Here is a 488,583-nt window from a genome sequence, read left to right on the forward strand (position 1 = left end):
TATTTAAGTTAATCATATTTTCCTTTCTTTATTTTTTTTTTCATGCAAACACTCTTGATGGAATAAAACAAAATTTTCAACTTTCATGAATTAAATCCCCTCTGAATATTTTATTTTACTTTACCATACTTTACTATTTTACTTACTGCGTTTTACTATTTATCATTCATTACAGCTTTTCCAAAATATTACTTTACAACCAACCAATTTCATTAACAGAATTTTCATTACAATTTATAAATTTCACTTTTATTTAATTATTTTTACCTACGGTAAAATAAAACACATAACACAAAAATGTTAAACATCAATGAAGTACCCAAGAAATGTTAAAATTATAAGTCGAGTATCAAAACTTCATGTCAGCAAATTTTAAAAATAGACTTACCGAAAAATAACTTCTACTGAAATTCATTTTTAAACTTAGAAATTTTTCACAATTAGTAACAGGAATCGAACCCACAAATTTTTCGAAACATTATCAGGTCTACAATTTTCATCCAACTAATTTATTTTAAAAACTTGCAATCAATTTACTCTTAGTAGTAATTAACACTTATCATTAATAAACTTTCACGATTTTAAAAAAATCAACTTATTTAATTTTTTTCCAGTAAGCAAATTTCGCACTCAAGTTACATTTCATCACTTTATATGCTTTTCAAGAGTTTCACTTAATTTATCACATTTTATTTAATCAACTCTATTAATTATTTTTTTGATTAGTATTTAACTTAGTCATTTTATCGCATAGTGTTTTACTTTATTATTTTTTTTTTTTCATACAAGCACTCTTGTTAGAATAAAACAAAATTTTCAACCTTCATGAATTAGAATCACTTTGGCTATTTCATTTTCCCAATAATATTTTACTTTAACAACTAATTTCTTTAACAAAATCGATATCATTTATTTTAGTCTTTATCCTTTTCGAACGATACATTCAAATGGACAGCTATACGTTAAATTAAGAAACTTAATCTAAATTTTGACAAATTAAGTTATAGCTAAATACTGACTAAAATTAAGTACAAAAGACTAACCTTTTTGGGGTGAAATCCCTCAAGTACCAGCTATCGCGAAGTTATTTAAAAACAGTGAATGAAATTGTAATAAGTGGATTGTTAATTATAACTCAATCTCACAAAATTACAATTACATGCATGTTTTATTTGAAATCGCTGCATACGGCTGGCTGCCCATCGTCGATTTGCAGAACGCATGCCGTGATATCGCAAATCAACTCGGCTGTTGAAAGAAACTACCGTAATCCCACAGCACTTCGGATCGTCCACACACACACATCGAGGCGAATTGAGAAAATGACTTTATCAATATTGCTATCTACCCCTTTACCGATAACAGATAACAAACCCCACGTGCTAGTATTATTCACCACCTGGCCTACGTCTTTCAAGTGATGTCACTGTTTCTGACCAATTAAAATTAGTTCACGTTTCTCAAATATCAAGCACATAGATCGGCAATAGCCTGATGTCAGGTTTTCCAAACAAAATTTTAGATTTTAATTCGTAGTTTCGAATTAATTTCTTTTTCATTTCAAACTTATAAAAAAAATTTCCAGCTTGTAAGAATATTTCTTTCAAAAACAGATTTTTGATTCAAAACAGTATTTTTCAAACTTGTAATATTTTTCTACTTAGAAAATGAAATCAAAAATTTTTGTTTTCTTTAATCATATAAAATGTTTTTAAGAAATAATTTCTCAAACTTGTAATATTTTTCCACTAATTAAAAAAAAAATCAATTTTTTTTTTTTTCAATCATATAAAAATAAATTTTTAATCTTACAACAGTAAATTTTTCCGCAAAAATATTTTTTTCAAATCAAAATAATAATAATATTTTTGTAACATATTGTTTTTTTTCCTTTCAATCTTTTTTTTTTTTTCAAAAATTTTCAAACTTACAAAATAAAATTTTTTCAACTGAATCTTCAAACGAAATGCTTTAATTAAATTTAAAACTCAATATCACTTTACTCTTGGTATTAATAACCAATAGCACTTAACCATTTACTCTTTGCACTCTAAGTATTAATTAACACACACGCATTAGAAATAATAATAATAATGTTTAAGATACTTACAAATCATCTACTCAAGCTTTCAAATATCCATCTAGCATGTTATTGTTCATTCGTGTGAGGGAACTTGTAATAAAACTTTACTTATCAACCGAAATTATAAGCGAAAATATCGCATTTTTTAGCACTTAATATAATCCTACAATTAACAAATTGGTTTTAACTTTGAATTTAAGAAAAATAAAAACTATTACACACTTAGTAACATATCTATCGATGTATATTATTTCATGACAAATCACAAATAGGTGAGGATCTTTTATCGATCATGTGACCAACTAAGTTAAGAAAGAGCGTTCTTATCTCATATGAGAATTTATAAGTCTTTAATATTTCTCTTTAATGTAAGTGTATTGATACGTACGAGTTTGTGTATGTGAATATAACTGTGTATTGTTTTCAAACCATTGTCATGTTTAAGCTTTACGGTTCTAATTTTGACTTTCCACTTAGCATTATTTGAAGTCCTTCGCATGCATTAAACTATAGAAATATTACAAAAATTATATTTTCATTCAGTCTTAATTACAAAACCATACAATAAGATGAAGACAACACCGATAGTATAAAGATTACTTACAATAAAGTGCATATAAAAAATATATGTAAGAGTGATTTCAAAGTATAATCCATCAACCATATTCAACAACTCAATCAAAACACAAGTCTCTTTTAAAATGATAAACACAATTTATTCACACACACAGTAAAAGACAATTAAAAAAACTTTCATCTTTAAGTAAAACTCTTCAAAACTTTCAAGCGTATTTTTAACATCGATTGCATCAAATAAATCAGACACATGACATTTTAAACATGGACTATCAACATTCAAAGTAACGAAGTCACGAGTCAAGTTTTCCCAATTAACATTAAAAAGAGCCCGTTCGAAAAAAGTGTCGAACTTTCGACCCCTTGTTAATGATTCACATTCATGCACTCTCATGTAAAAAATGAATCCATTTTTACAATCCACACATTCTTTTTTAGAAAGGTAGTTTATGTTGCATATGAGCTCATCAAATAGTCACTTACGTAGAGAATCAGCCAGTTTACGAACTTCTTGTGATGTATATGTGCTGATTTTATCACATCGACAATCACAGGGATATTTTTTCTCAATTTCCGAAAGGATGTACTCTTTTAGAGTATAAGTCATAAGTTTGTCTTTGACACTACGTGAGATACAAGGGGACGCGTAGCACAATTTGTCAATCTGGCTTTCCAAAAGTAGAACTCTATCAGGCATCAACTGGAACACTTCTCGTTTCAGTTTGAACAATCTTTGCACACTAACACAGATGTTACCATTCGCACTCGACTCTCCTTTTTTATAACAAAAGCGAAATCACGGTCTTCGATTAATTTTTGATTTACATTTTTACGTAGGCTTGAAATAAGTGATCTCCACACATCTGGTTCTAAGGAAATACCATCCATAGTTGGTCGAAAAATACCATCTTTCCCACACGTATATCTTCTAATATGCACGCGTGTACGTTTCCGAAAAGTATTCACCTAAAGTGAAAATACAATCACCCAAGTGTATCATATCATCAGGCTGTGGAGAAGCCTCAATGTTCATTTTCATGTTCGTTGCATCCCATCTGTTCATCTTCAGGCTTCAATGTTTCAGAATGATTTTCACCAGCGTTAGTCATTCTTAACTCTCATAGGATTAGGAGTCACAATACTAAAACAACTTCCTGTGAACTTAAAAAATAAATCAAACTAGGTTTTAACACTAGCTGGTGAAGAAAAATCCTAAGTACATAGAATAAAATTTCACGATCTCTTTCAAAGCTCAGAATCACCCTGAAAATGATTCTCCAAACATCCACTATAAACCAATGAATATTCACTTTAACCAATGAGAAGTGTACATAAATCTCTCGCTACTGACGTCATAGAATATCACATGAACTTTTGAGCAGAATTGAGTTGTTTTACACAGTATTCAGATTTTTAGAAAATGCCAACACTTTGACTTCCAAATTCATCCTGACCTACTACGAGTAATTTTAAGATGGTAGCAGGTTTTCACATCACATCGAATGCCGATGACGGTTTCGCATCTCATGCAAATTGACATGATCAATTACACGTGATTGATCATGTCATGCGTGAGATGCGAAAACGTCATCGGCATTCGATGTGATGTGAAAACCTGCTACCATCTTAAAATTACTCGTAGTAGGTCAGGATGAATTTGGAAGTCAAAGTGTTGGCATTTTCTAAAAATCTGAATACTGTGTAAAACAACTCAATTCTGCTCAAAAGTTCATGTGATATTCTATGACGTCAGTAGCAAGAGATTTATGTACACTTCTCATTGGTTAAAGTGAATATTCATTGGTTTATAGTGGATGTTTGGAGAATCATTTTCAGGGTGATTCTGAGCTTTGAAAGAGATCGTGAAATTTTATTCTATGTACTTAGGATTTTTCTTCACCAGCTAGTGTTAAAACCTAGTTTGATTTATTTTTTAAGTTCACAGGAAGTTGTTTTAGTATTGTGACTCCTAATCCTATGAGAGTTAAGAATGACTAACGCTGGTGAAAATCATTCTGAAACTTTGAAGCCTGAAGATGAACAGATGGGATGCAACGAACATGAAAATGAACATTGAGGCTTCTCCACAGCCTGATGATATGATACACTTGGGTGATTGTATTTTCACTTTAGGTGAATACTTTTCGGAAACGTACACGCGTGCATATTAGAAGATATACGTGTGGGAAAGATGGTATTTTTCGACCAACTATGGATGGTATTTCCTTAGAACCAGATGTGTGGAGATCACTTATTTCAAGCCTACGTAAAAATGTAAATCAAAAATTAATCGAAGACCGTGATTTCGCTTTTGTTATAAAAAAGGAGAGTCGAGTGCGAATGGTAACATCTGTGTTAGTGTGCAAAGATTGTTCAAACTGAAACGAGAAGTGTTCCAGTTGATGCCTGATAGAGTTCTACTTTTGGAAAGCCAGATTGACAAATTGTGCTACGCGTCCCCTTGTATCTCACGTAGTGTCAAAGACAAACTTATGACTTATACTCTAAAAGAGTACATCCTTTCGGAAATTGAGAAAAAATATCCCTGTGATTGTCGATGTGATAAAATCAGCACATATACATCACAAGAAGTTCGTAAACTGGCTGATTCTCTACGTAAGTGACTATTTGATGAGCTCATATGCAACATAAACTACCTTTCTAAAAAAGAATGTGTGGATTGTAAAAATGGATTCATTTTTTACATGAGAGTGCATGAATGTGAATCATTAACAAGGGGTCGAAAGTTCGACACTTTTTTCGAACGGGCTCTTTTTAATGTTAATTGGGAAAACTTGACTCGTGACTTCGTTACTTTGAATGTTGATAGTCCATGTTTAAAATGTCATGTGTCTGATTTATTTGATGCAATCGATGTTAAAAATACGCTTGAAAGTTTTGAAGAGTTTTACTTAAAGATGAAAGTTTTTTTAATTGTCTTTTACTGTGTGTGTGAATAAATTGTGTTTATCATTTTAAAAGAGACTTGTGTTTTGATTGAGTTGTTGAATATGGTTGATGGATTATACTTTGAAATCACTCTTACATATATTTTTTATATGCACTTTATTGTAAGTAATCTTTATACTATCGGTGTTGTCTTCATCTTATTGTATGGTTTTGTAATTAAGACTGAATGAAAATATAATTTTTGTAATATTTCTATAGTTTAATGCATGCGAAGGACTTCAAATAATGCTAAGTGGAAAGTCAAAATTAGAACCGTAAAGCTTAAACATGACAATGGTTTGAAAACAATACACAGTTATATTCACATACACAAACTCGTACGTATCAATACACTTACATTAAAGAGAAATATTAAAGACTTATAAATTCTCATATGAGATAAGAACGCTCTTTCTTAACTTAGTTGGTCACATGATCGATAAAAGATCCTCACCTATTTGTGATTTGTCATGAAATAATATACATCGATAGATATGTTACTAAGTGTGTAATAGTTTTTATTTTTCTTAAATTCAAAGTTAAAACCAATTTGTTAATTGTAGGATTATATTAAGTGCTAAAAAATGCGATATTTTCGCTTATAATTTCGGTTGATAAGTAAAGTTTTATTACAAGTTCCCTCACACGAATGAACAATAACATGCTAGATGGATATTTGAAAGCTTGAGTAGATGATTTGTAAGTATCTTAAACATTATTATTATTATTTCTAATGCGTGTGTGTTAATTAATACTTAGAGTGCAAAGAGTAAATGGTTAAGTGCTATTGGTTATTAATACCAAGAGTAAAGTGATATTGAGTTTTAAATTTAATTAAAGCATTTCGTTTGAAGATTCAGTTGAAAAAATTTTATTTTGTAAGTTTGAAAATTTTTGAAAAAAAAAAAAAAGATTGAAAGGAAAAAAAACAATATGTTACAAAAATATTATTATTATTTTGATTTGAAAAAAATATTTTTGCGGAAAAATTTACTGTTGTAAGATTAAAAATTTATTTTTATATGATTGAAAAAAAAAAATTGATTTTTTTTTTAATTAGTGGAAAAATATTACAAGTTTGAGAAATTATTTCTTAAAAACATTTTATATGATTAAAGAAAACAAAAATTTTTGATTTCATTTTCTAAGTAGAAAAATATTACAAGTTTGAAAAATACTGTTTTGAATCAAAAATCTGTTTTTGAAAGAAATATTCTTACAAGCTGGAAATTTTTTTTATAAGTTTGAAATGAAAAAGAAATTAATTCGAAACTACGAATTAAAATCTAAAATTTTGTTTGGAAAACCTGACATCAGGCTATTGCCGATCTATGTGCTTGATATTTGAGAAACGTGAACTAATTTTAATTGGTCAGAAACAGTGACATCACTTGAAAGACGTAGGCCAGGTGGTGAATAATACTAGCACGTGGGGTTTGTTATCTGTTATCGGTAAAGGGGTAGATAGCAATATTGATAAAGTCATTTTCTCAATTCGCCTCGATGTGTGTGTGTGGACGATCCGAAGTGCTGTGGGATTACGGTAGTTTCTTTCAACAGCCGAGTTGATTTGCGATATCACGGCATGCGTTCTGCAAATCGACGATGGGCAGCCAGCCGTATGCAGCGATTTCAAATAAAACATGCATGTAATTGTAATTTTGTGAGATTGAGTTATAATTAACAATCCACTTATTACAATTTCATTCACTGTTTTTAAATAACTTCGCGATAGCTGGTACTTGAGGGATTTCACCCCAAAAAGGTTAGTCTTTTGTACTTAATTTTAGTCAGTATTTAGCTATAACTTAATTTGTCAAAATTTAGATTAAGTTTCTTAATTTAACGTATAGCTGTCCATTTGAATGTATCGTTCGAAAAGGATAAAGACTAAAATAAATGATATCGATTTTGTTAAAGAAATTAGTTGTTAAAGTAAAATATTATTGGGAAAATGAAATAGCCAAAGTGATTCTAATTCATGAAGGTTGAAAATTTTGTTTTATTCTAACAAGAGTGCTTGTATGAAAAAAAAAAATAATAAAGTAAAACACTATGCGATAAAATGACTAAGTTAAATACTAATCAAAAAAATAATTAATAGAGTTGATTAAATAAAATGTGATAAATTAAGTGAAACTCTTGAAAAGCATATAAAGTGATGAAATGTAACTTGAGTGCGAAATTTGCTTACTGGAAAAAAATTAAATAAGTTGATTTTTTTAAAATCGTGAAAGTTTATTAATGATAAGTGTTAATTACTACTAAGAGTAAATTGATTGCAAGTTTTTAAAATAAATTAGTTGGATGAAAATTGTAGACCTGATAATGTTTCGAAAAATTTGTGGGTTCGATTCCTGTTACTAATTGTGAAAAATTTCTAAGTTTAAAAATGAATTTCAGTAGAAGTTATTTTTCGGTAAGTCTATTTTTAAAATTTGCTGACATGAAGTTTTGATACTCGACTTATAATTTTAACATTTCTTGGGTACTTCATTGATGTTTAACATTTTTGTGTTATGTGTTTTATTTTACCGTAGGTAAAAATAATTAAATAAAAGTGAAATTTATAAATTGTAATGAAAATTCTGTTAATGAAATTGGTTGGTTGTAAAGTAATATTTTGGAAAAGCTGTAATGAATGATAAATAGTAAAACGCAGTAAGTAAAATAGTAAAGTATGGTAAAGTAAAATAAAATATTCAGAGGGGATTTAATTCATGAAAGTTGAAAATTTTGTTTTATTCCATCAAGAGTGTTTGCATGAAAAAAAAAATAAAGAAAGGAAAATATGATTAACTTAAATATCGATGATAAAAAATAATTATTAGAGTTAATTAAATGAAATGCGATAAATTAAGTGAAACTCATGAAAAGCATATGTAGTGATAAAATATAACTTGAGTGGGAAATTTGGTTACAGTAAAAAATTATTTAAGAAGATAATTTTTTAAAATTCATGAAAATATTTGATAGTGATAAGTGTTAATTAATACGAAAAGTAAATTGATTGTAGATTTTCGAAAATTAAATGGATAAATGTATAAAAATAATAACGTATGTGATAATTTAAAATATTAACAATGAAAAAAGAATCAAAGACGATTAAATGAATCTAAATCGTAAATGAGTTGCTATTTTAGTAAACTCAAACTAGAGTGAAAAGCATTTTAGTAGGAACATGTTAAAATCTCTTGTGCTAAGAAAAATAAATAACTTTTAAGCATAATTTTGTAACTGGAATAAATGTATGATAAAATGATTAAGTTAAGTATTAATGAAAAAGTAATTATTAGAGTTAATTAAATGGAATGTGATAAATTCAATGAAACTCTTGAAACATATATGCAGTGTTGGAATGTAACTTGAGTGCGCAATTTGCTTACTGGAAAAAATTAATTAAGTTGATTTTTTAAAATCTGAGAAAATTTGTTAATGATAAGTGTTAATTACTACTACGAGTAAATTGATTGCAAGTTTGACATGATTGCAAAAATTGAAGACATGATAACGTTTTGAAAAATTTGAAGGTTCGATTCCTGTCACTACTTGTGAAAAATTTCTAAGTTTAAAAATATCGGGGAAAAAAAAAAAAAAAAACGATAAAGTAAAAACAAGCGAGAAAATGATCAAACTCTAAAATATACTAAAAAAATCGAAATCACGAAAAAATAATCTAAGTCTGAAATGCTTGAAATTAGTTAAAGACTAAAAAGCTAAGAAAATAGTTAAAGACTGAAAATAATTGAAAAACGCTAAAATAGTGAAAAAAAAATCAAAGTGCTAAATGACAGGAAAAAACGTTAAAGTTCAAAATGTATGAAAGAATATTTAAGTTAATTATTTCTTAGAAAATTTAACAAATAAGAAAAAATATTTTGTTGTATGAAAGTCAAAAAAAAAAAAAAAAAATTAGTTAAGAAAATTATTTCTTCGAAATTTTTACAAGATAGAAAAATTATTTGTAAATTTGACAAAGAAAAAAGAAATTAGTTAAGAAAATTTAACAAGTTAGAAAAAATAAAAAGGATAAAGTTTGAAATGCATGAAAAAGAAAATCAAAGTTTAAAATATATTTCAAGTCCACAAAGCATTGAAATAAATCTAAAATCTCGAATGGGTTGTATTTAAATAAATCTTTACTTAAGTGAAAACTTTGTTATTATGAAAAATAATAATAATAATGATGATAGTTTCAATTATGAGCTGAAATTCAGTTAATGATATGCCATGATTAGTACTAAAGAGTAAATTAACTGATGGTTTTAAAATTAATTTAATTGTAATATTCGTTGTCATGGTACAGATTCACATTAAGACTGAAAGAGTAATGAAAAATATAGCATAGTGGTTAGCATACGTTTTTGCTAACTCAAAGTTTGGGTGTTCGATTCCCAACTTCAACACTCTGTAAAAATAAAAATAATTAAATTCGTAGAAATAAAAAAATAAAAATAAACCTCTCAATAGATGGCGCCATGAACGTTAAACACCGCATAAGTTAAAGCATAGCAACAGGTGTTGCCAACCGAAAACTAAAAACTCTGGTTGTCATGACAACAAGTTCAAAATATTCTAAGTCCGAAAACGCGGGAAAATATTCAAAAACGCGCGAAAACTATTCGTAACCTTTCGCGAGCGAAAACGAGGAAGGGCGAAAACGCGGTGGTCATCTTCTTCAAGATTCAGGCGCAACCCCAAGGTCAACCCCAAGGTCGGGAGGGGGATCGGCAGGCGCAACCAGGCGAGGTCACAGGCGCAGCCGGCTGCGCAGCTGCGCCTGCTGCAGCGAAACCGGCCTTTTTACACTACTAGTGAACATTTTCAATATTCACTTTAAGTGTCACTTATTGAAACAAAAAATACCATCAAACCTGCGTTTTTAATTTATATATCTGTGATTCTTCTTACATTCAGGAGGGGGGGGGTGGGGGGGGGGGTCATGTCTCCCCAAGTCTCCCTAGCTCTAGGGACACTTGACCCATTTGCAGACTTGATGAATCTAGTTTTTTTTTTTTTGTAACACTTCTACTTGGAATAATGCTATTATTTTTAGCCATAATAATGTGCAAAATGGCAAACTATTTAGGAATATTTTTTATTTCGTTCGAACTATTCTACAAAAGAAATGGGAAATGAAAAACCAAAAATTGGCTCAAGTCTCCCTAGTTTCCTCTAGGTAAACAACAAAATAAAGTCCGGAAAGTTTCTGAACTTTGCGAAATTTTGGTGAATGACTGACTTTCTTAATTGTTGTCAAATAAGAAATAGAAAAGAAAAAAATGCTGCATGAGAAAATTTCTTAATCGTTGCCAACAAAAATGTTAAAGATAAAAAGGAAAAATAAGTCATCCGAAAAAAATATTTTGTATCAAAAATAAAGTCATTTGAAGCTCTTCGTGTTAGATGAAAAAAAGTGACATAAATTACGTGTTTTCTCCATTGTCGAATACATAAGATTAATATTCAAACTTTAGAATGAAAATAAAAAAATTTCATCTAAATAATCATTTATATACCCAATAAATTCAACTAAGCTTTAATTCTTCGCACTTCATTTTGGTTCAATCATTGAATCGTTAACCATTGAAATCATGTCATCCTTTTCTCGTATGATATTGTATACAAAAGCTTACACACAAAGGAGTCCTTTGAAACCCTGAAATACGTGTCTGCAATCAGTTTGCTAATTTGTGTTACATTTGCGTTATTTACTTCTGTTACTTCTTTGTAAAAAGGTATTTATACATTTCGCACAAAAAATTTAGTAATGCGGTATTGAAAAATGTGGTCTGAATTTGTGTACAGCAAAATTTTTTAAAAAATTACGCTTTAATGAGGAGATACTTTAATAAACCTGTGGTGATAAATCAACTGGAGAAAAATTTAAATCTTCTTCACTCGACTATATTCACTCTTGACGAAAGCTGTTGCTTAAGTAAAACGAAACAAACAGTGAAAGTACACTTGGTAAAGAAGTTTTCTTTGCAAGAAACATATCAAATTTGCGGTTTATATCCGAAAAGTATATAAACAATACCTGTTCATATAATCGCAAAGTATTCTGAATGTTATGATACGTTATTGGCGTGGTGGTTGTATATTTCTGTATGAGCAATGTACACGTACAATATTCGATTTCCTTAAAGAAACTAGTACTGCATTTTTTTAAAAAAATTAAAATGACCAAGCTACAAAATAGTTTTAAAACCACAAATATACATTACGAACATTATTAATATCATCTTTATACCCTCGAGCGCTAGTAGGGAGCAGCAAGGGGGTGTCCTTTTAATCACTGGTTTTTAAAATTAAGGTAAAAATAATTTTTAAAAAAATAGTAATTTAACACATTATTTACGATGATAAAAAAACAAGTAATTTACTATTACTTGTTTTTTTCATTAACTATTTTAAATAAGAAAAACTAAATTTATTTCAAGCGAAGGGCAAATTACACAAACTTTGTGATCAGAGAAATATTTGAACTTATCTATACCATTAAAACCAGTGCGCGTCTATGTGTGTGTACCTTTAACCTTATCTCCTATTGACTGTCCGCTCTTTCTAACCTTTCTAAACCTTAAGGGACCAGAAATGTGATTTTTTTTTAATGCCGTTAAAATCATCAATTTTCAACTGCCGCAGGCTCGGTTTGGGGAGCGAAGCGAGCAGGGGGCGGAGACTCCTAGTAAATTAAATAACTCTTACAAAAATGAAAATACATCTCAGTATTCGCTTGAAAATAAATAAAGAAAGAAATAAAATACAAATAAATGATTTAAATTGAAAAAAAAACTAAAACTACATTTATAAATGAATTTTTTTTAAGTACAATTTTTTTTAGTTATTTACATGCGGGCGCACCCATTGCCTATGCTTCCTATGCCATATATGCCTGCGCATGCCATTATAGCGACATGTGTTTTGTCTCTTAGTCTAATAAATATGCTTCAATGTTTCAATATGCTATATGAGTCAATAGAATTCATACTAATAACGAAGTTACACGGGCTAAATAGAACACAACAGATTTTTCTGTCTTCATTTCAAGAATCCGCTCAAAGTGCACTTTTGAGAGCGAAAACAAAGAATTAATTGTACTGCGACCAAAAAAAAAAAAAAAAAAAAAACAACATAAAATAAATTTTTTTTTTCTTTTTTTTTCCCTTGTACAATGTAGCACCATGATTTTATTCATTATTTATTTTTGTCTAAATTGCTAAATAAAACATGATTGAGTACAATTATAAATACAAACATTTATATAAGTGTGCTTTTTGTCTTAGACATTGCATTTCTTACATGTATATATTATAAGAATTTATAAAATAAACTTTCAGATCAAGAGATGATTTATAAGATACCTGTACATTGAACATTTTAATTTTTTTTTAAACTTACATATTGTTTTATTACCAAAATATTACAAAAAAAAATGCTTTGTTCATCTTCAAATGTCACTTAAAAGAATATACGTCGGAAAAATCTTATAAGTTATTTTTCCGTCAGTTCTATGTTATTCAAGATTTTTTTTAAATGGGGGGGGGGGGAATATACTAAAGTGAGAAAAAAAACTTACACGTAGGTTTCTTTCAAGAACAGTCAATAGATGGCAGCACGAGAACAACTCTTTGCTAAATCTGAGTTCATCACCGGGTGGTGCGAAAAGAAAATGAAATTTAGGGGGTCTTCAAACATCCAGAACGAAGCAGTAGCAGATTTTAGGGGGACAGTGTTTCTTTCAGGCATCTCTCCGGGGTCTGCAGTGCCCTCCCGAAGGAGGCCAAGTGCCCCCTCCCCCCCCCCGGAGAAAAATTTGAATTGCACTTGTTTACACTACGTAAAGATTTTTTTTAAAAAGGAAATTACAGAAAATTCGGAACTCTCTCATCCGGGGGGAGGGGGGGCGAATATCGGCCTCTGTGGCCTCCATATTGTCACTGTCAATGGAAAGTCCCTCGCTGGCAACAATTTGCTAGAAGCACATTCTTTTCCCCTGAAAAAATACGTGCAGTTAATTAATGAAAAATATATGAAAATGTATGTTTCCCCCTTTTTATTACCTTATTCTTTCGTTTGTTGTTCGCTATTATTGCTGGTTTGATAGGGATGAGGTGGTTGGAACTATATTATCTATTATCTGTCTAGTTGTTAACTCACATAGTGAGGTTTGTATCGGAACCTTAAGACATGTACTCTGTGGGCACTTCATGTTACATCTCGTTGGAAATCAGAAGTTTCCTAAATGAGGATCATTGTATGGAGTTGAAGGTATAGTAGGTTGTGAGTTATCTTTGGAAGACACTAATAGAAATGCCTATAATCATGGGCGGATTTATGGGGGGTCAGAGGGGGGCAATGCCCCCCCAGTTTTGGGAGGACTTTATGTAGTAACAACACATCTTCCAAAAATGTAAAAAAAAAAAATCATTATTTTTTTGTTTTTGAATAGTTCAGAAGAGCATGGGTGGATTTATAGGGGGGGGGGGCAAAGGGGACAATGTTCCCCAGTTTTGGGAGGAGTTTATATAGTAACAACTTATCTTCCAAAATCTCATAACAAAAAAAAATCATGATTTTTTTTTTTTTTGAATAGAAAATTAAAGTTTATTTTTTCTTTTAAACTTAAAATAGCCGTTTCTTACAAACAGGGTTCATTCTCTATTTGGATGAAAAAATTCCATGACTTTTCCAGGACTTTTCCATGACTTCATGAAAATTTTCATGACCTTGTTACAAGAAGAGAATAGTACTATTTAATATCAAACTTGCGATTTTTTTTTTTTTTTTTGGAAATGAGCATTAGGGTCATTCCATAGTGACTAACGTAACATTTGCAGCTGATTTTCTTACTCTTTTTACCTACACCGGGAGTAAAAATAAATGTTTTTTGCTTTAATATGCAGATTTAAATGTACAAAGTGACTATTTTTCATTTCTACCAAGAATTTGAAGCAAAATAAGTGCTGGCAGGTATTTTTTTTGCCAAAAAAGGCATCGTGACTAACGTAATATTTTTGCAACCCTGAGAAACAATGCTTATGTTACGAGGCAAATTTTTCTGAAAGTTACGCAGGCATTTAACATTGGCCTATATATTTGTAAGAGGTAAACAGTCTATATTTAAAAATATACTACAGATTTATTACACATAAATCTTTTTTGGCCCTTAATGGTGCGTTTACGAAAAACTGTGTGTGACTAACGTAACGTGACTAACGTAACCATCGGATAACAAGCAATGAATGCATATAAAAAACTTTTTGTAATTAATCTTTTGCTCTTATATTACTTTTACACTTTTTAGGAACCTCCTTTGCGTTGCATTATGGTTCTTTCTTTACTTTTTTTCTACATTAGTGTAAAAATTAAATGTAAGGATTCAGTTCAACTAACTCAATTTGAATGTGCGAAAAACAAAAAAAAAAAAAATAAATAAAAACTGCTTTTACAAACTGAATAATATTATTTTGGGCTAATTAAATCTTATATATATCTCTCTTTTAAAAAATTAACTTTATTCAAGTTGATAGTTTCGCCGAATTCTAATATTCTGCAGATTTACTAATTATCGTCATAAGAAACTCCTAGTACTTTTCAATGGCATATTATTTTTCAAGGTTTACTAATTCATCGAACGAATAGTGTTGTGCATCCTTAATCAAAATGTAACATTGAAAAAAAATATTCAAACATTTTTGCAGAATGAATTTTATTTCCGGATATCACCGCAAATGTTTGAATTTCTAAATGATCATTCTTGCATTTTCTGTAATGTATGGCAGCAGTGCTTATTCTCAGTGTATCATGTAACATCTTCAAATGTTTTCCAACGAGCTGCCATTACTTCATTTTAATAATAGGTGGAGATGTGTTTTCTAAAAAATAGACGTTCTTCTTTGTTAAAACTGTCTTTCTATTTTCTTAATTATTTAGCTTGGATTCTTGCGTTGAATGCACGCACATTCAACAGAGTACTCATTTTGCTTCACTCACCCTTTTTTTTTAAATTATAATTCTTTAAATTGAAAGTATATTTTTAAAGACCTTTAAAAAAATATTTTTCTAAATAGACAGAAGGTCTACAATGTAATATTACTGACATTTTTCACCCTTTATAGTTTTTATCAATATAAAATGCCTACTTATTCAAAATTGTTCATGAAAATGTACATTAAATTAAATAAGTTTTAAATATTAGCAGTCATTTTTAAAATGTTATGTTAGTCACATTCAAACTGTTACGTTAGTCACACTAATTATTTTATATCTACTGATACAAAAATAAATATTTTGCACTTTTTAAGTAGATATGACATAGATGTAAGAAAATAAAAAGTGATGTTTGGTTCAATCATCTGGTTTAGTTTTTATGCAGAAAAAAGTTCATTTTCGTGACTAACGTAACGTAAATATTTTCAGTAAAATAGCCAAACTAATTAAAATACTTATCTTATAATGTATGCAAAAAGAACAGTCAATTTTATTGGGCCAACATCTAATCTTTTAGAATAAAAATAGTTCTTTTAAAAATTTGCAAAAACTTTTACGTTACACAAGAAAACTTAGACGCATGTTTTTAGCATATTTTAAGCCTTTTCTACAACCTCGCACGTTTAGAGCTAGAAGAAAATGACCGAATGAAATTTTTGCAAACTGTTCCTGGATTAATGTGCTAAAAAGTATGCTGAATGAAATGATAAGTCACAATTAGGGCTTTGCTGAAAAAAAATTCTGAGGTTGAGGTTGACATTTCTATGGAATGACCCATTAGCAAAACTTTTATGTGAATGCCACTGCCTGATTGAAAAAATATCAGTGTACACCTAAAAAACTGAATTCTTACCTGTTTTCATCAGATAAGTTTAAGTTAAAACTACAGTGAATGATGCTTAAACATGGCGACTATTTTTTTTAAACAGGCAGAATGATAATGATTGGGGAAAAGGTTGAATGAATCATTACTAAGTTTCAATAAATTTGCTTCAAAAGTTGTCTTTTAATGTCAACTTGACAATTTTTTGGTTCTTTAAAATAAAGTCACATTCTTTAGTAAATTCATGTTTCTAAACCAGATATTTATTTTTTAAAAAAAACGTTTCATAGTAAATAAATCTTTTGATTTAAATGTACTTGTTTACTTATTTGTACATTTTCAAATGCATATATAAATTAATAGGTTCAGAAATTCCAGAACATGTTTGAATAATGACACTGAACGTACCAGTGGGTCGCATGGATTAGTTTTGCGGGCCGTATATTGGGCACTACTGTTTTTGAGCATTAAAATTCCCTGATTTCTGTGTTCTATCGCCTGACCAAAGATTGTCCAAAACCTTCAACAAATTGAGATAAACTCTGATAAATCTTAAAATAAAGATTTAGGAGTGATGGAAACGAACTTGGATGCAATGTTTTTTGAGATCGTTCAATTTTCCTGTTTAACTAGCTTTCATGGTGCAATACTAAGTCACTCAAGATTTCTAATGAATTTTTTTTAGCTACTGTTACTTTTTCCCAGAACATTTTTCCATGACTGAAAATAAATTTAAATGACTTAGACTGAAAATTTAAATTTTCCATGACTTTTCCAGGTCTGAAATTTGCTTATTTTTTTTCCATGACTTTCCAGGATTTCCATGACCCGTACGAACCCTGTACAAAGTTCGAACAATACTGTACAAGTGTGTAATCTACTACTCAATTTCAGAGGCTGGAAAGTGCAAATTATTGATAGGTTCTAAAATCCCTGAAAAGATTGGCGCAGTATAGCCTACAAGGGCTCTTGAACCAAAAACCCAATCTAACCAACCAAACCTTGAAAATAATTAGACAAGTCTTTGAAACTCCTAAGCAAAGTGTGCTTCAATTTTATTTCTTATCAAGTGTATAAATTAAGAATTGTTCAAATGGGTAGTATGTTACTCTCTCGATACCTATTCTCTAAATCTGTGCACCATTTCTTTTAAAGTATTAACTTGCATCACAAAGCACTTTTAAAGCGCAAAACTTAAAAAAAAATTATTTGCCTATTATTTCCAATTAACCCTTATAAGACTTCAAAATGCAGAATTTTATATCCATTTTAGATAATTTCCTCCGGGGGAGTAACCCCCGGGCCCCCGAAAACTGGAGATGTTCTATATCCCACTTAAAAGGGAGCGCTGCGTTACTCTCTTAATACCAGCCCCCTCTCTTTTAAGGTCAATTTAAAAAGGACAGCATGATTACACACAGTAATGAAAACGACACATAAAAAGTAAAGAATGGCCTTACGCATCACAGAAAACAGACAAAAACATGGGAAGGGGGAGGGGAGGGCAATTAAAAATGTTGCTCCAAAAAAAAAAAAAAATCCTGCCCCCCCAGAAACTCAGTCCTAAATCCGCCTATGCCTATAATGCCTATGTTCGTCTCTCTTTTATATGACAAATAACTTGTTGTCGTCAACGTCTTCCTTTTCGAATGAAATTTCTAAAAATTCTGCATCTTTTACTACCCCCCACGGCCCACACCCCTTTTATGTCATTCCACAGTTTTCAGGCCGACAAGACTTTTAACCAGTTAGAAAAATTTTGAAAATCTACACGGATTTTCTTTGAGAGAGAGAGAGAGAACAGATTTATTTCAAAATAATTCTAGAACTTGAAGCCCTCAAACGTGTGAACTTGTTTAAATCTCCCTACAGAAGTTTTTACAGTTTTGGCGATCATCTTTGCAATCAGAGTCAAAAATAAATTATTTTGAGGGAAGTTTTTGTTTTTTAATATTTCTTTTTTTTTTAAATTTAAACATTTATTTACAATGGTCACTCGCGAGAATATTGTGTTGTTCGCTGTAAAAATTGTATAAAAGGATAAACTCAAATATTAAATTTACAAGGGTGTCCAGAAATCATTCTTCAAGTTTTCTTAGCTTGACAGCTTTATCAAAACTAATTTTAATGAAATCGTTTAAAAAAAATAAACTTCCATTCATAATATGTTTTATAAATAAAAATCTCTATCTACTTTGTAATAAATAGTCCTTACATACGCCTCTGTTTACGATGCAATTGAAATCCTATATACATTTGGGGTCCCATTACATTATCCTCATAACATTTTCTTAAATTTTAAGTGAAAGAAATAACTCTTTGAAAGTTTCTCATGCGTGGTTATTTGACAATTAATAACTTATGTTCAAATTTAGTATTACTCATTTTTTCAATTCGAAAAAATAAAAACATTTCAATTTTTAAAAACTCTAAGTGTATTTTTTTTTGTTTTTAACTTTAGTTTTATTTATTTATTTATTTAGTTATTTATTTTTGTACATATTACAAAACCGTCTTTTGCATATGTGCATATGTAATGGCTAATTTGACCCCTTTTGACGTTTAGTTCATATAAATGCATAAAAACATTAATTTTTTTTAAAAAGAGCACATAACTGTGTTTTTCGCAAGATTTTTCTTCGCTTCTTTCTTTATGTAAGTAAAAATATATATATATATATATATATATATATATATATATATATATATATATATATATATATATATATATATATATATATATATATATATATATAAATTAAGGACGAAGTCGAAAAATTAGCATATCAGCTAAACGAAGATGCAGAGCGGACAGAAAGACCAATCAGAAGATTAAGTAAGGTGATGTACGGTAGCACATGCGCAGATATGCAGGCAGACGTAATGGGGGAGTGTCTGAGTAGTATGAAGCATGTTGTCAGTGTAAGATCAGTATTTCTGGCAAAGAGATTGCACGCCGTATAGCAGTTAAAATCACACCGAGTTGCTGCCTTAGCGAGAATTGGTGAATAATCAATCTGTTAGACGACATCTGGATGCTTTTACCGAGATCGAATCATTGGGAAGTTGGAGGAAAGCCGCAGTGTGACAAGTGTGGCTGCAGAGTTCGGAATTGCTCACAGCATCGTTTAACGACTTTGGAGACAATTTCAAACTACAGGAACAGCTATCCGGGGGTTCAGTAGCGGTCGTCCACGAGGAACCACACCCGCAGATGACCGGTATATTGTCTTACAGGCCAGAAGAAACAGGCGGCAGACAGCGGGAGAAATCGCTAGACACACGACACAGGCGACCGGACGACCGATATCGCGTTTCACCGTGGCCAGAAGACTGCACGGTGGTGATCTGTTTGCACGACGCCCTATACTGTGTGTACCTCTAACGCCTGCCCATCGGAGAAGGCGTTCTCTGTGGTGCCGGAAACACCGGAATTGGAGAGACAATGAATGGGGACGAGTACTCTTTACAGATGAGAGCAGATTCAGTATGAGTAGCGATTCTCATCGCATACTCATCTGGAGAGAGCGGGGAAGCCGCAATCATCCCTCGAACATCATTGAAATGGACAGGTATGGAGGTCGCGGTGTTCTCGTTTGGGGAGGCATCATGCTTGGTAGTCGTACAGACCTTCACATCTTCGACGCAGGTTTAGTCAACGGGACCCGTTATTGTAACGAGATTCTTCTTCCATATGTGCGTCTTTTTAGAGGCGCTAAGGGTCCGCAGTTCCTTTTCATGGACGACAATGCACCATGTCATCGCACAGTAGCTGCCGAATAGCTCTTAGAGAGTGAGGATATTGAACGTACGGATTGGCCGGCACGATCTCCGGATCTCAATCCCATCGAGCATGTATGGGATTTTCTAGGCAGACGCTTGGCAGCTCGTACCTTACCACCAGTAACGATTCGGGAGCTTCGATTGGCGCTGCAAGACGAATGGGCAGCAATGCCTCAACAACTCATTGACACCCTCATTCTCAGCATGGGCAGACGCTGTGAAACCTGCCTAGCAGTCGGGGGAGATCATATCCCCTATTAAAGACCGGATATTTCTTGCTGGACACCCATCACAGGGATGTTTCGGCCTTCAGTCGCATTGCGCTCCATGCTACTTTTTCAATAAAGCTTCTTTTTATCCCTCTGATTTCTCTTTTAGTAAGTGTTGCTTACATTACACATGTCCTTAAGTATTGGGGATCTTGCGTTATTAAATGTGTTGATTTGGAAAGCTTTTGTACAAAGTTATATTGAAAAAACCGTCTCATCCTTAATTTTTGCACACCAGTGTACACTGTTAAAAAAAACCTGAAAGTTCAGGTAGTTTTCTGATTGATTTTAACAGAATATTTCCGTAATGCTTCAAAACGTATTTTTTCCTTCCAACAACAGAAATATCACGAAAGGAAGGGATGAAAACAGAATTTTTCCATTTCTAGGGTTGCCGCTGTGCTGTACTTTGTTAGTATTCTGATTAGCCTTCAAGTTATGATAAACATCGCTTTTTGATAGTGCTTATTAAATCGCACTGTTACATGTTGTTAATTAAAAGCTTATTTAGAATAACAACTCAGATGCCGTAGACAAAACAGATAGCTTGCTATTTCATGTCTGGAAAGTAATATACTAGTACTACTATGTCGAAACTGTTTTTACGCCTTTGGACTTTGTAAGTTTGGAAAAATGTTTGCGCCATTTTCAAACAGGCAGATGTGTTTTGATCGCCTTGGTGATTTGATGTGGGTTTTACTGAGTCAGTATTAGAATATTATTGCGGTGTATTATTTTGCTCAATACTTCGAAATTCTATTCGTTAGACGACGTTCGTCGTCGTCGACGACAATTCTATTCGTTAGTCATATTGTGTGTTCTAGCGGTGAGAATAGTTTTAGGATCTCGTGTTATCCATTTAAAATAAAGGCTATTGGATTACTTGTGTCCAGATGCAATGGAGACACTTAAATTTAGCACCGCTGGTCACATGTAAGTATGTATTGTTGAATATCTTTGTACATGTTAATATACAAATGTATTTTTCTTGTTAATGTGCATTTGATAGAACTCCGATGGTAGCTGATTTAGAATTTATAGAACTATTATAAAGTTACTGTTTTTGCTCTAACGCGTTGTATTCTTGAAAGTCATTAAAAAGTTAAATGGCCAACATTTCGTATCAACCGGAGATTATCGTGGTGTGCGAGCAAAACAGAAAAAAATCACTCAGTTTTTTTTTTGACAGATGAATAAGTTTTCTTGACTACTTAGAAATCTGGAAACATTCATTACTCCTTTCGGGATTTCATTTATAATAAAAAATATAAATTATTTAATTTATTTCCATAGGATCTCATCCAACAACTTATTTGAGATTATTGCAAGTTTCTTGTAAAAACATTTCGGGTAAAACGAACTGATTGATATGTTTAGCCTAAGTATAATGCTTATGCACTAAAAATCTATGTTGCTATTCCAATGAGTGAAAAATGCGGAAATCACCAGGGGGGGGATATACATCATCTGAGCAAAAAATTCTTCACGTGTATGTCAATGATTCTGTTTTTAAACACAGTAAATTGGTATGCGGTACTCTCCATCAGGTATATTATTCCATGATAAAGTCAACCGGTTTTTGATGGTATTTTATTTGACTCATTCTGCAAATAAAAATATTCTATTTTTCATGTATGCTTTTCCATGCCACGCCAGAATATGTACGAGGAGATGTGGAAGGAAATATCGAACAGCATCAGCATCAAAAATTGGTGTTATATTTAAATCCACTAATTTCCTTGCTGGTACTTTTCGATTATTTTTATTCATCTGAAGGTGCAAATTTCGAGATAGATGCCTTGAAAGGTAAGTTATAAAGCAAAAATTTCACTTAAAATATATGAGTAATAAATACAAATTAAAACAATAATAGTTTTTGAATAGTTAACTATTTTTCTATATATATCATTTTAAACATAGGATATAAAAACGAGAATGCAATTTCAGTAAAATATGTGAAAATGAGAAACGAAAAAATAGCGCAACGAAAAATCAAGAACCGAAAGTTCTGTAAAGACACAGAAAATATAAAAACGGAAAAATAGATGAACGGAAAATTTAAAAACGGAAAAATAGATCAACGGAAAGAAGAGAAATGGAATTCTCGTTAAATCACGGAAAATTTCTAAATGGAAGAACAGAACTAAACGGAGAAATGAGAAATGGAACTTCTGTTAAGTCACGGAAAATAATTTAACGGAAACGTAATATTTACGGCAACTTTGCTGCCGGTACTTTATCCGTTATTTTCAGGAAATTTTTTTAACAGTGTATACAGGGTGATTAAAATTAAAGATTCCCTGTTTAGACCCCTCTATTGACCGTTCTACACATCGGATTTCGATGAAACTTGGAATATAAATTATGTAGACCATGGGGAGCAGGAATATACAATAAAAAAATTACTTCAAAAGTCTACCACCAGGGTAGAAAAGGGCGCTTGTATCAAATAAAACGGAGATTGTGTCGCAAAATCGATTTTTATTTACAGGATTGGGCCAATTCGCATTCCATCTGCGCCAATCAAGTGATTAAAACGTGGTATAGCGTGAGCCATATAGTTGCACGAAAGTTTGCCCTATCAATTGCATGAACTTGCTATACTTTAATTCAAGCACCCTCCGTATGCTTCCACCATATACCCGATCTTTTTCAAGGATTGCCTTGACATGGGCCCTTTCCGTATGCCTTTCAACCTTCGATATTCACGCAGTGCGGCAGTAAGATTACTATCCTTCTGATCGAAGACCTTTATCAGTAAGGCTCGCTCTTTCTTTTCCAAAGTCATCGTGATGAAGGTGAGTGAATTTCTGCCTTTTTATAGCTCATTTAATTTGCATAATGCATCGTTGGTTGTTGCCGGATGTTTTACGCGTGTAGAGCGCCGCCTATCATCGATTTTTGAACTTTTTTTTAATTTAATAATCCTGCTCCTCATGGTCTATATAATCTATATTCCAAGTTTCATCGAAATCCGATGTGTAGAACGGTCACTAGAGGGGTCTAAACAGGGTAACTTTAATTATAACCATCCTATATATATACACTGGTGTGCAAAAATTAAGGACGAAGTCGAAAAATTAGCATATCAGCTGAACGAAGAGGCAGAGTGGACAGAAAGACCAATCAGGAGATTAAGTAAGGTGATGTACGGTAGCACATGCGCAGATATGCAGGCAGACGTAATGGTAGAGTGTCTGAGTAGTATAAAGCATGTTGTCGGTGTAAGATCAGTATTTCTGGCAAAAAGATTGCACGCCGTATAGCAGTTAAAATCACACCGAGTTGCTGCCTCAGCGAGAAATGGCGAATAATCAATCTGTTAGACGACATCTGGATGCTTTTACCCGAGGTTGAATCATTGTGAAGTTGGAGGACGGCCGATGTGTGACAAGTGTGGCTGCAGAGTTCGGAATTGCTCACAGCATCGTTTCACGACTTTGGAGAAAACTTCAAACTACAGGAACAGCTATCCAGGGGTTTAGTAGTGGTCGTCCACGAGGAACCACACCCGCAGATGACCGGTATATTGTCTTACAGGCCAGAAGAAACAGGCGGCAGACAGCGGGAGAAATCGCTAGACACACGACATAGGCGACTGGAACACCGATATCGCGTTTTACCGTGACCAGAAGACTGCACGGTGGTGGTCTGTTTGCACGACGCCCTATACGGTGTGTACCTCTAACGCTTGCCCATCGAAGAAGGCGTTCTCTGTGGTGCCGGGAACACCGGAATTGGAGAGACAATGAATGGGGACGAGTAGTCTTTACAGATGAGAGCAGATTCAGTATGAGTAGCGATTCTCATCGCATACTCATCTGGAGAGGGCGGGGAAGCCGCAATCATCCCTCGAACATCATTGAAAGGGACAGGTATGGAGGTCGCGGTGTTCTCGTTTGGGGAGGCATCATGCTTGGTAGTCGTACAGACCTTCACATCTTCGACGCACGTTCAGTCAACGGGACCCGTTATTGTAACGAGATTCTTCTTCCATATGTGCGTCTTTTTAGAGGCGCTATGGGTCCGCAGTTCCTTTTCCTGGACGACAATGCACCATGTCATCGCACAGTAGCTACCGAATAGCTCTTAGAGAGTGAGGATATTGAACGTATGGATTGGCCGGCACGATCTCCGGATCTCAATCCCATCGAGCATGTATGGGATTTTCTAGGCAGACGCTTGGCAGCTCTTACCTTACCACCAGTAACGATTCGGGAGCTTCGATTGGCGCTGCAAGACGAATGGGCAGCAGTGCCTCAACAACTCATTGACACCCTCATTCTCAGCATGGGCAGACGCTGTGAAACCTGCCTAGCAGTCGGGGGAGATCATATCCCCTACTAAAGACCGGATGTTTCTTGCTGGACACCCATCACAGGATGTTTCGGCCTTCAGTCGCATTGCGCTCTATGCTACTTTTTCTTTCAATAAAGCTTCTTCTTATCCCTCTGATTTCTCTTTTAGTAAGTGTTGCTTACATTACATATATATATATATATATATATATATATATATATATATATATATATATATATATATATATATATATATATATATATATATATATCGTTTTTAGAGCATATTTTTTTGTGTTTAGTGAATATTTTAAGTATTTTTAGTGCATATGCATTCATGCATTCTTTCATGATTTGTTGCTGCACATAATCCGGGCTCTAATAATTTTCCTTGTCTCTTTTTCCGTTGAAACTTAGCCAGAGTTATTGTTCATCATTATTTACAATTTTTATTTTTTTGTATGTTATTGTCAGTCAAATGTAAGACAATTTAATGAAACAAAATTCGACTTTAGAAGGAGCGATTCGACGAATATTAGTTTCTGTAAATGTGCTTAGTTTTAAATAATTTTTATTATTTTTAATATTTATGCTTCGTTGAGTGTTTTATAAATTTAAAAGTGTCTTATGCATTTGCAGTGTGACGGATGACCGTCAATATGAAACTTGTTAATTTTTTCTCGCTTAGAGTGACTTTGTTACATTTTCATAGTTAAGAAATGTTTTCATTATTATTATTGTTATTATTATTTTTTTTGTATTTTCCAATAAAATTTTCTATTTTTCATAATATTGCAGTACTGTCAGATTTTTGATCTGTTACATTTTTATGGGAACAATGTAATGAACCAAGAGTGTTTTTTAAAACTCATATTGTCCCTCCCGTGGATGAATACAGGGATTTATTTTAGGAGGGGCGGGGCGGACAAGCCAAACATGAAGGTAACTTTACGAATTGATATTATAAATCTATTCGGAGTTGGTAATTTTGAATTTATTTCTTGGGGGGGGGGGAGGGAGGGGGTGCGTGTCCCAACAACTTAAATACGCCCTTGACCCCTCCGAACTCTTAAAGTGCCCCGCCTCTTTAAATACGTCCTTGCCCCTCCTCCCAAACTTCCAAAGTGCCCCCCGGAGCAAAATGTCTGAAAGAAACACTGTAGGGGGCAGGGGGCCCGTGCCTTCCCCCAAAAGGATGAACTAATTTAACTATTTTATTTATTATTTTTTAATTTCTTCTCTACAGCATTTTTAGTTCATTAAAAACACACAGAGCATATATTTTGAATAAAAGCATTTTTGATTGCTAAAGAAGTAATACTGGAGTCAGAGGCCCAAAGTGGCAGAATACGTAGAACTCGCTAGTTTCGAATTCAAGGTAACGTAATATTTTTATAAAATGTGTAGGCGTGCCTAAAAGAGTCCTTTTGATCCAGGAAGCTATTTGTGAAATAATCATTTCTTTTTCAGCAAATGCAAAATGAAAGAAATCATATGGTAGTTTCTTTAGAAAACCATGATAAAGGGATACGGCATGTAATATCAATATATTATCTCAACATATAGCTTTAAGCACAAAAGAAATGCTTTGAAATTCTCACAGAAATAGTTCCTGAATTCTTCAACAAAACTTATGAAGCTATGATTTTCTTAATCAAATAACATTTAAAAGTTTAATTTATAAAAACAGCTATGGGTTTATTGAATAACCTTACCCTCGTGTTATAATCTTATTGACAATAATTATTTTTAAAACCGCCCACTGTATAGCATCTCGGTAACATTATATTGAGTTTAGTCAGGGGCAGCTCTAGCACCGGACAAACCGGACCCTTGTCCGGGGCGGCAAATTTTAGTGGTTCGAATGTCGAAAGACATTTTTCATTAGGGACAAACTTGTGCAAAACTATTTTGAAAACATAATTCCTTTTTTGTAGCTTGGGAGTCTGAAAAGTACGTGAAGGTTGGAGAAATTTTTGTTCTCCTACGTTTATTGTACCGTGATTGCTGTTGCCTAAAACGTCAGATGGTCATGTGTCTAGTTGCGAAGCGAGACAGAATGGGTGGGGTTCGATTACCATCAGAATCCTCCGACTGATTCTGGGCTCAAGGCCATGTGCTTCACAGCCCTATTGTCCATGCCCAGCAGGGTCTTAAGGGCCTTATCCGGCGTATAAGGGCGCCTCTACACTCGACGACTCTACGCGCGACAGATTAAGGAATCCCCTTCATTAGACACTGGGGGGTCGACGAGTCATCAGAGAAGACCCAGTGTGGATTGCTTATGCGACTTGAAGCGAAACATCAAATACTGACTTGAAACGGCGCATTTGACATATGTTTGAAATCTTGTAATGCAAATACTTGTAATAACACTTCAAAGTTTGCCCTATTTTTTAAAGGATAACTATGGTGATTTCCACAATAAAAATAGCTTTCGAAGGATGAAATGGATGAAGTAAAAAAGAGGGGCGCAATATTTTGGTTTTCAATGTCCAGAATGCTTGAAATTTTGTATGCTATAAAAGAACGAAATCATTCCAATGTAATATTTTTGAAACTTCGACTGCATTCACTATAATGCAAAAAAAAAAAAAAAAAAAAAAAAAAAAAAAACGTGAACATAAGCTTGAATAAATGTTTGAATCGTATTTATGTTTTTTAAAACGTGAAATAAGCTTGTAAAAGAGATAAAAATACGTTTGGTGAGTATTGTATCTAATTTTTTATAAGCAACGTCAATTTAGATCAGCCCTGAACACAGAATTTCAGTTTATGTGTACAATAATTAAACTGCACTAATATTCGTAGGGGTTTACCCAAGAGGGGATTCGAGCGAAGATTCGTGCGAATAATTCAAAGTTAAAAAAAAAACATCAAATTCTCAAATCTGTTGTTCATATGTCGTAAAGAAAAATTCTTCGTTCTCATAACTGCTAAATTCAATTTGTCTATAGTTCGGGAAAACGTAACCTGGCAGCATTGTGCTGCTTAGTGCGCTAGGTGCTAATCACAGTATTACGCCGCTGCTAGGTTAGGTTTGCCCCAACCATAGTAAATCATCTTGAATCAAATAATAATAATTATTGAAAAAGAAAACAAAAGTTATGACTAATGAAACTAAAATTGAATGTTAAATTAACTATTCATTTTTTAACTAATTAAAAAGTATTCTAAATAAATTCAAGACGAGAAATACTAAGCCTGGAATTTTGTTTTTAAATAATCTTCCCCATTAATAAATAAGTAATAATAAAAAAATATTGAATCCATCTATAGCGGGCAGTAAAAGCAATCAGAAATAACCATCTGGGTGGGGCTGTTGGTCATTATAGCTTTATAGGTGTATAAACTACCGTATAAAAGGATTGGCAACATGTGTTAAAATAAGGTGTTTTGGAAGTGGTTGGTTCTCAACCGCTAATCCCGCGTTTGTTTGTCTGAGTCAATTAAAGAGTATCTGTATTTAGAAAAATGAATAAATAAATCAGATAAAATCAAATAACTATTAATAGGAATAAAGTAATATTGTATAAATCTTACGATTATTTTTAGGCAAATTTTAGAATTAATTTTTAGTTTTCTGTGATCTGTCATATGTTTTTTTTAACTTATAATAATTACAAAAATTACTTGTCTTTTCATTTAAATTTAATTCTAAATAAATTATAATAACAGTCTTACAAACAACTTATGTTACAATTCCTTAGCATCTAAATCAGAGAACTGCGCAATTACTACTTGAGCTACAATGTGCTACAGGCTTTTATTTATTTATTTATTTTTTTTATTCTGATCACAGTAATCACTGACTGAGAGGTCCCACAGACAACTGTGCTCGCTAACAGCCAAAACGAATTTTTCTGTCTGTGCTAGCCATAACTGTCGCGTACTTGGTGCGGGTTGCTTAGCGTGTTCTTTCAGAACTCTTTCTGCTGCGATTTGCTTTTCTCAAGCGATTCTTGAGCGACTATGAACAAGAAAGAGACTACGAAAAGCTGAGCGGCCGGCTCCCACACATAGCCGTAAATAGCTTACCGGCTATAATCAATCAAAGGGTTAATGAGGTGGGGTGCTAATCGATTCCTTAATCTGTCGCGCGTAGAGTCGTCGAGTGTAGAGGCGGCTTAACTACGCGACGCGACCGATTAGAACCCACTTCATTAAGGGCCTTTGTACACCCAGCGTGACTACGCGACGCGACCGATTAGAACCCACTTCATTAAACCTCATTAGACGAGGGCCGGGGGGAGTGGGTACCCAAATCATCATACTAGTTCCTGCTCTGGATACTTAAGCGGCAATATCAAACGGCGACCGAGCTCTCCCTTGAAACGGCACATTTATATGTGTTTTGAATTTTCTAGGGCAAATTTGCAGTACTATTTTTTTAATGTAGCCGCATGTTTAAAGCATGTAATTATTTATTTATTTCAATAAAATGAAATATCTATATCGGATACCATACTTTTCTGGCGTTCAATCGATTTAAGCAGTAATTATTAATTTTGTACATATTTACATTTTAAAATATAAAACATATTTCAGAGCTTCAACTTAGTTCATTTTATCTTAATTGTTTGTCTTGAGAGAAAACAAAGAGGTAAAATACTAATTATACTAATTAAATGTTATTATGACATTTTTGAAGCTGATTTGGGGTCCCAATCTCTCTCTCTCTGATTCTGTAGGTTGAAAAAAAAAGTTTTTCACTAACGATACTATTCAACAAAAAAGACCTTTGTGATGCAACTCTAAAAAACTGCAACACGCAATACTTCCAATATACTGTTGGCCCTGCTTAATCGAATATTGTTGTTTCCAAGAAACATTATTCTATTAAGCGGGGAAATTTTATTTACCTTTCTGAATTGACATTATTTGTTTCAAAACGTAAAAATAATAAATAAATAGCTTTTTAAGAGAAATAATTAAGATTATTTCTTAAAAGTTTTTGAAATAAGCTTAATAAACAACAAAATAGTTTAAAAATTAGTATATGTATTACAAGTACATATGAAAGTCATAAAAAGTAACTTACAACTTGAGTAATGAAATCTTTGTTTTGGCATCTTTTTTCAGAACATTATTTTTTGAAAAATTCCATAATAGGGGATAGCTTGCTCAAAGTCTTTTGGGAACATTTTTCTGACTCCCTTCTTTCCCTCCTCGTCTACAGTATCTTACATTTGGGCCGTGGTAGCCTGATCGGTAAGGCATTGGACTCGGGGCCGGAGGGACTCGGGTTCGATCCTCGCTGGTCGAAGACCCACCGTCGTCATTAAAGGGGACTGGGCGACGTTAAATATGCTCGTGGTCTCAATGTCCTCCAAGTGAAACGATACCTCTGGGCATAGGCGGATTTACGGGGGTGCCAGGGGGTGCGCCGCACCCCTAACAATTTTGTTTGGATATTGAAAATAATTAAAATTAATAATTTTTCTTCCGGACACACCATTTAGAAAATAACTTTTCTCTAGTATACAGTCCAAGTTGATTTGCTTGAAAAAAAAAAAAAAAAAAAAAAAAAAAAAAAAAAAAAAAAAAAAAAAAAAAAACAATAATAAGCAGTTTATTCTGTAACCTGCGTGTGTCACCAAACTTCGCCAGTGCGAGAGAAATTTTGCAACGTATAAAGAAGCAGAATACTTTAATCCATTTGGAACAAGAAGTTCTGTCTAGAATTAGACGAGCTTACTTTCCTGTATACGCATCCATACTACTTTCTAGTATCTGATCAATATTCTCAAAAATAGCTAAATCGCAAATTTTTTCAAACATATTTTTAAAATACTTTAAGCTGATTTCTAGGAATAAAATATTCCTCACTCATCTAAAAAAATTAGACGCGTATAAAAAAAAAGAAAACAAATAAAATAGCAGCAACTTTTAAACAAAGCAGCTAATACACTTTTTTCCATTAAAAAAAACTTTAACAGCTTTCAAAACGAAAAAATAATAATTAAAATTAATAAGCTCATTAAAATAAATACATCATATCAAAAAAAAAAAATCGTCTTTTTCCCCTGTTGCCAAAAACATTTTTTAAAATGAATTAATGCACTTACCAAAAAAAAAAAAAACAATAAAATTTTCACTGTCAAAAAAAAAAAAAAAAATCGTCCGCGCATATTTTTATGTAGAAACATAAATGACTTCGAGTTTATTCGCCAAAAACTGAGTACCTAAATTGAAACTTTAGCGTAAAAATAAAATCAAGTCATATCAACAATAAGTATTTCACAGTTAAAACCATAGCTGCGGAGTCGGAGTCGAAGTCAATCTCATTTTGAGATAAAGGAGTTGGAGTCAAATATTTAAGAATCGGAGTCAGTCATTTGTCCTCCATGTATAAATTTTTGCCAAAGCTACGAAGTCAGAGTCGAAGTCGGGAAGTCGGAGTCCGATTAATTGTCATGCACAGGAGTCGGAGTCGGAGTCAAGTGCCCTAAATTTTCGGAGTCGAACTCTGGAGTTGGGCGTCAAGAGTTATTTCCAACAAAATTTGTTTGAAGTAAATCCGCCTTCAAGTACAGAATCTACATTGACTTTCAGTTTCCCCGTAGGCGCTATTGTTAAGGGAACTGTTCAAAATTGAACGGAAAATTGTTCAAATCAAAAAGATATTTTACATACAAGTTTTTCATCAAAAGCTTTTTCCTACAAAGTTTGTTTGAAGCAATTCGCCTCACAGTTCGGAATTGCCTTGAATTTCCCCGTAGACGCTAATGTTAAGTTTTTTTGAACTGTTCAAAATTGAACAAAAAATAGTTCAAATCAAAAAGTAAAATATGGGAATGAGGTGTCCTCGCCGAGCTCTTTCGAACAAAAAAAAGTTTTTTCGAATCGGACTATTCATTCAAAAGTTATTAGGGGGGGACAGACAGACCGACAGACATTTTCCCCCATCTCAATACCCTACTTTCTAATTTTTAATTTTTCGATATTTATTTAATTATTTTAATTATTTTTGACATTTTTTTGTTTTTCGCGATATTTTTAAGATGCATTGAGCCTTCTTTCATGCTTTTTTCTTCTTTTTTTTGACTTTTACTGGGAAAGTAGGTTAAAAAAAAGATAAATGAACATATTTTTCAAATTATTTAGTATTCAATGGTGTATTATTGAATAATTGTATACTCTGTAACTGAATATTTTTGAGTACAAAGTACAATCTTTACAATTACAACCATGGCTAATAAAGTCAAAAAAACATTGCTACTGTTATATACTTTATGAAAAACCTGTTTGAAGTTCTTGCACATCATTTCAGTAAATTGCTATAAAATGTACTCTGAAACCAATTAAAAACCAGCATTTTTGAGGTAAATTTTCAAAAGAAAGCATTCCCCCCCCCCGTCCCACTAGATCCCCGTAATTGTTGCACCCCCGGAATTCGTAGCCTAAATCCGCCTACGCCTCTGGGGGTGCTAGTACCAGGTAGCTATTAGCTCTTGGACTAGTTCTAAATTCTCATTAACTGTTCGATCCGGTGATGGTGCTGCCATCTATCGGTATATAAAAATAATGGAGGCAAGGCACTTAGTATGCAGTCCTCGACATAAATACAGTTGAAGTCAGTTGTGACTCTAGAATAGAATAGAATCTTACATTTAACATTAACCAATTTATCATCGTCTAAAATGTGTATATTTATTTGTGTTATTCAGTTTCATTATCGACTGCAATATTATTTATTTATTTATTGCAATGACAAAGGCAAAAGAAATTTGATAGAACTAGTCGACCCGTGGTCGCGAAGAAGTTAGAAGGAAGAAAGACTACACGGTTAAGCTGAAATCTGGAAAATGTCAAATTTTCAAGTGTTAAGCCAGGAAAAATATTTGGAATTTTGCCCCCCCCCCCCCCCGTCTTAAGTTTGCACCTCGTTAGCTGCTTATGTGCGAGCATTTAAAATGAACTCCTGTTTGTGAAAATTGCAACACCATGAAGGAAGCATCTTAGCTGAATGAAATTTAATACACAGTTGTGTGGCAGTGGTACAAATAAGTGATTACATTTTCAAACCAAACAAACAATAAAAAGAGATAAAAATTAGTATTTGTGTGGCCACCACGCGCCGCAATAAGAGCTGCTACACGACTCGGCATGGAGTGAAAAAAGGTTTGAATATCTGTCTGCAGAAGAGTATTCCATATTGTTTGTATGCGCAACCAAAGTTCGTCTGTCGAAGCAACCGGACGAGGATCATGAGAGAGACGCAGCCCAACGAAATCCCACTTATGTTCAATCAGAGACGTGACATATCCGGGGAATATGTAGGCCAAGGAAGAAGCTGTACCTGCTGCGAATCAAGGTAGGATTTGACAGTCCTGGCGATATGTGGACGGGCGTTATCCTGCTGCAATACAGCCCCTGGTAATCCTTGAAGTAAAGAAATAGCTTGGGGCTGTAAAACTTCGTTTAGGTATTGGGTACTGTTCAAATTGTCCACAATTTGTAGCAATTGTAATCGTCCATGATATGCTATGGCACCCCAGACCATAACTTCGGGTGTTCGTCCACTGTGGCGTTGGATAATGCACTCCAGAATGTGCCGTTCACCGGCATAGCACCTGACGCGAATTCGGCCATCATGGTGCCACAAATTGAAGCAGGATTTGTCAGAAATGATGACCTGCTGCCAATCAGCACGCCAGCTTCTATGCACATTGGCCCATTGTAGCCGCAGGCGGCGATGCTTTTGCGTGAGAGGAATCCTGTACAAAGGAATCCTTGCGCGCAGCCCACGCTGCAGCAGACGTCTCCGAATTTTCGATTTCGAGTCACAACTGACTACAACTGTATTTATGTCGAGGACTGCATACTAAGTGCCTTGCCTCCCTTATTTTTTATACCGAGAGATGGCAACACCATCACCGGATCGAATAGTTAATGAGAATTTAGAACTAGACCAGGAGCTAATAGCTACCTGGTGCTAGCACCCCCAGAGGTATCGTTTCACTTGGAGGACATTGAAACCACGAGCATATTTAACGTCGCCCAGTCTCCTTTAATGACGACGGCGGATCTTCGACTATCGAGTTTCGAACTCAGGACCCTCCGGCCCCGAATCCGACACTCTACCGATCGGGCTACCACGGCCCTGTCTCTGAATTGATGAAGCACACAATGAAACCACTGACCTGTATTCTAGCTGGACTGAGCATCGCAGTTTCCGAGCTGAAGTGATTTGAACGCCATCTTGCTCACCCCCAAGTCAGTGTTGATCGAGCGTTCTGCTACTGTTATCGCTTTGCATTTTTTCTCAAATTCACTTTTAAATCAAGATTTTCTTTTGCCATTGTTATTTTATGTTGATTTTATTAAGTTTTTTGTTGCTTGTTGTTTCATTTCTGCCACAGATTTATATTTGCTTGTTGCTTTTTCTTATTAAAGTATGCCTACCTGCAGTGCAATAAATTGCAGTTACAAACATTGCAGGCAAAAAACTCCAGGAAAATCTATTCATAGGTGAGTGATATAGAAGAAAATTATAATTTTACACTTTTAATTGCAGTAGCTAGGAGTTTTCAAGCTATTTCATTGATTCACTCTTATTTTTATTTAAATGTGCTCGGGCATTTAAACTTTTTGCAAAAACTTCGGGCAAATTGACTTTTTTGAATAAATTGTAACGATATTTCAAGCAATATCAATTTGTTCAGAATTGTTGATTAACATATTTTATTTTTTATTAATTATATTTAATATAGACAAATTTAGGAGTTCTATGGAAATACATTTTTAGTGTATAAAACATTCTTTATTTAAAATTGGACAGAGGCAAAAATTGTACTGTTATATTTTTCTTAAATCAAATATTCGGTAAGCGGGCGTATCTCTTGCTTATATTTTTAAAAAATAGGAACCTTTTCTTAAATTAAACAATTCTTTTCTAATCCGGCCTTTAGTTAAAAAATAAAAATACTTTAAAAACAAAATAAGACGATGTTTCGGTTTTAAAATGGTGGGGGCGGGGGGGGGGGGGGAGGTCTGAATCGGTATAATATTGCACTGACGAATCTCATCACGGTTTTAACACCCATTTTTCGACGGGTTTCTATTTCATTAAAATTAAAAACTGAATGTTTTTAACGTCTGTTCCAGACGAAACGATGCTAGACTTTATATGATGTTAGTTTTTCAACATGAAACGGTTTTTTCGCTTATATTTAGTGAAATAACTAAATTTAAAGCGCGCAGCTCAATACACCAATCATTAGTTTCACTTCGAGTTGGGGGTGAGCATGGGGGATCCCAAGAGCTTCTATTCGCTTCTACTTCTCCGCGCGTCAGAACCTGCGATGCGCGGTCCAGCTAGTATACAGGTCAGTGAATGAAACACCTGTAGCTGTTAAACACTGTGCTGCCAATTGTCTAGAAGAAGCTGTGCGGTCCGTCATCGCCATACGCACCAGGTGTCTGTCATCGCGAGCTGACGTCACATTTCGGGGTCCACTCCTGGATTTCCGACCCTAGTCCGTCCACTGCTTCCAAACACGCATGATTGTGCTGCTGTTACACTGCACACGAGCGGCTACTGCACGATAACACAATCCAGCTTCACGAAAGCCGACGACTCTGCCCCGTTCAAACTCCAAAATTTGCTCAAATTTCGCTTTCATTCGTCGAAGAGGCATAGTAAAGATTCAGTCAACGTTTACTCAAGCATTAAAACCACCGATAATCATACACGCCTCGCTACAGCCGTCTATTTATGTTCGGTTCGATCCGCCGTTCAGAGGGTGCTGTTCAGCATACGCACGCGCTCCCGGTCTGCAATTCTAATCATTTGCATATCATGCCCTACTTTACATTTCCTGCAATTTTCAGCTCACTCGCGTAAGTCCTTCGTGGTGTTGCAATTTTCACAAACAGGAGTGTAGTTATTTCACTGAAAGTGCATAACCTTCCTAAAACCCTCAATAGGGAAATCAATTTTATAAACTAAACGCTGTATTGAAATGTTTCAATGCTGAGTAGCGATCCAAAATTCAGCATACAGACGGAAATCTAGAATTGTTCTGGTCCTAGACTGTACTTACTTTTAATTATGAAGTTAAATGTCAAACGTTAGGATCTAAAGGCTAGTATTCTCCCCTCTTATGAAAAATACTGACTGCTGATGGCAATGTTTAATTTTTTGAACAATTGGTGCCAACGCATTGGTTGAGCCCTAGTGAAGAGCTATTTTGTTCAGAAAAAAAAAACATTTTTAGCCCCAGTTCTGCTGTTGAACACGCCATTTTTTTGGTCCATGTAAAAAATTTTTTTTGTGGCCACTGAGGAGTGTCCACTAGTCTCGACCTTAACCACAGCTAAATATGTATTGCGAACTGCTGCGAATGTGGAGGAATAAAAAAGAAAGCAAGATATGTTTAAAAATTCATTTTAATACAACAAATGCAATGTATACCACATTCAGTATAATTTCTCACTGAAATTCTCAAATTACTTTTGCACATGGCTTTAAAAAAATATTCTCTCTTCGTTTTATAGTCTAATCAAAAGACTGAATATTTTGATTTTATTTACTTTGGAATTTAGTAAATAAGGTATAAGACATTTACTCAAACTGGCAAAATGCTTTCAACAAAATACCATGTTTCGAGCAATAAAAAAAGAAAAGAATATATATAGCGTAAATTTTATAATCATTTTTTCTAAATAAAATATTTTTCTTGAAAAGTGCAAAAATAAGTCACATAAATCTGAAGACATAGTGTTTAACAAAATACCATGTTCAAAAATAAGACCTTATGATAAGGTGAAATGTAAGACCTTAAGTTTTTAACAGATGGACATTGACACAAACACAAGATCACAATAAATACAAAACAAAATTTAAAAAAAAAAGCAGTAAACTATACTGAACTTAGGAAACAAAGCAGAGATAATGCACAGGCTTGTCCCATAATCTAACACATATCAAAATATGACAGTAGATATGCAACCAATTCAAAATGCTCTAACAATGACCATTTTTTGGAATGCTCATTACTATGTATGATTATTTGTATAACTCAATTTATGCGTATTTTAACAGTGTTCACAGCTGTCACATCAAATACAGATTAAACTTTGATATCATTGATTAATCATATAACTTAATAGTTTTAATAAATCCATGAATATTTATTATTATTTTTTGTTTAAATATATGCTTCTTCATTCTAATATTGCCATCCAAACCTATCTTTACAAGTAAATTCACACTGATTCATATTCTGTTAAAAGGCACCATTCTAAAATTATCTAAGCAATTTAGCATAGTTTACTAAGTTGATAGGGCTTTATGCATTGCAGGTTAACAGTGCAAAAACTTAGTTGTCTTTTCACAAGCATTACAGCAATAGTAGGACTTCAAAAAATTATGAAATACTATCCAGAAATACTAAGCTGTCTACTGAGAATTTTTTTTAAAGTAAAATTTTATTAATATTATTTTTCTTTTATAAACACAAAAAAATGTGCGCTCAAAAAAATTGCTTGCATTTGACTAGATTTTCTTACTTCATTTTTTGTTCAAATATGAACCATAAATCTAATTTAACTCTGGAACTAGGAGCAATTTAGGGTATTCTAGACTTAACTATGCTTGAACACGTTTTTTTAAATCGAAACAATACAATATAAAATACTGTACAGTGGTGGTCAAAATTATAAGGACAGAGGTAAACCCCAGAGGTAACCACCATATCTTCACTGTATTTGGTCGGAAAGTTATGCAAATTTTATGGCTAGTAACTGTTAGTAAATGAAACTTTTTTTAATAACTTTTATTGGATATACAAAGGAAATTATTATTTGTAGAAGGAAGTTTGTTTTGACATCCTTCCTCGACAACCTATGTTAAGACATCTAAGTGATATGGACAATTAGATTTAAGTGTCCTAAAAAGCAATATTTGCATGTTTTGTTCTGCAAACTGCGCTACATAACGATATAAATGCTTAATGAGCGATTGTGGAAGTCATGTTCTATTTATAACTTCTTAAAACAATTAGAGAAAAGGAAAGTGGTTGCTTCAAAAATTACATGACGTACTGCAAGTCAAATTGCAAAAAATTTTGATAGAGATCGGGAATTAAAACTTTCTCAAAAATTCCGGCAAATAAGGACAACAAAGACCAACAGACAGGAAATCTTCTCTTTCAGTGTGTGTGAAACTAATAACGATAAGACAAGTGTGCTTCAAAAAATAAACATCAAGAGCTATTGGATGGGCATTCAAAACACGATACAGTGCTTGAACTGTTCAGCATCTTCTACAAAAGTAAAAAAAATTTTCAATGCGAAACAAATGTCACGAAAGGCTCTTAAAAAAGTCCAAAGAGGCCAGGAATTGAGCGTGCCAAAAAGGCGTTGTTATGGGTAAAAAGTGGGATAATGTAATGTTTTTCGATTAGAAGAAGTTTAATAAGGGTGGACTTATGGACAAGATGGTTTCTGCTATTTCTGGTATGATCTTTTTGGAGGCAGCTCATTAATGGTCTGATGACATTTTGCAACGGAAAGAAACTTAACACCAATCTTTTTGTGCAGGGCAGAATGAATTTGGATAGTAATGTTGATGTACTGAACAATATTTTATAAAATCAAAAACAGAAGTGGTCGGACCGTGTTGCACAGGGTAGGAGAAGATGAAGATGTGGAGAGGTTGAGGGAGCTGCTGAACGAAGGATTTGACACCCGTGCCATGGATCACAGGCGATTGACACCACTCCACCTCGCTCTGCTTCTGCGCAAGGAAACCACAGCAGAGATTCTGGCAGAAGCCGTCCCTACAAAGGACAACTAGGATGGACATAGATGCACTAAAGAATATACACAGGAGGAAATCGTATAATTGTCAGTAGAGGCGTAAAATTTATCGAAGGCGGCTCTGTAAATGATAGCGTTGAAATCTCATCTCCTCCACCAGTCGAAGATGAAGAATATGATGATAAATCTGTGGATGAATCCGGAATGACTCCTGAAGAAGAACGAACAAAAGAAGGGATGCCTAAACGATCAAAAAGAAAAAACAAAGTGAAACCACCAGATCGCTAAGGATTTCCGCTGATGAACTTCAGAATGTTATTGAAAACTTCAAAGATGTATTTAAGATGAATCCAGCAGAAAATGAAAACTGGCTTCAAGCAATAAATGAAGAAATCAAATCCTTGTCCCAGGATAAAACTTGGGAGTTAGTAGATTTTTCATCTGGAAAGAAAGTCATAGGAAATAGATGGGTATTTAAGCTGAAGAAGAAAACGGTAGAGTAACATGTTGCAAAGTGTGCCTTGTTGTGAAAGGTTAAACTGAAAAATTTGGAATTGATTTTGAACACTTTTACACCAACAGTGGAATATACGACAATCAAAACCTTTCTAGCAGTTGCAGCATATGAAAAATTAAATATGAGACATATGTGTTAACCGAGAAGCCCTTTTTTTCTGCCAGGAAACGTGAGCCAGAAGCTGGAACCTCTCGTCCGTTCGCACCAAAAACGGACAAAAGTGATTGGACCGCACTGCATAGGGTGGTAGAAGATGAAAACATAAAGAGGTTGAAGGAACTGTTGAACAGAGGATTCGACACCCGTGCCCTGGATCAAAGGCGATTGACACCCCTCCATCTTGCTCTGCTTCTGTACAAGGAAACTAAAGCAGATATTCTGGCACAAGCGGACCCTGCAAATAACAACTAGGATGGACATGGATGCACTTCTCTTTATTTAGCTGCAATGAGAGGGCTCCTCGGAATATTGAGGAAGTTCCTAGCAGTCGGTGCAGACACGCGTCTCCAGAATAGAAAAGGACAGACTGCCCTCCACAGCATTGTGTATCAAGGGAAAAAGGCGGCTTCAGAAATATTAGTTGACACTGACGATGCAAACAATGTCCAAGATGCATCTGGGCGATCTACTCTGCATTTTACTGCAGGCAGAGGGTATGTTGGCGTCGTGAGGAAGCTGGTTGCTGCCGTTGGAGACACGCATCTCCAGAATAGAAAAAGACAGACAGTCCTCCACAGCGTTGTGTGTCAAGGGAAAGAGGCGGCTTCAGAAATTAGTCGACTCGGACGATGCAAACAATGTCCAAGACGCATCTGGGCAATCTCTTCTGCATCTTGCTGCAGGTGGAGAGTATGTTGGAGTCGTGAGGAAGCTGGTCGCTGCTGGTGCAGACATGGGTCTCCAGAATAGAAATGGAAAAATGTGTTAACCGAGAAATCCTTTCTTTCTGCCAGGAAACGTGTGCCAGAAGCTGGAACCTGTTGTCCGTTTGCACGAAACACGAGAAAAGTGGTCGGACCGCACTGCATAGAAGATGAAGACATAAAGAGGTGGAGGGAGCTGTTGAACGAAGGATTTGACACCCGTGTCCTGGATCAAAGGAGATTGACACCCCTCCACCTCGCTCTGCTTCTGCGCAAGGAAACTACAGCAGAGACTCTGGCAGAAGCGGACCTTGCAAACGACAACTAGGATGGACATGGATGCACTGCTTCTTTCACCTGGAAAGACAGCCATTGGAAATAGATGGGTATTTAAGCTGAAGAAGAAAATGGTACAGTAACATGTCGCAAAGCGTGCCTTGTTGTGAAAGGTTAAACTGAAAAATTTGGAATTGATTTTGAACACACTTTTGCACTAACAATGAAATATACGACAATCAAAACCTTTCCCGCAGTTGCAGCATACGAAAAAAGTGCACGTGAGACGTAAGTATGTGGTAACCGAGAAGCCCTTTTTTTCTGCCAGGAAACGTGAGCCAGAAGCTGGAACCTCTCGTCCGTTCGCACCGGGAACGGACAAAAGTGGTCGGACCGCACTACATAGGGTGGTAGAAGATGAAGACATAAAGAGGTTGAGAGAACTGTTGAACAGAGGATTCGACTCCTGTGCCCTGGATCAAAGGCGATTGACACCCCTCCACCTCGCATTGCTTCTGCGCAAGGAAACTACAGTAGATATTCTGGCAGAAGCAGATCCTGCAAACAACAACGAGAATGGACATGGATGCACTTCTCTTTATTTAGCTGCAACGAGAGGGCTCCTCAGAATATTGAGGAAGTTCCTAGCTGCCGGTGCAGACATGAGTCTCCAGAATAGAAAAGGACAGACAGCCATCAACAGCGTTGTGTATTAAGGGAAAGAGACGGCTTCAGAAACATTAGTTGACGCGGACGATGCAAACAATGTCCAAGATGCATCTGGGGGATCTCCTCTGCATCTTGCTGCAGGCGGAGGATATGTTGGCATTGTGAGGAAGCTGGTTGCTGCCAGTGCAGACATGCGACTCCGGAATAGAAAAGGATGGACACCCTCCACAGCGTTCTGTATCAAGGGAAGGAGGCGGCTTCAGGAATATTAGTTGACACGGACGATGCAAACAATGTCCAAGGTGCATCTAAGCTATTTCCTCTGCATCTTGCTGCAGGTGGAGGGTATGTTGGGCTTATGAGGAAACTGGGGGCTGTCCGTGCAGACACGTATCTCCAGAAAAGAAAAGGACAGACAGCCATCAACAGCGTTGTGTGTCAAGGGAAATAGTCGGTTTCAGAAATATTAGTTGACGCGGACGATGCAAACAATATCCAACATGCATCTGGGCGATCTCTTCTGCATCTTGCTGCAGGTGGAGGGTATGTTGGGGTCGTGAGGAAGCTGGTGGCTGCCGGTGCAGACATGCGTCTCCAGAATAGAAAAGGAAAAATGTGTTAACCGAGAAGTCCTTTCTTTCTGCCAGGAAACGTGAGCCAGAAGCTGGAACATGTTGTCAGTTTGCACGAAAAACGACAAAAGTGGTCGGACCGCACTGCATAGGGTGGTAGAAGATGAAGACAGAAAGAAGTGGAGGGAGCTGTTGAACGAAGGATTTGACACCCGTGTCTTGGATCAAAGGAGATTGACACCCCTCCATTTCGCTCTGCTTCTGAGCGAGGAAACTACAGCAGAGATTCTGGCAGAAGCGGACCCTGCAAACAACAATTAGGATGGACATGGATGCACTGCTTCTTTCAAGATGAGTATTTTAGCTGAAGAAAACCGTAGAGTGACATGTTGCAAAGCGTGCCTTGTTGTGAAAGGTTAAACTGAAAAATTTGGAATCGATTTTGAACACACTTTTGCACCAACAATGAAATATACGACAATCAAAACCTTTCCAGCATTTGCAGCATATGAAAAAGTGCACGTGAGACGTAAGTATGTGGTAACCGAGAAGCCCTTTTTTTCTGCCAGGAAACGTGAGCCAGAAGCTGGAACCTCTCGTCCGTTCGCACCGGGAAAGGACAAAAGTGGTCGGACCGCACTACATAGGGTGGTAGAAGATGAAGACAAAGAGGTTGAGAGAACTGTTGAACAGAGGATTCGACACCCGTGCCCTGGATCAAAGGCGATTGACACCCCTCCACCTTGCTCTGCTTCTGCGCAAGAAAACTACAGCAGATATTCTGGCAGAAGCAGATCCTGCAAATAACAACAAGAATGGACATGGATGCACTTCTCTTTATTTAGCTGCAACGAGAGGGCGCCTTGGAATATTGAGAAAGTTTCTAGCTGCCGGTGCAGACATGCATCTCCAGAATAGAAAAGGACAGACAGCCATCAACAGTGCTGTGTATCAAGGGAAAGAGTTAAAAGTTTTACTTCATATAGATAAAGTGACCACACCGGATATTACATTCATTGTGAACATATTGAGCAGGAAGAATGAATCTCTCAGTGAAATAGATTGGAAAGAAGTTCTAAGAGTCATCGAATATTTGGACTCATGGGAGGACCTTTGTTTACAAATTGACTCTAGCAGCCCATCAACTCTGACTTGTTACACAGATGCTGATTTCGCATCTGACCTTGCTACTAGAAAATCAAGAGGGGTAATGCATTTTTCTTAAGAAACAACCGTATATTTTGGTCCACTAAGAGACAAAATTGTGTTTCATTATCTTTACCCGAGTCTGAGCTTTACGTGATCGTCGTCTACTTGGCTGTTGACTCTTTGCAAGTTCTTCATGCGTTCAGAAATAACCATTACATGGCTGCCAACCAAGAAGACGAAAGGTAAGCCAACCTTTTCTTCAAACAAGTTTAATGGAGATTTAGTGGGGCATTCTGGCACTCAAAGTATGAGAAAATATTATTCAATATTGAAACAAGCAAGAACTTATTTCTCCATCGAAAAAGTTGGGATAAAAGTTTCTAAGAACATTCTTCTACTTCCATGACATCAAGACTGATAAAGTGATTGAAAAAAAGGGGGGATAGTATTTATTACTAGAATTTATCTGGGCAAAATGCTGGTTGCCCTTATAATTTTGTCCAGTTTTAGCAATGACATTATTTTTTAAATTAATAACAGCAAACCATTTATAGTTCATATTTTCAAATGTTATGCATTCCACGATGATTTCTGGTATAAAAAGGCATTTTGTGTAAAATTTGACAGAATTATTTCAGAAATATATTTTTTTCTCTGCAACTTTTCTGCTGTCCTTATAATTCTGATACCACTGTACCAGAGTTTAATAACTTTGTTTTTTAATATGAAAAATAATTTTAAATGAAGGATGGTAACCAACACCAGAACGAAATTGTACAGGAGCTCAAATATCTCAAGCACTTTAACTTCTGATCTACTCAAACTTGTGTAAAATGCGTGTGTGTATGTATGTTTTTTAAAAAAATAATCAGGTAAGGATCAGAAACTTATTGAAATGAATTAACATTTTTTGTGATCTTAAACATGTCTGCATAATGACAAATACAATTTACATTGTATTGCTGAATAAAATAATATAAGTAGACTTAAACTTAAAAATACAAACACCTCTAAAAAAATTTGCTAAGTGAAAAAGTAAATTCATAAAGAAACAAATTCATTCAACAAAAATCATGATAAAACACTAAATAAATTAGCTCACTTTGATAATTGCATAAAATAAACATTTTTGCTTCATTTTAAATTCTGAAATGATAACTATGTGAATGCTTTTATTAATAACTTCATTAGTAAACTATTCACACAAGCATATTGGTGTTTTGTTCAACAAAAAATCCAGAGGGGTCAGTTCATAATTAATTTGTAATGTGCTGCACATTTAAAACGCTGCTATAACTTTTAAGAAAAAAATCTGTATGACAAAATGTTGAGTTTTAAGAAGATATTTCACACCTGTGTGTGTTTAGAACCTGTCATCCATAGACTACATAATTATGCTGTTCATATGCTTTACTTATACGATGAAATATCTCAAAAGCAACCATTGTCTGTTCCACAAAAAACTGTACGGGGTACTTAAAAGGCCATTCAAAAACAAGTAAAACTATACATAAAATATCAAAGAACAAGATTTGTACTATTGCATTTTTGTGAAAATATTTCATTTCTTATAAGGAGATTCAGGATACATATTTGGACTGATAAACCAGTTAATACTGCTACACAGAACTAGTTACAAAAAAAAAAAAAAAAAAAAAAAAAAAAGAGAGAGAATTTTTTAGAGCCTTTACAATAAGGATAATTAAGAATTGTTATGTAACCTGAAAAGAACAAAATATTATGCTTAGTCAAGAAAAATTGAATGTTCTATAAGAGCAGTTTGTGGAACATAATTTTGTTCCACCAATAATATTGGTTGTTTAATAGAGGTGGTTGCTTTGAGAAAGTTCATTGCATAATCCAGTTTTGATAAATCCAAATATACTAAAAGGATATTTGATAATGTTTAATATGTTTGCAAAAAAAAAAAAAAAAAAAAAAACCCAAATCCTTCATACGACAAGAGACATAGCAAATATTAACTACAGATGAGCTTCATATTTTAGCATTGAAATTAGAGAACAATTAAAGTTGCAACAGAGACGAAAAAGATTCTTGCACAAATTATTATAATTAGCTATTTAAAATTTATGAATTTCATTAACTGTATTTAGGTAAATTTGAAACTTTGCTAATTCTAAAGCAAATGTGCAAGAGAAATTAAATATTGAAATGCACAAGAAAAGGAAACCTCAGAGGTTTCAGAAGGATTAGAAAAACTTGTTTATATGCAAATATAACTGAGAGACCATATATCTAGCTACCATAATACTTTTTGAATTTGATTTTAGATTGATTCATATAAAAATTAAGTGATAGGAGAAAGGAGAGGAAGTAAAAGCACCAAAATATTGGAATGGTTCGATTTTAGAGAGTTAAAATATTTATGGGACAAAAAGCAAAAGGCTCTTCAGGTTAAAAATGGCAAAGTTGTCATGCATGTCATTATATTTCATGAAAAATAAAAAGAAACAAAGATTTGTTCAGCTTAAACTTCTTTAAAAAAATGCTTTAAAAAATGCTAATAACTTAATTTTTTATCATTTCAAATGTTATTGAAATGAAATTGCAGATTGGATGAGTTGTATAGAAGCAAGTGGATTGTGATATTAGTAGACTTGTCATGTTCATTTTACCCTAAAAATCAATGTAAGGGAAGATTACTCATATACAAGATTGCCTGAATATAAAGTTTGACAATTCATGAATCTAGATTTGAAAACAAATTTGAGAAATTAATTGTGAAAATGTTTGTTAAATCTGGAATTAGATAAAAATTTTGAGATTCTCAATCAACTCTGCTATTTATCTCTTGTCACATGAATCCCCCCCCCCTCCCAAGTTATATGAAGATTATAATATATTTATGTATACTTTTATTACAAGCATAATTTAACTCAAAAAGGAAAAAAAAAGTGTATATAACAATCAAAGAGATAAATAAGTACAGCAGTTAATTTAAATGTAGTTAAATGTTCATAACAAAAGTGTGTATTAATATTGCACTTGTTACAAGCACAGCTGAAAGAATAATCCACTCCTTCCCAAAATTGTACAGGACCCGACAGTCTGCCCCCCTAAATTTATTATGAGAACATGAATCTGATATAACTTAATTCTGTTTCCTTTTCGTAATAGGATGCAAGAAAAACTCCAAAGAGCCAGCAAAAGAATCAATTCATTGATGCAAGTAAAAGGAAAGCCACATAGGTGGTTTGTTTGAAATTCATAAGAAATTTATTTTGTAATAAAAGTAGACAGATCGACAAAATATCATGTAGCAACCACAAAAGAATATAAAACAGGAAAACGTAAAAAACAGGTACATAAAAAAAAGAAAAAATATCCAATATTTATACACCTGAAAGTACTGTCCCTTGGAGTGAACTACAGTCGGACCTCCATATATTGAACTTCTATATATCGAAATTTTCTATATATCGAAATCCCAGCAAACTTCCATGTCCATTGCATAGAAAAATTGTTTCTATTTATAGAAAAAATCTCTATATATCGAATTTTTTTTCCAGACATTCATAGATTTTTTCTCCACTTTAGACTGTTTGTCTCATGAGAAATGAAGGTTAGGGGAGAAAATTATGTTCACCAAAGGTTGCTATGAAACTCATAAGGAATCTTGGGTTGAGGGGTGAGTAGATAGGTCGTTTTTCTGTTCTGGAGTTCTTAAATTTGTTCAAGTTTATTTAAAATCTTAGTTGTAATCAGTAATTCAGTAAAATCAGTTTCAAGTTATTAGTTTTGTCTGTTGATTATCATTTCTAGTCTTTTTAGCTTCAGTGAAAATCATTCAAGTTAAGTAGATTGATTTTTTACTTTTCTCTCGACTACCATCGTCAAAATGAAAATCCCCTAATGTTGCGGATGAAGTTGAATTGCTGAAGAATGAAGATGTCTGAAGGCGCAAAAATGTCATTTCTGGTAAATTTAGTATTTCCTCAAGCAGAATGCCAGCTTTTATGAGAAATCGGAAAGTCATGATAAAAGTACTGAAGCTTAAAGAAAACTTTGACTTAAAAACATGAAACATTACAGTTGGTTTTTTAGAAACAATGCAGTGCTCAGTAAATATTTCACATTTAATTTTTTAATTATTAACTTTCATTTAATCAGATGCTCGTATGAATTCTAAATTGGATTTCATACACAAAAATTAGCTTTAATGTTTTAGGAGATTTTTACTAAGATCATTTCTATACATGGAAATTTCTATAAAGCGAATTTTTTTCCTGCAATTTGCTACTTCGATATATGGAGGTCCGACTGTATTTCGGTTTTTTAGAATGCTAAAAAAACTTGATATTTTAAATTAAAATTTAAACAATTTAAAAAGCAACAAAACATCATTCCACCAATGATAATAAAAAAAAAATTTTGGGCCCAAAAAACCCTTTTATTATTTCAAAAGAGTTAGTACTCTGCAAAATTTTAAAAACATTCTCCAGTAAGGGGGTGGGGAAGGAATTCACAAGAAACGAGGCGTATAAAGAAAAATGCTCAACTGTAAATACTATGAGATATAAGAGTAAAAAGCTCATATATATCTATTCGCTAGATACTGCTGGCAATAATATTCAGGAACGTTCTTTCACCACATGGTGCCAAACTGAATATTTGACTATGCAACATCTATAATTTAAACTACTTGCTGAGCATTTTTATATGGAATGTTTGATCTAACTATATATGTATCAAACACTTCATAATTTTTCAATTGTAGTGTAAAATTTGTTAGGTTGTACCTGTAATTAAGAGAGTGATTTGTTTTCCTTTTAAAGAATTGAGTTTATGATTAAGTTAAATATCTCACTATTACTAAATAATTACATAAAGATTGTTATTGCAAAATCAGTTAATAGTCAAATCTTAGGCATCATAGATCAATTCACTTTACAAAGTACCAAGTATCAGGAAAGTCAAAATGAATATAGTGAATGCAAACAGCTATAACTATTTAATGGAAAAGAACTTATCGATAAGATTAACACAGAATGTAGACTGAACTTCGAAATTTCTTTATGTAAGATGCAGCTGAAGTGAAAAGAAAGCTCACAAATGCGAGAGAGGAAATGTTTTCTGCTCATATCTACAGAGATTTCCAGACATGACAACTAGCGATTTTTTTCTATTGGGTTATGAGAGTCCCGAGGATCCCTTGTTCCTATCACAATGTGACCAACCATATGGGAGTCCCTTGGGAAAGATGTGAAAGACAGTGTGCATGTGCCACACGTGCCTAAAACAAATGAAGAACTCAAAGTAAGCATTTGTAATGCACTTTATCAGTGACGGATCAAATGCTTTAGAATGTATGGTGTAAAATGGACTATCGCCTAGATAGTGTCCGTGTGACCAAGGGAAGTCACATTAACATATATTACATCTACTTATGTATACAAAATTTTGAAGTTTCATCTAAATTCTGAGTTAATTCTGCTGATTAATTATTTTTTACTAAACAGTTTTAGCCATTTGTAATTGCGATATTTTATTTTGACTTATCTGGTATATTTTCACAAAACCCTAAATATTTCAGCAATAAAAATAAAATTCATTTTTTTTAAACAGCTATTTTTTATAGAATAGAATTGCCCTCAATGTCTAAAAATTATAATCTTCTAGTTCTAAAGTTAATCTAGTGAATTTTAGACTTGCATAACAGTTGTTCCTTAAGTTTTTTAAGATCGTTCATGATTACAATCAGCTGGAACTATAGTATTCAGAAACTTGCATGAGCAGAACGAATTGGGTGGAAAATATGAAGATAACATTCTATACTTTATTTAATGAAATTATTTAATTCTAAAAATGAATTTAAACTTTCAAACTGAAAGAACCTGATGCATACTTGTCAACTTTACAGAGAGAAAAAAAAAATTTGGTTAATAATACAAGACATTTATTTTTGCTCGAAAGATACTAATTATCTTTCATACAAATAAAAATTGAATTAACTATAACAAATGAAAATACTCTTAAGGTATAAGCAGTATTAGTACTGAAATATGGCAGTTAAGGGTTAAAATTTTATAGAAAAAAACTATTTCAGGGTTCATACTCAACTTTGAAAATTAAAACTAAGGAGTGTTTAAGGATTTTTGCAGGAGTTCATTTTACTTTTTAAGGACTAGTTTGTTTAAAGATGCATTTTTTAAAATGCACTTGAGAAAAATATGTATAACTCTAGCATTATTTATTTTTGCTTTTATCAATATTGAATGCACCAATATACTATAGTAAAATTGCATTTACTGCTTCTTAGACTTGAGCCGTCTGGGAATCAAATTCAAATACGAGAGGAGAGAGGGTGGAGAGGAGGGCTTAACCATTGAAATATGTTTTATTTTGAAAATGAATAAAAAAAAAGAGATATTGACCAAAAATTAATATTTTCTCAAAAACAAACCAGGTACTAACAATTTCCAAACCAAAAAAAAAAAAAAAAAAGAGACTTTAAAATAAAAATAAAATAATTTCTAAAATAAGAACTATAATAAGCCAACTGAAAGTAGTAGAGGCCAAAATAACTTCCAACTATCAAAATTATTGAAATATTTACAGGATACAAAATGACTAACTTCAAACACAACAATTTTTGGAGAAGCTTGTGCTTGATTTTGGCATAGAAATATAAGGTTACTCATACAAGATTGAAATACAGAAAATTCAATTTAAATATTAGGGATCCTTTTGAAAAAAAAATGTACAAATTATTTTAACCTCCAAAATAGATCAAAATTTTGTAGACCATTTCAAAACTTTTATGTGACTTTGCTGATAAACATAGAAAACTGACAATTTTTAAGAATTTTTCTTCTAAAAAGTATGAAAATTATAATTTTAGGAAATTGCACTATTATGTCACTTTTGATAGATTGTCTTTCAAAAACTAATTCTAATGCTCTTAAAAGCTTTGACAGTCACTGACAGTTTATTAATTTATCTCAGAGAGTAAAAAATTTCATGTAAAAAGGTAGAAAAACATTTGTAATGAGGACATCAGGAGACAATTCTCAAAAACCAGTCTCCTGCAGAAAACAGTAAAGTTGGCAAGTATGTGAAGATCACTTATATATGTAATCTTTAATTTAAAAAAATGATACTATTAACTGAAAATGATAGCACCAATTCCAAAATGCATGTTAGGTAAGACCTTAATAGAAACATGGAGGCTATTGTCAGTCAGACATAACTGAGATGCACCCTTCATATGCTTTCTCTAAAAACAAATTTCAAAAAGGATTGATACTAAATTTGTGTAGACAATAGATTTATTTTGACTTCCTCTTCGTGTTGAAACAAATAAGTTGCAATAGTATTTTAAACTGAAAAGAAAAAGTATTTAAAATGCAAATCTTTCAGAAGTTATAGAAAAAAAAAAACACTGCTTACTGCAATGAATATATATATTTTCAAATTAAGTTTCAAATGGAAAATCTGTAACAAATAATGAAAACAAACTTCTCTCTTGCATTTTACAATATTGAAGTAAAAAAGTTTTGAAATTCATTGATCATTTTGAAAATATCTAACGATATAGAAACAAGATTCTATTTATTAACATCAACTTTAATTTTCAGACTATCCAAAATTCTAAATGAACCCTATGTTTTGGATTAGCTTTACTTCAGCAATCTCAATTAACTCATATATGGGGAGACTGGGACAAAATAAAATCAAGAATTTTAATTCAAAGTGCGAAATGTTTATGCACTTACTTACAAACACACAGAAAGAGAAAATGGTTTGAGTAAAGCTGAAATTATGAGCATACATCAGTCATGAGAAAGATCTGCACCAAAAAACAAAAAAAAGAAGAACCCTACAAGGGCAGAATTAGGTAACATGAAATAAAAATTATCACAGAAACTTAACATTCATCATTATTTGTTAAAATCATGTTTTAAAAAGATAATATTATGCAGCATTAAAAAAGCATGGAATAAAAGTGCTTCATTTCTTAGCTAAATTCATAAAACAAACTCAGTTTGACTTCAAGAAAAACAACAGCATGAAACAAACAATCAAAACATGAACACAGTAAGAAAACATTTATATATAAGCTATAAGTAATAAAAACCGAGATTTTAAACTAAAAGAAAATTTTCAAGTAACAATGTTCTGTCATTTGGATTAATAAATTCATTTTAAAACGTATTTCCAAACATTGCAAAATATGAGCATTACAATTTGATTTTCTGAATCAAATAAATTGGTCTAAAAGCCAATACTTTTTTATCACTGGAAATGTCAACAGATAGGAAGCAAGAAATAAAATTAAAAACTTCAAAATTTATACTGTACAAATTACATACATATTGACAAAAATATGCCCCAGGACAGTTGTACAAAAGGGGTAATTTTTACTGTACATAGTATCACTGAATTCTTACTACTTTTATGCACATATACGAAGGGCAGTAATTTTACAAAGCTGCATATTCAGAGAAAAATCAATCACAGAAATACCACTGCCGCTCAGCACACAATATACATACCTTACTTATTTACAATACTAATCACTCATTTCACAGTTGCTCCCTTGCATTCTATAAACCATAGTTTGAAGATCTTGATAATTTCATAAAGCTAGGAAAATAAATTACTAATATCTACTCTGCACATTACATACATTGATGGCACTTAATTAGTTCTTGGATTCGTAGTCTTCATTTCTAAAATAAGATAAAGCATAAATTTATTGACATTCAAAAAACTTACTTTATATACAAATTAAATTAAAAAAAACTTTTTCTTTAAAATATTGCAGCAAGTGCTCAACTTAATTGAAATTCTTACACTGAATAAGCTAACTGCAAACTCTTGCTCATGATTGAGTTAATGAGAATGTCACCAATTGCTACCATGTTATTTACGGTTCTTAATATGCATATTACTATTTTAGATGTATTTCTGCGTAAAAATAAATTAAATTTACAAAAGGATTGATATCGTGGCTCCTTTTCAGTGCCAGCACTAATGAGGTATCTCCGATAAGGGTGGTTACCAGTACAAAGATAACCTTAATTATTTAAATGTTTATTTTTAAAAAAACTACTTCAATACGATGTAATCTTATCCAGAGCAATTATTGTAAGTGCTAGTAAAAATAACTATATGTCCAGCTATTCATAAACATGCCTACTTGCTCAGTTCAATTTCATTTGAATTTTTTAAATACTTAGCATCATGGAAAATTTTTCATGCTGTCATGCTCACATTCAAGCTGCCACAGTTGAGGATGATAAGAGCTATTCACAGAAACTTAAACTATAAGTGTGCTAAACACATACCTGGACTAAGGGTATAGGTGCCAGATGATGTAGTAGGTGATGCACTTGGAGGATCATAAGCATTACTACTGCGTATATGAGTTTGATGATGGAGGGCAGGTGACACATTATGACTGGACTGGTGTGTCGTATATGAAGGTTGCCCAAGATGTGAATATGTACTTGAGGGTGAAGTTTTTGTACCATGACCTAAAGTTGACATATGTGAAGGACTTGCACGTGGAGGTAATGGACTGTGACTACGACTGTATGCAGAAGGTACTTTTTCAATTTGAGTCATAGAATGAGCTGGCACAGGGGATAAATTTACATGAGAATTTGAGCTATGATGGTTTGGTGAGGTAGATTTACTCTGGTTTGAAACAGGTGGAGATGTGCTAGCCATGAAGTGGCTGAGGGAGGTAGCTGGAGATTGAGAGTTTGATTTCCAAGGGCCTTGTATCTAAGAATGAAAAATAATTCATGAGGATCACAGTATTAAATTATGGAAACATCGGAATATTTCGGAAATAGTTTGTTAAGTTATGAAAGCCATCAAGAATTTTAAATGTAAATAATTGTATTATAAATTTATACTGAAAATTATACATTTTCTTATGAATTGGATAAGAAGTTGTTTAGGGTTAACATTTATGTGGATCATTAAACAATCTTTGTAATATTATAGAACATATAGTATCAATGTCAAATAACTCTAGACTATACCTGCATTCACTATTATTGTTCTTACAAGGAGACTGTACGGTCTATGAAATTCAGATAGAGATGAAATTCCGCAGATTAGTAGTACCCCTTGAGAGTGTCCACACAGTGAAGTAATAAAGCGCACTAGCCACAACTACCGAGAAAAAACTCTAAAGTTTTACGCGCAGCTTATATACTAGTAGAGATTTTTGCCAGCAGTAGCTCGGTGGCTATGTGGTCAGCGTCAGGAGGAGTCCATCTCTTTGATCTGCCTGTTTTGCCGCGTCTTGGCTAAAATAGGGGAAAAACGGCCGTCTCTGACGTCATCCTGGAAGCACCGACTCTCATTTTTCCATAGCTCAATCAGGGCCGCATCAAGCCTTATCGGCGCCGTCGTGCAAATGTCTTGTGAGAGCCTCTATGCGCTGGCATTCAGGGAAAATGAATCGATTATTGCAGAAAGGGCATAAGTCACATTTTTTTAAAAATTGAGTTAGCTATGGTTTCCCCATGCTTATATGTAAAGACATTGACTAGTGTAGCAGGGAAGTCAATTCTTGTTCAACAAAGCACTTTATTTAGGGGTCACATTTTTTGTTTAGTGCAGAAAGGGCGTAAGTCCCGGACTTATGCTCTTTCTGCACTAAACATGAAGGAAGAAATAGTAAGACGCAATGGCAAGATCCTAGAAGAACTAGATTTTTTGGCATAATGAAGTAAAAAAAAATAACTCCTTTAATCTAACATAATTTCGGTAATGGTAGGTTTGTCAGTTCGGGAGGTTAGGGGGGGGGGGAATTTGAAGTCACGGAATCCGAATGAAATTCGCTAATTTCTCAGGGGTTTTATTAACATCACTCTAGGAACTGCGAAAAAATGTACGTGCTGGCCTAGAGCCATTATTTTTTTTCTTTGAGAAATTCCTAAAGTTTTTAGAAGGATTAGAAAAGTTTCCAGAACTTACTTCCTTCTTTTTTCGAACTTTGAAAGTCATCCCGTTATTTTACTGGCACTCGAATTGTTCCCCAGAGCCAACATTCCCTGCATGCGTAGCATGCGTTTGTTGACCCGCCATGATGATGTGACGTCATAGGAAAGATGTTGAGTAGATTCTTGCTGTATGCATGTGGGAAACAATTTTAAAGAATTTAGTTTTAAACTGTAAACTGTGTTGAGTTGTTTCCTCAATGTAATTTATGCATGCTTTTTGATATACGTCACGCCATCGCGTAGGGAGATAGGGAATGCTATTTAAGTGTGAACTCTCAATCAATCATTCTCTTATTGTATCACCTCTTGTTTTACTATGTTGTGACTGCAGTCCAATGTTTTTCGAGGTGCTGAGATTGTGCCTGGGAGCTGTGTGCTCCGGAGTTCCACGTAGTATAGTGGATTCTTTTTGAAAGATGTAGGAAGTTTTGTCGTTGAGCCCAGCTAGAAATGCGGGCATGTTCCAGTTGTTGCCTTGAGATGAGTTTTTAAGTGAGGGATTATCTCTCTAAAATTGAGAGTTTAAATCAAGTTGTTTTTTTTGCTGTGAAAAGGCCTAACAAACAGGACCATTGAAGGTCCACGCTCGAGAGCTGGATTGGATGTTCATTAGTTGAACGGATGGTTCCTGTTGTCCAGGAGGACAGGTTTCTTTTCTGAATTCAGCATGGTGGCATGGAATGGTCACGGACAATTTTGATATGGGATCCAAATTGGTGGATCGCGCCCTCACGTGTTGTGCCAACTTTTAAGGAAGGAATAGCTTGTTTGGTATGAACTTTTTAACTCGTTCGTATGAACTATTCCGTTTATGGCATTGGACTCAAGGTTGTACTTATATTAATCTAGTCATATAAATTTTACTGGAACTTTAAACGATACTATTTTTAAGAAATGTTTCCTACTGATATTTTGGAAGGATTTTTTATTCAATTGTTGGGGAATGTGAATTTTATTTACACTTGTTATTATTTCCATGTTTTGACATATTTATTGTTTAATAAAATTTTTATTTAATTGTTAAATATGTGTCTGTAAGTCCTTTCTTCCCGAGCAGATCATTCCACAAATTTTCATTTGGGTTTGTTAGCTTAAAACCTGCTTTTAGTTCATAGGCGTATTTACGGGGGTGCCAGGGGGTGCGCCGCACCCCCAAAATTTTTGGTTGGGTTTTGAAAAAAATTAGTTTAGTATATTTCACTCAGAGACGCAGTTGGGGGGAAAAAATTCATAGCTGCTATATTAGTAAATTTACTTGAATCCAGTGTAGTATCCCCACACGTTGCTAGTGCAAGAAAAACATAACTGTGCTCATATTAAGAATTAAAGTAATTTTATCCATTTGGAAAAAAAAAAAAAAAAGCCTAATAAATAGTTTTATGAAAATAAAGAAACTTCTCAAACAATTTATTGTTCAGTTCTGTGTTATTGTATAGAATAATTGCATGTTCTGTAATTGTGTATTTATTCGTATGTCAATACCAATTCTTCTATTTTGAAACAACAATGGTTAATAAAGCCCCCCCCCCCCCCCCAAAAAAAAAAAAAAAACATGGCTATTGCAAGTAACTTTATCAATAAAATCTATATCGAAATCAACCGAAAACCAGACTTGCCAACCTAGACAAATGAAAAATCCTGCAATTTGCATGATAAAGCCTGCAATTTTATTTATCAACGTACCGACATATCAAAATCGCAATAATATCTTACTTTCAGAACAGAAAAGTTTTAATCATAATATGCTAAGATTAAAATGATGGCATTGTGTTATAAACGAATTTTTTTACACAGAAAATATGGATTTTATACACAGAAATAAAACAATTTGAAGTTTAATTATTCTTTTATTAATAGAACTAGTAATTAACTGTTGAGGTATAATAGCAAAATGAATACTATTAATCTAAAGCATTTCTAAACAATTAATAAGCATATACTTGTCAAGATATTACATTTGATAAGAAAATTTTGCTTAAAAAAAAATATTTTATGATTTTAAAGAATTAAAAGTGCAAGATTTTGCCTTTTTTAAAAATAAATCATCAAACTTTTTTTCGAAGCAAGGAGCTTTCATTTTGGACTTGACTGTCAGCAAGCTTTCTAAATTTTCATTTGATAACTGAGAACGAAACTGAGTGTGGGTTTTGGTTACCATGCTAAAAATTCTCTCGCATTCTGCATTACTGTGTGGTAAAGTAAGCAGAGAGAGCATAAATTTACATAGCAGATCATATTTTTTTTCAGTATAATTACTCAGTTTCGCCCACTTCACATCCATTCTTTTTTCAGTTACAATATCCTCAGGCAAAGCTTCTACTTGGAGAGAGCAAAACTGAACTTGCAGTTCATCTAGTAATGCATCAGAACTTTGATATTTTAGAAGCTTTGTCAACACTGGAAATTTTTGGCAGAAGAACTGTACACTAGAAAATGAAGATGTCTCTAACTTATTCAAGTTCAATACTTGAGCATTAATTAATACTTCATCATTAAATGGGAACTTACGATACATATAATCACAGACAGTAGTGAAATAAATCCTAACTGACTTAAAAAACTCTTTTTTTTTACTTGGTTTTAAGGATTCCACCACTTTTGAACATGTTTGTCCAATCACAAGATCTGAATCTAACCTCTGATTTTCCACACTATGATATTTTACATCTAACAATGAAGTACTGGTTTTAATTGCTGAAGAAACAATAAATCTGGATAAAACATTCCTAAAAGTTGTAATTAAAATTTCATGAAGAATATGTATTTGTGGAGATCCTGACTGCAACTTGACATTGGGTTCTTCAAAAAGTGGTATAGTATGAGTTAAAAATAAGCAATAGGCTTTACTTAAATCAGAAGTTAGAAACATAAAGATTCTTTCTTCTCTCGAAAGAATATTTTTGGACAGTTTATGATCACCAACATCAGGATCTAATTTCTGTCTTTTAACAGCGCTAGATTGAAAATTAGCTCTAGATGATGTTGACTCTACTACTTGCATGTTAAAACGGCTGCTTGTTTCAGAGGCCTTTACTTTTGGAATTTTGTAATCTTTTAAAGTATTATTTGAATTAGGCTTGCTTTTCAGTTCTTCTTTGAAAAAAGATACCAACGGATCCCACTGCTCCAACAGGCGTTTTAGAGAACGCCCTAATGAAAGCCATCTAGTTGATACATGTTTTATTATTTTTCTTGTCTCTGTATCATGCAATGCCTGAAATTGCTTTAATTTTTGTTTTCTTTTGGAACTTTTATCTAAATAGTAATATATGTCAATAACATATTCCTCGACATTTACAGGGAGCATAGCTGCACCTTTTTCAGCTGCGAGATTTAAAAGATGGCAAGGGCAGCCAATAACACATAAATTGGAAATGCTTTTACTCATAATGCCAGCAGCACCAATTTTTTTTCCTATCATCACAGGGGCATTATCAGCCCCGAAAGCTAGGCAATTGTCCAGATCAATTTGGTTTTCATTCAATGCGCTTAATAAAAGATGAGATATGTTTACCCCAGTTCCATCTGATTCTAAAACAGGTGAACACAGCAAAGAAGACTCAATTTGCAATGAAGATTCATTATAATATGTGACACAAATTGGATATAATTTACAATCAGTTTTGTTACTACCATCAGTAGCAATTGAAAAAGGACTTTTCTTCAGTATTTCCACAATACTTTCTTTTTCAAACTTTGCCATCTCTTTAATGACTGCAGTAGTTTTGGTCCTTGCGCACCCATATTTTTTTGCGATATCGCTATCGGGGAACATCTTTCGGAACAACGCTCCAACGTGATCACTAGCATGAATTGCGACATTATGCTCCACAATAAACGTAGTAAAAAGAGCTTCCGCACGGATAACATTCAAGTCTTGATTAGACTTAAGGGCATCAAGTTTTTTATTATTTTTTAAGCTAGCCGAGTTCCGTGTATGTTTCTCTGTGCTTATATGTTTTTCTATGTCAGCTTTACCTCGATGCAAAATGGAGAAGTCACAGGCACAGGTGGAGCAAAACGCAAAGTGTTCGCCTTTTCTTGACGATTTGATTGACGGAAATTGTTCAGTGTAGCTTTTGCTGAATGCCGTCCGATATTTTTTTGACATCGTTTCGCACTTTACAATTTATATTACTCAACACGCAACACAACATACATGTACATTTACAATTTACATTACACAATTCGCACTCGCACCGGCCGACACAAACAACAAACAAGTTCTGACCACGTGAGCTAGCAGGAAAACCGTCAAAGTTAAAGTTATTTTAGTTCACCTGTTTCTTCCAATGAGACACGCTACGTGATCAACGACGTACTCCGTAGAAACAAGCGAGTCCCATGTCGTAGCCTACGAAAATTCTGTCCGTTAACCTCTGTGCTGCATTGCATTTTCGTAGGCTACACCTGCGTTTCGGCAGTTTGGCAAAACGCCAAAAAACTGTTTGAGAGCTTTGCGGGCGGTTTTTTTTTTCTCTTTTCAATCAAAATGAATATTTTTTTGAAGAAATGTATTAATTTTTGGTGCTGTTAAGTTTTTGAACACAAATCCGGAGATATCAGCGCTAAATCCGGATGTGTTGAAAATAACGTAAAGTACGGAGACTCAGGCCTAAATCCGGAGGGTTGGCAAGTCTGGAAAACCAATATTTTTAAGGTAAATTTTTGAAGGAGGACTCCCGGACACTTTGCTGCAGTGGTGCATCCAGGGAGGAGGGAGCACAAGACTGGTGACCCTCCCCACAAAATGCTGAGTAGATGTTTTTAAAAAAAATTCTTTATTATTGAAGAGAAGAAAAGATCTCATTTTAAGAAAACGCAGTTATTTTACGAAAAAAAAGAATGTTGGGGAAAAAAATCTTAAATTTCTTTCAAAAAGAAATATTGACATTTAAATTTTTCAACAGCTTCAGATTATTGGCGGCGAATTGTGTGCCTCCTCGCACAATCCTCTTTCTTTCATATCTCACCATCCCCCCCCTTTTTTTTTTCATTTTTCCTATTTCGTTTTCATTTTTTCTATTAGTCCTCAAAATTTTTCTTCTCCAAAGCTCTTTCTCCAGTCAAAGCAGTGGTTGGAAAAACTACTTTTTTTTGTAGCGAACTACAACTACAACTACTTTATTACAAATGTAGTTAACTACAACTACTTTTTTCAAAATGTAGCAACTACAAACTACTTTTGAAAAGTAGTCGCTATTTCGCTACTTTTAAAAAAATAAATAAAAATCATACACATACACATCGTTTGAGGATTGAAGGAAAAAATTAAAAAACTGGTTTAGATTAATAAATTGGCTCATTTGAAAATGGAATATTGCTAAGAATTACTTATAATTTCATTCCTTTACCGACACAATTTGTCATTCCAAACATTTTTCACGAATATTTGCTGCAAAAAAGGATTTAAAAAGCTGAAGGCATTCATCCTTCAAGTTATTAATTCTTGACAGTGAATATTTCATTCAAGAAGTGCAACTCGGCTACTTGAAAATGTAAATATGTTGATTCAGTCATAATTTGATTAAAATTTTATATAGAAATACATATATGTACATAAAATTGATTTAGTTGGTGAAAAACATCTTTTAAACAAAAGAGAACGAAACTGCAGTCCTCGGCTGGAAATGACTGAGCTGGCGGTGTATTTCACGTAAAAGAGAAAATCTTTAACTTTCATTTTAGGAGTTAATTTTACAGGTACTTATATTTTGTAGGAACTGGTTAATTAATTTTGAGTTTTAAGCTGGAGTCAGGACCTGGATACGATCTCCTTTCTTACGTTACTGATAAAATGAAATAAGAGCATTTTTCAATTTTACCGAATGACGTCAAAAACTTACAATATTTAATAATTGACATTTATTTTGTTGATATATCGACACTCATACAGTAAAAAAAAAAGAAAGAAGAAAGAAATTTTAAATATATCTCAAACGGTACGAGTGCTTATAATCAAATATCAATAAATATCCGAAAAAAAAAAAATAAAAATGCTTACTTTACTTCAATGTGCAAGAAACGACTCGCACGAAATGTATAAATAGCGAGTTTTTCTCGAGCAACGATTTTGGAGCTAACGCGAATCCCTCACCCCATAACACGAAAATTTTCGGAAGGGAATAGCAAGGATTAAGTATCAACTTCTTTAGTGGGTACTAGATAGGGTTTTCATGAATGGACTTTCCTTTTAGCATCACTGAAAGCAAAAGTACCCCTCCCTGTACTAGTCGAAATATCGCTTTGTTAATTTACAAATTACCACTCCGTATCTTTTTTATTCTAAATATGAAGTTGATGAAACATTATTTCACATAAGCGGGCTGTTTATCTAAAGTTTTAAAAGGAATGATAGAAAGTTTCTGACAACTAATGAAATTTAAAGATTTTCAATATTCTTGAACTACTAAAAAGTGCTTCGAATATAATTACTGTATCTACTGCACAGTACTATTGCAGTGCTGCGTTTTATTTTTGCTACATACTATACGTACCGTACTGTTTGATTTTATGCCATTCTTTCCCATTGATTCTGTGCACCCTAACCGTATTTTTATTCAATAACAAAGTTTATTTTCAAATACAGTAAAATTCCAGTTCACTACGCTTAAATTCGGAAAAAATGAAGTTAAGAAATGGGTTAAAATAGTTTGTGTGTGTGTGTGAGGGGTGTTTACAAATTTCTAAAATAATTGGTATGATCACAAAAAAAATGTAAAAAAATCGTATAGATACTCTTTTTCTCAACGCGAAATTTCAACCTAAGTGGGGAGTCTTGGAACGCATCCCTCGCGTAAGTTGAGATTCGACTGTAAATGCCGACGACATTCATACCTTCTTGCTTAACAGGCAAATTTTGCACGAAATGGAAACATTTCTGTTATCGTACATTTCTATGACACTAATATTTATTATTAGCCGACCAGGGCAGTTCAGTGCCATCCTCTACAGTGGCTTCCACATTAGGAGGATATTGGCACAATAATCTCATTGACATCTAAAATGTTCATCCACAAGACATTCTCTGCTGACAGAAAACACAAACGGGGTACTACTTGGCAGTTATAGCTTATTCTTTTCTTTCTAAGTCATACTCTACTGAAGGCAAATATTGGGGAAATGTGAACATTTCGATGCCAAAGGGGTCTAACAGATAGAACATATGGCGTCAAAATATGTCTGATGTCAGCTCGTATTTTTCAGATTCTTTTTTTTTTCGAAACTTTATTTAAAAGTAGTTTTTAGAAATCGCTACAAACTACTTTGTAGCGAACTACTCGCTACTCTACTTTTTTTCAGAAGTAGTGCGCTACACTACAAACAACTAAAAAATGTAGCTACTACAGTAGCGTCGCTACTTATAGCGCGCTACTTCCAACCACTGAGTCAAAGTTATTAGAGTACCTCAAATTTCGTTTCTTGGGCTTCACTTTCGCAAAATTTCCAAGGAAGATCTTCTAATCACCTAAGTACATCGAAAATCGTTTAAAATTGTGGTTTTGGGGGTTCAGTTTTGAAAAACTGCAGTGTCCCTAACGTTACCAAATATGGTCTTACACTCATGTGTTTAAGACTTTAATTTTGAAAAACATTCGAACAAGGGCCTCCGACCCCCTTTCTCTAATATTATCAAAGAGAGTTAATATTTTGGTTTTGAAAAATACTATTTCGAAATATTCAAGTGAGAGAATCCTTTTTTTTTTTAATACCATGGAGTATTGCAGATCTTCATTTTTAGGACTTCAATTTCGAAAAATTTCGAGGGGAGAGCTCCAGAACACCCCGTCTGGTAACAGCATCAAAAATTAACCTCCGTAATATTTTTGGAACTTCTATTGTGAAAAGTTAGAGGTAGAGGGGGGTACGTATTTCTATCTGCTTTTCAAAAAATCGATTGGATTCAAATTTTTTCTGGGGCGTGAATCCCATTCTAAACCAGTAGCTGGATTCACCCATTGCTTCTAATATCGACTTTCGTTTTAAGCTTTTTTCTGCAGTTTGAAATGTTAGGAATTGCCCGCATCCCCTAATCTTACTGAATATGGTTTACATAGCGTTTTTTAGACTTAAAAGTGTGTCCCGCCCTAAAATTATTTTCTGGTTTCGCCACTGCCTTATTATTCCGGGAATACTCCCCCCTCCCAGATCCCTGTTATTGTTGCACCCCCAAATATTTCGGCCTAAATCCGCCTATGTTTTAGTTCTTTGAACTTCGGGTTTTGATTGAGCTATCAGTTTGAATTGCCCAACAGTACGCTTTCAGTGAGATATACGCTGGTCAAAATAAGAACAACACTGCAGGAGACTTTTTTTTTAAATAACACTGAAGAAATTTAACAAGATTGCTGATGACTTTCCTTTGAGAGGAAATTCGTTTGTTCTTACCGGGATCTTGGGACAGTAAAGCGAATGTTCAACAGATATGACAGATTATAACCATGGGAAATCCAATCTCTTATAAGTGAAATCCTGAAATTATATCAAGATTCACTGTCAAATCTGTTGAAAACAATGAATTCTGTAACTGCTAAAACAGGTGCCCTTCATTTTTTTAAAGGACTTATCTCACAAATTGAGATTTTGGAAAAAGATTCTACTGGGTGACAAATGTTTTCAATTATCAAAATTCATGATTCTTAAATATTCGATAGAACATATATATATATATGTGCAGAGCTAGATAAAGTGGATGCACGCGCGCATGCCGTGCACGGATACATTCGCTGACCTGCGGATACATTCGCCGCGGAGTTGCACGTCGTCCAATAATCGTAAAAGTTCTTAAATCCATACTAATATTATGAAAAGAGAGGGCGGATTTTAGTGTGTTTATATGTGTCAAGTAATCTCCGGAACCACTGCACCTATTTGAAAACTTCCTTCACTATATGAAAGGTTCTTTCTTACTGAGTGACATAAGCTATAATTTGAAATCGATATAGTTCTTTTTTTATTCCAATTTGGCCCAAATTTCACATAAATTCCCAAACATGGGAGTGAAAAATTACTTGCACATATTATTATATACCGTTGAAAAGGGTTCTAAATAATTTGTTTCAATGCTCTAGTAATTTGCGTTTTTAGCTCGAACTTTATAAGGCTAAGCTGAAATTTAGGCACTACTTTCTTCATCAAATCTATTAATAAAAAGTGAAGGAATTGTCCCACAGTTTTCTTTTTGACACCATTTGAAAAAGCGATATTTTTTACTCTAGATCTCTGTCGACCTACGGTCGAAAAAAAATTAGCTTCTACCTTCAAAGGAAAAAAAGTTACAAGCGTTTTTAAATCAATTTCGAAAAATGTCATTTTGATTCAGGTTGTCAACCATTTTATTTTCGCGTTTCCACAGGTACGCTTTTTGAATCCATTGTTTATTTCTTTATTTTGCATTTAATTTCTTAAACTTATTTTATTTCATGTTTCCGTGGTTACGCTTTTAAAATCCATCTTTCGCATTTTCATTTCTTAAAAGCATTTTAATATTTGTCGTCATTGTTTGGAAGGGTAATTTTGCATGGTGTTTTGGTTTCTTTTATTTAAGCCTGATTGTTGAATATATGTCAATTGAAACAATTTTAATTCTCAAGGTTGACCGAGCAAAGCTGGGCAATGCAGCTCTTAATATATAAAGATTTGAAAGCTACCGTTAATGTGATTTTATGCTTTTTTGTTTGGCGAAACATTTATTATTGCCAAAGAAAAAACATCCGCTTCACTCGCAAAAGGGCTGGGTTCCGGGGTAGCGTGGTCGCTTGGCGCATTAGGCGCTGAGCAGTTCACTCTAGGATTATTTTTGTAAAGCAACCCTAAATGTAATTCATTGTTTTGGAAATTTGTTTTGAAAGAAAAGAAACTTTTGATTTGTTTTTATCCGAGTGAAATGCACGACATTTTCTTTTTTTCCGGTGATGATTTTTGATTGTTCCACGGGATTTTTCTTTTCTTTTTCGTTAGACGAATTGGAGTTATGATAGCTCGCCATAATTGTGAGTGATATTCTAGTTTTCCACCTATCCTTTTCTTCCTTCCGTTAAAAAAAATTACTAAAATGTTAATCCTCCTTTTTCTCTTATGCATCAAGTGGTGACAACTGAGCAGTTCTTTTCACGCGGCTTTGTATTTCCTATCTTCCTCTTTTTTTTCTTTTTTTTTTGTGCTCATATCAAACCATAAAATCAGCTCTGTGTCTTTAAAGCTTATCATATGGAGCCAGCAAGCAGTGAATTACTAGTTTTTTTTCTTCTGTCTCAGAAATTTGGGTATCCTATTGATTTCTTAATGTAAGATCCGCACAGTGGAGATATAATTCCCAAAAATATGTGAGCTTACGCATGCAAATATATCTGCTAAAAGCTAAAAAAACTTAGATTTAAGATTTTCAAATTTAGCTTAGGTCTTTGCATCCATAGGCTCATATAATTGGAATGAAAATTAGTTCCTCGTAGCCTCAAAGCATATACCTGCAAGTATTTATTTCTTATGATTAAAAATGTTTTCCTTTTTTTCTTTTTTTTTGGAACCAGGACAACCCCCCCCCCCCCCCTCTTTTTTTACGTTATCGACAATGACTAATTTGCAGATACTTTTGAGTTGCATGCCCCGATACTTTATATTTTTATCTGACTCTGTATATGTGTGTGTACGAGGGGGGACCCAAAAGAAACCGGACTAATGGTGCGATGCCAATCTTAGATGTAGTCGAGTGTTCTGCAGCTAGATGATTCAAGTAGAGACCTTTACAAAGCAGCTGTGCAAGTGGCATTATGGCAGATTTACAAGAACAAACTGCAAGCTTGAAATTTTGCTTTCTGCTTGAAAAGTCAGCAATGCAATTGCTTACCAAATGCTTCAATAAGCTTTCAAGAACGATGCTATGAGCCATACACAAGTTTTCGAGTGGTTTGGGAGCTTTAAACGTGGTAGCATGAGTGTTAAAGATCATGCTCATTCTGAGCGCCCTTCAACATCTTGAAATGATGAAAGCGTTGAAAAAATCTGCCAAAAATCAACAAGAGTGATCGTTTTATGAAACTTTAGGAGAAAAAAGAGCGAGTTGGAGCTCGTGCGGGACATCGGAAGAATGGTTCCTTCCCCATGATAATGCTCCCGTACACTCAGCCTTCACTATTAACCGCTATTTGGCCTCTCAGGGTTGGCCAGCCGTTCCTCGACCCCTGTATTCGCCAGACCTCGCCCCCTGTGATTTTTTTCTGTTCCCACGGATGAAAAAAACTCTGAAAGTGAAGCATTTTGATGAAGTAGAGGCTGTAAAAAACTGCTTCGCAACGGGCACTGGACACAGTGGCGTAGCTACACTTTCTGCCGCCCAGGGCGGATCCTCAATTTGCTGCCCTTTTGATGGGAAATAGTCAATACATTAAAGCTTAAAAGTATTTTAATAAGATTTTAATAAAGAAGAAAAAAACTCAATTTTTTCCTTCTACTTTTTCTTGAGGAAGGTAAAAAAAAGGATTTCAGAGCCTCTCCGAAAAATTCCAAAATTTAAGTCAAAATTTGGAAATTTAAGTCATTTTTAGTAACTCTAACAGAAAAGAGGCTTGTAGCTCCACATTTGATTATTTTTTGTTTTTTCAAAATTAAAATCAGTTTTCTGCTTTCTTTGGTGACGTTAGGGGGTCAGGACTTCTAGAAAATTTCCAAAATTGAAGGGTTAAAAAAACAATTTTAGGCTATCTTTGGATATGTAAAGATATTGGGGAAGGTTCGGGGCGCTGTCCGGAAAGCTTTTCAACTAAACAGGAAAACATGTAAATGTAGGCTGTATTTTATGGTGTAAGGGCCTCCCCTAACTCCAACAAAGACTGAATTTTCCTCCCAAAATATTTTCAAACTTGAAATTAATTTTAGTCTATCTTTGATGACATTAAAAAGAATGGGTAACGTTCAGGAACTCTCTGGAAATTTTTGGACGCCAAAGTTTGAAAAACGCAATTTGTAGGCTATCTTTGACGGCATTAGTTTCCAAATGTTTCCAAAAATGTTGGGAGCTCACATGGTTTTTCCATCTTTCCTTAAAACCTTTTGAAAATGATGTCCTAAAAACGCGACGTTAGCCATTTTTTGATGGACAACGTTATGAGAGAGAGCTCCGAAGGGGGTCTCCCACCCGAAATAATTTTTGAAACTGTGAAAGGCTTTGCCTAGAGATCATTTTACTAATTGAAAACCTTTCCTTAAAATGAGTAACTAAACTAAATGTGAAACTCATTGTTCAAAGGAATTTTTTGATATAAAACAGTAATACAAGTAATTATTATTCGAGTTGTGAACATTTTGTAATCAATGACCAATCAAAGCAATTGTTCTAACAGATAAGACTATCCTAAAAATGATAAAGCAAGCTTATACCATTTGATAATTCTCTCCTTTTACTCTTGCTGCAACTTTTCTTTAAAAAAAAAGTTTTTTTACATTTTAATAAGGTGGTTTCCGAGGAAGTTTCTTAAAATCAAGTGGTAGCTTCATCATGTAACGAAAGGTTATGAAATTTATCGTTTTCTCTGCAACAGTTAACCTTAACCACAGTAAAAAGAAATAAAAAACATGGTCCCTTGACTTTACACTACCACCTCCCTCAGTCTGTAGACTCAGATGTAGAAAAAGAAACGACCAACAATAGTGCTGAGATGTCCATAAGAAAAACCCATGTTTTTGTATTAGAGTAATTTTACTATCATACCAAAACTTTACAATTCGAAAACTTTTTTCTTTTTGCCTCCAATAGTAGATCAAAATCATAATTTCCTTATTAGGGAAAAAGCGTTACGTTTTTCGTATCAAAAGTGTGAAATTGACGCCCCTCAAAAAGTGCCGGGGTGGATCGCCCCCTTCGCCCCTCCCTAGCTATGCCACTGACTGGACATGGTCAAAGTTAAGGAGTTCCAGGGGAGCTTCTAACAGTGGAAAAAAAGAATTAACAAGTGTATTTCATCTAAGGGTGAACATTTTAAAGGAGACTAAAGAAAATTTGTGAATAAACTAATATATAAATACTTTAGAACCAAAATCCTGTCATTTTTGGGTCCCCCCCTCGTGTATATATATATAAAGAAACATTATCATAAACTGTATTTGTGACCTGGACAATTCAATCACATTGAACATCAACTCTCAGTTCAATAGGCGCCATAGGCAGCTCTTTGATACTGGTAGACAATAAATTAGCAACATAAAATTGAACAAAATAAGAACGAAAATTTGAAAAAATCCTAAACTACCCTGGGGCCTCATCAGGGGGTTACTCCCCAAGGGTAGGGAAAAGTCATGAAACATCTCATGATTTTTCCCTACCTTTAGGGAGTAACCCCCTGATGAGGCCCCAGGGTATTTTGGGATTTTTTCAAATTTCTGTTCTTTCTTGTTCAATTTTATCTTGCTAATAAAATTATATACATATATACCCTGTGCAGAAAGTTTTGTAGCTATCTATCTGCGACAAACTTTTAGAACTAAAAGTTTGTTATACATAATTTGTTTGCAAAATTCATGCATAGTTTTAACAATTCTCTTTGGGCCATTACCTTTCAGAGAAACTAACTCCCATAGTTATATCACAAAAATTGCCTCCACGTCCCCTTCCATAATTGTCAATGGGATCATTTCCCCCATGGGCGGGGGGGGGGGGGGGGGTCGTAGAGTGGTTCAAAAATACATGTAAAAAAAAGTTTCTCCTAGATAACGGGACACTCTCAATATTTTAAGACATGTGGATAGCAATATACAAGAAAAATTTTAGCTTCCTATTTCAACTGAAAGAGGGTGCTCAACCCCCTCCCCCAAATACAATAGTATGGGGAGGGGGGTTACAAAGTACATCAAATGGAAAAAACAACGCTACATATTATAATTTACACTAGAAATATACAAGTACAAAAGTGACGACCAGCAACAGGCTCTGGGCCCAGCTAGACTGGTCCTAGTCAATTTACAATCCCCAGTGAAGATCAATAGCCCTCTTAAACAATCTACTCCCGAGCTCATTACCACCTCTTCCGGTAAGCTGTTCCAAGGTTCCACTACCTTGCTATAATCAGGAGTCTGGCCAGAGGATATTTGGGTCCGTTAACGGACCCTTCACAAAAATCCGATCAACCAAAACGGACCTTTCACAAAATCCCGATCAAACAAAACGGACCCTTCACAAAATTCTGATAAACAAGATCGGATCTGTCACAAATTGTTTATTGAAAGAGCAAATCTGAAAGCAAAATAACGCATATTTCTGTGCATAAACCGATAATTTTTGGAACCTTTTTTTAAGTCAAATTAGAGGGATCAGCTTATACAAAATCGGCTAATTTTGAAAAGAAAAAATTGGCACTCTTGCGATGCTCCTGCAAGCGATAAATAATTACTACTGCCAAATAAATGTAATGGTTGTTTGTTTTATCACAGCTAATTAGCAGCGGTGTTGTTGTAAACTTTTTTGAAAAGGCATTGGTTAGCACTTTTCTACACTCATGATTTAATAAATAATAATATATATCTGCGAAATGAACTTAGAACTGCAAAGGGATAGTAAGGGTGAGGAAAAAATATGATCGCTTCAGATAGGATAGGGTTACCAACTTCAAAACTATCACCACTTAGCGTCTGGCGTTGAACCTTTATAATGACTTGATTAGAAAATATTCTCATCATTTTGTCGGCTTGTCAATATTTGCGTTTTTAGGGTGCGGTGCAATGTTTAATTGTTATTTTGGGAGAAAATTATATGGATTTTGATTTTTCGATGCTAACAAGGATGATTAACTTTAAATAAACTCTTTTAATTACCTTTTTTTTTTCTTTAGATATCTACATTTTGAAAAATGCAATCTTTTAACATCCGATATGAGAATCATATTTTGTTCTTTTTTCAAGCTAACTTCGCTTTATTAGGATTCAAATAAATGAAAAGTCTCTTTATTTCTGTTAGAACTCTCATTTCAAGTTTTTAAAGCAAAATTCCATTTTCTGTTATGAGTCAAAAATTAAAATGCTGAATAGATGGTTTATTTTATTTTATTATTTTTTTTGGGGGGGGGGGGGGGGGGTCAACTGTGTCCACAGATATTAATGATATGTTATCATAGGACTCTAAAATGCAATTTTAAAATAACTTTATCAAAAATATTTCTTTTACAAGCCGTTTTTATACTTTTGATGCCTTCACTTTGAGAATTGCGATCTCTTTGCATCCGCTATGGGAATCCGATTTTTCGAATTTTTGATGATTATTACGCTTTGTTAAGCGGTAAACAATTGAAATATCTTTTTATTTTTGTTAAAATCACGGAATTTATAAGTTTTAAACGAAATTCTGTGCTTTTTAAGAGTGTCTTGGGTCAAAAAGTTGAATGCTGAACCCTATTCTGAATTTTGTTTTATTTATTTATATTTTTGTTACAATTATTTTAAATATTGTACAGAAATATATTTAGTATAAAATTTAACATAATGCAGAATGGTAGATAAATATTGATACTTGAAAGAGCGATGCCCCCCCCCCCCCCGCCAAATATAAGAAAAAAAAATCCAGAATGATTTTCTCGCCATAAAAGAGGAAAACACTCAACTTTAAGTTTAATTGATGCAGTTTGTGCCATCTTTATATTCTAAAATTTCGTTTTAACAATTTTTTTTTTTTTTGCGAAATTTTTTGATTTTTCACAAAATTAATTCTTTTTTCACAAAATTACTTGATTTTTCACAAAAAACGGACCCTGTGAAAAATCCTGGACAGACCCCTGATAATAATAATTTTTCCTAATATCCCTGTTAGCCTGAGATTTAAATAGCTTAAAACAATGACCCTTTATCCGGTTTTCAGTGCTAAACTTCAGCCCTGTAACACCTTTCATTTTAATAAATTTAAACAACTGAATCATGTCTCCTCGGTCTCTTCTTTGCTCAAGACTGTACATTTTTAGCCTTGTAGCCCGCCTTTGAACCCTTTCCAATACATTAATATCTTAAGATAAGGAGACCAAAACTGAACAGCATACTCCAAATGAGGTCTTACTAAACTTCTATATAAGGGCAGAAGAACTTCTTTAGATTTGTTTGAAATATATCTATTGATAAAAATTTAGAGCGTCTTTAGTTTCCCTGGAGAACCACATACAGTTATCGTTAAAAACACTCAAAAAAAGTTAATTGCAATGTACATGCTAATATTGCAATGTATATGCGTATACATTGCAATAAAATAATTATTTATAAAAAAAACAGCTGGAGAAATTAAATATTTCTCAATTTGTGGTATTTTCTATGATACGGGTAATGTTAAATTAAGGGGTCATTGAGCACACTCTTAAAATTTGAGTAAGAAGCTAAAACTTTTACAGCATAATACTATTAGTAAGTGTAAAAAAAAAAAAAAAAAAAAAAAAAAAAAACTGTGACCTACTTCCCCCAATTAATTTTAATTTGAATTCCGAAACTTTGAATTCAAATTATGTTTTTCGCAATCACGAGTTGCGACAAGACCCTACTGATAAGAGTTATTGTTTCTGGAAACGGCTCCCCCCCCCCCCCCCAAGCATGTCCCTCCTCCTGGGTGGTTACGTGTGTATAGTTGTGTGTGTAGGCTTACGTGTGTGCACGTAGGCGTGTGTATGTGTGTAAAGGCGTGCGCACGTAGGGGAGTGTATATGACAATGCGTGTGTAGGACATGGACGCCACGGCCCAGCAAAAGTGGATTCCGGTGGACAGTGCTCAGGACCAGCCGCGCCGCCGCCGGTGGACGGTGGTGCTGCAGCCCTGGTCCAAGCTGAAAAAGGAACCGTAACGTCAAGGACAGTCAAGTGAGAACAATAAGCAATCGTGATTGCTCAAAAAAAAAAAAAAAGCACCTCCATAGCCCCCTGCATAATTGTATGACAAAATTACCCCCCCCCCCCCCCATCGCTGCCTACTTGTACCATTTTCGAGACTGGCAACATCCAAATTCTTTCTCCTTGACCAATACTTTTCAGAAAAACTAACTCCCATAATTGTATCACAAAAATCACCTCCATGACGCCCTCCCCTGCATAATTACCCCCCCCCCCCCGTGTCTCCTTGCACCATTTTCAAGACTGGCATGATCTAAATTCCATCTATAACCGACTCCCATAATGGTATCAAAAAAAAAAAAAAAACACCTTCATGCCCCTTCCACCCCCCGCTGCATAATTGTATTGCAGAAATTCCCTGTGTCCCCCATGCACCATTTTGGAGACTGGTAACATCAAAATAATTTCTCCTTTTTGCCAACACCTTTCAGAAAATATATCTCCCATAATTGTATCACAAAAATCGCCCCCTTGCTCCTTCTCTCATATTTGTATCCAAGAATCCTCCCCCCTCCCCACACCATTTGAGAGTGGCAACATCCAAATTCATTCTCTTTGGACCAAAACATTTCAGAAAAAATTAATTCCCATAATTGTATCACAAAAATCACATGGAAGCTAAAATAAGACCATTTGATCCTCTACTATTAGTTCCTACTTTTCTAAGCCTCCTTGCCAACACATGCATCATGTCCCCCGCGTCCCCAGTTCATGCATAATGCCGATGTTTGCGCAAGTCCGACAGTTAAGGACGTTTTTGTTTTGCTGTCAACTTTTTTTTTTGTTTTAGTGCGGAAAGAAGAGTCTGTGATAGAGTTCATTGTCAGTGACAATGTCGCGTGTCGTGGCGTTCCTGCCACTGGGCAATAAATGATTGTTTATTATTTTGCCTCGCATTGGAACTCAAAATTTTTTTTAACACTTTATAATACTATTCCAGGATCAAAAGCAGTGGCGGATACACCCGGCGGGCAACTGGGCATTTGCCCGGTGGGCTGGTCATGTTTTGGGCCGATCAGTTGCCCTGTCTACAAATAGTAAAATGTAAATACCGCTACGTAAATTCTCTAGCTTCAATCCCTCTTTACGCATGGGCCCACGGATGGAGTGTGCAAGGCCGTCGCTAAGGGGGCTGTGGATGTGCTACACCAGCCCGGTTTTTCAGAAATGGGGCTGCCAATTTCATTTTAGCAATGCAATAAAAAACAGAAAAACAAGGGCAGTATATTTAAAAGTTAAAATACTTTTGTCCATTTTCCAATTTCATCTATGAATTGCAATTCACATTTACCTTACTTATGAATGGCAATTCACTATTGTTATGAATTGTAGTTCATAACAATTGCGATAAAACTGACAAAATGTTTTTTTTCAATAAGGCTTTAACAGAAAATGCATTTTTAAAACACAATTTAGAGCATCCAAAATACAATTTAGAGCATCCAAAATTCTGTATTATAAAGATTATTTAAGTCAAGACCTCCTAAATGTGCGTTTCTAACTAGGGTGTTTCATATTTTTTATCAATAAAATAAATAAAAGATTGGGATGTAGCCAAAAGGGGGGAAGAGATTGATCCAAAAGAGCTTATATCTTCCTTTCTAGTCACCAAAGCTTTCCTAAAGTGCATTTTTGAAACTTAGCTTTTTAAGGAATTCCTGGGAAAAACTCCCAAACCCCATTCCTTAGTTTAATGTCATTAAAGATGGATTACAAAAGCGTATTTGGAATTTCGGTTTTGAAAAACTTCGAGGAGAGAATTTTCGCCATAATCGACCTAGAAATGTCCCCATCCTATCATTAAAGAGCGTCAGAAATCAGTGTCGAAAAAATTTCGGAGATCCCTTAAGCATCTCCTTTCCATAATATCATCAAAGATTGTCTAAAATTACCTTTTTTGGACTTCAATCTCAAAAAAAAAAAAAAAAGGAAACCCCCAAATCCCCATTTTTCCCATAACATCATGATAGAAGATTTTTTGACCTATTCCCAAAAATTAAATTAAAACCTCAAATTTAAATCTAAACACTACACACCAAGCAATTTTTGTAACTGGCCATAGTCCTTTCCCAATCGATCTACTTCGTTTCTCACTTTCAGATTCTGTATCACGTAGAAGTCCATGTCATGGTGTCATGGACTCACAGGTACACCAGACTGTTTTATATACTCCATTGTCCACTAACCTCATCTTTCCACATTAAATATTACCCCTCTAATTTCTCTTTCCGAAGTTTCGATTGTCTACCGGGTGAAAGCCCTCGATCCTCTCTTCTTAGTAACACTATGAAAGATCGTTTGTAACTCCATTTTCGAATAAACAGCATCGAAAAATTTCAAAGAAAGTCCCCCCTCCCCCTTCGTTATCATCTGTAAAGCACGTCAGAAATCTCGTTTTTAATGTTTTTTAATGCTTTTAATTCCAAGTAGAGCCTCGCCCTAACTCCTCCTCCTAAAATCATCGAAGGTCGGTAAAAGTTTTGTTTTTGGACCTTAACTTATGAATAAATGTCAATGTCCTAGTTTTTATCAAAAAAAAAAAAAAAAAGGCTTACAATTACCTTTTTAAGATTTCAATTTCAAAAAAATTCTTGGTGGATGATGCTCGAATCTCTCCTTTCCCTAGCATCACCCAAAATCTTTTAAAACTGCGTTTTCGGAGCTAATATTTTGAAAATTTCCCGGACCTCATCTTCCTGACTTAATTAAAGATAATATATAAATGCAAGTTCGGAGTTTCAGTTCCAAAAAATTACCAGAAGAGGACCCTCGAACCTTCGCCCTCCCTAACATCACCAGAAATCATCTAAAATTGCGTTTTAGGGACTACAATTTGAAAATTTTTCTGGGGGAGACACCCCAGGACACCATATTTCTGACTCAATGTTAAACTTACAATTATTTAATAACTCCCATACGCAAGAACTCCCTATCTCTCTCTGTATTGATACATGTGTTTCAAAAAATTAAGGGCTCGCACACACCCCTCTCCTCCCTATTCTAACTGAAGTAATGTTAGAAGATAACATTACGGAAATAATCAATACAGCACCATTCACTTAAAAATACTTAAAATAGATTATTACAATCACCTTTTTTTTTTTTTTTTTTTTTTACAAACAAAGATTTAGCTTATCTTGTATCAATTGTTCACCATTAAAACACAGAAAAGAATGCCATCTGTTAAATTTTGTTTAAAAGAAAGTATTTAATTTTTTTGAATAATTTCCTCATATTTAAGTGACATCGTTTCCCAATCATTTTTGTAAAAATTAGTATCTATAGAAGCTATAGGGCCGCGACATCCCTTTATGCCAGGGCCGATTTCTTTAACCAATCCACCACTGATCAAAAGAACAACTTGCAGTTACCTCATTTAATCATGAAACCTAAAAGTTTAAGACTATAAAGCCTAAACCATTCAAGATTCACCATAAATATTTAAAACTTTTTCTTAAATACATAAAAAGATAGTCATGCCAAGTCTTATCAGGGCCGGATTTAGGGGAGGGCAGGCGGGGCTACTGCCCCGGGGCCTCCGCTACAAAGGGCCTCTACCGGGGCCTCCTCACAATAAAATTTTTACAAACTATACTAACTTTCAAGGGTCCAAAATATCAGATATTTACATACCTATCAAAACATTCGGATATACAGTCGAACCCCTCTATAGCGAACCCGGGATATAGCGATCTCCCGGTTGTAGCGAACCTTTCAATTGGCCCGAACTGAAGCCCTATTTCATCAATACAATTCCATATGCTTATAACGATCCAGAAACACGAAAAAAATCGGCTATAACGATCCTAAAATGTCTGATTTTTCAAGTTGTTCTTTGCACATGCCCAAATGAAATTCATTAGAAATTGTTCTCTCAGCAAACTCCATCTTCTACAATTCTCAACCCTTTTTCTAGGAAATCTCTAGTTCAAACCACATTCTTCCTTTATTGTTCCTTGCAAGAGCAGCTGCTTCTTCATGGGGGGGGGGGGGGGGGAGGCGAGCCGATTTTCAAGCTCCCTCAATTTTCTCAACTAGTTTTAGTCAGAGGACGAGATTATTGGTCACTCGTGCGTTTGCTCTGATTTTTAGTTTAATTTCCACTGCCGATAATCGTGTGAACTAGGTAGAAATCATCATGGCCAGTGGAAATAAAGGCAAAGCATTTTCTGTTGAAGAAAATGTGCAATTAATTCGCAAATTAGAAAGTGGCGAAACCCAATCCTCACTTTGCAAAAAATTTTCACTCTCAAAATCTACTGTAGCCACTATTTGGCAGAACCGTGATGCAATTGTTTCTGCCTATGAAAGAAACATAAACAGCTGTGAAAAAATGCGAAAAGCAGAAAGGGAAAATGTAGACGAAGCGTTATTTAAGTGGTTCACTCTGCAGAGGAACAGAAATGTACCGATAACGGGTGCAGGCAAAGGCAAATGAATTTGCCAAACATTTTAATGAAAAAGGGTTTGTCTGTTCTAACGGGTGGTTGGATAGATTCAAGAAACGGCACAACATAACGAGTGGAAAAGTTGTGGGTGAAGCTGCAAGTGTGTGCTCTTCTGATGTGAAGGATTGGATGCAAAATGTGTGGCCGGACATCATTCGAGATTACGACGAAAAGGATATTTTTAACGCCGACGAAGTGGGCTTATTTTATAAGCTGACTCCAAATCAAACATTGAAGTTAAAAGGTGAAAAATGTGTTGGCGGAAAACACTCCAACACACGGATAACCACTTATTTGTGCTAACATGACTGGCTCTGAAAAACGAAAGTTGATGGTTATTGGAAAATTGAATAAACCCAGGTGCTTTAAGAACGTGAAGAAACTCTCTCAAGTTTATAAATCAAACAAAAAATCTTGGGTCCATTTCTGCTGCAAAAGCAGTTGTAAATATTTTGAACAATTTTTTTGCGACTGAAAACATTGACAAACATATTGTGGATTCTTTTGCAGTAGTTGAGAAAAAAAATTAATGATATGTATATAAAATCCAAAAATTTTCAACCGAAAATAACGTCTTTCTTCCATGCTACTGATAAATAAAAAAAAAAGGTAAAATTTTAATTTGCTTATTATTGAGTAAAATATAGTTACTAGTTATTTCTAAAACTTCATTTTATTACCCTAACTCAGGGATGAGAGTGGTCAGAGAGCAAAAAGGAGGAAATCCAAAAAATTACGTAAAAGGGATGATATCCAAAAAAATTTCGTGAAAGGGATGATATCCAGAAACGCATCAAAATAGAACCTGGAAGCCATGATATCCAAAAATTCAACAAAAAAATGGCTAATTTACCAGTTTTAAAGGTAATACGTATTTAATTAAATATGAGTAATAATTTTGTACAATTTGCTGCATTGTACCATTTCTTTGCAAGAGTGTTTATTCCTAAATAAATCTAAATTTTGAAAAGAGGCAACAATTTCTAACCCGAGTCCTTGAACAAAGGGTTGGGGGAGCCAGAGTTCAATCTTGACTGCATCACACAATAGTGTCAACTTTTCATATTTTTTAGAGAAAAATACATTTTTTTCATTAAAAACATTTGAGTTTATAGTGTTAAACGAGTGAGAACATAAATTTTAAAATTAGATATTTGTAAAGTAAAAATTTACAACAGAGAGAAAAATCTCAAATTTCTTTATGTGGTAGAACATACTTTTCATAGTAAGAATTCAAAATAAATAAATATATATGTATATAAACGATTGGTTATCTTTTTCCTTGCATTGGAACCTAAAATTTGTTTTTGAAAACTTCCTAATACAATTTTGGAATAAAAAGAACAACTTGCAGCTGCCTCATTTAATCATGAAATCTCAAAACTTTTAACAGGTTGTAAAACCTAAACCATTTGAGATTCACCATAAATATTTTTTACACTTTCTTAAATACACAAAAAAAAAAAGCAGCCATGCCAAGTTTTAAAAAAAAATCGAGACTGTGGGTGCTAAGCCACATTTTTTGATTGAGTTTTGCATTTTTTCTAAAATAAATTAAAGAAATAAAAATATTATTGAAATGATGAATAAAATAAGCGGATATAAGGTAGAAAAGAGTAAAAAACCACCCAACAATAAAAATAATTGAAATACTTTCAGGATGCAAAAAGATTGAAATCTCAAACGAGGCATGCAACTTTCGGCGCAGCACGTGTTTGACGTCGTTGGCATGATTCCAAAACGTACGTTTTTGGCAGATATCGCGGAGGACGAAGATTCAAGGCGAAAAAATAGAACAAGTAAGAAATTAAAAACCGAAAATTTTAAAAAATCGTATTTTTTTCCGATTTTTGAGAAAAATAAGGCTTGAAAGAGGCAAAAAAAGGAGGAAAGGTTTTAAAAGCCAACAGAAAAAGCCGGAATTCCGGCAAAAGCCAGAAAAATCTCATCCCTGCTAACTACTAATTAAGTCATTGTGCAATTATGATGATTATTATTGTTAAATATTACCGAATTTTGACTGTTTTTTTGGAAAATCGGATGTAGCGAACCCCCGGTTATAGCTATCTCTCAAGTCAGTCCGTTGAGGGTTCGTTATAGCGGGGTTTGACGGTATATCAAAATATCGGATATTTTCGAAAATGATGATCTTTTTAAACCCTGATTAGGAGCCTCCACTCCTTCATTGCCCCGGGGCCTCCATACTTCTAAATCCGGCCCTGAGTCTCATTTTTTTAAATTCTAGATGGTGGGAGTCGTAACATTTTTTAAATTACCTTTTGCATTTTTTCTAAAATAAATTTAAGAAATAAAAATATTTTTGAACCAGGGCCATTGCACCAAATATGATAAATTTGTGAATTGGGTGAAAGACATTCTGATCTGGGAAAAAGAAACTTCTGAGAAATTTATACAAAGATAAAAAAGGGCTGATGTGTGCCTCACAGGGCTCGAAAATTATATTGCCCGACATGCCCGGGGCATGTAAAAATTCCGATTGAGGAAGAATCTGTTATCCTTACATGCCCCGCTGGGCAAGCAATTATTATAATTTTTTAATTCAGTATTGGTAATTTTAATGATGACTTATTATTATGAACTGTTTTTTTAAATTTTTATTTCTGTTTTATATTGAAAAATAATTCCTAATTCAGATATAAAGCTATTAAATTTTTTGTCTGATTAATGCTATATGACAAATCCAAATATTTTTGTTATCAAAAAATAAAAAAACTGAGCATGTAAAACTTTTTATTCGGGCATGAAGGGGAGGTGCAAAACTAGATCCCACTAGGAGTCTACATACCAAATTTCAACTTTCTATGGCAAACCGTTTTTGAGTTATTGAGATACATACCATTAGGGTGTCTCAAAGTCTATGTTTTTAGTCGTACACCTTCTAATATTTTTCCTTTTAGGTGAAAATAATTGTAAAAAAAGATTCATAAAATTTAAACAACAACCTGTGCCGACTTGTACCTAAAAAGTGTAAATCAGCCTGTGTAATAGGCCCAATAAAATAAAAATTTTTTGGAAATTTGAAATATCATTTTAATAAAACATTGCCCCTATAATCCCACACGTACCACAAAAATCTTTATCCAAATTAAAAAATAATTAGGCGTCCATCAGGAGGCCAAAAATTTATGATTTTCTTCAAAAAATGGAATTTTTCGATTTATCTTCAAAAAACTACATATACATTTCAATAAAACATCAAGTTCAAAAATCATTAGCGAACACATTTTCAAATCAAATTTGCAAATGAATAGTAAAAAAAAAATAGTATATTTAAAATGAAAAATTTAACTTAAACTTGAAAAAATCCAGATTTTGATTCTATCTTAAAAATTGCAAGGGAGCAAAAATTTCTATTTAGCTCTAATTACTGAGTTTACTGTTGATATTTTTCTTCTTAAAATATAACTCATAATTTTATAAAAATGAAAGGCCTTCTGCTGGACACTTAAATATTTTAACGGTATAAGTGGGACTATAGGGGCAACGTTTTATCAATATGAAATTTCAAACTTCCTGAGGAAAAAAAATCCATTCGGCCTAGTATACACCTTCAGGCGCAAGTTGGCACGGGTTGCCGTTTACATTAAATGAAACTTTTTTTGCAATTGTTTTGACCTAAACGGAAAAATATAAGAGGGTGCGCGACTTGAGACATCGACTTTGCTTTTTTTGGGGGGAGGGGGGACACCCTAACGCAGAGGTTCCCAAAAGTTCAGACCTCCGCGAACCCCCTCCGAAAAAATTACTAAATTCGCTCCCTCCGGCGAGATTTTAAAAAAATGATTTCACAGTTAAATTTTTTTTTCCTGATATATTTTTACGCTTTTTTTTTCAGGGATAAAAATAGCCCGTACCCGTAGTCAAAAAAGAGGAAAAATTGCGAGACTTAAAATTTGAACATATATATATATATATATATATATTTTACATTACGCGAAATTATATTGATACTATACTGTCTTTTAAATATTAATAGATAAATGTTTTTTTACTAGTAGAAATGCTAACAAATAAAATAAGCTTGCAATTATTTAAGATTTTAACAGATATATCAATTCCATTTACTACTTTCAATATCCTATAGCCCACCAATCAGGTGAAATTAAAACTTTATAATATGACATCTAATGCTATAAAACTTCCATATAATTAAACACTTAATACAAGCTGAATCACCAGATGAACACCATAGTAACAAAATGACTATCAGTGTAGCTAACCTTGGAGAAACAATTTGAGGAGCATTTTGAAATTTTGTGGAGAAGCTGGGTATGTTCTATAAAAATCATTAAAACACTAAACCCAATATAAAACTTTTTGAGCTTTGATGGTCATTTTAAACACCAGCATAAAAATGAATATTTTTAAATTGATAAAGTTTTAACACTATGTCATGGTTTGAGAATATAAGCATCTTTAATTTCCTATATTTAGATGTCTGTCATAATAAAATAGCACAGTATAATTAAAATAAATTTGAATTTAATAAGATCTTCAAGAGCTATATCTTTGGTAAGTCTGATAAGCATTAATACTAGATTTGAAAAATGATGTTGGCTTAAATTAATACGGATGGAATAGGATAAACATTTTTGAATGGGTGTGGCATGCTTCATAAAAAAAATAATAAAAATAAAGTATAAGAAGGGTTGAAAATAGTCTACGAAAAGGTATTAATGTCTAAGCAGTAGAATGGCATAGCTTATAAAAATGAGAGCCCAGTAGCAGAAACTCTGTAGCCAGTCTGCGACACTATTTTCGGTAGTTGAAAATAATCTGCAGCATTATTATTAGTTTTATTTTAAGTTTTCATAAAATACACAAGTCCTATGTGAAGGCCAAGACTTGGACAATTTTCCAACTGGCCAGTGGCCACTAGACCCGAAAAACTTAGTGGCCACCACTGTCGCTGAGTTTTAAAGCAATAAGGGGGGGGGGGGGGGGGCAGCAGCTTTCACTACTTTCATAAAAATAAATAGAACTCTACACACTATGAAAACCAATTATTCAAGATATATTAATTTTAATATGGAAAATTTGTGTTGAAATAGGTTTTTAAATTTTTTAAATTAGTAAATGAGAAGTTTGCAGGAAACTGCATTTTAGATGAAATATTCAGCTTATAGCAAAGCCTTCAAATCAATGAGGATCAAACACAACTGTGCAAAGAAAAAAAAACATGATTTATTGAACACTTTATGTTATCTTCAATAGTTTGTGTTGAGGTAAACATCCAATTCTGTTTTTGGAAACTTAGGTAAGTAATAGTATCGTTTATTTCCAGCTTGCGAATGACCAAACTTGGCGTCTACGCGAAAAATTCATGGTTATAAATAGATATTTGAATTTGTTACATAAAAGTAGTAATAAATTCAAAATTCTTAAAAAACTACAATTTAGGTGAAATAGTTTTTAGCACATTAGCCTCTAAAGCAATGAAGAAAAGATAATATTCTGAAGATAAAATTTTGCAATTTTAAAAACAATAATTAAGGATTACCAAAAAAAAAAAAAAGGCATATTTTGCATAATTTTCAACAGTTTGCATTGCAATCAACATCCAATTCCGTTTTGAAAACGTAGGCACTTCATGAGTCTTGCGTACCAACATCTTGGGAATGACCAAACATGGCGACTACGCTAAAAATTAAGATATGAATTTCTGAATTTGTTGCAAAAAAATATTTTAAAAATAAAAATCCTCATGAGACTAAACTTAAGTTGAAGCTTCAGCACTTTTGCGACCAAAGCCAATGAGGATAAGGTGTAATTTTCACATAAAACTTTTCATTCCTCAAGAAAATTATTTTAAAAAATAAAAATAAAAAAACGATTGATTTGCTGTAAATTTTAAGTTATTTTCATTTCTTGGCAGAAAAATAAAACATCCAATTCATCTTTGTTTTTGAAAATTTTTGCACTTTTCTACTTCGATTTTGTGAATGACCAAATATGGCGACTATGTTTCTAGCTGAAATGCTGAACCATCCATCGCTCAAAAAGCGATCTCCAAACGATCTTTTCCCAAGCTGCATTTCTTTTTTTCCCCTTTTATTTATTTATTTATTTTTTCTTTCTTTTTGTTCTTCGGTAAAATTATCTGCAGGCCGCGGGAAAATCTGCGACGCACGTCTCGCGTCTCGCAGTTTCTGCTACCGGGAATGAGAGAGTGTTACAGAAGCGGATGCAATTGGATTTCAAAAGCTACATCTAACGATTTCACCAACCGTCGCTCTCCAGCATTTATCCCTCCACTCCTATTTCATCCTCTTCACCAACAGCAAAAAGTTCCTGACTTCTTTCTACTCAAGAAAAAACTTGTGCCTCAGCAAGAATCCTTTTAAATTTTATTTATTGTTTTGTATATTTTTCAGAGTTCATCTGGTTTTCATTTCTTACATTATTATTTTGAGCTATGGAAGTAAAATTCTATTTGAAATTTAATAAGGAATAAAAATGCTATCACCAAATTTTTTACAAGTTTAATACAAAAAATGAATTTTTGAAGTTAGCGAACAAAACACTGTTAGCCTAGTTAAAGTGTGTTAAGTCATGCACATAAAATTAATTAACGTGTAATATGTCATGTTCCGAGGGGGGAGGACTGCTGCATCCTGCATATACTACAGCAAGAACTTTTTTATTCTTCATAAATGTGTTTCCTTTTTGAATTAAAATATCGTTACTGGTCCTTCAATCTCAATTATATTTAACGTTTTAGCCCGATAGCGTTATGGAATTGGTCCGCGGACCACAGTTTGGGAAACTCTACCCTAGCGTACATACATACAGATGTCACGAGAAAACTTGTGGTAATTAACTCGGGAATTGTCAAAATGGATGTTTGGGATGTCCATACGTCCTACGTATGCATGCACGTGCTATCTGGCCACATTTTATGCAAAATACTGAGCTGTTCCGCAAAATTTTTTACTTCCTTTACTATGTAAAAGTAAAAAAGGGTGCTCATTTGTCTTATGCATATTCATTAAGTGTTTATTCAACTGTATACTGCATATTTAAAATATAAGCACTTGCATTGTATATTTTATAAAATTATTACCGTGTTTTTTGATTGAAATTATCTACTTAAAAAAATCACAAGTCAAACTAAAAATTTGGCTTATTTGTTGGCTAGAAATTTGAAATCCAAAGCGTGGGGTCCTGTGAAATAATGAATAAAATAAGCAGATATATAAGGTAGCATATGGTAAAAACTTTCCAACATTAAAAATGATTGAAATATTTGCAGGATGCAAAAAGATAAATCTCAAACAAGGCATGCAATTTTCGACAAGGCACATGTTTGCCGTCATTGGCATACTTCCTAAACATATGTTTTTAGGCAGAGAATGAAGATTGAGAGGGTGAAATAGGAAGAATAAGAAAATGGTGATTGAAAATTAAGAAACATTGGAATTTTCAGATTTTTAATAAAAATAGGAGCTTTATTAGGCCTGAAAGAGGCAAGAAAAGGAAGAAATGATTTAGAAACCAGCAAGTGAGCCAGGACTGCGGCAAAAGCCGGAAAAATCTCATCCCTGTGATAGGGTTTACTCCATTACGGTAAACTCAAAAAGGGAAAAACTTAATATTTTTATTTACACTTCGCGAAATTAAAATGGCACAAAATGCAAACCTAATTCAATACATAATGTTATAAAAATAAAAAAATAAATGTTCTAATTCTAAGGATGAATTTGATACTTTGACAATTTTTTTTTCAGTTGGCTTCAGATTTTTCTGGATTAAGTGATTGCACTACTTTCAAAACTAATTTTTTTTTAAATTTAAATTTGATTTTTTGTAATCTTTGTGCGCATTGTATATATACTGATTTAGCAAACAATAATTTACTTCCAAACATTAATAACAATGTCTAATTCTCTTTAAAATTCAAAAAGAAAAAATAAATTAAACTTTCATTTAAAAAAGAAATTTTTTTTCTTTGCATATACAGAGAAGCACCTTTTATACGTTTCTCTTTTATACGTTTTTATCAATTATACGTTTTTTAAATTGGGCCCTGCAGAGTTTAATACACATTAACCAATTATATGTTTTTTCATTTGTACGCTTTTTTCATACAGTCCCTTCAAAAACGTATAAACGGTGCTTCTCACTGTATTTTCAAAATGTTTTTGCTAAATGACCACAATAAGCAGTTCAGAAATCTCGAGAATCAGCAGCATTTATATTTTATAGTAAATATTCTGTGATCAATTACATTAACATTTCAGAAAAATGCTTCACTTATTTCTTTTCATCATTGTTGCCAACTGCTCCGCATATAGCGGATTTGCTCCGCAAAAATAGCGTAACTCCGCAGCTCCGTAAAAGTAAAAGAGTTATCTTGCTCGGCACTTCCCAGCCGAGCCTTTTTCAAGCATGACATAGTGTTTAAAGCTTTTTATCATTATGTTATTGCTCAAAATGAATACCAAAGCTCAAAAACAATTTTAGATAAGTGGTTTTAGTTTTTTCATAGAATTTTATGCAAAATACTGAGCTGCCTCGCAAAATTTCAAAATGCTCCTCAAAATCACCACAGATGCTCCTCAAATTGTTTCTCCAAGGTTGGCAACCCTGTAACATGTTCAGGTTTCGCATTAGAGGAGAAACGTGAGTGAGAAAATTTCAATCTGTTGAAAGTACAGGGTAGCGACAGGAACTGTGAAAAAAAGTTCCCTGACATTTCCCTGATTAGGTTCATCAAATTTCCCTGATTTAGGTTTCCAATGATAATGGTTTCCTTTCTTTGCTCTACTTGAAATCCATTGTATGTTTGTATAAAATGCAGTATTTTAAACTTTTTAAGTTGTGTAAAGTTGTTGAACTAAAGTTATTATTTAAAAAAAAAATTTCTATATGGCAAGTTACATAATTTTTTTAAAAAAATACTTTACTTCCAGTAACCACTTAGCATAAGAACTTTAAGAAACTATTAAAATCACTCTTAAAAACATATGCGTATTTATGGTAGAATTAAAAAGTAATTGGAATTATTTTGAACTAAATTTTCAAACAGTATAACAACTGTTGCAAGAATAACAAGTAATAGTGAAATAATAGAAGTAATGTAGTTATTCTTATATAACTAACTGACATATTTATGCAAAACAGATGAAACCTTTTGACATCCATTCATAGGAAGCTTTTCTCTAATCAAGAACATACGTTTTAATGAATGATTACAGCATTTTAACAATAAAAAATAAAGATATTTACTTAAGTGCACAAGACAACTCTATCAAATTATTTCAGTATGTATCGAAAAAAAAATTTAATTTGCTTTTGTAACAAACAGCTTTGAAATGCAAGGGGGAAAAAAAGCAATTGGTTAATTTCAAAATATATAAAAGAATACAACTTGGTTTTAAAATAAAAGAATAATTTAAGCCTGAAGAAAAGAAAACCTTTATAATCTGCGGTGACAGCAAATAGTACAATGGCAAAAAACAAAGTTTTTTTGATTCAAAGTTCAATTTTAGCAATTACATTAAAAATGCAAAGAAGTAATAACTTTTAAGCTTTTATCAGTATTAATGCAAAAAACAAAGATTTCTTCTTGATATCTTGATTACAATACCCTTGTTACTTCGAGACAATGGAATAAAGGCAAAGGAGCTAAAGCGTTAAGGAAGCATTAACTTACTGAATATACCTTGCCTCGCGTTCAATCTTCGAGTTGAACTGAACCATTGCTTTGGTCACTCGTCTGACATGCTATTTCTATATTAGCTACCATCTTGTTTCACACTCTTGGCTTCCTTTTGAGGTTTTCCATCTCCAGCTCGGTCACTTTCCTATGCCGGGCTGATGAGTGCTAATAAGTACGAAACTGCAGTCCTCGGCTGGAAATGACTGAGCTGGCGGTGTATTTCATGTATTTCTGCTTTAGCCCTGGCTAATTGGGCGGTAATTTACTGAATATACATTAAGGATGGTTTCCTCTTTGCCTGTAGGGTTGTTTATTTTACGTAGTATTGAAAGCGTGAAAGCAAACTTCAAGCTAGGTAAAATAAACAACTTTACAAACACAAAAGCAATCATAGGAAAATCATCCTGTGGTTAATAAGTAAGGTGCTTTGATGTTGAAGAAAAAAGATGCACAAATATGCAGCAGTGTATAATCGCACCTCATTAATTTTAATTTCTTTTTTTTTTGAACAGATAATTGGCGGAAAATGCATAGAGAATTAGGGTACTTAATTTTGCAAAGCAAAAAAAAAATTTTTCTTCATAAAATCAATTTTCCCTCATTTTTCGTTATTTTTTCAAAATTCCTTGATATTTCCCTGATTAATAAAGTTCCCTGACTTTACCCTGATCTCCCTGATCTGTCGCGACCCTGAAGTAGAATACAATTTTAAAAAATGGAGGGATATATTTTTTTCAATCTATGTTCCACAAAATATTACCCCCCCCCTCACCCCAATGTTGAAAGCCAATATAATACCACCCCCTATTTTTGCATTTGTGAAATTTATTACTGGGATCACATTCAAAGTATGACAGAAAACTGGTACTTCACTGCATTCACACTTTCAATAGATACAAAATATTGAAATTAATCCAATTAAATAAATACTTTTTGATGAAGATTTTATTGAAGTTAATGAGCTCTTGAACTAAGTTATGTATTCTAACTAAAACTAGGTTTGTATTAACTTATTCATAGCTAGTTAAAAGTCCAATGATACAAAATATTGAGATTAATCCAATTAAATACTTTTTGATGAAGATTTTATTGAAGTTAATGAGCTCTTGAACTAAGTTATGTATTAACTAGGTTCGTATTAACTTAGAAGTTTTAATCCTCTACTTTTTTGTTTTTGATTTCGTTTTTGATTAGTCATTTTTGTCAGAACTTGAAAAATCAAATTATTCTCACTCATAACATTCAGAAACACCCTTTTTATTTCAGCGCAAGCTCACGAGAAAACTTTTCTGTTTTAGTCTCATGATCACAAGAAAGATAGTTCTTTATTAGAAAGGGCTCAATGGAGGGCTTCCAGGCTAGTAAGGGCACTATCAGAACATAGATTATGATATACTTAAAAGGCTTAATATGTATAGTCTCGAGCAAAAGAGAATCTGCTGGAACATGATTCAATTGTTTAAATTTATCAAAATGTTAATAGGTTAAATTTTTGAACTGAAAGCATAACAAGAGTCAGTCATTGTTTTAGGCTATTCAAATTTTGAAATTATAAAATATTACAAATTGAGAAGATTGTAGTCACTTGGAACAGCTTACCAGAAGAGGATGTAACCAGCAAGGGAGTTGAAAGCTTTAAAAGTGTCTTTGATCTCCACTGGGGCCTAATAAATGAATACTGATAAATCGACTAGTGTAGCTGGGGCTAATAGGAAAGGTACTCTGATATCTTAATCAAAAGAGAACAGGAAGGCAGGTAGGATAGATTGCTCTTTTTTAAAACACTAGGAAAGAACTTGGACATTACTTAGTTCTGGAATGCAAAAAATAAACAACTGAAACTTATTTCAAACGGATTTACCCCCCCCCCCCCCCCCCTCCACACACGCACATCCACCCATTAAATTGCTTTTGAAGCTGATTTAATAACAAGAAAATGCCACCAAACTGGATAGAAATTCGTTGCTATTTCTAAAATAGGTGTTTTTTTCTCTAAAAAATATGACATATTCATGTTTTGCTGTGGACAACCCAAAAAATTATGGCTGGTACATTTATACTTCAGTAGGTAGCATATACAAAATGAGGCAAATTACTGGACAAGAAAAAAAATTGAAACACCCTTACCAACGACTGTCGTCTTTGAACATCAGCAATAGATAAAATATTTGAATTGGGCCTGGGAACTATGATTGGATGAATCAGTTTTAGGTTCATGGAGACTTCGTAAACCAGGAGATATATGGGAACTAGTTCTTGAAGAATTGTGTTGAGAATGAGCAACAGTTCGAAGTGGAGATGAAGAATGTGCAGGCGGTGGCGTAGGCAGTGAATTAACTGGAAATGGAAATCCTTTCATTCCTTCTAAGAGACCACTATCATATAAATGATTCCACTGTTCAGTTACTTTAACACTTTGGGCATATTTAGAACGTTTTTTGTATGGTGCAGAAACATTACCCTGAGATGTGACAGAAGAGTTATATTTTACAAAATCAAAAGCCATCTTCTGTGAATTGTCTAATGTTGATCGTGGGGAAGTGCTTGAAGGATAGTCATTAACATGCTCATTTGTATTATACAACCGAGAGGAAGCACTAGCAGAAAGAGCCAAGCTCTGTGAATGGTAATTAAGATTCTTCAAATGTTTTTTGCTTACTGGAGGTGTATCAGCAGTCCTTTCAAAAGCTTCAGCAAACTGTTTAGAGTGAGGAACAATTGAATCTTTTAATTTTAAATTTACAATGTTTGTTGCTTCAGGAAGACCTTTGTTTTTAATCAAATTATTTCCATCACTTTGCCGTGCTATGGTCTGACTCTTTGGACTTAATAAAGATTCAATGTTAATTCCAATGCTGGAAAATTTGTGAAGTCCAGTTTCCTGACTAGGTTTTCGTGCTTCTGTATTTAGTGGTTTAACACTGTCGAGCAGTTTTGGACTAGTTAGCACATCATTTGGGAACTTCGAATTAACAGTTCGTGATTCTTTAATAATACTAGGATTAGCAGAAATAACACTAGTAGTTTTAGCTGCAGAATTTTCTATATTGTTTGAACCAGCATAAGGAAAGTCAGCTAAACTAGCACAGATGATGCGAGCAAGCATATCAGATGCTAGAGATCCTTCTGTATACGTATTGAAATCAGATATTTTAGAAGCATAAGACTGCTTATTTTGTGACTTTGAATGCTTCTCACTTTTTTGTTGTGACAGGTTTAGATGCTACCAGCAGGTTCAGAAACTTTCTGGTCAGCATTTATAACAGGAGAAGGTGTTTTAGGAGGTGGTTGATCAACAATTACTTTTGTCGCATGGACGTTAACACTTTCTTGAGTTTTGGTAGGAGAAGCATCCTCTGGCACATTTGATTTGATTGGAAGGGTAAAAAGTTTAGCAAATTCAGCAGCACTTTCTTCAGCCGAAACAACATTGTTTGAATGAAGAACATCTGCATTCTCTCTCCTTTCCATTGCATTTTCCACAGAAGGTATTAAAGGCACACATTTCTCTTGAAACATTTGATCAAAGTCCGAGTCCTGAGATAGAAGAGTATTGTTCAACAGAGATACAGCAGGCTTCATTGTGAGCATCACAGGTGCTGCTGGAGTAGTGAGTTTCTTGGTTACAAGTATTTGCTTCTTAGGCCGGTTCCTGTAAAAAATTTCAACATCAGTAAACTTATCAGGCAGACCTGATACATAAAATTAATGAAATATAAATAATTTACCTAAGAGGCAGCATTGTTAAGCAAAAAAAAAAAAAAAAAAAACCCAGAGAAATAATAAAGCAACAGAACACAGATTCAGACAAAATGACATTATCACATAACTATGGACTGCAGACAAAATCTAGTACTTAAGGCACAAATTATGCTCATTTCAAAACATGCTTGAAAATAAAACATAACTTGAATAACTAGTGCAGCACTCATACTTACGTAATATAGAAATGAGCAGCTCTACTTTCACGAAACAATATTCTGCAATTAAAAAGAATTTATAAAGATAATGCTTTTTTTCTTTAATATAATATTTCACTACTCAAAGAAAAGTACCTTGATTGCATCCAGCCAGGTGGCCACAAATTTTTTACTTCAGCCTCTAAGAAATGCTTTAAATATTCTTCAGCAGACTGAATCCTTGTTTTTGATACTTCATAGCATTTTAATTTGATTCTAACAACATCACATAAGTATTTCCTACACACAAAAGGGTTTAATTAATTTCTGAAAAAGTTAATAATTCCTGATAGTCTCTTGTGATAAAACTCTAACAGGTATAATAAAAATTACCCAAAAAATATTGATGATTTAAACCAAACAATTAGACGAAAATATAGTATAGTGTAAATGTTAAGTGTCTTCTCGAAAAACTCAGTTTTTCGCAATACAATCAATGCTATTTCAACTTAACTCATGTATTTATGTACATACTTTGGAAAAAGTATGTATCCCAGTATCTTTCAACATTACAATTAAAACCACTTAGCACAGGTATAGTGCCTAGAAAGAGTAATGTGCTGATCAGAGAACCAAAAGAGAGGTCAGATCTATGGAAAACGCAGATGGGGGCTGCGCCCAGGGAACACGCTATGTTTCTCAATCAGACTAATTTTAAATGGGCGATTACATGCTAATTTCGCTGCTTAACATCCTTGCTTTTTGGATCGAACTTATTTCAGCGTAAAAGATAGATTCTCGAACAAGTTCTATATGTGCCAGGGGGCATTTATTTTTCAAAGCAGCACAAACATTACAACTCTTCTTTAATAAATATAGTACACTAAAAGCTTTTAAAGCAACTTTTTTTAAAATAATTTATTGAAACTTTAGCACTAGTTTGTTAGCAATAATTGTTTCGTATTTTACTTTATTTTGCCAGATATTTCATTAAAGCAATTGGCGTAGAAAGAAAAAAGGAAACTGAATAGTAAATTTGTCAAAAGATTTTTGAAGAACTGCTTGTCTCTTATTTCCTAATTCAAACAGCTTCTGAATTATTTCAGCAAATTAAAATATCACTTGCTAAAATATTCAGCCTGAATTTGAACAATGAAGAGAAGTTAGTAAATTTAGAATTTATTTTAAGATTTAAAAAAAAAATCTAGAAGTTGCTTTTTATAGGATTTTGTCTCAGGTCGCATTTTCGAGGTGTTTGCTAAAATTGCAGGGGCGGGGGAGGAGCGTGACTTTTGGGGGTGGGTACCTCTTGCTAAAGTTTTGCATTCTACTGGTGAATAAATATTGCAGTAATTTATTCAAATAACAGCTAAAGCAGGGGTGACGTCGGGAGAAGAGGAAGTGGAGGGGAGGGCTCATTATGGAGACTATACTAGCGAAAATTTCAAACGAAGCCATTTTAAAAGAATTTCAGTCTCAATTTTAGGGAAACCATTTTGGGGGGGGGGGGGGGGCGGGTCCGTAAAAATGTGAGGGGGATGCTATCGCCCTTGGGCCGAGCTTTCCTAGCAAAAGTTTTTGCATAGAATAGCCAGTGGTCATTTTGTTAAATAAATGTTTCAGTATTTTTTCCTAATAATTATAGCTAAAGCAAGGGTGCTGACCCCAGGCCGGGGGGGGGGGGGGGGTGATGGCTCATGGTGGAGACTACATTATTGAAAGTTTTATAGAAGATGTTTCAAAATGATTTTAGTCTCATTATCCGGGAAAAAGCACTACTGGGGGGACGTCGAGTGGGAAGGGAGGGCAGGGCCTGATTACTGAAAGCGCCAACTAGGTCGTGACATAGGGCCCCCACTTTTTAGGGGGCCCCCAAATGCCTTTTTTTTAATCAATTGCTAAAACTGTTTTTTCCAATGGCTAAAATTGAAAGACTTGACTTCACAGGGGCCCCTAAAAGGCATATGGCCTAGGGCCCCGACATCTTAATCGGGCCCTGGGGGAGGGGGGGGGGGGGTACTTTGTGCCATCACTCTTGGGAAATATCTATAGAATAACTATCAGCATATTTGTTTGTTATGTAGAAAATCAGTCGGCCATCTCGGTAAGTAAACAATTCATCAATTTAATTCTAATTATTTTACTAAAACAAAGGGGAAAAGTATGGCTCTGTTTATGCCATTCAAATTTTTACAAAGAGTGCTTTAAAAAGATTAAAGTCTCATTTTTCAGGGATAACATTTCTGAGGGGTGGGGTGCTTCGTAAAATTTGGGGAAGGGTTGCACGTTCACTCGGGGGGGGGGGGGGGACACCCATAGCGAAACCATCTGCAATTTTCAAAATCCATTGGCCATCTCGGAAAGTTAATGTTCCAGTAATTAATTTTAATAACTGCAGCTAAAGCTAAGACAAGGATGCAAAGCTGGGGGGGGGGGGGTGCAGATTTAACTCAAAACTTTTAGAGTTTTTTAAAAACTATTTAAGTGTCATTGGGGAATTTTTTTGGGTGCGGTGGGGCTTCGTAAAATTTTTGGGAGCTAAATCTGCATATTTAGATCTGCAATAAGAAAAGCTATCTAACATCTCGATATAAACCAACGATTCGAGCAATTTATCCTCAGCTGTGCAGGGGTGCCGAGAAAGGGGGGGGGGAGGGGTATGGCACAGACTACACCATTGAAACTTTTATAAGAAATAAAAAGAGTTCCATTTCTTAAGTTTCTTCTCATCCTCGTGAACTTTGAAAAGTGAAACGTTTTCTTTGCCTGATCCGTAACCACTTTTGCACGCTGGTATAAAACAAGGTGTAGCTGTTTTTCTCTTAATAATCGACTTTGATGTATTCATTAAAATATTTTGAAACTCTTTCATAATTTTTTTACAAAATGCGGGAAAACAACATAAATGCACAACAGAGAAATAACTACATCCCGCATCAACTAATGTAAAAAGTAGCGCGCTCCCTAACCTTACTGACCTCTAGCAGACTGCCGAAAGTTAATCTTCAAAAATCGAGGGGAAAACTGGCGGTCGGCACACTACTCTTTCTAGGCACTATAGTACAGGCCACAAGTCTAAATGTTCAGCTGCCATGGAATAAAATTTAATCCACAGAATAGTTATGGTTGTGGGTTTTTTCTTTCTTCATTTTTTTGTTTCCATACTTTGGAATACAGTTTGTGAACTTTTCTAGCTTCAACCATGAATTTCTCAGACATTTTTGTCTAAATAATGCTTTAACTAGGGCAATAAATGCTGAATTTATTGAAGAATTTTACAAATAGGCCAGACTGTCCAGTGAATGAACACCTAAGCACAATTTCATTTTCAAAAATTCAGAACATGGTTGAACACTTTAGCATTTGACACATGACAAACAAACACTTTGATATTAGTTTCTTTTTTTTTTTTAATTAGGAGACGTTTCCTAGATCTGTGTGATTTTTTGAGGAGAAGGAAGAGTTGAAATAAAAAATTTTGAACAATACAGCAACTAGGTAAATGAAGAGGCAGAGTCCGTGCTAAGCATTCACCACTGCTAATAGTAAATTGAGGGAAAGAAACTTGGATTTAGAAAATGGCAAATCTCTCTAAAATGTCTACAGGGGGTTCCTCTTTATCTTCAAAATTAATAGAAATTCTGCAAGAAAAATAAGAATGCAAATTGGGAACTCAATGTCTTATGCATTGTAATTAAATGTTTTGTATGCTGCATACTTAAAATTATAAGTACTTGAATTGCATATTTTATAAAAATGTTACTTTGTTTTCTGACTGAAGTTTTCTATAAAATTTTTTTAATTCACCATTGATATTTATTGAAATAAAGTATTTGGCTAATACTTTTGGTGTTTGGCTAAGACTTAAAATTTGGCTAGTAATTTGAAGTCCCTAGCGATGGCCCTGAACATGTATCACCTGAGGACAATCAACTTCTTTTTGGAATTGCACATAAGGATGTTGCTACAGCCAATTCATACTTCTCCGTCTTGAAGTCAAGTTTTGTTTATTGATTCTGTGTTCTGCAGCTCAATCATGAAGTTTATTAAATATAAAGAGTATTAGCTCAGCAGTGACAGTTGCTTTGCTACCTTAGACACACCACACATTTTTCAAATCATTCAAAAGAATCAGAAATGCTCATTTTTCTGCTCTTTCAAAAATCAAAACTTGAAATAGGGCAGTATAGGGCTCAAACTATTTCCCTGAGTGATTTTAGAAACAGCAAAAATGAATCAGGCTGTCAACAGCCTACTGCATTCTGTTTGACCAGGATCGCCCATCATTTAAAGAGGGTGGGGGGGGGGGGTGAATTGCTATTCTGGCCTTTTGGAACTTAATGTATTCACATGCAAATGGGTATGGTTTTTGGTACAATTGTTTGACTGAGATCATTGTTGCGCAACAAAATGCCATGCCACAGAGCTGGCAGTCATACAGCATAATCAGGGGTCTGTCCAGGTTTTTTCACAGGATCCGTTTTTTGTGAAAAATAAAATAATTTTGCGAAAAATGAATTAATTTTGTGAAAAATAAAATGATTTTGTGAAAAGTGAATTAATTTTGTGAAAAATAAAATAATTTCGCAAAAAAAAATTTTTTTTGTTAAATCGAAAGTTTAGAATTTAGAGCAGGCACAAACTACATCATTTAAACTTAAAGTAGAGTGTTTTCCTCTTCTATGTTGAGAATATTCTTCTGGGGTGTTTTTCTAGTATTTAGCGGGGAGGGGGGGGCGCATCGCTACCTCAAGTAGCAATATTTATCTACCATTCTACATTATGTTAAATTATACTAGAAATATTTCTGTACAGCATTTAAAATAATTGTAACAAACAAATAAATAAATAAATAAAATTTAGACGAGGGGGTTCAGCATTTAACTTTTTGACCCAAGACACTCTTAAAAAAGCACAGAATTTCGTTTAAAACTTATAAATTCCATGATTTTAACAAAAATAAAAAGATATTTTATTTGTTTACTTCTTAACAAAGCGTACTAAACATCAAAAATTTAAAAAATCGGAATACCATAGTGGATGCAAAGAGATCGCAATTCTCAAAGTGAAGGCATCAAAGGTATAAAAACGGCTTGTAAAAGAAATATTTTTGATAAAATTATTTTTAAATTGCATTTAAGAGTCCTATGATAAACATATCATTAATATCTGTGGACACAGCTAAAGCAAAAATAAAATTAAACCATTGATTCAGCATTTTAATTTTTGACTCATAAAAGAAAATGGAATTTTGCTTTAAAAACTTGAAGTGCGTGTTCTAACAAAAATACTTTTCATTTATTTGCATCCTAATAAAACGAAGTTAGCTTGAAAAAAGAACAAAATATGATTCTTATATCGGATGTTAAAAGATTGTATCTTTCAAAATGTAGACATCTAAAGAAAAAAAAAAAAGGGCAAGTAAAACAGTTTATTTAAAGTTAATCATCCTTGTTAGCATCGAAAAATTAAACCCATATAATTGTCTCCCAAAATAACAGTTGAACATCGCAACCGCACCATAAAAATGCAAATATTGACAAGCTGGTAAAATGATGAGAATATTTTCTAATCAAGTCATTATAAAAGTTTAACACCAGACCCTAAATGGCAATAATTTTAAAGTTGGTAATCCTATCTCAAGCGATCACATTTTTTCCCCACCCTTACTATCACTTTGCAGTTCTAAGTTCATTTCGCTGATATATATTATTATTGCTTATTAAATCATCAGCAGGGAGAAAAGTGCTTACCAAACGCCTTTTCAGAAAAGTTAACACCGCTGCTAATTAGCTGTGATAAAACAAACAAAAAAAATTTGGTTGATCGGATTTTTGTGAAGGGCCCGTTAACGGAACCAAATATCCTCTGGCCAGACCCCTGATAATATACGTAGCTATGAAATCGATCGAATCAGTTTGCAGAAATAATGCATAATAAGTTGCAAAACTACTGTAGTAGCTTAATGTTTTAGTAGTTTGCTGTGTAGCTCACTACTTTTAAAAGAAAGTAATGCAGTGAGTAGTGCAATAAAGAAATATAGTAGTTAGTAGCAATTCCTGGAAACTATTTGTAACATTATAAGGCAGACACAAAAATGAATAGTAAGATACCTGAAAATAAGATCCAGCCTTACCTATCAGACATTTTGACACAGTATGCTCAATCTGCTCGACACCACCTACTTATTTAGTGTCATTTATTGATAGTCAAGTTTTCACATTTCACATTGAATATGGTTTTAGAAAGAGAAAATAGGGACAAGCTACAACTGTGCCAGTAACATGGGCAGGCCCAGCTTCTAGTTTTGGAGATCATTTTAATTGGAAAAATAAAAGTGTAATTTTTGGCTATAAATGAGAGGTTCGGGAAGAGCTTTTAGAAATAAAAGGCTTCAAATCAGTGACGGATCCAAGGAGGGGGGGCATTGGGGCGATTGCCACCCCCCCAAAAGGTTTGTAGATTCAAAAAATTTCCGTGAGAAGGTCACCAAATGCTCTGCCCCTCCTCCCCCAACACATTACAAAAAATCGCCTACAACATTATTTTTACGACTTTAATTCCAAACATTTTTCTGGGGAGAGTCCCTGAACCCCCCTCTTGCCAATGTCATTGAAGATAGTCTAAAATTTTGAATTTTTTGAGCTTCAATTTCAAAAAAAAAAAAAAAAAAAATCGCACAGGAAGATTTCTTTGAATCCCATATGTTTTTAAGACTCTAGTTCCAAAAATACTTCCGCAGGAGGACAACAAAACCTCACCTCTTCCTAACATCAATAAAATATTTCGAACTATGTTTTTGGAAATTAAATATCAACATATTTCCGGGAAGTGGTGCATCCCAAAAAAATTTCTGGGAGGGCTTTTCGAAATCAAAAAATATTTTTTGCTTTCTTTCTCCTTCACTTAATAATGCAAAAATATTTTTCAATTTATTAAATCAAGTGGTTTTTGTGACTTAATCTTTATTCATTTATTTTATTTGCTCTAAAATAACTCGTATATTGATATTGACTATGAAATGAAGAAAAGGGGGGATGCGTAAACATGCACAATAGTTTGAATTACCTTTATTTTAATTTTATATTCAATTTTTGTGAGGTCATTCAAAAAATAATCTTTTTATAGATCAATGTCTTTATGAATGTCAAATGCTAGCTAATAACTGTTCAGATCTTTCAATGAGAATTTGGATGGGGGTGACCATACGAAAAATTATTCATATATTTAAGAATTGGAATATGTGATTTGTGACAATTTCCCGATCAATAAGCAGTAAAATATTTTGTTCATACCTACCTTGCTTAGAAAAGTTTAAATACTGTTTTCCCCTCCGTGTTTTTTTTTTGGCGGGGGAGGGGGGAGAAATGAATGTTTTGTAGTTCTGGGAGGGGTTTAACCCCAAACCCCTCCCGTAGCTGTGTCACTGTTTCCGAGAGAGTTTTGAACCTCATGCCTTAATGTCTTTAAAGAAGACCTTCAATTACGTTTTTAGGACTTCAATTTAGAAAAAATCAGAGGGAAAGCCTGGGCCCTTCCCCTAACATCAATGAAAATCAACATTATGTTTTTGAAGCTTCAGTATTGAAAAGTTTAGGGATAGCTCCTGACCCCATCCCTTCCCTTAACGCTACCAAAAATGGCCACCGAATGCATTTTCAAGACTCCTATTTCAAATATTTCTGATGGAAAGTTCCGAACTACACTGTGCAAAAATTAAGGACGAAGTCGAAAAATTAGCATATCAGCTGAACGAAGAGGCAGAGCGGACAGAAAGACCAATCAGGATATTAAGTAAGGTGATGTACGGTAGCACATGCGCAGATATGCAGGCAGACATAATGGGAGAGTGTCTGAGTAGTATAAAGCATGTTGTCGGTGTAAGATCAGTATTTCTGGCAAAGAGATTGCACGCCGTATAGCAGTTAAAATCACACCGAGTTGCTGCCTCAGCGAGAAATGGTGAATAATCAATCTGTTAGACGACATCTGGATGCTTTTACCCGAGGTCGAATCATTGGGAAGTTGGAGGAAGGCCGCAGTGTGACAAGTGTGACTGCAGAGTTCGGAATTACTCACAACATCGTTTCACGACTTTGGAGACAATTTCAATCTACAGGAACAGCTATCCGGGGGTTCAGTAGTGGTCGTCCACGAGGAACCACACCCACAGATGACCGGTATATTGTCTTACAGGCCAGAAGAAACAAGCAGCAGACAGCGGGAGAAATTGCTAGACACGACACAGGTGACTGGACGACCAATATCGTGTTTTACCGTGGCCAGAAGATTGCACGGTGGTGGTCTGTTTGCACGACACCCTATACGGTGCCTACCTCTTAACGCCTGCCCATCGGAGAAGGGGTTCTCTGTGGTGCCGGGAACACCGGAATTGGAGAGACAATGAATGGGGACGAGTACTCTTTACAGATGAGAGCAGATTCAGTCTGAGTAGCGATTCTCATCGCATACTCATCTGGAGAGAGCGGGGAAGCCGCAATCATCCCTCGAACATCATTGAAAGGGACAGGTATGGAGGTCGCGGTGTTCTCGTTTGGGGAGGCATCATGCTTGGTAGTCGTACAGACCTTCATATCTTCGACGCAGGTTCAGTCAACAGGACCCATTATTGTAACGAGATTCTTCTTCCATATATGCGTCTTTTTAGAGGCACTATGGTCCTCAGTTCCTTTTCATGGATGACAATGCACCATGTCATCGCACAGTAGCTGCCACAGCGCTGCAAGACGAATGGGCAGCAATGCCTCAACCACTCATTGACACCCTCATTCTCAGCATGGGCAGACGCTGTGAAACCTGCCTAGCAGTCGGGGGAGATCATATCCCCTACTAAAGACCGGATGTTTCTTGCTGGACACCCATCACAGGGATGTTTCAGTCTTCAAGTCACATTGCGCTCCATGCTACTTTTTCAATAATGCTTCTTTTTATCCCTCTGATTTCTCTTTTAGTAAGTGTTGCTTACATTACACATGTCCTTACATATTGGGGATCTTACGGTATTAAATGTGTTGATTTGGAAAGCTTTTGTACAAAGTTATATTGAAAAAACCGTCTCGTCCTTAATTTTTGCACACCAGTGTATGTATCTTCCCCCAACGTCATGAAAGATGGCTTATAACTGTGTTTTCAGGACTTCAATTTCGAAAGACTTCCAGAGAGGAGAACCGATATCCCTCTTTTTCAACATCATTCAAAGATCATATAAAATTGCCTTTTTGGAACTTCTGCATCGAAACATTTCTGGGGAACGTTATGAACCCCATGTCTTCTTTTACGTCATCAAAAGTGGTAGGTGGCCTATACAATTGCGTTTTTAAGACTTCAATTTCGAAGTTTTTCCGGGGGAAAACCCCTGAACTCCGTGGTTTTTAGCATGCCTAAAGATATCTAAAATAACATTTTCAAAACTCTTAATATCAAAACATGACTGGGGAAAATTCTTCAAACTCTTTGAATCATATACATTATTCCAAAAAAAAAAAAGCATCATGTTTCAGTTCTTAAACTTTTTTAAAACAATTTTTTCATTAGTAACCCCCCCCTCCCACCCCTATAATGCATTACTCATTCACCCCTCCCAACAGGGCTGCCTGGATCCGCCACTGCTTCAAATGTAGTTTTAGGTTATATTTGATCACTTGAATGCTTTGCCGGGATAGCATACTTTCTGGCATCAACATGGCTTCATTAAGACAGCAGATTATGTCCCATGGGTGAGTTTTAAATTTCAATGTGAAAGTTTTTATTTTCATTTAAAATGGGAGCAACTATGAATAAATATTCAAGAACGTTTAAAACTGCTCCGACCAGTGCATAATGCTTATTCCAGTCAGTGTGATAGAAAAGCATGAAAACTGGATTTTTTCTGCTTTAGTAACCGCAACTCATCAAACAAAAAGCTGTTAATTTCAAAGTTGACCACCTTTAATTAAATAAAAATTGGGCCCAGAGGTAAATTAAGCATTCTTAGGAATGTTTTAAATTTCTGGTAGTTAATTTACTCATTAAAATCAAACAGTGTGACAACCCAGTTCGTCACACCCGCCTCCAAACGCGGTCAGACCTCCACGTGAAACGCACCTCCAGTCACCAGCCTCGCACTTTCGCTCCTACGGTTGCACGCCGCTAATAACTTCAACCACTCAGTTAACTGAATCACATCATGCTGTTTTTTCCCATGTGGCGGCAGTTTGGATCAGATCGAATGAAAATGTAGTTGGAAGAAAAAGCTGTTGAAAAAGATGTCGTCATCTTCAATGTATTAGACAGGAAGTCTCGTCGGATTCAGTTGGATGCTGTTTGACGATCGTCTCACAAACAAAAATCTGGTGTTCAAGTAGGCATCAGCCTCAGCTCAAAAAAAATCACACATCCAGCGAAACCCCCGAACACCCATCGGTGTCCGGGAGTCGCCACACGAACAGCTTTTTCTTCCAACTACATTTTCATTTGATCTGATCAAAACTGCCGCCACATGGGAAAAAACAGCATGATGTGATTCAGTTAACTGAGTGGTTGAAGTTATTAAGCGGCGTGCAACCGTAGGAGCGAAAGTGCGAGGCTGGTGACTGGAGGTGCGTTTCACGTGGAGGTCTAACCGCGTTTGGAGGCGGGTGTGACGAACTGGGTTGTCACAAACAGAGTCTGGATTTTTTTAAATATATATTTTTGTTTTTGCTTTTTTATTTAGCAATTGATTGTTGATATATTAATGTAATTAAATTCAATAATTAAACATTTGGATGTTTTCTGTAATTAACTGGTTGGTAAAATACCTTTTTATTTCATCTTATCACTGTCAGAGGTCGCTTCTAAGTCCAGACCTTTCCCTTAAAACTTAAGATTACATTACAGTACATATTGAAAATTTAAGTTATTTTCTTCTGTTTAAGAACTGTTTTTATCATCTAATCAATTTCACGTGTGTCTGGCTATTTATATAAAATTAACTTATGGGAATTTATTGCTTCTTTTTAAATTTCTAATTAGCAGAATTAACTACTTTTCAAATCATTCACACCTTAAGAAATTGCTTGCTACACAACTGTATTTTATTCATTAATTACAAGCATTCAATAAATAATTGCATTATTTTTATTCTCATAATTGTTTTTAATTTAATTTATAGGTTTGATACAAAAGTGAATAACAAAAAAGACTTCATAATGCATTAGCATTTTTTGGAGCTATGACAAATTTGCTCCAAAACACATGTATAGATAGCTCAAAATAATTTTATACATTTGAAAGATCCAATTTACTATTCTAAGCCAAGTATTGTAATTTCTTCATTCAATTTTCAACCTCTTTTTTTTTTTTTTGAAAAAGAGTGAAGTTAAATGATCAGTCAACTTTCCCTCCAAAAAGTAGTCAGGTACCTTCATTCAACTAGATTTTAAAAGTCATTTGTAGTCGCTGCATTTATAATAATGCAGTTGTAACTTGCGACAAATGAAATACAGTTTTTCGGACCACTGGATTCAACGCATGACTACCCTGCTGAAAGTGAACCATACAGCTTGCAAAAAATCATTTAGATATGAAACATTGAAACACAAATAAAGAAATGAGAGGAAATACAGTGGACTGTTTCTACAAAGTGATTCAAGCTATCAGAAATGGGTATTACACAATTTCTTCATGAGTAACTTATCTCAAGGCTAATTAGGACTCGACCGATGCATCGGCGCCGATGGTTCAACAATTTAGCCATCAGCATTGGCATCGGCGGCCGATGCTAAATTGCAAGAAACATTGGCCCATCAGCCTTAAAAACATCGAAAAGCCGATGGAATTGGCCGATGTTTTTTTTTTTTTAAAAGGACCTTTGATGTTTTACCTTTTAATACAAAGTAAAGGTTGTTTTCATATAAAATTGTTTACTAAATTTCAGTATGAATTTCTGTTTTAGTCACCCCTGAAAGAGTTTTTGATACTGCATTCAGGTACCAAATAAGTTAATTATTGCGTTGTTTCTTGTTGCTGGATGTACGCATGTATCTCTCATAAGTCATAACTCCAAAATGGTAAACTGTAGAAGAATAAGTTTTCGCATGTTGAATATGCGTACGTTCCAGTTGTGCACTTCCCTTTTTACTTCCTTTTACAAAAAAGGAAGTATTGTATTCGCGAAAAAATTTTCACTCAAAAATCGCCCTTAATTTCCATTTTTCTCAACCCCAAATGAATGTTGAGTTTTTTTTTCGATTCGACCACATGCGGAAAAGTGCCTAAGAATGTATAGACACGCGAAATATCCATTTTGACCATCACCGAGGTAATTACAACGACTTTTCTCGTGACGTCTGTATGTATGTGCGTATGTGTGTATGTGCGTATGTGCGTATGTATCTCGCATAACTCAAAAATGGTATGTCCTAGAAAGTTGAAATTTGGTACATAGACTCGTAGTGGGGTCTAGTTGTGCACCTCCTATTTTGGTTGCATTCGGGTGTTTCTAAAGGGGTCTTTTGCACCTTTTTGGGGGGAAATCATTGTTAATTTCGATGCAAACTCAAGTGGTGTTATAATTTGGCGGTCACTTGGCGATATATCGCCAGTCTTTTGGTTGCCAAGTTTTGTCGCCAACTTGGCGAAAAATTTGGCGATTTTTTTTTTTTTTTTTTAAATCTGCTTTCAATGTGGCCATTGCTAGTGATATTTAAAGAGTTAGAGAGAGAATCCCATTAAAATTGCAATAATAGGGAAATAGCATTAAATTGGTGTAAAAGGAAGTCATGTGATGCACACATCAGCTCGTTTGTTTTCGATTGGGTGTTCTGAAAAGCCTGTTTACTTATTTTTTGTGGCTATTAATTACTTATTCAATGCAAAACTAATATAGCGTCTCAGACTGACGATCATTTGGTGATATATTGCCGAATTGGAGACGATGGAAACTAATATGAGATGGCGAAACCGGTTTTTGTGTCATATTGTTAGATTCCTGTTGAGCCGACGGAAATTTTTAATTTTTCGATATTTGTAATATAAATCACAGTAATGCAGTCTTTTCTGTATCGCTTCAACGGAGTTACAAGTTTGGGGCCCGTCGAAATATATTTTGGGGCCCTATTTCTCTATCACAGAAGTTGTAAAACATTTATCATAAGCATTTTTGTAACTCCTAAGGTGCCCCTATGGTTATGGGACCCCTCGCGCAATTGCAACATTTGCTATATTTTAAATCCGCCACTGCACGTGAAAACAAACTCGGGTGCAAGTTTTGAAAAGGTTTTTCTGCTCAATGTTTATGATTATTTTGAACTCTATTTTTTACGACTATTTTTTGAATTTCCGAGAACACTTGCGTGCCCCTCCTCCCACTCCCTTAATTTCTGAAATTAAACCCTAGTTGTACTTCTGAGTTGTTTAAAACTAACACCATTCATAATATTATGAGAATTTTTTTTTCAAACTTTATCTATTGTTAAAAATTGATTAAAGACGTTTTGAATGGTGACATAATTCGAAAATCGAAGGGACTTTTGAATTTTTTCTTCCTAAGTGCTGAAATAGATTCAGAAACTCTTCCGAAGCATTGGTTTTAGCGGTTCTGTACTAAAAAAAATAGGCCGAGGTTGGGACCGAAGTGTGAGTTACTGCAAAATCAGAGGGTGACCCCCCCCCATTTGGTAACGCGCCATCTTTTTTGTATCATTAATAGCGATCGATTTTTTTTAAAATTGTAACTAACTATTTTATGTATTTATATAAAATCAATGAATAAGTTATTTTCGTTTTTTATAGAAAAGTTTCAAGCATTTTCTATTATGCAATTTTTTAAATTTCAGAAAATCATTTTTAAATTGAACAATTTAATTTAAACTTGTTTGTAAAGCTTCATAAAAGATTAAACAATCAAATTGTTCAATATTATGTGTGCAAACATTAGATCAAGTAGTATATGCGTATTCATTTATTAACTTGGTGTAAATATTGAGTTTGTTTATTGTAGCTGCATTTTAAGAACGTCGCTCTTTTCACGGCTATTTTTTTTCTGCAAAATTTATGTCACTGTTTTAGTTTTTTGAAAAATGCAAAATTTTCTATTCATAAATTTTAAATAAGTATAAAAATATTCCTATTTTGATTTAGTATTGTAATTTATCTGTTTCCTTTTTTGTTTAATTTGATAACTAAAAAATGTCTACGTGCAATCTTTTCACTTTAATTGCATAATTTTTGTTGACGGTTTCATAGTTTTATTCTTTTTTTTTTGAATGATTTAACAGCACAATTTAATGTTTTTTAACTATGTTTAGTGTACCTAAATCCATACATCATTACAATATTACTGAAATCTTAGTTATATGTTCAATAATAATAAAAAAAATCAATTGGTTATTAAACAGTCTCTTTGTTTTTCTACCTTTTTCTTTCTTTCTTTCTGTATTTTGGCTGTTGTTCTTTCTCTTTCATCATACAGCAGTCAAAAAAGGAGAAGCATAACTACACCCTATACAGATTGTACGTAGTACGATCCAAAAGTTCGGGGACAAGCTGTATAAAACCTTACCCAGAACAGTTCACATTACAGAAGCACATCCACCTTCAAAAGGTTACCTTGAGGGACTATGTACTTCTGCCAGTGTTCATATAACTTTTGGAAACACTCCTGGAATCTATTTTTCGCTACCTTCTATGATGCAGCTTTATCTTCTCCTGACGGAAAAAAGCGGCGTCCGTGAAAAGTTTTTTTTTGGCTGGGAACAGGTAAAAGTCACACAGAGCTAAGTTCGACGAAACGTTACGTTATTTGTTTGTCATATCAGAGTATTGACCAATCGAACCGTGCATCCTTAACATGTATGTCGCCTTGTTCCCCACGATGAAGTTTAAGCAGCAGCGCAAGAGGCCTTACAGGAGGTTGCGAAAAATGTCTTCCAGGAGTGCTTCTAAAAGCTATACGAACGTTGGCAGAAGTGCATAGTCGTTCAAGGTGACTATTTTGTAGTAGATGTGCTTCGGTAATGTGAACTATTGAGGGTAAGGTTTTATACAACTTGTCCTCTAACTTTTAGATCATACTACGTACGTATAAGTTTTCAACTTACTATTTCATAACGTTTTTGAGTGACGTAAGTTCACGCGCATGAAGACATCAGAAGAGAATTTGCGATAATTAACTGAGGAGGCGTTCAAAATAGATATTTCGGTCATCTACATGTTCTTAGGTGCATATGCATGTACAGATGTGCCGAAAAAACTTGTGAAGTTTAAATTGGGTGATCGTAAAATAGATATTTAGGTCAAAATCAGATTTTTTTTTGTGATTACAATTCCTTATTTGTAGAAGGGAAGTAAAGTGAAATGAATCAATGATCCTTTAAGTCCCTGACAATTTTATCAATTTATTTCTGTTTGATTTTTTTTTTTTTTTTTGCCATCGGCCAACGGCATCGGCCATCGGCAATCGGCCGTTTGGAGGAAAACAATCGGCCATCTTTGAACAATCGGCCACTAATCGGCATCGGCCCATCGGCCAAAAAATGCCATCGGTCGAGCCCTAAGGCTAATGCAAACTATTAATAGCATAGCAAGATTATTCAGAAGTGAAGCATGAGGTGTAAGTATTAGTCACTAAATATAGCCTTCTTGAATGAACTTACATCCTTTACATATCTCTAAATGTGGATGTTCCCCCTTGTACCAGTCCCAACTCTCCTTTGTTAGTGTGCAAGAATAATCATGCGGAATTTTTTATTCATTCTAAATGGGAAAGCTAATTACAGTAAGTCCTCAATAATCCAAACCCTATTAAACCAGGCTTCTCTAAATCCAGGCAGGTGTACATACAGTATAAATAAAAGACAAGCTAGTGCAAAAATGTATTTTTGTAGGCCAAGTACATACTAAATTCTCTCTTATGCAGTTTTATATTTCATTCTCCTGAATTTAAAATACAACTTTATTATGTACAGTAGTTTGTTACTGTTTAGTGTTGTTGCACCTTACTCAATTTATGGTTAATTTCATTAATCTGTTCTTTCATTAATATGGACAACCTGGATCCTCTATTGGTCCAGATTAAAAATATTCTACTTAAAATATAACGGCATCTAAGCGCACTGCTTCATCAAAAGCTAGTTAAGATAGAAAACGAATGTTTCTAACAGTAAAAGAAAACTCCTTGATATGCAGGAGAACAGTTAATCTGATCCGCTGCACAGCACAAATCAGCATCATCTTTGTTATAATAATTATAGCTTAATAAAATGAAGGTGATCCTTATCTCTTTACCTGCTACATAGTACTAATTTAGTGCTGTAGTGTTATTGCTAGCAGCCAAGACTTCTATTAGCTGCCTGTGGCACCAGCCTTGGCCTTGCTTATTGCGATAGAGGCTTCAACCGATTAACCGTGATAAACGAGGTTTCAATCAAATCCAACTAGTTGCAGCAATGCAATGGAGTCCTGACTTAGGCTAGAGATGCTTTCCAAGGCCTTTCACATCAGTTAAAATTTAACATTATGAAAAAGGATATCTTCATGACTTTTTGATTTTTACAATTATTTAGGTACTTAAACAACCTTCAGTTTTAAATCCTCGTGTACATCAGGGGAATAGAGGGGTGCACCAACCCACCATATGGTACCTAAATAATTGTAAAAATCAAAAAGTCATGAAGATATCCTTTTTCATAATGTTAAATTTTAACTGATGTGAAAGGCCTTGGAAAGCATCTCTAGCCTAAGTCAGGACTCCATTGCATTGCTGCAACTAGTTGGATTTGATTAAAACCTTGTTTATCACGGTTAATCGGTTGAAGCCTCTATCGCAATAAGTGAGTTTCTGTGCAATAGGTTTCTTTGTTTATAAAGCAAATGTTTTCCTAGTTACAGCATAGAAAACTTATTATCCTTTAAATGCCTTTTAAAAAATAATTAGAGCCCTAAAGACAAGAAATAACATTCTTTAGCCACCCTATTGCACTCATATTATCCAATATATTTTAAGAAGTATGCGAAAATAAGACCCTATTAGACATTATTATAAATATCACATTTTCATTGTCAGTGTTGAGCATTGAACTATGTACACACAAAGTTCTTACACACTATCACTTATCTATTAAACAATGTAACACATTTGATGATGAAAAAAGTGCAAATCAGTGACAATATTTCTCCCACATGGCCTGAGCATTGTTTCCCCATTGAAGTAATGCTTACCATTTGAAAAGCAACAAATTAAATGCTATCCATAAATATATTTATTCTCATTCAATGATACAGTGATATACACTCTCCGGTCAGTGTTCAACGGTTCAAAGTAGATAGCATTACTTAACACTTTCTGCAGCATTTTTATAAATCTGTCTCAACCCTCCTACTAACTTTACTATAGCCCCTAATAAGAACTTCTCTTATTTAAAAAAAACCAAGATTTTGTTACTTTTAAAAGGAAAGAGTTTTGCAGAGTATTATAAAAGCTAATGAATAAATTTGAAGTGGAAAAAACACAATAGAGTGAAACCGCAGTAGTGGAAGCACAAAGAAGCGAGGGAGGGCTGTATCCTGGTTTACACCTCGCTGGATTTGCCTGTAAGCTAAACATGCTATAGTCTAGGAGTCATCCCCCAGAAAGTGCATGATTGGGTCCTTAAAAAAATGAAAAGTACTTGAAAAAACGTTTTCAAGAGCTTAAAAATTAAAATGTAGGGAAACTTAGTAATAAAATTTCATTTTAAAACTTTTAAATAAATGCAAAGGAGAAGGGGATACCAAAATGGGCCACATTCAGCTTCTCAATATATCTTGTGCATCAAAAATGCAAAAATTATGGTTCTCACGTTTTTGTAGCATATGGCTTAAGATAAATTTTTCTGATCACATGTTTCATGTCTTGCCATTTGTTTGATCCTCAATTCAGTATTTTGGAAGTTCTTTTGTTATTGCTTGCTTTATCTTACTCCTACTGCATACTGCTAATCTGTTTAAAAGGAGAAAAAATGTTACACTACTATTTTTTGTTCCTCGCACTGCATGCAATCGGAAAAAAAATAATAAAAAATGATGTTAAAGAAATCTCTAGTTATATCACCTTTTTGACTTAAAACAGGTGTTTCTTACTAAGTTAAAACAATTTTGTACAACTATACAATCAAGTATTAAAATCTCAGAGCTCAGAGCCAGGGGAGCCAAAAATGAGGGTTGGTAAAAAAAACAGGGATCATAAACAAAAACAAGGGCTTATAAAGACTAGTAAGGATCAAAAAATCCAAAAATTAAACACCTCTAAATAGAATTAATAATTTGGTGCACACATTTTTGAATAAAATGTTGCATTTTTTCAAATTCAATCTATTAGAGGATAATGTACAAAAATGAATATAAAAGATAATTAAAAATACCTAAAATGGTGACGTAATAAAATGATGGACTCCCCCTCCCCCTATACTCCATTTATTTGGGATCAAAAAATTCATTGAAAGACGAAAAATTTGGCATTAAATTTTGTTACAAGAGCACAGAATTTCACGAAGCATATGTTTCATGAAATCATACTTTTCTTGCTCTGACTGTATCATCTTGTGGGTGATAAAAAATGCAGTATTAGAGTCATTTTATGACTACTTTAAGTGCTCTTACAGTATTAGACTTCTTAAGTTATTTTTTTTCTTAAGTAGTTTTTTTTTTTTTAAATCTTCTACAGAGTTAAGATTTATACCCACTACAGATTCCTTCAATGACACATGTTTTATCTCTGTAAATCGTAAGTAATCAAGTAAATCATGTAGTAAAATGAAATTTTGCTCGAAATATGCTTTTCAGTAAAAGAGAAATGAAAGCAAAATAAGTAAACAAATAAAAACAACAAACTACTTGCATTTTTTCTCCCTGTAATTTTAGTAAAACTTAGTTGGTCTGCCTTATATATTTATACCTAATAGGAAAGGTTGCATTGATTAAAAGAAAGAAAGAAAAAGAAAAACTATTTAGCAAACCTGAATTACAGTAAAAAAAATAAAGTTCAAATTTATTAATAAGTAATTTATCTCCAAAACTTTGCTGGTTACTTTACCTTAATTAGATTTTACATTTTCCAATGCAGTAAAATCCCGAAAGCCCCCCCCCCCCCCCTTTCACCTGAAAAATTTTCGGATTATCTTCATTTGCAACTGCCTCAAAAAAAAAAGGGGGTGGATAACATTTTCTGTTTTACTTGGAAAGCATTTACAGATGTTTAGTTTCCCCCCTCCATGTGCAGGTTTTCTTTAAAAAAAATTAATAATTTAGAAAAGAAAATGATTTGAACAAAAAAGGAAAAAAAAGGGTCTCCACAGTTTATTCCTTCCATGTCTACGACTCCTTTTGATGCAAGGGCACCTTTTTTTTTGCTCATATGTATTACAAACGAAATTTATATGATTGTACTGCTTTTTATTTATTTTGGAAGGAGCATTTTTGTTCTGACGTGTGAAAATGAATAATCTTCAACACGACGCCATTTTGGAAATGCGTTGCTTAAAAAATAGTGCAAAACTTAAAAATAACCTTTTTTAAAGGAGAAATAAAGTAATTGAACAAGTTTATGATCATCAGAAATATATTTTTTACTAAACCAAATAAGAGATTTCTCTGTGTTTATGTTCGCGAACTTTGTAAAGATCAGTTATTGAAATTACGATCTTCGTAACAAATTTGCAGCCATGATTGCAATTTTTGCTTCTATTCTGAAACAAGAACATTAAGATTTTGCTTCTTTTACTGTAACCTTATTACATTCATACATGATGAATTTTCAAGCGATAAATTATAGGGGTTTTGCCTACTAAAGGTGCAATCCTTTCTTTCAAAAAAAAAAAAAAAAAAGGCGCCCACATGCAATTCATTGCTACTAGAAAATTATGACAGATTTCTATTAATTAATTTCTCACTTTTCATTAATATTAACTCTTATTTACTCATTTCTTTTCTGTACTCTAAAATTAATACTAAAAACAATTATTTTGGCTAATTTTTCAAAAAAAATCTCGATTATGACCAGTGTTGCCAGACGTCCCGGATTTCAAGGGACAGTCCGTATTTTGAAAAATTGTCCCGCGTCCCGGGGAACTTCCATACGGGACGGCTGAAGTCCCATATTCTAGCTAATAACAATATTTTACAAAACAAGGCATTATTTTAAGGGAAAAAATTAAGTAAAGCAAAAAATGTGAAAAAAATAGCAAAAAGAAAATCATGTGGCAGCAAACACAAAAATTATTTTTGTTTCAATTTGTTTTTTGTTTATGCCGTGGGCAGCACACCAATGATTACTTCCTCTTTGCTCATTGACTAATGTTAGAAATATACACCTGCGCATGCATCGGCAATCGCAATGAAAATGATTTTTATACTTCGATCAGCGAAATTTTGTAAAGTTTAATGCTTTGATACGATTGAATTTCTCAGACTTTTCATGAAGAAACGTCCTATATCGGAAAGCACCCCTTAAAAATACACCATATCCAGTAATTGCCTCAACTTTAAAAAATCCCCCCCCCCCTTTCACTCCTAGAAGCTTGTCCCATATTTACTGTTCTTAAATCTGGCAACGCTGATTATGACCCCCCCCTTCTGAAATTAACAAGTTTTGTTTTGAAAATGGGGGGGGGGGGGTTACTTTCGGGATTTTATGGTAATATGGAAAATTTATGAATGCACTAGATGCATCGTCGGGCTTTGCATGGTCAACCTCGAAATTTTAATTTATGTCCAGTAATACGTGTTCAACAATCAGGCTTGAACAAAAAAATCTAAAAAATCCCGACAGATCGCGGAAAAATAACCAAGAAGTAAAATTTTTATGTTCTCCCAATTACAGGAAAAGCCTCAAAACAAAAGCCAGAAATTTATTTGTTTAAATTCAAGAAAAACATAGCAACAGATCTTTCTTCTCTATGATTTTCTTCACGTTACAAATTACAATAAAATCATTGTTCAACAATGACTGTGATAAACAATGAATTTCTAATTGAAGACAACTACATTTTAGTATGAAATTAATTAAAAAGTTATAATTCACATTTTAATTACCTTGGAATATGGAACAAATTTAATCTGATGCAGAAAAATCAGAGGTTTCTATGGATATTTTACTGTAATTTTTGAAAGCACTTCTTCGCCCTCATATTACAGAAAAACGCCATTTTCAGGTCCTAAAATTAAAGTTCAAACCGTTGGGTACTTTTTTGGTGTTCGAAAACCTCCTACTTTCTTTCTGGGGTGCCTAAATAACTGACTGCCAAAATTGGTCGAGATCCATATCAAAATGGATTTGTATGGGGACCATACACACATCTGTACATAAATATTCTTTGTTTTATTTATATAGATTTGGGGGAGGGGACGATTAATTTTTCAAAAAAAAAACCCATTTTTACAAAAAACCACATGGTTTTTTTTAACACTTGGTTTAAACCAAACAACCCTGGCTTCAAATAATTTTAATTATTATACAGCCCTAGAAACTAAATTAAATGTTTCTTTGAAACTCTTGAGAAGTGCCTTGGGTAGAATCCGTGTCAATTCAACAAGGGCTGTATCATGGTCTGATTTTTTTTTAATTTAACATATGTTAAAATTCATAAAAAATTAAGAAATACGCTTTTTTTTTGTTTTGCCCCAAAACATTTCTGGGCCGAGATATAGGTCGCCAAAGATGGTGTCATGATTTCTCACTTGGGATTTTCGTCAAAATCTTTAAAGTACATTATCTCAGGAATGGTAGAATATATTTTGTTGCGGTTTGTTTTACTTAAAAGAATATTTTTTCTTGTATAACAACATATGCTACATTTTGAAATATGTGCTTTAGTTTTTTCTTTTTTTTTTCAGTCTTTTGAAAAAAAAAAAAAATTAAATAATGTTAGATTTTTCTCTAATATGTCAATTTCCAAATTTTTCATTTTTTTACAGTTTTTTAGTACCACTGAGCACTACGTTCCCTGAAAAGGAGAGCTTCCACTTCTTCATTTAACAGATTTGAGAGGCATTTGAAAAAATGAGGGTTTTTAAGGACCTCTTTACATAAATGCAGACCTGAAAATTCAAAAAACATTTCCGCAACAAGTGGCCAGAAAACACTTTTCAATTGAAAACACTTTTCAACTCAACAAATTTTTATTTTGAGTCTCTACTTTATCCAGTTTTTTTATGAAAACTAGAATGTGGTCTCCAATCGATTCGCTGTATTTCCTCACGCAACCTTTCAGTGTAGTGCCGAAAGAATCGTTAAGCTAAATGTTCTCACTAAATTTCATATCCTGAATAAAATGGCAACTCAAAATGAAAATTTCGCTATATAACTTTATTCAAAGTGTTTTCTGGCCACTTGTTGTGAAAAATTGTTGTGAATTTACAGGTCTGCAATTGCTTAAAGAGTTCCTAAAAATCCCTCATTTTTTCAAATGCCTCTAAAATTGTTTAAAACAAAAGAGTGGAAGCTCTCCTTTTCAGGGAACGTAGTGCCCAGTGGTACTAATGAACTGTAAAAAAATGAATGTTTTTGAAATTGATATATTTGAAAAAAATCAAAAACATTGCTTTAAACTTTTTTTTTTAGACGGTGAAAAAAAAAACCTAAAGCACATATTTCAAAATGTTGTACATTTTTTCTAACAAGAAAAAAATCCTTTTCAATAAAACAAACCACAACAAAATATGTTCTACCATTCCTGAGATAATGTACTTAAAAAATCCAAGACCATCATGTTACAGCCCTTGTTGAATTGACATGGATTCTACCCTTGATTTTATTCCTTAACAAGTGTATAAACCAATAATTGTCCAAATGGCTAGGATGTTACTCTCCTGTTACCTATTTTCTAAACCATTCTTTTACAAATTCTTTCACAGCACTTTTTAATACTGATAATTTGACATAAAATTCAGTCGTGTCGTTCGGTGAGTTCGAGGGGGGGGGGGGTGATCAAACATCAAAACTATCTATATCGAAAGCCAATGTGAGAAAGTGACAATGTGTTTTCTTTTCTCCTCCCTTGCTCTTCCTCTCTCTCAATTAATGTCATTGATTTGTCGAACCACAAGCAATATAAATTTTGATTGATCTTAATTTGCAAAATAATGTATCCCTTTAAAAAAAAACAGGTTTCCTTTTTTTCCTGATATTTTTGCAGTCTCATTAACTACTTACAAGGGCTTAAAATGAAGAATTTTATATCTATTTTTCAAAAACTTTCCCGGGGGAGAAACTCCTGGACCCTTGAAATTGGGGATATTCTATATCTCAGTTAAAAAGGCCATTGCATTATACACCCAAAACCCATCCCTCTTTGAGGTCAATTCCAAAAGAAGGAGGGGATTAAAAGAGAGAGGGCTTTAAAAACGAGAGAAAACACAGGTTTTTCTTCCAGTATTGGCAAAAAGACACATATTAAAAAAATGGCTTGTTTTGCCTCGAACAAAATGTCCAGTGTCCAGCAGCCCCATACTTTAAATAGCTTAGGGCTCTATTAGGTCTAAATCTGGCACGGCATGTACATCACAACTGTTTATGACTTCAACTCAAATGTTTCTGGGGAAGAGCCCCTAATCTCGCCCCTCTCCCCCTTCTACAAATATTGTTGGAGGTTACCTAAAAATTTATTTCTTGAGTTTTAATATCAAAAATTGTTGGGGAAGAGAGTTCTGAACCTTCTATCTGCCTGACATAATCAAAGATAGTCCGAAATTTTGTTTCACACTTCATTTTAAAAAAATATCCAGGAGAGTTTCGAAACACATTTCTTCCACAAAAACAAGACTTCCCAAACTAGATAGCTTGCGAACCCCTTTCATAGACTGATATTCAGAGCAAACTTGTCATTAGGCTGTATAGATACTTGTAGTTAGTAGACAGTTGAATTAAATTAACCATTACTAAATAGAGGGAAATTTAGAATAATCACTATTTAAAAAAAAAAGTAGGTAGCTTACAATGCTTTGCAAATTCTTTAGTACAAAACTCAAGTTGAACAGACAGAAATCAATGGGAAACAAAACGATTAAAATTCAAAATTAAACATTGAATTGAGGGGGAAACTGAGGTTGTTTCAACTAATACAATTTCAACATACAGTCTAATCTCGTCATCATGTCACCTTTGGGACTGTTGACAAAGTGTCGTCATCGATGGAGTGTAGATACAATATTTTAATAATATTATATGAATTAATTCAAAGTTTGGTGTTATTAACAAAATTCAACTAACTTAATTTGAATTATTTCAGACAAGGCTAAAGTCATAGGAAAAATACTTCTCATTTAATTTTTCATTTCACTCTAAAACTTTCCAATAAAAAGTTCACAAACTTTTTGAATAACAATCTAAACAATTGTGTGATTTTAAAGAGAAGAAACATTCTGACAGCTTATTCTCTACCTTTAAAGCAGGAAAGAACACTGTCTAATTTTCTGTATACTTTAAAGGTTTTCTATATTTCTTGTCAATCTAATTAAAAGGCTCAATTAATGTTCTCTTCCTCCTATGGGAAAAGCTTGCAACGACCAACTACAGCTGAATGTTCCTCCTATGGTTTTTTTTCTTACTACTTCTTTAGTCCAATTTTCAAATCCATTTGCTTTGAATTATTTTCTATTGTCCTTCAAGTCAAAGGCTAATATCTGTCGCTTTTAGAACTTATGTACATGCCCTTCTTCAAGCGGCATGTACGGGCTATAATAACAAAGGTCTCTTATCGCTTCGTAGAAATTTTTACTATAGCTTTTTCCTGCTGTTTTCATTATTTTAATAAAAATTTCAGTTGTAATGAAATCGTTTTTATCGATGTTTCCTGAAAAAAAAAAGTAAAAAGTTTTGAGGCAAAATGACGCTGGCAATAAAATAAAAAAGGCGAACAAAAAAAAAAAAAAACTTCCGCGGACGCCATTTTTGCCCTTCAATAGTTCCAAAGAAAAAATTTCCTAGGGTGAACAGGAATTATGCACAAATTTTAGCGGGAGAAGAACATTTTCCTTATTCTAAAGCACAAGCCTGCGGATGGTAGGGCCAAATGAGAAAATCTTTTTTTAATCGAAAAGTCTTTTCAGCTACGAATAAAACGTAGTCGCCATGTTTGGTCATTCATAAGATGGAAGTGGACACAATGCCTAAATGCCTAAGATTCCAAAAACAAAGCAGAATTGGATGTTTTCTTTAACTGTAAACTAATAAAAACAACGCAAAATGTGCTGCAGCTTTTTTTTTTTTTAATTTTATTTTAAATATGTAATTTTCTTGAGAAATGAAAATTTTTGTTCTTAAAACTTAATCTTATCCTCATTGCCTTGGACGCAAATGTGCTAAAAACTTTTCAACTGAAGTGTAGTTTCATGAAGATTTATTATTTTTAAATTGTTTTCATGCTACAAATTCAAAAAATTTTTTCTTAATTTTTGTTGTAACCGCCATATTTGGTCATTCCAAAGATGGCAGTACACAAAACTTTTTAAGTGCCTAAGTTTCCGAAAATGGCATTGGATATTTATTGCAATGCAAATTATTGATAACAACGCGAAATGGAAGTCAACAAAAATTCACAAAAACATAATTAGATGTTTATCTCAATGTCTATTGAAAGCAATGTTCTTTGAAAGTAAATGTGCAAAAAAGAAAATTTTTAATTTTAATGCAAGCTTCTTTTATATGCAAAAGGAAAAAAAAAAACTGATTATTGGCATTGGCTTATGATCGACGGATGTTGACTTTTGTTAGAATGCATTATATGGTATGCCCATCGATGCAACAAGTTAATCATATTTATACTGAAAAATAGCTTTGTACTTTGCTCAATATGTTTTGTGTTACATACTAATAGGAAAATAAAAAGAATAGTAAACCAAAAGTGGAGTAAGATTGCTGCTGATTACAGCAAAACGCTAATATGCATGACATGTGGCATCAAAGAAACGTTAAAATAAGTTGAAAGTATTGTGCATTCATGAGGAGAAGACACTTCGGAACGCCTTCCCGAAGGCAGAGCTAATTTTAGCGCGGGGATGAGCGCTACCGCTTTTAATTGAGACAACCCTAACTTTGGCGGGCATTTAAATTTGCGAAAATGTCTTTGTGTTCTTTCCTTTCGTTTCCTGCTTCGCGTAATTGTCGTCTACGGGGAATCTATATTTTTTAAACTGAAAATTTCAGAACTATAAATATTGTATTTACAAAAAAAAAAAATAAGGTATTTTGTTTTCCGAATGAAACATTTCTATTAAGGATAGGCTTTCTGAATTTTGAACGATATCCTTTTAAACACTAACGTCCTATATTCGAAATTGCAAGTGCGCTGATGAAAAAAAGGGGGGGGGGGGGAATTTTCATTGCCACACAGACTGTGGCATTAAAATGCTTAAGGGCTGCGTTCTTTTTGACTACTTAGTATCTCTCTATCTCCCTCTCTCTTTTCTTGAGGGGGGGGGGGACTCAGCAGCTCTTAGGGTTTGGGTCTTTGATGCATCTGTATGGATTGTACAAAATTTCTGGTCATATAGAGTGGATATACAGTCAGTAGATCTACAGTAGCAGTTATTTTTTAAAAAATGCTGAAAACATTATCCAAACAAAAGTTGCCCCCCCCGCTCCCCCCACCAAAAAAAAAAAAAAACCTGGTTGAACCAAAGGCGGGGACTGGCCAATTGTTCCAGAAGGGATTTGCATGTGAGAAATAAAAGTAAATGAAAAAACAATAAAAAATCAATCTGAAATAAATCAATGCAATTGATTATTAAAATCAAGGTTATTTCTTTAAGTATTACATGAATGTTAATGTTTAAAAATATGTAATAATTTTCGGTGCATTATAAAAAGTGACTTTGGTTGGAATACTGTTTTAAAAATATAGGTTCTTCGGCAGGGCCGTCTTAAGAGATGACGATTACCCCCAGGGCGAGTATTTTCCAGTGGGGGGTGGGGGGGCAAGCCAATTTTGTTTTTGGAGGGGAAGAAACGAAGTTAGTTATAACAATTCAGTACACAGTAGCTTAACGTCCACCAGGATTACCCACAAAGGATATTACACTTCACCTTACGCTCGCCCCTCATCACATCTCACGCAATGTTTGATGAACATATTGCTATAACGAACGCTTTTATTTGGAAAAGAATATGTGAAGTCTCATTTCTTGTAATCCCCTCCTTCCCCCTTGAGACTAACTGTCAGAAGTTCATGAACGTCGAACCCTCCCTCCCTACCCCTTTCAAGCGTGACATCATTTGTGAACGGCTCCTTAGGTTTGCTCTAAGTCCCCAAAATCGCACTAACAATTGTTTTAAGGGACAAGACCGGTCCCCACCTCCCCCTGGATAGAGCTAGTCACAATTTTTTAATGATCATGTATGTTTTTAACAAAGAATCATATCGCACCCCAGCAAGGAAAGTGATACAATTCAAAATCTGAGAAAACCGTACCGGCTATTGATTTAAAATTTAAATTCAATGCTCTTTCTCGACACAAAAACCGCAAAGTTAGCTCACCAAAATAGTGGGGGGGGGGGGGGGGGGGAAGCGTAGAAACGATTCCATCAATAATGACTCATCATTAAAGTTTCATAATTTGGAACAATATTTTTCGAGCTTAAAGTATGCATTATGTATCTATACTTCAAAAACTAATTAATAAAGATCACATAATAAGTTGATTGCGCATATTGTAATATTTGAGGCTAAATCGCTTAAAATTACTATTGCGTCAAACCTTAATTTTCTCGATTGTTTTTTTTTGGTTGAGTCAGTTTCCTTGCCAATGTGCGATATTGTTGAACAGCTGAATAGGTTGACTATAGCAACAATTCTTGCTAAAAATTACGCATTTTACATTCAGAGCATCGGAGCTGTATTAGAATACGGGCAACAAACTTTTGCCTATTTTATAATTCCCACACGTAACGCTGTTCCGTAAAAGTACTGGAAGAACTGAATTACTTTGAGAGTAATCGAAAAAACTAGACCAAAAAAAAGAAAAAGCATATTTTTTCGTATTTGCAAAAATAAATATGTTAAAACAGTAACATGAAACGTTGTTTCAGGCACTGTTTCAATTATTCTGTAGATAACCACACTGGCATGTGAAAAGCTTTAATTTTTGTTTTGTTCCTTTTTTCATTTCTGAAGAATAAAAGCCATATTGAAAAAAAAGTACTTAAGTATTTAAATGTGTCACACAGAGTGCAACTTACTTACTGACGCTTCCAAATCTGTTCGTACGCTTTAAATGTGTGTGGTTAAAAATGAAGTGCCTAGGAATTGAAATAGTAGTGCAATACTTTTTCATACTGTCTCTACATGAGTACATCAACCCAACGTTTTTTAAATAAAATTTTGACGTTTGAAAAGGGCTAAAAATGAGGTGACAGAGAAATATTTTCAGAAAAATTCGAAATTAAAGTTATCGTCTGTCGTTTTCTTTTTTTATTATTTTTTCAATGCGGTGATAGTTAAAAAATCTTTTGGCAATAATTTTTGCTTGTTCACTTCACAAATCGATGTATTATTTTAAAAATGGCTCGTATTCGCAAAATAACAACAAACACAATTCGAAAATGTATTAATTCTTCATCATATTCAAAGTAAAACAGTTCGAAATATTGCAAAAGTAGTTCATTTATCCCATATCACTGTGTAATATTTAATAAACGCTTTAAAGAAGAAAATTGGATCGAAAATAAGGTGAGAAATGGTTGACCAGCAAAGTTATGCGATTAGAGATTTATAATTAGAAAATCTATAAAAAACCCACGTTTGAAAGCTGTGAAAGTTTCAGCAGAATAGAAGGAAAAATTTCCTTCCAATTTCACCTACAACTGTTAACCGTGTTCTCAGAAAATTTTTACTTAGCGTGAAAAACAAAATTTAGGATTTCCTTCGCACAATCAATGATAAATTAACACGAAACGTATAGATATACACTGCAAAACTTAAAATACTTTTAAGTCGAACAATTGTCTTTGCAGCACACCTTTTTGTCGGGAGAGAAAGTGGGAGGTGATTTCTTAGAAAATTATAGAACACTCGTCTTCTTCCAGCGCGATAACGATCCCAACTGGCAACCTTTCTCAGTGTTGGTCTGAAGCCTCATCCCTAAAAGACGCATATAGAATCTTCCGATACCACGTGTTGGGGGCGTGGCAAGTCTCAACTGCTGAAAAACGGACAATACATTGTTTTTAACAAATAGTAAACAAAGGGTCTAAAGGGAGTGCGGGAAATTATAGACCTGTGAGTCTAACTTCGGTGGTTTGCAAAATTTTTGAAACATTGATGAAAATTAAGATAGTAAATTTTCTAGAGACTATTAATCTATTGACTAGTTTTCAGTACGGTTTCAGGAAAGGTAAATCTTGTGCAACTAATTTATTACATTTCTATGACAAAGTTACCATGGCTTTGGACAATAAGAAGCCTGTAGATGTTGTTCACATTGATTTTCAAAAAGCTTTCGATAAGGTACCGCATGTTGCTCTACTTAGCAAATTAGCTGATATAGGAATAGGAGGGAAAACTTTCATTTGGGTAAAAAACTGGCTGACCGGAAGGAAACAAAGACTAGTTGTAAGGGGAAATTATTCTAATTGGAGTGAGGTCTTAAGCGGGGTTCCTCAAGGATCAGTGTTAGGGCCTGTTTTGTTCATTGTCTTTATGAACGATATTCACAAAAATATTTCTGGGAACATGAATTGTTTTGCTGATGATGTCAAAGTTATGGGGACTGTAGAAAATGAAGAACAAGCAAATCAGCTGCAAGAGGACCTAGATCATATTACGGAGTGGGCTGATAAATGGGGGTATGGCTGTTAATGTTGGGAAATGTCAAGTGCTACATTTAGGGCATGGAAATAAGTGTACAAGCTATTATTTGCAAGGTTCAGTCATTAGTCAGGCAGACAAAGTTACTGATCTGGGGGTCTTAATAAGTCAGGATTTAAAGTTTAGCCAACAGTGCAGCATTGCTAGCAACAAAGCCAATAAAATGCTTGGGTTTATCAATAGATCTATTTCAAATAAATCTAAAGAAGTTCTTCTGCCCTTATATAGAAGTTTGGTAAGACCCCATTTGGAGTATGCTGTTCAATTTTGGTCTCCTTATCTTAAGAAAGACATTAATGTACTGGAAAGGGTTTAAAGGCGAGCTACAAGGCTAATAAATGGATTTTCTCACTTAGACTATGATTCCAGGCTTAGAAGGCTAATAATGTACAGTCTTGAGCAAAGAAGAGACCGAGGGGACATGATTCAGCTGTTTAAATTTATTAAAACGAAAGATGTTACGGGGCTAAAGTTTAGCACTGAAAACAGGACAAGGGGTCATTGTTTTAAGCTATTTAAATCTCAGGCTAACATGGATATTAGGAAAAATTATTATTTTAGCAAGGTAGTGGAACCTTGGAACAGCTTACCGGAAGAGGTGGTAATGAGCAAAGGAGTAGACAGTTTTAAGAGGGCCATTGATCTTCACTGGGGAGTGTAAATTGACTAGGACCAGTCTAGCTGGGCCCAGAGCCTGTTGCTGGTCGTCACTTTTGTATTTGTATTGTATAAATTAAAACAATTTTTAACAAAATGTTTTGTTTTTTTTTTAAATTTGTGACAGAATTTTTTTTTAAGTTTTTTTTTTTTTTTTTTTTTTTTTTACAAGAGGAAAAGTTTCAGTTCTTACACATTGCTACTTTGAACAACTTTGACTATTTTGAAAATATTGTTACTAAAATTTAATTTTGAGTGAAGCGAGTAACCTGGAATTTTCTAAAAAAATAACCTGGAAAAGTAAGGGAATTTTTTTTAACCAAAAGTGTATGAACCCTGTACTTTTTTCAAATTCTTTTTCTAAAAGTTTTATGTTTTGCTTTAAATCTTGTTCTGAAAGTATGAAAATATTATGCAAATTTTGGCTCTTTAAAAAAACACACCATAATGTATGTTTTTTTACATAAATCCTCGATGGTCGTTCCGATCCTATTTGATTTCCAATTAACTCAAACAGTCTTTATTCTGAAAATCGTCAAAATAGGAAAAAAATTTAATTAATTTAAAACTTAAAAAGGCAACTTGCTTTTGACTGCACAAAGCCCCCTGCACCCCCGTTTTATCATTCCCTTGCCATAGTCAAAGTTCCATGTTTTCCCATAAATCCCGCATTTCATTATAAATCCAACATCATTAAAAAAAGAAAGAAAAAAAATATATATTTCTATAAACTATATCTTATATTTCTGCTGTCATGTGAACGGTAATACTCGCGATCGATTAAGAATACGTTCCATTGAAAATCATTCAAACAACGGGGGCTAGTTTCTATTTATTCGAATAACAGTTGTAATTTTTTAATCTTCAATCACATCAGATTAAAATATAAGCCAAATAGCCAGTCCTTTGATTGTTTTCCCTTCATAGTCATCCTAACATGGCGACGCTGCATATGGAACGTAGTTGCCATGTTTGGTCATACTCTTAGTTCAAATAATGCAAAAAGAATGATTTTTTTTTTGGAAATATATTCTTGGTAAATGCCAAATTGTATATTACTGGAGGAGGTTTGTAGTTAAATATATTTATGCCAAAAAAATTTCTTTTTCACTGTGGGACCATGGTACTGTGTACACTACTTTATTTTTGGCTTAATGATTTTTTTTTCTTATAAACTTTAAAATGGGTGAAATGAACCATTTGCTTCAGGAGCTCCCAACCTTCACCATATGCCTCTTATATTTCCATGAGTAATATAATTTATATTTATTGTTAGCATTCCTTTAGCATCACTTTCATAATATTTGTTTCAAAAAATACAAATCGAAATCTCCCCTTCCCCCACCCCCATTCTTGTAATACAGCGCTGTTTTCGAAATCCGGTAAAACTGGTGGCCACCAAGCTTTTTGAGCCTAGTGGCCATTGGCCACTTGAAAATTTTCTAAACCTTGAGGTCTAATATGGTCATCACATTTTTCGACTGAGACATAATTTTTTGGTAGCCAATTTCAACGAAATGGTTGCCCATTGGCAACAGACAACTGCTAATCTCGAGCTTTAAACAACAGGCTTTGCTTTTTCAACAGTTCATATTTTTGTTTTCCAGCTGAAGCTAAAAATGAAGGTAAGCACTGACTGACAAAAATTGTAAAATCTTAGGAACAAGGTAAAATTTGCAGGCTCCAAACAAATTATTTTTTTAGGGTTTGTGGGAAAATTCAGTACTGACATGGTTCCTAAAATGATGTTGTTCTGAAAGAACTAATAGCCAAGGTACAGTCGAACATCGTTAAACCACCAACCCAAGTTATGGGCCGAAAGTTGGCAAATTCGAGGGTGGCGGTTTAAAGAGTTTTCCCCAAATCTGCATAAATGCATGTTTTCATGAAAAAACATATGAAGGCATTTGTTTTCGTTTCCAAATGAAGTTTAAAAAATAAATGCCTTTGGATTTCCAGTAGTTTGTCGCTGCTCAAGGACGATTCTTTGGGTACCATTTCTTTTCTTTTTCTAGAACTTGAAAAATGTTCATCTATAAGCAAGGTCCTATCAAGACAAAGTGGTGCCCAGGTCCTAGTTCAATTTGGTGCCCCCTCACAATAAAACCTGCACGCTATCAAAGTACAAGCTTAAAAAAAGGGGGGTACAAATAAATTTATCCTCTTTTGGTGCCCTTAAAATTATGGTGTCCAGGTCCACGAACTCACAGAATGGTGCATTAATCAGGCATTGACAATAAATTGATGGCTTGTGAATCGGTACATTTATTCTTAAACTCGCAAATTCGAATTTTTTCGTGTATGCTAAAGATTGTTTTTGGTATTGTAGCAAAAGGAAGCAAAAGAATAGGATGTTATAGAATATGTTGATACAAACTTGTTTGCTGAAGTCTGCACACAGTGTCAATTACAGGTTAAGCCTCAGCACCCTCCCCTACTGACCGGAACAGAAAAGGATTAATGAATGCTTTCGTAGCTGAGTAGTGAAATGTCAATATGAAAAGGTTGAAAAAAGTGGGGGAGCAGATAAGATCCAGTTAAAATTCATGGAGATGTTGGGAACAGTACTCCTTCGCGACTGAGTGCAGTAGGGGGAGTATTAAACAGAAAGAGAGATAAGAGAGCTGGACAATTACGTAGCAGCTAATGTAGGTGCATTTGTATGGGGCATTAGTGGCATTTATGTGTGACATTCAAGATTTCCCTCTGTGGCTCCTCATGGACATTCTCTCTCCTAAATGGCTTATTGCCAAGTTGAAATTGCTTGACATGGTCTTTCAATATGGCGGTTTAAACAGCCACATTATCATACCGAGTATGCAGTTTTCCTCGAAAATCAGTGGCGGTTGGTGGAGGGTGGGGTGGCAGTTTAAGGAGGGAACTTGCATTGCATTCCTATACTAAATGTTTTATTCAATACCTTTCTTGTCAAACTAAGAGGGTGGTGGTTTTTCGGGAGGGGGGGGATTCAACGAGGTTTAACTGCATCTCTTTTTTAGTCTGACTTTTCAGACCTTCGAGGTAAGTATACTTTCAGCAGGTAGATTTCAAGGTGAAAAAAGTGTGAAGTTATGTCTGTCAAACATTCATATTCACATGACTGGAGACTGCACGGTTTTGTTGAAACAGAAAACGGTTCGACAAAAGATCACCTATTCATGATCTTGCAATATTGTACCTTAGTTGTTGACAACTCCTTACTTCAAAGGTGAAATTCTAGTTTTCTAATTCAAAATTTAAGTAACATTTCATGTTTCTTAAACTTTTATCTTTTAAAATTTATTGCAGATCCCATACTGAATTTTGGCCACTCTTTGGGAAGCCCTGCTCTAAGACAATCAAAGATGACCTTACAATCGTGTTTTTAAAACCTCAATCTCTAAACATTTCTGTGGAGTAAATGTAAGTATCCCACCTTACCTCTCCCTTTCCTATAATATCAGCGAACATGTTCAAAATTCGTGCTTTTTGAACTTCAGCATCGAAAAAGCAGAGGAGCAACAGCCTCTTCCTTGTATCTGCACCTGGTGTATGTGATAACAAGACCAATATTCTATTTTCTAGTTGGCTTGAAACGTCTTCCTTTAACACAATCACAACACTACTCCAGCTGTATTCAAAAAATTGAATGAACATTTTTCATACTTACTGCTCTGATCTAAGTCACCTAGTCTCAATTACAAGCTATAAAATCAGTGACGGCGAGTCAGAGAGAGACATATTTTCAAACTCCTCTATTAAAAAATTTTTTTTTAGCTTTTGGAAGTTATCTCGGAATCCTGAGACAGGTAATTGTATTACAATGTTTTCATTGTCTTATAAAGAAGATGAATTTTTAGTGTTATGACTTATAAATTATAGTATGATACATTATTTTCAGCACAGATAAGTTTTGGAAATGAATGGATTACATACCTAATTGTCTCATTCCATTCAAAATGTTTTTTTGGTAGTCGTGAAGCTTTTCTTTCACTCCCATCTTGGCTTTCTTCAGCATCACTACCATTTGTAGAAGGGTTAACTTTTCTTTCCTCTTCCCTGGAAATAATCAGTAATAAAGAATGATGTTACATTAGTAGGATAAAGTTATTTCATAAAAAATTTGTTTGTGAAATAACTTATCAATGGCAGTAGAGCATCTTAACCAAAATGTCCGAGAAAAATAGCATAAATCATTAGCATATTATAGATAACTTCAACGAATTAGAAAAAAAAAAAAAAAATAGAGGATGCATCATAGTACTGGCTAAAAGCAAACATTATATGAGGCAGTGAGAAGCAAAGGGATGCTATGTGCCGCATTTAAAATTTTGAAGATAAATATTGCAAGTAATAGAGGAACATCTCCTCTGCTTTGGGGCAAGAGATGGTACTAGTAGCACTGGTAGGTACTGCTATACCACATGGTTTAGAAAAAAATTTCAATGAGAACCTACCTAGGATCTGAACTTTAATGTGTTTTCTCAAAACTTCAAAAAGTTCACTTACATCCCTTGCTTTTCACTGCCTCATATGTGTAGTAACAAATCCCAAACCCATAGCCCCCAAATGGGGGAGGCCATGGGTACAATAGCAGTGGGGCCTGGGGGAATAGGGACCCCAAATAAAGAAAAAAGTGATTAAATTTCATTTTTACATGAATGCCTAGAAGTGACATTTGCTAGAAAAGATATAGGAAATTATAAGATTTTTTTTAAAGGAATTTTTTCAAAAGTATTGAAATTTCCTGAAAAAAATAGCACAGGATGTACAGAACTAAGTCCGAAATATGAAGCCCTCAGGACTTTGGTAAGTTCAAATCTTGATTTCTTTCTGACTTTTGAATGTTTTACTTTTTTTTTTTTGTTAAATTCCCTTTTCAATTTCAACAAAGTAAAAGGAAACTACTGTGACATGGGTGAGAGCCTAGATCCATATGACTCTTATCGTCCTTCAAAAAGTAAATGCAATGTGATGTATAAAAAGAAAAAATGAAACAAAGGAAATAAAAATACAATAGAGTCTTGAAAATCCCGAGGTAATTGGGGCTCTTCTTACCTCGTATTATCCGAAAAATTCTATGGACTACATAAAGACATGCGCTGTTTACTTCCTTACGCTATGAAAAAGAAATATTATTTCCTCCCTAATTAACCCTAAGCAAATTTGGATAAGTTTTTTTTCTTGATGTCTACACGTACTTGTGTGTAAACTTACAGGCAACCAAAACTGCCCTTTGATCATCCTCGAATAAGTTTTGCCGTGACATTTGTTTCTAAGTGTAAGCGTACCTATGTACCTCACATAATACAAAAACGTTAGTCATAGAAGAATAAAATTGTATATATGCTTTGTACAGCGTCAAGTTTTGCACTTCCCTTTTAAATTGCAATCGGATATTCCAAAAGAGCTGTTTGTTCATTCTTTGGGGCAAAACAATGTTTTAGTTCAAAGTCATTTTTTGTATGAATCTACTTCCTACTTTCTCGAAAGCATTTCTAAATCCATCTCTAACAGTCAAAGAATGTTTCATGTAACTTGCAAGTGTTATCGACATAAAGCTTTCAATTTCTTTTCTGTATATTGTTAGGAAAGTTCTACACAGCAAAATATTTCAATTTCCATATTAAAACATTTTTATCTCTAAAAAATACATTAAAACTATCAACAAAAGCACCTCGGATTAAGCAGAACCTTGGACTTTTGAGACTGATTTTTTACTTGTTTTTTTTTAAACCCTTAAAGAAAAGGTACAAGACTCACTCCCCAGTGCCACTGCTTTTTTTTTTACACAGGTAAGCGTAGTTTTCAATGGATTGGAGGAAACAAGTGCAAGTTTCTTTGTTTAAAAGCTTTTCCCTTTTACAAAATAAAGAATAACAGAACAAAATAAAATACAAAATATTACATTCTAAAACATTGAGAATACTTGGAAGCAGCTCAATGAAATACGAGATGTGTTTTTAAAGTAAGGTCCGTTTTGAAATAAATAGAAAGAACAAGTACAGATAGAGCAAAGAAATTTATTGCACAAAGTTCTACCACCCTTACGCTATTTTTCGACATTGCTCCTGTGGTATTCCAAGCATTTGCCATAGCATGGTGCAGGTTTTTATATACATATTCGTACAAAGTTGCTGCCTGTGCTTACAGGGCCTAGGTTGGGACTTTTTGAACATCCTCTGGTCTGCCCCTACCTTGCTCGCAGCAACTTTCATTTGTTTCAGCGTCTGAAGTCTTTCCTAGGTGGTCTGTGGTGCAACAGCAATAATGAGCTCAGAGAACATGTTACCCCATGGTTGACTACACAGGCGGTAATTTTCTACGAATAGGTATACAAAAACCTGTACCAAGCTTTGACAAATGCTTGGAAAATCACGGGAGCAATGTTGAAATATAGCGTAAGGGCGGTAGATTTTTGTGCAATAAATTTCTTGGCTCTATCCGTACTCTCTCCTTTTTTATTGCAAAATGGACCTTACTTTAAAAACGTCCCTTGTAGTTATAACAGCACGAGGCAGTTAACGCATAGGCTCCAATATTCCCACACACACTTATCAGTGTTCTTGTTCAAAATATCTTTAAAAAAGCTTAGTTTTGAAAATTCTATACGGATATACAGCTTTATGCTTTATCTAGTTTCAGATAGAGATATGATGTGAATTCCAGTTCTCTCTCTCTCTAATTTCATTTTCCCTAGCACATTTTTCATTTTATAAAGCAGAATTTTGTTTTCAATGCATTTTTCTCAAGACAGCAGATTTTTAACATGTCTCAGTACTGAAATAAGGAAGGCAGTGATGTACAGTACATGAATATATAGGGGAGAGTGTTGTACCTTGGGACACTGCTAATTTCTAAGAATCTATCTTTAGCAGCAATGTTTTTTGTAATCTCTAATTGTAATCATCACCATTAAATGGTGCCATTGTAACAACAAGGTGGCGATAGGAATTGTGAAAAAAAGTTCCCCAGCTTTTCCCTGATTAAGTTCACCAAATTTTCCTGATTTGCGTTACCAATGATAATGGTTTTCTTTCTTTGCTTTACTTGAAATCCATTGTATGTTTGTATAAAATGCAGTATTTTAAACTTTTTAAGTTATGTAAAGTTGTTGAACTAAATATATATTTTAAAAAGATGTTACTTTTTTTAATAAAATGGTTTTAAAAAAAACAAGACAATTTTTTTGGGGGGGGGGGGGAGAATGACCTACATAACAGTATATTAAATTTTTATACAATGGAAAGATTATAGAAAATTAAAAAAAAAAATAAAAAACTTTACTTCCAGAAACCACTTAGCATATGAATTTAAGAAACTATTAAAATTACTTTTAAAAACATGTGTATTTATGATAGTTCAAAATAATTTCAATTACTTTTTAGTTCTAAGTTTTCAAACAGTATAATAATTGCTGCAAGAATAACAAGTAATAGTGAAAGAATAGAAGTAATGTAGTTATTCTTAACTAATTGACATATTTATGCAAAACAGATGAAACCATTTGACAACCATTCATAGGGAGCTTTTCTCTAATCAAGAACATAGGTTTTAATGAATGAATACAGCATTTTAACAATAAAAAATAAAGATATTTTCTTAAGTACACAAGTTAACTCTATTTCAAATGATTTCAGCATGTAACGAGAAAAAAAAATCTTAGATTGCTTTTGTAACAAACAACTTGGAAATGCAAGGGAAAAAAAAGGGAAAAAAAAGCAATTGGTTAATTTCAAAATACATAAAAGAATACAACTTGGTTATAAAATTAAAGAATCACTAAAGTCTGAAGAAAAGAAAACCTTTATAACCTGCGGTGACAACAAATAGTATAATGGCAAAAAAACAAAGTTTTTTTAATTGAAAGTCCAATTTTAGCACTTAAATTAAAAACGCGAAGAAGTAATAACTTTTAAGCTTTTATAGTATTAATTTAAAAACCAAAAATTTCTTCTTGAAATCGTGATTATAGTACGCTAATTACTTCGAGACAATGGAATAAAGGCAAAGGAGCTAAGGCATAATTGAAGGCTTCCTCTTTGCCTGTATGGTTGTTTATTTTACGTAGCATTGAAAGCGTAAAAGGAAATTTCAAGCTAGGTAAAATAAACAATTAACAGACACAAAAGCAATCTTAGGAAGTTCATTCTGTGGTTAATAGATAAGATTCAATACTTTGATGTTGAGGAAAAAAGATGCACAAATATGCGGCAGTGTATAATCGCACCTCATAAATTTTACTTTTTTTTGAACAGATAATTGGCGGAAAATGCGTAGGGATTTAAGAGTACTTAATTTTGTAAAGCAAAAAAATTTTTCTTCAAAAAATCAATTTTTCCTGATTTTTTGTTATTTTTTCAAAATTCCCTGATATTTCCCTGATTAATAAAGTTCCCCGACTTTTCCCTGATCTGTCGCCACCTTAAACAAGGATAGTAGTCCAGGATTTTTCACAAAGTCCGTTTTTTTGTGGAAAATGAAATAATTTTGTAAAAAATGCTATTTCAAAAATATACATCTAGTAATGCATGGGTGGAAGGGGATCAAGACAAAATTAACGCCATTGAAATTTTTTAAAAGTAGTTATTTCCGGTAGAAAGTATATGACTTGTTTGGTCTTTTTTTTCAATCTCTATGTGAACAACTTTTTAATTAAATGACTTTACTACATTTATAGTAAAATTTTATTTGTTTGCCTCTTAAAGAGTTAACGAAACCAACAAAAATGTGAAAAATACGATATACATTGCAGAATGGTGATAGCTAAATTAAAAGCTGGTACCTATCTCAAGTGATCATTATTTCTAGCTATCCGTTAGCAGTTCAAAGTTCTAATCTCTGATTTGTATTTGTTTTTTTTTTTAAACAAACTATATAATAAATAAGAAGCGTTTTATATTTGGCAGTATTTAGTGATTTATCGTTTGCGTAAGCATTGCAAGAGAGCCAACTTTTTTTTTTTGCCAAATTAGCAGATTAGATCCGCATATATAGGCTGTGGGACGAAGGCATAAAAGATGCTTAAAAACATGGTTTTGTTTGCCAACTTCGGGGATTACGAAAAGTGATATTTTTCTGAATCCTTAGTGTCTACAGATGAAAAAAACCTAATGTTCACAAAAAAAATAGTGTCTCATAATTTTTCAACAGACCATTAAAGATACATGAAAAGGAGTGAAACTGACAAGCAAGAGGCAGACAAATTTTAAATACATAAAAAATATTATACATGTACATTTAAAATATTATGCATGTACATTAAGAACATTATGTATATACATCAAAAAAACAGTTTTTTTCAAGAAGCAAACTCTTCATTCTGAAGTATAATCGTCAGAATCACTGAATTCATTTATCCTGTTTTTGCGTATGGAGTTATTTTCCTCCTGAGAGTTTATACAGCTACAGTCACTAGAGGAAAATTATGTGCATGAACAATTTTACGTCTTGCATGTACTACATCTCTTTGAAGAACACCGAGTTTTCGGGCATGTACAGGAGACTAGTTTTTGAACATTATATATATCTGATGCAATGGAAATAGTGCTAAATTGTATTTCAATACTGCCCGCATTTATAGTCCATCCAATGTTCTGATGAACTGAGAGCATTGATTAAATCAGTGGTGCTCAACCTACAGCCCGCGGATCAAATGATGACCCATGTGCCCCGTCGTTGTATTCAGTGCTAAAAAACGAAAAATATATTCTAAAACCTTCCAAAAATACTAGTAATCTTCTTTTGGTGTTATGAATTTTGAAGTCAAGTAGTCATAAATTGATTTCTGAAACACAGATGCAATAAAATAAGCATGTAGTAATTAAGACAGCAATTTTGGTTTGTAATTGTCTTTTGTTTCCCTTGTTTTCCCATGCTATCTCGAAAAACTTAAATCATATAAATAAATTTGATATTTGTTCTGGTCTACGAGATTCCTATTAATGTGAGTTGTCGCCCGCAGGTAAAAAAAAGGTTATTCACCACTGGATTAAAATATTCAAGCATCAGCAATGAATATTTGCTTGATAGTTAGTGCACAAACGAGGGGATAGGGTAAGAGTCACAGTTCGGAATTGGTTCTTTTTCACTCCAGCTCCGCAGCCCTGGTAAAAACATTTGCGCTTTAAATTCATTTCATTTTGATTCAGTCATATGACTTTCTATGAGTCTCTGACTTTCATCAATGTTAAATCTATGATATATGATATTTCTACATTTATTAATAACTTTCATTTTTATGTCTTGTCACCAAAAATTTAAGAATGTATTCAGAATCTACTCCATTTTGTCAATTTTTGGCGACATAAAATAATTTTTCGCGTTGTCGTTAATGTTAAAAAAAAAGTAATAATAATTGTCGAAAAATTGCCCTTAATGGCTAATTTAAAAAAATTTATAAAAATATTCTTATCAAGAGCCTTTTCCAACAAAGTTTCTCTTAAACAAATCCGTCTTTAAGTTCACATTTTATATTTGCCTTAAATTTTTCCCGCAAGCGCTAATATAAAATGCTTTGAACTGTTCAAAATTGAACGAAAAAATATTCAAATCAAAAAATGAAATACCGGAATGAGGTGCCATCAGGAAGATCTTTAAAAAAAAAAAAAAAAAAAAAAACACAACTTCCTTATACTCCAATTTAATGTAATTTTTCCATTATTGGCAATTTTAATGTGATTCAGTAGTTTACTCTCTGAATATCACCATCAGTGGCGAAAGGAACCAGATTAAAAAAAAGAAAATTAATTTGAATTCTGAAATTTTGAATTCAAATTATGTTTTTCGCAATCACGAACTGAGACAGGACCCTGTCGGAAACGGCTCCTGTCCCCCCCCCCCCCCCAAGTCTGCCTCTACTCCTGGACGGTTACTTGTGCATAGTTGTGTGTGTGCGTAGACCTGTGTGTATGCACGTAGGCATGTGTGAGTGTATGTGTGTGAACGTGCGTGTGCGTAGGACATGGACGCCTCCGACCAGGAGAAGCGGATAGCTCAAAACCGGAGCAGCCGCGCCGCCAGCAGAGGATGGTGGGCGGTGGTGCTGCAGCGGCTTCTGGTCCAAGTTGAAAAAGGCACGGACACCAAAAACGGTCAAATGAGAACAATAAGCAATCGTGATTGCTCAAAAAAAAAAAAAAAAAAAATATCGCCAAATTTGTAAACTAGGGGACCAAAAGACTGGCGATATATTGCCAAGTGTCCTCCAAATTATAACACCACTTGAGTTTACATCGAAAATAACAATGATTTCCTCCAAAAAAGTGGCAAAAGACCCCTTTAGAAACACCCAAATGCAACCAAAAGGGAAGGTGCACAACTAGACCCCACTACGAGTCTACGTACCAAAGTTCAACTTTCTAGGACATACCGTTCTTGAGTTATGCGACATACATCCGCACATACGCACATACATACGTACATATGGACGTCACAAGAAAACTCGCTGTAATTAACTCGGGAATAGTCAAAATGGATATTTCGTGTGTCTAGGCACTTATCCACGTGAGGTCGAGTCGAAAAAAAAAACTCAACATTCATTCGGGGCTGAGCAAAATGGAAATTGAGGTAATTTTTGAGAGAAATTTTTTTTCGCGAATACAACACTTCCTTTTTTGTAAAAGGAAGTAGAAAAGTTTGTTTGAATCGAACGATTGGTTAATTTATTTTTTTTTGGGGGGGGGGGGGGGAACACCATAGGTCGACCGACAGACACATATTTTCCCCATCTCAAACCCCTACTTTTGAATTTGATATTTATTAAAATATTTTATCGATTTTTTTGACTTATTTTTTGTACTAAGCAATATTTTTACGATACATTAACCTTAGCACAGTAAACCACCTTTTATGTCCTTTTTTATTTTATATTACTTTGACGAGAAAGTAGGCTAAAAATGAGCTCAAAATATCGTCTGTAATCAAAAAGCAATATTATTAAAAAAGGAAAAGGTAAAACATCGTGATATGAAATATACTTTTTAGTTTTCAATTTATCGTCTGCTAATGTTTAATTTTATAATATTTTTTAAACATCGATGGTATCTGTTAGAGTTGTTTATATTCTTAAGATTTTGTAGGTTAATTATTGCTATTCGGTGATATATCTAGTATAATATATAGTAATCAGAAATATATCTAGTATAATTTAACATACTGCAGAATGGTAGATAAATATTGATACTTGAAAGAGCGATGCCCCCCCCCCCCCCCCCCCCCCGCCAAATTTCAGAAAAAAAATCCAGAATGATTTTCTCGACGTAGAAGAGGAAAACACTCAACTTTAAGTTTAATTGATGCAGTTTGTGCCACCTCTAAATTCTAAAATTTCGTTTGAACAAATTTTTTTTTTTTTTTTTTTTTTTGCGAAATTTTTTGATTTTTCACAAAATTAATTCATTTTTCACAAAATTATTTGATTTTTCACAAAAAACGGACCCTGTGAAAAATCCTATACAGACCCCTGATTTTGCAACGAAAAATTGAGCAAAACAGTAAAATTTCGGTTGGAAAACTGTTTATTAAATTTTTAGATTATAAATATTGCGTTTAATAGCGCCATCTAGAGACAATTATTTTTGTGTAAGTGCTAACAGTCCACGGAACATAGTTCCTATTTCAATTACTAATTAAAACTTAATGAGACAATTCCAGCTTGTGAACATTGTATTTTTCTATTGAGTTTATCATTTATAACAGATTTCAAGCAAGTTCACGTAGTCCCTAAGATTGGTAAACGAACTTGAACGATATTTGTACTCGGCCCATAGACTAATAAGGTGATCCCCTTAATTTAACTCAAACAATTATCAGGTTATATACGGAAATGTACATTATTTTTAATTCAGATTTTCTCTTTCAATAAATAATTTGAAAGGTCCGTTTTGGTTTATCAGAATTTTGTGAAGGGTCCATTTTGGTTGATCGGATTTTTGTGAAGAGTCCGTTACCGGACCCAAATTTCCTCTGGCCAGACCTCTGAACAATCAGCATCAAAAGCGTTGAATGGATGATTTTGTGAGAGAAAGGAAATTTCATGACTCCAAAGTAAATAGTTGCTTTATTTTTATTTCATTTTCTGTCCTTGTATTTGTAAAACTAATCAACTGAATTTTATTTTGTTATAAAAGAGAAATACTTTAAATATTTTAGTTATGAGAAAATAATGATAGCGCATCTAGATTGACCACCATTTTAGTTTTTCTTATACGACGTGGTAATTGTACCTCGGGAAAGTCAAACATATGGTACTTTAGGACATGTCCAAAGGAACAACATACACATGGTTCTTAAGATGTGTTTAGGAACATGGGAAAATGTTTTAATCTGATGTATGCTTTTAATCACATTCAATGTTAGATAATAATCATTAATTTATTAATCATAACTCATTATTTACTGTTTAATTCATTACTATGAAAACATTTATTTATTTATTTTTTTTTTTTTGGTGGAAAATCGGTTCAAGTATATGGCAGTTTCCTGAATCATGATAAGTGTCCATGGTACAACAGGATGTGTTCCAAGGTACAATAGGATGTGTTCCAAGGTGCAATAGGATGTGTTCCAAGGTACAATAGGATGTGTTCCAAGGTACAATAGGATGTTGTACCTTGGAACTGTTTGGAACTCATATTTTAAATGGTGGCAATATTTTATTTTCAAACTGTCTGAATTTAAAAAAAATATTGCTTTTAGATTTTAAATTTGAATCAAATAATTGACGTTAAAAATTAAAAAAACTTTCAAAATGATCGAAAAATTTACAAGATGCAGGAGGATTGAAATCTCAAATACTGTATGCAATATTTGGCGAAGCATGGGCTTAATGATGATGGGAAGTTTCTAAAAATAGATTTTTGCTAAATGAGCTATTTATTTTTAAAATTTAGGTAAGAATTTTTTTCAAACAGATCAGTTCCTTCAATCTGCTAAAATTTAGTTAAGCTATTCAAAAAGGGGGGGGGGGGTCCAAAAACAATGGGATTTTTTGGAAAAAATTGGATTTTCAGAGAATGCAAATAAAATTAGAAAAAACACCGTAAAAAACGGAGAATTTGGCAGCTATGGCTATTAAGCAAATTGCTTTTCACCCAAAAACAAAAATAGAGAATAGATTCTTCAATCATTTAAATTGTTCCTTGATTGTTGTTTAAAAGCAATGGAGTAGACAGGACCAAAATAAAAGGTGAAAGAATTTTTCTTTTTAAACAAATATAATGTAAAATAGAAATGATTAAACAAATAATAATAGTAATAAGAATTGGGGGTTTCAAAATAACTTATAGGGTGGGAAAACCTCGTGTATTTGGAAATAAAACCTTGCTTTCAAAAAAAACAAACTGTCAAAAAAGTAGCCCTAGTGGAAATTGGTTGCTTTTTAGCCTGATTTTGCTTAAAAAAGACTCCCAAGTTATCTAGTGCCAACATAAGGTAGCAGAAAGTCCCATTTAAGTAGCCAGTGGAAACTTGTAAGAATGTTGAAATGATACCCAAAAAACTTCTTAAAATATTCTTTAATTTTGAATTGGTCCATCCCCCCCCCCCCCCAATGATTAACAATACTTCATTATTTATTAAGATATTTGAATGTTGATAACAAGTCTACCTTTTAATATGTACAATACACAGCAAAAAAGGGACATATGTGAACATTTAATTTTACTATGATAACTTGAAGCAATTTCTATGTTTCAGCAGCTGTTTTATGTAATTTTATCACCGTCTTCTTCATGTGAAAACATTTTGAGCTGACTAATTAGCTAAACTTAATTATTGCAAACCATTGTATTGTAACCACCATTCACGTAAATTTGTGAGTGTTTAAATTTTTTCATTGAATTGAAAATTCTTTATTTTTACAAATTAGTCCTAAAGTAGATGATGGGGCACTTGTGAATATAAGCATCTGGAGCATATGTAAACATTTCCCATATTCACTCCATGGTATGAATATTAATATAGGATAGAAAAAATGTATAACAATTATAATTTATATTTTTCTACAGTTAATTTATAAATTTAACTAAAAAAAGATTTTTGTTACTAAATTATAGTTTGCCAAGAATTTAGTGCTATAAAACAGTTGCAGGACACAGACAAAAAATATTTTAATACTGTTTAAAATTATTTTAAAACACTGCCATATACTGTATGAAGCTGCTTAAAAGAAATATATCTTAACATAGTAAAATATTCTTTATATTATGAAAGTTTTTCTTGCCTATCCAGCGATCAGAACATGCAACGAAACTTTGACAGCAAGCCAAATAATATATTTCAGAAAAACTACTTTCTTATTGACACATTACTGTGCAATGTAAACTGACACAGTAAAGTATCTAATCCTTTAATGTAATTGGTATATACGTTAAGGTGGGCTGAAAAAATTTCAATTCTACAGAGCACTTAGCCTTAGTGCAGAAAACATAACTCCCTAACACTAATTACTATGAAGGGATTTCAGGGTCTTTATTTACAATCCAACCCTATGTAGGACAAATGTTTATTAGAAATCAAAGTTTTAATACGGTTACAAAACTGCAAAATAAGCAAAAAAAAAAAAAGAATTCATATTCTGAAATTTATCATACAGATTTCTATTCATTGAGGAATAATTACAAAATAATTTATAAAGCTTGTAGACTATGCATTATTAAAATAACAAAATATACAGCTTAAGCTATATAGACATCAGGGTTGTAAAGACAGCATAACTGCATGTATGCAAAAATGCTAAATAGGTATACTGCAGTGTTACTTTAAAACTGAAAATAAACTAGACTTCTCCTGGCCACATACTTAATTTGATGCCTATGAAACTAACTTGGTGACATGTTCAACGGCTTGTGTGTGGCAGGGAATTTGAATAAAGCTCCATATTTAACCTGAAATCATATGACCAACATATTTCGGAAATCGTCGGAAAGGAAGTTGCAAAGGTCTGGTGGAGACATTATTTTGCGACTGTTTCAGTCAATCAAGTTAACAGAATCTGCAGCTTCAAAAATTAGTGCTGGAATACGGAATGCGCGAACAATCTTTATTAGTAAATGCCCTTTCTCTAGTCCTTAAGATTCTAAGGATACCTTTCTCTCTGATATGCACCTTTTTATTTGTTAACATACAACAGGATATTTTTTGGAGAAGTGAAAAATGCATTCCAAGTATTGACAGATCAATTAGAATAAGATACATTTCGGCAAGTCTCTTGATGCATGAATGAATTCCAGATTCAGGAATTTTGAAATAATTATTTATAGATTCAAAAAAGCCTAAAAAGGGAAAAGAAATAAAATCTATCCCAAAATAAGTTTAGATTTTTGCACTTTCATGCTTATTAATGATTGTTAAAGCTAACTGCTCATTACACATACAGATATTTTAAAACATCCAGAACAAATTCAACTTCTTTCATGTTTCTTAATATTATCTACTAGAAGAATTTATTAGTGCAAGGGGAAAAAAGTGTTTAGTTAAGCCAACAGACAGAATTAAAAACACTAGCTGGGTAATTGGCAGATAAATTATGAATTTTAAGTACAATAAAAGTGGATAACTGGAATAGTAAAAAGTCATATTAAGATGCATTTGGCATCCTAAGAATACATCTTGGGAAACAATGTTTTGTGCAATAAAAAAAAAAACAACAACCAAGAAACACTTACTTTGCATCACAAGCATTTAGTGCAGCTGAATATTTTTCTAACATTGCTGGCATTACAGCAGAAATACCTAAAAAGGTTATAAGTAGGTATGAAATCAAATTAGTATAACATTGAAACTGCTAATAAAAGTCAACAGAATAGACAAATTAACAGAATGTTACTTGTCTACACTCCTGTTTGTAAAAATTGCAACACCACGAAGGACTTACGCAAGTGAGCTGAAAATTGCAGGAAATGTAAAGTAGGGCATGATATGCAGATGATTAGAACTGCAAACCGGTAGCGCATGCGTATGCTGAGCAGCGCCCTCTGAACGGCAGATCGAACTGAATATAAATAGATGGCTGTAGCGAGGCGTGTATCATTATCGGTGGTATATGCTAGAGTAAACGTTAACTGAATCTTTAATATTGTTGGCATAAATTAAAGTTAAGTTTAAAATCCAGAAGTTAAGATATTTAAACTAAGCCAACATTAACTGGCCGTGTAATGTCAAGTTGGAGACAAGCAAAAAAACATGTTTCAGAAAAATACTTATTAAATATGACTAGAATAACATCCCCATAAAATACACCCCCAAAATATCATAACAAAAGTGGTTCCAGAATATAAAGAAAAATGTCACCAAGATGTCGATGCAGTCACTTGCCACTCCGAAGGATCAGGTAGAAAACGCACAAAAGGTCCGCCGAATCACACTTCAGGAATGTCCGGACTGAACAGGCAACATTACACAATACGTAGATCGGTAAACATCACAGGTAGACACGTGGAACTCACATCCCCGACATTTTAAATTGGCCGGACACAACACAACAGGTTCTTCACCTGGACTCACTAATTCCAGGACTTGGAAGATTAAACATCACATACCACAAAAACCCCCGCTAGCATCGCGGGGAAAAACCCCCCACACGTGAGCCGGACTAGGCTTCACGATCAGAACCAACCACTGGGGATCGTTGAAAGAAGAAAAACGAGAGACGACGAGAGTGCTCCCTTGCTGCCACTCGCCACAATATATATATGTTTTATCAACCAATGAGATTCCATGCCTCGATGACGTCACCACACTAACTTCTACTTCGACCATCACTCATTTGCATATTCCACTACCGCGAATATTCGTACTCCTCTCCATAGCACGTGCGGTCAACAAGTGGAATTAATTCGAGTCGATCAGGTGACAACTCAACTTTTCTGAATCGACACATCGAGACATGCAATCTCCGATGGTTTCAGTAAACAGTCGCCATTAATTATGGCGTGGGGGAATCGTCGATTGAAGTGTTAGCACCAACTAGTTGACAGGTTCTACTTTTACCAGACTGGGCTTAAAGTAGGTACACTTAACTTTAAATTATTTTCTTTAAATTATCGGCTGTGGACCGAGAATAAAAACTAAATAAAATAAAATAATATTTTATGCTAACAAATTCCCCCCTTCTCGGTTACACAGCACGATACACTTCAAAACGACATGAAAACTGACATATTTCAAACAACAATTAACAAAAAAATTTTTTTTTAAACACTTTTGAGAAACATTGAAAAATTTACACATTTGAATATTAAACTTTTACATTTTCATAATTACCAAAAATGAGTTTGCACATTTTTTTCAATGTACCCCGAGTCAGAGGCTTGGTAAACGTATCCGCAGGATTTTCTGCGCTTTTCACATATTTTAATTCAAATGTATTTTCCTCTACTAAGTTTCTCAAAAAATGATATCTGACATCAATATGCTTTGTTCTGGAATTTTCTATAGGGGAATTTGAAAATTCTATTGCAACTATATTGTCACAATTAATTACAGACCCGTTAAATTTATATCCAGCTATTTCAAAATGTGATGTTTCTTCTAAAATTCTTTTTAACCACACCACCTCTTTTGCTGCTTCTGTCAAAGATATATACTCAGCTTCCATGGTGGACAATGAAACACACTTTTGTTTAAATGTTCGCCAGATAATAGGTACTTTGTCAATGTAAATAATAATTCCCCCCATCGAAATCCTATCGTCCCTATTTGCAGCATAGTCTGAGTCAGAAAAACCATTGATTTTAATTTCATTTATTGCAGATAGACTTAATTTATAATAATTTGTATATTTTAAATAACCTAAAAGTCTTAATAAACACTGCCAATGTCTTTTACCCGGATTTGCTTGAAATTGAGATAATAAATTAACTGTATATGCAATATCCGGTCTAGTTTTCCCTGCTATATAGGACAAACATCCCAATAAATTGCGATAAGGTACTTTCTCCATTTCTTTTATTTCTTGGTCCGTTTTTGGACAATCACCTAAAGACAAAATTGTACCTTTCGCTATTGGGAGGGTCGAGTATGGGTATTGATACTTTTCAAAATTTTCACAAACTGTCTTAATATAAGAATTTTGGTGTATAAAAATTCCCCCATTTATTTCTTCAAATTCTACCCCCAATAATTTTTTAGTTCTCCCTAATTCTTTAATATCGTAATGTTTTGATAAATCCTGAATTGTTTCCTGAATTATGATTTCATTTTTTCCAAAAATTATTATATCATCTACATACATCAATAAAAACACATTTCTGTTTCTTGTATAGACACAGTTACTACATTTAAATTTCAAAAAATTTAGACCTTGGAGAACCCTATCAATTTCCAGGTACCAATTTCTCCCCGATTGATGGAGACCATATAGCGATTTCTTTAGACGGCATACCCAGTCTTCTTTTCCCGGGATTACAAAACCCTGTGGTTGTCGCATATAGATTTCTTCATGCAAATCAGCATAAAGATATGCGTTTTTTACGTCTAATTGAAAATGGCTCCAACCCAGGAATATCACCAGAATTGAGAAAAACATTCTTATCAGGGAGAAATTGATAACTGGGGAGAAAACCTGAGAATACGATTCACCTGCCACCTGCCTGTTTCCCATCGCAACCAATCTGCTTTTAAATCTGGCAATTTCCCCTTTAGCATTCCTCTTCAAGTCATAGACCCACTTATTACCAAGTACTGGTTTACCAACTGGCTGGGGAACTAACTGCCACACCCCCCTTTCTTGAATCACTTTCATTTCTTCTGACATGGCTTCTTGCCAATGTTTTACTTCTGGGGTTTTCAAGCATTGATTATAGTTTTGTGGAATTAGCACTTCTGACAAATTTGCCTCTGGCTCGGGTTCCATTTGTTCCTTAGGAGAATTAAAAATATCAAACAAAGGATTATAAGGTACATTTTTACTTTTGAAATCAAATAGTTCAGGATTGTAAACAATGTTATTCTTCTTACAATATTTTTCTACATCATTGGGTGACCTTAACCTGGTTTTATTTCCTTTTTCATAGTAGTAGATATCAGTACGGTCCCCTGTCTTTCTTTTTACTGCATCCCTCACCCATTCAATTTCCTCACAAGGGGTGGGAGCCTTTCTTTCATCTATCTCTTTATCTAAGAGAACTTCACTAATAGGTTTAATAAAAGAATAATCATCATCATTGTCTACATTCCCATTCAAGTTTGATTTCCCCCAAATTAAATTTTCCCTGAAGACCACATTAATAGTTTCAAAAATTTTCTTTAGCTCTGGGTCCCAAATTCTGTACCCTTTTGCTTGGGTTGCGTAGCCCACCATTATGCCTTTCTTACTTCTCGAGTCAAATTTCTTTAGGTTTTGTTTTTGCATGCCTCTGTAGGCAATACATCCAAACCTCCGGAAATGCCTTACTGAAGGCCTGTTTCCCCAGAACAGCTCAAATGGGGTTTTCCCCCTTTCTTTTAGGACTGTTCTATTCCTAACATAATTAAAGCATAAGGCGGCTTCCGCCCAAAATTCTTCCCTTAGTCCAGAGTCTTTCAGCATTGCCCTAACCCCATTCATTAATGTCAAATTGTATCTTTCTACTACCCCGTTCTGTTCGGGAGTATAAGGGTTGGTTCTTTCTATGCTGATGCCTTCTTTAATTAAGTGGGTCTCAAAATTAGAATTTGTGAATTCCCTCCCATTATCAGACCTTATGGCCAAAATTTTCTTGTTGAGGGCTCTCTCTACATGCCTCTGGTATCTAAGGAAATATCCAAAAGCTTCATCTTTTGACTTTAGAAAGTAAATAGTGGACTTCCTTGAGAAATCATCAATTATGGAAAAAATATATCTTTTCCCCCCTAGTGACTCCACCGGAAATGGCCCTGCTAGATCCATGAAAAGAAGCTCAAGTTGTTTTTTAGACCTTATCCCTGGAGTGGGCTTAAATGAACACCTTCTTTTCTTTGCAATAATACAAGGCTCACAATCTGGCCGGTTTCTACTTTTTATATTAAGTCCTTTGACACAGTTCTTCTTTTCAGTTTCCAAGATACTGTCATAATTAATATGGCAAAACCGTTCATGCCACAACTCCAGGTCTAATCCTTTGACCTCGGTTACATTTACATTTGGTGGTGAGTCACTACTTTGATTACTTAAAAATGAAGTGGGTTTTACAAAATACAATTTATCAATTAAAAATGCAGAAAAAAGTTTGATACCATCATTATTAAAAATACATATTTTACCAGGATACCACCTTAATGAAAAACCAAGACTGTCTATCCTGGATCCGGAAAGCAAATTTCGTCTAAGTGTTGGAGCATAATAGACCTCATTCAATGTGATGGTTACTAGCTTACCATCTGTTTTAATTTCGAAAACAATTTTCCCTACCCCCTCGACTTGACTATTTACATTGCCCACAGCTACTTCCATTTTTGTATTTTTAACAGGCCTCAATTCACAAAACAAGTCCCTATCTTTACAGAAATGTGCCGTGGCACCTGTATCCAGTAAAAATACTGGTATTTCCTCCTTCAAATTTGTGTTGTTGGCCTGCACTCCTGATATTTTACTGATGGTGCAAAACATTCCAGCCTTAGGGGGATTACTTTGTTTGACAAAATTACGATTACCTTTATTTTGATTAGTTGGTTTTCTGCTCCAACACCGAGCCGAAATATGCCCCTTTTTCCCACATGTGAAGCAAACTCTCGTTTCAAATTTATTTACATTTTCAACTTTCCGCCCAGTCTGGTGTTTATTCTGAACTGAAAAAGCATTAACACTTGAACTACTATTTCCAAAATTTTCATTTCCTAAAAATTTTAATCTCCCCTCTTCTGCTAAAAGTTCATCCAAAACATTTGAAAAGTTAAATTTACTTTCATCCCATCTATAAATATTTTGTACTATTCCCCTAAAATTTTGATCTAAACTACGTATTAGTTGAAATCCCTTTAATTTCTCATCCATTTTATAGCCATTCTCCTCCAACTGTCGGAGCAAACACTTCAATCGAGCCGCGAACATTCCAATAGTTTCTTTTTCATTAATTCTGCTAGAAAAAAACTCCTCCCACAATCCGGCAACACGGGCTAAAGACGGAGGTTCAAAATTCAATTTCAATGACGTCCATACAGCATATGGATCGTCTAAATCATCTATTAGTTGTTTTAACTCATCCTCTATGTTGAGGTAAATAATCGCCACTGCTTGGCCCCTCCGTTTCTTTATTTCTGCCGAAATACCTTCTTCTAATTTTGTTTGGGTTAATTCCCATAAATCTCTTTCTATCAGTACCATTTTCATATTTTTCGACCATGTTGCCCAATTGCAGGAGTTAAGTTTCTTAATGTTTCGATAGTCCCTTTCCATTATTCTGAAAACTTTTGCAAATTTGTCTCCAACCAAAATGACATTCGACCGAGCTCTGCTACCACTTTGTTGGCATAAATTAAAGTTAAGTTTAAAATCCAGAAGTTAAGATATTTAAACTAAGCCAACATTAACTGGCCGTGTAATGTCAAGTTGGAGACAAGCAAAAAAACATGTTTCAGAAAAATACATTTATTAAATATGACTAGAATAACATCCCCATAAAATACACCCCCAAAATATCATAACAAAAGTGGTTCCAGAATATAAAGAAAAATGTCACCAAGATGTCGATGCAGTCACTTGCCACTCCGAAGGATCAGGTAGAAAACGCACAAAAGGTCCGCCGAATCACACTTCAGGAATGTCCGGACTGAACAGGCAACATTACACAATACGTAGATCGGTAAACATCACAGGTAGACACGTGGAACTCACATCCCCGACATTTTAAATTGGCCGGACACAACACAACAGGTTCTTCACCTGGACTCACTAATTCCAGGACTTGGAAGATTAAACATCACATACCACAAAAACCCCCGCTAGCATCGCGGGAAAAACCCCCCACACGTGAGCCGGACTAGGCTTCACGATCAGAACCAACCACTGGGGATCGTTGAAAGAAGAAAAACGAGAGACGACGAGAGTGCTCCCTTGCTGCCACTCGCCACAATATATATATGTTTTATCAACCAATGAGATTCCATGCCTCGATGACGTCACCACACTAACTTCTACTTCGACCATCACTCATTTGCATATTCCACTACCGCGAATATTCGTACTCCTCTCCATAGCACGTGCGGTCAACAAGTGGAATTAATTCGAGTCGATCAGGTGACAACTCAACTTTTCTGAATCGACACATCGAGACATGCAATCTCCGATGGTTTCAGTAAACAGTCGCCATTAATTATGGCGTGGGGGAATCGTCGATTGAAGTGTTAGCACCAACTAGTTGACAGGTTCTACTTTTACCAGACTGGGCTTAAAGTAGGTACACTTAACTTTAAATTATTTTCTTTAAATTATCGGCTGTGGACCGAGAATAAAAACTAAATAAAATAAAATAATATTTTATGCTAACAAATATGCCTCTTTGACCAAAGAAAGCAAAATTTGAGTAAATTTTGGAGCTTGAACGGAACAGAATCGTCAGCCTTCGTAAAGCTGGATTGTCTTATCGTGCAGTAGCCACTCGTGTGTAGCGTAACAGCAGCACAATCATGCGTATTTGGAAGCAGTGGACGGGCGAGGGCGAACAGCTCGGAAATCTGGGAGTGGACCCCGAAATGTGACATCAGCTCGCGATGACAGACACCTGGTGCGTATGGCGCTGACTGACCACACAGCTTCTTCTAGACAATTGGCAGCACAGTGGTCAACAGCTACAGCTATTTCATTGTGTGCTTCATCAATTCAGAGATGTCTGCTGCAGCGTGGGCTGCGTGCAAGTATTCCTTTACACAGGATTCCTCTAACGCAAAACCATCACCACCTGCGACTACAATAGGCCAATGTGCATAGGAGCTGGCGTGCTGATTGGCAGCAGGACGTCTTTTCTGATGAATCCCGCTTCAATTTGTGGCACCATGATGGCCGAATTCGTGTCAGGCGCTATGCCGGTGAACGGCACATTCCGGAGCGCATTATCGAACGCCACAGTGAATGAACACCCGGTGTTATGGTCTGGGGTGCCATAACATATCATGGACGATCATAATTGCTACAAATTGTGGAAAATTTGAACAGTACCCGATACATAAACGAAATTTTACAGCCACAAGCTATTCCTTTCCTGCAAGGATTGCCAGGGGCTATATTCCAGCAGGTACAGCTTCTTCCTTGGCCTGCATATTCCCCGGATATGTCACCGATTGTACATGTGTGGGATTTCGTTCGGCGGCGCCTCGCCGTGATCCTTGTCCTGTTGCTTTGACCGACGAACTTTGGTTGTGCATACAAACAATTGATATTCAAACTTTGTTTCACTCCATGCTGAGTCGTGTAGCAGCTCTTATTGCGGCATGTGGTGGCCACACAAAATACTAATTTCTATCTCTTTTTGTTGTTTGTTTGGTTTGAAAATGTAATAATTTATTTGTACCATTACCACTCAACTGTGTATTAAATTTCATTCAACTATGATGCTTCCTGCATGGTGGTGCAATTTTCACAAACAGGAGTGTACTTACCTGACTATAACAAATATATATATATATATATATATATATATACATACACACACAAGAGTCATTTATGGCAGACAGTAAAAAGATGACATGTTTCTACTATTTCTACAAAGTTTAATATTCTTCTGCATTCTGCATTTTTGAGGGGAATGGTTATAACTCCATAACTCCTAATAAAACCTTTACAATTCTATTAAACAATTCTTGTTTTAATACTGTTTCCTTCTCAGTCACATCTTTTGCTCTTAACAGTGCTTCATCAAATTTCTATGTGGTAAAATCAGCCTGTTTCTCATGAACCACAAGTTTAACTTAGCTACTGCTTTTAACACGGTCATGGGTCAATCCATGTGAAATCATACAGGAAAAGAAAACAATGTTGCTCACTATTTTTGATTTTTAAAATTTTTTGCCTGTTAATTAACTGTTAGATTGGGAGTCTGAAACAATAGTTTAAAAATTTTTAAACCTTCATATTTTTTTTTTGGCAATCCCTTTTTTGTTGCTGCAGAGTCTACTTTTCATAAAAGTAGTACTTTACAAAAACTCTTACAACTTTTTTATTTTACGAATGTATCAAAATGATTTAAAAACCATTAGCGGAAAATGACCTTAATTTCTATGACAGTTATTTTTCTGATAAATATTAACGAACTTGTGTAACATTGGCTTAAAAATAAGATTTTTTGAGTGAAATTTTACATTTTCAGCATAAAAATATTAGTAGAAGGAAGTAAGACTCACTCTCTTACTTTTCCCCCCTTGAATAGATCTCTTATAGAACTATTCTCAGAAGCAGTATGAAACGTCTGAAGAAAGTCCTTTTTTATATAATTAGTCAAACTTGGCATCTTAGAGAAAAAAGGCTAAATTTAGGATTTAATATCCAAAAAGGGACTGAACGAAAATCTAAGAAAATTTTACTGCATAACCTTCTTACAGTAGTAAATGTGACAAAAATTTTATAAGTGATCTCCTAATAGTTTTAGGAATGTGGAGCCTCAAAGTTTCTTAAAAGTCATTCATTTTCACGCCAAGAAATCAGAATGCAAAGTTCATTCTTCTCATTATACCAGATGCTGTTTTTTGGTATAAACTAACCTTTTTACACATAATGTATGGATATTTTAATATAATTTCCCCTCACAAAAACAAATAATTCCAATGTTTCATTATATAGTTTGCAAGTATCAAATGACACATGAGAACACATTTTTCTAAACAAATTCCTGTGTTCTGATAGTAAGACAGTGCATAAAACGTGTCTAAACTTGTAAACCCATATTTTTTAGAAGAATGAAACAAATGTTTATGTTCTGTATTGTTTACTTTTGATGCAAATGCATACTTATCATTTCCATAAGCATGCTCTTTGATAACTTTACCTATTGCACTAGTTATCAGAGAGAACAACTACAATACAGTTTATATTGAAAATCACGATATACAGTTGGCTCTCTGTTTAACGACTTTCAAGGGACCGCAAAAAATCGTCCTTAAGTAGAAATCGTCCTTAAATAGAATGCTTTTAACACTGTTGTGGACCATCTGGGACCGTGAAAAGCCGTCGTTGAGTAGAGAAAGTCGTTAAATTGAGCGTCGTTAAACAGAGAGTCAACTGTAATACAAAGCTAAAATAACCCTCATTAATGTACAACACCTTAATTTTTAGTAAAAAAGGTAGGCTACTTGAACTGAGCTCTCTTAATAGGAAGCAAAGTAAGATGTGGAATGAGCAAGTTAAAACATGATAGATTTCTAACTCATTGCTATCAAAACAGGGCAGAACGAAAAACGTGTTCTCAAATTCATAAAATGGAATGTACAGCAATAACAGTTACATTTTATGAAGGAATAATAAAAAATCATTTTGAGAACATAACAGATAAAAAACATGAATGCTGAGAAAATTACGTCTCATGTCTCAGATCATACATGTATCACAATCCTGTTTTGTTTACATTTAATTAGGCAGCGAATAATTATATCATGTTATTAATTAGCTTGAACTGATGCACATTCCATTATATGACTGAGAACAATGTATCTTGTTCTATCCTTCTTAGCAGTAATGATTAAATGCTAGCTAAAGCATGTTTTTACTTGCTGCTCCTACACTTATTTTGCTTTTCACTAAAAAAACGCATTAGATATTTTTGTAAAAGGTTAATTCATGTATTAATTTCAGTTTAGTTCTGTTTTACATTGTAATTGTCAAATATAAACTGTTATGTGGGTGTTCTCAATGGTGAGCAATGTCATAAACAAGATTACCGAAGAGTGCTTAAGAAAGTTACTGAATTGCCAGAAGATGACCCGAAGTTGCTTAAACTTAAGGGGATATCACACGAGAGAAATTACAGGACATCGCAACCGCAATAGCAACCGTAACGCTATCCGGAACTGGTTTTTCTACTCACTTCCACAAACCATTGCTCCAAAATTCTCGTGTGCTATGGAAATTTGCAGTTGCTCGTATAGGGACAAACTTTTTCCTCCGCTAGAAAAAAATTGCCTTTAATTCTGGGCAAGTTACGAAGGAACCAATCAGGGCGCTGGGATTTCGTGACGTCAGGCAGCGTCACTGTAAAATATATTTGCAATCGTGGCGACAGAAATGTGGGGATTTCTTTTTATTGTGCGAATTTTATGCATTTCTTAATTTATATTGGTGTTTTTCGTTTCATTAGGTTTTTGAAAATTGTTTTGCACAAATGTTACAATGGGGTCGTTTCTAAAATTTTAAACGTATTTTTTTCTGAAAGAGCATGTTTAAAAACATAGGATCTGACCATTTTTTAAATAATTTGTTTTTGTTTAATATTTTTAAAAAATTACTTAAATCGTGGCACTTTCATTGTTTACATTTCTGTCGTGTGACGTCACGAATGATAAATGCCATTCGTGTTGACATTCACAGAGCAAAATATTTAATTCGCATCTTTACTCACGTGTATTTGTAACGTCATCAAGACCGCGCTTTGTTTGAAAAATCGGACATTTAAAAAAATTAATTAAAAAATAACGGTTGGGAAAATGAAAGTATTTTTGGGTCTAAGTTATTTTTTTTTTTTTTTTTTGCTTATTCTATCAATTTCAGTGATAAAAGTAATACTTTTGACTGGAGGAAGCCACCCCATTCTGATACTTGAACAATTACAGTAAATTTTTTCCTTGAAAAAGTTACGTGAAAATTCCTTTTTAAAAATCATAGCATTAAAGCTGTACTTTTCTTTTTTAATTCAAACTGATGGGTACATACAGTATGTACCATTTGAAAATACTTAAAATGTAGGAGAATGTGAGGCAAAGTGAAATGGTGAAATATTTACTCTACTTTTAGCTCCACCTATTTAGTAATATTTTGACTGTGTATTAACACATGTACTCTATTCCAGTCAGGAAAAATAATCCCTCTGAAAATCAAAGAATATGATAATACAAAGAATTTTTTAAAAATGATACGCACATTGTAATATTTTGTTGAGATGTCAAAAATTATGTTTGGCATTATTAAATGATAAAGTTATTTTTATTAACATTTGAAATATTGATTGAGACGTATTAATATTCAATGCAGTGTTAATTTGCTCAGTATTAAGCTTATTTGTATTATAAATGCTTTTATAGTTTGTATAAATGCGCATCATCGTTTCATTACATTTTTTTAAAGCGTCACTTTATTTTTAAATGTCTGGAACTATTTTAATAAACTCGGCCACAGATTTTCCTCTGTGCAATATGTATCTAGTGGCGTTATATTTGTGTAAGTTAAAGTGTTAGCACATCTTCAATATATTTATGAACTCGAAGTTTAAAAAAATAATTATAAAAGGCCTATTGATCAGAGTTTGCTGGCTTTTTTTATTTTTTTATTTATTTGTCATGTTTGTTTTTAGCTATGAATTTAGGTATAATTTGTTAGAATTAAAATTTCTTCTTACCTGTCAATACGTGACTAATAAGTCCTATCTAAAATTAAGATTTAATTTAGTAGTTAAGGGAAAAAATAAGCCTAGAGAAGTCATATATTCTGTATGTCTTCTTTAAATGTAACAAGAGTATCACTTTAAATCAAACATTCAATTAATAGTAATAAAAGTTTTCTGTTTTTCTGAAATTTTCACCATAAGTTCTACAAATTAATGTTAAAACTCAAATATGAATTTAACAGGAGGAGCTTTGGTGACTGCATGAAATAATAATTGATGCTCTAGCTCCGAAATCAATCATTGCCTTGATCATTTCCCTTTTTTTATTTTTTTATTTTTGCCATCTTTTCACAAATCCACATACAATTAAAGCTGCAAGAGCTGCATTAAGTATTCCATTACTAATTTCATCCATAAGCGTCGAATTAACGCGACGCAACGTGATAACCAAATGTGGAATTGACGAAAAGCGATGAACAAGCGCAAGCACATGGATGTACACTAAAAAATGGTAGCCCCCGTTGTGAGCAAATCGAGCAACCGTCCGAGCAACCGGCAGTAACCCTGTAGGCAACTTCCCGCCCGAAAAACCAGTTCCAGATAGCGTTGACGGTTTCTATTGCGGTTGCGATGTCCCGTAATTTCTCTCGTGTGATATCCCCTTTAAGAGTATTCAATGAAATAGATAGTATTTGTCACTATCCCAATTATAAGTATATTTTTAAATTTCATAATCTTTTTGAAAAAAAAAATGCTGTGATTCATTACAAAGTTATAATAAAACTTAAAATTGAGAAACATTGCTTCGAAACACTTGTCTAAGCCTACAAATCTGATTGTTGATTTAATTCCAAGTAAATAACTCTGTCCCAAAAGTGAAACAAAATTATTTGTTCAAAAAGCTGAAGAAAACAGAAGAAATGATAGTGATGATGACACTGAATTTAACATTAATCAAACACTGAAATGCAAAACTCGCTAATGTTTCATATAATTAATCATGCGGAAATTAGAGCTTGTGGGGGAAAAAAGAATGACCGCAATAAGGCTATGAAAAATTAAAAAACAAAACTTTATTGATATTAACTCACAGTAAAATCTGCCAACAACAAAAATAGTTACTAAAAACATGAGCCATTAACCGAAACTCTGGATCGAAAAATGAAACCCAGAATATGATGGAGGAAGAACCGTGCATTTCTATGGTAAATGTTTACTTCATTTTCCTTTTCCTCTTCTAAAGGGTTTATTCTCAAGAGAAACGCAGTATAACATTTCTCATTTTTCTTGAAAGTATAGGGTGGATTTCCGCGAATTTCTATCTTTTTTCCCTTTGAAAATAAAAGGATCGAGCTTTTAAGCGAGTACATTAATATTAAAGTATAAATTGGGAACCTTTGCTGTGTAGCACACTAAAAGTCAATCGGTTGAAAAACGTGTGACCACGTTCACGGCAAAAATCAATAGGTTGCCTGTCGTAATTTCCAGAGTCATCAAATTTCCTCAAGTTTTCCAGGTTTTCCAGTGGTATTTCCTTTTCCTGAGAATTTCCTGTTTTCCAGGTTTCCAGAGTGAGTGGCCACCCTGTAAGTCTATTGGAACTAACAACAATCACCTGACATAACTATAATATTACTGAGGCAATTAGTAATAAAATATCTGAATTATTTGTCATTGTTAGAGGAAAGTAAATTTAAAAATCATACATTATGTGTAAAAAGGCTAGTTTAAACCACAAAACAGCATCTGGTATAATGAGTAGAAGAAATTTTTCATTATGATGATTTCTTGGTGTAAAAATGAATGATTTTTAAGACGAATTTGAAGTTCCGTATTTCTAAAACTATTAGGAGATCACTTATAAAATTTTTGCCACATATTAACTACCAGACCCTCCCCCAGGATTGGGCGGGAGGGCGCCGCGCCCAACTTGCCCTTTGATTCTTAGAACGCGCCCAACTTGCCGTTTTATCGGTAAAACGGCGCCCTATTTGCCTTTTTGTTCATGAACTGGCATCCTTTGGATTTAAGATTTTTACTAGAAAAAGGAAGGAGCCAGTGTCCCTTTCCATTGTTTTCAGACAATGACTTTCTTCTAAGTGAAAACAGCGGACATCCGCCCCTCCCCCTCGCCTCTTAACTAGGATTGCCATTGAGCCGACTATTAGAAAAGCATGCCTTCCATTATCAGTTACCACAAGGGATAAAAAGTGGCCTACTGGGCATTCTAGAGACTTAACAATGTTCTTCCAAGGACCTTTCACTTTTGGGAACACTACTGATAAGCCACTGCTGAATTCCCAGAATCACTTCCTTGCTCCTTGCCTCAGGCTTCCCATCGCCCTTTATTTAATAATGGAGGGCTGTAGCGAAGAATACTGGCTATCATCCTTCCTCCTTATCGCTTCATGACAAGGGAAGTGTTTCTTTGTCCAATTGACATGTATGGCAAGAAAACTCTACTTCTCTTCCAGCCAGATAAACGTTAAGTTAGCCCTGCATTTTATAATCTTTCAATCAAATTCATATTTTTAATAGTGCTTTTCCATTTTGAATTAGAATTAAGTAGATGCAATGGAGCGCCACAAATCCACTGACCTAAAATCCGCCAACGTCCAAAATTCGCGCCATTTTTTTTCCCGTTTTTTTTTTCCTGCGCTGCAAATTTAATCTTTTTTTTTTTTCTTAAATTTTATTTCAGTTTAAATTAATCAAAATCACGATTATTTGCTGAAACAGCTGTTTTAGCGGATAATATGCTCTGTTTTATTATTATGCTTTATACGCACGCTGATAATTTTTTTATCTGAAAAATACGTTTGTATTTTTGCTCAGTTTTCTTCACATTGTGTACTACTCAAAAACTAATAAGAAATATCGAAAACTGAAAGCATTGCTGCAGATTAACAGCAAAACGCTAATATTTCGCGTGACACGTGGCATCAAAGAAACGCAAAAATATGACAAAAATAAAAAGAATTCAGCATGTAAAAGTCAAATGTGGATGATTTTTGACATTTCAAATGAAAACAAATGACTTTTAATTATTGAAAATAAATACTAAGTGCTTTGAAACTGGTGCTGTTTATTGGTTTTTGTTTCCTTATGGTGGTGGTTACTTCAAGAGCAATTATTACTTTTGGATTTAAAAGTCTTAAGTTACAGCTAGTAACAGCTGAAAGAATTAGTTTTCCGCCCCCTCCCCCTTTTATAGTTCATTCTTTGTTTTCCAATTTAGAAATCAAAACTAGAAATTATGAAAAAAAAAAAAGCAGAATTTCCAAATTTTCAGATCATAATAATTTGTTTTACTTGTGTATATCTGCTTACAAAACATTATTTAGCCACAAGCAGAAACTTTTACTTTACATATTCATTGTTTAGATATTAGTAAATCAATTGTTTTACATAAACAAGCCATTCTTGCTTAATGAAATTGTTACCAAATGTTTGTGACATCTCAAAGTACTTTGTGGTAACTAATGTAAGTCTAATTCTTGTTAAAGTGTGTCGTTGGGGAAAGTTATTATGTACATAATTCATCAAAATCTTAAGAGAAACGTGAGTTAAGCTGTTAGATTTGCATCAATTACCACTCACATGCTCTCAAAACCAGCCTTAGCAAAATTTTGTACTGTTTTCTCTCCTTTTTTTCTTTCCTTTTTCTTGCAGATGCCTATGGCTTTTAGTTGCTTTTTTTTTAACCCCCCTTTTACCCCCCCCCCCCTCTTCCCCAATTTTTAGTCCCAATCGCCTCCTTTGAAAATGATTATAAACTATTTAAATGTCCTACGAAGTAATTCATAAATGTTTCAAAGTTTTTTTTTGTTGCGACAGTAAGACATTTGAACTCAGGAATAACAGTAATATCCTACGACTATATCCACTGATGCTTTGAAGCTATAATTAACATGCCTTTTAGTTTCGAAAAAGTGCCCTTTTTTGAAAAACAGCACCCTGCCCTTTTTTAATCCTGGGGGAAGCTCTGTCAACTACTATAAGAAGGTTATACAGTAAAATTTTCATAGATTTTTGTTTAGTCTCTTTTCGGCTTTTGAATCTTCAATTTAGCCTTTTTTCCTCTAAGATGCCAAGTTTGACTAACAATAATAATGAACTTTCTTCAGACGTTTCATACTGCTTCTGAGAATAGTTCAATAAGATATCTATTCAAGGAGAAAAAGTAAGAGAGTGAGTCTTACTTCCTTCTATATTAATATTTTTATGCTAAAAATGTGAAATTTCACACGGAAAATCTTATTTTTAAGCCAATGCTACAGAAATTCGTTATTAATTACCAGAAAAATAACTATCATAGAAATTCAGTACATTTTCTGCTTAATCTAATCGTTTTTAAATCATTTTGATACATTCATAAATAAAAAAGTTCTAAGAGTTTTCGTGAAGTACTATTTTCATGAAAAGTCGACTCCGCAGCTACTGAAAAGTGGTTGCCAAAAAAAGTTCCGAAGGTTTAATTTTAAAACCACTGTTCCAGACTCCTAATATCAGGGATGAGAGTGGTCAGAGAGCAAAAAGGAAGAAATCCAAAAAAATTTGGTAAAAGGGATGATATCCAAAAAAAAATTTCGTGAAAGGGAATATATCCAAAACCGCATCAAAATAGAACCTGAAAGCCTTGATAGTCAGAAAATCAACAAAAAATGGCTAATTTACCAGTTTCAAAGGTAATACGTATTTAGTTAAGTATAAGTGATAATTTTGTACAATTTGCTGCATTGTACCATTTCTTTGCAAGAGTGTTTATTCCTAAATAAATCTAAATTTTGAAAAAGAGGCAACAATTTCTAACCCCCGAGTCCTTGAACAAAGGGTTGGGGGAGCCAGAGGTCAATCTTGGCTGCATCACACAATAGTGTCAACTTTTCGTATTTTTTAGAGAAAAATACATTTTTTTCATTTAAAACCTTTGAGTTTATAGTGTTAAACGAGTGAGAACATAAATTTTAAAATTAGATCTGTTTGTAAAGTAAAAATTTACAACAGAAAGAAAAATCTAAAATTTCTTTATGTGGTAGAAAACTTTTTATAGTAAGAATTGAAAATAAATAAATATATATGTGTATAAACAATTGGTTATCTTTTTTCTTGCATTAGAACCCAAAATTTGTTTTTGAAAACTTCCTAATACTATTTTGGAATAAAAAGAACAACTTGCAGCTGCCTCATTTAATCATGAAATTTCAAAACTTTTAACAGGTTGTAAAGCCTAAACCATTTGAGATTCACCATAAATATTTTTTTACCCTTTCTTAAATACATAAAAAATGTAACCATGCCAAGTTACAAAAAAATTCGAGGCTGTGGGTGCTAAGCCACATTTTTTGATTGAGTTTTGTATTTTTTTCTAAAATAAATTAAAGAAATGAAAATATTATTGAAATGACGATTAAAATAAGCAGATATAAGGTAGTACATAGTAAAAAACCACCCAATAATTAAAATAATTGAAATACTTTCAGGATGCAAAAAGATTGAGATCTCAAACGAGGCATGCATCTTTCGGCGCAGCACGTGTTTGACGTCGTTGGCATGATTCCAAAACGTACGTTTTTGGCAGATATCGAGGAGGATGAAGATTCAAAGGGAAAAAATTGAACAAATAAGAAATCGGAGACCGAAAATTTCAAAAAATCGTATTTTTTTTTCCGATTTTGGAGAAAAATAAGGCCTGAAAGAGGCAAAACAAAGGAGAAAATGTTTTAAAAACCAACAGGAAAAGCCGGAATTCCGGCAAAAGCCGGAAAAATCTCCTCCCTGTAATAAAACAGTTAATTAACCGGCAAAAAATTTTAAAAATCAAAAATAGTGAGCAACATGGCCTGTATGATTTTACATGGATTTACCCTCATGTGATGCAGTTGACTACTGATTGCAGAATCAAATGAGGCAGTGAGAAGCAAAAGGATTCAAGTGGACATTTTGACGTTTTGAGTAAAACACGTTTAAAGATCAGATCCTAGGTAGGCTTTCATTGAAATTTTCTTCTAAATCAAGCTGTATACCGGAACCTACCAGGGCTACTAGTGCTATATTTTGCCGCAAGAAAAAAGGACGGGTTCATTTGCCATTTGTACTGGTTATCTCCAAATTTTTAAATTTGCCACTTGCATCCCTTTGCTTCTCGCTGCCTCAAACGTGATTTTGTCCCTGCTACTGGTTGGAAACTATTTCAAAAGAAGTTTGTGGAGTACGACAGTCATCTTGCTTGTCTGGCATCTTCCTCTAACATATTCAACTTACAAACACCAAAAGGATCAAAGACGTGCTTATTGCTCTTCTTAAACTGTTGAATACCAGAAAAATTTATAGAACAATCAGATTTTAATCTTAGTTAGAATTGGTTTTCTCACAGCTGGAATTGGGCATTTTTCACTCTGAGCACTAGTGGCATTATTTAAAGCAGAACACAAAAATTTGTGCAAACACTTCTTTTTCTCCCTCATCACTAGTTTCTCTAGTCAATCCTACATCTATTATCAGCAATAGCACTTGTACTCTGATTGGCCAAGAATATAAAAGCCCGTTTACTGTGCGTTCATAGAGAAACATTAATTCTCACATTCCTATTCACTGATCAATTAAATTGGTTACTTCTTACGGCAACCTACTACTTTTTGCTTTTTATATATTCCGCTAATACTGTCACGCCGCTCATTAGAAAGCAAAGAAGTATAGGGAGAATCATTAGTTTTGAAATTCATAAAATAAAACTGCTATTACTTTTCTCAGCATCCGGAGGAATTTTCCAATTCCAAACGATAAGATTATTTCTAGCCGTTGATGCTTGGACTTCAAATACAAACAATTAACGTGGAATAACAAAGTCGAAGTTTGCGCCTCTTGTAATCGGTTAAGGAATGTTTCAGTTATCCAGGATTGTACAATCAACCCTTCCGGCTCCCCACGCTTGTAATCGGGGGAAAGTATAAGGGTCGTGTGAAAACTAAACTTGCGTATCGGAACACGGGGCCAAAGTCCCAAATCAGTGAAGTATAAAACCTCCACATTTTCAGATCAAGACAAGCATAAAATAGAAGCATAAAATAAAGGCATAAAATAGCGCATAAAATAAGGGACAATAGTGTGTCAAGCACAGGATCTTCTTCAAGATGCGTGGTGAGTAGTCTCCATCTTTCATTTTACCCCCACTACCCTTAAAGTTCCAATGTTCAAAATGTTTTGACTATGCCATGTGCCCCCATTTATGTCATGTGCCATTGCCCCTTGTTGAATACAATGATATTCTAAATTGTTAAACTGATCAGCCTCTTAATTCAAAATCACAACGCCATGTCCACAGGGCAGGGCTGTGACACTACAGCTATTATGGAATAATGCAATGTTAAACTGCTGCATCTTAGGTCAACTGGTGTAAAAACAGCTGGTATGGTTTTAATCTAATCACTTGATCAGATTCAATATGTTGAATTATAGTCAAATGGCCAGCAAGAGTCAATAGTTTCAACATAGTTACTCAGAGGATTAAATTGTCAAATATTAAAACCAGCACTATGGTGCCAATTCATAACACTTTTTTTTTGGTACAAAAAGAGTTGATAGCATATTGCAGCAATTTAAGATTAATATAATTAAAAAAATTTTGTCAAAAAAAAGCACTGAAAACTGTAAAAGGGTTAATGAATGCTTGAAATTTAAAACAATCATTGTTAAGACTGAAAATTACATAAATGCTTTTCAAGGGGGAATTGTTTCTAAAATATTAAAGCGACATACCATCTTTCAGTCTTTGCATAGGTTCTTTTAGTTTTCCATCTTCCTGATCTAACCTCAACTTTTTGGCCCTCTTCTGCAAGGTTTCTTTTGTACAAGGCAGATGGGATGCGAGGTGAGAATATATTGTTGACCTCTGGGCACTTGTCAATGCCTGAGCTTTCAATTCAACACTAGAAAGAAAGCACCATAAACATAGTACAGTAAAACCTGTAAAGTTGACTACCCTTGTAAGTTGATTGCCTGTCTATGTTGATTACCAATATGCACCAAATTTGGCTGAGAATCATATAACAAACCCTTTGTAAGTTGACCACCAGTCTAAGTTGAACACTAAAGTACTGCACCGCAAGTGGTCAACTTACACAGGTTTCACTGTATATGCATTATAAACAGGGCCGATTGACAGATTTAACTATAAGCTAAACTAGCTATAGCTGTTCTGGAAGCAATATTATGGTTTGGAATTACATCAGAACTAGAAGTACAGTAGAATCTTGAAAATACGAAGTGATCGGGGCTCACGTCACCTCAGATTATTAAAAACTCGGATTATCCAAAAATTCCTCAACTAACAAATCACGCTATTCGGGTAACATATATATGTGCAACTTTTACTTCCTTCGACACCCAAAACACTAGAATATGAGACCGCAATTTCGGAATTTTAAAATCTGGAAAAAAAAAATCTAAATTCAGAACTTTTTCCTTATTTGTTTTTTAAATTCAAACAAAAGCAAAAAAAAAAAAAAAATCCATTTCTTTCAGTTTCAAAATGTTAACCTTTGGCAATTACTTGCTGAAAACACAGTACTTTCAATTCAGCTTTGTTTTCTAACTTTTTTTTATGCTGAATGCAACACGAAAATAAGCGTTTTACTGTAATTGAACAGCAATCTTTTAACATCCACTTTCAGAATCTGATAATTCTTTTTTTCTTCTCATAAGTATGCAACTCAAAGCCTCCAGAACAAAAGTAAAAAACTATTTTTAGTAAAAATATGATTTATTTATTGTATTGATTGGCACATTACATAACAAAAAGCAACATCTGTGAACTACACGGCGTTGCAAATTCTCAGATTTTTGTTTTAGCATAATTATGCATACTTTCATCCAGATTTATCAAAAAATAAAAGAAATTCAGGGCCAATATTAGTGAAACCAGGAAAAATGTGACAAATGCCGCACAACAGGCAAATTTTCACTATTTTTTAAGTCAGAATACAAAACACAGAAAGATTGCGGTCCCAAGCATTCCTGATTTAGGGTCCCAAACTATATTATTTTAATGAAAATTTATCCCTCAACCAAAAATGCATTTTGACTGTTCACAAATCCACTCTGTAAGTTTCGTTGTAACAGTGTGTGCATGTGTGCATTAATGGGTGGGCTGAAAAAAAACCCTCAAAATTCTGCAGAGCACTTAGGAAGTAACAAATTTTCCACACTAAGGCTAACACTAATTACTGTGCAAAATTTCATGACTCTGAGTTGATGTTTTCTGCTCTGCGAAGAGACTTGAATTTTTGAGATTTTTAGAAAAAAATCAAATAAAGAGAAAATTTACAAAATAAAATTCCGCAGAGCTATAAACTTTAGTGCGGGAATTTTGCAACTTCCTAACACAAACTCTCTAACAAGTAGTCCGAATTTCAATGAGAATTTTTTTTTTTCGTGTGTGTGTGATTGTTGAAGAAGGTAGAGATTCAAAATTTATAAAGTCTTCAATTATAATCTAATTTATGTAAGAACGAGTTAGATTAAAAATCAAAGAGTAAGATTTTGAGCCCTAGCATTGTACCATCAACAAACTGCAAGGGAGCAGGGAGTCCGCAATAGGGGTTTAAAATGTAAAAGGCAAAAGCCCACTGCAGGAGTCTGCAAAGATTTTGCTCTAATTGGTGATTGATTCCAGCTTTTAATCCAGTGACTTGAAAATATATTGAAATATGCATCAGACATAGCAGACAACTTCTAACAAACATTTAAACCATCATGCAACTTCCTAATTATTTTCCCAGTATGAACAACGAAATAAAGCCTATTTCAGTTCAAGACCGGTCCATTATTTTGAATTTTTTCAGGGAGGGGGGAGGGCATGAACCGAACTCAAAATGAAACTATCGGAAAATCACAAAACCACTCCAACTTATATGTAAAAACATTAGTTTTGCAAAGTTAGGAGGACCATTACCCCTTCTCCCCAAAACCATCTAAATGACAGGTCTGGTTCAAAGAGTGGTCTGATGTAATTGATGTGACTAAAAATTCAAAATATTGCAGCATATTATGTACTACTTTGTAATGTGTCATTCATATTTAAGTAAAAATCTCAATTTAATAAAAATCTCAAAATTCAGGCCTTTTGCCAGAGCAGAAATAACTTACAGGCTTGAACTTTTACGCAGCTCTTTGCCTGAGGAAGTTACAAAATTCCCACACTAAAGCTTAAAGTTCTGTGGAATTTAATATATTATGTAAATTTTCTCTTTAATTGAAAAAAAAAAAGAATAGAATAAAGAATAGAAATTAGTGTTAGGGAGTCGCAACTTTTTCGCACTAAGGCTAAGTGCTGAGCAGAATTTCGATTTTTTCAGCCAACCCTAGTGTGCATGAAGTACCTCCCGGAACAAAAAGTCATAAAGAAGGTTAAAATTCAAAATATACCACTCATATTGCGTCAAGTTGTGTATTTTTGTTGATTGCAATTGGATGTTCAAAAACAGCTGTTTGTTTTTTCTTTCTGGCAAAACAATGTTAATTAAGAGCATTTTTTGACTTTTTTGTTACTTTATTTTATGTAAGATTTCCCATTTTCAAGTTTTAATGTAATCATTTTATAGCTAATAAAAAGTATACCTTAAAATACAAATAAAGCACTTTGAACTAAATAGAGTCTTGAACTTTTGACCCTTGGATTTTCAAGACTCTACTATTATACAGTAGGGTCCCGATTATCCGCAGAATAGTGTGGCATGATAACTGTGGATAAGCAAATTCGCGGATAATCTGTAAACTAGGTAAAAGTTATGCTAGTGTATGCAATAGCTAAAAATAGCAATAACAATTGCATACATTTAAACTATTGCTAAAATGATAAGAGTGTATGTAAAAAATGCATGTAAACGCTAAAAAAGGATTGTTCATTATTGCAAACAGATTATACACATCACGAGGGAATCGTGATACAGATGAAACTAAGTTAGGTACACTAAAATGGTACAGGAGAGGGATGGAGAATTTTTTCAAGACTGGTGCAGTCATACATTAACTACTTACACATTGCGTGTAAGTAGTGTAGATCTAAAATTCAGTAAGTGAGGTAGATCTAAAAATTAGTAAATAGTGTTGACATAAAGCAGTAAGTAGTAAAGATCTAAAAATCAGGTTTAACTAGTTGGATTTTCCTAGCCATGGACCAGAGTTGCTATTTGGTCCACTTTTTTATAAAAAGTCCGGGACGGAGGAAGAAATTGAACAAAATGGACAAAACTGGACGAAATGGACAAAACGGATGAAATGAAAAATCAACTGATTATCCATACATAAATTCATCGTTATGGTGTGATAAAATTAGTATATAATTCTAATATATTATCTATTATGAATTAACCATTCAATTAAAACAGAATGATTGTTAGCTTAAGAGTTAAATAAATCCAAAAAATTTTTACTACACATTGCTGCAACTAATTTTAGATCATAATTTACTTAAAAGTAATAAAATTTAACAATGTGAATGAGCTATTGGGCGTGATTACACTATTATGTATTATAATAGTAGAAATAAACTCAATGGGAAAAGTCAAATGAAATGCTTGGAGACATGCATACAAAAGGAAGATTAATAGACTAAAAAAAATTGTTATATTTTTCGAGTTTTTATTGATGTCACCCCATCGTAAAATATTTATGTACTCTTCATGTTTTTATGGAAATGTTAATGTTATACAAATAACTACTTAAGTACGGTTGTAGGTACTCAGAACAGTGTACAGGAAGAGACTAGAATGAGCAAGGGGGTAGATAGCTTTAAAATGGCCATTAATCTTCATTGGGGACTAATAAATTGACTAGGAACAACTTAGGTGGGTACAGAGCCTGTTGCTGATCATCACATTTGAGGAGGGCTGTGGAGTCGGAGTCGAAGAGTCAGACTGATTTTGGGGTAAAGGAGTTGGGAGTCGTTCAGAAACATGCTAACTCTGGGTTTCTTTTTTTTTTCTTTAACTTTCACTGACTCTCTTCTTGCATTTTAAAAAAAATTGACTACCAATTAATTTGATTACATGTATAAATACCTACTAATAAGAAAATAACTCATTGTGGCAACCAGCTGGCTTGATTGTTTATCGAACTTTCTGTAACAGCTACCTACGCCGAGCCATCTCCTAGTTTGCTTATTTTCTAACTTTATTTAACTGATAGCAATTGTCAGCAAACAGTTTTGTTGTGTTTTTCTAAATAATCACTTTCAAATAAAAATAATATATTTTTATCTTGATCTCTGTTATAAAATAGTAAAGAGGAATGTATGTATCGCTTCAGCAAGTCGGGAAACATTTCAGGGTGCTTGGTAAATTCAAAAGAGTGTTGGCACGAAAGTGCAAATCCAAAAGATCCCATAAAATATAAATGTTTTTTTAATTCTAAAAACTTTTTCTAAGAAAGCTTGGTTAACACTTAAAAGTATAAAATAAAATTAGTACATGATTTATTGGTTACAACACTCAATAATTGTAATTAATCCTAAAATCTTCATATTAAAGTTAATTCTGAAGCTGCCAATATAAAAATTAAAAAATGAGCCAAGAAATGTAGGTATAGTTAAAGCTAAAAGTATTAACAAGTACAAAGTTGTATACCGCCGCTTTTTGTGTAAAATTTGCTCCAGACATTACATGTACCCGACCTCTCTCCGCAATATAGTGCAATATTTTTGTTGAAAATATTGAGATGAAATTTAAGATTCATTATTGGGGAATTTTTTCAAAATCTCAAAACTCGTTCTCTCACTCTTCTCTGTGCTTTCAAAAATGGAAAGCACAGGATGTGATCATCATCTGTTTGTTAAACATTAAAGGGATGCAAATTAATCCTTTTCAGAATTTTTAAAAATGGGACTTTTTAGTAACCTCACTTTAGAAATATCATCTATTGGATAATTTGATTTTCAGATTGAATTTCTAATGTTGTGTGCATCTTAAGTTGATAATAAAACACAAGGCGAAAATTTCATGAAAAGGAATTCATATTTCCATCTCTGTTTAGGGGTTTTCCCCCTTCCCATGAGGGAAAACATAAACAAAAAAAAATTAAAAAGCCAAAGTCAGACGTTTCAAATTCCTGGAGTCAGAGTCGAACATTTTCCTTCCGAACCCTAAGGGATGCAAGTGGACATTATCAAGTTTCGAGTAAAACGCCTTTTAAGATGACATCCTTGGTAGGCTTTTACTGAATTTTTTTTCTAAATCATGCTATATAGCAGCAACTACCAGGGCTTCTAGTACCATCTTTTGCCCCAAGACAGAGGAGAGGTTCACCTACCATGTGTACTGGTTATCTCCAAATTTTTAATTTTGTCACTTACATCCCTTTGCTTCTCACTGCCTCATTTGTATTACAAGAACTTTCCTTTATTAATATCAAGTAGTTTCTCTTTTTTTAAAAAAATGTGATTTTTAATGTTTTGAGACTCCAACATTAAAAAACTTTTTATTTCTACTTTTTAATTTGAAAAGTGCATTTATTATGGGCAATAAACCTCCACATCACAGATAAACATCTAAAAATGTACAGCTGATGTGTTTGTTTTCATAAATGCTAATTACATGCATTATAACTTATTAACACTCATTGAATTTATGTACACAATTACATAAACTTCAACTAATCTTAATTTTTTCATTTTCTCTTCAAAATATATTTCAATTAATTGTTTATGTATGTTAATAAATGCTATTTTTATATTAAAATACTACTTGAATAGGAAGAATCTACATAATTATTTATTATTTTCAAACTTCAAATTTTTAACTAAAAACTTTCAGTTTACTAAAAAAGTGGACGAAATGGACAAAATGACATTTTGCATTCTGTCCAAAACCGTTTTTTCCAGGTTTTTTTAGGCGATTTTTTCCAGGGTGGACAAAATAGGAAAACCCTGCCATGGACGGTTTGATGTCATTGGAAGGGAGGGGGGAAGAAAGAAGAATGTCAAACAAAAGATTTTGCATTTGATAAGTTAAAAGCTGAGCATTTAGCTATATTCAATTAATCATTGCCATATTTTTTTTTTTTTTTTTTGAAAATGTGAAAGCTTATGTAAAAGGTTTACTGTATTGTATTGAAGATTATGGGGTGGAATCTTGTAGGAAGATTGACCCACTGAATTGCTAACTAAAATATTCATTTTGTGTTTTTGGGCAGCAAATAGAGCAGCAAAAATGAAAATACAGCTGAAGTAGCAGCATGTAATTCCCTAGTTCAAAAAACGAGGAAATAAGTTAAAATAGAAGAATTAGCAAAATCAAAATTGAAAGCTTATGGGTTTTAATATATGTTTTCCATACATTAGATAGTTATAGAATTTCCATATATAAACGAATAGGCTGTCCACAAAACAAATGTAAACATTTTCCTAGATTTTCTAGCGCTGCAATGTCATGTACTACTTCACAGAATGACAAAAGCTGGATCACTGATTCAGGAGCATATCTAATATATAAAAATCTCCAGTCACGGTGTTAAGTTATTGTCCTCCAAAATGGCTCGACAACTTGCAATGAATTTTTTTATGTGTACTTGTTAGGTATGAGAATAGAACATAAAGTATATATTTAAGTATATATTAAAGTATATATATTTCATATCGCTAGGTAATTAGGAAGTAACTTTTTAGAATCTTTTTGGCGACGCGCCAGCAAAATATTGGAACATGGCCCCACTAGATAGCGACGCTTTGGTAAAACATCGACAAAGTCTCAAAGATTTAAAATTTTTAATTGTTGACATCCGCTATTTGTTAACAAATAAAATGTTTGAATAATTTAAGCAAGGCTTTTGCAATGATTTTCAATTTCGCTCTTTTGATTCTTTCACAGGGGTATTTTGATGATTGGGAAATTCGCGATTAAAGAATGGAAGGGTGAAACTTTGGGTTAATAGGCATTTTTTTATTCCCAATTTTGAAAAAAAAAATGTCGAAAAAAAAATGTAAAAAAAAAGTTCTGGATAGTGACATTCCGATTATACCTCTGGCAGTTTCTGTCAGAATATTTGATATTTTTTATTTGTTTTCTTGACTTTCCGGTACTGGGGAAATGATATTAATAATACTTACCTATTTTTATGTGAGGGGACTCTCCATGTCTTGAAGCTGCACTAATTAAATACAGTCCCAAAACTTTAGTTCTTTCCTGCATGCGTAGTAAGAAAAATGTAAACAAACCGCACGGTGCTTGATTGACGGTTCAGTTAAAAATCAGTGAAAAAAAATCTTGTCCGTCAATGTAACGGTTTCAACGAAATTAAGTGTTGCCAAAAATATTTTTTGAGTTAGTGAATTTCATCGAACTTGCAACCAAGAATATGTAAATTGTGTGGAACGTCATCGAAGCAGTATTTAAGCGGTGGACATCCGTCCATCGATCTCTCTCTCCCCTGCTACCATTACCAGGATGTCTCCTCCTGCATAAGCTGTTGTAGTGGGCTACCAGCCCTTGGATCTATCATCCTGTTGATGATGGAATCGCGTTCCACTTGATCTACATGCCAAATGAATTGGGCCGGCCGGCCTTACGTGGATGTTTCAAGACTTCGTTTGGAATCACCTGGTGGAAGACGATTCGAGATCGCTGGACTGTTTTTCCATTATCAAGATGGACTTTTTTAGGAGCACCTGTGGTATAACAGGGGTCTGGCCAGAGCAAATTTGGGTCCGTTAATGGACCCTTCACAAAAACCAGATCAACCAAAACGGACCTTTCACAAAAATCCAATCAACCAAAACGGACCTTTCACAAATTCCCGATCAACCAAAACGAACACTTCACAAAATTCTGATAAACAAAAACGGATCTTTCACAAATTGTTTATTGAAAGAGCAAATCTCAGATTAAAATAATACAGCATATTTCCTGTATAAAAACGATAATGGTTGGAACTTTTTTTAAAGTTAAATTAGAGGAATCAACTTATACAAAATCAGTGAATTTCGCAAAAGAAAAAAAAATCGACACTCTTGTGATGCTCCTGCAAGCTAGAAATAATTACTACAGCCAAATAAATATAATGCCTGTTGTTGGTTTCTTTGAAAGAAATTAACAGCTGAAAGTCAGTTTGGTTTATAATTTTGCTTGTTTGTTTTATGCAGCGGTGTTGTTGTAAACTTCTTTGAAAAAGCGTCAACATTCTCTGAATAGGCGTAGTAAGCACTTTTCTCCCCACTCATGATTTAATAATCAATAATATACAGCGAAATGAACTTAGAACTGCAAAGGGTAGAAAGGGGGGGGGGGTGATCGCTTCAGATAGAGTTACCAAATTCAAACTAATCACCACTTAGCGTCATCGTCTAGCGGTGCGATGTTTAACTGTTTATCGCCACTTAGCGTCTGGCGGTGCAATGTTAAATTGTTATTTTGGGAGAAAGTTATATGGGTTTGATTTTTCGATGCTAAAAAGGATAATTAACTTAAAATAAACTCTTTTATTTACCTTTTTTTTTTCTATAGATGCCTACATTTTGAAAAACGAAATCTTTTTACATCCGATATGAGAATCATATTTCATTCTTTTTTCAAGCTAACTTCGCTTTATTAGGATGCAAATAAATGAAAAGGGTTTTTTATTTTTGTAACAAAGCTTATTTCAGGTTTTTAAAGCGGAATAGGGAAGTTTTCGATTTTTCAATTTTATTTTTACATGATAGAGTAATATGTATGAACATCATAGGTGAAAAAAATTTTGCGATACGATAAGTAGTTTTTTTTTAAATTAATTTTTTAAGTTCAAGCGCTTGTGACGTCAAATGGCATAGGAAGTGACGTCATGCGCTCTTCCGATAGGGGAGAAGCCGAAGGTCACGCATTCGACTTCGAAGACGAAACGTAAAAGGCTTATTGACTCCTCGCTTTTCTGGAACATTAAACCTCTCATCCTCTCGGAAATATTCGAATATCATCATTGATGTTTTATGAGGAAGATTATTTAGATTGTGCTTTAACGAATCCGGTCTCCATAGTGTGTTCAAAAGGATTATTCAATTTCTAAAAAATAAAAATATCAGCGCGCTCAAAATGTCTCTAGCGAAAACAGGGGATTTCTGTTGGCTATTGGCAGAAAAGTTATTGATTCCCACGCAAATTCGTTCTTGCACGTCGGCTGGGTGCGGGCTGACGCGATTGACATCATCGCCAATCGGCGATCGGCACGTGGCGAGTCAACGTGCATAAGACACGTGCATTGAAAAGGAATGAGGTGGTGTTTGGAATGAATGAGTGAGTGAGGGTGACTATCAAGTTGATAGATGGAGATCGTTTTTGTTTTTAAGCGATTCTGTTTTTATTTTATTTTCCTGTAAATAGTTATGATTAAGTGTTCAAATAAACGACGAGTTTTTAAACATTAGTTTTCCTTTCAAAAACAACTGCTACATGGGTTTAGAACGTTGGGAAAGTTCAGGAAAGGAATTTTTCTCTTTCAACAGATTATGGGCCGTGCCCATGTTGCACTATTTCATTTTGAGAGATATATCGGCTTCGGGGGTCGTAAGGATTGAAAAATCTTATGAGCTTTTTAAAGTCTGAAGATTTTCAAGTTTAAGTTAGAAATTTTGAACATTGCTTTACAGTAGGGTGGCCCTTAGCTATAGGGTATTTTTCGAAAGTTAAAATTTTATTGCTCCCAACCTCTTATCTTGTTCCAATGAATAATAAAGCAGGCTGTGTAAAATTTCTCTTCATTTGGACAATTTCTAGGGGTGCCGCAAACGACTTGAAGTTCAGCAAATCCTAGAAATCTCGTGCTTTTTTAACAATATTTAATTTTTCTTTACTAACACAACAGCTTTTAGAGGATAAATACATTTTATTATGACAAACAATTTCTACAGAACCAAAACACAGCGGGAACAAGCGAATGTTCAACATTATTTTTTCCTAAGTGAGGATTTAGTAGCAGTAGGGTATCTTTTGCGATCTTCAGCAACAATTTGTAAAACAAATTGTTTTTCATTTTCATCTTTTGTAAGAATATTGTTGTATTCCTGAATTAGTTTGACCCCTCTTTCTGCAGCATCATTCACAACAATTATTTTATCAAGTTTTTCCTTTCCACTTGTGTAACCAGGGTCATCTTTCCAAGTTGAAGGGTCTTTGTTGAGAAAATCAGAACTTACAGAAAATCGGGTGAGGAAATGTTTTGTAACAGGTGTCACAAAAGATGAAAATTCGTTGTTAATAAACTTCGAAAAATTGTTTTGATGTGGAATGTATCTCTTTTGTTGGTTTTCTGCTTCTTGCGATTCTTCATCTTTATCTGCTTCCAACATAATTTGTGCCATGTTTCTCTTAACCGAGGTTGGAACATTATCATCAAATAAGGATAGAGCCATAGTTTCAGGAGCTAAGTACTAGAGATGTTTTGAAAATTTTTTGAGAGCAACAATACTGATTTCTGTATCAATATCCTGGTAATCGATCAGTTGACGCATAAATAGGAAATCGTGATATGGAGCTTTAACTGCTTCCGGGGAGAGAAACCAAGATCGAACGTAGACTCGAGCAAGAAAAATACATATTCTTCTTAAAGAGTTCTTCTCCCTTTCAGATAAGGGAAACTGATCCTGAAATAAGTAAATCTTGAGTGCATAAATGGACTTTGACATCCACCTAGCATGACTTACAGCTCCTGGCTTACGAAATGATATTCCACACTTTGGAATCCCACCAAGAAATATCATACTTAATTCCAACAGTTCTCGGTAATCATCGCGCTGTTGTTTCCGAGCTGAAAGGTGTTGATCAAGAAATTCGAGCATGGTTGCACGAATATCATGAGGTACTTCATTGCTACCAGTGGTATAATTTTTTTTGTCGAGTTTTGTCCAAGTTTCTTTAAATCTTTTGAAAAGTGGCATGTCTGGACCAGAAGTTGCACTCATTAGAGAGTCAAAACATCCCTTTAAAACTAACTCAAAAATGTGATGACGACAAGGAAGGTACAGCAGATCACGATCAAACAATTTTTCTAGATTAATACAGGCACCATTTATTCGGCCTGTGTTGCTGGCTGTTGTATCACAGCAAAGTGCTTGAATTTTATCGTTTAATCCCCACTTTTCAACTGCTTCATAAATAGCCATGGCTTGTTCTTCTCCTGATGAGGATGGGATTTCAGGAACTCCCAACATTTGCTCCTTGCCTTGGAAAGTTACTATTATTGCCAGTCTGTCAGTTTTTTCGACTCCTGCAAGTGTTGGGAGCAATTTTCCATCCCAGTGTAAGACAAGCTCTTGGCAATCATTTAAATTAAATTTTTTCTGAATTTCCGCATGTCTTTCTTCTCTAAATTTCTTTCGGAGGCGTTGAAGAGAAGTTCGATTAATGATCAGGTCTTTAGTATCAAGTCCAAATGCTTCTGCAGCAGCTACCAGTATGTAAATTCCATTTCTATCTGTGATTTTACATCTATCAAAAACTTCAGATAGACGAGGAGTAAAAAAATGCAATGTACCTCTAGTTTCTGCGTAAGTCGTACTGTCCGTACTCTCAAGTGTGTCTATATCAGTTTCTGGTAATTGTTTATCAATGACAGAAGAAGGGCTGCTACTGTCGTCAAAACCGTCACTGCTTGGGTTGCTTGAAACTATATCATAAGATGTGTCGACTAATTGTCGTTCCATTTCTTCATAAGTTCGTTTCTTTCGGGCAACTTCTGTTCTGTTTTTCTTTGATTTCCTTTCTTCTTTTTGTGTTAATTTTAGGTCAACACCAACCATGGAGCCCGGTCTTCCTTTTTGGCGCTGAAGAATTAGAAATTTCCTATCTTCTTCAATTTTGATGTCTTCTAAAGCATTTGCATGAGCAATATCGAAGAGATCGTCCATAATTTCTTCAAAAGAATCTCTTCTCATTTTTCCTTTCCCTGAAGTTCTCGAAAAACTTTTCTGCAAATGTTTCCATTCATCATGGAGTTTGACTAACTTGTCAACGCAGTGATCCGTTCTTTTAGTGGGAATTCTTGCCTTTTGCCAAAAAACAGATACTTCTTGAATCACTAATGTTGCACTTTCTTTTTTTGTCATATTTACAACTTTTATATTGTAAAAAAAGACGCTCAAGACTTGTCTATTCGATGGTAGCTTTGCTCCAACAATTTGATTAGAAATGTTGCCAACAAGATCAATGTAGAAATCTTTTCTCAACTTGTTTAATGAGCTACCGGAAGACGTTGATGCCATTTTGCAAGTCGGAGTTGATAATGACACGAAAGTCAGGCGCAAGTTACCAGCAGCACTCTTGGGGGCTAAGGCCCCTAGGGGCTCTATTGTGGGCAGCTGCTCCCACGCTCACCCAAGGTCGTCTCTCACCCCCGCTTGACTTTTGACCTCTGACCAAATGTGGGGTCTTCTTCGGAAGGGGATGGTGGGAAACGGTTAAGGGGGATGGGAGATATACTGGACAGAGAGAGGACTGATGTTCGCCTAAAAGATGTTTCAATTGGAACTCTTATTTTGTACAATTCATCAAATTTTCTTCTAAATAGATGTAGATCATATGTATTGTGACTCTATTTAAAACTTGGGATTAAAAAGCAGCAGTCTTTATCGTATCAAAGCAGCAAACTACCGTAAAAATGAAACATGTTCTCGGCTCGACAATTGATTTGTTTCATGTATTGGAATAATAAACGATGGAATGGTAATGATGGTAATGAACAAAGACAAGGTTATACTTAGTTAGAAAATAATCAAACGAAGCACATAATAAAAATAGAGTTAATTTAAGTTTATCCAATCATTTGGGGAAAAAATAGGATTTGATTAATAATACAAACATTATATTTACTATCATGGTCCTAATCCTGATATATATGATAATACTCAAATTATATTTTTAATGAGTTTAAAAATTACTCATAAAATTAAGTGTGACTACAAAAATAACTCAATTAAAAAGTTGACAGGGAAATTTTTATAAGATTGATGTAGAAACAATTGCAGTAGCAAGAACGCGTCATGAGTAGTGAATGGTGTCTTGGTCAAAAAGCTTTGATACCACAAAAGACATCAGAGGAAAAAGGGGGAAAGACATAGAAAGTCTCTGAAAAACCAGTTAGAGCAAAATAACACCTGTAAGAAGATATAGGTACGTCAAAAATGTAAATATGCGAGATGCTTTTTTTTTTTTTAACTTGAAAAGATTTGAAAAATTCCTTTTTTGGAGAAAATTTGATAATTTCATGCTTGTTGCGGCACCCCTTAAACTTTTCCGATTGAGCTAATATTTTGAACACATCATTTTTTTGTCCATTGGAACAAAATAGGGGGTTGGGAGCTAACTTTTTCGAAAGTTGAAAAATAAGGGCCACCCTACTTTACAGCCATGGCTTTGCTCCCCGAAGATTTTGAACTGCTCAGCAAAAAGAACTGGGATAGATGGAAAATAGATGTTAAGGTATTACTTCTCGATAAAGGATGTTGGAAATTTATTGAAGGGAAAGTAGTTGTTTTAGATGAAAAGACAACTACTCATGAGCGTGGCGAATTTCTCCTGTTGCAGGATCGCGCTTACACCACACTTTATTATGCTATAAAGCCTGAGTTCAGACCACTTATTCAGGACACTGCAGATGGCAAGAAAGCATGGGAGATTCTACAAGCTCAGTTTGAACCAAAAACGCGAGCGAGAGTTATACAACTTTTGGATGAATTCTTTAACATCCGTTATAAAGATAACGAAGAAATGGGTCTTTTTATAGCTCGAGTTAAATTAGCTGTGAAGAAATTGTATGACGCGGGCCATAGTTTAGATTCGCTTTTTCAAGGTTTCCAAGTTATTAGGCATCTACCGCCGGAATATACCGGTATAATCCAACTAATTTACCGTTGGAGTGATGAAGATTTTGACATCAACAAGATTGCTGAGGAGCTGGTGAAAGAAGAAAGTAGACTGAAACAGGTAAAAGCTGACAATGAAAAACCTGAGGTGAGTGCTTTCAATATTACAAATAGAAGCAAGAAGACAGGAAAAGTAGTAGAAAACAAAGGAAATGCTAAATTTGTTAAAAATACGAAGGATAGAAAGTTAATAGGACCGTGTCATAGATGTCATCAATACGCACATTTGATCGCGCAATGTAAAAGTAACGTAAATCGTAATAACTTTTCGAACTTCAATGATAAATATTCGATGTTAGTTGAGAGTTACATTTCGACCTCTGAATCAGGAACTGGTAAAGATTGTAATAGAAATCAGTTTCACTGGATTTTTGATTGTGCGGCAACAACGCATTTTTGTAATAACAAGAACTTAATGAAAAATTTCGAAGAAATTTCCGATGTAAATATGGCTTTGGCAGTGGGAAATGCTAATAGTAAAGTTTTGGGAAGAGGAACTGTGAGATTTGCTGTAAAAATGAATGGGAAAGTTAATTGGATAGAGTTAAAAAACGTTTTATACAACCCAAACATGAGAAGAAATTTAATCTCCGGTGCACGTTTAGAAGCAGCCGGTGCACATTTTGTTGGAAGTAAAGGAAAAATTTGCGTGTTCTTTAATAATTGGCGAAAGTTATTTTAGGCACGTAGAGAAGAGGGTTTATACTATGTAGAACCGTTTGCGTACCATACTGCAGAAAATAAACAAGTAGAAAGCGGATTCAACGTAAATGCCGGTACTGTTAAACAAACGCAAATTGCTGGAACTGTTAAACAAAATCAACTCTCTAACCTTTGGCATAGGAGATTTTGTCATATAAATTATGATTACATCTGAGATAGTAGTAAAAATCAAAGCGTGAATGGTCTTCCAAAAATAGAAAAGCCAGACGAAAAATGTGAAGTTTGTATTCTAGCTTTCTTTTAAATCAAATCCTAAGACCTCAAATTCTGCACTACAGTTAGTTTTTATGAACGTTTGTGGTCCTCTACCAACGCCATCAAAAAGTGGGAGTAGATATTTTCTTTCGATAATTGATGATTTTAGTCGTTTCGTGACTGTTTACACTTTAAAACGAAAAGATGAAGTTTTAAGCAAATTCATCCACTATCATAAGAAAATGGAAAGAATAACGGGAAAGAAACTTGTTAGCATTCGTACAGACAACGGGGGCGAATTTTGCAATAAAGAGTTTGAACGGTATTTAAGTTCTTACGGTATTCAAGCCCAAAGAACAAATGCTTATACGCCAGAGGAAAACGGGATTTGCGAACGTTTCAACTAGACAGCTTTAGACGGGATAAAAACAATGTTAAAAGACGCGAAAATGAACAATGAATGGTGGGCGGAAGCGTTATATTGTTTCACTTTCACTTGGAATCGAATTTGTCATAAAACAACCAAAACCCCTTTTGAAATGTTTTTCGGCAGAAAACCCTCGGTAGTATTCCTAAAAGCTTTCGGAAGTAAAGCTTTCGTTAATGTTCCAAAACAACGGAGAAATAAATTCGAAATGCGTGCAATTGAGGGAATAATGATCGGATATGCAATAATACCAGAGGATATAGAATTTGGTTAATTAACGAGCAAAAAGTAATTGAAACTTGTAATGTTAAGTTTAATGAAAATAAGAATGCAGTGGAAGAAGTCCTGGACCCAATAAAAAAACCTAAAAAACGAACTCAATACTCGGAATTCCATTACAAGTTAGATGAGGAAGAAAGCGTGCAAAATCGCGATGAAGGTGGAACATCTAGTGAAGATTCAACTGAGAAAGTTTCTGAAGAAGAAAACGGATCTGAATTTGCGAAAAACGCGTCAGAATTGAATTGGGTTAGAAATGCAGTGCCGAGACCAGACGGAACGCGAAATGACATTTATTATTTCTTAGAGGGAACGAAACAAAGATTTAGATCATGTAATGATATAGAAAAATATTGCAAAAGTAAAACTTTAAAATTCGAAAAACAGCTGTTTGATTTTAGCGGAAAGAATGTTTTTTCGGGAAAGATTAAATTTGCAAATGATACGGAACGTGAAACTGAAAAAAATGAAGCAAACATTGTTGAGGTGAAAATTCCGACAAGTTTCAAGGACGCTATGAATCCGAAAATGCTCAAGATTGGATCGAATCCATGAACGACGAGTTAAATACGATGAAAGAAAGAAAAGTTTTTGAGTTAGTTGAGAGACCGCCGAACAAAACTATACTAGGAAATAGATGGGTGTACAGCGTAAAAAGGGATGTAAATAATCGAATTTCAAGATTCAAATCGAGGTTGGTAATTTTAGGTTGTCAACAAAGGAGAGAAGATTTTGACGCTATTTTTTGCCCAGTAGTCAATTTTTCAATTATTAGACTATTTTTTTGTATTTTGGTTTGTTTTCATAGTTGGAAAAATTGTCAAGTAGACATAAAAAACGCTTATTTATATGCCGAATTAAAGGAAAGTATATATATGCACCAACCTGTAGGTTTTTGTAAAGATAAAAATAAAGTTTGTCTTCTGAAAAAGTCAATCTACGGACTACATCGAAGCGGAAGAAACTGGTATATAGAAATCGAGAGAGCATTAAAAAATATTAATTTCATTAAAGTAGAATGGTGTAATTGCGTTTTTAAAGGACGAAATACCATTCTATTACTCTACGTAGATGATATCGTAATATTCGGAAAGGAAAACCAGTATATAGATGAAGTCATAAAAAGTCTGCGAAAAATTTTCGATCTGAAAGTCCACGGAGAAACGAGAAAATTGTTAGGGATCGAATTTTGTCAAGATCATAAAAATTTGTATTTGCATCAACAAAGTTACATAGAAGAAATTTGTGAAAAATTTAAAGAATATAAAATCCCGATAACTTCTTTACCCATAGTAAAAGGAACTGTTATTTCAAAATTAGATTGCCCAAGTTCGAAGTGTGAAATAGAAGAAATGGAAAGAATTCCCTATCGAAGTTTGGGAGTTGAGCATTTTTAGCAAACCGCACTCGCCCCGACATAACCTACGCGGTCAATGTTTTATCGCAAGTGCAGGAAAATCCCGGAATCAAACACTGGGAAATACTACTTAAGCTTCTAGGTTACGTTAGGTCTACCAAAGAATATAAGCTGAACTTGTCCAAAGTGCGAAACATCGAAATGAAAAGTTTTTCAGATGCCGACTACGCTGCAAGTAGGGACGACAGAGTTTTATTGGGAGGAATGATAATTTTTATCGACGAAGTTCCTATCGTGTGGAAAACAACAAAGCAAAAATGTGTGAGTTTGTCCTCGATGGAATCCGAATATATCGCACTAGCTGACGCGGCGAAAGAGTCTGTGTGGCTGAAAAATGTACTAGCGGATAAAGATTTGAACTTCAGTCTTGGAGATTGTACTTTATTTTGCGACAACAAATCGGCAATTGATTTCACGAAATCAAGTGTAGAAAATGCGCGAACGAAACATATAGACGTCAGGTACCATTTCATTCGCAATTTAGTAATTGATGAAATTTTCAATTTGAAATTTGTTTCTGGGAAAGAAAATGTTGCAGATTTGTTTACGAAGCCACCTACTACATTGGAGTTAAAGAAATTTTGTGATAAAGTGTTTGTTTGAATGTGCTTTCTTTTGGAAAGAATTACTTTTCCGGACTTTACGTTTGGACCAGCGAGATGCTGTGTGATTTTTTGAGATGCACTGACTTTGAACTTTTTGACTTTATTTCAAAGTGAACTTATTGAACTTTAGTTATGCTGAACTTTTTGCTTATTAGATTTTCTTCAAATTTCAATTTTTTTTTGATTGAGTACTTGTGATATTTATGTATTGTGTTTTTGAAATGTTAGTTACATTTGCAATTGATGTCTTTGATGTTGTGAAAGTGATAGTATGTTTGAAGAGTGATTTGCACGGGAAGGGGGCCGATGTTGGCTATTGGCAGAAAAGTTATCGATTCCCACGCAAATTCGTTCTTGCACGTCGGCTGGGTGCGGGCCGACGCGATTGACATCATCGCCAATCGGCGATCGGCACATGCCGAGTCGACGTACATAAGACACGTGCATTGAAAAGGAATGAGGTGGTGTTTGGAATGAATGAGTGAGTGAGGGTAACTATCAAGTTGATAGATGGAGATCGTTTTTGTTTTCAAGCGATTCTGTTTTTATTTTATTTTTCTATAAATAGTTATGATTAAGTGTTCAAATAAACGACAAGTTTTTAAACATTAGTTTTCCTTTCAAAAACAACTGCTACATGGGTTTAGAACATTGGGAAAGTTCAGGAAAGGAATTTTTTTATGTCAACAATTTCGGCGGAAGACTGCCCATTCGCGCCCTGTGACGTAGGCTCGTGACGTTTCAGAAGAGCGCACTTTTGCGCATGGATTTTTAAAAATTCATTAAAAATCAACCACGGAGTTTTAAAATTCGGCGATGGTGAATTTTTTAGTTTTGAGGGTCAATTAGCAATATCCAATAGCCGAAATATGAACATTTAATAGGTTGCAACTTCCCTATTCCATTTTCTTTTATGAGTCAATAATTAAAATGCTGAATCGATCGTTTATTTTTTATTTTATTTATTTATTATTATTTTTGCTTCAACTGGTGTCCAGATATTAATGATATGTTTATCATAGTTCTCTAAAATGCAATTCTAAAATAATTTTATCCAAAATATTTATTTTACAAGCCGTTTTTATACTTTTGATGCCTTCACTTTGAAGATTGCAATCTCTTTGCACCCGCTATGGGAATCTGATTTTTCGCATTTTCGATGTTTAGTACGCTTAGTTAAGAAGTAAACAAATAAAATAATTTTTATTATTGTAAAAATCTCTTACTGATTTTTTTTTTCTTACAATTGTTTTAAATACTATACAAATAACATTTCTAGTATAATTTAACATGATGTAGAATGGTAGATAAATATTGATACTTTAGGGGTGCCCATCTCCCAGTGAGCGATGCCTCTCCCCCCCCCCCCAATACTAGAAAAGAACTAAAGAATGATATTCTCAAAAGAAAAGAGGGAAAACACTCAACTTTAAGTGTCAATGATGCAGTTTCCACCATCTCAAGAGTCTAAACTTTCGTTTTTGCAAAAAAAAAAAAAAATTTTGCAAAATTATTTGATTTTTCACAAAAGTATTCGATTTTTCACAAAATTATTTGATTTTTCGCAAAATTATTTGATTTTTCACAAAAAACGGACCCTGTGAAAAATCCTGGACAGACCCCTGTATAACTATTATATTTATTGTTCATGTTCGCTGCAATATTTTTATTATTGCTGGATAGGATTCTACAAGAATAATATATTTTTAAGAAGCCTTTTTTCTTTGTTAACATGTTGTATTTTAGTACTAATAAATGTTAATTATTTACTTAAATATGCTTTCTAATTTGACTCAACCAAGACACATTTGTGAGGTCCACCAAAAACTTTAATTAGTTTTTCCTCCTGACAGTTTCGGAGGGTCAAGGTGCATTTTTTTCGGGGGAGGGGGGATGCACCATGTGAAACTAGCAAAACATGTCTCATTTTGCCAAAATATGATCTAATGATGACATCGTATTATCTGTTGCATCATTTGGCATTGCAGTAACTTGAACAGCTCATTCAGCATTTCAGCTGCCACTGAATATTCAAAATAACCCAGACGCAGTGTACATCAAAAGTGAACGAGCCATTCTGCTACTCTTTTAAGTGATTTCAGACAAACATTTCCGTCATTCTACATTCAAAAGTCGCTGATGAGATTTAAGTTTACTTGAAATCCTGGTCACTGTATCGTAATGTTGAAAAGGTCCATCTAAAACATGTACATCCAAATGTTACAAGCTCCATTTGCTGACAAATTCTCGGACCCGTTGTCAGATATTAACAAATGAAAATTTGCTGTCTATGAAAATTTTGAATGCATAAAATTGCTCACTAATTTCAGCACCATTGTTGATTCGATCAAATGTTCTCATTGCCCACGATGAACGCACACAATACATGCATCATGCGCGGCTGGCAGAAAGAGCCATATTTTCAGCAAAAAATGTGGAGGTTAACGATTTATAAACTTCGGGATACGACCTGGCGACTTGTTATCATACAAATCGATCGATACAGTTTGCGATTATGACGAAGCTGTAAATTATCCAACAGAGATTTTGAATCCTAGAAATAATTTTTGTGACAGAACAAGGTTTGCCAGGTCAGCTAACCATTTTATGACATTTAACAACTGTATAATTGAAAGTTTTAAGAGATTTGCTGTTCCAGAGTAGTAGATTCTTCAATTCAGAAGTTAGTTTCTTTTGGTTCTTGGAAGTTACGTGAAAACAAAAATAAGCTACAAAGAGCAGGAAAATTGTACATACGTAGGGTTGCCTGGTGTGTACATGAATTGAAAAAAAAAATCTAATTTTATGCCTTAAGAGAAAGATTGAATGTTGGGTTCAAATACAAATTTTGTTTTGTAAACAATGAAAATAAATCCCTAGCAGGTGAAAAATCTGAAAACAGTCGATTTTTGGTTAAATATTTACTAAAAATCCAGCAACTCTGCATACTTTAAGTGCACATAATACTCCTCTAGTTATACATTTTAAAAAATGGTTCATCAAAACAAGAAACATTGTATTAAAATAAACAAGAAAGTCATTTTAGGCGCATTAAAAAGAAAGATTGGTATCGATATCAAGAAGTCTCAAAAACAGTCCTCCAATGTTTGGTTTTGACTCCACGCTATTACACGATTCGATCCTCATGTTGTTTAGAGATGTGTCATCGGACTCGGATACGGATCCGCGGATACGTATCCGAGAAAAGATTGATCGATCCACAGGTCCGAGAAAAAGATCGGCAGATCCGGACAGATTTTTTGGATGGCAACGGGTCCGCGGATCGATCCACAGGTCCGAGCAGATTTTTTGGGTGGCAACAGGTCCGAGGATCGATCCGGATCGAAGATCGGCGAAACAGATTTTTTGGATGGCAAGAGGTCCGGATCGATCCGCAAGGACCAATCAGAGAGGATGTAATAAGTTTGTAGTTCTTACAGATCCGGAAGAGCCAATTGCTGGGATCGTTGTATCGCAGTAGTGAAAAACCGATCCGGCCGGACCAATGATAGTGCTGCGTGCTTGGTAGAAACTTTAATTTTGTTGCCAACGGATCCGGATACGTATCCGCGCCGGATCGATCCGGAGGGGCCAATCAAAGTAGATTTAACAAGTTCTAGGTGTTTACAGATCCGGAAGAGCCAATTGCTGGAGTCGTTGCATTGTAGTAGTGGACATTGGACATGGATAACAGGTTGGAGCGGGCATGGAGGGAAAGGAACACGATGGGAGGGAGAGGAGGAAGAGGGGAGTGCGAGATAACCGCTACTAGTGTTTGTTTTCAGAAGACTCGTTTCTCTCGTTCTGGTGTGGCAAAAAGAGTATTGCCTGCGGTGCATAGCACAGGAACTAAGAACTATTTTATTATGTGGCAAACAGATGGCTTTTATTATTGTTTCTTCAAAACTCTCCGCGTCTCCGCCTCCAGCGAAAGGAGGAAGGAGAGAAGGAAATTTTTTGCAGGAATAATTTAAAATATATTGTTATTTTTACTTGAAGTATCTGCACTGATACAGGAAATTTAATTCTAAAAATTTAAGATTTGCACGTAGCTCTCTTTTTGTTTTTATCCTTTTCTCACAAAGTTATTACCAGAGCGTACATTTTAGAACATCAGGGTCAATGCGAGAGAAGGTAGGCAGTAGGGAAGAAAGGGGGCTGCGTACTCCTGGGTGTGCGACTGCCTAACCACTCCTGGAGTATAATTGTTTGAGTGTTAACAATTTTGGACTTTTTTTCTTTGGCATCACTATTTTTTCACGAAAGAGAAATAAATTATCAATCGTTCTATTAATTTACTTAAATTTATGTTATATTAATGCATATTTAAAAATTTAATGGTGTTTATTCATTAATTAAATTTAGCATAATGCAAATTTGTTGTTTAAATGCCTTATGGAAAGCCCAAACCGGTCAGGAAAGGGTGTCAATTCCCCTCCCCCTATCCCTATAACACCCCGTTTCTGAAAACTTAGCGTGTTTACAGTTGGGCGGATGCTCTCTTTGTCCGGTCCCTCCCGTGAAAAATTCGAAATGACTGATCTGGGAGATCCCACATATATTTACTTATGAATTACAGCCGAACAGCCAGTTGGCTCCTGTAAACGGGAAAACTTAGGCAGGGGGGTCATAATCTCCCCAATCGGGATGGTGCTCAACAGTGGCGTAGCGTAGGGGGGAGGGGGCAAAGGGAGCACTCGTCCCGGGCGACACTTTGCTAGGGGCGGTAAATTCTGTAACACTACATTAAAATCTATTTTTGTTTTAAGACGGCGCTTTCTAGGGATGGCGAATTTGTTTGAATTGCTTCAAAATTATATGCTTCCTATGCTAGTTTATGTTACCGTGTTGCTTTTATTTATAGGTGAAGTGTGTTTTTTGTTCAGGAATCTAAAGGAATAATAATTATATTATTTACTGAATTGCATAACACCTTTGTTGTGTTGATATTGTTTCTATTCTAATTTCTCTTTGTGGTTGAGTTTCAGTGTTAAGTACCTGTACGTAAACAAATTTAAAAATAAATTAAAATTTAAATAATTTAAAATATTAGCTTCCCTATCAAATTAAATATCCTGTTCCAAAGCAATGATCTATTCATTTTGGTTTAGTCACATACACACACATTCAAAATCATTAAACAAATCTCTTCACATTTAAAATTATTATAAGAGCGAAAGAATACATTCAGTAAGCTTCTGTTATTAGATGTTTCAGATTTGTTTTTGATATTTTATCCTAAAAACTAAGACTGCAGTAAATTAAACTATACACTTACCAACCAAAACATTTACTGTCTCCGTTGAATGGAGGGGACAGGAGGAGAATTGAAGTTAACATGTGGTGTTGATATCAAATTAGTTTCTTTTATTGGTTGGAAGGGGGGGGGCGTGACCCTGTACGTCTCTGACACTGCAGTATGGCCTAGACGTCAAGAGTGCAGTATTGGGCCTTTTTTTTTTTTTTTGAAATTTTAGGTAGAATATATTACGAATAATGTGGTGCAAAATTAGTTTACCTACATGGTTTCTCTAAACGACTATAAAAATTATGTACGAGTCATTCCACGTCAACTAACCCATTTTTACAAATCGTCCCCACTCGACCATCTCCGAATTGGATGAAATTTTATAGAGCTTTGAACGAACATAATCAAATTTTCAGCAGCGGTTGTGGAACTAGTAATGCGGCATGTGAGTTGTTTTAAACTTTAAACATTCTCAACATTTAGCCGTAATGGATGTTACATCGTTGTCCAGTGATTCCAGCTGAGTAAAGGGAAGGACATTGTTTCATACTTCAAACAAAGTAGCTACGTAACAAAAAATACCTTTGCACTTGAAAATTAAATAAATTAATTAAAAAACTTTTAATGTACAAAAAAAGCAAATTACTGAAAAATTGCAAATTATTTACAGTTTTCGTGTATTGAAACGTTGGTAATTTATTAATTTAACATTCATTTAAAGTAGCTAAGCCCTCACAAAACTCAGCAAAATGCAATCACCGCTAAACCAACCTCAATTGAACTTGAAACGAGATATTCCCACGAGGTGGAATTCCACCTACGACATGTTTTTGTTCCAATTTCATGACAACCTAAAATCGAAGAATAAATTCTACCACCGCACTTTTTTAACAAGTTCACATGCGTGCTAAACAAAATCTAATGAGCTCAAAGTCCAAAAATGCTAGAATGTATTAACAAAACGTACTTCGAGCTCTTAAAATTTTCGCTTTTCTGTGCGATAAAATTTTCTGCAAATTCGTTTGGCGCAAAACGCTTATCCGCCATTTTATATCACTTTTTGGTAGATCCTAGATCTTCAGGATTTGGATTTCAAAGCTGAAAATTTGCATAAGTGTGTTTTAAATTGAAAGGCATATACCTCTATAGAATTTCATTAAATTGGAGATGATCGAGTGGAGTGGAGAACACTAGGTCACTTGAAATAGAATGACTCTTAATGGACTGTGATAGAAGGTGTGAATTTCTGAAGTAATTATTGTTATTTTTTTTTTAAACAAGGTTGAAAAAAAAAAAAACATGTTTTGAAAGTACAGCTTCTTTTATGACAAAAGAAATTATTCAGGACTACTATTATTTTTTTTTTTTTTTTTACAGTAGACTTGTATGAAAAAAAAAAAAGCTAAGCTGAACTTTCATAATACACCTTATTTCTTTTTTCTTTGAGAAGATGCACAGCTTATGGATTCAGAAAAATACTGCAAATTTACTAAAATGCAAAGTTACTGAATCTTGTGATTGTAATACTTGTATAAATGCAATTAAAAAATTTTTAAAGATGAGATATTTGTTTTAATAAAATGGTTATTTATTTTGCCTTAACGTTTTTCTATTGTGTGAACTAAAATGTATTTGCCTCTTTCTAAAAAAAACATTTTTTCTCTTGGGCATCTAGTGCTTTTCTTTCTTTAGAAATAGCTTTTTCATCCATAATGAGTAATAAGAACTCTAGATTTTCATGCAATAAAGACTATTAGGATGAGTCTTATAATTTATTCACGTTTTTGGTAATTGCTAGTGTTGTAGCTAGTTGGTCGATTATTGATCTTAAAAATGACAAAGTTTGCGTTCGACGAGCCCGACCGGTAAGCTACCGGTCGATCAACGAACTCAACCAAAGGAGAAAAATATGATAATGGAAACTAAAGTTGATATCATAAATGTTATTTCATTGGAAAATTTCTTTAAAAAAATGGTGCTACAAGAAAAAAAAAAGTTCTATCAGAGTCTTAATACAGATAGTGCAGTAAGTCATAAATTACTTTCAGTGCTAAGAAGATTTATTTATTTGGTCGCCATTCCATTCCAGATTGCTAAGCCAAAAAATTATCTTTCGGGAAAAAAATTACGTTTGATAGGTTTGATACATTTCAAAATCTGGGATCAACGCCCAAGATTTTTAAGCGAAAGCAGAGCCAAAGATCTCTATTAAAAATCCAAGCTATGGCAGCCTTAGATTTAACTATTAGTTGAAAAATTAAATAAAATTAAAAATTATTATGAGCAAGGAAAGTAAACGTTCCTACTTCTTATAGAATAAAAACAAGTCAAGATAAATACTCCAATTGCAAAATTCCAAACATGAATTGTGCTTGCCTCACGAAAATTTGAATACCCTAATGTGAAGCAAACCGCAAATCTCAAAAAATTCCGAATTTTCTCCTGCGATCCCTCTCTAAGAATTGCGTCACGCAGGAAAAACTTCTCAAGACAACACCATTCAACAATTACGCAGTCTGCATCTGCGAGTTCTCCCCTTTCCTCGCCCCTCCTGCAGCACCGCCGATTCTGCTTCTTTGATTTCGAATGCGCGCGGTGTCATTTTCCCCTTTCCCCCAGCCTCCATAGTTTCACTTTTCAAACTTCAAAACAATCGGGGAAACTAGTCCCTCCAAGTTTGGTTCTGGATCGGATTGCGCATGCTCTGTGGATCGGACCCGGGTCCTGGATACGTATCCGGATCGGTACCCCTCTGCGCATGCTCTGTGGATCGGATCCGTCTTGGATACGTATCCGGATCGGTACCCCTCTGCGCATGCTCCATGGATTCGGAAGCGTCTGATCCAGGTGTCTGATCCAACCAAGGTGTCTGATCCAGAGGTGTCTGATCCGGATCGGCGCGTACTGCGCATGCGCTATGGACCCGGATCCGGATCTGTTTCTCGGATACGCATACCTGCCAACATGTCTACTTGGAAAACCTTACAATCTCCCGTTCAAAACCTTACAATGATTCAAAATTTTAATAACACTCTAATTTCCTTTACATTTTTATTACATTACAAGAAACATAACTGTACTAGAAAACATAGAAGGCCATTGAAAACTAAAAATAGAAATGTTCAAAAAATTACAATATCTTGATGAGGTACTGGGGTACCTAATTTTGGTCCAACCTCATACTGCAAATTTAAAAAAAAAAAATACTCTGCCTCCATACTTTTTAAATGTTTATACGTAGCAGATTTAGCCTTAGCCAAAAACTCTTTATTAAAATTCTGTTGATAGCAGAATTGTTTCTGCATGTTTTTGGCTAGTAATACATTTTCTAAGTTCTCGTTTGATAAAAAACTTCGGGTTTCAGTTCTTGTTTTCCGCACACAGCTGAATACTCTTTCACATTCACAGTTACTGTGTGGTATTGTTAAGATGCACAACATGAATCTAGCTATTCTACTATATTTAAGTGATCCATCCGCTGCTTTAAGTTTCCCCAAAACAAACCACTTTTTATCCACTGTTTCTTCATTTATTACCTCCAGTGGTAAGTCATCAATTTGTAGAGCACAAAATTCTGCTTGGAGTTGATCTTTGGCCTCATCTTCAGTTTCGTTAGAATTTTTGAAACTAATAGCTGGAAATATATCTAAAAAATAATGCACATCCATGAAAGACTTTTGGGAAATTTTGTCAATGTCCGCAACTTCAGCATGCATTAATACATCGCTATTAATGGGAAACTTGAGTCTGATATAATTGCAGCATGCAGAAAAGTACTGTCTAACATCAGAATAAAATTGCTGCTTTTCCTTACTTTCTAATTTATTGACTACTTTTAAGGTAGCACTACCAATTAACAAATCTTGGTCACTTTTCTGGTTGCATCTCTCAGCATACTTCACATCAGTTATACATACACAACTTTTGAGAACAAATGGCTGAACAAATTTGCATAAAATATCTTTAAACATTTCTAACAATAAAGAATTCAAAATATGAATTTTCGGTTCTGCAGACTGCAATATTACATTTGTTTTTTCAAAAATTGGTATCATGAAGTCCAAAAATAAACAATAAGCTTTGTTCAGATCAGAAGTTAAAAACATAAGTAATCGTTCCTCTCTTGTCAAATAACTCTGAGTACATACAGTGCTTTTCTTACTTGAACTTGGCATATTCATAGCACAACTTGAATTTGTCTTCAATTTTTTGGTTGGCTGCTCACTGCTGCATGAAGAGCTTTTCTTAGATGTTTTCAAGGGAATTCGGTATGATTCAAGTAAAGAATTTTTCTTAGAATTATCCGCTTGTACGATCTGATTTTTAAAAAAACTACAAAGTACATCCCATTGTTCTAATAACCGTTTTAGACTCCTGCCTAGAGACAGCCACCTAGTACACACGTGTTTAAGAATTTTGTGGTTTTCCACATCAAATTGGTCTTGCAAATCTTTTAACTCTTCTTTTCTCTTTGCACTTTTCTCCAAATAATAAAATATGTTGACTAAAATGTCATCCACTGATACAGAAAGGGAGTTGGCTGCCTTCTCAGCAGCTAAGTGAATAAGGTGACACACACAGCCCATGACAATGAGATTTTCATTTCTGCTTTTAAGATGAGCTACAACACCCTTCTTATCGCCAATCATTACATTTGCATTGTCTGCACTATAAGCTATGCAGTTCTCCACACTAATGTTTTTTAGCTGCAAGGTATCAAGTAATAATTTCCCAATGTTTTCTCCAGTACAGCGCCCAGATAGCACAGGAAGAGCTAGTAGAGAATTTTTTATTTTGCCCTCTTCAGTGTTGAAATAAACTACCACAATAGGATAAGTTTGTGCATTCGAATCATTGCTACCATCAACAGAGATTGTAAACACTGTTTTTTGTAGAATGTCCCTTAATGAGCTTTTACCTTCTAACGCCATCTCCTTAATTATGGCGCTCGTTTTAGTCCGACCACATGCAAATTTTTTAGCAATTTCACATTTAGGAAACATTTTTTTAAAGAGTTGCCCTGCATGATCAGCTATTGCTATAGGCAGATTATGCTCTAATATGAAACTGGTGAAGAGGCACTCCGCGCGTATGACATCACTTCCCGCAGCGTCGTCCACACGATTAAAGAATGTCCCGAGTCTCTGAGATTTTTCTTAAATTGCCATATAATCTTGGTGCTTTTTAGTTGCAACATGGTCCTTAATATCACTTTTGCCACCATGCGCAATTTTTATATCGCAACTGCAAATGAGAGCGCAAATGAGGGCCCTTTCCTTGACTGTTTTATGCAGGGGATTTCTTGTGCATAGGATTCCAGAAACACTTGATTATAACTTTTTCCTTTTTTCTTTTCCATTTCACGGCAGTGACGATTATTCAATCCAGAAAGAAAGAACACTGTTACGGAAGCAAAATCCAAAAATAAATTCACACGAGGCGAGCAATGCCGATTACGCTATTGCTGCACGTCTTTCTAGCCGGCAGGAGTGGATGCTCAACGAGTTGCTAAAAATCACGATCGACGCATGGAGGCGGGCTTAACAACTTCCCTGGTTTATAAACAAGCGCATGCGTAGAGGCTAGGAGAAAAGTGTTGGATGGTACGTTGAAATTGCGCATTTCTTCTTCGCGTAAAGGCTTGGGTTTGGAAGCTCAGTGATCACGTGATCCCCATGCGTAAAAGCATTGCGCGGTGGCTCCGGTCGATTGTAGATAGATGGGCTTGAGCGCGTTCGATTGTTTGAACGAAAGTTTTGCATTTTTAGGTTTTGGGGGAAATTTTACGCGAAACCGTACAATTTTAGTACAGAACCTTACAACCGTACAATTTGTACCAAAACCGTACAATGTACGGCCAAACCGTACAAGTTGGCAGGTATGGATACGTATCCGAGAAGTGATCGATCCGGATCGATCCGAATCCCCTTTCGGATCCGTTTTGCCCATCTCTAATGTTGTTAGATCATTTTGTAATTTTTTATTTTGAACTAGTTGTGATCAAGTATGAAATTATGATTATTTTTTCAAAAAATCATTATTCAGCTACATTTTTTTAATTTTTAAAGTCAGATTCACAACTAGCTATCAGAAACATTTTGACTTTTAAGAAGGGAAAAAATAAGACAATTAAAACATTAGTATCAAATTACTAAAACAATAAAACTTACAAAAATATATTACTGGAATGATAAAAATCATCTTTTTGCAAAATATTAAGAAGAGTAAACAATTTTGATAACAATTAGACTTGAAAAAGCTTACCTCAATAACATTCTGTTAACTTCATCGCTAAAAAATTTACATTTTCCTTCTTCTGACTTATAAGCAGCCTAAGTTAAAATGGTATAAAAATTTAAATAAAAAAATTGCACTAAACACTTTAAATGCAAATACCATAAAAATGCATATCAAATCTAATGAAATTCTTTGATACATTTTCCAAAGCAAATTTTACACTTGTATAACTGTTTAAGATACTTTTACTTCTATTAACTTAGCTTGTTACATAAATAGCATGAGCAGGCATATACACAAAAGTATAATTAAAAAAAAAGACAAAAAGACATATAGTTCAGTCAACATGGTAGAAAAAAAAGGGCTTGCGTCACAAAAAATGGGGGTCAAAAAAATTTTTTTTTATTTGTAACTAGTGCCAATACTAAAAAACCAAGTTATCCAACACGAAAGACCTCGGGAAAAGTTTTGGGGGCCGAAAACCCCTAAAAATTTGCGACTTTTTGTCACATTTTCAAAATATCTCAAAAATGGTTAAAATTACAAAAAAACTTCCAATGCAAATATTAAAGAGGATTAAATTTCCTTCAATTTTTTTCATTACAACATTTTTGTAGCATGAAAAGCAAGCGACTTCTTGAAAGTCACTTTTTTTCAACCCCTCAGCAAAGTGCGTGAAGGCGCATTGGATACCGGAGGAAAAAAGGAGAAACGCGGCAGTCTGACCTTGGAAATGATTTGTCTTTCGCAGCTCAGGATAAATGCTTCCGTTCCCTTTAACTTAAAAACACCCCCATTCTATCCCCCCCCTTTTTTTCTCCAAATGCGATGTATCCACTCAATAGCTACACGTGTTGGTCATTTCCGAGTTCGAGCGAGAGTATGTTTTATCAATCTGTGTGTTCTGTATTACATTTTTTTTTTCTAGAAATGATTACACCTGACCAAGGTGTTTTTTTTTTTTTTTTTTTTTTTTTTGCGAAATCAGTTTAAATGAATGTGAAATAAAGATTGTGAAGGAGAAAGGAATAGAAAATCTTCAAAGATACAGTGCAAAAAGCCAAAATGAAGAACATCAGCATTTTTTGAAGGAATTAAAAGAAACAAATTCTTTTCAGTCTGTCACAAATGCTGTATCAATAAGCAATCAATATCTTCCCTTGAAGTAATGGTTGAACCTAGCATGTTAACTAAATTCCTCAAGAAAGATTTCTGGCAAATTATAACAAGAATCATAATTAATATAACATAGAAAACAAGGAATGTAAAAATTTCCTCGGGCATGTATTTTCTAAATAAACAAGCCCGTCAGGGCATTTTATTTTTTTAAAAAAATTCTAGCCCTTTATTGCACTAACCGCAAATCCAAAATTCAGCACCTCTATCTCAATACCTGGTATAGCTCACTTGACAAAGTTCTGAACATTGTCCATTAACGGAATTGAATACATATGCATGCATTTCCAGTCTCCCTATATAATGAACACCCCCATAATCTGAACACTTTTGTTCGATTCCATGAGTGTTCAGAATAGAGAAAGTCCACTGTAATATGGGAAAATATGTTACTTTGGTTGAAAGCTTTAGGTTTTATGTACTCTCATCAATTTTTCTGTCATCCATAGTTAACAAATTTACAACCTGTATGTCACAAAAAAAAATTTCAAAACATTGACAGCTGCTTTAGAATTATGGTTCTTCCATTTAATGGCTACAGAAAAGTCAGAAAAGGATTATGAATTGGAATTTTAGGATTGGTTTTTGCAGCTTTCTAAGTTCCAATTAAATATATCTTTATCCTCTAGGAAAAAAGCTTTTCGATTACCTATATGAGCTCCGGCCACTGTGAAGTTGAAAGCACTATTAGCAATAACATTGAAAAGCAGAGAAAATATGTGATTAACCATGTCATTTGACCAGAAACAGTTGAAAAGCAACACTACAGAGCCTGAAAAGGGATCCTCCTTAGGAGAAGCAGCTGCTTTACCAAAGGAACAATAAGTGAGGAGTGTGGTTTGAACCGCAGTATTTTAGCCAAAAAGGGCTATTGCAGAAGATTTCTTTAGCATTTGGTGATCCATAAACCGCGAACAGCATGTTACTGGACCATAGACAGTGGTCAAGAATCTGAAACAAAATAAATCATGGGATCTTAACTTCCGTTTTTTGATGTACCGTCATAATAAGGAACTTTAAGATTAAGATTTTTCATATTTCTTAGGAACTTTCCCTAATTGAAAATGAAATCTAATGAATCAGAAACTCTTTTAAAGAAAATTGCCAAAGAAATTAGTATTAGCTTCAAGCTCCAAGTTAAAAATGCTCCTCCTTTGTTGAACTGACATGAGGAATCAGTAAATTGAGACACTTGAGGGGGGTTTCGACAACCTAGTTATTTGAAGGAGACTTTTCATTGCACTTTTAAAAAAAAAATAACATAGAAATGCATTGAATGTTGAGAGTTATTTGAGACTAAAACTATCCAGTTTCAATCCAGATATCAACTCCCTCCTAGAAGAAAAACAATGTCGAAAATTCCATGGAGCTTCAACTTTGATGACTTCTTGACTTTTCTTACAGATATGCCAGTTAAGTGAATATCTCCAGAACTCTTGTTTATAACACACTTTCAATCCTATTACAGTATATTATTTACACTTAAGGACAGCTATGAGTAGAAGACCTCCCCCCCCCCACACACACAGAAAGTAAGTTTAGGTTGAGCAAGTAATATATAGCAGCTACTGGGCCTCAACAATGTTTTCTACAAAACTGGTAGGCCGCACAACTAAAAAGATTGAGAGCCGCTGTTATAAGCAGTTAAGAATGCACTAACAACATTGGATTCCATTGGCACCGTGCAAAAGGTTCACTACAACAGATATCCATTAACAGAGATACATTATATCTTGGGTTTGCTATAGTGGGACGAAACGGTAGTTTGTTGTAACAATAACATAAAACTTCTGTTCTATGTCTTTCATGTGAACATTCTTTCAAAATATCAATGCAACACTCCCTTGGAGCAACTGACAAACTAAATTTCTATTCTGTTCCGAATTTAGAGTTACTGAAGTAGAAAATTGTCATAATATGATTGGTGATATGTTTGCACCATACAACATCTCTTAATCAGTTTTTATCACTCTTAATGAAACATCTAGTACAAACTTATTGTTAATAATTTTAAGTAAAATTAAATTAATTAAGGAGCTTACCTCCTTTAATTTAGCAACTACTTCATCCAAATCTGGAGGAAGATTTTCAGGTAACTTAGGAGCTTCATGCATGTCTACTGTAAGCTTGGCTTCTTCACCATCACTGCTTCCAGTAATAGGCCCAATTGATCCATTACTAGCATCTTCTGCAGCAGCTTTTATAACTGATTCTATTGCTTCTGAAATCGTAGAAGCTTGACCTGGAACAATCTGCTGCTGTTGCTGCTGCGGCTGTTGTTGTGGCTGCTGCTGCTCTAAATTTTCCTCAGCCTCTTCCTGTTCAATTTCTCTTTCTACTGCAATAGGGTTTAACTGAAGTTGTTGCAATCCTTCTTGTTGCAAGCGCTGCAAATTGGCTTTATGCTGTTGAAGCATATCAGCAACAGTAGGCTGAGATTTCTTTTTAGTTTTTGGTAAGGCACTAGAAAATGAAAGCATATTGAAATCTAATTGTTGCTGTAACAGAACATTGTTATCAGTTATTTCAATCCACGAAATGTAATGAAATTTAAAACTTTGGAAGATAATTTTCAATAATACAAATTACTGAACAATTCTACAGCAGCATATCGCTATAACAAATATACTACTAGCTCATAAAAATTATTAAAATATGAATTTGAATGCAATAAGTTTTTTTTTTTTTCAGGTCAAGTACTCCTAACTGGCTAGAAAAATACAAGCTTTTGATGGAGAAAGTAGACTGTTCAACACGGTTACCTATCAAAACTAGCACAATCAAGATGTGTAGTGAAGATGTAGGGATTGATATGATTATGCTTAAACATTGCAATGTTGAAATGCACCCTCATACAAATAATTGTAAACAAAGGAAGATCTGTCCAGCACACTCTAAACTGTTGGTTCATAGACACTAATACCCACATCACTCAAGTCTTTTGTAACCTTAAAACTAATCTTAAAAGGATTAATTTTACTATTTCTAATACAAAATGCCTCATCTCTGCTACTTCTTGCACGCATTCCTGATAAGAAATACATCATCTCTAACACTTGTTACACGCTTTTGGTCCTAATTGCATTTCTGCTGAGGTGAAATCGAACCAGTCTCATTTTTCAACCTAATATTTTTTTAGTCTGTACCCAAGTTCACTTTATAATCTCAAGCAATATAACATTGTACAAGACTAGAGATGTAAAATTTCCAGAAATTATGAAGTGGTGGAAAAAACTGGTTTTTTTTCTGGAAAAGTGGATTTCTTTTATCAATAAAAATAGAGTTTCTAAATAGCTGTTTTTCTTGGAACATATGAAGGGCATTAAAAAATATATGTAATCCACACATCTTTTTCTGCTTGACACATAAAGATAAGTTTAATTAGAAAAAAATAGCCTTTTTGTTTTATAACCGAGTTTCTTGGTCAAACACCAGAAATGAGTCAAATTACCATTCACCCAATAATATTGGGTAAGGTGTGTCTGTTCATAACAATTACATTTTCTATTTTAGATTGCCTTCGAAACTTGAAATAATAACAGTAATTATTGACTTTTAAACAAGATTGATATTGTTTGAAAGAAAAATAAGTATGATTTCCCTTCCTTGCAATGTAACTTTACTGTCTGAAAATGAAAGCTACTGAGTTTTGATTTTTACCAATCCAGTTTAAGTCCAAATCATAACTAGCTAGGTTTTTCTTTATCTTTCCAACAGAAACCTCAAACCAAAACTGCATAATGGTTTCTAAAGCTGAACCAAAACAGTTTCAGTTAACAAAATAGCCGTGTTAAGCACAGTAGTAAAAGTAGTCATACCTGCATTTTTGAACAAAATTGAGTTATGTAGCCAAGTTGTTCTCTATTTCATATTTTACTTAATAAATAAAAAATTTTAGGGTCATCTGATTAAGAACATTTTTTTTTAAATATCGAAAAAAAATGGACGTCTGAATCAAATTATGGATGAGCCAAACGTTAAAACGCAATACAGTTGACTCCCGCTACAACACGATTTGACTTACGCGAAATGGCAACAACGCGAATTTTTCCTGAGTAATGAATTTTAGAGCTAACGGGAATTTTTCGTACACAACACAAATTTTTTGGAAGGAAGTATCAGCTTCGTTATTGGCTACAAAATATTGATTTCGTAAATGTTATTACATCCCTTTAAGCATCACTGACAGTGAAAGTTTCCACACCAAACTAATATACACATAGAGTTGTTATTGCATCAAAAAACCGCTCAGCATCTTTCATTTATTCATTTTTTTTTCATTCTACATATTAAAGTTGATGAAATTTATGGCACCTCAGTGGCACCTTTATCTAAAGTTTGTGAAGATGGGAAGAAAGTTTCTGATTTAAAAAAAAAGGCTAAGATTCTCGATACGCTACAAAACGTTGACAGTAGCACTACATTAATATGAGTAAATCTTTTATATGTACAATTAAAAGTCAAAGCAAAAAGATATCCATAAAAGTTCAGAACTTAGTTTCAAAATTGAAGCTTGCACAGCAGTCTAGCAAAGTAAATATTATTAAAATAGAAGCTGCTCTTGTATTGCGAATTAAAGAGGTAAGAAAGAGGGGCTGTTGCCCCCAATTGAATCGTTATAAAAGAAAAGGCGAAGCAACCGTATTGAAAGATGCATTGGATAAGAATAACGATCTGATCATGGAGCATAAATCATCATTATCTTCATTTTTTAACTCATGAATATTATTACTGTAACTACTGTACAGTACTATTATAGTGCAGCATTTTATTATTTACTACATACTTTGCGTACCGTGTTGTTTTATTTTATGTCTATCCCTCCCATTGATCATTCATTTTGATCATCTTAAAATATTTCATGTTGAATAAAAGTTTTTAAATTTTTTTAAATACAGTAAAAGTTCAGTTCTTAATTTAAGAAATTGTAGCGTATAGTTAAGGAATGTTTTAAAGCAGTTTGAGGTGTGTTCAGTGTCGAAAAGAATTTGGTATGCTTTTAAAAAATTGCTATACGTATATTTTTCTACAACGCGAAATTTCGACTTACGCGAGGAGTTTTGGAATGCATCCCTCACGCAAGTCGGGACTCGACTGTATCTCAGTTTGAGCTCAACTGCCGATTTCACATTTGTGCTTTGCGCGGCAGTTTACATTTGGTTCACACAGGCAGCCGAAACATAGTTCTGTGATTAAAGTTATGCTTGTTTGTCACATGAAGAAGAAAAATAAATTCTTCGCTAAAGATATTGGTTTTGCTAAAGATATTGAGAATTTTGCAAAAAAAAAAAATTCATTTTCGTGCAAAAAGTATTGAATGTTTTTTTTTTTATCTATATGCAAATTATACTATCATACAACAACTTGCATTATCAAAGTTAGACAGTATTTTAACATACAAGGAGGGAAAGGGGGGAGAAGGAATTAGCATTCTCCATCGGTCCCTTGGAGTTCAATTTACTGGGATTTCACTGTATATTACTTTCTATCATAAATTTTAGAAACAATATCACTAAAAACGGTTAGGGTTTAAAAACTTGAAATCTTAAGAACAAGTGTTTAAAGATTTTTTTTAACCTATGAATAATTTACAGGAATATTGTCAGTTCTAAAGTAATGTAGAATTTCTGCTGATTTTTGAGTTATGTCCATAACAGGCAGTTTTTAGTTTTTGTAATCGAGGAATCTGCACCAAAATTTAGCATTAATTAAATATGGTGTAAATATTAATAATTGTGGTTTAGCATTAATTAATAAATTTAGCATTAGCATTAATAACATAAAATTATATGACAGAAAAGAAAAATATGTAGATTTTTATCAAAACAAAAATGTAATCATGTGTGTTTAAAGTGCGTGACTGTTACTTCCGTAGCTGGAATTGCCCCATTGTGTTTTTATGTAGAGTAATGACAGAATTCAAAAATAAGCACTGAAGACGTAATAGTAACAAGCACTCATAGAAAGAGAAACTTAAAATGTAATGTACAATATCATAATAAGCAATACATAATTACATATACATTTAAAAAAACAGTATACGAGTGGCTACATCATTGCTAACCAAACAAATCAAACTTTCTCCCTTGTTCCCAATAATTCGTATAAGGGTGTAACTGTTATTTCAAACTGTCAACTCAAATTTAATGCTGTTTCCAGACATGACTTGACTATAAATTTTGCAGTTACGAAGGAAATGATTATATAAAAACTTTCTTCTTTTAATAAATGAAAATAAGATAATTTCAATGATGATAAGGAAGAAAACAGCAGAAAGGAGGGGGGGATTTTTGGTCAAACATAAGCAATACATTAATAATAAGACCTGAAAGTGTTACATTCAAAAAGTTCTTGAATCAAACAGAAATTTAGGAACTCTTAGGCATGAAATAGACCCTTACGACCCTCACTCTTTGACTAGGTTTCCTGGAAAAAGAATAATCAAGTGCACAAGTGCAGTAGCAACCTTTGAATTAGTTAAGTATTTTGTGAAGTCAGCATCAATTGCTTGCTCATTGTAGATGGATTTCTAAAGCATGCATCAGTATGAGATGATTAAGCAGGGTGGCTACAGGAACTGGAAAAAAAAGTGCCCCGACTTTTCCCTGATTAAGTTCATTAAATTTCCCTGATTTACGTTACCAATGATAACGGTTTCCTTTCTTTGCTCTACCTGAAAAGCATTGCAATTTAAATAAAATGCAGTGTTTAAAATGGTTAAAGCTGTTAATTGAAAATATATTTTGAAAAAATGATCTTTTTTTTTGGTAAAAACCGTTATTATATTATCAACAGGATTAGACATATCTAATCGTGATAAAACTAAAAAATTTAAATGGAAAAATATATTGAACTGAATTTTCAAGCAGTATAATTGTTGCTGAAAGAACAACAAGTGGTAGTCAAAGTATAGAAGTAACGTAGTTTTACGAACGTAAGTAATACTGCCGTGTGCAGGTAAACGGCAGTATCAGCAGAAATTAGTTCTCGAAATATCTGAAGAAATGTGTGGTGGATTCAGTAGTAACAAAAGAAAAATGTTGGAATTAAAAGTTTTTCGCATCTCTTTTTCAGCGGAAACCAAATAAGCGAGTATGTACAATAAAAATAATGTACAATAGATGAGAAAAATGAAAAATGTGCAGTTACTGCCGTTTTACACACAGCAGAATAGACATATTTATGTAAAACAAATTGAAATCTTTCAACAACCAGTCATATTGAGCTGTTCTCTAATCAAGAACTTAGATTTTAATGAATGAATACAGCGTTTTAACTATTAAGAAATAATAAAAATATTTACTTATGTACACAACTCAATTTCAAATTATTTTATGAGTTGTCAAAAAAAATCTTAGATTTTTTTAGTAAAAAACATTGAAATGCAAAAACAATTATTAATTTCAAAATATATATGTACATGGTTTTAAAATAAGAGTTTTAAAGTCTGAAAAAAAAAACCTTCATGTAATCTGAAGTGACAGCGAATAATACCAAGGCAAAAGAACAACTTTGATTTTCAGTCAAAATTCAATTTTAGCAATTAAATTTAAAAAGCCAAGTGATAACTCTTAAGATTTTTTCAGCATTAATTTAAAAAACAAAGATTTTTTTCTTGAAATCGTGATAATGGTATGCTAATTACTTCAAGACAATGAGTAAAGGCAAGGGAATAAAGTCATTAATGACGGCCTCCTCTTTGCATGTAGGGTTGTTTATTTTACGTAGCTTGAAATGCTTGGAAGGAAAATTCAAGCAAGGTAAAATACAAACTTTACAGACACAGAAGCAATTTTAGGAAGATCATCCTAAGATTAAATACTTTGACCTTGAGGAAGAAAGATGCAGAAATATGCAACACTGTATAACCACATCTCATTAATTTTACTTTTTTAAAACAAATAATAGGCAGAAAATTCATAGGAAATCAAAGTACTTCATTTTGCAAGGGAAAAAAATTTTTTTTTCTTCATTTGAGCAATTTTCCTTGAATTTCAGTTATGTTTTCAAAATTCCCTGATATTTCCCTGAGTGATAAAGTTCCGACTTTTCCCTGATCTCCCTGATCTGTCGCCACCCTGTAAGATAGAAAAATATATGCTTTCAAATGTGCAAAGTTTATGCCGAAAACTTTTTCTTTAAATTGAGGCAGAGGTTTCCACAGGTGTCTAACGCACAGGCGCATTACCAATTAAAAATGTAGTGCAGAAAAGAATTATGTCGAAACTGTCAGTGCCTATTTCATATTGCTATTTCCAAGTCAAAATAAATTTAAATGAAAAGATTTTTTCCGATCTGAAGGTATAATTTATATACATAAAACAGAGAATATATATGTATGTGTATATGTTCCCTATACAAATTCAGTTTATGTTGGATGCTTGCTGAATTTGGCACAGTCCTTTGATGCTCAGACATTCACAAGGGTTATTTTCACTAGAAAACATCTGAAATTTAATCTTGATGCAGATTAATAACGATGACTAAGTTTTTGGAGTTCAAAAAATATCCAAAGAGGTCTAAATTTTGAGTCCTATAAAAAAATATAAAAAATTGCTCTTTTCTACATGTTGACGGGAAGTTTTATGCTATTCTTTTTTCTTTTAAGCCTGATTCTTGAACATCTGCACTGGCATGGCTTTTATATTTGAGGCAGACCGTGCATCACAGCTATTATTGTATAGAAGGATAGAATGTACTTGGACTAATTTCAACACCTGCAATAAAAACATGTCAGATAGCCACAGTAGCAGGAACCAGGGTTACCAGGGACATGCCACAAATGGTCAAACAAGGCAGGGCTTGAAATTAACAGTGGTTTGCTGGTCAGGGACCACAAAAACATCTACCGGACTAGCGGAATATAAATTTTTGTGTTAAATGGGAGCAGTAAAGTTTTCTCTTTTTTCATTCAAAAATTGTAAATATAATTTTTTTTAATTTAGTACCTTTGTTTGCAATATTTAGTTTCTCTTTGTAAGAAAAGATAGTTTAAGGAATGTCTACAGTATTACAAGATTTATTATTTTTTTTACTACTAAAAAGATAAGTTTTCGTTGACTCAATTCCTTTACCAGTATTGGTGAAAGGAAAGATGCGTGTTCTCTTTCGCAGTCGCTCAGATATGTGAATTGAAAATTACAAATTAATACCATTTGTCATTTTATCACTGTATTTTGTCTTACCTATTTGTGCCTTCGTTTCTTTGCAAGAATGATACACTAAAGGTATGCACGGACCGCTGAAATTTGAAGGTACTGGTCCAAATTGGAAATTAATGGTCATTAAACATAATTTCCGTTTACAATTTTCATTTTGATGCGCACAATTTTACGTCCAGTTGTCATCTCTGATTGTCTAGCTTTTACAAAACCAAAATTAGCTGATAGACATAATTTTCATGTTTCAGCCAACTATCCTGTATTAAAATTTGAGTGCTACCAAAAATAAACATCTAAACACATGCAAATATTCCACATGCCAATTCCACAAACATTTAATAAAAATTTGCTTTCAATAACTTGTTTGCTTACGAATAAATAATTTTAGTGAGTAAGGCTGTGATGTTTTGAAGTATTTTTAACAAACATATTACTATTGCATTATTAAGCAGCTCTTCTAAGCAGTTTACATTATTATAATTACACCTCACCTAAGCAGGACATTTAGGCAACTGAAACAAAAAGGTACAGTTGAACATGTCTGTCTGGAATGTCGAAGGTTCCGAAAAAACTTGGAGAAAGAAAGGTTTCGAGATATGGAGGTTTTGATTTTTGTATTTAAATATAGCGACTATGAGTTGTTCAAGCACTGTCAGTGAACTGAATAAAAATAAAATAAATGACTCAATTAAATAAACAATAATGATTTAATGCAATACCATAATACATATATCAATGGTTGGAAAAAATATGTTAACAAAGGTTGATGATTGACAGTTTCTGTTTCATTCACAATTCTTTTTAATTTCACAATAGCTGTAAACTCTGCTTTTGGTTCTTCCTTCTACTACCCATCCCTTACCTTTTTCCAGATTACTCTTTTTTGCTTTTCAAAAGAAATAATAGCACCAAGTGTCCAGTTTGTCAACTTGAAGCAACACTTTTCATCTGCCCCTACCCAAGGAGAATTGTTGGCCAGTCTGTGTTTGCACCTTGCATTCGCTCTGTCCCTCCCCTTTCCCTGACTGAGGTTGGGTATATTGTCCTCCATTGTTTCTACTTTTAGGGTGTATAATTTTAATAATCTCCTGCCTACTTTTGTTCTTCAAACAGTAAAAAGGAAAAAAGGTTGTATTTCAATTTTCCATAGCAGCGAATTTTGAACTTTTAGAAATAGAGGTTTTACTGATGAAGTTTTCGAGAAAAGCAAGGGAAAAAGCACGAGAAATTAATTGAGATTGCTCAAAAATTAAAACAATTTCAAAAAGTGCAGATTTTGAGATACACAGGTTTTGAGATACTTTATCTGCAAATAATACCCAACTTTCACATCCTAATTTTGAACTCTGACGTCAAAGACCACAAAAGTGACAATTTGGATACAAAAAAGAAATGGTTGTCAATGTGTTCTAGTTAACATGTAAATTAACCCCCTGTGCAAACCCTCTAATTACAATATGTTGTCAAAAAAAAGCTACTAAGGCTGCTCCAAACTCAGGTTGAGACCTTTATAATATTGTGTTCCAAAAAAAGTATTACTTAAGACTCTCTTAAAAATGAGAAAGGGGGTGGTAAAACTGGAAAATAATGTGTTAACAAAATAGTATGTATTATAAAGTATTGCTCTTGTTGTGGGGCACTTTTCTAACCAAAAAGCAATAAAAACAAAAGCAAAAGATTACCTCATGGATTCACTTAATGGTCTTCTTCCACGACGTTTATGATTTTCCTCAAATCCTATTTTTCGTTTCCTTCGAAGATCTTTGTCGGGGCCTTGTTTCATCCTCTGTAAAGCAATGAACAAAATTATACTTGTTATTCCAATTACTAAAATTGCATCAACTGAATAGATACAACAAGCCAGCTGAAAACAAAATGTGAATCAAAGCAAATCATTACAGAACTACCAACATAATACAAAGAAAACACAAGAAACATTTGCGTACCCCATACAAGATGAATGTTAATTTAATATAAATAGCATATATTTTAATATCAATAATTTATTTTACAAACCAATTTTAATATGACCAAGTCCAATTCTGAATGACATACAGTGAAATCCCGTTACAACAAAACCAATGCAACGAAAAATTTGTTACAACAAATAAAACGTTTGGTACCGTTTAAAGTCCACTAAGATAATGTCTAAAAATTCTCGTTTAAACGAAATGATTTTTTCCAAATTTTCGTTTCAATGAAATGTTTTTCTAAACGTCAGTTTGAATATTTTTTACATATTGATATTTTTCAAAAATTAAAAACATTCTTTTGAAACAGAGCCATTCAAGGTGGAAATCCGCTAATGCTGAAACGTAAGCTGATCTGAGACACCAAAAGCCAGGGTCTAGACTTGCGCAGTCTATTTCTGAGCACCAAACGTGAGGTACCTTGCTAATTTGCAAGGTGGTCAGCAAGATTTCAACTTTTCTTGTGGTCCCAGTAAAGCGACGTTCATGAATTAGAATCCTTTATAACGTCCTCTGGGAATAAATCTCTCACAGAACGAAAATTTTTGTGAAGACTACCAATGAATAAAATGCCAGCTTTCAGTGTTTTTCTCTTGATTTTTCTGAATAAATTTTTAATTATAACTTAGATCGTTAGCAATGGTAAATGTTGCACATTTAATTATATTAGAGTGTAAATTTGTAAAATGTAACACTTTTATAAAAATGAAGTTTTAAGGCGATTCCATTACAACGAAAAATTTTATTTGTCCCTTGGAGTTTTTTGTTGTAACCTGATTTCACTGTATATGTAGACCACCAAAATTCCTGCAAGATTTTAACTTTCACATCTTGTTTATCATGGCTTTAGAAAACAAAGTGTGCCAGATGCTGTTCATATTAATTTTCAAAAAGCTTTTGATAAGGTACCACATGTTAGTCTACTCTGCAAATAAACTGATATAGGAATAGGAGGGAAAATTTTAACTTGAGTTAGAAATTGGCTGACTGGAAGAGGGGAAATCATTCTAAATGGAATAATGTTTTTAAGAGGGCTTCCTCAAGGATCAGTGTTAGGGCCCCTTTTATTTATATTTTTTATTAATGATAATCATGAAAATATTTTTTGGTATATTGAAGTGTTTTGCTGATGACGTCAAGTTATGGGAATTGTAGAAAATGAAGAACAAGTAAAACAGCTTCAAGGATTTAGATCACATTACTAAATGGGCAGATAAGTAGGGCATGACAGTTCATTTTGAAAAAAGTCAAGTGCTACATTTAGGTCATGGAAAAATCATGCCAGTTATTATTTGCAGGGTTCAGCTGTTAGTCAGGTAGAAACAAATTACGACCAAGGTGGTCAAACCTATAGGCAGAAAACACTTCACAAGCACATAACACGGAATTTTTTCTCGTGAAAGAGGCAATCCCTGCAGTTTACTGACACCACTAATAGTAAGGTGCCACTTTAAGGTGCAATGACCAGTAAGAAGACCAACAGTCTTCCTAATAATATTTCTATTGAGACTGCAGTTCTTTTACCCTAATACTAAGATAACCTGTATTAAGTACCTCCTTAGCCTGACCATGCTCATCCAAGTTATGCCAGTTACTGTTTTCGCCTAAAAATATCCAAAATGGCAGTCCTAATTAGATTCTTTGAAATACCAATTGCTGGTTCAGGACCAAAAAAAGGAGTATCAGAGCCTTTCCTAGCAAGGTCATCAGCTATTTTATCACATTAGATGCCAGAGTGCCCAGGTATCCACTAGAGAGTGATCTTATTCAGATTTGCAAGAGTCCAAAGCATATCATGGCATTCCCAAATAATGTGGGGTATCATTACAACCTTATTCAGGGCCTTTAAAGCAACTTGGCTATCAGAGCAGATGTGAACACATCTGTTCCAGTACCTTGATTCCAACAAATGTGAAAGATAATTTCAAAAAAATTTAAACAATTTAATTTTTGACTACTTACATTCATAAAAATGAGGAAGAAAAAAACTGTTAAAAGTCATAAGTTGATGTTGGGGCCATATAGTTACTAAACTCTTACCTTTTTCCTGGTCTTCACATCATTTGTCGATTCATCTAAATTTCGGAATTCAAGGTCTCCTTTGTTAATGTAGAATCCACCAAATTGAGTAGTTAAAGTAGATGGGACAAGTTCATCATACTAAGTGAAATAAAAGAAAGAAATATTTAAGTATATTCTTATTAAAAAAGTAAAGCAGAAAAAACTCTTCATAGCTTTCTTCCCTGAACATCATGCACAAGTCTAAATCTGCTATTCTTATCAAATACAGTGAAACCTCAACGTTTCTCAAAGGATTGGGTTAAAAAAACATAAAATTCCAAAAACGAAAAATAAGGGAACATAGAATGTAAAAATCAAATTTTAAAAAACTAAAAGTACCACAAATGTGGGCTACTTGGCCCTAGGGTCCTTCTTTGGCCCAAATTAAGAAAAAGATACATTCTCTGTAAACCTTCAAGAAGCAATTTTTAAACATATTTTGACAGAATTCGTTAGAGAGTAGGCTCAAGAACTCAGTAATGTATACCAAGCAGTTTGATACCTCTACACAAGGAGCAACACTACTGGTTTTGTGTTCCTTGTGCTCCCAGTAGCAGAAACTTTCTATCCTGTCTGCGACACTATTTTGGGCAGTTGAAAATAATCTGCAGCATTATTATCAGTTTTATTTTGAGTTTTCGTAAAATACACAAGTAAAGGTCAAGACTCAGAAATTTTCCAACTGGCCAGTGGCCGTTAGACCTGAAAAACCTAGTGGCCACCATTGTCGCCAAGTTTTAAAGTATAAAAAAAGAGGGGGGGGGCAGTTTTTTCACTACTTTCATAAAAATAAATTGAACTCTGCGCACTATGAAAAGCAATTATTCAATACATACATATTTAAGTGTGGAAAATTTAAGTTAAAATATTTTGATGAATAAATAAGTTAATAAATGAGAATTTGCAGGAAACTGCATTTTAGATGAATGTTTCAGTTTATAGCAAAGCTTCCAAAGCAAATGCAATTGTGCAGGTAATAATTTACATTTTTTATGAAAATCATTTAAAAAGAAACATGATTAGTTGTACATTTTATGTAATCTTCAATAGTTTGAATTGAGGTAAACATCCAATTCTGTTTTTGGAAACTTAGACAAGTAATAGTCTCGTCTATTTCCATCGCGCGAATGACCAAACATGGCATCTGCGCGACAAAGAGCGAGATTCTAGTTAGATTTTTGAATTTGTTACATAAAAGTAGAAATAAATTCAAAATCCTTAAAAAAACTACGATTTAGATGAAATAGTCAGTTTTTAGCACTTTATTCTCTAAAGCAATGAAGGTAAGATATTATTCTAAGATAAAATTTTGCACTTTATAAGACAATAGTTAAGAATTATCTGAAAGAATGGCACATTTTGCATAATTTTCAACAGTTTGCATTGCAATAAACATCCAATTCCGTTTATGAAAACGTAGGCACTTAAAGTGTCTTGCGTACCAGCATCTTGGGAATGACCAAACATGGCGACAACGCCGAAAATTAAGATATAAATTTTTGAATTTGTTGTGAAAAAATAATTTAAAAATAAAAATCCTCATGAGGTTACATTTTAGTTGAAAAGCTTTTAGCACTTTTGCGTCCAAAGCAATGAAGATAAGATGAAATTTTAAATTTGAAACTTTTCATTCCTCAAGAAAATTACTTTAAAAATTAAAAATATAAGAAAATGATTTGCTGCACATTTTAAGTTATTTTCATCAGTTTGCAGTTAAATAAAACACCCAATTCTGCTTTGTTTTTGAAAACTTAGGCACTTAAGCATCTTATGTTCTTCGATCTTGAGAATGACAAAATACGGTGACTATGTTCCAAGCTGAAATGCTGAAAGCATCCATTGCTTTTCCGGCCAAAAAACGATCTCTAAACGATCTTTGGCAAGTTGTATTTATTTTTTTTTTGTCTTTCATTTATTTATTTATTTTTCTTTCTTTCTTTTTGTTCTTTTATAAAATTGTCTGCAGGTCGCTGAAAAATCTGTGACACACGTCTCGCGTCTCGCAGTTTCTGCTACCGGGCTTGTGCTAACATGTGTTTTATAACCTCTCAGACTTTTACATGGAGAAGCAGTTCTACGTCAGATGAGAGTTTATTAAAAACCTATTTCTGAACACTATTCAATATTTTACGTGGTAGCATAGTTAAACCGTCAGAAATTTTTAAAAGAAAAGGAAAGCTAAAAGTAGAACTCTTAATTGGAGAAAACAGGAATTCCCAGCAATGGATAAAGAAAGCGATTGCAGACTTAATTAAACAGGGCTCAGTTATATGGCTTTTATTATGGAAGATGAAAGAGGAACTGAAAGTTATATCAAGTTTAGAAAAAGTTTACCCAGTTGACCCATCTACTTCTTACAAATTTTGTCAAATTTGTTGGAAAGTTGACGGAGTTTCTCTGTTTTAAAATTTAATTGGCTTGTTTCCAGTGATAGCAATAGATGTGAAAAGAAGGAGCTATGTTGAGAGCATGAAACAGACCAAAAAGTTTTGGGAGTGACCAAAAATTTAAGCTCCTTTGTCTTACGAATGATATTACCTTAATGAAACTATTACATCTCCAAAACTGATGAAAAGAAGACTATTCTCCATCTGTAATTTCTGAAACAATAATTAGGTATGCACACACACTTCGAGCGTGAAAAAAAACTTTTAATTTTCCTTAAAACAAATACGGGGTTTGTGACTCAAACTTCTTGCAAAATGTATTTTTCTTTCAAATAAATAATTTTCCCTATGAACACAGGCCTTTCTTTGGTTCTAGTTAGTTTTACAATCGTTTTAAATAGGGAAAACTACTTTGAGTCAAAGTAACCCAAGTGTAAGGGTAACATTGGCTCAAATAAAAAACAATTAAAAATAATTATATTACTTTGAAACAAAGTGATCAGTATTCAAAAATTAAATTAAGTGTACTATAGATGCGTAAAAAAAGTTTCTACAGCTTGGAAATATAAATGGTAGCAAAATTGAGAAAAAGTGAAAATCTCCAGAATCTGGGCAAAGTAGCACACACTTACGGTAGTAAAGATGACTCTTTCAAAAAGATATACCTATATTTTATGAAAATAACATTATTTTACATACCACTTTAGAAAATTTTAACGTTTAGTTGCAAATCCTGGCATTTCGGTTGAAAAATAGTCTGTAATAGTCGATTGTTTTTCAGTCATTGAGATCAAAGTAAATGCAGTGAAGTAAAGTCTCGAAACTCCGAGGTAATTGGGGCTTACGCTCAGGGCTGTGGAGTAAGAGACAGATTTTGGGTTAAGGAGTCAGTCGTTCGAAAACATGCTGACTCTGACTCCAGGTTTCTTTTTTTTCTTTAATTTTCACTGATTCTCCTTGCATTTTTTCAAAAACTGAATGCCAATTAATTTGATTACATGTATAAAGGTCTATTAATAAGAAAATAATTGTTATTGTGGCAACCAGCTGGCTTGATTGTTTATCAAGCGTTCTGTAACAGCTACCTACGCCGACTCCTAGTTTGCTTACATTTTAACTTGATTCACCGATAGCAACTATCTGCAAACAGTTTTGTTGCCTAACATTTTCTAAGTAATCACTTTCAAATAAAAATAATATATTTTTTCCTCCATCTCAGTTATAAAATAGTAAAAGGAATGTATGAATCGCTTGAGCAAGTCGGGAAACTTCTGAGGGTGCTTGGTAAATTCAAGTAAGTGTTGGCACCAAGGTGCACATCCAAAAGATCCAATCAAATATAATTTGTATAATCTAAAGACTTTAAGAAAGCTTGGTTATCACTAAAAAGTTCAAAATAAAATCAGTACATGATTTATTGGTTAAAACACTGAATAATTGTAGTTAATCCTAAAATCTTAAGGTTAATCCTAAACCCAGTAGCAGAAACTTTCTAGCCAGTCTGTGACACTGTTTTGGGCAGTTGAAAATAATCTGCAGCATTATAATTAGTTTTATTTTAAGTTTTCATAAAAAACACAAGTCCCTTGAAAGGTCAAGATTCAGATGTGTTACAACGGGCCAGTGGCCACTAGACTCGAAAAACTTAGTGGCCTCCAACGTCGCCGAGTTTTAAAGTATAAAAGGGGTGGGGGGAGACACTATTTTCACAAAAATAAATAGAACTCTGCATACTAAGAAAAACAATTTTTCAATTCATATTTATTTAAATGTTTCAAAAAATGAATAAATAAGTTAGTGAATGAGAAGTTGGCAGGAAACTGCATTTTAGATGAATGTTTTGGTTTATAGCAGAGCTAGCAATGACGATCAAATACAATTGTGCAGATAATAATTCATTTTTCATGAAAATAATTTTAAAAAAAAAACATAATTTATTGTACATGTTTTGTTACCTTCAATAGTTTGTATTGAAGTAAACTGATCAAAACTTGATCCAATTCTATTTTTCGGAACTTAGGCAAGTAATAGTCTCGTCTATTTCCATCTGCAAATGACCAAACATGGCGTCTACGCCAAAAATTCAATGATTATAAATACATTTTTTTAATTTGTAAAGTAGTAATAGAGAGATTCAAAATCCCTGAAATAGTCAGTTTTTAGCACATTAGCCTCTAAATCAATGAATATAGGATAATATTATTAAGATAAAGTTTTGCATTTTTCAAGACAATAATTAAAAATTACCCGAAAAAAATGGCACATTTTGCACAATTTTCAACAGCATGAATTGCAATAAACATTCAATTCCGTTTATGAAAACGTAGGAACATAAAGAGTCTTGCGTACCAACATCTTGGGAATGGCCAAACATGGCGACTACGCCAAAAATTAAGATCTTAATTTCTGAATTTGTTACTAAAAAATAATTTAAAAATAAAAATCCTTTTGAGACTACATTAAAGTTGAAAAGTTTTTAGCGCTTTTGCGTCCAAAGCAATGAGGATAAGGTGAAATTTTAAATGTAAAATTTTTAATTTCTCAAGAAAACTATTTTAAAAAATCCAAAAAAAAAAATTTGCTGCCCATTTTAAGTCATTTTTATTAGTTTGCAGTTAAATGAAACACCCAATTCTCCTTTGTTTTGGAAAATGTAGGCACTTAAGCAATCTTATTTATTTCGATCTTATGAATGACCAAATATGGCGACTATGTTTCCAGCTGAAATGCTGAAGCATCCATCGCTTTTCCGGTGAAAAAACGAACTCCGAACGCTCTTTTTGCCAAGTTGTATTTCTTTTTCTTTCTTTTACAGACTTGCCAACCTTATAAAAAGAAAAAACGGGAGATCCAGTCAAAGCTTTAAGGGAGAAAAAGGGAGATTTTAAACGATGCTACAACAAGTAAAAAACACTGTTATAACAAGTATTTATTTAATTTTTTCATGAAAGAGAATTCACTCGTATAATCGCTCTTTTTGTTTGCAGATATTTTTTTTTCAGACATCGCTAAAGATGAATGTTAAACTACAACACACGCTATAGATCAAGATGAAAACACGCGGCGCAGTTAGCATGCGTCTGAAAACTGAACGATACCGCTTACCGCATCCGTTAACATTCTAAGCAGTTGATTGGAGCACGTGATCATTAGCTGTCAAGTGATTAACTAACCGGTCGTGCTCATCGAACGTGAGCTCACTGAGCAGTGCGGGTTTGCTCTGCTAGCCACGCCATCTATTAGGGCTGTGAGTAACTATTTTAAGGAAGAAAATTAAGTTTAATTTTAAAAAAAAAGAAAAAAACCCGAAAAAATAAAAAAACGGGAGAAATGGATACTCAAACGTACAACCGGGAGAATGGAGTAAAAAACGGGAGTCTCCTGTGAAAAACGGGAGAGTTGGCAGGTCTGTCTTTTATTTATTAATTTTTTATTTTTTTTGGTAAAATTAACTGCAGGCCGCTGAAAAATCTGTGACGCACGTCTCGCATCTCACAATTTCTGCTACCGGGATACTAAAGCTCCCATAAAATTAAAATAAAAAATTTAGCCAAGAAATGTAGGGGGTATAGTAAAAGCTATTCGTACAAAGCTGTATGCCATCACATTTTGGGTAAAATCTGCTCCAGGCGTACATGTACCTGACCTCTCTCCGCAATATAGTGCAACATTTTTGTTGAAAATATTAAGATGAAATTTAAGATTCATTAGTGGGGAATTTTTTCAAAATTAAAGTATTTCAATTTTTATAAACTCTGAAATTAAATTGAGGTGTGTCACCCACCAGATGGGTGTCACCCGGGAGGGGGGCACCCCTTCTTTGACTTAGCAAAAAAAGAAATTCTCTCAAAATTTGTTCTCTCACTCTTCTCTGTGCTTTCAAAAATTGAAAGCACAGGATGTGATCAACATCTAGTCGTTCAACATTAAAGGGAAGCAAATTAATCCTATTAAATGTTTAAAAAAATGGGATTTCTAAGTATTCTCACTTTAGAAATCGCATATATTGGATAATTTGATTTTCAAATTGAATTTCTAACATTATATACATGTTTGGTTTACAAAAAAATACAATTCGAAAATTTCACAGAAAGGAATTAATATTTCAATCTCTATTTAGGGGTTTTCCCCCTTACCATGAACAGGGGGTTGGAAAAATAAATAAGCTGGAGTAGGAGTTGGGAGTCGGATGTCTCAAAATCCAGTCTTTGGAATTTATCATTTTTCTTCCAACTCCGCAGCCCTGTTTATGCTACCTCGGATCACCGAAAACTCGGATTTTCCAGAAAATTGTCCTTATCGATTAAAACTTGACACTTTTTGGATGTGTCCTTTATAATTCTTTGTCCAAGGAAAAGGGAGTGTTGTCTTCACAAAAAAATTTATCACTCAAATTTCTAAAGATATTTTCATTTTTATTACCCCGAAGGAAATTTGACTACATTTTTCCACAATTTTTGTTTAGGTTTATTTTTGTAACCTGGTAGGGGCAAACAAAAACCGTGTATTTTATCTTTCGCCTAATCCATTTCAGCTAGACTCGTTGAGATGTCAGAATGTATAGGTGTGTGCTTGCATGACACAAAAACGATTAGTTGTATATGATATATGTATAGAAGGCTAAAATTTCATTTATGCAACTCGAATGCGTCAAGATGTGAATCTCCCATTTTGACTCCAATTAGTTATTCCAAAAAAGCTATTTACTTGTTCTTAGTGGCAAAATAATGTTAAATTCAATCCATTTTTACGATCATATGGTCTCTCCAGAATATTTCTTAATCCATCTTTAGCATTCAATAAATATTTCGTACCACTTACTAAGTGTTGTTGACATTGACCTCGATTATATTATTTAATTCTTTATTGGATGCAATTAAGGAAGTTTTACAGTAGCTACAGATTTCGATTTTATTATAAATCATATTTTAGCTACTTAAAGAAATAAATGTCAATAAAGCACCTCAAAGTAATCTAATTTTTCCCTGGTCTTTCTGAGAAAGAAAATAGTCTTTCATTACTTGTAAGCTCTTCAATGTAATATTAAAAGAAGGGATAAGCTGTGCTTCCAGTTCGCTTTGTTCATCTTCAATGGCAGACAAAAAGTCCATAAGATAAGCTATGGATGGAGCTGTTAGCATTTCTGTTTTCATAGATTAACTTTCAGCAGTGTGGATGATCTTTTTTAAAAAAAAAGCACAAATCAAACATATTACTTATTTTAGAACTTTTTCTAGCTTTTTTTTTTAACATCCTAAGGAAAACTTAAAATGCGAGAAATCTATAAATAACTGTTAAATTAACATCATTAGTGTACGGAAAAACTGGGACCTGATGAAAAATACATGAAATGCGGGAAAAACATAAATTTGAGTAACATAAAATCGGGGTTTAACTGCATTAAATGTCATTAGAAATCAAAATCTACAATGGTAAACAAATGTAAAAAGAAACTTACAGCTTCTTCATTATCAATAAATGGATCTGTTTCATCATATCCGATTCCTTTGTCTACATAATCTTCATGTTCAACAAATTTCTTTTTCCTTTTTCGCCCAGGTTTTGGATTCTTCAAAAGAAAAAAATAACACTAAAATCAACATTTAAGAAAATCATAAATGTAAATTTAACTCATTTATTATCTAAATATTTTGGGAAAAAATCCATTCTTTTTACAAGTTTAAATTAATTCTTAAACAACAATTTCATGAAGCAATATTTAAATACAGTATAAACCCAATTAATGATTGTCAAGGTATTGGGAAAAGTTAATCGATAAATCAAGGATATTGTTAAATCGAAGAACATAGACATTCAATGCAGTCAAATACGGACAAGTGAAATGAGGAAATCTTAAATTGGGTATCGCTTAAATCGAAGATATACTGTATTGTATTTCCATATTCATGAAAATTACAAAAATAAACACTAATTATTTAATTGATTTAAGCATGGAACTGTAGAAACACGTATTTCACATCAAATTTCTTTTTCCGAACCACCTCAGGTAAAAACAGTGACTTAGGAAAATTAATGACATTATTTACAGTTAACCTGTCAACTCCAACCCTGAGCTGGTATATTATATGTACCAGTTTGTGTATTTATAGTTATTTAACTTTTTTATATACACATTTATGGTTGCTAAAATGTTGCAAATGAAGTAAAAAGTTAAAAAAGAAAAAAATTAGAATTTACTCAAAAACTCAAGAATTTTTATTCTTTCTTTTTAAGCATTGCATTTAAAGAAAGCATTGCATTCACATAAAAAATTTCACTCCAAAATCGGCCTTGATTTCAATTTTGCTCGCCGTGGAATGAATATAGTTTTTTTTTCAACCCGACCTCACGCGGATATATGCCTAAGAACGTATAGACACCAAAAATATCCATTTTGACGATCCCTTAATTAATTACAACGAGTTTTCTTGTGACGTCTGTATGTACGTATATGTGTATGTTCGTATGTATCTTGCATAACTCAAAAACAGAATGTCCTAAAAAGTTGAAGTTTGGTACATAGACTCCTAGTAGGATCTAGCTGAGCACCTCCCATTTTGGTTGCAGTGGGATGTTTCTAAGGGGGTCTTTTAGACCTTTTTGGGAGAAAATCATTGTTCATTTCAATTCAAACTCAAGTGGTGTTATAATTCCGCAAACACTTGGAAATACATTGCCAAGCTTTTGGTTGCCTTTACTTTTTTTTTTTTTTAATCTGGTTTCAATTTGGCCACTATTGGCGATACTCAGAGAGTTAGCCATTGAATCACATTAGAATTGCCAACATTGAGAAAATTAATCTGTACAAAATGGTTCGCAACAAACTTGGGGTGAAAATATTTAGAGTGTTTCTTTGCTTACTCCGAAGCACTTTTATCATTAAATTGTAAATTGAAGTAAAAGGAAGTAATGTGATGCACACATATGCTCTTTTTTTTTTTTTTTTTTTTTTTTTTTTGCGTGTGCAAGCTCCTTTTTTAGAAGCTCTGACACCTTGAATTTAAAAAAAAAAAAACACTCAAAATACAGAAACTGCAACAGATAAAGTTTTCAAAAAAACAAAAATATTTTCTCATGTGTAACATTTAAAAAAGGTTTCTCTATCATTTAACATAATTTAAAACAGGAAAAATCATGAAGACACTTTTAATAATCAGAAGAGAGAAGCAAGATTTCTCTTGTAATCCCCCCACCCCCATCTGTAAAACCTCTTCAAACATGCATGCAAAAATCATTGAAAAAAAAATATTTTAAAAGTTTTTCTTCAATATTTTTTTAGTTTTAGAATGTGTTCAGCTTAGAATTTTTGGAAACGAGAACACAAAATTTTTAAAAGTTTTAAATCACAAACACCCCTTTAAATAAGACTCAAAAATATGAACCGATCTCCAGAGTTTAAAAATTTAGCAAAATGCTAAATTCTCATATCTTTCGAAATTCCTCAGTGTGTTTCATTTCCAGTTGAAAATTAATTTAAATTTTTTCTATGATATCTTTAAAGAAATAAGTACAGCAGCAATTTTTTTAACTTAAAATAAATGACCTTGGATTACGCTTACCATTAAGTAAACACATGCTTAGTTTTTAGAATGTGGCAGTCCCCCTCCTCTTAATAATGCAGGGGGGGGGGGGGATAGAATGCCAGATAAGACTAAGTTTTGTTAACTTAATTGTAATTTAAGCATCTGTGCTAAGACTTAAAAAAGATTAAGTTGACTATTTATTGCCAAGCTTGCTTCCTCTCTTGGATCATAAGTTTCCTTTTTTAAAATTATTTTTTATTTGAGCAGAAAAGCAAAACATATCATTTTGATGCCATATGTTCTGTGTCCCGCAACAAATGTTTGGTAGGCATTGTAATTTTAATATTTTGCCAACACTCGTATTAAATAGAGCATTGTTTAAAAAGAAAAGTGTAAGCAATAACTGCCAACTTAGTAGCACATTTGTGTTTTCTGGTAGCAGAAAATGTTGCAGGGATGAACGCTTAAGATTTCAATGGGATTTATTGTTCCAATATTCACTAACTATAGAAGCTACTAGTGCTTGAAATCAATGGTTATTATTTACATTTTGCAACTATAAATTTTGTTTTGACGGCAGAGATTTTAAACCCAGTCCTCATTTTGACGACTAGTTTTTTGCTTCCTTTCTTGATATCCAGGTCCCAATTTCAGAAGATTTGTCTTCAGATACTTATTTCGAGATCACAGGAAAACTCTTCCTAAGTTTATCACAGCTATAACGTCTTGATTTCATTTTACAAGTGGCATAAGAAAGGGGATGGTGTCCAGGTCTAGACAACTACCTTTAAGCTCAAAATTAATTAGTTCCTACAAAACATAAGTTCCTATAAAATTAATTTTTTAAATGAAAATTTTAAAGTTTTTCTCCTGTTTAAAAGATGTTTTACACCATCTAATGAATTTTGTCTATGTGCATGCCTATTAAAATTTAAATCAAATTACGACTGCATAGAGTAGCCGAGTTATACTTCTTGAACTAAATATTCGCTGCCAAGAAAAGATTAAAAATTTGAAGGATGAATTCTTTCAACTTTTTAATACTTCCTTGCAGTGAATAATAGTAAAAAAATTTAAAAAAAAAAACGGTTTGAAATGACAAATTGGCTCAAAAAAAAAAAAAAAAAAAAAAGAAAGATAAAACATCTAATTTTTAGTAAATATTTCACCTTTAAATGAACTAATTCATCAATCTAAACCACTTATCAATTTTTTTCCTTCAATTCTCTAATGGTGTGTCTGTGTGCTTTTTATTTACAGTATTGAACCCCAAATCCAGAATGTTCAGGACCGCAACCTTTTTCGGATTTTCATAGATTTTGACTCGAAAAATTGTGAAACTCTCCTGTAGTGAGGCATGTCACATTTTTCCTAGTTTCCCTAATGTTCACCCTAAATTTCTTTTACTTTTTGATCAATCTGAATGAAAGTATACTCCATTATGCTAAAACAAGCATGGAAGATAATTTGCAGTGCCGTATAGTCCTAGTTCGCATATGTTGCTTTTCATTATTATGCGATGTACCAATCAATACAATAAATAAGTCGCATTTTTACTAAAAATAATTTATACTTTTTGTTCAATAGGCTTTGTATTGCATACTAATGAAAAGAAAAAAAAAGAATTATCGTCAACCGAAAGTGGATGTTAAAAATCACTGCACTATTACAGCAAAACATTTATTTACGCATAACATGTTGCATCGAAAAAAAAATTTTTTTGAGAAAAGCTGAGCTATAAGTACTGTGTAATTGTCAAATGTTAACAATTTTTCTTATTTAAAACTGGAAAAAAATGTAGATTCTTTAAAAATATTTAAGGGAAAAAGTTTCGGTTTCAGGTCTTCCGGATATGAAAATTGGGGTCTTATACTATATTCATTTTTTAAAAAGTAGTGAAGAGACTACATTTCAAAAGTAGTATGTACTTTTTAATAAAGTAATTGTGATTTGCTACAAAAAAAAAATGTTTTTTTCAACCAATGCTTCGTCCATGATTTTAGCAAAAGGAGGGAGGGGGAGAATCATTGACATACTATTAGCTCATCACTTTGAAATACTTTAATGACAGTTCAGAATATACAAGGTTTGTATAAAAAGTAACCGGACTGAGCTTAGAAAACATATTTATTGGCAAAATTTCTGCACTTTTTCTCTAGAAATCTTTGAAGTAGTCCCCATGGAAAGTTGATAACCCTTTGGTACCGGATTTTCCAGTCCCTGAACGCCCCCTGGAAGTCGGCAACCCATAAAGCTTCTAGAGCCCTCGTTGTAGTGAGTTGAACAGCTTCCAGAGTCCCGAACCGCGTCCCCTTTAGTACTCTCTTGACCTTGGGAAACAGGAAAAAGTCTGATGGTGCCGTATCCGGCACACAGCGCTCCTTTTGCTCATCCGTCAGGTGTTTCGGCACCAGCTTTGCACAGATCGTCCACATGCCCAGATTGTTCTTAACAATGTCGTGAACGATCATCTTATCAATCCCGACCTCTTCTGCGATTGCTCGGATGCTCAGACGATGGTCAGTGTTCAACGCATCACGCACTTTTTGCACATTTGAGTCCGTGTGACTGGTTGATGGACGTACGGCGCGCTGTTCATCATGGACGTCGTCGCGGTCTTCTCGGAAATTCTTGTAGCACTGGAAGACTTGAGTTCTGGATAAAGCTTCCTCACTGTAAACCTCATTGATCATTTAAAGAGTTTCCGTAGGCATTTTCTTGTGTTTGACACAAAATTTGCTGTTAACACCTTGCTCAATGGTACGCTCCATTTTCACTCCAACGAGATCACTAAACCCACACTAATCATCTCGCATGATGCTAACCCTCCAAGTGTTTGGAGGCAACTTACTCAGGTCCACTCACCTTCCCTCAATCTCCCACCACCACTAGAGCACCAACAACCGGTTTACAAACGTTTTACCTGGGCGCCACAAACTCAGTCCGGTTACTTTTTATATAAACCCTGTATGCCACCAAGTTTTCACCAAGTTTAGATAAATCAATACATCATTGAGCACAAAACACTTCCACTCCCCTCCCCCCTTTTTTTTACAGAAAATGAAATCTTTACTTTGGATCACGCTCCTTTTTATTTTCAGAAGTCTAGCATTATAACATAGAGCATAGTTTTTCTACTTTTGCCATTACTATTTCCCACAGAAGTACTACAGCAAATTACAGAAATATTTAATAAAACTTAAATTTAAGAATTGATGATAGTAGGGGAATCAGAGGCGCTGACTCCGGAGGTGCTGTGGTGCTCGAGCACTCTCAAAATATTTGTGGGGGTGCTGGGCACCCCCACTGCCAGTATGCAAAATAAAGGAGCGAAAGTTTAAAAAATATATATTTTTCCTAAATAGGGTTGATAGTTAGGCTAGGGATCTGCTGCGACAGAAAGCTGCTTGATTTTGTTTTGTTTTTTTTTTCCTACCGAGTTTTTTTTTTCTTTCTTTTCTGATGGCACCAAGGCAGGGGTCTGGCCAGAAGAAATTTAAGTCCCTTAACAAACCCTTCACGAAAATCTGTAATGGATCCTTCACTGAGGTTTAGTTTTGCAATCTTCACATTCAAAGTGGTATATTTTGAAGAGAGAACGTTTCCAGGCTTATTAGCCGTAGTCTACAGGAAAAAGGAGAAAAACCAAATGTTTCGTCGAGCTTTGAGGCTGACATCATTGGTGGATGGGTTCGAAGTGACTAATGGGCTGCTCCAGTTGCTCTGGTAATTAAGACAAACCGCTGGTGGGTGCCTGTTCCTTATTGGATGGCGTTCCCAAACTGCTGGTGGATGGCAGTTTCTCTGATTGATGCACTGATGGAAATTGAGAGTGGATTCAGATTTGGAATGGGAGTCAAGGTCAGTCTGTTTTAAGCCGTCATGGCGAGCAGATTTGAGGGCAGGGTGCCATGTTTTTGACAAACTGATGTTCTTTTCTTTTCTATTAAAATTTAACAGATGTTTGAAGATTTCAATAGCTTTGCGATGAAGGTGGGCATAGTAAGGGAATGTTATGGCCAGGACTTCAGTGTCTTTAAATTTGATGTCATGGACTCCTTTGACTGTGTTCAGCTACTGCTGATTTTTCGTAGTGTCCTGATCGGCAATGATGTTGATGCTTCGAAAGGCGAGTCTTGATGCTACGCTTGGCAGTTCCAACATAGACTGATACTGATCCACAAGAGCACGGAATTTTGTACACTCCTGATGTAGAGAAAGGGTCACAGGGGGCTTTCACAGGGCAATAACAATTCCTTATTTGAATGGTGGGCTTGAATGTGGTCTTAATGTTGTATTTTTCTAGAAGTTTTCCAATTTTGTCTGCAACTCTGTGTAGGTAGGATAAGAACAATTTCCCTAATGGTTCAGGTGGGATAGTTGCCTGTTCGCTTCTTTGAAATAGCCTGCGATGAAGGGCTCTTCTAATTTCTTGTGTAGTGAATCCAATAGCTAAAAATGCTTGCTCAAGATTTTTCAGCTCCTCCTTAAAATGTGGGGTTTCGCAGATTCTCCCAGCTCAGTCAGTAAGGGTTTTGATGACATCCTTCTTCTGTCTGGGTGGTGCCGACCGCGAAAGCCTTAAGCAGTAGTATACGAGGGTTTTTTTTTTTTTCCAAGATCGATCGCGAAATGAAGACCACAAAGACAATGAATTTGAAATATATACATACACCTTTCAACTACCTCACGACATAGTCGCCGTTTCGATTAAGACATTTCTTATAGCGTGGGTACCAATTTTTCGAAACCCCTTGTCATAGAAGGCAGCCGCTTGTGCTTTCAGGCATTTCTGTACGCTGGTCTGCAGCCCTGCATTGGAGCCAAATGCCTGTCCTCCTATCCTGTGTTCCATGTGACCAAAGAGATGGTAATCGAAAGGCACCAAGCATGGGCTGTATGGAGCATGGTCAAACACTGTCCAGCGAAACTGCTGCAGGAGCTTTTCGGTTAAAGCAGTGTGTAGGCGCGCATTGTCGTGCAAAAGGACAACACCTGATAACAACATTCCTCTACGTTTGTTCTGAATTGCCCTTCCTTCAGCATTCAGAAATTGAATTACAACACGCACTTCACACTTAGCGGGAGACTTAATTGTTCCAGGCATGTTTCCTCGTTCACTGCGTGTTCCGAAATAACCGCAGCGACCTGATGCACTGCACATTCTTACTGCACAACAAATCTACGAACAGCATCATTGGCTTGAAAACTGGGACCACAAAATTCGCAAAAGCTGCTTAAAAAGTGATAAATACTCTGAATGTCAACTTGAGTCTGCCTTTATAGAATAACTTGATATAGCCACTAGATGTGCAAGTTCAGATTCATAGAGCCATATTCCCAAATTAAAATTTTTCACAAAAAATTGATACATTATGACAATAATAGTTAAAGTTATGTTTTGGGAACAAATGGGTTATTGTTAAAATTAGAATTAAAATTTAGAAAGGTGAAAATATTCAGGTGTGATTGCGAGTTCATGAAAAATCACCTGAAAGTTCCAAAGACCAAATTGAGAGGGCGAACGGTGAGAAGTTTTTAAAACTAAGAACCCTTATACTTTAATATACATATAAGGCAGTGAGAAGCAAAGGAATGTCAGTGGACTATTCAAAGTTAAGTAAGTTGCGTTTAAAGTACAGATCCAAGGTAGGCTTTCATTTAAAAAAAAAAAATCTAAATCATGCTCTACAGCAGTACCTACTAGGGCTACTAGTACTATTTCTTGCCCCAATGCAGAGGAGAGGTTCTCATTATTTGCACTGGTTATCTACATTATTTTGTAATTTTGTCACTTACATCCCTTACAAAACAAAAGTAATTAATTTTTAGTTACTAAAAAAACATAAAATTAGCTAATCTGATGTAGCATGTGTCAAAATAACTTCTGATTGTCAAAAATTTAAAAATATTTACAAGATGCAAAAGGATTGAAATCTGAAACACGGGAAGGAAATTTTCACGAACCAAGAGCACTGTTGGCACGTTTCCCGTAAAATAAATTAATTTTTTTACTAAACATAAAATATGCTAATCTACGGTAGCATTTGTGAAAATAATATCTGATTAGCCGAACTATTTAAATATTTGCAAGATGCAAAAAGACTGAAATTTCAAACACAGGAGCAATTTTCCGCGAATTCCGAGTAAGTTCAATGTTGTAATTGTTTCCAAAATAATTCCATTGTTAATTATTGAAATTAAACAAAAAATAAGCTAATTAAAGGTAACATATGTCAAAATAACTACCAATAGTATAAAATGTCAAAATATTTACAAATTGCAACAAGATTGAAATCTGAAACACAGAAACCAAATTTTCGCGAACCATGATCAATGTTGGCATGTTTCCCATAAAATATTTATTTTTTACTAAAATTGAACATAAAATATGCTAATCTAAGGTAGCATATGTGAAAATGATATCCCATTAGCCGAAATATTTAAATATTTGCAAGATGCAAAAAGATTGAAATTTCAAACTCAAGAACAATTTTCCAAGAAATCCGAGTGAGTTCAATGTTGTCACGGTTTCCAAACAATTCCTCTGTTATTTATTCAAAAATTAAACAAAACATAAGCTTATCTAAGGTAACATATGAGATAGTGTGATGCAAAGGGAGGCAAGTGGCAAAATTAAAAATTTGGAGATGACCAGTACAAATGGTAGATGAACCTCTCCTTGGTCTTGGGCAGGGTCGTGCTGTCCCTATGTGCAAGGTCGTGCAGTGCACGATGGTGCCAGACTCGAAAAGGCGCCGAGCTCCACCGACCAAATATGCTCAAAATAAGAAAAAAATCTTAAACCGGAAAAATAAAATAAACTTTTCATTATATCTAATGATGGTGGTAAAATTATACTGCTCAACTGCTCATAAGAAACAAGCAATCCGTCTCGATGTCTAAGAAAAATTATTCCCTTTTTTGTGTCTAAACATACCATTCAAAAGTACAATATTTTACACTAAAAACATGTAATACTGAATAATGCATACTCCTGGCGGGCACGGCAGTGCCCCCGCCAAGTCGAGCAATAAGCATTTTTCTTCCTGATAATAAGGAACCGTGAATGCTATTGTGGTATGTCTATAGCACATAAGACTAAGCATACGAGGCGCAGCAAATTTGCTATTCCCCATTTTGGTTCTTGCAATGAATATGTTGTATTATAATTTATGCAATATGTCTTTTTGTGATTTTAACAATTGTTCTGGATCAATCGACTGTTTCATGTTATACATAAAAAATACGTTCAGCGCATTTGCATATTGTTTACTTTTGCGTGAAATAATTAAATAAATTAGGTTAACTTTTTAGTTTTGAGACTTGACTACAGATTGATCCCCCCCCCCCTTTCTTTAAATATTTGAGCATAAAATAGTAAAAGAGCTTTAGACAATGTATTTGTCTTTCTTTCATTCCATTTTTTTTCACCCTTTTTAGTTTGTGTTGAAATTAGAAAATCTTGAAAATGATAAGCCTTGGATGCCTCTCCCATCCAAAAAATTAGTTTTCTCACTGTCCCCAATTTGAGGAGAGCCCTCAAACGCCTTGTGCATTAATGACATTGAAGATAGTCTAAAAATGCTTTTTCGGAGCTTCAATTTCAAAAAATTACCGGGCCTCTAACGTTACCAAAAAATTCACCTATAGTTGCATTTTTAAGGCTTCAATTTTGAAAATATTTTGAGGAGGGGGCTCTCGAGGAAAGGATGCCCCCTTTCGAGGAGGTACATTCCTCTAACATCACCAAAGAACGACGAAAATTGAGTTTTTAAAACAACAATTTCAAAATAATAATTTAAATAAGAGGGAGAACGTCTGATCTTTTCTTTCTAATACCATTATGAACGTTTGAAATCTTCGGTTTTTAAGACCAACTCCGAAACAAGGGGGGGGGGGGGGTGCTTATTGATCAGAATCATCCTCTGAGCCCTATTATTTTTCAAACGGCAGCAAATATGGTCTATAATCGTGTTTTTGACATCAATTTCGAAAAATGTTGAAGAGGTTCTGGGAACTTTTTCTTTCCCTTTCATCTCCAAAGATAATCTAAAGCTGCGTTTTTAAAACGAAAATTTCGAATATTTTAAGGGGGAGAACCCCCGGACCTCCATATTTCAACCTGCTCGCATTGAAGTAATCACTGACTCCATGCTAAACCAAAGGTTTTTATTTGCTTTCAATGCTCTTTTTAAAAAATAAAAACCTTTGTTCCAATAAATGTATTTAAGTGTACATTTGGCAAAGTACAAAATGTTTACACACTGATTTTTTAAAGAAATTAAGTGCCAAACGTACTTTTTTTCCACATTATATTTGTCTATGAAGCCTCACTCCAGGTGTTAACTGTATTTTCCCTGTACGCCACTACATAAAGGCGCTAAAAAGACAGTTGCATGACGGCGCCGATCAGGCTTGGCGCGGGGCCTGGTCTTGGAGCAAGACATTGTACTAGTAGACATGACAGGTGCTGCTGTACAGCATGATTTAGAAAACAATTTCAATAAAAGCCTACCTAAGACCTTATATTTAAACGTGTTTTATTCGAAACTTAACATAGTCCACTTGCATCCCTTTGCTTCTCACTGCCTCATATGTCAAAAAGAATCAAAGTATTTACAAGATACAAGGATTGAAATCTCAAAATCGGAAACAATTTTTCACGTGTACACGCGATGTAGCATTTCGAGCACACGTTCAGAAAATTCCACTGGTGATGAACTTTTTTTTCCAAGCACTTTTCAAAGTTTTTCATGGGTGTATGAATCCTAGGGTTAGAAGCTTTTAATTTACAGTCGAGTCTCAACTTACGCGAGAGATGAGTTCCAAGACCCCTTGCGCAAATCGAAATTTCACGTTGTGGAAAAGGGTATGTGTAAACACTTTTATAAGCATATCCAATGATTTCAGACAATTGTAAACACCACCTCAAACTGTTAAAAACCATTTCTTAACTATTACTGTTTCTTACATAAAAACTAAATTTTTATTTGTATTTAAATTTAAAAAACCGTTACATTCAAAACGAAATACTGCTACGATGCACAAAATCAATGATCAATGGGAAAGAAAGAAATAAAATAAACCAGTATGGTACCTACAGTATGTAGTAAGGAAAACAAATGCACTATAGTTTTATTGTACAGTGGATCCAGTAATGATATTTGTAACTTAAAAAAGTGTCGATGATGATTTATGCTGCGTGATTACATATTTATTCTTTATGTTTTTAAATACACAATTCAGTTGCTTCACTAGTTTTTTTATAACGCTTCCATCTATGGCAACACCCCTCTTCATGGTCTCTGATTCTCAACACAAAAGCAGCTTCGCATTTTGCTTAAATACTAAATAAACTTTTACGAATTTCCTTTTCTTTACTTTTCATTGTACATATGGAAGATTCACTCATACTTAATTGTCATGCTACCTTCGGCACATTTTATAGTTGTTCAAGCACATAATCTTTCGCTTTTCTTTAATTGTCAGAAACTTTCTTTTTTTTTATCTTCACAAGATGAAACAGTGATCTTAGGTGTCATTATATTTCAACAACTTTCACATTTAGAATTTTTTTAAAAAAAGGAAAATGAGTAGTTATTTGTATAAGCGATGTATCAGACTAGTACGGTGTGGGAAAACTTCCGCTCCGAGTAATGCTAAAGGGATGAAGGTCCATTCACGAAAAAACAAATTCATAGCCAATACCAAAGCGGATACTTACACACCGCGATTCTCTTCCGAAAATTTTTGTGTTGCAGGGGAGGAATTCGCATTATGTCTAAAATTCATTACTGGTGGAAAAAATTGCGTTATAGCCATTTTGAGTAAGTCGGGTTGCGTTGTAGTCGACTGTATCGCCATTTAGTGTCTGTCGTTAAGTTTTTATAATTTGAAAATTTTCCAAACTTTTTACCAGCTTGGCAAATATTTTGCTTTTATGGTAAGATGATTTAACATCACTTTAGGAGAACATTATGAGTTTTGATGATGAACTTAATAGGTAACAATTCTTTTTTATTAATACATCTAAACAGTCAAAAAATGGTGTTTTCAAACCCCCCAAAAAAAGCGTTACTATGTATAAATTTTGAAATTTCATTTTTCACAAAATTATTTGACTTTTCACAAAATTATTTCATTTTTCACAAAAAATAAAAAAAGGACTATGTGAAAAATCCTGGACATACACCCCTGCACCAAGGCCAAAAATCCTAACCTTTCCTGAAATTTATTCTCACTTATTCATATGTCATACGTTAAACAAGTTTTTTTTTTACTCATTTATATACTATATTTCAATTCTATGTATTTTTCTGCACAAGTGAATGTTATGATTCGGTGTTAGAAGAAAACCTCATTAATTTTGTTCATTTTGAGTGGCAACAGTTACGCCACAGAGCTTTTGGTTAGTTGACACAACACCTTCTAGACTGGATGAGGAAAGCACGATTCACTTAGGAAGTTAGGCTGATTGCTTTTTGAGATCATAGTTCCTTCCTTCTGTTACAACTTTTCTTGTAATTTTATGCAAATAGTTTTTTTAGAATCGCTGATATGTATATATGTATAGATATTTATAGCAAAATCACTTTTCTCCCTTTTAGTGGCGGATCCAGAAATCTGTTTTGGAGGGGGCTGAGTCAGGACCGTCGTGATGCCAAAAACGCAGGTGGGGTTTAAGTTGACCACCCCTAAATTTTTTCAAACGTATATATAAATACACCTTGAGAGAAACAATTATTTATTCAGCATCTTGTTTAGGAGCAAGCCATTACTATTAGACCCATTTTTGAAACTTGCATAGTCATAGAGAAATTGGGCTCTGGGACTTTTCAAAACTAGTGTTGAAATGCAGTTTTACACGATCTTTGGCACTGTTGGAACGCAATTGACGACTATATTCGATTATGTGTGTGTGTGAGAGGTGAGGGCTTCATCTGGGAAGTTCTTTGAAATTGTAGATCTGAAAGCAGTTTCAGGCAATTTTTGATGGTGTTAGGGAGGAGAGATTCAAATATTTTTCCCCTCAAATTTATTGAAACTGAAATCTTGAAAACCAAGTGTAGAGCATAGACCATCTTAGGGAACATGGGCGAGCTCGGTAATTTTTCAAAATGGAGCTCTAGAAATGTACTTTTAGCAGCCCTTTGTTATTGTTAAGGGAAGGAGTTTTCGAGGGGCTCTTCCCCAAAAATCTTTCTAAATTGCAGCTCTAAAAACAAAGTTTAAGTAGATCTTTAGTGATGTTGGCAAGAAGTGGAGGGGTCCTCTCCCAGAAATTTTTTTTTGCAGCTTTGAAACGCAACTTTAACAATGTTCGTGAGAGGTAGGGTCCGATTAAGATTTATTGGGGCTTTAAGCTATCTTGGGTGTGGCTCCCTTCTGTAGTCCAGACAACTTTATTGAAGGCAAAACAGGCCACCATATGTGTCTTTTCTGCCAATACCACCTCCCCCCATTTTTATATATGTTTTATTTTAATGCTTCCTGCTTTTTTTTTTAGAGGGGGGGGGGGTGATCTTCGAGGGGAATGGGTATCAAGAGAATGATGCAGTGACTCCCTTTGAGTGTGGTATAGAATATTGCAAATTTCAGGGGTTCTAGGAGATTCTCCCCCAGGAAAATTTTTGAAAAATGAATGTGAAATGCTGCATTTTAAGACTTCATAAGGGGAAATTGAGACTTCAGAAATAGGAACCTTTAAAAAGTTATACATTCTTTTGTAAATTAAGATCAATCAAAATAGAAATTACTTGTGGCTCCACAGATTGTTGACATTAACTGAAAGAGAAGAGCGAGGGAAAAGAAAGAATATACATTGTCACTTGTTCACATTAGTTTTCGATATAGTTAGTTTTTGATCATCTCAACCCAGTGGCGGGTACAAGGGAGGGTCATGGTGGTCATGACCCCCCACCCCTCTAAACTGTTGACAATAGTATCCGTCCCCATTGTGTTAACTATAAATAAAATGTAAACTTTTTCAGTAGTCTTTTCGATTCATTAATTATTTTTTTTAAGTAAATACTTGAAATACTACTTCTTTTCATTGTTTATAAAATTAATTTGTAACATTTATGCCAAAAAGGGGCCTTTTTCTGACCGATTTGGTGAATTTTATTGACTTACCCAAGCAGTTTCTGAAATTTGACGTGCCTAAAACCGAGGATTCGTTCATGAGCGCAAGGGGATCATTCTTTGACATGATCCCCTCCCCCCCTAAAATGATGGTCTACATCCTCTCCTGCCTCAACCCACCCACAAACACAAAACTGAATTAAAGGTAACATGAACAGCAGTAAAAAGTACGGAAAATGCTTTTAAAGAAATGGAGTAGAGATTAAGAAAATAGGTAACGAGAGAGTAACATCCTGGCTGTTCAGACAATTAATGGTTTCATACACTTGATAAGAAATAAAATTCAAGCACTTTTCAAGGAGTTTCAAAGACTTATTTGTTTTCAAGGACTCAAGAGCAATTAATATTATTGAAAAACTCCAATTGCTTTTTCAAGTCTCTGATATTGGAAATGTAGGCATTAGCTTGAATTTTTTGGTTCAAAATATGACCAATGTCTATTTTTGCACTGCTCTCCTCAAATTAACATCACCAGAGAGTAGGGGAAAGGCAATTTTAGAGCTGCAATTTCAAAAAAATAACGAAATCTAGAGATACCCCTCCCCCCTTTTTTGTGAATGGTACTATTGCGACTATAAAGGGTCATACCATTAATTCTCCGGTATGACCTTTTCTCCGTTTAAAAAATGCAAGTTTCTACACCTGTGGATACTACTACTCACAATGCCCCCCCCCCCCCAAATGAAAAGCGGGATCTCTCTCTGTATATAGGTTTGAAAGAAATTTGAGCTGCAGCCAGCCCTCCCCCCCCCCCCCTCTACACTGTCTTGTTAAAAAAAGAACCTTCATTAACTTCAATAAAAGAGACACCAAGATCATAAAAAACTATGACTGCAGCCGTTCCCAAAGCTAAATCCTGGATTCGCCACTGGGGGGGGGGGAGATATTACCCTTGGAAACACATTACTGAAAGATTTTGTGTCTAAATCATCCCCTCCCCCACTTTTCTATTGTAACTTGTGTGCATGGTACAAGGAAAAAAAGGTAAGATTTGCTCAATTGCTATAAAAAATTTAAGAAAGAGAAAAAGAAGGTTTTAATGGTATTTTCCAATTTTTCTAATATTGAACAGTTATAAAAATGCAGAACAAAAAAAAGCTCATCAATATCCGGGGGGGGGGGGGGGCTTAGATCAAGGCCCTGTTTGTTTTTTGTCCAATCCCCTTGGTGATGCCTCTGGTAAAAATGCTGCCACTAAAAACTGCTCTGCACTAGTGTATTGTCACCATTTCTTTTCACTGTTCAGACTTCTAATTGAACAGAACAAAACCAAAGGGGGATCAAAGGATTTTTTAAAATCAAACTTTACATGCAATAAGATTTCGTTTTCTGTGTAACAAAATTCACACAGAAGAGGTAGAATACAGCTATCACCTCATAAATGCGAAAAACTTGTGGCAAAATGTCTTTTTATCTAGTGTCAGACAATTTCTTTTTGGGAGGAGCTGAAGCCCCCTAGTCCCTCCCCTGGATCCGCTGGTGCTCCCTTTCATTTAGTTTAATGATTTTAAAAAAGGAAAAATACTAATTCATTAAATGAAGCAAGTTTTTTACTCATGTAAAAAGCACTAATTTAATTCAAAATTAGTAATACTTATTCACTTTAAAAAATATTCCTTGACTTTTTTTTTTTTTTTTTGATGAAAGAATTACTGAATAAGTATGACTTTTGGCCCGTTTGTCCCATAATTTCCTCAGCAATTGGGCACAACACACTTGAAAACCATTAGGCACTTAGTATCAGTATTAATTAGTAATTTAAAACTTGATAATTTAATTTCCTCAGCATAACTTTTCTTGCAAAAGCAACGTGTTGGTAAACATTAATGGAAATATCCCTCACTAAATAGTTGAATCGCTTCTGCTGAATCTGAGCAAAGCATGCACAGTGTGCATTAGGGTGTCCCGAAAATTTTTTTTTCCGTTTTTCTTAATGCAAGACCTCTCAAAATTTGCGAAATCGATCGTAAATTACAAAAATAATTTAAAAAATAGAATAAAACTATATCTTCAGGGCTCTACCGATCGTCAAAGTTTTGAAAAATTGTCATTTTTATGGCAACTGAAAAAGAAGTACTGTGAATAAAGTTATAAATTTACTGTGAAATAAAAGCTCGACAGCTGAAATAAAAAGATCGTGATTCGTAATATCAACACGAACAGAAAAAAAAAAAACATATGGTGATTACTACTGTAAATTCCTGTATGGGAATAACCCCATTTCCGCAGTAGATACGTCCACGAAGCTTGGCGCCACGTCTCGATTTGCATGCAACAATATGTTAGTGACGACTTCGACTTTTTTTGGTTTCAACTTGCTGATTCCTTTTACTTGTTTCGAGGGCTTTCTTGGCTTGACTCACGGGTGTTTTCTTCGTAGCCAAAGTAATTTTAATGCTATAAAAGTACAGTTGCAATTGTTAGTGTTATATGCCGATTCTGTTTTAAGTAATGAGTTCAAAACGTAGTGAGACTACTTGTGCTATACTGGGACCCTACAAGGAACTTGATGATCGGAAGCTACCTACTGTAAAAGACGTCATAAAATTTATTTTATTTGTCAGGAGCGAACAGAAATGTATGCATAATGGAAAGGACCCTTCCAGTTCAGATATATATACAATTGTTTCTGAAAAAATCAACAGTATTTGGACAAAAGCTTCAATTCCAATCGTAACTAAGGAACGAGTAATTCAATTATTAAAATTCTATTTCGAAAAGTACGTCAATTTGAAACAATACCCCAGAAACAAACGAAGTGATAGTTTTGAAAATAAACTGAAGTGCTTTTTAGAGTCATCTGAGAAGCTCTTCGACGTTGCGGCTTGTAAGTGCCCTGTATTTGAGTCTTGTTCGTGTTTAAAACCTAAAAAAGTTCCCATCAATGAGAGAAATTTCTTGTTGGATCAAAGAAATGACAGGAAAATGGTGATAAGAGGTGTCGATAAGAAAGAAACAGCTAGATTAATGAAACAACAGCAGAGAAAACTTGAAAGGGCAGCAAAAAAGTCTTCTACTGAAAATAACGATTCTGTCTCAGCAAATTTTGATGACGATTCGATGCGTGAATTTTCTCCAGAAACATATCCCATAACAGAGACGAATACGGCCTCTACAGGGACACCATCAACTTCAACGACAAAAAGGAATACACTGATCTTGCCAACAGTTGCTAAGGTCTGTGATAGATACGGTTTGTCGACGCTGCTGCTGTTGCTTCTGCAGTTTTAGCTGATGTCGGCTTGGTTTCAAAAGAAGATTTAACTCTAGTTGTTGATAAAAACAAAATCCACAGAGCTGTAGCTAAAGCTCGGAAAGAAGCTTCCAAAGATATTGGAAGTATTGTTATAAAAAGCATTTACTTTTATGGACGTAAAGACAAGACTCTGATAAATGAGAAAATAGGAGCTCGTTACCATCGCAAAGAAATTTTAGAAGAGCACATCTCAATTTTAGCAGAACCCGGATCAATTTATTTGGGACACGCACTGCTTCTAATGCAATTCTAACTTCGATTACAGCTCTATTAGAAGGTCAATGCTTGAATTCGGAAGACGTGATTTGCGTTGGATGTGATAGAACTGCAATAAACACTGGTTGGAAGGGTGGCGTGATTCAATATTTAGAGGAGTATTTGGAAAGACCATTGCAATGATGTGTGTGTATGCTTCATGCCAACGAATTACCCCTTCGTCATTTATTCTTGACCTTAGATGGTTGCAATTTGGGTCCTAAAGAATATTCCGGACCTATTGGAAAACAGTTAGCTGGTTGTGAAAATAAAATGACATTGTCTTTTTGCCCGGTGGATGGTAATTTGCCTAATTTGCCGAAAAATGTGGTTGATGAACTAAGCACGGATCAAAAATATCTTTATGAGATTTGTCAAGCTGTATCAACTGGTTTCTGTAGTCCTGAGCTGGCAAATCGTCAACCTGGAAAAATGGCGCACTCGAGATGGCTTACTTCTGCTAATTGTATACTCAGACTTTATGTAAGTACTCTTAATCCAACAGAAAATTTGCGATTACTTGTTAACTACGTGGTTAAAGTGTACGCTCCAGTTTGGTTCTTAATCAAGCAAAAGTCATCTTTTAAGGAAGCAGCCAAACATCTTTTTCAAATGATTGTGTACTCTCGATTTTTACCCGAAAACTTGAAATCTGTTGTGTATTCTGTTTTCGAAAGAAATGCTTTTTTTGCGCACCCAGAAAACCTGATGGTCAGTATGTTGTTTGATGATAGTGAGCACATTCGGGAGTTAAAATTGCGAAGAATAAAAAAAGCTAGAGAGGCTGAAAGTAGCACTAAACGCAGAATATTTAAAACACCAACAATTAACTTCTCTGCTAAAGATTATACGGAAATAATTGTCTGGCAAGAGTGTCAGGTTACAGCACCACCGGTTCTTCGACATATTTCTAACGAGAACCTTCAAATTATGGCAAAAGATAATAGCTTGGAAATCGTTGACTTTCCTTGCCACTCACAATCTGTGGAAATATGTGTTAAACTAATAACACAGGCTTCACAAAGTGTTACTAACGCTACTTCTAGAGATGGCTTCGTTAGAACCAGGTTGCAATCTCGCGCAGAAATGCCAAATTTTGGACACAAAAATAAGTTTAAATTCTAAACTTTTGTCATTATTTATAAACTGTAGTTTGTTTATTTTGTTTTCTTGTGCTTTGTTTCATTAGTTTCTTAAATAAAATGCTTTCTAAACTTTATTTTTGTATTTTTAAAATCATATCGTTTAGGTCTGTCAAAAATGTAAAATATGCAAAATTTCAAAGAGCGGTAGAGCCCTCAAGATGACACGCAATTCCATTTTTTTTTACCTTTTTCGTGATCTGTGAAAAATTTCGCAAATTTTGACACCTCTTGTGATAGTGTAGCTCAAAAATTTTTTTTTCTCATATATGGACGGGACACCCTAGTGTGCATGCTTGTGCAGTAAAATATTGCCAAGTTGGCTCTTTTTATCGGATTAGGATATTTTGTTATGTTGTTTTGTTTGAAACAATGCTTTTGTGTTTCTATCAAATAAAAATCTTAAATTATATTAGTAAAAACGTTCGAAGGTCACTTCACTAAAATTAATTTTTAAAGCGATTTTATAAAAGAATCATGGAATTTCCTGGACGTGTTGATTCTCACAAACTATATTACTTCGCTTATTAACTTGTGATTTGACCGGTATAATTCATTCCCCTTTCGCAATTGAGATATTTGCAAGCGAGACAGCAGGACAAGACATAAATCACAACTTTCGAAGAAAAAAAATATTTATTTAGTTCTTTTTAAATCTTTTCTTCTACTATTCAATGAGAAGATTTTTCTGTTAATTTATATTACAGTATAACTTCGATTTAACGACTTCCTCAATTTAATGATACACCGGTTCAGATTTAACTGCATTGAATGAATATGCTCGATTTAACGATAACATTTTCCAGTCCGTCCCTTGATAGTTAAATCGAGGTTATACTGTATTTACCTCCATGGGGAAGGGGAATCTTGGATCAAATCTGTTTGTGCAACATGCACTGTCCATTGTGAAATTTAAAAAAAAAAGAGCAAATCATAAAAATTTAAACTTTTATTTCTTTGCAAGGCTGTTTAGGGTTATTTTGTGCAGTATGAAGTGGATAACTAACCTAATTTGATATTTTTCTCTGCATTTCTGCAAGCAATCAACAAGTCTTTTTTCACCTTGCAAAAATATCAATCTCAGAATTTAATTTTTAAGAATTTTCAGTTCATCTCATATTTTAAAAACATCAGTTGAGTTGATTGGATTTGTAGATTTATTTACGTATTTTTTAATATTCAGTTAAGCATCACAAAAAGAACACATTAGATAGTTGTCTTTCATTAACTTTTGATACTCACTAATATTTCCTCTGGCAAATACTGTTTCAATTGATTGTTGATTTTTTTGACTCATGTAATTATTCTGTGGTCAAAAACTAAAGTAAAAATTGATATTTCCCATCAAGTATTTGTTCCAATCATGAGAATTCCTATCTCTTTTTAAAAAAAACTAAAGCACATCTTCTTGAAGGTCACATTTTGAAAAATTGCCTTGTTTCCCCACCCCCTCAGACTGTTTTTGGGCTTCCCCAGTAATTTTCAAAACCTTGCGCTACTGAGGGGAATGTTGGGCAAAGTGAAATAGAAGGACAAAGTGATATGGTGAAATATTTACTCAGTTTTCAGCACCACTAATTCGGTAATATTTTAACTACGAAGTAACACATGGGGAAAAGTTACCTCTGAAGACACAAGCACATGACAGCATTGTAATATTTTGTTGTGAGTCAAAAATTATTTTAATACTACAAAATAATCAACTTCTTGTTATCATTTTTAACATTAATTGTGACAGACTAATTTCCTCAATTAATAATTCACTTATTTTCTTACTCAGTCATTATTTTTTTCACTCATTTTTTTTTCATATTAATTATTTTTTGTATTATTTTACTATCTTTTCATTTATTCATTCATTCTCTTATTTACTCAGTCAATTAATCTATTTTTAGTACTCGAATAGAAAATATTTCATTTAAAAAAATTTAGTTTCCACTTGGCACCATGAAAAAAAAAATTGGGGGGGGGGGGCATTTCCACTTTTCTTCAAAGGTATAAATTTATTGCCAAAAATAAAAACTGTTTCAATGCAAGTCTTATTCCCCCTCCCCCCTACATTAATACCTGGAGAGAATTCTCAACCAAGATATTACAAGCTAACTATCATACTTACATATTTTTCTTCCAATTTTCGAGCCATTTCCTGCAATCTCTCATGACTCTCATCATCCAGAAATGGATCATCATTTCCATGATGCTTAAGTTTACTGTCAGAAGTCTATTAAAGAAAAAAAAAACATTCTTTTAATATGATTTTTTATCATAGTAAGAAATAAATTTCATTTAAAATTATAGCAATTTGGCTTTGTAAATATTTTTTTAAAAGCGCAAATTGTGGCACCTATCCCATTATCAAACTGGCTGAGCTTTTGCAAATAATTTGGAAGTCTAGTGTGTTAGCATAAGTCAACAATGGAGGAATTCCGCTCTCCATCGAGTTCAAGGCCTTCATAATTTTTACAAGTTCACTAAGAAGTAGAGCTGATTTAAACAAAAGAAATAGTGTTTACCAATGGACTAATAACTATCTTACTGAACATCTGAGGACTGCTTTACCAGCTTTATATCAAATTTCGAAGATGTGACCAAAAACCTTAGATCGTCATTTTATATTTTTTAGGGGTGGAAAATCAAAAACCAATTTCTGGAGCACACACACACATATATATATATATACAGTGAAACTTCGATAAGTCGAAGTTGCAGGGAAAGCAAAAATAATTTGAGTTATCGAAAATTCGGCTCATCGGAAATGAAAACAAAACTATAAAATAAAATAAAATCATACCGCTGAAACCCATTAAATTTATAATATGAGCAAAAATTGATAGAATAATGTATTAAGGAGATATTACAGTAAAACCCCTCTAAATGCGGACACATCATCATCATCATCATAGTTGGCTCGACAGCCCAGGGTGGGCCAAGGCCTTCCTTTGGAGAATCTTCCAAGACGTCCTACTTTTTGCCTGGGTTTTCCAATTTTTAACTTTGAGAATATCGAAGTCAGATTCAACAGAATCCAACCATCTCATTTTTGGTCGTCCCCTTCCTCGAATTGTCACAGGTTTTGCAGCAAAAACTTTTTTTACTGGGTTTTCTTCGTTCATTCGAGAGACATGGGCCGCCCAGTTCATTCTCCTAATTTTTATGCTTTTTATTATGTCAGGTTCTCCAAACAATCTGTAAATTTCAAAATTGAATCGTCGTCTCCAGACACCGTTCTCATTGATGCCTCCAAAAATGCTTCTTAAAACCTTTCTCTCAAAAATTAATATCTTGTGCTCTCCGGTTTTAGTCAAAGGCCATGTTTCAGAAGCATAACTTAGAACTGGCCTAATAAGAGTCTTATAAACCAAGATCTTTGTTTTTCTTGAAATCAAAGACGATCTGAAGATGGGGCGTAGTCCAAAAAAGGCCTTGTTTGCCAATGTTATTCGGTTCTGTATTTCTGAGATTGTGTCATTTTTGTTGTTAACACAGGACCCAAGGTACGTAAAACTGCTAACGATTTCAAATGAATGAGTACCAATTTCTAAACATGTGTTCCTGTCATTTGGCGGAATTTTTTGTACAGGCATATACTTGGTCTTGGAGTCGTTTATTTTTAGTCCTATTCGACCAGCAGCTATCTCCAAAGATGATGCGTACACAATGGGACAAATTTTTTGTCCGAAATAGAGGAGCGTCCGCACGACAGGGATTTAAGGCTGTTTGTTTACTTTAGCTAAAATCTTCATTTGCCAACTTTCAAATGTAGATGGCGCGGATTTTCACTCGGTTTATAGGGGGGGGGAATAAAGGCCCTCTCTAAACAGCTTCACACAGAGGGGAGTAATTAGGCGTTAATAGCTGTCACGGGAACCGAACCCCTCTCCCTTCAGGCAAATGCAAAGTCGAAGACCGGTTTGCTCTTTCAACATGTAGTTGAAGAGCAACAAATGGTCAAATTTTAGCTTCCGAGCGATTTGTGATGCACTTGTGGGAATTAGTTTTTCTGAAAGGTATTGACACCAGGGCCCAATTTCCCAATAGACCTAAGTACGCCAAAATTTTCAGGGGCAACAAATTTTGCTTTAACCACATTTTTTTTTATTTTTTATTTATTTTTTTTTTTTTTGTTCTTAAAAGAAAAATATTAGCATTTTTTCATTTTTCAAAGTTACAATTTTTTCTTGTCATTTAATAATGATTACTTTCACACATCTTATGAAAATCAAATGTGTTTCAATCAGGGTAATTGATCAGCGTAAAACAGTAAGTGAAGACGAAAAGAGGGTGTCAATTTCAGAAAGTGTCGTTGCGTTTATCCAGAAGTCGCAACAAGATTGGAGTTTGACAAAGGATTTTAGTGCTATACTTAAGTTTATTCAGTGCTGGTTTCTTGAGTGATTGACGTTTATTTTCTTTTTTACATTATTAATATTTAAAAATTGTTTTCTGTTAATATTAAGTCTCGAAGATAAATAAAAATGAATGACGAACGAAGAAGACTGATGAAACATGCTAAATTAAAAACTGAAGAACAAAAAAGAGTCATAAAAAAATTTTTAAACATTTTTTTTTCAAATATGCAGTTTTTAAAAGCGGAAACTTTACTCTTTGCAATGTATTCAAGTTACAATTTACTAATGAAATACCATTGAACAGTGAGGAGTTGTAAGAACACAAGTGAGTTAACGTAATAACAGAATAAATTATTCAAATCGTGGATTCGTAGATGAAAAAAACAATAGGATAAAGATGCTGCTATAAATAAAGATGACGACTCATAAAATGGTTAACGCACAAGACATTACAGTTCAGTGCTCATCAAAGATTCAGCAATATAGATATTAAATAATTAAGCTAGGTTTGATTCCAAAACACAGTTTTGATCAAAAGAGCACGTAAAGGTTTTTTTTTTTTTTTTTCAAAAAGTAACAGAATTCATTCGGAATGTAATCGTGTTTTTTTTTTTTTTTCTAAATTCAAAATGTCTTTTTGAGCAAACAATGAAACAACAAAGAAGTTTTTTTTTCTTCTGAAAATAAAGATGCTGTCTTATGTGAAACATACTAACATGCGTAGCATTCGAAAAAAATCTCGGTTACTCTTTATCTCCCCATTTTTCATCATTATATTTTCCCTTATAGGTCTAACTCAAGTCTATATCATGTTTCAGTAATTCACCTGCGTGTCATTACAAGGAAATGTTTTAAAACTTCAAAGAATGATAGAAAACATGTTTTATAAAACTATAGGGCCATGAAAAATAATAATAATAAATAGATAACCATGCTGTATTAATTGATAATTGCAAATAAATATACATATTTTGAATATTGTAAACATTATTTATATTGATCTTATGTGGATCGCTTTATAACTTGCCCAAGAGCAGTAGGGGAGACCGGGGTAAATTGTTACATTCGAATTTGAAATTAACCGCCAGTAGAAACTGACTGTCCTTGCACTAGATGATAGCACTCACCCATCTATATTCCCTGACTGTCACTGGAGTTCTTACATTCAATCGTAACTACGTACCGCATGAACCTGCAACGCTCGGGGGCCCGGAGTTAGGAGGGGCCCGAAAATTTTCAAGCTTTGTTTTCATTCAATTTTATAAAAAAAAAACTAGTAACCGTAATACTAAAACTAAAAAAACGTAAATCAAACTTAATTGGGAAAACATTATTTTGGTTCTGCTCCCCCCTCCCCCCCCCAGAACCCCAGAAACTATAGACATGGAACCCCCGTTTAAGATATCGGGGGCACCATTCCAGATATTTTTTCGGGGTCCTCTTGTACGCAAACATTTCAAATTTTGCCATTTGCTAAACCAGTTTTAGCCAATTGGGACTCCTAATTAGCAAGGGCCCTAGGTCATGGCCAATTCAGTAATCGGCCTATAAGTGGAAAAAAGGGGGCCCACGGCCCAACTTCCATGTGCGAATACCAAACCTTGGGACAGCACTGAGCAAAAAGTGGAAAAAAGGGAAAATCCCCGAAAAAGAAAGGGAGAAGAAATAAAAAAAGTCCTGACCGTAAGGAATCCTGAAAAAGAGTCAAGAGAAGTTTTTTGTGTAGGATCTGGAATGGGGGGGGGGAGTCGGCAAGGGCTCGAAAAGTTTTGAGACCGAAAATTTTTCCATAAATAAAATTTGGTTTGAAAAGCTTATATTGATGTTGGGGCTATAAACCACTAGGGCTCGTATCTTTCGTCATCCCAATATCATCAAAAACCGCCTAAAATTTGGGGCTTTAAAACTTTGATTTTAAAAAAATCCCGGAAAAGCCCCGGAACCTTATTTTTCTTGTCAGGTCATCGAAGACAATTCAATTTCAGGCGTTCAATTTTGAAAAATTTCCGGGGAGAGCCTTCGAACCCCCGTTTCTTTAAAATCCAAGATCATCTAAAATTGCGTTTTGAGAGCTTCGATGTCAAAAAAAACCTGAAGTCTTATCTTTCACCCTCTTCCCTTTATATAACACCGTAAAAACACATTTATGCACCACTTTCAATGCTGTTAAGGCAACAGATGAAAGGGTTTGGAACTTTGCTCCGAAATTTTCTGAAATCGAAGATTCAAAAAGGTAACTTGCTGCATAAACTGCAGAGTTCCTCGTGTACAATTCCTCTGAGGTGCTCATCAACAAAATGTAGCCGTTTATTTCGTGTATGAATGTTTATTTATAGTCACCGCCACATTTTTCATTATATAATTAGTTATCAAATTGCATGTAAAAAATTGCCAATAATAAGTGAATTATGTTTCTGATTTTATATTTACTTTATATCCAATGAACCGTTTCTAAGAGAATGAATTTCGAGAATTATTTAATAGGACTCGACCGATGCATCGGCGCCGATGGTTCAACAATCTAGCCATCAGCATCGGCGGCCGATGCTAACTTGCAAGAAACATCGGCCCATTGGTCTTAAAAACATCGAAAAGCCGATGGAATTGGCCAATGTTTTTGAAAAAAAAAGGACCTTTGTTGTTTTACTTTTTAATACAAAGTAAAAGGAGTTATTGTTTTCATACAAAATTGTTTACTCAAATTTCAGTATGAATTTCTATTTTAGTCATCCCTGAAAGAGATTTTAATACTGCATTCAGGTACCAAACAAGTTAATTATTGCGTTGTTTCTTGCGGCTGGATGTACGTACAGTGGCTTCCAAAAGTGTTCGTACACTTTGAAATTTTTTGGTAAAACCAAAATAACTCAAAACTGAATTCGAATATGAAGTCCAATATTTTCTCACATCATTCCTATGTCATTCTGAATACAACCCATTGTTTTTTTTTAAAAATATTGACGGATCTTCTTTTTGAAATGGGTCAGAAAACGAAGAGACAGAGAAATAACACGCCACAAAAGTCATCGTACACTCAAATATTCTCAAATAAACTCATGATTAAAATTATCATATGCCGTTTTATTAATATTTTTGCATTGTGTTGACCCTCATAAATCATTTGGCTTTAATTTTTTGTTTATTTATTCCTTAATATTGTGCTTATTAATGTAAAATGGCTGGTATTCGTAAAAAAACTGCAAACACCATTCATATTTTGAATTTTTTTCCCACAAGAGTGGTAAATTGGTTTGAAATGTCTCTAAATTAGTTAATTTATTTCTTTGTATAGTAAAATGCTTGATAAAATGCTTTAAAGAAAAGAATCGGACCGAAAAAAAGGTAATAAAAGGTCAATCTGTAAAGTTGACAAAACGTGATCGGAGATTTAAAGTTAAAAAATTTATGAAAGTCACACATTTGAGTGCTGTAAAAGTTTCTGCAGAGTTAAATGAAACATTTTACATTTAATTTTCTCCTAAAATTGTTCGCCAAGTTCTCTGATTAGCTAGATTAAATAGGACCTCTTAGCGCAGAAATTTTCTTGGTCGGGCGAAAAACAGAAAGCTTACGCTTTTCGTCACAAAATCAATGATAAATAAGTTAAAAACGTTTTAGAATCACGTCTTACTTACAGATAAAAATGAATTCAACATTTTTGGTTAAATTGTTGTCTAACTGTAAGTAGAAGAAAAAATTAGGAACTTAATCTTAAGAACTTATTTGGATCAGTTAATTAGGACGGTGGAGGTGTTCTAGTGTGAGGGTGCATACCAGCATCAGGACTTGGTAGTTAGTAATTTTTTGATTTAATAATGAACCATGCTGTTCCTTTAAATATTTTAAAAATCAATTTTGAACTCTTAGCCAAAAATTTGGTTATTGGAAACAACTTTGTTTTTTTATCAAGATAATGATAAGATGCACACGGTTTTCAACGTTTGCTTCTAGAACCTCGAAAATTGTCCTAAAGTTTAGAAAATACCCCCTCAATCTCCAGATTTGAACTTAATGTAACGTATTTAGAGATATCTGGAGGCTAGATTACGAAAATAGGGCTTTAAAACGAAAATATAGCTAAAAACAGTAAGACTCGAAGTGTGGTTGAACACTTACTCAGAAATTAAGCAAAAAAAGAGGAAGAAAAAGAATGAAATCTATTCCCAGACGTTTAAGAGGTGTTATGAATACTGTATGATTTTCTACTAATTAATAACTTAATCAAAAGTTAGATTAGTTAATAATATATAGACTTTTTTATAAAGTGTACGAAGACTTTTGTGAGATAAAATTTCCGCCACTTTTTGGTTTTTGATTTTTAAAAAAATAATTTTTAATATTTTTTAAAAACTTTTCATGTAGTTTTGTTAAAAATTGATCATAGATCTTAAAATGAAATACCTAATCCAAAACATTAATTCTAACCAATGGATTAGGGCCTATTTCGTTGAAAGTCGTAGGTGTACGAAGACTTTTGGGAGCCACTGTATGTATCTCTCATAAGTCATAACTGAAAAATAGTAAGCTGTAGAAGGCTAAATTTTCGCATGTTGGATGTGCGTACGCACCAGTTGTGCACTTCACTTTTTGTTTTTGATCGGGTGTTCTAAAAAGCCTATTAACTGATTTTTTGTGGCTATTAATTACTTATTTCAATGCAAAACTAACATAGCGTCTCAGACTGACGATCATTTGGTGATGTATTGCAGAAATGGAGACCAAGGAAACAAATATAAGATAAATAAACCGGTTTTGTTTCATTTTGTTAGATTCCCGTTGAACAGACAATAATTTTTTATATTTCGACATTTGTAATATGAATCACAGTAATGCAGTCTTTTCTGTATCGCTTCGGCAGAGCTACAAGTTTGGGGCCCATCGAAATACATTTTGGGGCTCTATATCTCTATCACAGAAGTTGTAAACATTTACCATAAGCATTATTTAACTCCTGCGGTGTCCCTATGGTTATGGGGCCTCTCGCGCAATTGAAACTTATGTTATATTTTAAATCCGCCACTGCATGTCAAAGCAAACTCGGGTGCAAGTTTTAAAAGGGTTTTTCTGCTGAATGTTTATGATTATTTTGAACTCTATTTTTTACGACTATTTTTTGTGTTTCCGAGAGCACTTGCGTGCTCCTCCTCCCACTCCCTCAATTTCTGAAATTAAACTCTAGTTGTACTTCTGAGTTGTTTAAAACTAACACCATTCATAAAATTAGAGATTTTTTCTTCAAGCTTTGTCTATTGTTTAGGAAGAATTTAGAGCATTAATGTATGAAATTGATAAAGACGTTTTGAGTGGTGACATAATTCGGAAAACAAAGGGAGTTTTGAATTTTTTTCTTCGGAAATGCTGAAGTAGATTCAGAAACTCTTCCGAGGCGTTGGTGGTAGCGGTTCTGTACTAAAAAAAATTAAGCCGAAGTTGGGGCCGAAGTTTAACGTTGTGAGTTACTCCAAAATCAGAGGGTGACCCCCCTAACCCACCCTCGTCGTTTCAAGCATTTCTTAAATATTTAGCGATTCTTTAGTTTGGTCAAGAAATGTCATTTTGCGTATTTCTTATACTTGTTTCACCTATATTTTGTTATGCGCCATCTTTTTTGCATCATTAATAGCGATTGATTTTTTTTTCTGTTGTAAGTAACTATTTTTATGTATTTATTTAAAATCAATGAATAAGTTATTTTCGTTTTCATCATATGTTTAATAATATGTTATAGAAAAGTTTTAAGGATTTTCTATTATGCAATTTTTTAAATTTCAGAAAATTATTGTTAAATTGAAAAACTTAATTTGAACTTGTTTGTAGTGCTTCATAAACGATTAAACAATCAAATTGTTCAATATTACGTGTGCAAACATCAGATCAAGTAGTATATGTATTCAGTTATTAACTTGGTGGTGTAAATATTGAGTTTGTTTATTGTAGCTGCGTTTTAAGAATCTCGCTGTTTTCATGGCTATTTCTTTTTTCCGCAAAATTTATGTCACTGTTATACATTTTATGAAAAATGCAAACTTTTCTACTCATAAATTTTAAATAAGTATAAAAATATTCCTATTATGATTTAATATTGTACTTTATCTGTTACATTTTTTGTTTAATTTAATGACTAAAAAATGTCTACGTAAAATCTTTCCACTTTAATTGTGTAATTTGTTGACGGTTTCATAGTTTTATTCTTAATTTTTTTTTTTTTTTTTTGAATGATTAAACAACATAATTTAATATTTTTTAACTATGTTTAGTTTACCTAAATCCATACATTATTACAATATTACTGAAATCTTAGTTATATGTTCAATTAAAAAAAAAAATCAATTGTTTATTAAACAGTCTCTTTGTTTTTCTTCCTCTTTTTTTGGCTGTTGTTCTTTGTCTTCCATCATACAGCAGTCAAAAAAGGAGAAGGATAACTACACCCTATACATATTGTACGTAGTACGATCCAAAAGTTCGGGGGACTAGCTGTATAAAACCTCACCCAGAATAGTTCACATTACCGAAGCACATCCACCTTCAAAAGGTCATCTTGAGGGATTATATACTTCTGCCAGTGTTCGTATAACTTTTGGAAACACTCCTGGAAGCCATTTTTCCCTAACTTCTGTGATGCAGCTTTATCTTCTCCTAACGGAAGAAAGCGGCGTCCATGCAAATGTTTTTTTTTTTTTGCTGGGAACAGGTAAAAGTCACTCGGAGCTAAGTCCGACGAAACGGTATGTTATTTGTTTGTCTTATCAGAGTATTGACCAATCGAACCGTGCATCCTCAACATGAAAGTCGCCTTTTTCCCCACGATGAAGTTAAAGCAGCAGTGCAAGAGGCCTTACAGGAGGTTGCGATAAATGTCTTCCAGGAGTCCTTCTAAAAGCTATACGAACGTTGGCAGACGTGCATAGTCGTTCAAGGTGACTATTTTGTATATAGATGTACTTCGGTAATGTGAACAATTCACGGTAAATTTTTATGCAACTTGTCCTCAAACTTTTAGATCATACTACGTACGTATGAGTTTTCAACTTACTATTTCATTACGTTTTTGAGTGACGTAAGTTGACGCGCATGAAGACATCACAAGAGAATTTGCGATAATTTACTAAGGAGACGTTCAAAATGGATATTTCGGTCATCTATGTGTTCTTAGGTACATATGCATGTACATGTGCGCCGAAAAAACTTGTGAACTTTAAATTGGATGATCGTAAAATAAAAATTTAGGTCAAAATCTGATTTTTTTTGGGGGGGGGGGGGGATTGCAATTTCTTATTCATTGAAAGGAAGAAAAGTGAAATGAATCAATGATCCTTTAAATCCCTGACAATCTTATCAATTTTTTTTCTGTTAGATTTTTTTTTTTTTTTTGCCATCGGCCATTTGGAGGAAAACCCAATCGGCCATCGGCCACCTTTGAACAATGGGCCAACAATCGGCATCGGCCAAAAAATGCCATCGGTCGAGCCCTATTATTTAATTACCAATTCCAGTTGAGTGAAACATTTTCCGCTTTGTATGATATGTATATATTCATCTTGTGAGCTGTGATGCATATTGACTCCATAAACTGCAGAGTTCCTCGTGTACAATCGATTTGAGGCGCTCCTCAGCAAAATGTAGCAATTTATTTCGAGTATGAATGTTTATTTATAATCACCACAAATTTATTCATTATCATTAGTCATCAAATTGCATGTAAAAAGTTGCCAATAATAAGTGAATTATGTTTCTGATTTTATATTTACTTTATATCCAATGAACCGTTTCTAAGAGAATGAATTTCGAGAATTATTTAATTACCAATTCCAGTTGAGTGAAACATTTTCCGCTTTGTATGATATGTATATATTCATCTTGTGAGCTGTGATGCATATTGACTGCATAAACTGCAGAGTTCCTCGTGTACAATCGGATTTGAGGCGCTCCTCAGCAAAATGTAGCAATTTATTTCGAGTATGAATGTTTATTTATAATCACCGCAAATTTATTCATTATCATTAGTCATCAAATTGCATGTAAAAAATTGCCAATAATAAGTGAATTATGTTTCTGATTCAGGGTTGGCTTTTTGCCGGCAGAAACTGGTTTTTGCCCTGCCAGTGGCAGAAACTGGTTATAACCGGTAAAAACCGGCAGAAACTGGCAAAAACTAGAAAACTTTTTGAATAGCTCTAGTAATTACTTAATGACAGGCAATTAAGTAAAATAAAAAATATAACTCAATTTTGTCATTGCAAAAACTTAATATAATAGTTATTTAATAATTAGTGTAAAAATATGTTAAATAACAAAACTGACATTTTCAAAGCAAAGTAAAATTTATCATAGTTAAAATTGCTATGTGTTAGAAATTTTAGCCTTGTAATGTTGTAAGTAACAATTTTTTCAGTTTGTTGTTTATAATTATTTTGTTTGCATTTAATATAAAGTGTAATATATATATATATATATATATATATATATATATATATATATATATATATATATCAAATATTTAAATAAATACAGATTTGTTTTATTTCATTAAACTCTAAAATTCAAGAACTTCTCATTTTACACTTAATATAACTGAACAAAGCTATTCTCAAAGAGCTTAATCAAGCAGTTACTGATAATCATTTACTCGCCTATATGCTCCATCCAAAGTATTTGGGAGTAAATTTATCATGTAATCAAGAAGAAAGTGCCCGCACTTTACTCACAAATATTAACCCTGATTATGTACCTTACACCATTGCTTTACAAAACAAATCGGCCCCTTTTCCCAAAGCCTATTTTTCCAATCACTTTGTAACAACTACTCCAAATACCACATGGTGGTCCAGTTTGAAAAAATGTGCTATAGATGAAAGTTATGTGAATCTTGCTTGTTCTTTGATGATAATGCCAGCTAGTTCTGCTGGGATTGAAAGAACCTTCTCAAATTTCTCCTTTGTGCACAACAAATTGGGAAATTGGTTAGGTTTAGAAACAGAGTCAAAACTTTTATTTTGTTACAGGCTGCTGCAGTGGGAAAACAATGTAAAATTTGATTTTGAATGGTGATAGTGTTGTAAATAAATTGTATTTGGGTTAATATTTAATTATTTTTCTTATACATTTTCTATTGTATGTCAGGAGTTGCATTTATGTCATTTTTTGAGTTTCTGCCAGTTTCTGCCATAAATGTGGCAGAAAGGGGTTTTTGCCATGCCGGTTTTAACCGGTTTCTACCAGTGGTTTTTACCGCCTCGGCAGAAACCTGCCAACCCTGTTCTGATTTTATATTTACTTTATATCCAATGAATTGTTTCTAAGAGAATGAATTTCGAGAATTATTTAATTACCAATTCCAGTTGAGTGAAACATTTTCCGCTTTGTGTGATATGTATATATTCATCTTGTGAGCTGTGATGCATATTGACTGCATAAACTGCAGAGTTCCTCGTGTACAATCGATTTGAGGCGCTCCTCAGCAAAATGTAGCAATTTATTTCGAGTATGAATGTTTATTCATAATCACCGCAAATTTATTCATTATCTTTAGTCATCAAATTGCATGTAAAAAGTTGCCAATAATAAGTGAATTATGTTTCTGATTTTATATTTACTTTATATCCAATGAACCGTTTCTAAGAGAATGAATTTCGAGAATTATTTAATTACCAATTCCAGTTGAGTGAAACCTTCCTGGAACAAAGTAATCTATATTTGATTGATTTAATTTGAAGGTAATAACTTCAGATAAAAATGCCTCGATTGCAGAATAAATTACTTCCTCCAAGCCTTTCCGTACCATTGCAGATGACAATTTAGTCTCTTGTAAGTTTTGACAACGTAGGAGAAGCTCCCCTTCTCCCCCCCCCCCCACTAAAATTTACTGTTATGTGCTGAGTAGGTATTTATTACGGAAATACTGAACAAAAAGGAGTCATAAATGTTAAATATTTTGAAGAAATTAAGTTAATGATCAATTTGCATGAGGGAAAATCAAAAAGAAAATGAAAAGGAAGACAAGAATAAATTTAACAGTATCAAATTCTTTTCCAAACCATTATTGAAAGGAGATTCGTCATTTTTTCAAAAAATAGTCACAACCCTAAAACTTTCAAAACAGGAAAGCTTCTTGGAGTTGGTCTGCACATTTTTTCCTCTTTCGTTTTTCTCTTTAATGCTCATATACGATGTTTGTGTTTGTGCAAATCATATACTTTTTCTCATGGGGATATTAAGTCAGGAATGTTTAGGAAAACTATGATAAAAAGTTGAAATTTCAGAAATTATTCTAAGTGTTGATCGAACAATACATATAGTTTGATAGCACCTGCTTTTTCCCGAGAAGAAATCCCTTTATTAAGTGACTAAACCGAAGCAATAGTTTAAACCAGTAACTTCAAACCAAACTCTACAATACAGCAAACGTGACAAGTTTAGATAAATTTAAAATTTTTGCTGACATATAGTCAAACGCACTATGATTTAACATTTATCTCATAAATAAAAAACATGTATAAATGCTTTTCGTTTCAAAATAGCCAAAAAATCGCTTTTATTTTATTTTTTCATTTTATTAATGAATGGCATTCACAATAACAAAATACAGACCGATAAAATTAAAAATTGCAAAATGCCTCAGTGAAACGCTGGAATTAGCAAAAGGGACGCATTCAACCACTTCTCGATGGGGACTCGATTCCCTGGGCCCTCGGGAAACATTGTTATCAGAGTTTGAAGAAAGGCGGAGCTCGCAAGTGGCTCGCGCTGGGAAAAAGGGGGAAAAGCTTAAGTGATTTATGGTAGTAATTTAGGAAAAGAGCAAGAGAGTGGTTACTTTTCAGATTTCTTACTTCAGCGACACCTGCATGAGAAAATTGAAACTAAATGTCTGTAGATTGAACAAGTTTTATAAAACATCCACACTTTAAAATATAAAAATTGATGAAAATGAAATTTAAAAATTATCATTAAGACCCTCAAAGTCTTATGAATCATCGATAACTGTTTTTTCCCCAATATCATTACGGGATTTGTAGTAGGACGCAAAGTTGCTCAGTTTTTAATGCGTGTATGGTTGCTATTCTGAAACTGTCACCAAGCGAGATTTTCATTTAAAATTAATTTAAATTATAAAAACGAAAAATTTTTCTACAATATTGTCTCAATCAATTCTAGACTGAAAATCAAGTCGTATGCAACAAAGATCGGGAGGCTATTTGCTGTTGATTTTGATTACTTGAGTAGATTGATTTTCCTTTGGCACCAATCACTTGGGACAACAGCCTTAATAATGTTAAGTGCAGGGTTTTGAACTGTCCAAAACTGGTTTAGGACAGGACAGGTGGTTTTTACCATCCAACACTGTCTATAAGTGTCCAAAATTGTCTTAAACTGTCCAAAAGTATGCTAAAGCTAAAGGGGAGTAATCTAATCAATTCATATTTATTGCAATATTCATAAAAACATACATAAAAACTTCCTTATGTAACAGTTGGTGAGAGTTATGAAAGGAAATTCACAATACTACCAAGACAACAATTTCAGTTCCATTTAAAACTCAAAGTAATGTGCAATATTTAGGTACAAAAAAAGAAAAAAGTTTAATTTTTTTTTTACAGTTTGTGCAAATAAGTTTTACATGATGTTTTAACGAAATTTTTTTTTTTAAATCGTAGATTAAAGGACAAGAAATTGATGATCAAACACTTATATTTTAAAACTTGTGCTATTCTTTTTTTAGTTCACATTTTAATATAATCTTTCTGTAACTACAAAAAAATTGTTATTTATTGCATTGAAGTCAATTATTGCAGTTTATTAAGTTTCTTTTGCACACATGCCTAAATGTAGAAAAATTTGGTTCATGGAAGAAAAAACAAACTTATTGATACAAATTGAAATTTTTAATGAAGAATTTAATTTTTCTGTTTCTAGATTAAAATTAGCTGTATAAATAAGTTACATATAATTTATAATTGAATGTGCACATTGCATAAATATATTAAAAAGTCCAAAAAAAAACTGACACATTGTTTGGTTTTTGATATTTTCTCACAAAATTTAGTTTCTCACAAAATAGTTTTGGACACTTTCGGACAGTTTTGGACACAAGGGTTTTGAACAGCAGGGGTGCCCACAGGGGAAGGGGATTATGGTGCAAGTTGCACCATCAAAATTTTTGGGGGGGATTTTTCTTTTCTGAAGGATTTTGTTTTTTGAACATGAAATTTTTGGAAGGAAAATTATTTAAACTTATCTAACAAGAAATATGTGCAGAAATTATTCGTTTTTACACACTCCTTCCAAAATTTAGTATAGGGGAGGGTGGTCCAAAGCAGGTAGGTCGCCCAAAGCGGGTAGGCTTTCGTATGCACCCCCCCCCCCCCTCCTTCCATGGTATGTATACGGGGATGCATACGTATTTTTTGTTTAGCAGCAGTGAAGCAGCATGGCGAAACCAGGCTTTAAATAAAAAAATCTTTTTTAAAAAAAGAAGTTTTGTAACTTATGATTAGTCTAAGACCAGCTTATTTTTTTATTATTATTGTCAATAATATCACATTATTCTGACACCATCCACCTACAAACTACGAAAGTCATTTCGTTTGTTTCTTTTTTTTTAAATTAAGGTTATAATTATTGAAATAAAAAACGTGCCATCGGGCAAAGCAGGTCGGGCAAAACGGGTATAGTATTTAATCATATATTTATTTATAATTTCTTGACTCATGAGCCGACTTCAATTTTCTATTTCAATAGGTTAAGTATAACTTTAAAAAGAAATTTTTTAGGATGGCAATTAATTTGTCTATTAGTTTAATCAGTTATTTCTTTATGTTTTACTAGCGGCCCATCCCGACCTTGTTCGGATTAAAAAAACTATCTATGTATCTTTAAAAAATGTAATGCCGTAACTTTTTAATTTAAAGTTTAACAGTAAGCAACATATTTTGTTTTGTATTTGAGATTTGAAACAAATTGATTTAGGTCATTTCCTGATCAAGAGAGACCAACATAATTCAAACTGAATAATACAATCTTCTTGTATGCACTGTTGTACTACGTATCATAAAGTTGTACGTTTGAACTTCAGATTTGACGATGGTGATGGCATAAGAATTTTTCATTGGAAGTTGCATTCACTTAAATTGGAAAAGCAAATATGCAGGGACCATGGGCAGGGCCGTGCCAAGCCTGATCCGCGCTGTCGTGCAAATGTCTTTGAAGCGTCTTTATGCTCTAGCCTTCGAGGAAACTATAGTTAACACCTGGAGTGAGGTTTTGTAGACAAATATAAAATGGTAAAAAAATATGTTTGGCATTTAATTTATGCAAAAAATAATGCGTGAATATTTAATTTCGCAATATGGTGTACGTCTTTACTTCATATCTCGAAATTATTTTGTGCTGAGCAGCTCCTCTGATATGCTAATAATGCGTTTTGGACGAAGAAAATATTTTAATATCAAAGTTAAAGCCACTTTGAATATCTATCTAATCTCTAAGTGATCAACAATTAATAAGACTTTTATGCCTTTCAAAACATGACAACAGGAGCAATGTCGCAACTAGAAAATAGTTTCAGGGGAGTTCAAATTCAAAAAAAATATCTCTTTTAATAAGAGGGGTCCGGGAGCTCCCCCGGAAAACTTTTGAAACTTGTAGTTTGAAAAACGCAATTTTAGACGTTCTTTGGTGGAGTTATGGTACAAGGGGCTCCGAGGAAACTTATAGAAGTAGAAGTCTTAAAACATGATTACAGGCCATATTTATTGATGTTAGAATAAGGGATGGAACTCTGAGATTTCTACCCAATCTTTTTTTTTTTTTTGAAAAATAGATAGAAATCAATTCTTTTTCTCTCCTCCAATTTTTCGAAATTGAACTTTCAAAACTGCAATTGTAGACAACTTTGAAGATTTTTACAGGAAGGGAATCCTGGACCTCTAGAAACCTAAGGAGCATTTTATGATATTGAGAGAAGTGGTTCAGAGACCATTCTAACTTAAATTTTTCGTAAGTCATGTTTGATAAACCTAATTTTTGATGATATTAAAAGGAGGTTTGGAGGCCCTTGCCCAAATATTTTCTGAAATTGAAGTCTTAAAAATGTGTTTGACCATATTTGGTAACATTAGGGCCGGCAATCTTTTGAAATTGAAGCTCTAAAAACGCAATTTTAAGTGATTTTCGAATGCAGTTTTAAGCAATGTTGTTTCATATTCGCGAAATTGAAGATTTATAAACGAAATTTCAGATGCTCCGTAATGCTTCTTCGGGGGGGGGGGGGGGGGATTCGGACGAGTAGCATTTTGAAAACTTGATTTTCAGGCGAACTAGGAAAGAGAAAAATAATATAAAGAAAAAAGAAACAAAGTAGGACGGGGAGGAGGAGTAGCTGACCAATTAGCTGAAACTAATGAGAATTACCCCAACATCATTATTTTTTTCCCTATTAAAATGACATTGTTTTCCAAAGACTCGTTTTTTCCCCTCTTCAATAGTAAATATTTTTGAAAAACATTGAGCTAAGCATTCTAGTAAAATTTACCGGTAGGACAAATAGTTCGAAAATACGAAATCGTTAAAAAAGCATTGAATTCAATATTTAAAACAAACACATTGTCCAAAGCTCTTTGTTTAATTTAATACACAAATAGTTGAAGGAAAAGGGGGTGGAAGAACTGAGTAATTAGGGTCAAGAGTAGCTACTTTTCAGAACTAAAAAGTTAATCTAAATTATTGTCTACAATATATGTTTTTTATGCACAAGTAATTAACATGCAAATCTGCTTACCGTATTTTTTAATGTATGATAAGATGCTGCAGAGGAATTACCATGAACAATAGTTAAAAATTAATCACAAAAAGACATTTCACGAGTTATAATGTAATGTATTCACCGCATGAGCCAAAATGGGAAATAGCAAATTTCTTGTGCTGCATTGTATGCTCAATAGAGATGAGTTTGGGCTCATTTTTGAGAGCCCGGGCCCGCTCGAGCCTGAAAATTTGTAACTGAACCTGGGTGATATTGTCTCGGACCAAAATCCGAGCCCGAAGGAAACTTTCTTGTATCAAAAACAGAGCCTTCTAAAGTCTGATATAATCTCTCTGTTAATGAAAAATGTTCTTCATTAACAGACATTTTTAAATTTTCTTAAAATGCTCCACTTTAAATGCATTACTGTATGACATATTGCAATAGGAATTGCAAAAAAAAAAACATTATAAATAAGGGTTAATTCATTTTCTTTTTTGGTTAAATTTTCTTATTGATTGGACTGATTTAAATATTCCTTTCATTTTCTCAGTGGAAAAATGTTTATTTGCTTTGAATTTGTTTGGAGATTGACGATTGAATATCTTCGCTTGAGCCCGAGCCCAAAAGCTATTTTCAGTTCTAGAGCCCGAGCCCGAATATAGACATACCGAAATAATACTCATGGCTCCCCGTATGAAGAAAAATTCTAATGTATGCATTAATTAGCATTTTGTGTTTTCAGTGTGAGAGATTGTGCTTTTGAATAGCATATTTAGACACAATGAGGCAATAATTTTTCTTTATAGATAGGCAGCAATAAGGATTGCATGTTTTAATGGGCAGTATAATTTCACCGCTACTTTTATAAATATAATGAAAAGTTAAATTTTATTTTTTTGTTTGGAAATTCGCCCCCACCCCATTTGGAGCATTTTTGATTGGTCGAGCTCGGCGCCTTTTTGACTCTGGCGCTGTCATGCGCTGCACGACCTTGCATATAGGGACGCAGCGGCCCTGACCATGGGGATGCAAAGCCTGATCTACTGCTGATGATGTAAGAAGAATACTCTAAATCATATTATTCATTAGTAATTTTAATTGGGGTCATATTGCATTGCCTAGATTAGGCAAATTAAAGTTGCGCAATAAAATTATCGGGATATCGCCTTTATTTTAAAAGCTTGAAGGGAAGTACGGAGGAGTTAAGGGGATTAAGGAATTGATGTGGATGATGCACAGCATTGTTGGGGGAAAATATTGACCTCTAGCACATCCACATGTATTTTTTTGACAAAGAGTCTTGGTTTCAGGATAAACATTGATGATCAAATCATTTAGAAAGAATTTCCTAACTCATATATTTTGATAATATATCCTTTTCCAGGAATATTCACGCTGCTTACTTGTAATTAAAAACTATAGCAATGCTTAACACCATCTCCTTAATGAACTTTTATAGTTGTTCTTAATATCAGAATATTGCAAAGGGCTCCTATAAGGAAACGACTTTAATCAGGATTGAAGTATATCTGCACGTGTTCCTCTAGGGCACCACAGGAAGAGTTTGATGAAAGTCACTGCCAAATACGAAGGTGACACTTCTCATAATTTTGTCTGAACCTTTTTAGTCTTTTAGGGTTTTATCTACGCCTTCTATAGCCAAACCGTGGCTCATCCCCCTTGAGACACCCTCTTGAAGAAGTTCCTCCTAATTGCCCGTTTTTTCTTGTGGAACATAAGGAGTCATTCTGGAGGAGATATTCAAAGTTTTGTAGTTAAATGTTGAATAGTCAGTTTTTGAACCACTAAGTGAAGTCCCAGCAATTCCAGAAAGAAAACATTGCAAAAGCCAGTCTGCTTGTTGATTGATTTTTCGCTAGTGTTGAATTTATGAAGTTTTCCAGTTCCACCGGCTATGCCAAAAAATATTAATTTGCGTTCCTGGTTTTCATGCACTAATCTTTAGAATTGTTTTCGTTGATTCTATACGGCGGTGGCAAACTAAATACCCCCAACTGAGTTTCCCCTTCACATTGACAAATTTTGGCTTTTTTTTTAAAATCAGATTTTGGTTTATACTTTTTGACGTTGAACGACGATCTTAGTATTTCTGCTGACGCTCTCCTTGCAATATGTTGTCGCAGAGATCTTTTTTTATATGTTTGCCATAAAGCATTAGAATCTAAAAGTTGTCATAAAAGTTAAAATATAGTTATAAACAATTATCTGAGTTTAGGGGCGTAGTCAGAAAGTTGCATGTTTCAAATAAAGTTAGTTTCCAAGGTCTGTCTTCATTTATAAGACCGATTTCTATACATGCTAATTGATAGATTGGCAGGACCTTTAACTGTCAAAAGACGCAATTTCTTTCCTATTGAATGTTCTTTGTTCATCTTTGTTTTAATTCCTAACTTTGAATACACGTTACTTATGTGCAATTACTCTTTGAGTTGAGAATTTTCTAAACTAAATGCACTTAAGTGAATTAATTCTATAGCAGATGTTTTACATTTCGATTTTAGTATGATTGAAAAACCTCAAAGGATAGCCCGAAATGAATGTAATTTTTCAACCTTTAGAAACCCGGATTAATATTGTCTATCTGCACTACTTGAATTCAAAATTTAATTTCACCGAAGCAAATCTCAGTCATAATTTGCTTAGATAAATTTTGAAATTTAAACATTCGGTGACACTAAATGATTTGCAATGTCCAAGCTAAATAGAATGCTATGCATCTTATCATGCATCCAAAACATCCTTCAACTTGAACATGCCGCTTGCTTGACTGGCGACAAGAGAAGTTAGAAGTTTCAGTTTCGTTCTGAGTTTGGGGCTGCCAGTGATAGCGAGTTATCATTGTTTCAAGTGGTGCCATGTGTTATGAAAGGAGTTAATATATATAATTTTTGAATTAAAGTTATATTCATTCAGAACAAAAACTGAAAGAAAAAAGTTGTGCTCCCTCTATTGAGATAAATATGTGACAAAAGTAACATCATTAGGATTTTTTAGTTTTCATTTTTTTTAAATAAAGATATTTCTGTTCAGTATTTTTCTTAAACCTTTTATTCAGCACAATATCAATGGTTTATGTTTAATTTGAACTATGAATCGTGTTGATACCTCAATTGGTTATTTTTTAATTGTTGCATAAGATGCTTTCTTAACCAACACATATTCACTTTTAAGTACCCATGACAGGTCATGTCAGCTTTGTCAGAAACTAGGTGTGCAGTCCTTGGAAGGGCCCCACTCTGAATAATAGTACAGTCCTTGGAAGGCCCCCACTCTGAATAATAGTACAGTCCTTGGAAGGGCCCCACTCTGAATAATAGTACAGTAGTCTCTCGAAAATTCGAGTCTCGAAAGTTCGAGGTTCCGCTTAATCTGAGGTGCTTCATTTATTGTTCAAGCTAATTTTTTAGTAGCTAAAAAACTGATTTTCATTAAAATTTGAAAACAAAATTTTTTTGTCACAGTAAAAATTATTAACTACATTCAGTGTAAAAGTAAAAATGCATAATTAAAGTAGGTTTAAGTAGGTTAAAGTATAGGTATTGAAGGAAATTCGTTTCGACAACCCTAGCCGTAAATGGTACGAAATAATCATCTTCTACAAGATGTGGGTTAAGAAATGTTTTGGAGATAATAACTCGATATGTAAAATTGACATTGATGTGCAACAAAAAAAACGTCTTAACATGAGGATTGGAAGATTCAATTGCAATAAAAAATAGTGCACAACTTGATGCCACATGAATTGCATATACGAATATTAAACCATATACAATTAACCGTTTTTGTTTTAACCAAGATACATAAGAACCCACGCACATTTATACAGACGTCATGTAAAGCTCGTCGAAATGGATTCGGGCACAGTCAAAATACATGTTTTAATTGCCTCAGGGGTGATTGTAACTCCATGAAAAAATACCTGAACTTTTTTTTGCCAAGAAGAAAAAGTGTTTTGATGGGCATATATATATATATATATATATATATATATATATACACACATTACGTGTATGTACACATCATATTATGTATATAAATAATTTAGATATATAGTTATTTGTTGGGGCTAAAACTCGAAGTTTTAACTGGACTTCATACGTCCATGTGCATGGTGGGAATTAAATTCTTTTAATTTTTCTCATTTCTTAAAATTTTTCAAAGAATGTTTTATTTTCCTCCTTTGTAACTGAATCCTTAACCTTTAATTACATTCATTTACTAATACACTAAAGCCTAATACACCAGCATTTTTTAAAGATTCCTGGTTTCTTTTATGAGTATTTGTAGAAGAATGTTGCATTGCAATAATGCCTTCACACCATCATTAGCATATGTAAAGGGCTTGTTGCAAGAAACACAAAACCAGAATCCAGCCCTATCAATTTTTTTACCCTAATTTCCATCTTTTCATTGTAGGAATCCACTCTGATTAACCATTCCCAATTAAACTTGTTCTTCTATCCTGCATCGATGGAGTCAATATCTTCAGATTTATCCAGATACCTCACTTTTAAATGAGAACATGCAAAGTTCAAATGAATAAATTTATCAAACAAAAAAAGTAGCGAAATGAAAAGTAAGAGTTAACTAGTAAAATTTAATTAAATAAACTAATTTATATTTACGAGGAGCATATTAATAACGATAAAGTATAATTAGAATTAGTTCAATAACAACAGAACGCACGCAGATAAAGATCATAAACCAGAATATAAAATAAAGAAAATACTTGCATACGATCAATTCCTCCAACTGCCATAAAGAACAAAGACAGGAGTCGAAGCTCTTATCCCTTTTCTCTTCCTACCTTTCCCCAGTTTACAAAACATGACCGTAGATTACGCTTTATATTTATACCAAAGGTCTTCAATTTGGATTTTTTCGTTTCATTAAACATCGCCCTAAATTTTACTAAAGTGAGTTTTTCTGAAAATATAGAAGTTCCGGTATTTTCGAAGATGAAGATACCGGAATTCAAGATGAAAATACCGGAAATCCGGTAAAACACCGGAACACAATCACCCCTGTTGCCTACATATTTTCACACATTAATACGTACGAACATCCATTTAGACGTAATTAAAATGGAAATTTTTTTGAAATCTGAGTGATAAATTTTTCCCGAAGACCATACTTCTCCTTTTCTACACACAAGGAAGTACTTCTCCTTATGTTGTCCAAATAGCATACATTTTTAATCTGGGAGAATTTTCCGGATAATCCGAGTTTTCAGTTATCCGAGGTGACATGAGTCTCGATTACCTCGGATTTTCGAGACTATTGTAGTAGTATAAGCTTTGAAAACTTTATTGGGGGGGGGGATCCGGAGACCAAACTGACAAAGGGGCCCCACATTTACCTTCGGCAGTCTAGTTAATTTTCTCTTTTACTAAAATTAAATATTAAATAACTGTTTGAAGAATGCAGATAATATCTTGAAATTTCAAACACTCACTCTTCACACAGAGCTATGAAAGATTATGTATTTTTAAGTCAGTATTTTCACTTCTCCGTAATTAACTCCTGTATTTCCTTTTCAAACGATATATCAAACGAATCGAAATCTAAATATTGTTATCGCGGTAGTAGATATATATCGATATATGAAGGTATATCAGCATATCACCCAGCCCTATTCAACACACATGAACAAAAAAAGAAAAAACAATGAATTGAAGGGTTCGGGGCAGAAATGTGACAAGCCACAAGGGGTGACTTTTCAATCAAAAATTTTGTTTCTCATAACTAAAATTGAAATAAACATGACAATGGATTATGTCATTTGGAGGAAAAGATATCTGGTTTTGGTATTGCAGAATATAGAATGTATACTTTGATTTACCTTTGAAAAATTCAACAATTATCTATATATATAAAAATGAATGTTTGTTTGTATGCCATCCATGAACTCAAAAACTACCCGGCAGATTTGGCTGAAACTTTCACCGTTTGTTATTTTTGGTACTGGGAATGTTTATAGACCAGTTCGAAAAAATCCGATCGATAGTTCCTTTTTTATTCCAATTTAAGTCACAATCCATTGGATAAATACGAATAAAATTATCGGCTGCAGAAATTAATTCGCGTGAAAGATCTCATTGATAAGAAGTTAGCTGTTGCCATTTTTCTTGAGTTTGAACAAATAAATTCTTTCTTTATTGTTTTACGGCTTTTCATGCAACGGGGGGATTTAAAACTTTTTCTATTTGATATTTTTAGCGATTGATTGATCTTGCAAACTGCGCGAGTACAAAATTTGAGTATTATAGTCACGGCTTCACTTGATACCTGGACCGATTATTATGAAAATTGCTATATATACATATGTATTTTTCCACGGAGAAGGTGCATAATATGCTCATTGAAGCAACTCACCACCAGGTGGCACTGCAGAGTAGCAACTTCTGCCCCGTTCAACTGACTGTCATGAAAATCAGTATAATGATGTATTTTTTTTGTTGGCGTAGCAACGCGCATCGGCTACAGCTAGTTTCATATAAATTGGAAATTGGCCTACTGAAAATTTACATCATGTGGCATATCACATTCTTGCCCCAAGCCCTTTAATTAAATTGTAAATATAACAATTACACAGAAATAGGGAGGGTAGAGAGGTCTCCATCAAAATTAGTCCTAAAAATGCAATTTTACATTATGTTTAGAGATGTTAGGAAATCCCTCAAAACTCAAATTTTGAATTGGTAGCCAATGGCTACCAGATCCTCACAAAATGGTAGCCAAATCTTAAAAAATGATAGCCAAATTTTATTTTAATTTATTTTATTCCGTTTATTTATTTAGTATGTGTGTATACGTCATTGGCGTAGCAAAGAATGTTTCTTATAAAATAATAATTAAAAATAAATAAGTAAATAAAAAAAATTTAAAAAAAATAAAAAACGTGCTAAAAACAAAAAAGGAAAAGAGGGTTGAGGAAAAATTTTGGAGGGGGGGAATTGAACTTGGGGGGGAACGGGCACCCCTGCCCAGATATTATTTAACACATCTTTTGCAAATTATAATCTGCATTAATTTATCTTTAAGCAAAACACATCCCGATAAAAAAATAAATAAATAAAAAAGATTATTATTATTCTTAATTTTTTTCAGCTTTCAAAACTTCTAGAAACATCATAGCTTTCAACCAAAACACGAGTTAGTTCCTTGATAAAGAAAACAACAAAATACCAAAAACTTGAACAGAATGTAAAACCTAAACCATTTGCGATTCTACAAAAATATTTTTTTGTTTTTACAAATGCATGCAGAATTTTATAAAAATCGAAGCTTGAGTGTCAAAAAATGAATAAATAAAAGAAAGGTAAACAATATAAAACAAAACGAAAAAAAAACAAAAAATGAAATAAAAGATCCAGCAGAAGAAAAAAAGGGTTTCAGCCATATTCTTTCCACCTTCTCTAGACGCAAGGGTGCCATTTTTTTTTTATTATTTATGTGTTTTATAAATACGATTGTACTTCTCTTTGTTTATTTTGGAACACACATTTTCCTCTTCTAACTGGTGAAAATGGACAATCTACAACGCGGCGCCATTTTGAAAATTTCCGCGAAACTTAAAAATAACTTTTTTAAGGAGAAATAAAATAAATAAACGGATATGTCCTCTCCTCCAGTAGGTTTTATATTTTAAAAAGAAAAAAAAAGGAAAAACAAACAATATGATTAAAACAAAAATCAAAAATCTTGCAAATTTTTTTTTTTTAGCGATATTGTTTTTACCTTGTCTCGGTGCATTTTGACTCAAAGGCGCCATTTTTTTATTCATATGTAAACCAAATGTACAAGATTAATTATTTTCAATTCTTTTCATTTTGGAAAGGATATTTTCGTCTTTACTGGTAAAAATGAACAATAGCAACGCGACGCCATTTTGAAAACGCGTAGTTTAAAAATACCGCAAAACGAAGAAATAGCCATTTGTTAAGGAGAAATAAAGTTGAAAAATGAATTTAAGATCAAAAAAGCATAATTTACTAAATTGGTGTATGAAATTAGTTTATTTTTACGATCGCGTGTAAAGAAAGCCGAGTTTTCGAAATAGAAGTTTTGTAACGAATTTGCCGTCGTGATTGCGATTTTTGTTTTCTATTCAGAACAAGAACACATAGCACAATTAGCCACAATTGGACAATACTCCCCCCCCCCTTCCCTCCTTCATCCCCGGCGATCCGATAGCCGAACTTTTAGTGGACAAAAGAATTTGGGGAAAGGTCATATGTCAAGACAGGTCAGGGAAGGTTGCATTGGCGAATGGTAGCCATATTGGCGACTGAAGTGAAAATAATGGTCGCCAAAATTTGAAAATTGGTCGCATTTGGCGACTTGCGACCGCGAGTTTTGAGCTTTAGTGATCAGGGACATTTCATCATAGATTTTTCGAAATTAAAGTCTTGAAAACACAATTGTAAGCAGGGCCGTCGCCAGGTACATTCATTTGGGGGGGTGTTGAAACTGATTTTGCCGACTGACTCCTAACATTTTGCCGACCTCGACAGATACATACGTACACACATTATATATACGTACACACATATATTATATATATATATATAAATTCAGGGTCTCTGACCAGAATTCGTTACATATTGCAGTCTGGAACATGCAATTGTAGACGTGCTTCAGTGCTACTAAGGGGATGCATTAATTTGGATTAAAGGCAAGATAGACTGCTGTCCTCCGAAAAATTTCTGAAATTGGCATACTAAAAACATGATTTTAGGCTTTGGTTTATATAAGAAGCAAGACGACCGTGGATTCATTCTCATCTTTTTTTCGCTGGAGTCAATATGCTTTTTTCTAGAAAAGGTGGTTTTCGAGAGTTCTTCCTTAGAAATTTCTAAAAACAAAGATTTTATGCCATCTTTATTGACGCGAAGGAAAGGATAGGGGGTTCGGGGGCCCTCCCCGAAGGTTTTTCGAAATTAAAGTTTTAAAAACACAGTTTTAGGCTATTTAAGGATACTTTTGGGGAAAGGGTAGACAGTGACGGATCTACATTTTTTTTCCGAGGCGGGGCAAATATCGAAACTGCCGCCTTTATCCATCTTTCAAGTTTTAAAATTGAGTTTCAGAGAAAAAAACATAAAAATAGTGTGATTTTGCCGCCTCCTAAAAGTCGCCGCCCTTGGCAACCCCCGTCTCCTCCTCCCCTTAAATCCGGCCCTGAGGGTAGGTATTTACAGATGTCCAGTGGACAGTGGCAGATTAGCTAGAGAAAATGGCAGTGAGGAATTACAAGGAATTTTGGAGGAGACATTCTGGGGAAATTCGAAAAAAAGAAAAAGAAAACGTACTTTATCCATATAAAATTTAACACATAAGAACATTTTCTACTCAAAAAGTTTTGTAATATAATGGTGAATTAATTATGATGTACATAATTTTTTTTGGGGGGGGGAAGGGGGACCCTCGTGGTAATCATTCGTTTTGGTATCTCTGAGTACATTGATTCTGATTGAACATTTCCATGGCACACAAATAGGGATTTTAAGTACACAAATCAGAGAAATTGCTTTGTGTGTGAGAAATAGTTTGCAAAATGAGTTATATCATGCTAGTAATGTTAAGCTAGAAAAAGTGGTGTTCGGAGATTTCTGCCCCTGAAGATTCTAAAAATGAAACTTTAGACAGTCTTTGACGATGTTTGGGGGAGTTTAGGCTCAGGAAATTTTTCGAAACTGAAGACTTAAACAGGTGATAGTAAGTCATGTTTGGTTCCGCTGGGGCTCAGGGGCACTCCCTAGGCGATTTCGTGAAATTAAAGTTCCAGAAAGGCAATCATAGACCACTATTGGTGATATTAAGGAAAGGAGAGGGGAATGACATTTTTTAGTGTTGTGGGAAAAGAGTGGATTTCATAGACTCTCCCCGGAAATTTTCTGCGAATGATGTTCGAAAAATGTATTTTTACGCGATCTGCAATGATGTTTGGGGGCTGCCCCCCGGAAAAATTTTAAGGATTTAAGTCTTGAAAAAAAAAAATTCTCTAGACAACTTTGATGGATTTGGGTAGCTGCGTAGCCAGGGGAGGGGCCCAGCGCCCAGGGAGAAGGACCGAGGGCATAACGCTTCTAAGAGAGTCTATAACCTTGTTTTTCGGCTTTTAATTTCGGAAGATTTTCGGGGGTGAGCCCCCGATTCCCAAGCAGTTCTGTAATGTTTTCAAAAATGGTTTTCGGGTCTTAAGTTTTAAACATTTTTAGGTAAGACTTTCCACTCCTCCCCCTCATCCAACTTAGCAAACCATAGCGTTTACAATGTTCTTAGCAGGTCAGCTCCCAAACACCATATTCAGAAATACTGAAGGAGAAAACATGTCAGCATTTCTATCCTCTAGTTAAGAATATAACTCATGCATAAGTTTTGAGGTTATTTATCACTTTTTAAAATACCCAGACTTAACAAATAGGAGTGTATTGGTGTTTTAAACAACTATTAATTAATAATTAGCAGATATAAATAATTAGCATTATCTATAATGAAATCAATTTAGCAATTCAATGAAAAATAATTAATGTGATAATCTCCTTGAGGTAAGAACCTAAGAACCTGGGCCTCTTCCGAAATAGAATCTTTGCTACACCACACGATTTAAGAAAGGAGTATCGGCTAGTGTTTCCCCAAGCATTATTTGAATTGCAGTTCTAAACATATAGTTTTAAACGTTAAACGACTATTGGTGATGTTAGGAGAAGGTGATACGAAGTGATTTCGATCGAAATTTTTTTGAAAATTGAGATCTTTAAAGTGCCATTGTAGGCCATTTGTGGTAAACGAGGTTCAGAGGCTCTCTCTTTCGACAACTTTCTGAAATTGAATGCCAAAAAACGAAGTTTCAGACGATCTTCGTTGATTTCATAGGACCCTCCTGCAGTAAGTTTCTAAAAACGCAACTTAGATTACATTTCATTACCATAAGAGAAAAGGAAATGGTTAGGTTCTGCGATTCCTCCGTCCTCCCTCCTAAGCTACTTCCCTAAATCATTTTATTTATTAAAAGAAAAAAAGGTAGGAGATCCTCCTCCAGATTTTCTTTTTAAAAAACATTTTAGCTGTTTTAGTTTTTCACGACGAAATTTTCAATTTTCACTCTAATGTTTTTAATTGTTTAAAGTACAAAATTATGCAACCTTAAAACAATCTGTTAACATTTTGAACTTACAGACTAAGATAATTTAAAGCTTTTATATTTTAACTTGAGGAAGGGTTAAACATTTAACATTTTGAATACAGGTGGTATTTTTTAGTGATACCTAATAAGATAATTTTTTCTTACTTTATTTAAATATCAGGAATCCTGGATCTCTTGATAACTTTCATTTTACGTTAATTTTTTATAACTCATTTTTTAAACACTCATTAGAGTTACTGGTGTGACTTTTCTAGACAAGATTTTGAATCTTTTCCTCTATTTGAAACATATTTACCTTATTTTTGCACAGGTGTGCCCTAGGAAGCTATCATGTTTATTTACCTATCGTTTTTTTTAAAATTGAAACTTGTTATGCAATTCTATAACGCTCTGGCTATTCTTTTTCTCGATTGGTTGAAAAAATGTTTGAAACGTATTTCAGCTGTCTTTGGTTTGGTAAATGGTAATTTTAATGATGTTGTACATGTTTGAATGTTCCTAAATAATATTTTTAAATTGCATTTTCTTCTGAAATTTTAGAGCTAAAAAAAAACATTCATTTGCCCCCCCCCCCTTTTTTCTTTTCTTTTTTGAAACTTTTCACAAAAATTTTTCATCCCAGCAACTTACTTAGAACTCTTATTTTTCAATATTTAACGGAAGATATATATATATTTATGTAAATGGGGAAAGATTAAAATAATGCTTTGAAAATATTAGTTAAAATAATCATACCTTTTCTGCTGCATTTCAATAAGCTTTTTTTTTTTCTCTCTCAAATTCAAGTAAAATGCTTTTTCAGATTTTTCCTTACTTGCCACAATGAGAATTATTGTTCATTCACATGAGAATAAAGTTCAAAAACTTTAACTAGTCTTTTTTTTTCTTTTGAAATTCATAATGAATAAAATAGCTATGCAGGATAGTCACTCAAATCTTCTGCCAAACTCGGGAGCCGGACAAACTCAATGCACTTGTATCTCTTCAAGGCTCCAACGCCAATAACCTTCTTTTTCCTTCTTCAGGCAGAAAGTTCACACAGCAGGGGCCGGACAGACCGTCCTAAGCACACAACAACAGTTGATCCAACTCTTCTCTAATTTTCCCTCGAGCTCCTAGTTCCAGAGAAAGGTTTTTAACAGAAAAGACCCCTGAAGGTCTGACGTTTCTAATGTCCCCCCTACACGCGATTACGCCACGCCGTCTCCACGACGGCATTTCTGAGTGTTACAATAGGCGGACAAATGTCTTGCTTTAGTTACACAATAAACTTGTGTGGTCGACAAATAGGCATAACCCCTGCAAGTAGAATACTATTTCAGTTTTTACCCGTCAGCCTAGAAAAAGGGGAAACGGTGCTGAATGTGTATTCAGAAGTTCGTTTCAAAATCAAACACTTAAAAATACATACCAATGGGACTTTGTGTTGTAATAAAATCCTTCTCTCTATTTTAATTTTTTTTTTTTTTATCATTTCGGCACCCTATGCATTTCTCCACTTTGCTGTGAATTTTTTTATTGATGATTCAATTTTATAAATGTGTCCACTGTGCACTGTCCAAAGCTATCATGTTTCTTAATGTAGTTGTGTTTTTAAATTGAGACTTTCCGTGGGTTTCTGTACAGTTTATTGAATAACTATTTTTGAAAAAAAATATTTGAATCTTACATCTCGGCTGCTCACAGGTAATCTTAATGTGTGATACAGCTTCGCAGATATTTCTAAATAATATTTTAAGATTGAATTATCTTTTTAAAATTTACAATATAAACACTCATTAGAACTCATGATTTGCATTGTAAATTTGTTAAAATGAGAAAATGTAAAAGTGCACTTCCATTTATCCAAATGCACTTCCATTTAACTTTTATCAAAGATATAGTGAACTTTGAATTCACTCTAAAAGTAAAAATTGCTGATTGTAGCTGAAATTGCCGACTGAGTACAGGAAGGCGGCGCCCATTGGGAGGTCCCAGTGGCCTCCATAAAAGTCCTTATTCGGCCAAATTTGTTTGATTATTCGGCAAGTTTTAAGACATTATTGCATTTTTTAAAATTCCTGAATGTTCCTTCTCATGTGTGCATTGCATATCCGTATTTTATCATTCGGAAAATTGAGGATTTTCCCCAAGAATTTAAGTTTGGGGTGTCCCTGGATATAGTGTCGGCAAAATAATACTTTGTTCAAGTAAATGTCGGTAAATTGAGAATACTGTACAATTAGCAGTCGGCGAATTGATTATGTCTTTCAGGTGGGCTTTGAGATGAATAGTCGTCAGTACGCAAAATATACATGTTTTTTTGTTTTTCCTTTTTCAATAAAAGGTGAAAACGTGCACATGCTCAAACCACATACTACTTTACTCAAAGATTTAGAATACAGAATCAACCGAAAAAGAAAAAATGTCAATTAAAACTTTGAAATTCCGAAACATTGAAAATACCGACTTATGAACTGATTTTGCCGACTGGATGAAATCACTGGGAGGGTGAGACACCCCCCTCACCCTCCCTATGGCGACGGTCCTGATTGTAAGCCATATTTGATTATGTACGTGGAAGGGTAAGAAACTCTTATGGCAATTTTTTGATATAGAATTTCCAAAAGTGCAATTTTAGAAGATCTTTGATGATGTTAAAAGATAGGGGTTCAAAGGTTCTCCCAAGAAATTTTTCGCAAATTTAGCTAGTAAAAACGCAATTGTAAGCCACCTTTCATAAGGAAAGACCATTAGAGGAAAGGGATGAGGTTCCGAACTCTGCCTCAGGGTTTTGAGAAAACCAAGTTTCAAAAACAAAATTTTAAAAATTTGCTTGTGATGTTAGAAAGAGAAAATGCTTGTGGGCCCTAACCTGTAAACTTTTCTACATTACTAATATGCAATTATAAGCAATCTTTAATGATGGGGAAGAGGTTAGGGACTCTTCTGGAAATTTCTCGATTTTGAAGCTCCGAAAACGCAATTTTAAACTACCTTTGATAGTATTAATGGAAGGGAAGTTTGAAGGCCCTCCTCGGAAATTTTTTTAAATAGAACTCCTAAAAACACAATTGTAGGATACTTTTAATGATGCTGGGGAAAGGATAGGGCTTTTCAAAAGTTTACCAAAATTGAATTTCTAAAATGGAATTTCATATTATCTTTATAGTTAGGCTTGATAGACGTGTTTTCAGACAAAATTCTACTGTCCCGGTCAGTTTACTTCATGTAACTGAAAATGATAAATTTGATTATAGATGACCAAGGAAAGTCTAAAATTAATCAACTATGGAGGATTATGTAGGACTAGCAGTGCCCGTATGGCAATGCTTGTGCTAAGAAGTTGAAAGAAGTCCGTTGAACCGAGGCCTTCGAGATAAAAAAGGCCATCCAACTAGCAAATGACGTCATCGTTTGTCGATCCACAATGATATTGGGAAGGGAGCACTTCGATTAATATTTTGGTTAAATAAAACTATTTGGTTTATTTATTATTGTCTTCTGTTATTCAAGTAGCATTACAAGTTCTACTTTTTCATTTGAAAACATAAAAAGGAACCGATAATCATACATTAAAAAATACACTGAGCTTAATTCATAGTCTTACAAAGTATTCAAATAACTAAACACGATTTTATTTTACAATCATGTTAAAACAAAGTGATAAATAAACACAGTTTTATTTTTCATTAGAAATTGTTTTTTAACTAATCGCATTTTAAGTACTCGTATATTGTATTGAAACATTAAGTCTTAAGAAGTATTCAAATAAATAAATGAACTTTCATTTTACAATTACGTCAAAACAAAAAATAATATTACTATTGTATTTGAATAAGAATTAAATGAAATTTTAAAAAATAAATAAACATTTTTACTTAAGTAAACGGGAAACAGGACTGCAATATGTTTCAAAGACATAACATCAAATTAAAGTACATAATACCAGATTATTAATGTTAACTTAGCTGAGCAAATTTATGCTTTTAAAAAGACGTGAATGCTTGGGTGCCATCCCCAAAGTAGACGGTGCCCTACCCCCTTCAATTATGAAACCTTCAAAAAAAAAAACCAAAACATCTCCATCTCCCTTAAAATTTCAAGGGCACAGTTATTTATAACTATAGCCGTTGAAAAGCTATCATTACTATGAGACTATGATTCTGACCCCCCCCCCCCCTTCGGTGGGCACTCTCGAAAAATTACACAGGAATTCAACTTGAAAAACGTTAATTAAAGAATGAATGATACATCATGAATACTGTATGTTGTATATCAAAAAATGTATTCAATATCTAAACAGCCCTTTTTTTTGGAATTCGGCTACTTTCCCATTTTTAGCTTTTTCTGCTGCTAATGATTCTTGTGTGGGGGGGGGGGGCTTTAATTGTTCATCATTTTAGGCTTTTGAAAAATTATTTTAAAAAGCATTAATTGATGACAAAGTAATATTTTTCAAAAAACTTTTCATAGAATGACCATTTTAGCAACTTTCTTTAATACTTAAAACCTCATATATGTTAAATTTAGATCAACATTTTGCTAAGTGCTCTTTTAGGAAATCAATGTGACAGTTTTGTGACAGGGGGAAGGGCGGGGATAACAAGAAGTGTGACATCACGCGTTGTTTATAACAATATGCTCATGTTGAACAGCGTTACATGTAACAAGGAGGAGGGGGGGATTTGTTCAAAAGTTTGTAACATACTTTATAGACAGCCCTTTAATTCAATTTATGTTACAGTTTCAGAGTTCCTGAAAGCTTATTAACAGAAAACCCAAGGAGTTCAAAAAATATGTAGTTCAAGACATTTTGCCCTTTTTAAGCATAAACAAACAAGCATAGAGCATTTGGCAAAAACACGTTGTGTATCCACTGCTCAAAATTAATCTTTCGTAAGCCCAGAAATTATGAATACCGTTAACTTAACCACAATGTGTGCATAAATATCATAAAACCTAAAGACAACAGTGAGAAAAAAACCATATATATATTTTTTAATTTACGCACAGAACCAGCTTGTTTGAATAACATTGCAGGGGCGTAGTTGGGGGAAAATGTTTAAGTATCGAACCCACGACCTCCGGCGTTCAAATCTAATCTTTTATCTCAGAACTACGGAAACCCATCAAGGAATGTTTTTTGATCAAAATAACACATGCTAGCGTATAAAACAATTTAATCGAAACCGAAAATATAAGATTAGTTCAGTTAAAAGCCTGTTTCAATAAACTTGTTTACATTTTTACTGAATATCAACACCAAGTTACGCTTCTGATAGCAACAAGTATATTCGCAGAAAATTTTGACATATGTATATTGTTAGTTTGGAAAATCCATTTCGAATAAATGCGTGTTCAAAGTTGAAAAAATAAAGAAATAAAAAGTTGCAAGTTAACCGTTTCAAATATTAAAGCAGTATGCTGAAATTACAAATTACAGACAAAGATATCGGAAAGGAAACTGACAATTGTTTGTGTAATGGAGGAAAACTTAAGAAATCTTAACTGCATAAAATGTAAATTTGTTTATCTGAGAAAAGAGTACTTACCTCCGAACTTTAAAATTTATTCCATGAGGCGTCCAGCTTTTTGCTTTACATGCAGGTTGTTCGGCAGCGGAACTCGCTGACTCACTTTTCACTCAGCAGATACTTAAGACTTATATTATACATATATTTTTTAATTGCCTCTACATTCCGGTACGTGGGAAGGAAGAGATAAATCCAACAGAATTGTATTCAAAAATGTGCATCCAAAGTTACATATTTCCTATTTCATCTATATCAACCAGAGCAAGCAACACTACTGGTAAACTGCACTGTTTTTAAGTTTCGCGCCAAGTTCAAAGATCGACTACTGGTGGCGTAACGAAGCGGGGGGGAGGGGAGTTGTCTGGCCTGTTATCACGTGGGTCTCGGTTGAACAAAAAAAAATCCATGCCCCCCCCCCCTTCTGATGTGAAATGATCACTTTCTTCAACTAAAAAGCATACACACCTTTTCAAAAAACCTATTAAAGTCTCTTTGAAATTTAAAACTATTTGCCATAACACATAAAAACATTAACAGTAACTTCAAAACTCAAAATAATCCTTCAACTTGTAACAATCTTTAACCCCCGTGGCAGAAAGCTGCCAACACAGCGACATTGTCACAGAATGAGAGAGAGTTTGTGCAGAAAGATTTTGTACTAAGGGGGAAAAAAAGGAAAAGGGAAAAAAAGTCAGCAATAAAACCATTTTGCAGAACAATACCAAAGGATAGCTGTTTCACGGAATTAAAATAACTCGACTATGAATTAAGGAAAAGGCCTGATTTTCTGTTATAAATAAAATAATTGTGACATTTTACAACAAAAAAAAACTTTGGCAAGTGCCCAATCGAGCAATCATTGATGACTGTGGTAGTCTGCAACATCGAGAGTTTGGGAGATATGGCATGCATAAAAACCGGTTCTTACCTGAACTTCTCTCCATGTGGAGCGATTTTAAAGCAACCCAACCATGTGTTGATCAAAGAAGAGTGGTTTCGCATAGGCTTCTCAACGCACATGTTTACGTTTGTTTGTGTGAAAGACTTGAGGCGACTTATTTGAGCTTTTTTTCACCTCTGTTGAAAAATTAATTTAAGCCCTTATCTAAGCTTATTTGCGGTATCCTAGGTTGCAGCAACAAAAAACGGATGGAATACTTGATAAATTGTGAGGTATTTTAGGCCGACCAATCGTTATTTAGATAGGGGTGCTTATATGAATGAAAATCTTTTCTCTTTGGAGGAGTTACAGATTTTTTTTTCTAAATGCATATTCTAATGAAATTATTTTTTCTTTGCATGAAAAGGGGACTTTTGTTGGCTCCAGTACTTGATTTAAATTCTTTTTTTCACATGTGGGAGAGGGCAGAGTGGGATTTCTTTTTTGCTTTAAATGCATTAATTTTGCTCTAAAATGTCACAATAAACTTTGCTTAAGTGTTTTAATAAAATCCTATTTTCTTCTGGGGGGGTTGAATTTTCTATTTGTTCTGAGTAAAATGTGTTTTTTAATTAAATTTATTTTCTTTTTCTGGGGAGGGGGATACTTTGTTTATAATATTGTGTATTGCATATTGCAAAAGCAGAATAGCATATTGTATTGCAAAAGCAGAATAGAAGGATCAACAGTCGGGGTCCATTCAATTTTTACAGGATTCCTTGAATCAGAAAGAAATGGGCCCCGACTGTTGATCTTTCTATTCTGTTTTTGAATTAATGATTTGTCTTATGTATGGTTATAAAACTATTTCAATGGTGTAGTTATTCAATAGTACTAAATAACGTTCTAAATTACTGGGCTTAAGCATTTTTCTTTTTAGTTTTTTTGGTTTTTACGCAGTCTGGTTTTTTTGTTTTTATTTAATAATTTTTTGTTTTACACTTTTTAGTTAATTTTCATTGACTTAGTTACTATGATTATGCGACGGCATATTTCGCAATCTTGTCATTTCATCGAGAGTGTTTGTATCATGAGGTTTATTAAGTAACATGCCGTGGTCTAAACTATTGATAATTAGTCCCTCTAAGGACCTAACTCGGCTTAAAGCTACATGTGCTTCACCTTCCGCAAAAATGCGCGAACTTCAGTCAACCACAACACAGCTATATAAACAGCCTGTATAACTCTTGATGACGTGAAATCGAAAACGTCGTCAGTCAAATCTTTTCTTTCTTTTGGGTTTAATTGCACAGGTATATTTTGATGAGGACTACAATCTGTGTGCCTTGCCTTGCTTACTCATGATATATACTTTTATTACACATATAAACAACACATGAAAGAATTTACATTACAAAGAAGGGAAAGTACAGCCGGAGCGAGTCGAACCCACCACTTCAAGTGTGCCAATGTCAAGCAGTCGCTCAGACCGCTCGGCAACTGAGGCTCCCCCCGTCACTCAAATCTTTCTCGCAAAACTAAAAAAGCCTGTCAAGAAAGTACACGTCGCGAAACTCAGTTCTTTGAATCAAGGCAAAAACTAATGCAAAATTGTAGAGATGAGAATCGAATTAGTAGACTTTTTTTCTTTTGGTGCTTATTGCACGGGTTTATTTTGATGAGTACTACAATCTGAGTGTCTTGCCTTCGTTACGCATCATATATTTTTTATTACAGTACAGAATTCATATAAAGAACACATGAAAGAATTAACATCAGAAAGAGAGGAAAGTACATCTGGAGCGAAGGTGTCTTGACCCAACGCTTCAAGTGGGAGAAGCAATCGCTTAGACCACTTAGCCACTGCTACCCCAATTAGTAGACTTAGTAAACAAAAAATTCATGCAGTGAAAACTACCTGTATTTGTCGCACGCAGGTAGCGTGTGACACAGTGTGTGACACCCAGCGTGCGCCAATCCCAAACTGACAAAATGGAAACTGGTTTTTGAAATGGTACTTTTGATTACTGTCATGTGTTTAGTGACACTCCCAAGGTTAAGACAAATCATTGACGTAAGAATTAACAAAATTGGCCAAGGTGTTTAGCCTGTAGAACACCACATAGAAACAGACTAGCCCCGTAAGTTCACGCACTGCGACAAATTCTAAGCGTGCTTGCAGCACCATAACACTATCATTATTCACACCATTTGTTTTCAGTTAACCTGCTTACTACCGCAATAATTATTTGTTTTAACTCATTACTGAATGTATTTTACAAGGTAACTAATATTAACTATCTTCAAACAAAGAAAATAAAAGTTGAATTTATGAGTTTAGAAAGCATAATATAACTAATAATTTTCTTGATTTATTGAGGGGGCTCGGGCCCCCTCAGGCCCCATGGAGTTGGCGCCACTGATGCACATATATAAATGTACATTTTTTAAGTTTTCAACAAAACCCAGAGGAGGAGCAACATGCCTTGAGCGCAGGGGTATGTTGGTCCGCATTACAAAATCAACTTTTATAACAATTTTAATGATGCAATTATTTTAAGTTGTTTTGTGTTTAACATGAAAAAAATTAACTGAAAGATCAATATATAGCGTATTGAAGTATTAAAATGACAAACTTCTATATTTGTTCTTTTTTATACCAGAACCATTGACATTTTGTCAAGAATCAGAACAACTTGGGTTGCCATCAACTTTATATTGCTACTATTACTAGAATTTTACTTTTTTAATTCTAAGTGTTTTTGTTTATTCTAGATTTTCTAAAAGTGGACCAAAGTACCCCATGTTTTTGGTCTGAAGAAATGCTCTGATAATTTTTTTCTTAAAGACCAAAAAAAAAGCTACAATTAATTATGAACTTAGAGAAAATGTTTTATGAGGAGGAGTTCAATTTACTACTCCATTCTTCATTAAAATCATTTTTAAAAAATCAAGACTTATGAAAATTATTCAGCTATGTAAAAATAACAATAAAATTCATTTCTAAAATGAAACTTGTTCAATATAATTATAGCTGTATCATGACATTTTGGAATGATTATATTTTTAAAAAATATATATAAATAGCCTTAAAATTATTGAGACTGCCCCCCCCCCTCTCTGTATTCTTTCAAATAATTGTACAAGGTGCAGTGCACAGAAAAATTTTTATTTTGATTTCAAGAGACTGAAATATATAAAACTGCATAAGAGAAAATTAGTGTGTACATACCTAACATGCACTAGACTACAAAAAATCATTATTGGGCTAACTCGCCTTTTATGTATACAGCATGCAATGGCTGTCTGTATTCAGCAAAGTGCTGTTTAATAAGGTCCAGATTAATGAGGGTTTACTGTAGTTTTGAACTATCTTATTATGCGGTTGAAATTACCAGGGCCGGATTTGGAAGTTTGGAGGCCCCGGGGCAACGAAGGAGTGGAAGCCCCTAATCAGGGTTCGAAAAGATCATATTTTCGAAAATATTCGATACTTTAATATATATCCGATTATTTAGATACATATGTATATATCCGATATTTTCGACCCGTGAAAGGATATTTTGTAAAAATTTTATTGTGGGGGGGCCCTTTGTTGTGGAGGCCCCGGGGCAGTAGCCCCGCCTGCCCTCCCCTAAATCCGGCCCTGGAAATTACAATTGCTGAATTTAAATAACTGAGAGTCCATACAGGCCCTCTATGTCTTTCTAGTGTAAACATGTGTGCGCCAACTATGATTCATACAAAACAAAGTTTTAACAGTTGACTTATTAATCAATATTATCAAATAAATGTCTAATATGGAATCCATTTTGTGTTATCTTGAAAATAAAAAATGCAATTCAACAGTTTTACTTCCCAAAATAAAGTAATACCCATTTAGAATCTGCATTAGTTATCAAATATCTATGGCTAAGAATTTAATGAATGATAAGTTTCCTTATTACCATTACATAAAAAAATGATTTCGTTGGATATCACACAAAAAAAAACTAATGGTGAATATTTAAAATTTGCGGCAAATCAAAACAGCAATAAAAATAAGGTACATATGTTTAATTAAAATTTTCAAGCCAAAAGATTTCATGAGATTTTCTACAATTGCATTTTTTTAGTGGAAATATGGATTTGCTTACGGCCCCACAATAATAAAACGAGACATACCGAATCGCATTAATATTTTGAAAAAATTACTTAATGAATCAATACGATGCTTTAAAATCCAATTAAAAACATTTGAGTGAGAAAAAAAACGAATGAAGCAGTTTTAGCTATATAAAGTTTTGATAGCGATGGTGTAAACAAATATCTGCAACATTAAAATTGATTAAATTTTCATTAAATATTCCGAGCTAAAAAAATGCGATTGAATCGCACAACTATATATTACGAAATTTTTAACCATTTTTATAAGCGAGTCTAAAATTATGAAGCAGTAAGAGAACAACAAAAGTATTTATTGCAACCACATTTTATAATTTAAAGCTCTCTGTTACTTCATTTTGCAACATGCCTTTGAGGAAAACGACAAATTTGCAAACGTCAAACTGCATTGAAAAAAAAAATGCTTGGTGAATTAGGCTAACTGCCCTTCATCAAAAAAAGCGCAACATTTATGAGACCCCTATTAAATAAGTAAATAAGCCCATATGATTCATCCCCTCATGATTGCTTTATTGCACGAGCCATGTATCCTGAGCCACCGTACTGGCATTTAAGCTCCAAAATTTTCCATTGGGAGAAATCTTAGACTTGTCATTAAAAATATTCGAGGGAGAGGAGGGGGGAGGACGCAAACGCGCAAAAATCGAATCAACCCTTCCTACCGATCTACAAATTTAATCCCTGAAATCATCCTCTTGAAGCATGCATTGCGTTTTCGGCTCAAAATCGCGCACAAATGTCACTCTTAAAACATACTATACACTTAGCGTATCTAAAAGACATCTGGAACGCGATTGTCCAGCCCTCATTAATCTAAGTATTAACTGCTTGCCCATCCCGTGGCTTGCATCCCTCCAAATATGGCGACCATTTTATTAGCGGAGGTCATTCTAGGCATTTTCATCAACATATCGGCGAGAAAATGCTTGTTACAAACAAAAATCAATAAAAGAGAAACAAAATATTTGCCCTGCAAGCGGCAATATTCTTTCAAATCTTAACACAATAAACGCGAATTGCACAAGGTGATAAAACTCATATTAAAGCAATACAGAAAAACGGGCTACGCAGCAACAAAGCAGAACGGCTTTGCCGCATTTAGGGCTAAGCAACGAAGACTTGTTCAAAAAAGACCCGAAAGACTGCATTAACTTACCCGAGCTTCTTTCACCAGCTCCGCATACGAAAACTCAGCATTGACGGTGTTATTCTTGGTGTCGGTGAGCTTCAAATCAAATCTGAAAGTTGGAGGCAATGTTTTCACTTTTTTCTCGCGCTGTAGTGTCTTAGGTGCATCTAATTGTATCCGCTTTGGTTCGGCCATTAGATTTTAAACAATCTGGTAGGATAACATGGGATGTTATTTTCCAAACAACCCAGAAAGTTTACAGCTTCACGTACGATCTACCGAGACCATCTTTCACTGTTTGCACCTCGCTACACCGGCTCCACTGAGCATGCGCGTACGATCGCAGTGGGTTGTGCCCCTTCGTATCTTTCTACTAAACAAAACACCACGTGTATCACTGACATTTCGCGTTTGTCTGTACGTAGCGTTTATTTTCATTTTTCATTCACTCATATTCATCAATTTTTAGGTGAACTTTCTATCACTTCCTTCAAACATCTCAAAAAATTCGCTGTGTAATAACTGCAGAACAGAGAGCGCGTGAATTAAAAGAGATGAGATCTAAAGAGAATTTCACTCGTCGATGCTGTAATAATAACGCAATAAATAATCAAGATGAGATTATTATAGATTATTTTTCAAAACGCTTTCTATTTTAATACAAAGCAGGTTTTTAAGCAAAATGTCCTCTGCGTTCTCTTGTGAATAAATAATCTTTATTTTATTCTTATCACAAATTAGAGAAAGTAGTATTCAGGAAAACTGCAAAGGTTAATGCCGCTGGGTTTTTGACCTTATTTATTTTTTGTTTTTCTTGTAATTACTGGCTTTGAATTAAAATGTTTCGACACTTTTTCCATGTTCCATTGCTGTGAATCATCTTGCGCATTGTTTTCCCCAATTATTCTTAGCGAATCTCGTTGTTTCTTTCTTTTTAACAATTAATGGGGAAAACCTTTGTTTGTGAAAACAAAATAAAGTCAGAAATAAAATATGAATGACTTATTTAATTTTTTGCGTACGATTTTGTTTTCTGGTGATTAATTTTAAGTCAAATTTGAAACACTGAACAGATTTTCTTTTTGTGGAATTGATTTTATTTATTCCGACGAAAAATATTCATACTTAAAAAAATATTTGTTTTTATCTTTAGTGGCGTACCGTACGGAAGGTGAAAAGGGCGCTCGCCCCCTGACGGATTTTCGCTAGTGGAGGCAAACTCGTTTCGTAAAATTAATATGTTTTAAAAAATAGAGAAACTCAAACCACAAAAAATGGGACGTTTGAAATGTAAGCAACAATAAGAAGTGCATTTGTTATTGCCAATGCCGGATCTGTAGGCAAGTGTAAGCAGGGGCGTGCAGAGCGGGGGGGGGGAGAGAAGGGACATCTGTTTGCCCGGGCCCGAACCTCAAGGGGCCCGAGATTTTTGAAATGAGGGGTAAAATATATGTAGGGACGTAGGGGTTAATAATATGAAGGAGGCCCCTAAAAGTCATTTGTGACGGACCCCAAAATTTCTGTGCACATCCCTGCCCTTCCGTGCCTCAAGCGCAACTTCTGAGAACGGCAAATTCAAGTGTTGCGCCCAAGCCGGATTCAAAAGGGGGTTAGAAACCCTTGACGAGATCAAAGAGAGCCAAAAAGTGAATTTTTAGGCTTTTTATTTCAGAAAATTTCCGAAATAGGGTCCCCGATCCGCACGTCCCATCCCAACGTCCCCAAAGATTACTTAAAACTGCATTTTTAAGATATCCATTTCAAAAAATTTCCAAAGGAGAGACTTTTCACAGCACCTCTTCTCTCTTAACTATTGAACTGTAGCAGAAAATGGGTGTCTATTTCTATTTCACAATCTCCTGCTCGGAACCATCCCCATACCTTGTCTACTGTCGATTAAAATAACTTTAGAATGTATTTTTAGGAGCGAGAACTCCGAAATATCCCTTCTCTTCCCTTACTATCATCAATAGTCTTAAAATTGCGTTCTTATGGCGTAAATATCAAGATTTCTAAAGAGAGTTCCCGAAATACATCTTAACGTCATCAATCATAGTAAATTTTTAGACCTTGAATTTTGAAAACATTCCAAGATAGAGAACCCATTTCCTCCCATAACACCTCATTGTACAGCATTATATTGCATTTTTAAAATTTAAATATCAAAAAATTTTGGGTATACTGCCGCCGCACCTTGAGTTTTTTCCTAACGTTATTAAAGATAACCCAAAATCCATTGAAGCTTTAATTTTGAAAATTTTCTCGAGAGCTCTTCCGAAGCTCATACCTCTTTTTGTAAAATCACCACAGATAGCTTAAAATTTCGTTTTTAGATATTTCAGAAACGATTTCGAGAAGAAGATGAACCCCAAGCTCTTTCTCTTATCGTTACCAAACACAGTCGCAAGTCGCGTTATTAACAAATCAATTTTGAAAAATTTCTAAGAAGATCCGTAAGACTTCAATTTTGGCGACGTTAGGTCGCTAGGGCATCCTCCTAAAGTCAGTTAAAATCCTGCAACTACTTTTCTCAAACTTCTATGTCAAAAAAATTAGCAGAAAAAGCCCTCTAACATCTCACTACAAAAGATAGTATAAAGTAGACTTCAGTTTATTCCCGCGTAAATTTATTCCCGTAAAGAGACGGCGATTGGGACTGAAAAGTAAAGGGGGGGGGAGGCACAAAAAAAAAACTGAAAGCCATAGAACTTTTAGTGGCAGCAAAAAAAATGAAAATGAAAAAAAAAAGGACAAAATGTTGCTAGGGCTGGTTTTTTTGACTTAACTCACTCACTTATCTCACGTTTTTCTTAAGATTTTGACGAATTATGTATACAATAACTTCTAACACTTAGATATGAATTCAGTGATGTTCCCATCACTGTCAAAACTACGGGTGCCTTTGACTAACTATTTGGCTCCCTGGGGTGAAAACACCGGGCCTCAGGGTGCAGTAGAGGCTAGGAAGTGTGATCAAGGTGAATGACGCTAATAAATGTGAAAACGGACCTCCTAAATGCATGGGTGAAACGCTGGCGCATGCGCTCTCCGCTCTGACATCATTCAACCACAATCAATGGCGGACGCAAGAATAACTACGCACATGCACTTTCCCATTGAATGAAGTACGAAATTGGATTAAAACTTATAAGTTTCTGCGATTTACTCTTCAAAGTTTCGCGTAAGTACATGCATTTGATCATAGTGTAGCTTTTAAGGCTTTCGAACATATTTAAAATTGTTTCAAAGGTACGTTGATTCTTCAGTTAGCCGTTATATACATTTGCTATTCCTATCATGCATAAATTTTACCTAAAAATAGCTATCAGCACCGGATAAGTAACATTTAATAATCAAAACGCTTAAATTAGATGATATTTGAAAAGTTATTTCAACTATTAATTTTGACTATGTGGTTTTACTTGCTTGTATTATCAACAATCTTGTGGATTTTTAACTAAGAGATTCATTGTTAGCAATGTGATGCACTCAGCAAGTGAACGGAAACTCTAATTACGATGATGCAAATAGCAAAAACATAAAAGCACGAAAAAAAAAGGAAAGCGGATTGAGGAAAAGAAATTTCTTCTCCGTCTCGATTTTTTTTTTTTTTTTTTATTTATTATCTCGTGTCTAAGTTAACTAGCTTTCCTCGGCGTTATTGCTTAAAGCGAATGACTGAACTTTTTTCGTCACTCTAGTAATAGTAAGAATGAATAACTCGTTAGAATTTGTTTTGGCTTTTAATTTTTCGAAAGACTTTTGTTCTTTTATATTCTTTACGGATATTCAAATGTCGAATCATATATACGTACGTACTAATATGGCGCTCTTTGATTAAAATTTCGAACGTGATGAAAGGTTTTATTTTTCTATGATTGCAACATAATTGAATATTTATTGTTCGTGTAAATGATTTACAAATAGTACCTACGTTCTTCATTTTCGGTACGATCGTGCTGCAGTAAATGTCAATAACATATTAAAATTACTGAGCAATCCAAGTGGATGTACGAAAATTAGTGCACGGCAGACAAATTTAAGTCATGAACACTTCTAAACTATGTTCGAAAGTTGAAATGTGATCAAATGCCTTAAAGTACAAGTTTTAATCATTTTCAGAACTATTCAATGTGGAAAATGTACCAAGACTTAGCTTTTTATAACTCAAAACAATAAATAATAATGTATACAATTGTTTACGGAAATGCAGACAAAACCGAGGGGGGGGGGGGGTGCTCAGCAACAGAAAACAGAGGGTGCCAATGTTCTGCCATAGGGTTCCGTTTTTCACCGCGGTGCACGCTGGGTGAAGGGTGCCGGTTTTTCGCCCGTGTTAAGGGTGCAATTTCGGCACCGTAAAGAGTGCCGCTGGTGAACAAGCTTTTCACCCTCGAAAAGTGCCAAATGCAACCTGTAGTTTTAACAGTGATCAATTTTTCTGAGGGTATACTCCCAGTAATCCATTATGCACAATATGTGTATGCGAGTATAAGGCGTTCAAAAGGTAGTTGATTTAATAAGTGTTAAGAAATATAATGAAATATGGTTATTTGTCGGAAAACAAGGCCGTATCCAGAGGGGGGGGGCCTGACGCCCCCCCCCCCCCGAAACCCGAAATGTTTTGTACCGTAAAACAGAAGAAGGTTTTTTTTTTCTTTTTTTTAAATTCCTATTGTCAGAAAAGGAAAATAACAATTTTTTATTTAATTCTTAATTTTGCTACTATTTAAAATTTATAATATTTTGAAGAAATACAGAAAAAGCAGTTCTAGTTCTCACTAGCTGCAAGGCACACTTGAAATTTAGACCTTTAATTTGGACTTCCTAGTCTCTTTCCCAATTCAATTCAGAGCATTCCAGGGTCAAGGCAGGCCATTTGTCAGTTCGGTAGAATTTTCAAGTCTTCTGTGCACTTCCTCCTCCACAGAGGCGTGCACAGAAATTTTGGGGCTGTCACAAATGCTTTTTTGGGGCCCCCTCCATATTGTTTACCCATATTTTCAAGAATGTATAACTTTTAAAAGACTTCGTTTGCCTATTTTTTTTCACATTTTTGTAGTCTCAATTACCTAATATAAGGCCTCGCCTCAAAATACAGATTTTTTTTTTTTTTTTTTTCAAAAATTTCTCGGAGGAAAAACCCGCGGACCCCCTGAAATTATGGATGCTCTACATCCGACTTAAAGGGACACTCTCCTGTTATCCTTACCACTACAAGTTGAATAAGAAAAATAATAAGAAATTAAAATAACAACAGTCCAAACAGTGGAATCATTAAAAATCGAGACAAAAAGTTTTCTATGTTAAAATTTTTATGCGTTTGGTGTGTCTATATATAATATATGTGTGTGTGTGTGTGTGTATGTGTGTGTAGGAGTGTGTGAATGTGAAGTCGTGTGTTTGTATGTGTGTGAGCGTGCGTGCGTGTAGGACATGGACGCCTCCGACTAGGAAAAGCGGATAGCTCAGGACCGGGGGACAGCCGCGCCTGGAGAACGGCGCGCGATGGTGCTGCAGAGGCACCCTGGGTGCTTATTCCAAGCTCGAAATTCACCTTGCGAGATTAGTTCTGATCGTCTCACTAGATGGCGCTTTAAGGAAAATCGCAGTCTCGCAGTATAAATCTCGCAAGTTCGTATTCTAAGCTCCAAAAGAAGGGGAAAAAGTGACTTTCGCGCCTTTACTTGCGAGCGAAATCTCGACTGCCCCGAAGTAGGTGAGATTATGCGATTTTTGTGATACAATTATGGGAGTTTGTTTTTCTGAAAGGTATTGGATCGAGGAAAACGAATTTGGATGATGCCAATTTTGGAAATGGTTCAGGAAGGGGGAGGGGGGTTAAAACTGCCCCGGGGGGGGCAAGTGGTTTTCTATACAATTTGTGATACAATTGCGGGAGTAAGTTTTCTGACAGGTATTTATTGGCAGGAGGATAACAAATAAGGAATTAGGATTTTGCCGGCGCCGAAAATGGTGCAGGGGGCAAGGGGGGTCGTAACTGTACAGGGGGAGTGGTTTTCCGTTCCATTTTCGTGCCGCAAAAACGGGAGTTAGTTTTCCGCTTGCCAATACATTTCAGAAAAACTAATTTGAATGTTGCGAACACCGAACATGGTGCAGAGGGGGGGGGGGGTGCAAATGGTTTTTAGTGGATTTTTTTTGATAAAATTACGGGAGTTGGTTTTTCTGAAAGGTATTGGCACGAGGAAAACGAATTAGGATATTGCCAACCCTGAAAATGGTGCAGGGAAAAGGGGGGGGGGCATATAATTGCACTGAGGGGCAAGTGGTTTTCCGTTCAATTTTTGTGAAACGGGAGTTTTGCAAAAACATTTTGCAGGGAAGAAGGGGTGGGGTGGGGGGGCAAAGTGATTTTCGGTGAAATTTTCGTAATAAAACTACGGGAGTTGGTTTTTCTAAAAGGTATGGTATTGGTACGAAGAAAACGAATTAGGATGGGGCCAACCCAAAAAATGGTGCAGGGGGGTAGAGAGGGGGGGGGGGGAGAGTTATAACTGCAAACATAAAATAGGTATATATGCAACATTTCTCGCTTTACGACAAGTTTTCAATGTTTAAAAGACTTAAACCCACTTTCACAACATTATAATACACAAATATCCGAATTAAATTGCAGACACGTGTTTTGGAGACATTAAGAGCTCCTTTTTTTTCAATGCAAAAGATGTCAGTTTATGAATAAAAATGCATTCTCGGCTAAGGTTGTTTATTTCCCTGGATTTCATTTTCTTTTAACCAAATCCATCACTTAGGAAATACGTTGGGAGGGGGGGGGGGATCGGGGACTTCCATTTTCAAGAAATAATGCATTTGAAAAAATTAAGGAGCGATGAATTTTCTACTCCCCTTTATTGGTTTTGAGAGCTTGACGGCCTGCACAAATGCGTCTAGGGCAAATTATATAAAAAGCGTTCATAATTTTTATTTGTCTTTTGTACATTATCCCACTTAAAATTTAGTTGTTTCACAAAAGTACTATTTGTTTCTGAAAATTGTATGAATTTCAAGTTTACACAGAATATACAATCCCCCATTTTTTTGCGTTTAAGGGGGGGGGGCGGTGACATCACAAATTACCGCCCCGTCTGTCACCCATGCTAGGTACACCACTGACGAATGTAATTTTTTTTCTGTCTTCTTTTGCTGTAAAATCCTCCTCCCCCTTTTTCCCCCTAAATTCTTTATTTGTTACCTACTGTCATTATTCAATTTCAATTGAATTTAATTTGTAAGAAATTTTTTTTTCTTTATTGAAATTTGATATTGATTAACTAATTACAAAAAAGTACAAAGCCTGGTAATTTCTGGGAAATTGTTTCCAAAATTTGATTTTCCATTTCGCCCCGATTGCTCCTTTTTTCATTTCTTCTTCAATTTAGAATCTTTCCTTTGGGTTGAACGTTTAAAGTTCTTTATCAGCTGAAGTGAAACGATGATTAAAAAATATTACTCCCTTTACGAATATTTTTCAATATACATTTACAGAAGCAGAGTATTTATTCATTTTAAACTGCTCTTATAACCAAGATTGCTGTTTTGACTTTTTAATCTTGAAGATAAAGATGAAATTATGTAATCATAGTTACAAGTTGCTTGTTTTGAAAAGGAAATCTAAAAAAGTACTGTTTTGAAGATATCTTAAGATTGGGTCTTGGAAAACAATACCTAGAAAAAATGGATAAATAAATAAGGAATAATGAAGAAATAAAACTTTTTATTTAAGTATATGCTTATTAAATTATAATTTTAAAGAAAAAGAGAAAAAAACTGGAATATGTATTTGATACTGAGATTGTTGCTATAATTACAAGTTACAACTGAGCGGGGGGAAAGGTTGGTTTTTACATTACCAATCCTAATATGAAAGATTGTATACTCTGTTATGATTGCTCTCATCCCCAAAAGCTCAATTAGCCCAACAAACCTTTTACATGTTGCAGGGGTGCCCCTCCCCCCAAATATCGCAAAGACTCCCCCCTACAAAAGCAAGAGCCCCCCCCCCCCAATAAACAAATACCCCTCAAAACACCACCACCATCCCCTAAAAATTTCAATAGCGCAGTCAGCGCCATAACCTAGCCCCCCCCCCCCTCCCCCTGCATTTTAGTGTTTTACATTCAATTTGAATTAGCAGATTTTTTCATCAAGACTTTTGGATGCAACTAAACCTTTCGCATTCGACACGAAACACGACAACAACATAATATACAATCCCCGATTACGGACTATTAATATTTCTTCGTCTGCATTTATGACAGTTAGGATTTTTTTTTTTTTTTTTTTTTGATATCATGATTTTTCCTAAAGTTATTATTATTATCATTATTTTGATTATAGTTTCTCGGGAAAAATATATTTCATACAAGACGTTCTTACTATTATAGATGGTTTTATATTATAAATCAACAAAATGTACGGTTATTTTTTTTCTCATATATGTATTGGCTTTTTTCCCCTCTTCAATTTTTGTTTTAGACACTGTAATACTGAAATACTCGTATGCATAAAATATGACTTACCTTTAGCCCTCGGCTCATTTTTCCTTTGTGTACTATTTTGTAAAATTTTCGGTGAATTTATTTTTATGAATTCTGGATTTGCTTCTAGAAAATCTAAAATTATTTCGATGTGATTCTTTGCAACGTAAAACGTATTCTTTGAAGTATGAGCCATTAGCGTGCCAATCGTCAAAATTCGCGCCTTATCTTGCACGGATGGAGCAAAACAAAAAGTATCTGCGCCTAAAGACCATTGGTTGGAAGAAATCACGTGCCTCCTCCCCTCCCCCCGCGCCGCCAAAACCGGCGAAAAACTCTTCCTCCCCCATCGCGGCTGGAACTTGGACTCGTCGCCACATCGCAATAAGAATTTTTTTCCCTCAGAATTCCACTTTGCGAGATTTCTCGTCACGTGATCGGCTCTGACGTAACGTTTCGAACTCGAAAGTAGAAAATGCTTGGAATGACCTCCCTGGTCCAAGCGGAAAAAGGAACCGGAACATCAAGGACGGTCAAGTGAGAACAATAAGCAATTGTGATTGCTCAAAAAAAAAAAAAAATTTCTCCCCTTCACCTTTTTTACATTTTAACTGTTTAACTTCTTTCGTTGATCTTTTTAACTTCATTGCAATTGCTTCTTTCCTTTTAGCTTAATTGATTCAATCCAACAAAATATGATTTTTAAAACATCCTCCTTGACACTTGAATGCCATGACATTATATCTTTAACAGGTCCACAACCTAACTTTTACTGAAGCATTGTCTGTCACGAACAAATAGCATGACATACACAGTACCAGAAAAAAATTCTGAGAGGGGATTTCAAAATCGTGAATTGATATATAATGAATATGCTCTGATACTAATAAATGAAACAACATAAATTATATTATTGTACAAATTATAGAAATGCAAAAATTTAGCTTGTTAAAGTTATTTAAATAACATACAATTGAATTTAAGATCAGCCATTGCATAAAAAATGCAATTATAAGTCACATTTTGACAATTATTCAGAAGATTAAATAAAAAAAAAGGTGGGGGGGGGGGGGTGTAGGTGATGTTGCATTCCGTCTGTCGAGCGTGTTTGCTTCGTATGGGTCTATAAAAATAGAGATAGTGAAATCCCGTTACAACGATTACCGCTACAACGAGTTATCCGTTACAACAAACAAAACCTTCGGTCCCGCTTTAAAACCTATTAAGTTAATGTATAAAATTTCTCGTTTTAACGAAACGAATTTTTTGAAAAATTCGTTACAACGAAAATTTTTTCTCCCTAGATGTCCGGCCCTTTTAGGCTTAGAGGGGTGAAACAGGGTGAAATGCGAATGGCTGCAGAAAAAAAAAGCACTCCTTACACAGAATGTCAAGGGGGTGGGAATTCTTTCCTCTGCTTCTTGGCATTTGATTTGAAATCTTAGTAAAACAGTGGCCAAATTGAAACCAAATTTAAAAAAAAGGAAAAAAAAAATCGCCAAATTTGTCGCAAAGTTGGCGACAAAACTTGGCGACCAAAAGACTGGCGATATATCGCCAAGTGTCCGACAAATTATAACATAACTTGAGTTTACATCGAAATTAACAATGATTTCCCCCCAAAAGGGGCAAAAGGCCCCCTTAGGAACATCCGAATGCAACCAAAAGGGAAGGTGCACAACTAGACCCCACTAGGAATCTACGTACCAAATTTCAACTTTTTAGGACATACCATTTTTGATTTATGCGAGATACATACACACATACGCACATACATACGAACATACGGAAGTCACGAGAAAATTCGTTGTAATTAACTTGGGGGTCGTCAAAATGGATATTTCGGGTGTCTGTACTGTCTGTACGTTCCTAGGCATATATCCACGTGTGATCGGGTCGAAAAAAAAAAACAACATTCATTCGGGGGCGAGAAAAATGGATATTAATGCTGATTTTTGAGTGAAAATTTTTTCGCGAGTACAATACTTCCTTTTTAATTCCTTTTACAAAAAAAGACTAACAGACTAACTTCGATGCTGTATCGAGCAGAGCGATTCTGAGGCTCTCCCCAAAAACTAATTTGAAATTAAAGTCATAAGAAACGAAGTTTTAAAGAAATTTTCAGTGATATTAGATGGCGGGATTTAAACTCTCACCCACCTTAATTTTTTCGACATTGTAGTTTTTTTATTTTCAGATTTCATACGGGAGCAATCGGACCCTCATGTGAACTTTTTTCGTAATTGAAGTCTTAAAAGCGCGAATGTGGACCATCGGCCATTTTCCAAACTTGAAGTTCCACAAAAGCAATCTTAAACGATTTTCAATGCTTTCAGAAAGCAAGTTCCCTTGAAATTTTTCGACATTGAAGCCCTGAAAACGAGGTTTGAGAAGCACTTTAATGGTTTTAGTAGGTGGAGGGGGCTTGCGAAGTGTAGCAGTTTGAAGACTTTCTTATTTTTAGACCGACTAAGGAAAAGGAAAAGGGGAAAAAAGGGAGTGGGGGAGGAGTAAAAGAAGTAGGATGTATTGGACGTAATTACCTGATCAATAATCAGCAACTTTTCACATTTTTTACTTTGAGGTTCTTCTCAAAAGCAATTCAGATTTTTCCCCAACATTAGGCAATCTTTGGAAAGGAAGAGCTTGAGAATCCTCCGCTGAAAGGTAAAACGCAATTTCAGATTTTCTTTGGAGACGTTTAAAGGTAAAGAGCGGTTTTAGGGATCTTCCTCCGAAATCTAAAAGGTTCAGACTATTTTTGATAGTAACCTTAGTGAAAGGGCGTTGGTTCGGGGTCCCTCCTCCAGAAATATTTTGAAATTGATGTCCGAAAAATGTCTAAATAAATGTGGTTTTAGGACATTAATTTCCATTATTACCCTAACCTAGAACCCCTATAAGTACTCAGGCCGACTTATCCGTCATTTTGGATCAAAAGATGTTCTGACGTGGTGCCGCGCTTGGCGCGTTATCGCCCTTTTCAGCTCAGCTTCGTACTCGCAGCGCAATGCATTTTTTTTTTTTTTTCATTCTCGCAAATACGTAATGAGATTTGAATTTGGAATGAACTAATTATGTGAATACAAGAACGCAGATACGCAACATAAAAATAGAAGTACGCAGGAAATAAAAATAACTGTGTACATGCAAAAAAGGGGCCTTACCCTAACCGAACAGCCAAAACCAGGCCCGTGTCCAGGATTTCATAAAGGGAGGGGTTTGGTTTCAATAATTTTTCATTCATTTCTGCATTTTCAGGAAAACACAACAGTGTTTTCCTGAAAATGCAGAAATGTCAAAAATTCATTTCTGTTTGATGGTCACAATGAGGGGCAAAGCGGGCTGTCAAATTCCTAGAAGATTTCGCTTTAAGTAATATTACCATTTCTATTATTGTATTTTTTTTCGGTGGAACGTCGTTTATCCGGCCCCCATTTAACCGGATCAAGTTTGTAGAGTTAAAAAATATATACCAAACCAAACCCAGTGGCACAACAGCCCATGGGGACTAAGGCCTACTGTGCTCATCTCAGTCTTCCTGACCAAGGGCTCTGGGGTGCTAGGCGGATGTTTCCGGTTAGGTGGTCAGCCTAACGCGTAACCCCCAGGGTTTATTTCCCAAGCGCGCTTGGTTCTCATTTTATCGGTCCACCAAAGAGATGAACGGCTGAGTCAACCCAGCCGTCCTGAGAGAGAGATTCGGACAGCTTTATTATTAGTAAAGATGAAAAAAAAAATAAAGAAAAAAAAAAGCGAAAATGGGAAGTAAAAAAATGTTGGGGAATTTTATAAGAAAATTTGGCTATTTGGGGGGAAAAAAATTTTCAATAGACAAAAATTTCTGAGGAAAACGATTTTTTTTTAATGAAAATATTAGTGGAAAAATAATTTTTGAATTTGGGGAATTTTGATAGAAAACATCGCTTTTTGGGGAAAAGTTGGATGGGAATTGGGGAAATCTGGATTTGACCATCTGGCAACACCGCTCAAAGAGCGCACAGGCTCGACGGCTCAAAAAAAAAAAAAAAAAAAAAAAAGACACACAGGTTAGAGGTCTAAGGGCACAAAAATGAAAAAAAGCAGCACAGGTTTGAGGAGGAGGGGGGGGGGCAAAAAAAAAACGAAGGCAAGTGTTTGAAGGGCGCACCGTTCCTTCGGGCTGGCGGGCAGTCCCCCCTGTTCACAATTATTTAAATCCAGGAGAGATATTTCAGAAATGTTGACCACTTCAAATTTTAGACCTTGACCATGTGTAGAACTCCTTTTAATGCTCCGAATCATTACAATGTGTATTGTTTCAGGACTTGTTTTTTATTATACTTTGCGTAATTGCTTTTTTTTTCCAGTTTTTGAACAAAAAAATAAAAAATAATAATAAATAAAAGCGTTCACAAATAGAAACAAACGATTCTTTCTTATTTTGTTTCGGATCAAATGAACTAACGCGGTTTGCCTTACCGTACTATTTTTCTCTCGAATTTCTCGCAAATTTTAAAAACTCCTTTCGCAGTTTCTTTCTAATTAATTTAGTTTTTGAAAAATCCTTTACAAAGAATGTTTTTGTAATTTAACCTCGTTTAGTAAAATAAGCAGAGAATATTTAGAAACCTGTTTTTTTTTCCATGTGCAGTGAAATGTGGTGTGATTTGTTACTGTTAGAGAGAAACAAGTAATATAAAAAATAAAAATAAATAAAGGTAATTCCTACTTAGGTCGACAAAGAAAAAAAATACGTTAGTTACTTTGTTAATTAATTAAATTTAGTTAATTAATTAACGTTTGAAAAAACTATTTACATCGAGTGTCATTCACTGCAAGTTTAAAAAAATGTATTTGAACTTGAGTAAATGAATGAAAAGTATTTTATCAACAATTGAAAATTTGAACAAGATATATAAATTATAAATATAAAAAGGGAGAGTGTGAAGTAATAGTTGAAATTGAAAAAAAAAAGTTAGTAATTTTGTGTTTTGTTTCTGATGTCGGTTTTAATGTTCTTTAGTATGTTTCTTTTCCTATGCACATGAACATTGCTATTATTATTCTTTGAAAGTTGTGTATATTTAAATTTGAACGTATTTAGCATCTATTATGTGCTTTCAATCGTGGAATCATGCACATTTGTTCATTTATATCTAGATTGAGAATTAATAATTCAAAAAATGAGTGCAAGTCTACAACCGCTTTGTGAAATTCAACTTCTTATTTCTTCGAAGTAATAGGTGTATTTTGTCGACTCAGCTCTTTTTTTTTTCTGTTACACATCCTATCAAAGTCAATTTTTGTGCAATATTTTCACACACAAGTATATATCAGAGGCAGGAGCGGGAAATCCACCCGCTTTACTTGTGCTTCTTGTACTTACTTGCACCCTCAAACCTGTGCGCCTTCGGGCTCTTTCATTTATTTATTTTTTTTTTTTTTCGTGCCTTCGAACCAGTCCATTTTTTTTTCGCAATCATCTTAGTCTTCGTTTATATATATACTAGCTGACCCAGCCACGCGTTGCTGTGGCGAAGTGGTTGGATTAAAATATTATTTTACTTAATATTTTAATAGAATCTAATTAATATTTTAGTAAAGCTTAAAATAGTCTAGCCAATTTTAAAACATATGAGATTGATAATGGTCGTATTAGACTGAATTAAGTACTTATTGTACTACCTATTGTGTTAAGTACTAACTAAATCTTCAATGGTAAAAGCTCTGTAGTTACGCTTAGTAAATTTTTCAAGATGACTTCTGCCAAAAATAAAAGCAAAATAACTTGAAAGTGACAGTAAATATCGAATTTGATTGTAAAATATCGGGACGTAGAAATTAAGCATAAACCAACATATACTCTTAGAATGTACACTATATTTTATTCATCTCAGATTTCTCTATAGTTTATAATAAATAACTTCTTTACAAAACACATTAACTAAATTAAAAACATAAAAAAATTAAATTTTATAAATGAGGTAAATAACATTGATTTCGATATATTGTTTCTATTATTTGAAGACTGAAAATTATCTAAGCACTAAGTTGTGCACAATATTTTTGTTTAACCTGGATTTTGCTAACACGAATAGGTATGATAACTTTCCCACTTGTGAGTAGGCGATAAATAGTTGTCCATGAGAGAAACATGTATGTTTCAAGTTCAAACCAAAAGTAGACATTGTTTGGTCTTGAGATCTATTTATGGTCTTTTCAAAAGCCAAACAAATGGGAAATTGAAGCCTTCCAAATGTGTTTGAAAATTATGGCGCTATTAATGGATTACGTGGCAACACAAAAATTTCTCCTTTAAACTTCTCCGTCAAAATTGTTGAAATTTTGATGAAGAAGCGTGTACTGTTGCATAATCTAGGTGGGTTTTTATCTGTGAAAAAAAAATGGTGAAACAATTTCCAACCAGAAATCGTCTAATGGCATTCCTGGTATATCCAGAGGATTTAAAAATTCAGTTGGAATGTTTACGGCTTTGTTTTCATCGACAACTGTATAGCCTTGTTCACCATCAACGGTCAGCCCAATCTAATTAAGATTTTTGTTTTCAGCTGTCAGAAATGGATCATTATTCACAATAATTGTAGCTAAGACAGCGTCATTGCGCTGTTTTTTCTCGTTGTAAATCAGTGTTGACTAAGTCGGTGATAAATCGACCAAGTGATATCACATCATAATGACTAAACAACAATATTTAAATTGAAATGCATAAATCTTCAATCACCACTAAAGCTTCATTATACATCTTTGGTGTAAAATCTAGATTTGGACATCGGTTTGTTTGTCTAACTCTATGGAGTACATCTTCAAGCATACATTTTTTATAGTTCCCCCACAACAATGATGATTGTGTTGGATATTATGCCGTCAAAATTATCTTAAACAGTTGACGAATACTGCATTATAAAATGCAACTCCCAATGATTGTGTGCTACCAATAATTACAATTCGCGAAATGCATCGTGATATGTATTAAGCACTCGACAATTAACGATCCGCAAATATTCCTGTCTTTTCGGGAATATTTAACGGAAACAAATGCAAAAACAACATTCACTTTGTTTTGGATGCACAGTTTTGTTTAGGATGGAGTTTTGGTCTCAATGTCTTGGCTTTAATTTTTAATTACGCCCGAGATTGATGAATGTTGTGTTTTTTGTTTGCGTGGCTTCCATGATTTTTTTCGATTTTATTCAACACTATAAAAATAATTAAGAAACGTCCTGCAAAATAGTGGATAGCTAACAGGCCCAATTTCTGCCAGTAACATATCTTGCAAAAAGTAGGAACGTATCCCCCTAAAAGTCAAAAAACCTCCTAAAAATATCCTGAAGTCTTTCTGACGAATTCCGAAACCTCTACCATTCGAGACAATCATTTCTTAGAAACTTTACAGGGAAACGAAGTAAGATTAAAAGTAATAGCTTGGCACATTTTTCGACTCACCAAGAAAGTAGCAAAAGCATAATCGCAACCATAGCCACTGCTAAGAAAGACTTTCAAGCATGCAAAAAGAATTCTACGGAATCCAGAGACTCACTTGCTCCCATTTAAAGTTACTTCTATCTAGACGGGCCACGACGACGGTAGAGAAGTCATTCATCACTAAAATTCATTAACCTCCGGAAATTATCCTGGAATCTTTTTTAAAAATTCAGTAATCTCCCTCGCTAAAAGCCAGTCGTGTCTCTGGACCTTCAGAGAAAACTTAGGAAAGTTGAATACAAAGCCTAACACATTTCTTCTTTTCCAAAAAAGCTCCAAAAGTATTACTGCAAGCATTGCAACAGGCTTGAAAGACTTGCAAGCAAGTACCGTAAGTCTAACTCGCCTGCGACTTCTGCAATGCTTTGGAATCCAAAAGTTCATTCACTCGCATCGCCAGCTTTGTCAATGTAGACGCGGAACGTAATTGATCTTCACTCGCACAGTGAATGCAGACGAAACGCAATTATCCTGATGCCGATAAACTTAATAAATAATTTCAGTTGATCTTTAAACTGGGAGCTAAAAATATTGTTCTCAACAGTGAGAAGTCTGCATTCGTGACATTTGTAGCAATTCAGGAAACTTTATGACGCAGATACTTGATTTCCAAATAAAATTGTTGAGGACCTATGAAATCCCGACATTTTCCACGAAAGTAATCAGTGAAGTTTCGGATTTTTTTACAGTGCATTTAAAATAGCGTGGAACATTGGTAAATAATTTTATTTCTGAGAATCGGGTCAAACACATCAGGTTTTTGACAATGTAAAAAAAATAATAAAAATCAGGATCGCTTTTGGTGGTTCAAGTGCTCTTCGTTGAAAATATCTTCGGTAAAATATACTCGTTGACCGTTTTCAAGACGTACTGCACAATGATGTACAGAAGGGTCTCTTTTGTATGTGGGGAAACTAAATTATGCCACATAGCTTCGTTGCTGCTTATATAACCACTTATCGTGTCACTTCGTCAATATCTCGTACCTCAAATGCGACCTAATAAGGACTGTTAATACCATTTTTGACAAAGCATTTAATGGATTTCTTGGAACTGCAACACTTGACATTTATATGAGCCTTATACGTTTTTAAAAGCAGTGGTGATTATGGAACTACCCGCTGCTTATCAATTTTAACTTGATTTGTAGAATTTGACATTTACATTGAAAAGTGTGGCCTCTATACTCCTACTTTCTACGACGTTATTGTTGATAATCGTCAATATCCGTAACATAGTATCATTTGTAAATTTTAACTAACATAAGATAAAAATGTTTTAAGGATGAATCAACTTACAGCGCCATCTATTAAGAATTTACAGAACCAAACAATCAATACACACAGTTAATGTAAAATAAACATTTTATTCGCAATAAAAAATTATAAAAACCATCCTATCTTTTAAGTTGGACCAAATTACGGATACGTATGGAATTTGATAAAAATCGATTCAGTAGTTTCGGAGTTTACCCCGAACAAACATCGTGACACGAGATTTTTATATATATAAGATTATAAAGAGAGAGGGCGGATTTTTGTGTGTTTATATGTTCGAGGTAATCTTCGGAACCACTGCACCTATTTGAAAAATTCCTTCACTATATGAAAGGTGCTTTTTTACTGAGTGACAATAGGCTATAATTCGAAAAAAATACGATAAATAGTTCTTTTTACTTCCTTTTACAAAAAAGGAAGTATTGTATTCGCGAAAAATTTTCACTCAAAAATCGACCTTAATTTCCATTTTGCTCACCCCCGAATGAATGTTGAGCTTTTTTTTCGACTCGACCGCACGTGGATAAGTGCCTAAGAACGTATAGACACGCGAAATAATCGTTTTGACGATTCCCTAGAGAAAAAACGAGTTTTCTCGTGACGTCTGGATGTACGTATGTATGTGCGTATGTGCGTACGTGCGTATGTGCAAATGTATGTCGCATAACTCAAGAACGGAACGTCCTAGAAAAATGAAATTTGGTACGTAGACTCTTAGTGGGGTCTAGTTGTGCACCTTCCTTTTTGGTTGCATTCGGATGCTCCAAAGGGGGTCTTTTGTCCCTTTTTGAGGGGAAATTATTGTTAATTTCGATGTAAACTCAAGTGGTGTTATAATTTGGCGGACACTTGACGATATATCGCGCCAGTCTTTTGGTCGCCAAGAAATTTGGCGATTTTTTTTAAATACTTTTAATTTTTTTTTAAAAATCTGGTTTCAATTTGGCCACTGTTGGTGATATTTAGAGAGTAAACTATTGAATCACATTAAAACTTCCAATAATGAGAAAATGACATTAAATTGGAGTAAAAGGAAGTCATGTGATGCACACATCAGCTCGTTTTATTCCAATTTAGGCCCAAATTTCACATAAATTCCCGAATATGAGAGTGAAAAATTATTTGAAGGACTCGACCGATGCATCGGCCTGACCGATGCATCGGCGCCGATGGTTCAACAATTTAGCCATCGGCATCGGCGGCCGATGGTAACTTGCAGGCAACATCGGCCCATCGGCCTTAAAATCATCGAAAAGCCGATGGAATTGGCCGATGTTTTCGAAAAAAAAAAGACCTTTGCAGTTTTAATTTTTAATGCAAAGTAAAGGGAGTTATTGTTTTCATATCAAATTATTTACTTAAACTTCAGTATGAATTTCTATTTTAGCCACCCCTGAAAGAGTTTTTAATACTGCATTCCGGTACTAAACAAGTTAATTATTGCGTTGTTTCTTGCGGCTGGATGTACGTATGTATCTCTCATAAGTCATAACTCAAAAATGGTAAGCTGTAGAAGGTTAAAATTTGGCATGTGGAGTGTGCGTACGTTCCAGTTGTGCACTTCCCTTTTTGTTTTCGATCGGGTGTTCTAAAAAGCCTATTTGCTCATTTTTTTGTGGCTATTAATTACTTATTTCAATACGAAACTAATATAGCGTCTCAGACTGACGATCATTTGGTCATACACTCTATAACAAAAAAATCGACTCTCCAAGAAAGGGTGATCCGATTAAGACGAAAATTGGTAGATAGGAAGACAATGCACAAAATAGTAAATTATTAAAGTCTTAGAACAATTGAATAGTTTATGTCAGAGTTGCAGTAACAAGTTCAATAAGGTATTGACCCGCCTCTGGACTAGATACAAGCGGAAGCCCAACGTGGGAAACACCGATAAAGAGCTCCCGGAGGTTGTCCTGCGGTATTTCCGGTCAAATTCGCTCCAATTGTCAGACGAGGTTATCAACATTCCTTGCCAGATGCAATCGCGATCCCATCATATCCCAGACATGCTCGATGGGAGAGAGAGATCTGACGATCTGGCAGGCCACAGAAGAGTTTGACAAGTTTGCAGACATGCATAGCAACACATGCCGTATGTTATCTTGCATTGTCCTGCTGAAAACCAGCCGAGGGTACTGCAAAAGGAACGGCAACAAAACATGTCTTGGGATGTCGTCGACGTACCACTGTGCAGTAAGTGTACCTCTAATTACGACCAAAGGGTTCCAGTTATTAAAGGAAATGGCACCCAAGACCATAATGCCTTGTTGAGGGCCAGTGTGGCGTACAAAAAAGAAACCAATATCCCCCCTCTGCCCTGGGTGTCTCCAAACACGTCTTCGATGATCGTCATGACACAGTTGGAATCGAGATTCATCGCTAAAGACTATTATACATTCCCAGTCGGCACCATTCAAACCTGATCGAGCCATGCACCACTGTAATCTGGCTCGGCAGTGTGTAGGCATCAGTGGCGCGATTTTTTTTGTTATAGAGTGTATATTGCCGAATTGGAGACCATGGAAACACATATGAGATAGAAAAACCGGTTTTTGTGTCATTTTGTTAGATTCCTGTTGAACCAACGGTAATTTTTAGAACTCTTGCCTGCCCCCCTCCCCCTACCTGTATTTCTGAAATTAAACTCTAGTTACACATCCGAGTTGTTTAAAACTAACACCATTCATTAAATTAGAGATGTTTTTTTCAAACTTAATCTATTGTTTAGAAAGCATTTAGAGCATTAATGTAAGAAATTAATTAAAGACGAGGGCCGTGGTAGCCTGATCGGTAGGGCATTGGACTCGGGGCCGGAGGGGCTCGGGTTCGATCCCCGCTGGTCGAAGACCCACCGTCGTCATTAAAGGGGACTGGGCGACGTTAAATATGCTCGTGGTCTCAATGTCCTCCAAGTGAAACGATACCTCTGGGGGTGCTAGTACCAGGTAGCTATTAGCTCTTGGACTAGTTCTAAATTCTCATTAACTGTTCGATCCGGTGATGGTGCTACCATCTATCGGTATATAAAATAATGGAGGCAAGGCACTAGTATGCAGACCTCGACATAAAATACAGTTGAAGTCAGTTGTGACTCTTGAATAGAAATAGAAATAATTAAAGACGTTTTGAATGGTGACATAATTCGGAAATCAAAGGGACTTTTGAATTTTTTCTTCGGAAGTGCCAAAGTCGACTCAGAAACTCTTCCGAGGCGTTGGTGGTAGCGGTTCTGCACTAAACAAATGAGGCCGAAGTTGTGAACGAAGTTTAATGTGAGTTACTCCAAAATCAGCGGGTGCGCCCCCTCCCCCGCCCCTCCCTCGTCGTTTCAAGCATTTCTTAGATATTTCGCGATTATTTATTTTGCTCAAAAAATGTCATTTTGCGTATTTCTCATTCTTGTTTCATCTTTATTTCGTAATGCGCCATCTTTTTGCATCATTTATAGCTAACGATTTTTTTTTCTATTGTAAGTAACTATTTTCATGTATTTTTATAAAATCAATGAACGACTTATTTTCGTTTTCATCATATTTTTAAGAATATGTTATAGAAAAGTTTCAAGGATTTTCTATTAAGCAATTTTTTAAATTTCAGCAAATTATTGTTAAATTGAAAATTTTAATTTGAACTTGTTTGTAGTGCTTCATAAAACATTTTAAACAATCAAATTGTTCAATATTGTGTGTGCAAACATCATATAGTGTAGTATATGTATTCAGTTATCATTAACTTGGAGTAAATATCGAGTTTTTTTTTATTGTAGCTGCGTTTTAAGAACCTCACTCTTTTCATGGCTATTTCTTTTTTCAGAAAAATTTATGTCACTGTTATAGCTTTTGTGAAAAATGCAAATTTTTCTATTCATAAATTTTAAATAAGTATAAAAATATTCCTATTATGATTTAATACTGTAATTTATCTGTTACCTTTTTTGTTTAATTTCATGACTAAAAAATGTCTACGAGCAATCTTTACACTTTAATTGCGTAATTTGTTGACGGTTTCATATTTCTATTATTATTTTTTTTTTTGAATGATTAAACAACATATTATAAAGTTTTTTAACTATGTATAGTGTACATAATCCATACATTATTACAATATTGCTGAAATCTTAGTTATATGTTCAATTAAAAAAAAAACAGTTGGTTATTAAACAGTGCCTTTGTTTTTCTTCCTTTTTTTTTTGGCTCTACCATCTTACAACAGTCAAAAAAGAGAAGCATAACTACATCCTATATAGATTGTTCGTAGTACGATCCAAAATTTCGGGGACAAGCTGTATAAAGCGTTACCCAGAATAGTTCACATTACCGAAGCACATCCACCTTCAAAGGGTCACCTTGAGGGACTATGTACTTTTGCCAGTGTTCATATAACTTTTGGAAACACTCCTGGAAGCCTTTTTCGCAACCTACTATGATGCAGCTTTATCTTCTCTTGACGGAAGAAAGCGGCGTCTATGCAAATGTTTTTTTGCTGGGAACAAGTAAGAGTCACACCGAGCTAAGTCCGACGAAACGGTACGTTATTTGTTTGTCATATCAGAGCATTGATCAATCAAACCGGATGAAGTTAAAGCAGCAGCGCAAGAGGTCTTACTGGAGATTGCGAAAAATGGCAGAAGTGCATAGTCGTTCAAGGTGATTATTTTGTAGATAGATGTGCTTCAGTAATGTGAACTATTCAGGGTAAGGTTTTGTACTGCTTGTACTCGAACTGTTAGATCATACTACGTACGTATGAGTTTTCAACTTTCTATTTCATAACGTTTCTGAGTGACGCAAGTTTATGCGTATGAAGACATCACAAGAGAACTTGCGATAATTAACTGAGGAGGCGTTCAAAATGGATATTTTGATCATCTATAGATTCTTTGGTACATATGCGTGTACAAATGTGCCGAAAAAGTTTGTGAAGTTTAAATTGGGTGATCGTAAAATAGAAATTAGGTCGAAATTTGATTTTTTTTTGATTACAAGTCCTTATTCGTAGAAAGGAAGTAAAGTGAAATGAATAAATGGTCCTTTAAATCCCTGAAAATCTTATCAATTTATTTCCGTTAGACTTTTTTTTTTGCCATCGGCCCACGGCATCGGCCATCGGCCATCGGCAATCGGCCATTTGGAGGAAAACAATCGGCAATCGGCCATCGGCCATCTTTGAACAATCGGCCAACAATCGGCATCGGCCCATCGGCCAAAAAATGCCATCGGTCGAGCCCTAATTATTTGCACATATTAATATTACATATCGTTGAAAAGGGTAGAATTTTCCGCGTTCTAAACAATCTGTTTCAATGCTCTAACTTAATTACGGTGGGAGTGATTTGCGTTTTTAGCTCGAAATTTTTTAGACTTAGCTGAAATTTAGGCACTACTTTCTTCATTAAATCTATCAATAAGAAGTGAAGGAATCGTCCCACAGTTTTCTTTTTGACACCATTGGAAAAAGCGACATTTTTTACTCCAGATCTCTCTCGACCTATGGTCGAAAACTTAGCTTCTATCTTTAAAGGAAAAAAAGTTACAAGCGTTTTTAAATCAAATTCGAAAAATGTCATCTTGATTCAGATTGTCAAACATTTTATTTTCTCGTTTAAATGGTTACGCTTTTTGAATCCATTTTTCGCATTTTAATTTTTTAAAAGTATTTTAATATCTGTCGTCATTGTTTGAAAGGGTAATTTTGCATGGTGTTTTTTTTTTTTTATATATATTTAAGCCTGATTGTTGAATATATGTCACTTGACACAATTTTTATTCTCAAGGTAGACCGGGCAGTGCCGGGCAACGCAGCTCTTAATATATAAAGATTTTAAAGCTGTTAATGTGATTTTATACTCTTTTGTTTGTTTGGCGAACCATGTATTATTGCCGATGAAAAAACATCCGCTTCACTCGCAAAAGGGCTGGGTTCCAGTAGCGTGGTCGCTTTGCGCATTAGACGCTGAGCAGTTCAGTCTAGGATTATTTTTTTAAAGCAGCCGTATATGTAATTCATTGTTTTAGCGATCTGTCTTGAAAGAAAAGAAACTTGATTTGTTTTTATCCGAGTGAAATGTACGAAATTTTCTTCTTTTTTTCTGATGATGATTTTTGAATGTTCCACTGGATTTTTTTTTTTTTTTCGTTAGACGGATGGATTATGATAGCGTGGTTGCTGGGCGAGTTTGGCGATAAACAATAAAAATGCGGAACTATTTTTACATTTGAAAGATATTATTTGATGTCTTTTTTGTTTATTTGGCGAAATATTTTAAGTTGCAGTAAAAACCGCTTCACTCGCTAAATAGAGTTTTAAAGCAACTGTAAATCTAATTTAATGATTTGACAAAGTTTTAAATTCCAAAGAAACTTTAATAGGTTTTTTTTACAGGTGTGTACGCATTTTATACAAAGAAAAATGATCATTTCACATCAGAAGGGGAGGGGGCGTCAATTTTTTTTATTTTTTTTTAATTCAATGGACTCTCATTAAATTTTTAGCACGAGCATCGCTGTGCGGGTACTGTTAGTAAAAGATAAAGTCAATCTCACTTAAGAATATTTTCGCTTATTACCCGAATTTTCCGGATTTTCGTTTGTTCGAATTGCCTTTGGTCCAAGTTAGTCCGGATAAGCGAGGTACATGTAAGAATCACCTCCCAGAAAGTAAGTTCTGGGTGCGTTAGTAACCTCAGTATTATTCATTTTACTGCTTGTTTAGATTCAAACCTTATTATGTTTACTGTGAGGTTGCAACAAGAACTAAAAAATTTTCAAATTATGTTATAGCTTATGTTTTTTGGTTTGAAATTCTAAGATAATGCTTGGCAAACTAAATAGCAAGGGGTTTGTTGCGGATGCGTATTACATTACCAAACACAATTATTTTGCAGCTTCATAGCGACAACACTTATCTATTTTTGTTAAATGCCCAGTCATCATAAACTTCTTATGAGAAGCAATATTAAATACAGTGAACGCTTTGTATTGATAGCCTGTAACAGAAACTAGGGGCCCTCGGGATTTATGTATTGACAGCCTATTCAATCATTCCTCAATCACTGTTTTTCCAAAATATGATTTCAGTCGATAAAGAGAAGGCATTTGTAAATTTCCAGGAAACTTTAAAGGGAATGGTAAAAAAAAAAAATACCGTGCACAAACTTTAACATTCAAGTTAATTTTAAGCCAAATTTGCACTTTTCTTCATTTGGTTTATTATTTTTTCACCAATGGGAGGGGTTTAACCCCTAAAACCCTCCCCTTGGACACGGCTCTGGCCAAAACTTATTTTAAATTTCTTCCAGGGAACGAGAGTAAAAGAGAAAAACATTTTGAAGACCCTTCTTTTCAGATTGACTAGGAAGGAAGAAAAAAAGGGGGGGGGGGGTGAAAGAAAGAGATAGGAAAGTAATTTGCTGAGCAATAAGCTGTATCTGTTTAAAAAAAAAAAATATTTAAAGATTTCTTTCTGAAATAATTGTGATTGTTTTCACAACATTTTTTGCTTTTCTTTTTGTTAAAATAACTTTGCTTTCCCAAGACACGCTAGCTCTTTTCTTGAGTAAGGCTCACGGATCCGCTGACCCCTTCTGAACACCACTGTCTGGTGCCTTCTAACGCAGAGTTCCCAAACTTTAACGATTCGCGGCACCCTTTGAAGAATTAGAATTTTCTCACGGCATCCTATTTTAGTTTCATATGCATATTATTGTTACAATGGACACTTCACTGCACCCCTCACCTCTTCCTGCGGCACCCAGTTTGAAAATCTCTGATCTAAATAAATATGATAGGAACAAAAACAATTATATAATTGTTATTATTACTATCATATTTATTATTATTATCATTATTATTATTATTTTTTTTTATTTTATTTATTTATTTTTTTTTTTGTAGTTAAAAGCTTGGAAATTATTTCTGAGCAACTAAAACCAAAAATAACAACCTTTAATGTTTTTTTTCCAGATTTTGGAGGGGGCCCGGACCCCCTCAGCCCCTTCCTTTTATACGCCCTTGGTAGCTAGTGCCGGATCTTCGTTTTTTTATGAAGACTTGCTACTGCCGTTCTTATCCATTTTTCTTTAATTTTCTTTATCAAGTAAGATTAAAAAAAAAAAAAATGCAAACAGAAATATGGTAAATTTATGAATTGTATGATATCTTTAATATTGAGAAATTCTTGCTGCTCATTTTACTGCTTTGAAGGAAATATATCTACCAAAAGTTACAAGTCCTAAAAACGCAATTTTAGGCTCTTTTTGATTACATCAGATTAAGGATGGAAGTCAGTACAGATCAGGTATCGATTTCCAAAATCGACACCAAAAAACGAATTTTTAATCTATTTTTGGTAACGTATTGAGAGGGAGGATGTTGGTGATCTCGTTTGGAAAAACTTCGAAATTAACATTTAAGACGCAGCTTTAAGCTGTTTGGTGACGTTAAGGGATCTAGCTGGTCTCCGTCAGGAAATTTTTAACATTTAAATCTTAAACTTAATTTTAAGTCATGTTTAATAAACATTGAGGAAAGAGGTACGGGAACAGTGGCGGCGATTCGGGGGGCGGATTCACTTTTTATGTTTCATTTATTTATTTACGTTTCCAATATAGGAACAACTGTATTGGGAACTATGAATTATAAAAAAAGCAGAAATGTCAAAATTTTCAGAACATAATTATTTGTTTTTACTTAGTATATATGTTTAGGAAACATCATTTGCACAATCAGTAACTTTTAGTTTATGCATTCATTGTTTAGATATGTTTTACTTAAACAAGCCATACTTGTTCAACGAAATTATTACCAAAAGTGTTTGTGACATCTCAAAATACTTTGGGGTAAATAATGTAAGCAGTGGTGTTCCCATAGGGTATACTCCATATACGCCGTATACCAGAGCCTGATTACCGCACAGGCCAACTAGGCCTGGGCCTGGGGCCTCATCTTCCTCAGGGGCCCCGATTTTTTAAAAAACTTATACATAGCATTAAAAAATCATGCATTTTTGTGAAAATAATGAAAATTAATGATTTATTAATTGAAAACATTCCTCTAAAATATTGTCAAACATTATTTTGCATTGACTTAACGTAATAGAATAGAGAGGGGGACCTCCAAAGCATTGTGGGCCTTGGGCCTCACATTTAGTTAGTCGGGCCCTGCCGTATACTCTCAAACATTTTTTAGAATTATAGCGTATACCCTTAAGCTTCAAAAATTTTCATTCATAATTCAGATTCTATGATCGCATTTTTAAATTTTACTAAAGCAAAAATATATTTATGTTAACTATATTTTACGACGAGGCCGTATCCAGAAATTTTTTTCGGGAGGGGCCCGGATTAGCACATTGCCCTAACACACACACACACACACACCACTACATACACACATACACACACTCCTACACACATACACACACTCACGCCTGCACACAGACACAAACACACATGCCAACATATACACACACATGAACGCCTACACGCACACGCGCGTACACAACAATCATTCACACACATGCATACATACACTTACATACACATGCACCCACACACATGCGCCTACACAAGCACACACGCGCATACACACGCTCGTGATTGCGAAAAATATCATTTGAATTCAAGATGCCAAAAATTCAAACTAATGCATTTCACTTACTTTTTTTTTTTTTTTTTTTTTTGAGACATAAATAATCCTTTTTTTTTTTTTTTTCAAGGTTTCTATTTTCCTTTTTAATAGTAAGAATTTCAACAAAAAAATCTGATAAGGTTATTTTTTCCTGCTTAGTCAAACCAGTCTCAACATTTTAAATTTTAAATATCTATTCGCTGAAGTAGGATCTGGTGGAGGAAAGTGGTCAATGGGGTAAAGTGGTCATTCGTCAAACAAATGGCTATAGCTTGGAAATACATGTTCGAATGAATGTGAAAATTTTATTATAGAGTTAGAAACTACATTTGGAATACAAAATTTTACAACTGGCAAAATTTTATTTGGTAAAAACAAATATTTTGTGTGAATATGAAAAGTTTTTAAATCTAAACACCTCTTTTAACTTCCTTGGGAAATTTTGTTTGTTAGAATTTTGAACAGATTGACTGCATAGGAAGCTTCCTACATGTCTCAAGAACTCTTACTCATTAGCAGTTAGCTGAATCTCTTTTAGATAATTTTTTAGAACAATTTAAGTAAGATGGGGTAAAGTGGTCACAATATTATGCTTAACAAATACTGTTCTTCTAATGTCACTTAATCGTTAAATATAGGGCAGATATAAATTAAATATTAATTTGACTTAATATGTATTGTTTTTACAGTAAACGGGGTTAAATATACGAGTATATAATTATGCATACGCATATACTCGTGTAGGCACGTATATAGACGTATTCACATAACTGCACCAATAAATACGTATATGGGTATCTGTAAGTATTTTTAATCAATACAGATATACATTCGACTATACACGTATATACTCGCTTATACTCGTATATATATAAACACTTATATACTCAGGTAGACACGAATATACGCGTACGTTCTCGAGTAGACACTTACATACAACCATATGATATACAAGTAAAAAGGGTGAGTTTAAAATTTTCGGCAAATTATTAAATTGTGTTAGATGGGAGGATAAGAAGCAAGAATCATAAGGAACATATGGTCAGAAACACAATGCTGACGCGCTACATGCACGCAAAGCCAGAAACTGATTAATGCAAAACAGGTCACAAATTTATTACACACAGAAAATTTCACACGACATTTTAGGTCTCGAGAAAGTTTTAAAGCGATTGATGAAATTTGCGGCCTGCAGCTGTAATACATGTGCGTCGCAATCACAAAGCACTCTGTTGCAATAACGAGACTTTTGATAAAGTTTCATGTGTCACTGCGCCTTTGTTGCGACTACAGGCCGTAACTTTTGACACCTGCTCTAAATATTCCTTAAAAACTAAAATGTTGGGTAAAATCATATTTGTGTAACAAAATTGCGATTTGTTTGCATCCATCAGTTTCTGGCTTTGTCTGCATGTAGCGCGTCAGCGAACGTAAGTTCCTTATAATTCTTTGCTTCTTTTCCTCCCCTGTCACACTCTTTAGATTTTTACCCAAGAGCTTGGATTCATTCTGTAGGCATACATGCATATAAGTTATATACTCGTGTATACATACATGTACTGGTGTATGCACGTAAATGTACGTATATACGTCTATAAGGGTATATAATCGCGTTTGCACGTATACATATGTATATACTCGTGCTTCACAATATATATATATATATATATATATATATATATATATATATATGTGTGTGTGAGCAGACACGCACTGGATGTATCCACGAATTTACTCGTGTATACCTGTACATGTGTGTATGTACTTATATTTGCGTGTATGCGTATACTGTACACGTATATACTCAGGTATGCACATACGTACTCGAGATACAAGTGCATACACGTATGTACTCGAGATAAAGTGCATACACGCATATGATGTTCGTTTATACGCGTATATACCCGTACGTACACGTGACACGTATATACTCTATACTCGTGTAGACACGTATGCACTCCTGTAGGTAAACACGCATACATGCTTATATACCAGTGTATACATGTATATGCTTGAGTAGGCACATGCATGCATGTATCTGATGCATACATGTATCTACTCATATATTACTAATATTTACACGACATGTATATACTCGTGTACACACACATATGCTTGTGCATATACTTGTAACTATAAAAATAACCGAAATATACAAATATTAGGGTTGTTTATAATGGTTTTTCATCTATTTTTAACTATGACCACTTTACCCCATGCTGTGACCACTTTCCTCCACCCCATGGAGTAAAGTGGTCATAAATACAAAGATAAAAAAAAGTGTTATAAAACTACTTAAATCAATATTTTTTTCCCTAAAACTCATGCTGTGTTCTTTAATAATGCAATGTAAAATAAAAACAAAAAAAGTTTAAATGTTTAAAGAATTTATTGTATCTATTATTCACATAAGTTGAAAACCTACGATTTTATGACCACTTTACCCCACCAGACCCTATTCTGTAAAGATTCTTTTTCACAATAAAAATGCTCCCGAATTAGTTCAATAATACGATTAATCAATTTCTTTTTTTTCTCCTGTTTTTCAGTGCAATTTTCTGATCTGCATAGGAGGTAGTTCTGCGAAGGACTTAACTTAGCCAGTCCTCAGCAAGCTCATTCCCACCCATCTGTCTCTTAACTACAATTAAAAAGGGGCAAGAAGAGTAAAACTGGAGTTTTTCACTTTTGCACTAATCTACGAGTTGATTTTTTGGTAATTATATATATTCTTGCCAACTTTTGTGCATTTCTCTCTGAAAATGAAAGCTATTTAAGGAAAAAGTGAAACGATGTTAGCAGTGGGCAATTGTAAGCGTCACTTATAATTTCTTACAAAAGTTCTATAGTCTGAATTCTGTCTTAATTAATGATATGCATCAAGTAAATTCCAGGGTAGATAAATAATTTTTGGGTATTGATTTACCCAAGGCCTGGGTAAATACCCAAAAACTAGGTATTTTGGGGTTTAATGTAAATAGCGAGTGGGTGATAAATTTTTATCAAGATATGAAATAATTGGTAAACTTGAAGCATATAGTTTTGTGTAATGTATGATCTATAATATTTTTCATAAAAAATTGATGAAATTATTATAAAATTAATTGTGAATCTAAGAACCTTTATTTGCTGTGAGATAGTTGTAGAAATAGGAAAAGCATATGTAAACAAATTATCAGTATTAGTTCCATTCAAAGAAAAAGAGGTATGATGCATATATGCCAGAATAAATTAAATAGGTTATGAAAGATCATTATCTTGAAAAACATTTTTGTCATTTAAGTTATGCAGGCAACTAAAAAAGCAGTTTTTATATTGATAAAGTAAAAATGTCAAACCATTGTTGCACTCGATTGCTTTTCTCATTGTTTACATTTATTATTTACCGATACTTTATAACGAAAATTTGTGAAAACTTGTATATTACGTGGCATTGAAGTCAAGGTACGAGTATTTACATGTATGAGGGGAATTTGCTGTTTTTCGATATAATTTGCTTTGAGTCCGTACTCTTTGACCCCTCCTGGAAAATTTTGAAATGATGGGAATGGTATTCTTAAATTATTTTTTAAATCCCTTTGGGAGGCCATGCTAAAAGCCACTATTCCTCTCCCCCTCCCAATATGTTGGAGAATGTGTATATGTTTTTAGAATGTTTGGTACATTTTACTATCATTTTTCTTGTAGGTGCTGTCATGTGCAACACAACAGAGGAGGTGGTGCAAAAAGTGACCATGCTTGTTAAAGATCAAGATGGGGACTGGATTTTATGGGGGGATTAAATGTATTTTTATCTTTCAAATACGTATTTTATATGTTTTTAAGATTAAATGTATAACAATACAATGTGTAATAAAATGTATATTAAACTTTCTTGTTGCAATATAATGCAAAATTGCTGTGACACCTTCAGGTAATTAATGAGTTTATATGTATCCATCAGTTTATAGTAGTGATGGCACAAAGTCATATTCTACTCCATATGATTAATTATTTTAAGTATCATACTAGATTTTCTGTGTATTGAAGTTTTAAATTAATATCGTGAAAGATATATTTACTAGGCATGATAACTTTTTTAAAAAACAGAAGCTTTATTTTATCATTATTATTATTTTTTTTTTAATTTCGATGTGATAAATGATGAAATAGGATATAATATGATGATAATAAATAGAAAGCATTTTATCACGTGGTGCTAACTGACCCGGAATACATTTTCTAACTTAAGCTAGAAGGTGCAATAATGGGCACCCACCTCATATTTTTGATTTATAAAAGATAAAAATCTGCTTTTAATTACTTTTGACAATTATTTGCATGTTTGCCAAAATGGATTATTCTTAATAAGCTTCATCAGTGGTTATAGAATGGGTTAAGTTTTGGTTGGCAAAGTAATGCAGAAAAAAAAATCTTAATTGCTTTCACAAATCTAAAATCAGGAAATGTCCTAAGAAAGTTTCTTGCGATATTTAAATTGCTTCATTTTTTAAAGCAATTAAAACTATTCATATAATTAATTAAATAGTGTGTTATTAGTTCTGTACCTCAGAGCCAAAAGGACGTAAATCCAAAAACTGATTTTTGCATTGTATGCAGAAGCCTATCCCGCATCAAGCCATGTGTGAACGTAATTCTTAAAAAAAAAAAAACCTCTTCAATTATTTACCCGGGTTAAGAACTCGCGTCTCATCCTTTGCATGGGCCAGAAAAAAGATTTTCCTCTCTACTGTAAAATTATCATAATGTGACTTACGTTCTTCTGGCTCTGAGGTACAGAGTTAATGGTTCAATACACCCAAACTTTCAAATTAAACTTTTAAATTCTTCGTTTTGGTATGAGGTACAGTAGTGCAGATGTTCCCAAACTTCCGACCTCCGTGGACTCCCTCCGGAAAAATTACGAACTTCGCGGATTTCTGATTTGAAACTTCGGTTTTGAAAAAGATTAATTTATAAAAACAAAACAGGCATCAAGTAATTGATAACAATTATTGGTTTGTTATTTTTCTTTTCTTTTCCATATTTTCTCATGCTATTTCGAAAATAATACAATGTTTTGAAATTTTATATGTGTTTTGATTCGCGTGAGAATGATTTTATTTCGAAGTTCGGCACTCTCGGCCAGGAAAAAGGTTGGGCACCACTGAAATAAATTGATTCAGGTAACAATCGTTTACAGCGGTAATAGTTTTGCGTCCCCCCCCCCTCCCACTGCACTACTGATTGTATATCACTCCAAATCTCATCGTAAATTCATCTAAAACTGATTCTAAATTCATCGCAACGGAACTGCACTGCTCGTTTCCTTATCGTATTAGTTTCTAAAACTAATCGGATATCGATGATCGGGTTCAACTACTGCCGATGAGACATTTCGGACAATTCCCGATGAGGATTCATCGGCCGATCAGAGTTTGAACGGGTTTCGATGAATGGCCTTTCAAAGGCCGATGACGTTTTGCTTCTTGGGATCATTCATTAAGTAGGTAAAAATTATTTTACAGTATTATTTAAAAAAAAAAAAAAAAAAAATCCCAGATGCTTATCGGAATACACATACATTGTATCGGATTGAATGTGTAGGATATATACAAATGAGATTTTACACACTATTGTATGGTGAAAAAATCTCATGATTTTTAACTTCTTTTGTGCTTTATATGTTTTATTTTTCTGAACCAACTGTGTATTTTAATATCATGTATGTCAATGTTGTTTTTGTTGTTGGCGTGTCCGTAATAAGCTACTACGGAAAGATTGGTGCCATTGCCTCGAAAGGCTGGACTTCTTCATTAACAGATAACACAACACAAGAAAGATTTACAGCACATAGAGAGGAAATGACACCCAGGGCACTGGTAGGAATCGAACCCGCAACCTCCGGCATATGAAACGAAGCTTCTACAATAGAGCCACGGAGGCCCCAGTTTATGTTTTTCCCTATAACAAATAAAGTATTTTTAATCATATCCATTTGTGTAGAATCCATATTTGTTTCTATTTAATTATTTATTTAAAAAAAAAAATTCTCGTCAATACTTTTATGATTGTGTCAAGAAAGCATCTTTTCTAAACCTAAAAATAGTTTTTATCAGTTTTACTAGTTTTTTTTAATTTTATTAATTAATGAATCTGTTAAAGATGCCTTATTAATTCTGAAAAAAATAAATAAATAAATAAGAGTAAATCTGTCAGATTTCCTACTTATTATTGTGCTTCAAATATTAGCAGAAAGCTTTGAAGATAGAAGTTATTTTACGAAGAATATAAAGACATACAAATTTACTATCACTATATTCTTTGAGTGGGTTGCAGGTTTTGGAAATACTGGTCTCTTTATCTTGTATTAAAGAAAAAGAGAGAGTTGATAATAATGCAGTTTAAAAACTTAGTGAGAAATTCCTTAAATGAAAGATGTTTGTGTCACGTCACCAAGCTCGAAAGGTAGTACAGTGAAACCTGTGTAAGTTGACCACTTGCGGTGCATTACTTTAGTGATCAACTTAGACAGGTAATCAACTTACAAGGGTGGTCAACTTTACAGGTTTTACTGTATTCGGAGTTTTGCGATGGAGGGACAACCGCTGCTTAGAGATGGAAGAAAACAGCGTTCGATAAAAGAAAAATTGAAAAAATAGACATGAGTACAGGGCCAGCCCAAACTCAAATTTTTGGGAGGGAGGAAATTCTCAATTTGCTGAATAAAGACCCAAATTTCTCCGAATGATGATAATTTTGCTGAATGGAGCTCCAAATTTCGCCGAATGATGATAATTTTGCTGAATGAAGCTCCAAATTTCGCCGGACGATGATAATTTTGCTGAATGGAACTCCAAATAACGCCAAATGATGATAACTTTCCCGAACTTCAAATTTTGCCGAAATGTCAGACAAAATTTGCCGAATAAGATCACTTTTGGAAGGTTACAGCGACCTCCCATCGGGGCACCCCTGTAGCCGACGCGACTGCGCCACCGTAGCTGCACTCTAGGTTTAGGTGGATTGGTAAACAAGTTAATTTTGAAAGTAGCAGGGGAAACGCTTTTTTTTTAAAAAATTCAAACTATTCCTTTTTCTCAAAAATGTCAGCTGTCTTCTGCCGTCATAAGGTAAAAGCGAAGTATCTGTAGAACTGAGTTTTTGAGACACTTGAAGAAACGCGTTTTGGATTCCATACTAACAATAGGGAAATGTTGAAATTGATGTTTTTTTCATGCTTTATTTTCAGCGGAAACCAAATAGTATTTATTAAAATTAAACTTTAATAGCTTATAATAGTTAAAGTACGATCGATGACAAAAATTCAAAAATATGAAAAATTTGCAGATCAGCGCTTTAACTTCTCACGGCAGTCTTATACTAGAGTAATCTACTATACGCAAATTTTATTGGTAGCAATTTTAACTAAGCTGTCAAGGCTAAAAACTGATTAAATATTCGTGACTTCAATGTGAAATATTAGAATGCATTGAGTATCTTCAGAATTTCTTAAGCGATACTTTTCGCATGAAAATGTACGAAAACAATTTTTTCATTTCTGTTTGACTGAAAAATAAAAGTTATTTTAAACCTCCCACTCCTAAATCAACATATGTTACAACAAAACACCTTGCAATAAGAGAAGGATTGCAGAAATTCCCTAACTGATTTACATTCCAGTCTAGTAAATCAGTTCCCCCTGATTTACATTCAAGTAAAAAGAGGTTTTTAAACCAATTACAAAAATTGAAAAATTTAATCCTAATATATATAATAGTGAATGATCGAGTAACGCTCCTGACGTCATAAACAATTAAACTCGCTCAACGGCGTAATAATTTAATAATATTTTTTGGTAATGTTTGACATGGCAGTGAAATGCTTTATTTTGACCTGGCTGAACTGGATCCGGTATCTTAACTGTTTTACTGGTAAGACTGTCATTTTAGGAGAATGAAGAAACGAAAAAGTGGTCAACAATGCACGCTGTCTACTGGAGTTTAGGGTGCAGGCGTTTGCTTCGTTAAAATGCAGAAGCAGTTTTCACCCGTCATACCTTGACGGGCGATTTTCTAGTTAAAAAAATATTCGTGAAATATTTTTCTACAGGGGATTAAAGTATAACTTGATAACTGTATTTAAAACTTTTTTTTAATTAGATAAGACACCTAAGAGTGTTTAAAAATTCAAAAAGTACAAAAATAAAATTTAAATTAAAGCAAACTTGTAAAATATTTATATACAGGTTTAAAGCATACAATGATTACAGGTATATACAAATTTTCAAGTAGATATAAATGGAAGTATTTAAAATTCAAGAAATACAAAACCTAAAAAACTTCTTATTCTCCCAGATGGACTTGAAACACAAAATGTACAAACCGATTGTGGTTCTGACGTTCTGCGAATGATTTTTTTTTTTTGGTTCAAAAAAAAAAAGAGAGAGAGAGAGAGAAATGTGTGTGTGTGTGTGTGTGTGTGTGTGTGTGTGTGTGTGTGTGGAAGAAAGAACGAAAAGTGGGGAAAAACATTACCGCTCCGTGATTTTTTTTTTTTTTTTTTGTAACTCTCGTCTAGCTGTCCACGGGTCAAAAAGGTTGAGAAACGCTGCTATAGAGTGTTTGACGTTTCGAATTTAGAGAAATGAAAATCATTGGAATGCAATATTTAAAAAATTCCAAACAATACCTCCCTTTTCCCCACCGAACATTTCACAGTTTTAATTGACATCAAATCACAAAACGATAACACACATGACGAAATTTTTAAAGCGTACATACGATTTTCAATTCGTGATACATGCTTGCAGGGGCCTTTGAAATATCTCTGTGTGTGCATCTGTTTGCGCTTAGCATTAAACATTCCAGAAATCCATCGACAGGGTGGTCGAGCTTCTGCACTTCTTTTCAATACTATGTGAATTTTCACACTGCCGGTAGAATTCAGGCTGTTTGAAAACAGTTTCTGAAAAGTAGAGTGCTCTTGTCGTTATTTCTTCATTTGCACGTGGTGATGTGCTAAAGAGCTACCAGATCAAATTCAAATGCTATATTTGAAAGACTTTTAAAAAGTAAAGTCAGGGGTCAGGCCGATGCGCCCTCGAGCGCCCTCTGTGCACCTTCGTTTTTTTTTTTTTTTTTTTGACTCCCTCAAACCTGTGCAACTTTTTTTTTTTTTGGGGGGGGGGGGGGTCTCGAGCCCATGCGCTTTCGTTTGTTTTTGTTCTAATTTATTTTACTTTATTTGCGTCGTTGAACGTGTGTGCTTTCGTTTTTTTTTTTCTGCGCCTTTGAACTTGTGCGCCTTTTTTTTTTTTTTTTTTTTTGCATTTTCCAACTTGTGTACCTTCCTTTTTTTTTTCTTTCTGCGCCCTTTGGGAGTCAAGGTTGACGAGGACCCAGTTCGCCCCTGAGTAAGGCTCTTGAAGGAAAGTTAGGTCTGAACGTTTTGTGAATTTTCACACAACGGGTAGGTAGTGATTTGAAATTGAAACATTTGAAAAAAAAAAAAAAAAATCTGGAGGTGGAGACTACAGAGCTCCTGCACTTATTTCTTCATTTGCACGGTAATGTTGTGCAAAAGAACTATTAGATGAAATTCGAATGGTATATTTTAAAGAGTTTAAATTAATAAGGCTCTTGAAGGAAAATTATGTTCGAATATTTTCCTCTACACGTGCACATTTATTTACATCTGCTGAGAAAGGAAAAATGTCGTGAATGACTTAAGTAGCCTTATATTTGAGTATTTCCTCCCCTTCCTTTCCATTTTTATAGTTCAAACGGAAGCAAAAGAATGCGAAAACAAACCCAAAATGATAAACAAATGCTGAGTATTTATTGGCATCTAGCATGCAACATGCAAGCATTTCTAAGTGAGAAACAAATTGAACAACAATTTTTCTTCTTTTTTTTAAATTTTTTTTATTTTTCTTCTTTTTTGGCGAGCCTGATATAGCAACGAAAACGTGAGGAAATATACATTTCTTACTGAACAGCAACTGCCACACTTGATTCAATGGAAATACAAACAGGTTATCAAGACTTGGATGAATTAGTTACGTCGGCTGTGTTACGTCATCCCAATGATGTCATATCCTTTGTGCAGCTTTTGTTTTAATTTTTAGAGACACTTTTTCAACTGAGATAACATGTTACAGAAGAATGCTAGATTTACTCTGTTATTCATTCATCTTTGTTTTAAAATTCACTTTTTTTACCGCATGTTTTTCTTCTCAAATTTAAAGAAATCTGAAACAATTAACTAAAATATACAGATAGATAGCAACAGTTCCGGTTGAGTTTTTCATCCAATGAAACACAGGGAAGAAATTTTTTATCATTCGATAGTCGTAACTGGATTCTTTCCAAGTTCTGGAGCATTGGTAGAATAAGTAATCGTTTTCAAAGTCGGGTGTTTTATAATGGTTGCTCGCGAATGACTCGCTAGTGAATGATTTACTGATGCGAAAGTTTATTGAAACAGTTCTTGCTCTTTTCAGGAGGGAATAAATTAGTATTGTTGAGAAGCCAAATTAAAAGCACTTTTTTAAAATTGAACTATCCTCGTACTCCCCCCCCCCCTCTTATTCCCTTATTCCTCCTTTGGACATGCCTGGCGAAGATGAATTTGATAAAATTCCTCAAATTTATCAGTGCTAAATTATTAATCAGTGGCGGACTGGGTTCTGCAAGAGGGCGCTAACCTTGCCTCTCAAAGACAGTGTTGCCAGATTGGGGGAATTTTCCCCATTTTGGGGAAATCTGGTGCTCTCTGGGGAAATTTTGGGGAAATGGGTTTTGAGGGGAATTCTTTGGGGAAAAATTTTTTCTTGGGGAAAAAAACTTCTTGGAAAAAAATTTGTATTTAAGTTCGAGTCTTGGCATCTGGTAGTTATATTGTTTGTATCAAACAGCGTTGGTTTAGCTTTGCTTAACTTTATGGAATTCGCATTTTGCATTATGTGGAACATTATGCTACGGAATTCGCATTAATAGTTCTGCGTGAGTAAGAAGTTGATACGTGAAACAGGCAAAAATAAGTCTGATGAATGTTCTTGGATAAATATATACAAAAATCATAGTTTAAATGTACATACAAAAGCAGAGCAGTAAATGCGAGTAGAAAAAAAAATATTTGGCTTTTTCTTATCTCTCGGTCAGGCGCTTGTATTAATGACTAGTGGCACCCGCACCACTTTGCCCGTAGTAGAAAACTAAAAGGTGTTTTGGTTCCCCTGTACATTTACAAATAATGCATGATGAATTTCTCGCCAATTGGCTTGCCCGCATTACGGTTCCACATTATGATAACTTGGTAATTTAGTCGTCCATCTTATGATAATTTTGCTTGGGAAACTGTTCTTAAAATTGGAATAGAAAAAGAATAAAATCGAATTTTCGAAAAATCGCTTAAAGGTGCACACCCCCGTGCTACAAACTAATTCTTTGCCAAATTTTATGAAAATCGGTCGAACGGTCTAGGTGTTATGCGCGTCACAGAGATCCTGAGAGAGAGATTCGGACAGCTTTATTATTAGTAAAGATGAAAAAAAAAATAAAGAAAAAAAAAAGCGAAAATGGGAAGTAAAAAAATGTTGGGGAATTTTATAAGAAAATTTGGCTATTTGGGGGGAAAAAAAATTTCAATAGACAAAAATTTCTGAGGAAAACGATTTTTTTTAATGAAAATATTAGTGGAAAAATAATTTTTGAATTTGGGGAATTTTGATAGAAAACATCGCTTTTTGGGGAAAAGTTGGATGGGAATTGGGGAAATCTGGATTTGACCATCTGGCAACACCGCTCAAAGAGCGCACAGGCTCGACGGCTCAAAAAAAAAAAAAAAAAAAAAAAAAAAGGCACACAGGTTAGAGGTCTAAGGGCACAAAAATGAAAAAAAGCAGCACAGGTTTGAGGAGGAGGGGGGGGGGGGCAAAAAAAAAACGAAGGCAAGTGTTTGAAGGGCGCACCGTTCCTTCGGGCTGGCGGGCAGTCCGCCCTGTTCACAATTATTTAAACCCAGGAGAGATATTTCAGAAATGTTGACCACTTCAAATTTTAGACCTTGACCATGTGTAGAACTCCTTTTAATGCTCCGAATCATTACAATGTGTATTGTTTCAGGACTTGTTTTTTATTATACTTTGCGTAATTGCTTTTTTTTCCAGTTTTTGAACAAAAAAATAAAAAAAATAATAAATAAAAGCGTTCACAAATAGAAACAAACGATTCTTTCTTATTTTGTTTCGGATCAAATGAACTAACGCGGTTTGCCTTACCGTACTATTTTTCTCTCGAATTTCTCGCAAATTTTAAAAACTCCTTTCGCAGTTTCTTTCTAATTAATTTAGTTTTTGAAAAATCCTTTACAAAGAATGTTTTTGTAATTTAACCTCGTTTAGTAAAATAAGCTGAGAATATTTAGAAACCTGTTTTTTTTTTCATGTGCAGTGAAATGTGGTGTGATTTGTTACTGTTAGAGAGAAACAAGTAATATAAAAAATAAAAATAAATAAAGGTAATTCCTACTTAGGTCGACAAAGAAAAAAAATACGTTAGTTACTTTGTTAATTAATTAAATTTAGTTAATTAATTAACGTTTGAAAAAACTATTTACATCGAGTGTCATTCACTGCAAGTTTAAAAAAATGTATTTGAACTTGAGTAAATGAATGAAAAGTATTTTATCAACAATTGAAAATTTGAACAAGATATATAAATTATAAATATAAAAAGGGAGAGTGTGAAGTAATAGTTGAAATTGAAAAAAAAAAAAGTTAGTAATTTTGTGTTTTGTTTCTGATGTCGGTTTTAATGTTCTTTAGTATGTTTCTTTTCCTATGCACATGAACATTGCTATTATTATTCTTTGAAAGTTGTGTATATTTAAATTTGAACGTATTTAGCATCTATTATGTGCTTTCAATCGTGGAATCATGCACATTTGTTCATTTATATCTAGATTGAGAATTAATAATTCAAAAAATGAGTGCAAGTCTACAACCGCTTTGTGAAATTCAACTTCTTATTTCTTCGAAGTAATAGGTGTATTTTGTCGACTCAGCTCTTTTTTTTTTCTGTTACACATCCTATCAAAGTCAATTTTTGTGCAATATTTTCACACACAAGTATATATCAGAGGCAGGAGCGGGAAATCCACCCGCTTTACTTGTGCTTCTTGTACTTACTTGCACCCTCAAACCTGTGCGCCTTCGGGTTCTTTCATTTATTTATTTTTTTTTTTTTTCGTGCCTTCGAACCAGTCCATTTTTTTTTCGCAATCATCTTAGTCTTCGTTTATATATATACTAGCTGACCCAGCCACGCGTTGCTGTGGCGAAGTGGTTGGATTAAAATATTATTTTACTTAATATTTTAATAGAATCTAATTAATATTTTAGTAAAGCTTAAAATAGTCTAGCCAATTTTAAAACATATGAGATTGATAATGGTCGTATTAGACTGAATTAAGTACTTATTGTACTACCTATTGTGTTAAGTACTAACTAAATCTTCAATGGTAAAAGCTCTGTAGTTACGCTTAGTAAATTTTTCAAGATGACTTCTGCCAAAAATAAAAGCAAAATAACTTGAAAGTGACAGTAAATATCGAATTTGATTGTAAAATATCGGGACGTAGAAATTAAGCATAAACCAACACATACTCTTAGAATGTACACTATATTTTATTCATCTCAGATTTCTCTATAGTTTATAATAAATAACTTCTTTACAAAACACATTAACTAAATTAAAAACATAAAAAAATTAAATTTTATAAATGAGGTAAATAACATTGATTTCGATATATTGTTTCTATTATTTGAAGACTGAAAATTATCTAAGCACTAAGTTGTGCACAATATTTTTGTTTAACCTGGATTTTGCTAACACGAATAGGTATGATAACTTTCCCACTTGTGAGTAGGCGATAAATAGTTGTCCATGAGAGAAACATGTATGTTTCAAGTTCAAACCAAAAGTAGACATTGTTTGGTCTTGAGATCTATTTATGGTCTTTTCAAAAGCCAAACAAATGGGAAATTGAAGCCTTCCAAATGTGTTTGAAAATTATGGCGCTATTAATGGATTACGTGGCAACACAAAAATTTCTCCTTTAAACTTCTCCGTCAAAATTGTTGAAATTTTGATGAAGAAGCGTGTACTGTTGCATAATCTAGGTGGGTTTTTATCTGTGAAAAAAAAAATGGTGAAACAATTTCCAACCAGAAATCGTCTAATGGCATTCCTGGTATATCCAGAGGATTTAAAAATTCAGTTGGAATGTTTACGGCTTTGTTTTCATCGACAACTGTATAGCCTTGTTCACCATCAACGGTCAGCCCAATCTAATTAAGATTTTTGTTTTCAGCTGTCAGAAATGGATCATTATTCACAATAATTGTAGCTAAGACAGCGTCATTGCGCTGTTTTTTCTCGTTGTAAATCAGTGTTGACTAAGTCGGTGATAAATCGACCAAGTGATATCACATCATAATGACTAAACAACAATATTTAAATTGAAATGCATAAATCTTCAATCACCACTAAAGCTTCATTATACATCTTCGGTGTAAAATCTAGATTTGGACATCGGTTTGTTTGTCTAACTCTATGGAGTACATCTTCAAGCATACATTTTTTATAGTTCCCCCACAACAATGATGATTGTGTTGGATATTATGCCGTCAAAATTATCTTAAACAGTTGACGAATACTGCATTATAAAATGCAACTCCCAATGATTGTGTGCTACCAATAATTACAATTCGCGAAATGCATCGTGATATGTATTAAGCACTCCACAATTAACGATCCGCAAATATTCCTGTCTTTTCGGGAATATTTAACGAAAACAAATGCAAAAACAACATTCACTTTGTTTTGGATGCTCAGTTTTGTTTAGGATGGAGTTTTGGTCTCAATGTCTTGGCTTTAATTTTTAATTACGCCCGAGATTGATGAATGTTGTGTTCTTTGTTTGCGTGGCTTCCATGATTTTTTTCGATTTTATTCAACACTATAAAAATAATTAAGAAACGTCCTGCAAAATAGTGGATAGCTAACAGGCCCAATTTCTGCCAGTAACATATCTTTCAAAAAGTAGGAACGTATCCCCCTAAAAGTCAAAAAACCTCCTAAAAATATCCTGAAGTCTTTCTGACGAATTCCGAAACCTCTACCATTCGAGACAATCATTTCTTAGAAACTTTACAGGGAAACGAAGTAAGATTAAAAGTAATAGCTTGGCACATTTTTCGACTCACGAAGAAAGTAACAAAAGCATAATCGCAACCATAGCCACTGCTAAGAAAGACTTTCAAGCATGCAAAAAGAATTCTACGGAATCCAGAGACTCACTTGCTCCCATTTAAAGTTACTTCTATCTAGACGGGCCACGACGACGGTAGTGAAGTCATTCATCCCTAAAATTCATTAACCTCCGGAAATTATCCTGGAATCTTTTTTAAAAATTCAGTAATCTCCCTCGCTAAAAGCCAGTCGTGTCTCTGGACCTTCAGAGAAAACTTAGGAAAGTTGAATATAAAGCCTAACACATTTCTTCTTTTCCAAAAAAGCTCCAAAAGTATTACTGCAAGCATTGCAACAGGCTTGAAAGACTTGCAAGCAAGTACCGTAAGTCTAACTCGCCTGCGACTTCTGCAATGCTTTGGAATCCAAAAGCTCATTCACTCGCATCGCCAGCTTTGTCAATGTAGACGCGGAACGTAATTGATCTTCACTCGCACAGTGAATGCAGACGAAACGCAATTATCCTGATGCCGATAAACTTAATAAATACTTTCAGTTGATCTTTAAACTGGGAGCTAAAAATATTGTTCTCAACAGTGAGAAGTCTGCATTCGTGACATTTGTAGCAATTCAGGAAACTTTATGACGCAGATACTTGATTTCCAAATAAAATTGTTGAGGACCTATGAAATCCCGACATTTTCCACGAAAGTAATCAGTGAAGTTTCGGATTTTTTTACAGTGCATGTAAAATAGCGTGGAACATTGGTAAATAATTTTATTTCTGAGAATCGGGTCAAACACATCAGGTTTTTGACAATGTAAAAAAAATAATAAAAATCAGGATCGCTTTTGGTGGTTCAAGTGCTCTTCGTTGAAAATATCTTCGGTAAAATATACTCGTTGACCGTTTTCAAGACGTACTGCACAATGATGTACAGAAGGGTCTCTTTTGTATGTGGGGAAACTAAATTATGCCACATAGCTTCGTTGCTGCTTATATAACCACTTATCGCGTCACTTCGTCAATATCTCGTACCTCAAATGCGACCTAATAAGGACTGTTAATACCATTTTTGACAAAGCATTTAATGGATTTCTTGGAACTGCAACACTTGACATTTATATGAGCCTTATACGTTTTTAAAAGCAGTGGTGATTATGGAACTACCCGCTGCTTATCAATTTTAACTTGATTTGTAGAATTTGACATTTACATTGAAAAGTGTGGCCTCTATACTCCTACTTTCTACGACGTTATTGTTGATAATCGTCAATATCCGTAACATAGTATCATTTGTAAATTTTAACTAACATAAGAATAAAATGTTTTAAGGATGAATCAACTTACAGCGCCATCTATTAAGAATTTACAGAACCAAACAATCAATACACACTATTAATGTAAAATAAACATTTTATTCGCAATAAAAAATTATAAAAACCATCCTATCTTTTTAGTTGGACCAAATTACGGATACGTATGGAATTTGATAAAAATCGATTCAGTAGTTTCGGAGTTTACCCCGAACAAACATCGTGACACGAGATTTTTATATATATAAGATATATATATATATATATATATATATATATATATATATATATATATATATATATATATATATATATATATATATATATATATATATATATATATATATATATATATATATATATATATATATATATATATATATACAGGGGCGGACTGGCCAGGTCGGCTAGTCGGATATCCCCGACTGGGCCAACCGCCCAGTGGGCCACTTCAAGCAATTTTTTTTATTGAACTTAATACGTTTAAATTCACACCTAACATTTTTTAAAGTGTCATTAAAAATGAATAAGTAAAAACATGTAATTAGTTTAATTTATGTGAAAAAAGCGTTTGGAAACAGGTTTATTCTTTTCCCACTCTAAGCAGGGACCAAAGAAAATAGCTGAAATTCACCACGTACGAATGCTTTCCTCTTTTATCAACTTTCTCTCTAATTTTTAGAGCTCTGGGGGCCATGGCTCCCATATTGAGGAAATGGGAGGGGACCAGAGAAACTGGGATCTGTCGCGATCTGGAAAAACGCCCGGGACGAAAAAAGCGGGTTAAAAACTCGTATTTGTACGTCTATTAACAAAAATTGAAGGGGCCTGCACCATTAGACAAAACGGCCGCGGCACTGCTATAAATGTGCGAATCATGATTTGGGATGTTGATACATGAGCACGAGCAGGAGCATACACATGGGGGGGGGGGGAGAGAGAGAAGGACAGCTGTTGGCCCGGTCCCGATCCTGAAAGAATCTGTAGTACGAAGACTTTTAGATCCAAAGGAACACATGTCCAAAATCCTCAAATTTTAATCCACTATTTTTAGGTTCATGTACTTCGATAAGAGAATATGAGAAGGTGAAATATTAGAGTTCTGTTGAAATTGGAATTTTCAACATTCAGGTTTTCGTTCAAAAGGGCACAGATCCAATATTAAGATGGCGATATCTCCTTGTTTTTTTTTTAAGTTGGTAAAAATATTTTGCCTTTACCTTAATTCGTTTTTCTCACCTCTTGAGCATTTTTGTAAAATGGATATGTTCCCTTTTGATAAATTAGTCTTCGGTTGTAGTCAGGGCCAGATTCATATTTAGCGGGGTACCTTAAGGTATTTCAGATATGAGGTTCCTTTGTAGTCTAAATATCACCAACGATACTAGCCTTAAGTCTACAATTGAGGACTTTGATGCAAGAACCAGTTCAGTCCAATTTTTTTTTTTTTTTTTTTTTTTTTTTTTTTGCGTGTGACCGATAATATAGAAGTTTCGATTGCTGCTACAACGGGAACCAAATGTAAGATCAGACTTATGTTTTCTAGTAAATAATGTGGGAAAGATATTAGCCTTTTTACAGGACACAGCTGTTATTTGTTGGTCTTACCAAAAATGAGTTAGTCTGAACTTACTTATAGTTCTTGGTTCTTGCATCAAGGCCCTCAATTGTGTTTTTCAGATTTAAATATCGAAAAATTGCCAGACAAAGTCTTCGAATCTTCGCCGTTCCCTTAAATTCACTAAAGATGGCCTAAAATTTCACATTTTAAAATTTCCAAGGGAGAGCTCCACAACCCTTTTATAAGCACTATAGCCAAAAATTGATTTCCTCTTCAGAAAAAATGCTCTGGGGGAACCAATGTTTCCCCCAGACCAAAAAGGGGGCAGTGCGCTTTCAGATAAACGGGGACTGTTTAGAGAAGTTTTGTAAAACACAAAAGGTGCTTCTTTTACTTTTTGGTTTTCTAGGTACAGTAGAAGACCGTTGTAACGCACACCTTGGGACCAGAGCTATTGCGTTATACAGGTTTTGGCGCTATAAAGGTCGTTTCATAAATTTTGGAACTATTATTCAGAATATATCTATATATTAGAGCTTTAGGGTAACTTTTATCGGCAAGGAGTATTAAAGCACTAATTATACAAATACTCATTCAAAAATAAATATGTTTCACAATCAAAAGAGAGTGAATTATCTGGCAGTTCTGCTGATTCTACCCCAAATTCGCCCTCTCCGGATATTCGCCATCCACGGCGCTCAAAGAAGAAGGCGTGTCGGCTCTGCAGGAGAGGTGGAAACATTGCAAATCAATGAACCGTAACTGAATCGTTGGGATTTTTCTTAACGGCAGGGAAAATTTTAGGGAAAAAGGGTTCACGAAAAGGGGTTCTGTTCACGATTTGGATTCGAGGTTAGGGGAAACCACGTGATCCGCGCGTGAGTTAACCTTTTGAATATCAATGCTAAGTACTGGAAAAGTTCGCCGTTAAAATTCAAGATTAAAAATATGTTTTTGTTGTTTTCATGCTATATTTTTGGTTTGTGAGAAAGATTTCATTGTGCCGCGCTTCTGTTTGGCACTCGAATGTGGGGATAGGGAATGAAGATCATGTTGTAGCTTAAAATGTAGAAGATTCCATACCTGACATTTGCTCGATCCACAGTCTTAAGAAAAAGCATGTAAAAAGTCAATCGGATTCGTCTTAAGTATTCTGTGGTCTTCTATTTAAGTTCTCATTTTTGATTTTATTGAATATGCATAATAGGGCGTCAGAATCAAAGAAAGGTTTTTCAAAAAAAAAATGTTTTACAAGCCTTTTTTGTTGTCATTCCTGCATCGTTCTTTTGAATATAAAGTTATTCTGTATAATACGCTACTGCATCAAACGAACTTTGTTATGGAAACATCGATAACAAAATGGGCTGCAAAAGAGAGAGTGCTAGTATACTTTAAAATCTAACATATTCTATTGCTGACCTTTTTGTTCTATAGGCTACACTTTTTTTGGATTGTGACAGGTAGGTAAGAATAGTTCTTGTCCAATGTTATTTCAATTATGGTGTTTTGATGCTCAAATTTTTACATTAGTTTCATTTGATTTCATAATGTAATAATCAGGATTATTGATATTGTTTGTTGTTATTGTAAAAAAACTCCATCAACAATTGAAGTTACTTTGTTTTTTGTTGCATGTTTTTCTGTTTTAAGTTGATGGATTTCATTGAATTCAGAAACAATACTTTACAGTAGAGTACAACCTCAACCAAGATCTTGATAAAATTTAAAACTTTGAATTCAAATTCTCTTAAATTTGTGCAAAAAACCGCTGGATTTCTCCAGAGTCTCCAGTGCCATATCATAACCAACAGCAAAAATGTCAGTGGGTAGAGTATCACAATGATACCAGCATGTTTTTTTAATTATAATTGCTCTTTTTTCAACATTATTAATTGGGAGAAACACAAAATTAGCGAACAATATTTGTTGCTCGCCCAGAGGACATGTCAGCCTAGTCGGGAAATAGGGGCCCAGCTAGGAATCTGAGACACATAAATGTACAAATTGTATGAGAAGAGGGAGACATGGCGACCGAAATGACAAGGGCCCCGCATCGGCTCTATGCGGCCCTGCGCTCACCAAAATAGAGTCGATTCCCCAATGGAATTGGGTCCGCTTTGCTGCCCCTTCACAAAAATCTGCATTGTAAAAGCGGCAGCTTCACAAAATTCCACATCGTAAAAGCGGCTCATTCACAAAAATTTGCATCATGAACAAAAATTCAAGATTTAGGGTCACCCCTTGCCACAAGGTGACAAAGTGGCGACCTCCAAAAAATGGTTTTTGTGATTCTATCACTAGGACATTAACAATTCTCTTCTTATACTTCATATTTTGAATGAGAATCATTTTGCCATGCCTATGTATAACCTGGCTATTCACAGTAACTTCATTCTCAAAAACAAAGAAAATTTAGAAAAATATTTTGTTTTTTAACAAAATGGGGGCCCAGAAAATAAAACTTGGGTCGACCCCCTTAAACATTTTCTGAAAATTTAATAAGTTTTCAAAATTATTGTCAAAGTAAGGGGCCACTCAGTAACTACGTAAGGATGATTTTGGCAATTTTTGACCCCCCTTCCCTCATGTAAGGGTAAGCAAGATTTTCACCCCCCCCCCCCCCACCTTACGTAAGATTCCACTTCGTTATTCTAAATAATAAAATAACGAATCGTACATCACTGGAATCGTTATTAAATTCACTATTATTAAATTTTTTAAAAACATTTTTGTGCAAAGAAATATTTACTAAAAGAAATCGTGTCTGAATGTTTTTTCGACAAATTCTTTTTTGAATATGATGCGATACTAATTAAAAATAAGGCATTCCATACACAGTGCGATTCTTTTATTATATTTTACACTATTAGTTATTTGAAAAACAAGTAAAAAACATCTCATCCTAATACGTTTTTTACCTTCCAGACGCAAATGAAATATGATCCCTGCCAAACCACTTGACCGCGCGATTTTTAATATAAAATATCGACTTGGAACATATTACGTAAGAATGGGTTTGACCCCTCCCCTCCCCCCAAATAAGGGAATGTAAAGATTTTTCCAACACCCCCTCCCCCTCGGGGCCCTTACATAATTAATGAATGCCCCCTAATCTCATTGAGCGGAGACTAGCGTATCTGTATACAGGCATCCCTCATATCACACGGTGCTTCTACAACACGGTTTCGATATTACACGAAACAAAGTTTTAATTTAATACTACACGGTTTCAATATAACACGATTTTCAAAAGATAGAATTTCATTTTTGTATAATACTGTTAAAAAATGTATGATAATAATTCTAAAGCCACCTATAACACTAACTTTTAAATATTTTATTTTCTCATCGGTGTTCTAAAAATAAAAAGACAAAAATTGTTTTGTTTCCAAAATGCATTGTAAGAAAATAACATTAGGACTAAACATAAGCTCAGTTTGGCAAACGATAAATAAAAAACGTAGTCTAAACAATATACAATGAAATAAATACAATAATTCCATTTATTTTATTTTTCCTTTTGTTTGGTCGTTGTTGCTCAGACAAACTTTATTGCTATAGAAAAGCACAGATTTTTTTTCCGTGATAAAATGCGTTTTGTTCTTAGTAAAGAAGGTTGAAAATTTTTTTTGAGCAATCACGATTGCTTATTGCTTTCATTTGACTGTTTTGATGTCCTATGATTTTATTTTCCCACCAGCACCCTCTGCAGCATCACCGTCGACCGGCCGCCTCACGATGCTGCTCCTCTAGCTAAAACCGTCTCCAGGTTGCGTCCATATCCTACACACAAGCGCATACATACACACACCGACACATACATGCACAAACACACACACGCATACATACAGACACCTACACATACACACACAACTACCCACACACTCATGCCTGCACACAGACACAAACACATATGCCTACACATACACATCCCCCCTCCCATCCACAAACATTCATACACACAACTACCCACACACTCATACCTGCACACAGACACAAACACACATACACATACCCCCGACACACAAACACACGCCTACATACACACACACACTCGTGATTGCGAAAAACATAATTTTAATTCAAGAGGTCAAAATTCAAATTATTATTATTATTATTTTATTTTTTTTGAGCTGTATATTCTAGCAGTCAGTTTTCGTTTGTATGTTCTATTTAGTCGAAATTTCAATTATTATAAAATTTTTACCTTAAGACTTGGTTTTAATATAATACATTAGCATTTAATACAAATGCTAAATTTGAAGTTGTAAGTTTTGTCATTTTTTATGCACTGCACGCTACGTTAGCGAATTCCCCAAATTGGCGAGTTAGCGAATTACCCGAAGTTAGCGAATTGGTTATCCAACGGATGTGTGTCCTTCGTTATACTAAAAAAATTTTTGGGTGCTAGCCTTCAGTCTCCGTCTAAGTGATAAAAATTTGGCTTCTGAAATTGTCCGAAGATTTAAGCAGGGCGGCTTTTGCACCAAAAAAGTGGGGGAAGGAGCAAATGAAGTTGAGAAGTTAGGGGGCGTGGTCCCTAAAGCTGATTTGTTGTTGTTTTTTCCGAAAAATTGGGCTATATTACTGTCTCTTAATATTACTAACTTAATAACTTCCAAAAATGTGGAATATGGCATCAAAAATCGGACTGTATGGCGACCGCAGGTTTTCCAGTATAATTTTCCGTTTTTTCTGTAAGCGATGCGATATAAATATTCTTGGAACAAAGCTAGTTTCCCTCCGCGTTGAGATCGTACGAAATTGACCGCCATTTTTCTAATGCGTACCACTCTTCAATCCATGTGCAAATGAACACCCACGAGGTGATAAGGGGCTAGGGAAGGGGTCAAGGTATCTTAAAACTTTTAGGAATACTTTCTCTCTTTAAGTTCAGTGATAGGGATAAATAATCCCTACGACTTTTCCCTACCTAGTTTGTAGGGAAATCACTGAAGTGTGATGATGCCTCACCTGATTTCACCTGCCAATCATTTGGATGGCGAAACGCTGGAGAGGGCGAATTGCCGGAGACACGGTTCTGATTGCTTCGTGATTTGCATAACAGCTGCAATTTCAAGAGCTATGTGGTACTCCTTTTACTGTGAATTCTAATTTTCATTTAAAAGCTTTGAATTATAATAGGGAAGGTAAAAAACTGTTTCAAAATTTAATTTGCGTAACATTTTTTATGTTTGCAAGACAAAACAGAGGATTTTTTTTAACTTTAAAGCCTTTTGTTTACTTCTGAAAAGTTGTGCGGTTTATAGAGAATTGCGTTATATAGGTCGGCGTTATAAAGGTATTCTACTGTATATACAATGTTCAAGTGTTTTCGATAGTAATTATTTTTAAAATATTGAAAAGCTTTTTGATGTTTAGTTATAGGTAATGCAAAAAATATTCAGATATATTCTAATCAGATTCTTGTGGATAAATTATTGAAAAGAAAGAGTGACGTTTCAAGGACAGGCTTATGTGAATCTTTACCTTTTGAAAAAAAATTAGCTTTTGTGCAGTTTTGTCTAAACTTTTAAGGGGCTAGGAGGGTTGATCAAGTTAAGGTTCAAAAGTTAGCTTAAAAGCGGAAGGGCACAGCGTCCTCCTAAAAAATCTGGGGGAAAACACTCGAGAAACCTGTCCCCTTTCCTTTTAATGTTTTCAAACACATTATAAGATTATGTTTTTAAAATTTCAATGTCGGAAAATTAAGAAGAAGAATCACCGGATTTCCTATAGTAACTAAATGCAGTTTAAAATTGCGTAGAGTACACTCCAGCTTTTAAATGCTTCCAAATGAGATCACTGAGCCTCCTCCTCTCTCAAAAGTGACCACTGACCAATGATAGTTTTTCGTTTTTTAATAGTTCAAAATCGAAACGTTTTCGTAGAGAGCTCCCGATGCTTCCCTGTTCCATTAATTTTACTAAGGGTAACCTAAAATTGTCTTTCTAAAATTTCCCATTTCGGAGAATTTTTGGAGGAGCCCTCGACAAAAAATAAAAAGTTAAGAAAACAAAATCGTGGGGGAACCCTTTCTTTTTCCCAGGGACGTAACTAGGTCATTTTCGAGCAGGAGCAAGACCTCGTTTTGGCGCCCCCCCCCCCCCCACATAAAAAATAAGTATCGAAAAATTATTATTTTAAAAATATAAATTAGGCAGTGATAAGGAGGCCGCATGTATTGATAAGCCTATAAATGCGACTTTTATGTAGTTATAAGTTTTTATAGTTTTATCACTGGATTGCAATTTTTTAAAATTTCGATAGTGGGTAAAAATAGCTAAATATTTTATTTATTATTTGACATACGAATTTTTTCAACTGAAACTATTTTGTATTTTCACAAGGGAGTAATTAACAACTTGTTGCATTATTTTTTTTATCAGGTGGCTCTGCCCCCTGCTCGCTGACTCATACCAACCCCCGAAGATTGCTTCGCAACCTTATTTGCTTCACGAAGATTTTAATCGTCTGTGAGAAAGAATCATATTGAAAAACACGTTACGAGTTCCGTTTCGAACAAAGTGAAAATTCCCCTCTCCCTCCCATAGAAAATAGAGTTTAAGTGAAGAGCTAATTTTTTGAAGGGATGTGAGAAATCTTTCATCCCTTTAAAAACAATTTATGTGAAATTTTAGCCTAAAAAATTAATTACAAAAAAAAACTAATTAGAAATTTAAAGTAAATAACCCCAGATTCAAATCTTTGGGGATCGAAGTAATTTTGTACAAAATTTTAAAGCTGTAGGTGCTCTGAGGTCTCCTGGACGCAGGCCCGCCAGAGACATCTTTTCACAATTTCTTTGACGTTACTTTTTTTTAAATGTATCGCGATGCGAATTTAAAATTACCACTTCAAATGAAAACAATAAAACAGAAATGGGTTCAATTATTTATTTTTAAGTATTTATATTATACTACTATGAAAACATTTGTAAAAAAAATAACAGTATTCAACAATATGTCGCAATAACGTGTGAAATAATTTTAACTCCGATGAAAAATTTAGTGGGCTACGTGTTTTTGTTTCTCACGTGAAATTAATTGAATATTGCTTCTACTTAGTATATAGACTTTAATCCGACAACATACAATAGCTCGAATCGAACAGATTTTCTTATTTGAACATTACCTTGAAAATTTTACATGCAACACATTTTAAACTGCCGTATAATCTGTATAGTTAAATATTGATTATTAAAAGAGCTATTTTTTTTTTTTTTTTTTTTTTTATAAAGGACGCACATTCCTCACCTCTGGTATTTAGCATATGAAAAACATTTTTTAGTAAAACAGATACCTAATGTGCTTGATATCAAAACTCTTTCTATTAACCTTTTTTTAAAAACACAAATCTTAAACATATTAACATTACATGTTTTCAGTGAGTTTCTTTTCAGCTTATTTCCATTTACAGTACAACCTTATTTATTTAGACTAACTTGGACCAAAGACAATTTGAATAAACGAAAATGAATAATTTGAATGTACGAATAAAGCAGTAATTAATTTGAAAATAAGAAGACTTATCTTTTATTAGCAGCGTAAAACGATCTTTTGCAGAAAAATTACATAGGATTGTTACTCGCAAATACTTAGTCATTAACAGTGGTTGGAAGTAGCGCGCTACAAGTAGCGACGCTACTGTAGTAGCTACTATTTTGAGTAGTTTGTAGTGTAGCGCACTACTTTTTAAAAGAAGTAGTGTAGTGAGTAGTTAACTACAAAAAAAATGGTAGTTTGTAGCGATTTCTGGAAACTACTTTTAAATAAACTGAAAAAAAAGAAAAAATCAAGGTTCAAACGAATTTGACTGGCGCAAATTTTACATAAGTACATCAGCGGATGCAATGAGAAATAAGACTCATAAAAATACGAGCTGACCTCAGGCATTTCATTTTGACGCCATACGTTCTATCTGTTCGCCGCCATTAGTTTACCGTCGTAATTTTCTTATTTCACCAATATTTATATTGAAAAACGCACTTATTTTCGCGAAAGTGAAGATATCGGTGATTTCGCGAGTTGAAAATTTGGTGAATTTTATGTGAACAGACCGAAGATTGAAAAACAAAAATATTTTAGTGAGGCTTAAATTTTCGACAGTATTTACCAAATAAAAAGAAGCTACTGAAACTGTTATAGAAAAGGATGAAATTGAACTGTTCTGGAGGACTTACAATAAATGCGAGCATTACATGTATGAGAGTATGATAACGGACATTTTTCTTAGTGTCTTTTGATGAGCTAATTTATCAATCTTTTTTTGTTCAATCCTCTTACGGTGTGTTTGTGTATTGGGGTGTCCCCCCCCCCCCCCGAAAAAAAAATCGAAAGTTGATTTTTCAAGTCGCACACTCTCTTATATTTTATCCTTTTACGTCAAAAAAAAAAAAATATATATATATATATCTTATATATATAAAAATCTCGTGTCACGATGTTTGTTCGGGGTAAACTCCGAAACTACTGAATCGATTTTTATCAAATTCCATACGTATCCGTAATTTGGTCCAACTTAAAAGATAGGATGGTTTTTATAATTTTTTATTGCGAATAAAATGTTTATTTTACATTAACTGTGTGTATTGATTGTTTGGTTCTGTAAATTCTTAATAGATGGCGCTGTAAGTTGATTCATCCTTAAAACATTTTTATCTTATGTTAGTTAAAATTTACAAATGATACTATGTTACGGATATTGACGATTATCAACAATAACGTCGTAGAAAGTAGGAGTATAGAGGCCACACTTTTCAATGTAAATGTCAAATTCTACAAATCAAGTTAAAATTGATAAGCAGCGGGTAGTTCCATAATCACCACTGCTTTTAAAAACGTATAAGGCTCATATAAATGTCAAGTGTTGCAGTTCCAAGAAATCCATTAAATGCTTTGTCAAAAATGGTATTAACAGTCCTTATTAGGTCGCATTTGAGGTACGAGATATTGACGAAGTGACACGATAAGTGGTTATATAAGCAGCAACGAAGCTATGTGGCATAATTTAGTTTCCCCACATACAAAAGAGACCCTTCTGTACATCATTGTGCAGTACGTCTTGAAAACGGTCAACGAGTATATTTTACCGAAGATATTTTCAACGAAGAGCACTTGAACCACCAAAAGCGATCCTGATTTTTATTATTTTTTTTACATTGTCAAAAACCTGATGTGTTTGACCCGATTCTCAGAAATAAAATTATTTACCAATGTTCCACGCTATTTTAAATGCACTGTAAAAAAATCCGAAACTTCACTGATTACTTTCGTGGAAAATGTCGGGATTTCATAGGTCCTCAACAATTTTATTTGGAAATTAAGTATCTGCGTCATAAAGTTTCCTGAATTGCTACAAATGTCACGAATGCAGACTTCTCACTGTTGAGAACAATATTTTTAGCTCCCAGTTTAAAGATCAACTGAAATTATTTATTAAGTTTATCGGCATCAGGATAATTGCGTTTCGTCTGCATTCACTATGCGAGTGAAGATCAATTACGTTCCGCGTCTACATTGACAAAGCTGGCGATGCGAGTGAATGAGCTTTTGGATTCCAAAGCATTGCAGAAGTCGCAGGCGAGTTAGACTTACGGTACTTGCTTGCAAGTCTTTCAAGCCTGTTGCAATGCTTGCAGTAATACTTTTGGAGCTTTTTTGGAAAAGAAGAAATGTGTTAGGCTTTGTATTCAACTTTCCTAAGTTTTCTCTGAAGGTCCAGAGACACGACTGGCTTTTAGCGAGGGAGATTACTGAATTTTTAAAAAAGATTCCAGGGTAATTTCCGGAGGTTAATGAATTTTAGTGATGAATGACTTCTCTACCGTCGTCGTGGCCCGTCTAGATAGAAGTAACTTTAAATGGGAGCAAGTGAGTCTCTGGATTCCGTAGAATTCTTTTTGCATGCTTGAAAGTCTTTCTTAGCAGTGGCTATGGTTGCGATTATGCTTTTGCTACTTTCTTGGTGAGTCGAAAAATGTGCCAAGCTATTACTTTTAATCTTACTTCGTTTCCCTGTAAAGTATCTAAGAAATGATTGTCTCGAATGGTAGAGGTTTCGGAATTCGTCAGAAAGACTTCAGGATATTTTTAGGAGGTTTTTTGACTTTTAGGGGGATACGTTCCTACTTTTTGCAAGATATGTTACTGGCAGAAATTGGGCCTGTTAGCTATCCACTATTTTGCAGGACGTTTCTTAATTATTTTTATAGTGTTGAATAAAATCGAAAAAAATCATGGAAGCCACGCAAACAAAGAACACAACATTCATCAATCTCGGGCGTAATTAAAAATTAAAGCCAAGACATTGAGACCAAAACTCCATCCTAAACAAAACTGTGCATCCAAAACAAAGTGAATGTTGTTTTTGCATTTGTTTCCGTTAAATATTCCCGAAAAGACAGGAATATTTGCGGATCGTTAATTGTCGAGTGCTTAATACATATCACGATGCATTTCGCGAATTGTAATTATTGGTAGCACACAATCATTGGGAGTTGCATTTTATAATGCAGTATTCGTCAACTGTTTAAGATAATTTTGACGGCATAATATCCAACACAATCATCATTGTTGTGGGGGAACTATAAAAAATGTATGCTTGAAGATGTACTCCATAGAGTTAGACAAACAAACCGATGTCCAAATCTAGATTTTACACCAAAGATGTATAATGAAGCTTTAGTGGTGATTGAAGATTTATGCATTTCAATTTAAATATTGTTGTTTAGTCATTATGATGTGATATCACTTGGTCGATTTATCACCGACTTAGTCAACACTGATTTACAACGAGAAAAAACAGCGCAATGACGCTGTCTTAGCTACAATTATTGTGAATAATGATCCATTTCTGACAGCTGAAAACAAAAATCTTAATTAGATTGGGCTGACCGTTGATGGTGAACAAGGCTATACAGTTGTCGATGAAAACAAAGCCGTAAACATTCCAACTGAATTTTTAAATCCTCTGGATATACCAGGAATGCCATTAGACGATTTCTGGTTGGAAATTGTTTCACCATTTTTTTTTCACAGATAAAAACCCACCTAGATTATGCAACAGTACACGCTTCTTCATCAAAATTTCAACAATTTTGACGGAGAAGTTTAAAGGAGAAATTTTTGTGTTGCCACGTAATCCATTAATAGCGCCATAATTTTCAAACACATTTGGAAGGCTTCAATTTCCCATTTGTTTGGCTTTTGAAAAGACCATAAATAGATCTCAAGACCAAACAATGTCTACTTTTGGTTTGAACTTGAAACATACATGTTTCTCTCATGGACAACTATTTATCGCCTACTCACAAGTGGGAAAGTTATCATACCTATTCGTGTTAGCAAAATCCAGGTTAAACAAGAATATTGTGCACAACTTAGTGCTTAGATAATTTTCAGTCTTCAAATAATAGAAACAATATATCGAAATCAATGTTATTTACCTCATTTATAAAATTTAATTTTTTTATGTTTTTAATTTAGTTAATGTGTTTTGTAAAGAAGTTATTTATTATAAACTATAGAGAAATCTGAGATGAATAAAATATAGTGTACATTCTAAGAGTATATGTTGGTTTATGCTTAATTTCTACGTCCCAATATTTTACAATCAAATTCGATATTTACTGTCACTTTCAAGTTATTTTGCTTTTATTTTTGGCAGAAGTCATCTTGAAAAATTTACTAAGCGTAACTACAGAGCTTTTACCATTGAAGATTTAGTTAGTACTTAACACAATAGGTAGTACAATAAGTACTTAATTCAGTCTAATACGACCATTATCAATCTCATATGTTTTAAAATTGGCTAGACTATTTTAAGCTTTACTAAAATATTAATTAGATTCTATTAAAATATTAAGTAAAATAATATTTTAATCCAACCACTTCGCCACAGCAACGCGTGGCTGGGTCAGCTAGTCTATATATATAAAAATCTCGTGTCACGATGTTTGTTCGGGGTAAACTCCGAAACTACTCAACCGATTTTTCTCAAATTTCATATCAATGTGTCATTTGGTCGAACTTAAAAGATAGGATAGTTTTTTATAATTTTTTACTGCAAATTTCATATTAATTACGCAATAATAGTGTGAATTAATTGTTTAGTTCTAAAAATTCTTAATAGATGGCGGTGTAAGTTAATTAATCGATATAACTCTAACATCGTATGACTTACTGCTAAAAACACCATGATAAAAAAAGCTCAGAGATGTTGCTTAGAATTTCCATATAACGTTTCGGGATATTACAGGTTATTATTTACTTCCTGAGAAAATCAACTATATTTTTCAAACCGTTTCCTTGAATTGCTACAAATTGCAGATTTCACACCGTTGTGAAAAGTATTTTTCTCCACCAGTATCAAGATTAACTAAACGTATTTAATAGGTGTATCGGTTTCGGAGTGATTGCGGTTTGTCTAGATTGACTCAACACCCAATGAGTGCGAAAAGTTATCTGGATCACGAAGCTTTGCAAGAGTTGCAGAGGAACTACATTCGAGCTACTTGCTTGAGAGTCTGTCTTCGCGTTGGCAATGCGTGTATTAATGCTTTGAGAGCTTTCTTAGAAAAACAGGAAGGTTTCAGGCAATTATATTAATCTTGCGTTTGGCTTCTCTGCAGGTGCTAGAATCATAACTGCCTTTTAACCAAGAAGACTACTGAATTCTTCAAAAATATTCCAGGTTTATTTCAGGAAAGTTAATGAATTTAAGCGGAAAACAATTATTTTCTTTATTTTGTTCCCCAGGAAATTTTTAATATCATTAATTCTTGCAAAGATACATTCGCAACAGAAAATTGCAGTGACAATTGCATCGTCAGGCATTGCTGCTACTTTTTTTAGATGATACACGAACAGCACATTCAGCTTTAAAGTTGCCTATTAGATATTCATAACAAACAAAACACAATGTGTACAATAAAGAAAAAAAAAGACGTGGTATGGCTGTAGTGTTGCAAGAGAGTGAAATTATAATTTGTGATGAGTGTTCTATGTCTCATGAGTAAAAGCATTCATTCGAAGCACATCATAGGATTATGCAACGATTTGAATGGCAACGATAAACTTTTAGGCGAAATTGTCTGAATACTGTCTGGGGACTTCCGGCAGACATTACCAGTTATTCCGATGAAATCAACGCATGTTTAAAAAAAACGTTTTTTATAGCGTAATGACAAGATACTGCGATTGGCTATGAACATGCGAGTATAAACGCAAAATAATCTAATCGCATAAGTATTTTTTAAGCAATTGCTGAGTATTGGAAACGGTGAAATTGAACTGTATCAAAATATACAGTACAACAAATAGCCAGACAATTTCTGCACTGCCGTTGAGACGAAAAGTGAACTAATTGAGAGTCTATTTCCAGATAAATTTAATTTTTTAAAAATCATAATTGCCTCTGTAATCGCGCTGGTTTTGTAGCAGTTTTGTTTTCGGTAAACATTCCCGAACAGACAGGAATATTTGTGGATCGTCAATTGTCGACTGTCAAATACATATCCTGATGCATGTCGCAAGTTGTATTTATTGGTAGCACAAAGTCATTGGGAGTTGACACTTTCTAATGCAGGTTTGACATAAGGAGAAACAGTATTCGTCAACTGTTTAAAACAATTTTGACGACATACTATCCAACACAATCATTATTTTTTAAGGAGAAACTATATTACTTTCACGTTTGAAGACGCATTTCATAAAGTTTAACAAACACACAAATGTCCAAATCCAGATTTTACACCAGAAATGAATATGATGCTTTAGTGTTAACTGAAGGTTTTTGCTTTTCAATTTCAAATTTGCCACTTAGTCATTATGATATGCCGTCACTTGATAGTTGGGCCACCGACTTAGTTAACACTGATTTGCAACGTATAACAACAGAGCAATGACTCTGTCTTAGCTACAATTATTGCGAATAATGAGCCATTACTGACGGCTTTAAAAAAAAGCTCTCCATTGATGCTGAACAAGTTGTCGATGAAAACAAAGAAGTAAACACTCCAAATGAATTTTTAAATTCCCTGGATACACCAGGAATGCGTCTACACGATTTCCGGTTGAAAATTGGCTCAACAATTTATTCTTTTTCGCGATTTAAACCCACCTAAATTACGCAACGGTACACGTTTCTACATAAAGTCAACAATATTTGTCGGAAAAGTTTAAAGGAGAAATGTTTGTGTTGCCACGTAATCCATTATTAGCGTCATAATTTTCAAACACATTTGAAAGGCTTCAACTTTTGATTCGTTTAGCTTTTGCAAAGACCATAAATAGATTTAAAGAACAAAAAATGTCTTCTTTCGGTTTGTTCTTGAAACATAAATATTTCTCTTATGGGCAACGAAATATTGCCTGCTCACACGTGGAAAGTTATCATACTTTTCGTATTAGCAAAAGACTGGTTGATCAAGAACATTGTGCACAACTTAGTGCTTAGACAGTTTTCAGTTTTCAAATAATAGAAACAATAGTTCGAAGTCAATGTTATCTACTTCATTGAAAAAATTTAATTTTTATACATTTTTAATTTAGTTAGTGTATTTTGTAAAGAAGTTATTGATTACAAACTATAGAGAAAGCTAATGTGAATAAAATGTAGTGTAGAATCTAAAAGTGTATGGTGGTTTACGCTTAGTTTCTACATTCGGTTATTTTACAATCAGTTTCGATATTTACTATCACTTTCAATTTTTTTTTTTTTTTTTGCGGAAGTTATACTTACAAAATTTACTAAGCGTAAGTATAGTGCTTTTTCCATAGAAAAATTAGTTAGTACTTATTGAATTCAATAAGTACTTTCTTCAGCCTGCACGGTGAAAAAAAAAAAACAAATCCGAAACGTTACTGAGTAAATATTTTCGATAATTGCTTGCAGTTCTGGCTAAGCTTTGGCTATGTTTGCATTACTGCTTATAGAAGTTCCTTAATAAATCAGAAAGGTGCTAAGCTTTTTTTTTTTTTTGGTATCCCTTCCTAAGTTTACACTAAAGTTCCAGAAACACGACTAACTTCAAACGGGAAGATCTTCGAATTTTTCAAGAGGCTTCCGAGATGATTTCAGGAAGGTTATTAACTTTTATCGGAAAACTTTCCGGGTTTTGGCTTGACATGATACTGGCAGAAATTGGCCACATCAGCTGCCCATAATTTTCCAGGAACATTTAGGAATCGTTTTTAAATTGAATAACGCCCATTATCAATCTCATATGTTTTAAAATCGGCTATACTATTTTAAGCTCTATTAAAAATATTTATTTGATTCTATCAAAATAATGAGTTCAAGTTTATTTTAATCCAACTTCTTTGCCACAGCAACGCGTGGCTGGGTCAGCTAGTATCTTATATATATAAAAATCTCGTGTCACGATGTTTGTTCGGGGTAAACTCCGAAACTACTGAATCGATTTTTATCAAATTCCATACGTATCCGTAATTTGGTCCAACTTAAAAGATAGGATGGTTTTTATAATTTTTTATTGCGAATAAAATGTTTATTTTACATTAATAGTGTGTATTGATTGTTTGGTTCTGTAAATTCTTAATAGATGGCGCTGTAAGTTGATTCATCCTTAAAACATTTTATTCTTATGTTAGTTAAAATTTACAAATGATACTATGTTACGGATATTGACGATTATCAACAATAACGTCGTAGAAAGTAGGAGTATAGAGGCCACACTTTTCAATGTAAATGTCAAATTCTACAAATCAAGTTAAAATTGATAAGCAGCGGGTAGTTCCATAATCACCACTGCTTTTAAAAACGTATAAGGCTCATATAAATGTCAAGTGTTGCAGTTCCAAGAAATCCATTAAATGCTTTGTCAAAAATGGTATTAACAGTCCTTATTAGGTCGCATTTGAGGTACGAGATATTGACGAAGTGACGCGATAAGTGGTTATATAAGCAGCAACGAAGCTATGTGGCATAATTTAGTTTCCCCACATACAAAAGAGACCCTTCTGTACATCATTGTGCAGTACGTCTTGAAAACGGTCAACGAGTATATTTTACCGAAGATATTTTCAACGAAGAGCACTTGAACCACCAAAAGCGATCCTGATTTTTATTATTTTTTTTACATTGTCAAAAACCTGATGTGTTTGACCCGATTCTCAGAAATAAAATTATTTACCAATGTTCCACGCTATTTTACATGCACTGTAAAAAAATCCGAAACTTCACTGATTACTTTCGTGGAAAATGTCGGGATTTCATAGGTCCTCAACAATTTTATTTGGAAATCAAGTATCTGCGTCATAAAGTTTCCTGAATTGCTACAAATGTCACGAATGCAGACTTCTCACTGTTGAGAACAATATTTTTAGCTCCCAGTTTAAAGATCAACTGAAAGTATTTATTAAGTTTATCGGCATCAGGATAATTGCGTTTCGTCTGCATTCACTGTGCGAGTGAAGATCAATTACGTTCCGCGTCTACATTGACAAAGCTGGCGATGCGAGTGAATGAGCTTTTGGATTCCAAAGCATTGCAGAAGTCGCAGGCGAGTTAGACTTACGGTACTTGCTTGCAAGTCTTTCAAGCCTGTTGCAATGCTTGCAGTAATACTTTTGGAGCTTTTTTGGAAAAGAAGAAATGTGTTAGGCTTTGTATTCAACTTTCCTAAGTTTTCTCTGAAGGTCCAGAGACACGACTGGCTTTTAGCGAGGGAGATTACTGAATTTTTAAAAAAGATTCCAGGATAATTTCCGGAGGTTAATGAATTTTAGTGATGAATGACTTCACTACCGCCGTCGTGGCCCGTCTAGATAGAAGTAACTTTAAATGGGAGCAAGTGAGTCTCTGGATTCCGTAGAATTCTTTTTGCATGTTTGAAAGTCTTTCTTAGCAGTGGCTATGGTTGCGATTATGCTTTTGTTACTTTCTTGGTGAGTCGAAAAATGTGCCAAGCTATTACTTTTAATCTTACTTCGTTTCCCTCTAAGTAGTGGGAAAATGGGGGTTCTGGGCCAGGAGGAGGTGGTGGTGGTGGTAACACCTTCTCCCACTCCCCCTCTGACCTTGGGGTTACGCCTCCTCCGCCTCCCACTCCCCCTCTGACCTTGGGGTTGCGCATGAATCTTGAAGAAGGTGACGAGGTTTTCCCGCGTTTTCGCTCTTCCTCGTTTTCGCTCGTCTGCGTTTCCGCACCGTGAAAGGTTATGAAGGTTTTTCGCGCGTTTTTGAATATTTTCCCGCGTTTTTGGACTTCGTTTTAGGGAATAGCAACACTGTGTAGAAGGTAAGTTTTTGGATGACAACGACAAAGTTTTTAGTTTTCGGTTGGCAACACTTGTTTTTCGTAACCTTTTACGAGTTTTGGGATGGCAACATTCAACGTAGAAGTTTCGGATGTGCATATTTTTACGCGAAATTTGAAGATTTTATTTTTGCAATGCTCCTGGCGCCATCTATTGAGAGGTTGATTTTTTATTTCCGAACTTTGAATATTTCTGCGAATTTAATTATTTTTATTTTTACAGAATGTCGCGGCCGGGAATCGAACACGCGTCCACCAAAAAGCATTGACGCTTTAATTGACGCGCGCATGCCAATTAAGCCACCAATGCTTTCGATCTAGAGGAAGTTAAAATAAAACTCAATATAATTTTCACATGAGGTAAATGCACATGGCGCCATCTATCGTGACTTTGAGTATTTTTTTCTGGACTTTGAATAATTTCGACGAATGGTTGTCAAGACAACCAAAGTTTCGCGAATTTAATTATTTTTTGAATATTTTTCGCGAATTTGATTATTTCAATGCTTTATAAACTTGGATTATTTTTCATGAATTTGATTATTCATTTTAGAGTTCGAATATTTTTTACATTCAGGTCTTAGACTAATTCGACGTCTTTCGTTCTTTTGATTATTTTCGAGCGTTTTCAAACTTTGAATATTTTTCACAAAACTTTTTTTTTTTTTCATAGTACCAATCAGCTTTAATATTCAATATGATTTATACATTTTCATGAGTTATGTTTTAATCGCGTTATTAATCGTTTACACTGTCATTTTATTATTTTCATGCATTTATTATACTTGTAAAAATAAATCCCAACTCTGTTATATTTATCATTCTTTCGGTGATTCTTTTTTTTTCTTCGGACTTTGAATAATTTCGACGAATGGTTGTCAAGACAACCAAAGTTTCGCGAATTTAATTATTTTTATTTTTACAGAGTGAAATAGGATCTTTAAGATTGAAAATAAACTTTTGTTTTAAGTTGATGGTCCCACCAACTAGCCCGGTGTATCAAATACACCCCATCAACTTTTTTTTTTTTTTTTCATCAGCCGATGCATACCAATGCAGCTAATTTGGAATATGTCAAATCATTTCCTGAAATAAAATTTTTCTTAAATAAAATTTCCTGAAATAAAATTTTCTCAAAAAAAAAAAAAAAATCAAAGAAGGGCTCTAGAAGTGCTAAAAATCACAAGTCCCTTTAAAATGTGCTGAAATGAAATGCAACTTTTTACGATTCCCCTTCCGAAAATAAACATTGAATGTTCCCCTCCTTTTGAAACGTTAGTCTTTCTCCGTATGCTATGCGTCAACGAATTCACGCATCAGTGAACACGCGAAAACCACAAATGGTCAAAGGGGAGGAAGATAAGAACTTCTCTCTCTCTCTTTCACACATACACACAATGGAAGGAAAACATTTCTCAAATGATTTCATTCTAGCGTTTCTTCTAAGTCTTTAAATAGTTTTATTCATATAATATTTTTTCTCAAACTATTATTTAAAAAAAAAAATGTATAAAATAAATTGTCATAGTTGAAAATACATACAAATAAAAACAGAGAAATTGAACCAAATACATTAATTTTAACATACACATTACTAATAATAATGAAAGTACTTACAGATAGGTGTTTAGACTTTTAAAATATTTAAAATCAATTTCTTGTAGCATACTATCATATATCCAAACCGATTGTGAAATTTTACTTGCAAGTTCATTTAAATTAACAGTTAGAAAAATATAATTTTCGCTGCATAGATATTTCGAATGAAAGTTTTGCGACATACACTCATGTTTCGATTGCGATTGATACAATATTTTACATCTCGCACAGCGATAGTTTTCGTTCAGACAATCATGCATACTGCTCAACATACGCTTATGAATTTTACTATGTTCGTTAATCACTTTTTTCGGTTTAAATTCATCACGATAAACACGGATCATATCTTGTAAAATCGTTGAAAACATTATTTCGAGTAATTTTTCCATAATCATGCAAAAACTATTCACTAAGCACTTCGCAGATTCACTATGAAGTACGAATTTTTCATTGTTGAATATAACATTCGATTCAGAGATATCAACATGATACATTGTACATTGTCCTGCTACATTAAATACAATTATTTCATTGTATGCAACAAAACTGCAGTCTTTATACACAAGATTAAAACTGCACATTTTTCCCATGAAGTCGACGAAAGCGTGAGGTGAGAAATTAATTTTTTTTCCATTACTGCAATCTTCAATCATCATTACTATACTTCCATTTGGTTTAACCACAACATATAGAAAGGTTCCCAATTGTAAATCATAAGCTTTTATCTTTCTCTCAGCAAATCGTGGAAGGGTACCTTTTAGATTTGCATCAACCCGGTCATCGGAAGGAAGAATGGGAGTCAACCCCATGGGAGGTCTTTCGTTCATATTGAGAATCTGATGGGGTTCGTTTTCTTCGGTCAAGTTTGTTGATGGTTGGGGGGGTTTCTTCAACGTTGGAAGTTCAATTTGTTCGGTAGGAGTACACTTCTCGTCCACAGCATTCACAATGTTTAATTCACAACTTTCAAAAACAGATTGAGATGCGGTGTATCGACTCGGAACTTTTTTTCGTAGAGGAGAGCTGTCCGATGCAATTACCGTTTCAGGATGATTGAAGAGAGGGAAATCATCCACATCTCGAATCGCAAAACGTTTTGAAATTGGACTTGTCATGATATTAGCCTCACTCAATGCGAACATCAAAATCGTCAATGTTCAATCCTAAGCGATTTAAACCTCTTTGCATGGCAACTTACAACGTGCAAATGAGTCAATTCTAATCAGGTCGACTCATACGAAAGGTTGAAGATCACATGATCGAATATAGATTAATCATCACACGCGTTGATAATGATTACCCTTCGGTCAGTGATGATTAAGCACCGGATGGACACAGTCTGAAAACACAGGATGGTGAATCAGCTGATTAAGCATTGATAAGATGTCATTGCTATGTCCCTTCCTCTGGGCACGTGAGGTCGATGATTAACTATCTTGTGATTATCAATCAGAGCGATTACAGCGCCACGACAGGAAGTGAGGTTGTTATCTTGATAAAATTTTCATTCTCGCTCAGATTTTTGTGTGTGGTGTTCAGTTGCTCGGTGCTCTCTCTCTCTCTTCAAGAATGGATTACTTACTAAGTGCGAATGGTTTGAATGTTCTAGTTAAAGAACAATTCTACACTCGTGAAGTCGCCAACAACATATTCAATGAACTGCTGAAATTGCCGTTCCAGACTATCAATGTGATCGTCCATGGGAGACACTATACCCCAAAACGCAAAAGTTTCGCATTCGGAGATACTGGACTTGATTACCAATACTCTGGCACGTCGAACCCTGCACACGAATGGACTCCGGTGATGTTGCGAATAAAAGAAGATGTGGAAGCTGCGACTGGACAATCGTACAACTACGCGTTATTGAACTATTTTCCCGATGGGACCGCGGCATTGGGCTCGCATAAAGACGGCCCCTCCAACGGTGTTGCTTGTGTGAGTCTGGGTGCATCCAGAACGCTAACATTTGAAAGACGTGGATTTCAACCTCAAGAATTACTATGTCGCCATGGCAGTTTATATGTGATGCTACCACCTACCAATGAACTATTTACGCATGGAATTAAACCTGACAGAACTGTGACTTTACCGAGGATTAGCATTACATTTCGAAACATCATGAGTGACGCAAACCCACCTACAGCGAAACGAATGAGAATGGCACTGGATGATGATGCCCCCCTCTTGAACCAGCCTGAAATTTCGACAAGCATCATGTCTCAAGAAAGCGATACAACAATGAACTTTGCTTCGCCTCATGCCTCAGTGGATCCCTCCCCCGTCGTTTCTCCACTTAGTGAAGGAGAAAACCCTACATTCCCTCGGGACGATTGGTTGGAAAAGTTCCTTTCGAGCTCCCTTCAACGTTTTGAAGAGAAAGTTTAGAAGTTTACCGACAGATTTGAACATTAGTGTATGCCTACGACAAAATGGAAAAATCGTAATTCAGTTAGAAAATACTGTTTCGGGTGCCGAAGTGAATTTTCAACCACCGAGTTGGCTGCATTTTTTAACAAAAATGTGGGACTTTAATTCCCACTACGCGAGTAGTAACTTTGTCGTTGGAACGGATGCTATTGTTATTACCAGAGAAAAGCAGTGCGAAGTGCATCAGTTAGAAGAAGTCGACGGTAAAATGTGTATACAAAAACCTCCCATTTTATTACGAGAAGACGTTAGAAAAATTTTGAAAGAAGAAGATGATACTATTCTAGGAGAGATCCTCCGTGCAATTTTCACCATATTTCGTGAAATGCTTCGTGTTGAACGAAAAAATATTCAAGCTCCAACGATTGATGAAGTTGTAGCGCCTGAACTTGCGCACGATTGCTTCATTGAAGAAATGCGTGGAACTGTATTAAAAAACTTTGAGTGTGGTGGATGTAAGGTAGATCATCCCTCACAAAGAAGACATGAATGTATGTCGTTAACCACAAAAGAGAAATATACCCTATTGTGTGAAAACGAGTTTATCTTCATCACCATGAACTTTTGTGAACTTTGCGATAGTATTTCCGAAAAAATATGTTTAAGTGAGACTCAAATTGAAATGTTCACCTTGGATTATTTGAAAGCCAGAATGTCTGATTTGTAAGTAGTTTTTGTATATACTATTTTTATTTGTTCAATAAATGTATTATTCCATTTAACTGCTTTTATTGTTTTCATTTGCATGCATCGAAAATAATAACGAGACGGAATTAATGAACTAAAATATTTTATTGATACATAGTATCCCATACAAAATCGGGCTGTCTTTTCGCCCTTTTCTTTCTAGGTGTATCGAGAGACATATTGACAATTTTAGGTACAAAAGTTGGAGTCACATCTGTTAAATACTTATTTTTCACAAAATGTTTGGGTACATTTATTTCATTTAACGTATGTAAAAATTCATCTTTCCATGGTACATGAATATTTTTTCGATTGCTGAAAATTAAATTCATCAGATCCGCAATATTACTATTCGGAATGTTTTTTTTTTTTTTTATAAATAATTTGTCCTTTTTCATTCCATGATAAAAGTTCCGAATGTTTCTTCAGGAGATCCAACAGATTTCTTGCTTGATGCAGGTAATTCTTTGAAATACTTTTCAGTATCGTAGGTTCATAATTTTCAGTTTTTGTTATTTTTCTTTCTTCTTCTTCTTCTTTTTCAATAACTTTATTTTCTTGAGGTTGGGTCCATCTTGGGTTGAATTCTGTCATGTTCAACTTCCTTTGGAGCAATTCTGTGTATTTCGATAACTTTTCATGATCAGCTAACTTGCTCTGTAAAATCTTTAACATTTCACGATCCAATTCACTCAACTGATTGGAAATGACTGTATGTTTCAGAAATATTTCTTCTGGAACTAGGGAATATTTCTTAGCGTGTTCCATTTCCTAGTATAGTTGATAGTACGCTTACAGCTGCGGGGATTAAAAAATTCAAAAATCCACCTTTTTGAACAACCAGCTTTCGCTTTTTCGACAAAGCTAATTTACGATTTGCTAATTTGCGCAAAGTTGTCTTGTGCTTTGACAAGTTCTTCTTTTGATGTTTCGATAGAGGAATATTTCCTTTCAGTGTGTTGTGACAGCACTCACAAATTGCTTTGATACATTTCACATCAATCTTTTTTAATAACTCTTTTTGAAGTTTTGCTGGACAAATCTGCAGAAGATGTAGCTCGCTCAGCTGTTGCTTGGTAATTGTCATGATGACAAATGAATGTTATTATTTATATCCTTTCACTTTATACTATTTTCCGCTGGTATATATATTGAGTTTGATTGGGTAAAATATTTGTGCGCAGGCGCATTTCCTCGGGTGTATCATTTTTCAAATCGATTAATAGATATGAAAATTCCTCCTTCGTCGCATCCTCATACACTTCTTGAAAAAATTTTAAATGTCTTGGAAAAATTTGTTTTCCTAAATGAGTCACTTGACTCAAATCTCTCCTATTTTTGAAAAGAAGAATATAATGTGCGTTTAAAGTAATTTCACGCATTTCTTTTCCTTTGTGGAAAAAGTTTTGTGTGATGAAAATTACAGATATATTCATATGATGACTTCCACGCGTGAACAATTTAGTCATGACTTCATTTTTACCGCAAGAATGCATTAAATCATCAATTATGTAAACCGTATAATTCCCTAAATACTCTCGATAATTTGAAGGAAATCCTTCCACAAACGTCACATCTGGGATCGTATCATATAATTCTTGATAGATTCCATAGAACCATACAATTTTGTCCGGGATGATTGAAAACATCTCACGTTTATGTTTGATGAGATCGGCAACGAAAAATGACTTTCCCGAAGAAGTTGGTCCGGCTGCGACCATCGTAAAAGGAACCTCCAACTTTGGAAACTCCATGGCGAATGAGAGACAGACAAAGAAAATATTCGTTTAAATATATTTATTGATTAAAATTCGGAAATACATGAAAATGTTTTGCTACAAAATTGTATACAATCTTATCATTACAAACATGTGAATCTATAAAAGAAGACAATATATTTTTCAAGGAATGTCCACGACATTTTGAATACGAATAATAAATACAATATTGACCACATACTGCCGTGACATTACTTTGCAATGTCATGGGATTAAAGTTTACATTTGAAAATTGCGATACAAAATCATCAATGTGTCCTTTGAAAAAAGAAGGCGGATTCCCATAAGAATCGAAAAATTCCAATTGTTTTCCGTCTACATAAAAAGCCACCCAATGGCTTCCGGCTTCCGTCGAAGTATCCACGTTTGCAATAAAACAGGTGGGGGTTGTATCGATGACAATGTCCTTCAGATGATCACTTGGGAAAACACCCAGAAAATATTTTTTGGTGATTGGATCAGTTTGTAGAATACTTTGTATTTGATTTGAATCCATTTTAATTTGCAAAATCACACAACACGTGACGAGATTTTGTAATTTCAATCACGTTTTGAAATTCGGCATAGATCAATAATGATAGCGTTTCTTCGATGGCAGTGCTAAATTTAATTTCAACTCTCAAATTTCCTTGATGTTGTAAATTTAAATGAGGACCGTTGCATAGGTCTGCTGTGAGATCAAAATTGTAAAGTGTCGTTCCGCGTGCGAATTGTTCACGAGACAAATAGATACCCTTATCACTATTGAATCCATCAAACAAACTGTGATAGGCACGAATGTAATTATTATTTTTAAAATCCAATTCCATAGGTTTACTTGGTACGGGTTGACCATCAACGTAAATAGAGATGAAATTTACATCGTGGTGTGAAAATAAGAAAGGGTTCTTTGAATATTGTCCATTCATAGCCGCATTTTCAATGCATGCGATCACTACTCTTTTCGGCATCGCACCTAGAAATACATTATCTTGCATGAAGGAAAAACTTCCTTTCGAAATAGAATAAGTTTTGCATAAAACTCTGTCGATGGGATACTTGGCAGAACTTTTTTCTAAAGCTTTCGCATGACCTAGCGAAACTCCAGGACTCACTTGAACTTTTCGTATAAATAATGACGCATGTTCTAATACCACTTTGTATGCAGCATCCACTTTTGACGATAGAAGACAAAACGCTGCATTGCTTCGAGTCATTTTAATTTTAATATCGACCAAATTTAGTAAAAGACGGTTCTGATTAAACAAGTCGCAATGTAATTGTCCGATCATATCAAATGTTTTACTGTGTTTACTGAGCTCATATCTTGATTTCAATCCGGGTCCAACGTTCACAGCCTTGGGGTCGATTTCTTCAGGTTGTTCATCTTTGTAAAACAGCTCACAGGTAAGTTGACTTTTCTTAGCATCTTCTCCATAATTTAGCAGAGTTTCAATGTATGCACGATATGGATAAGTGTTGCTTGCAGATGAAATATTTCGTTCATTCAAACTGATGTCGATTTGTGAGAACAGAGAATGGAGAAATAAGTTGGTTGGCACTACAACTTCTTCAACTTCCGATCCATCGGGCTTGGAGGTTTTCGGTGATATGGGGGATCCATCCGCTTTGACGATTTTCGCTTTCACGTAAATGTAGGATGCGTTGAGATCTGTATATTCCACACCGCTTCCAGATATTGAAAATTCGAGAGGCGATCCGTCTCGAATGCTTGCGATGGGATGATATTCGACAAATTGTCCTTTTTCAATAGCAGCTTGAGTGGGAGGCAGTGTGAATAAGTCCAGTTCTGATTTCACACACACTGGAGAATCGCGATGAATGAGAGAAGACATTTTTTTTAAGAGAAAATATCGTGATGTGTTTTCACTCTCTTGGTTTTACGAACACTGACTTGTTTCTTGGGAAGTTTGCGCTTTTTATTCCTTCTGCCGGAGCCGATCATGGTCTTTAATTTAACTGCAGCTTTATCCGTCAAGTTTTTGTCGGCTTCCTTCAAACGTCGTTTAGCAGCCACTTTGAGATTTTCACCACGTGAGACATCGTTGAATACATCAACACCGCTGTTCAAAATTTGTTTACCGACCGCTTTGGCACCCGACTTGAAAAGTGGGACTGCAGCCCTGAAGAAAGATTTAAAGAGTCCTCCGAAACCATAGCCTCTTTGATAGGGTGCACCTTGATAATAATTAAGACCATTTCCAGATTGATGGGTGTAGTAATCCTCAAAGGATTTTTGACAGCATTGATATGGAATATACATCATGAGAGGAATTTCTGACGAAAGTGAAGTTTCACGTACGACCTTCCACGCTCGAATGGCACTAACATTCCTGTGTTGGTTCTTATAACGATTTCGATAGTGTCAATAATTTTTCGACTCACGGGCAAATAGTGAGGTCTTTCATATTCCACGCTGACCATTTCTCCGTCGGAACCGCTGACTTTAATTGTTCGCAGGAGCGGAGCATACACATCGCCTATGATTTGAGTTTCGATAATATCTGTATAAACCATTAGCACTCTGAAATGTGCATTAGGATTTGCAATCTGCGGGCTGAACACGGTCTGTTCAACATTTTTGTCGCTATCGCCCCCTATAACCATTGGGGGAAATCCTAACATCTGCGATAATCCTTCATGAAAGACAACGCGTGCATTGTTTTTCACTTTAACACGAACGCGTTTCGTGACGTGATTGTAATTGAAGGAAATCTTATTATCATGATCGGGTATGTTGATTGCCTTCAAAATGTCGGATACATTTTCGTAACATCCGGGTGGAATATTTCTTCCTAATTCTTTTCCATCACCTAGATCGAATCCAATTAAATTATTCTCTCGATTCACATTATACCAAGTATGCGGGTAAATGACTTCTACCAGCGCACAATCCCAATGTCCAGTCAGTTCAATTGGGGTCGGTTGACGTGTAATAAAATGGGATATTTTATTATCTGGGAAATAGTTTAATGAGCTGTTGCTGGGCAAAGTCACATAGAACGAGCCCATCTTGCAGAGTGAGCAAATGATATCGTGTCTCAAGTATTTATAGGTTGGATAAATGAGAGGCTGGAATCCATTGGTTAAATTTTTCCGGATAACCACGAAACTTGACAAAATATTCAGTTTTGTTTTCCTTTTTTCTCTTTCGTAATATTTTTTCGACAGTATAATCTTCTTTCAGTTTGACTTTTTGTAATTCTTGAGGATAAAAAGTTTCTTGGATGGGTTCACCCATTAAATCTTTCACACGGTACACGGGAATAGCTCTTTTGACACATTCGGTGACGATGAATAATTCCTCCGTCCAATTCGTCTCGTATCCTTTTTCAAAAGTGAGTTTTTGTTTAGAAATACGAACGACTTCACCAACGTTGTAAACACACGGTTTCCTTTCCGCATCTTGATTATCTCCGTAGATCGCGAAATACACTTGTCCTTCATTATTCGCATTCACTTCAACAGGTGCCCTCTTGATGGTGGAATGGTAAGTAGTATTATAACTCTTTATCAAATCATCTAACACGTCAATATAGTTGTAAGTGTTTTGACTCGTGAAATATTTCCACATTTTAGTTTTCAAAGTACGATTGAATCTTTCCACTACCGAAGCCTTCGTTGCGTTAAAAGTTGTGAAGAACTTGACTTGATTGTCTCGTAGAAACTTTTGAAATAGTGCATTTTTAAATTCACCACCTTGATCCGTTTGGAGTAACTTGGGTTTTCTCTCTGTAAAAATAGATTGGAAAGCGTCGACAATCTCTCGGCCCTGCTTCGTTTTTAAAGGCTTCGCCCATGCATATTTTGAAAAAATATCGATACATGTTAATATATACCGATAACCGCGATTATGTTTCTGTAAACTTCCTAAATCGGCGAGGTCTGCTTGCCATTGGAAATCTTTATGATGAACGAATACGCGATTCGTCGGGAATTTCTTTCTCACAGGTTTGTGCAGAGTGTACGCATCGACTCCCGCTAGATAATTCTGAATGGCTTTCTTGCTTTCTTCTCCTTCCAAAGCACGAAATAATGCATTGACACCGCCAAAACTTGCTTCTTGAGCCGGTTCCAGGTAAGCCTTCTTCATTGCAGCAGGAAAAATGATTATTCGACACGTTGAAATGAATCATCCTCGGAACGTAATGAGTGAATTAGAGGTATCATTTGGTTTAAGTAGAAAATCAACAGCAAAATCCGATTTCCCTGTCAGAATATAAATGATGCCCATTACACAACATAAACTCAGATAAAGGACCGTAATCCATACAACCTCTTCTCTAGGATGCATGTTTAAGAATAAAATAGAAATACATGAGCTATCATCATTTATAATGGCGGGTGCATCTAAAAACGACATAGTCCAATATGTTTGTAAAAACACTGGAAATAGCTCTGTACAACTTTATGGAGATGGCATGACAAAAAGTATCACACATTCTTATGACAACAATTGTGACGTTTTGCCATACCCTAAACAGGTTGCCACTCGAAAACCATCATATAAGGTTACAAAGAAAAAAAATAACAAAGTCCAAAAACGCGGGAAAAATCTTCAAAGTCTCAACAGATGGCACCATGTGCATTTACCTCATGTGAAAATTATATTGGGATGACAATTAGTGTATGCATATGTAGGTCTTCGTAGCCGAGTGGTTAGCGCGTGTGCTTAATATCCCTCGACTATGAAGACCTTTTGGTGAACGCGTGTTCGATTCCCAACTTCAACACTCTGTAAAAATAAAAATTATTAAATTCGCAGAAATATTCAAAAGTCCGGAAATAAAAATCAACCTCTCAATAGATGGCGCCACGAACGTTCTTAAAAGTTGCCATCCAAAAGTTAAAACATAGCAACAAGTGTTGCCACCCGAAAACTAAAAACTTTGGTGTTGCCATTCCCTAACAGTAAAAAACGACAAAGTACAAAAACACGGGCGCGCGAAAACGCGGTCGTGCGAAAACGTGGTCATGCGAAAACCTTCGTATAAGGTTAGAAGAAAAAACGACAAAGTCCAGTATCTTTGTAAATAAATAAAAAAAACGCGGGAAAATATTCAAAAACGCGCGAAAATACCCTCGTCATCTTCTTCAAGATTCATGCGCAACCCAAAGGTCAGAGGGGGAGTGGGAGGCGGAGGAGGCGTAACCCCAAGGTCAGAGGGGGAGTCGGAGGAGGTGTTACCACCACCACCACCTCCTCCTGGCCCAGAACCCCCATTTTCCCACTACTCCTCTAAAGTTTCTAAGAAATGATTGTCTCGAATGGTAGAGGTTTCGGAATTCGTCAGAAAGACTTCAGGATATTTTTAGGAGGTTTTTTGACTTTTAGGGGGATACGTTCCTACTTTTTGCAAGATATGTTACTGGCAGAAATTGGGCCTGTTAGCTATTCATTATTTTGCAGGACGTTTCTTAATTATTTTTATAGTGTTGAATAAAATCGAAAAAAATCATGGAAGCCACGCAAACAAAGAACACAACATTCATCAATCTCGGGCGTAATTAAAAATTAAAGCCAAGACATTGAGACCAAAACTCCATCCTAAACAAAACTGTGCATCCAAAACAAAGTGAATGTTGTTTTTGCATTTGTTTTCGTTAAATATTCTCGAAAAGACAGGAATATTTGCGGATCGTTAATTGTCGAGTGCTTAATACATATCACGATGCATTTCGCGAATTGTAATTATTGGTAGCACACAATCATTGGGAGTTGCATTTTATAATGCAGTATTCGTCAACTGTTTAAGATAATTTTGACGGCATAATATCCAACACAATCATCATTGTTGTGGGGGAACTATAAAAAATGTATGCTTGAAGATGTACTCCATAGAGTTAAACAAACAAACCGATGTCCAAATCTAGATTTTACACCAAAGATGTATAATGAAGCTTTAGTGGTGATTGAAGATTTATGCATTTCAATTTAAATATTGTTGTTTAGTCATTATGATGTGATATCACTTGGTCGATTTATCACCGACTTAGTCAACACTGATTTACAACGAGAAAAAACAGCGCAATGACGCTGTCTTAGCTACAATTATTGTGAATAATGATTCATTTCTGACAGCTGAAAACAAAAATCTTAATTAGATTGGGCTGACCGTTGATGGTGAACAAGGCTATACAGTTGTCGATGAAAACAAAGCCGTAAACATTCCAACTGAATTTTTAAATCTTCTGGATATACCAGGAATGCCATTAGACGATTTCTGGTTGGAAATTGTTTCACCATTTTTTTTTCACAGATAAAAACCCACCTAGATTATGCAACAGTACACGCTTCTTCACCAAAATTTCAACAATTTTGACGGAGAAGTTTAAAGGAGAAATTTTTGTGTTGCCACGTAATCCATTAATAGCGCCATAATTTTCAAACACATTTGGAAGGCTTCAATTTCCCATTTGTTTGGCTTTTGAAAAGACCATAAATAGATCTCAAGACCAAACAATGTCTACTTTTGGTTTGAACTTGAAACATACATGTTTCTCTCATGGACAACTATTTATCGCCTACTCACAAGTGGGAAAGTTATCATACCTATTCGTGTTAGCAAAATCCAGGTTAAACAAGAATATTGTGTACAACTTAGTGCTTAGATAATTTTCAGTCTTCAAATAATAGAAACAATATATCGAAGTCAATGTTATTTACCTCGTTAATAAAATTTAATTTTTTTATGTTTTTAATTTAGTTAATGTGTTTTGTAAAGAAGTTATTTATTATAAACTATAGAGAAATCTGAGATGAATAAAATATAGTGTACATTCTAAGAGTATATGTTGGTTTATGCTTAATTTCTACGTCCCGATATTTTACAATCAAATTCGATATTTACTGTCACTTTCAAGTTATTTTGCTTTTATTTTTGGCAGAAGTCATCTTGAAAAATTTACTAAGCGTAACTACAGAGCTTTTACCATTGAAGATTTAGTTAGTACTTAACACAATAGGTAGTACAATAAGTACTTAATTCAGTCTAATACGACCATTATCAATCTCATATGTTTTAAAATTGGCTAGACTATTTTACGCTTTACTAAAATATTAATTAGATTCTATTAAAATATTAAGTAAAATAATATTTTAATCCAACCACTTCGCCACAGCAACGCGTGGCTGGGTCAGCTAGTATATATATATATATATATATAATTTGAACAACGGCAACAAATGCCGATTATGTCGGGAAGAGTGAATCAGCACTTGTGTAGTGCTAGGCCAAATTAAAATAAAATGTTTTTTTAGAAACTCAAAATTTCTGTTGATAAAACGTTGCTCCTATACCCCACATGTGCACCACAAAAATATTTATTCAAATTAAAAATCATTTAGATATCTCACACGTGGCCTAACATTTGTAATTTTCTTCAAACAATTAAGTTTTTGATACATATTTTCAGATATGTAAGATTTTACGAAATTATTATGCTGAAAAATATAAACAGTAAAGTAGAAAAGTAGGTAATTAGCGTTAAATATAAATTTTTGTTTTCCTGCAATTTTTAAGTCTCCCACATAGTACTCAAAGATATGGATTTTTTCCAGGTTGAGTTAAATTTTTCATTTAAAATATATTATGTTTTTATTATTCGTTTGTAATTGTTGATCTGTAAATGTGTTCGCCAGTAATTTTTGAACTTGATATTCTATTTAAATTTGTATGTAATTTTTTGAAAGATAACTGAAAAAAAAACAATTTTTTAAATAAAATTATAAATTTTAGGTCAAGTGTGGCATATCTAAATGTTTTTTAATTTGAATAAATGTTCTTGTGGTACATGTGGGGTGTTGGGTACAGGGACAACGTTTTATCAACGGAAATTTCGAGTTTCTAAAAAAAGTTTTTTTTTCTTTTTTTCTTTTTCTTTTTTTTTTTTTTTTTTGATTTGGCCTAGCATATACAAGTACTGTTTTACACTTTCAGGTGCAAGTCGGCACGGGTTACCGTTGTGCAAATTATATGAGGCTTTTTTCACGATTTTTTTGACACAAGAGGAAAAATACAAGAGTGTATGCGACTTGAAAAATTGACTTTCATTTTCTGAGGGACAACCTATTGTGTATGCTTTGTATTTACTACTTATTTTTTGGAAAGTAGCGAAGTAGCAACTACATTTCAAAAGTAGTTTGTAGATGCTACATTTTGAAAAAAGTAGTTGTAGTTGAAGTTAACTACATTTGTAACAAAGTAGTTGTAGTTGTAGTTAACTACATTTGTAACAAAGTAGTTATAGTTGTAGTTAACTACATTTGTAACAAAGTAGTTGTAGTCGTAGTTCGCAACAAAAAAAATGTAGTTTTTCCAACCACTGGTCATTAATAGTTCAGCTGCAGTGGTGTCAGTTCAGACTCAGACTGACACTCCAAATACGTCACGTAGTTCATTAGATGACTATAATTTATTGCACGACCTATATACATGTTATAGCAGTTGTGTATTTAATCAAAATAAGTGAATATTCGGCACATTTATAGTTTCGTTCTTACTATCATTAATTTAGAATTATCAGTTTATAGTGAATATATTTTTTAACTCCACGAATTTGATCCGGAGAAGCCGGAGATCTGGATAGTACCAAAGCAACATTTGAGAGGTGTAAAAAGTTGTTGATTTCTAACACATTAACTGAAGTAGATGATTTAAGCATATTTAGAATATTGTGTGGGTGGCAAAAATATGCCGAAACTAAATTTAAAATTTCTCATTTCAGCTGAATTTATTTTTAAAAACCTTAGTATTTTCTAAAGGAAAATGGGCAGCCTCTCGCACTTTAAATTGAATCTCCATTATTATAGTGCGAGATTTTAACCAAGAATGAGAAAAATTGTAAACTAAACTAGGTCAATGGAACAGTGTAACGATTTTCTCTTGCGGCCAGTGGGGTAGACAAGCTCTCGTCATTGTAAATGAGAGGAAAACATCATATTGGCAGCTTTATGACATTTAATTGTAGAAAAATGACATTTGAGCATTTCCGCTGTTTTGTACTTCCCATAGCTTTGTTCGTATATTCCTCCTCCGCGAGAGGAAGGTTCTTTAAATAAGATATAACAAGTACTAGTCAATCTAAGAAAATACTATCATGCTGTTTACTGCGCCCTCCTCGCTCTATTTCGGTCTATTAATACCATTTTTTAAGGGAGAGTTTTCTAGTTTCATTTGCCAACTTTCAAATGTAGATGGCGCAGAATTTCACTCGGTTTTAAAGGGGGGGGGGAATAAAGGTCCCTCTCTAAACAGCTTCACACAGAGGGAAGTAATTAGGCGTTAATAGCTGTCACGGGAACCGAACCCCTCTCCCTTCCGGCAAATGCAAAAACGAAGACCGGTTTGCTCTTTCAACATTTCTCTAGAGGAGCAAATGGTCAAATTTTAGCTTCGGAGCGATTTTTGTGATGCAGTTATAGGAATTAGTTTTTCTGAAAGGTATTGACACCAGGGCCCAATTTCCCAATAGGCAGAGTAGGCAGCTGCCTAGGGCGGCAAATTTTGCTTTAACCACACATTTTTTTTAATTCTTTTTTGGTCTTAAAAGTAAAATATTAGTATTTTTTTATTTTTCGAAGATATTTTTTCTCATCATTTAATAATTATTACTTTCACACATCTTATGAAAATCAAATGTTTTTCAATCATGGTAATTAATCAGCCTAACATCGTAAGTGAAGACGAAAAGCAGGTGTTAATTTCAGAAAGTGTCGTTGCGTTTATCCAGAAGTCGCAACAAGATTGGAGTTTGTCTATGATTTTAGTGCTATACTTAGGTTTATTCAGGGCTGGTTTCTTGAGTGATTGACGTTTATTTTCTTTTTTACATTATTAATATTTAAAAATTGTTTTCTGTTAATATTAAGTCTCGGAGGTAAATAAAAATGAATGACGAGCGAAAAAGGCTGACTGCTTTTAAATAAAGGAAACATGCTAAATGGAAACATGTTAATAAACATTATAAAAACCGAAAAACAAAAAAGAGTCATCAAAATTTTTTTAAACATGATATGTTTTTTTTTTTCAAATGGGCAGTTTTCAAAAGCGGAAACTTTTGCAAAGTAATCCAGCTACAATTTACTAATGAAATACCATTGAACAGTGAGGAGTGGTAAGAACACAAGAGAGTGAACGTAATAACAGAGTAAATTATTCAAATCGTTGATTCGTAGATTGAAAAAAAAATAATAGAATAAAGATGCTGCTATAAATAAAGATGCCAACTGATAAAATGGTTAACGCACAAGACATTGAAGTTCAGTGCTTATCAAAGATTCAACGATATAGATATTAAATAATTAAGCTAGGTTTGATTAAAACACAGTTTTGATCAAAAGAGCACGTAAAAGTAACTTTTTTTCAAAAAGTAACAGAATTCATTCGGAATGTAATCGTGTTCTTTTTTTTTTTATTCTAAATTCAAAATGTCTTTTTGAGCAAACAATGAAACAACAAAAAAGTTTTTTTCTCTGAAAATAAAGATGCTGTCTTATGTGAAACATACTAACATGCTTAGCATTCGAGAAAAATCTCGGTTACTCTTTATCTCCCCGTTTTCTATCATTATATTTTCCCTTATAGGTCTAACTCAAGTCTGTATCATTTTTCAGTAATTCATGTGCGTTGTCATTACAAGGAAATGTTTTAAAACTTCAAAGAATGATAGAAAACATGTTTTATGAAACTATAGGGCCCTGAAAAAAAAAAAAAAAACTATGCTCTATTAATTGATAATTGCAAATAAATATACATATTGTAAATATTATTTAAATTGTTTTTATGTGAATCGCTTGATAACTTCCCAAGAGCAGTAGGGGAGACCGGGGTAAGTTGTTACATTCGAATTTAAAACTAACCGCCTGTAGAAACTGATTTTCCTTGCACTACTAGATGATAGCACTCACCCATCTGCACAGGGTTACCCATCCCCCCCAAGCACAATGGCGCAAATTCACCCCCCCCCAAACAAAAGTTTCTCGATTTTGAATCTGGTGAAATATAACAGTTTTTAGAGTGTTTAATTTCCAGTCACATTCATGGGGGGGAGGGGGGGGGTAGTGCTAACAAATAGCATTTTGAACTGAAATATTGTTTGGATTGTTGACCCACCTTGCCTTCCCAAATTTTACAACGTGCACCTTGAGTAAGCAAGTTTTGGGTACCCCTGAATTTTGCTACAACTTCTTTTTTTTTTTTTCAAACGCATGAACAATTACAGGAAGAGTTCATTCAACTTTCTGGCTTGGTATGGAAACATTGCTAGATTTACGCAATATGAATCTATGCAATATGAATGTGATTTTATTGTCCCTTAGATAGGGGGTCCGGGGGAAAATTGTAGTTTTAAAATCAGTTTTAGACGATCTCTGGTGATGTTAGGGGGATAAAAGGTTTGTTGTGCCCTTCCCGGAAATTTTTGAATATTGAAACTTTAAAAACGCAATTGTAGATAATCTAACGTTGTTTGAAAAAGGGCTTTCCTTTGTTTTCAAAATTGTAGTTCTAAAAACACAGTTTTAGACTATCTGTGATAATGTTAGGGAAAGGAGATCCTAGGGCTCACCTCAGGAAAATTTTCAAAATTAAAGTTTTAAAAATGCTATCTATGGTTGGGGGAAAAGCAGTTTTCTGAAATTGAAGCTCTAAAATCGCAATTGTAGCCGACCTTTGTAACGTTAAGAAAAAGAGTTTTCGGGAGCTCTTTCGGAATTTTCTCGAAATTCAAGCCCTAAAAATCAAATTTAACACGATTTTTTAATAATGTTGACGAGAATGGAAGGGGGGGGGGGAGGGGTGCTCCATTTAAATTTTCGAACTTTGTAACTTTGAAAACGCAGTTTTGATAGATCTTGATAATATTAGTGGGAATTGAATTTCGGTGCCATTCCCCCGGCAAATGTTTGAAATTGATGCACCAAAAACGCAATTCTAGGCTTGTCTTTGATCGTGTTAAGAAAAGAGGGGGTAATCAGGGGATCTCTCCTAAAAATTTTCAAAATTGCAGTACAACAACAGCAGTTTTAGATGACTCTTAATGACAAAGAGGGTGCTATTCTGGCGCTGCGGTGAGGAGCGCTCTCCTGGAAGTTTTTCAAAAATCCAAAATTTTTTTCTAAAATTGAAGTTGCATACCCAAAAAAAGATGAATCAGACACCCCGTGACAGATATGTTTCGGAAATTCTGAAAAATTGATTCAGCTATTCAGTACACATCGAAAATCAGAACTCAAGATTTTTCATGAATCAAGTATCCTTCCTTTTATACATATCAGATATAGAAGAAAGTAAATATGATTTTCGAAAAATAATTTGAACACTTTAAGAACAGACTGTTCTACCTCCATCAGCGAAAACCAACATCACTGAAAGATTTAATAAAAATCATCTAATGATAAATTGAAACAATCAGTTTAAAAATGGTAGAGAAGATGGTAGTAAAGTGAAATGAAAAATTCTTCGTAAGCTTGAACTCGTTAATGAAGACAATACATTAATTGTCGATTGGAGGGATAAAAAATATGTTATTCGCAAAATTCAAAACTAGTTCTTAACGATTGTCGAGGTGCAAATGAATCAATGGAAGACTGGAGCATACTGCTCAGAATTATCACAAACAATAAAACATTTTTGACCTCTCTCTCTTTCATCATTTTTAAAACACGCATTCAACATGCAAAATTGTGCTACTTCCAGAAAATTTATAAAAAAATTGAAAAGAAATCAAATCATCTGATCCAGCTTTGAAACGGACATCAACTCCATGCCGTCTGTGATGTTCCCTTCATTGAAAAAGAGACACGGTCATTAAATTTTGGAAAGGAATCGTCGGTAGGCCGTCGCTAAGTCAAATAACTGGGGAGGGGGGGGGGAGTACGCTTTCGGCGGTTCGTTAATTATTTCAAACGCATGTTCCAATGTGCAGAGAGAGAGAGAAGATTTGGCTTATGGTTCAGCAGGGATAGTCGTATTACTAGACCTTAGTACCAGCACTATAAATTTAATTGTAAGGAGAATATTCAATCAGAATTAAAGGGTGTCGGAGGGCTACCTTCTTGCATTATTTTGAAATTGAAGACATAAAAACGCAGTTTTAGATTATATTTTAAGTTTGGGAGGATGGGGGAGAGGAGGTCCAAGATAGCCTCTCCCGATAATTTTTCCAAATTTAAGTTCTCAACACAATCGTACGTTATATTTAATTATGTTCAGAAGAGGGGGTACGGGGCTCACCCCCGGGAATTTTAAAGATTGTTATTTGAAAAACAGTTTTAGACGACCTATGGTGATGTTAAGGGAGGAAGAGACTCTTGGTCATCGTTCTATAATTTTTCAAAATGCAAACTTCAAGCACGCATTCCCATTTGTGAATTATTCGTGATTGTGACACGTAAAGGGGAGTCTGGGGGCTCTCTCCCGAAAAAAAATCTGAAAATTTTAATTCGAAAAATGCAGTTTTAGATGATCTATAGTGATCAGTGGCATAGCTACACGTTCTGCCGCCCGGGGCGATTTATTTTATATCCGATGAACCGTTTTTTTTATTGAAGTGAATGAATTACGAGCAGCATTTAATTATCAATTCCAGTTTAGTGAAACATTTTCTGCTCTTCAAATTGTATGTGAAACAATTGTCAATATTAAGTAAGTCCATTTCATAATTATGATATTTTTCTATTTACTGTGTATCCGATGAACCGTCTTTTTTTTTTATTATTGAAGTGAATAAATCTCGTGTATTATTTTGTTTTATTTTCTGGTTAAATGTAACATTTTCCCCTTTGTATGATATGTATATATTTATCTTGAGAGGTGTGAAAAGATGCATCAAACGGTGTGATGCATATTTACTGCATAAACTACACAGTGCATTGTGTACAATCCCTTAGAGGCAATTCTAAAAAGAACTAACTTACGTAGTGCATGATTCGAAGGAATCCCATTGCTAGTTTCAATGTGTGAATTTTAGGATGAAAAATCAGCCGATAAAAGTGGTAAACTGCAGCGGTGCCCACAGGGGGGGGGGTGAATTATGGCGCAAGTTGCGCCATCAAAATTTTTTTTTTGGGGGGGGGGGGATTTTTTTTTCCTGAAGGTTTTTTTTTCCTTTAGAACATGAATTTTTTTAATTTTGGAAAAAAAAATATTCAAACTCATTCAACAAGAAATAAATGCATTTATAATACTTTTTCCGCGTACACTTCAGGGCTATCACCGTAGCTCCCCCCCCCCCCGTTTTTCAGAAGCGCTACCGACAATTTCATTTTAGGGATGCAACTAACGAAGAAAAAGGAAAACTCTTCGTTGTTTTAAAAAATTAAAATAGTAATTATAAATGAACAATTGAAATAATGCACTATAGTTGTACTGTAAACTGTACAATTAATCCAGGAATGATATTTAACTTTAAAAGACGCAGATGGTGATGATTTATGTGATATTTATTATGTGATTTCATAACGTTTCCATTCTTCCTGGTTTCTTAAATTTACAATACAAGAACAGCTTCCATTTTCATAATTTCAGCATTTTGCTTAGAAACTACTCTGTGAACTTTTACGGATTTCCTTTTCTTGCTTTTTAATTGCACTGCAGATATGGAAAATTCATAGCATTCACAACAACAAAATACAGACCGACAAAAGTAAAAAATTGCCTCAGTGAAAAGCTGAAATTAGCTGAGGAATGCATTCAACCACTTTTCGATGGGGAGTCGATTCCGTGGGCCCCCAGGAAACATCGTTATCAGACTTAGAAGAAAGGAGGAGCCAGGGTCTGGAGGAGCTCGCAAGTGGCTAGGCAAGTGAGTCCTGAGGCAAGTGGCTCGCGTTGGGAAAAAGGGGAGAAAGCTAAAGTGATTTATGGTAGAGTTAATTAGGAAACGTGGGAGAGACTCGAATTTTTTAGATTTCTTACTTTCGCGACACCTGCATGAGAGGATTGGAACTAAATGCCCGAAAATTGGACAAGTTTCTAAAACATCCACACTTTAAAATATAAAAATTGATGAAAATGAAATTTAAAAATAATCTTTAAGACCCTCAAAGTCTTATGAACCATCGATAACTGCTTTTTTTCCCAATATTATTACAGGATTTGTAGTAGGACGCAAAGTTGTTCAGTTTTTAGTGCGTGTATGGTTGCTATTCTGAAACCGTCGCCAAGCGAGATTTTCATTTAAACTTAATTTAAATTGAAAAAACGCAAAATTTTTCTACTATATTATCTCAATCCATTCTAGACTGAAAATCACGTCGTATGCAACAAAGGTAGCGAGGCTATTTGCTGTTGACTTTGATTACGAGAGTAGATTGATTTTCCCTTGGCGCCAATCTCTTGGGACAACAGCCTTAACCAAATTAAACCATGCAAGCTTTCTGCCTGCGCCCGCACGGAGAGTTTTTTTTTTTTTGTTTCTTTCTTTTTTGACTTCTCCAATAATTTTTTCTTTTCTTTTCTTTTCTTTTTTTTTTTTTTAGCAAAACTTAATTTGAGCATTAGCTTTGTCAGTTTAGCACTCCTAAAATCTGACGCCCGGGGCACATGCCCCGTTTGCCCCCCTCTATCGCTTGGAAGGGAACTGGAACCCCTTCTCCTGATTCTTTTCTCCTTATGCCTATACAGATCAATCAATTTCGAAAAATTTCCGGGGGAATTTATCTGATTTTCCCCTTTCCTTGGGTCCTTCCTATGTTGTCACTATAGAAGCCTAAAGATGTGCCTTTTCAGACTTATACCATTAGTATTCTTTGAAGGCACATAAAAAATGTGTCAGTGTTAGCTTTATTTTACGTTTCACAATTTTCTTTTTTTAGAACTTTGAAACTTGATTTAGAAACTTAAATAAAAATAGGAACTATAGGGGTAGGTTTAATGTCTTTGCTCGGCTCGGAAGAATCTAGATCCGGTACTGGTTAATTCAAATTTTTTAATTTACAGAGGTGGGCCAAAATACTCTTTTGCCGACTGAGCCAAAGTCAGCCAGTCTGCCCCTGTATATATATATATATATATATATATATATATATATATATATATATATATATATATATATATATATATATATATATATATATATATATATATATATATATATATATATATATATATATATATATATATATATATATATTATTATTATTATTATTATTATTATTATTATTATTATTATTATTATTATTTTGCGCCCTTTGGGAGTCAAGGTTTCGCCCCTCTGAATGATCAGGGTGAACTGTTCGGTTCATTCACTGCTTTTCTGAAAATTAAATCATCCTTTCACATATACTTGTTCACAACTCAGGATTCAATTGTAATTACAATAAGCATACTAAGTTGCTTGATTAATGAACCTCCAACAATTGTTTCTTATCTTATCATTTATGCAAAGATCCGGTTCAATTCAAATACTTTAAAAGTAAATTTCCCTGTACCATTACACTGGAACACAAAAAGAAAAAAAAGGGGGGGGGGGGGAACGGAAAAGAAATAAAAGGGGGGGGGACAATACGACCAATGACTAATTTATAGAAGATCATAAATGTACATTCTAAGTAAAAATAATTAAAAATAAAAGAAAAAAATTCATTCATATATGAGCATCGCAGTGATGATTTATTTTCTGGAAAAATTATAACTTCTCAGTTCGCCGCAGAACCGGTTTTCACTGCTTCTTTGAAACACGCTCTGTGGCGAAAAGCACCACAAAGTAATGTTAAAAAAAAATAATAACCCAAGTTGCTTAAATACACTCTTTATCTCATCGACTTTATCTCTTTCACAGAAACACCCAAAGGAAACACTTCACGGAAATTCTTTCTATGTCAAGAATTATAGAAATCAAATCGCCATTGCAACTTATCATTCATCCTTAGGCGATCTTTTCTTCCCAGTTATTCGTAAGCAAAATCATAATAACGCACAGTGAAAGGCTCGATCCCGACAGAAAGAGCTGCTTGAATAGCTGTATGAGATAACTGTGAGGGTGAAAAAGCGTCTTTTTTTTCCTCTCCCTCACGATAACAACAGGAGGGGGAAGGGAGGGGGATGAAATCCGTCATTGTTCCTGCCCTTGGCATGGTTGGTATGTTCGTTCGTGGGCTCTAGCAACAAGCTAGCAACGGGTCGCATGGATGACTATCATCTGATGTACAAAGATGAGGTGCCTTTTATTTCCGCTTTAAAGTCGAGTTCTTTTGTCTGGAGCTCTGATAGGAAATTACAGCTTCGCATCACATTTTCTGCGAAAAGATTATGCAAAATTCTTAGGACTCATTGGCTGACTTGTACAATTGTGGGCAGGGGCGCCCTGAGGGGTGGTCACTGTGACCTGACCCAAAAATCACCTTTTCGGAAAGTTTTCCTCACGATTCGGAGAATCTGGAGTTGTTGTCTTTTATTTTTGATGCTGACCATTTTTTCCCATTGGATGAAGGTGTGTGTGCACACTCATCATTCAAAAAAAAAAAAAAAAAAAAAAAAAATGGGAAGGTTGAGATTCCCCCCCCCCCCAACAAAACTTGAGTTTCGGTGCGGTCAGGGCAGTTATTTGGGTGATCGGGGAGGAGGGCATCAACGGTCAACTGAACCCCCTAGGTTTAAGAAACACAATGTAATTATGCATTTTTGTGTGCATTTTGTTGTTTTCCCCAAAAAATGTATTGAATACAAACCCTTTGCCCCACCCCTCTCCCCAGGAAATTTTTGAAATGATGGGTCTGTGTTCGGTCCCTGTTTGAGGTTCCACGCACCTCGAAATGTATTTTTGGGGCACCATTGCCTATCCCTTGCCTATCCCTATTGAAACAAAATTGTTAGAGAAACATGTATTATTTTTAATAACTAATGTTACAACTAATCTCTGTGCCAATAACATGAAGAATAAACCAACTTAGCTTCCTAAAAATGTCCCTTTACAATGCTTCATCTGAGGATGATAAGACACTGCTCTAAACACACAAATAAATAAATAAAGTGCCGTGTCTAATTTATAGACTACCGTAACGAGAAGAAATAACACGAACTTTATTTTGAGCACTGTCAACTGGTTCAAATTTTGACATGTTGTAATGACTTCACTGACCAAAATCGGAAAATCACCTTAATACAATACTATTAACACTTCTGCTACCATACCATGAAAAAAAAAAAAAAAAAAAAAAATCAATTATCATGCGTGCAAATAATCTCAGTCAGCACAACGTTGCAAGTGCCAGAGATAAAATATCTCATAAACACATTTAGTTAATTAATGTGATGGATTGTGTGTAAAATGTTCTTAAGGGGCCGCAGTACTGAGATCTATTTTGGAACTCGACCACCGTTTCAAAGGAAATCATTTTACGGAATAGCAAAAAGGCATGGGTTAAGCAGACTTGATTGACAGACGAGTATCCAATCAGAGACGAAATTTAGGAGAAAGTACTGAACTACACAAGTGATTTATAGTCGTCATTGAGGCTCTTCGCCTGTGCCTAGGGGCTCGGTGTTGGTGTTGTCTGCGTCTGCCCTTACTTCAAAAGTATCCCGCATTCCCCCACATGCTGACTTCTCGCTTCCCGCTATTTCGTTAGAAGCTGGCACATCAAATCTTGGGACAGTATCGTTGGTAGCTGTCCCTAGAGTTTTGTAAGCGGAATTCTAATTATCGAAGACAAAAAAATCGCAACTTTGTAACGTGTTTTTCATAACTTTTTTCCAAAATGTTATTGATGTCTTTTTTTTCGTTTCAAAAAAATGGTCGACCAATAATTTTTTTTTAAAGAAACTTAAGAAATGAATTAATTGATTTAAATCGACAATTTTAATCATGCTAAGTAGCTAAGACACTTCTAAATTTCACTACTTCAGCCTTTTTAAAGTCTGTACAGCCTTCGTCCTTATCTTTGATTCTGTTAATATAGAGTTTGTCTCCAGGCCCGTAATTTCAAATTTTATAGGGCGGGGGGGGGGGGGCGGAAGGTATGTGCTTAGTGTAAATTATCCCAAAAACAGCAAAAACCACGCCGACTTACAAAAAACTGGGAAGTAAATTTATTTTTGAATTACTCAACCTGAAAATTCAAATGGTTAGCAGCCAGTGGCCAGCAGACACATTTTCTATCACTAGAAGCCACATTTTTCAGAACCTAAATTTTTTAACTGAAAAAAATCAGGCAATCTTCAAGTGTTGCGCTTAAAGGTGGATCTGAAAAAAAAAAAGGTATTGGGAAAGTATCCTTGTCGCTACATTGTATGCATATTTGTAAAAGTGGAGAAAAGGAAACGTAAAAATTAGTCTTGCTTCAATCATTATTTCCAGTTGAAAATTTAAAGAGTGTATGAATAAAAATGCAAGAGTTATTTTAAAAACATTTATTATAGATGAAAAAGAAGTTTTAAAATGTAAACTTCAAGTGCAAGTATAAACAATAAATAAATATTTATATACTTTTGCCAGAAATGGGGGATAATAAAAACGGACTGACGTCTAAAAGATACCAGCTCTCGACATAAAGAGTAGTTATTATTATTGTTTTTTTATTAATACAAATTTTTAATCTGGTTCGAAAAAGTCGAATTAAAATGCAATATACATGGGTCGTTCCATGTCAAGTGACCTAGGGGTTCCCAATCGACCCTCTCCAATTTTTATGAAAATTTTAACGGATGCTCATAGAAGACGAATATGCCAAATATCCATAAATTGTATATATCTGCCGATATCCATAGTTTGGCCTCTTTTTCCGCGTTGCGATTAAAACGACAAAATCATCAAGTTTGTGCTTTCCTTGCTCTCGGCCTGAGATGGTTACAATACTGGTATTGGTGATCCTGAACAACTTTTGCGGTAGAAGAGCCTAGTTATATAGCAAAAGATCGATGCATGGTAGATTTTTCACAATTTGCTGCGAAAGCAGGATAAAAATCGCATTTTTACAAATTCCAACCATACACATCAGTAGGGGAAAAAGGACAGTTCTGTGACAGCCGGCGCAATGCGCAATATTGCGCCGTCCATCTCCCCGATTGCGCCTGCCGATAGCCGCCGTCTATTGCGCCGTCCATTGCGCCTGAATCTTGAAGAAGATGACGGGGATATTTTACCGCGTTTTCGCCCCTCCTCGTTTTCACTCGGCTACGTTTTCGCCCTTCCTCGTTTTCGCTCGGCTACATTTTCGCTAGAGTTTTTGCTCTTCCTCGTTTTTGCTCGCGTTTTTACCGTGAAAGGTTACAGGGATATTTTTAGACTTTGTCGTTTTTACCGTGAAAAGTTTTTGGACTTAGAATATTTTTCCGTAACCTTATACAATGTTTTTCGAGTGGCAACCTGTTTAGGGTATGACAAAACGTCACAATTGTTGTCATAAGAATGTGTGATACTTTTTGTCATGCCATCCTCATGAAGTTGTACAGAGCTATTTCCAGTGTTTTTTTTTTTTTTTTTACAAACATACTGGACTTTGTCGTTTTTTTTTTTACCGTGAAAGATTTTCCCTACGTTTCTGAACTTTGTTACAAAATAAATTTATGTTTTAAGTTGACGGTCCCACCAACCAGCCCGGTGTATTAAATACACCCCATCAACTTCTTTTCATCTGCCAATGCAATTTGCATACAAATGCAGATCAATTTTGAAGATTTTTCACAAGTTAGATCAATCAGCTTTAATATTCAATATGATTTATACATTTTCATGAGTTATGTTTTAATCGCGTTATTAATCGTTTACACTGTCATTTTATTATTTTCATGCATTTATTATACTTGTAAAAATAAATCCCAACTCTGTTATATTTATCATTCTTTCGGTGATTCTTTTTTTTTTTTTACGGACTTTGAATAATTTCGACGAATGGTTGTCAAGACAACCAAAGTTTCGCGAATTTAATTATTTTTATTTTACAGAGTGTCGGGAATCGAACACCCAAACTTTGAGTTAGCAAAAACGTATGCTAACCACTATGCTATATTTCCCATTACACTTTCAGTCTTAATGTGAATCTGTACCATGACAACGAATATTACAATTAAATTAATTTTAAAACCATCAGTTAATTCACTCTTTAGTACTAATCATGGCATATCATTAACTGTATTTCAGCTCATAATTGAAACTATCATCATTATTATTATTTTTCATAATAACAAAGTTTTCACTTAAGTAAAGATTTATTTAAATACAACCCATTCGAGATTTTAGATTTGGTTCAATGCTTTGTGGACTTGAAATATATTTTAAACTTTGATTTTCTTTTTCATGCATTTCAAACTTTATCATTTTTATTTTTTCTAACTTGTTAAATTTTCTTAACTAATTTCTTTTTTCTTTGTCAAATTGACAAATATTTTTTCTAACTTGTAAAAATTTCGAAGAAATAATTTTCTTAACTAATTTTTTTTTTTGACTTTCATACAACAAAATATTTTTTCTTACTTGTTAAATTTTCGAAGAAATAATTAACTTAAATATTCTTTCACACATTTTGAACTTTAACGTTTTTTCCTGTCATTTAGCACTTTGATTTTTTTTTCACTATTTTAGCGTTTTTCAATTATTTTCAGTCTTTAACTATTTTCTTAACTTTTTAGTCTTTAACTAATTTCAAGCATTTCAGACTTAGATTATTTTTTCGTGATTTCGATTTTTTTTAGTATATTTTAGAGTTTGATCATTTTCTCGCTTGTTTTTACTTTATCGTTTTTTTCCGATATTTTTAAACTTAGAAATTTTTCACAAGTAGTGACAGGAATCGAACCTTCAAATTTTTCAAAACGTTATCATGTCTTCAATTTTTGCAATCATGTCAAACTTGCAATCAATTTACTCGTAGTAGTAATTAACACTTATCATTAACAAATTTTCTCAGATTTTAAAAAATCAACTTAATTAATTTTTTCCAGTAAGCAAATTGCGCACTCAAGTTACATTCCAACACTGCATATACGTTTCAAGAGTTTCATTGAATTTATCACATTCCATTTAATTAACTCTAATAATTACTTTTTCATTAATACTTAACTTAATCATTTTATCATACATTTATTCCAGTTACAAAATTATGCTTAAAAGTTATTTATTTTTCTTAGCACAAGAGATTTTAACATGTTCCTACTAAAATGCTTTTCACTCTAGTTTGAGTTTACTAAAATAGCAACTCATTTACGATTTAGATTCATTTAATCGTCTTTGATTCTTTTTCATTGTTAATATTTTAAATTATCACATACGTTATTATTTTTATACATTTATCCATTTAATTTTCCAAAATCTACAATCAATTTACTTTTCGTATTAATTAACACTTATCACTATCAAATATTTTCATGAATTTTAAAAATTATCTTCTTAAATAATTTTTTACTGTAACCAAATTTCCCACTCAAGTTATATTTTATCACTACATATGCTTTTCATGAGTTTCACTTAATTTATCGCATTTCATTTAATTAACTCTAATAATTATTGTTTTATCATCGATATTTAAGTTAATCATATTTTCCTTTCTTTATTTTTTTTTTTTTCATGCAAACACTCTTGATGGAATAAAACAAAATTTTCAACTTTCATGAATTAAATCCCCTCTGAATATTTTATTTTACTTTACCATACTTTACTATTTTACTTACTGCGTTTTACTATTTATCATTCATTACAGCTTTTCCAAAATATTACTTTACAACCAACCAATTTCATTAACAGAATTTTCATTACAATTTATAAATTTCACTTTTATTTAATTATTTTTACCTACGGTAAAATAAAACACATAACACAAAAATGTTAAACATCAATGAAGTACCCAAGAAATGTTAAAATTATAAGTCGAGTATCAAAACTTCATGTCAGCAAATTTTAAAAATAGACTTACCGAAAAATAACTTCTACTGAAATTCATTTCAAAACTTGGAATCAATTTACTCTTAGCATTAATAAACACTTATCATTAAGAAATTTTCATGGATTTTAAAAATCAACTTATTTAATTTTTTTCCAGTAAGCAAATTTCGCACTCAAGTTACATTTTATCACATTTTATTTAATTATTTTTTGATTAGTATTAAACTTAGTCATTTTATCGCTTAGTATTTAACTTAATCATTTTCTTGCTTGTTTTTACTTTATCGTTTTTTTCCCCCGTTATTTTTAAACTTAGAAATTTTTCACAATTAGTAACAGGAATCGAACACACAAATTTTTCGAAACATTATCAAGTCTACAATTTTCATCCAACTAAGTTAATTTAAAAACTTGCAATCAATTTACTCTTAGTAGTAATTAACACTTATCATTATCAAATTTTCACGATTTTAAAAAAATCAACTTATTTAATTTTTTTCCAGTAAGCAAATTTCGCACTCAAGTTACATTTCATCACTTTATATGCTTTTCAAGAGTTTCATTTAATTTATCACATTTTATTTAATCAACTCTATTAATTATTTTTTGATTAGTATTTAACTTAGTCATTTTATCGCATAGTGGTTTACTTTATTATTATTTTTTTTTCATACAAGCACTCTTGTTAGAATAAAACAAAATTTTCAACCTTCATGAATTAGAATCACTTTGACTATTTCATTTTCCCAATAATATTTTACTTTAACAACTAATTTCTTTAACAAAATCGATATCATTTATTTTAGTCTTTATCCTTTTCGAACGATACATTCAAATGGACAGCTATACGTTAGATTAAGAAACTTAATCTAAAATTTGACAAATTAAGTTAAAGCTAAATACTGACTAAAATTAAGTACAAAAGACTAACCTTTTTGGGGTGAAATCTCTCAAGTACCAGCTATCGCGAAGTTATTTAAAAACAGTGAATGAAATTGTAATAAGTGGATTGTTAATTATAACTCAATCTCACAAATTACAACTACACGCATGTTTTATTTGAAATCGCTGCATACGGCTGTTTGCCCATCGTCGATTTGCAGAAGGCATGCCGTAAAATCGCAAATCAACTCGGCTGTTGAAAAAAACTACCGTAATCCTACAGCACTTCGGATGGTCCACACACAACGGTGCGAATTGAGGAAATGACTTTATCAATATTTCTATCTACCCTTTACCGATAACAGATAACAAACCCCACGTGCGAGTATGATTCACCCCTTAGCAAGTACGTCTTGTAAGTGATGTCACTGTTTCTGACCAATTAAAATTAGTTCACGTTTCTCAAATATCAAGCACATAGATCGACAATAGTCTGATGTCAGGTTTTCCAAACAAAATTTTAGATTTTAATTCGTAGTTTCGAATTAATTTCTTTTTCATTTCAAACTTATAAAAAAAAATTTCCAGCTTGTAAGAATATTTCTTTCAAAAACAGATTTTTGATTCAAAACTGTATTTTTTCAAACTTGTAATATTTTTCTACTTAGAAAATGAAATCAAAAATTTTTGTTTTCTTTAATCATATAAAATGTTTTTAAGAAATAATTTCTCAAACTTGTAATATTTTTCCACTAATTAAAAAAAATCAATTTTTTTTCAATCATATAAAAATAAATTTTTAATCTTACAACAATAAATTTTTCCGCAAAAATATTTTTTTCAAATCAAAATAATAATAATATTTTTGTAACATATTATTTTTTTTTCTTTTCAATCTTTTTTTTTTTTCGCAAAACTATTTTTTTTTTTTTTTTTTTCAAAAATTTTCAAACTTACAAAATAAAATTTTTTCAACTGAATCTTTAAACGAAATGCTTTAATTAAATTTAAAACTCAATATCACTTTACTCTTAGTATTAATAACCAATAGCACTTAACCATTTACTCTTTGCACTCTAAGTATTAATTAACACACATGCATTAGAAATAATAATAATAATGTTTAAGATACTTACAAATCATCCACTCAAGCTTTCAAATATCCATCTAGCATGTTATTGTTCATTCGTGTGAGGGAACTTGTAATAAAACTTTACACATCAACCGAAATTATAAGCGAAAATATCACATTTTTAGCACTTAATATAATCCTACAATTAACAAATTGGTTTTAACTTTGAATTTAAGAAAAATAAAAACTATTACACACTTAGTAACATATCTATCGATGTATATTATTTCATGACAAATCACAAATAGGTGAGGATCTTTTATCGATCATGTGACCAACTAAGTTAAGAAAGAGCGTTCTTATCTCATATGAGAATTTATAAGTCTTTAATATTTCTCTTTAATGTAAGTGTATTGATACGTACGAGTTTGTGTATGTGAATATAACTGTGTATTGTTTTCAAACCATTGACATGTTTAAGCTTTACGGTTCTAATTTTGACTTTCCACTTAGCATTAGTCGAAGTCCTTCGCATGTATTAAACTATAGAAATATTACAAAAATTATATTTTCACTCAGTCTTAATTACAAAACCATACAATAAGATGAAGACAACACCGATAGTATAAAGATTACTTACAATAAAGTGCATATAAAAAATATATGTAAGAGTGATTTCAAAGTATAATCCATCAACCATATTCAACAACTCAATCAAAACACAAGTCTCTTTTAAAATGATAAACACAATTTATTCACACACACAGTAAAAGACAATTAAAAAATATATGTAAGAGTGATTTCAAAGTATAATCCATCAACCATATTCAACAACTCAATCAAAACACAAGTCTCTTTTAAAATGATAAACACAATTTATTCACACACACAGTAAAAGACAATTAAAAAAACTTTCATCTTTAAGTAAAACTCTTCAAAACTTTCAAGCGTATTTTTAACATCGATTGCATCAAATAAATCAGACACATGACATTTTAAACATGAACTATCAACATTCAGAGTAACGAAGTCACGAGTCAAGTTTTCCCAATTAACATTAAAAAGAGCCTGTTCGAAAAAAGTGTCGAACTTTCGACCCCTTGTTAATGATTCACATTCATGCACTCTCTCTCATGTAAAAAATGAATCCATTTTTACAATCCACACATTCTTTTTTAGAAAGGTAGTTTATGTTGCATATGAGCTCATCAAATAGTCACTTACGTAGAGAATCAGCCAGTTTACGAACTTCTTGTGATGTATATGTGCTGATTTTATCACATCGACAATCACAGGGATATTTTTTCTCAATTTCCGAAAGGATGTACTCTTTTAGAGTATAAGTCATAAGTTTGTCTTTGACACTACGTGAGATACAAGGGGACGCGTAGCACAATTTGTCAATCTGGCTTTCCAAAAGTAGAATTCTATCAGGCATCAACTGGAACACTTCTCGTTTCAGTTTGAACAATCTTTGCACACTAACACAGATGTTACCATTCGCACTCGACTCTCCTTTTTTTTTTATAACAAAAGCGAAATCACGGTCTTCGATTAATTTTTGATTTATATTTTTACGTAGGCTTGAAATAAGTGATCTCCACACATCTGGTTCTAAGGAAATACCATCCTTAGTTGGTCGAAGAATACCATCTTTCCCACACGTATATCTTCTAATATGCACGCATGTACGTTTCCGAAAAGTATTCACCTAAAGTGAAAATACAATCACCCAAGTGTATCATATCATCAGGCTGTGGAGGAGCCTCAGTGTTCATTTTCATGTTCGTTGCATCCCATCTGTTCATCTTCAGGCTTCAAAGTTTCAGAATGATTTTCACCAGCCTTAGTCATTCTTAACTCTCATAGGATTAAGAGTCACAATACTAAAACAACTTCCTGCGAACTTAAAAAATAAATCAAACTAGGTTTTAACACTAGCGGGTGAAGAAAAATCCTAAGTACATAGAATAAAATTTCACGACGTCTTTCAAAGCTCAGAATCACTCTGAAAATGATTCTCCAAACATCCACTATAAACCAATGAATATTCACTTTAACCAATGAGAAGTGTACATAAATCTCTTGCTACTGACGTCATAGAATATCACACGAACTTTTGAGCAGAATTGAGTTGTCTTACACAGTATTCAGATTTTTAGAAAATGCCAACACTTTGACTTCCAAATTCATCCTGACCTACTACGAGTAATTTTAAGATGGTAGCAGGTTTTCACATCACACCGAATGTCGATGACGGTTTAGCATCTCATGCAAATTGACATGATCAATTACACGTGATTGAATTTAAAATCTGAGAAAATTTGTTAATGATAAGTGTTAATTACTACTACGAGTAAATTGATTGCAAGTTTGACATGATTGCAAAAATTGAAGACATGATAACGTTTTGAAAAATTTGAAGGTTCGATTCCTGTCACTACTTGTGAAAAATTTCTAAGTTTAAAAATATCGGAAAAAAACGATAAAGTAAAAACAAGCGAGAAAATGATCAAACTCTAAAATATACTAAAAAAAATCGAAATCACGAAAAAATAATCTAAGTCTGAAATGCTTGAAATTAGTTAAAGACTAAAAGGTTAAGAAAATAGTTAAAGACTGAAAATAATTGAAAAACGCTAAAATAGTGAAAAAAAAAATCAAAGTGCTAAATGACAGGAAAAAACGTTAAAGTTCAAAATGTGTGAAAGAATATTTAAGTTAATTATTTCTTCGAAAATTTAACAAGTAAGAAAAAATATTTTGTTGTATGAAAGTCAAAAAAAAAAATTAGTTAAGAAAATTATTTCTTCGAAATTTTTACAAGTTAGAAAAAATATTTGTCAATTTGACAAAGAAAAAAGAAATTAGTTAAGAAAATTTAACAAGTTAGAAAAAATAAAAATGATAAAGTTTGAAATGCATGAAAAAGAAAATCAAAGTTTAAAATATATTTCAAGTCCACAAAGCATTGAACCAAATCTAAAATCTCGAATGGGTTGTATTTAAATAAATCTTTACTTAAGTGAAAACTTTGTTATTATGAAAAATAATAATAATGATGATAGTTTCAATTATGAGCTGAAATACAGTTAATGATATGCCATGATTAGTACTAAAGAGTGAATTAACTGATGGTTTTAAAATTAATTTAATTGTAATATTCGTTGTCATGGTACAGATTCACATTAAGACTGAAAGTGTAATGGGAAATATAGCATAGTGGTTAGCATACGTTTTTGCTAACTCAAAGTTTGGGTGTTCGATTCCCGACACTCTGTAAAATAAAAAGAATTAAATTCGCGAAACTTTGGTTGTCTTGACAACCATTCGTCGAAATTATTCAAAGTCCGAAAAAAAAAAGAATCACCGAAAGAATGATAAATATAACAGAGTTGGGATTTATTTTTACAAGTATAATAAATGCATGAAAATAATAAAATGACAGTGTAAACGATTAATAACGCGATTAAAACATAACTCATGAAAATGTATAAATCATATTGAATATTAAAGCTGATTGGTACTATGAAAAAAAAAAAAAAGTTTTGTGAAAAATATTTAAAGTTTGAAAACGCTCGAAAATAATCAAAAGAACGAAAGACGTCGAATTAGTCTAAGACCTGAATGTAAAAAATATTCGAACTCTAAAATGAATAATCAAATTCATGAAAAATAATCCAAGTTCATAAAGCATTGAAATAATCAAATTCGCGAAAAATATTCAAAAAATAATTAAATTCGCGAAACTTTGGTTGTCTTGACAACCATTCGTCGAAATTATTCAAAGTCCGAAAAAAAAAAAGAATCACCGAAAGAATGATAAATATAACAGAGTTGGGATTTATTTTTACAAGTATAATAAATGCATGAAAATAATAAAATGACAGTGTAAACGATTAATAACGCGATTAAAACATAACTCATGAAAATGTATAAATCATATTGAATATTAAAGCTGATTGATCTAACTTGTGAAAAATCTTCAAAATTGATCTGCATTTGTATGCAAATTGCATTGGCAGATGAAAAGAAGTTGATGGGGTGTATTTAATACACCGGGCTGGTTGGTGGGACCGTCAACTTAAAACATAAATTTATTTTGTAACAAAGTTCAGAAACGTAGGGAAAATCTTTCACGGTAAAAAAAAAAACGACAAAGTCCAGTATGTTTGTAAAAAAAAAAAAAAAACACTGGAAATAGCTCTGTACAACTTCATGAGGATGGCATGACAAAAAGTATCACACATTCTTATGACAACAATTGTGACGTTTTGTCATACCCTAAACAGGTTGCCACTCGAAAACCATTGTATAAGGTTACGGAAAAATATTCTAAGTCCAAAAACTTTTCACGGTAAAAACGACAAAGTCTAAAAATATCCCTGTAACCTTTCACGGTAAAAACGCGAGAAAAACGAGGAAGAGCAAAAACTCTAGCGAAAATGTAGCCGAGCGAAAACGAGGAAGGGCGAAAACGTAGCCGAGTAAAAACGAGGAGGGGCGAAAACGCGGTAAAATATCCCCGTCATCTTCTTCAAGATTCAGGCGCAATGGACGGCGCAATAGACGGCGGCTATCGGCAGGCGCAATCGGGGAGATGGACGGCGCAATATTGCGCATTGCGCCGGCTGTCACAGAACTGTCCTTTTTCCCCTACTCACATTGGCTTATACCTGCTGAGAGATTAGTTTTCTGAAGCTAATTATTTATTCGTTTGTAGCCTGTTTCTATGCAAGTGGCATCTTGATAGCCCAAATAATTGCTGAATTTTTTCCAGTTCAGTCAAAAAAGTTTTCGTCAATATTGTCTCAATTAAAAAGAGCATTCTCAAAATGGTCTTCTTTAATTTGATTTTTCTTCATATCATTAAAAGGAGCACACTTTTAATTATGTAACATTAATTACTTACTTACAACATAAATTACTTTTTCAATTACTTACAAATCCATGTCAAGCAATTCTAATAAAATTTACAGGATCTACTGCACCTGTGTTTTGAAAGGAAAAAAAAATCAGATATTTTAGACCGTTTGTTTTTGTGGGAGAACGCTCCCCAGGAAAACTCGAAAAATGTAAAAAGTTTCGGTGCTTTTTTCTCAGCTCCTATGAGGGCGAGAGTGTTCGACTAGGTATTTTTTAAAGCTCTCGGGAGGGGGGGGGGGGAATATGATTTAAAATTATTTGTCACTTCGCAAGATTATGCGACACTAATATTTCAAAGTCATAAAAAGCATTGCTTGATATTTTCAAAAAAAGAGAAAAAAAAATTTGAATTCTGAAATTTTTAATTCAAATTATGTTTTTCGCAATCACGAGTTGTGACAGGACCCTACTCATTGGAGTTATTGTTTCTAGAAACGGCTCCTGTCCCCCCAAGCCTGTCCCTCCTCCTTGTTTTTTTACTTGTGTATAGTTGTGTGTGTGTGCGTAGGCGCGCGTACGTGCATGTGTAGACTAGTGTGTGTGCGTTGACCTGTGTGTATGCACGTAGGCGTGTGTGTATGTGTGTAAGGGCGTGTGTGTGTATGAGCGTGTGTGTGTGTAGGGCATGGACGCCGCCGCCTAGGAGAAGCGGATTCCGGGAAACAGTGCTCAGGACCATAGGAGCCGTGCCTGCAGAGGACGGTGGTGGGACATAGGCCCCTGGTCCAAGCTGAAAAATCAAAGGATCTCAGCAGCGGTTAAATAAGGACAATAAGGAACTCGGATTGCTCAATAAATGTGGTGCATAAGTGGTAAAAAATTTCAGAATGGTACTGTAAAGGGTTCTTTCCAAAAAGTAATAATGAACTCGTAAGAAAGAGATTTACAGATGTTTTTAGATGTTGCAATTTCTGCGCCATGTAACTGTTAATTGAAAATGTGAAAAGCGGTAACTGAAAATCATGTGCTTTGACTGCCGTAGTTATGAATAAAAATTCTGACTGGGATTGTAATGCGCTCATAATGGGAAAAAAAAAATGGCTTTTCAACCGTTCCACCATTTAATTTACTGAAGTGAAAGTAGCGAGCCATAGACATTGGTGACTTCTAAAGATATTTACAAAAAAAAAAAAAAAATGCCTAGGGCAAGATACTCTTAATATCATATGGCAGTAGCAGATCCGGGGGGGGGGGCGCTAAGGGAGCTTCTACCCTCCCCCCTCCTCCTTCCTCACTGAGGTCTGAACTTACACTACATAAAAATGAAGTTTCAGACATTTTTAGTACTGCAATAATTTTTCGAATTTAAATGGGCCCATAAATATGTAAACTATATATGTAGTAACGTATTAATGGGGATGAGGGGGAGGGGGTAGAAGACCGTAAACCCTGTTCCAACTTGGGCAAAATTTAATAGCAGATCAAATTGTGATCTGCAATGGTATGGTAAAGCTTGGAAGAAATAGTTTCGTTCTGCAACCGGGGTTTTTATTCTAAAAATTTATTACTTTCAGATTAAACCAGTTATATGTATTTACTTCATTTTTTGGATGAGAGGGCTGTGGCCATGCTCCCGTCCCCTCATGTGATTTGTAATACCATGGAAAATATTTGAGGAAATGGCTTCGTCCTGTTGTCGAGTTTTTTTTTACCTGAAGTTACTACTTTCAAATTAACACATATATTTTACTTCGTTTCCAGGAACCGGAATGTCACTTTTTACCATTTCTCGGGCTGTTGGAGGGACGCTCACACAAAAACTAACGGTCTAAAATATTTAAAACAGATTTTATTTCCTGTCAAACTCAGCTACAATAGATCCCCCTCCCCTTTTTTTTTCTTTTCTTTTTCAGTAGATCACATGAAATGACGCACATGTTTTTTAATTACGTACATTATTCTTTTTTATTGGGTGCGTCTCGAAAATGAAACTAACGTTTCTTAGTTAATAAAAGTGTGCTCTTTTTAATGATGTGAAGGAAAACTATAATAAGAGGACCCTTTTGAGATATTGCTTTTTGAAATTGAGACAAAATTGACGAAATCAATTTTTGGCTGGTTTTTCAGATAAGATAATTCAGCAATTATTTGAGCTATCGAAATGCCACTTGCATACCTTTTGGATAAAGCAACAGGCTACAAACGAGGAAAAATTAACTTCAGAAAACTATTCTCTCAGCAGATAACAAGCCGGTGATGTACGGTTGGAATTTGTAAAAATGCAATTTGTAACCTACTTTGGCAGCAAATTGTGAAAAACCTACCATGCATAGAGCTTTTGCTATACAAGTAGGTTCTTCTACCCCGAAAGTTGATCAGGATCACCAAATGGATGTCTCAATTGCCATATCGATTCTCTCCACCTTCTAAAAAAAATCCTCATTTCTGCTTTAATAGTGCTTCATAGTGCTTCATCAATGCTTAGCATATGAAATTATATTAAAGTTTTGGTTTAGTACGTTTCTGACCATGTGATGGCAGAAAATGTACCATGAGGACCTATTTACTCATATGGATATAGCACCATCTTCTTCATAACTAGTCTCTACCTTTTGTTTTATGGAGTTAGTCGATTTGGCAAGTGAGGCATCCAAATATCAGTATTGCAAACATTTCAGGTCGCGAGCAATGAAAATACTAACTTGGTGATTTTGTCATTTTAATCGCGACGCAGGAAAAAAAAAAAAAAAAGCTTTTACAAAAGTGGATATTGGCAGAACCGTACGGCTTATGGAGCAGAGCTTTATGCAAGAAATCACATGCTCTCCTAGAAATTTTTCTTGGCTTGGACCTCTTGCTGATTCCTAGTGCACTGCAAATAATCAAACTCTTTTTGAACACTTTTTTCGCATGGACACTTGTCCCCTGTTTGAGAACACATTTTTTGAAATAGGTAATTCAACCTTCCTGAGAACACTTTTCAAAATACTTTTTAAGTATGGACACGTGTCCCCCTTTTTAGAACGTTTTTGAATAATTTTGAGAACACTTCGGATAACGCTTTTTGGAACATGTATTTTGTTCAGCATACATTTTAAAGCACTTTTTTAGCACTTCGTGGCGCACTTATTGGTACAGTTTTTAGGATATATTTTAAAATAATTACGGAGCACTAAAATATCCCACCGGCATACCTGTTACACAAGTTATACTACACAAGTTATTATACTATGAAAACTACATTTAAATTAAAAATATTAATTTCCTCAAATGGGGTCGTTTCCAAAATGTTAAAAGTATTTTTTCCCAAAAGAGTATGCTTAAAAACATGAGATCTGACCATTTTTTAAAGGATTTGACTAAGTTTATATTTTTAAAAAGATATTTTGATCGGCGCGCTTTCATTGTTTACGCTTCTGCCGATGATATCATAAATGATGAAATGTCATTTACTGTTGCCATTCACAGAGCGAAATATTTAATTCGCATCTCTACTCACGTGTGCTGGCAACGATATGGTTGAGAGCAAACGTTGAGCGCAATATTTAATTCGCTTCTTGATTATCATAACGTGGAAACGCGGTAGACAGATGCGCCAAAGTACATCATTTGTGACGCCATAAAGACCACGCCTTACTTTTAAAATTGGACACTTAAAATAATTAATTAAAAATTAAACGTTGGGTAATGAAAGTTTTTTTCTTGCTCCATGTTATTTATTTATTTATTTTTTGCTTATTCTATCAATTTCAGTAACTAAAAGTAGTACATACTTTTGACTGAAGGAAAAAACCCTATTATGTTTTTAAAACCAATAAATTATGTAAAAAGTTTTTAAAAAAATATTTTAAAAGCAAATTATTTATAAATTTAAAAAAAAAAGTAGTTTTTCAAGCACAAACAGTGTTTTGGTTCACTATCAAAAAGTCTTATTTCGAGTTCAAGCTGAAAAGGTATGATCAATTGCGGTGGCCAACGATATAATAATTTCTCGACAATGAAGATTTGATTGTCTTACATTCTTTAATTCCCATTTTCTTATCATCTAATGTCTTATTGGATTTTTTTTTTTCAATTTGTGATGCATCAAACGTTATTTTATAAAAAAAAATTATCGTTATAACTAGCTTTTAGTCTTGTAATGTTTTGTGTAACATTTACTATATATCAACCTGTATTCAATATTTATAATATAGTGTCATAATATAACTGATTATGAGCCTTCTCAATGTCTTATTGTACCTTACTTCAAATCGCTCTGTGCTCCCACGCGGGGCACCTCAGTTTCCTAATTGCTGTCTCAGAAAAAAAGTATGACTATAAGCACTTAGTGGTGCATTAATTCCCGAATAGAACTTTTTAAATAACATAAGGCTCTTTTTGAACCATGAAGTTAGATTTTCAGCACGTGAAAATTAGTTCATTAGATCAATAGTGATTCAGGATAACGTATTTATGTGACGACTTTGAGTAAAAGCACTTATTTTCGCGAGGCTTTCATTTTCGCAATTTTTCAGTCGTAATGACGAAAATTTAAACCTCGCGAAATAATTTTTTACAGAATAATTCTGTTCATATAAAATTCGCAAAATTTGCAACTCAGAAATTCGTAGATTTTTTCAATTTCGCTCAAATTTAGGCTCGTAAGAATAAGTGCTTTCACAGTATTTCATCCTAGTTAATGCAACTGTTTATTTGCACAAAAGATTGTTGATGCTTTTCTTCAAAGTTCATTGTAATCACTTTCAATGGGCACATAATTATGACACCTTTTATTATTACACTTCTGATACATTTTTTCTGAAAGAAAGTTTTTGTTTTGCATTAAAATATAGTTGATAATATGGCAATTACGCAAAGTTAAAATGCAAACCTATTGTTAGATAGTGTAATATTTTCGCTAAAAAAAGTTTCAAATTTATTTGAATTACGTGGGGGCGGGTTCCCCCTGCTAGGATCTGTATTTCAAAGTCTGTATGTAAGCAAGGAAAAAGTTGCGTAGCGAAGCTCAAAAAATAGTCTACTCCAAGTTTAGACCCGAAGGAAATAAATGCTCTCGCTCATTCAACCCTTAAATGCTGTCATCCCCTCCCCCTAAAACATGTTTTTTATTACCCTGAAGACTGCCCGAAGACGATCTCCTTGCTCCACCCCAACAGGGGATAAAGAAGCTGTCCCCTCTTTCTCTATTGTCACCAGCGTGAGGCGTGGTTAACACGGAAATTCGTCAATTTTTGCAAAATTTTCCAGTTTTTCCCTCCCAATTACTCTTATCCTAATTTGAGTATGATTAAAAGAAAGGTATCCCTGAAAAGCCCAAACTTTCAAGAATAACGCGTAATTTTTCAATTTGAGCAAATGTTAGATCTTGAGCATTTATGAAGCGTTTGAACAGAAAGCACCTCTTCTTTTGTCAACTCATAAATTTAACAGCCATTTAATATTAAATTTTAACAGAAAATGAAAAATTAAAAAAGACGCGTTATTTGTACTGCTGTGAAGAATGTTATGCAGAAAAAATTATCTCAAAATATTGAAATGCGAATTAGCAATCGGGAGGAAACTTCCCCGTAGACTTAACATTGACTTCGAAACTTCCGAGGCTCTCTCCAGCGGCCCCTTGCTGCTCTTCAGTGGGGAAGAAAAACGATCTCGCTTGAAAATGGGCTTTTCCTTTAAACGAAAGCAGTGCTCATCAGTGAAATGATTGACACTTCAACAATCAATAGAACGAACGGTGACCGATGGAAGTGTGGATCATGTGACCTGTCACATTTTGCAGGGGAACAGACCGGACGCTACCCCTGCTGTGCAGAGTAGTCGAAGGAGGTAATAGCTGACGGCGAAATGAAACCGCAGCTTTTTACAGATCCTTCCAAGGAAATTCTAGTTCTTTCCCTCTTGAGTCTTGACTACATAGGTAAAAGAAAAATAACTCAATGTAAAAGGTGCGACATTTTACATTGCCGCGCATTTTGCAATCCTGCTTGTGATATTAATTTATTTGTATTCGCACTAAAATTAATTTTTGAAACGAAGATTTTTTTTCCTCATTAATACGGTTCCAGATCTCATCTAGGAAAAATTAACGAATGAATATTTGCAATAAATAAATTTATAAATTCGTTTTATTTTTAGAAAAATGTTCGTTATTGAAAATTGATGATTTCAAAAAAGGAAGGAAAAAAAAGATAGCCTGCACGACCACACTGAATTTTAACGAAATGAACTCCAAATTCTAACCAAAAAATATTCTTTAAAAATGGATGATCCTACTTGATATATTTGAAAAATCGAGTTCCGAATAAAAGTGGGGACTAAAAATACTAGTTATCGGTTGGCGAAATTGTTTCGCTTCCGCTGCCTGTTTGCCACTCTCACCAACCTCATCCGAGTTGCCAGAAAACATTCTTCATAAAAATAAAACTAGATCCTCTTTGCATAGTAAATACTTGATTGTACAACAAACATTAATGACTTTAATTAGTTACATTTACCTTTATTTGAACTAATAATATTTATATTTTAGTGCTAAATTAAATACTACTTTGTTGGTTAGTTACCTGTTTTACAAATGCAGTGGTGACTAGAAAAAATGTGGCTACTATAATTGCTTTTTCTCACCACTGGTGACCAGAAAATTCCTCCAATCTTTATCTTTGAATCCTTTTCTTTTTGAAAAAATATTTATTTATTTATCTAATTACTATATGCAGATGAGAAGGCTACGATAGCATTTCTCAAGGGGTTCTTATGGTGAAAGTTCTTTCAAATTGAGCATAACAACGGCAAAGTCGCGGACGGCTACGTATAAGGATTTCATGAATTTGAAAAATTAAAGATATTTCTGTGATCTTTGTTTGTATGCAGGGGTGCTCACCCTGCTCCAAGCTCAAAGGCAAAAATCACCCCTTCCCCCCACTCTCGCTCTGTCTCGTTTTCATGCATCTTGCATTTAATGAATCAATAATAAAAAAAATATAAAAAGTGCAAGAAACAGATTTGCAGGAAATACATAAAGTTACAAAAAAAAATGAAAATGAACAGCTTACATTTAGGAAAGCAATTATAAGTACAAGTAAGGGTATTTCACATTAAAAAAAAAAAAAAAAGAAGAAGAAGAAAAAAAAAACAAGACAAACTTTTTTTTAAAAAAGTTCTGTGTTACGCACTTCTGTGCCGAAAAATTGTCGTATCGTGTCTTCAGTCACAGAATAAAATGAATGTTCCAATCAAATGATTATCAAGTAATTTTCATTCGTATAGAACAAAAATCTTTTTTGAGATCCCACATTTTCTATTCTATTGACTCCTAGTAATATGTAAATACAGCGAGAGAAAGGATTTAGCTTCTTGTTTAGGAGAGGGAACCATTTCTATATTTAATTAACATGATCTTTATCGTAAGCATACTATTTACTCAGAAATACGCCCTATTTTTCCAAGCACTCTGTTTGGGGGGCTATGCCTTTTAATTTTCTCGAAAATAAAATTTTCAAAATGCAGTTTTAGACGATCTCTGGTAGTATTTGGAAGTAAGAGGTCCTGAGATCTTCCACCAGCAAATTTTTGAACTTGAAACGCCAACAACACAATTTCAGGTAGTCTTCAATTCTGTTAGGAAACGGGGAGTTCGGAAGCTTTCCCCGAAATTTTTCGAAATAGTCTAAAAACGCAGTCTTAGTGTGATGTTGGGGGGAGGCAAAATTTTCAAAGTGTTATAAACATGATTGTAGGCCATCTTTAGTAACGTTCGAGGACATGCAGGTTTTTGAAATCAAAGTTCCAAAAATGCAATTTTAGTCGACCTTTTTTTTTATGGTCAAAGAAGGACTTTTCGCAAACTCCCTTCCCGAAATTTTTCGAAATTAATGCCATAAAAACCAAATTTAAGACGATCTCTAATAATGTTTTTTTTTAAGGGGGGGGGGGTGCTTATGTGACCTGAAAACCATTATGCCTGTAATTAATTTTTTTCTACATTGTAATAAAATGCTGATCTAGCTTCTGAGAATGAAAACAGAAAGCAGTGAAAACTTGTAACCCCCATTCTATATTGTTCACATCTTTGTTAGCTTCGTCAGCAACATAAGGCTGAAAACGTCATTAAAACTAATGCATACAATGCTAAGTAATTATACCACGGTGTGTTTTTTACATTAACCGAATCATATTAAATTACTAATATATTTTTCATGATTTTCTATGTATTTAATGAGTATGTTGGTGTGCGGAATGTTTTCCGCATCTGAATAAATGTTTTTAAAAAGTATTTTTATTCTCCAAAAAATACAGCTTCCAAATTCTTATAAAGATAAAAAAAAAAAAAAAACTATTTCCATTGTGAAAAACGTTTTGAAGACATCAGAAAGTCTTCTGAATTTTTGTTTTCTTGTCAATCTTAAATGTCGGTATTAGTAATCTGGAAATTTTGTATTTGGATGAAATTTTGCTTTTTAATTTCATCCACATTGATGTTTTTTTTTTTCTGAAATGTAATTTTACACCCCCCTTTTAAAAGTAAAATCTACTTAAGTTAAATCTTGAATGACTACAAACGATTAGTAACCATGGCGACGAAAATTTGACTTCTTAGTAAATATTGAAACAACGAGCTAGAGCTATTCTTGTCACCATGACAATCTGAAAAATCAGAGCAACATCAGCTTTGTTCAAGTAAGGATAATAAGCATTCGCAATTGAACAAAAAAAAAAAAAAAAAACTTATTTTTTTCTGGAAGAATAAATATTGTCCTGAATTTTAGTTGTTTTCCAAAAATGATAGCGCGGTTGGAGAAATAATATTTAAGCAACGTACTTCAAAAAATATAAAACATGTTTTTTAATTGTAAAGCTTGATTCGCTCTAAAAAGTATGGAATAACACAAGTACATGGTTTCTTGATTGAAACACTCAAAACCTGCAGTTAATCAAAATATCGATATATTTAAGCTATTTCCAAAACAGCTAATTAAAAATAAGTGTTTTAACTTTTTTTTTCATTGTTTCTGGCAATAAATAAAAACTTGGGGTAAAACGCAAGAATTATGACACAAAATATAAGCTAGGAAATAGTCTTTAATAAAAATAAAATTAACCACGATTCGCATTGCTGCGCTGGAAAATAAAAATTATGCTATTTTGTTTCTCACGTAATGTTTTAAAAACGGTATAATATCGCACATGTCTTAAAAGAAGGAGTAATATTGCGACCCCATAAGAAACGTTTCACGATTCTATTTGGGGTCAAATTATGCATCGTTTTCCTCCTTAGGAAGTTTTCTGAAAAGAAATACAGTAAAATCCTATTACAACGCATACCAATGCAACGAAATACTTGTTTCAACCAAATAAATTTCCAATCCCGATTCTGAAATTCGATGGATTTTACTGTATATTATGAATTACATGTTCAATGTGTATCTACCTTCTAAAGAAATTTGACGAGTCTGGCTTTTAAAAACACAAATAATTTTCAAAAACGTTTGTTGAGCTGTGGAAATCACTTTATATGTGTACCATTTGTAGTAACATAAAACACATGTAAAACGATGCAAAATACCTAGTATCTGGAATACGATTTAATCTATATATAAAAATATTTTTCTACTGGAAGGGAAAAATGTCAACTTTTCGCATTCGACAGCATTGTAACAATGTTCATTATATTGTAAATAAACAATTTGACTCAGAAATATCCCTTTCAAATCTGTTTCTTTTCAAACCACAAATTTGAAAAAAAAAAAAACAGATGTTGCTAATTTAACAGCTAATAGCACGCATCTACATGGATTCATTTTCAAAAGCACTTGATTCTTCAAGAAAGCCTTAGGAAAAGAGGAAAGAAGAAAGGACGTCCAGCGAAGGTCATTGAGGGGAACTAATGAGAGGGTAATAAATCTTACACCCCATTAGTGCTCACCCCTCAAAAAGGGGAGTTTATAGTAGGCGGAGCGAATGCAAAAAGTGAACGTATTTTGAAATTTTTTTCAATAGTTAGAACCCGATATTTGTTTAAAAATGGTCGCATTATTTCAAACAAGATCTCAAAAGAGAGCTGGAAATATTTTGCGTGTCAGGGCGTTCTTAAAATTTCGATAGCACGAGTTGCAGATGTTTTACAGAGCGAAATGTCCAACAGTACCTCGTTTTCGAAGAAATTCATTTTTTCTCGAATTTTAAAAAATCGGAGAATGGACACATCAAAAAAGTAAAAACTAAAAGACACAGACATAGTCTTGAAAAATACTCAGAAAAAAAATTGATCCGAAAACTTCACAGGAATTTGTGAAACAAGCTCCAACTTTCCCCCGTAGGTTAACATTAGATCCGAATCTTTCAGACTCTCAGTGAAGAGTCTTAAGGCTGCTCTTCAGTGAGGGAAAACATTGAAGTTAGGGTGTAAATGACTTTCTTCCTTGAACGACGGGAGTGAACTTGAATCAAGTGATTGACACTTCAACGGCCAATGGAGTGGACGGTAATCGATGTAAGGCAGGAACACGTGACCTGTCACAGCTGTCATTGTTCTGGAGGGAAAGGAACCCCTAAATGACCCCCGTCGTGAAGAGTAATCAAGGAAATTAGCTGGCGGCCAAAACCCCACTTGAACAGTACCAACGCGGACCGACGCGAAAGTTGAACAGAACAGAAAATAAAGTCAGTACCAAAGGGTCTGCGGTAATTTTTGAAACAAAGTTTTTTTTTTTTTTTGGATATGCGTTCCCAGATTTTATATTCATGAAAAATTGATGAATGAAATGAAAATTTATCATAAATTGAAGAGGAAAAACGATTGTCTTATTTTTTTTAAACGATGTTTTCAATTACCACGTCCGAATCTTATTTCGTTCATAAACCTAATTCGTTTCTTGTCTGAAGTTTAATTAAAGAATGTAATTTTTTGCGTTAGGATATGATTATATATATATAAAAAAAAAAAACATAAGAGTTATAAGCTTAGTGTAAAACTGTGGTGTAGTCCCGGAAAAAAAAGGGTGAGGGGTGAGGAGGGATGATTACATATCGGTTATCGGATATTTACAGTCAAGAGGTGGAACGATGCTGATTTTATTTTTAATTATTGGGAGGACGGCAGAAATGTCGTAATCAGAAAACAATTTCACATTAAGATATGGTTACATTTCAAAGAGGGGGGGGGGATCCCGCTATTTTTAGTATATATATATATGGTCGAAAAAGGTATACTTCTGCAATTCGATGGAGGATATGCAACGCTGAACTGACATTTTTGTTAATTAATCAATTAATGTTTTAGATATTTATTTATATTTTTCCGGTGATTCATCATGCGCAGGGCTGCATTTGTTTACTATCAGTAAACAAATCATCCCGCAATAATATGGATAATCAACACGGTGACTAGAGCAGCATGCACAAGACTAAATGATTAATATACTTCTTAAAATTGAAATTCTTTTTCAAAAAAAAAATAAATAAAAATAATATTAATAATATTTTACGCATCAGACGAAAAGTGCAACAGGCTATAATAATAAGTAGTTGGTAAGTCTTTTATTGAAGTGTATTTTCGAAGCACGCAGTTATATGATGTTTGAGAACATTTGAAAATACATTTCGTGGGTGGAATTACACGAGCAACAGGGAATTACTTGCAATAATGCACTTAAATTAAAAATACAAGCTGCAGTTTACTTGCAGCACTCTTGGAACAATGTACTTCGACTTATTCAAATGCAAAATGTTAGGAGGAATAGAATAACTTTTTAAAACTTTTTTTGATTTTTTTTCTTCTCAGGTCTTTTTTTTTTCTAATGGTTTTCAATTTTTGGTTACATTAGTTATGCATTGCTTTCTGCGATTCAAAATAGTAATAATAACAATAACAATAATCAGAAATGCTTTCCTTTCTGCGGATACTATGGTGAGAAAAGCAACGGCTAAAAGCACAATTTTCAGAAAATTCATTCATGCTCGCATTTCGAAATTAAATGAAACCTCTTTATTACCACACAATGTTGACAGCTTCGTGCAAACGAAGTCCTAAACTTGATAGCTGCACTCAATCAAGCTTTCATTGATGCAAGTTATTGCAATCAATCAAACAATCGTAACAATTACGTGGAATACTCCATACTTACGTCAATTGTTTGCTCGTAAGAACGTGAACAATGTCTTACATACGTAATTTATATTCAGAAAAAAATATCAGAATTGAAAATATAATCCGACATTTGCACAAATCGCACACATTAGTATACTATCCTTTAAATTAAAAAAAATATTTCAATTTAATTTTTCTCTTTTTGTATAAAAGTATTCATGAAGCAGAATTTATAAATTGTTGAGTGTACTAACATTTATTGCTCTAATTTTTCTAAGTTTTCTTTTTTTGATCTCTTCTCGACTTCCCGGGGAAATTTTAAACTGTTAGCAAAATTAGAGTAACTCAAATAACTCTAGAACGTGGAAGAGAAATCTGTCAGGCCCAATAAAAACTTTTTGAATGATGTAAAAGACAGAAACACATGTATCTATCTCTATTGATAAAGATGTTCTTAGTAACCTCGAAACAAGTGTAATTTAATTTGCACGTTTGTACATTAAAATAGTGTAATTTCTATGTTAGTAAATGTTAACATTTAAAATCAACAAAAGTTGAGAGATGTGCGCAAAGTTGCGTGAGACTAATACCAATCATTCGCCCTCGAATACCTTATTATTGCTTGACCAAGACCAAATATATTCTTTTTTTGAGCGACCACAGTTGGTTATTGTTTTCACTTGTCCGTAGTTGATGTTCTTTTGACTTTATTTTTCTATGCTTTTAATGCAAACTCGTCTGTTCCACGTGTCCTCACGAGCATGTCCCTCCTCCTGGGCGGTGAAGTTCATGTCCCCAGCCATCGACTTTACTTATTCCCGACCCTCTCGATTTTACACAATACTTTTCAGACAAAAACAGCATTCAGTCAACAACGTCCAGCATCCAGCCCCTGGAATTCATTTGAATGTAGACGTCTTGTATTCAAATCATGACTTTTACAAATATAATTCGGATAGGAACCATTTGTAGAAATAAGAAACCCAACGAGTAGGGTTCTACCACAATTCGTGATTGTGAAAAACATAATTTAAATTCAAGACGTCAAAATTCAAATGAAAGCTATGGGCTGGATGCTAAATGTTTCTTTCTTTTCTGTTTGGTATTAATTATTATTATTATTATTCTTCTTTTGAATTTTTTCCCCCATTTATGAATAATATTAAGTAATGATAATGTTTCAATGAAGCTTTAACACCATTTTAAATCGGATGTTCCAAAATATCTTCAATTTTTAAATGTGTAAATTGTAAATAAAATATGCACTTTAAAAAGCATGAGCTTTGTGCAAGAAATAGATAAAAGTCAAAAACAACGTCTTAAAAGCACAAGTAAAAGATGTAAATTACAAGTGTAGAAAATGCATTGCTTGATTGAAAACTTGTGGCTATGTATTTGTTTTTTTATCCAGGATATTAAAAAACTTTGACCTTTGACACTTTGAATTAAAATTCAACTAGAAATTTGGTTTTTCGTACTAATATTCAAGCCGTATATATTGTATTTATGGTTCAATTCCCTTCTTGTTGTTTACCTTTTTATAGCGAAATTGAGGCTATAAACGAAATTGTTATTCGGTTCCTTAGACTTCACTATGAACAGGCGCGACTGCACAGTGCATACACACAAATATATATTGATAAAGACCGGCTAAAATTGAAAAACCTTAGGTTTCAGGGAAATGTTTTAGACGTCAGACAAATTATTTGTTGAGCTTATGAAAATTTCAGTGTAACACGACTACCGAAAGATTCTTAGAACATTGTGTATTCATCCAGTTAAAAACAAAATGGTCAGTGTTCTCCCCCTTCCCCCATCAGTTCTCTAATTATATGTAAATTTAAACCAGTGGTTCCCAATCTTTTGCACGTTGTGACCCTTTTTTGACTAAGTAAAGGACCTGTGATCCCGTAGCCTACATGTCAGTAAAGTATCGCTAGGTGTGGACCTAACCTGGCAACATTGTGAAAGCTACGTTAGATCCTACATTACAAAACTGGCTGCTATGTTAGATTCTATCCACCCCCAACTATACTGTGGTAGGAATAATGTTTCGACCGAATAAGAAACGCAACACGACCCCATTTGGGGGTCACGTCTCTGGGAACCCACCCCTGCTTTAAAACAATTTTTTTATACTCATTCATGCTTTAAAGAAATGCAGGTATGTATCATTTTTCTCCTTAGAAAGTTTTCAAAAGAAAAATTCAGTGAAATCCTGTTACAACGTATATCAGTATAACGAAACACCCGTTTCAACCAAATAAGTTTTTAATCCCGATTTTGAAGTTCATTGTTACTGGATTTCACTGTATTATGAATTACATGATCAATGTGTACATACCTTGTAAAGAATTTGTTACGAGTTTGGCTCGAGAAATTATTTTCAAAAATGTTTGTTGAGCTGTGGAAAGCATTTTATGCGTTTACATTTGTAGTAACATAGTATAATATAGACAAAAATAGATTCCAAATATCTAGTAAGTATCTGGAATACGGTTTTGAACCCGTTTTTTTTTTTTTTTTTTTTTTTTTTTTTTTTTTTTTTATAAAGAAATGGTCGCATTATTTCGAACAAAGTCTCAAAAGAGTGCTGGAAATATTTTGCCAGATTTTTTATGGAGCAAAATGTCAAACAGTACCTATCACCTTTTTCAACGAAATTCATTTTTTCTCGAATTTTAAACAATCAAAGAATGGATATTTCAAAAAAGCAAAAAGTACACGACACAGATAGAGGCTTGAAAAATACTCGGAAAAAAATTTACATGAAAACTTCAAAGGAATATGTAAAACCTTCATCCAACTTTCCCCGCAGGTTAACATTGGATCCGTAGGCTTTCAGACTCTCAGTGAAAAGCATCCTTAAATTTGCTTATAAAGTAGCATTAATATACATATTTATCTTTCTTTGGATGCACCAGCGCCATTGTTTATGCCTTCTTGATGTAGTGAAAAGTAATGGGGGTAGTGCATCCCCAGAAATAGAAATATTCATTAATGCTATATTATAAGCATACTTATGATCATTTTAATCTTAATTATATCCGTGAATTAATTTGAATAACACGGAAAGGTTCTTCACTGAAGGTCTGCGATGCAACTTTACGCAAAATGCGATACTTCCTTTTTTTTTAAATTTACAACGTGAACATTTTTTTTTCGGATATAGGGTTTATAGGTGTGAGTCCTATACTCTGGTTTCATGCCAAAAAATAAGGGAAAAAATTGTAAAACAAACCCCTAGAAAAAAGGATGGGTTTTGATGATTTCAAAAATATAATAAGTGGTAATACCCCCCATGAGTTAACCAATTTCCTCCATATGTTCTTGCGTACAAACTTAGCACTTCTCTAGCCCCTCAGAAAAGTATTAATGTATAATATAACGATCCTTTTCCCTCCAAATAAAAATAATGGCTATGAAACTGTCAAAAACTGAAAAAAATTGCGGGCGACATTTCCAAAAAAGCGGGACGTGTGAATGGAAAAAGGTGGTCATATTTGGATTCAGGAGGTCATTTAGCACAAGAATTCACAAGAATTATCTCCAGAAGCACTCTTTAAAAACTATATCCTTTCTAAACACAAATCAAATCGTGAAGATGTTTCCAAGCATGTGGATTCACTTTCAAAAGCACTCATTCATTCCTTCATTGAAAGATGCCTCCGGAAAAGAGGGGAGTATACCGTTAAAAAAAAACTGAAAATTCAGGTAGTTTTCTGACTGATTTTAACAGAATATTTCCGTAATGCTTCAAAATGTATTTTTTCCTTACAAAAACGTAAACATCCCGACGAAAACGGAATTTTTCCATTTCTAGGGTTGCCGCTGTGCTGTACTTTGCTCCGATTAGTCTTCAAGTCATGATAAACATCACTTATTGATAGTGCTTATTAATCGCACTGTTACATTTTGCTAATTAAAAGCATATTTAGAATAACAACACAGATGCTGTAGACAAAATAGATAGCTTGATGGTATTTCATGTCTGGAGTGTAATATACTCGTACGTCGAAATTGTTTATACGCCTTTGAGCTTTGGAAAAATGTTCGCGCCATTTTTAGACTGGCAGATGTGTTTTGATCGCCCTGGTGATTTGATGTGGGTTTTACTGAGTCAGTATTAGAATATTTTTGTGCTTTTAATATTTTGCTCAATAATTTAAACAATTCAATACGTTAGTCATATTGTGTGCTCTAGAAGTGAGAATAGTTTAAGGATCTCGTGTTATCAATTTAAAATAAAGCCTATTGGATTAGCTGTATCCAGATGCATTTAGCACCGCTGGTCATATGTAAGTGTTGTTGAATATCTTTGTACATGTTAATATACAAATGTATTTTCCTTGTTAATATGCATTTGATAGAATTCCGATGATAGTTTATTTAGAATTTATACAACTATTATAGAGTTATTTTTTATTGCTCTTACGCATTCTTGAAAGTTAATACACTAAATGCCATTTCGTATCTATACCGGAGATTATCGTGGTGTGCGAGCAAGATAGGAAAAATCAATCAGTTTTTTTTTTTTTGGGGGGGGGGGGGCGATTCGCTTCGCAGTTTGAAATACTGAAAGTAACTATTTTTAATCTCTAAATAAAGGTGTATTGTTGATCTTTGATATATACAATGAAAGTTTTGGCAACAATAAGTACTTAATTTAATTTATTAAGATCTTATCCCACAACTTATTTGAGATTATTGCAAGTTTCTTGGAAAAACAGTTCGGGTAAAACGAACTGATTGATATTGATATATGCTTAAGTAATAATGATTATGTACTAAAAATCTATGTTGCGATTCCAATGAGTGAAAAATTTGGATATCATTTGGGAGGGGGGGGATGTAGCAGCTGAACCAAAAATTCTTCACGTGCATGTCAATGATTCTGTTTTTAAACACAATAGATATGCAATACTCTCTATCAGGTATATTGTTATATGATAACGTCAACCTGTTTTTAATAGCATTTTATTTGACATATTCTGCAAATAAAAATATCATATTTTTCATGTATGTTTTTCCATGCCACCCCAGACAATGTACGACGAATGGAATATCGAACAGTATCAGCAGGGATAATTGGTGTCCTATTCAAATCCATCAATTTTTCTGCTAGTACTATTTGATTAATTTGACTCATCTGAAGTTGATATAAAAAGTTTTGGTCAGCAAATGGATGCTTGATGTTAGGTAAGTTCTCTCTCCAGATGTTAATTTAAAAAATCTGTGAGCAACAAATGCAAATAAGAAAAAAGTAATAATTTTAGAACAGTTTACTATATCTGTATTATATATCATTTTAAAGAACTAAATTTTTAATGAAACAAAAAGTCAATACTTGACATAACTTTTTAAATATTTTTTGAAAATAAAATCTTTTTACTTAAATACGGGAAAGTGAGAAATGGAAAAAATATCGCAATGAAAAAATAAGGAACGTAAATTCGGTTAAAACACAGAAAGATCGTAAATGAACGGAAAAATAAGAAATGGAATTTTCGTTCAGTCACGAGAAATTTATAAACGGAAAACTACAACTACGGAGAAATAAGAAATGGAACTTCTGTTAAATCACGGAAAGTCATTGAACGGAAACGTAATATTTACGGCAACTTTGCTGCCGGTACTTTCTCCGTTATTTTCAGGACATTTTTTTAACAGTGTAGTAAATGGAAACGGTCGTTTGCGCTAATGATTGTAAATCTTAACCTCACCCGGTTTTTCCTCTCAAGAAAGGAGTGACCGGTGGTAGGCGTGGCTTAGTAGAGAAATTGAGCTTTTTCGAAAGTATTTCAGATGGTTGGAACTCCGATATTTTTTTAGGAATGGTCGCATCATTTCAAACTTAGTCTCAAAAGAGAGCTGGAAATATTTTGCGTGTTGGGACGTTCTTAAAATTTCGATAGCACGATTTGCAGCTCTTTTACAGAGCGAAAGGTCCAACAGTACCTCGTTTTCGAAGAAATTCATTTTTTCTCGAATTTTAAAAAATCGAAGAATGGACGTATCAAAAAAGTAAAAACTAAAAGATACAGACATAGGCTTGAAAAATACTCAAAAAAAAAAAAAAAAAAAGACCCGAAAACTTCAAAGGAATTTTGTAAAATAACATTCAACTTTCCCCGTAGGTTAGCATTGGATCCGAAGCTTTCACACTCTCAGTGAAGAGCACCCTTAAAATGTAGGACTTGTTCTCCCTCCTCCAGTGGGTGATTCCATCGTCACAGGGACAGATTGGACTACATTTTCCCTTTAAAATAGTATATATAAATTTATTATGGAAAAAAAAAAGAAAAAAATAAAGGCAGGCCCGTCATTTGTGTGGGGGGGAGGGGGGTCAATTGCCTTCGGCTTTGGGAGATTAATGCATTCACAGGAACTGGGCAGAGTTTTTTTTTTTTTTTTTTTTTTTTTTTTTTTTTTACGGTACAGTTTACATTGAGTATATATCCTTTGTCCGCCCCCTTCCCCTTGGAAAACTTCGAAATGACTGGCCTGGATGGAGATTAAAAATATGTTGACTTAGTGAAAGAACTTGACTGACTCAAGTTTCTTGTTTCAATTTTTTTTTAAATATATGCTTTGCTTTCCTGATAATTATATTTTAGCACTAGTTTCAAAAAGAGACAAATAGTGCACCATTCTACCGATATTCAGCCACTTTGTGTTGCACGTGACAGCTCTGTATTTTATTTCAAAACTAAAATTAAAAAAAAAAGAAGATGAACACAAAGTTTTTACATAAAGAATCCCACATACAAGTGTTATTTCTTAGGCAAAAATATTTGTTTCTTACACATTTTGAAATGAAATATAGAGCTGTCACGTACAGGACAAAGTCTGATTTTCTGTTGAATGGCCCTCCAGTTCGATATCATTTTTGTAACCCCAGCCATTTTGAGCAGGTGCCAATTAGGGACACCACGATTGGAGGTCACGGGAGTTCATTGTGACCTTCAAAAAATTTCCTTATTCGTCAGCTTTTGTCTGATGATTCGGCGAAATTTAGAGTTCTGTTCGAGAAAATTATCGCCATTCGGCGAAATTTGGAGTTCCATTTAAGAAATTGAGATTTTCTGCCCTCCCAAAAATTTAAGTTCAGAGCGCCCCTTGCGCCAATGTTCAAATAAATGTATTAACCATAAAAACAAAATCAGAGCAATTTATATACTTCAGGGGTGCCTACCACCTAAGGGCAAGAGCGAACCCCCTCAACATCACGGAGACCCCCAAATGAGAAAAATACCCCTCAACCTCCCCCCCTCCTAAAAATTTCAACGGTGCAGTCTGCGCCATAACCTGGGCACCCCCTGTATACATCATTCCAACCAACTTTAAAATCATACGCTCGCTATCTTATACAGAAAATAAACAATTGTTTATCAACGTAATTTTTAAATGATTTTATTATGACTACTTGACAAAAACGGATTGTATGCTGATCCTATGCATCAAACATTTCCTTCGCATTCTTTTTCAATAGATATCCTCCGATTTCATTATCAAAGAAGATTTTTATAGTAATATTTTATACAAATAAAAGTTATGAAGCACATTTGGCCTCCATTTTCGGCACTTCCTGTGTAAACGGAAGTGACTTACTGTTTTCTTTTATCTTTCCAAGTGCAGAAGTCCGATTTAGATAAGAAGATAAGGAGAGTTTCAATATCTTATCTGTCGTTACTATTACAGAAGTGAAAGAAAAGGACTACTGATACATATTTTGCGATTAATGTTAGAGAGCAGGGTATTTTTGGACCTTCTGAATGAGATTTTTTAATATCGATGCTTTTCTGGTTCATTTTTCGTTCCCGTAAAACTGCTCCAGCATGTCGCTTTTTTCGTGAGGTGGAAAGATTTTTTTTAGTATATATAGAAATAACGCTTTTTAACGAATCAATTGACGAAAATATAAGTAGGAACAGGGGCGTGCACAGAAATATTGAGGCCCGTCACAAATGGTTTTTCCGCCCCCATATTGTTTACCCCTATATTTCAAGCCTAGTTTTAAAAATATTGGGTCCCCTTCTGTCTTGGGCTCGGGCCAAAAGGTGTCCCTTCTCCTCCTTCCCCTCTGCACGCCCCTGAGTAGGAAGAATAAAGTTTGAATGACCAATTTATTTATGTTTCACTATTTTTACTATAAAATTTTTGAATTGAAATTAAGCAATTGAAAGAAGATAAATGTTAATTTAAATTATTTGTTTACGTTTATGAATTGGAGAGACTGCGTTCAAAATGTATTTAGTTAACACATAAGAGAATGTTCATATAATCAGGGGCGGATACAAGGGGAGGGTCATGGAAGTCATGATCCCCTTTCCTCCCAAAACCGTCGACAATAGTATCCCTCCACATTGTGGTCAAACACTATGAATAAAATGCAAATGATTTCAATTGATGAATTATTTTTGAACGTAAGTATTTTAAATACTTCTTCTTTTCATTGCTTATGAAATCAATTTGTAACGATTATGCCTGCAAGGGACTTGATTCTTGGCCGATTTGTTTGATGTTTTTTTTTTGACACTCCCAAACAGTTTCAGAAATTTTCGTGCCCAAAACTGTAGATTCTTTCATGGGGAGGGAGGGGGGGGGGGTCATTCTTTAGCATGACCCTGGTTGTCTGTTTCCTTCCCTGCATATAATAATACCCTGCAAAATGGTTGTTTGTATCCTCCCCTGCATATAATCCTAGAATGAAAATGCATTCCCTAAATAAATATTATATTTCTCAAAGCAAAGGGAAAATGCCCCCCACCCTCAAAAAAGAAAAAAAAAAAAAAGAAACCGGGACTATTCTTAAAGCCTTTAAATATAACTACGTTCCTTCATTATAATCTTCTTGATAGATAACTGACCTTGAACAGTGACAGGGTTCAATTTCTAGCAAAAAAAAATAGTAATAATAATTTGAATCTTGACATCTTGAATTCAAATTACGTTTCTCGCAATCACGAGTGTAAGTGTGTGTGTGTGTGTGTTTGTGTGTATGTGTGTGTTTCTGTCTGTGTGCAGACATGAGTGTGTGGGTATGTGTGTGTATATGTGCGTGTGTGTAGGAATGCGTGTGTGTATGTATGTGTGCGTGTGTAGGATATGGAGGCAACCTGGAGACGGTTTTCGCTAAGAGGAGCAGCATCGGGAGGGGCCGGTCGACGGTGGTGCTGCAGAGGAAGGCGGGGGAAAAATAAAATCATAGGAACGTCATTCAAAGGTCAAGTGAGAACAAACCCAGCTAGAAAATGTTTGCACTTTTTTTGCAAAAAAGGGCACATTGTGCATACAATGTGCACAAAAAGTGCACAATTTTTGAACACTTCTAAAAATATACACTTTTTGTGCAAACTTTGTGCACAAAAAGTGAATGATTTTTGGATACTACAAGAAGTATTCACTTTTTGTGCAAAATTTGTGCACAAAAAGTGAATAACTTTTGAATACTACAAGAAGTATCCACTTGTTGTGCAAATTTTGTGCCCTTTTTCCGCACACAAAAAAAGTGCACACTCGATTTTGTCAAAAATTATGTGCCATTTTTCACGCACAAAATATTTGCCTCAAATTTATCAGGAAAAAAAAAGCAGTCAGAGATTTGTTATTTCCACTTAATAATTTTTTATATTCGGTATGTATTTTCAATATTAATGCAGGCAGGAAGTAAAAAATAGTTATATATTTTTTTTTTTAAATAAATGGACTTTTGAAAAAATTGTGTCTGAATATTTAGATTTTATAATGATATTTTGATAAACTTGAACTTCAAAAAAATCATAATGAGGTGTAAAACATTTTTCATGCAAATGCATAATGATTCAAATCAAATTTAAAGTAGATGATATAATAGTACTATACAGAAAAATATGGGGGGAAGGAAGGACACACTTAATGTGAAAAAATGAAAAAATAAAATGAAAGTTAAATGAAAAAAAAAATGTTATAATTCAAATTAAACTATTTTTTCCTCTGTTCTTGACCAAAATCAAATTAAAAAAAAAAAAAAAATGGAATTGAGAAAAAATAAGCGTAACAGCTCTTCATATACATACAAGTAGAGCTGAAGCCAGAAAATTTAGTGCTAATTTTGATCTGTGCTCTTTCCATTATTCGCAGAGTACATTTTACAGTGCACTTTTTGAGGTCTAACTTTTTCATTTGACCAACAGAGTTTTTTTTTAAACTATCCCTATTTTTAAGAAAATAATATCACAAGTTTTTAAGTTTTTTTTTTTTTTTAAACAATTGATTTTTGAAGTGATGTTGAAGTTTCCATTTTGCCATGAAAAACTAATATGCATCCAGCAGGCCACTTTTGAACTTTCATTAAAAAAATCATAACGGGGTGTAAAACCAATTTTCTTGAAAATGCATCTGTTTCAAATCAAATTTAAAATAGATGACATAGTAGTATTATACAGAAAAGTAGGGGAGGTGGGAATTGAGTTCTGTGTAATATGAAAATAATCAAATGAAAGAAAGTGAAAAGAAAAAACTTTTTAAATTCAAATTCGACTTATTATTTTTTTTTTTTTTTCTAATCTTTTTTTTTTTTTATTTCTGTTTTTGACCAAAATAAGTTTTTTTTTTTCTTCAGAAAATAAAGAATATAAAAAAATATCTATTCGAAACTCCAATAAACTATTGGTGGTGCTGCAACTACTGGCTAAAGGGGGATGAAAAAGGTAAAACAAACAAACGCCGCAACTTATAACTTGCTTTGACGCTTAGTGAATGACAGTAATTTTTCACCGTGTTTGTGGGAAGCTATTTTTTCTATTCTTCTGAAATTACATTACAACATAAACTGTCTGAAACCTGTAATTTTCTCCAAAGAAAGCACGTGGAATGGAATGTTTTACCCTTTTCTTTAGTATTGCTAATCACTGCAAGGTAGCGTATTCGAGCTCTGGAGCCGCGATTAACTTTTGATTGCGCAATAGCTTTTTGGATCAAACGTTCTGCTGAAAAATCAACGCAACGTATGATTTTGAAAATTGGCACAAAATTAATTTTCATCCCAGCGGTTAGCCTAACGAAGTTTTTTTAAATTTGTATTCGTCCTAGATTTTTTAATATTTAATAATTTATGAATCATGTCTCCATATTTCTTTCACTCCTAACTAATCAGTTTCGGACAGAAGTGAAATCAACTCAACCGAATTACCGAATACGATACGGAGCCATGCGGTCGATTTGTTTACATTGTTGCTTCATGCTTTGCACGTTTTCTCCAATTGATTTTTTTTTTTTTTTTTAGTTCATTCAGTTCAGTATGTCTCTTTCGATAAATTTTTATTCATTTTTTTTCTTACTATTATTTCTAGCAATTTTTTTTGTAATGTAATTTCTTTACTAGTGTTGCGCTGTCCTTATTTCATTGTTTAAGGTGCTAATATAAAGTTATTTTTTGTAATATTTGTTAATTTTAAGCTTTGTTCTTTTTAATTTTTGTCTGAGTTAGTTCTAGCATATAAAATAAGTCCCCGAGGTCTTCACCATATTAATTTTCGTTGTTAGAAAACGGAGAAAAAAAAATCCTACATTTCGCTCACAAGCAATTTTTGTTACGTTCCTTTTATATTTTTTAGGTAAAGCCCCTTTTATTTGTTTCATTCGGGTTTTTTTTTCACATTTATTTATTTTTGGGGGATATTTCGTCGGTATAGTCAAGTAAAATTTGTCACCAAACATTTTTGCATGATTTACACAAAAATAAAACCACAGTTGAGTAGCAGTAACTTTTGTACAGAAGTAACTGTACCTAAAAGAAACAAGTTAAGCAGAATAAGGCTAAAAATTCAAATGTATAGAAATAAGAAAAATTACAAATTGGTCAATGTTCAATTACAGTAGACTCGGACAAATGAATTTCTTCCGAAAAAAAATCTATTTTAATAAATTTTTGTATTTGAAATGGGGGAAAACTATTTTTAAAGTCTTTATCAAATGAAAGTAGAGTGTTTTTACACGCTAAGTGTAGTAACATGTGCTGAACATTATGTACAGTAACGATGTATTGTACTCTAAATGAAAATCATTGCTTGCTGAATATCTCTGTCAAAGTGACTGGTGTGAACTAGCGTTTAACTAGCACGCAGAGTGAAAAGCAAGCGCTTAGACGGATTATTTATTTTGTGAATCGCTTATACTTATATTTTGCGTAAGTTTGTCTTAATTTTCTTTTTCTGGAAAAAATTCGAATAATAGTAGTTATACTTACTGTACACATCAGTAAGGAAAATGAGATGCGTGTTACAAATACAAATAGAAAATATCCATGACTTTATTTATAAGTAACTGAAAATAAGAAATGGTAACAAATCAGAGAATTAGCTAAAACGTGCAAAGTAAATAGACATTTACACCATACGTTGCGCAGTTTTCAGGCCACTGTCAGATTGTTGTGCAGACTCTTTGATTTTCGTCAATTCATTTTTTAAAAAAAGGTTTTTTATTTTACTTATTTATTTTTTGTCCTGGATTCTTCTCCCCATATAAGCAGCAAAATTCTTTCAAGACTACTCTGGACTCTGCAGAATTCATGCAGTTTTTCCGTTCCAGAATCTTGGAATTCTGTTGAATGATTGTTCTGAATTATTGGTCATGATTTTTTAACGGGCATCCAAAAATAAATTTTTTGTTGATGCAGTATAAATGTATTGTTAATGGGTAGGTCTGCAAGTTTTTTCGCCCAGCTGAGCATGGACGGATACAAGGAAGGCACTCCACAGGCAATTTTTTGACATTAAAGTTTCAAAAATATTTTTTAGTTAATCAGCCAAAAATTTTATGGAACTTTTAATCAGAAGATTTTTCGAACAATTTGTTGAAGTCTTAACTTGTTTGATTGAAGTCTTAAAAACGCGATTTTAAATCATCTTTGGTAACGTTTAGGAGGAGGCTTTGGTAAGGGAATGAGGTTCAAGCTCTTTCCTCTGTTAATTTTTCAAAACTGCAGTTCCAAGAGGACTATTTTAAACGATACTGGATTATGGTGAGGGAGAGGGTTCAGAGGCTTGCAATTTTTCCAAAATTGAAGTACTAAAAGCGCAATTTCGTCCCTCCCTTGAAGGATTCCTGAATCCGTCCTTGCTGCTGAGGGTGTTTCTTAGATTCAGCCAGATTATCATTCAAGTGCCGGGACTCCACTGTCTGTGTTAGACAAACGAATGCCTCCAAATGTACACGTATTGATTTTCAAAATGTTTTTGTCAATATATGTTCCGATAAAGATAATAATCAGAAACTGAGGCATGCGTCATCAGAAGAATTATCATGACAATTAAAAAATATAAATACAGTCAACTTAAACTTGATAGCTCAAATCCCAAGGCACCGACTAAAATGTTCGAGTTATGGGAAGTTTCCACAAAAGTTTCAAACCTGATGAAAACTTCGAGATAAAGGAATATTGGAGTTACCGAGATTTGACTATTTCACTTAAAAATATAAATTTTCATTCCAATTTCCTTTCATCTTATTTATCCACTCTTCTTCAGTGCACGAAAAGTTCTTAAAAAATTTCCCATTAGCAGAAAACTTTTACATTACAGGGTCAAGGTTTCAAATTTCTTAATAAAAACACACAATATTTTCATTACAGGTATATTATGTTTTCATTCAGAGCACTCAGGCCTGTAGTGCTTTTTTAATTTCATTTTACGACCCCGACAACTAGCAATTTAATTGCTTTATCACGTAACCAGAAGAATTGTCATAACAATTAAAAAATAGAAATGAAATTTTTAATTTTCATTCTAATTCACTTTCACCTCATTTATCCACTCTGCGTCAATGAACGAATTTATTCAAAGATTTCCTATAAGAAGATATGACACATATTACAGGATCAAGAGTTCAAATGAAATATACAAAACCCTGTATTTTCACTAAAGGTGTTACTGTATTTACATTAAGATCACACAGGCCTGTAGCATTTTTGTAACTTCATTCTGTTATGGGTCTTTGCACTTAGCCCCAAAAGATGCCAGCATCTACCAATTTAATTACTTTGTCAATCCACGTCGAGTGAGTTGCTGATATCTCTACAATTACATTATGCTGCTGAAGGAGAGAGATGGTCTCCAATACAGTCCACTCAAGGTAAGTGCTAGCAAGGGACTTATCGCAGGACTTTCGGACCCACAAATTTTGCGAGCTTGTACTCGGTGGGTTGTCTGACACAGTTGCGCTCGAATACCTCTCCAACCTAGGCTGTTGTGGCTTTTTTTTCAGCTATTGACTTTTTTTTTTGCTCTTTTTCTATAATTTTTATGCTAAACTGAAGACAAAAAAAGAAAACATACTTTTTACTCTGTTAACTTTTTCTTTCTTGACTAAATAGCTGATGATTTGAAAACTAATTAAAAAAGATGAAAAAATAAATGAAATAGTCTTCTTCGAAAAACCAAAGTTTTTATAGAAACCAGAAAGGTTTGCCAATATATAAATGCTTACCTATGTATTTAGAAAATATTACTACTAAATAAACACATTGTCAGCTATTAGTATCTTCAGAAAACAACCACTTATTTCTTATAAATGAATGACTGCTTTTGAAAAATATTGAAAAAGGAAGATGATAATCGACAATCGCGGGAAAGGTTGTAATCCACAATGGCAGGTGAACAGTTTATCTCCAAGTAAATTCAAATAACCACGGGTAAACAAATGTACACGCTTTATTTGCTATGCAAAATATTTAATATTTTTTCCTAGATACACAATGGGATTTCTACTAACTAACAAAATAACAAATCATCTCTAAAAAGGAGAATTACAGTATTCAACAACGAATATTTCAAGTAAAGAGGTCAGAGATTTTTGTTCGTCTTAGCCAAGACCTTTAATTTACTGTACGCTAGAGACATACCGAGTAGCACTTTGGCAGAGTTCCGAATTACCGAGTAGTGAGTTACCCAGTACCAATTATGTTTTTTTAAAAAAAATCACCGACACAAACGTGATGCATTTTGAACTTATTGGAATAGTAGTATAGACCTCCATGTCCATATAATAGTTTTTAAAACAAAATTCCTGCAGAAATTAGTTTATGCGTTATTTAAAAGATTTTGTTTGTGCCAAAAATATTAGAAAAAAGAAATTTTAAAAATTAAAAATAAACAAATATTTAAAAGGTATGTATAATCAAGTTGGAGTTAAAATAAATTATACCAGTCTATTATAGTTCTAGTCCGCCAAACATAAATAATTTTTAAAAGCAAATACACGAACACTACAGACACGTGCTTCTGCGTTACAAGGAATGTCCTTTTTAGGGCATAAAATGTGAACAAATGAATGTAAAGACATGCGACCAAAAAAATCCGACTTTTGTCGGATGTCTTTAAATCCATGAGCTCACATTTTATACATTGAAAAGGGTGTTCCTAGTAATGCCAAAACACGTGTCTGCAGTGTTCCTGCACATTCGTGCTTTTAACGTTGTTTTGTTTGCTTTTATTTTTTAAGCAAAGGTATTTTTATGTTCCTTATAAATAATTTTTGTTCGTAGCAAAAATCCATTTAATGATATAAAAATTCCATATTTTCTATACTTACCTTTTTTGTCCAATTTTTTTTAAATAAATTTTGTTAACTTTGGGGACATTAAAATAGATTTATTTCCTTGAAGCTATACAAACTTCATTATTCTCAAAATTTAACCTTGACTTGTAAATTTAAATTGTTAGTCATTGCAGTATAGTATATACCTGCATTTATTATTAATTGTAATATCTGTCTTGAACAATATTCAATTTTTCGAAACTGCTCGGTATTGGCCGAGTAGGTCGAGTACCGCGAATAGTTACCAATACTCGGTACGTCTCTACTGTACGCATTATACGTGAAATTTTTAGTGTAATTCAATAGCAAACCAACAACAAAATGCTTGTTTTAATTGTGATTTTATATTAAACGTAATCGTATAAGACAGATCCTGTATCATGATATTTTCGATATTATTTCGAACTGCGAGGCTGATAAAATAAAAATTATATGCATTTGTCATATCAGTATTATTCCTTTTATTAAAAATAATGCACTATTTATATGATATATTAATGTATCATTAAATATAATGTAATATATTCTTTTTCTATTTAATATTCCTAAAACTATTAGTATTGTAACAACACAAACATAGATTAACAATGCCTCATGTAAAATTAATGGTTGATAAGAAAAAAAAGAAAATGTGTTTGACGGCTGTGCACGGACAAGTATAGCATTTTTTTTTTTTTTTCAGTTTCTAAAATTTATAATTTTGTTAAATTTGTTTGATGCTGCTGCGAAAGCAACTCGATTAAATTTAATAAAATTTATTTTAAAAATTAATTATAAATTACATATAAACATTAAAACACATATAAGCAATAATCAATAAAACTATACTTATATAACTTATAATTTTAAATCAGTTTTTCATGCATTAACATTGCATAAAATATTATATTTGTGTACATGATACTATATAATTCTTTACAAGACTTTTGTGTATATTTAATCAATTTCATAGAGTATATAAATATTGCAGTCAATAACCAAAATATAGCCAATATCAATTGTAGTTATGCTATATTTTATTCTTATATAATGTTAAATTATCATATTTCATAAATTGTAGATATCAGCTATATTTAATACCATTTAATTGCATAACCTTTTACATTAAATACATGTTTATTTATAATCAAATCTGTTTTGTGCGGTGTATGAAAATTATTTATGAAACAAGTGTGAGGTAATATCTTCAAGTGAGGACAGGGGCATCCCGATGGGAAGCCACTGACCTCCCAAAAATTTCTTTATTCAGGAAATTTTTCGGGAGTCGGCAAAATTATCATCACTTGATTTATTTTGATTTTTTTTAAAGATAACTTTTGGAGTTATTTTCTACATGAGACTTTTTTTATGCAGTCTCTATCCACCACATATTTTTTTTAAAATTGTGTTGCAAAAACAACTTTTTCTAACTTGGTGAAGTTTCGAACAATATTTTTAATGGTGTTTTTTTTATGTGGTCCCCATCCACCGCATAAAAACAGGTTTGTATGTATAAGTAATAAAAGAAACATTAATTTTAAATCGATATACTATAAGAATAATGTAAGAAAATAAACAGCAGCAATTTGATAATACATTTAATTACTTAAATTTGAAAATATCCGACAGATATCAAAATTTATTTTCAAACCATGGAAACCAGTAACACGCTGTGAGTTATATAGATAACACACTAGATTTTCTATGCTATACAGCAACAAAACTGACATGAACAGATGAAAAAATATTGAAGAATAAACGTCTACACAATAGTAGTTTTAAGTGATTTGAACTCAAATGTTACAATATTTGCAAAAAAATTATGACATGGCGCTTGCTATTTACTTTTTGTTGTTTAAATTAATAATGCATACTGAATGTTTGAAATTTTTGCTTCTAAATTATGAAATTTTAATGTGTCACCATTGATTATATCGTTTTTATATCATCAGCATGTACAAGAAAACCTTTTGTGGCAAGAAAGAGCATTAAATTTGGGTTATAACACAGTGGTTCGTACATTTTTCCAAATTTTGGAGTTTTGTTGCTGGGCTTGGTATGTTTTAATTTATTTTAGAAAGATCTTTCCCCAAACAGATCCCGCAACAGGTTGTGGGTTAACATTCAGATTATGCCATAGACATTTTAAAGGGTTTATTGACCTCAACTTTGGGGTCTCGTTTGCTTGGGGGAGGGGGTGCATCATTCCTGGAATGAAGGACATTGTTGCCATACATGTTAGTAAGTTAAAATGTTTATTTTGTTCAACTTTAAATTATTAATGCATTCAATAAAAAGTTACAACTGCAGTAACAACTGCTGCTGAATTTCAGGAGTAATAAACAGATATAAGTTTTTTGGTAACAAAGAAGATTTCCACTCCATGACAGGCTTTATTTTAGAATTTCTCATATTTCATCAAAAATTGAACAATATTTTTGATATGGTCTCCTTAATAAATTTATTGTTAATAAACATGCTGAAATTAAGAAATTTTAATTTTCAATTTCTTTTTTTTTTTTTTCTTTTTAAATATTGTGGACTAAAAGTATTCTCTACACAGTGGAAACATTACGTAAAAAAGTGCATTAATTCTGAGCATTGTGATTGCATATGAAAAGTATTGTACAATTTAGCTGTACAGTGTGCTGTATGTACAGTGCACTTTTTGTGCACAATTCAGTTTGCACTTTTTGTGCACAAAACAGAGGTGCCAAATATGCCTAGATTTTGTGCACTTTTTTTTTTTGCACTTTTTGTGCAAACTTTTTCTAGCTGGGAATAAGCAATGTAATTGCTCAAAAATACTGGAGCCCTATACATTCTACCCATTTGTGTATTCATAAACAAATAGTCTTACTTTCCTGTCATCTTTAAAAATTCACTGAAAAGGAAAAGAATTACTGAGCTCCGTTGATTTTCCGCGAAAATTCTGTAACTTAGAGCCAGAAGGACGAAAGTTTAAAAATTGCTATTTTCTGTATATTATTGCACTGTATGTAGAAGCCTATTCCGCATCGAGCAATGTGAACGTAATTCTTAAAAAAAAAAAAAAAGCGCCCCATCCTTTTCATGCGCCAGAAGAAAAAAGTTTTCGTCTCTGAGGTACAGAATTAAGCCTTTTTTTGGAATGTATAATAATTTTTATTATTTTGGATACACCGAAACATTCCAAAAACGGTTCTGTTATTTAGGTTGTATAGAGGGACAATTGCTTCTGAACACTTTTTCAAATATCAAGTAAAAAAAACTAATGAAATAGAAAGTAAGTACAATAAAGTGTGTAAACGAATAGCTTAAAGTTTAATCTCTCTTTTCTGGTATAACAAAACTACCTGAATAATTTGGCTTTACCATTATTTTTTTCCTCATCTGTCAATTAATAGCACTGAATAACAATAATATTTTAAGGGGAAAAATATACTGTTTTTTAAGAGGAGAGGGGGACAGTGCCTGATAACTTCACAGGTCGACTAGGCCTAGGCCTGGGGCCCATCTTCCTAAGGGACCCCAAATTACTTAAAGAATTATACATAGCATTGCAACTTTTTTGGAAAATACACGTATTTTTAAAATAATAAAAAAATATGACTTATTTATTAGAAAACAAACTTTCTTAAAGAAAAATTTTTATTCATTCTGCCAATAAACAATTTACTTTGTCACAATTATGAGGGACCCCAAAGGGTATTCATAAATGCACATGATAAATGATTTATACAGAGTTATGTGATAAACAAAGAGACCCCCAAAAGTTTATTCCGACGGGCCCTAAATCTGCAAATCAACCACTGCATAGTTTGCAGGGGGCCTCGAAATTAACGTGGGCCTTCACTTTTAGTTAATTGGGCCCTAGAGGGGGAACGTAGTTTTAAAAAAAAGGATACATATCCTTCTACTAATTTCTCCACTCATTATCTTTACTCCGATATGAACGACGGATGAATTTCATTGTCTGAATTTTGAATGAAGAATTAATTGTTATACACGTTTGGCATAAACAACTGGTTTTTGTAAGGGAAGTGGGACTATATCTTTAGGTCCGACTTTTTGTTCTTTGGTTTTCCTCTTCTTTGCTAAGATGCAAGTACGTAAGCTTTTTTTTTTTTTTTTTTTTTTTTTTGAGTGCACAAATGAATGCTCCAACTGTAACATTTTTTTTTTTTTTCAACAAGAGTGCACTTACATATGTTTATCGGTTTAGCAATAGTGACAAAAGGGATTTTCCCTTTCTATGTTAAGAAGCAAATACACCTATGATAAAAGCTTTTTTTTTTTTTTTTTTTGAGTATACGAATCAATGCTACCAAATGCAACATTTTTTCAACAAGAGTTCACTTACATACGTTATAGTGACAGAAGTGGTTGTTCTTTGGTCAACGTACTCAGTTTTTATTTAGTCTTGATTCTAAAACAATACAATTCAAAATATTTAAAACATGGAGCATAGAAAAGAGTCTCTTGCTTCTCAGTAAATACAATTAAAACAAGTATTTTAGGTGCGGAACTTAGTAGTTTGCACCATTTTATTACGAAAGCAAATGCATTATATCAAATTACGTTTTCAAGTTGCCATTTGAAGTTAGTCATTACTCTCCATTGACCAAAAATAGTTGCATCTGTTCGAAATTCACAACACAACACGTAGGTTTCAACTAGAACTAGAACTGCTAAATAATCGAGAATTGAAAAAAAGCAAAAACTTTTTCCCCTGCTCTTGTCTTTTATCAATGCAAATTTATTTCAAGAGCAACACCTACAGAAAAACGTCCTTGACGATTTAATGTGAGAAAAAATAATTGTCTATCTGGAAGAGTGTCACTTACCTAGCAAGGCCAAGTTTCTTTGTCGGAACATTTTACCTTTTTAAAAGCTGGGTTTTTTTTATATTCGAAAACCGAAATTATAACAAACAAAAGGAAAATTCTTCTGAGTTTTATGATAATAGTAAATTGAAGCAAATGAACCTTTTGTATGCAAAATAATGATTTCTGCTCTATATTCTGTTCAAATATCAATTAATTCAAATTTAAAATCTTCAGCGTATCGAGGTAGTATATGTCTCTTAATAATTAACCGCTTAAAGCGAGAGGTTTTTTTTTCGGAAACACTGGTGATGGAATTTTTATTAGTGTTATTTTTCAGTTCAGTTTGGAGAGGGGGAAGGGTGACTAGGGAGCGGGGGAGGCTAAAAGATAAGAGCAGAAATACTACACAATGGGGGAAATTCATAATTAAACCATAATTAAACTGCAAACAATTTGATTAAGTGCTTACTTTGAATTTCAAAATATTAAAATCAAATTGTCGTACCTACAAGCACAGGGGCGTGCCGAACTTATATTTCTGGAAGGGCGGAAATTCTCATAAAATTTGATAGAAGAAACAGGCGGTATATTGTTTAGTACGAACAGTTTTTACTAGACCGCCTATTTCTTTCATCAAATTTTTAATTTAAACTTTACTGGCTGCTTTAGCATTAACGTAAATATAAATATATTAAGATGAACTGTAATTTTTGAGCATTATAATCAAGAAATTAAGTACTTATTTTATTTCATACTTTTTATTGCGAATCAAGCTGATGAAAAAGTCTTTAGATTTTAAATATTTTTTAATATTTTATTTCAAAGTTTTTTTTGTTTTATTACTTAAAACGAAAAAAACTTTTGTACGAAAAAGTTAAAACGAAAAAGCATACATTTGTATTAAAGGCTTATATTTAGCTTATATAATATAATTTAATGGCCAAAGTCCACAACACACTCCCCTTTCTTCCGCTGGCCGCCCCCAATATCTTCGTCTTTCGCCCTGTTACCACACGTCCCTTCCAAAAGTTCTATTCTATTCAAGAGTCACAACTGACTACAACTGTATTTATGTCGAGGACTGCATACTAAGTGCCTTGCCTCCATTATTTTATATACCGATAGATGGCAGCACCATCACCGGATCGAACAATTAATGAGAATTTAGAACTAGTCCAAGAGCTAATAGCTACCTGGTACTAGCACCCCCAGAGGTATCGTTTCACTTGGAGGACATTGAGACCACGAGCATATTTAACGTCGCCCAGTCCCCTTTAATGACGACGGTGGGTCTTCGACCAGCGGGAATCGAACCCGAGCCCCTCCGGCCCCGAGTCCAATGCCCTACCGATCAGGCTACTACGGCCCTCTTCCAAAAGTCCGTTGTAATCGTCTTTACAGCGGAGCGGCGTGACGCATCGTGCCGTTAGCACACGAGGAATCTCATATAAGTAAAAAAAAAATTTATTTTGAAGGTTTATATTTAGCGTAATAATTTAATTGCCAGAACCCACAAATGTATGCTTGCTTAGTTTTAGCCTTGAAACTTATGTGCGAAATTTATTAACAAAACTTTAGTTTTTTGATTACTATTATTTCATAGCTTCTGGCAACAATTGAAAAGCGGAATTGTGTTAAGTTTCACCATGCTAGGGCCGTGGTAGCCTGATCGGTAGGGCATTGGACTCGGGGCCGGAGGGGCTCGGGTTCGATCCCCGCTGGTCGAAGACCCACCGTCGTCATTAAAGGGGACTGGGCGACGTTAAATATGCTCGTGGTCTCAATGTCCTCCAAGTGAAACGATACCTCTGGGGGTGCTAGTACTAGGTAGCTATTAGCTCCTGGGCTAGTTCAAAATTCTCACTAACTGTTCGATCCGGTGATGGTGCTGCCATCTATCGGTATATAAAATAATAGAGGCAAGGCACTTAGTATGCAGTCCTCGACATAAATACAGTTGAAGTCAGTTGTGACTCTTGAATAGAATAGAATAGAATAGAATTCACCATGCTAAATTTAACCGTGGGCCACGATTTAACCCGGCAACCGGAAGCAAAGTGGAAAATTATGACGGAGAAAGCAAGTAGGGGCCGTGGTAGCCTGATCGGTAGGGCATTGGACTCGGGGCCGGAGGGGCTCGGGTTCGATCCCCGCTGGTCGAAGACCCACCGTCGTCATTAAAGGGGACTGGGCGACGTTAAATATGCTCGTGGTCTCAATGTCCTCCAAGTGAAACGATACCTCTGGGGGTGCTAGTACCAGGTAGCTATTAGCTCTTGGACTAGTTCTAAATTCTCATTAACTGTTCGATCCGGTGATGGTGCTGCCATCTATCGGTATATAAAATAATGGAGGCAAGGCACTAGTATGCAGACCTCGACATAAATACAGTTGTAGTCAGTTGTGACTCTTGAATAGAATAGAATAGAATAGAAAGCAAGTACAGAAAAATTCTAAAAAATTACCCAACCCCTACTGGGTAAGTTGTACTGCAGTTTTTTTTTTAACAATAGGAGCAATTTCATGCTTTGTTTTCTCATTTGAAAATTTTATTCAGACAAAAATAGCATCGAATATCATTTCATTTTTTAACTAACCAATTCAATTTATTTCACTTATAATTTTCATTCGTAACAATGATGACTTATATCATTGTGTCCGGGAAGCTCGCAACTTTTAGCATTGATCAAATGCCTTTCTACAACCTGGAAATTCGTTTTGAATATTTGTTCATTTTCATTACAAGGTAATAGAGAGATTTTTTTCATTCACTATTTCTGAGCAAAAATGTAACGAAAAGAACTAGAATTTTTGCGAATGTTTTATCTCTTGCGTTTTTAGATATGATTAACTCAATAGGCAGAGTTAGACGTAAGGTGGCTAGATGTTGTTTGTCAGGGGCTCGGGGGAGAGATGTAAATAGGGTTGCTGAAAAGAAGGGGGGTATTTAATAAAGAGGATGAAATTACTTTGTGGGTGGGAACTAACGATGTAGGCCATAGTAACAACGATGAGTTTACAAAGGAATGGGATTCCCTGTTGGACAAAGCAACCAACTGTTCGGCAAATATCCAAATGGTTGGTTTGCTTCCCAGGTATGGAGTGCATAAGAGTTGGTTAAACCAACGGGCTAGGTGTATGAACCTGATACTCAAAGATATTTGCGTTAAGCGTAGTATCAGGTTTATTGATGTGTGGAGTAAATGTAAACGCGATTGGATTGCTAGGGATGGCCTGCATCTGAGCTCTACAGGGGTCAAAATGGTTAGTGGTTTGGTTTTAGAGGCTTCAGTATCAAAAAACTAAGTTGGAATGGGGGGCATGGTTTTAGGAGCAGAATTCGAAAGGGTATTAACTATTTGGATTTTAGTAGAAACGGAAATAGGGTGGCTAATAAGAGAAAAGATTTTAACAGTTGGGATTCAAATAATCGTGCAGCATTAAAGTAAGATGGGCTTACTTAAGGTTTTTTATACAAATGCTCGTAGTATTAGGAACAAGATGGAAGAATTGAAAAGCATAATTATAGATGAGAGGTGGGATATTATTGGAGTTACTGAGACATGGGCTACCAAAAGTGATGATGATTTATTATCTATTGCTGGGTATAATTTGTTTAGACAAGATAGAGTAGGTAAAAGAGGTGGTGGGGTTTTATTTTATGTCAGAGACACTTTAACTTGCAATGAATTGGTAATTAATGATAAACCTAATGAGATTGATATGATATGGCTGGAGTTGATGAGCAATAAGGGAAATAAACTACGTTTAGGGAACATTTATAGGCCACCCAACTTAAGCCAGGGTCAAGATGAACAGATGTTTAGTATTATTAGTGACATTTCAAGCAAGGGGTCAGTCATTATAATGGGAGATTTTAATTTTCCAGGAATTGATCGGAATAATTTTTACCATAGTAATAGCAGAGAAGAGGAATTTTTGAAAGTAATTGGTGACTGTTTTTTAGATCAAATTGTAACTCAGGGTACTCGACAGGACGTGATTTTGGATCTAGTTTTCTGTGATATGGAAGGTTCTGTTCAGGGGTTATGTGTAGGGGAACACATTGGAGACAGTGACCACAACAGTATTAGGTTTGGGATTAAATTTGATACGCACAAAGTAGAGAATTTTAGGTTTGTGCCCAATTTCAGAAATACTGATTTTGTGACACTTAGACAGAGTTTGAAAGCAGTTTTTTCTTCTGGATTGTACAATAGCGATGTGAATCTTCAGTGGGCACAGTTTAAGGAAAAGCTAGCGAAAACGGTTGGGGATCATGTTCCTTTTAGGAGAAAGGGTGTCAACACTAAAATTTGGCCAATGTGGTTCTCCAGGGAAACTAAAGACGCTCTAAATTACAAGCAAGCTGCTTTTCATAGGTTTAGAGAAACTGGTCACAGTGCAGATAGGCTCCAATATTGTAAGGCAAGGCGTAAATTTAAGTATTTGGTACGGATTCAGAAAAGAGAGTTGGAGCAAAGACTGGCAGATAACATAAACAGGAAACCCAAGAGGTTTTTTGCATACGCTAATTCGGGGAAAGTTCGAAATAGTCATATTGGGCCACTGGTTGATGAGCACGGAATTTTAATTCAGGACGATAGTGATATTGCTAATGTTCTTAATAACTTTTTTTCGAATGTTTTTAACGATAACTGGGCGGTCATTCTAAGCTCGTCAGCTTGCGAGATCGAGATTTTCGCTCACGTGATCGGTTGTGACGCAGAAATGTCGCAAAATAGCATTTTAATCTGCTCGAACTTAGCTTGCGGCTAGGTTCGAGTACATTAGAATACTACTTTGCGACATTTCTACGTCACAACCGATCACGTGAGCGAGAATCTCGATCTCGCAAGCTGACGAGCTTGGAATGACCACCCTGTATCTCAACAGTTGACACCAACAAGACACAAGCTATAGTACAGCTTGAGGACTTTGCATTTTCCAGGGATGACGTTTTACTTCATTTGAAAAAAATTAAAGAGACTAAAGCTCCGGGACCTGATAATATTTATCCAAAAATTTTAGTTGAATGTGCGGAGGAATTAGCAGATGTAATCGTAAATATTTTCAATGCTTCTTACAACTCGGGGACAGTGCCAGAGGACTGGAAGCTGGCTAACATTACACCGCTCTTCAAGAAAGGGTCTAAAGGGAGTGTGGGAAATTATAGACCTGTGAGTCTAACTTCGGTGGTTTGCAAAATTTTTGAAACATTGATAAAAATTAAGATAGTAAATTTTCTAGAGACTAATAATCTATTGACTAGTTTTCAGTACGGTTTCAGGAAAGGCAAATCTTGTGCAACTAATTTATTACATTTTTATGACAAAGTTACCATGGCTTTGGACAATAAGAAGCCTGTAGATGTTGTTTACATTGATTTTCAAAAAGCTTTCGATAAGGTACCGCATGTTGCTCTACTTAGCAAATTAGCTGATATAGGAATAGGAGGGAAAACTTTCATTTGGGTAAAAAACTGGCTGACCGGAAGGAAACAAAGGGTAGTTGTAAGGGGAAATTACTCTAATTGAAGTGAGGTTTTAAGCGGGGTTCCTCAAGGATCAGTGTTAGGGCCTGTTTTGTTCATTGTTTTTATGATAACGATATTCTCAACGTTTAACGATATTCACAAAAATATTTCTGGGAACATGAATTGTTTTGCTGATGATGTCAAAGTTATGGGGACTGTAGAAAATGAAGAACAAGCAAATCAGCTGCAAGAGGATCTAGATCATATTACGGAGTGGGCTGATAAATGGGGTATGACTGTTAATGTTGGGAAATGTCAAGTGCTACATTTAGGGCATGGAAATAAGTGTACAAGCTATTATTTGCAAGGTTCAGTCATTAGTCAGGCAGACAAAGTTACTGATCTGGGGGTCTTAATAAGTCAGGATTTAAAGTTTAGCCAACAGTGCAGCATTGCTAGCAACAAAGCGAATAAAATGCTTGGGTTTATCAATAGATCTATTTCAAATAAATCTAAAGAAGTTCTTCTGCCCTTATATAGAAGTTTGGTAAGACCCCATTTGGAATATGCTGTTCAATTTTGGTCTCCTTATCTTAAGAAAGACATTAATGTACTGGAAAGGGTTCAAAGGCGAGCTACAAGGCTAATAAATGGATTTTCTCACTTAGACTATGATTCCAGGCTTAGAAGGCTAATAATGTACAGTCTTGAGCAAAGAAGAGACCGAGGGGACATGATTCAGCTGTTTAAATTTATTAAAACGAAAGATGTTACGGGGCTAAAGTTTAGCACTGAAAACAGGACAAGGGGTCATTGTTTTAAGCTATTTAAATCTCAGGCTAACATGGATATTAGGAAAAATTATTATTTTAGCAAGGTAGTGGAACCTTGGAACAGTTTACCGGAAGAGGGTCATTGATCTTCATTGGGGATTGTAAATTGACTAGGAAACCAGTCTAGCTGGGCCCAGAGCCTGTTGCTGGTCGTCGCTTTTGTATTTGTATCATAGAACTATATAAAAAATGGAAAAAAAAAATATGTATCTGGAAGTAAAGAAAAAAAAGATGAATAAATAAAGGTAAATACTAATGTAACAAAATTGATTTCAGCGATATGAAAGTTAAAAAAAAAACGACGAATTGAATTAAAAATTTTTTGAATATGTTCGTTTTTTTTTAAATTGGCAAGTTTGGAATAATTGACGCATGTGTAAAGATGTAAGTTTAAAGATATACCGTCGGCCCCGCTTAATCGAATGTAGTCCGTTCCAAGAAATATTATTCGATAAAGCGGGATATTTGATTAAACGGGGAAAATTTAGTTACCTTGCTAAATTGACAACATTTGTCTTAAAACGTAATATCAATAGCTATATAAAGGAAATAATTAATGTTATTGCTAAAAAGATTTTGAAATAAGCAAAATAAAAAATAAAATAGTTTAATAATTAGTATACAGTTATAAGTACACTGGTGTCCAAAAGTTAAGCATAATTGTTATTTATGTGAGTAATGGGAGAAATATACAGCGAAATACGAGGAAACGTGATATGCGAGTGCAAAACGGTGACAAAGTAAGGAAACTACTCAAAAAAAAACGGTAATATTTACTTTTATCATCCCAAAAATAGTTTAAATGAAAATGAGGCATATGAGGAGTTTACTCTTTGCACAAAAATTTTTCTTTAAAAGATGATGCTGTAGTTCAATAGTGTGTATGGCCACCTCTGATTGCTAGGCACGCTTCACAACGATTACTCATACTTTCTATGAGGTGGTGGATGAGTTGTGGGCTAAAACAGTTCCAAGCATGCTGGAGAGCTCTTTTGAGCTCCGGAGCGGAGCTTGGCGGGGGCGAACGGGCTGCAAGTTGTCTCCCGAGCATATCCCAGACATGCTCGATAGGGTTCAGATCATGGGAGTTCGCAGGCCACGTCATTCGCTGGATTTTTTCTGATTCGAGGAAGGCATCGACCACAGCTGTTCGGTGACATGGCGCGTTATCGTCCATGAATATGAATTCAGGACCAACAGCACCTCGAAACAAGCGAACATAAGGCTCAAGAACATCGTCTCTGTATCTTTGACCAGTGACTGAGCCTGTCTCAAAAATATGGAGGTCGGTGCGGCTATACAACATATTGCCCGCCCACACCATTACTCCTGCTGACGCAAAGTGATGTCTTTCTCTTATGTTTTCCGGTTGGAAACGAGTCCCCTTTTCTCTCCAGATTGTTACCTGACGAGAATCACTCTGTAGAGTAAAGCAGGACTCATCACTGAACATCACATTAGCCCACTGTCCCAGACTCCAATGCCGATGATGCAAGCTCCAGTTTAAACGAGCGCGTTTATGCGCTGATGTGAGAGGAATGCTAACTGCTGGTCTTCTGGCATACAGACTGACATGATTGAGTCTCTTGTAAACAGTTTGCCTCGAAACTGTTATTCCTGTGACGGCACTGAGCGCCGAACCCGGTTCTCTGGCACAGCTGTTCCTATGACGTCGTGCAGAAATTGCCAGAAAACGATCTTGGCTTGCGGTTGTGACTCTTGGTCGACCTGGTACTGATCGGCGGGTAACATCTCGCGTATTTGAAAACCTCTGCCACAGTCTCGAGATTACACACTGAGGCACATTAAGAATACGAGACACTTCAGTTTGTGATCGTCCAGATTCTAGCATTCCAACGATTCTTCCTTTCGCAAACATGTCCAATTGGCGTCTTTGTGCCATTATTAGTTCTGTTTCACCAGATCCAATGTTTCTTCTTACAGCAATAGGGAAGTTGCAACCTATTAAATGTTCATATTTTGGCTATTGCATATTGTTAATTGACCCTCAAAACTAAAAAATTCACCATCGCCGAATTTTAAAACACCGTGGTTGATTTTTAATGAATTTTTAAAAATCCACGCGCAAAAGTGCGCTCTTCTGAAACGTCACGAGCCTACGTCACAGGGCGCGAATGGGCAGCCTTCCGCCGAAGATCCCTTGTTTTCGCTAGGGACATTTTGAGCGCGCTGATATTTTTATTTTTTAGAAATTCAATAATCCTTTTGAACACACTATGGAGGCCGGATTCGTTAAAGCACAATCTGAATAATCTTCCTCAAATAATATCAATGGTGATATTCGAATACTTCCGAGAGGATGAGAGGTTTAATGTTCCAGAAACGCGAGGAGTTTAATGCGAGGAGATAAGCCTTTTACGTTTCATCTTCGAAGTCGAATGCAGATTCTTCGGTTTCTCCCATGACATGGGAACCGGTTCGCTAGCGTTTCTCTCCTATCGGACGTCACTTCCTATGCCATCTGACGTCACAGGCGCTTGAACTTTAAAAATTAATTTAAAAAAAACTACTTATCGTATCGCAAAATTTTTTTCACCTATGATGTTCATACATGTTACTCTATCATATAAAAATAAAATTGAAAAATCGAAAACTTCCCTATTGCATGAAACGCGCCTGAACTCTCTAAAGCGTGCGAGCTATTTTATCCACATTCCGAAACGCGCACCTAATTCGCACATGACACCATTGACTATACTATTTTGCATAAACATATTGTTTCTTCTTCAACCAATGAATCTCCATAAGTAACTTTATATAATTTTACGAAAGTGTACAGATTTTTCTCGCATTTTATGAATTATGCTTAACTTTTGGACACCAGTGTACGTATGAAAATTATAAAAAGTAACCCACAACTATAGTTATGAAATCTTTGTTTTGGCACCTTTTTTACAGTAGACGTTCTTTTTTGAAAATTTCCATGATGAGGAATTGCTTGCTCAAGATCTTTTGGGTCTCTTTTTTCCTCTCCCCTGTACCGTAGCTTACATTAAATATATATAAATTTTTCATCGCCTAAAATGTGTATATGTGTTATTTAATTGATAATCGACTGCACTATTTTTTTTTCTTGTAATGGCAAAAAACAAAAGAAATTTGATAGTGGAAAAATTTTGATAGAATATGATAGTGGTAAATATTACTTTATATTTTAACCTGAAAAATTGTTCTTACTTAATTTCTCAATAAAATATTCAAAAATATTCTCAACAAAAATATTTGCGAAAGCTGATTATTATTCGATTATTCGAGGAAATTATTCGATTAAGCGGGGGTTTTTAACATTGCGTCTATGGGGAAATATTCGGTTTTCGAAGGTTTTATTTGTACAAGCGGGGCATTCGTTTATCCGTTACCCGATTAAGCGGGGCTGACAGTACATATTTTTCAATGAAATTATTTTAAATCATTATTTTAAAATACAAACTGAATTATGTTCACGAAATCAAAAGGAAAAAATTATTAATTAGTTTTAACTGAAAAAATATATCTTCTTCTATCTTCTAGTTCCAGTTTTCGAATAAAATCCTATTTAATATTCGCGCATTCATTTGGCAAATTTTTGACTTCTTTGTATTGAAGAATTATTTAATAAGTATCTGTAAATTCATAATTAAAAATCACAGTAGACTCCGAACGCAAAAATAATAGTTGGTATTCTTATCCTCATATATATAATAGTCAATGATCAAGTAACTCTCCTGACGTCATCAACAATGAAACTCGCGCCACGCCATGATAATTTGATAACATATGTTTTGGTAATGTTTAAAATGCAGGGAAAGGCTTTTTATTGTGACAAGGCTGAACTGGATCCGGTAACTTAACTGTTTTACTGGTAAGAATGTGTCATTTCAGGGCAATGAAGAAATGAAAAAATGGTCAACAATGAATACTATCTACGGAACTTTAGGATTAATCCACTGGAGTTAGGGTTAAAATGCCAACTTTCAAAATGTCACCAAATAGGCAATTGCTTCGTTCAAATGTAGAATCAATTTTCATCCGTCATATCTTGACGGGCGATTTTCTAGTTGTTATATAATTTCAAAATATCAATTTAAATCGCTTATCTAGATTTTTAACTTACTACTTCTCTTAGAGTTTTTACTAGAGATTTGTCCTCTCTTAAAACTTTAGATTATAACATCTGATGACTTAGAGCAAAATGTTTGCAAATTGAGACTTCAAACAACCTATAAACCTTTTGTATTTGTCACCGAAAGATGATTAGTTTTTCACAGTATATCTGAGTTTAGTGCCGCCGAATTATCACAAATAGGGCAAAAATTACCTCCTAAAGGATCGAAATCGAATGACTACCGCCCAATTATAGAAATTTAATTTTTATATTTGCCTATTGTTAGTAAAATAACTAGGTTTAGAGTCAAATTATGTTGTGATAATTCATTACTGTTACTATCGGTCATTTCCCCTACAGTTGTTTAAATTTAAATTTTGAATTTAGAATGGAACATTTTGTACAGAAGTTGTTTTGAATCGACATAATGAACAGAACTACGGATTTGACTTAGTTTATATGTTTTTCTGCAGAGGGGTAAAGACCTATACATAAAATTATTATGTATATACAATGTGTTTGTAAGTGTATTCAGACTCATGAATTCCTAAGTTCTAAACGTAGTACTTCCTCTTATCACCCTTAAATGACCCTGCATGCGAAATTTCTAAAATAGAAAATGTCCACGAAAAATGTTTAATATCTTTGATCGCCTTATAAATAGTACTTATAAACAAATTATCATTCAAATTTTCTTCAAAATTTTGACATAGAAACTTTATTGTTTAACTTAATTCATCGTAAATATCATAACTGATCCTTATATATCTATTTTAGCAATACATCACAAGAAAATACTTATTAACGAGTAACGACACTTTTCTATGTATTTTAGTTGTTTGAACAGCATCAATAATGTTTTCCTAAGGTTTTATATGAAAATACTATAAAAAAAAGAGATGAAGAATAGAAGTATCATTCCATTTATCGTTGAATGAATTCTAAAAATTTAAATTGATAAAGAAACATTTCGAGCTTCTCTTTAATGAGCCTTGACGATATTTTCGTCCATAGAAGCATTAAATTTTTTCCAAAATCCAATTCGAAACTGTCAGGGGTGAGGAATTATGGAGCATTCATAGAGTTAGACAGTTGATAATGTAGTTAAAATAAATATGAGCGTTTTTTTTAAAGCAAATATAAAGCAAATTTTTAACCATCATACTTTATTATATCATTACTTAATTAAGCTAATTTTCATACTTATTAAATGTAGCTTTAATTGGAATAATACTAATCCAACAATTAACGCTTCTGATTTAGCATGTCTCCATTTTTTAAGTTCGTGCAACCTTGGACTCCCCTCCCCCGTAACAAAATTCTAGCTACATGCCTGCTAACGCCTTTCGAGTATTGTTCATTTAGAGTTCAAGTTGTTTGTAACCTAATTTCTTCATTAAAATGTACAATTTCGTTGTTAATATGCCTGAAACATTTCGGCCGGGACTCGATCTAGGGTCCGATGGGTTCAAAGCTTAGCGCTCTGCCGATTAAGCCACCCGATTTAAGCCTCTTGAGCGGAAATATTAGTATGTGTTCGAAAACGATAGTTTATTTTCTTAAGAATGAAGAAGATGATGAACAGTGACTCATATGTGTATAATATCACAGAAATGATTGATAAACACAATCTTTGCTGTTCAAAAGTGATAGATGACTAATTAAATGTTTCCTGTGACACAAAAGTTTTACTTCTATCATATGTCTTTACGACACATCCTGTAATTTTTTTTCTTCTTTCTTTTAATTTCGATAAGAAATAAACTCCGGCCAAATTGGAGCGATGATTACAACCCTCTTTACTTTCAAAAGTAAAAGGACTTTGTGCTTTACCTCTCCTTATTTAAGTTCCAAATTAACGATCTACTGAAATTGATTGCTTCATGTGCTTAAAGACAGAAGAATTGAGTTAAGTGTGCGTTTTATATTTTTCTTGTGTTATTTCACTAAAATTAAAATGAAGCTTTGAATAGGAAGGTTGGAGTCTACTGCAACCACCTGCCCCGATTTTCGAGTTCGTGTCCAGATTTTTTTAGAAAAGGTTTTTTTTTAAAATTAATATTGAGTTAAAATTCAAAATTGCTCTTTTTTCTTTAATAAGAGTCAGCGACACCACCAACCAAATCTGCCTTCTTCCGCAACTCCTTTCACAGCCCTCCCCACACACTTTTTTGGTGCATGTATAATTTATTATTTGAATTAAAATGAGTAAATGCAAGAAAATATCAAAGGATTTTAAGTCTTTCGAAAAAAAAAACTTGTTTCTGGAGGACTAAAACTCTTTGTGTCTAAACTGTGATCTCCAGGATGCCATAAAGGTATGAATATCACAAAACTTATCTGAAAATGAGTTATTAGTCAAAGTAGTCACACTCTCTCTCAACCTTGACCTTAAACGTAATAGTTGCTATGAATCAATGAATTTTACTGATTTCTGAAACACTATAACATGGAAATTTTTGCTGAAATAAAATGCACTTTATTTCAACCACATGAGCACCCAAAAGCAATAAAAGTTCAAAAACATAATTCAAGAGAACATCTCAAATGTTCATGTAAGCGAAGCATAATTTATTATTTGAATTTAAATGAATAAATGCAAAAAAATATCAATGAATTTTAGTCGTCTGGAAAAAAATAAATAATAATAAGTTTCCGAAGGACTAAAACTGTGTCTGTCTAAATTGCAAATGAAGCTATAAAGTTAAAAATATCACAAAACGTATTTGAAAACATGTTATAACTAAAGAAGAAGAAAGAGGTTAGAAGTAATTGCAGGAAAGGAGAAAATCCTTGTGATTGTTTTTCTTGTGATAGTTACTCTCTTTCAACCATGACCTTAAACAGTTGATTGTTAGTATAACGAGTAATGACCTCTTTTGTATGTTGCAAGGATTTTTCCGCGGTTTCGTCATTACACACAATGATTTGCGTTAAAAATCGCCTGAAGGATTTATAACTAGTCCTAAGGTGTTTCCAATGAGTTCCATTCAGGCTCGTCATTTAGAGGAGTCAGGGGGAGCAGGGGCGGACTGGGTCCCTCTAAAAGGCGCTAAGCTTGACTCAAAAAAAAAAAAAAACCCTCAGGCCCACATGTTCGAGGGCACAAATAAAGTGTAAAATAAAATATGTTATTTTATAAAAGGTTCGAGGGCGAAAAAGAAACACCGAAGAGGCTCAGGTTGAGGGCGAAAGAGAGAAAAATAAGTCGCACAGGTTTGAGGAAGCAAAAAAAAAATAAATAAATAAATAAATAAATAAATAAAACGCCAACGTTTCGAGAGCACAAACAAATAAATTTAAAAAAAAGGTCCGAGGGCTCCAAAAAAAGAAAAAAAAAACAGATGGCGGACAGGTTCGAGGGCACAAAACAGCTGTTGGAGTTCAGGGTTTGAAAGGGAAAAGAAAAATAAAGGCACTCAGGATCAAGGACGCAAAGTAAACGGGGGCGAAAAAAAAAACCCGAAGGCGCTCAGGTTCGAGGGCGTAAAAGCAAATGCGCACAGGCTCAAGCCCCTCCCCCCAAAAAAAGAAAAAACCCAAAGTCATGTTTGAGGATGAAAAAAAAAAAAAAAAACAGACTGTTCCGTCCCTGAGGGGGAGTTAGTTGCTCTCCCTGGCTTCAAAAAATTGATGTTTTCGCGTACAAGTGGGCATAGTTTTGGTTTTTGTTGTTTTCTGATCAAATTGATTTTTACAGAACTTTTCTGTTGAACCTAGAGTTCCTTCCGGTTTTAGCTCATAACCGACTTCCTCCAATAGATCTTCGAGGAGAAGGAGACTTAAATTCGATTGGTGTTAGATTGTGGGTGCTCAACGAAACTGCTTGAGAGCATGCAAAGAAATTTCGAGCAAAGTTTGATTTCTTTTAACGAAAAGTAATGAGAAATTAAATGTACTTTTGAGCGACAACGTTCCTCCTGTGATAAAAACCTTTTATTTAAAAATAGCAAGATAAATAGATTCATGTGTTTTCCTTCTATGAAAAATATATCTATTTCTGAAGCCTACAGAGAGCATAAAACCTATTTCCATTGTTTTCGTTTCTCAAATTTTTAGCAGGGGCCAACTAGCCTATCGGCCCGATGCACCCTCCTGCCTGTGCGTCCTTGCGCCCTCAAACTTGTGCGCCTTCAGGGTTTTTTACGTACTTGAAACTGTGTGCCTTAGGCTTTCATTTGTTTGTCTATTTATTTATTTATTTTTCTACACACTTGAACTTGTGCTCCTTGGTGTTTTTTTCTACCCCCTTAAACCTGTGCGCCTTTGGCTTTTTTTTTTTTGCGCCCTAGATCCACTGCGTCTTTTTTTTTTTTTTTTGCACCATCGAACCAGGGGCGTGTAGAGGGGGGGGGTAGAAGGGACATTTGTTGGCCCGGACCCGATTCTGAAGGCGGCCCGAAATATTTAAAATGAGGGGTGAAAGACGTGTGTGTTTGTGTGTGTGGGGGGGTATGTTTGTATGTGGGGGGTATGTGTATGTGTGTGTAGGCATGTGTGTTTGTCTGTGTGTGTGGGTAGTTGTGTGTTTGTGTGGGGGGTGGGTATGTGTATTTGGGCAGTTGTGTGTAGGTGCGTGTGTTTGTGTATGTGTGTGTACGTGTATGTATTGTGTTTGTATTCGCGTGTGTGTGTGTAGTTGTGTATGTATGCGCGTGTGTGTAGCATATGGATACAACCTGGAGCAGTGTTGCCAGATGGTCAAAGCCAGAATTCCCCATTTCCCTTCCAACTTTTCCACAAAAAGCGATGTTTTCTGCCAAAATTCCCCAAATGCAAAAATTATTTTTCCACTAATATTTTCATAAAATGAATCGACTTCCTCTAATATTTTTGTCTCTTGAAAATTTTTTTTCTCCCAAATAGCCACATTTTCTTTTAAAATTCCCCAACTTCTTTTTTCTTCACATTTTCGCTTTTTTTTTTTTTTTTGTCTTCTTTATCTTTCTTTATCTTTACTAATAATAAAGCTGAAAGTCTCTCTGTCTGGATATCTCTCTGTCCGGATCTCTTTGTGTCTGTCAGGTTCTCTAATGCTCATATAGCGCCAAGACTGTTCGGCTGATTATCATGAAGTTTGGCAAAGAATTAGTTTGTAGCATGGGGGTGTGCACCTTTAAGCGATTTTTTTAAAATTTGATTTTGTTCTTTTTCTATTCCAATTTTAAGAACATTTTCCCGAGCAGAATTATCATAAGATGGACGAGTAAATTACCAAGTTATCATAACGTGGGCAAGCCATTTGGCGAGAAATTCATCACGCATTATTTGTATATATACAGCGGGATCAAAAGACCTTTTAATTTTCTACTACGGTCAAAGCCATGCGAATGCCACAAGTCATAAATACAAGCGCCCGACCCCCCCCCCCCCCCGAGAGATAAGAAAAAACCAAATATTTTTTTTCTACTCGCATTTACTACTCTGCTTCAGTATGTACATTTAAACTATGATTTTTGTATATATTTATCCAAGAACACTCTTCATCACACTTATTTTTACCTGTTTCACGTATCAACTAGTTACTCACGCAGAACATTAATGCGAATTCCATAGCATAATATTCCACATAATGCAAAATGCGAATTCCATAAAGTTACGCAAAGCTAACCCAACGCTGTTTGATACAAACAATGTTCCCACTACTTCTTGAAGCGAATTTAAATACGAAAAAAAAATCTTTTTTCCCGAGGTTTTTTTCCCCAGGTTTTCCCTAAGGAAAAATTTTTTCCCCAAAGAATTTCCCTCAAAACCCATTTCCCCAAAATTTCCCCAGAGCACCAGATTTCCCCAAAATGGGGAAATTTCCCCCAATCTGGCAACACTGACCTGGAGACGGTTTTTCGCTATAGGAGCAGCATCGTGAGGAGCCGGTCGACGGTGATGCTGCAGAGGTTGGCGGGGGGGAAATAAAATGATAGCACATCAAAGCAATCAAGTGAGAACAATAAGCAATCGTGATTGCTCAAAAAAAAATAAAAAAAAAATTGAATTTTAACCTCTTGAATTCAAATTATGTTTTTCGCAATCACGAGTGTGTGTATGAAGGCATGTGTGTTTATGTGTGTGGGGGGTATATGTGTTTGTGTGGGGGGTATGTGTATGTGTGTAGGCATATGTGTTTGTGTCTGTGTGCAGGTATGAGTGTGTCGGTAGTTGTGTGTATGAGTGTTTGTGTATGGTGGGGAATGTGTAGGTGTGTGTAGGCATGAGTGTAATGAGTGTGTGGGTAGTTGTGTATGTATGCGCGTGTGTGTAGCATATGGATGCAACCTGGAGACGATTTTCGCTATAGGAGCAGCATCGTGAGGAGCCGGTCGACGGTGATACAGAACAATAAGTAACTGTGATTGCTCAAAAAAAAAAAGGTTGGCGGGCAGGGGAAAAAAAAAAAAAACCCGCACAAGCTCGAGAGCGCATAAGAAAAACCAAGAGAGCTCAGGTTTGAGGGTGGAAAAAAAAGGCAGACAGGTGCGAGGGCGCAAGAAAGAAAGAAAAAAAGGTGTATACGTTCGAAAACTCAATTCAAATTCAAAAAAAAAAAAAGCTCGAGGGGGCAAGAGAAAAAAAAGAAGGTGGCGCACAGGTTCTAGGGCACAAAAAAAAAAAAAAGGCGCTCAGGAGCAAGGGTACTAAAAGCGGAGGACGCATAGGTATGAGGGCAAAAAAAAAAAAAAAACTGAAGGCGCACAGGTTTGAGGGCGTAAAAAAAAACCGAAGGCGCACAGGTTCAGTGGAGCAAACAAAGGAAAGAAAAAAAAAACGATGTCGCACAGGTTTGATGGCGGGGAAAAAACCGTAGGCGCAAAGGTTTGAAGGCAAAAAAAAAAAAAAAGCACTGCTTACGAGGGCGCATCGGCCCATGGGCCAGTCCGCTCCTGTTTGTATTATTAGGGTTAATAGTTAGAAGTGGAAATTTAGTCGTCCTGAACACTTCAAGCCTAATGCCGAAATATAAATTAAAAAAAAAAAAATCTTTGTCTGATTTGAATTAACCCTAACATGCCTATCTAAAATCCAGCGAACCAGTACTACATGAATGTGAAAAATGCTACGAAAAAAGTTACCCGCCAAATAGACGTTAAAGACCCCTTTTTGTTCCTCTAAAAGAAAGAAAAAAAAATCTGTTCGAATGGTTTAAAAACTGATTTTAACGTTATAGTGAGTTGCCATTCCAGGAAGATAGTCGACAATTTGAATAAAAGTAAAAAACAGAATTATAGACATCTCTACTCTAACCGCCTGCAATAAAATTATACTGTATAAATAATATTCCACGTGGGAGTCGAAAGTTTTCTCTTGCGAAAATGAATAAATAAAAGAGACGCCTTCTCTCTTTCAAAAACCACCATTTTCAACAACCGCTAGTTCAAACAAATCTTCCACGTAAAGCAAAAGCACTACATTACGATGCTCAGCGTGCGTGAAGACAAGGAAAGAAAAAAAAACAAGAAAAATCAAAACGACCAGACGGCATTTTCTTGTTTCTCATTTCAGGTTTTATGCAGTTTATCAGAAAGGGGTGTATCGAGTGTTAGCATGAGTGCAACGAGCTCTTCGGTGACTTGGAAAGTGGGTCGAACGCTTCGCTTTCGACGAGGAATGTTTGAATGTAGGTGGATTTCCAGTTTTAATCATGCTGAGTGTGATTATATTGAACTGATTGCGTGAGAATTTGGTAAGGTCGGATTACGAGCTCTAAAAGGATGCTGACGCTTCAAATGACATAAACAAGTATTTGTCTGTCGGGAGAAAACAAAATAAATTACCAGCGCTTTTGGTCATTAGTGCTTAGGGGTCGTCCATAAATGATGTCACACTTTGATGGGGGGAAGTAAAATTGTGAGTTTGTGATAAGGGGAGAGGGGATTACCCTATGCATGACAACACGCATTTTTTGTAAGAATATGTTTATGAAAAATAGCGTGGCGTGTGACAAGGGGGGTTAGGTGAATTGTGACACTTTGTGGCAAAGGGTCAAAAATGGAGTCGTTAAAAGGGGAGGTCGGTCAAAAATGGTGAAACAAAAGTGTGACATCTTTCATGAACAGCCCCTTAGGGGTTGTCCTTATCTGATGTTTCGCTTTGATGGGAGGGGAGGGGGATGAAAATGTGACAGTTTGTGACAAGGGGGAGGGAAGAGTAGCATTAAGTGTGGCATCAAGCATTTTGTTTGAAATAAAAGCGTTTTTCATAACAATGTTTTTGTACTATAGTGTGACACGTGACGAGGGGAGGGAAGAGGGATTAAAGTGAAGTGTGGCACTTTGTAACAAAGGGGGAGGGGTCAAATATGTGTGTCAGATAATCGTGGTTGAACTGCACTTCATTCGAAAAAAAAAATCAATACATAAAAAGCTAATAAGTGTTCTGAATAAAACTATCGAGCTATTTACAGGCAGGACGGCGGAGTTACATATTTCCTATTTCATTTATTTCTGCCTGAGCAAGCATTACTACCGTTTACTGGTAAACTGCACTGCTTTCAAAGTTTCGCGCCAAGTTCATAGATCGACGACTGGTGGCGTAACGAAGCGGGGGGGGAGAGGAGTTTTCTGGCCTGTTATATCACGTGGGCCACGGGAGGAGTCGGAGCCAGGCTAATTTTAGGGAAAAAGAGTCGAAGTCGGAATCGGGAGTTATTGCTTTCCAAGAGTCGGAGTCTGTCATTTTTCCTCTCAGTATCTAACTCTGCCAGGTGTTTGTGGAGTAAGAGTCAGAGTCGGAGTTAAAAGTTCTAAGATTTCAGAAGTCGGAGTCGTTCATTTTCCTTCCGAATCTGCAGCTCTGCCTACAGGCTCGCGTCCAGGGTTTCATTAAGAGAGGGATTTTAATGTTATTTTGTCCTTACCAAAACTGTCAGGGAAACACAACTACGTGTCAAGTAATTCATTTCTCTTTTATGACTACATTGAGGAGCAGAGCAGGACTGTCAAAATTCCCTCTCTCCACAGAAGACTTCATTTCAAGTCATTTACCAATCCTAGTACTGTATTTATATACATGTAAGGAGTGTTATGAAAACAGGCCCGACGAAAGGTCATGTCAGCCTAGTCGGAAACTAGGGGCCCGGGCCCTTAGTTCCGGCGACGCTAACGCAAAAAAAAGAAAGAAAAGAAAAAGGAGGGGGGGGGGGGACTCCGAATAAGCGGAAACTCTAATCATTTACTGTTGTGGCAGTTATAATCAGGGCTGTGGAGTCGGAGTCGGACTAATTTTGAGGTAAAGGAGTCGGAGTCGTTAGAAAACATGCCGACTCCGGGCTTCTTTTTTTTTTCTTTCCTTTTCACTGACTCTCCTTGCATTTTTTAAAAACTGACTACCAATTGGTTCGATTAGATGTATAAAAAGATACTAATGAGAAAATAACTGCCATTATGGCAATCAGCTAGCTTGAATGCTTACCGAACTTTCTGTAGCCGTCCCCTAGTTTGCTTGCTTTTTAACTTAACTAATAGCAACTGTCAGCAATCGGTTTTGTTGCCTAACATTTTCAAGTAATCACTTTCAAATAAAAATAGAAATATAGTGTTTTGTTCGATCTCAGTTATAAAATAGTAAAGGAAACGTAACAAATTAGTAAGTGAGAGGCCCGTAGCTAAGGTTGAAAGGGTGATCGGCAAATTCAAAGAAGTTCTGGCGCGAAAGCACGAATCCAAAAGGCTCGATGAAATAATATAATATTTTTTCTTTATTAAGACTATTTCTATAAGCTTGGTTCTCACTAAAAAGTATGAAACAAAATAAGTGTTTATGATTTCTTGATTAGAACACTCAATAACTGCAGTTAATCTTAAAATCTTCATATTAAGGTTAATTCTAAAGCAGTCAATAAAATTCAAATTAAAAATTTGGCGAAGAAGAAATATAGGTATAGTAAAAGCTATTCGTACAAATTTGTATACCGCCGCATTTTGTGTAAAATTAGCTTCTGACGTATATATGCCCTATTTTCGTTGAAATTTTATTGATGAAAAATAATTTAAAATATATTCACGAAAATTTTCAGAATTAAAGTATTTATATTTTTTATAATTCTGAAATTAACTTTGGGTGTTATCTACCAGATGGGTGTCACCCGGGGCAAACCACCCACTCTCAAGAACTTGGATTTAGAAAAACAGCTTTTTTTTCTCTCAAGTTACAGCTTTCAAAAATCGAAAGCGCACGATTTGATCAATATCTATTTGTTAAACATTAAAGGGGGACAAATTACAAATAATCCTTTTCAAATTTTTTGAAAGGGATTTTTAAGTCATCTCACTTTTTAACTCGTAATTGTTGGAAAATTTGATTTTTAAATTGAATTTCTAACGTTGTATGCGCCTTGGGTTTACAAAAAAAAAAAAAAAAAAAAATGCGAAATTTTCATAAAAAGGAATTGATATTTCAATCTCTGTTTAGAGATTTCCCCCCTTCCCCTGAAGGGAGAGAGGGAGTTGAAAAACTACAATTAAAAAAAAATTAAAAAATCCGGAGTTGGAGTCGGGCGTTTCAAAATCCAGGAGTCGGGGTCGGAGTCGGCCATTTTCCTTCCGACTCCGCAGCCTTGGTTATAATACAGTTAATTATTTTCTACTAAGCAATTTTGATTCTTATTCTTTTTTTTCTCTTCTTTTTCTTTTCTTTTTTTCTTCTTTTTTAGGGGGAAGGGGGGCGGGGGGCCTGGTGGCAAAACTGACAAATGGCCCGCCTTGGCTCTCTGCGGCCGTGTATGAAAGCAGTATTCATTCATTTTACATAGCGTACATACAACATAGCGTATTTGACTAAGCATTAGTAAAATTTCCACAAGTTGTTTTATAACATAACATTCATATAGGGTTTTATATTCTGAAATAATGCTTGGTAAACTAAACGAAAAGTTGTTCATTGCGGATGCAAATTGCGTTACCAAACACGGTTACTGTTTTCATATCGGCAACATTCTTTTTTTTTTCAGTGAAATGCCAAATTCATCATAATCATCAATTAATGAAGCAATTAAAAACGTAGTTAAAGCGTAACATTGACAGGCCATTCAGCGGTTCTTCCACAGTTTTTTCCAAATATGGTTTCAGCCGGTAAAGAGAGGACAATCGTAAATTGCAGTAAAGCTTCAAAGAAAATCTATAAAAAAGCACTGGACACAAACTTTAACATTGAGATTAATTTAAGTCAAACGTACATTTTTTTTCACTTGGCTTTTTATTTTACTTCTTTATTTTTGACAATGGAAGGGGTCAAACCCCTTAAACTATCTCCTTGGTCACAGGGGCGGACTGGGTCCCGTAAGAGGGCGCCAACCTAAAAAGGGAACAAAATAAAAAAAAAAGGTGCAAAAAAAAAAAAATAAATAAATAAATAAAATAAAATAAATTAAAAATAATAATAATAGTTAAAAGAATTAAAAAAAAAAGAAAAAAAAAACGATGGTACACAGGTTTACGGGTTTAAAAAAAAGAAAAAAAATGTTAGCGCAGAAAAAAATAATAATAATGATAATAAGGAATTTTCCACCAAAAAATAAAATAAATTTATTAAAAAAATGTAAAAATAAAGAAAAAGTGTTCAGACGTGAGGGCGCATAGGCGGGAGGGCGTATTTGCCGGCGGGATAGTCTGTCCTTGCTTGGCCACGGCCTTGACTATCCAAGTCAAAGGCATGCAAATAAGCATTTAGTAGAAATCAGTCAGTTGCTAGAAGCAGTTGAACCCGAGACTTTATGAGCTGAAAATTAAGAGAGTACGCATTTAAAAAACAGACAAAAATAATTTTCAAGAAAAGTGATAAATGTTCATTAAAATTGTGTATGAAAAAGATTGAAAAATAAATAAAATTGTATTTTACTGCGACAATTTTGTTTTAACGAAAGAACAGACAAAAACTTTCATTCTTTTATTGATTAACCAAAAAAATCCCCTCATCATACTGAGATGAGGAATTTAAGAAAAATAATTTTTCAAGTATCTCTCTCTTAAAAGCGTCAATGCTACTTTTTAAAATTTCAAGTGGGAGGCCCGCGTTCTGTTTGCCGTAAACTAACCGTAATGCAAGTGATTCTTTGGATTGTGACACTTCTTTATTGTGCAATGGAATAACACCTAATGCTTGTTTCCAGGTTGTCACACAATTTGTTTAAAAGGTTTTTTATTTGAAAATGAAAATAAATATCTTAGCAGATAATTAATTCTTTTTGAACCTTTTTCGTTCCCCTGACGACGGAAGCAAATTAAAGGCATTTTTTTAATCCATCTCATCTATTTTCTTTGGGGGAAAGTATCTGAAGTCGTTTTAAACTTTTTCATTTGCATTTAATGATTTTGTCATTTAATTAAACACCGCTGAAATTTTTTCATCAATTACGTCGGTTTAATTGAAATGCTTTAGAATACTTGGGGGAAAAAAAGAGTAACATTAGTGCGGAAAAAATACTAAAAGGAAAAAATAATAATAAATTGAAATTTAGCAAATGCTTAAAACATTTTCTGCTAATTATTTAAATGCTTCTTTTGGTATATTAAAAATATAGTTTTAAGGTAAGATGAAAAACTATAATGAGTTAACAATTTTATACTTTGAAATCTAGAGTTAAAAATGTAATAATTATTATTTAAAATTTAAAACAAACGAACAATTAATTCCATCTATGAAGCTGGCGGTTAAACTTCATTTTATAAGTTCATTTCCGAAGATTATGGAACGTTTCTTGGAAAATTATCTTTTAAGTTTTGATTTTTAAGATTGTGCAATAATACTTTAAGCCAAAATAAATAAAAACTATTCAACTCTTTATTAAAATTATTATAACCAATACAAATTAGTGAAGAAGCTAAATTAATGAAAACTTTATTACCATGTTGTCAAAAAAGTCACTTCACAAATGAAATAATCAACGCTTAGAACTTGAAATATTTTAAATGAATGGAATATACGATCATTGCAAAACCAACCGAATAGAGACTACACCGCAAGTTCCCAGTACACATTGGTAACACGTTCGGAACACTTGAATACGGGATGAGTGTTCCAGTTGCCTGAAGGTGTACTAACATGTGCTCCGTGTTTCATTTATTTATTCATTTATTTTTAATTATTATTATTATTAGAAAAGTTCTGTGCGATGTCAATGACGTACACACAGAGAGAGACACACAAACTAAGTAAATTAAATGAAATATAATATAAAGAGAATAAAATAAAATAAACTAAATAATTTGAATTAAAAATAAATCAATAAATAAATTAAATTAAATAAATTAAAAAAAAAATCCTCCAAAAAATCCCTCCCCCCGTGGGCGCCCCTGAATTGGGGGCATATGTTCTTTAAAAAATTCAGTTTACATCCAATCTTTGCAAAGTTTCGTGCAGAGGTCGTTCAATGCTCAGGAAATCACAAAGGGATTGAGGGTGTCTCCTCCAATTCGGGGGGGGGGGGGCTCCTCTTCCTTCACACAAATCCACATTTTACATCGGATCTTTGCCAAATTTGGCACAAACGTCCTTTGATGCACATGAATTCACATAGAGGCGTTTTCATCAGAAAATCTTTGAAATTGAATGTTTACGCCTATGAATAACAATTACTGAATTTTTGAAATAAAAAAAATTCCAAAGAGGCTTAAATTTAAATTTTTAATCATAAAATTTATCTTTTCTACCTGTTGACGAGGCATTTTATAATTTTTTTTTATCCTTTTAATTAAGCTTGATAGTTGAACATGAATCATTTGACGCAACTTTTAGACTGCGCAACGTCATGCTGTCCTACTTTTGACGGTCATCAGATATCAAGGTTCTTCTGATAGAAACTGGTCCCGTCCAAGATAGCTTGCGGCAACCAGCAAAGAAAACCTGTTTCGGGTGGGAAAACTCGGCACGGACGTGACGGACGGCCGATAAGTGAACAGCGCTTAACGCAAGTACTTTGACAAAACTCATGAACTATGGCCATAGATAGTACTGGACTAACCGATTATAATGAGCAATCATAATTTTGGATCCTCAAATATAGTGACTAATTTACGGATTGACGCGTAATAAAAAGTAATATCACGTCTACAGTTGAACTTACTTATAACAAGCATGTAGAGATTGCAATATTGGTTCACTATAACCGAGTTACCATTTTGAAAAATGATAAAACTTCATACATACTTGCTTTGTTTGTTTTGTTATTTTTGTGCAGTAGGAACTATCTTATTGTCTCCAGGGCTGATCCTAGCAGGGTAGCAGGTATGGGGTAGCCCCGTGATCCCCGCTGAAATGTCCCTCCGTTTGAAGAGACAGACAAGAACACTGAATGCTTCAACCATAAGTCAATGGATGGAGCTGTTGAAGTATACAGTGCTGATAAAAAAAAATTGCATCACCCTCGCATTTTCACAACAAGGGGATTATGTGAGAAGTTTTGGTCGACCGATTAACGATGAATGTATGTGAAATTCTGCAAAACTTATGAAAATACATTTAACAGCAGGAATCCGATAATTGTTTACGTAGATCGGGGCTGTTTCCGAGCCAAGGCAAACTGCTGACCCCATGCTAATTTTTTTATTTCTGAACCTGCGTGTGAGTTTAGAGAAAAAAAATTACTTAACCCCATGTCAATTTAAGACTAATGGCAGGATAAAGGTTTTTAAATTATTACTTACCCGTTTTGCTCTATGTTACGGAGCAGAATCATCCTGGAAAATGACGTTTGGAACTGAAGTAAAGTGATCCCGGATAGTAGGAAGCAATTTCTCCTCCAAAATGCCAATATACACCTTAGCAGTGGTTGGAAAAACTACATTTTTTTTTTGTAGCGAACTGCAACTACTTTGTTACAAATGTAGTTAACTACCATTACAACTACTTTTTTTAATTGCAGCTACTACAAACTACTTTTTAAATGTAGTCGCTACTTCGCTACTTTTCAAAAAATAAAAAAGCATACACACTAGGGTGATGGGTTGGAAAAAACCGTTTTTTTTTTTGTTTAAACCAGTTTTTTTTTTTTTTTTTTAATTTAAACCAGATTATTTGGTTTAAACTCTAATTGTAAGAATAACGATTTTATTTTGGGAAAATCAAGAATATTTAATGATTTAATTGTTAATGAATGTTTAATATTCATATTTGTACTTAATTACCTGTTGGTTAATTAAATAATTAAAAGTAAAACCCTTGTAATAATCGAGAATAAAATCTTGTAAATCAATTTCCTCATAATTATAGCTTTCTACGATAAATATTTCAATAAAAGTGAAATTAAAATAGAGTATTCTAAGCATAGAAAGTATTTTTCAGTATCTAAATGAATCACAAGTCTGTATATTTCGCAATTTTAAAAATCAAAAGACCAACACATATTTTTTTAAGATAAAAAAATAATGTAACAGATAATGTAATAATAGGACAAATGAGGCAGTGATAAGCAAAGGAATGTAAGCTTGTAAGAGGACATTTTCAAGTTTTGAGCAAAACGAGTTTAAAGATCATGTCCTAGGTAGGGCTTTCATTGATTTTTTTTTTCTAAATCATGCTGTACAGCAGCACTTACCAGTGCTACTAGTACTATCAACGATTTTCTTTGGTACTACTCTCATCTCTTGCTCCAAGACAGAGAGGATCCTCTACGACTTGTAAGAGTTATCTTCAAATTTTTAATTTTGCCACTTACATCCCTTTGCTTCTCACTGCCCCAAATAGGCTGTAAAAAATCATTATGTGCTTCATTGTAAACATTATTTCTTCTGATTTAATGCGTTTTCAAATAAAATTTCTTTTTAAAAAATCATTTCAATTAAAACCCTCAAAAAAAAAAAAAAAAAAAAAAGTTAAGTTTTTTTTTTCTATCCCTAAATGTATTCTTTATTTTTTACAATTCAAAACAAAATAATGAAACTATTCTTTTAACACATCTGAATAACAAAGACATTTTACTATTAAAAATTAATGTTTCTTATTCTTCTACCATTCATATATCATCTTTTTATTATATTGGGATTAAAAAAGTTCTTTAAAAGGTGAAAACGTGACACTAAATTAGTTATAAGAGCACAGGGTTACAGGGATATTTTCTGTTTTCAAAATTTTATACATCTATTTTTTTTTTCTTGGTCTGACTGCATCGTCTATCGTGAATGTCAGAAAGTGTATGAATTTTTTTTCTTTCTTGTCATTAAAATATTTTACGGAGTTTAAATTTATATACACAACATATTGCGTAAATGATGCATGATCTATCATTATAAATCTTAAGTAATGAAACAAATTATTTAGTAAAATTAAATAATGACTGAAGTGTGTTTTTCGGGCTATTTTGAAATGTAAAAAAGAAATGAAAGAAAAAAAAAATGAATAGATAAAGAGAATAAAAACCTTTGATTTTTCCTTTATCTAATTTTAGAAAAACATAGTTGGTCTACTTTATATTTATATATCTATAAGAAAAGTTACATTAATTTAAGAAAGAAAAGAAAAACCATTGAGCAAATTTACGTTACATTAAAAAAAAAGTGTTTGCAAATTTATTAATATATAAAATATTTCTAAAGCTTGGATAGGTTGGATTTTAAATCTTCTAATCATATGTAAAATTTATGGAAGCATTTGAGGGGAAATATTTTAGTTTTTCAAAAAAACCATTTTCAATAAAAACCACATGTTTTTTTTAAACCACTTGGTTTAAACCGTGGTTTAAACCAAATAACCCTGCTAAGGTGTCCCCCCCCCCAAAAAAAAGTCAATTTTTTAAGTTGCATGCCCTCTTATATTTTGCCTCTTATGTCAAAATAATTGTGAAAAAAAGTCTTATACAATTTGAGCAACGGCAATCCATGCAGACCTGCGTCTGAAAGTGTAAGTCAGCGCTTGTATGCTAGGCTAAATCGAAAAAAAAACAAAAAAAAAACAATCTTTTTTTTTAGTTACTCGAAATTTCTGTTGATAAAACGCTGGCCCTATACATCACATTCCATAAAATAATTTATTCAAATTAAATAATACTTAGATGTCCCACACTTGGCCTAAAATTTATAATTTTTTTTCAAAAATTAATTTTTTCTATTTACAAGTATCTTTTAAAAAAGTACATATAAATTGAAATATATATATATATATATATATATATATATATATATATATATATATATATATATATATATATATATATATATCAAGTTCAAATTAGCGAACACATTTTCAAATCAACATTTGTAAATGAATATATATATATAAAAATAAATAAAATAAAAAACTTAACCTTGAAAAAATCTATATCTTTGAGTTGGGGAAAGTGGGGTAAAACCAGGATGTCGGGAGCAAACCGGGTACCCCCTTCTAGCCTCTGTAAGTTCTGCAATTGCGTGGACAAGAGAGGAACTACCTTAGAAGCAGCGACCCATTAAAGTAGAACGTAGACTCGCTTCTTTCGTTCCTGTAAAGAAAATTCGGTTTGAATGGTTTTTGCTTAAAATGTTTGAATAAAGCTAGACTGATTTTACTACGAATTTTTTGGCACACCTTAATACACATACCGTAAGAGGATTGAACGAAAAAGGTTTAGATTGATAAATTAGCTCATCTGAACATGGAATATTACAAAGAATTGTCTAGGGTCTGGTGGGGTAAAGTGGTCATAAAATCGTAGGTTTTCAACTTTGGTGGATAATAAATACAACAAATTATTTAAACACTTCAACTTTTTTTGTTTTTATTTAACATTGCATTATTAAAGAACACAGTACATTGAAGATTAGAAAAAAAAATATTTATTTAATTAGTTTTATAACACTGTCTTTTCCCTTTGTATTTATGACCACTTTACCCCATGGGATGGGGGAAAGTGGTCATAGCATGGGGTAAAGTGGTCATAGTTAAAAATAAATGCAAAACCATATTAAATGACCCTAATATTTGTATATTTCAGTTATTTTTATGGTTACAAGTATATGCACTAATATATGTGTGTATTCACGAGTATATACGTCTCGTGTAAACATGAGTAATCACGTTCATATATGAGTAGATACCGTGCATACCTGAGTAGTTACATGTATAGTAGACGTATATACGCATATATGTACAAGTGTACATGTGGGTATATACATAAGTGTACATAAATGTATATACGGGTATACACGAGTTAATTCGTGAATGCATCCAGTGCGAGTATGTACGTGTCTACTCATGTATATACATGTATATGTGGAAGCACGAGTATATACGTATGTATACGTGTGAACACAATTAAAAACCTGAAAAGACTTATATACGTACATTAACGTGTATACACCAGTACATATATGTATTCACGAGTATATACGCTTTATATACATGTATGCCTACAGAGTGAATCCAAGCTCTTGAGCAAAAATCTAAGGGGTGTGAGAGGTGAGGATAAAAAGCAAAGAATAATAAGGAGCTTATGGTCGCTGACGCGCTACATGCACACAAAGCCAGAAACTGATGGATGCAAAACAGGTCACAAATTTTTTACACAAAGATGATTTTACTCAAAATTTTAGTTTTTAAGAAATATTTAGAGCACTTGTTAAAAGTTACGGCCCGTAGTAGTTCTAATACACGCATCGCAACAAAAGCGCAGCGACGGATGAAAGTTTTTCAAAAGTCTCGTTATTAAAACAGACAGTGCTTTGTGATTGCGACGCATGTATTACAGCTGCAGGTCACAAATTTCTTCAATCGCTTTAAAACTTTCTTACGACCTAAAATGTTGTGCAAAATTGTCTTAGTGAAACAAATTTGTGACCTGTTTTGCATCCATCAGTCTTTGGCTTTGCGTGCATGTAGTGCGTCAGCAGTGTGTTTGTGATCATATGTTCCTTGTGATTCTTGCTTCTTATTGTCCCCTCTAACACCTTTTAAAAAATTTCTTAAGAATTTAAACTCACCCTGTATACTTGTATGTCATATGCTTGTATGTAAGTGTCTACTCGAGTACTTACGTGTATTCACGTGTCTACCTGAGTATATAAGTGTTCGTATACAAACGAGTAAAGGCAAGTATATACGTGTTAGTCGAATGTATATCTGCATAGATAAAAAATATCCAGATCGCAGATACCCATATACGTATTTATTGGTGCATTTATGTGAATACGTTTATATACGCGCCTAAACGAATATATGCGTATGCATACGCATATACTCGTATATTTAACCCCATTTACGGTAAAACTAATGCATATTAAGTGAAATTAATATTTAATTTATATCTGCCTTATACATATCTATTAAGTGACATTAGAAGAACAATGTTCGTTAAGCCTAATATTATGACCACTTTACCCCATCTTACTGAAATTGTTCTAAAAAAGGATCTAAAAAAAATTCAGCTAACTGCTAATGAGTAAGCGATCTTAAGACATGTAGGAAGCTTCCTGTGCCGTCAATCTGTTCATAATTCTAACAAACAAAATTTCCCAAAAATTCCCAAAAAGGTGTTTAGATTTTTAAAATTTTCATATTTACACAAAATATTTTTTTTACCAAATAAAATTTTGCCAGTTTTGAAATTTTGTATTCAAAATGTATTTTTTAACTCCCCGAACCTAAAATAAAATTTTCACATTCATTCGAACATTTATTTCCAAGCTATAGTCATTTATTTGACGTATGACCACTTTACCAGATTGACCATTTTCCCCCACCAGACCCTATTATTTCTTTTTTCTTTCCCCTCCTCCCCCAAATATGTCAATTATTATACTCTTATATAACACTGTAATGCTCGTATTTATTGTAAACCGGCCAGGATAGTTTAATATCATCATCATCTTCTATAACATTTACAGTAGCTTCTTTATTTGGTAACCTTGTAAAAGTACTTATTTTCGCGAGACTTTATTTTCACGATTTTCCCGTGCCCATCTTAATCTCGAAAGTATAAGCCTTGAAAAATAATTGTTTTCCATCTTCCGGTCTATTCATATAAAGTTTACAAAATTTTCAACTCGCGAAATCACCGATATCTTAATTTTCGCGAAAATGTTTTTTTTTTTTTTTATAGTATTGGAATAATAATCCCCTTGAAATCAAAAACGTTCATCCACGTGACATTCTCGGCATCCAGAAGAACAAAGGAGCTAAGGAATTGGCGGTTACAGCTAATTCATATACTTTTCTTTTTAAGTCAAGCTCTAATAAATATAAATATTGATAAAATATGAAAATTACGATGACAAACTAATGGTGTCAAGCAGATAGAACGTATTGAGTCAAAATGATCGTATTTTTATGAGTCATATTTCTCATTGCTTCCGCTGATGCACTTGTGTAAAACTTGCCACAGTCGAATTCGTTTGAACCTTGATTCTTTTTTTTTTTTTTTTTGAAGTTTATTTAAAAGTAGTTTTCAGAAATCGCTACAAACTACTATATTTTTGTATCGAACTACTCTACTTTTTTTTAAAAAAGTAGTATGCTACACTACAAACTACTAAAAAATGTAGCTACTACAGTTGCGTCGCTACTTGTAGCGCGCTACTTCCAACCACTGCACCTGAGCGTTTACTGTTCCTTGCACAAAGTGAAACTCACCAACTCCTTGATCAGAAATACATCTCCAAATCATCTGGGATACGGGATGCTTCAGAGCATTTTTTAAGGAATTTTCACTAGGCGACATAAGTTTAAAATTATTAAATGTCCAACTGTTGCTATATATTCGTCGTGAGATCAAAAACGTAGGAGACGTATGGAACTGGCGGCCCTTCAATTATTTCAAGCGTATCTTAAATACATACAAATATAATAGGTTCAGCTTCTGGTTTATGAGTAATTCTTTAATAGATCTAAATATTGTCAAAAAGAAGCTGATTGTAAGTAGTCGAGCTCGCTTATTAGATTACCGGGAAAAGAGAATATCTTGCTTCATAATATTAACTCTGAAATAAGGGGGTCCGGGGGTTTCTCCCCCGGAAAATTTTCAAATTTGTAGTCTTAAAAACGCATTTTAGACGATCTTTGGTAATGTTAGAGGAGAAGTGACTTGGAGGCGCTCCCCTGTCTATGGAGAGATTTCAAGGCCCTTCCCAGGAATTTTTTCTCATTTGTAATCTTAGAAATGCATTCTAACTGTCTTTCGTAATATTAAGGGGTCTGAGCCCCCCCCCCCCCCCCTCTCGCTCATTTTTCAAAATTGAAACCTTTTAAAAACGCAAATATTATCTCCAATTATGTAAAGAAGAGGGGGGTTCGGGAGTTCTCCGGCGGAATTTTTTTGTAATTGTAGTGCTTAAAACGCATGTTAATTCCATATTTTCATGATATTATGTGAAGGAAAGACTCGAAGCCCCATACCAGGAAATTTTTCTAACTTGCTGCCATAAAAATGCATTCTAATTATCTTTGGTAATGGTAGGGGAGAAGAGGTTTGGAGAGCTCCTTCAGAAATTGTTTGAAATTGTAACTTTGAAAATGCTGTTTTAAAAGATCTATGGGGGTTTAAGAGGAGGAGAGATTGAAAGGCCTCCCATCCGAGAAAATTTCCCATCACAGGAAAATTTTCTAATTTGTAAACTTAAAATCGCATTCTAGACTATCTTTGGTAAGGTTACGGATATAGATAATTAAAAAGGACACAAAACACATTGCACATTTTGAACAAAAGCAGTTTTGTTTGCTAAAGAAGTAATGCTGGAGTCAGATGCCCAGAGTTGCAGAATACATTTAACTCACTGGTTTCGAACTCAAAGGAACGTATTATCGCGATTCGTTCACTAATTTTTCCTTGATGGAATCAATAATATATATTTTTTAAATATGTAGTTAAAATGAAAGAAATTATATGGCAGTTTCTTGGAAAAACCACGATTATTAACGGAAACGGCACATCTTTAAGTCTAACCATATGTGTCGTGAGTTTTACGTAGTAAACAAGTTCTAAAATTCAATTTAAAAAAAACCAAAGAAATGTATAATAACTCTATTAAAATTTGTAGCTTACTTAAAAGCAATGTTATCTTCCTAACAATGTTATTTTAAAATATTTTTTTTCTTTTCATTTATAATTTTGACAGGCAGTGATAATATGATACTTGGTAACACTCATGACGATGAATATTGTGCATTTTTATTTAAAAAATATTATTTTTTATGCGATTCAAGGGACAAATTTATTCATAAAATGTATGATTTTTTGTAAAAATAAACACTTAAATATTTCGTAGAAATACTGTCATGTTGTCCAGTAACACTCATGACATTGAAGGTGAAAAATTTACTTTTAAAGTAAAATATCTCTAGTTATATGAAATACTAAGCTCAAATGAGGCAGTGAGAAGCAAAGGGATGCAAGTGGACATTTTCAAGTTTCCAGTAAAGCGCGTATAAAGATTACGTCCTAGGTAAGCTTTCATTGGATTTATTTTTCTAAATCATGCTATACAGCAGCACCTACCAGGGCTACTAGTACCATCTCCTACCCCAAGACCATCTCTTGCCCCAAGAAGGGGTTCACCTACCATTTGCACTGGTTATCTCTGTTGAATGTAATCGCTTTCTCCATTGGTTTAAAAGAAAGAACTGTGCTTATTTCTTATTGGAAGAGACATTTGCAGCTTTCCACGGAGTTCGCAAAATCTCTTCTTTAATCCACCATCGGACTTTGGAGAAAGCTTATTGCTATTTGAGAAACATCATTGGATACTGAAAATATGCCCTCTATTCTATTTAAAGAGCCGCAGTCTGTTTATCAAGGCTTCACTACTTTTCTACATGTCTTGCTGTATGTGTTTCCCCATGTTTCGTATTAAACGTATTTGTTTATGTTCAGCTGTCTGAATCTCTGCTTTACACAACCTTTCAACAGCAGAGCGTGGTTAGTTCTAAGTTTTACCCAGCTTCTAAATCACTGCAGTAGCGGAGTAACATGGGGGACGAGATAAAATATTCCGTTGAGCCTTTTGACGGAAGGAATTTCTCTCTTTGGTGCAGGAGAATGGAAGAGGTTTTCGCAGCAAAGAATTTAGAGATGTTTTTGGAACGTGAAGCGGATTCTTCGAAAGCTAATGAACTTTTAGCGGGTAAGAAGGCCTATGCCTTGATGTTATCATTTCTTAGTGATAAAGTTTTGGTTTCGCTTTCGGAAGAAAAGACTTGTGCTGAAGTAATTGCAAATTGAAATCGATCTATGTTCGAGAAGGAGCGGTCAGTCAGATATTGCTTAGAAAGAGACTTTCAACTTTGAAAATGAAAAAGGACTCATCCATGCAGGAGCATATTGATGAAGTGAACAGGCTCGTTACCCAACTAAAATCGTGTGGCGTGAAAGTGAGCGACATGGACAGTATTGTCTATCTTTTGATGTCTCTTCCAGCAGAGTATGACGCATCGAAATCTGCAATAGAAAATCAGCCTTCGGAGAACTTGACTTTCGAGTTTGTTTGCGGTCGTCTTCTGGATGCTGAAGCGATAATGAGAGATCGTCGAGTCTCGGAGCCCAAATCGTGGAAAACAGAGTCATCGAATGGTGCAGCCTTTTCTACAAATCATCGGGTAGTGTGTAACAAGTGTCGCAAAACAGGGCACATTGCGAAATTTTGTAGAAGGAACATAGTTTGCTACCAGTGCGGAAGAAAAGGACATTTTAAGAGGAACTGCACAGTCCAGACAGGAAAAAAATAAATTATCAAAGGATAGAAAAGTTGCAGTGACTTTCGTTGTTGGCGAAGTAGAACATCGGTCATTTATAGTAGATAGCGGATCTACAGCTCATATGTGTGCACATCGGGAATGGTTTGAGGAGTTAAAACCATCCTCAGGAACTGTGTCATGCGCTGCAAAAACCAGTAAACTGGAAGTAAAAGGAATAGGAACTATTCGCGGTGTATTAGGTGACGGTGTGCAGGAGATCCTACTGAAAGATGTGTTATATGTTCCAGAACTAAGTGGAAACCTCATTTCAGTGAAACAGATACAAAAAGCTGGATACACTGTGAGCTTTAAAAATGACGAAGCAGTTATTGAAAAGGGAAGTACAAACTTCGTTTTGTGCAAGCTGAATTCAGAAGGTCAATATGCAAGTGATTTTGTTCCCTTCATTTCAAATTCCTTTGTTGCAGAAAAAGATGGAGGTAAACTGTGGCATCGCAGGTTAGGACACTCCGGAAACCATGTTCTGAGCAAACTAGGATTACCAACAAGTAATACATTTTGTGAAACTTGTGTGTTAGCGAAGCAGTCAGCGAACCCTATAGGAATAGGAAACCGAAGAAGAGAAAAAGCTCCCATGATGACAATCCATTCTGACCTATGCGGTCCGGTCAACCCACCAACTCAAGCGGGTGAAAGGTATGTGTTAATATTAGTTGATGATTATTCTCGTTTTTGTGAAGTTCGTCTTCTTAAAAAGAAAAGTGATGTTCCCGTGGAAATCAAAAAGTTTCTCAAATTGAATGAAAGCGTTCGAAAAATTCGTTGTGATAATGCCCAGGAATATGTTTCAGGTGAACTTAAAGTGATAGCAAATAAACTTGGAGTTACGATAGATCCCTGCCCCCCTTATACTCACAAATTGAACGGAATTTCAGAGCGGATGAACAGATCACTTTTTGATAAAGCCCGTGCACTTTTATATGATGCAAATTTACCTAAGAACTGCTGGGGATATGCTATTCAAGTTGCAGCATATATTCATAACAGAATCCCTAGTTCAAGCATAAATGATATGTCACCCTTTGAACTAAAATATTCCCAGAAACCGGATTTAAATCAAATAAAATTATTTGGTTGTGATGCTTATGCCAAAATTCCTGATACTCGCAGACAAAAATTAGATCCGAAATCTAAACGAATGATCTTCATTGAATATTCTAGCATGGGATATCGATTAATGGATCCTGATACGCACAGAGTTATTGTGTCACGTAATGTTCGCTTCAATGAAAATAAAGTATGTGTGCAAGATAGAAGTAATTCAGCAGAAGGGGTCCCGAAAGGAGAAGAAAAATACGAGGAAAAACACGACAGAAATGTAAATAAAGAGTTAGGAGAAAACGAAACCAATGTAAAGCAAGAAGTTCCGGCAGATACACCCCGACGATCAGAAAGAAAAAGTAAAATGCCAGAACGATTTGAAGAAATGTACACGTCAGAAGAGACGTTGACCTTTCATGACATCTCAAAACTACCGGAAGAACAACAAGCCCATTGGAAAGTCGCGATGGGGGAAGAATTGCGCTCCATCCAGATAAACAAAACTTGGGAACTGGTAGATCTCCCTGATAACGCGACCCCCATAAAGTGTAAGTGGGTGTTTAGGAAGAAAAGAGATGGAACTCTCAAAGCCAGACTTTGCGCCAGAGGAGACCAGCAGAAGGAATACGTAGAAACTTATTCGAAAGTCATTGGGATGCCTTGTTTACGATTAGTTCTTGTTTTGATTCTTCAAGAGGATTTAAAGGCTTACAGGGCCGTGTTCAAGGGGAGGGTTTTAGGGGTTAAACCCCTCCCATTGGGGCTAAAATAATAAACTAAATGAAGAAAATGTATATTTGACTTTAATTAATTTCAATTTGAAATTTTAGTGTTCTTAAAAAAAATGAAAAAAATGAAGAAAAAAAAACTTTTTCTCTGAAGTTTTTCTTCAATTTACGACTTTTAGAGCTTTACCAACTGGAATAAAATTCTGGAAAAACTATTGTTGAAGAATATTTCAGTGTAATTTGCGTCTGAAATAAGCTTTTTATTGCTTCGTTTATCAAGCATTATTTTAGAACATAAAACCTGATATACATGCTGCATTATGAAATAATCTGTTTGCAGTTTATCACACAAATCGCAATATGCCGCATAGTAAACGAATTTAATTTTTAAAAAAAACATAAGTTTTTTTTTTTTTTTTTTTTTCAAGAAACGAACAAGGCATTTTAAGTAAAAAACCTGAAGTCTGTGAGGGATTGAAATCCCTCCCCCCCCCCCACTTTGCTCTAGTAAACATTTAGAAGCTTTAAAACCCCTCCCTTTTTGAAAATCTGGACACGGGCCTGATGAGGCAGTGAGAAACAAAGGGATGCAAGTGGCAAAATCAAAAATTTGAAGATAACCAGTACAAATGGTTGGTGAACCTCTCCTCTATCTTGAGGCAAGAGATGGTACTAGTAGACCTGGTAGTTGCTTCTGTACAGAGTGATTTAGAAAAGAAAATTGATGAAAGCCTACCTAGGATCTTATCTTTAAACGCGTTTTATTCAAAGCTTGAAAATGTCCACTTACATCCCTTTGCTTCTCACTGCCTCATATATGACACCAGCTGTTCGTTCTGTGATGGTGGATGAACCTTGCTTCAGATAATAGCACTTTAACGATACAAGATTTCTTTCCTTCTGAAACCAGATTCATCGAATACTGATGGAGGATCAGCGCATAACTCGTACCAGAAGTTTTTAACAATTTGTTATTCCATCTTTACTGTTCATACCATTAGGTGTAAAAGATGGTTTGGGCTTACACATCTTTACAGATAGTAACTACTCTCGTAACAGAAGCTAAAGACATAACTGTTTACCTCCTTTACAAAGAAATGCCACAAAATTGTTTGCCTTCAATATCCTTTGATGTTACTACCCGAACGTTAAAGGTCTCATCGCAACTCACCTTATCATCAGCGAGCAATACCACTACCAACTTAAGAGGGAAGAAACTTCTGGGGGCTTTAGAAACGGATTGGGATTTCCAAACTGAGAGACAAAAAGGTGTAAATATTTAGCATTCTATTGTTGTATTGCTCATTGCTCTCATCAAGACTGATTCTATCGTTGAATCACTACAGGTTCTAGACCACCTGAATTTGTCACTGCGTTAGATCGTTGGATAGCTGATGTTTTAGCTGATGTCATCAAATTTTTTTTATCGCATAATGTACTCAAAAATTTGAGATAGTGTTGAAAGTATATGTCTGCATATTTAGAATAATTCACATAACCAGCTGCGTAAAAGAGAGGTATCTCGGTGTTTGCAAATGAGAACCCCCACCGACTTAGAGGGTGCAGAATTGCAGCAATGCTCGTTTCACTGTTGGCAATTTCGGTTTGTCCCCCCTTACGGTGATGGCAAAAGATTGTAGAATAGTTGAAGTTTGTTAATCAAGAAGTCGGGAAACTTTGGTCAATTTGGACTTTTTTTATGCTGCACAGGAATTTTGTTTTCCAGCGCTTTAAACAGTTTAATAACGCCAGTCACAAATAGTCATTTGGTTACTGAGCTCGCTTAGATCTTTTAGAATTATCATTCTGACATTACCATATCATTGTGTGGCATTTTGTACTTCGAAAAAGTTTAAATCAGGGAAATTTTTTCGTGAACTTCACTGCAATTGTTGATTTTAGAATGTAAATTCAGGGTCCCCCCCCCAAAAAAAAAAGCGATGGCGCACCCCTTAAGTGTGACGGAGTATCCATCCAGAATAAAAGCCCTCAAAAAAGAAAGAAATACCCCTTCGAAAAACTGCCTTAAAAATTCAAATGACGCAAAGCTGCTCCATGAACCCCCCCCCCCCCATCCCCCCGGCCTGTGCACCCCTGTTAATTAGAATTTTTTTTGCGAGTTTATTATTTTACTATTATAGAGTGGTTTCTGCGAGGTTTGAGAATTTTTTTTAAGTAATAGAAATTATTTTTACTTAAATAGAGGATTATTTCGTCCCACCCCTTCCCCCTAAAACCCGACGCGCAAAGTGCTGGGACTTTTTACCCCTTCTTGCTGGAAGGGTAAGAAGTAATTTGCAACAGGTTTCATCTTTTTTTTTTTTTGGATGTTTGGGTATGGCCATTTTTTGGCCTAATTTTACTGTACTATTTGGGGACGTTAGGGAAAGCTCTGAGGATTTCGGCATTTCTTCCTCGGAAAATTTTTAAAATTGAAGTTTTCAAAACGCAGTTTTAATCTTAGATGAGGGGGGTAATTAAGGTATCTTTCTCGAAAAAATTCCAAAACTTAAGTCCTAAAAACGTATTTTAAGCTATTTTTGATCACGTTAGGATCAAAATATAGGTTTAGATCAAGTATAGCCAAGGTTCAAATGTTGATTTCTAAAATTGATATTGATATACCAAAGTTTTAAAATCGTAATTTTAGACTTTAGAAGAGAGGGAGGAGTTTTCTCCAGGAAAGTTTTCAGAATAAAGCTTTAAATATGTACTTTTTGGCTGTGTTTGCTACTTTAGGGGAAAAGACAGGCTTCGGGGCTCTACCCAGAAATTTTTAAACATTGAGGTCTAAAACCCTATTTCTAAGCTATCTTTGGTGATATCTGGAAAAGAGAAGGAAGATTCGAGAGCTCTCCCTCCTAAAAACATTTTGAAGCTATCTTTCACGCTGACAGAGTGGAGGTGGGAGAAGTTCCCAACCGGAATTATTTGAAGCTGAATACGCTAAAAAACAATTTTAGACTATCTTGGCCAAGTTGAGGGATCAAACCAAATGTTGAAAAATGAAATTCGCTTACCTTTCACAAGGAATAGACGAACATGTGATCCAAAATTGTCTGATAGATTTTCTACTCTCAAATAGCGAGAAACCAGAAATCCCTTTTACTTCGTTTGAACGAGAGAACTCTTTTAATGAATGAGAAATCAAAGTAAACCCTGCAACACATAAAACCACCCCTATGATAAGGAATAAATTGTTTCGTGTACCATTTTTCACTCCCCCCCTCCCTTTCTTACTCTTGTCACCATTTTCTTGAAGTTGAAAAAAAAAAAGGTTTTGTTTCACTAGGAGGTTTTCAAGAAACTCTTTCAAAACACAGTGATAACTCTTTCTTATAACGAAAATTGGAAAACTTCATTATTTTCTTCTTCTTGGAGTTAACTTCTACAGTCTAAAAAAAACATTGGTCCCATAACGTCTACTGCTGCCCCCTCAGAAATGAAACAAGGAATTGTACTGATATGCAATCAAGAATGACCTTTGAAAGTATTTTAAAGAAATCAGAAAGTATTGTATATAAGTAATTTTAATCTGGTAGTGACACAAAAGTCTTACAATTCGAATATTTTCTTTTTGCCTGCAGTAACAGATTAAAACCATAATTTTTTTGTTTGAAAAATGCGTTTTTTTTCCCACATCAAAAGGATTAATTTGCCGCCCCTCGAAAAGTGCCGCCCGGGGCGGACCGCCCCCTCCGCCCCTCCCTAGTTACGCCACTGGACCCGCATTGCCTCCAAAAATTTACGATGTATCCCTTGAGTAAAAAAAGTTGGAGACTCTTGAGCTATAGATCATCTTTTCTCTCTTCCCAAAGTCATTACGAAACTAATTCCACATTGGAGAAAACAGGATGCTTTTTTTTTCTCTCCTCTCTCTCTTTTAAATACCTGAAATATATCCATCCTGGAAGTTTTGTATTTATTTCTTTGAAAAGATTATGACGTATTACCACACCAGTAAAATCTGGTCAAGTTACGGAGCGTAGTTTTCAATTTTGAGGAGGAAATGGGATGAAAACTTTAACCTTGAACTCCAGTTGTTGAGAAACGGGGAAAATGTTTTGAAAGGTTATTTACTGAACTAGGTTTTGTGTTAATAACTGCCTGCTTGAATGAATAAATACTTTTTTTTCTTACTGTTAACTGCCTACTTATTTTCACTATTATTTCCTAAAAACTAAAAATACTCATATCTTAATTCGTGCAAAACGTTATTATATATTTTCAATTGCTATGTTATATTTATTTTTAATAAAGTTTGATTTCCTTGAGAAAATATTTTCTTAAAAATGTTTATAGTCTGAAGCCTAATGTAACGCTAAGTAAAATTTTATTTGTAAACTATATTATTTAAAAACTGATAAATAGCTCCTAAAATTTTTTGATGAGCCATTTATTCAAATAAATTCCTTTTTCCAAGTCAGGTCCATTTATAAAACGAATTTTAATTTCCCAAAGAAATTTAATAATTTTGTAAGTTATAAGATATATAAATAGGTAGGGGTAGGGGAAAGGGGGGGGGGCACGCATGTGAACTATTTTTTTCATTTCTTAATTTCGCAAAAAACATCAGAGAAAACATCTCAGAGCAAAAGTTTCCCCATGATTGAATACTCTTTTCTGTGTCTATTAGAATTTTTTCAGATTTTTTAACAATATATTTCTTTACTCTCCCTCCTTAATGGAATTTTAAAAAAATGTCTTCAATTGTGCACAAGTGCTCCAAAAGGGTGGCACATATGAACAAGCCTAAGGCACGTATGAACACGGTTGAAAAATGCAAGACAAAACAAGCGTCATATTTCAACGAAAAACTCCTTAATATAAATTATATTAATGTATAGGGCAGACCGGGGCGCGTTTACGCAGTGCCCTTTTTTCAAAACGAATTATAACTGGAAAGCCAACAATATGACTGGGCGATATACCGATATATCGTCATATATCGATATATATCTATTACCGCGGTAACGATACTTAGATTTCTACTCGTCCGATATATCGTTTGAAATGGAAATACAGGACATAATTACGGAGAAATTGAAATACTAACTCAAAAATACATAATCTTTGATAGTTCTGTGTGATGGGTGAGTGTTTGAAATTACAAGAAATTATCTGCATTCTTCAATCAGTAATTTAATATTTATTTATAGTAAAAGGGAAAATTAACAAGGCCGAAGAAGGTCAAGGTGGGCCCATTGTCAGTTTCGTCTCCGGATCCCATCCCCCTATAAAGTTTTCAAAAGCGGGGCCCTTCTAAGGACAGTGCCCCTAGTTTCTGACAAGGCTGATATGACCTCACGTGGGCCCTGAAAAGTGAATGCGTGTTGGTTAAAAAAACATCTTAATGCAACAATTAAGAATTAACCAATTGAGGTATCAACACGATTCATAATTCTAATTAAACGTAAACCATTGATATTACGCTGAATAAAAGGTTTGCGAAAAATACTGAAAAGAAATATTTGTATTTAAAAGAAATGAAAAATGAAAAAAACCTAATGAGACTACTTCTGTCGTATATTTATCTCACTAGCGGGCCGCATAAACTGAACGAATACAATTTAAAAGTCCTGAATTAAGAGGGAAAATATTGACTTCGTTCATAACACACGGCACCGCTTGAAACGGAATTCAAGTACATCCTATGTACCAATGGTTTTTGCAAACTATGTAAAGGAAGAAAATTTTAGTATGCAGATGATTTAAATTTGGATGTAATCTCCCCCCCCCCCCATGGCACCTTCCTCCCTCCTAAAAATGTTATTCCCCAATAATGAGGTCTATTTCACAAAGGCTTGAAAAATTTCAAGTACCCTTTGTAAAATTTCAACAATCTGGTCTGTGCTTGTGACTACCATCACCACATGAGCGGGGGAAGGGTCGTTGTAGCGAATATTATTGAAAAAATTACAGAAATACTACTTACCGAGGGCTTTTATCAATTGCATATCTTGATAAGCCTAAATATATGTACTAGTGCCCCCCGCCCAAAGATGACCTTCTCAATTAAAACGAACTCCCCCCTTCCCTTGAAAATAAACATCATGACATCTCATTAAAGAGACTAAAATCCGTTTAAAAACCTTCATTGATAATTTCAGTGGAAAAGTCTGTCTCATGCCCCCTCCCCCCCCCCCAAGGAAGGGCACTTATATGTATGTATGTATGTATGTATGTATACTTCAGCTATCATTATTAGAATAAATTACTGAAATATTTACGGGTCAAGATTTACGTTGACCCCCCCCCCCCCCAAAAAAAAAACAGGATCCTCAAAAAAAAAAAAAAAAAAAAAGAAAAAAAAAGAGGCTAAATCCTTTTGAAATAACATCTCTGATTCTTTCAGTTGCATAGTCTGCCTCATGCCCTCCCCGCCATGGGTATATCCCTGCTTTAGCAATTATTATTGGGATAAACTACTTTAATATTTAGCTTTTAAAATGTCAGATGGCTTCCCTCTATGGCAGATCTCAATATATAAATAATATAGTTAGGGAAGCACATCCCCCCAAACTCCGACGACACCCCTCAATTGTACTGAGCGTCTCCCCCCACAACGAAAAAAACGGGGCTCCCCTAGTGAAGAGTCTAAAATCCTTTAAAAATAACTCCTCTGATAGTTTCAGTGGTATTGTCAGCCTCATGCCCCCCCCTCCCCTTCAAAGGGCACCCCAGCTTTATCATTAGAATAAATTGCTGGAATATTTACATTTTAAGATTTTCGTAGGTTTTTTCTAATTTGCAGATCTTAATATGATATTATCATGATGCTAAGGCTGCCAATCCCTAATAATTGCGATGGCCCCACTCATTTTTAATTTTACCGACCCCCCCCCCCCCGCCCCAAAAAAACAAGAGTCCCCACTTAAGAGACTAAAATACTTTTAAAATAAGTTCCCTGATAATTTCAGTGGCATGGTCAACTTCAAGACCCATCCCCCCCCCACCGAATGGGTACCCTGCTCTAGGCATTATTATTCGTCTAAATTGCTGGAACATTTGCTTATCAAGATGTTTGATGACTTTTCTGTATTGCAGATCTTATAATGTATGTGATGTAGCTGGGGTGCCAATTTCAATCCCCAAGTGCGGTGACTTCCCTCAATTTTGTCACCCCCCCTCAAACAAAAGAAAAACGCCACCATCTTTTTAATAGATTAAAATCCTTCTGTAAAAAAAAATAATGGCATTGTCTGCATCATGACCTCCCTCCCCCCTGCGAGGGCTGTTATTATTCTTATATATTGCTATTATTATTCGCATAAATCCCCCTCCCCCTCAAATTTATCGCGCCTCCCCCAAAACGCGACCTTTTATTGAAGAGACTAAACTCCTTTTAAAATAACTTCTCTGATAATTTCAATTGTATACTAAGCATCAACCCCCCCCCCCCATGGGCATGCCTGCATTAGCTATTATTATTCGAATAAACCGATGGAATACTTTCTTTTCAAGATGTCTAATAGCGTTTCTCTGTAGCATATCTTAATATGCAGATGATGTAACTAGGGGTGCCCCTTCTCCCCGACTGCGATGGCACCCCTCAATTTTACCCCCTTTTCCCTCAAGAATTGCGACCCACTGATAAAAAGACTTAAATTCCTCTTAAGTAATTTCTCCGTTTCTGCGGTATAATCTGCCTCATGAACCTCCCCCCCCCCCTCCTTCTGACACAAACACATGTGAATCCTTGCTATAGCTATATTATTAGAAAAAAATGCTAAAATATTTATTCATCAAGACGGCCTATGACTTTTCTCTGTTGCAGATACTTAAAAAATAGGTTTTTCAGCCCCCCTCCCCCATAAAATGTTGAATTTAACGACCTAAATATATCGATATATCGAAAATATCGATATTTTGTGAGCGATATATCGCGGTATTAAAATTCTGATATCGCCCAGCCCTAGCCAACAGTCATAACATACTCTGATGCTGCTCCCTAGCAAATATCCTCACAAGTTTTTGAGCATCAGTCGAGCTTCGGTCTAGCATGCAGAAAGAATAATCTGTTTTTTACCAAGTCGAGTAAATTTTGAGTTGAACGTTTTGAAGCTTATTGTGAATAAATAATACTTACTTAAGAAAGAACAAACATATAAAAAATAGCAGAATTTTATCCTTTTTTGAGAATTGCATTTGTATGAACTGAAATGTAATTAAAAATTTTTGAACGTTAAAAATAAATCCAACCTTAACGACAGGGCAAGTTTACGCATGGACGCCTGGAGCACCTTTACGCACGTTTTTACTGTGTCTTAAGCCTTGGTTTCCTAGGAGCGAATCGCCGATCTTCGACGTCGCTCATCGACGTAACGCTGAAATCAAAGTCAAGTGGATTCCGGCGTGACCACTCAGGACGCCGAATTGGCTCCGGCGCGCATGAGCAGAAGAATCAAGTTTTCGCCTCGGCGAGGAGCAACGCCGACGCTAAGCGTGTTCGCTTCTAGGAAACCAATGCTTTACTTCTAAACGTGCCTTGACGCTTTTTTCGCTCCGAACTGTCTCAAAACATTTTAGTATTTTCAAGCTATTTAGTTATGAAAATCATCATGTAGTTTTTAATTGAGTTACAAATTCTTATCTTATGACTTACAATCATGTAGTGCTGTATTCATGCCCGTTCAGCTTTTACTTTATACACTATTCAGTCTGTAATAAATTTGCTTTTTTCCAAAGATTGTAAGACATTATGTTCAAAACGCTAAAAGTACCACGTTAGATGTCAAAATAAATATGCGTTAACGCAACCGACTTGGCTCAAAAATAATTTTTTTTAGCTGTTAAAAACACAAACTGAGCAACAACTGAATTTACCAATTTTGACTCCATTAAATGCTTTATAAAACCGCAATGCCTAAAATTTCCCAAGTTAAAACATAAAATTTAGAAAATTCATTGAAAAAAATCCGCGTAAACGTGCCCCGGTCTACCCTACCAATTACGTTGGAGGGTTTGTAACCTTTTCTGTGTCAGTTTAAATTGTCAGTGACTGTCAATAAAAAAATATTTTTTTCGAACTATGTAACTCTGCTCACAGTCCAATTTTAAAGTTTCGTAGTATGCTCTAATGTCTAATCACTGGTTTGACAAGAAAAAAGCTTAAAAGACTAAACAATACGAAGAATATCTTATTATGTATAGTTTATTCTTGTTATATAATTCGCTTAATCTTCATACAGAATATGATAACAAATTTTAAAATTGTTTTAAACTTTAGTTTTTAGTTGAAGGAAAATATTTTGTATCTTTTTCCTTGTAATTATTATGTAACACTAAATTGTTAGCCCACTATTTAGTAACAAAATGATTTAAAAAAAATAAAGGATTATAAAATAAATAAATAATTAAGTAATAATAATGTAATAATAATTATAAATGTACTGACTGATTATAGAAAAATAATACTTATAAATCTTTACACCCATTTTTAACACTTATCATAACCGTACACTAATATTTATATTACAGAGAGGATATGGGAACCGTTCACATGTGCTCCTGCATGTTGTGTTCACAAGTGCTCCGTCCTCTACCCTAGAACTACTTTTCAAAAATAAAGAATTCTTAATTTAATTTGGTTAAAAAAATTAAGTCATAAATTTAGTTGAAAGTTCATACAATGTTCCCCCAACTGATCAAGAACTAAAATTACTCGGAATGCTTGATTGGTCTGCGCGATCTGTCATGGATTCCTGAAATGACTTTCTCTTTGAATCTGCTACTACTGTGAAATCCTCTATAAAATAGATTTATCTTTGATTTTAAATTATTGCTTTTGTTGTGTGTTCAATTGTTTATTGTAGTTATTTTTCCTGTTCTTGACTGCCTTTTACACGGATTAATATCTCCCTAAATAAAGCCATATGTAACAACAGCTCATACAATGATTTTCAATAATTAAGTTTAGCTTATTAGTTAGTTTAAAATATGTTTTCACGTGACGATGATAAAGATAAAATTACATACAACAGCTGCTAAAACAAAGAAGTTGGCTCCACAGAAACAAACTGGCTCATTGCTCTAAAAGTTTGACCAAGAAGTAGGACTGGTACTGCCATGACTGCTTGAGAATTGGCATACCCCGACCTTGCTCGGTTAAAAAAAAATATTTCTAAAAAAATATGCAGTTACAGTAGCGGATTTTAGGGGAGGGAGGGGGGACAGGGGGCCCGCCCCGCCCTTAATTTCAGTTTTTAAAATGGACTTCTTCAAAAATATAAAGAAATGTTTTACAGTTGTTTAAAAATAACACAAAGGACACGTCTTATTTGAATGAACGCATTTTTGTTTGGTTTGGTAATACTAGTGTCAAAGACCTGAGCGGCAGAAGACATTTAACTCACTGGTTTCGAATTCAAAGGAATGTTTTATCGCGATTCGTCAATTATTCTTTGATAGAATCAGTAAGTAACATTTTTTAAACAGTGTATGGAGACGTGCCTAGAAAAATCATTTCGATCCAGGAAGCTATTTGTGAAATAATAGATTTTGTTTCAGCTTATAAAAAATTCAAAATGAAATAAATAGTTCACAGAAATATTGGCAAAACCATAATATTAATGGAAATGGCACAGAGTATTAAAATTTTTAAAAATAAATCAGCAACTGCTTTGAAATTTTCAAAGAAGTAGTTTTTGAATTCTTCAACATGTTATGAAGATATGATTGTTCTTACTTACATAATATTCTATAGTTAAAATATAAATTCATTTATAAGGTTTATTTAATAACCTTATCCTCGTGGTATAATCATTACGAAAATGTTCCTAATTAAAACCGCTCATTTAACAGCATCTCGGTGGTATTATATAGGGTTTAGTATTTAATTGTTTTGAAATGTTAAAGATATTTTGCGTTCAAGGCCCGACTAACTAAAAGTGAGGCCCTAGGCCCACGTTAACTTGGATGCCCTCTGAAGAATCTGCACTGGTGGAGTTACAGGTATAGGGCCTGTCGGAATGTTCTTTTGGGGTCTCTTTGTCTATCATTTATCTATGAGTAAATCATTTATCATGTGCATTTAATAATCCCCTTTGAGGCTTCTCATATTTATGAGAAAGTAAATTCGTTACTGGCAGCATGAATAAAAAGTCCTCTTTAAGGAAGTTTTTTTTCAACACAGGTCAAAACTTTATTGTTTTTTCAAAAATACATGTATTTTTCACATTGTTTATTATTTAGTTGTAATGCTACGCAGAGTTCTTTAAAAAATTAGGGGCCCCTATGGAAGATGAGGCCCCAGGCCCAGGCCTTGTAGGCGTGTGCAGTAGTCAGGTCCTGTTTGCGTTGCGTCCACATTCAAAGTAGAAAAGTGCATAACATTTATGTACCTACTTGAAAGTAAATTAATTGGCCTTAAGGGATCATGGAATCCTGGGGAAAAAAAAAAAAAACCTTTATGAAAACTTTGTTATGAAACATTTAAAAAAAAGGGGGGGGGGGCGTTTTTAAATTTCTTGGGCCCCTTCCAAAAATTATTTCTGTGTCCGCCCCTGTGCAGTTATTTTTTATTTCAAAACATTATGGTGAACAACATGTTTCGTTTCGTTTTAATGAGATTTTAAACAAATTGATTCACCTCATTTTCTAACAGGGCCAATCCTAGGGTGTCGGCCGCCAGTGTGCAAAGACCTAATGTGCCGCCCTTCAAGAGTAATTTGCATATTTTGACTAATATTTGATGTCCATATAAATATTTCTTCAAATTTCTGTATCAAGTTCTAATTAAAAAAAAAAAAAGGTTGAAGTTATAAAAATGAAGAAAAATTTTCTAGTAAGAAACTTCTTAGGTACAATTTACATCGTTGAAGAAAGTAATAGATACCAAAATTTACTAGTCGTAAAACACATTTTATAGTCTGTCTTCGGGGACATCAGTGAAAGGACGGAGAAGGGGAAATCAGGGGAGGGGGGATTGCTCCCAGAAAATTATCGAAATTGCCGTATGAAAAATAGTTTTAGTAATCTTTGGATGTGTTTGGTTGCAAGGAGAAAAGAGTTGGGTATATTCAAGGTGCATGGAGAAATTTTCGAAATTGACGTCAAATATCGCTATCTTAGGAACTTTTTCGAGACTTCAGGGGAAAAGTAATGTTGGAGTTCTCTCCTAAATTTTTTTCAAAATTGAAATCAATTCGAAGCTTTTTTTTGTGACCGTAGCTTAGGAAAAATCGGCGCTCTTCCCGAAAATTTTCCGAAACTGAAGTTTTAAACAAGCAGTTTTGGATTATCTTTGTTGACGTTGCTAGAGGGAGGGAGATTCAATCGTCTCCCATTGAAAGTTTTCGAAATTGAAGTTTAAAACGCAAATTTAGGCCGTCTTTGCTTACGGTAGGGGATCTGGCGGCCTTCCTCCTGGTGTTTCTCGGCACTATTGTTTCAAAAACCCATTTTTGGCTATATTTAAAAACGATAGGGGTAACGTGAAAATGTTCGGAACCGAAATATTTTTCGGAACTAAAATCCATTATATGGGCTATTTTCGGGAAGGAAGGGTTTTGGAGCTCCCAAGCGGATATTTCTGAAAGCGCAATTTTATGCTATCTTTGGTAAAGTTAACAAACCTGGGAAGCTTCGGCGGATCTTTCGGATATTTTTCGATATTAATATCTAAAAAACACAACTATAGACTTTTGTCCACTTCACTTCGACGATTGATGGGTATATGCCCTAGCGCCGTAAAAAGTTACATAAACCAGGCAGTCCTCCTCTAGAGCTTTTAGAAATTGAAGTCCCAAAATCGTATTTTAGGCATTGTTTGATTACAATGGGACAAAGAGCGAGCGGGGGTTCAGTGTGTCCTCACGAACTGTTTTTTGAAACTGAAGTCAATTTCAAACTGAGGGGGTGGGATTAGGGGCCTCTCTAAATAAGCTAATTGAGACTATCTTTGGTAGTAATGTTTGGGAATGGATTGCTACAAACATACAATACAATCTGTCTATAGTTTGGACAAACATAACCTGGCAGCATTGTGAAGGCAATGCAGATAATAATCACAGCATTATGATGCTGCTAGGTTAGGCTTGCTGAAACCATAGCATTCTAAACTAAAATAATATTAAACATCTCTTCACACAAAATTACTGAGAAAGCAATACACAAAAGTAAACCAAGAGCATCTACATGAAACACAATTTACAATACCTGGGAAGGTTATAAGAATATTTAGGAAGCATTTGTGCATGATATTTACACACACACAACTTATATAACTTGTTTTAAGAAACAGCAAGAAAAATTACGTTGTTCAAATGGAAAAAAAAATATTTTTATAGCATAACATCATGTTTCATGTAAGAAATGAACAAGTATTTAAATAGTTCGATAACATTTTTAATGGAAAAATAATTAGTTAAATTAGCTGTATTTTTTAAACAAGTAAACAAAAGATGAATATTTACTAGAGTTCTAGACTTTACAACACAGACCATATTGCTAAAATTGTAAAATGTAAATTTAAGTAAATGCAAATCAGAAAAAAAAAAAGAAACACATTTGGAGATACAAGGTACCTATTTTTCAATGCAAAAAGACGTGAGCTGATTGAAAACATCTGACTAGATTTTGTCTAACTTTTTAAAGCACGAAAAAAAAATCTTGCCAGAAATTTTTATATTTACAAGCTCACACCTTTTAGCACTGAAAAGGTTATGCCACAACATGCGATAGCAAATTTTTACACTTATAAATTTGTTGAATTCACATTACTTTTTAACACAAAGACCCTCTTTTAAAGTCCCTATAATGTTAAATGTTCAGAGGATGTGTAAATGAAGATTGAGTAAGTATATATGCATACAAAATAAGACTTATTTTAACACTGTTTTAAACATTTAAGAATAAGAAGTAACTACATGATTAATACATATAGTCAAGAATTTTAAAGCAGTGAAATAAAGTAATAAATAAGAAAAATCATAACAGACAAAACATGTAAAGTGCACACATCTTCTCATTTCATGCATTGGAGCTAAGAGCTCTTCATAAAGCCAGCGCATGTAGTAATTAGTGGCCTTTTTTTTTTTCAAAATATAGTAAGCAAAAAGGTAAGCATTTGTAATACATCAACTGATATAAACAATAAGGGGATAAGCTAAATTACAAATAAGATTGAGTACCAGGTAATATATATTTTATTGCAATTAGTTCCTGCATCAGTAAATACATAGTTAATTATGAAGAGCCATAATTTCTTTATACAAAAGCTTATTTTTTTTTCATAAACCTATATTCTTCCTTAAAATAGTCCTAATAACATTAAAAACTTGATGCAGCTAGACTTCTTTTATATCTTTACTTCTGCCTTCAAAATGACATCAGTAAAATTAAAATCATGATGCACTTTTCAATAACATCTGCACCAGGGCTATAATTTAACTAGTAGTCAACATTTAGTCCAACGTGGCCCAGCGTCTAAGGCCTCTGTGTTTCACCCAGATGACTTGGACTCGATTCCTGGCTCATTGGAAGAATGCGTCACTTGTCCTATGTAGGATTTCTTAATTTGGAGACTCTGAAAGTAGAATGGTAACAATCATTAAAGAGCAAATAAAAATTTAAGCACTGTTAAAATACTCGTAAAAATAGAGAGCTTCGAAAATTTAGCAGGAACTTCTTTGAAAGCTATTGAAAAAGCATAAATTTATCAATACACTTTAGTTTAAATTGGGTGCACTAGAAAATTATATTTTAAATCAACTATTTGCAAGTACACTAAATAAATTTGGTATCTTACACTAATGACATCAGAAATGGAACATATTAGAATTAAAAATGTTCACTTTGTTTTGTAAAAAAAAATGTGATGAAAAATATTAACTCAACACATATATGCAATTTACGCCTTTTTCCTTCCCAGAATATAGCAGGCCCAAAGGCCCCATTTTAAATATTTTAATTGGTGTAAATAAGGTGTATTATGAGAGTATAAGTTAAACGCAAAGATAAAATACAAAGCAAACTATGTTTTAATGCAATTTCAGACTTGCTAACCTCATAAAATGGAAAAGCAGAAAAAAAAAAAAAAAACAGAAGGAAGTTTTGTATCTTGGAACGAGTTGAAAACACCTACACAATTGACCATTTTAACGTTAGAAAAACATAAATCATAGCATAATTAATCCATAATTTACATTTTAAGCAAATGATCTTTCAAAGACAATTAAAAAAAATTAAACACTGATTTATGCCATTGTTATTTTTAAAGATTATTCATAACATTATTTGAAACCTATTTTTTTAATCTTGTAATTGATTCAAGAGGAAAACTTAAAATGCAACAAAAATAAAAGAACAATGGTTATCTGCTACGTTAATCTCTTTGGTAACTGATAAATTGCATCATCATTAAAATTGAGAAAAGAAATTCAAGCATTCTCAGATAGTTTTAAGTGCAAAGGAGTTTTAAACTTTGATTACAATGATTAATTTTAATTAATCATTTCAAATAAGTTTTTTCAATGATTAATTTCAAGTTTTTAAACTAGATTTAATTTTTCATAAGGTGTAATAGTTTAGAAAGTAAAGTACTGCGAAATTTAATATCCAAGTGACCTACCCCCTTTTTTTAGCTGCATATTTATATAAAAAATTAGCAATTAAAGTTATGTAGTAATAAATTGGATTCATAAATTTATTACTACTTAAAATTGACTTTTTTTCAGGTTACTGTGTCATATTTAAATTAATTTATAATAGTAAAGCTAATGTAATGTAAGCTTAAAGAAAAATTGAAAAGCAACAATTATAAATTTTAAGTCATCTGAGTGCATTCTCTCACACTAAAATCTCTTTGAATGTGATAAAATTCATAAGTAACAATTTGAATTAAGTTTGTACTGTGGTACTATATTGTAAGTTACATTTAATGTATAAAAAAATGTGTTTGTTTACAAATTATAGAACTCTTAAATTTGTTTACTATTTGGTTGCAGAGCATTGAAGTATTCAGCAAAACCAAACCAATACCAACCAAATATTCGGTGCATCTCTATATGAAAGGAAAGCAAAACTAAACAGGTTTGGAAGTCTAAGTTCAGAAACATTTTTATTCCGTAAAAGGAAGGGTAAATTTATCTAGTTGGAAGGGCATAGATAGTAAACACTAAAGCAGGAGAGTTGGAATGGTGGCAATTTGTTTCCTCAACAGTACACACACACAAATGGTACATTATAAAAAGCTTAACCTTTATCATAATTTTCTTTAAGTATCATCTTGCCTTTTTTCTTTTTTTCATAAAATAGAACAAAGCAAAATTAAAATTTTGTTACAGCAAAAATGTCTTACATATCTATACTTCTTCAAAATATCATTAGTAAAATTAAAACCACGATGCAGATTACAATAACATTTGCATCAGGGCTAAAATTCTCAACTAGTAGTTGAGGTTTAGTCATACCATGTAGATTAACTGCACTATCCAGATGACTTGGGCTTTATCAATGCCATGGGACATGAAAAGTACTAGCTACTTCTCCCGTGCTGCACAACAATCTCGAGGCGTCATGCTAAAAGGTAAGGACTTGTTGGATAACGTAGTAGGGAAAACTCAGTTTGAAGATTATCTCGAAGCAATGGCAAAACGGATAAGAGAAAATAAGGTTTTAGACACTGGTAAAATATTTTTAAAACTTTTAGCACTGAAGCATAAATACTGTTCAAAAATTTAGGAGGAAAGATTTTTGTAAAATAAAATTTGTGCTTATAAAGTGTAAATGGAAAATTTTTTAAGTCGAACTTTAATTTAAATGATTCATTTGGAATAGTCAACTGTAATTCAAGTATTTTGCTTTGCTACCACTAGAGATATTGCTAGAGTTTTTTCAAGGCATAAAATTTCTCCTTGGCATTTTTTAGAGGAGTGAAATCTACGAAACAGTACACTATACTATAGATCAATTCCATAAAACAAACTTTTGAAGGATGAGGTGGAAGTATAGCAAGACTTATTTTGTGGGAACAGGGGGCATCAATTGCAACCCCCAGGTTTGGAAAGTTAAGGGAATTTTTATTAAGTAAGCATGTTTTTTTTTCTGATTTTTGGTATTACTTACATCGAGTATATACCCTTTGCCCCCTTCCTGGAAAAATTCAAAATGATGGGACCAAAGAATAAAGTAAAAACATGAAGTATTACATGAGTCAACATTATCTGCAAGTATGCAAGCAATATAAAAATTGAGTAGATACAATTTTTAGTAAGGTAACTCCTTTCACCTTCACTGTCTATTGGTGTAAGTGTTTTCATCAATTTTTCTGCAAACTTTGAAGATAACCAATGTTTAACATTGATATTATTGATTATCCAACTATACATACCTACAGCAAACATATCTGCGCCTCTATATTATCTAAGTATGATTGAAAATGGTAAGGGAAGAAAAAATGTGTGCCATTTTGATTTTTAACATTTTAGAATGTTTGACATTTTTAACTTAAAATAAATATAATGACTGTAATGCATTGAAAACTCTAATTTTTTTGTCTCCCATTTTCCATGATACAATTTTCCATTACATTTTCCATTGTATCTGGATACTACAATATATAAATTTGAAATATTGCACTAATGGTATCAAACTTGAGAAAGACATGTACTTATATAGTATGAATTAAGATCAATACCTTTAAACTTACAGCACTAATCTAGACACACAACCTTAATAAATAGCACGAAGCAAAACAAACTAAAATTTATAAAACCAATATCTATCGACAAAACATGTCACATTACTCTACTTCAAAAATCTTGAGGAAAAAAATAAACAAATTAAATAAGTAAGCAACATACGCATTAAATAATTTTGAGGAAATAGTTAAAATACACATGTAGATTTTTAACCCCATTAACAATAATTACACCAGGCAAAACACGTGGTGCATAGATGCTTCCTTATTCTATGTATTGAAGAAAGGGCTCATCACAATTCCAACACATGCATCTTATTTGCTTTGCATATTTCTGTCTTACGTGATTCTTTTTTTTTTTTTTCAGATTATATTGGGCTCAAAAGTAGTCATTAGCAGTACATAAGCTGATGGAGATAATAGGTACACAATGTACCTAAATTGAGGGGGAACGTAAAAAATGAATACCAAATATACTTCATTTTTTACAAAAATTGAAATTAATATACTTCAATGCAACTGTTCACATTCATGAATAGATATATACTCAAATAAAATAATAAGTTTCAACAATTGCTTACATTTCTTTATTCGAAACAAAATTAAAACCTTGAGTTTGAATTTTCTGTTAATCTCTAAAAACAGAATCAGATAAGTACGTTTTTTTTTTTTTTTTTTTTTTTTTTTTTTTTTTTTTTTTTTTTTTTTTTTTTCAAGCATGTCCGAATGCAAAAGCATCAATTTCATATTTTCGGCTTTCAATGCGTGAAATACGCTTGGAGATCATTAATAAAACTGTCAGCATTTTAAAAACTACATAAGGTTTAAGAAATTGATGCTTTGTTAATCTGAATGTAGGTGCTTTAAATCCAGCGAACCCAAAGTAAAAAACAGTACTATTGAACCGTTTTTTTACAAAACATATTTTGCACTAAATAAAATCAGACCTTAAACTTCGACTATGAAAATAAAATCAATGCTTTCTCCACATAGTAGGACATCACAAAAAATTCAAACAATAAAATAAAATTGCACATCATGTAGGAATGTATTAATTAAAAACAGGAACATCATGCACATGAACTTTAATCAGAATAAGTAGCTATTTAAGTAGTAAAACAATTTTACGCCAAGCAAATGATCCATTATTTCAAACAACAAAAATACATTTTCATGCATAGCATATAATTTCAATTGGAAGATAATTACTGAAAATATTTGATAATAATAAAATAATAATAATTGCCTTTTACTTAAGAGAAAAACATGCTGCATTCATTTCATAAGAAAACACCACAACATGTAGCAAATATTCCCAAGCAGGGGCGTAGCTAAGGGGGGGGGTTTTGGGGACAAAACCCCCCCCGAAAAGTTAGTCTCAAAAAAAAAGAGAAAAAGAAGAGAGAAGAGAAAGGAAAAAATTCCAAGCGATTACACACACACACACATATATAATATATATATATATATATATAATATATATAATATATATATATATATATATATATATATATATATATATATATATATATATTATATATATATATATATATATAATATATATATATATATATATATATATATATATATATATATATATATATATATATATATATATATATATATATATATATAATATATATATATATATATATATATATATATATATATATATATATATATAGATATATATAAAAGAAGTAACCCCCCCCGAAAGTCGGGTCTAGCTACGCCACTGTTCCCAAGGCCGTATCCAGAGGGAGGGGGCCTAACGGGCCCGGCCCCCCCCCCCCCCGAAACCCGAAATGTTTTGTACCGTAAAACAAAAGAAGGTTTTTTTTTCTTTTTTTTTTAAATTCCTAATGTCAGAAAAGGAAAATAACAATTTTTTTTTTATTCTTAATTTTGCTACTATTCAAAATTTATAATATTTTGAAGAAATACAGAAAAAGGAGTTCTAGTTCTCATTAGCTGCAAGGCACACTTGAAATTTAGACCTTTAATTAGGACTTCCTGCTCTCTTTCCCAATTCAATTCAGGGCAGTCCAGGGTCAAGGCAGGCCCTTTGTCAGTTCGGTAGACTCTTCAAGTCTACCAAACTGACTTCTGTGCACTTCCTCCTCCAGGGGCGTGCACAGAAATTTTGGGGCTGTCACAAATGCTTTTTTTGGGCCCCCTCCATATTGTTTACCCATATTTTCAACCCTAGGTTAAAAAATATTGGGCCCCATTTAAGCTCGGGCCCGTGCCAACAGGTGTCCCTTCTCCCCTCTGTGAACGACCCTGCCCACCTCCCCCTAAAACTCTTATAAAACTTACACTGTACTGATTTCGAGCCGGGGACTCCCCAAAGGCTGGGCCCCTAGTTTCCGATTAGGCGAGTATCTTGTTACCAAGATGTGCCAAATTCAGCTCCTCGATACATCCTGAGTAAAAAATGCAAAAATCACGATTCGCGCGTTTTTGTAGCATAATTTTCAAGATCATTTTTGTGACTGATATGTTTCTTGTCTTGCATTTATTTAATGCGGAATTCAGTATCATGGAAGTTTTTTGTTATTGCTTGTGTTTTTTTTCTTGCTTCTACTGCATACTGTTAATACCTTAAGTATGAGAAAAAAATAACAGTCCACTCTCTTTCATTTTCTGCACTACTTGTGACTGAAAAAAAGTTTGTTTCGAGAAATATTTCGCTGCATTTATTTTTAACTTAAAACGGGTGTGTCCTACAAAGTTATAATCATTTTGTAAGACTTTGCAGTCAACTGCTGAAAAGTGTAAATAAAGAGCTTCAAATAATTTCAACTGTTCGAGAATCTTTGAAAATTATTTAAGTTTTTAAAATTCCTTGAAAAGTTCTTCAATTTTGGATCTTATCAAGAAAATAAAGTATGAATTGTCCAAATGGCCAGAATATTACTCTTCCGTTCTTATTTTCTGAATGTCTACACCATTTCTTTTAAACTGTTTTGTACAATGTTCATACTGTAGGGCATTTATGAAAAAAAAAAAAAAAATGGGGGTAGGAGGAGTGATCAAAAACAAACTTCACTAAAAGCCGATATGAACAGATGGTGGGGTGCTTCTCTTTTCTCCTCTGTCGTTTTTCCTCTCTGTCCATTAAGTTCCACGATTTGTTGAGCAAGCAATTTTTATTTTGTTTGACTGATTTGCAAAAGAATGTATAACTTTTAAAAGACTTTGTTTGCATATTTTTTTTTCATATTTTTGTAGTGTCAATTACCTAATGTAAGGCCTTAAAATACAGATTTTTTTTTTTTTTTCAAAAATTTCTCGGGGGAAGACCACCGGACCCCCTGAAATTATGGATGTTCTACATCCGACTTAAAGGGACACTCTCCTGTTATCCTTACCACTACAAGGTGAATAAGAAATTAAAATAACAACAGTCTAAACAGTGGCATCATTAAAAATTGAGACAAAAAGTCTTCTATGTTAACATTTGTATGCGTTTGGTGTGTCTATATATACTATATGTGTTTGTGTGTTAGGGCAATGTACTAATCTGGGCCCCTCCCGAAAAAAATTTCTGGATACGGCCTTGAATATTCCGTCAAGGTTAACATAAAGTATTTAGTTTGGCGAGAACTGGTTTGGCAACTTTATTCCATGCGCATGCGCATTCGACTGGTGAAATTTAAGGAATTAGAGCCTACTAACGAAGAGTTGTACGCTTAACCTTGGTATTTGTTGATAGTGATGGCAATTCTTTTTAATAGTGTCTTGATCATTGCCTGTTTCTAAACTGCTTGATTTTTTTTTTACGAATTGCTTTTTACTTCTTTTATTCATTTCACTTATTTTAATGTTAGTCTTTTTTGGCTCTTTTTATGTGGATTTCAAAATTCAAAAGAATTTTTGCTCGTCTAAACTGGTCGTAACAGGTTTTTGGAAAATATTTCAGCCAATTTCATAATCACTTCTGGGAATTTCAAATTTTTTGAATCTTTTTTTTAAATTTGAAGTTCATGTTATTCCTCTATTTACCACTGTTAACTTGAATATGTTGTGTTTTCTGTTTCGAATTTTACAACAGTATGCAGAACTGTAATTTACCTTGTTGGTTTAGCATAAAACTAGGGGGCTATCGCCCCCTGCTCGCTATCGCTCGCCAACCCCCGGAACTGCTTACGCAGTTCCCTGTGGATCGCTTCGCGATCCATGCTCGCTTCGCTCGCTCGCTGTATGCCAATACATTAGCCTAGCTAAAATTTTCCGTAAAAATTAAAGTTGGTAATTGCATTTAGGTCACCATCCATTTAACCAATATGAAAATTACGTTCATAATGTTAATTTGTCTGCTTTAGCCAGATTTTCGACAGTTTAACTTTGCTGTATGTAAGATGACTGCCTTGGCAATGTGCACAACTTTACCATTATAGATACAAAAGTGTCTGTCATTGCTTTGGAGAGATTGCACTTCTACCTGTTGGTCCGCGGAAGGTATTTTATTTCCCTTCTACCACCCATTGGAAAACCAATGAAGGCATTCCCCTATCCGCCACCTGGGGACGCGCCCTCTAGGGGTTACAGGCTCCCCCGAGGGATGTATTTACATTATTTACACTCTTATATATATTTACATATTTACACTCTTATATATTCTAATCTGAGAAAACTTCCTCATATACACAATTAAAAATGTCCCGTTTGGGAGCCACAACTGACACTGCTTCAAAAGATCTTGTTCTTGATAATGCCACATAGAGCTGGCCATGACTAAAAACAGGCTCAGAGAGCACCAAACATATTTTCTCAAACGTTTGTCCTTCTTGTTGTTATTCTGAATCCTTGCCACGTCACGAACAAAAAATGGTTTAACTAAAAACGCGAAAACTCGCCAAGGCTACTTTGCTTGCACAATACTAAAACTACTATAACCCTAAACAAATTTGGCGAAACCTTTCAGCTGAGAATAAAAAGAATAAAGTAAATTCTTTCTCGGTTATTCATTTTGAACTGAACTGTCGTACTGAAGCAGAGAATAGACGACGCTCAAAGCGCCTACGCGTTCAAAACAACATTGCCGATGAACATGATTGTGGAGCAATGTGCGAAGAATGCGAATTTTGTGGTGCTCTTTATTGGCAGAAAGAGCGTAATACTGCAAATAAATATACTAAATGTTGCCATGACGGAAAGGTGCGGTTACCGGCATTGTGTGACGCACCTGATCTGTTGAAGGAACTGCTGACTGAAAATTCCCCAGCCGCTAAAATTTATCGGCAGCGAATCAGAGAATACAACTCTGGAAATGGCTCGTCTTAAATTGGATTCAAGAACGGTTTCCTGCCTTCTTTGAGCTTTTCTTTGCTGATTAAGGTTGAAATGGGCCACAGCCCGACTCAAACTCATCTCAAAAAAAAAAAAAGTTCGTTGAGTATTCTGTGATTCAAGATTTCAAAACAACGTAGAAGTTTGTTTACATGATTTATCGGCGAAGTGTTGCCAACAGAGGTTTAGAAATTCACCCCTTCATTTGCCGGCACGTAAGAGAATTATATATATAGATGCCGGTGTGCCCCTCCCCCTTCAACCCCCCAAACACTACAAAGACCCCCGCAGAGCGAGAGCCTCCCTTCCCGAAAAAAGAGAAAAATACTCTTCAGAACACCCCCCCTAAAATGTCAATGCCGCAGTCTGCCCCATGACCCCCCCCCCCCTCAGGTAGGCACTCCTGTAAAATGGACCAATATAAAAAATTTTAAATATTGAAAATTGCAATGAAATTTCACCAGACATGCATGAGACTGCACGCATTCCGTTATGAGTACGTAGATATAGGTAGTCGTTCTTTGTGCTGCCATCTATGGTAACTAATTTACAACTTAAACAAAAAAATTAAAAAAACAAATTGATGCGAGAAATCTTTATCTCATACAACGTCTAGTATACGAATTTTTATTTAAAGTGAGTATTGCATTCGAAATGATTGATATTATTTCCTTTCGATCTCTTCGAACCATTGGTTAACAAACACACAAATAGTTTCATCTATTTTTAGATTCGAATCCAGAAAGGTATTCTGAGCTTAAAAACTACCCCCCGTAAGTGAGTATAATATACATGTCTATTAATTTACGACTACCTAAACCAAAAGTTAAAAATGCTACCATTTTCTTCATCTAGCAAGTTTACATCAATGACCAGTTTAAAAATGTTATGTGGTTAGGAATATACGTGTGTCATGTGTGGGCAGGGGCGGATCCAGACTATGGATTTGGGAGGGGAACTTTTCTAGCAAGTATGTTTATGGGGGTGGGGGAGTTATATGAAATCACTCATTAAAAATTGAGTTTTACAACGTATCTACTGCTTCTTAATGCCTCTTATGAAAAAAATGTATTCATTACAAATTCTAAAAGTACAATTCTTAAATAATTAGTTTAAAATGTTTGTTCATTTTTCTATTTGTATGTGCTTAAAGGAAATAATATTTGCACCAGTGGTTCAACCACAAAAGTTTTATAGAGGGTGCACTTTTAAAATTTTCACCATCTGATAGGGCGGTTGTTGAAAAAAAATGTTGAAATTTTAGTCTTAAGGACAAAGTTTTAGACGGCCTCTGGTGATGTTACGAAAAAGAAAGGTTCGGGGGCCGCCTGCGGAAATTAAAGTTTTAAAAACGCAATTATAGGTGATATTTATTGACGGTAGGGTCAGAGATGGGATTTTTTGGGGGGCTGCCTCCGTTTTTTTGTAAAATAGATTTAAATCGAAAATCCCTCCGCTAAATTTTCTGAAATTGAATTTTCAAAAACGCAGTTACAGACTAACTTTGACAATACTTCGAGCAGTACGGTTCTGGGGCTTTTCCCAAAAAATGTTCTGTAATTGGAGTCCTAGAAAACGAAGTTTTTGAGCATATTCGGTGATAAAGGATTTAAACGCTTTCCCCGTTAAATTTTTCAAAACCTTAATTTTTTAATGTTCAGAATTTCTACAGGAGCATTCGGACCCTTGTCCGGAAATTTTTCGTTATCGACATCTTAAAAAATTGACTGTAGACCATATTTGGTAACGTCAGAGGTTTGGCAATTTTTCAAAATTGAAGCTCCAAAAAAGCAATTTTAAACGATTCTCGACGCGTGGGTCGAGTCAAATGCGAGGTGTTAGGTAGTTCTCCCCTTTAAAATTTTCAAAATTGAAGTCCTGAAAACAAGATTTGAGACGCGCTTTAAAAGTATTGGCGGAGGAAGCGGACTTCCGACATTATGAAGACTTTCTTATTTTTAGACCGACTAAAAAAGGCGACTGTTTCCAAGGTACGTTCTATTTTTCTCTTCAATTATAGGAAATGTTTTACAAAAACATTCTACTCAGCCTTCTGGGGGATCACGGATCCTGTCGCCCTGTGTCCCCCCCCCCCCCTCCAGCCTCCACCTCTAATAGCGCCACTGAATTGCAGTAGCTTTAAATATAATGATCAATCCTTCACCAAATAAATGCAAAAAACAGTTTAAACAGGTTTGTCTTTATTTATTTATTTATTTTTATGCAGGGAAGAGGGGAACATTCCCCAGTTCTCCTCTTTAGATCCGCTTTTGAAATTCTCTCCTTACTTTTTCTGGCGCCTTTCTTATAGTTCAAGTTTTGAAAAACGGAATTATTTTCCCGTACTCTCTTTTGAGAATTTTTAGGTACACTTGGGATTTTGGAGGGGGAATGTTCCCCCAGTTCCCCTCCCGTGGATCCGCGCCTGGGAAAAAAAAAAAAAAAACGCTAAATTATTGGCACAGCTGGGAATCAGGAGGAGCAATTCCCCTACCACCCTGGGCTTTAAGAAACCTACTGCATTTATACAGGCCCTATTTATCGCAAGGGCACCCGCAGAGCCGGATTTGGAAGTGTGGAGGCCCCGGGGCAACGAAGGAGTGGAGGTCCCTAATCAGGGTTCGAAAATATCCGATACTTTGATACATATCCGAATATTTTGATATATATATGTATATCTCCGATATTTTCAATCAGCATTTTAATAGTAAATACATCCTGAAGTAACTGCTATTTATTTTTTTAACTAGGATATTTTGTACAAATTTTACTGTTGGCCCCCTTTGTTGTGGAGGCCCCGGGGCAGTAGCCCCTCCTGCTCTCCCCTAAATCCGGCCCTGGGCACCCGGGCTCGTGTCTTTGGTATGAAATCAAAGGGACAGGATATTTTTCCTTAACAGCTTCTAAATTTCTTTTTGAAAAACTTCTCAGTATTTTTGTTATTGATTCTTTTATTCTTTGCCTTTTTTCCTTTCTGTTTATGGCTTTTATTATTATTATTATTATTATTTTGAGTAATTTTTTAAAGATAGGAAGCACATGAATAAAATTATTCTTTTTTTTCCCCTTCTTTACCATTTTACTCTTGCCTCCCTTCAAAAGAGAAGCAAAAATAAAGTAAATAATGAAGAAAGTCAAAAGCAACTGCAACACAGTTTTCAGAAAGAGAACCTGAGAAACACACAAAGAAATAAAATCCCGTTTTTTTTGTTTTTTTTTTTTAAATTTTTTATATAGTAGTGGATTTCTAACTAGGATGCAGCGATAAGCAATTGGCCGATTAAGGATTAATCGCAGAAGATAATCAACCGATTACAAATTAATCCGCTTCTAGTTGATTATAATGGTAATGATTTTTAATGCTATAATTTCTCCATCAACAAGGTTTCTTTTTTTAAATTCATAATTTTGACTTTTCAGAATAAATGAATAGCGTGTTTATTTCTATGACTGATGATTTATTTTACTCTATTTTCATGCTTTTTTAAAAAAAATAATGTTTGAAAATTTATTCAAATTCTGAAAGCCAATTTTCTCATTATTGTTAATAAAATTGCATTCTGTTAACCAGACATGAAAATTCAAATATTATGCCTATGGTCAGAAAAAACTTAGTTCAGCAGCTTTTATTATTATTATTATTCGTAGTAGTAGCTACTTAATTCAGAACTTTTATTCTTAGTGAAAATAAGGCAATCTTAAAGCCTGGTACATCATTTGAAATTATTCTAGGGGGAGAGGGGGCAAATGTTATAAACTCGATGCATATTATGTTAAAAAACAACCAAAGTCACTCCTACATAGAAGCATATACGTAAATTTATTTCCCAAAGCCAGGGGCTGCAATTGTCCTACCCAGTAAAAATTAAATTTAAAGCATGTTTTAAGAAATCAAAATACATTAAACAATAACATTTTTGTTGAATGAAAAAGTTGTAACTTTTAAAAGAAATTGTAAAATGTACGCTGTACTTATGTGTATCAATAGAATAACTGTTTTTTTTTTTTTTTTTTTTTTTTTGTGTTTTCGAATGGGATCATTCCCTCAAATCTTTGAAAGGGTGGGGGGCCAAGAGAAACAAGGGAGTCATGCATATAATCTCATCTCAGAAACACCTATACTTTTCTTTTCAAACAATTAAAAAAAAAATAAATTCATTTATTGTTTATAAATTCATTCAACATAGTTTTTTGTTCTAAACATGCTTAAAGTAATTTTAATCAAATATTTTCTTGCCAATTTTGAGTAACCGACAATGTGATCGATTATCAATTACTGCCGATTAATCGGCACATCTCTAATTTTAAGTAATTTTAAAAATTATCTATCAATTCTAATTATAACGCAACATAGTAGCATAGTATCGTTTCATAATTAAAGATACTTATTGACAGGAATTTAAATGCTTATATCAATAATGTCAAGTTTTTTCCTTTGATTCTGCGTTTGCGACTAGCAAAACTTAGTAGTTGTGATTATCACTCCTTTTTGTGTAGAAAATCTAAACTATATTTAAATTTTATTTGTATTCTGGCCCACGAAATTCATCTTTAGATGAGGTATGGTTTTCGGGGTCGGGGTTTTGTTTTAATTTTAAATTTAATATTAGTTATTCTCTTTGCTAATGCCTATGTTTTCAATGTACAAATTTGCTACAATTACTAGGTCATAAATTTATGTAAATAATTGTTATAATATTTATTGAATTCAAAATTGTGTGTGACCTATCTAATGAATGATTTTTGAGACAATAATATGAAGGAAGGATTTATCTGCATCTCAATTTACGGCTAAAAACACATTAATAAACATGGTGGATAAAATATTTTCTTTTAATTCCTATACTTGTTTCGCAGTTTTCAGGAAAATTGTCTCCTTTCAAATGCGTGTATAATGTGCAGTTAATTATACATGTTACAGAACGGTTGATATGTGAGGAATTCAGTAGTAATAACAGGTAGATTTATAATAACCGGTTATTATAAATAATAACCGCTGAAATTTTTTCATTCTTCATAATAACAGTTTATTGTTAATATAAAATCAATTGTCATTGACCGTAGCATAGGTGTTTTGGTGATTCTTCAAAATCCTAACAATATTATGTCCCAGGAGCCTAACAAAAGGATTGTTTGACCTAGATTTTTCTTTTTTTTTTTTTAATAGTTAGAAATAACTATTCCGATGTTATTCCATTCTTATTAAAACAATAACTCAATTATTCTTTCCAACAAAATTTTTTGAATAAACAGAAAGTCACTCTTTTGACGTGTCTTAAAGGTGTAAAATTAGATCCTTTAAATAAATTTAATTATTTAAATAATCAAGGTATCCCCATGTTTCATGTCATTCTCCTGTCTTAGGAATGAGTTCAGTTATTATAGATTAAAAAAAAAGGAATTTTTGATTTGCTGTGCTACAACATTTTATTATCACTATTTTGTTAGATTCCATGAGTATTAAGTTAATATGATTTGTCTGCTGTTCGTACAAAAACTTTGAAGTTCAAAAATGGATATGTAGCATTTTTGCTGTCATTCTCTTAGACAAAATTTCTGTGTTAAATAAAAGAAAAATAGTAATTCTACTCATAGTGTATTAGTTACCTTAACTATACTGTAGGGCTTACGCAACAGGCAAATTACGAGGAAAATGTTATTCTCCTTTCCCAAAATATGTCATACTCCTGGAGGGGAAAAAAAAAAGCCCCTCCCCTAGCATTATTTATAACGCAATACATTTGGTAGAATAGAATTTATTTCCAAAACATTGTTTAGAAAATAAGATCATGATTAAAAAAAAAAAAAAAAACTGAATGTGGCAATGATAAATTGGTTATAAATGATCATATTTACTAAATGGTAGATTGGATATAAAAGATCATTTTTTGATATTAATGATGAATTAAATATCTTAAAGCGTTGCTTAAGGATAAATGCAATAAACCCCTATTAACGTATAGTGGAAAATTATCAATCACAAGTATACTTCGAGTAGTTGGGATTCTTATTCCCAAATAAAATCAATTAACAATAAATTCATAAGAAAAACAATTCAATTTTGTGAAAACTTACCATCTTTTTTTTTTATTTTACTTTGATATCATATTGTTATAAAATACTAAACTAAATCATCAGTAACAAAAAAACATAAGAACCAATGTTATATATACATATATATATATATATATATATATATATATATATATATATATATATATTCATAAATTGATCTATGCATAGATTATATGTGAAATTGGATATTTCATTATGTAATTATTGGATAATTTGGATAGCATCGGAATGCGACGATTCCTCTGCTCATTCGATTTGAATCATATATATCAACGGCTATTTCCTTTTGATTTTTGAAGGAAACGGTGATGGACTGCTTTTATACTATAGAGGCATTTTTTAAAATCACTATCTTGACAAAACGTTCACTAGTCCTTAGGTGTTCACAACAGAATTAAAATTAAACAGTTCACTGGATGCGAAGGTTTAGTGATCAATACAATTCTTGGAATGTTGATGGATTTTCAAAGTTGCAGATATTCTGGAATCGGTTAAATTTTGATGAATAAATATTTTGTAATTGTTCTGTAATCATTTGCAAATACTGATGACTTCTGCTGCTCCTGGGCTTATAGACGCTCGTTCAAAAGGTATTAAAACTTGATGGATTTCCAACTGTTGATGATAAAATACTGGTGAATTTTCTGCTCCATGGCTTATGAATTTTCGAAGATGATAAAAAATTTAATCTTGATAAAAATGCTCTTGGTTAAAATGATTCATTTTTCATTAAAAAAAACATATAGTCCAGATCATACTCAGGATGATTGTAGATTTAGAAGAAACTTATGACGCTTTTTCCCACGAGGCTGGAACGACACAAAACGTACGTGCTCACACATCATGCTGCTTCTACACGAGTTCTGCACTGAAATTTTTTTTAGATAAATCAGAATCGCAAAAACGAAATGGCACACCGACGCTACGTCTCAATATCCAATCACATTGATGCATTTAAAAAGTGACAGCATATGACTCCACCTTTATTTTTTTCAAATTTAGGTGAGCAATTCTGACTCGTGTTGGTGCTGCCCTCTGTCTGTACAAAATAACAATATTGTAAAATCCCAAAAATAAAAATGTTAAAGTCTGATTCTTTAACATTACTCCCCCCAAAGGAAAAAAATAAAGGCATATGATATCACAATGAAATAGTTTCGAAAAAAAATTTGAAATGGTAAGTTCACAATGGTTTCAATGGAATTAGCATGAAAGAGTTTTTTCAAAGGGAAAAAAAAACCTTTGTGGTTCCTAATGCATATGAAAACATATTAAAACTGAAAAACTGTTCAACATTCAAATTGCAACAATTGTACATTTCCTGAAAATTTCCATGATAATTCACAATAAATATTGCAGTGTTAGTTAAAACATTCTCCAAAGTAGCTAATTTTAGACAATGATCAACCATTATTGCAATCATATATCAGGTAGCTAGTCTGAATCATTAAAGTGATCAGATAGATCTTATGAAGAAACAATACAAATGCATACTACAATATATAAATGCCGAAACAAAAAAAATCATTTAAGTTGCAGGAAAAATTTTACTAAAATGCAATTTTATGCTTTTTTCATTTGTATCCTGCGGCTTTAATAAATAATTGTCATTTCTAAAAATTCTTTCAATTGTAAATGGCCCTTTATATTTAGGCATCAAGGCACCAGGCTTGTTTAAAACTTTAATGAATACTATATCATTAATTTGGAATTTGTGTATTTTTCTACCCTTGAGTTGATTTTCGTGTTGTTTAAAATATTTGTCTTCATTTTCTGCCACAGCTTTTTTATTTTCATCAGCACATTTAGCCATTTCCTTAGCATATGCATCATAATGAGACACTAAATCAATATCAGAAAAAATTTGCATTGGAACATTTGTTTCTACCCAAAAATAGTTCAGCAGGAGAAAAACCGGTAACACCATGTTTACTGGCGTTACAATGAAGTTTAAAAATTTGAAGTTTCTGAGACCATTCACATGTATTCTCAGATAAGGATGCGACGGATTCTTTTAAAATTCGATGGGTTCTTTCAATTGTTGAGTTCCCACGAGGATAGTATATTGAAGATTTTCTATGCTCAATGTTTAATCCCTTAAAAAATTGTTCAATCTCATCAGAAATTAAATTAGGACCATTATCAGTCAAAATTATCCTAGGAACTCCGTAAGATGAAAAATAAGTGTTCAAGCATTTAATTATACTAGTAGAAGAAGTATTTGATAAACTAAAAGTTTCCAAGAATCTGGAATAATGATCAACGATTGTAAGAATGAAAAACTTATTATCAACCGATCTACATAATTTTCCCACCAAATCGCAGGATAAAAATGATCCAGGGCTTAAATCCTTCTTAGGAATGAATTTTGGTACAGTGTTATTACGCTTGGTCTTATTAGCCAGACATTTTGGACATGCTCGACAAAATTTTTTAACAGCAGCAAACATGGATGGAAAAAAATATAATTTTTGCAAAAAATTATACGTCTTTTGAGCAGCAAAATGTGGAGTATGGGCATTTTCAATAGCAGCATTTCTTAAAGTAGCAGGAACATAAATCCTCTTAAATTTTTGAATTTTATTATTCTTCTTTAGCTCAACAATCTTAAGTAAAATTTTCTCATCATCTAAACAATATGTTTCCAAAGTATTTTTATCATCGTTTTGCAATCTTTAAATAATTTCTAAAATTTCCCTATCCTTTTGCTGTTCCTGAAAAATAATGTCCTTCGACAAGTTATGTTTTGGTTGGAAAAGATTAATGTTATTAACTGTCATTTGATTTTCCTCATATACGCGGCTTAAGAAGTCGCTTTAATTTTTTGCCCCAGGGATAAATTGTGGGTCGTATGAAAAGTCACTTAAAAATAAAATCCATCTGCATACCACATCAGGTTGTTTTTCCATGTGTAGGAATTCCGTCAAAGCTTTTGCATCACAAAAAAGAGTAAATTTGACTCCATATAAAATTTCCCTAAAATGTTTAAGAGAAGAATAAATAGCGAAAAATTCCCGCCTCACAGAAGAATATTTTGATTCAGAAAGTGACAATTGCTTAGAGAAAAATTCAATTGGAAAAAATTGGTTGTTGATTTTTTGCATAAGTATAGCTGAAATGGCAATTTTGCTAGCATCAGTAACCAAAAATAAAGGAGCGTCCTTTACAAAATTTTTTAGTGTTGGCTTATTTAAAATGGCATCCTGACATTCGTTTGACCAAAAGAATGGTGTGTTTTTTTTAGTCAAATTAACGATCGGAGCGACAATTTCAGCATACTCAAAAACAAGATGTCTAAAGTAATTAGTCATACCCAAAAATGATTGAACCTGTTTGGTGTCCCTTGGGATAGGAAATTTATTTACTTTATTTATGTTATTCTCAGAAGGAGAATATCCATTATGGTCAATGTTGAAACCTAAGTATGTTATTGAGAGTTTACACAGTTGAAGTTTAGCTGGGTCGAGAGTCAAGTTAAAGAGTTTCAATCGATCAAACACCTGCTGGAGAAGATTTGATAACTGGGCTATATCATCAGCCGCCAGAATTATATCATCAAGGAAAAATTGTAAGTTAGGACCCTTTAATCCCTTTAAACAATGAGTAATCAGAGAACAGAAGTAGCTCCCACTATTCCTTGCGCCAAAAGGAAGACGCTTGGGTTGAAAATTTCCCAATTCGGAGCAAAATGCTAACTTTTCCCTATCCTCGGGTTTTAATAAAATTTGGAAAAAGGCTGATTTTAAATCGAGTACACAATATAATTTTCCACCCGCAATATTTTGCACTATCTCTGAAATCTTTGGTAGACAGATTTCGAACGGCTCAGTAATAGCGTTTAAAAGGCGATAATCAACTACCATTCTAAAATTTGGTTTAGCATTGGGATCATTTGATTTCGATGGCTTTCTGACAAAAGTGCAAGGGAATGAATAACTACTAGTGGAATGTTCAATAATTTCTGCCTCTAAAAGCTTATTAATCTCCTTTTCAGCAAATTGCTTAGCTATTCGAGGTAATGGATATGGTTTAGTTGACAGAGGAAAGTCGTGAAAAAGTTTAAATTCAGGTACAATAAAATCCGTAGAGCCAAGTTTTTAATAATTTTTTGAAAAAACTTCATAGTTGTCCAGTAATAATTTTGTCATTTTATTTTTGTCATCCTCATTAAGGTGATCTAAGCAAAAATGATCAGGAAAAAGTTCTTTCTTTCTCAATTCCTTAATTTCCTGAATTGTCAAATTGTTTACTTGAGCGGTCAGAGAATCAGAAGGTTGTTCGAAGTCATTTTCAGAAATTTCCTGAACAGTACCTAAATCTTGATTCTTTTGAATGATAAAATCGGTGTCAGAATTGTTGTCAACAATGATGTACATTCCTTCAGCATTTTTGGCAGAATGCAGAGAAAAATTGATGCTACATTTATCCTGAATTTTACCTGGTGAAAAAAGCAATAAATTGGAATTTTTAAGTTCTTTAGGAATACACATTTTAACAATTTCAAAAGAATTTGGAGGAATTTTAACTTGAAATAATTAGTTGAAAGCTCCTGAGCATCATTAATAATGGTATCATTGGTTGCAGAAATAGCATTAGCCTGCTTGATTTGCTCATTAGGCGAAATAGTAATGTAGTTTTGTCAGTTATTATTCTCTTATTTACTGTGTCGAGGATAATTTTGTTACGTTGAAAAAAATCATACCCCAAAATGAATTGATAATTAGCATTCCAAGAAAAATTTGTGGTGAAAAAAATATTTGAAAACCATTTCCCCTGAATTTTGAATTTTAAATCCACAGCTGACCTACAATTTATGCTTTCATTATTTACAGTCTTAATTTTCACTCCCCTTGACACATAATTTAATTTTGAAACCTCCTTGATTTGTTCTAAAACAGAAAACTGACAAATTGAAATATACGCACCAGTATCCATAAGTGCATAGTATTTAAAATCTCTAAAAGTAATTTCAATGATGGGTAAGGAATTTTCAGAATTGGTGCAGGACATTAGCACTCTATTAGTTAAATTTTGTAACTCATTAACTTTTTGATGGTGATTATCAAAATTTTGTAAGGTTCCTATCTCCTGCACATTTTTCACATCATCCCTAGAAAAAATATCATTGATCTCATTTGACAAAAATTTATCTTTATAAAAATTTGGATCCTGCCATCCTACAGTCTCATTAACATGATTATGGGGTTCCGAATTCTGATGGCTAGCATAACCTCGAATACCCCCTACTAGTTTAAATTACCCTGGTTGGAGGAGTTGCTGTGGTACGGTTTGAAATTTCTTCCCCTTTGCCTATTGTGATAACCCCTATGACCTGAACGATTTCTGTGAGGAAAATTGTTGAAACTGTGACTCCTTGAATTTCCCGGAAAATACCAACATTTCGTGGTCCAATGATTACGACCACAAATGTGACACTGAATCTCTAGATTATTTTGGGAATTAGAAGTTGAAGGTCCCTGATTAAAAAATTTGTTCCGATTATCAGTATGTGTGTTAGAGTTTAAGGAATTCACATCATAGCTAAAAGATGCAGCATTTTCATTCAATCCTTTTGAACTTTTCAACTTATTTACTGATTCAGTTAATTGGGAAATCTTACGATTAGTTTCCTCTTGACTCTGGAGAAGCACATTGATCTCAAGTTGGGGGTTGGAAAAATTCCCAGAATTGTTAAGGGCAGTCTCTACATTTTTTGCAATTTTAATAGCCTGCTTAAATGTGGTTGGACCTTGTTTTTGTACCTCAATCCTAACATCTGGTCTCAGTGCATCAATTAATTTTGAAAATTTTGACTTTTCAACAAGATCTAAAAGATCTTTCTCAGAGTTATTATTAGGATTTAAGAATTTGTCAGCAGCTCTACTAATACATTCGCTTAATTCGGCTACCGATTGCCCCTGCTTCTGTAATATTCCCCAAAATTCTTTTTGGGCAGATTCAAATGAGGGTTTTGAGGAGAATTTAAGTTTCAATTCCCTTGAAATCTCAGCAAATGTTGCATTTGGATTTTTTTGTAATACCTCAGATAAAAATTCATGTGCTCTGTCTCTCAGTCGTAATTTCAAAATTATGATTTTCTTAGCAGCTGGCCATTTTTCAAGATCAGCCACTTCAGAAATGGATTGCAAAAAATTTGATACATTTTCAGAATTGTCTCCAGAAAATGTTGGGATTAGGGGTAACAATGAATTGGCTATCATTAAAATTTCAGTAATAATTCAAGATATACATATATATGCAATTCAAAAAAAATAATATGCATTCATGAAAAATTGACACATAAACATTCAACCATAATAATATAAAATCATTTTGGCATTAAATTATCATATGTAATCCAGAGTGGTTTTCAATTATTCATTAAAATAAATAAAATAACCTCAGTTCGCTCCACACGGCACCATAAAATGTTAAATTGGTTATAAAAATGATCATATTTACTAAATGGTAGATTGGATATAAAAGATCATTTTTTGATATTAATGATGAATTAAATATCTTAAAGCGTTGTTTAAGGATAAATGCAATAAATCCCTATTAACGTATAGTGGAAAATTATCAATCACAAGTATACTTCGAGTAGTTGGGATTCTTATTCCCAAATAAAATCAATTAACAATAAATTCATAAGAAAAACAATTCAATTTTGTGAAGACTTACCATCTTTTTTTTTTATATTTTACTTTGATATCATATTGTTATAAAATACTAAACTAAATCATCAGTAACAAAAAAAAAAAAAAAAAAAAACATAAGAACCAATGTTATATATATATATATTCATAAATTGATCTATGCATAGATTATATGTGAAATTGGATATTTCATTATGTAATTATTGGATACTTTGGATAACATTGGAATGAGACGATTCCTCTGCTCATTCGATTTGAATCATATATATCAAGGGCTGTTTCCTTTTGATTTTTGAAGGAAACGGTGATGGACTGCTTTTATACTATAGAGGCATTTTTTAAAATCACTATCTTGACAAAACGTTCACTAGTCCTTAGGTGTTCACAACAGAATTAAAATTAAACAGTTCACTGGATGCGAAGGTTTAGTGATCAATACAATTCTTGGAATGTTGATGGATTTTCAAAGTTGCAGATATTCTGGAATCAGTTAAATTTTGATGAATAAATATTTTGTAATTGTTCTGTAATCATTTGCAAATACTGATGACTTTTTGCTGCTCCTGGGCTTATAGACGCTCGTTCAAAAGGTATTAAAACTTGATGGATTTCCAACTGTTGATGATAAAATACTGGTGAATTTTCTGCTCCATGGCTTATGAATTTTCGAAGATGATAAAAAATTTAATCTTGATAAAAATGCTCTTGGTTAAAATAATTCATTTTTCATTAAAAAAAAACATATAGTCCAGATCATACTCAGGATGATTGTAGATTTAGAAGAAACTTATGACGCTTTTTCCCACGAGGCTGGAACAACACAAAACGTACGTGGACACACATCATGCTGCTTCTACACGAGTACTGCACTGAACTTTTTTTAGATAAATCAGAATCGCAAAAACGAAATGGCACACCGACGGTACGTCTCAATATCCAATCATATTGATGCATTTAAAAAGTGACAGCATATGACTCCACCTTTATTTTTTCAAATTTAGGTGAGCAATTCTGGCTCGTGTTGGTGCTGCCCTCTGTCTGTACAAAATAACAATATTGTAAAATCCCAAAAATAAAAATGTTAAAGTCTGATTCTTTAACAGGCAAACAATAAATAAAACATGTTGCAGTAGAGAAATTTATTTATTTAAACTTTTTTTCTTTTCTTTTTTCTTGTTCAGACAAATCTTTTAAAAATAGATTTCTTGGTAATACATTTTTTAAAAATTTTAATGTTGCTCGAATAGGTAAATGAAGTTGCTTTAAATTTCTGACTTAGATAAATTAAAGCACTACTTAGAAGAAAGTAAATACTAAGATTTAGGTAAATACTTTTCTGAACCAGGGAATTGGAAATAACAAAAACTAGAACTTAACAGGGAAATTTTTATTTACTTGCTGGTTTAGAATTTTAGTCTAGCAATTGAAAAAAAAAATATATTTTTTGTTAAAATAAGTGTCCATTATTCGGAGTGTAAGGTATTCAGAGTGAATACTGTGGAAAAACGTATATAAAGGGATCGGGACTCGAAGAAATGTTCGTTATTAAAGAGCGTCCGTTAAGAGAAGTTTTACATAGATTGTGTTTTGTCTTGCAATAATATACTTTTTTGGTTTAGGTTGCAGTTATTTCTTTATAATAATTAATTTTTGATAACCTTCGATGAAACTTACTGCTTGTCACTCTCCTGGTGTGTGAATTTTGTTCAGATATTTTGAAGCATTTTTAATTAAAAAATATTTGTGATTGAAAAATGTCAGGTTTTTGGAGAATCACCCGTATATGTATAGTATAAAGTAAATCATCTGTTCAATGGGGAGAAGAAAATTTGAAAGTGCCCAGGACAGGGAAACTTGAGAATCGAGACCTCAGACCCGTATTTAAATTTGCGTGTATTTATTTTGCATTTACTCCCCAAAATATGTACTGAGCGTATCCCGCCCCATACCCCACCACATTCACTAGAAAATGTAGAAAAGATGGGCTCATCTAAAGGAGCTTAGCGACGCGTCTAAAGGAGCTACATGCGAAAACTGATTTGTATTACTCCTATTCTCAGACCCAGGCCCGGCTCTTGGGATAGGCGATCAAGGCGGCCGCCTAGGGCGGCAGATTTCAGAGGCGGCAAATTGCATGACCTTAGAAGTCTTTTGAAAATATTAACATCTGTTTCCTTTTGTTTTTATAGCCTTCCTTTTACACCAATTTAATGTTATTTCCCCATTATTGGCAATTTCAATGTGATTCAATAATTAACTTCCTAAATATCACCAACAGTGGTGAAATTGAAACCAGATTTAAAAAAATAAAATAAAAAAAAAAAAAAAAAAAACCCGCCAAATTTGTCGCCATGTTGGTGACAAAATTTAGTGACCAAGAGACTGGCGATATATCGCCAAGTGTCCGCCAAATTATAACACCACTTGAGTTTGCATTGAAATTAACAATGTTTCCCCCCTGAAAGGGTGCAAAAGACCCCTTTAGGAACATTTCGAACGCAACAAAAAGGAGAGGTGCACAACTAGACCCCACTAAGAGTCTACGTACCAAATTTCAACTTTCTAGGACATACTGTTTTTGAGTTATGCGAGATACATGCGCGCATACGCACATACATACTTACATACGCTCATACATACGTACATACAGACGTCACGAGAAAACTCGTTGTAATTAACTCGGGAATCGTCAAAATGGATATTTCGGGCGTCTATACGTTCTTAGGTATTATTACTCGATATGCACGTGTGATCGGGTCGAATGAAAAATTCAGCATACAATCGGGGGTGAGCAAAATGTAAATTAAAGTCGATTTTTGAGTGAAATTTTTTTCGCGAATACAATACTTCCTTTTTTGTAAAAGGAAGTAAAAAGACAATTTTAAGTGTGTACACTGGGGTTTTTTGCCTGGATATCCAAAACTGAGTTTGGAATTTAACTAGAAACTCACTTTAATTTTAAGCACTTTACTATTATTTTTATTTTATTAAAATATTATTATTTTATATTATTACTTCTCCTTTTACATAGTAAAGGAAGTATTGTATTCGCGAAAAAAAAAAAAAAATCACCCAAAAAATCGACCGTAATTTCCATTTTGCTCCTCCCTGAATGAATTTTTTTGAGCAATCACGATTGCTTATTGCTTTCATTTGACTGTTTTTGGCGTGCTATCATTTTTCAAACCGGCGCGGCACCATCCTCTGCCAGCACCACCCGTCACGTCGGCTGGCCTCAGGATGCTGCTCCTCTAGCGAAAACCGTCTCCAGGTTGCGTCCATATCCTACACACACACGCATACATACACGCACCAACACACACAAACACATACACAAACACCACCATACACACACATACAGAAACATATACACACAAATACACACAACTGCCCACACATTCATGCCTGCACACAGACACAAACACATATGCTTACACACACACATACACATACCCCGCCCCCACGCACACAAACACTCATACACACAACTACCCACACACTCATGACTGCACACAGACACAAACACACATGCCTACACACATACCCCCCCCCCCCCCCCCACACACATACAAACACACACTCGTGATTGCGAAAAACATAATTTGAATTCAAGATGACAAAATTCAAATTAATTTTTTTTTTTTAAGTTTTTTTTTTTTTTTTTCAACCCGACTACATGTGAATAAGGGCCTAAGAACGTACAGAATCCCGGAATATCCAATTTGACGCGATCCCTGTGTTGATTACATCAAATTTTCTCGTGACGTCCGTATGTACGTATATGTGCGTATGTCTCTCGCATAGCTCAAAAACGGTATGTCCTAGAAACTTGAAATTTGGTACGTAGACCCTAGTGGGATCTAGTAGTACACCTCCCCTTATGGTTGCATTCGGATGTTCCAAAGGGGGTCTTTCACATCTTTTTGGGGGAAAATCATTGTAAATTTCAATGCAAACTTATAAGTGGTGTTATAATTTAGCAAACACTTAGCGATATATCGCCAAGTTTTTGGTCGTCAAGTTTCGTCGCCAACTTGGCGACAAATTCGGCGTTTTTTTTTTTCTTTTATTATTTATTTTGTTTTTTTTGGACACTGTTGGCAATATTTAATGAGCTTTCCATTGAATCACAGCAAAATTGCCAATATTGGGAAAATTAATCTGTAACGTATATCTGTAAACCTTTTTTTTTTGCTTCGGTTCGCAACAAACTTGGGCCGAAAATATTTAAAGTGTTTCTTTGCTTACTCCAAGGCACTATTATCATTAAAGTCGCGTAAAAGGAAGTAATGTGATGCACACATCTGCTCGTTATTATTATTCAATGGGGGGGGGGGCACTTGTCAATATCGTCTAGGGTGGCAGAACTACAAGAGCCGGCTCTGCTCAGACCCATCATTTCAAATTTTTAAAGGGTAAGAGATAGGGTGTGTACTCGACACAAATTTTATCGAAAACTCGAAAAAACCATGCCACAAACATTTTTATTTTTCAAAGCCAAGCGTCCACTAAATGACGGAATGATGGGGCGGCCGGTTCCAATAAAACACCTCGAAGCAAACAAAATTTCAAAATTGAACTCGAGTAATAATTTAAATCTTTTTAAGAAGGTTTAATATAATTTTTCCCGTGTGGGGGACTGATCTCAAAGCACTAAATATTTAAATGATTCTGGGTTGTTGTGTTTTATTTTTTTGTTAAATATATATCTAACAAAACATTAAAGAATAAAGATGCGCATTAAAAATAAGTATTTAGAACTTGATAGACTTGTTTATCTAAAGCACGTGTCTGCATACTGATTTTATGCACGAAATTTGAAGTACTTTAACTAATGAAAAAATCTATAAAAGATATATGAGGGCAGGGGCATATTAATATTTTAATTAGAATTTTCGTCAGGATAATTCTCTTAATTTTTTCCTTTATTTGTTTTAAGAAACAAACATCAAATTTTAATTTATACTTCCTTCTTAGTTAAATTTTTGTTACCTTTCGTTTTCCACAATTTTTTTTTTTTAAATCAGAGATTAAGTTGAATTTTTTATTGCTATTTTTCTTCTTATTTTCATACTTCACCATGATCCTGACTTGACTAGAGAGAAAATAGGATTGTGATAGATTTTTAGCTGCTGCCATCTATCAGTCATTTTGTGAGGTCCATGGGGTCCGTACCCCCCCCCCCCCCCCTTCCCGAAAGACCCTTCTCCTTTTTTCTCAGTTGTTGCATCTCGCATGAACAAAATTTTTCCGAAAGATAATGATTTTATAAAACGCAGCACTCTCTCCTCTTAAATATTCCCAGTAATCGGCAATTTTCTCAGCGCTTGAGTCAATTCAGAACACGAGAACCTCGTGCAACAACTGCAGGTTCCCAATTTTGGTCTGCTTTTTGCTGTGTTTCCGTCCGAAACGGGGAAATGTCCCTTTCGACTTTCAAACTAGCTGGGTCCTGTGACCTTGAAATTCAGCCCCTCTCCTTGGTCCATCAAATTGCCATTGGCAAAGTAAAAACAAGCATTTATTGCCACTTCCGCTGTATCCCACAGGCTCATTGGCGTGGTTTTCTTTATTTCTTTCTCTTTTCTTTTTGGATTTTCGTGGATTTCGTAGACGCATGTTGTACGAAACACAGCCAGAGTGAGGTGCGTTCCTGGTGAATCAGTAATTGAATTCCGATTCTTTTCTGTTCTAACACGCAGTTTTTATCTACGTTATACTTATAGAAAACATATCTTGAACAAAATTGTATGCAAAAGAAAATTAAGTTTACCCAAACTAGGTAAGTCGCAGTGCTTCCTTTTAAAGTTTTCTTGATAATACGAGCAATTTTACGTGTTAATGTGTTTTTCATTTAAAAACTAATTTTAGATTCTAAGCCAGCAGCGAAAAAAGAAATTCTACACATTTCGTGTGTTTGAGGATGAGAAAAATAATTATTGATTTTTTTTTTTTTTTTTTGCATTTTAACTCTATATTTTTGGCATGGTTCATTTCAGATTCATTTTATATTTTGATAAAAATTTTATTTGAACTTTTAGATTACTTTTAGCATCTCTCTCTTTTCTGAGTAACAAATTACGTAGATTTTTTACTGATGTTTTCCCCCCAATATTTAAGCATGATCATGGAACATATTAAATGCCCAAAAAAAACTCGTGTTTGAAGGTAAAATAAATGAATAAATAAAACTTGAAGTTGATGTAACAAACCTTTTACGGTATCAAAATTTTATAGAAAAATTTAATTGAAAAGTACTTGAATATTTTACTGTGATCAGTTTATGAAATTACAAGTTCGGCCATATTAACGCATGTAATAAGTAATTTATTAGAAATTATTACTTTTAAATCTTACTAAATTGTGATTCTATGATCCCTAAAGAAAAACAGTTAGTTTTTAATTGACGAAAAAAAATGTTATTCGATGTTGTTCCATAAAACATATTTGTATTTGCATCATTGGAATACATTTTCTGATTGTTATTCACTGGCTTTGTACTAAGGAGTTATTTAATTAGCATCTATGCATCCATCTTTAGTAAATTGTGAAGGTAGCATTAAATTAACAAAAAACAGGCATGTGCATTTAACTATAAATTACTAGGTGAAAATTACCGCTATTTACTGCGTTACAAGCAAAGAAACAAAAAAAGGTGAATACGAGGTAAATGTTTTTGAGCTTTTCTGTTATATATTGCCTTTTTTTTTTAAACACTTATTTTCTTCAAGCTAAAGATATTTACTATTTCTTGCAATAGAGTGTTTTGCTAACATCGTATTGAAGAAAAAAAAAATCATTACCTGCGTCGTAAAATATGATATGTATTGTTGTTAAAATTAACAACATGTTGTTAAAATAAAATTACACAGATGCTTAATTTAATTCATTAGGTATACATTCCATTAATCGGCATGTAAAAGATCCCTTAGGTCGTTTGACTGTGAATACTCTTGACAAAATTAAATTCAATTTGCAGTTTCGCATCGAAGAGAGCTCAGGTGTCTCCATCTGGTGGAAACTGGGCATCAAATTTTCCTGTGACATTCACATCCGCGCCTTAATGGTGGCATAAGAATGACTGGATGCCATATCGTTGGTTCGCACTTGTTCCGCAAAAGGCTAAAGCCTCTAACACAGCAGTAGGGGATATATGGGCATTCACCGACAAGAGGCGGCTCTGCGGCTATGCATCTGCAATCCGCCTCCCAATCCCCCTCTGACCTTGGGTTGATCCCCCTCTGATCTCATGGCTGCGCCTCCGTGTAATCTTTGTAGAAGATTACGGGGGTATTTTCGCGCATTTTTTCGTTTTTCGCGCGTTTTCGAACTTTGTCATTTTTTCTTTGTAACCATTTACGAGGGTATTTTCGCGCATTTTTTCGTTTTTTCGCGCGTTTTCGAACTTTGTCATTTTTTTTGTAACCTTTTAAGAGGATATTTTCGCGCATTTATATTCCCCCCCCCCCCCCCCCCGCGTTTTCGGATTTCGTCACCTTTTTCTCATAATCTTTTACGAGGATATTTTCGCGCGTTTTTAGATATTTTGCCGCGAATTTTATTTATTTTCGGTCATACTGGACTTAGTTGTTTTTTCTCACAAACTTTTACGAGGATATTTTCACGCGTTTTGATTTATTTTCAAGCATTTTAGAGTTCGAGGATTATTTTACCGTTGTAGTCTTAGACTATTCTAAAGTCTTTTAATCTTTGATTATTTTCTCACATTCTTAGTCTTTCACTATTTTTAATCATTTCAGACTTTGAATATTTTTCACAAGTTAGATTTTTCTTTCATGCATTTTTGGACTAGAAATTTTTTCACATCCATACATTTAGGATTTCGATTATTTTTTTCTAGTTAGGTCTTTGACTATTTTAAAGCTCTTTTGTCTATTTTTAGCAATTTGTAGACTTAGTTTATTTTTATACCTTTTGATTTCTAATTATTTTTGCATCTTTTATTTATTTAAAGTGTACTCGACTTTATCATTTTTCCAACTTAAACTATTTTTTTCATCATTTAGGAGTTCAATTGCATTTTCATACATATTTACACTTAAAATATTTTTCGAATTTTGATTTTCTTTTTCATGCATTTCAAACTTTATCATTTTTACAACTTTGATTCTTTGCACGAATTTCAAAACTTGCAATCAATTTACTCTTAGTAGTAATTAACACTTATCATTAACAAATTTTCACGAATTTTAAAAATCAACTTAATTAATTTTTTTCCAGTAAGCAAATTTCGCACTCAAGTTACATTTCATCACTACATGTGCTTTTCAAGAGTTTCATTTAATTTATCACATTTTATTTAATCAACTCTAATAATTATTTTTTGATTAATATTTAACTTAGTCATTTTATCGTATTACTTTATTTATTTTTTTCATACAAGCACTCTTGTTAGAAAAAAACAAAATTTTCAACTTTCATGAATTTGAATCACTTTGACTATTTCATTTTCCCAATAATATTTTATTTTACTTTAACATATTCTCACGCGTTTTACTATTTATCATTCATTTACCAAAGTGATGAAAAATGTTCCCGCTATTATATTCAAAATACAACTCTTTCAATATAGTTATTTTCCAAGACGAAAGTTAACAAGTTTTTCTAAATTATTACTTTACAGCCAACTAATTTCATTAACAGAGTTTTCAATACAATTTATAAATTTCAGTTTTATTTATTTATTTTTTCATTCGCATGCAAATAAATTCAAATTCGCATATTTCATTCAAGTCGGCTTCAATTTTGTATAACTAAAGAAGCTTCCAACAAAACACTCCCACATCACAACCAAGACTTACAAAAGATATTTTTACAAAATTTCAAATCATTTCAAGAATATACACACTCATAGAAAATCCCCAACAAAATAAAATAAAAAGTTTGCTTAACACAATTTTAGACCTATCACAAGTACTATATTTGCTCCTTTTTAAGAATTTTCATTAAACTTCGAATTAATTTAATGCTAGTTCATGATCAACATAAACAGATAGGAATAGACACATACAATCTTCGTGAAAAAAAAAAAAAAAAAACCGGAATCAATAGTAAATTTATCATACGAAGAAAAAAATATTTTAAAGTCAAAAATCCAACCTTTGTAGGAAAAGACTCCTCCAATACTTATGCATTGATGCATTATTGAAGATAATGAATAATATTACAAAATATGCGTCGATTTTAAATTTAACAACGGCATAAAATGTAATATTATCCAAACTTCATTTCCATGTCTTCCTAGAATGTTCTGACTGCAACCAACACTCTCTTCGCTAAGCGTCCATTCACATCGAAAGCACAATGGATAATGAAAGATGAAACATAGGCTTATCTCAGATTTTATCTTATCATAGTGAGTCATGGAATTCACGTGGTAAGATTTCAACTCAATACTAACGGCTGTAAACACATGTGACCTCTTTTATCGCTGATAAATGTTAGATATCACAACAAAACCATTTGTAATAATCTTATCGCCCAAAAACTTAATTAAAGAAGATACATCGATTTAAATCTTTATTTGAAACTAATTTCCTAATTAATTTCAAAACCACTGTCGACGATTTATTTATTTTTTATTTTTTCCCGAACTTGAACTGTCTACAAAGTTATTCTATTCTATTCGTTTCTCATGCACACACACACACACACACTTAAAGACTTAGTTTTTTCTATTCGCAATCATTCCACCATAACATTTCACATTTTCAAAAAGACCATAGTTATTACTTTTTTAAACTGAGTTGTTTTCCAATGATTATTTCACTGTGGAGATTATTTTCAATGCGTTCTTATTCTTTAAATAGTTTTCATCAATTAAGCATTACAATTATTTATTCTTCCAAAAACATAGCGATTTTCACATTTCCAAAAAATGTTTCTAGTGATTTTATTTTTACAACAGCGAATTCAATTTCCTTAGAAATTTTCGAATGTATTTTGTCATATTAAAACGAATGCAATATTCAAGTTATACATATGTACATGGTGTAGCAATCAACCTTGAATGAATAATTGCAGGTCTTAACATATAAAAAAAATTTCAACTTGTAAGAATATTTTTTTTTTTTTTTTGTTTGAAAACAATATTTTTTCAAACTTGTAATATTTTTCTACTTAGAAAATGAAATCAAATATTTTTTTTTCTTCAATTATATAAAATGTTTTTAAGAATTAATTTCTCAAACTTGTAATGTATTTCCACTAATTAAAAAAAATCAATTTTTTTTTCAATCATATAAAAATAAATTTTTAATCTTACAAAAATAATTTTTTCCGCAAAAATATTTTTTTCAAAACAAAAAATAATATTTTTATAACATATTATTTTTTTTTTCTTTTCAATCTTTTTTCACAAAACTATTTTTTTTTTTCATTTTTTTTTCAAACTTACAAAAATAAATTTAATCAACTGAATCTTCAAACAGAATGATTTAATTAATTTTAAAACTAGCAATCACTTTACTTTTTGTATTAATAACAACTATTGTTAATCCATTTACTCTTTGCACTCTCAGTATTAATTAGCACTCATGCATTACAAATAATAGTAATGTTTAAGATACTTATAAATCATTCACTCAAGCTTTCAAATATCCAATTATCATGTAATTGTTCAATCATGTGAGGGAACTTGTAATGAAACTTTACTCATCAATCGAAATTATAAGCGAAAATATCACATTTTTAGCAATTAATATAATCATACAATTAACTTTGAATTTAAGAAAATTAAAAACTATTATACATTTAGTAACACATAGGTCGAAATGGTTTACGATCAGGTGAGTGTCTTTTATCAATTGAGAGAACAACATAGTTGAGAAAGAGCGCTCACATTTCATATTAGAATTTATAAGTCTTTAAGGTATTTCTCCAATATTGAATTCAGTATTAATACGTATGAATTTCAACATGTGAATGTGACTGTATATTATTTTTCAACCCATTAACTTGTTTAAGGTTCACTATCATAATTTTCAACTTTTTCTTAACATATGTTGAAATATTTTATGTGTGTCAATCTATTGAAATATCACAAAAATCATATTCTCACTCAAACTTTATTACAATACCATACAGTGAAACAAACAAAATACAGCCATTCTAAAGCTTGCTTACAAGAAAATGCATGTAGAAATATATGAAAGATTAATTTCAAAGCACAAATCATCAACTATATACAACGCAAAGCAATAAAACAAGTTTAACTGCCTTAAAGGATAACAGATACATTTTGAAGGATAGAGGTAATTCATTTATAAAACTTATTAATTTACTACTTAGCTAAAGGTGCGTATTTCGCAGTCTGAACTTCCACATTGACAATATGATCCAACGTCCACCCAGATCCAAGTTGTATAAACACCTCTAAGGCGTTTTCAACCTGATCAATAGCATCATTCAAATGTTCTAAGATAGTGTCCTTAACAAGTTCTATTCGCATTACACTTCTAAAATAAGAAGTAATCAAATTATCATCATCATCATCATCATTATCACCAACATGACGACTCAGCACTGCCTTCATTTTTCTATGCACCATTTAATGCTTCGTTTTTCATCTATTTCATCCTCCAATATTTGAATAATTTGGAGTCTTAAGGCTCTTCTATACCGTCCATCTTGGATTTCGACGCTAATGCTTTCTCTACGGGAAAATCTGCTACCTGTGCAAAGCATAACACGAGAAATTACTGGAATATTTTCATGCGGTTTGTTTTAAACGATGGCTATGACACAGAACTAGATATGCGCTTTTTTATTTTTTCTGTAATTATTTTGAAATTTTTTTAATAGCATTTTAAAACTTTAAACGACTATTTTAACACGTTTGAAAAATGATATGGAAAAACTGAAAAAGGAGCGCAAAAGATTGAACATTTCTCTTTAAAAACATATTTTGAGTTTGTTTCTGAGACAATTTGTTCTATTGATATTCTCCACGGAGTAAAGCCTTGTTTTCGAAAAATTGTGAAAAACTGCGAAAAACACGCCTTTCACCAGACCACACCCATTTCCTCCCACTTTGAGGGGCCACTTTCTCTTCTCCCCCAGGGTCTTCAGGGTCTTGGGGTCTTGTCTTCTGCTTCTCCGCTCCTCCGCTTTGCCTCAATGGCAGGCAATAAATTACTGAATCCCTACTAATTACCATTCATTCTTTGTCGTTTTGTGTGTTGGTCTTGTATTTCTGTGACATCGACGAAACTCGTTCTAAAAAGAAGTTTTTTTCTTCTTTCGAGTTCTATTCGATAAGTTTTTGAAATTATTTAGGTGATATATTTTTCAATGCTGTTTTAATATAAGTACCCCCCGTTTAAATGTAGAAGTTATTTTGTTTGAAAAATCAGTGAAAATTACCGCATCTTATAATGGGAAAAAAAATTCGAAATGCCATTTTTATTTATGTATTTCTTTATTAAATTTTAATTTAAAAAATATATAGCCAAGTACAGTGATTGCGATTTATATCTCGATGTGAAATTTGTAAAAATATAAACGAATTCACTTAAAATACACTAGCCACATTAGGGGAAAAGTGGCGAGTAAATCATGAAATTTCCCACTCCTGAGTGTATGTGCAGTAGAATGAGATTAATCTGGCGATTATACATATTCCCCAGAGATTATTCAAAATGGGGTTGTTTCCTTCAGTCAGAAGTACTATTTTTAGTCACTGAAATTGATAGAATAAGCAAAAAAAAAAAAAAAAAAAAAAAAAACATGAAGCGAGAAAAAACTTTCATTTCCAGATGCTTATTTTTTAACATGTCCGATTTTGAAAATAAGACGTGGTCTTTATGACGTCACAAATGATGTACTTGGGCGCATCTGTGTATTGCGTTTTCACGTTTTTGTATTCAAGAAGCGAATTAAATATTGCGCTCTACGTTTGCTATCAACCATATCGTTGCCATTACACTTGAGTAAAGATGCGAATTAAATATTACGCTCTACGAATGGCAACAGTGAATGGTATTTCATCATTTGTGATGTCATCGGCAGAAGCGTACATAATAAAAGCGTACCGATTAAAATAAATTTTTAAAATTATTAAACTTAGTCAAATTATTTAAAGAATGGTCAGATTCTATTTGCAACTCCAGAGCTCGAATACGCTACCTTGCGGTGATTAACAATATTAAAGAAAAAGGTAAAACATTCCATGCCACGTGTTTTCTTTGGGTAAATTACAGGCTTCAGACAGTTTGTTGTGTAATGTAATTTCAGAAGAATAGAAATGAAAGCTTCCCACAAACACGATCAAAAATTACTGTCATTCACCGTCAAAGCAGGTTATAAGTTACGGCATCTGTTTGTTCTACCTTTTACATCCACTATTAGACAGTGATTGCAGCGCCCCCTATAGTTTATTGGAGTTGCGAATGTTTTTAAGCATGCTCTTTCAGGAAAGGAAAAAAAAAAAAAACTTTTAATTTTGGAATCAACCCCATTGCCACTAAAGTTTTGAAATAGTCTTTGTTATAATAAAGCTGAAGTTTGTCTGGATGTCTGGAGGATGTCTGGTTGTCTGGATCTCTGTGACGTTATGTCCGTCGGACGTTTTGTCCCTCGGATGTTTTGTCCGTTGGACGTTTTGGTCATGGATGTTATGTCCGTGGACGTTATGGATCTGGACGTTATGTCCGGTTCCCGTGACGCGCATAGTGCCTTGACCGTTCGGCTGATTTTCAGGAAATTTGGCACAAAGTTAGTTTGTAGCGTGGGGTGTGCATCTCGAAGCAATTTTTCGAAAATTCGATTTTGTTCTTTTTCTACTCCAATTTTAAGAACACTTTCCCGAGCAAAATTATCATACGACGGACGAGTAAATTACCAAGTTATCATAACGTGGAACCGTAATATGGTAAGCCAATAGGCGAAAAATTCACCATACATTTTTTGTAATTATACAGGCGAACCATAAGACCTTTTAATTTTCTACTACAAGCAAAGCCGTGTGGGTATGACTACTATTTAATATTTATCAAATATATTTCTTGACTCGTAGTGGTGAATACAATAAAAGTCCATAGCTTTTCTAAAAATCAGGTCAGTTTGTATAGAAAAAATATTTTGCTTGACAATGTTCCTGAACTAGCAATATTAGTTAAAAATAATCGTCTCTTTCTGGAAGGATCAGATATATCACACACAACGATGCCTTTGAAAATGAAGTTTAGTAAAAAAGTTGCTAATAATTCGGAAAGTCACAGCAGAATGAGTCTGAATAGGTTATCTTACAAGAAAATGTTTTTCTTTAGAATATTGGCTTGGTTTGCTTTTTGATATCGAGGCTTTGTGTGTTATGCATTTACTTTCAGATCTTTAATTTTCAAGACTTTGACATTATATAGAATTCTAAATATGTAATTAAATTTGAAGTTCCGTTTTGTTTAGGTAAACATTAAATAGTTAATAATATAAACTTTTTTTTTTATAGAATTAAAACTATTATCTAATATACATTTTCCACGGCAAGAAATGAAAGTAATGTACAAAAAAAAGGCACATTTCAGTTTTTTAATTGAAATATTATTAGAAATTTTAATTGCAACCGAGACATTTTTCTTTTTTTAGACGATTGAGTTTTCTGGTGTTGCTTGAAAATGTTCAGTTTTTGCAATTAAGATCTCATTACTCCACAAATAATCCTAATTTATTGCATTATCCACGAATAGGAAATTATGTGAATAAACTAGTAAATTTGATAAACATTACATAATGTATCATATTTACCAAGTCTATTGAAAATTATGAATAATCGTCGCTAGTTATATATAATCAACAGTTTGTTTCCGTTACACACACACACGGCAGGGAGGTACTTGGGCACCCGAGTAGGAACGTAGGTGGTTTGTGGAACGCCAAAAAAAGAACCAAACCGTTCCAATTTTAATTTTAGGGCTTTACGATGCATCGATGCATCGTAAAGCCCTAATTCCCAGACATCATTTCATTGTTCTTTAACTTGAATTTGCAATAATTATTTTTACATTTTAAAGAAATTGTCTGCTTGTATTTTTACATTAATAAAATTTTTTTTAACATCTTTTATGTGTCTCTTTTTTCAACAAATACTTGCCTTTTGCTTTAGGCGGAGAGGGGGAGTGCAGGCCAGTCATTTCGATTTTTTTTTCCAATTGTGGAAAAAGGTGTACACTCTTCAAAATTTTTATAGAGAACCAACTAAAACCACGGCCTTTCGTACGTAAAGAATAAATGTTCAAAAATCAAGGGGGGGGGGAATGTCAACCCCCCGTAAATGACGGGCCTGTGAGTGTGACTATGCGCATCAAAGTGGGAAATTATGGTGGTAAGATTCTGAAGTGAAGATTTGACTAAATCTTATAAAATACAGTCGAACCTCGTTAAAACGAACTTTAATGGATCATTAAAATCGATTATTCTTAACAGAATTCGTCTTATTCGAAAAACAAAAACAATGGGACAGAGAATACAAAAAAGTCCGCTTTAGAAGTAATTCTTTTTAAGCGTGTTCGAATTAACGAGGTTCGTCAGTATTGTCAAAAAAAAAAGAAAAAAAAGAAAAAAAAAGAAAGAAAACTAATCAGCTCAAAAAAGAAAAATTAAAATAAAAAATAAACTCAAAAAATTACGAAATTAACATACTCAAATATGACGAAATTAATTTGACGAAACTAATACTCTCAAAACTACGAAAATGATTGTCGATTTGACGAAACTAGAATGAAGAAATATTTCGTTACATTTGACGAAATTCGCATCTTCAAACCAGAGACGAAAGCAGTTTCCTCAATTTGACGAAATGTTCGCTCGGAGCATATCCCTGGAAGCGATTTCGTCAGAAACGAAGAAAATTTCGTCGAATATGAAAGTCCATTTCTGAGAGTGTGTTAACGTTGTTTCACTTGCTTTTAAACATTATTTACGTTTGGCGGACTAGAAGTATGGATTGATATAATTTGTTTTAATTCCAACTTGATTAACACTACCTTTTATGTATTTGTTTATTTTTAATTTAAAAAATAACTTATTTGTCAAAATTATTGACAGAAACAAATCTTTTCAATAATGCGCAATTAAATTTCGGCTGGAATTTTGTTTTTAAAACTATTATTTGTGTGTGTGTGTGGACATGGAGGTATATACTACTCTTCCACTGACCACTGAGTTCAAAATTCGTCACGTGTGTGTCGGTGGTTCTTCTTAAAACATAATTGGAACTTGGAACTCGATACTCGACCAAAGTGCTACTCGGTACGTCTCTAATGCATGAATTACTGAAAGGTTCTTTTGTTCAATGAAATGATAAAAAAATATTTCCTAACATGTTTCCCTTCGACATACTGGGTTGATAAAATTAGAATTTTTATCATATCCTCCTTGAATGTACGCGAACCTTTTGAACCTTTTTTTTTTTAATGCCTGGTCTGTGCTCGGCAGTTATAAAATGGCTTTTAACAATTTTCCAGTGCACAGTTCACCGTTTTTGTGTAATGTTAATTTTTGTTCTCAAGGTGTCCATTATTGTACTTAATGATATTGATCTGAATTATTTTCATTACTGCATTAAAAAATTCAAACCCTGAGCAGTTTTAAATCGAATGAAAGAAGTAGAAATACCTTTTCCGTCGGACTGCGATCTATTGTTTCCACTTTATATCATGTAACTTGATTTTATGTTATGTTATTAGGTAGTTTTTATTACTTGCTCCTTTCTTCGGATTGAAATGTTGCGTTGAAAACCCGAGTACAGTCAAATACATCAGTTGATATGAAAAAATAGATTCAAGGAACGGGAATTTATTTCTAACTTGTAGCATTGTGGAACTGATAAAATTTTATTCAGGGCGAATGACTAATGTCTGAGAATAACATCCATATTTATAGTGGAATATGTTTTTGTTTTTGTTAGTGATAGTTCTTGAAATTGCGCCTTTTATCTCAATGACTATTATACATCCCCCTCCCCCCTCGCAACGTTAATTTCTGTTCCCGCCCTCCGCCCCTGTTTGTAACTGAAAAGGGAAAAAAAAACCTTAGAATGTTCCTATTTATTCTCAAGTATCACTTATTGTGATATGTGCAATAGTTTCGGAAATTCGATTTTTAAAAATTTTGTTCATCATTTGTGCGCACCATGTTCAATATTGAAATTTAGATGATTAATAAAGCACTTGAATTTATATTATAACTTTTCTTTTCTCTCTTTTTTTTCTGCCTTCATTTCTCAATTCTATTTTCTACGCATTCTGCAAATTTTATAGTTTGCAGAATAAGTTAATTTCCTGACACATGGTCTTCTTTCTTCTTTTCTTCTGTCACCCTTTGGCGGGAGAACTTGAGTGGAAAACTCAGACAGCTTTCCCTGCTATTCCTTTCGCTGAATACTAAATTCTCGGAAATCGTAAGCAGTCAGCTCTAGAAACACTTTGAAACGAAAACACATGTTTACTGATTTACGGAGGGGAAACAGGCCGGGTGGGAAACATGTTTTGGAACAGGATCCTTCGAATCTTTCGCAGCTCTCTCTGCCCTCGTCCGATCGCAAAGACAGTACCTTCGGGCACAGCTTAGATTTATGGCTGTCCATTCACGTACTCAGTGATTGACGCTGTCCATCATGAAATCTGACCAATTAGCAGTGCAAAAAAAAATCGAGTTAGACCCTCCCAGAAACACCCTCTGTGTTGCCACAGATTTCGTGATTTCGCCGTGTCAGATTTTACGGAGAGGTTTAGAAGAGCCTTAACTCATCAAAACACATTTTTATGTCTTGAGAATTTTGAGGAGCAGGTGTTACAAACTCCGTAGCAAAAACACCGAATGTAGTTTGTCGAGTAGGTTTTAATCTCTTTGGGACATGAGTTTTCACTGTAACTTGCTTCACTGCACTATGCATAACACGAACGTGATGCAAAAGAGTAGATTTACTAGCAAGCACTTTTCCGCACTGATCACATGTATAGCTTCGTCCATGTATCAGGATATGCCTTTTCAAACTATCCTCTCGTTTAAACTTTCTGCCACATTTCGAACATGCAAAGGTGGTAGTAGAATTATGAATCTTCAAATGACGATTCAAAGCAGATTTCCACTTGAATGACTTTCCACATTCTTGACATATGAATGAGGGACCATGCTCCTTAATATGTAGATTCAAATACTTTCTTTCATCGAATAGCATGTCGCACTTTTCACATCTATAAGACTTCTTTCTAGAATGTATCTTTTGATGACTTCTCAAAGTAGACTCACGCCCAAAGGAAGCATTACATTTCATACAACAAAATGGTTTCATTCCTGAATGAGTCTTAAGATGTTGATTCAAATTTGAATTTGAACTAAATTGCTTCCCACATGAAGCACATACCTGTAAAAGATATAAAGGAAAAATAAATCAAAAATTATCAGAAACTTTTTTTTATTTAAGTCAATTCTATCATTGAAAATAGCATTTAAAACACTAGCACATATGAAGTTTCGTGCTATATACTTTTTCAACATCATTTCATCATCTAAATTTAAACTCAAATGAAATGTAAATAAATACATAAAACGTGAAAACAAAACTCCTGTTTACATCATATTCAATTCTTTTAATAAGACAAGAATCCGAAAGTTGAAATTTTATAAAAGTTCATTTAAAAATACAGCACACCATATCGTTTACTGTTCCGCTACCAAAATTCAGCATGTACAATTTTTCCACTAAACTAACAAGCTTCTTTAGAATATTAAAGTAAGATGCTTATCAAATAAGCGCAAACCTTCAAGTAAGCACATTCT

General features: G+C 33.9%; 1 protein-coding gene across 1 annotated transcript; it reads right to left on the bottom strand.

The window, feature by feature from the left end:
• Positions 1-42,719: 42,719 nt before the first annotated feature.
• On the bottom strand, positions 42,720-267,720 carry LOC129218944 (ubinuclein-1-like). Its single transcript, XM_054853264.1, is given in 17 exon segments — positions 42,720-42,889; positions 51,902-52,343; positions 86,678-86,725; positions 86,727-87,773; positions 87,815-88,202; positions 88,489-88,530; positions 88,606-88,749; positions 122,838-122,960; positions 135,569-135,635; positions 155,141-155,310; positions 184,421-184,488; positions 187,612-188,032; positions 196,413-196,516; positions 198,741-198,860; positions 206,607-206,717; positions 227,585-227,689; positions 267,453-267,720. Coding segments are annotated over 17 exon segments (3,738 nt in total). The 5' UTR covers positions 267,621-267,720.
• Positions 267,721-488,583: the final 220,863 nt, after the last annotated feature.

Source organism: Uloborus diversus, chromosome 3, assembly GCF_026930045.1.
Source record: "Uloborus diversus isolate 005 chromosome 3, Udiv.v.3.1, whole genome shotgun sequence".
Taxonomy (NCBI): domain Eukaryota; kingdom Metazoa; phylum Arthropoda; class Arachnida; order Araneae; family Uloboridae; genus Uloborus; species Uloborus diversus.